Source organism: Lithobates pipiens, unplaced genomic scaffold (assembly GCF_037356315.1).
Source record: "Lithobates pipiens isolate NorthernLeopardFrog02 unplaced genomic scaffold, aLitPip1_a1.2 Scaffold_23, whole genome shotgun sequence".
In the NCBI taxonomy this organism is placed as follows: Eukaryota; Metazoa; Chordata; class Amphibia; order Anura; family Ranidae; genus Lithobates; species Lithobates pipiens.
In genome coordinates this window covers 201,471,970-202,048,685 of record NW_027507785.1, presented here as the reverse complement: position 1 = coordinate 202,048,685, position 576,716 = coordinate 201,471,970, and the positions used below count along the sequence as shown (strand labels likewise).

Here is a 576,716-nt window from a genome sequence, read left to right as displayed (position 1 = left end):
TTCCCATCGTAGCTGTCACCAACTGTCATCATGTGTGCCAATTGGAGAATTTTTCCAATGCTTACTTACTTGTCTTGCTCTCAAGACAACTCTAAAAGTAAAATCTTGGCAAAAGGCCCCTCCTTATATCTAAAACTAAAAAAAGAAAAAAGAAAAAGTTTAGGCTTTGCATACCCTTTAATATCTCTTGTATTCTATATACAAGAGTATATTTACTCTGATGATATGCACTGTCATTAACATTATTTTTACATTGTATTTGTGTACTTCCGTGTTTTCATTTTCATATTAACATGTTCCTGCCCACAGTCCTAATGTTAACATTCCTCAATGCAATTGCCCCATGCCAAAAATACCTTCATTAGAGAGCTATCACCTGACACTTTCCACATGGTCAAGTGCCCACTAATTACCGGGAACCAGAGTAGTTCCCGATCATAGGATCCCTATGTCAGTTAAAATATAGTGATCATATGCAGGTTGGAGGTTTTATTGCCTTCAGCCTGCAGATACCACTGCAGGTGCCAATGCAGTCTGAAGGTGACAGCGTGCCTATGTTTAATACTGTAACTGTCGGACACCATTACAGTATTTAAACAAAAATGTAAAATATAAACTTTTTTGTAACATTTGCATGCACTTGGCAGCCTATCTTAAAAAAGCAAAAATAGGACAGGATTTAAAAAAACAAAACAATGTATCAAATAAAAATATATGTTCTTAAAAAATATTTAGTTGTGCAAATTAGTCATACAGTTATACAGTGAGAATGGTGAGATTGAATACATTTGACCATGAAATCTAGGCCAAACATCTCGACATCTACAAAAGTCCTTTCACATTTACTTTTTTTACTTTTTTTACTTTTCAAATATATTAATTCCAAGATGTTTTTGGGGAGAGTATAGTGTGAAAGACGGCTACAGTGTGGACCTTAATTGCAGGGAGGGCGTCTATGGATGTCCTCTAAGCAAGCGCTGTCTGTGAATCCCTGCAAGTCGCGCGCAACTCGCTCTGTGATCACCGAGACTCACAGATCAGAGTAAGGGGTCGATTCCGGCCCCTTACCACATGATCAGCTTCAGCCAATGACAGCTGATCACATGATGTAAACAGAAGCTCAGTCATTGGTATTTATTTTTCCCACACACTGGCAGCGTGAGGGAAAGAAAAAGCCGATCACTGGCTTCTGTCAGAGGGACATCATCAGTCCCTCACACAGAAAGCCGCAGCTGCATTTTCTGTGCCCACCAGTGTCAGCTGCCAGTGCCCACTGTGCCACATACCAGTGCCACCTATTAGTACCCACCAGTGCCACCATAGAACTGGTGATCACACAAGGTGCATAGTTCATAAATATGTAACACAGTGGCACCTACCAGTGCCCAGAATGCCACCTCATCAATGCCCACCAGTGCTGCCAATCAATGCCCATCAGTGTATCATAATCAGTGCCACAGATCAGTGCTGTCTATCAGTGTCACCTACCAGTGCCCATCAGTGCCTCCCATCAGTGATCATCAGTGCCCATCATTGCCACTTACCAGTGCCACCTATCACTGCCCTTCAGTGCCACCCATCAGTGCCAACCATCAGTGCCAACCATCAGTGCCACTTCTCAGTGTCACCTATCAGTGCCGCCTCATCAGTGCTTATCAGTGCTGCTTATCAGTGACACCCATCAGTGCCCATCAGTGCTAGCCATCAGTGCCAATCATCAGTGCCACTTATCAGTGCCACCTATCAGTGCCCATCAGCACAGCCTATCAGTGCCCATCAGTGCAGCCTCATCAGCACACATCAATGAAGGAGAAAAATTACCTTTCTTTTTCGTACATCATGGGACACAGAGCACCACAGTAATAATGGGTTATAAACCACCTTCAGGTGATGGACACTCGCATAATTACAGACAGGAAGTCCCCCTCCCTATATAACCCCTCCCACACAGAGAGTACCTCAGTTTTTTCGCCAGTGTCTAAGGTGTTGATCATGGTTAAGATCTGTGCTAAAGAAGCTCTCTGGAAAGCCCTGTCAGGGTCAAGGAGCTGCACAATTGGATCCATTCAAAAGCCACAATCAAAGGCTAAGGTGGATGGTACCCAAGCCTTGGTACGGAAGAACGAGGTTTTGCCTGTAACGCTTCTCTTAAGAGAGCTGGGCCCTTGGATCCAGCGCCTTGGTCACATTCTCATACCACAGGTTTGTTCTGGCAGGGCGCTATACGGGTCCAAGGCAGTGGACCCTACATTAAAAGGGGAACCTGTCCTTGAGGGTCAGGCATGACTCCAACCTGCCGTGATGGGTGAATATTGGGTCACTGTGAATATTCCAGTTTGTACCTTGCAGCGGGAATGGTAGTTAAAGAAGATTCCTATGGACTTCTTTTGAATAGATGTTGTCTTGCCTGTATTTATATTTTCAACCACTAGATGGTGTTGTTCACATATATGCACATCTCATGCTAGCCTTTATGGATTGTTGTGTCAACAGCACCTGTGGAGGGGTCTGCTTTCCTAAGCCCCTGTCAGCAGCCACTCGTAGGGGGAAGAAGAGGGGAGAATCCAAGCATCAGTATGCTCACCCCCTTCCCCCCGGGATTGCTACCGCCGCACACGCATGCGCTAGTGCTCTCCTCCTTCACAGTTTTGTGGATTGACAGGTTGTCACAGGGGGATGGAACTCGACATCTCCGGCGTGCACATGGATTTGGGTGCACATGGATTGGCGTGCACGCTTTCTCACTGCGACCGGTGGCTTCATGTTAGCCATTGCTGTGTACAGAGTGCTGGCTGAAGGAGGGACACAGACACAGTCCAAGGGCATATAAGTGCTGAGCGAATGGCTACAGGCAATTCAGACACATCTACATTGCATCTTGCTGGAATTTGATAGTGGCATATTAACCATTGCTATGACTGAGCTCAGCAATAGATGCGTGGTAATAGTACCTCTGCTGTGTGCTTAGGACTATATATTCCCAAAAGAGAGGGACAAAAGCAGGGAGAGGGTCTGAGCACCCTTGTCTTGCCTCCACAGTATCATCCTCTCATGAAAGTCCTGAAATGGCTGACCAGGCTGAGCCATTGGAACCATCAGGTATTGCAGCTACCTCCAACACTACAGCCTCTGCATATGTCACTAAAGATGATTTGGCTACAGCCCTGCCTGGTTTGGAGGGAAAGATAGCTAGTTTGCTCACAACCTCCTCCCAGGATGGGAGGAAGCATGAAAGATCCCCTTCCCCTGCCCTGGACCCGGCATCTGTGGATCAGGAGTGGGTAGAGGATTCGGATTTGCCCCTGGGGGCAGGAGGATGGTTCCTCATTTGAGGACTTTATCCCAAAGGATTCAGTTTCAGCTTCACAGTCGCAAAGGTTGCTAGCTCAATCACTCACTGAAACAGTGCGTTTTGTTTTGGTTATAAATTACCCTTAGCAGAGACGGCTGAAACGCCTTTTTCCTCCTTGGGTTCAATGAAGCCTCCTCAGGGTTTAAATGCTTTTCCTATACACCCGTTGCTGGAACAACTTATTTATCTTGACTGGGATCATCCAGATAGGTATTTTATCCCTCCCAAAAGATTCTCTCAGATCTATCCTATGGAGGAGAAATTTACTAGGAAATGGAGTGTGCCAGCAATAGATGGGGCTGTTTCTTCTCTGAATAAGAGTCTTACTTGTACAGTAGACAATGTTCAGGTGTTTAAGGATCCAGCAGATAAGAGACTGGAGACATTGCTTAAAGCCTCATTTTCCATGGCTGGTGCAGTTGCACAGCCTGCAGTGGTGGCAATCGGTGTCTGTCAATCTCTCAATGACAAAGTAAAACAAGTCATCAAAGGGGAAGAGGTCCTGGATTTGGCAGAATTGCCCAGGGCCCTTTGTTTTGCAGTTGACGCTATTAAAGATTCTATTCATCAGACGTCTCGCCTTGCCTTTGTGTTGGTTCATATGTGCAAGGTTTTGTGGCTTAAGCATTGGTCAGTAGAGTTGCCTTGTAAGAAGCTACTGACTGGTTTTCCCTTTTATGGGGAACTATTATTTGGGGATGACCTGGATAAATATATCCAGAAGAAAGTACCCTTCTTCCAGTAAAAAGAGTAAGCATTTCTCTTTAAAACATTCTGCCTCTCCATTGCCAGGGGTAACAGCCTCCAGACAATTATGATAGCCTCCACTGTCAACTCCAAGAAGAAGGTCTCAGAAGCAAACGCAGGGCCATAAAAAGCTCTGGGGGCAGAAGTCTGCTAAGCAGAGTTCCAAGGCCTCCTTATGGAGGGGTGGCTCCGGCAATTTTCAGGAGGAAATCCAAGACAGATGGGTCATCTCCCCAGAGTTTCGCGAATTTACACTGTCTCGCTTTCTAAGATCGAGCGTTCCCAAGGACCCAATAAAAGGAAAGTCCTTATTTCAGGCACTAGACCGGCTGCTATCTCAGGGGGTGATCATAAGAGAACAGGGGTTGGGCTATTCAAACCTCTTTTCGGTGCCGAAATCAAATGGAAGCCTCAGACCCATTTTAGGTCTCAAGGGTCTGAACCTTTTCCTAAACATTCGCTCGTTTTGCATGGAAACGATTCACTCGGTAGTATGCACCCTTCGGGGAGGAGAACTCCTAGCATCAATAGACATCATGGATGCATATCTCCATGTTCCAATATTTCCTGCTCTTCAGAGATTCCTGCGATTCAAAGTAGAACAGCAGCATTTTCAGTTTATGGCCTTGCCCTTCGGGTTGGCCACTGCACCTCGGGTGTTTACAAAGGTCCTGGCTCTGCTTTTGGCAAGATTAAGAGCCCAGGGTATAACAGTAGTGGCATACCTGGATGACCTGCTGCTGATAGATCAGTCCATAGAAGGGCTAGATCAGAATGTGATAAGCACGGCCAGATTTAGGTTGGGTTCTCAACCTAGAAAAATCATTCTTACGACCAGTCAAAAGACTGGAGTACTTGGGTTTAGTCATAGATACTACACACAAGAAAGTGTTTTTACCCCAGGCAAAGGTTTGTGCTATAAGAGAACTGGTGCTCACGGCCAAGACAAAAGAGAGTCCTTCCGTCTACCTTTGCATGAGGTTGTTAGGGAAGATAGTAGCCTAATTTGAGGTGATTCCCTATGTCCAATTCCATTCAAGTTTTCTGTAAAACAGTATCCTGGTTGTCTGGAGCAGGAAAAGCCAGGATTTGGATTGTCAAATGGGTTTGACTCCAAGTGTTCGTCAGAGTCTCAATTGGTGGTGGTCAGCCAAAAATTTTCAGAAAGGGAAAACCTTTTAGGCTTGTGATAAGACACTGTCCAGGAGAAATAATCGGATTCCAAAAGGTTCCTACCCATCAACATTCTAGAAATTTTCGAGGCGCGTCTGGCCTTGAGGACCTGGGCAGACAGACTATGAAGACAGACAGACTATGAAACTCAGTCTGACAATGCCACGGCAGTAGCCTATATCAATTATCAAGGTGGCACCAAGAGCTGTACCGCCCTGAAAGAGCATGTGCACTGCCTGTCTGCGGTATTTATCCCAAGAGTGGAAAATTGGCAGGCAGACTTCTTGAGTTGCCAGCAGTTGCTCCCAGTAGAATGGTCTCTGCACCCTGACGTCTTTCAGGCCATATGCCAAAAGTGGGGTACCCGAACGTAGACCTGATGGTGTCCAGGTTCAACAAAAAGTTGGATAATTTTGTGTCAAGGACAAGGGGTCCGCTCGCTTGCGGAATAGATACCTTAGTAACTCCTTGGGATCAGTTTTCACTGATCAATGCGTTTCCTCCAGTTCAATTACTCCCGCATCTCCTAAGCAGATAAAAGGGGTAACGGAAACTTGTATTCCTAGTGGCTCCAGCTTGGCCCAGGAGATCCTGGTGTGTGGAGATCATGAGAATAGCAGTAGGGGATCCTGGGACTCTCCCGTCCCACCCAGATTTGCTTTCACAAGGGCCAGTGTTCCATCCTGCATTACAATTGCTAAATTTGATGGTTTGGCTGTTGAGACCCTTGTTCTAGAGTTTCGGGGGCTTTCAGGCCCAGTAATAACGACCCTGATTAATGCAAGAAAACCAGCCTCTAGAGCTATCTACTATAGGATCTGGAAGGCCTACATCTCCTGGTGCGAGAATAGGGGTTGGCATCCTCGCAAGTATGTCATAAATATAATTCTCTCCTTCCTACAATCAGGAGTAGAGATGAAACTAGCCGCAAGTACTATCAAAGGTCAAGTCTCGGCTTTGTCAGTTTTTTTCCAAAAACCTCTTGCTTCTCATTCCTTAGTTCGGGCCTTTATACAGGGAGCGTTGCGTATAAATCCTCCATTCAGATCACCTCTGTGTCCATGGGATTTGAACCTGGTCTTGGCGGTCCTTCGGGAATCTCCTTTTGAACCAATATGTGATGGTCTTGTGACAAAGAGTTTCTGAGTTAGCAGCCTTCTCTTGTAGAGAACCATACTTGATCATTCATAAAGATAAGGTGGTCTTAGCCCCTGTACACACGGTCGGAGATTCTGCCAACCAAATCCGTCGGATTTTGTCCGTCGGATTTAGTCCAACGGATTGTGTCCGAAACTGTTGCATACACACGGTCAGACTAAGTTGTCGAAGAGTCCGATCTTTCAGAACGTGATGACGTAATTTCGTTACGATGGGACTACATTCAGGCTTGTAGCCAATAGCTTTGATGTAGGAATTTGATCTGAGCATGCGTGGCACTTGGTCCGATCAAAATTCGCTACACATGATCGGAGTATGTCCGATCAAACCAGTTGGTTGGGAAATATTTCCAACATGTTGGAAAATTGTGTCCGACAGAGATTCGAACGGAATCAGTCCGATGCATACCACACACAGTCGGATTATCTGACGACACGGTCCGATAAGACGCATTCTGACGGATTCTCCGACCGTGTGTACAAGGCTTTACGTCCTCGCCCATCCTTTTTACCTAAAGTAGTATCCAGTTTTCATGTGAACCAGGATGCTTCTCTACCATCGTTTTTTCCAGAACCACATTCTGCAGAGGAAAATTTACTACACTCCCTTGATATAGTAAGAGCAGTTAAATTCTATCTAGAAGCAACAGCTCAGATACGCAAAACTGACGCTTTGTTTGTGCTACCAGAATTTCCCAGAAGACGACAAGCAGCGTCAAAATCAACTATTTCTAGGTGGATCCGTCAGGTCATTATTCAGGCCTAGGATTTAAAAGAGAAAAGTCCGCCTTTTCTTCCTAGGGCAAACTCTACCAGGACAGTTAGTGCTTCTTGGGCAGTTCATCATCAAGTCTCCATGGCTCAGGTTTGCAAGGCCACAACATGGTCATCAGTACATACATTCACGAAATTCTACCAGGTGGATGTAGGTCAACAAAAGGATGCCGCCTTCGGGCGCAGTGTTCTGCAGGCAGCAGTATAGGTCTTCATGTCTGATGGCGGTCTGCATTGTTTTTTGTGTCTCCCTCCCCGCAGATGGCTTTGTTTTTAGACATCTCATACAGTTATAACTGTGGTGCTCGGTGTCCCGTGATGTACGAAAAAGAAAATAGGAATTTTATAACAGCTTACCTGTAAAATACTTTTCTTGGAAGGGACACAGAGGTCCCTCCCCTCTTTTTTTGGGATATATGTATATTGCTTTCCTACAAAAATGGAGGTACCCCCTGTGTGGGAGGGGTTATATAGGGAGGGAGACTTCCTGTCTGTAATTATGCCAGTGTCCATCACCTGAAGTTGGCGTATAACCCATTCAGTTATTACTGTGGTGCTCTGTGTCCCGTAAAGTACTTCCAAGAAAAGGATTTTCATAACAAACTATGAAACAATTTTGTTTTTGTTTTTTTCAAAATTTTCAGTTTTTTTTGTTTTATTTAGCAAAAAATAAAAAACCCAGCAGCAATTAAATACCATCAAAAGAAGGGCTCTATCTGTGTGAAAAAATAAATTATAAAAGTTTAATTTGGGAACTCTGTAGCATGACCACGCAATTATCATTGAAAGAGTGACAGCACTAAAAGCTGAAAATTGACCTGGGCAGGAAGAGGGTTTAAGTGCCCAGTAAGCAAGTGGTTAAGGATAATTATAGGTAATGCGGTGCATTGTTTTTGTACAGTATAATTTTTTATTATTTATTGATTATATTTAGAATTAAACAAGTTTTAAATGGATTTCTATTATTAGGGTAGGTATTCAAAATTGCATATGAATATTTTACATTTACTGCATTCAGCCAGAAAGCAATGGTTTCTCTGCAACCCCTCACCAAAATACACTAATACACTAACCTGTTGCAAATAAAAAAACTAATTAGAATCCCCTGGATTTTGGACTTCATCAACTCTGCTTACAATCAAAACCTAATTTAAAAACCTTACACATTGTGATACAGGGTAAGAAATCACTTCCCAGATCTTAAATATATTTTATAGTTTAAATTACACAGAAACACTTTAAAACCATGGTATGTAGTAGAAACATTCTCCCTCTGGTGTCCCACCTGGATTCTATCTTGTAAAGTAGAAATCCTCTCACATTCAATACAACTTATATTATATATTAGATATCCTATGCAATTCAAATGCACACCCAAAAGATCTATGGAGCACTCTCGGTAAGTGGAAAATGCACAGACATGCTGTATATCAAGAAATGCTGTGCAATATCAATGTCTATATTCCAGAGAAAGGAACATCATATCATTATTCAATGAGTTGACACATTTTACGTCATAGCCCAGCCCTGTATAGGAAAGTGTAGGATGAATGAACACCTGGGAAAGGGAGCCATACCGGTAAGATGTCTGCCAAATATTGTCCCTTACTGCTAATATTCAAATCGCTTCAAAGTTTGTTTCAAGGGAGATCCCAGATCTGTGGCAATTATGTAAGTGGATTTTTATGGTATTTGGATTAAGATTTGGGTTTAGATTGTGAGCAAAGTTTGTAGAGTCCAACAACCAGGGGAATCTGATTGGTGCTTTTGCTTGTCAATGGTATCGGCGAACTGCAAACTTTATATTTGTTCAAAAGTAGAGTTTGTAAAATAATTATTCAGTGGACCTGGAGTCAGTGTTTATAATTCCCTTTTTCGGATCGGTTTAAAATAACCTGGTCAGCATGTATTGTGATTAGCCTCTGAAAAGCGGCATATCAGATTACGTACGTAATTGATGCATTCTCTAAAACATGGCTTATATGGACTTTTAACTTAAGGTTTTAACAAGTGAGAAGGTGATGCTGGGCTTTATTAGAAAGTACTGTATGCACTGCATGCAAAGTGTCTTGGAAGTATTTAGAACTTTTGCTCCTTTGTCACAAAAAGCATGCTATCTACAGAGCCCAAAAGCACTATTGGTCTTTATGAACAAAAGTTAGTTGGAGAAATGGCTTGTCTCTTATTGAATGGCTTAATCAAAGGTTTTAATCCAACAAAGCGAGCCAAAAGGCAGACAACTTCTGCTGTGCTGTCTCTTTACCTACCTTGCAGTGCTAAATCAGAGCGTGAATAAATTAAAGTGTCCAGGTACAAACTTTATTGCATTCTTATGTTGGTCACGCTTGGCACAATGTAAGTATGCCTGACTTATACCTGATGGACCACTGAGGAAACTGGAAATCACTGTAGTAGTTAAAACTACTACAGTGATAGCTGCAAGCGTCCAGGTACAGCTTGTGTTCTATGAAAGTGGCTGTCCTACACAATGAGCACAGGAGGTCACTTACTTGCCACCACTGCTATTCATAAAATGTCTTGTATTTTTTTCAATGAATACAGGTTCACTGATCAAGGTAGAGATCTTGACACCACTGCCCCTTCTCTCCACCTCACCCAATAAAAGAATGTCTTGCATTTATGACAAAAAATACAAGCCATTCTATGAATGGCAGATTTGCTGAGCAATTGACTGCCGTGGTCAGTTTTCAGTGGGACAGCTACTAACATAGAACCTGAGCAGGACCCAGAGGACCATGGCTATCATTATCATTTGCCCTTGTAGACACGGTCGGACATTTTGACGGAAAATGTCCGATCGGACCGTGTTGTCCGATAATCCGACCATGTGTGGGCTCCATCGGACTGTTTCTGTCGGAATATATAGAGCTGGGCTATAAAATTTTCCGACGACATGATCCGATCAGACTTTGTTCGATCGTTTGTAAAGAATTCCAATCGGACAAAGTGCCACGCATGCTCAGATCAAATTCCTAGACCAAAGCTATTGGCTACTAGCCTGAACATAGTCCCGTCATAACGAAAAAACGTCATCACGTTCAGAACGATCGGATTTTCCGACAACTTTGTCCGACCGTGTGTATGCAACACCGGTTTTCGGACAAAATCAATCGGACAAAATACAACAGATTTTGTTGTCAGAATGTTCGACTGTGTGTAAAAGGGCTTACAGTGATTTCCACCTTCCCCAGCAGTTGATCAGGTATGAGCAGGGGTTTTTTTCTTAGACAATAGGTACAGGAACTCTCCCTTCCCAGCCAATGCCCCATCCCCAGCCACCAAATAATGGTAATAAGTTAAGGCTTAGAACTGGGTATCGCACAAGGTGCCTAGTTCATAAATGTGTAACACATGAAGCACAGGACTTCGGAGTACATAACACACAGGGCTCAGGAGTGTGTATTGTGCAGTGGTGGGAAGTGTGTATCACTACCCTCAGTTCCTTACTTTACTAAATCTCCTCTCTGCACAACACCCCCCCCCCCCCCTGCACCTCCTCACTTTCCCAGTTATCCACACTGAACAAATCCTCCCCTACCCCAACTCTCCTCTCTGCTTAACCCCCCCCCCCCCCCCACACACACACACTTTCACAGTTCTCCTCTCTGCACAAATCCCTGCACTTTCCCTGCTCTCATCTCTGCTTGAAACCCCCCCACTTGCCCAGCTCTCCTCCCTGCACAACCCCTCCACCCCCCCCCCCAGAACTGGGTATCGCACAAGGTGCATAGTTCATAAATGTGTAACACATGAAGCACAGGACTTAGGAGTGCATAACGCACAGGGCTCAGGAGTGTGTATTGTGCAGTGGTGGGACGTGTGTATCACTACCCTCAGTTCCTCAGTTTACTAGATCTCCTCCCTGCACAGCATCCCCCCCCCCAATTCTCCTCTCTGCACCCCCCCTTCACTTTCCCGGTTCGGTTCTCTGCTTTGCACAAATCTCCCACGCCAACTCTGCTTAAATCTCCCCCACACTTTCCCAGATCTCCTCTCTGCACAAATCCCTGCACTTTCCCAGCTCTCATCTCTGCATGAAACCCCCAACTTGTCCAGTTCTCCTCTCTGCACCACCCCCCCCCCCCAGCTCTCTGCTAAAATTTCCCCCTCTTTCCCAGCTCTCTTCTGTGCACAAATCCCCCCCCCCCCACACACACACACTTTCACAGCTCTCCTCCTTGCACAGACCCCCCCCCCCCACACTTTCCTAGCTCTCCTCCCTCTTCCCAAATTCCCCCCTCGACATTTTTCATTCACAGCTCCCCCACCTCTTCAGGAAAGCAATGTTTTATCTCAGCAGAGTACAGTGTGACCCGGGGGGGCTCAGCCCATTGGAACTGTAGCACAGAGCCGAAGAGGCGTTTCCGGGCTATTTACTCGACTCCATGCTACAATGTCTGAGTAGTGGCAGAAAGTAGGGACCGAATCTGCCTCCCAAATCACCACAGGCATCTTCAGTTGCAGTGCTGGAACCCAAGGCCCTCACCATTGCTTGAGGGCGGAAGCCCTGGGTGCCCAGCGCTAGTACAGAGAAGCCAGTAGAGGAAGTTAACTGTGCAGAAAACTTAGTCCTCCAGCTTCTGTGCTAAAGGACAGGTTGGAGAGAAGAGGGCTGCATGAGGTCCCGGCTGAAAAAACACCCTGGGTATGAGTAATAAATACTTATATTGTGCAAACTTGGATCAATATAAGTATGCAATACAAATCCCTGGTTCTTAGCTTTAACAGTAAAAATTCAAGGTGATGGAAGAACACTGTAACAAACCCCAGCACTAGCAATTAAATTATTAATTATTTTAACCACTTAAGGACCGCCGTATTGCCATTGTACGTCATCACAATGGCACAGGCAGGAACAAGCACGTAGATGTACGTGCCTGCCTTCCAGCGGGTGGGGGGTCCGATCGGACCCCCTCCCGCTGGATACGGCGGTCCGGTTCGCTCCAGGAGCGAATCGTGGTGAGGGGATGTCTGTTGGTTTCTGGCCAACCCCTCTGGATCGCTCCTGGCCAATGACAAGCTTCCTCCCACTGTGTATTGTTTACACAGAAAGGAGGAAGTGATGTCATTCTCCTCGGGGCGGTCTTTTTGACCGGACTACGAGGAGAAGACTAAAAGTAAGTGCACCAAAACACTACACTGACACATAGGTACACATAGGTACACAAACCTCCACCCCCGATCCCCCCCCGATCGCCCCCCCTCCCCCCCCAGTCACAGTGTCACTGATTGCATTGATCATTTCTTTACTGATCACTGCATTCAGTGTCAGTTGTAACAGTTAAAACTGTCAGGGCAGTTAGTGTTAGGTCCAGGGTAGCCCCCTATCACCCCCCAATAAAGATTTAACCCCCTGATTGCCCCTAGAGTTAACCCTTTCACCCCCTTTTGCCAGTGTCACTATGCGATCATTTTTCTGATCGCTGCATTAGTGTCGCTACTGTCGCTACTGTCGCTAGGTAGCTAGTTATTTTTTTAGGTTCACCGCCAGGTTTTTATATCGCTAGGTACCCCGATATACTACCCAATAATGGTTTTAACCCCCTGATTGCCCCTAGTTAACCCTTTCACCCCCTTTTGCCAGTGTCACTAAGCGATAATTTTTCTGATCGCTGCATTAGTGTTGCTACTGTCGCTAAGTAGCTAGTTATTTTTTTAGGTTCACCGCCTGGTTTTTATAGCGCTAGGTACCCCGATATACTACCCAATAATGCTTTTAACCCCCTGATTGCCCCTAGTTAACCCTTTCACCCCCTTTTGCCAGTGTCACTAAGCGATCATTTTTCTGATCGCTGCATTAGTGTCGCTACTGTCGCTAGGTAGCTAGTTATTTTTTTAGGTTCACCGCCAGGTTTTTATAGCCCTAGGTACCCCGATATACTACCCAATAATGGTTTTAACCCCCTGATTGCCCCTAGTTAACCCTTTCACCCCCTTTTGCCACTGTCACTAAGAGATAATTTTTCTGATCGCTGCATTAGTGTCGCTAGTGTTGCTAGGTAGCTAGTTATTTTTTTAGGTTCACCGCCAGGTTTTTATAGCACTAGGTACCCCGATATACTACCCAATAATGGTTTTAACCCCCTGATTGCCCCTAGTTAACCCTTTCACCCCCTTTTGCCAGTGTCACTAAGCGATCATTTTTCTGATCGCTGCATTAGTGTCGCTAGGTAGCTAGTTTTTTTCTTAGGTTCACCGCCAGGTTTTTATAGCGCTAGGTACCCCGATATACTACCCAATAATGGTTTTAACCCCCTGATTGCCCCTAGTTAACCCTTTCACCCCCTTTTGCCAGTGTCACTAAGCGATCGTTTTTCTGATCGCTGCATTAGTGTCACTAGTGCCGCTAGGTAGCTAGTTATTTTTTTAGGTTCACTGCCAGGTTTTTATAGCACTAGGTACCCCGATATACTACCCAATAATGGTTTTAACCCCCTGATTGCCCCTAGTTAACCCTTTCACCCCCTTGAACACATGAAGTTACATGACCAGGGTAGTCTAAAGGTCCCTCTTTTACCTGTTACCCATTCCACTCCAACCCCCACCCCTTTTACCACAACCCTGAATGATGAGACCACACCTTGCTTTGGAGTAAAATGGCCATAACAGCCTTTATTACCATTACTCAAACACTCCAATCAAAATATATATCTCAATATATAAATAGCCAAATATATATGTCTAACCATAACCAACATCAGGTATAACGAATAGCATATAAATAACATGCCCGGTCTGGTGATCTCTGACGGTGACCCATATTTTACCAAACAACCAACTCACTGCGGTACCCACTTCCACTTAACCAGGCCTCCAGCTGTGACCGCTCGGAGACAACTTCCGACAGTGATAACCATAAAGGTATTCCATCCAACGTTCAGGAATACACCGGAGGGACCCATAATAGCAATGGGCCCCCCACCCCTTATCAGATGACCTCTGATTTACCGCCAACCGTCAAAGACCACCAGACAAACACCGCCAACCCAGTTCCATCCGCACCGCTGTCATGACATCCGATCCTTGCCACCTGAAATAGAACAAAAACAACAACCGAAATACCCCAGCAACCTAACAATAGGGAGGGAGGGTGGGAAAACTGCCTCCTCTCGCTGTCCCTTCCTTCGCACTGCCCGTTGCTCCGCCCCTTCCTCCTTTTAAAGCGCTCCTCCCCTTCCATTACATTCTCCACTTGCTCCTCCCCCATAGCCTCTCTCTCTGCACCTTAACCCCTTAGACCTTATCCACCCTGTCATGTCCGGCCCTTCCTTACTTCCCTTTCAGTCCATCCACTGCGGGCCTCTCTTTTTAACCCGTAACTAACAAAAAAAAATGGGTCATTTATTGTGCCTTGGTGTAGGAGTGCAGAGCAATAATAACATTAAACTATGTGTGGGAAACCACAACGTATTAACTGGCTATTAACGTGGGAAGAAAGAGGCAGGACAGGGGTGATTGATACAACATCTCATCTGCTGTCTCGATAGATTTGTCAATTAGCTTCTTCTTTCCCATTTCTGCTGCTATTGGCATCACTGCTGCTGTCAGTAAGATATCAGTTGGTATGCAGAGAATGATGTAAATGTAATTTTTTTAAAATGATTATGGGCAATAATGCATAGTGCAGTTTTGAAATAACTGTAGCATTTCAACGAATATACATATAACTAAAAATGATGTTCTTACATTTGCCTGGAGTTCATCTTAAAATATAAAAATGCTTTATCTATGTATAAATATACAGTAGGTTCTGAAAAACTGTGGTATGCAAAGTGTAACACAAAAATGTTGCATTTCTTGAAAAAATATGCAGTCGTTAATGTTTTGAAAAGTCAGTACAAGGAAAGCTTTCATTAAGCCATACCAATGATATGCCAAATGGAATATGCTCATATTATGCCAAAGTAAGTATAATATCGCTAACAGCCAATGGTCTTACATGAAACATTAAAATGAAAGTCAGGGCAACGGAGTAACGATATCGTTCTGCACAGTACAAGCATTAAAACCCTAAAGTTGTAAAAATACACTTTGAAAGTACCATAAAATAATCTTCCAAATGTATTTCAAATAATCTGACTGTGTTGTTTTTTTACTCTAAAGTTTCAAGCTGGTAACGTAATCTAATCAAACAGCATTGGGAAAATAGTTGCTCTGCAAGTCAATTAACAAGTATGACCCAAAAAGATGGGCAAATTTAGTCATCATGGTCAGATGCAGATGCAGACTACTTTAACTCAATTTTCTGCAATTCTCTGAGTCTCTGGATATACCCAGGGAAGAATAAAATCCTCAACTTCCCTGCCTCAGTTCAGAGAGGCCACATGTGATGAGGGAGCGGTAGCTGTCCAAGTGATCCACAGCAAAGTGAGTGACCCCACTGTTATACAGTGCTCCTTAGTAGGCAGTAAGAAATCACACACTACCAGTACCACCCACAATGGAGCATATGAGCGGTTGAATCGCACCCTGAAAAACATGGACCCATTACTTAGATTAAGTGGTGTAACTACACATACGGTACATTCCTCGATAGGCTACTCACCCTACTGTGATATATTTGGTCTTACTCTGAAGGCACCCACAGACATTTCGGCCACATTTTCCACAGAAGTACTTTATCATACTTCAACTTACTGGATTTTAGAGTGGAAATGTTGCCTTTATGAAGTCCGTTAGCTTAGTAAAGAAGAAATGAAAGCATCACTCTTCATACTAGTCCAATGTACAGGTACAAACCAGCAAAAGGAAATTTTTGAAGATTCTGTCCAAGTTTTGTGAGCCATCAAAAAATCTCTGCTATTAGAAGTTCAATGGCAGCTGCTTTCTGTTCTTTCACTGTTCCTAGAAGAAGCCATGGATCCTGAACTCTTTTATACAGCCCAATAGTCATCTAGCTCAAAGTCCATGATCCTGCTGTGGAGTCCTCTAAACTATTATTCGCTGATGTGACTGAAGACAGGGATGCATTTCTTCTTGTCCTCTTGGAACCGAGACTCAACCCCTGAGGCATACCCAGACACTTTACATTACACAGGAAACCCCCTGTACATTTTTTGCAGGATGAATTTGAATGGTCTACAAACTTACCAAGAATACTAAAATCAAGTGGGGTGAAGAGTAGCGCAGTGCCCATTTATTAACCATGAACAGCTCCCTTTATCTATTTCTCATAACTCCTTATGTTTTTTGACATGCCTAGGGGAAAAAAGTGCCTCAGCTTCCTTCCCTCAACTTGTAAAGGGCATGCATGATCAGGCAGAGCAGCAGGGCAAGTGATCCGCAGCCAGGTAAGCATCCCTCCATTGTAAGGACAGGGGTGCAGCCTAATAGCATGCTCTGAACTCAGCTACTGTGGGGTGCCCCTTCCCAATTGCTGCCAGGGTCATCTAAAATCATTGGGGGGCCCTTTGTTCTTGGAGCTTGGATCGCTCCATTTCACTCAATTTTTTTGCCCTATATTTCACTGAGAGGGAAGCTGTTGATGAGGATATTCACAAGCAGCTGTTTGTGTTCTGAACTGTTTTACTGAAGTAGAGATTCTCAGCTAGACTGTCTGTTGATATAGAGTTTTATCAAGAATATGTTATGCCAAAGACAACATGTCTGTACAGCTTCAAAATCTGTCTTTAATTATTCAGCAGTTTATGTTTGCTCTTTGCAATCCTGAACCTGTTTTGCATTATTGCTTCTAACTTTTCACCTGTTTAGTCAACTGCAAGTTACATTTATTCTCTGTCTAATCATTACCAATTCTGTTAAAGCACTATGCTGTCAATCATCAATTATGGGCAAAGAAAGATGTGGAGAAGTGCTGATGTCACTAACGGTTTACAAAAGTGGTCAAACTGTTGTCATGTTGTTGCAATGTCACTACAGCTCAAAGAACTAATACCCAATGTCTGATATATGAAGCATGCTGGCTGCAGAGCAATAATGTAAAAGGTGAAGTAAATTAATTAAGTATAAGGACTGCCACAAATAAACAAATTACCTTGACTTTCACTTTAATGTGTACGTCAACCCAAAACATTTTTCTTAGTTTTAGATATACAGGAGAACGTTCGGGGCTTTCACACTGGAGACACAGCAGCAGCTGTTTTAGACCCCTTTCACACCGCTGAGCCTATAGCGTCGGCGGTAAAACGCCGCTATTTTTAACGGCATTTTAGCATCGGATTTGCGGCGCATTTCGGTCACTAGTGGGAAGCTTTTACCCCCGCTAGCAGTGAGAAAGGGTTAAAACCGCCCACAATACGCTGCAATAGTGGCGTTTTGCCTGCGGTATAGATGCGCTCATTGATTTCAATGGGGAGCAGCAGTGGAGGAGCGGTAAACACATGCAATTTTTGCATGTTACATTTATTCTCTGTCTAATCATTACCAATTCTGTTAAAGCACTATGCTGTCAATCATCAATTATGGGTAAAGAAAGATGTGGAGAAGTGCTGATGCTGATGTTTGAGGTATTGGAGGTGTTCCTAGCTCCCCAAGTCTCTCTTCTGAACTTTAGAATAGTGATGCGCGCAATCTTTTGCCATCAATGTAGCTAGTGATCATAGTACCGGGTAGGTACAACTAACTGTAATGTTAAATTATTCTATTTTTCCTACAGGTAGGGATTCTCTGCCCTCTGCTGGTAGCTGCTAATATCACAGTGTTATTTATAATTATGTGTGTATGCTGGCTTGAAAATCCTGAAGAAAGAAGTGGAGAAAAAGAGAGGAGCTGACACCACATGTCCACATACAGGAGCTGCAGTACTACAATACTGTATTTTATCCAGACCAGAATCAGGGATTGTTAGGTATTTGCTGCTGTGTTCTAACTGTAGCTGCCCATAACTTCTTGATCTGAAACCTAGCAAAAGACAGGTTGCAGTCTTAGCCCCTGTACACACGATCGGAGATTCCGACAACCAAATCCGTCGGATTTTGTCCGACGGATTTTGTCCAAAACTGTTGTATACACACGGTCGGACGAAGTTGTCAGAAAATCCAATCGTTCAGAACGTGATGACGTTATTTCGTTACGATGGGACTACGTTCACGCTAGTAGCCAATAGCTTTGATGTAGGAATTTGATGTGAGCATGCGTGGCACTTTGTCTGATCGGAATTCTCTACACATCGGAGTATGTCCGATCAGAGCATTTTGACGGAAAATATTTCCGGCAAGTTGGAAAATTTGGTCCGACGGATATTCAGATGGAAACAGTCCGATGCATACCACACACAGTCGGAATATCCGACAAAACTCTCCGATCGGACACATTCCGTCGGAATCTCTGATCGTGTGTACAAGGGCTTATTGTTAATGTCTCACAAACACAGTGCCAGATAGCTAGGTCTGTGCTACGGTATATGCGTGGAGGTCACTTTCCAGGAAATTGATAGGTGAACCTGTTTACTGCATTATACACCTGCCTTTACACACACATCAACTTTAATGGCATCCCAGTCTTAGTCCGTAGGATTCAATATTGGCCCACCCTTTGCAGCTATAACAGTTTCAACTCTTCTGGGAAGGCTGTCCACAATGAATGTGTCTATGGAAATGTTTGAGCGTTCTTCCAATTCTTCCAGAAGCGCATTTGTGAGGTCAAGCACTGATGTTGGAAGAGAAGGCCTCGCTCACAGTCTCTGTTCTAATTCATCCCAAAGGTGTTCTATCAGATTGAGGTCAGGACTCAATCAGGTGCAGGTCAGTCAAGTTCCTCCACCCTGAATTCGCTCATCCGTGTCTTTATAAACCTTGCTTTGTGCACTGTGCACAGTCATGTAGGAACAGGAAGGGGTCATCCCCAAACTGTTCCCACAAAGTTGGGAGCATGAAATTGTCCAAAATCTCATCTTAAGAGTTCCTTTCACTGTAACTAAGGGGCCAAGCCCAACCCCTGAAAAACAACCTCAAACCATAATCCGCCCTCCACCAAATGATTTGGACAAGTGTATAGTGGTCCATAAAGACATGAATGAGTGAGCTTGGGGGGGAGGATCTTGACTGGCCTGCACAGAGTCCTGATCTCAAACCATATGGACTAAGACTGGGATGCCGTTAAAGTTCATGTGTGTGTAAAGGCAGGCGTCCCGGTATTTTTACTAATATAGTGTCGTTTACAGTGCCTGGAAAAAAATTATTCATACCCCTTGAAATTTTCCATGTTTTGTCATGTTACAACCAAAAACACAAATGTATTTTATTGGAATTTTATGTGATAGACCAACATAAAGAGGCTCATAACTGTTAAGTGGAAGTAAAATGGTAAATGGTTTACAAAAGGTTTTCCAAATAAATATGTGAAAAGTGTGGCATGCATTTGTATTCAGCCCCCTTTACTCTGATACCCCTAACTAAAATCTATGAAACCAGTTGTCTTCAGAAGTCACCAAATTAGTAAATAAAGTCCACCTGTGTGTAATTTATTCTCAGTATTAATACATCTGGTCTGTGAAGCCCTTAGAGGTTTGTTAGAAAACAGCATCATGAAGACCAAGGAACACACCAGACAGGTAAGGATTAAAGTTGTGAAGAAGCTTAAAGCAGGGTTAGGTTATAAAAAAATATGCTGAGCTTTGTACATCTCACGGAGCACTGTTCAATCCATCATCTGAAAATGGAGATAGTATGGTACAATTGCAAACCTATCAAGACATGGCCGTCCACCTAAACTGACAGGCCGGGCAAGGAGAACATTAATCAGAAAAGCAGCCAAGAGACCCATTGTAACTCTGGAGGAGCTGCAGAGATCCACAGCTCAGGTGGGAGAATCTGTTCACAAGACAACTATTAGTCGTTCACTCCACAAATCTGGCCTTTATGGAAGAGTGGCAAAAAGAAAGCCATTGGTGAAAGAAAGCCATAAGAAGTCCTGTTTGCAGTTTGCTAGAAGCCATGTGTGGGACAAAGCAAACATGTGGAAGAAGATACTCTGGTGAGATGAGGCCAAAATTGAACTTACTGGCCTAAAAGCAAAACACTATATGTGCAGAAAAATAATACTGTCCATCATCCTGAACACACCATCCCCACCGTGAAACATGGTGGTGGCAGCATCATGTTGTGGGGATGCTTTTCTTTAGCAGGGATAGGGAAGTTGGTCAGAGTTGATGGGAAGATGGATGGAGCCAAACACAGGGCAATCTTAGAAGATGACCAGTTAGAGTCTGAAAAAACTTGAGACTGGGGCGGAGGTTCAGCAGGACAACGACCCTAAACATACAGCCACAGCTACAATGGAATTGTTTAGATCAGCGTTTCTCAACCTTTTTACCTTGGAGGAACCCCTGGCAAAAAGTTTGAGATCTCGAGGAACCCCTGGAATGTTCACATCTACAGCTCATGGAACATTGGTATGATCAGCGAGTTGATAACAAAAAGTATTTGTAGAAATAGCATTAAATAAAATAATACATATTAAAATGTACCTATTTAATGTGAATCTTGTGCTTTCTTTTCCTGCAGAGCTGATCCATTCTGATGACATTACATGGGGCAGAGCAGGGGACATTACATGGGACAGGGGACATTACAGGGGGCAGGGGACATGACAGGGGGCAGGGGACATGACAGGGGGCAGAGCAGGGGACATGACAGGGGACAGAGCAGGGGACATAACAGGTGACATGATATGGGGCAGAGCACATGACAGGGGACATGACATGGGGCAGAGCACATGACAGGGGACATGACAGGGGAAATGACATGGGGCAGAGCACATGAAAGGACATGGGGCAGGGGACATGACATGGGGCAGAGCACATGATGGGACATGATACAGGGGACATGACATGGGGCAGAGCACATGACAGGGACATTACATGGGGCAGAGCACATGACAGGGGACATTACATGGGCCGAGCACATGACGAGACATGACAAGGGACATTACATGGGACAGGGCAAATTACATGGGACGGGGCACATTACATGGGACAGGGCACATTACATGGGACAGGGGGCATGACATGGGACAGGGGACATGACAGGGGACATGACATGGGGCAGAACACATGACAGGGGACATGACATGGGGCAGAACACATGACAGGGGACATGACATGGGGCAGAGCACATGACAGGGGACATTACACGGGGCAGAGCACATGACAGGGGACATTACACGGGGTAGAGCACATGACATGGGACATGGCAGACAACAGGACATTACATGGGACAGGGGACATGGCACATTACATGGGGTAGTCGACAGACTGTTGGGCACATTGTGGGGGAGGACACTTCATTACTTGCTTTCTTCTGCTGGCTTCATATCTTCTCCAGTGGAGCGCTGTCCCCCCTCGGCCTCTCCTCCTATCCTGTCCACTCCAGATGATGTCACTTACAAGCACTCGGTAAGGACAGGAGGGGAGAAGGAGGAGGGGCCGAGGGGGAACAGCTGCCTGCAACTGACAGTCAGATCGCCGCGGAAGCCCTGGGGACCTCCCCTGGAACCCTAGGGTTCTTTGGAACCCCGGTTGAGAACCACTGGTTTAGATCAAAGCATATTCATGTGTTAGAATGGCCCAGTCAAAGTCCATACCTAAATCCAATTGAGAATTTGTGGCAAGACTTGAAAATTGCTGTTCACAGTCTCTCTCCATGCAATCTGATAGAGCTTGAGCTTTTTTCCAAAGAAGAATGGGCACAAATGTCACTTTCTAGATGTGCAAAGCTGGTAGAGATATACCCAAAAAGACTTGCAGCTGTAATTTCAGCGAAAGGTGGTTCTACAAAGTTTTGACTAATGGGGGCTGAATACAAATGCACATCACACTTTTCATATATTTATATGTAAAACATTTTGAAAACCATTTATCATTTTCCTTCCACTTCCCAATTATATGCTATTTTGTGTTGGCCTATCACATAAACTCCCAATATAATACATTTATGTTTTTGGTTGTAACATGACAAAATGTGGAATTTTCAAGGGGTATGAATACTTTTTCAAGGCACTGTATATACAACTCCTGTAATTCTTGTTAACCGTGTCCTTATTGGTCTCTGGTCTGGGATTCTTTAGCTAGTTTTAGTTTAGGGCTTGATAACTAGCATGCACAGACACCCATTGGCCACTTCTGGTAGTCAGAGGTCTGGTTGCATGTCAGATTGGAAACTACTAGGGATGGATTAAAGCACAGAGTAGATATGCAAATTTTGAGTTTCAGTGCTACACCACAGTTTATGTCCTGTATGTGAGAATCATCACTGCTATTCTTGTCTTCAGGTCTTCAACACAAAGACCTCCAACACATAGCAGTTATCCTCAGGGGCCACTGCAAGTGATCCTTGCTGCAACATTCATCTAGACTTATCTCTATTAATAACTATATATACCTAGGTATATGTACACAGTTTCACCAGCATTCTTGCTGGGCCCATAGCTGATAATGCCTGTTTGTACATTCAATGTATGTACCATAATCTTTTCTTATATAAAGCTTGTATTATTTCTATACTGGTGTGCCACTATACACTTATGGTTAATGTTATATGCTGGTTGCACTAGTTCCTCTACTCCAAATTACTTTGTCTAGATTACTGGTTGAATTCCCAGAAAGAGAATCCTCTCTGTTCAAAAAGGAAAACTTTAATATCAAACCCACTCCTCCATTTAGCAAAGGTTCTGGTCCTCTAATTTACCTACAGGTTTAGCACCTTATCTGTTTGGGCAATTTCTCATAGCCGCCCACCACTTATCTCTCCCCCAAAGAGGGCTACATACTATACTTGGTTATACATTACCAAAGAAACTAATGTGGAATATGAAGCACACAGGCTGGTTTCCCAATTAGTTGGAGGCTCCAAATGTTCAGAACCTCCCTACTATCCTGATACTAGTCTTTACATTAGTTTGTGCTTTAACACTGCCTCAAGATTGGAAATACCCTTAAACAGACAGCCAATGTCAACTACAAGTTCATTAGCATGCTTCCAAGAAAAGCCTTCCTTGCTACTGCCACCCATTTTGACAGTACCCAGCAAAGCTGTGGGCAGGGTTTTGAAACTAGTTGCAATCACCCCAACTGATATCTGTTTAAGGCAAAGGCTGGAGGTGCTGGGAATTGAAGCCGGGGCCTCACACATGCAAAGCGTGCGCTCTACCACTGAGCTACATCCCCATCTTGTGCTTGTCCTTCTGTGCCTTTTTTTTTTTGGGGGGGGGAGAAAGTTTGATTTTAGAGAAAAGTTCTCAGCAGGATTTTGCACTTTGTGGGGATAGTTAGTCAAGTCAGCATGCGCTGCATAGATACTAGACTCGGCTTTAAGATAAAGAATGGAGATGCCGGGAATTGAACCCGGGACCTCACACATGCAAAGCGTGCGCTCTACCACTGAGCTACATCCCCATCTTGTTTACATGAGTCTGTGCCTTTTTTTTGGGGGGGGGGGGGGGGTGAAGTTTGACTTTAGAGTGAAGTTCTCAGCAGTATTTTGCACTTTGTGGGGATAATTAGGCCACTCAGCATGCGCTACATGGTAACTAGACTCGGTTTTAAGATAAAGAATGGAGATGCCGGGGGTTGAACCCGGGACCTCACACATGCGAAGCGTGCGCTCTACCACTGAGCTACATCCCCCTTACTACTCAGGAGCAGACCTTTGATCCTTGTGAGTTGAAAATGCAGATAGAGAGGAACAAAGGGAAGAATTCCTGGTTGTCTCCTCCACCCTTACATGCTAATGACTTTGGAGGGTGCGGCCAGGCATGTTTATGTAAGGGTTGTATTGGCCAAATGTTTCCAATGTGTGTGCACATGTCTGGGTTGCCGTTTCCCTTGGCATACGGTAAATGGAGACGCCGGGGATTGAACCCGGGGCCTCACACATGCAAAGCGTGCGCTCTACCACTGAGCTACATCCCCTTACCTCGTGGTAGCACTTGTGCCTTTTTCGCCCCACAAAGCTCTAAACGATGTTGCATCCTTTAACCCGGCACCTGGCCTTCACATCTGTGTTCCACTACCAGTACTCAGGGCCTCCTTCACTCCCCAAAACCAACCACGCTTTCATTTTTTTTCTTCCAGGAAGGACTTTCAGCCTTCAAGAGCCAAAAAAAAAACATTTATGTCCGAATTGTGTTTGTCAGTTAGCTGACAACACATCATCTCCCAGCTGCATAAGTGACCTCTCTTTGTGTCTGTGTCACATCTAATTACTGTGTGGCTCTCACCTGCATGAGCACTAGTCTGAGAGAGGCAGGACTTTTTCGAAATGAAGTTTCTTCTCAGGAGGTGTCAGGTCTCACACTGCAGATAGAGGTCATGCATTAACCCATGCAAAGCCATGCCTAATAGCCTCACGTGTCAACACAATAAGAAACCGCTGACACAGGAATGTGAAGATTTCCTCTACTATAGCCTATGCGTACAGTTCAACAAATGACACCATTAAACTACATCTTCAGGGCACAACTTATGCAGGGAGGACTCCTCTTTTATTAAGGAAAAAGAACCAATCCCCTCTGGGTGATCAATGGACATTGCAAGAATTTTAACACGTTTTGTTGCAGAGTCCTACCTGTTTCTTCTCTGAATGAATAGCTTTTTGTTAGATCATGTCTTGTGCAGGACTGATTTGAAATGGGAGTTATTTTTTTATTCTTCACTTTTGAGCAGCTGATGCACTTGCAGGGCTCTAGTGAGAAGAATAACAGGACCTGCAGTCCTTGAGAAGTACTTAACCATTTAGGAGCATCTCACCAAATCTGACATTTTTCTTGCAGAGGATGCCTAAAATCTGACTTGTATCTAAGGCAAGACTTCTGGGAAAATCAGTGAGCCAATCACACAAACAGGAAGTGAAATCTCTGGGGGCCGTTCTGTACACCAATTGTGTACGGAACGCCTCTAGGTTGCCATATTGCATTGAATTTTACAGAAAATGACAGCGCTGCCAATTGAAAAGTAAAGATCTTTTTTTTTTTAAATAAATGACAATATGGCTTGTGTTACAATTGTATATACAATATTACTTTTACTTATTTGCTATCTTTTTTTCTGACGAAACTGGACATACCCTTAAACAGACAGCCAATGTCAACTACAAGTTCATTAGCATGCTTCCAAGAAAAGCCTTCCTTGCTACTGCCACCCATTTTGACAGTACCCAGCAAAACTGTGGGCAGGGTTTTGAAACTAGTTGCAATCACCCCAACTGATATCTGTTTAAGGCGAAGGCTGGAGATGCCGGGAATTGAACCTGGGGCTTCACACATGCAAAGCGTGTGCTCTACCACTGAGCTACATCCCCATCTTGTGCTTGTTTTTTCTGTGCTTTTTTTTGGGGGGGGGAGAAAGTTTGACTTTAGAGAAAAGTTCTCAGCAGGATTTTGCACTTTGTGGGGATAGTTAGTCAAGTCAGCATGCGCTGCATAGATACTAGACTCGGCTTTAAGATAAAGAATGGAGATTGAAACTGGGACATCACACATACAAAGCGTGTGCTCTACCACTGAGCTACATCCCCATCTTGTTTACATGAGTCTGTGCCTTTTTTTTGGGGGGGGGGGGGGGGGTGAAGTTTGACTTTAGAGTGAAGTTCTCAGCAGTATTTTGCACTTTGTGGGGATAGTTAGGCCACTCAGCATGCGCTACATGGTAACTAGACTCGGTTTTAAGATAAAGAATGGAGATGCCGGGGGTTGAACCCGGGACCTCACACATGCGAAGCGTGCGCTCTACCACTGAGCTACATCCCCCTTACTACGCAGGAGCAGACCTTTGATCCTTGTGAGTTGAAAATGCAGATAGAGAGGAACAAAGGGAAGAATTCCTGGTTGTCTCCTCCACCCTTACATGCTAATGACTTTGGAGGGTGCGGCCAGGCATGTTTATGTAAGGGTTGTATTGGCCAAATGTTTCCCATGTGTGTGCACATGTCTGGGTTGCAGCAGATGAGGGGTGGCCGTTTCCCTTGGCATACGGTAAATGGAGACGCCGGGGATTGAACCCGGGGCCTCACACAAGCAAAGCGTGCGCTCTACCACTGAGCTACATCCCCTTACCTTGTGGCAGCGCTTGTGCCTTTTTCGCCCCACAAAGCTCTAAACGATGTTGCATCCTTTAACCCGGCACCTGGCCTTCACATCTGTGTTCCACTACCAGTACTCAGGGCCTCCTTCACTTCCCAAAACCAACCACGCTTTCATTTTTTTTCTTCCAGGAAGGACTTTCAGCCTTCAAGAGCCAAAAAAAAAACATTTATGTCCGAATTGTGTTTGTCAGTTAGCTGACAACACATCATCTCCCAGCTGCATAAGTGACCTCTCTTTGTGTCTGTGTCACATCTAATTACTGTGTGGCTCTCACCTGCATGAGCACTAGTCTGAGAGAGGCAGGACTTTTTCGAAATGAAGTTTCTTCTCAGGAGGTGTCAGGTCTCACACTGCAGATAGAGGTCATGCATTAACCCATGCAAAGCCATGCCTAATAGCCTCACGTGTCAACACAATAAGAAACCGCTGACACAGGAATGTGAAGATTTCCTCTACTATAGCCTATGCGTACAGTTCAACAAATGACACCATTAAACTACATCTTCAGGGCACAACTTATGCAGGGAGGACTCCTCTTTTATTGAGGAAAAAGAACCAATCCCCTCTGGGTGATCAATGGACATTGCAAGAATTTTAACACGTTTTGTTGCAGAGTCCTACCTGTTTCTTCTCTGAATGAATAGCTTTTTGTTAGATCATGTCTTGTGCAGGACTGATTTGAAATGGGAGTTATTTTTTTATTCTTCACTTTTGAGCAGCTGATGCACTTGCAGGGCTCTAGTGAGAAGAATAACAGGACCTGCAGTCCTTGAGAAGTACTTAACCATTTAGGAGCATCTCACCAAATCTGACATTTTTCTTGCAGAGGATGCCTAAAATCTGACTTGTATCTAAGGCAAGACTTCTGGGAAAATCAGTGAGCCAATCACACAAACAGGAAGTGAAATCTCTGGGGGCCGTTCTGTACACCAATTGTGTACGGAACGCCTCTAGGTTGCCATATTGCATTGAATTTTACAGAAAATGACAGCGCTGCCAATTGAAAAGTAAAGATCATTTTTTTTTTAAATAAATGACAATATGGCTTTTGTTACAATTGTATATACAATATTACTTTTACTTATTTGCTATCTTTTTTTCTGACGAAACTGGACATACCCTTAAACAGACAGCCAATGTCAACTACAAGTTCATTAGCATGCTTCCAAGAAAAGCCTTCCTTGCTACTGCCACCCATTTTGACAGTACCCAGCAAAACTGTGGGCAGGGTTTTGAAACTAGTTGAAATCACCCCAACTGATATCTGTTTAAGGCGAAGGCTGGAGATGCCGGGAATTGAATACGGGGCTTCACACATGCAAAGTGTGCGCTCTACCACTGAGCTACACCCCCATCTTGTGCTTGTTTTTGACTTTAGAGAAAAGTTCTCAGCAGGATTTTGCACTTTGTGGGGATAGTTAGTCAAGTCAGCATGCGCTGCATAGATACTAGACTCGGCTTTAAGATAAAGAATGGAGATACTGGGGATTGAAACCGGGACATCACACATGCAAAGCGTGTGCTCTACCACTGAGCTATATCCCCATCTTGTTTACATGAGTCTGTGCCTTTTTTTTGGGGGGGGGGGGGGTGAAGTTTGACTTTAGAGTGAAGTTCTCAGCAGTATTTTGCACTTTGTGGGGATAGTTAGGCCACTCAGCATGCGCTACATGGTAACTAGACACGGTTTTAAGATAAAGAATGGAGATGCCGGGGGTTGAACCCGGGACCTCACACATGCGAAGCGTGCGCTCTACCACTGAGCTACATCCCCCTTACTACTCAGGAGCAGACCTTTGATCCTTGTGAGTTGAAAATGCAGATAGAGAGGAACAAAGGGAAGAATTCCTGGTTGTCTCCTCCACCCTTACATGCTAATGACTTTGGAGGGTGCGGCCAGGCATGTTTATGTAAGGGTTGTATTGGCCAAATGTTTCCCATGTGTGTGCACATGTCTGGGTTGCAGCAGATGAGGGGTGGCCGTTTCCCTTGGCATACGGTAAATGGAGACGCCGGGGATTGAACCCGGGGCCTCACACAAGCAAAGCGTGCGCTCTACCACTGAGCTACATCCCCTTACCTTGTGGCAGCGCTTGTGCCTTTTTCGCCCCACAAAGCTCTAAACGATGTTGCATCCTTTAACCCGGCACCTGGCCTTCACATCTGTGTTCCACTACCAGTACTCAGGGCCTCCTTCACTTCCCAAAACCAACCACGCTTTCATTTTTTTTCTTCCAGGAAGGACTTTCAGCCTTCAAGAGCCAAAAAAAAAACATTTATGTCCGAATTGTGTTTGTCAGTTAGCTGACAACACATCATCTCCCAGCTGCATAAGTGACCTCTCTTTGTGTCTGTGTCACATCTAATTACTGTGTGGCTCTCACCTGCATGAGCACTAGTCTGAGAGAGGCAGGACTTTTTCGAAATGAAGTTTCTTCTCAGGAGGTGTCAGGTCTCACACTGCAGATAGAGGTCATGCATTAACCCATGCAAAGCCATGCCTAATAGCCTCACGTGTCAACACAATAAGAAACCGCTGACACAGGAATGTGAAGATTTCCTCTACTATAGCCTATGCGTACAGTTCAACAAATGACACCATTAAACTACATCTTCAGGGCACAACTTATGCAGGGAGGACTCCTCTTTTATTGAGGAAAAAGAACCAATCCCCTCTGGGTGATCAATGGACATTGCAAGAATTTTAACACGTTTTGTTGCAGAGTCCTACCTGTTTCTTCTCTGAATGAATAGCTTTTTGTTAGATCATGTCTTGTGCAGGACTGATTTGAAATGGGAGTTATTTTTTTATTCTTCACTTTTGAGCAGCTGATGCACTTGCAGGGCTCTAGTGAGAAGAATAACAGGACCTGCAGTCCTTGAGAAGTACTTAACCATTTAGGAGCATCTCACCAAATCTGACATTTTTCTTGCAGAGGATGCCTAAAATCTGACTTGTATCTAAGGCAAGACTTCTGGGAAAATCAGTGAGCCAATCACACAAACAGGAAGTGAAATCTCTGGGGGCCGTTCTGTACACCAATTGTGTACGGAACGCCTCTAGGTTGCCATATTGCATTGAATTTTACAGAAAATGACAGCGCTGCCAATTGAAAAGTAAAGATCATTTTTTTTTTAAATAAATGACAATATGGCTTTTGTTACAATTGTATATACAATATTACTTTTACTTATTTGCTATCTTTTTTTCTGACGAAACTGGACATACCCTTAAACAGACAGCCAATGTCAACTACAAGTTCATTAGCATGCTTCCAAGAAAAGCCTTCCTTGCTACTGCCACCCATTTTGACAGTACCCAGCAAAACTGTGGGCAGGGTTTTGAAACTAGTTGAAATCACCCCAACTGATATCTGTTTAAGGCGAAGGCTGGAGATGCCGGGAATTGAATACGGGGCTTCACACATGCAAAGTGTGCGCTCTACCACTGAGCTACACCCCCATCTTGTGCTTGTTTTTGACTTTAGAGAAAAGTTCTCAGCAGGATTTTGCACTTTGTGGGGATAGTTAGTCAAGTCAGCATGCGCTGCATAGATACTAGACTCGGCTTTAAGATAAAGAATGGAGATACTGGGGATTGAAACCGGGACATCACACATGCAAAGCGTGTGCTCTACCACTGAGCTATATCCCCATCTTGTTTACATGAGTCTGTGCCTTTTTTTTGGGGGGGGGGGGGGGTGAAGTTTGACTTTAGAGTGAAGTTCTCAGCAGTATTTTGCACTTTGTGGGGATAGTTAGGCCACTCAGCATGCGCTACATGGTAACTAGACACGGTTTTAAGATAAAGAATGGAGATGCCGGGGGTTGAACCCGGGACCTCACACATGCGAAGCGTGCACTCTACCACTGAGCTACATCCCCCTTACTACTCAGGAGCAGACCTTTGATCCTTGTGAGTTGAAAATGCAGATAGAGAGGAACAAAGGGAAGAATTCCTGGTTGTCTCCTCCACCCTTACATGCTAATGACTGTGGAGGGCGCGGCCAGGCATGTTTATGTAAGGGTTGTATTGGCCAAATGTTTACCATGTGTGTACACATGTCTGGGTTGCAGCAGATGAGGGGTGGCCGTTTCCCTTGGCATACAGTAAATGGAGATGCCGGGGATTGAACCCGGGGCCTCACACATGCAAAGCGTGCGCTCTACCACTGAGCTACATCCCCTTACCTCGTGGTAGCGTTTGTGCCTTTTTCGCCCCACAAAGCTCTAAACGATGTTGCATCCTTTAACCCGGCACCTGGCCTTCACATCTGTGTTCCACTACCAGTACTCAGGGCCTCCTTCACTTCCCAAAACCAACCACGCTTTCATTTTTTTTCTTCCAGGAAGGACTTTCAGCCTTCAAGAGCCAAAATAAAACCATTTATGTCCGAATTGTGTTTGTCAGTTAGCTGACAACACATCATCTCCCAGCTGCATAAGTGACCTCTCTTTGTGTCTGTGTCACATCTAATTACTGTGTGTCTCTCACCTGCATGAGCACTAGTCTGAGAGAGGCAGGACTTTTTCGAAATTAAGTTTCTTCTCAGGAGGTGTCAGGTCTCACACTGCAGATAGAGGTCATGCATTAACCCATGACACGTAATAGCCTCACGTGTCAACACAATAAGAAACCGCTGACACAGTAATGTGAAGATTTCCTCTACTATAGCCTATGCGTACAGTTCAACAATTGACACCATTAAACTACATCTTCAGGGCACAACTTATGCAGGGAGGACTCCTCTTTTATTGAGGAAAAAGAACCAATCCCCTCTGGGTGATCAATGGACATTGCAAGAATTTTAACACGTTTTGTTGCAGAGTCCTACCTGTTTCTTCTCTGAATGAATAGCTTTTTGTTAGATCATGTCTTGTGCAGGACTGATTTGAAATGGGAGTTATTTTTTTATTCTTCACTTTTGAGCAGCTGATGCACTTGCAGGGCTCTAGTGAGAAGAATAACAGGACCTGCAGTCCTTGAGAAGTACTTAACCATTTAGGAGCATCTCACCAAATCTGACATTTTTCTTGCAGAGGATGCCTAAAATCTGACTTGTATCTAAGGCAAGACTTCTGGGAAAATCAGTGAGCCAATCACACAAACAGGAAGTGAAATCTCTGGGGGCCGTTCTGTACACCAATTTTTGAAACTAGTTGCAATCACCCCAACTGATATCTGTTTAAGGTGAAGGCTGGAGATGCCGGGAATTGAACACGGGGCTTCACACATGCAAAGTGTGCGCTCTACCACTGAGCTACATCCCCATCTTGTGCTTATTTTTCTGTGCTTTTTTTTGGGGGGGGGGGAGAAAGTTTGACTTTAGAGAAAAGTTCTCAGCAGGATTTTGCACTTTGTGGGGATAGTTAGTCAAGTCAGCATGCGCTGCATTGATACTAGACTCGGCTTTAAGATAAAGAATGGAGATACTGGGGATTGAACCCGGGACATCACACATGCAAAGCGTGTGCTCTACCACTGAGCTACATCCCCATCTTGTTTACATGAGTCTGTGCCTTTTTTTTGGGGGGGGGGGGTGAAGTTTGACTTTAGAGTGAAGTTCTCAGCAGTATTTTGCACTTTGTGGGGATAATTAGGCCACTCAGCATGCGCTACATGGTAACTAGACTCGGTTTTAAGATAAAGAATGGAGATGCCGGGGGTTGAACCCGGGACCTCACACATGCGAAGCGTGCGCTCTACCACTGAGCTACATCCCCCTTACTACTCAGGAGCAGACCTTTGTTCTCAGCAGTTCTCAGCAGTTCTCAGCAGTATTTTGCACTTTGTGGGGATAATTAGGCCACTCAGCATGCGCTACATGGTAACTAGACTCGGTTTTAAGATAAAGAATGGAGATGCCGGGGGTTGAACCCGGGACCTCACACATGCGAAGCGTGCGCTCTACCACTGAGCTACATCCCCCTTACTACTCAGGAGCAGACCTTTGATCCTTGTGAGTTGAAAATGCAGATAGAGAGGAACAAAGGGAAGAATTCCTGGTTGTCTCCTCCACCCTTACATGCTAATGACTGTGGAGGGCGCGGCCAGGCATGTTTATGTAAGGGTTGTATTGGCCAAATGTTTCCCATGTGTGTACACATGTCTGGGTTGCAGCAGATGAGGGGTGGCCGTTTCCCTTGGCATACGGTAAATGGAGATGCCGGGGATTGAACCCGGGGCCTCACACATGCAAAGCGTGCGCTCTACCACTGAGCTACATCCCCTTACCTCGTGGTAGCGCTTGTGCCTTTTTCGCCCCACAAAGCTCTAAACGATGTTGCATCCTTTAACCCGGCACCTGGCCTTCACATCTGTATTCCACTACCAGTACTCAGGGCCTCCTTCACTTCCCAAAACCAACCACGCTTTCATTTTTTTTCTTCCAGGAAGGACTTTCAGCCTTCAAGAGCCAAAAAAAAAACATTTATGTCCGAATTGTGTTTGTCAGTTAGCTGACAACACATCATCTCCCAGCTGCATAAGTGACCTCTCTTTGTGTCTGTGTCACATCTAATTACTGTGTGGCTCTCACCTGCATGAGCACTAGTCTGAGAGAGGCAGGACTTTTTCGAAATGAAGTTTCTTCTCAGGAGGTGTCAGGTCTCACACTGCAGATAGAGGTCATGCATTAACCCATGCAAAGCCATGCCTAATAGCCTCACGTGTCAACACAATAAGAAACCGCTGACACAGGAATGTGAAGATTTCCTCTACTATAGCCTATGCGTACAGTTCAACAAATGACACCATTAAACTACATCTTCAGGGCACAACTTATGCAGGGAGGACTCCTCTTTTATTGAGGAAAAAGAACCAATCCCCTCTGGGTGATCAATGGATATTGCAAGAATTTTAACACGTTTTGTTGCAGAGTCCTACCTGTTTCTTCTCTGAATGAATAGCTTTTTGTTAGATCATGTCTTGTGCAGGACTGATTTGAAATGGGAGTTATTTTTTTATTCTTCACTTTTGAGCAGCTGATGCACTTGCAGGGCTCTAGTGAGAAGAATAACAGGACCTGCAGTCCTTGAGAAGTACTTAACCATTTAGGAGCATCTCACCAAATCTGACATTTTTCTTGCAGAGGATGCCTAAAATCTGACTTGTATCTAAGGCAAGACTTCTGGGAAAATCAGTGAGCCAATCACACAAACAGGAAGTGAAATCTCTGGGGGCCGTTCTGTACACCAATTGTGTACGGAATGCCTCTAGGTTGCCATATTGCATTGAATTTTACAGAAAATGACAGCGCTGCCAATTGAAAAGTAAAGATCATTTTTTTTTTAAATAAATGACAATATGGCTTGTTTTACAATTGTATATACAATATTACTTTTACTTATTTGCTATCTTTTTTTCTGACGAAACTGGACATACCCTTAAACAGACAGCCAATGTCAACTACAAGTTCATTAGCATGCTTCCAAGAAAAGCCTTCCTTGCTACTGCCACCCATTTTGACAGTACCCAGCAAAGCTGTGGGCAGGGTTTTGAAACTAGTTGCAATCACCCCAACTGATATCTGTTTAAGGCGAAGGCTGGAGATGCCGGGAATTGAATACGGGGCTTCACACATGCAAAGTGTGCGCTCTACCACTGAGCTACATCCCCATCTTGTGCTTGTTTTTCTGTGCTTTTTTTTTGGGGGGGGGGGGAGAAAGTTTGACTTTAGAGAAAAGTTCTCAGCAGGATTTTGCACTTTGTGGGGATAATTAGTCAAGTCAGCATGCGCTGCATAGATACTAGACTCGGCTTTAAGATAAAGAATGGAGATACTGGGGATTGAAACCGGGACATCACACATGCAAAGCGTGCGCTCTACCACTGAGCTACATCCCCATCTTGTTTGGCTTAGTCTGTGCCTTTTTTTTGGGGGGGGGGGTGAAGTTTGACTTTAGAGTGAAGTTCTCAGCAGTATTTTGCACTTTGTGGGGATAATTAGGCCACTCAGCATGCGCTACATGGTAACTAGACTCGGTTTTAAGATAAAGAATGGAGATGCCAGGGGTTGAACCCGGGACCTCACACATGCGAAGCGTGCGCTCTACCACTGAGCTACATCCCCCTTACTACTCAGGAGCAGACCTTTGATCCTTGTGAGTTGAAAATGCAGATAGAGAGGAACAAAGGGAAGAATTCCTGGTTGTCTCCTCCACCCTTACATGCTAATGACTGTGGAGGGTGCGGCCAGGCATGTTTATGTAAGGGTTGTATTGGCCAAATGTTTCCCATGTGTGTACACATGTCTGGGTTGTTGCAGCAGATGAGGGGTGGCCGTTTCCCTTGGCATACGGTAAATGGAGATGCCGGGGATTGAACCCGGGGCCTCACACATGCAAAGCGTGCGCTCTACCACTGAGCTACATCCCCTTACCTCGTTGTAGCGCTTGTGCCTTTTTCGCCCCACAAAGCTCTAAACGATGTTGCATCCTTTAACCCGGCACCTGGCCTTCAAATCTGTGTTCCACTACCAGTACTCAGGGCCTCCTTCACTTCCCAAAACCAACCACGCTTTCATTTTTTTTCTTCCAGGAAGGACTTTCAGCCTTCAAGAGCCAAAAAAAAAACATTTATGTCCGAATTGTGTTTGTCAGTTAGCTGACAACACATCATCTCCCAGCTGCATAAGTGACCTCTCTTTGTGTCTGTGTCACATCTAATTACTGTGTGTCTCTCACCTGCATGAGCACTAGTCTGAGAGAGGCAGGACTTTTTCGAAATGAAGTTTCTTCTCAGGAGGTGTCAGGTCTCACACTGCAGATAGAGGTCATGCATTAACCCATGCAAAGCCATGCCTAATAGCCTCACGTGTCAACACAATAAGAAACCGCTGACACAGGAATGTGAAGATTTCCTCTACTATAGCCTATGCGTACAGTTCAACAAATGACACCATTAAACTACATCTTCAGGGCACAACTTATGCAGGGAGGACTCCTCTTTTATTGAGGAAAAAGAACCAATCCCCTCTGGGTGATCAATGGACATTGCAAGAATTTTAACACGTTTTGTTGCAGAGTCCTACCTGTTTCTTCTCTGAATGAATAGCTTTTTGTTAGATCATGTCTTGTGCAGGACTGATTTGAAATGGGAGTTATTTTTTTATTCTTCACTTTTGAGCAGCTGATGCACTTGCAGGGCTCTAGTGAGAAGAATAACAGGACCTGCAGTCCTTGAGAAGTACTTAACCATTTAGGAGCATCTCACCAAATCTGACATTTTTCTTGCAGAGGATGCCTAAAATCTGACTTGTATCTAAGGCAAGACTTCTGGGAAAATCAGTGAGCCAATCACACAAACAGGAAGTGAAATCTCTGGGGGCCGTTCTGTACACCAATTGTGTACGGAACGCCTCTAGGTTGCCATATTGCATTGAATTTTACAGAAAATGATAGCACTGCCAATTGAAAAGTAAAGATCATTTTTTTTTTAAATAAATGACAATATGGCTTGTGTTACAATTGTATATACAATATTACTTTTACTTATTTGCTATCTTTTTTTCTGACGAAACTGGACATACCCTTAAACAGACAGCCAATGTCAACTACAAGTTCATTAGCATGCTTCCAAGAAAAGCCTTCCTTGCTACTGCCACCCATTTTGACAGTACCCAGCAAAACTGTGGGCAGGGTTTTGAAACTAGTTGCAATCACCCCAACTGATATCTGCTTAAGGCGAAGGCTGGAGATGCCGGTAATTGAACACGGGGCTTCACACATGCAAAGTGTGCGCTCTACCACTGAGCTACATCCCCATCTTGTGCTTGTTTTTCTGTGCTTTTTTTTGGGGGGGGGAGAAAGTTTGACTTTAGAGAAAAGTTCTCAGCAGGATTTTGCACTTTGTGGGGATAATTAGTCAAGTCAGCATGCGCTGCATAGATACTAGACTCGGCTTTAAGATAAAGAATGGAGATACTGGGGATTGAAACCGGGACATCACACATGCAAAGCGTGTGCTCTACCACTGAGCTACATCCCCATCTTGTTTACATGAGTCTGTGCCTTTTTTTTTGGGGGGGGGGGGGTGAAGTTTGACTTTAGAGTGAAGTTCTCAGCAGTATTTTGCACTTTGTGGGGATAATTAGGCCACTCAGCATGCGCTACATGGTAACTAGACTCGGTTTTAAGATAAAGAATGGAGATGCCGGGGGTTGAACCCGGGACCTCACACATGCGAAGCGTGCGCTCTACCACTGAGCTACATCCCCCTTACTACTCAGGAGCAGACCTTTGTTCTCAGCAGTTCTCAGCAGTTCTCAGCAGTATTTTGCACTTTGTGGGGATAATTAGGCCACTCAGCATGCGCTACATGGTAACTAGACTCGGTTTTAAGATAAAGAATGGAGATGCCGGGGGTTGAACCCGGGACCTCACACATGCGAAGCGTGCGCTCTACCACTGAGCTACATCCCCCTTACTACTCAGGAGCAGACCTTTGATCCTTGTGAGTTGAAAATGCAGATAGAGAGGAACAAAGGGAAGAATTCCTGGTTGTCTCCTCCACCCTTACATGCTAATGACTGTGGAGGGTGCGGCCAGGCATGTTTATGTAAGGGTTGTATTGGCCAAATGTTTACCATGTGTGTACACATGTCTGGGTTGCAGCAGATGAGGGGTGGCCGTTTCCCTTGGCATACGGTAAATGGAGATGCCGGGGATTGAACCCGGGGCCTCACACATGCAAAGCGTGCGCTCTACCACTGAGCTACATCCCCTTACCTCGTGGTAGCGCTTGTGCCTTTTTCGCCCCACAAAGCTCTAAACGATGTTGCATCCTTTAACCCGGCACCTGGCCTTCACATCTGTGTTCCACTACCAGTACTCAGGGCCTCCTTCACTTCCCAAAACCAACCACGCTTTCATTTTTTTTCTTCCAGGAAGGACTTTCAGCCTTCAAGAGCCAAAAAAAACCCATTTATGTCCGAATTGTGTTTGTCAGTTAGCTGACAACACATCATCTCCCAGCTGCATAAGTGACCTCTCTTTGTGTCTGTGTCACATCTAATTACTGTGTGGCTCTCACCTGCATGAGCACTAGTCTGAGAGAGGCAGGACTTTTTCGAAATGAAGTTTCTTCTCAGGAGGTGTCAGGTCTCACACTGCAGATAGAGGTCATGCATTAACCCATGCAAAGCCATGCCTAATAGCCTCACGTGTCAACACAATAAGAAACCGCTGACACAGGAATGTGAAGATTTCCTCTACTATAGCCTATGCGTACAGTTCAACAAATGACACCATTAAACTACATCTTCAGGGCACAACTTATGCAGGGAGGACTCCTCTTTTATTGAGGAAAAAGAACCAATCCCCTCTGGGTGATCAATGGATATTGCAAGAATTTTAACACGTTTTGTTGCAGAGTCCTACCTGTTTCTTCTCTGAATGAATAGCTTTTTGTTAGATCATGTCTTGTGCAGGACTGATTTGAAATGGGAGTTATTTTTTTATTCTTCACTTTTGAGCAGCTGATGCACTTGCAGGGCTCTAGTGAGAAGAATAACAGGACCTGCAGTCCTTGAGAAGTACTTAACCATTTAGGAGCATCTCACCAAATCTGACATTTTTCTTGCAGAGGATGCCTAAAATCTGACTTGTATCTAAGGCAAGACTTCTGGGAAAATCAGTGAGCCAATCACACAAACAGGAAGGGAAATCTCTGGGGTCCGTTCTGTACACCAATTGTGTACGGAACGCCTCTAGGTTGCCATATTGCATTGAATTTTACAGAAAATGACAGCGCTGCCAATTGAAAAGTAAAGATCATTTTTTTTTTAAATAAATGACAATATGGCTTTTGTTACAATTGTATATACAATATTACTTTTACTTATTTGCTATCTTTTTTTCTGACGAAACTGGACATACCCTTAAACAGACAGCCAATGTCAACTACAAGTTCATTAGCATGCTTCCAAGAAAAGCCTTCCTTGCTACTGCCACCCATTTTGACAGTACCCAGCAAAACTGTGGGCAGGGTTTTGAAACTAGTTGCAATCACCCCAACTGATATCTGTTTAAGGCGAAGGCTGGAGATGCCGGGAATTGAATACAGGGCTTCACACATGCAAAGTGTGCGCTCTACCACTGAGCTACATCCCCATCTTGTGCTTGTTTTTCTGTGCTTTTTTTTGGGGGGGGGAGAAAGTTTGACTTTAGAGAAAAGTTCTCAGCAGGATTTTGCACTTTGTGGGGATAGTTAGTCAAGTCAGCATGCGCTGCATAGATACTAGACTCGGCTTTAAGATAAAGAATGGAGATACTGGGGATTGAAACCGGGACATCACACATGCAAAGCGTGTGCTCTACCACTGAGCTACATCCCCATCTTGTTTACATGAGTCTGTGCCTTTTTTTTTGGGGGGGGGGGGTGAAGTTTGACTTTAGAGTGAAGTTCTCAGCAGTATTTTGCACTTTGTGGGGATAGTTAGGCCACTCAGCATGCGCTACATGGTAACTAGACTCGGTTTTAAGATAAAGAATGGAGATGCCGGGGGTTGAACCCGGGACCTCACACATGCGAAGCGTGCGCTCTACCACTGAGCTACATCCCCCTTACTACTCAGGAGCAGACCTTTGATCCTTGTGAGTTGAAAATGCAGATAGAGAGGAACAAAGGGAAGAATTCCTGGTTGTCTCCTCCACCCTTACATGCTAATGACTGTGGAGGGCGCGGCCAGGCATGTTTATGTAAGGGTTGTATTGGCCAAATGTTGCCCATGTGTGTGCACATGTCTGGGTTGCAGCAGATGAGGGGTGGCCGTTTCGCTTGGCATATGGTAAATGGAGATGCCGGGGATTGAACCCGGGGATTGAACCCGGGCCTCACACATGCGAAGCGTGCGCTCTACCACTGAGCTACATCCCCCTTGCTACTCAGGAGCAGACCTTTGATCCTTGTGAGTTGAAAATGCAGATAGAGAGGAACAAAGGGAAGAATTCCTGGTTGTCTCCTCCACCCTTACATGCGAATGACTGTGGAGGGTGCGGCCAGGCATGTTTATGTAAGGGTTGTATTGGCCAAATGTTTCCCATGTGTGTGCACATGTCTGGGTTGCAGCAGATGAGGGGTGGCCGTTTCCCTTGGCATACGGTAAATGGAGATGCCGGGGACTGAACCCGGGGCCTCACACATGCAAAGCGTGCGCTCTACCACTGAGCTACATCCCCTTACCTCGTGGTTGTGCTTGTGCCTTTTTCGCCCCACAAAGCTCTAAACGATGTTGCATCCTTTAACCCGGCACCTGGCCTTCACATCTGTGTTCCACTACCAGTACTCAGGGCCTCCTTCACTTCCCAAAACCAACCACGCTTTCATTTTTTTTCTTCCAGGAAGGACTTTCAGCCTTCAAGAGCCAAAAAAAACCCATTTATGTCCGAATTGTGTTTGTCAGTTAGCTGACAACACATCATCTCCCAGCTGCATAAGTGACCTCTCTTTGTGTCTGTGTCACATCTAATTACTGTGTGGCAAAATTCGTGTGGCCCACAATGCATTACGATGGCGCAATGCATTGCTGTCTCACGATTGGCCAAGCATGCACTGTGACCCCGCATGCTTGGCCAATCGCAGAGCCAGTAGCGGGAAGAGCAATGGTTGGCCACAGGCATCCTGCCTGTGGCCAATCATAGCTCAGACAGTGTAGTGCACGCCCCACACTATATAAAGCTGCCTTTCAGGCGGCCTCGTGTAGTGTTTGTTAGCATCTGAAGCAGTGGGTGTTCTGTGTACCTTCAACACAGTTACACACCAATCGTTTTTGGCTGATTTACTATTTTGCTCTTGTGTAGTGGTTACTGTCTGTGCCCTGACCGCAGTATACACCACTATATTCACCTCACCTATATAGCTAGTGATCTAGCTTTAATAATAGAGCTTGCAGTCAGTAGTGTTAGTGCATGCTGTCTGCGTGCTCTGTACCCAGTACATACCACTATATACACCTACATAGCTGTTCTCTATTTGAGCCCGATTGTCATTTGCTGGAGTTATTGGAAGTTGTGTGTGCCTCCAGCACAGCACAGTATACAGCTGTATATACCCCTTTAACTCTGCTGTTTTCTTGTTATTGTCTGCGTGCCCTGACCGCAGTATACACCGTGATATTCACCTCACCTATATAGCTAGTGATCTAGCTTTAATAATAGAGCTTACAGTCAGCAGTGTCACTCAGGAGATAGTGCGTGCTGTGTGCCTGCTCTGTACCCAGTACATACCGCTATTATCCACCTACATAGCTGTTCTCTATTTGGGCCCGATTGACATCTGCTGGAGTTATTGGAAGTTGTGTGTGCTTCCAGCACAGCACAGTATACATCTGTATATACCCCTTTAACTCTGCTGTTTTCTGGTTATTGTCTGCGTGCCCTGACCGCAGTATACACCGTGATATTCACCTCACCTATATAGCTAGTGATCTAGCTTTAATAATAGAGCTTGCAGTCAGCAGTGTCACTCAGGAGATAGTGCGTGCTGTGTGCCTGCTCTGTACCCAGTACATACCGCTATTATCCACCTACATAGCTGTTCTCTATTTGGGCCCGATTGACATCTGCTGGAGTTATTGGAAGTTGTGTGTGCTTCCAGCACAGCACAGTATACATCTGTATATACCCCTTTAACTCTGCTGTTTTCTGGTTATTGTCTGCGTGCCCTGACCGCAGTATACACCGTGATATTCACCTCACCTATATAGCTAGTGATCTAGCTTTAATAATAGAGCTTGCAGTCAGCAGTGTCACTCAGGAGATAGTGCGTGCTGTGTGCCTGCTCTGTACCCAGTACATACCGCTATTATCCACCTACATAGCTGTTCTCTATTTGGGCCCGATTGACATCTGCTGGAGTTATTGGAAGTTGTGTGTGCTTCCAGCACAGCACAGTATACATCTGTATATACCCCTTTAACTCTGCTGTTCTATAAAAAAGGCATCTGCAGGAGTTAGTGGGTGTTGTGTGCCTCCAGCACAATATAAACTACCCAACTACTGTTTTACCCAACTCCCTTCAGGCCATTACCATGTCTGGAAGGCCAGCAAGGAGAGGCAGACAGGCGCGAGCCGATAAAAGAGGGCAAGCAGGCTCTGTGTCTAGAGACAACAGTGCTGGTCGGGGACGCGGTGCATTGTCATCAGCACGTGGCCATGGGACATGCTTGTCCTTCTTTTCTGCAGCTGGACATGTTGAACCGCAACATGCCAACGACTTGGTAGAGTGGATGACCAAGCCCTCTTCATCCTCCTCATCCTCTCTCACCCAGTCTCAGGGTAGTAGAAAAGCAGCTGCCAACACATCGTCGTCCCTCCTCTCAATGTCATCATCAGTGACTCCTTCCCTAGACCCACCACGTCCTCCTGAGGAGTCTCCTGAACTCTTTGAGCACAGTGTTGGGTACATGCTCCAGGAGGATGCCCAGTGTTTGGTGGGCTCTGATGATGACACTCAGCTAGAGGAAGGCAGTAGCGTGAGCACAGAGAGAGGGGATGCTCAAGAAGGACAGCAATCTGGCAGTAATGTTCCACAAGCTGCAGCATACTGCCAGGTTTGCTACAGCGATGAAGAGGGAGGGGATGATGAGGGCACTGACTCCACGTGGGTGCCTGGAAGGAGGGAGGAGGAGGAGGAGGAGGAGGCACATGTCCAACGAGGCAGGATGCCCTCCGGGGGCCAGCTTAGGGGCAGCACACCGACTGAATCACACCGCAGAGCTCCGCCTGCGCAGAGCGCTTCCTCTGCGCGTTATTCTAAAAGTTCTTTGGTGTGGGCCTTTTTTGAGACGAGTGCATCAGATCGCACCGCTGCTATTTGCAACATATGTCTCAAGCGTATCTCACGTGGCCAAAACATCAGCCGCTTGGGCACCACATGCTTGACCAGACATATGTTGACCTGCCATGCAGCTCGTTGGCAAGCATACCTCAAAGACCCACACCAAAGAACAAAGCGGACCTCTCCTTGCTCCTCATCAGCTGGCATCTCCAACCCCACTAGACCTTCAGTCCTCTCTGAAACCTGCTCTGAGAGGAATGAAGGTGTAGAATTAGGTGTGTCACAGCCAAGTGCTTCCGGGAACTCTGCTAGTGGTACATCCACGTCCGATTATAGCAGACAAATGTCCCTGCCCCAGCTGCTGGACCGGCGGAAGAAATTTACTCCCAGCCATCCACATGCCCAGCAGTTGAATGCTAGCTTGGCTAAATTGCTAGCACTTCAACTGCTGCCTTTTCAGTTGGTAGATTCGGCCCCCTTCCGTGAGTTTGTACAATGTGCGGTTCCTCAGTGGCAGGTCCCCAAACGCCACTTTTTCTCACGGAAGGCATGTGGAAGGCAATGTCCTTGCCTCGCTGGACAGGGTGGTCAGCGGTAAGGTGCATATTACCGCTGACTCATGGTCCAGCAGGCATGGACAGGGACGTTACCTGTCTTTCACGGCCCATTGGGTCACTCTTCTGGCTGCTGGGAAGGATGCAGGACAAGGTGCAGTAGTATTGGAGGTTGTTCCGCCACCACGCCTCCAAAATGCTACTATTGGTTGTGACACACCTCTCTCCTCCACCCCCTCCTCTTCTTCTTCCTCCACGGCCTCTTCCAGTGCTCTGTCCTCAGAACCAGCGGTGCTCCGTAGGCGTTGCAGGGGCTACGCAAGTACGCAGGCAAAACGATGCCATGCCGTGCTTGCGCTGGTTTGTTTGGGGGACAGGAGCCACACTGGGGCGGATGTTTTGTCAGCTCTGCAGGGGCAGGCCGAGAGGTGGTTGACGCCACACCAGCTTAAGCCAGGAATGGTGGTTTGCGACAATGGCACCAACCTCCTCTCCGCCCTCCGACAGGGACAACTGACCCATGTGCCCTGTGTAGCTCACGTCCTTAACCTGGTGGTGCAGCGGTTCTTGGGCAGGTACCCCGGCTTACAGGATGTCCTGAAACAGGCCAGGAGAGTCTGTGTGCATTTCCGCCGATCATTTAATGCCTGTGCTCGGCTGGCTGAGCTCCAAAAGGAGTTGAACCTGCCCAAGAACCGCCTTATATGTGACATGCCCACCAGATGGAACTCAACATTGGCCATGCTGCAGCGGCTGCACACGCAGCAGAGGGCCATCAATGAGTACCTGTGCGACTACGGCACCAGGACAGGGTCAGGAGAGCTTGGTTTTTTCTCACCACGCCAGTGGGGCATGATCAGGGATGCATGCACTGTCCTGTCACCGTTTGAGGAGGCCACAAGGATGGTGAGCAGTGACAGTGCATGCATCAGTGACACTATACCTCTTGTCCACCTCTTGGAGCATACGCTGCGTGGAATAATGGACAGGGCACTTGAGGCAGAACAGAGGCAGGAAGAGGAGGACTTCCTTGCCTCTCAAGGCCCCCTTTATCCAGACAGTGTTCCTGCTGTGCCACCCATCACACAGGAAGAGGGTGAGGAAGAGGAGGAGGAGGATGATTGTGTCAGCATGGAGGTGGAGGCTGGCACTCAGCATCAGCAGCAGCAGTCTTATAGGGATGATTTACAGTCCCAAGAAACACGTGGACTTGTACGTGGCTGGGAGGAGGTAGCTGCGGATCATGTTGTCCTTAGTGACCCAGAGGACTCCGGACCGAATGCCTCAGCTAACCTACGCTGCATGGCCTCCCTGATCCTGCAAAGCCTGCGGAAGGATCCTCGTATTCTTCGGATCAAGGAGAGGGACCATTACTGGCTGGCCACTCTCCTTGATCCACGGTACAAGGGTAAGGTTGCCGACCTTATCTTGCCATCGCAGAGGGAGCAGAGGATGAGACATCTCCGGGAGGCCTTGCAGAAAGCTCTGTGCAACGCGTTCCCAGAGACTGGGAGGTCACAAACTCCTGGTCCTGGACAACGTGTTGCTGAGGCATCAGTCAGAAGGAGCGGTGGAGAAGGTGGCCGTCTGACTGATGCGTTCAGACAATTTTTTAGTCCGCAGCCCCAAGGTATGATTGGTTCCAGCACCCATCGCCAGCGTCTAATTTACATGGTGCAGGAATACCTAGGGGCAAGGTCAGACTTGGACACCTTTCCCACTGAAAATCCTCTGGCTTACTGGGTCTTGAGGATGGATCACTGGCCAGAGCTTGCACAGTATGCAATTGAGCTACTGGCCTGTCCTGCATCCAGCGTTCTTTCGGAACGCACCTTCAGTGCTGCTGGTGGCTTCGTTACCGATCACAGGGTGCGCCTGTCCACCGAATCAGTTGATCGACTGACCTTCATCAAGATGAATCAGTCTTGGATCACCCACAGCTACCAAGCACCTGAAGCTGATGTAACCGAATAATTTTTTTTGAAATACCACATCCCTTCAAGACTGCCTATGCTGATGCTGAGTGACTGTCCTGTTATGTTGATTGTCTATCCTCTTCCTCCTCCGCTGATATGTTGGAAGAACATTTTTGGTTCTGGGTGATGCCAGCAGCCCAATTTTTCTGCCCCTGTTTAACAGGGGCATTTAAGTACAATTTTTGATGCAATGCTTTGCAGCAGGGCTAATTCCTGCAAAAAAACTAGAGTATATGGCAGAGGTTGCAGTGTGATGGCACCAGTGCCTAAGGCCCAATTTTTCTGCCCCTGTTTAACAGGGGCGTTTAAGTACAATTTTTGATGCAATGCTTTGCAGCAGGGCTAATTCCTGCAAAAAAACTAGAGTGTATGGCAGAGGTTGCAGTGTGATGGCACCAGTGCCTAAAGCCCAATTTTTCTGCCCCTGTTTAACAGGGGCATTTAAGTACAATTTTTGATGCAATGTTTTGCAGCAGGGCAAATTCCTGCAAAAAAACTAGAGTATATGGCAGAGGTTGCAGTGTGATGGCACCAGTGCCTAAGGCCCAATTTTTCTGCCCCTGTTTAACAGGGGCGTTTAAGTACAATTTTTGATGCAATGCTTTGCAGCAGGGCTAATTCCTGCAAAAAAACTAGAGTGTATGGCAGAGGTTGCAGTGTGATGGCACCAGTGCCTAAGGCCCAATTTTTCTGCCCCTGTTTAACAGGGGCGTTTAAGTACAATTTTTGATGCAATGCTTTGCAGCAGGGCTAATTCCTGCAAAAAAACTAGAGTGTATGGCAGAGGTTGCAGTGTGATGGCACCAGTGCCTAAAGCCCAATTTTTCTGCCCCTGTTTAACAGGGGCATTTAAGTACAATTTTTGATGCAATGCTTTGCAGCAGGGCAAATTCCTGCAAAAAAACTAGAGTATATGGCAGAGGTTGCAGTGTGATGGCACCAGTGCCTAAGGCCCAATTTTTCTGCCCCTGTTTAACAGGGGCGTTTAAGTACAATTTTTGATGCAATGCTTTGCAGCAGGGCTAATTCCTGCAAAAAAACTAGAGTGTATGGCAGAGGTTGCAGTGTGATGGCACCAGTGCCTAAGGCCCAATTTTTCTGCCCCTGTTTAACAGGGGCGTTTAAGTACAATTTTTGATGCAATGCTTTGCAGCAGGGCTAATTCCTGCAAAAAAACTAGAGTGTATGGCAGAGGTTGCAGTGTGATGGCACCAGTGCCTAAGGCCCAATTTTTCTGCCCCTGTTTAACAGGGGCATTTAAGTACAATTTTTGATGCAATGCTTTGCAGCAGGGCAAATTCCTGCAAAAAAACTAGAGTATATGGCAGAGGTTGCAGTGTGATGGCACCAGTGCCTAAGGCCCAATTTTTCTGCCCCTGTTTAACAGGGGCGTTTAAGTACAATTTTTGATGCAATGCTTTGCAGCAGGGCTAATTCCTGCAAAAAAACTAGAGTATATGGCAGAGGTTGCAGTGTGATGGCACCAGTGCCTAAGGCCCAATTTTTCTGCCCCTGTTTAACAGGGGCGTTTAAGTACAATTTTTGATGCAATGCTTTGCAGCAGGGCTAATTCCTGCAAAAAAACTAGAGTGTATGGCAGAGGTTGCAGTGTGATGGCACCAGTGCCTAAGGCCCAATTTTTCTGCCCCTGTTTAACAGGGGCGTTTAAGTACAATTTTTGATGCAATGCTTTGCAGCAGGGCTAATTCCTGCAAAAAAACTAGAGTATATGGCAGAGGTTGCAGTGTGATGGCACCAGTGCCTAAGGCCCAATTTTTCTGCCCCTGTTTAACAGGGACATGTAATTACAATTCTTGATATAATATTTCACAGGAGGGCCCCTTCCTGTGCCCACCCAGAGTAACTGTGAGGACTTATAGTGTTGTGGCACCAGCACCACAACCACCAAAGGTCAATTTTTCTACCACTGTTCAACAATGGCATGTAATTACAATTCTTGATATAATCGTTCACAGCAGGGCGCTCCAGCGGCCACCAAGAGTCACTTTGAGGGCTTACAATGTTGTTGCAAAACCAACACCTTGTTCCGCCATTTCTGCAGAGCATATAGGGCAGGCCCCTACTTTCAAACATCCAATTTACAAACATCTCCTACTTGCAAACGGAAGGAGACAACAGCAAGTGAGATGAAAAAAGATGGACGACAAAACAAATTATACAGGGGTGATAACCCTTCCCTATGTTTTCCAAAAAGCTTAAAGATATTTTTTTTGACTGGAGCTACACTTTAAAAATGTACCGGTTGAAAATGACAAACAGATTCAACTTAACACAACAAACCTACACAGTCCCTGTCTTGTTTGCACCGCCTGTATACTGCTGTTCTGAGTATATAGGGCCTGGGGGCCACACGCATTTCCTTTTTTTAATATGGGTACGGGGTTCCCCTTAATATGCGTACAAGACCCAAATAGGCTGGTAATGGGCAGGGAGGGCTACCCATGCCATTTTTCTGAATGATTTTCAACCATATTGCAGGAACCAGATATAACATTAAAACCGCAAGCAGTTTTAAATGGTGTTATTTCCGTTTAATGTCATTTTGTGCAGGGACTGTTCTAAACACGGGAAACACGTGGCACTTCACAGGCATACTATAGACACCCCCCAGGCACCATATTTAAAGGAATATTTCACTTTTTTTTTTTCACTTTAATCGTCATTAAAATCAGTGCTCCCGCCAAAACGGTAGTTTTTAAAACTTTTTTTTGCAGTGACCCATGTCCCCTGAGGCAGGAGGCAGGTCGCCAAACCCTTTTTAGCACACTATCTTGCATATTAGCCGTTAAAATTAGCACTTTCCAATTCGAACGTTCGAGTCCCATAGACTTCAATGGGGTTCTAACGTTCGTGCCGAACGCGGGGGTCGTTCGCAAGTTCTGGTGCGAACCGAACCGGGGGGTGTTCGGCTCATCCCTACCCAGCTGCATAAGTGACCTCTCTTTGTGTCTGTGTCACATCTAATTACTGTGTGGCTCTCACCTGCATGAGCACTAGTCTGAGAGAGGCAGGACTTTTTTGAAATGAAGTTTCTTCTCAGGAGGTGTCAGGTCTCACACTGCAGATAGAGGTCATGCATTAACCCATGCAAAGTCATGCCTAATAGCCTCACGTGTCAACACAATAAGAAACCGCTGACACAGGAATGTGAAGATTTCCTCTACTATAGCCTATGCGTACAGTTCAACAAATGACACCATTAAACTACATCTTCAGGGCACAACTTATGCAGGGAGGACTCCTCTTTTATTGAGGAAAAAGAACCAATCCCCTTTGGGTGATCAATGGACATTGCAAGAATTTTAACACGTTTTGTTGCAGAGTCCTACCTGTTTCTTCTCTGAATGAATAGCTTTTTGTTAGATCATGTCTTGTGCAGGACTGATTTGAAATGGGAGTTATTTTTTTATTCTTCACTTTTGAGCAGCTGATGCACTTGCAGGGCTCTAGTGAGAAGAATAACCATGGGTTTGTGGCAGATCCCGAGGATTCATAATGTCTGGAATTATATTTTATGGCCAAGAACTTCATAGGTTCACCACCAGAAATAGAGAACAACCTATAATGCAATGCATGGTCTGATTAGCCGAGTCACAAGCCAATAATTTAAAGGAACAGAGTACAGGAAAGCCTAGCAGGTGTGTCCAGTACACATGGGTGCAGTAGCAGAGCAAAAATAAACTATCTCTATGAGGAGGAGCAGAGGTGCAGGATCTGATGAAAGAAACAAGAGGTTTTCTTCAAATAAATTATTTTGGCTAATAGAAAATAGAATATTAGATATTTGCACTTGGTTTTCTGGACAACTATTTTAGTTTTGACTCATCAGGAGAGTTCATCGTTACTGCCACAGTCATCAATCCCACAATGTGCCTTGGATTTAGCAACGGATTATGACTTCGGAGACTGTGGCTGTACTTTTTACTTGACAGCAGATGTTTTTGTTGCTTTGGGTTTTTTATTAGATTTGTGTCTCTCGTTCAAATGGGTGCTGGCACCCATACTGCATGCAGGCTAACTTTGATTTGGCATTTGCATCCACCCCGAGCTGCAAGCAGGCAGAGTATAGAAGTGGATGGAGCCGCTGCACAGACACAGCTGCATGCAAAAATTTGACAGCTGTACAGGAGCAGCTGCATGGACCCTGAACACTTTTTCAAAACAAAAGCAGCCTGCATGCAGTATGGGTGCCAGTGCCCATCTGAACAAGGTCCTAGAAATGCTTTAAGGTTATATTTTTTCAAGTTTTACTTTAATGGATGTGAAAACAATTAATATAGCTTGCTCTTTCAAAGATGAAGTACACATAAGTCAGTATATTATAAAAAAAACTGTCTATAATGCACAGTGAGAGACAATAAGATTTGATGCTCATACACATTCATTCTGCAGCATGCATTAACTCAAATGTGTTGTGCCAAGGTGAGCTTTCTGCTCAGCGACAGATGAGTTTTATCAAAATATATATTTAGCCGGAAATATTCTCATGGTGTTAAAATGCAAATTAATTTATCACTTAGATAGAGATGGGAAATATAGACACAGAACAGGAGATTATTTATAATTAAAGGTGATTCCTTTTATTAAAATCAGAATTAGCAGAGCCTTAAATTTTATTGGCTGTGTAATTATTCAACAAAATGAAATGAGTGCTGTAGTAATGCTTGGTATGCTCTGTAAAGACATGAAGATCCCTGGGGTGATGTTTATAGAGATGCTGTGTAGATATTCCCTGCTGTGGGTGGGATCACATTTAATATCAAATTTTTACAGTGAACATCATTCATGTACGTAGAATGGATCTCTGCTGCTAAAAAATAATACTAGTAATGTTGAGAAAAAGCATACGCGTAGGAGATTTTTTGTTCTGAGTTGCTGTAATCAGTAACATTAAACTAAAAAAACTTTTTCTTCTTCTGGCAATCCAAGATGAGCTAATGTACATGGCAACACACAACATTTGTCTCTTTCCATGTACTCAAATATTTCATACCGATTGACTGCACATAGGGGTCAAGTCCTGGGAATAAAGCGTGGGAACTCACCATAGATTCAGTACAGTAATATATATATATATATATATATATATATATATATATATATATATATATATATATATATATATATATATATATATATATATATATATATATATATATATATATATATATATATATATATATATATATATATATATACACAGTATATATATATATATATATATATATATATATATATATATACACACACACAATGTCCTCAGGCCACCTGTGCTTTATCAGTGCCCAAGAATGCGGCCTCATCAGTGCCCAGCAATGCGGCCTGAACAGTGCCCAGCAATACAGCCTGATCAGTGCCCAGCAATGCGGCCTTACCAGTGCCCAGCAATGTGGCCTGACCAGTGCCGAGCAATGCAGCCTGATCAGTACCCAGCAATGCAGCCTTACTGTGCCCATCAAATGCAACTTCACTGTGCCCATCAAATGCAACTTCACTGTGCCCATCAGTGCAGCTTCACTGTGCCCATCAATGCAGCCTCTCTGTGCCCAACAATGCAACATCCCTGCTCATCAAATGCAGCTTTACTGTTCCCATAAAATGCAGCCTCACTGTGCCTGTCCATGCAGCCTGACTGTGCCTGTCAATGCAGTCTCACTGTGCCCATCAAATGCAACTTTACTGTGCCCATCAAATGCAACTTTACTCTGCCCATCAATGCAGCCTCACTATGTCCATCAATGCATCCTCACTGTGCCCATCCACGCAGCCTCACTGTGCCCAGTAATGCAGACTCACTGTGCCTGTCCATACAGCCTCACTGTGCCTGTCCATGCTGCCTCACTGTGCCCATCAATGCAGCTTTACTGTGCCCATAAACGCAGCCTCACTATGCCCATCAATGAAGCCTTACTGTGCCTGTCCATGCAGCCTCACTGTGCCCAACATGCAGAGTCACATTGCCCATCAATACTGCCTCACTGTGCCCATACATGCAGCCTCACTGTGCCCATCCATGTAGCCTCACTATGCCCATCAATGCAGCCGCATTGTGCCAGTCAGTTCAGCTTCACTGTGCCCATTATGCAGCCCCAGTGTGCCCATTATGCAGAGTCAATGTGCCCATCATGCAGCCTCACTATGCCCATCAATGCAGCCTCACTGCGCCCGTCCATGCAGCATCACTGTGCCCGTTATGCAGAATGACTGTGCCTATCATGCAGCCTCACTGTGCCTGTCCATGCAGCCTCACTGTGCCAGTCATGCAAAGTCATTGTGCCCATCATGCAGCCTCACTGTACCCATCATGCAGAGTCACTGTGCCCATCATGCAGAGTCACTGTGTCGATCATGCAGAATCACTGTGCCCATACATGCAGCTTCACCTGTCAGTACCTGGATTACACACATCTGTCTCCCCGCTGTGTCATGGAGCTGAGTCTGAAATGTTCGGCCACGCTGTGACAAAAGTCCTGCCTCTTCCTAGACTAGCTCCTGTGATAGACGGAACAATGATCTTATGACAAATGGAATTAGTGTTTCATCTATCACACAAGCTGGTCTAGGAGGAGGCAGGACTTTTGTCACAGCATGACCGAACATTCCAGACTCAGCTCCGTGACACAGCAGGGAGACTGCTGTGTGTGACACATAAACATGAGAGGGAGGAGGAGGAGGGAAGGAGGGGAATACTGCAGCCACAGCTCAAAGCAGTCCCAGGGCAGGCAGCCTACCGGAAAATGTCCCGGTAGGCCAGTCCGGCTCTGCTCGCAGTCCTGCAGGACACGGCTGCTAATGGGAACAGCATTCCTGCTGTAATAAAAAGTGCAGGAACGTCGTTCCCATGCTTTCCCGCAGGATTTGAGCCCTGACTGCACAACTAAGCCTAGTAGTAGTTAGCTATATTCAACTGGACTACTGTTTGCAATATTGAAGAAATCCTATCACTTATCTAAATGTCTATTAACTTGCATTAATCCATCCTCTATAGAATGTGTCTAGACATGGGAAGACACTGTCCGTGAAGTGACGAAACACATTGAGCAAGGCCTGGAATGTGACATCATGACATCAAGCGCAGCTGATTAACAGCTGTGCTTCTCTAATTGATTGTGTTGTTGTTTTTTACTATTAAACCCATTGGTCTTTTACATATTATACTATGTGTTCTGCTCTTTTGTTGCTCTTATGTTTTATACGCACTTGAGTGAAGCTGGTAGATTGCTGGAAAATGTATACATATAAAGGCTGTGTTACACCCAGGTGCTAGTAATCTGTTATAATCTAGAGATCCTCTTCATCTGGTAAGGAGGCTTTAGCACTAGGGGACGGCTTGCAGCGAACACCTGTATAATATCTGGTTTTCAAGCATATAATTTTCTTTAGATTTAGTGCCCATTAGTTATGGATTTAAAGGAGACTTAAACTAATATTTTGGCAAATGTATTTATGTTTTTTTTGTGCATGTGTGATTATTTGTCGGATATTCACTACTTTCTGATTTTTCCATTACGCATCGCATTTACTATTTGAGTGGAGCATTGGTCTCTTACATGGTTACATAGTAGGTGAGGTTGAAAAAAGACACAAGTCTATCAAGTCCAGCATATGTGTGTGATTATATGTCAGTATTACATTGTATATCCCTGTATGTTGCGGTCGTTCAGTTGCTTATCTAATAGTTTCTTGAAACTATCAATGCCCCCCCCCCCCCCCCCCCCCCCCCCCGCTAAAGTAATCTTATCAGCACAGAGTCATTTGTAAATAATGTAAAGACTTAAGACTTGCATACCTGTAGTAAAAAAGGCTTGATACTTACCTTTGCAGTGGCCTGTTTGCTTAAATACTTCTCCCACTGGCTTGTACATCACCACATCACATGCAAAGCAGCAGGAGAAATCATGGCATGCAATGGGGGAAACAGGTATTCAAACCAACTTGAGGATCAAATCCCTACAGTGCATGGCAAACACTGAAATAGTGGCCTGTCAATATATGGGTAATCATAGAGCCACTTTTATTACAGGTATGTCATTCTTTACATTATTTACAAATAATAATGTCACAAAGCCACTCTAACGCACATTTCCATTTTTCAGTCAAATTTGGATAACACCTACTTTATATTTGTTACATGTTCTCATCCACATAGCATAACTATTTAAGTTTAAACATTTTAAAATCGCTGCCTATATTTTTAAGTGTTTAAAAATCCTACAAAGCTCTCCTTTGTTATGCCATGTTATGGATGAGGTTGTACAATAATGTTTAACATAATTACCATATCTGTACTGTGCTGGCAAATCTCGTTATCAGTTTCAAACTAGGTTTGTCTACTGTCTGTTGAAATAAAAAATTGAAGACCTCTGGGCATTTGCTCTATATTGTATGGTAATGCACTTTAAATAAAATGTCCCTACTTCTGTCCCTTGTCTTCACATTGGCATGTTTTCAAAACTTCCCATAGTGTCCTTTGTATACATTTGTTCCATTGAAACAATTAGACAAGTCAGTATCTTTTAAATTATTTTTACCTGCACTGTTGGAATTGGAAAACACAACAAACATATAGCTGGGATTTCTCAAATTTTATTCGAAACGTTGAAATACAAGGTGCAAGAAGACCCAAATAGGGCACCATGAACCTTTCATAGGGCATCCAGAACTTACTGGACTTTTTTTTAATTACTTTCACAGTCCCAGCTAAACATAACAATATCATCTAGGTAAGCTCTTGGAAATTTCTTACAGGATCTCAAGACTTTGTCCATGGTTATCTAAAAAATGGCCAGGGCCCTGTGGAACCCAAATAGCATTCTGATATACTGCCACAACCCTTGTGACATAGCAAATGCCATTTTTTACTCAGTTTCTTTGGTGAGTGAGACCTACCAGTGCCCCTTTTTAACCTCCCTGGCGGTGAACCCGAGTCTGGCTTGGGTTGGGATTTTACTATCATAAGCGGTAACCCCGAGCCAGACTCGGGATCGCATCGCTGGATACAGGGAGGACACACGGAGAAGTTACTTACCTTGTCCCCTGGATCCAGCGATGTCCTCCGCGCTGTGTGATCGAGCTGTCCTCCGCTCGATTCACACAGCGCCGAATGCCGACGAGCTCCGTTCCCTGCGACGTTACGGCGCACGGGAGCGGAGATCGGTGCCAAATTCAAAAAAGTAAAAGTACACAAAACACACACAGTACTGTAATATATAAGATTACAGTACTGTATAAAAAAATACACACCCCCTTTGTCCCTAGTGGTCTGTGCAGTGCCCTGCATGCACTTTTATATTATAAATACTGTTTTTTATGCCTGGAATTTGGAGATTGTCCATAGCAACCAGAAAGTGTCCCTTTTTCAGTGTTTTAGGATTTGATTACATTTTTGAATCATTTTTATTATTATTTATTATATTATAAATGTTATCATACCCGGGATGTCTGCTAGACTCTGGTTTGAACAGATTTAAGAGAGTTATTCCTAAGAATTACAGGACTACAATATAAAATGCCAAATTTCCAAGCAAAATAATTGTACCACTTTCAGCGCCTAAAACCAGAACGATCATACTGCCAGGGAGGTTAAATGGAGAGTGTTAACTTACCAGGCTGGACCTAATCTTTCAATTAATTTGTCTACCAAGTGGATGTGATAAACATCAAGTTTGGAGATTAATTTAATTTTCAAAATCATTACAGAACTGCCAAGTTCCATTTGGCTTGGGCACTACGACCATAGGGCTTGACTAAATATTGGAGGACTACTCATTGAATTTAAATTCCAGCATATTTTAAAGCTCCATCGATACAATCTTGCAGGCTTCTCCAGCTCCCTCTTCATTCAATTAGATTGACAATGGCTCCCTCCAAAATTATCCCTTGCAGTGGTGCCCACACTAAAAGGGTTAATTGCTCATTTATGTGTGGTGAACCTTGGCACCCCAGATGTTTTGTAACTACATTTCCCATGACGCTCTGGCACTCTGCAGTGTAGTGGAGCATCATGAGAAATGTAGTTCCAAAACAGCTAGGGTGCCAAGGTTCACTATCACTGGTCTAGGGGAGCAAGAACAGGAGTTCACAACATAAATAGGAACATTTATCAACTGACGCAAGTAATGCCAAACAGAAGCAGAGAAACACGTTGTGTGATAGATTTATTAAAGGAGAAGTACAGCCAAAGCCTGTTTGGTTGTAATTCTCATGTTGATCACATAAGTGCAGATTGTTTTTCACTCCTGTGATCCATTTTCAGCTGACAGCGGGCTTAAGCTTGCTCTCAGTTGATGTCACAGAATCGGTCAAGGCTGGGGAAAGATCGCAACCATATGGTTGGGATCTGCTTGTAATGTTCTCTTTCCTGGTATCTGGCCCACATGACAATTAGGCCTCATTTACATGGAGCATATGCATCCATGTCCAGTGTAATGGCCATGTACCGCATGGGGATGCACGGCGTTCTGTGGATCCCTATGCCGGCAGTCCAGTCAAAGTCAATTGGGATGCAGCAGCTGCATGGACAGTCGAATGTCAAAACTTGACATGCAGACAGGAAGGGATGCATGTATCCCAACACACAGTGTCTGCATTCAGATCTGTGACCCACTTCTATAGGTGAAGCTCTCTGGTGGATGCAGATGCAGCAATAAAGTGGCACAGCATACAAGACCTGTCTGCTTAGTCCTTAGGGGCATTTATCAAAACTAGAGATAAACAGAATTTAGAACATATGTGCATGGCAACCAATCAGCTCATAGCTTTAATTTTAAAAGCTGAACAAGCTGAAAATAGAAGCTGATGGGTTGCCATGCACAGCTGTTCCAAATTCTGACTGCACCAGTATTGATAAATTCCCCTCACTGTGTTTTACTTGTGTATTTCTTACTCTTGATTACTGCATTCTAAGTACAGCACATTCTTTGTTAAAGTGGTTGTAAAGGCACAACATTCTATGCATGAAGGTAAAAAACCCTTCTGTGTGTAGCAGCCACCCCAGGCCCACCTATATCTTACCTGAGCCCCCTCTCAATCCACTGATGTCGACGAGAGCCTTGACTGTGTGGGTACTCACACTCCTGATTGGCTGTTTGTAGTAATGGGAGCCATTGGCTCACAGGGCTGTCAATCACAGCCAGTGAGCCAATCAGAAGAAGGAGGGAGCGAAGCCGAGCCATGGCTCCGTGTGTGAATGGACACAAGATGCTTGCTGTGGGGGCATCCAGAAAGGGGCAGGGGTGCCAGCGAGGGACCCAAGAAGTGGAGGATCCAAGCCGCTCTGTGCAAAACCATTACACAGAGCAGGTACGTATAACATGTTTATAGTTTAGTTTAATATCACTTTATGTTTAGCTGTGTGTAGTAAAGTGCAGTTTTATTTTATTAAAATGAGTATGCTGAGGTTTGTACTGTCTGCTAAATATTCGCTTGTGGCGCATTCATTAAAGCATATGGCCCTTTAAGCCCTTCCCACTGTTGATGCAATCTGACCACACTCGCAGTTTTGGCGTGGCACCGCTATATTGCCACATACCATTTTTTGTGTAGGGGGGGGGGGTAAAAAAACATCCTGCCCCAGGTGCCGGAAGTGCTAGCTGCGCCACTGCATAAAGGACTCTTACCTCATGGGAGTGTGCGTGGGCCAATACCCTAGTTAGGATTAGGTGAAGGACATTGTTCAAATTGAACAACATCTCTCCAGTAAAGTTACATTCAGACCAGGCTTAGAATGGTTAAAGGGGTGCATGTAGGTTCTGCCATACCTAAAGAACCTGGGTCTGTAAATGTACTACAAGGTATGAAGTAACACTGTTACAAAATGGTTTTAAAGTTAGCAAGATACAGAAAAAAGGAAAGTAGTTGCTATGGGCAACCAAGTCAAGGAACAAGCTACAAGCAACCAGCATAATACCTGGTACCTCCAGTAGGGATCGATGTTCTGGTTCCTTCCCTAGTTGTTGGTATCCAATGGAAACCGGATTCTAACCCACATTATGGAAATCTATGGCCATGTCAAGATGCACACGAAGAGAAGAGTTAAGTGAGAGCATGCATGAAGTTGGCACTATGTGCTCAGCGGAACCCCATTTTGTTACTGGGAGTGAGGTAACAGAGGTACGCTGGTGGAGTGGGCACAGGCTCATCTAGTTAGTCCCTCTTAATGCAAACATACATCAAGTTACAGTGTGCAGTGACATGGGACAGCGCTTTTTAGAGTAACTCTGCAATGTTATTACTGCACACAGTTGAAGCTCTGCTCTACGTCGGGGAACAGCTTTAATGTTTGATTCTTCACATGACTGCAGTCTCTGCCTGGTCCCATGCATTGATGAGCATGCTCTGTATGAGAGGTACCCCTGCATGCACAGTTGCAGGTGACCCCACACAAAGCTTCACACAACTGCAACACAATGGTGTGAACTAGGCTCGCAGGAGACAGGGCATTTTGCCTTGTCATGCAGTGAGACTGGGCTGGAAGAGCTATCCAACATAGTCCTACCACATCTGATGTGAAGTGACCCTTAGCCTTGTCAAAGCATGTGGTAAGATTTACCCCCAGTTGGGCCAATATTTCAGTGTTCAACAGTTTATAGCCATGTGCTGAGTTCTGGGCCAGGTCCAAGTATGCCTGCTGGAGATCTGCAATCAAAAAAAGGACCAGAATGCCTAATCTGTCCTCAGTGGAATCCACTCAAAATGTGCCTGCCAATTGCAGCAGTATTTTTTTTATAGGGGCCACTGCCCAATCTTCTGTAGGTCACGCCGCACAGCGGAACCATCTTGGTGTCTTCCAGTTTTCCAGTGGGCTTTTGCCTTTTGCCGTTTGTTCAATCAGAAAAATGGTTAGTCTTTTGTTGGGCTGCTACTGCCTATGCAAGGGCCTGCTCATGGAGGGTCTGTATTTGTATATTGGCCACTGTCAGCTGCCTGATAAACTTCTCTGTTGCTTTTTGTGCAGATTTAACCCATGACATAGGACTGTCCTGCACCCCTTAAACTGACCCCATTACACACTAGTTGGATCAGAGGAGAAATCACATTTTCAACACAGTTCATAGACTTAAAGTCTGCTTTGTTAGTCAGAAAACACAAAACAAACACAGGCGTTGATGCAAACAAATGGAGGGATCTGCTACTCTCTACTGTCTAAATTTGCAAATGCCTGTGAAGATATTATGTATGCACTGTTGGCTTTAAAACCCACAGAAGGAGGAAGTGGAGAGAGAATGCAAGTCTCAGTCACATGTCCTATCTATACTCCAAGCCTATGGTAAACTACTGGGAAGGGACAAAATCACAAAATAGACAGGCTGCCTCTGAGTTCCAGTGCCGCACCACAGTTCCTGCGGGTGAGAAGCCCATTCAAGGCTGTTCGGACAACAGTTGGATGATACCCCCATGACAACTGATCTTGTGTTCAGGTATCCAACACAAAGACAGATGCCACGTCATCTTCAGGGGCCCCTGCAACTAGACTTTGCTGCAACATTCATCTGGAGGTATCTCTATTAATACCTATATACAGTATATACCCAGGTATATGTGCACAGTTCCGACCAGGACCTCTATTGGGCCCTTTGCTGATAATACCCGTTTGTACGTTGGAGCTCTCCTTATATAAAATGTGTATTATTTCCATACTGGTGTGCTTCTATATACAGTACGTTTGGTTCATGTTACAGGCTGGTTGCAGTAGTTCCGCTTCTCCCAATTATTTTTATTAGATTACTGATTAATTTCCTAAGTAGGGAATCCCCTCTGTTCACAGAGGCCCTGTCCTGGGGACAGGCACTGCCAAATTTATTTATTCAACCCCTCTCTTCTCTCTAGCAAAGTTTCTGGTTCTCCCATTTACATGCAGGTTTAGCACAATGTTTTGTTTGAGGAGGGCCATTTCTCATACCATCCTTAACCACTTCAATACCACGCACTTAAACACCTTCCTGCCTGGACCAATTTCCAGCTTTCAGCGCTATCACATTTTGAATGACAATCGCGTGGCCATGCGATGCTGTACCCAAACAAAATTTTATCATCATTGTTTATCAACTATAGCTTTCTTTTGGTGGTATTTGATCACCACAAGGGTTTTTATTTTTTGCGCTACAAAAAAAAAAATTTGAGAAAAAATAAATAAAGTGTTTCTTTGTTTCTGTTACAAAACTTTGTAAATAAGTAAGTTTTCTCCTTCACTGATGGGCACTGATGAGGCAGTACTGATGATGTGGCACTGATGATGAGGCACTTATATGCAGGTCTGATGGGCACTGATAGGTGGCACTGATGGGCAATCATAGGTGGCACTGATTGATGTCACTGGAGGGCACTTATAGGCGGCACAGGTGGGAACTGATAGGCAGCACTGACCATTGATGGGCACAGAGTGCCACCCCTAATGGGCACTGATTCGCATCCCTGGTGGGCTTTAGTGGGCTTACCTGGTGGTCATGCTTGGGCATCCCTGGTGGGCACGGGTAGGCATCCCTGGTAGTCATGGTTGGGCATCCCAGGTGGGCATCCTCAGGGAGGCTGCACTGATAATCAATCAGCACAGACCCCTCTGTCAAGAGAGCAGTCAATTAAGGCTACACAAACCTATAACTACTTCTTGGCAGCTCATAACACAGTCTATAAACAGAGCCAGATATATGCTTAGCTTCAGTGCATATTCAAAGTACAACAATCTCACCAAACAGGAAAGGTCGAAAAATTGAAGTCTTTCAATGAACCCTGTGTCAGTTTTTATTGAGATCAGGCTGCAAACAGCTCTCTGCTCTTCACACACCACTACATTGTCTCTCTGAGCTCATTTGTTTATTAGGCACGACTGTAGGGAATAAACCCCCTCTTAGCCATGCCCCAGGCCTACGCTCTACAGCCTTGACACATTCTATGGTAATTTAATAATGTTGAGTTGTGGCTATAAATGAAAAGGTATGTAACTAACACTCAAAAGAGCTGAGAAAGCTGCTTGATTGAACAGCAAAATGTCTTCAACATTATAGAATAAATCCAGATGAATTTGTTGGAATACAGAATTGTATTTTATGCAACTACTGTACATCAATATTTAGTAGTGATATAGAGGGTTATTTACGAAAGGCAAATCCACTTTGCACTGTAAGTACACTTGAAAGTGCAGTCGCTCTAAATCTGAGGGGTAGATCTGAAATGAGGGGAAGCTCTGCTGATTTTATCATCCAATCATGTGTTAGTTAAAATGCTGTTTTTTATTTTCCTTGCATGTCCCCCTCGGATCTACAGCGACTTTACTTCCATGTGCACTTTCAGTGCACTTTCAAGGGCATTTGCAGTGCAAAGTGGATTTTCCTTTAGTAAATAACCCCCCTTAGTCTTCAATCAGTAGATGACAGTGTTTATAAGGTTGTAGCTGCATCTATGGTATGCTTTATGTCTTTTCTCAGTAATAAAGTTTCCTTTTCCTCTCTGCAGTTAAGCAGCAAAGCCCATGTCTTTTCTGTATGGCTATATACAGCCCAGGTATAGCCCAGACACCTGCCCAGATAAATGCTGAGAACTCAGTCATAGCCCAGTCATAGCCAATTACAGAAAATAAGTGCAAGATACACCAACAGAAAGAAGACTGCAACACAATAAAAGAAAATAGCCAGTAATACAGCTGCAACAAAGCTTTAATTTGCAAATCGGACAAATCAGAACTACCATTTTTGGAAATTCAAGATGAAATGATGCTAATGCTGCCATGTGCGAAGGTGCCTGACCTCACAAATGTGCTTCTAGAAGAGTGGTCAAACATTCCCAAAGACACATAGGTTTAGGAGTAAACCTTGTGGACAGCCTTCCCAGAAGAGTTGAAGCTGTTATAACTGCAAAGGGTGGGCCAACACAATATTGAACCTTATGGACCAAGATTGGGATGCCACTAAAGTTCATGTGTGTGTAAAGGCAGGCGTCACAATACTTTTGACTATTATATATATATATATATATATATATATATATATATATATATATATATATATATATATATATATAGATAGATAGATAGAGAGAGACATACTGTATATTAAATGGTGTTTTTTGTGGATTCTGGTGCTCTCTGGTTTTCTGTGAATAAATACAGTCATAGAGGGTGGGCTGTGTGACTACTGAGTGAGCTCTTTCTGCTTTTTATGTCTGGTTACCTTATTTTTCGGGCTATTCTGCCTTCAGCAATAATTCTGTAGAGGGGACTGCAGGGATGATCTACAGTGATGTGATGAACAGAAACCCCTCAGTAACATAGGAGTGGCATATTACTCTACAAGCCTCCAGCCTTATCTTGTTCTTACCTGCTATAGAGTTATACATTCTTAAATAAACAGAAGCTTTGCAACTGTTGTTTTCTGATATGGCTACTATTCATTTCATATTTCATATCTATGCATAGAAATAAAATAGCAATTACTGGCAAATTAATTTATAAAAAAAATGCATTGCTCATTTTATAATTCTCTAATCATACGATTATTCAAAAAATGACGTTAGGCTTTCCTACAGTTAATTTGTGCGAAAAATATCACTACATAATATCATGTGCTTGTAGTTATAATGCATATATATATATGTGTGTGTGCCTAAGAGCAGCAACAATGTTATACATTTTAAGTTATAATTCAGTTGTAATTTATATTCCATATCTAATCAGACTCACTTGCACTAAATACAGATTGCGTTATATATTAATAAAGAAAATAAATTCTACATTTCTCTTAAACCACTAGTGTGTCTGTTGAAGCATTTTTTTATTGTCACAAGTTATGCAAAAAGAGGTACTGTCACTAAAGCAGATATATGCATCAATGTGGCCATAAACATACCAGGAACAAACGCAGACTTGCAACCCACTTTGTCACCCCCCTCCATAATATTTACCCTCTTCCCCGTACTGCATACCACTATCACTGTTGTTTTAAGCCCCCTCAACAGAGCTCAACCAGAAGTGTTTAATACAATTAAAGGTCATTCTCCCATATCCTCTTCTCTTCCTCCAATTCAGAAAGGGGTGGAAACCCGGAAGTGCTCATGGCAACCTATTATATGTGTAGTTTAACTGTCTTATTTTTCAGTGAAAGTTATGATGATCAACACGGAAAAGGTACAAATCACAGCCTTGTCACCTATGTTTTGTCGGTTATATTTTTGCATACAGATTTTGTCTCTATTTTATAAGAAGGAAGCCTTTTTTTCCCCATAACCCCCATGGTAGAGATGATGAAAAGATTTCCTTAAACGGGCTCAGCACATTCCACCTTGCACATCATCATGCTTATAGCATATGTGAACGCTCACCTTGTGAAACAGCTTATTCAGTTTAAAATAGAAATGAAGGGTAAAACATTTGTGTGTACTGTAACATGTTGGGGGATTTGTAGCTCAAACAGTGAGTTTACTTCACGCCAGAAGTTTTAGGGCTTTTTCTGACCATTTTTATATAAAAGTAACGCAAAGGTTCACAAGGATGTCTACCCACGCAGGGGGTTCTCACCATTAATACGATATACGAAAAAAACAACATTCAGCCTTGAGGCTCTCCATGCTCAACTCAGTAGTTTTGTTTTTCCTGACCATCAAATACATCCAGTGCTCGTGCACACACACTGTACATCATCTCTGTCTTTTGTGCAGCGTCCCAGCCTTGGGATGCTCCTTCTGTCCCAGACTGTCGGACTTATAGGCTCACAGCCTCAATCTGTCCTGTCCTGGACAATATGGTGCAAAGTGCACCTCTTATGACTCCCTTGCAACAGCTGACCCCTTGGGGAAGGTGGGGCCCTGAGCTCTAAACCTGACACTAACATGAATGCAGCCCACACTTGTATCATTAGTGTGCTTGCTTCCCAGAAAACCTGGTCCAAACCACCATTTTAAACAATGGCACGGGCTCAATCTGCCACAATACATATAAAAAAAGATTCCACGTCCCTTTTCCTAATTTTTTTAATAAAGTGATCACATACCCTCTGTTCTCTGCTGAATAAGGAGCTCAGAGAGCTGGGGGTGGAGAAACAGCAGTGGACTCCAGAGAGAGAAAGATCATTTTGCCCTTGTACAAATCATTAGTAAGACCTCATCTGGAATATGCAGTTCAGTTTTGGGCACTGGTTCTCAAAAAGGATATGGAAAGTGGAACTGGAGAAAGTGCAGAGAAGGGCGACCAAACTGATAAGAGGCATGGAGAAGCTAAGCTATGAAAAAAAGTTAGAGGAACTGAATTTATTCTCTTTTTAGAAGAGATTAGGGAAGGGATATTATCAACATGTACAAATACATAAGGGGTCCATATAGTGAACTTGGTGTTGAGTTATTCACTTTAAAGTCATCACAGAGGATAAGGGGGCACTCTTTACGTCTAGAGGAAAAGAGATTTAATCTCCAAATACGGAAAGGTTTCCTCACAGTAAGAGCTGTGAAAATGTGAAATAGTCTCCCTCAAGAGCTGGTTCTGGCCAGCTCAGTAGATTGCTTTTAAAAAGGTCTGGATTCTTTCCTAAATGTACATAATATAACTGAGTACTAACATTTATAGGTAAAGTTGATCCAGGGAATATCTGATTGATCTCTCGGGGGATCAGGAAGGAATTTTTTCCCCTGCTGTAGCAAATTGGATCATGTTTTTTTTGTACCATACACAAGCAGAGTCTCCCAGAGGATGACACAAGCTCACCTGTGGTTGTGAGTCCAAACACTAGCCGTTCTTCATCAGAGCTCCTGATGGAGGTTTTGCTGTGTGCTAGTGTCAGATCATGGCCCTCTGGATTGCCCCAGCAGGGAGAGAGCATGCAGGGCTCAAGTGGTGGATTAAACAGATAGGGAATAAGCTGAAGCATAATCAATGAACAAGCCAAAAGGTCAGTAATGAGTAGTAGCTGGATGGGATCAGATAGAATCGTAGTCGATGAACAAGGCAAGCGTCAATCACGAGTGGTAGCAAAGAGGTATGCAAAAGAGCAGCAGGTAAGCAAAGGAGAAAGAATTCAGCTTGAGAGAGCACAACAATCTTGCAAACAGAAAGTGCAGACACTTGGCTTAAATAGGAAGTACATGGGAGGAGCAATGAGTACAGAAACAAGATACAAAGTGTAGCACCCCTCTGACGCATCCAGATCTCCAGAGGCCAGGGGCAGGCTAGCATTTCACCCAGGGCTGCGTTCATGTCTAAAATAGGGATACAGAGAAAGGATATTGGGTGCCAGTCACTTTTTGTCTTTTAAAAGTTTTTTGCAGAATGGTTAAGGAGGTGAGGATTAGGTGTCCCAGATACCATAGAAAATCACACAGACTCTCCAGATCCAGATCAATGTCCAGCGTAATAGTACCAGAACCTTTAAGCCAATCCGGCAACACTGTAAGCACGTTCCCAAATTTCAGTGCGTCTTCCAAGTGAGTCACCAGGTCCTTCTGAGAGAACAACGTTTTTCCTGACTCTTCCCAGCAAGGGGGTTCCCCTGGGTCTCCTTCTTGGCACAGCTTCTCCAGACCAGGCAGGAGAGCTTCAGGACCAGTTCAGCACACACTAGGACCAAGAACAGGCGGCTGAGCCAATCAGCAGAGCTCCATCCAGCAGCACTTTCCTAAGCCTCAGCCCTTGGCAAGTGAGCAAGCACCTCTAATACTTACTGGAGCCCCATCTCTGTCCGGCGATGTCCACAAGTGTCTTGGCTATCTGAGACACTCCCTCTTGATTGGCTGAGACACAGCAGCAATGCCATTGGCTCCCGCTGCTGTCAATCGAAGTCAGTCAGCCAATCAGGAGAGAGAGGGGGTGGGACCAGACCACAGCTCTGTGTCTGAATGGGCACGGGTGGCTGTGACTCAACTCGGGTTCCCCATAGCAAGCTGTTTGCTGTGGGGGCACTAAACAGGAGGGAGGGGCCAAGAGCACAGAAGAGGCACCCGAGAAAACGAGGATCTGGGCTGCCCTGTGCAAATCCACTGCAACAGAGCAGGTAAGTATAACACATTTGTTTTTTTCTATTGAAAAAAATGAGACTTTACAATCACTTTAAGCTTAGAAAAAAAATAGATGAAAGACGATATATAATCAGTCTGGGCGAATCACAGCCCAGCCAAAAATGAAATGACATAGTAGCCCCTGTTTAGGACAAGGGGAGTACAGTAGATCGCCCAAGGAATCAGGCAGGGCACTGTCCTGTGTCTCGGGGGGCACAGTAAGAAGTTCCATAGCCAGACACTGCAGAGGTCTCAGATTCAGATCCAGATCCTGACAACCTGAGTAGTTGGAGCAGTTTAATTTGGGAACTGTTGTTTTGTTTTGTATATTGCCCAACCAGTGTGCACCTTTTCCCCCCTTCTGATAGTTTTATTTGATCATAGTGGCTCCCATTCTTGCTTGCCTCAATATATTCTTTACATGCCATCAAACACTAATACAATTAGCACTTAGTTATCACTTCTCATATTTACCTTAGAGCTCCCAGCATTGAAGATTTTGTGCTCCAGACTGTGAAATTGCCCACTTTACCTCCTAATATAATGTAAAAATAAGCATAAACCAAGTTGTACAAAAATGTATATAACATTTATAATTTTATCAAACTTTTAAATACAGCTTCAATAATTTACAAATCAAACTTATTAATAAGTTTCTCTTAGATTTTAGCAATTTCAAAAGCAATTACCTTTTTGATTTGTGATTAATCCGAGGAGGATTATTTGGAATCGCTCAGAGAATTCTGTTTGCATTCATTTAAAATCAGTTAGCTGGAAACCTTACCTCAATTCAGTTATAGCTTAGAGTCACCTATTTTAAATGTATTTAAGTAAATATAAAGACTAACCATCCATTTTAAGCCAAGACTATAGTGCGTATAGCACATTGAAACACCTCTTGTCACCTTTTTGTTAATTCTAGCTTTAGGAAAGTTTATTCTGTTCTTTTTCCATTTTCTTTACCAGGCCAAATTGTCCAGCTAAATTGCAGATTACAGATGTTGGGACAAACCATATGACACTTGCAGGAGCATTATGGTCATCTTTAGTTTTATTGTTTAATCCCTTTCTGCTATGGAAACAAAATGTATGTAACTGTATTTAAATGTGTTGTTTGTGTTGTGTTTTATTTTGTGTGGCACTTATTCTCGCCTACTTGCGCCTAAGGGTAAAACAAATCGAAATGCCTAAGCCCAATTTCACAATTTTGACATGTGTTAGTAAAACCTTACATATCATCACAACTACTTTGTGCATCTACCGTATATACTCGAGTATAGGCCGACCCGAATATAAGCCGAGGCCCCCAATTTACCCCCAAAAAACTGGAAAAAATTATTGACTCGTGTATAAGCCGAGGGTGAGACATGCCTGTCCATCCCTGTGTGTCCGTCCATCCCTGTGGGTCCATCCATCCCTGTGTGTGTCCATGCATCCGTGTGTGTGTGTGTGTGTCCATGCATCCGTGTGTGTGTGTGTGTCCATGCATCCGTGTGTGTGTGTGTGTCCATGCATCCGTGTGTGTGTGTGTGTGTGTGTGTGTGTGTGTGTGTGTGTGTGTGTGTCCATGCATCCGTGTGTGTGTGTGTCCATCCATCCCTGTGTGTGTGTGTGTGTGTTTGCATGCATCCGTGTGTGTGTGTGTGTGTGTGTGTGTGTGTGTGTGTGTGTCCGTGCAGCCTACCTGTGTCCAGCCTGCCTGTGTCCGTCCAGCCTGCGTCCCGTCCAGCCTGCGTCCCGTCCAGCCTGCGTCCCGTCCAGCCTGCGTCCCGTCCCGGCCCGTCCCGAGCCGAGCCTCCGTCCTTCAGCTCTTCGTCGGCGGCCATTCTAGGATTCAAAAGCCGCGCCTCCGTCGGTGATAGGCGGAACACTCAATTTCCCACTGACTGCTGGGAAATTGAGTGTTCCGCCTATCGGATGTCCGTGATAGGCGGAACACTCAATTTCCCAGCAGTCAGTGGTCCGCCTATCATGGACGTCCGCTCATCCTCATACTACGGACGAGGATGAGAGGATGTCCATGATAGGCGGAACACAGACTGCTGGGAAATTCAGTGTTCCGCCTATCACCGACGGAGGCGCGGCCTTTGAATCCTAGAATGGCCGCTGTCTGTCTGCTCGACACGCTGATCGGGCAGACAGACAGCGATGACTCGAGTATAAGCCGAGGGGGGCACTTTCAGCCTCAAAAAAGAGGCTGAAAATCTCGGCTTATACTCGAGTATATACGGTAGGTGATTATACCTTGTTTTTTTTCTGGCCAAATTGGGCTTTCATTTGATGGTAAATGTTTATAGATAGCTCCTGATTTTTGTTTTATTATCAAAGGAAAACTGGCTCAAAATAGTAAAAAAAAAAGTTTATTTTTTCATTTAACTGTATATTTCTTGCTATTACCATAATCTACCACCAAAGAACAAACCAAAATAAATTCTCCCACTTCTGGGGATCGCAGTGGTACCACATATGTGTATGTTAGTTGTTGTTTGTAGCTGTAGTACAGCTCAGAAACAATAATGCGCATTTTGCTTTTTTTAATCCTACCTAAAATACACCGACAATAAGGGGTTTATTTACTGAGGCTAGAGAGTGCAAAATTAGTCCCATTTTTGCATGGAAACCAATCAGCTTCTAACCTCAGCTTGTTCAATTAACCTCCCTGGCGGTATGATTATTTCTGATTTTAGTTGCTGAACGCGGTACCATTATTTTGCATGGAAATTTGGCGTTTTATATTGTAGGCCTGCAATTCTTTGGAATAACTCATCCCGGGTATGATAGTAGTGTGAAACACAAAATCATAAATTATAATAAATAACTATAAATAATTATAACAAATAATAATAATAATAATAATAATAATAATAAATATTTAATAATGTAATCAAATCAAAAACACTGAAATTTGCTCAGTTGCAGAATTGTCGCTTTCATTAGATTTAGTGTTTGATGATGAATTTCCCCAGAAATCGCTATCGCTCAATTCTGCAAGTGATTATAATTTATTATCACTGTTTTCTAGCTGGTCTATAACCACTTTTGACATAAAGGCACACTTTTTGGTTGCTATGGACAATCTCCAAATTCCAGGCAGAAAAAACTGTATTTATAATATAAAACTACATGCAGGGCACTGGACAGACCACTAGGGACAAAGGGAGTGTGTAATTTTTTTATTCAGTACTGTAATCTGTAAAATGACAGTACTGTATGTGTATTGTGTGTTTTTACTTTTTTGAATTTGGAGCTGATCTCTGCTCCCGTGCTTCGCAAGGGAACGGAGCTCATCGGCACTCGAGTACTGTGTGAATCTAGCAGAGGGCGCCGTGCACACACAGCGGGGAGACATCGCAGGATCCAGGGAACAAGGTAAGTAACTCTCCTTGTATCCTGCAATGCGATCCCGAGTCTGGCTCTGGGTTACCGCTTATGGTACTGAAATTCCAACCCCGAGACAGACTCGGGAATACCATCAGGGGGGTTCTTTAGCTCTTAAAATAAACCCCTAACTCGCACTGATACTAATTTAAAAAAAATTTAAAAAAATCCTGTCCAAAAAATATTGACCCTGACCCTGACCCAAACAATAACTCTGGCACTGACCTAAATTAAATCTTGATCTAGTTTTTTTTTTTATTATTATTATTATTATTATTATTATATATTTTTTTTCTACACAAACTTTTTTTATATCACTGCAAGGACAAAGACTGATGTAATTCACAGAAACAGAAAACACAGGGGCAAGGTAGGACAGGCTTCAAAATGACTGATCACTGTAACAGCCAATCAGAGGTTATCACAGTGATCAGGTGACCTGGAATCAGACGTTCCAGGTCCGTTCGTCAGAATGGGGCCCAGGGCTCTAGATGAGACTCCAGTCTCTGTGCTGGGAGTGCGGCGCGCTCCCAGCACAAAGGGAGATACGCAAATATGTGACTTCACACAAAAAAAGCTGCATATTTGCGTATAGTTGGTGCGAAGGGGTTAAAGTCCATTTAATACCTCATTCACACAGATGTACTCATTCATTACATGGATCAGGACACAGACAGACTGCCAGCCAGAGTAATAAGGGCCAATAAGGGGAGCTTTCGATAAGCAAATTCCCTCACTATTAAAGGAAGAAGGGGCATGAAGCAGACATAGGGGTTGATTTACTAAAACAGAAACTGTAAAATCTGGTGCAGCTGTGTGTGGTAGCCAATCAGCTTTTAACTTCAGCTTCTTTGATTAAGCTTTGACAAAAAAAAAAACATGGTAGCTGATTGGTTTCTATGCAAAGTTGCACTAGATTTTGCACTCTCCAATTTTAGTAAATGAACCCCATAATGTCAGTGTATTGGAAGCTGCTGAAGAGAAAGGATAAGGAAAACTTACAAACGACTTTGGGAGAGATTAGGGATAGTTAGGAAACTGTAATTCTGATAATTTTTTGGACAACCAACCTCTTAGTTTTTTGGGGTTTTTTGTTTTTTAACCATTGGGGGCATTTTTGTTTTTCCTTGTATATAGTGGATGCCTTGAGTTCAGCAGTTCAGTTGGCCATAGATGGGTCAGAATTTGAACTGTTCAGCAAGGACCAACTGAATATTGATCCATGTGTGGTCATTCCTGCTCAACAGATCTCTGCAGGAGGCTACCCAGCATACTGATTTACATGTAAAGGTCAGCAAGGAACACAGACGGGGAATGAACTTCCCTGCTCTGCATCACATCTGACACTGCCCATCCACTTCATAATCAGACACACTCCACTGTTAGGAAGAAAGAGCCAAGGAAGGTTGTGTAGTCATGCAATTGCATAATGAAACATCACAAAAAGGTACTAAACGTTCATTTTTCACAGAGCTAAATGTCAATATGGTTAATATATAATATTTCCTGTATGAAAATATGCTTTTGTTGCAGTGTGTTTACATGTTCTTTAATCCAGAGCTTTTAATAACTATTGTAAAGTGCCTGTCTGGTATGTGATTTAACAATAGACATTGGTGACACTAACATGACCTACCCAGAGTTGAGTTTAATACCATTTCCATAAACAAGGCTATGACTGAGCTAAGTTATTAACACGTGTGTACACAAATGTATAAATGGATACCAATCAGTTCAAGAGCAAACATGACTATGCTATAAAGTACCGATGATGAAATAGTCACATCGCTTAATGGATAAGTGCGTTCAGGTAATACAACTTTTGGTCTATATCAAGTGATGAATTAATTTTATGCAATAATATGTTGGATGTCATAATGTAAAATGGTCATCAGGAAATATGGATACAATTAGAAAAGTCATTAAGGGAGTGGCTGCTGAAATGTAATTTAGCACACCTACCCACTTCCCGTAAGCCTTCTTGATTGGTTAAGGACTGGCTCAGTAACTTAAAGGATATGTACATTCAGGTAATATAACTTTTGGTCTCTATCAAGTTGTTAATTAATTCTATGCAATAATATGTTAGTTGTCAGACAGTAAAAAGGTCATCAGGAAATATGGATACAATTAGAAAAGTAATTAAGGTATTGGCTGCAGAAATATAATTTAGCACACCTACCCACTTCCTGTAAGTCTTCTTGACTGGTTAAGGACTGGCTCAGTAACCTCTCTGAAAAGTCAACAAAAAAACGCTACATCTGCAGCTCAGTGCTTTCAATTTTCCATCAAAGCTATGCTTGAATGCCAAGGGTCATGGCTGAGGGCCAGTGACTCTGTTAGATTTAGATTTATGCTGCAGTGAATTGGACTATGCTGGAGCCAAAGACAAGAGGGATAGATTTGTTGAGTAGCGCTTCAATTTTGATCCTGTTTATTTTACTGTTTTCTTTTTTCTCTCAAATATTTTTCTAGCATCAAGTTCCAGCTCACATCTTCCTTCGCTGCCAGGACCCAGGAGGTAAGAGAGCTTCAAGAAGGCAACCATCAATTATGTATGAAAAAAGTTCCCCCACAATCGGGGTTTCGTGGCAGTGTGTTCTTTTCCAGTGTCACCATCAATTATGTATGTCCTCCCTTAGTATGCACGACTGGCAATAACCCTCCTAGTGGTTGGCCAAGGAGGCATACACACAACATTTAGGCTAGGGACACTCTTGCTTAGGACAGGGTCCTTATACAATGGAAAAAGAACCACATTTAACTAATGATCTTTGTGTTTCAGATATAAATCTGAACAGCTCAGTGGCTAAGTGGTGTACATGTATTGCCACACACTTTATTTAACTCCAGTGTAAGGTAAATGAAGGACAGGCTTCAGCTCACATCACTCCCATCGGTCACGCCCCACTGGCATGTTTAACCCACATTGAGCCTTATCGCAGGGGTCTTATACGATTAAGCCCAATGTGGGTGAAACAGGTCAGAGGGATGTGACTGATGGGCCAGGATTTGAGCTTAAGCCTGTCTTTTACTTACCTTACACTGGAGTTGAATACAGTGTGCTGCGATACTTGTATGTATGCCATGTTATATCTTAGCGTGAGATGTGTTCTATCTCTGCCAACACCTGAATACAGAGTGTAAGCCTGGGAGACTGATACTGCAAACTTGGAGCTGCAAGCTTGCATTGCTATGACATCAGTGGCTAAGTGGTTAGTTATTTTTATCATGGTCTATCTATCTGCATAGCGTTTGCATACAATTCTTGTGTTAATTTAGGTTTCAAATTGACTTGTTGCTTTGAACAAGCCAAACATGATGTAAGCTAACAGACTTCTGATCAGTGATGAGCTTGTCTCTTCTTAATATTCACTCTGCTGGTGATCCTCCAAATTTAGCCCTGTGATTTGTTTCACAGAGAAGATCATTTGTCCTCTTTTGAATCCCCTTTGTACTCTGTACCATCTCAAAGTGGTGTCTCCGCTCCCTGGCACAGAACCTAAATCAGAATGGTGTAGTAAGTATCATTACATCATAAGCTCAAAAATTACCTAGTGATCTAATTGCTTTCCCCACTCTCTGGTAAAGCCTATCCCAGGTTTTTCCATAGGTCATTCCAAGGCAGTAGTGAACTTTTATAGGGTCTGACCAAAATGACCCAAGAATATACAGTATGTGTTAAAGTTTGTATTTGTGTGGTAGGAACAAGTACTGACGTAACTGGCTCTACATAGTTTCTAATATATTTTGGTACAGAAAACATTGTGCATTCAGGAACACGCTCGTTATTAGTTCTAATTTGTGGAAAGTGAGCAAGCATACCTTGAAAACTAGCAGTATTTGTATGTAAACCAGAAGTAGCATGTGGTTTGGGCAGATCTAAGCTGTACAGGTGATTTTAACCTGTTGCTACTGATTGACATTTCATTAGCTGTATTCGTTTTCCACATCACCTTTACTTATATATTTCAATTGTTTGAAAATGGCAACTCAACTGATTTCAGAAATTTGCATAATAAAATATGCTGTAATGTGAGGTGTAGAATACAACATATTTTCTAAATTCCCCCAGGGCCCTCTTCGAAGACTCAAAAACAAAATGTAAATCTAGATGATAAATTCACAAATGATGATTTGAATAAATAGATAACTAAACATAGGAATAAAAAGGACACATAATTAGAAAAAGTATTTACAGCTTTCTAGGAACCAGAATAAGATAATCCTATTAAAATTGAAAAGAGCAAGGAACATATTTTAAGCTACATGTGGCATTCATGATAAAAATCAAGAATAAAGAAATCTTTACTTTTATAATAATTTGCCTATTTAGAAAGTTATAGAAAACTATAACTGTTGGTATTTATATAAATAGGCCAGAAATAAATTGTTGGACCACAAAGTAAAAAATTCTAACTGCAAAGTGCAACAGCCAGTACAGGGGTAAATAGGCTTTACATGTGATTAGAGGTTGCTATCATTTTAGTTCTCATGCACTGACCACAGCTCAGATATGATACAGGAATGACAAAAGATAAAGCTTTACTTTCTCTGATATGCTTTTTTGAGCATCTATAAAACACATGTGAGCCCTTACGGGTATAGCTAGGTGCTAGTTGAACTATAAGTACAGAGCTTCCCTCCCTATCATCCTCTCCCCTCAACTACAATATAAAAAATGGCATCCTTCTTCTTCCCTTCTCCTTCTCAGCTCTCTCTGCAGTTCCTGACACACCTCTAGAGATCAAAGTTCTGCTGAGAGTCCTGCCATTTTGTGGTGGACAGAGAGCTTGAATCCCTGTCATAGTCCAGTCATAATAGTCTGCAGTTGTAGTACTGGGAATTTGTAATACATATTAGTTATTTATATCATGCCATAAATAAAGATGTAATACCTGCTACTGTATATATAAACATATATACACTATATTACCAAAAGTTTCGGGACGCCTGCCTTTACACGCACATGAACTTTAATTGCATTCCAGTCTTAGTCCGTAAGGTTCAATATTGAGTTGGCCCACCCTTTGCAGCTATAGCAGCTTCAGCTCTTCTGGAAAGGCTGTCCACAAGGTTTAGGAGTGTGTTTATGAGAATGTTTGACCATTCTTCCAGAGCGAGAAGGCCTGACTTGCAGTTTCCGCTCTAATTCATCCAAGATTCTACAGCTAAAAGGTGGAGAATCTGGGTGAGAAGCTACTGTGATGTGAGAAAGGAGGCTTCTTTCTTCCTAATATCAGAATTAGCAAGCTTAAAGATTGATTTAAATAATAACTATATATGTTTATGTGTGTATATACAGTTGTGCTCATAAGTTTACATACCCTGGCCGAATTTATGATTTCATGGCCATTTTTCAGAGAATATGAATAACACAAAAACATTTATTTCACTCATGGTTAGTGTTTGACTGAAGCCATTTATTATCAATCAACTGTGTTTGCTCTTTTTAAATCATAATGGCAACAGAAACTACCCAAATGACCCTTATCAAATATTGACATACCCTGGTGATTTTGGCCTGATAACATGCACACAAATTGACACAAAGGGGTTTGAATGGCTATTAAAGGTAACCATCCTCACCTGTGATCTGTTTGCTTGCAATGAGTAGACATGTGCATTCGTTTTCGTCCGAATGCATTTTCGTCCGAATTTCAGGTATTTTCGTTATCATTTTAACAAACAAAAATGAAACATGTGACATAAATAAATGCTTTATTTTCCTTTTCATTGTAACAACAGTTCGATTTAGATAGAAGATTCGACATGACACTGACGATAACAATCTGTTTTGATCGAACCTGTGGTTAAATGTGCCTAACCTTAACTCTATTAGTCCAAGATTATTCTACATAGAGAGAAAAGATTCGACAGAGAGAGAAAAGATTCAACAGAGAGAAAAGATTTGACAGAGAGAGAAAAGATTGCTGCTGGAATTGGGTGGGGGAAGTAAAATAAAAATAATGATGATGATGAATGTTATTGGCTGATTGTAACCAAAGAGGAGGAGCAGTAAAATAGCTAGAACTAAGTACACATGTACAGCCAACTTACTTTCACTTACGATTGCTAGCAGAGAGAGACACACACACTGAATCATTTCAGAAGACAGTCAATCTTAGCTGGTCGGTTTGTCAGAGATCCTGAATTATTTAGCAATTAAGCATAAGCACAGCAGCAGAACAATAGTGAAGCAAGCTACAGTTCAACTTGCTGAATTTGGAGAGGAGTCAACAAGGCCTATGATGAAAGGTACACCATTCCTACTGTGAAACATGGAGGTGGATCGCTGATGTTTCGCTGATGTTTTGGGGATTTGTGAGCTACAAAGGCACAGGAAATGTGGTCAAAATGTATGGCAAGCTGAATGCAATAAAAATTAAATTAAATAATGTTTTTGGTTTGTGGTGTTCAGATGCAGTGTAGTTCCACTTTAAAGAAAACTTTCAATGAAAACAATCTATGTAATATTTTCCTTAAAATATAAATAACTCTGCAAGTTTATTTTGACTGAGCTATTTCTAAAAAGATATTTATTTAGATTTATAGGTTACCAGTGTGTCTTTAGTTTTATTCTGATAATTGAACACCAACTTTTCATATGTATCAAATATTGAGCTGTATCATTTACAATAACACTTGTTGCATACCTGGGTTAACCATAGAGCTAGAACCCCTTTCAGGGACAGCTCTAGCAATGATTAATTTTTCACACAGGTAAATTTTGGAACAGCTCAGCAAATCTGAGCACCATTCACTGAATTCTATCCCCAGGGTAATCTACACTCAGAGCAGACATTGATTTATGAACTAATTAATTGTGGAGAAGAAAAAAAAAATACTTATGACAAATGTTTGGCACACGACCCCCTAGAACAGACCCCCAACAGCAGGAAAAAAATAAGCACTGGATGACAGAAAATAAAATTCAATATATATTTATGAGGCTGTTTAGAACATACACTCGTTAGTAGTACAGCTTGAGGTAGGAAAAAGATAACCATGTATCATAATGCCAATGGGAGTATGTCAAGGAAAGTAATCACCAGCATGGCTGATGTATTTTAGATTTAACTGAAAACTTCAGTAATTTTTGGTTAACATTACATTAGAAGTGTTCATCAGCTGGGAAACTATGGTGGCCTTTTATTTGATGACCTTAAGTTTACTTTTTGTTCAAGAGAAGCACATGGTACATGGTGGCCAAGCATTTCAGCCTCATGGCATTAATGATTTTGAAGCCCATCAAGATCATGGAAACTGTAGTGCGAAGCCATGTTTGTTTCATGGTCTTTCCAGATGCTTTGCTATCCTCCCACACTCCAAATCCGCTTCTGACTAAATCCACGGTCAGAATGCTGCATTGCCATCATAGTACATGGTTATGGCCACCATGGTTGCTATAGTTAAAGCTGTATCAAACCCAAAAGCAAACATTTATTACATTGCAGCCTAACAAGTCGTAGATGTGATGTGTCTGCATTTGCGTTCTTTTTAGGCTATCTTTCTACTATTTTCATCTGGTGATCTGGTGAGACAGTTTTTTTGCAGTAGTGTCAGTTAATCGGATGATACAAACCATTTAACATTGACAGCAGGGCTTTTTTTCTCAGAGAATACATGCAGGAACTCTCCCCCTTCTGAGTCACCCCTTGTCTCCTCCTCTACTCACCTCTGAGCATCATCCCTTCGTTTCACCCCCTACCCACCTCACAGTACCACCCCTTTTAGAGAATACAGAACCAAGTATCATTTTGTGGTGCTAAATAATTTGTATAAAATTTAGTAATGATAACAAGAAAAGCAGTAAAATAGATCCCCTGCAGCCAGCAACAATAAACCCCCCAGCAACATTCGTTTCCCCACCCAACAATGGACTCCCCCAACAACATTGAACTCTACCCCAGCAACAATAGATCCCCTACAGCAACAATAGTTCCCACCCCGCAACATTAGACCCCCAGCAACAATAGTTTCCCCACACAACAATAGACTCCCCCAGCAACAATGAACTCCACCCAAGCAACAATAGATCCCATGCAGCAACAATAGATCCCACCCCAGCAACAATAAACCCCCCATACAGCAACAATGGAACACTCACAACAACAAAATAGCACATCCATCAACAAAAGATCCACCCCTACATCATTAGACCACCCCAGTAGCAACAATGGATCTCCCTGCAGCCAACATCAATAGACCCTCCATCAGTCAGCAACAATAGACCTCTACTTCAAGAGTAGATCCCTACCAGCAGCATAGGACCCCCAGCAACAATAGATCCACCACCAGCAACAATATATCCCCACACAGAGATCCCCACCAGTGATAATAGATCCCCAAGCAGCCAGTATCAATAGACCCTCCAACACACCCCACACCCCTTGATATTACAAATTATTAATGTAGCAGGCATGTTGTAATGCAAATTTTCCTTTTGGCCACAAGATGGAGACAGAGAGATGCTAACTGGTCCATGCAGAAAACTGAGAGAGAGAGAGAGAGAGAGCGAGAAAAAACACTGGGAAAAAGTTTCAGGAAGTGCTGAGGGGACAGAAGAGGGTGAAGTACTGAGGTAAAAAAGAGTGAGATACTGACAGGAGACAGAGCAGAGGAGATCTGAGGAGATTGCTTAAAAGAGAGGGAGATACCAAAGCTCAAAACGTCCTTTGCTGGGACACAGTGACACTTAACAGTAAGGAGAGGAGGATTGTGTGAGGGGAAGAAACTGAGATGCCAGAGAGAGGAGAGAGACAGACACACACAGACACCAGGGACTGTGTGCCCCAACAGAGGAGGAGGAATATCCTGAAGCCCAGAAAAAAGTCTGTGAGGAGAATAAGGAGAGCGGTCTGAAGAGAGAGAGGGAGAGAGAGCGAAAGTGTGGTGAGGTGACAGGTGTGAGGAAAACCACTGAGACTGAGGAAACAGAGAGAGAGACTCTGGCAGCATCAGAGAGGGAGAAACCAAGCTTTTCCAGGGACTGCAAGGAGAGTGTTGCCTGGAGATGGAGGAGTGAGGACACCAGAGGGAAGCCAGGAACAGAGACAGCCACGTGGTCCACTACTATTTAGTCTGGGGACCCTACTCAGCAGCCTAGCACCACTTAGATCAGCAGAGATGACCCACACCTTTCAGGAATCGAGATACCTGTGCAGGTATCGAGTCAGCTGCTGCCTGTTCACCTTGCAAGTTTTGCTACCAGTCATCTCGATTGGCCATCAGCAAGAGATCCAGTGCCTTACAACATCGCTAGGAGCATCAGGAGCCTAAACCAGCACCTGGGACTATTGTTGTGTCATCGCACAGAGGACTGGTGAGCGGGGGTGAGCCCAAAATCCTTCTTGACACCATACTGACACTGCATGCAAGCTTGTTTAAACCCACTCTTAAAACAAGGGCCCCACCGTTTGCTAGCAGAAGACACTAGAATTCTTCACCTCAGGAACTGCAACATTACAGAACTGTGCTTACTGTACTTGTAACCCTTTTCTTTTGGTTGTGTGCTTGCCTCTCAAAGGTGTTTGCGACCCAGAAGGCTCTGAAAAGTTGATAAGTCTTCTCTCCTCCCTTTCTGCGCCTGTGTTACAGGCATATAGATTACTACCCTTGCTATACCTGCAGTTGTTAAAGGTTGTCTTTTTTAATGTATTCGTTATTTGTAACAAGGTTTAACAGTGTTGTAAATTTCCATATGCTTTAATCCGTGCTAATATGTTCAACTTGTTTATCACTACCAGTGTGTGTTCTATTTTTAGTGATAATCTACAGCCAAGATAATGGTATTTACCACATCTGTCCTTAGTCATTTTATTTAACCAGGTGTGTCAGAGGGGCTTAGGTTGTTCTTGGAGTTGAGGCCCAGAACAGATATATAAGGTACTCCCGCGCTACTATGTGATAGTATGGAATAAATATAGGGTGCTGCAGACACTGTATGAGTCAAACAATTCTCAAAATAAAATCAGTAAAAAAAAAAAAGTGGTGTTGCGCTCCTAATATACTGAAAATAATTAATCTAGTGGCAATAAAGTATATCAACAAAATAAATAAATATATATCTATCACGGTATCTCCTATGTGGAGATCAGAATGGCAAATAAATATGTAAAAAGACGTATACTAAATGCAAATTCATAAACTATACGTGTATAAAGTGCTGACATGCTATTACAAATTCACATGCAACTGTCAATAACACACAAACAGTATAATGCCACGTACACGCGGTCAGACTATCCGGCGGCCTGAGGCTGGGTTCACACTGCAGCGATGCGGGATCGCTGCAAATCTGCTGCGGGTTCCCACATTGCATGCCTCCCGGCGGCAGTTCACACTGCCCTATGTGAACTGCTGGGAGTGTCAGTGAAAAGTTAATGACAACCCCAGATCAGTTCGCATATCGCAGTGTGATCTGCAAACTCGGACAGGAATCGGATCACATGGTGTGAACACCCATGCGATCCGATTCTGCTGCGGACCAAAAAAGGGTCCTGTGCGAGTTTGGCCCGGATGCAATGCCAATTCAGCCATACTATCTGTATGGCTGAACTCGCATCGCACAGAGAACGGATGTGATTTGCACTACAGTGCGGTGCGAATCACATCCGATCTCATCACCGCAGTAGTGTGAACCCAGCCTTAGTCTGGCGGACAAATTTTGATGCAAAACTACTTTCTAAGTATGCCGGACTTTTGGGTAAAAAAAGTCAGCCGGAGCCCACACATGGGGGGATCGTCCGGCGGACTCGAGTCCGCCGGATTTTTCCGCCGGATTGTTTGATCGTGTGTACGCGGCATAAGAGCAAAAGGTGACTAAAGTGGATAGTAGATATCTTGATCCATAATAAAAATAATATTTTCTAAAAAAGTTGCAAGAAAAAACAAAGTAACAATATAGCCATAAAAAAATTGTATGGACACGAATCGGAGTCCAAAGTGCAAGTGTATTTTCATTATATTAGGAGCGAAACACCACTTTTTTTTCACTGAGGCCCAGAACAGAGAACCCAAAATTTAACCTTTGACTCCTTCGGGGGTGGCGCTAGACATACATTCTGTGCTGGAGGAGCCAAAAACTGCAATCCCTTGCATTCCTGCTGAAAAAAAAGCCCTGATTGGCAGATTTTATTTATTTATCCCAAAAAGAAAAGAACGGTTTGCTTTAACTGCTTATGAAGTATTAGCTGGAGTCTGGCTTTAATTTCTTAGTGTATCTAGAATATTTAACACTCCCCTCTGCACAGATTAACAATGCTACTGTCCAAATGTGTCCCTTGTGCTCTGTCATCCAGAGTGAGGACACACTAATACAGGAGGTGTGTTACTGGCCAGATCACCAGGTAGAAAGCAGAGGGGAAAAAGCCTAAAAAACAAGAAAACGAATGCAACCACCACCACCTTAACAGCTGAACTGCATCCTTGTTGCGTGGTGTGCATCGGCGTCCGCAAAACTTTTTCAGGGGGGCATCATTTTAGGGTCACCCATGCCCCGCATCTTTTCAACAATGTCATGAGGGGGAGGGGCTTAGTCATTATCACATATAGTGCAGGCATGTGCCCATCATATGCCGCCTCTCTTTGCCCATCAATTGCAGCCTCACTGTGCCCAACATACGCAGCCTCGCTGTGCCCGTCAAATGTAGCCTGTTCAGTACGGAGGGTGTACAGTATGTGTATATCGAGGGAGTGGATGGTATTAATATATATAGGAAGGTGGGTGTATATAGAGCTGTAAACAGTACAGATAATGTATATATGCAGTCAGTGATGAATTGGAGGAAGGTCTCTATATATAGGAAGGAAGGTGAGTATATACAGCTATATATACACCCACCTTCCTTCCTGTATACAGAGAACTTCCTGCATCATCACTGACTGCAAATATACATCATCTGTCCTGTATACAGCTTTATACACCCATCTTCCTTCCTGTATTTAGATACCTTCCTTCCATCATCACTGACTGCCGATATAAATTGTCTGTCCTGTATACAGCTATATATACACACCAACCTTCCTTCCTGTAAATACTAATTCCATCCACCCCCCTCTATATACACATACTGTACAGGCTTCAATTTATGGGCACAGTGAGGCTGCATATGATGGGCAATGAGGCTGAAATTGATGGGCACGGTGAGGCTGCATATGATGGGTACATGCTTGCGCTTTATGTGATAATGACTAAGCCCCACCTTCAAGACATTGTCGATAAGGGGCGGAGCATGGGTAACCTTAAAATAAAGCCCCCCCCCTGAAAAAAAATTCTGTTCCTCCTAATGTAACTGCTGTTACCTGTGGTTCTTCACTGCTGAAAGGTATGCCACATGACTTCAGGATTTCCTGTGAGGAGGCCCCCTTGCTTCCTCCTCCTCCAGTCCTCTTTCTACACCACTCCAGTCCACTTGAGTGGACAGCGCTGGCCGGATCTATATCTGACAGTCTGCACTCTGCACAGGGGCTGGAGGCTGGAGCCGAGCAGCCAAGCCAAAACATCTGATGATTGGGGTTGAGGGAGGGACGGACGATCAGAGAGCAGCAGCCAGCCCGGCAGTTACTCAGCAGACTCAGAAAAAAGTCTGCGGCAGACCCTTGCCAATTGCAGGGGGCGGCACTTAAACTCCCCTTGCCCCTACCTGCGGATGCTCATGGCTATGTGCTGGCTTTCTACTCCATTCAAGGATGGCAAGGGTGTTGCACAGCCAACCAAATGCACTGCTGACTGGGCAAGAACAATTAGAAAAAAACTGCTAGCATCATAGGGGTAACAGTTTACTCATTTGTTTTAGCTCTAGATGCACTGTCAGTGCAGAGTTGTTATACTTCTAGGGCCACTGAAAGTGTGTGAGGGATCAGGTCTAGGTGCACCAAGGCTTGCCATTTAATTTGAAAGCAGGGGACATAAGAAGGTTGGTCTAGGCCAGTGATGGCGAACCTTGGCACTCCAGATGTTTTGGAACTACATTTCCCATGATGCTCATGCACTCTGCAGTGTAGCCGAGCATCATGGGAAATGTAGTTCCAAAACACCTGGGGTGCCAAGGTTCGCCATCACTGGTCTAGGCAGACAGGAACTATAAATCCAGCCCTGACTAAATCAATTATAGAATGTATAGGTCATAGGTTGCTGGGGAAGGAGACCCACCCACCACTCGCTTGAGCTGTATACCCTAATCTGTGATGCTGAGCTGTATACCCTGATCTGTGAGGCTGAGCTGTATACCCTCCCTGAACTGTATACCCAGAGCTGTGATGCTGAGCTGTATAGCCTGAGCTGTATACCCTGATCTGTGAGGCTAAGCTATATACCCTGATCTGTGAGGCTGAGCTGTATACTCTGTCCTGTGATGCTGGGGCTGTATACTCCTGACTCTATGGGTGGAAGCAAGTGGTATACAGGGGACAGAGTGGATGGATTCTATAAGGGGTGGGGCTTATGAGAAGTGTAATGGATCAAAAAGAAAGGGCGGTGTCTGGCGCCCCTATCCTAAAACTCCACCAGACGCCACTGCCTCTATTACACCGACACACCCTAATGACAAAATAAACAACACCAGGTTTAATCAACCTAGAGTATGAATGAAAAGAGACACTTTTATTGAGTTTTTTTAAGTGATAAAAGACCCCTGATCGCTTGGTTCTCAGAATTCTGTGAGTAGATATGTCAGGGCTGTGCTCAGCCCTTCCTTCTCAAAACTGGCCGCTCAGCTGTCAGCTAATTGCCAGCTCCTTTCTCTCCACAGTGACTCACCTGTGTCATGGTACTACTTACAGTGAACCCTCAGGCGAGCAGGTGACACGGGATCCCCCAGGGTGTGGAATCTAAGAGTCAGCCGGTGTTCCACCAGTGACACTCTCATGAAGGTTTGGACTTAGCTGCGTGCTGACCCCAGGTCACGACCCCCGGGTTCACCCTGCTCGCTAGGGAAGTACCCGAAGACACTGTAGACAAGGATGGATGGATGAAGCAAGGAAAGCCAGGTAGTGAGCCAAGGTCAGGGCGGGCTGCAGACAACGTAATCAGAACAAGCCGGGTCGGTACACAGAAGATCAGATCACGAGAAGACAGGTAAACAGGTTACACAGGGGAGCTAGGAGCAAACGTTGCTCAAGCAACCAGTAGCAGGTTTGAAAGGGGTTTAAATAGAGAAGCAGGACATGAGGGCTGGACAGGAAGTAGCAGGAAGGAATCATATATTAGGCAACAGGTGAAGGGCGTCGACACCCATAGCTGGAGAGTGCACAGAGCTGAACACCAGACAGTGGACAACAGATGCCAGCCGACCCACTGCAGTAAAGGTGAGACACAGATCAGCTCCGCAGCTGATCTGTGACAACCTATTGATGATATCCTGCTCGTCAGTGCTGCCTACTTAAGCCATCCAGCACAGATGATCTCTACCTTTGCCTTGGCCACATCTCTAGAGACGCTCTCCTGTGTTCCTGTTAAAGATTTGCTTGGCTGACATTCCTTCTGGCTTCAGATCCTGCTTGCTGTTCTACTATACTCATCTCTGCCTCCCTGGCGTTTTGGCTTGTCTGACTATCCGTTCCGGTTCCAGAACTCTGGCTATGTTTTGACTATGTTTACTCTGTTTACCTTTATAATATTATTATTATTATTATTAAATTATGAATTCAGAAGATGCAGTTATCAATATTTTTTCCAGATTGGATGAGCAGGATTACCGCATGGATCAGTTTGCTATGGCATTAAAAACAAGGCTCATCTGGAATCTCCCACTGTGACTGTTTAAGTACAACCTGTGTTGCAGGCCGCCCCTGCTGCTGCTCCAGTCTCTGTGCAGGCACCCACCTCTGTCTGTCTCTGCTTCCCCAGTGATTTGGGAGGCGATCCAGTCCAATGAAAAGGGTTTTTCAACCAGGTTGAGATATACTTTGAGAAGCTACCCCAGGCATTTCCCATGGACAGAAGCAAAGTATTTTCTTTTGTAATAATTCTTCCGTTTGTAATATCTTTGCTGTCTGAGAGAGCCTTAGCCTGGGCAAATCCTCTATGGGAGACACAAAAACCTGTTGTCTTGAATTACCCTGAGTTTGTGGCTTCTTTTAAAAGGGTATTTGACGTTCCTGCATGCTCCGCTTCTGTTGCCAAGTGCCTTATGTCCGACAGAGTACAAGAACTGTTGCCGATTATGCCATTGAATTCCGTACTCTGCAGCAGAGGTTCATAAAGAAGCACAGTCACTTGCAGCGCTAATAGGTTTTCCAAGGTGTGGAGTAACAGATGTCAAATAAAATGGTGGTGTGAAAGGTATATATGGTATCCAAAACTGGATTGATGCTGCCTTCCTCAGATGGGGTAATCCAAAGGGACCTACAAGAAAACAGAAATGTAAGGTGCACATACCTAGTGCATTACTAAAGATAATTTAATAATAACACAGTTTTATATAAAAGTGAGTACTCACAAAATGCAACTGACAAAAGCCCATAAAAACAATACGACCTATCTAGGCTAGCTCTGAGGAAGGGGGTGTGCCCCCGAAACACGTTAGCTGTATTCTCTGTTCTGTGCATGTCCATGCATTGTTTTTATGGCCTTTTGTCAGTTGCATTTTGTGAGTACCCACTTTTATATAAAACATTTTTATTATTAAATTATCTTTGGTAATGCACTAGGTGTGCGCGCCTTACGTTTCTGTATTTCTTGTACTTCCTTCTAATATGCATATCTCAAATGTATTGCCCCCAAGTAATATAGTCAGCCTGTCCTTTGATGCCTTATGCCCTGGTACACTTTTTTCCCACTTTTAAAATGTAGATCCTCTCACTTTTTTACAAAACAAGCCAGTTTCGTCTACGTTAAAAATTTGTTCTGGCAAATTACCTCCATCATTGATAATATCTTCCAATATCTTGGGAAAATCACTTGCAGCACTTACATCAGCGCTTCACCTTGAACATTAATGTTATGCAAATGAGTACTTTCTTTAAATTAGAAATTTAAAATTGAACCAAACCCCTACTTGCAACATATTCTTTATTGCAATCGTCTTCGCTTGCTGGACGAGCAGCTTTTAAATCTTTAAAAAGGCTTTGAGCCTTTCCTTGGACTAAAGAAAGACGGATAGGCATATTACGCTGATTTTGGACTTCTATCCAAATTGTCAGCAGCCTTTCCATCTTAATAAGTAAAGTACTGCTTTGCTTGGTAATAATCGTAGAATACATTTGAGTATGGCCTTTCACATGCCCCATTATTCTACCTTTATCTTTTGACCACTTCAGCCCCGGACCATTTTGCTGGTCAAAGACCAGACCACTTTTTGCGATTCGGCACTGCATTGCTTTAACTGACAATTGCGGGGTCATGCGACGTGGCTCCCAAACAAAATTGACGTACTTTTTTTCCCACAAATGGAGCTTTCTTTTGGTGGTATTTGATCACCCCTGCGGTTTTTATTTTTTGCGCTATAAACAAAAATAGAGCGACAATTTTGAAAAAAACGCATTATTTTTCACTTTTTATTATAATAAATATCCCCTAAAAATATATAAAAAAAAAAATTTTCCCTCAGTTTAGGCCGATACATATTCTTCTACATAGTTTTGGTAAAAAAATCGCAATAAGCAATTATTGATTGGTTTGCGCAAAAGTTATAGCGTTTACAAAATAGGGGATAGTTTTATGGCATTTTTATTAATAATTTTTTTTTACTAGTAATGGCAGACACATTGGACATTTTTTACACATTTTTGGGACCACTGTCATTTATACAGCAATCACTGCTATATAAATGCAGTGATTCCTATGTAAATGACACTGGCAGTGAAGGGGTTAACCAGTGGGTGGCCGTGTAGGGGTTAAGTGTTCCTAGGGGTGTGTTACTAACTGTTGGGTGCTGGGCTTTCATTTAGTGAACACTGATCTCTGCTCCAATCACATGGAGCAGAGATCAGCGTCACTAGTTGCTAGGCAGAATGGTGAGATGCTGTTTACAACGGCATCTCTCCGTTCAGCCGCCCCATGAGACGAGTATGCCCGCGGCGATCGAGTCCGCGGGACCCGCGACCGGACTCCCGGGGTTCCCGACCAGTACGCGAGCGTGCCACCGGCGGCGAGCTCGCAATGGCAGGGTGGCATTAGAGATTGGACGTACCTGTATGCCAATATGCCTGCCCGTGTCATTCTGCTGACGTACATCGGCGTGCGCTGGTCGGGAACTGGTTAAAATTGTTGCAATTGTTGACCGATTGTAGCCAAATGCTCTGCCAATTGATGATGGAGTTTCACCTTTCTCTGATTGCCTTATTATTTATACTTTATTTTCCATGGAGATCGTTTTTCTTTTCTTTGCTGTATCACCAGCACTTGCATCAGATTTGTTTTTCGGAGGCATCATTGCAGGGTGAAGACAAAAAACGGGGAGTGCACTATAGAAGTGTAGCAGCCATCCAATTTATTACCAAATTATTCTAATAAAACAGGCACCGTGCTGTATATAAAAAAAAATTAGATGGCAAGATATAAGGCTCATCAGTTGGATATGCCCGCTTGTTGTGTCTCCTTAGCCCACAGCAGCAGTAGTCCCTGACTCTCAGAGCCACCCAGCATTGTGGGATCCAGTACAAAAAATTAGGATAAAAGAGACCCAGAAGGATAGTTACATTCAAGACCAAGCAGCATAAATTCCAAAATAAGGCTTTTTCTTGTTCATACATCATGGGACACAGAGCCTTTGATAATTACTAAGTGGGTTAGATAGTCACCATTAGGGATGAGCTTCGAGTTCGAGTCGAACTCATGTTCTACTCGAACATTGCCTGTTCGCCTGTTCAGCGAACAGTGAACAATTTGGGCTGTTCGCAGCAAATTCGAAAAGCCGGAACACCCTATACAAGTCTATGGGAGAAATCTAAAGTGCTCATTTTAAAGGGTAATATGCAGATTACTGTCCTAAAAAGTGTTTGGGGACCCGGGTCCTGCCCCAGGGGACATGGATCAATGCAAAAAAAGTTTTAAAAACGGCCGTTTTTTCAGGAGCAGTGATTTTAATAATGATTAAAGTGAAACAATAAAAGTGTAATATTCCTTTAAATTTCGTAGCTGGGGGGGTATCTATAGTATGCCTGTGAAGGGGCGCATGTTTCTGGTGCTTAGAACTGTCGCTGCACAAAGTGTCATTTGTGCAGGAAAAAAAGTCCTTTAAAATCACGTAACGGAAACCTGCGTTACATCAGAGGGAGCGGGGTCACCCACACGTCACTGGGGAACCCCTGGCTTCCCTCTGCAGCGTCAGAGGGGCGGGGTCAGGTGACGGGTGGCCCCGCCCTCCCAATATAAGAAACGTCAGCGCTGTGCTCTCTGCAGTGTCTCCGGAGAGGAGACAGAAGAAGGATGTATGGACAGCGCTGGACTGAGAGATTCCCCCGTCGCTGGATATGATCATCCATCGCTGGACCCCGGAGATCCGTCGCTGGATAGCAAGAGTGGATTAGCACCGCTGGAATCTTTTTTTTTTTTTTTCATTTTTAATAAAGGAATTTTTCAAAAGTGTGTTTGTCTTATTTAACCATTTTGACACTTTCTTTGTGAAATGGTAGGGGTACTTTTGTACCCCCTTACCATTTCAAACAGGGGGGGGGCCGGGATCTGGGGGTCCCCTTGTTAAAGGGGGCTTCCAGATTCTGATAAGCCCCCCGCCCGCAGACCCTCACAACCAACGGCCAGGGTTTTGAGGATGAGGCCCTTGTCCTTATCAACATGGGGACAAGGTGCTTTGAGGGGTCACAGACCCCCAAAGCATCCTCCCAATGTTGAGGGTATGTGGCCTGGTACGGTTCAGGAGGGAGGGGGGGCCGCTCTCTCGTCCCCCCTCTTTTCCTGCGGCCTGCCAGGTTGCGTGCTCGGATAAAGGGTCTGATATGGATTTTTAGGGGGACCCCCACGTCAATTTTTTTTTTAAATTTGATGCGGGGTTCCCCTTAATATCCATATCAGACCTGAAGGGTCTGGTATGGATATTTGGGGGGACCCCCACGTCAATTTTTTTTTTTAATTTGACACGGGGTTCCCCTTAATATCCATGTCAGACCTGAAGGGCCTGGTAATTGAATTTAGGGGAACCCCCACGCTTTTTTTTTTTTTTTTTTTAATCAATGAATGAATGAATTGTCGGCTAATACAGAGAACACTCATTGAGTGTTCTCTGTATTACGGAGACCCGACAATTTAGCCGCAAGTGATTTTAAAAGACTTTTTTTCCTGCACAAATGACACTTTGTGCAGCGACAGTTCTAAGCACCAGAAACATGCGCCCCTTCACAGGCATACTATAGATACCCCCCAGCTACGAAATTTAAAGGAATATTACACTTTTATTGTTTCACTTTAGTCATTATTAAAATCACTGCTCCTGAAAAAACAGCCGTTTTTAAAACTTTTTTTTGCATTGATCCATGTCCCCTGGGGCAGGACCCGGGTCCCCAAACACTTTTTAGGACAGTAACTTGCATATTACCCTTTAAAATGAGCACTTTAGATTGTGAACGTTCGAGTCCCATAGACTTTAATAGGGTTCTAAAGTTCACACGAAGTTTAGGTCTGTTCGCAGGTTCTGGTGCGAACCGAACAGGGGGGTGTTCGACTCATCCCTAGTCACCATCAGGTGATTGGACACTGGCAACCCTAATTACAAGGCGAGGGGCACAAATTAAAAGTTGCACGAAAAGTTCTCTGGCAGAGTCTTCTACAGGTCCAGGGAAGAAGATCCTGTAAGTAAGAACCCACAACTGCATTTAGAGTACCTAGGCTGGGTCCTCAATCTAGAAAAATTCTCCTTAGAGCCCCTAAAAAGGCTGTAATGCTTGGGCAGGGTCATAGACACAGTCCAAAGCAGAGCATTCTTACCCAAGTCAAAAGCCAAGCGTATTCTTACCCAAGTCAAAAGCCAAAGCCATAAAGGATTTGATCTGAAATATCCTTCCATTCGACTATGTACTGCATGAGGTTATTAGGGAAAATCGTAGCCTCATTCGAGGCTGTTCCTTACGCCCAGTTTCACTCAAGACCTTTACAGGGCAGCATCCTATCTGCCTGGAACAAGAGAGTTCAAGTCTTGGGTCTTCCAATGTGCCTGTCACAATGGGTACCCCAGAGCCTCAACTGGTGGTTACTAACTGGGAATCTATTGAAAGGAAAATCCTTTCTTCCAGTTACTTGGAAGGTCATAACCACAGATGCCAGCCTTGTACGCTGGGGAGCAGTTCTGGAAGAGCTCTTGACTATCAACATTCTGGAGATTCGGGCAAATTGCCTGGCCCTCAGGGCCTGGACTTACAGGTTGCAAGGATATCCTGTAAGGATACAGTCAGACAACGCTACAGCGGTGGCCTATATCAATCACCAAGGGGGCAGAGAGAGTCCGGATGCCCAGAAGGAGGTGAATCACATTTTTGCTTGGGTAGAAAGGCATATTCCTTGCCTGTCTGCGGTCTTCATTCCAGGGGTAGAAAATTGGCAGGCAAATTTCCTGAGCCACTAGCAGCTGTGTCCAGAAGAATGGTCTCTACACCCCATATTTCAGGCCATGTGTCGGAAATGGGGTACCCCAGATGTAGACCTGTTGGCTTCCAGGCTCAACGAGTAGCTGGACAACTTTGTGTCAAGAACAAGGGATCCGCTGGCACAAGGGTCAGATGCCTTAGCGATTCTGTGGGATCAATACTTTCTGATCTATGCATTTCATCCAGTTCCGCTTTTCCCGCAATTCCTTCAGTGGGTCAAAAGGGAAGGGAAGTCGGTAATTCTGGTGGCCCTGGCTTGGCCCAGGTGACCCTGGTATGCAGAGATCTGATACATATTCTTCTACATATTTTTGATTAAAAAAAATTGCAATAAGCATTTACTGATTGGTTTCTGCAAAAGTTATAGCGTCTGCAAAATAGGGGATAGTTTTATGGCATTTTTATTGATCATTTTTTTTTACTAGTAATGTCAGCGATCAGAGATTTTTATCATGACTGCGACATTATGGCGGACACATCGGCCAATTTTGACACATTTTTGGGACCATTGGCAATCAATGCTAAAAAATTGCATTGATTACTGTAAAAATGCCACTGGCAGTGAAGGGGTTAAGCACTGGGTGGAGCTCTAGGGGTTAAGTGTGTCCTAGGGAGTGATTCTAACTGTGGGGGGGAGGGCTGTGTGTGACACGTCACTGATCAGCACTCCCGATTACAGGGAGCGCAGATCAGTGACAGTGTCATTAAGCAGAACGGGGAGATGCTTGTTTACATCAGCATCTCCCCATTCTTCCTCACCCTGAGATGATCGCGGGTAAGCCCGCGGACACCGAGTCCGCGGGACTCGTGATCACCGTCAAGGAGCCCCCAGCGGAATGCGTGCGCCTGCAAGCCGCCTCTTAAAGGGCAACGTACGGGTACATTAATCTGCCTGTACGTGCCCTTCTGCCACAGTATATCTATGTGAGGCGGTCAAGAAGTGGTTAATCAGCAGCATTATTTATTTTATATTCCCCTAGAGTTTAAATTTGTGTAGCGCTGACATCCTTGTCTATTGATGTGGTTATGCATACTGTAATATAAGGTTAATGGACATTACTCTGGTTCCATATCCAGAGCTATCTAGTGACCAAATATGGGTAATACACTTGTATATTGTTACCTCTGAACAACCCAAAAGACTTATAGAGGAAGTGACTGTTGTTTTAAATCAGAAGGTTGACCTTGTTACCCGGGAGTCAGTGCGACCTACCCATGAACACTCTCTTACGCAGTGCATGCTGAGTAGAATATAAAAGGGACCTGAGCGGCCATTTTAGGTCTCTTGGGATCGCGTTGCCAGCCTGTGCGGATCTGTGAGGAGGCTTCCCGGAGACAGCGGCCCACAGCCATTGCGGAGCGCAACTCTGCTTGTTTGTGAAGTGACCTGACGGTGCCTGAGAGACGGTGACCGGATTGAGAAGGTACAGCTCAGAATGACTGGCCCAGCTGACAGAGAAGCATGCTGCAGTTACCGGACCCAAGTTACCACACGGAGCCAGTTGGTGAGCGGGTTATGGCCCACCGTTTGTTAACCATTTACACGCAGTTAGACTCACATACAGGCCTCACTGGAATTTGTAGTTCCACAGAAGAGGAGCAGAGCATCTGACACTGAGCAGGCTTGAGGTCTATCTACTCTGGCGCCTCAAGAGTTGTAAATTAGTTATTGGAGCCACACTAGGAGCACCTCAACCTAACTTTTTATAAGCTGTGGATTACAAATGACAAAGGAGTTATTTTAGCTAGTGAAGAAAGAAGATCACGGACTAAGTACTTTAAGTGAGATCTCATTCATAGATTTTAAAGTGAGGGGAGCTCCCAGGTATTAATACAAATATATATATATATATATATATATATTGTTTTAAATTGTTCCTATTGAAATATATTGTGCTGTCGTCCTATGTTGGGATGACAGCACAATTTCTGTAACCACCTGTTTTGAATATTCTACAGTAAAATATATTTCTGATTAAGTATCCAGTGCTGTGGCGTACTGTTTTTCCCCACCAGGTGGAGCCAGTGGATCCTGAGGTTACAATACAGGTACTTTGCATTTGTATTATATTGTATTGTATTGCATTGCACCACAGCTGTGCCAAGGGGATTGAGTCAAGTTAGTGGGGTTATTGGTAGAGTGCAGGCCCAAATCAAACCAGCAGCTCCTTCGGGGGTCAGTGCTACATTTGTAAAGCAAATTGGCAGTTACATCCATACTTCCGTACTTATTGAGATGGGAACAAGGGACACCTCTTTGCAAAAGTATGTAGGCATACGACACACCCATTTCCCCGCCCACTTAAAGAACAATTATACAAAAAAAAAGATTTTTTGAAGGGTAACTCCACTTTCGTAGGGAAAAAATTTTCAAATAAAAAATAATAATATACAATTACCACTTAAGTCATATTGTAATTGAACGTTAATAAAAATGACCTTTCCTGTTCAATCTGCAGCCTTGTAATTTTCTGTCAAATGCAATGTAATATGGCTACCTGGAGGTGTTCTGTATACAGAATGTGTACAGAACGCCCCCAGAAACATATTTCCTGCTTGTGTGATTGGCTCACTGATTTTCCCAGATGTCTGCACGAAGATACACGTCAGATTTCAGGTATTCCCTGCAACAAAAATTTCATTTTTGGTGAGATACTCTCAATAGGAAATCATGTCTAAAGAGACGCAGACCCGGTCATTTTCCTTATTAGAGCCCTGCAGGTGCAGCAGCTGGTTGACAATTATGAAACCACTCCCATTAGATTCAATTTCCACATGAACACAGACAAACACACTTCTTTTAAAAAAGTTTGTTAAAATTCTTGCACTGTACATAGAGCACCCTGAAGGGAATGTTTTTTTCTCAACAAAAGTGGAGTTACGCTTTAAACCCACAAGTGCTTTTTTTACCACTGCTATTCCTTTATACTGGCTTTTGAAATGTACAAATACAGCAATTTAAAAATTGGATTAAAGGTTTAGCACTGGGAAACATTCTTTGAAAATGAAATAGTACATTTTATATACAACTATAGAGATCAGACTAAAATGAGGGACAAATGAGGAGGAAAGAAAGACTTTGTTCCAAATCAGAGACAGTCCCTTGAAATCAGGGACAGTTGGGAGCTATGGTTACATCAACCATATAACTCTGCTACAATGATCAGGGAAATTGTCCCAACAGCCATCTCCTCGGGCATGTGCCCAGTGTGTAAGGTTTTTAGGATATATATGGTATGTGCTAGGCCATAAACTGTTGAAACTTCTCAGGCCCTTCTGGCAATGTTACAGTTTGTTACCTGTCACTGTATGCAAGCATCAGAGTTCATTGTCTATTGCAACAGTTCTTTAAGGCTACTTTCACACTGGGGTAGGTGGGGGGGGGGCATTAGCGGTAAAGCGCCGCTAATTTAACTGAAGAAAAGGTTAAAAGCGACGGTGAGGTGCACATGACAGGCCAGAACCAAGTCTGGTTGGATGTTTTGGTATTAGCCCTCTCAGAGCCAATCAACGGGAGTGCCGGGGCCCGCTGAGGAGTCTGGGAGGGGGTACTTAAACAGGTGTGGGTCACGTGTTCAGGGTTCCGGAGTTGTTTGTGAGACCCGTGTGGTCTACTCTGGTTCCAGGACCGGGGTAGCCCCATGAGGGGTTCCGGTCACAGGGTGTTCGACATCCTGCAACATGTTCCTGTCAGTGGCCCCTGATAGACCCACCTGGTCTGGGGTAGGGATCTGTCTGTTCCCGAGTCTCGGAGCCTGCTGGTCTGAGGTGCAGTAACTGATTCAAAGTGTCTGGGTGTGCTCACGGCTTGGAGGGACACCACAGCTCGTGGAAGTGACTGGGGGAGGACTCTTCAGAGGAGGGCTGGCAAGTGGCATCCTGAGAAGTGCCTGGTTACTGAGTTGGGAAGGACATTGACAAATTCACAATTTTCCAGTACCATAAAGGAAGCGAGAAACGTTCCAGGTACGGTTGGAAAAGGTTCCTGTATACCGTCAGTTGATTGTTCAAGTTTTGAGTCAATGTGCTGACTGCCATGATCTCTGGCTAGAGATCTGTTCAGCCTTGAAGTGCCCAGCTGTGAGTGGCTATTCTCTGGGTGGAAATAGAGACTTTGCTAAACCTGTAGTTCAAGTTGCCTGAGTTCTTCACCCGTGCCCTCTGTTCCCTAAGAGACTGTGTTTGTGAAAGTTCTACTGCAAAATAAACCATTTTGAAAGGACTTCATTTGTGCCAGTGTACAAGTCATTGGGTATCAACCCTGGGAACCCCTAGACGCAGAGGAGCAGGCCGAGAGAAGGTAACCGGTAAGCCTATTAAGTCAAGGCCGCCCTGCAACGGGTTATGGCCACTACAGGTGTATACAGCGCTCCCGCGTGGTCCCAAAGATGCTTCTTGCAGGACTTTTTTTCCCATCCTGCAAGCGCAGAAGAGGCAGTTTACAGGTGCTTTTCAAACGCCTGTAAAACGCCTCAGTGTGAAAGTAGCCTAACAGAAAAGAATCCTGTACTATTCTTGTGCACAGGTGGAAATGAGCACAGCACAGGAACAGTATAACAATTGTTATAAACAGATGGGGTTTCTCTAGACTTCCTGGTTATAAGCTCTTCCCCAGATTTATTATAGGGCTAGGAATGCTTTTGGAATAATTGCAATGGAAAGGTAGGCAGAGAGTGAGCAGAAATAGACTGAAACCATGGATATTTTCTTCCCATCAGAGTGTGCCCTAACAAAGATGTTCTCTGACAGTGAAAAAGGAATAGAAGATCAGTGTATATTCTTTTGTACTCTCTACTAGCCTGTCCGCTGAGGTTCTTTTCAAAGCAACTCTGAGTTCCATAATAAATTTCATAGTGTTAGTACTCTGGCAAGCAGGGAGGATTCCCCTTTATATATGCCTTTGCTCTCTCTCCTATATCACAACAATGGACAGAAGAGCCCATTTTCCTTGTTAGAGAAACCTTCCTAGGCTTTCCTGATAAGAATGGGACTGCAGAGCGTGAATGTAAATATTCAAGTACACAGGTGCTTTGTAATATTTTTTAAAGAAACTCCATATATCTCATTCTCAATCTTACTATGAAATTATATTCATTCAAAAATTGAATGTTAAATGCAAACCACGTTTTGAAATATATTTGAACAACATTCATCAAGTCTCTGTAGGCATCAACAAATATACTGGCCTGATTTTTCATAAGAACGAAAGTCTACCAGACCAGTGTATAGCCAGTTAACTTCATCAACAACCTATTTTTCCATTTTTAGTAGGTGCTAGAGAATTAAACCCCATGAATTTCTTAAAGATAATGAGGAATCTATTGGTGAGATCTACACTAGGTTTCTTGGATCTGCATACCTGTCATGGTCACTAATGGGGGTTTTCATATTGCCCTAAATTTTTATTTATTTTTAATATTAATAATAATATGTATTAATATTTTTAATAATTAATTTTTTTATTTAATAATAACGGTGAGATCTTACCGTTGGAGTATCCAAGACTCTTCACATAATGCCGCATACACACGACCAGACTTTTCGATGGACTAGGTCCGACAGAATGAATCCATCGGATATTACGATCATGTATGGGCTCCAGCGGACTTTTTTTTCCCAAAAGCCAGATGGACCTAGAAATAAAACATGTTTAAAATCTTTCAAACGAGAGTAAGATCTGTCCCAGAAAATAAGAAAGAAGAGCTAAGGGAGATCATGGAAGACATATTCCGGCCAATAATAGACAGAGGAGGAGAGTCATTCCCCTAGATTGAGAGGGTGCACCGGGTCGGGAGAAAAAAATCAGATGAGATAGGAAGGCAGCGGGACATCATCGTCAGATTTGAACATTATGAAGATAAGGCAGAGATCTGGAGAAAATTAAGGGGGAAAACCCCATTAAAATACGCTGAAACAAAAATACAAATCTTCCCAGACCTAGCGCCTGAGACTCTGGCTAGGAAGCGTCTTTTAAAACCCCTGCTGGAACAGCTGAGAGTACAGAACATCAGATACAGCTGGGGGTTCCCGGCGTGTCTGTTAGCATTGAAAGATGGAAGAATTGCTAAACTGAGTTTCCCCGGAAGAGTTAGGGGGCTTTTGCGAAAAATTGGAAATTCAAATTCCAACCCTTCCAGGTTGGCTGGACGGGATGGATGAAATACTATGAGAGCTATGTCGCAAAATATAAGAAGGGGTGGCGGGGGTGTGGGGGGGGTGTGGGGGGGTGGTGGGGAGGAGATCGGGAGGGATTAGGGGGGACGAGGGGGGTAAGGGGACATGTCAGTAGTAAAATCCTCCAGGAAAAAGAAAGCAAATTGGTTAAAAAGATAAGATATGGATAACAAAAAAAGGATTTAAATTTTTTGTCTTATAATGTCAAGGGGCTCAGTACTGCAAAAAAGAGGCACACAATTTTGGCGGAACTGACACACTACCAGGCAGACGTGATCTTTTTACAAGAGACGCACATCCCACATACGTCTAAGATTAGGCTCCATTCTAAAGACTATCCAAGCTGGTATTACGGGGATACGATCACTAACAGAGCAAGAGGAGTCGCAATAGGATTTGGGAAAAATACCCGTTTCACGGTAGAGGGAAGAGAAACAGATCCGGAAGGAAGATATCTATTTTTAAAAGGCAAATTAGGCAATATAACCTATACACTAGTTAATATCTACTCCCCGAATAAAAGCCCCATAACATTTTTGAAAAGAACCTTAGCTAAACTACAGGAATTTAAATGTGGATATGTGGTTTTGATGGGAGGTCTGAATTTCTGTTTGAATCCCGAAATGGACAGTACGTCCCGCGCACGGGGAGGGAGCAAGGCCCAATTGAAAAAGATTATTCAAGATCTGAATAAGAATCAATTAGTAGATGTTTGGAGAGTACAACATCCCAAAAAATTGGATTATACGTTCTTTTGTCCTGTGCATGGGACGTACTCCAGGATTGATTATATCCTGGTGGAACATAGAGTTCTTGAAACAGTTTTGGAAACAAGCATAGAAATAATAAGATCTGAATACAATCAGACCACGCTCCAATAAAATGAAGATACAGATCCCTGGGTATAGCAAACCAGCCACTAGGTGGCGGTTAAATGATGAATTAATCCGAGATAAAGAGGGGGGTGAAGTAGTAGGAAGAGAATTAGTCTTTTTCCATAAATGATACCGAGGGCATCTCTGGGCAAGCCCTCTGGGATGCCCATAAGGCTTACATCCGTGGGATCCTGATAGCTAGAGGTACACAAAAAAAAAAAAAGAACGAGTCGAAAGAACTAACAAACTTAGTGAGGAAATCCGTAAGATAGAACAACAACATAAACTAGGGATCGCGGATAAGAAGGTATACCAAAAACTACTAATTAAAAGGGAAGAACTACACGGGTTAAGAGAACAAGAAACAAAAAAATACCTCAATCAATTAAGGAAAATAAGTTACCAAGACGGGAATAAACCCACTAAATATCTGGCTAATAGAGTTCAAAAGAAAAAAGCTATCAATTATATAGAGAAAATACAAACAGAACACGGGGACTTGGTGCATACGTCAAAGGAGGTTGCAGAAACATTCGAAATATACTACAAGAGATTATATGCTATAAAAAACAAGAAGTCGGAAAAAGGGGGGGATATAAACTAAATAGACAGATACCTTAATAACACGAGACTCCCTCAGATAGGGGAAATAGATCAAGAGAATTTAGAAAGCCCCATAACAGCAGCAGAAATAAATAAGGCACTGGCAGAGTCAGCCTTAGGGAAGAGCCCAGGACCTGATGGATTAACAATCTACTATTATAAAAGGTTCAAGGAAATTCTGGTACCGGAACTTTGTAGGTATATGAATGGAATTGGAGAAAAATATGATATAAGTAGAGAGGCACTGTCTGCCTCTATTACTGTCATATTAAAGGAAGGGAAAGATGAGACCAAGTGTGCCAGTTATAGACCAATCTCACTTTTAAATGTAGATACCAAACTATTTGCAAAGGTATTGGCGAATAGAATGAAGACAGTAATGAACTTCCTGGTACACTCGGACCAGGTGGGGTTTGTGCCCGGTCGTGAGGGAAAAGATAATGGGGTTAGAACCCTACTACTGCTATCTCAAAGGGAGAAGACGGAACCCCCGGCTTTACTACTATCAACAGACGCCCAAAAAGCTTTTGATAGGGTGGATTGGGTATTTATGTTTCAGACAATAGAAAAAATGGGTATTGGCCCAAGGATGGTCAAGTGGATTAAAACACTGTATCAACATCCCACTGCGACTGTAAACATCAATGGTTTGCCCTCCCCTCCCTTTGAGATGGAAAATGGAACTAGACAGGGCTGTCCGCTCTCGCCCCTTCTTTTCGTGCTCTCATTGGAACCTTTACTCTCGACGATCAGAAATAACCCAGAAATAACGGGAATTATGGCGGGACAGGAGGAGCACAAACTTGCTGCATATGCAGATGATGTGCTATTTTACATCAGCAACCCCCAAAGTTCATTATTAAAAGCAATAGAGGCCCTCGACGAATACGGTAAAATATCGAATTTTAAGATAAATCAAACAAAATCGGAAATCCTTAACATAAACGTTAGCAAACAGGAAGGACAATTAATTCAGGGAAAATGTAGATTTAAGTGGGCAAAAGAACTGAAATATTTGGGAATAAAACTAGCACGTACGCTGGATAAGATGTTCCGCTTAAACTATATCCCATTATTAAACGAAATCAAAGCGGAACTTAGGAAGGTAGCTAACAGATCTATATCTTGGCTGGGCCGAATAAATGTATTTAAAATGTTCATCCTTCCCAAAATATTATACAAATTCCACATGTTGCCGATTAATATACCCTCCAGTTATTTTTTAAGATTAAATTCGCTAATGAGTAAATATATATGGAATAATAAAAAACCTAGGATCTCCCACAGGGTATTAAAACAGGAGAAAAGGAAAGGGGGGCTGGCAGTACCGGATCTGTACTACTATTACCAAGCAGTCTTATTGTCTAGAATAGTCAAATGGGTAAGGGGAAAAAGGTATGAAAAAATGTGGGTGAATCTTGAATGTATATACAGTAAGGCACAACTTGGGGAGATAATATGGAATCCCCCGAAATACAGGGCACTGGATATAAATACAAATGAGTTGACACGGTTGTCACTTAAGATGTGGGATGGGGTATATAAAAGACTAAATGGACACTATAATTCACCGATGATAGTTTTAAGGGAGAATGAATATTTTCCCCCAGGTAAAAGAGAGATAGCGGGGAACTGGATAAAAAAAGAAGGGTCACTATTAAATGATATAATTAAAAATGGGAAACTTATCTCACTTGAAGAATTAGTACGCACTGGATTTATGGTGAATGATAGATGGCGATATCTCCAACTGGCTCATTTTATACAAAGACTGCCTCAGCCACCTAGAGTGGAAAATGAATTCACGGGGCTAGAGCAACTCTGTAAGGCAGATCGGATTAAAGGTATAATATCAAGGTTATACGAACTGTTGATACTGGCCAGCCAGAGGGAGATACCGCCTTATATAAAAAAATGGGAACAGGAATTAGGGTCACAAATAGATCAAGAGACGATAAATAAAATATTGAAAATAACACATAGTTCGGCAATAGATAATAAGACAGCCAAGATGAATTACAAACTCATCTCGTGGTGGTACAATACACCAGATAAAATGGTGAAATACCAACAAGGAATAACGGCTGAGTGCTGGCGGGGGTGTAAAGCTATAGGAACAATGACACACCTATGGTGGGGATGTGTAAAAATTAAGATATACCGTGATGAGATCCTTCAAAGGATAAAGGAAATAACTCAAACAATCATAAAACCGGACCCCTGGGTAGTGCTTTTTCACGGGACTGAGGGGGGAGTTAAACAATATCAAGATACAATTATTCCACATCTTTTAAATGCCGCAAAAAAACTGATTCCCAGGAAATGGTATGAGGCTGAATGCCCAACGATATGGGAATGGGTAGACGCGGTGGAGGGAATATTTAATTGTGAAAGTATAGGTATGAATGATGAAGATGAAAGAATAGCATTTGAAAAAAAATGGAAAGGATGGAAAGAGTTTAAACAGAACTGGAGCTACGCAGCACAACTAAGACCAAAAAGATCTAGAGGAGGATGTTCAGAAGAGGAATACTACTGACATGGCGGGGTTGGGGGGGGGGGGAGGGGTGATGAGTTGGGTAGAGGGTAAATTATTACAAATAGGAGGGGTGATGTAATAATGTTATATTTTATATGATAAAGAAATAAAGCTATATAAGAAATCTATCCCAATTTTAAAAAGGAAAGGAGGCGGGGGGGAAAAAAAAAAAAGTGGGAGTAAATAAACTAGCTACAATGATGTGAAAATAAATAAGAGACAGCAATGAACGTAAAGTTGATTCTAGTCTCCTTGATGATTCGCTGATGTGGCTATAAAAAAAAAATCAAATAAAAAAAAAAATCTTTCAAACGGACTTGAGTCGGCTCGAAAAATCCGTTCGTCTGTATGCCAGTCCGACGGATGAAAACCGATGCTAGGGCAGCTATTGGCTACTGGTTATGAACTTCCTTATTCTAGTCCGGTCATCATCATCACGTTCAAATCCGTCGGACTTTGGTGTGCTTGTGTGTGACCAATTTCGTTTGTTCGGAAAGTCCGTCGGAACTCCGCCGAAAGTCAGTCGGGAAGACCGTTGGCCCTAGTCCATTGAAAAGTCCGGTCATGTGTACGTGGCATAAGAGTAAAATATGATTTTTAGATGAACAGACTCTTTAAATTGGATGAAGAGTTTGTACCATCTGTGAATTCTTGCAAATTTGTCTTGCATATAATGTGCATTCTTACATTCTATTTTTCATTTTCTAAGGAATTTTCCTTAAATACGGAAGATCATTTTATATGACATCCTGCCCTGTGTTTGATGGGTTCATTGTTATGTGACATTTTACTTGTAGTTAACAAGAATCTTCTATGGCATTTTATTGCTATAATAGCTATAACTGACAATGTCTTGTGTGAAATGTTATAATCTTGAATAAATGGATAGGTTACATTCATCCAATGTCTCAGGTGAGTGATAGCCACAAAGTGTGGTCAATATTAAACCACAACCATATCATGTTCCTGTCCACCAAGTGTGATGCAGTGTCATAGGTCTACCAAGACCCCAGCAAACCTGATGATTTTTAGTTCCCATTTTTTGTGAATGTATTTCCTGCCCCTTGTGGCTATTCGAATGCTGCATGCACACGGTTGGATTTTCGAATGTTCGATGGTAGCTTTTTTGTCAGGAATTCTGACTGTGTGTAGGCTCCATCAGACATTTTCCGTTGGAATTTCCGACACACAAAATTTGAGATCTGGATATCAAATCTTCCGACAACAACATCCGTTGTCAGAAATTCCGATCGTGTGTACACAATTCCGACGTGCAAAGTTCTATGATTGCTCGGAATCAAGCACTGGCTATTGAGCTTCAATTTTCCCAGCTCGTAGTATGTCACCGCGTTCTTAACGTTCGGAATTTCCGACAACATTGTGTGACCGTGTGTATGCAAGACAAGTTTGAGCCAACATCTGTTGGAAAAAATTCCATGGATTTTGTTGGCGGAATGTCCGATCGTGTGTACGCGGCATAAGCTATAGAAAGGATGATTAGGGCTGTGCCATGGGTATCCTATGTGTAAACACTGTGGTTTAAAAAAGACACAATGAAAGAAGTGTATGATGGTTTTGTACAATATTTCTTTGTGCATTATGTACAAATTTTTTTTTTATAGAATCAGGAATATAGGAAATATAGCTTATTAGTATTTTCTTTCTGATTTTGAACCGGTATGTGGAGTTGTAGGCTCCTGTTCATATTTAAATGGATTAACTTGCTGAGAAAAAAAGCCCAAAAGTAGAAAATTATTGCATCCGCTACATTTAAAGTGACATTAAACTGGTTTAAACAATACAAACTTTATTCAAGTATGTATTTCTAACTCAAGAAAGCACCTTCTATTGCTTTCAGCCTCCTTTAAACCTCCAAATGTATTTTATTGGCTGCTGTAATCTGACTTCCTGTTATAGGGAGGCTACTTTTATTCTCCATGGTCTCACTGTATGTAGGAATGTGGCCACCCCCTTTTTCTCACAGGACAACAAGGAGGCAGAAAAGCACCTCAGATCCCCACCTCCTGCTATCTTGAGTTGAGAAATGCTTTGTAAAGTCTGTACTTGATTGAATTTAGAGGAGTGAGGACTGCAGATAAATAGGTACAATTTATGTAGGAGGATTTGTTTCCTCTCTTTGTATCACTTGTGACTAATCACTTCAGTGGATATATGTAAGGGTTTTCAACTACTTTAAGCAAATCAGTTAGTATGCTCCAGTCAATAAGGTGTCCTTAACCACTTTTAGAATCGCCGTAGCTGTACGTTGCTTCATGCAATAAATACAGTGGATGTGCGCCCGTGTTGCTGGCAGCGGCGATGTCTCCACAGAAAGTCAGAATGTAAACAAACAGATCCCCATTCTGTCAGGGGAGTAGAGAGAGATTGTCTGTTCCTAGTGATCAGGAACAGCGATCTCTCTTCTCCTCCAGTCAGTATGCCCCCCACAGTTAGAAACACCTCCCAGGGACCACATTTAACCGCATGATCACCACTAGTGTTAACCTCTTCTCTTTTTTTTGAAAAATTTGTTTATTCATGTACAAGCTTGTGTGGCTTTACTAAATTGTTTAATACGTTTTTTTCTATACATTTTGTTTTAGAATATTTAAAGCTGTTAAATCAGCTAGCCAGTTTGGATCACATTTGAGTTATTTATTTATTTATTTTAAATTATAAGTACTCCGTGTCATCAAAGTACATTGGTCAAACAGGTTTTGAGCCGTTTGACCCATTCCCCCATTTAGTCATTGTATGTGGATATCACTAGGTTGTGTTGTATGTGCCTGGTGTGATAATTTGTGGCCAGCCCCTAATGAGTCATTGCCACATCATATGTGGTCTGCACCGTACTGAGTTACACCTTTACACACCCGACTAGTGCAATCAGGGATTTTTTTAGCTTAAGGCATATCTCTGGGCCAGATGTTGTGGTTGTGTTCTGCCAATGGTGTGGTGGTCACGTGGCTCAGGACATTGGCGCTATTGGCGATCCATATGGAGGCTTGGTCATGGCACATCATCATTGGCCACACATCATGTATTTACATCCATCTACGGTACGGCGTCATGACGTGTGACGTCATGGTGCTTGGAACGCAGATGTGAATCACGTAGATGTATAATGTCACGTGACGTTATGACGTTGGAACGCAAGCAGGACACCGGCCACACATCCTGCAGTTACATCCATCTGTGGTACGACGTTGTGGCGTGTAATGTCATGATGCTTAGAACGTAGAGGCGAATCACGTTGATGTATAATGTAACGTGACGTTACAATGTTTGGAACACAAGCGGGACCCTGGAAGCCAGAATCCCGGCCGGCCACATAGACTTGTAATCACTCTAATTACCAACTATATATAAGCGTAGGGGGTGGATGGCCAGTGTGTACCCCAGTTGAACCCCAGTTAAGACGAAACGCGTAGGATTAACACGCCGGCCCTAGCCACTTCATACTGCTCTGTTTTTTATCATTATTTTTATTGTTTAATTGAACTGTTTTCATCAATATTTCCATTTGTTTGGATATCCTTTTTTCCTGCAATAAATTCCATCAAACGGATTTACACCATGTGGAGGTTTTTTCTCTCTCATATGCCTTGAATTTAAAACCCTCTATTTGGAGGAGACAGTTACGAGGAATTGCTGCTGCTTTCCTTTGGAGCGTTCCACCCATCTCCATAAAGATTGATGTTTTGGACCGCCTTTGGGATGTGGAAGAGGTTAACATGTGGCTCATCCTGGAAAGCTCTGATTCCATGCCCCATAGATCCACCACCGTATGGTGAGTTGGTTCCACCAATTTTCTCCCCTCTGCTTGGAAGGTGATGGCACTCCCGGGTGTATATATCCACCACTGAACACATCTACTTCAGACCATGTTTGCAGCAGTTGCATTTTTACAATCATCACTGTGTACCTTTGATACCTTTTGGACTATTTTTTAAAATATTTTTTATATATGAATTTTTCCCTTTTTTTACAATTGTAATTAGCATTGTGCTATTTGACATACCCATGATTGTAAATGGGTCTGTCTCCTCTATGGGTATAGAATAGTGTGTTTCACTTTAATAAGTCACTATCACTATCACTTTGTGGTCACTTTACTCCATGTTTACATTTGTTGGTTTATATGGAAGTTCATCTTACCCAGCATTTCCATATTATACTGTGATTTTTATCCTATTTTTATAATTTGAGTGTTGCAATTTTCCTGTGACACACTGTCGCATGGGGTCTTTCCCATGCTGTGATTTATTATTTATGTTGTCACGCTCCTCATTATGAGGGACTGATTTTTGTATACATCTTTGACCAGACAGTTCCTCTTTCCGTAGGTCTGTTAGATCTGTTATGTTCATTCATTTTTAGCGCTACACTTTTTACCCATAGTTTGTACAGCAATCAGTGCATTTTATAGCACTGATTGCTGTGTAAATGTCCCTGGTTCCAAAAAAGTGTCCAATCTGTCCGCCGCAATGTCGCAGTCCTGCTAAAAATTGCTGATCATGGCTGGACAGATGACGTGGATGCGTCCCTGGGAAGCGTCTCTGAAGAAGTGGCCAGGAGTTGTACATGAGCTAAAGCTGGCGTCAGTTTTTCTGGGGGAGTCTTCCCTCGACATTATTCGCCTGGTGGCAGGGGTCATGCTCTCGTCCGTCATGGCCAAGCGTGACTTGTGGCTGCGCCCATGGGTAGCTGACCTGCCTCTAAACAAGCGGGGCAGAATCCCCTTTGAGGGTTCATCTCTTTTTGGCAACAAATTAGACAGTACCATCACCCGTGCCACGGGTAGCAAGTCAGGATTCCTACCCTAGGATCTTCACCTGCTAGGCCAGAAAAGGACTCAGCCCAGGTAAGGTTTGGATCACGCAAGGGAAGCTCGCCACTATAGACCTGGCCGTGAGTTCAGGAAGACCTGGAAGAGAAACCAGCCATCAGGCCAAAAGTTTTCAAACGGTTTGTACCCACATTCTTGGCTCATACGGAAAAGAAAAAGCAAGTCCTTCTGTCCTTTTCGGACTCTCTAGTGCAGCCTTTCTCAACCTTTTAAACACAGAGGAACCCTTGGAATAGTTCTTTGGTCTAAGGGAACCCCTGCTAAAAATTTGAAATCTACAACTCATGATACATTAGTGTGATGGTCAGTGGAAAGATTGGTCCTTACACTTGTGGTCATTGGGAAGAATTACCTCCTTACAGATAGTTTAAAAGATCAGTGGTATCAGTGGGAACTTATCTGAGAGGCAGAAATTGCCCAATGCTGAAGGAATCCCTAGAAAACTGTGGCGGAACCCTAGGGTTTCACGGAACCCTGGTTGAGAATCACTGCTCTAGTGACTCAGGGCGCCGCCATACCAGTTCCAACTAGCAAAAGATTTCAAGGTGTCTACTTACCCCTCTTCATGGTTCCGCAGAAGAACGGCTCCTGGAGACCAGTCATAGATCTGATCCACTTGAATTCCTTCATCAAAAAATTCAAAATGGAGACACTATTCACAATCCATCAGGCAATTCAGCCAGGGGACTGACTCATGTCCATAGATCTGAAGGATGCCTACTTCCATGTCCCAATAGTAGAAGAGTTCCATAAATTTCTTTGCTTTGCTGTAGACGGTCCACCTTCAGTTTTCCTGTCTCCCGTTCGGGCTTACGACATCGCCGTGTGTCTTTTCAAAACTCTTATTGGCTGTCGTGGCTCTGATCAAGATCAGAGGTATGCGTCTGCATCACTACTTGGGTAATCTGCTGTTAACATCTCAGGACAGGGAGCAACTGTTAGTCCACAGATCTCAGGTCATCTCCACTCTGCTCAAGTTTGGCTGGCTATTGAACAGGGAGAAGGGCCACCTAGAACTTACACAGTCTCTGATATTCCTCAGTGCACAATTCAATACACTCAGGAGCACCATCTCCTTGCCCCTGGAGAAAATCCCGGTGGTCAGGGACAGAGTATGTCTAGCAATGTTCTCCTCTTAACTCCAGGCCTCACAGTGCCTGAAGATCATTGGCACCATGGCGGCCACAGCGCCTATGGTGAAATAGGCAACGAAATAGGAAGAAGTTCTGGACAGCCACACTCCAAAAATAGCCTTTTATTCAAAAAACATTATCAAAAATACATGCCACAGCAGAACAGACAGAAGATCTGATGCGTTTCACACTACAAACAGTGCTTAATCATAGCTAACAATCACAAGAATGAATTTCAAATAAATACTTTTTGTTGTTGACCATGTGACTAGATAATTGTTCAATGAATTGATAAATTAATTAAATTAAATTGAATTAGATTGGTCACCTGAGATCAGAACAAATGTGAACACAATCAAACCTTGACAAACGTGTGATTATATGGTGTGCTCTTAAATAAATTGATATGCAGAGATGTATGAGAAGTGAATAGATAAGTGAATGTAAAAATAAATAATATCCACAAAACATGTATAGAATAAATAAATATGTCTATGGTGAAATGGGCACAGTGGAAAATGCAGCCCTTCCAGAAGGGCTTCCTCCAGCAGTGGAACCCAGGGTCCCGAGATCATCCACATAACCTCATCCATGCGGGAGAGCCTTCCTTGGTGGCTGCAGAGGAGGAAACTCCTCAGCTATCGTTCCATCGTGCCCATCTCCTGGATTACAATCAGAAAAGATGCCAGAAACAGTGGCTGGGGTGCTCAGTGCCTGACAGAAGTAGCCCAAGGAAAATTGAGTTTTCCGTCCCACGGGATAGTCTTGAATGTTCTGGAACATCGGGCATGGTACAAGCCTTTCACCAATTAATGGCGACAGCCTCAGTTCTCTTAAGACTGCAACAGCAGTCTCATACATCAAGAGATAGGGAGGTACCCCCAGTCTCTCCCTGCTGAAGGAAGTAGAACCTATCATGACCTGGGCCCAAGTGAACTTGGCCAACCTCACAGCTGTCTATCTCCCCAGAGATCAGAATGTTCAGGCAGACTTTCTTTTGAGTGTATGTCTAGACAACAAGGAATGGGCTCTGCACACCGAAGTCTACAAATGGGTCCTGTCCCTAAGAGTCACCCTGGAGGTAGACTTATTTATCTCCCCATGCAACTTCAAGTTGGAGAGGTACTACATGAGGTGCCATTGTCCCCAGGCCTTCAAGGTAGATGCCCTGACAGACCAGTAAAGGTTTCACAGGGCCAGGTTCCTGTCATCTTCCAGGTCATGTTGAGACTCAGGACGGAAGAAGCAGAGATAGTGGCAATAGACCCGTGCTGGCCGAACAGGCCATGGTTTCCCCTGTTGATGCAACTCAGCTTCTGGGACCCAGTTCCTCTGCCCTCCAGGCTGTATCTCCTGTCTCAAGGGGCAGCTCTACATCCATGCCTGGCCCATCTGCACCTGATGGCTTGGTTCTTGAGAAGGGAAGGCTGGAGGCCCTAGGTTGCCCAAGCAGGACCATCTCTACATCGATGAATGCCAGAAGAGCAGGTACCAACAAGGTCTACCAAAGGAGCAGCAGGAGGAAGAGGGGGACTTGCTTTCCTCTCAAGGCCCACTTCATGCAGACACCATCATTCCTATGTCACAGAACACACAGGAAGAGAGAGGGGAGGAGGATTCAGGCACTTTCATAGGCTTTGAAGAAGAGGAAGACATGTGTCAATCTGTTCCAGATGCTGCCATCCTGAGTGACCCCAAGGAATCTGTTGAGTTGTTGGGCTGCCCTGCATCCAGTGTGTTTTCAGAATGGGCATTCAGTGCTGCAGGATGTTTTATTACTGATCATAAAACGCATCTGTCCATAGACTCCGTGGACTTTTTGACTTTTATAAAAATGAATCAGTCCTTGTTTACCAGCTATGATGCCCCTGATTAAGTCTTTTTGGAATGTGGAATCTCTGCAGGACTTTGAGGCTGCCTAGCTTTGAGGGTGTTCAATCATTTCATCTGGAAGAATGTTTTTGGTATAGGTTTCATGGGCACAATTAACACTCAAAGACCAATTTTTCAGCACCTGTTTGACAGGTGCATAGCACTGCAATTTTTTACAGCAAGGTCAATTCTTGCTTTCATAAAGAGTACCTCTATAGGGTTACAGTGGCAAGGCGCCCTTGGCGCCCAAAGAGTACATTTTCTGCACCTGTTTGACAGGTGCATATCATTGCAATTTTTTGCAGCAAGGCCAATTCTTGCTTTCATCAAGAGTCCCTCTACATGGTTACAGTGGGAAGGCGCCACCGACACCCAAAGTCCAATTTTTCTGCACCTGTTTGACAGGTGCATAGCATTGAAATTTTTTACAGTAAGGCCAATTATTGCTTTCATAAATAGTACCTCTATAGAGTTATGTTGGGAAGGCACTACCGACACCAAAAGACCAATTTTTCTGCACCTGTTTGACAGGTGCATATCATTGAAATTTTTTGCAGGAAGGCCAATTCTTACTTTCATCAAGAGTACCTCTATAGGGTTATGGTGGGAAGGTGCCACCGACACCCAAAGACCAATTTTTCTGCACCTGTTTGACAGATGCATATGATTGCAATTTTTTACAGCATGGCTAATTCTTGCTTTCATCAAGATTACCTCTATAGAGTTATGGTGGGAAAGCACCACTGACACCTAAAGACCAATTTTTACGCACCCTTTACTTCTATCCAAAGTCAAAGCGGCACCAGAATGTATCCAAAAAATCTTGTTCCCAGTGCACTACATAGTGGCCTCATCAGCTCCCCAGCTGTTGCTGAGCAAAATAAAGGCAGCTTGCAGGGAAAATTTTATTTTTTTTACTTTATAAATGCAATTATTGCTACAGCAGATTTTAGACATGGTACAGATCTGCCACTTTACAGGAAGACTAAGGAGACCCCCCAGGCACTATATTGGAAGGAATTTTTCATTTTTTACGTTTCACTTTAAAAATCAAAAATCGCTGCTCATTTAAAAATTACGTTTTTCACAAACTTTTTTTTTAATGATACATGTCCCCCAGGGCAGGACCCGGACCCCTATAACCATTGTATACCCAATTACTTGTATATAAGCCTTCAAAATGGGCACTTTTGATTTTTGATGTCTGGGTCCCATTGACTTTATTCGCGTCCGAACTTTCGCAGTATTTGAAAAGTTCTGGTGCGAACCCGAACAGGGGTCCTTTCAGCCCATCGTTACTAAACACACACACACAGATAAATTTACTGTAAAATAAACTTCTATTATTATTTAACACACTATTTCAAAGAAAATATTTGTTTTTAATGCCCCTTTGGTAACATGGTAGAGAGGAAGGTGCAAATAGTTAATTATTTCTTTATTAATTCAGCTGTTTCTCCATGAGACTGATGAAAAGCAAGCACAGACTAGGTGAACTCCCGGTAGACAGGATCAATATTGGGATTAAGCACCCAGTCAAATGCAGCCATTGATTTCTGAGTTTTACTGATTGGGAGGGAATTTTGATGCATTTAGGGAAATAAATCTCATCAAGCCATTATTAATTAATTACAACCATTGGCAATGGTTCCAAATTGCTGGCAGCACCTGGAGAAAAATATGCTAGGCAAGAGATTTATGTCTGATTTTATATGTTTCCTATTTTTCAGCATAATTTATTTGATATTCCAGAAAAAAAAATCTAGTCTCCATTTTTTTGTACCTAAGACAAAGATGTTATACATCTAAAAATGTATCGCGGTGTTCTCACCAAGTCATAAATTACTTGCTTTGTTTCTTTTAAAAAACAGAGGTAGAAGGTGATACAAGGGCAGGGTTTGCAGCAACTAATGTGGATAAATGATTAGTTAAATACCAAGTTTGCTGCTGTACCAGCCAATAGAAACAGAACCTATGATTTAAAAAACCTCATAGCCAGTGGAAAAAAGCAAACAAAACTATCAATAAGGGAGATTTACTTAAACTGGTGCACACAGAATCTGGTGCAGCTGTGCGTAGTAACCAGCTTCTAACTTCAGCTTGTTCATTTCCCATCCAGCGACATACCCGTACATTGCTGGACTCTTGGTGGTTATACCCGGATAATGCCTGCTGCAGGCATCACCCCATTATTGTTTTTTTAGAGCTGACAGTCGGCTCTCTTGCAATAGCAATCAGAATGGCTAACCAGCTGTTCAATTGCTATTACAAGCAGCGTGAGGGGCCGCCCCTCTGCTGCCACTGTTTGCGGGTTCTCTCGTCCCACTGGGAGACCCGAGTTACCAGCCAGTGCATCCACCGGCTGGCCATACAGCCAAGCTAAGCCGGGATCAGCTTTGGCTGGCTGTTCATAATAGTAAGCTGGAGGCAACGACATGACATCGCTTCCGATTTACTCGGAAACCATCAATGCCATTTTTTAAAAAATCAAAAGCACTCACAAACACTGATCTTGGGGTTTTTAATGCTTTTAAGTGCAGAGGAGGGATTTGGGGTCTTATAGACCCCAGATCTCTCCATAAGGAGGACCTCTCACATGCCTATTGCTGTCACAAGGATGTTTAAATTTCCTGTGACAGCAATAAAAGTGATAAAAAAATTGAACCACTTAAGTACCGGAAGGATCTACACCCTTAAAGTGATTGTAAGGGTTAGTTTTTTTTAAAAGATAACAAACATGTCATAATTATCTCCACTGTGCAGATTGTTTTGCACAGAGTGGCCCCGAACCTGCTTTTCTGGGGTCCCCCCACATCAGTTAAACCCCTGGGAGAAGCACTTGTGGGTCGCCGGTGTACATCACGGCCACCAGCCATGAGCTGTCCAAAGTACACCTATGGCGATTCGCGCAGCCATGCCAGCCTGCCGCAGTATAATGACGGTGGCAGGTCCACAAGTGGTTAAATAAAATAAAATAAATAAAATTTATGTGCCACTGTTCTCCCGTGCTTGCACACAAAAGCAAACGTGCACCATGGTCCCGAACGCACGCAAACAGCAATCGTCCCACACATGTGAGGTATTGCGAACATCAGATCATGGGCAGTAATTCTAGCACCAGACCTCTGCAAATCTAAAGTGGTAACCTGTAAAGGCTTTTAAAACATCCCCTCTGGATAGTAAAATTAATATCGTTTGTCGCCGTTCGGCAGGCGTGCACAATTTTTCAGAATGAAATGTTTGGTATCTATTTACTCGGTGTAACTTCATCTTTTATATTTGATTAAAAAAATTGGGTTATGTATTGTGTTTTTTTGCATTAAAATTGTAAAAATTGCAACATAAAAAAATGCAATACCCACCAATTTATTCTCTAGGGTCTCTGCTTTAAAAAATATATAATGTTTGGGGGTTCTAAGCAATTTTTAGAAAAAAATACTGATTGTATAATGTGAACAAAAAGTGCTAAAAAAAAAAAAGTGCTGGAAAAGGCCCGGACTGGAAGTAGTTACGTTTTTAAGCTGGAAGCTGACGCGCAGCTGCACCACATTCTGTGTGCACCAGTTTTAGTAAATCTCCCCCACTGTGTTCAAAAGGTATAGTCTACTAAAATGATATGCAAATGTGAAAGTTGAAAAGAAAAAGATCTGTCTGTTTGCACACCAAGTAGCATGCAAGCTCCTCCTTTTGCTCCCAGTTAGGACTAGGATTGCCACCTCATCCCTTTAAACCCAAACACATATGAATTACACAGGTTCTGAGGCTAATTTAATGCAGATAAGGCACCAAGTGAGTTAATTACCACCTTAATCAGCCTCAGAATCTGTCTAATTAACATGTGTTCAGTTTTAAAGGGATGAGGTGGCAACCCTAGTTAGGACTGCCTCAATTAGTAAAAAGAGCAGCACAGTGTCTTATTTGTTAGCACTACTACATTGCAGTGCTAGGGTCTTCAGTGTGAATCCCATCCAGAACAATACCTGCACAGAGTTTGCTTGTGTGGGTTTCCTCTCAAACCTCACAGCCATGTTGGTAGGGCTATTGGCTACTGAATGTATGTGAGATAAGGGGGGGGTTTGACTGTAAGCTCCTTAAAGTGATATTAAAGGCTAATATATTTAGTTTAAATAACAAACATGTCACACCTACCTGCTCTGTGGAGTGGTTTTGCACAGAGTAGCACTGATCCTCCTCTTCTCAGGTCCCCGCCTGTGCTCGTGGCCCTCCATCCTACCAAGTGCCCCCCATAGCAAGCAGCTTGCTATGTGGGCACCTGAGCAGGCTCGCTTTCGAGCCACTGCTTTGTCTGTCCACTCAGTCCCGCCCCTGCTCTCTCCTCACTGGCTCACTGGCTGTGATTGACAGTAGCAGGAGCCAAAGCCTCCCTTTGCTGTCTCAGTCAAGAAGGAAGCAGGGACTCTGGAGAGTTGGTGCTCTTGTGTACATCGCTGGATTGAGAGATGGGGCTCAGGTAAGTATTAGGGGGGCTAGCACGCACAGAAGGTTTATACCTTCATGGGTAGAGCCTTTACAACCACTTTAAGGGCAGGGACTGATGTGAATGTACAAAATGTAATAATGCTGCCTAAAATTTTTTTTATAAATACTGGTAATAAATAATAAAGTGACATTACTGAACTATTACACGTTTTATTTGTTTGGGATCATTTACAGAGGCACTTGCTAAACCTCTGTCTTTTGTACGCTTATATCTGGTTCTACCTCTATTGATGCTCCATTAAACCATGGCAAGCATGGGAAATGCAAAACTACAAAGGAACTCCAAGAAACTCTATCTCCTCTCATTTCTGAAAAGTACAGACCATACAGTTACCATACTTTATGACAACATACACTTTGCACCATCAAATAAACCATGTTTTGTTTGTAGTATACACCTAATGCATCCTATTAAAGCGGAGTTCTGCTAAAAAAGAAAAATTGAAAGTCAGCAGCTACAAATACTGCCACTGCTGACTTTTAATAATCGGACACTTACCTGTCCCAGGGTCCAGCGATGTGGGGGAGCAGTTCTCTGTGGCGCCGGCATTGTAAGTGTGGGTGCCCAGCTGTGGCTTCACAGACACACTGCGCATACGCGAGCCGTGCCACGTGCCGTGACTGGTCGAGCAAACATCTGGGACCTGTGACATGTCCCAGATGATTGCCGAGAGGGAGGGGGGAGAGGTGATCTCCGGTGCCGCTGTGTGCCCGGAAGAAGTGGGAGCATGGACCCTTTGAAAAGAGGGTACCGGCTCCCCCCCAAAAAAATGACATGCCATTTGGCATGTCAGGGGGTCACCTTCCTTAAAGCGGAAGTTCCATTTTTGGGTGGAACTCCGCTTTAATCCCATTAACTCCCCATTACAAACTTACTTTAGCATAGCGCTTTTTCTTTCAGAACTGTTAAGTAATGTCTAGCTTAAGCCCACAAACAATGCCTGAAGCCCCAGCCTATAGATAAACGGTGCCTTTCCTACATTCTATGTTTATGAACTGTGGTTGAACTGCTAGTAAACTATTATTCCAGTTCTTCATCACTAGAAAGTTAGAATAGACTCCATACAAGCACATTCCTAGAACTATTTTCATATAATGAATTTTGTTCTTTACTGCAAAACATCATTACAAGGTTATCACATATTTGGCTCCGTTCTTCCAAGAGGAATAGTTTAGAAAATGTTATTTTTTAGGGACCATTTATCATTCTGCCTAGAAATGAGTTTTGTTTTAAGGTTGTTATTTTTTTTTTTCTCTGGAATTGAGAGCCAGAGCTGGAATGTTCTGCACTCCCAGCACAAATCTACACTCATACCTTCTCTAGATAAAATACACTGAGCAAGGGAACTGCAAATCTCTTTAGAGAGACAGGCTGAAGCTGGCAGGTTGTGGACCTCTTGGAAGATTATTTTCTTGATGTACAGAGCTGAGCAGACAATAATGTGCCCCCTGGTGCATTGTGGGAGAAGTGTCAACACCAATTATCTTCTTAACCATCCAACTGCCAGAATGGCTGTACTTTATGAAACGAATTCAGTATAAGTCTGAGACTTTTCTTTTATTGTGCTTTGTGCCGTGTGCCTGCATTTAATATTGACTGAATGCTCAGCTGGACATCCATCAACTCTTAACAGTCTTGCTGGACACATTAAAACATTTAGAACCAAACACAGTTAGAAGGGTGACATAGGAAAAAAAATGATCAGATATGTTGGCCCGTTGGACTTCTTAAACTATATGTAAAATGATTCACTAGTGATGAGCCAATTGTACCTGGGTTCAGTTTGAGTAGGATTGGGCAAACATTACTAAAGTTTTGGTGCCAAATCCAAACCCCATTTAAGTCAATAGGACCGAATGTTAAAAATAAGCTAATAGGCAAGGGACTGTCAAACAAATAACATGAGGGGCTGGGAACTGCCCTGGGAAGCATGAACAATGCAAAAAAAAATGTATTCAGTTTGACAGGGAGCACTATAGAGTGACACATTAAAATGTAAAATTACATTAAATAACAAACCTGGGGGATGTCTTGACCCTGCCTGTAAAGTGGAGCATTAGTGCAATGTACTTAACCTTCTACAGCAAAACTGAAACAAGTAAAACAATGTGTTTAAATTGCTGGCAAAATGTTCTTCTACTATACCAGAACCTTATCCTAGATAATGTCTGATGCAGATGTTAACTGCTTCCCATCCAGCAATGTACCTGTATATGTAAGCAGGTTGAAATGCTTGGTTACTGGTGAGATAGTGACTGGCCCAGGCTGGAGTAAGGGTTAAATGTGAAAAAAAAATGTTCTTCTACTATACCAGACCCTTATCCTAGATAATGTCTGATGCAGATGTTAACCATTTCCCATCCAGCAACGTACCTGTATATGTAGGCAGGTTGAAATGCTTGGTTACTAGTGAGATAATGACTGATCCAGGCTGGGGTAAGGGTTAAATGTGACAGGGTCAGTTCCTGGGCTTTTGGTCCTGGCCAGCCCACCTGTGCTATAAAAAGGGGGAAGCCTTAGATCCAGGGGTTTGGTTCCCTTAGATCCAGGGGTTTGGTTCTTCTTCCTGTACTGGTCAGTTCTTTTCATGGAATAGGGACTACTGCTGAAGACATCAGGACTTTCGGAGACATCCAAGTCATAAACAATGCCATAATGGACTCTTACCTCACAGAGATATGTCTAGGCAGTCACGCTACTATAGTTAGGGGAAAGATGTTCATTTTGAACTGTTATGCCACACTTCTTCAGTAAAGTACAACCATTAACTATTATGAGCCTGATCTGAAGTTATTCAAAGGGGTGCATATTGGTTATGACTTATCTAGAGAACCAGGGTCTGTAAAGCACTATGTGCTATGAAGCAGAAATAATATAAAGGGTTAACTCTGTAAGACAAGAAGAGGAGTGTAGCTGCTAAAAGCAACCAAGTACAAGTTCAAGACACAAAGCAACCAGTCGTTAAGCGTGGTACTTGGTAAAGTGGCTGGTACTGATTGTCTGGCTCCCTCCCTAGTGGTCAGTATCCATCAGCAACTGGAGCCGAATGCCAGGTCACCAGCAACAGAAAGTGAAAAAGTTAATGAGTGCACGCATGAGGCCTGTGCTAGGTGCATGGCAGAACCCCATTCTGTTACTGGGAGTGAGATAAGAAAGGTGCACTGGACTGGTGGAGGGGATGCAGGCTCAACACTTCCCTCCTAAAGCAACTTACGTCAAGTATAGTGTGTAGTTACATGGGACTAGGGATGAACCGAACACCCCCCCACCCCCCACTCCCCCGTTCGGTTTGCACCAGAACCTGCGAACGGACCGAAAGTTCGCACGAACGTTAGAACCCTATTAATTACAATGGACGCGAACGTTCGAAATCTAAAGTGCTAATTATAACGGCCAATGTGCATGTTATTGTCCTTAAAAGGTTTTGGGGACCTGGAACCTGCCCCAGGGGACATGTATCAATGCAAAAAGAAGTTTTAAAAACTGAAGTTTTTTCCGGAGCAGTCATTTTAATGATGCATAAAGTGAAAAAAAAAGTGAAATATTACTTTAAATATCGTACCTGGGGGGAGTCTAAAGTATGCCTGTGAAGTGGCATGTGTTTCCCATGTTTAGAACAGTCCCTACACAAAATGACATTTGTAAAGGAAAAAAAGCAATTTAAAACTGCTTGCAGCTATTAAAGCATTAATTAAGTAATTATTAAGTAATGTCTTGTCTTGGCAATATGGAGGAAAATCTTTGAGAAAAATGGTATGGCTACCCCATCACCCCCCTACCGCAGCCCATTACCAGCCCCTTTCGGTCTTGTATGGATATTAAGGGGAATCCCGCACCCAAAATATGTTATGTTAATGTTAGGCAGATGTCTGTGTTGCACAAAGGAACTACACAACACCAGCAACGAGGGGGTAGATTCCGGTGTATGCTGTGCAGGAGGCACACTACACTGACTGAATATTAGACAGGTGCCTGTGTTGCACAAATCAACTACACAACACCAGCAATGGGGGGGGTAGATTCAGGTGTATAAAAGTGGTCAGCCTTCGCGCCGCTAAGTGGTAATAAGTGACTAAAGTGGAACAAAATCCAAAATCAGATATAATGAAACACAGATGCTGTGAAAAAAAGCCTGAGTGATATAAAGTGCAAATGCTAACTAAAAGATGCAGCAGGACAAAATAGTGAGCACAAACTATCAAATAATGAATATAAAGGGGTGGGTCCTGCGCAAATCGTGCCACTCAAATAAAATACACAAATTCAAAATAATATAAATATGTGCATACATACAATGCCGTGAAAAAAAAAAATATATATATAGTCCAAAAAACAGCACGCATAAAAATATATAAAAAAATGGAAAAAAGGTTTAATGATAGAACAATAAAAAAATGTCCGCTACTCAAGGCTCCCAGAACTCTCACCTTTAAACGAAGCGAATAAGCAAATCAAACAAACTCCAGGATTCTCTTATTTCATTTATAAATAATAAATAATAGCCATCAGGAAATCCAAAGGAGGGATGCAATGATACAATTCCGCCACTAGAGGGCCAGTCCCAGCTTCCAGAATAGGTGAAATGGATCTTCACTTCTATTTCACAGTGTATGGCTCAAAATAAGAGAGAGGAGGGGGAGAGAGAGAAACAGGAGACTTCCATAGTGTAGTAGTTTAAAAAACGGCAGGTAGATTTATTAAAAAGCAGTAAAGACTCTCACATTTTAATTGCAAAAACAAGCACAATCAAGAAGAGGGTATAATGACAACTTCCTCCCGCCTTACTCTACTTCCGGTTCGTCCTCTGGCCAATCCCTACGCGTTACGTCATGTGACTTCTTCATGAAGAAGTCACATGACGTAACGCGTAGGGATTGGCCAGAGGACGAACCGGAAGTAGAGTAAGGCGGGAGGAAGTTGTAGAGTAAGGCGGGAGGAAGCACAATCAAGAAGAGGGTATAATGACAACTTCCTCCCGCCTTACTCTACTTCCGGTTCGTCCTCTGGCCAATCCCTACGCGTTACGTCATGTGACTTCTTCATGAAGAAGTCACATGACGTAACGCGTAGGGATTGGCCAGAGGACGAACCGGAAGTAGAGTAAGGCGGGAGGAAGTTGTCATTATACCCTCTTCTTGATTGTGCTTGTTTTTGCAATTAAAATGTGAGAGTCTTTACTGCTTTTTAATAAATCTACCTGCCGTTTTTTAAACTACTACACTATGGAAGTCTCCTGTTTCTCTCTCTCCCCCTCCTCTCTCTTATTTTGAGCCATACACTGTGAAATAGAAGTGAAGATCCATTTCACCTATTCTGGAAGCTGGGACTGGCCCTCTAGTGGCGGAATTGTATCATTGCATCCCTCCTTTGGATTTCCTGATGGCTATTATTTATTATTTATGAATGAAATAAGAGAATCCTGGAGTTTGTTTGATTTGCTTATTCACTTCGTTTAAAGGTGAGAGTTCTGGGAGCCTTGAGTAGCGGACATTTTTTTATTGTTCTATCATTAAACCTTTTTTCCATTTTTTTATATATTTTTATGCGTGCTGTTTTTTGGACTATATTTTTTTTTTTTTTCACGGCATTGTATGTATGCACATATTTATATTATTTTGAATTTGTGTATTTTATTTGAGTGGCACGATTTGCGCAGGACCCACCCCTTTAGATTCGGGTGTATGCTGTGCAGGAGGCAGCCTACACCCAATGTAACAGCGCTAGGTTAGGAAGCAAAGCAAAGCTGACACTGTCCCTGCCTATCCTGCTCTCTCCCTGAACACTACACTCACTGTAACAGAGCTATATAAAGAAGTAAAGCACAGCTGACACTGTCCCTGCCTATCCTTCTCTCTATGAACGCTGCAACACACTACACAAGGCCGCCGTGCTGGTGGCCTTATAAAGTGTGGGGCGTGTACTAAACCCCCTGAGCTATAATTGGCCACAGGCATCCAACCTGTGGCCAATTATGGCTCTCCTCGCTGCCAGCGCTGTGATTGGCTAAGCATGCAGGGTCATCATCAGCCAGCAATGCACTGCAACTGGCGCAGTGCATTGTGGGCCGTTCGTATCACACGAATTTGATGCGAATGGACCACAAAGTTCTGTTTTCGACAAACGGCCGATGTTCGATTCGAACATGGGTTTGAATCTAACACCGGGCTCATCCCTACATGGGACAAAACACTTCACAGAAGACTCTCTGTTATTTTACTAGAGACCATCAAAGCTCAACTACATGCCAGGGAACTGCCTTGACCACTTTAGCACTCCAGAAGTATTTACCCCCTTAATGACCAGAGCATGTTTTGCGATATGGCACTGCGTCGCTTTAACTGACAACCCAGACAAAATTGTCCTTTTTTTCGACAATTTTTTGGGGGGTTTTCTTTTGCTGGTATTTGATCACCTCTGCGGTCTTTATTTTTTGCGCTATAAACAAAAAAAGACTGACAATTTAAAAAATATATATATTTTTTACTTTTTGCTAGGGAATAGATTTATGGCATTTTTATTATTATTATATCTCCTCTTTTATTATTATTATATATCTCCTCTTTCAGCCTTACAGCGGCAGTGGGCGGGGCTGAGGATTCCCTGCTGACATCAGCCAGGAGGGGAGGGAGGGGAGGCTGTCATACGAAAGAGGAGAGAGGCGATGGGTCCTGTGATCACCAATCAGCGCTTGCAATTCAGATATATAGCTGCTTATTTTTACAAAGCATAGTGTCAGGTCACCTTGAGGCGAGGTGACAGATGCACACCGTAGGGATCAGGAGTGTACCGCAAGGTTGTAGACCCTACGGCTGACTGCTGCGGATGGGAGACAGGTCCCACCGGGGTTAGAGCGTAAGATTCCCTGGGGCGTGGAGTCTAAGAGCCAGCAGGTGTTCACCAGAGCCTCGAGTGGTGAGGATGGACTTGGCTGCAACTGGCTCCAGGTCGCGGCCCCCAGGGTCCCCCAGCTCACACCCACAGTAGGCAACAGGAGGATAGGGATGGTGAGGGACAAAGCCAAGGTCGGGGCCACAAGCAGACAAGAATAGTCGGGGACACGCCAAAAGGTCAGGATCACAGGCAAACAGGGATAGTCAAAGACACGCCAAAGTCGGTAGAGGAAAACAGTAGCAGAGCACACGGCAGGTAACAGGAAGCTAACACACAAAGCAATACACAATGGTTGATCAGCACTGATGGCCTGCAGTGCACAGGTTAATATAGGGCTCCCTGATAGGGCCTGGGGTGGAGCCATGCTTAGAGGAGAGGTTATAAAAACCACCAGGTGGAAGTGGCTGGCCTCTTAGTCTGAACACACGAGGGGAGGTAAGCAAACACAGGAAGATCACTGCATAACCATGACAGTACCCTCCCTCTTACGAGGCCTCCCCCTCCCCCGCCTGGGTCCAGGCTTAAAGGGAAACTCCAGATGGAACCTCCTTAACAGACAGGGAGCAAAGACCTCAGATGCAGTGATCCAAGACCTCTCCTCAGGGCCCAACCCTTTCCAAAGTACGAGGTACTGAAGAATGCCTTTACGGAGCTGGGAATCCAAAACTTGACTAACCTGGTATTTTAGATTATCCTCAAAGACCGAAACAGAGGTAGGGAGAGGACGAGAGGACTTGAGGACTAAAGGCTTTTTAGGAATGGGTAAGGGCATGAGAAGATCAGGAGTCTGAGCAGGGTCCCCCACACTCTTAAAGATGAGCTGGGCATCCATAACAGGACCACCAGACTGGGCAGAGGTCAGTGGATCCCTGAGGTCAGGTTGGTTAGAAAGTGACATGTCGCAAGAGTCAAGCTGGATAGCTGCAACACAAACAGAATGCGGAGAACCCTGAGTAAAGATTGAAAACCCCTCCTGGCCGAATGAGGTATTCTATCCAAAGGATGGATTGAGCCTCTTAAACGGGTTTGAACGGACATAGTAGCAGTAGGATGAGGCCAGGTCACCGAAGGTGCTGAACAAGAAGCAGGAAGCTCATTGGGCATGGGCTGGACTGGCATAACTGGTGCAGAGGTCGACTGAATAGTATTGTCAGGTGTAGCGACCATCTAAATCGCATCACAGGGCATAGCAACTGTGGAACTTGAAGACAAGTTAGCCTGGCTGTACGTCCAAGGGAGATTAGGGACAGACAAAGGTAAATGGTTATGCAAACTGGAGTGAATGATCGACTCAGGTTCATAGGTGGGCCCCTCATCCAGAGTACCACATGACCTAGAGAGTGCATCAGTCCGACTATTGCAGGACGCATCCCAGAGATCGCTATATACAGCAGGAAGAGCAGAAGATACTGGGATGGTGGTAACAGGAAGTTTCTCCTTTGGGGTACCCTTGAGTAGGCAGGAAGAGGAACAGGAGGAACTCCAAGCCAGGATCTGTCCAGCAGACCAGTCAACGTGTGGAGAATGGAGCCGTAACCAAGGAAGACCTAATATGATAGGAGATGAAGCCTTAGGTAAGACAAGGAAGGATATCCACTCCTGGTGGAGTTTCCCTACTGACATCTTAACAGGAATAGTCTGAAAGCTGATAGGGCCCCCTGGGAGAACCGTGCCATCAATCGCCAAGACCACCAATGGCGTTGTAAGGGGCAAAAGGGTAAGTCTCATGGAGGATGCAGTTTCCCAATCCATGAAATTGGCAGCGGCTCCGGAATCCAGATGTGCTGAGACCGAACGAGAGGAAGCACCGACATGAAGCAACACAGAAAGGAGAAGACGAGAAGGTGAAGGTGATATTTCAGGGTCTAATACTCCACCTTCCAGATGTATTAGCCCTGAGCGTTTTTCCGGACAAAGAGAACAAGTGTCAAGGAAATGACCTTTGGCCCCACAATAGAGGCATAGGCCCAGAGTTCTGCGCCTAGCACGTTCTTTGGGAGATAATTTAGTCCAGCCCAACTGCATAGGTTCCTCAGTAGGCAGGGGGTGTTCCTCGGATTGAAGAGAAGGGACTGGGGGCTCAGGCTGCCTAATGAACGGGGAGTGCTGGCGTCTTTTTTCCAGGGCCCTCTCCTGAAAGCGAATATCGATCTGGTTACACAAGGTGATGACACTGTCCAGATCAGCAGGAAGGGATCTTCCTGCTAATTCATCATTCACTCTATCTGAGAGGCCATGTAAAAAGGTTGCAACTAGGGCCTCATTATTCCAGCTCAATTCAGCTGTGAGGATACGGAACTGAAGAGCATACTGTCCCACAGACGTAGACTCTTGACGGAGACGTAAAAGAGCGCTAGCCGCTGAGGAGACACGACCCGGTTCCTCGAAGATATTCTGAAAAAGTTTCAAGAAATCAGACAGGCTAGAAACCACTGGATTATTCAGTTCCCACAGAGGGGCGGCCCAAGCTAACACCTCGCCGGACAGGAGGGATATGATATATGCGACTTTTGCCCGATCGGACAGAAAGTTTTGGGGCTGAAGTTCAAAATGAATTGTGCACTGACTAAGGAACCCCCTGCAAGCCTTGGAGTCCCCAGAGAAATGGACCGGAGCTGGTAGTTGTAATGAATGTGTGGCTGCGACTGACGCGATAGGTCCAGCGGCAGATAGCGGTTGAGGTTGTTGAACCGGGGGTCCTAATGAGGCCTGAACCTGTTCAACACACGATGCCAAATCCTGAAGGAATCGAATCACCTGGGTCTGATGTGATTCTTGGGTCTCAAGTCTGCGAACTAAGCTCTGCAATAGATCATCTGCAGGAAACGGAACATCAGCCGGGTCCATGGCTGATCAAACTGTCAGGTCACCTTGAGGCGAAGTGACAGATGCACACCGTAGGGATCAGGAGTGCACCGCAAGGTTGTGGAAACTACGGCTGACTGCTGCGGACGGGAGACAGGTCCCACCGGGGTTAGAGCGTAAGATTCCCTGGGGTGCGGAGTCTAAGAGCCAGCAGGTGTTCACCAGAGCCTCGAGTGGTGAGGATGGACTTGGCTGCAACTGGCTCCAGGTCGCGGCCCCCAGGGTCCCCCAGCTCACACCCACAGTAGGCAACAGGAGGATAGGGATGGTGAGGGACAAAGCCAAGCTCGGGGCCACCAGCAGACAATAGTCGGGGACACGCCAAAAGGTCAGGATGACAGGCAAACAGGGAAAGTCAAAGACACGCCAAAGTCGGTAACGGAAAACAGTAGCAGAGCACAATGCAGGTAACAGGAAGCTAACACACAAAGGAATACACAATGGTTGATCAGCACTCATGGTCTGCAGTGCACAGGTTAATATAGGGCTCCCTGATAGGGCCTGGGGTGGAGCCATGCTTAGAGGAGAGGTTATAAAAACCACCAGGTGGAAGTGGCTGGCCTCTTAGTCTGAACACATGAGGGGAGGTAAGCAAACACAGGAAGATCACTGCATAACCATGACACATAGTCACAGGAGCACCTTACATAATTAAACAGAGCGGAAGGTAAAAAAAAGGAATTGTAATTTGAGCAGCAGGATGGGGGAGGGGCTGGCACGGACACAGAGCTAACAGGCAGGGAGAGGAGGGGTGCACAGGAGCACAGAAGATGACAGACGAGAGAGCGGATGAGGGAGGCACCTAAACTGACCATGGTGTCAGGGCTCAGCAGCCATGATACATCGTGGTCAGCTTACAAAGGGGAGGGCAGAAACTGGCAGGATCAGCCATGGGCTAAATTTCACAGCACAAGCACTGTGCTGTATGAAATGCTTCAAAGGAACAGGATCAATATTTAAATTTTTTAGGTTAACAAACGCTTTAAGTTTTTGTACTTTGCAATGTCACACAGCATCCCTCTGTTTACAAACAGAAGTTGGCTGGGATTTATCATTTTGCAATGGTAGCACGTTATAAACAAACCATCTGTCATTCAGTGGAGGTAGTGGTGGATCTGTCGTTCAGTGGGGGTAGTGCGAGGCAGTGGTGGTAAAACCACTAAATGACCATTTCTTAGAAAATGGCAAACCATTCTGATGAATCAGATGATTATTGTAATTTGGTCTGATATGTATAAATATTGTGTAGCTAATAAAACCGGGTAAATCCTACCAACTACCAACTGCCGTAGAAAAATCCAGAGACCTTTGCCAAGCTTGTCCATTTTAAATGCAAACAAAATCGTCGCCAATGAAAATATGTAAAGATAAATGCTTGAAATATCATCAAAATTACATGGAAGCAATTCAGAAACACAAAAACCTATAGCCCACTAATCAGCTACATCTGGCGCATCTGTTGGGAGGGTACTTAAATCCTCTTCTGCTAGTTTACCTTGTATCAGTTTTTTGACATGCCTTGCTTGCTGCCAGATACTGCATGCCGGTTTTTCCTGCTCATCTGGGAAGGCTGTTCACAAGGTTTAGGAATGTGTCTATGGGAGTGTTTGACCATTCTTCCAGAAGCGCCTATTCTGAGGTCAGGCACTGAAGTGAACTAGGCCTGGCTTGTAGTGTCTACTTTAATTCATCCCAAAAGTGTTTTATTGGGTTGAGGTCAGGACTCAAAGTTTGCTGCGCTTAGGGTTGATCGCATTCATGTAAACATGCAGAACACACAAAAAATTAATAAAGTCCAAATAGGTGATGAAACTAAGTGCTTGTGCTTAAATTTACATCTCCTTTGCAATGGTGTTCAGACTGGTTGTCCCACATAGATGTACTCTCACCCTGGATGTTGACCAACTATCGCTAGTATGGTCATTTAGGCATGTGGGGATACCCATAGGGAACCTGTTGAAATGACATCTCATGCATGAATGCAAATCATAAGTATGAATGGAAATGACAAAGGAGAACCTTCATTGCGCAATGCTGTAAAACCAGGTTTATTAAATGTACAAATTAAAATAATTCACTCATATTTAAAAGTGCCTTATAGTCCCGGCACCCAGCGTATGTAGCAGGTGATTATTAAGGGTAATCGGCCCTGATAATAAAAGCCACAGTTTGCGACGACGTGGTGAAACCTTCAACATTTTGGCCTGTCACAAAGCCATCATCCATTCCGCCCATACGAAACTACCCGGGAATCGAGCTGAACGCCGCAAAAGGCGTCTTTTCCTATTAGGGCCGATTACCACCTTTCACTTCTGCCTCAACCATTATTCATCCCGTTCCAGATTTCACGCTGCCTGCTAATGGGGTTCAATCAGCTTCCTTACTGCCAACTAAAGGGGTCCAATCCACTTCCGTGCTGCCTGTCAATGGGGTCCAGTCTGCCTCAAACCTGATTATGGGGTTCAGCCTGCCTTAAAGTCTGCTGATGGGGTTCAGCCTGCCTTAATGTCTGCTGGTAGGGTTCAGTCCGCCTCAAAGCCTGCTGAAGGTGTTCAGTCTGCCTAAAAGCCTACTAATCGGGTTCAGTTTGCCTCAAAACTTGCTGATGGGGTTTAGTCTCAATGCCTACCTCTGATGATCTGCTCAATGCCTCAATGCCTACCTCTGATGATCTGCTTTCCACAGCCAAACCTACCTCTGATGATCTGCTGTCCACAGCCAAGTCTATCTCTGATTATCTGCTGTCTGTAGCCAAGCCTGCCCCTGATGATCAGCTGTTTGTTGCCAAGCCTGCCCCTGATGATCTGCTGTCCCCTGTCAAGCTTGCCTCTAATGATCTTCTGTCCACTGCCAAGCCTGCCGCTGATGATTCATTGTCTGCTGCCAGGCCTGTCCCTGACAATTCACTACCCGCTGTCAAGCTTGCTACTGATGATTTGTTGTCTGCTGCCTCAAAGCCTGCCTCTGGTAATCTGCTCTCTGCTGCCCAGGAGGGCAATGCTGCACTATGCTGATTCACGATCGTTGCCCAGTCGGACTCTGTTAATTGGGTTAAGCTCCCGCTTGCCAATGGGCCTGAAGCTTTTGAGTTTCCATTGTCCTGTGGCCTGCATGGGTTAGCTGTTTGGTATAAGATTTCTATTGTTGCCTGTCCTGAGTTCTTTTTGAAGCCATTTCCTCCTGTTTCGTCACTACTAGGAGGTCAAGGTACTCACTTTGAACAGGAGAGCTGCATCTGCTATTATAGCCCCAGAAGTAGACATTCCCTAGGGAAGCGAAAGTTAAACCTTATTCTTGTCCTTATCTCTACAATCCCAAGTGCATTAGGGGACCCAGGTTGGGTAACTTATGCCTTGGGTAGACCTGAGTGGCAGGTAAAATGTGGAGCAGGATCTAGCAAGCTAGATGGGGAAGATCCAGTTGTAATGGGACACACTGGGGTCAGGGTACCTGTATGGGCCAAGAACTTTGATGTTAGGCCTTCCAGTTTCCTTCAGAATCACAAGGTTGGGATGTATGCTGCAATAAAAAATTGTAAGCTTCTAGTGTTGCCCCTCTTTGGATCTTACCAGCAGGAAGCTCATTCAGCTTTTGGACTCCGGTGGCAGGATACCCAGTCAGCTTCCAGAAACCGTTGATGGGGAATGATGAAGTGTCCAGAGGCCACTCCTTAAGGCAGGGGGGAATTGTCAGAACCTGGTTCACCTACTGGTGGCACTTTGGTTCATGGGTGGAAAGCTGTAGTTCCAGTGTCAACCAGCGGGTGTCTCCCAGCAGCCAGCAGGTTCCAGTAATCAGCTTCTCCTGGCCCCAGAATAGGGTACATAAATCCCTCTTCTGCTAGTTCATGTCAGTGTTTTGAATTCCCTTGCTTGCTGCCAGATACTGCACACTGTTTTTTTCTGCTCCTGCTCTTGCGCTGCATCCTGTATCCTATGCTCTGTTGCCTTACATCTGCTTGTCAGGTTCCTATACCCCCTTCCTTGTATCTCCAGTATTTCCTGTGAACTGTGCTCCCCATCTTGTTTGTGTGTTTGTGTGTGTGTGTGTGTGTGTGTGTGTGTATACTGTGTATATACTGTGGTCCCAACTGCCTTGAGATCATTCACACTCCCATGTGGTTCTGTGATGATCCCTCACTTTTATCATGATCACCCTTACCCCACGAGGGGAAATTTTGCATTGAGCTCCAGACCAAGGGCGATTGGTGGTTATTTTGTATTTCTTCTATTTTTGAATAATCTCTCCAAAAGTTGTCTCCTTCTCACCAAGCTTTCTAGCTGGTGGCCTTGTAGCCCATTCCAGCTTTATGCAGGTCTACCATTTTGTCCCTGACGTCCTTTGACAGCTCTTAAGTCTTGCCCATGATGATGAGGTTTGAATGGAAGAAAGAGATTCTGTGGACAGGTGCCTTTTATACACATAACAGGTGGTTGATAGGAGCACATTTTTTAATTGACAGGACTAATCTGTGTACCACATGAGTACATACTGTAGCCAGCCTGTGAAAGACAGAATTATTGATGGTTGGTAGGGGATCAAATGCTTATTTTACCCACTGACCCTTTATTTCTTTGTAAATGGGCCAACTTTCTAAATCTGCAGGGGATCAAATAATAATTTTTGCGACTGTATATCTTTTGGTCTCAGTTTCCCTGTGTAGCTCCGCAGATCTGGTCATCTCTGCCGTTGACTACTGACACAGTATGGGAATCACTGCTTCCTTGAGAACAGTAGATTTCACTTTTTTTAAGTAATGACCCAATGTTTTAATGTCAACTGTAACTCCCAAAAAAACAAGGCAAGTAGTATGACTGGCCATTTTTTTGGAGCCAAAGGAACATCAAACAATTAATATTCTGTGATTAAACCTAAACAATCTGTAGAATCTGCCTAAAATAGAAAATCATCTATATAATGGACAACATTGTATGAAACGGATTTCTGGACAGTGGATTCAAGATGGCTAATTTTTTAAAACAGTGCAAGGCCAAATAAGTCCCATCACAGGAAGAACATTTGTACATACAGTATCTCACAAAAGTGAATACACCCCTTACAATTTGGTCAATATGTTATTATATCTTTTTATGTGACAACACTGAAGAAATTACACTTTCCTACAATGTAAACTTGTGAGTGTACAGCTTGTATAACAGTGTAAATTTGCTGTCCCCTTAAAACAACTCAACACACAGCCATTAATGTCTAAACCGCTGGCAACAAAAGTGAGTACACCCCTAAGTTAAAATGTCCAGATTGGGCCCAAAGTTTCAATATTTTGTGTGGCCACCATTATTTTCCAGCATTGCCCTAACCCTCTTGGGCATGGAGTTCACCAGAGCTTCATAGGTTGCCACTGGAGTTCACTTCCACTCCTTCCACTGGCTACATTATGGAACTGGTGGATGTTAGAGACCTTGCGTTCCTCCACCTTCCGTTTGAGGATGAAAGTGAAGATTATTATTTTTTTTCGCGCAAAGCCCCGCCCCCTTGTTCTCTCCCGTTTTTTCCATTTGAGGATGCCGCACAGATGCACAATAGGATTTAGTTCTGGAGACATGCTTGTCCAGTCCATCACCTTTAACCTCAGCTTCTTTAGCAAGGCAGTGGTCATCTTGGAGGTGTGTTTGGGGTCGTTATCATGTTGGAATATTGCCCTGAGGCCCAGTCTCCAAAGGGAAGGGATCATGCTCTGTTTCAGTATGTCACAGTACATGTTGGCATTCATGGTTCTCTCAATGAACTGTAATTCCCCAGTGCTGGCAGCACTCATGCAGCCCCAGACCATGACACTCCCACCACCATTCTTGACTGTAGGTAGGACACATTTGTCTTTGTACTCCTCTCCTGGTTGTTGCCACACACGCTTGAAACCATCTGAACCAAATAAGTTTATCTTGGTCTCATCAGACCACAGGACATGGTTCCAGTAATCCATGCTCTTAGTCTGCTTGTCTTCACCACACTGTTTGCTGGATTTCTTTTGCATCATCTTTAGAAGAGGCTTCCTTCTGGGATGACAGCCATGCAGACTAATTTGATGTAGTGTGCGGTGTATAGTCTAATCACTGACAGGCTGACCCCCCATCCCTTCAACCCTTAATGCTGGCAGCACTCATATATCTATTTTATTTATAACCTCTGGATATGATGCTGAGTACATGCACTCAACTATTTTAGTCGACCATGGCGAGGCCTGTTCTGAGTGGAACCTGTCCTGTTAACACATTGGTCTTGGCTACCGTGCAGCAGCTCAGTTCCAGGGTCTTGGCAATCTTCTTGTAGCCTAGGCCATCTTTATGTAGAGCAACTCTTTTCTTTTTTTTTTCAGATCCTCAGAGAGTTCTTTGCCATAAGGTGCCATGTTGAAGTTCCAGTGACCAGAATAATAGAGTGAGAACGATAACACCAAATTTAACACACCTGTTCCCCATTCACACCTGAGAGTCACATGACACCAAGAAGGGAAAATGGCTAATTGGCCCAATTTGGACATTTTCACTTAGGGGTGTACTCACTTTTGTTGCCAGCAGTTTAGACATTAATGGCTGTGTGTTGAGTTATTTTGTGGGGACAGCAAATTTACAGGATGTACACTCGTTACTTTACATTGTAGCAAAGTGTAATTTCTTCAGTGATGTCACATGAAAAGATATAATAAAATATTTACAAAAATGTGAGGGGTGTGCTCACTTTTGTGAGATACTGTATATTTAAAATAATTAGGCCACTTGCATTGACTTTTATTAAAACAAAGTATACCGTAAACCTTTCTTAAAGGTTGAAGGTAAAACAGAAGATTGAGGCTAAATCACTGTTTTTGAGGGAATAATAAAGTTAACCATAACCCTATACCCTTCGTGCCCCGTTTCAAACTCTTATCTACAGAGAGTTTTTGACGAAATTATTAATCTTAGTAAAATCAAGATAAACCATTTAAGTTCTTATAAGCCTCTAAATTTATTTCTACATGCTGAAGCAATCTCATGCAAAGTTCAGGATGTTGTTCACCCATAACGCTGGCATTAATGCAGAATGCCTACAGCCAGTTGTTAAATGGGAAAAGAACATTCCTACGGTTATCATCTTCACTTCTGTCAGTTTCTTTTTAGTCAAAGCTATTGTGCTTGGTAGAAAGTAATGAAGACAAAAAATCATTGTATTCCACTTTCTAAATACGGCCCTTAATGTTACAGCTAAAGCGAATGCCTAATTGGGATAATTCACATGTTAAAGCCTCTTTTAAACAAATGTCATCAGCCATGGAGTGGCAAAGGGGAAGGGGCAAAGACTGCTGGGGGGTTAGCAACAGAAACAGTCAGACTTACAGCAAGATCATTAACAAGAAATTATGATCCATAGAGTCCAGCCATACAGGAGCCATCTGGAGCATTAGGAACAACATTAGAATGAGTAGGTGGTTGGAAACATTCTGCAAGTTTTGAAAATCAGGTAGCTACGTCCAATAACATTCTCAAATATCTAACTCACCCTGTGCATGAGAAGAAGCTCTAGATGCTGAAGATTTATTGACTGGGATGGGAAAACCCTGAATTGACTGGTGCTCGGAACAGAGAACAGACGATTGCAACAGGCATCTTTTCTTACCTAGGCAACCTAGTACATACTGCTGATGTAGTATTAGGAGTTCCTATGAGGCCCTCCTCCACCGTTTAGGGCTTGTTCTTAACTTGGAAGCTTGTTGCTTATGAAATGAAAGTTATTATTTCTTTTTTAGCTGGCTTGGCAGTGCATGGTGAAATAGATAATGAAAGTGACTCAGCCTCTTAGGGTGATAGTGGCTCCATGCTGGCTCCAGGATCACACCCACCATAGACACCATGTGCGCGCGGGCCAGATCTGACAGAAGGAATGAACACTGCCATACAAGACGTGACCTCACAATTATGAGGGGAAATCAGTGCCTATCTAAAGGCACCAAGGCAGGAAACAGAGGTTGGTTGCCACTGTCACCGGACACCACCCCTGGAGGATAAGCTGGAGAGACAGAGGTTGACTCTCTGAGCTCAAGACCATGCCTTATCCAAACGTCCCATCTGCTGTGCCAGCAAACCCATAATCCATCATAAGTAGATGTAACGCTATGCATTGTTACTGTTATGCAGAACTTTATCTGACCACAAGACGTGTTCTGCAACTTAGTTTATCACAAGGCCCAATACAAGGTATGCTGGGACTTGCATGCTCTAAACAGAAATTTTCATCCAGATTATTTGAGACTAAAGTTGCAAAGAGGTGGGAGCATTTAAAAAAGAAAGCCTGGGAACAGGAGGGCCCTATTTCCCCCACACAACACCCACCCAGCTAAAAGGGATTTTCCACACACTCTCCGATGGCTCAAGAAACAGTCTAGGAGTTTTGCTTTTAAGTGTTTATTTTTAGAATGAAGAACTTGGATATGGATTGGGGGTACATGAAATGCCAAGATCTGAAGAAAGTGTTTAAAGTTCAAACAAAATGATTGAAAAACTTCTAAAGTCTCTGGCTGTTAAAGTCCAACTGAACTTTGCTGCACACCAGTGGAAGTAATGGTGCAGCTGAAACAAAAGATAAAGGTTCCAAAAGGTCAGTGTTTAAGAGATAAAACCTAGCACAGCACCTGGCTGCTCTAGACACAAAGTTAGAGATGCTGGAGTGCTCCTGGCTGTCTTGCACTGCACTAAAGCTGTCCATGCAGTCCCAGACAGTCCTCTCTGTTGCTTTGGGTCTGATGGCTGCTGTGTACTCACTCAGTCCCTTTAAGTAGCTCCAAGAATCCAGAAAGCTGCAGAACTGGCCTTTGGCTGAACAAGCTGCTCCTGGCATGGCTTGAAGTCTGCAGCAAGGCCTAGCTGAGACTGTGGTTGAGTGATGGCCCTTTTCTCCTCTCTCTCCTCTTGCTCTTTCTCTTCTGCCACATTTATTTTATACAAATTATTATTGTTAATTTACACTTTAAGCCACCAAATTAGCATTACAGCCAGTTAAAGTGGTTGTAAACCCTTACAAACCACTTTGACCTACAGGTAAGCTTAGATTAAGGCTTACCTGTAGGTCCAAGAAATATCCGTGTATGTTTAGGAGATATTTACTAAAAGACAGTCACAGATGTCGCATGCTCCGTAGACAGCGGCGCAGGCGCACTATCGCCGTTAGCAGCATGCCACTGTGGCGGCTCCCGTGCGCATGCGCAGGAGTGGCGTCAACGCTGCTCCGGCGCTGTGAGTGGCCGGAGCAGCGCTACCCAGAAGAAGATGGACACTCTGTGCTACAGGGGACAGTGGTGACATCGCTGGCTCCTGTGTCATTATGCTTTACCTTTGCAGGGAGACAAAGAAGAAGTAAACCCATCAGGGTTTACTTCCTCTTTAAATGGTATATTGAGAGGGAGAGGGTAGTAATGAAATTCCCAGTATTTCTGTTAGGATAGGTTTCCTTTAAAACGCACTTCTATTGGAAGATGTCTTTACACTGTCACATTCCTAACTATCCTGATTTTTGTAAACAAAATCTTCTGGAATGTACTAAAAATGTATGCGTGTGACAAAAATTGTTCATGACATAGCAGAGTTATGGCTTGGGTAAAATACTGGTCATATCTTTTTTACAATATAATATCACAGTTTTACTGATGAGACACTGCCAAGCATAACATATTCCATTCTACTTTAAGATGGTTCACTTTCTTGGCTAAAATCAACTATAACTGAACATATGTGACTATAGATACCTACCTCAAATCCCAATGGGAGTAGCTGCAGTAAAATGAAAAAATAAATAATTCATAATGTGCTTTAGGCGGGCAACACTTTAAATACTGGATGTTCTATCAAATAAATACGAGCTTATGGATTTAATTTCAAGGGACACAGCTGAAAAAAGAAGACCTAGAGCTGGATCTGAAATATAGCACAAAAAGAAATGTCGCTGTGTAATTGCCCATGCATACAGATTAAGACTAATGTAGCTTACACAATAAAATAATCAGTACAGTATGTTCATTCAGAATCAGAACGTTAAATCCTGTAAACACTTTCATAATTAGATCTTCAACGACCAAGAAAATGAGCATGAACTATAGAAATAATATATGAAGTGGCCCAGTTTTGCTGTTTCTGATACTGAATTACACATTTTTTTGAAAGTGGTGCCATATAACATGAGATAAGAAAGAGTCCCATCTATTTTCACCTAACACAGAAGATGTTAATTATAGGATTGGAGTGGTGTAAGGCGTGACAGGTATAGATAGGATATGCGGTGCCAAATATTGAATGGAAATTCAGTAAAATTGTGAAAAGACAACTCTATTTTTAAAGAATTATTAAGCATACTATGGTGTATGTTCTTTAAGGAGCCTATTTGGAGACTAGAGAAGATACCACTGTTCACTCTCCGCTATATTCTATGGTGATAATCCACCCCATAGCCTGCATTTTACAATTAATTAAATGAGACTGTGGTGTGGAGCTTGCAATATGTCATGGAGATTTCTCTGCTTAGCGTAGCAGAAAGAACTCTGTGACTGGATAAAGGAAAGAACATGTGGAGGGGCTCTCCCCTTGTTTTTCCGTCAAGTATTTACATTGCATTTTGATGGTTACGTTTGTTTGGGATGTTTGTCCATGTTTCCGCTGAAGCCTAAAAAATGTGCATTATAAAGTTCATGTATCATACACAAAAGACGTCCTATGCAGCCAGCTCCGCCTCTTACGCTTTACAGCTTGGGCGTGACTTTCTCCTCTGAGGAAGCCACACCTGTGGTACAACGCATAACGGATGGAGCTGGCAGCACTGGTCGTCCTTTGCGTATCAAGTAGAAAAAGATCCGTAATAGATACCTGTCAAATTCTACTGGGACAGCGGTCAACCTTTTACCCACAAGCTGTGGCCTCCAAGTGGTGATGCTTCATATGTGGGATTGTATTTTGACATATGCGATGGGTCTGATGTGCACCAGTTTGTAGTGCACTTTTAAACATGAGTGGTTGACGGGTTTACGCTACACATGATGTATATGGAAGAAGGCATCTAGTGATTTGTAATAGAAAATGTAACAGTTGGTGGAAGATATCACATGGACTTATCACTTTGTTTCTTTGTCTCTTGGCTCTGTGACAGGCCGAAAAAACATCAAAGGTTTTACTGCATCATTGCGTTACTTGCGCCCATACGAAACTACTCGGAAATCGAGCTGAACAACGCAAAAGGCGGCTTCTCCTATCAGGGCCAATTACCCTTAATAATAACCTGCTACACATGGCAGGTGCCAGGACTATAAGGCACTTTTAAATGTAAGTGAATTATTTTAATTTGTGTATTTAATAAACCTGGTTTTATGGCATTGCGCAATGAAGGTTCTCCTTTGTCATTTCCATCCATACTTATACGGTGCAGACATCATTTCACCAGGCTCCCTAGAGGTATCCCCACATGCCTAAACAACCATACTAGCGATAGTTGGTCAACATCCAGAGTGAGTGTACATCTATGTGGGGCACCCAGTCTGAACACCATTGCACCGGAGATGTCAATTTAAGCACAAGCACTTTGTTTCATCACCTAATGGGTCTTTATTAATTTTTTGTGTGTCCTGCACATTTACATGAATGTGATCAACCCTAAGCGCAGCAAGCTGTTTTTATGTACATAAGTGATGGCACAATTAGCCATCAGTGATATGTAAAGATCCATAGGAAAAGGGAGTTCAACAAAAGCATGCTTTTGTTTTTCCCTTCCTGCTGGTGGACATGTTGAACCCTTTTTTCCTATGGATCTTTACATATAACTGTTGGCTAATTGTGCCATCACTTATGTACATAAGCCATGGATTCACCCTGCTATGCAAATCTGGTCTGCCCTCCATTTGCTCCTGAGGTCCAGTTGGGTCACATCGCCACACCCCCGGAGTGGACTTTTCCTGGTACCCCCCACTCATAGGGCTACTAGCTTCTTCCCTCCTTCCTTTGTTTGAGCTGACCTATAATTTTCTTGCATCTGCTCCTGAGGAAGTGAACAGAGATCTATGAAATGTGTAGAGCTATTAGGATGTCAAGAAATATGTGGATCACATTGTGTTTTGTAACCATGCATTTCCATTTGCTTTAACCATGTATTTTCATCAAAAATAATTATGTATACGAATATCAATTTTTTATGAACTTACAACATACATTATGATAATCAATTATGGTTCAGCGCAATATATTTTCTGTTTATTCTGTAATTTATTATGTCTACTAATTGTGAATATGAAATCTGCCAATATGCAAAAAAATTGTCAATCATGTGCACTATTGTATTTACCTCATTTAAAATTCCGTGACCAATGTTTCTCCTTTTTGTATCTTAAAAAATCAATAGGTTTCCACTATTATGGATATTGACCAATGGTAAAACACATTGAGTTGAGCTATAGCACGGCGACATCACAAATTGAGATGCACATGCATACATAGAGCTGAGAATGTGGTGTGTTGCTCGGTTCATGAAAAATATTCAATTCTGTATTCCCAACTTGAAAAAGTACCTTCTATTGCTCTTAGCCTCCTCCAAATGTATCTGTTTTTGCTGCTGTGAATTGACTTCCTGTTAGAGGTTGAACACTTAATAAACTAATTTTTATTTTAAGCTATCCATAGATGCAGGGGCGGCCCGTCCATTAAGGGCGCACGGGCGCTGCCCTCCTATCCATGCATCTGACCCCTTGCAGGAATCCGGATGCACAAATTTCAAATGGAGAGGGGGGGGGGGGGTTTGAAGCACAGGATTAAAGCCAGAGGCTCTAATAGGCTTCAAAATAAGGTGGGCTCAGGCGCAGAGCACCGCAAACCATGTTCACCCTGTTGTGTCACAATAACAAATGAATATTTTCTATTTTCACACTAAATCTCCTCCCCGACACCTCAGCCCCAGCTCTGATTCAGCACCTCAGCCCTGTTCCAGCACCTTGGCCCCAGCGCTGCTCCAGCACCTCAGTCCCAGCACGGCTCCAGCACATCAGTCCCAGGTCTGCTCTAGCACTTCAGCCCCAGCTCTTCTCCAGCACTTCAGCCCCAGCTCTTCTCCAGCACCTCAGCCCCAGCTTTTCTGCAGCAACTCAGTTCCAATTCTGCTCCAGCACCCTATCACCAGTTCTACTACAGCACTTCAGTCCTAGCTCTGCTTCAGTAACTCAGTGTCACATACTAGGCTGGAGGCTGAGGTGATGAGAGGGCTCCCCTTGCGCCTGAGTGCAGAGCACCCCTGGATTTGGAGACAGAGGGTGCTATGCCCAGAGATACAAGGGTTGCCTGTCAGTGAAGCTGCCTGATGGTTCCAGGAGCGGACACCCAGGAGCAGAGAAGGTGGTCACAGCCATGGATTCCCTGGAGGTTCTGGTGGATCTTAACAGGTGGAAAAGCAGAGAGGTCCTCAGAAACCAGGCCAGGGGTCAAACACAGGAAGGCAGTCAGAAGCAGAGGCAGAAGGTGTAGTTGTGATTAAGCCAGGGTCAAACACAGGAAGTCAATCTGGAATAGACAAGAGCAGGTCCATGAAACAAGCCGGGTTCAGAGCCAGGAGAGAAGCCAGAGCAGGTCAAGGTAAGCCGGGTTGGTAACAGGTAATCTAACAGGAGCAAGAAACACAGGAACAAAGGATACAGAGCTGACAATAATCTAGTGATTTATGAGAGCAATTGGAGTCCTTATATAGGCCAGAAGAACACTGGTAATTAGCACGATTTGCGTACGCACATTAGCCATCACTAACGTGCGTCCACCATTACACGCCGATTGCCAATGCGCATGTGTGGATCCACGCGCCCATAATGGATATTGGCATATCTGCCAGTTCTTCTCCGGTTTCTTCTCTGACACTCAGGCCCAGCTCTGATCCAGCTCCAGAACCTCAGATCCTGCTGTGATCCAGCTTAGGAGTTCATCTTAAAGAAAGTTTTTTTTCATCTCAAAATCACGAAGCTAGATCCTGGAAAGCACAACAACTGGAACCGCTAGTAATAAAACAGTTAACATACATAGATTTCATATCTATTTTTGTCTGTGACTATGTATGGACCTGCAGTTTTGTTATTTACGTTAAATGGCTTATGTAACACTACGTGCTATCTCCCACCCTATTCTTACCATTTAAACATACATGTCCACCTCCACACAAAACCCTATAATTTTCCTGTATGCTCCCTTGCCTGAGTTCACTGCTCTTTTTTACAGGGCACTATAGACTTTCAAAATTCTTGTTTTGTTAAAAGGAAAATTACCCTTCTTGGACACACGTCACACTGAAGAAACGACAGTCATTATGCGTGGAAGTTTAGGTCTCTCTTTAATAACTGCATGCCATTTTTATATTATGTAAAATCGCAAAGAGAGCATATATTAGTGTCAGCCTGTCAAAAGAGGTTTCATTTTAGATTGGCTGTTCTGCTCACTAAATACCATTCATTTTGCTTTCATATCATTTCACGCTGGCTGACATCCCATCCGTGATGCTGACGCTTTGTCCTGTTGGCGTCTATAATTGATAACGCAGCCGTAAGGAGTTAGAGGAAATCAAAATGTTTGCTCGGCTTTTGCATATTCAGTAAGCAACCGCATTAGATCTTATGCTTTTGTTTTCTTTTTCATCTAAAAAAAATTATTTGAACGCTAGAGAGTGTTTGATTCATATGAATAGGTTTACGCTTCAGTTCTTGCCATATCTCATATAAGATGTCCTGTATAACATGAAACTCTATTGTTAACAATGCTTTCCACAATAAGATCAACTGCACTAACAAAGTCCCTTTTACAGGGCTGTACTTGCTGTAACCACTCGTCAGCCGAGGCAAAACAGCAAGACGGGGCAACACCAATATAAGCTGAAAATCATTTTTGTAATTTGTAATGTTATAGATGCTTTGCCTGTGGACACTTACAGGTAGATACAGCAGAAAAGCTTAAAGAGTAGGCAAGGCAAGGAAATAATTGATTTTCATTGCCGGGCACTTTTAGGTTTCGTTAATTATCTTTTGGTGCTGCTACTCGCAACACAGGATGTGGTAAGCATTCTTCTTCCAGGGTTAAGATGGCCACACACTAGTAGAATGATGTTCGAAAATGTTTGTTTTTGGAATGTTTGTTCAAATTTCTAATGGTTAGTGGGGTCAAATCGATGACCGGTTTGAACTGTAATGCGAACATTCAAATTAACAGCATGGAAAATTCCTAATGTGAACGTGGTTTGTGTTCAGGAAAAATTGTACATATTGTAATGAACATGTTCTAGGCACAAAAAAAAACCTTTTCAAGCAGCAGATCTGGACAAATTTCAACAAAAATAGTTGACACATGATGGCAAAATGGAAAGCTTTGACAAATGTTTTTTCCATAATTTATGTACGAATGTTTAAACAAAGTTCTTCTGGTGCATAGCCAGTTTTAGTGCTAGTGATTCATTTAGGGATTATGTTCATTCAGGACCAAGGTTGGGGGATTTACTTTTAAGCCCCATACACACTATCAGTTTTTCTGCTGAGTTTTTCCTTCAGGTTTACCAAAACCATGTAGTGGAGGGACCTGCCTGATTGCATACAAATTGAAACTCCTAAGGTTTGACCTCATATTATATGGTTTTGGTAAATCTGAAGGAAAAACTTATCAGAAAAACTGATAGTGTGTATGGGGCTTTAGGGTACTTATAGGGCTAGGCTTTATGGGATTTAATTTTAGCTTAGTGTTGTGGAATAGTTAAGCGTTAAAGTGAAACTTTAAGACTTGGTTCACACCACTGCGGTTTTTCATGCTTTTTTCAGAAATGCAGGACATTTTAAACATGGGATTTTTTTCCCTCAGCATGCAGCGTTTTGCATGTAACAGACTTCAATGGACCCACATTCAAAACGCAAGTACTGTGTTTTCCCCACGATTTTGCTGCTGCTTGCTAAGTAGCAGGCCGGGAAGCCGGCTGCCGCGTCCTTAACATTTGATGAATTATAAGCTCTCAGCGGGGTTCCTTGCGGACAGCTGAATGCAAAAAAAAGATTTGCCAGCTAAAAAAAATCACCAAAAAAACCCATTGGTCTGGTATGGATTTTGAGGGGAACCCCATGACAAAAAAAGGCTTGGGGTTCCCACCAAAATCCATACTAGACCATTATCCGAGCATACAGTCTGGCAGGCCAAGTAAGGGGGGGGGCGAGTGAACGCCCCCACATCCTAAATCATACCAGGCCACATGCCCTTAATATCATGTTGATGGGGACAAGGGCCTCTCCCCCACAACCCTGGAAGCCACCCTATGTGAATGAGTATGGGGCACATTGTACCACCACCCATTCACCAAAAAAAGTAGTGTAGTGTGACAAGACAAGACGGAACCATCATGGCCTGGGTGGTGACATCACAAGGGGATAGGGTCTCTGGATGATGCCATCCAATGCCCATGCCCCATAGTTATATAAGAAATGTCCAATATCGGAGCGGACATATTGCTGGGACCCAGCGTTGGAGGAGGAGCACTTTTTTAAATTGTCAGCGGGTCGGCAGCGGTGGAGGAATAAGAACACTGGAGGAAGAGGACCAGAGAAAGAAGACCAGAAAAAGAAGTGGAACAAGAAAAAGAAGACTGGAAGAAGAAGAAGATGGAGGAAGAAGACATTTTTATTAAAGGACTTGTCAAAAACTGTCTTTTGTCACACTACACTACTTTTTTTGGTGAATAAGTAGGGGTACAATGTACTCCATGCTCATTAACTTGGGGGGCGGGTTTTGGGGGCCCCCTTGTTGAAGGGGGCTTCCCGGTTACGTTAACCCCCCGGCCAACAGACCACCACCCAGGGCTGTGGGGAAGAGGCCCTTGTCCCCATCAACATGGAGACCACCCCCTATGTTGAGAGCATGTGGCCTGGTATGGTTCAGGACAGGGGCACTCGCTCATCCCCCTGCCAGGCTGTGTGCTCGGAAACGGGGTCTGGTATTGATTTTGCGGGCGACCCCACGCAGTTTTTTTTTGTGGTGTGGGGTTTCACCTTAAAATCCATACCAGGCTAAGAGGACGCCATTTTGTTTGTGAATTTTTTTTGCCGGCAAATCTTTTTTTACACTGACAGCTAATGACTCATCGGTTGTTAAGAACACAACAACCATCTTCCTGGCCCGCACCTAAGCAACTGGCTACATACATACATGTAAAGCAAAAAAAAAAAAAACACTGCAAGGGTTAAAAGCTTATGTTGTCTGTTATAAATTTGTTATGTCTAGGGGTGACAGGAACAGATGTATGTAGAGGAGATAGGAGTGCAACCACAGTAGAACGCCTTAGAAAGACAGCTTTACAGGACCAGCGTGACCATGCTGCAGCAAGGATTAAGGTAACACACAACCAGACTTTTCATTGCAAAGAAAATGTACTATAGCTGTTGCATGATAAATGCTTCTTATTAGCCTGCTAGCAAGCTGCTTTAGATTGTACACTGATCTGCACATGCACAGTTTGGTGTACAATCTTGCCATTCTATGAAATTATGTCATCCCAGGCTGGCCAATCAAAATGGCCAAAGACACTAAAACTGGACACAAAAGCTTCACCAAAAAAATTGCTTTCTTATGGAGAGTATCTAGTAAGGAAGGTTAATTGTGACAAATCACTACCCAGAAAAACCCACCATTTCTCTTCAATTCCTGCATTTAGTACTGTAATATATGACATTTCCTAGGCACTTCTGTTTAGGTAGCCTCATAGTTGCATATCTGTGGTGTGAGATTATCTAAGGTATATCCTCCCACCACTGCTATTCTCATCAGATGTAGAGGGTCTTCTTGAGTATAGTAATGAGAGTTTGTGATGGTCTGATTTTTCTGATCATGGTAAATAATAGAAATAACTTCATGTTGTTTCCTATTCTTCTTCTCCCCCTGAATTGTCTCTTTGTGAAGATCTGGGCCTCCTCTACCTGTCCAGATAACTTTCCACCCACTGGTGTTGCCTGTGTGAGTGGACTTATGTTTTCGCTGGGTCTGAGAGGAAGAAACAAATCCTTTCTCTGATACCAAGATGGTTGTCGCCCCACAATGACACTGCTTGGAATGAGAGTAAGTCAGCCCTGGGAAAGAGCATTGATTCTGCATGGGAGACACAGACTGAATAACGGCTAGTATCTGACGATTCAACAGGAACTGGCCCACTTTTGGTCAATGTGTACAGCTGGCCTTTTAACAGAAGTCGGTATAACGACTGGCTTTTGTCAAAAGGGACATACTGGCAAACTAGCATCCGATCAGTGCTAGCAGCCAATGGCTGTGAGAGCTAATCAGTGTGTACTGGTGGGGAGGGGCAGCTTGCCACACTAACATCGCTTAGTTAGTACAGGTATTCAAGCTGCTGTAGTTCAGGTATTCAAGCTTCTGTAGGTGCTGCACCCCCCCCCTGCTTGTATACAATACCTGGCAGTGCAGAGTCCTCCATACTCACTGTTTAGTGTGAATTAAGCAGTCTATAGATGTCCATGACTGTGTATGGCAAGCTTTAGGCTGCATCTTTTGAAGTAGGATGAAACTAGCCAAATCCTGCAATCTGATTTTAGAAAAAAAATTTTTTTATGTTTTCACAATTTTACAAGTGAATAATTTTTTGGGCGATTTCACAATTTTGAAACTCAATAATGCATGTACAGGGGGTCACCCTACTGAGCTGCAGAGAAGCCAAAAGCAGCCCCCCCAAATTTTTGTTGGGTCTTGAAGTTTATGTCCAGCTAAAACTTTTATTCTTATTTTTAGATAGCAAGGGTTAGAACCCCTGCCAAGGTTTAATTGCTATCTAGGGTTTTGTTAGAGATATTTACTCACACTTCTTGACCTACTGACAATGTTTGACATGAAATATAGAGATCACTCCGACAACATGAGCATACATAAAAATGCTTTTCTCTAGGGGTAGGCTGAAACCCTGTCACATTAACATATATGTGCTTTTTATGTTTTTTTACATTTGTACGATTTTGTCCATGTTCACATTTTAACAAAATATGTTTATATTCTTCAGACAGCATTTTTTATGGTCATATGTGATTAGACACACAAGGGGGTAAATCAGTAAAGGCAAGTAGGCTGTTTACTTTGTAAGAGAATTTTCCCCTAGCTTCGTAAATTAGATGAGGTTCTGCTGACTTCCACCATCCAATCATGTACAAGCATATATATTGTTTCTTTTTCTTTCCTTGCTTGTGATTGGGTATGCTTTGAAAATTCTATTTTAACCTCATTCACTAAATTCGGGGAAAATTCAAAAGTTCCCCATGTGACATGACATGCTTAAACTATGTCCTGGTGTCAGTAGTCGTCCAGTGAAAGCATAAAACGCTTGGGGGCTGAGAACTGTGAGGATTTTTTTTGCTGTTCTACAAACTTTATGAAAAATGCCAAAATTGTTCTACAGAAAGGGTAGTATTGGAAATGTAAAAATGGTCCCATATTAAACAGCGAGGCCAATAAATCTTCAGGCATACCTATTAGGATTTAGATGGGCAGCAGTCTCTACTGCCCTTCTGAAAAGCAATCCATTGTGGACCCTGCCTCCTCCTGAATGTCTTCCTTTATCAGGAAAAGGTGTATTTTGTATTTAAATATGGCACTGCAACCAAAAGCTAAGCAGAAGCAGTTGCAGCACAGTCCCATTGACTTTAAAGTGATTGTAAAGTCTCATTTAATTTCTATAAAAATAACAAAAATGTTATACTTACCTGCCCTGTTGCAGTGAAGTTGCACAGATCCTCCGCTTCTCGGGTGCCTCTTCTCTGCTCCTCCCTCCTGTTGGGTGCCCCCACAGCAAGCAGCTTGCTATGGGGGCACCCAAACTTAGCTGCAGCTGTGTGTGTTCATTCAGACATGGAGTGTCAGCACACCCCCTCTCTCTCATGATTGGCTAACTGACTTTGATTAACAGCAGCGGGAGCCAATGGCGCCACTGCAGTGTCTTACACAATCAGGAGGGGGAGTTCTGGGTGGCCGAGACACTCGTGGACATCACTGGACAGAGATGGGGCTCATGTATGTATTGGGGGGGTGGGACTGATACACACAGTAGGCTTTTTATCTTAATGCTTAGAATGCATTAAGATAAAAAACCTCCTGACTTTACAACCCCTCTAATGGGTGAGTTTGGCACCTGTCAAAGTTGAGTTGAAGTTGCCACAGTCTCAAAGCATCAAATGTGCAAGATCTCCTCCAGTTGTATGTTATAATTTAGATGGGCAGTCTGGGGGATGAGTAAAACCACTGATCAACTGCTCGCTTTTAATACCTCCTTGCAGAGTGTTTTTAGTTGGTAAGACATTCGTACTAAAGATCCTAACTCCTATATGTACAATATATACTTTATCTCCACCCTAACTTGTTCAGTCAAACCTAGATCTTGGAAGTAATCCAACCTTAACCTTAGGAAAAGGTCACTCTTCCAGTTGTCAAAAAAACAAAAGGCTTGTAATACACTGACAGTAAGTAGTTGATAAACTGATTTGTGATTGCTATGGACTGCTGCGTATATTTGTAAGTTATGCATATCAATGTTCCTTGAACTTCTATACTAGATAAAAACACTGATGTGGTGCTGTCAGTAAGTATGTGTATGCAAAGCCAGTTTTGAATAAAGCGTAGAAGGGTTCAAATCCCTGTCACGTATATATTGTATTGTCTATTTCTCTGCTGGGGAGATTCACTCTCTTTATTTTATTTATTTATTTTATTTTATTTATTAGAGTTATCCTTAGAGCAGGATTTGAGGGAAATCTTCCACTTCCACTTGCATCTCCAACACAGGAAATAAATGGAAATATTCCCAACAAGAAAGAAGAGAGCAAAAACATAAACAATGAGTAATTGTAGTCCTTCCCTATTCTATCCAATACTAAAAGAAAAAAAAATCAGCTACACATACATTGTAAAGCAATTGTAAGTGCTCCAAACCAATGTTGATGTATTGTAAGACATGACAATTTTATATGGTTCACACCAGAATGTGCCACTAACAATTCCTTCTCTTGCTGTCCTCAACCATTTATTTTTAAAATTAATTTCACAGTTTAATCACGACGGCGCCCTAAAAAAACACAGAAAGGCATATATTGTGTTTGCTTTTGATGTCACAGGTCTTGGATTTGCACGTACAGCAAGCAAAGGAGTAAAAATGCAATTTCCTATTTTCAAACAGGCCTTACAGTTAGGAGGTTTCCCTTAATATGGGGAAATAATCTGACATATAGTCTATGGCGGATGAAAAAAACCTAAGGCGCAGTGTAAAAATGGCATTTTACCTCTTTAGCTTTAAATTGACATTGTTGTTACTTTGATAATGTTAAATAAAAAGCAGTAAGGGCACCAGCATGTGTGGTTACATAGCTTGTCCAGCACCCAGGGTACCCCAGCAAACCTGAATGCTCTTGAAATGCAAAATTCTAACAATAATCAAGAGTTTAGATTTGCCACCCCGTAGACTCTTGGGCAAACAGGGATGCACCTGGATGAGGAGGAGATGTGGTCAGGAAGACAAAGAGCTAAACCCCAGGAGTTGATCAAGTTTGACATAACAAGCACTGCCCAGCTTTGGGGCTCCTTAGCGGCTGTGGGATCATATCACTGCCCATTTACCACTCTAAATTTTCCACACTTATTTGCCATATGAGGGGAAGCAGACGGGGGTCACTGAATATAAATGTGCCTGCCTGGTTTTGTATCATATTACCTCAACTAACTATTAAGCTGAAAACAATGCTAAGGGTATGGTATATAATATACATTTAGTTACCAGCGGTCAGTCCAAGCTTTAATTACATCTTGGATAGCAGTAACCAACTCTTTGAGGCGGACATTCTGCAGCACATGAAACTTTGCACACCAGTTATTTAAGGTGAAGGTAAAAGCAAAACCTACCTAACACTAAACCTATGCTCAACCACATTCTAAGCTTAATTTATTTATGTAAAGGGTAAAATCGCTATACTTGCCTGTTCTGCACAGCTCAGGTATGGTCTCCACCCTCTGTATGCAGGAGAAAGCCGTCATCGGCTGAGAAATGCCTGGGAAGTGAACTCACTTATGGATTTACTATGGGCCTTGCGTTGTCAGCTGCCTCTCCTACACATGACTACGCCCTGAAGCCGCCGCTGACAGCTAAGCCTGGGACCGGACTGGAGCGGATGCAGAACGGGTAAGTATCGCGATTTTTTTTTTTACAGGGCTAGATATATTAGGCTTAGAATTTGGCTGTGAGTAGGTTTATAGTTAGCTAGGTTTTGCCTATACTTCCACTTTAAAGTGGTTGTAACCCTTTAAAAGAAAAATCCTGTTCCTTTAAAACATTTTAAACCGCATAGTGCTTATGCGGTGAAATGTGTCCTTTTTGCTTTAAAAAACCTGGCTTGATCCTGACAGTTCCTGTGTCCCCCTCTTCCTGACCACGGTAATCATGGCTGCTAAGCCTTGATTACCGGGGTTAGTTTATGTGCCTCCATCATCCGCAGCTCTCCTCTCTCCCCCTCCTCCGTGCCTGTCAGCTCCTGTTTGTGAGCTATCTCCGCCCCCCGGCCGCTATTTTGTGTGGCAGTAAAGTTATTGTTCTCAATTACTCGCAGCCCCTCTGGTAAAACATTATATACAACTCAGTGTATGTTTTGCAAAATTCTAATCCTAAATGCCTTAATCCACATCAACGGTATGCACTCACGTGACCACCCAGCTCACATCAGAGGGAAATCTTAGCCCCTCCTAAAGTAGTCCTTAGACCGGGAAAGGAGAATGATGGGCGGTCACGTGACCACTTATCGGCGATGTGGATTAAAGGATATCTAAATTGTTTTTTTTAAAAACAAACATGTCATAAATACCTCCGGTTTTCCCTGATCCTCTTCTTCTGGAGTCCCTCAGTGGTGCTCCTCCTCTTTTTAAGTGCCCTGTTGGAGAGCTGCTCTCCCTCCGGGGCACTAGTGTGGGTGCGCTCCTGTGTCCTGCTGCTGCAAATATTGACAAAGACAACAGGACTCGGCCCCGCCCCGGCATCATTGGATTTGATTGACATCAGCGGGAGCCAACGGCTATCCAATCAGGACCTGCTACACCGCCTGGAGCTGGTGTGCTTGTCCCTGTTGTCCCTGCCGAAAAGACTAGGTGCAGGCAAGTAAAAGGGGGGCTGCTGCATCACTGGAGGTTTTTCACCTTAATGCAAAAAATGCATTAAGGTGAAAAACCTTGAGGGTTTACAACCCCTTTAACAACCACTTTAAGCATTTCTTGAAATGCTGTTCTACTTGAATGTATTCCATAAATAAATTAACTGGAGTTTTCATGTTCTCCCTGTGCCTGTGTGGGTTTTCTACGGGTTCTCCGGTTTTCTCCCACATTCCAAAGACATGCTGGTAGGTTAACTGGACCCTGTCTAAAGTGGCCCTAGTAGTATGTATTTATGAATGTGAGATAGGAACCTTAGATTGTAAGCTCCTTGAGGGCAGGGACTGATATAAATGTACAATATATATGTAAAGTGCTACGTAAATTGATGGCGCTATCTAAATACATGTAATACATAAATAAAATAACCTGGGTCATAAAGTCGTTAACCAAAGTGAGATCATTTAAATGACCACTACAATTTAGCTCCATTGGGTTCCCCCCCTTGAAGTTTTTTTTTATCCTTTGTTGCTTTCTTCCCCTCATCAGCAGAAGTTGAGTCTTAAGCCGCGTACACACGGGCGGACTGTCTGGCCAACTTAGTCCGTCTAAACACATTTCAGCGGACAGTCCGCTCGTGTGTGGGCTTCAGCTGACTTTTTCAGCGTGCAGTCTGGCGGACTAAGTATTTCGGAATTTCCGAAATACTGTCCGTCATACTTTGGTTTCAGCGGACAATCCGCTCGTCAGTAGCCTAGTTCGACGGACTAAGTATGGCGCATGCTCAGAAAGGATTTACACGGCGAAAGGTTGCATTGCTGTGTATTGGACTTCCTATTTCTAGTCTCGTCGTATGTGCTGTACACGTCATCGCGCAAGCTTTCGACGGACTGTTTGTGCATCCGTGTGTGGTCAAGTCCGTTCATTCGAAAGTAGGACGGACTGTCCGTCGGATTGTCTGACGGACTAAGTTGGCCATACAGTCCGCCCGTGTGTACGCGGCTTTAGGTATTCCACTAATTGACAGTCTTCAGTAATAGACCATGAACGGTTTTCTGACAAAGCAAAGCTATTAGTCTGAAAAACCATTGTGGCTATCACAGCTCCAAGTCGATTTGGATAGTCTTTATCAGCTTGACACATCTTACTACTGGGATTTTTGCCCATTCCTTCTTGAAAAACTGCTCCATTTCCTTCAAGTCGGATGGTTTGCACTTGTGAACAGCAATTGTTAAGTCTGACCACAGATTTTCTTTTGGATTGAGGTCTGGGCTTTTACCCACAGGAAAGCTTATATTAAGGCTTACCTGTACTTGAAATATATCCTAAACCTCCATGGTTTAGGAGATATTTATGAAAGACCCAAGTGCCGATGACTACGGCACATGCACACTTTAGAAAGGGCACATCGTGCCGTTTATAACAGAGGTCACGCCGTAACTGACGGCTCCCGCGCGCATGTGAGGGAGTGACGTTACGCAACTCTGGCCAGTCACAGAGCCAGAGTTTGTGGCCCCAAAAGGAAGAGGGGCGAAGGTTTCAGGTAAGTGACACATAATGGGCTACTAAGTAATGCATAGTAGCCCATTATGCTTTACCTTTGCAGGGAAATAAAACCCACCAGGGTTTACTTCCTCTTTAAACCACTCAAGTATTGCTTTAGCAGTGTGTTTGGGGTCATTGTCCTGCTGGAAGGTGAACCTCAGTCCTAACCTCAAATCACACAGAGTGGTACAGGTTTTGCTCAAGAATATCCCTGTATTTAGCACCATCCAACTTTCCCTCAACTCTGACCAGTTTCCCAGTGCTGACTGCTGAAAAACATCCCCACAGCATGATGCTGCCACCACGTTTCACTGTGGGGATGGTGTTCTTTGGGTGATGTGTTGGGTTTGCGTCAGACATAGCTTTTTCTTTGATGGACAAAAAGTAACATTTTAGTCTCATCAGACCAGAGCACCTTCCTCTGTACATTTTGGGAGTGCCCCATGTGCCTTTTCGCAAAGTCAAAACATGCCATTTTGTTTTTTGCTGAAAGTAATGGCTTCTTCTGGCCACTCTGCCATAAAGCCCAACTCTATTACATGTATGGCTTATTTTCATCCTATGTACAGATACTCCAGTCTCTGATGTGGAACGCTGCAGCTCCTCCAGGGTTATCTTAGGTCTCTGTGCTGCCTCTCTGATTAATGCCCTCCTTGTCAGGTCCATGAGTTTTGGTGTGCGGTCGTCTCTTGGCAGGTTTGCTGTTGTGCCATGTTCTTTCCATTTGGTTATGATAGATTTGATGGTGCTCCTAGGGATCATCAAACATTTGGATATTTTTTTATAACCTAACCCTGACTTGTACGTCTCAACAACATTCTCCCTTACTTGTGTGGCGAGTTCCTTGGTTTTCATGGCAGTGTTTAGTTAGTGGTGCCTCTTGCTTAGGTGTTGCAGCCTCTGGGTGTGTATATGAATGACAGATCACGTGACACTTAGATTGCACACAGGTGGATATCATTTCACTAATTATGTGACTTCTGAAGGTAATTGGTTGCACCAGAGATTTTTATGGGCTTCATAACCAAAGGAGTGAATACATACGCACATGCCAATTATCAGTTTTTTTCGTTCCTGAAAAATAGTTTTATGTATATATTTTTCTAATTTTACTTCACCAACTTAGACTATTGTGTTCTGATCCATCACATGCAATTCATATTAACATTGAACTAAAGGCAACAAAATAGGTAAAAAGCCGGGGGGGGGGGGGGGGGTGACTAATTTTACAAGGCACGTATATATATCATGCTGACTATTGGGGTCGTTGAGGGCAAGTTCCTGTGGAAATATTATTAAATTACAAGTGTTGGCTGTAAATTCATTGGTTAACCTTGAATTCTCTACTCCAGTTTTTTAATGGGTCTTTAATATTGCTACAATGAAAAAATGAAAACACTTTTAAAAGAAACAAATATCTGTTGTACATGTCATACACCCATCCGTAACACCTGAAAAATCCTACAGTCCTTTTTTTCTTGATGTTTTCTCTGCACAAGATGAGAGAGCAGCAATGGCGGGTCTTTATTACAGGGAGTTCCTGCACACAGGCAAAATGCCTGTTATTTTTACAACAGATTACTGCACCAGTCTGGAGGAAATACACAAAGGACACAAGATTCAAGTAAGAATGCACATGACTCTTGTTTTAAGACTATATTTGCTTAGCCCAGATTTCAGCTTGAAATTTATCTTTGCCAGCTCTTATTCAACATGAAGATCAACCCTTTATGTCTTCCAACCACTGAAAGTTTATGGACACTGTGGCTTCATATTTTTTCACCGGAAATGCATAGAAAATAGCAAAAAGGAAATAGATGTTGTTGACCGTGGAAATTTTTGTATGTTTTTCATCATTTAAGTAATATAATTCTATTTTCTGAAATGATGATAAAAATTGCAGAATTTATGTTACCACTACTTTTGTTTTAAGTGAACTGAGCACTACATATAGAGACAAAGATTAGTGTATGCATAGAAGACTTCCACTGCTGATATAATGTAGAACAGATATTTACAACTACTATGTGGAGGTAAAAAATAAATAAAATAAAAAAACATTGGTTTGATGCTAAAGTAGGACTACAGAACATGGACAACAGTAATGGATATACTGTACAATGTTTATACTGGGAGTTCAAACTGAATTTTAGACTTTTCACTAAAATCTCATCTTGATTTTGCCCCAGATGCTAGAAGATAAATGAAAGCTTGTACCAGAAAACTTAAAGCGGACCTTACCCTCCACGCACCCCGTCCCTTTTTCTGCATCTGATCTTCCCCTGCCTCTGTCCTCTCATGCCACCATTTCAAAAAATAATGTCATTGGTGGTTGACTTCTTTTTCTGGGTTCCCTTTGCTGGCCCACTGCTGATGTATGTGCAAAATATTGCGCATGCGCTGTAATTTTTTTTTTAGAAGGCGTAAACATATGTATTGGTGACAGGATTTTATTCATTCATTTGTACCAGCCTCCTTGCTCATGCCACATATCATCTCTGGGCAAATAATATTTTCCCAGTGATCTCACAAGACTTAGTGAATCTCATGAAATCGCTCAGCTTTGAAAGGCTATCTCTTGGGAGTGCACTGGTGACATTGGCTTCCCAGGAGAGAGGCAGGGTTACATCACCAGTGCCTTTAGGAACCCAGAAGTGTGGTCACATAAAAGGAGAAAAAAAATAATTATTTTAAAAACTACTACTTGGGTATGGTTTGAGATCAGTATGCAGAGTAGCATACAGCAGGGTTTAGGGTGAAAGGTCCACTTTTGAAAGGACTATCAATGGTCCCAAGGGCAGGTGTACCACATATCCGCTCAGGAGCCTTTTTCAAGTTCAGCTATACAAGCAGCAGGGTTACTACTATTGGGGTATGGCTTTGAGTTTTAGTACTATTTATTTTCAAACAATGTATAAGTTAATTTATGTTCTTTTTGTTACACTAGGAAATGGATACAGTTCTTATAAAAAGTCTCTTATATACAAGTTATATACAGAAATTTTAAGAAAGCTCTTATGGAATTTTGCATGCCACCCCGACTCAAAATTTGCAAACTCTGGTGTTTGGTATAGCATGGTTCTTTGGGGTCTCCTGCATGGGCATGCTGATTAGTCCTGAAGAGAATCTAGGGACTGCTTAAAGCTGCACCAAGACCATATTGGTTTACTCTTTTCCACATTGACTGGAGACAGGGTCTCGAAGGGCAGTTGTCGTAAGGTGTCAGGAGTGTATGTATGATTAGTTTCACTCATCTTCTTCTACGTATGTGGATGGAAACCAGCCAACCTGAAAAAGAAGACAAATTGGATGCCATGATTACATGTCCTGATGCTTACAATTTAGTCTGAATAAACATATTTTAGTACATAGTCACAACCTACATTTTAATTACATTTATTTAATAACTGCTAACTATATGTTATATGGGCAATCATTCTCAGAGAGAACTAATTTTCACTGAAAATACAGCTGATAATCATGACACGCAAACGTATTATTAGGAGCGGTCACTATAATACTACTACTATTGAAAACAGCTTGCTATGTTATAGGGAACATGTAGAAGTGTAAATTGTGCCTGACCAGTACCGTGAAAGAGCTACCCATTTGTCTTCAATTCCTCCTGAAAAATAGCAGTGCACTTCCTGTTATGTAAAGGTGCCTAGGCACTCGTATGCCTCATAGTTGTACAATGTGAATATTTAAGTAAGATTTGGTGATGTGAAATAAGATTTGGTGATGGGATCACCAGCAGGAGGAAGGACGTTCTGATTCCTCTATATAGATCTTTAGTGAGACCACATTTAGAATACCGTTCCAGTTCTGGAGACCTCATTTACAAAATGATATTGATAAGATCAATGATTGATAAGAGAATGAGTCCAGAGATGAGTAACAATAATGGTGAAAGGTCTGGGGGATAAAACATATGAAGCGACTTCAGGAACTTAATATGTAGAATCTGCAGGAAAGAAGGGACAGGGAGATATGATTGAAACCTGTAAATACATCAAGGGGGTGAATAAGTTTCAGGAGGGCAGTTTTCTCAATATGAAACCAAAATTAAGGACATGGGGATATGAACTCAAACTAACTGGAGGAAAGTTCTAAACGAATCTTAGAAAGTATGATTTTACTGAACGGGTAGTTGATTGGAATAAACTTCCAGCAGAAGTCGTGAGCTAGCCAACAGTAAATGGCATTAGGCATGCTTGGGACAAACACAGATCTATACTTAGACAAAAAAGTTCGCAAAAAAATGTACAAAACATATTAAAAAAATGGGCAGACTCAATGGACTACTAGTTTTTTTTCTGCCTTAACTTTTCTGTTTCTATGATGTGGTATTGTGCTCTTTGTTCACCTCACTAGAGACTTTGACAGAAAGAAAAGCCCCGCCTCTATCAAGTTGGCCACCTTCAAACAGAGACACAACACACGGTATTTCAATAACAAAGAAAAGATCAGCTACACACAGAACACAGACAATAATGGTGAGTAGTCTTTTGCCCTCTGCCTGCCTTATTTGAGCACAGCTTCCAGAGTTTAGTTCCTCCTTGAGAGAGTATCCTCATAAAACTCCTCAAAACTCTGCAGTTTATTAAATGACGCAGAACTTTAAGCAAAAAGATACAAACAAGAGTTACGCCTAGCGGCAGTTTTATGATGTTTCAGAACTTAAAAAAAAGTAATGTCTACACACCCAGGGACTAATGCCCTGTGCACATGATCAGATTTCCCGACAACAAATGTTGGATGTGAGCTTGTTGGCTGAAAGTCCGACCGTGTGTATGCTTCATTGAACATTTGTTGTCGGACTTTCCACCAACAAATGTTGGCTAGCAGGTTCTCAAATTTTCCACCAACAAAACTTTGTTGTTGGAACTTTCGATCGCGTGTACACAAGCCCGACGCACAAAAGTTCACGCATGCTCAGAATCAAGCAGAAGGAGCCGCACTGACTATTGAACTTCTTTTTTCTCCGCTCCCCGTACGTCTTGTACGTCACCGCGTTCCCACGTTCGTAATTTTTGGCCAACATTTGTGTCGAACAAAATCCCACGGTTTTGTTGTTGGAAAGTCCAATCGTGTGCACGAGGCATAACAAAAGATATCATGATAAAGACTGCCCCATCATATAATACGGTAAAGAAGTGGACTGATAAATTCAGGTGTGAGAATGAGTGTTGAAGATAACTTTTGATTGTTCGGCAGACCATCTGAGATCATCACTTAAGACCACGTGGACAGGGTACACAAATAATTACTATACGATGGAAGTTTAATGGTCAGATCAGTGAGACACTGAACAACAGTAAATACGGAGAAGAATGCCCCAGCAAATGAAAATTAAGCAGAGACACCCATTATCAGCCTAATTAAAAGGAAAACTTGATTTTCCCTAATGTCTTAATGACTATTTGACATCTGTTAGCTATTTTTCATGTAAATTTCAGATAGAAACAAGACAGAATGATGTACATACAAATATCAATGAAGGTGACTGTTAAAACTCTGAAGATAAAACGGTCATAGTTATTCTTATAGCAATTTCTCATTGTTCATGTGCATTTCCTTTTTTTTTTTTTTTAAATCAGGACTATTTTTATCATATGTCTTCTATCAAGTCATGCTCATATCTAGAAACTTGACTGGTTCTACCCTGCTGGATTCCAAGCTTTCCTGCTTCCTTACCTTTCCATTAGATTCCCCTCTCCACCAGCCATTTGTCCCTGTTTTTGTATAGATCTTCACCACATCACCCTTGAACAGGGACAGCTCTCTCATGTCTCTGGCACAGAAATCGTAGCGTGCAATGGCAATACCTAAAACCTTAGGATTGAGGACTAGAAGAACACAGAAAATGAATTACAGCAAGAATAATAGAAACAAGCATTCAACTATTCAAATCTGACATGTGGACAGCAATAATAATAATAAAAGTCTATGATAACAAAATGTATTTCCCAAAAAAATAACAGGTTTACAGTAGAACTACATCCTAACAGTATTTTTCAAACTAAACTGTTATATACAACTTGACAAGTGGTAAACAAGAAACCTCTATGATATCCATATTTGCTAAGAATGTGTCCATGCCATGTCACTCGAAGGAAGTTATCTGTAATTTTTATGTCATATAGTGCCCAAATATACCACAATGCTTTACTAATGGGAATACAACAGATGAATTTTGTTAATGATAAAAACATAACTGAAGACAGAAGAAAAGATGTATGTGTTAGTTACAACTTGCATACAATGTTGAATTTTTTCTAATATATATTAAATTGAGGGCATGAATTTTTCTAACAAAAATTATTTTTTGATTTGTGTGCCAATGTACTAAGAAATCATTAAGATGGCTATACTTTGTTTAAATGTTGGCCAGTTCTTGATGAACGAACTGAAATTTTGCTTAGTGGGGGGGCCAGGTGGAAGATTGATCCAATTAGATGCAGCCTCTCTTCGGGGGATTCTGACAACCACAGATACCAGAAATCTAACAATTCAATAGCCCAGCAGACCAGCAGGTTGATTAGTCATCCATTTATTTTTTAAATAAAAGTCCCCATTTGAACCTCGAAAAATGTTTTCAATGAACCCCTTCTATTCTAGCAGCTGTTTATAGAAGAGCAGTTTTTCACCTATGGGGCCAAAAACATTGTTATTGTTAAGCGAAATATATGCAGGATAGTGAAATTGTGTTCCAGGTAATATCTGATTTCTTTGTATTTTAAAGGAAAGAATAACTTTCCTTTGCATTGAAAACCACTGGGAGCAATGGAAATACACATTACTTGGAGAAATGTGATAGCAACGATATTTGGTAATAACTCCAAAAAAATAGATTTAAATATTATACCTGTTTATATCTCTGATTCTACTAATAATTTTGGCATGTGGTTTTCACTGTGAGCAACATTTGCTTATGTTACTTTTAACATATGATTATAATAAATTGGCTAGGCTTGTGACAGGTCCACTTAAGGTGGACCTTGCAAGGAAATGCAAAGTCCACTTATCTTTTAATGATTTTTTTCATATTTTTTCTTCCAGTGTTTTACTTTTTAATTTTTTACCTAATACTCCATTTACACTGTGAGAATGTGTGCATTACAGCACTATGTCAAAATGCATATTTTGCATGTTGTGGTGCTGCAGTGCTTATGGCACAATGCACCATTTCAAAGCTTGGGCCATTTAGAGCACCACAACATACAGTAAATTGTTGTGCACTGCATTTGAAAAAGTTATCCTTTGGGTCAGTTTTAGTGCCCCGTGGAGCTTTTTTTTTTAATTACTGGGCTGCCCTAACACAACATACACTATATGACCAAAAGTATTGGGATGCCTGCCTTTACACGCACATGAATGTTAATGGCATCCTAGTCTTAGTCCATAGGGTTCAGTTGGCCCACTCTTTGTAACTATAATAGCTTCAATTCTTCTGGGAAGGCTGCCCACAAGGTTTAGGAGTGTGTCTATGGGAATGTTTGACAATTCTTCCAGAAAAGCATTTGTGAGGTCAAGCACTGATGTTGGACAAGAAGGCCTGGCTCACAGGCTCTGCTCTAGTTCATCCCAAAAGTATTATATCGGGTTGAGAGGTCAGGACTCTGTGCAGGCCAGTCAAGTCCCCCCCCCCCCAAACTCGCTCATACATCTTTTTATGGACCTTGCTTTGTGCCTTTGTGTACTGGTCCAAATCATTTGGTGGGGGGGGGGGGGGGGGGGTTATGGTGTGGGGCTGTTTTTCAGTGGTTGGGCTAGGCCCCTTAATTCCAGTGAAGGGAGCTCTTAAGGTGTCAGCATACCAAAACATTTTGGACAGCTTTGTGGGAAAAGTTTGTTCCAACATGACCAGTGCACAAACAAGATCCATAAAGGCATGGATGAGCGAGCTTGGGGTGGAGGAACTTGACTGACCTGCACAGAATCCTGACCTCAGCCTGATAAAACACATTTGGAATGAATTAGAGCGGAAACAGCAAGCCAGACCTTCTCATCCAACATCAGTGCCTGACCTCACAAATGTGTTTTTGGAAGAATGGTCTAACATTCCCATAGACACACTCCTGAAACCTTGTGGACAGCCTTCCCAGAAGAGTTAAAGCTGTTAAAGCTGCAAAGGATGGGCCAACTCATTATTGAAGCCTCTGTACTAAGAATGGGTTGCAATTGAAGTTCATGTGCGTGTAAAGATAGATGTCCCAATGCTTTTCACAATATAGTGTACATTAATGGGCAAAATAAGTTAATATGCTTGTGTTAATGCACCTCAAAGGTGTGAACATAGCCTGAATGTTTTTTATGTGGAGAGGGCTACAGGATAAGCAGCCCCTTATTTGGCATGGCTGGCTTCTAGGAAGTCTCCACCGTTGTGCGCTCCAGCCTGGAGCACAAGCAGCGCCATTTTGAGCATTTGCGGTGTGATGACGAGGGGCTTGCACTGCGCCGTCTCGCCGGGGGACTCTAGGAGTTGCATTTCGGCAGACCTTGCCACACTGCTCCTCCCACCTGCTGTGCCAGCTGATGGCCATCATGATCATCATCGTGATTGCCCATCAGCTCTCTCACACCAGCTTATATACCAGCTCCTCATGTCTCTTGTTAGAGGCTGAGGGAGCTCATGGAAATGTGCAGCGCACTCCATCTACTCTTATATCTCTCAGGTATGTTACACTATTGTTACCTAATCAGCAGCGTACCCCAACTTTACAGCTGTTAGGAGGGCGATTTTGGGCTCCATTTACTGTCTGTGTATCTTCAATGGATCACGACTATTTTATATTATTTTTCATATATATTTTTTTATTCAGTTAGATTGGCCCAGTTTAAGCAGGAGCTATTTGGCTCCACCTGGCTTGAGTCCTCGTAGCGAAGCAGGTTTGGCCCTGTGATGGCCCTGGGATTAATGTTCCTTGGAGAGTGCTCTTCCTAGTATCCATGAGTGCTTATATCATCCTATCTCCTGCAGATCAGTTATGTGTGAAGTGTCTTACTATGTAAGTAATTCATCCTTTTCTGATAATACGTGCTATGTCAGAGTAATGTATAGTTTCTCAGTTGAAACAGTATTGATCTTTATCACTTTATATTAATTTTGTACTATGTGTATATTCTCTTTATTGAAGAAAATCTGTACCCATCTGAACTGATAACTAAACCCTGAAGAAGGACTTGTAGTCCGTAACATGTAAGGTGTTATATACTGTAGTGACCACAACTAGTCCATCCTGCACCAGGACAGTGACCAGCTCATACAATTGTATCATATATTGTTTTTATATATTATGCCCTTTTTCTACTTTTCTACATGTTTACTATTGCGGTTCTCTAATAAATGTATACCTTTTATATACCTTGTGCTTTAGTCTGTCTATTAAAGACCCCTAAGGGGTGTGTCCACTGTGCCATTTGGTGCCAGGTGCCTTTCTATTGTATTTCATGCAAGGTATAGTTTAAAATAATATTAGTTATTTGCTTTGCTACCCATAACAGATCATTATAACGTCACCATTACAACATTCTGTTTTCAAAGAACATAATATACTATACTGGATTAATAATTATTAGTTGATGATATCATGCATTTGAAAATGATGTGTATGTTATATGCATTCATTCTATTGAAGCATTCTCATCATGCCTGACACAGACACACCTAATACATACATACTCTGTAAACAAACCATAGACTATAACTGCCGGACTGCATGTCCTCAGTCGTAAGACAACACTCACAATGCAGTATCAAATAAACATTTACAACCTAGAAGACATTATCTTCCATCTTGTTTTTGAGTTTGTTTTAATTGTTCATAGTAATTGTTAGTACTTGACAAAAATCAGCTGTACATGTATATATACAATTGCTGACATGGTTTAAATAGGCTAAGATAAACACAGTAAATGAAATTTCCTAAACACGGGCTCCAATCACAGTCATACACACAGCATGATATATGTCACCAGTTACAGAGCTGCCAACTTTTACAAGGATAATGATTGCATGCTCTGGTTTATGATCTAGTGGTAGCAGTGTTTCCCAGCTTCAGTATTCAGAGACCACTAAAGTATTATATTTTCTATGTAGGCACACAGCCTTGTTCATCTGTAATATCTTAAAGCGTATCTATAGCCAAATAGGGTTCGAACTCCTGTCCAGTTTTACCACTGTTGGAGGATCCATTAGAGAGATTGCTTTGCTTCCTGTCTTGTAAAAAAGGTTGCCCCCAGAACTGGAAGTTAGTGGAAATCTCTCCAAAAGCAATACAGACAAAAGTAAAAATGTATTTTTGTATGCTTTCTCCACCTTTTGCACCATGCTACAAGTGATACCTGTATTTAGTGGGTAGCATGTAACATGGTGCCAAGCAGACCCCCCAACCCTCTTCCCCTTTTACTTGACAGCATGCAGGAATTCTTTTCTCCCACAACAGCTATCAGATTTGTTCCAGCTATCGGTGAATGAATGTACTAAAAGTCCCATCTTTCCCCATGGCAGACAGACTCTCAATGGAACACGAAGGCGTTGATCACTGCATCCCTTAGCCCACTGACACTTCCTCCAGCTCTCTAACAAAGTATGTACCTTGGTATGGGCATAGAGATGGAGGAAGAATCTGAAGGACCCTGACAATGCACCATGCAATCTACTGATTGGGGTTGCGATGCTTTTGAGGCTCATTTGCAAAACATAAATGCACTTTTTTTCCTGAAAATTTACAGTATATGCATTTACTTATTTATTTTGTAAAAAGGTGACTTAGCTTTAAAGTAGGAGAGTGCAATAACCCCTGTCAGACTTTTACTGTTTTTTCAGAACAGAAAGTGTGGGAAAATCTCTCTAATGGTGTAAAACCTTCCCCTATATTATCCAAAACTAAAAAACAAAAACGGTATAGATTCACTTTTAAGCATATCTAAAGCACAAACACTTGGCTTTGGATATCTCTAAAGACACTGCAAACTCTGTGACCAAGCCCCGGTAGGTGGATCGCATACTAGCTCATTATGAAATACTTACCTTAAAACAAATCTATTGCAGCGGTCCCTGCACACCCTGTCAAGGCTGACATCTTTCCTGGAGATTCTTCCGAGTTCGTGGGCTCAGGCCCTGTGATTGGCCAGACTGGGTTGACGTCACTCCCGCGCATGTGCGGGAGCTGCCGTTCAGGGCACATGCTCGAAAGGAATGGCACCCGTGGGCCGTTCCTTCAGGGAGTATGCGCCAGCGATGTCACTGGCTGCACGCACTGGAAATATCTCATAAACTGTACAGGTTTATTTTTAATACCTATAGGTAATCCTTATTTACTTCCTCTTTTACTATTGGCTGGCAATTTGTTAAAGCAAAGTTCCGGCCTGGGTGAAAAAAAAAAAAAGTCAGCAGCTACAAATACTGTACCTGCTGACTTTTATTATAAGAACACTTACCTGTCCAGGGAGTCTGTGATGTCGGCACTCGAAGCCAACTTATCCATTGGCTCCAGGCGCAGGCATGAGCATCCTTACTAAGGGAAACTTGCGACTTCACAGCCTGTTTCCTACTGCGAATACGCAAGGCTTTCTGAATGGTCCCATTGTCTTCTGGGACACACACAGGTCCCAGAAGGTGATGGGGGAGAAGGAGGAGGGCCAAAAAAACAACTCAGAAGTGATGTTCAGTGCCGTGGCCCTGTTGTCCAAAGAAAATACATTAAAAAATATATATAAAAAAGGAGTTCAATTATTGCCTTGAACTCTGCTTTGATTGAATTTTCCCCTCTACTGGTCACAACTGGTTCTTCATATTTTAAAAAAAAACCTCTACCGACCCAAAAATATGGGTCAACTTGGTGTAATGAAAAAAAAAATGCAAACATAATTTTTTCTTTTCTTGCTCCTGCAATATAGCAAACCCTTTCAGTACCCCCCAGTAGTCTCTAAACACTGGCTTTAGGATGCACTGGCCAACTTTTTTATTTACCACACTGTAATGCCCCGTACACGCGGTCGGATTTTTTCCGACAACAAGTGTTGGATGTGATCTTGTTGGTGGAAAGTCCGACCGTGTGTATGCTCCATCGAACATTTGGTGTTGGACTTTCTGAGAACTAATGTTGGCTAGCAGGTTCTCAAATTTTCGACCAACAAATGTTTTTTGTCAGACTTTTCGATTGTGTGTACACAAGTCTGTCGGAAAAAAGTCCACGCATACTTGGAATCAAGTACGAGCCGGAGATATAACTAGCGTTCGTAATGGAGATATCAAGTACGTCACTACGTTTGTAATTGATAGCCAACATTTGTGTGATCGTGTGTATGCAAGACAAGATGGAGCCAACATCCTTCGAACAAAAATCCACGGTTTTGTTGTCGGAAAGTCCGATGGTGTGTACGGGGCATAAGCATACACATACTGTTCTGTTTGTGTAGACACCAGCCACTTGTGGCACAGAAAAAACAAATTGGATTTGGACTGGCAGCTAAAAACATGCAATCACTATGATTTGTTTAATGTCAAAATTTGGCAACTCGTACATGACAGTGAGGCACAGGCAAAAGGAATAAGAAGCAGTGCAATAGCTACCTGACCAGAAGGGAGAAGTGGAGGGGGGCACAAAGCTGTACTCAGGCGCAGTAACAAAAGCAAACCCACACAGCACAGACGTGGCTTTGAAAGAAGACAGACAAGCAAAGACCAGTGTCACAACTGCTTTACAGAAAATTAAACCGCCCCAGATCTACACGGCATTACTAAGCAGCACAACTATGATCCACAGGGGCCTATTTATAAAGATCGGCAAAATAACCTCGTCTAGGCTTAGGCGGGAGTAAATTATCGACAAATGAAAGATGGAAAGTCTTTATGACCCGACACAATCCATTTACAAAAATGTATTTTGCTGAATTATATTCACCTGTGTTGAAATATGGGAACAAATGAGTGGATAGATTGCCCAGAGCAGCTTTATAAGTAGGTTAAACTGTCAGAAATGGATTCCTGACCTTTTATAAATAGGCCCACAGTGACAATAAGTAGCACAACCATACTTCCTTCAGCTCACACAAAGCATAGTTCACTCACAGGCTCCCTGCTCTTCTTGGCAGTTTAAAAAAAACAACAACAGTACAGTCACAGGAAGTCTATGAATGCTATTGTGTGAAACTGATAACTAATGTATTATATGGATATATATGTTTATCCAATCTATGCTTATTAAAGTAGCATTCTGACAAATGTCAAGTTGCTTTGTTTGTTGCTGTCCTAATATCACTGTACTGGAACTCATAAATTGTGACTTTGCAGCTGCTTTAGACCTAATTAATAACAGCTACTGGGTATAGATAAAGTATATCATGCATGCACTAAAAAACGGCTCAAACACGATGTCTCCCAATCTATATAAAGCATACATTTCATTTTTAACCAGTTAGGTAAGGCCTTATATTATGTATCGATGGTACAGTGCATCCGGAAAGTATTCACAATGCTTAATTTTTTACACATTTTGTCATGTTACAGCCTTAGTCCAAAATGGATTAAATTCATTATTTTCCTTAAAATTCTACAAAAAATACCCCATAATGACAAAGTGAAAGAAGTTTGTTTAAAATCTCTGCAAATGTATTTAAAAATAAATAAATAAATAAAAAAAAAAAGCACATGTACATAAGTATTCACAGCCTTTGCTTTGACACTTAAAATTGAGCTCAAGTGCATCCTGTCTTCATTGATTATGCTTGAGATGTTTTGGCAACTTGATTGGAACCCACCCATGGTAAATTCAGTTGATTGGACATGATTTGGAAAAGCACACACCTATCTACATAAGGCCCCACATTAACAGTGCATGTTAGAGCACAAACCAAGCCATGAAGTCCAAGGAATTATCTGTAGACCTCCTAGACAGGATTGTATGGAGGCACAGATCTGGGGAAGGGTACAGAAAAAAAATCTGCAGCATTGAAGGTCCGAATGAGCACCGTGTCCGCCATCATCTGCAAATGGAAGAAGTTTATAACCAGCAGGACTCTTCCTAGAACGGGCCGCCCAGCCAAACTGAGAGATCAGGGGAGAAGGGCCTTAGTTAGGGAGGTGACCAAGAATCCAATGGTCACTCTGACAGAGCTCCATTGATTCTCTGTGTATAGAGGAGAACCTTCCAGAAAAACAACCATCTTTGCAGCACTCCACCAATCAGGACTGTATGGTAGAGTGGCCAGACGGAAGTCACTCCTCAGTAAAAGGCACCTGACAGCCTGTCTGGAGTTTGCCAAAAGGCACCTGAAGGACTCTGACCATGAGAAACAAAATTCTCTGGTCTGATGAACCAAAGATTTAACTCTTTGTCCTGAATGGAAAGCGTCATGTCTGGAGGAAACCAGGCACCGCTTCAACAAAGTATTGAGCAAAGGCTGTGAATACTTATGTACATGTGTTTTTTCGTTTTTTATTTTTAATAACTTTGCAAAGATTTCAAACAAACTTCTTTCACGTTGTCATTATGGGGTATTGTTTGTAGAATTTTGAGGAAAATAATGAATTTAATCCATTTTAGAATGAGGCTGTAACATAACAAATTGTGGAAAAGTACTGTGAATATTTTCCGCATGCACTGTATTTATAAAGGAGATTGTTTTATTAAGCTGTAAAATGTGTAGTCAATTTTAAAACACATCCAGTTTGTACTGGCATCCATAATCACCATAGGATTAAAGCCTAAGTGCAGCGAAAATTAAAAACAGAAACATCAGCACAAGGGACATCCCTCATCTTTTAGGGCTTATTACACACATGATTTGATCTCTGAAGAGTGATCTGTGTTTGCATTTGACAGGCGGCAAGGAGGTGCTGTATTGCCTCCTCACCGCCTGCTTCAGTCCTTTTGCATGTGGCTGTTGGCAGAGCAGCCCCATTAACTTTAATGGGTCACACTCAGTGAGTGCTACTGCTACTGAAGGCAACAGGGGGTATTATTCCTGCCATGGGATGTTTACACCCCCGGCTGCTGCCTCTGCAGCCAACCCAGTGGTAGCGGAACCATAAAAAGTTGTCTAAACCACAGGGTCTTCCCACCACTCAACTGCTAGTGTGAACAAGCCCTTAGTTAAAATCCTCCTTCATCCATTAAATCCCTAGCACCGACCCAACCCCCACTGCAATCTTCTGATATGGTGGGGGTTATTACAACTACGTGGTTGTCACAGGCTCTTATCAAAACAAACTGACTATAGTGACCGTTCTGCCCAGCTCTGCTATTCATAGAAGCCGTACTACAGCTTATTTGCATGAAACAAGGTCTATGAATGGAGGAGGCTGAGTTATCAATCAGCTGCCCCTCCTCAATTCAGAGATCCTATTTCATTCATCGTGACAGGCTTCTAGGAATGAAGCAGCGGGACTCCTGTCTCTTGTACTCTCACATGGTCATGCCTGTCACATGGGCTTCCGATGGAGACCACAAGTGGATATTTCCACACACATTAAGCAGGGAGCCAACTGTTGTCACCATCAGGAAAACCGCAATGAGAAATGCTATTCAGGCAACGCTGGCATACATGTAGACAGGAAAAGGGACGAAAAGAGGCTGCATGTGATCAGCAGCACTGAGATGCAACAAAGGATGATAGAAAGTTAAAAAGAAGTCCTTTATTCAAGACGAAATAGGAAACTGTTTATGATAATATATTTAAATGATGAAATAGCCTACACAGTGCTTTAACCATTCAAAATGTCATTCTGCTAAGATTTAAATCTATTTTAATGTAAATATGGTAAAACAGATCAGCAGCCATTTTGATCACAATCAGGCTTGTAGATTTCTGCCTTTCAAATGCATTTTAGGAGATTGCGGTCATCAGACTTCTTTGTTGTAATCTGCTCAGTCCTCCTCCATAGCTTCACAGTTATTAATCTTGATTAAACTCTGTTTTGCCTACCACTATGGTCTAGTTTCTCCAGATATTTGCATTATAGAAATGCATGCATAATCAAGTAGAAAGGAGTTAAAATGTTGTCATTAATTATGAGTAAAGCAGCAGAAAGGTATTTTTTAGGCACTATTACTGCATTGATAATAGTACATATCTGTAAAGTAACCCCATTGACGTTTATTGGTTGTTATAAGTAATTACACTTTGCAAATTAAAGAAAGGCAAGGAGCCCTAATGTGCATTATATATGTAGGTATGAATATACACTGTGGGGTTGATTTACTAAAACCGGAGAGTGCAAATTTACTGCAGCTATGCATGCTAACCAATCATATTCTAATTTCAACAAAAAACTGAAAGCTGATTGGTTTCTATGCAGACCTGCACCAGATTTTGCTCTCTCCAGTTTTAGTGAATCAACCTCTATGTGGCAAAAGGTTTGTGGACATATGACCATCTCTTCTATATAGGACATCTATTAAATTCTGACAATAATATGGAGTTGACCCCATCCCTTTGTTTATACATCGTCCTCCACTCTTCCGGGAAGGCTTTCCACAAGGTTTTGGAGTGTGTTTGTGGGAAATTGTATACATTCTATCAAAAGGAACATTTGTGAGGTCAGGTACTGATGTAATATAAGACCTGGATCTCATTTGGGGTTTCAGTTCATTCTAAAGGTGTTTATTGGGGTGAAGTTCATTCATACTAAATGCATCAAACAATGTATTATTGGCACTGGGCACAGTCATGCGGGGACGGAAAAGAACCATTGGCCATCCCCAAACTTGTCACAAATTCAGAAGTGCAAATTGGTGTAAAATGTTTTCAGTTGCAGTAGCATTTACAGGGGTGTTCACAAACTTTTGGTCATATTGTGATGGTGGGATTGCCAGGTCTCTGAAAACGATTGGCCATCTTTAGTGCTTTATTTGGAATGTAAGAGATTGTCATAGGGCAATAAATCATTCTTGTTTAGCAAATGTTCAAAAATGAACAAACCGGGTTGTTTTTTTATACACTTAGATGACAACAAATAACTACAGCTGTCTCCAGCTATTGGACTACTATTGCAAATAGGTTTTCCAGGTGCTGTGAGTATTTAAAAATAGACAATATCCTGTAAATCCATCCCAGACATGTTAATGCTCATTATCCAAGCACATCTGTTATATAAAAGACTTTCCTTGTCTAGAGAAGACCTCTGAACTATTTCTAGTAGTATAATTTGTACCTGGTACTTTTAATTCTACAAAAAAAAATTCTTCTGTATAAAAAGGGAACTAGTCTAAGATAATTAATCAAGTATCATGCCTGACAGGGCTGTCAATGGATGAATACTTACACATCCCAGAAGATCTGTTACTTGCATGGCCAGCCTGATTTTCCACAGCTTTGTAAGGGAAAAGAAGGGCTGTATCCAAACTCCTGAAACCCTCCCGAAGAGACTGGTGCTTATAATACTCTACAAGCTCCTGTACAAAAAAAAAACCACAAAAAAAGCAAGACGAATATGAGAACAATAATAATAACTAATAACACTTAATGACAATTCACACTAAAGATACAATTCACGAAATAAAATGCAACACCCTTTCGCTGCCAGGTAAATGCAGCATATGGACCTACAGACCCGCTTCCAGCTGGCCAGATCCGTATGCCATACAGACCTGACATTCCTCCTTCTGCTATAAGCTCATGATCACTTCAGTGACCACGAGTTTATAGCAAAACCGTTTAGCAGACTCTGCTGAGCAAGCCAATAACTCTAATCAGCGGCTATCAATACGCTGATCAGAGCTACAATGCACCCTCCTACCACTCTTTTTTCCACTTTCCCCACCAAATCTATATCCCTGCAGAACAATTCCCTCTCCCACCCCACACACTGATTCCGCAACACTGTTCCACCATGGATTCCCTGCAGCGCAGTTGCTGGCTTCCCTCATCTCCCCTCCAGCCAGTGCAACAGGGGAGCCACTGAGGAAAAAAATAAATCAAAAAGCATCCCCGGCTCCCTTCCGACCCTTCCTGTAGTGGACTCCCCCCTCACCAATCCCATGCGCCGCCTCCCTGCAGTGCCGCTGGTCAGCTTTACCTCCCCACCTCCTGCCAGCTACATCAATGTGGGAGATCGGTGTCACGATATGGAGGGGGATCTAGTAAACATGTGCTTACCAGCCCCCTTGCTTTCCTGGATGAGTACAGTGAGCGATCAGTACCGACGCTTCTGTGTTTTTTTTCAGGTGGTCTGCAGAGGGACAGAGGACTCTATGTCTTCAGTTCCTTTGTCTGTCTCAAAAAAGAGACACAGAGGTCGGTTTAGAGCCCTAATGTCTCACCAAAGCCCCCTCCCCACCCACAAAACATAAAATTATAAAGGAAATAAAAAATAAAGAAACATATAGTAAGGCCTCGTTCACACAGGGAATACTACACCATGATCCTGGAAGGCTGTGTTTACCCACACTGGGATGCATAGGTGTTCATCCATGTGCAGGCAGTCCCATTGATGTCAAATGGGATGTAGCAATTGTATGGGCACAGCCACTACTCCAAATTCTTTTGTGTGGGTCCAGATGAATGTGCCTGAGCTCATTCAGGGCCATGCACCTATACCCACACGGATGTCAGATTGGGAGCAGTGGCTGTGCCAATGCAGCCTCTGCATCCCAACTGACATGAATGGGACTGCCCAGGTGTACCGTACATCCCCGTATGAGTAAACACAGCCATCAATGGGTATACACCTTAGTAGGCTCCATGTGAATGAGGCCTTAGTGTAAATTTAGCACAAATTTTGTAAGTTATGTTTGTGTCTAATAATGATTTTAATGTATTTTAGTGAACATAGCAATTTGATAAACATTTGCACAACCAGTGCAGGGCCTAAAAAATCAGTCATGTGCTTTCAGAAAATGTATGATTTGGGGGGTATTTTACAAACTCCCCAAAAGGCGTAATTTAAAATGTACAATTATTTGTTATTTATTAACATAATACAGTTTTAGCTTTTAGTAGCAATTTAGGAGGAATTGTCTGCTGTGCGTGTGTACGCAAATAATAATTTATGTGTGTTTTTAGTGAAAATATTCTTTTGATAAACATTAACACAAATATCACTGGGCCTAAAAAGTAAGTAGCACCTTCTTTTTATTCTTCTGGTCCTATGCTTTCAGAAAATGTAAGGTCTTTCACAAAATCTGAAAGCTGTAAGGGGGGGAAACAATGGAAAAATTGCAAAAATGGTCTTGTCTGGTCTACCTGAGTTGGAAAGTGGAGTGCAGGGCCTGGCAGCAAAAGGGTTAAAGTTTCTTTACATGAGAAAGTAAACTTGCTCCACAAGCTTTACCACCCATTGGAAACCTAAAATTGTTTCCTGTGGTGAGTGCAAGTGTTACACGTGTACATGTGTGCAAGAGTACATGTGTTAGTCTTCAAATTGATGCCGGTTTTCTGTGGCACTCCTTCGTTTCTAGGACTAGGGATTCCATAGAACCTATATTTCTATTCCAGGTGCTAAGCTCTGTTCCCTATAAACAACTGATAAATGTCAGTACTTAAGTGGGCAGTATACACTATGGCATTTGACATATTGCTGACAAGGAGTGGGGCTTAAATTAGGCTTCTTTAGACTTCCAGACCCCATGTACTACCTCTATCTAAAGGTTAAGGGAGCTCTACAGGGATACAGAGAATTTAAAATAAACAAGAACTTGCACCATGAGACAACATTGACACTATTAATTTGCTACCTTAGATATGTTTGGGCCAGTTAAAGAGTACATCAAGATAACCACATAACCAGATTACCCTCTGTACTTTGTTGCATACTGAAACTGAAATAACTAGCAACATTCAGTGGGGACCTAATTGAAAAAAGGGTGTTTTATTGAACAGCTTCCGGGCCGTTACACAAACTTTTACTGCGGCAGGGTGGTCCATTAGTGCTAAATCACGTACAGGTACAGCGTGGCCACTTCCAGGTCTGGGGCGCGGGCGCATGCAGCCGGCAACCTACTCCCGCTATGGTTGGACACAATCACAATCAGTGGGTCCAGTAGTCTGCCTATGTAAACTAGGCAGATCACCTTTCTGTCAGAGGGGAAGATGGAGATCTTGTGTTCCTGCTAAGCAGGAAAACATTTCTCTCTCCTCCCCCAGACAAAGTAGCCACCTTCACAGTAAGCAAGCACTCCCTAGGATCCCATTTAACCCTTTGAGCCCTTTTTTCAAAATTGTTTTATTTTTGTTTATAGTGCAAAAAAATAAAAACTGGCGAGGTGATCAAATACCACCGAAAGAAAGCTCCATTTGTGAGAAAAAAAGGGCATCAATTTTGTTTGGGTAAAGTGTTGCATGCCGGCGCAATTGTCAATTAAAGTAGCGCAGTGCTGTATCACAAAAAATGCTCTGTTTAGGAAGGGGGTGAAACCTATATCTACCGTATTTGCCGGCGTATAAGGCGACTGGGCGTATACGACGACCCCCGATTTTTGGGCATTTTTTTTAAGTGTAAAAGGTAGTCTTATAAGCCAGCAAATACAGTATATATCTATCTATGTGTATATATATATATATATATATATATATATATATATATATATATATATATATATATATATATAGCTTTAAATGGCCATCATGCAAAAACCTGGGGCAGTTGTTCTCTTACAACTGTTCTAGGTTATTTTACTGGTAAGCATTTAAAGCAGAGCATTAAGTATATCATTAAATTGTAATAAAAACTGTACATGTATTAATATTTAAAATGTTGCCTCTAGTGTAGGAATTCAAATGGACTATCTTAATGTGGCTCATCAGTTATATATGCTGTAAGGAGAACATGCTCTACTGTTATTATTTTAAAAAATGCATGGGACAGGGACACTAGCAATCCAGGTTATCCTACACTTTTAGTAAGCAAGGCAGCCAAACACAGTTTCCATACAGAAGGGCTCTGTAGAGCAAGGGTCAGTAACCTCGCGGCTAGGTGACTGGTAGATCATGGTCTGGGCTTGCTGACCCATCATCCAAGAGCATCAAACAGAGTGCAATGCAGAGGAACTACTTGTAAAGTTGGAGCTGTAGTAGGAAGCAAGAGCCGCTTAAGCCGGTGCCTCCTCTGTAGTACTGGATCCTGTCCCATTCAGAGTGATACCAACTGCACTCCACCATTTATCCCGGCTAGCGGTCTTCAGAGTAGCGCCAGCAGCAGGAAAGAGGAGATCTTCAGATCAGTGAGAGGCAATACACTGGGCATAATAGAATAGGACTGCTTTCACACTGAACCATGACTCAACCACAGGGATTTACCACGTCCCAAATGTATGGGTTTCAATGATCCTTAAGAGTGCCAGAGCGGGAATGTAACTAAGGGCTCATTCACAAGCGCAGCAGGCTGGTTAATGCTGACCCCGTGTAGTAGAGGACCAGGAGTGCAGCATCCACCCAGGAGGTCACTGCCCAATCTAGTTAAAAATATCTGGATCATGTGCCTGCCATCTCCTACCTCTCTGTAAAAAAAACTCTCACAGTTTAATTTTTGAATTCACCTGAAGTTTTTCTACAGCAGCTTAGCTATTTTTTATATGACTATAAGAAAAGCTACTGTAGGTAGCTATCCAGATCGATATGAAGAATTAATAACCGAGAAATACCCAGCCTCTAGCGCTGCAAATACAAATAAAATAAATATATACAAGTAATATATTTAAATTATAAGTGAACTAATTTATTCCCTCTATTCCAATTATAGAAATATATTGTTTTGCTTTTATGGGTATGTTCTTGGATTGTAAAACTCCATAAAACACCATTACAAAGAGGCACAATTTGGAGAGTTTATGTGTTAAATTAAATCTCTTTCATTGTTATGTCTTCTAAAAGTCACTTTTTTCCTTTGAGGATTCATTTTAGTTTAAAAATATTACCACAAAAACAACAAATTGACAGGCAATAAAATAGACGCATTATATCACACAATGCAATAGTATCATTTAAAGAAAGAATGTTTAGGCCAAACGGTGAAAATGTGTTGAAGATAAAGAACAGTGAAAAAATAATTTAATTCAAGCCCTGTCCCTATGACACTTAATGCTCAAATGCCATTACACATTTATCCTGACTAACCTGGATAAAGTCACTTGCAGTATTCATAACAATTTAGTCTGAAAATCAGAACTTTTCTACCAAAATAATTTAAGCTGATGGCATCTAGAACATCAGTTTGCTAAATGATTTATTTTAGAATGATCCTAACATACTCATGCAAGCTTGCATCAGCTGAGTGTGAATGTTTATGCATTGAGCAGCCACCCAAAAGCGTTATCTCAGAAAAGCAACAACGATCAGCCTGGAAAACACAATTCAGGCTAATCAGTACTTCTCTCAAGATTGATCAGATAATAAGGGTCCTTTCCCATGGGGAGGATCAGTGATGATCCGCCCCGTGGATATCCGCTTGCTCAGCAGGGATCGCTCCGTCGATCCCCGCTGAGCAGGAAGATGACAGGTCCGTCTCTGCACACTGCGCAGGGATGGACCTGTCAGAGCGCCGCTCTCCCCTACCGCAGTGTCCGGATGGAAAAGTAGGTTTTTCCTCCGTCACACTTTTTCGGATCGGAGTGGGTCGGATGTCAGCGGACATGTCACCGCTGACACCCGATGCTCCATAGACCTCTATGGAGCATCCGTTCAGGTTCGCCTGAAAAACTGACAGGCGGACCCGAACGGATCGTTCATGTGAAAGAGGCCTTAGTCTCTGTGGAAGTTGTAACTAAAAAAGGATTTATAAAGGGCATAAAAACCCTACACGTACCCAGGCGCAAAAAAAGAGGGCACTAGTGCAACTGCCAAAAACAACAGGTATGGAATCATAAACAACATAAAACAATGTGGCATGAAGTTCACACTATGGCAGCGTCAAGCAGTCTCTCTCCCAAGCAGGATATGCGGAGGCTCCCACCAGCAAACCACATAAAAACAAAAAGGAGGAGAGAAAAGCCCCACTACTGCGTATAGCATTTATTACAACAGATTTATGAAATGAAAAACAATAAAGGTTTAACAAAGGGGCCACGCCCTGAAACACGTAACCGCGCCCATTTACATCAAATGATATTATCACACCCATATTTTGGGCCTACAACACTTCCTTGCTGTCCACATTGGTTCTCATCCATTTGATATACAGACACTCTGTTGGCTCTTCCTGGTGTTTCCCTGGTTTACTTCCTGGTTCCAAGCACCTTAAACCAGTGGTCATCAACCCTGTCCTCAGGGCCCACTAACAGGCCAGGTTTACAAGATAACTGAAATACATCACAGGTGATATCATTTGCTGCTCAGTGATTGCAGTATTCTAGTCTGCATCTCCCCAAGGTAATACATAAAACCTGGCCTGTTAGTGGGCCCTGAGGACAGGGTTGATGACCACTGCCTTAAACCACATCCACCTGGAAGGGCTTGCACACCATTGACCACCTGGAGGGTTGCCAATTGCTGGAAATTTATTGATACACTTTTTAATATCTTGTAAATGTGAGTGCATATTTATTGTTTTTCATTTCATAACTATGTTGTAATAAATGGCACACTAAAGTAGTTGTGCTTTTCCCTCTCTTTTGTTTTTTCTGTGGAAGTTTTAGGTAGCCTTTAGTCATACAATCACGTCAGTCCAGTTGTAAAAAGCAGCATCAGGTGGCAATTATCTCATGTCTATGAGCAACCTAAAGTAAACCTGTGTTTTGCCAATGCAGGGAAAATCAGCATCTTCACTTTAACCACTTGACCTCTGGGAGATTTACCCCCTTTATGACCAGGCCATTTTTTGCAATATGACAATGCGTTACTTTAACTAACAATTGCGTGGTCATGCAACACTATACCCAAATAAAATGTATGCCCTTTTTTCCACAAACAGAGCTTTCTTTTGGTGGCATTTGTGTTTGTTTGTTTTTTGCGCTATAAAAAAAAGACCGTCGATTTTGAAAAAAATCTATTTTTTACTTTCTGCTATAAAACCTATCCAATAAAAAAAATTCCCAATAAGCGTAAATTGATTGGTTTGCGCAAAAGTTATAACGTCTACAAACTATGAGATATTTTTACTTATTTTTTACTAGTAATGGCGGTGATCAGTGACTTATAGTGGGACTGCAATATTTTGCGGCAGGTATTCTGACACTTTTGTGCTAAAAAATATGAACTGTCACTGTACTAATGACACTGGCTGAGAAGGGGTAACATCAACATCAAAGGGTTAACTGTGTGCCTAGCCAGTGTTTTATGTTACTGTGGGAGGTGCTTTTACCAGGGGAAGAGATGGGATTGATTCCCTGTTTTGCAGGGACAGAAATTCCATCCCTTCCCTCCTGTCAGAATGGTGATCTGCTTTGTTTACATAGGCAGATCACCTATCTGTCGCTCTGCCTAGTGATACCCCATCAATCAGCTTCCGCTGTGTGTCATCACAGTGGAAGCCAGCCGCCGCCAGCACGCATCCATGCCCTCTACCTGGAATAGCCAGGTCAAGTATATATACATGATCCGATGCACAGGTGCTGCCTTGTAGCAGTAAAACTGCTATAGGGTACCTTAAGTGGTTAATAGTGGCTCCACCCACAGAACATACCTTCCCTTTGATCCCCTACAGCTCTGTTCAGCTATCGGGAGCAAAGATGGTACTTCTGGTATATCTAAGTATTAGGGAGCAAGAGACTTACCTTTCTTCTATCTGACAGTGCTGGCGTTTAGTGATTGCTTGAACAGGGACCCAACACTGTCACTCCAGGAAGAGAGTCTTCAATCTCTGGTGAGTTGCAAGTTGAGACTTGGAGCATACAAATGGCAAGCTATTTTCACTCCCAAAATCTGAGTGGAAGGGTGGGTGATTAAAAAGGAGGTAAGTATACACTGGAGGTGGAGCTGGCTTTAAAGTGAGCCTGTTGATTTGCCCTGCATCATTGTGCGCTTTAGCTTTGTTGGCACCAAGAATACTTTTGTCACCAGAGCACATTTACTATAAGTTTCCATCCATCATAAATGGCCCTCACTATATATATATATATATATATATATATATATATATATATATATGGTCCGATGTGGGAAAACTAAATCATTCTGTGACGTTTTCATTCAGCAAGCAGCAAAGCCTTCACGTTTGCCAGAGATGCTCTTGGGCAGAAAGAGTTTAACAAACAATAGATCAGTGTGACATTTTTTAGGTAAAGGAACTGAATCAATGCTTACCATTAAACTTTTAAATTTCCTATTTTCTGCAATGCGAAAAAAGCCATCTCTCGTTAATATCTTGATGTGCTTCACTTCATTGTTGTACCTGCGGGCAAAACATAACTTCTGAATATAAATTTGCTTTTAATCAGCCAAGGATCAATAATTACCTGCGGGCAGGGCCCAAAACAAGAGTAAACAGATTCATTGCAGAGCCTGAGTGTATATTCCATCCAACACAGGCCTGACAACTCATTAACAGAATATATTTAGCAGGGTGAAGAAAACATGCAGTTTGTTTTTGAAAGATCAGGCTGCAAGATCATATTTAAATCCAATTAGCTCTTTCTTATACAGCATGATTACATTCAAATTATTTGTGGTTATGGGGCATTGCCTCATTTCAATATACAAAGGTGTCTCAATGAACTTCCTAGATGCCAAGTTATTCCAAACTTTTGCATTGTGGTGGGGAAGAACACTAAATAGTCACAAGCTTTCTAGGCAATCAGAAATGCGTAAGATTGTATTTACAATATTTATTCTGAGCTCACCTTTTTACCAGCTCCACTATTCTATTCAATTTTGGGTTTTGAAAACAATACAGGTTAATGAAGTCTACTACAACACTGAAGGTCAGGACAAAAACCAGCCTTCGCTATGTACATATGACCTGTGCTGTTGTATTGGGCACTTCCTGAAGGGAGCACCCAGGAATTATCATCTTGTTTCAACATATATTGTAAGCACTACGTAAGTAAGCACTATGTATTTCTAGTAAATATTTTGTTCTTCCTTTTCTCTAAGTTTGTAAAATCCTGGAAACTTGTTAAGCAGTGGGGCAACTGAGCATCTGTCTGTTTGCCCCAAAGTCAACTAGTCTATTAGATTATACCTCTAAATGCAGTCCAACTATAAATTAGAATTTCTTATATCGAGCCAATTAAAACTTTACTTCCACTGTAACCTGCTCCGATGGAGTTCAATTTTCTCCAACCAGACTAAACCCGGCTTTATGAAAAGTAATATCCATTAACATTTCTCTCTGCTAAAGGCAACAGTTTTTTTTCATTTTGCATAGTGTAAGGGAGGATTATACCACAGCACAAACAGGAAGTGAGATTAAATTCCTGGTGGCGACCAGGGGCATCAGAACTATTGTGCCCACTGGAAGATATTTCCAGGATTCCTGTTCTGGGGACGACCCAAAATTTGGGAGTTTTTTTACTTTCACTTTTGGTGATCACGGTTAACAGGACTAAAAAAGAAGAATAATCTCCGCAAAAAAGGATACCTCTCCACTCTATCCAAAACTAAAAAAAAATCTGCCTTTAGTTATACTTTAAAGTGGCTCTAAAGCCTGATTCCTGTTTAAATCCATTACAGTGCTCAGAGACAGAAGCCGCCGGCTCCTGCTGCTGTCAAACAAATCCTGTGAGCCAAGAGCAGAGGGCAGGGCTAAGCTGCACGACTCGGGAGTGAGAGCGCTGGTGTGTCCCATTGGAAGTGACTTCTTATTGCGCATAGTGTAGAGGAGGTGGCAAGATCTCTAATGGGGGACCCAGGAGAGCAGATCTGTGTCTGCTCTGTGCCATACCATTGCACAGAGCAGGTAATCATAACATGTTTGTTATTTTAATAATAATATGTAAAAAAACACTTTAAGTTCTTTTCCTTACAAATATCTAGGGTGAACTGGGAACTTTGGGGTTCATTAACTAAAGGAAAATAGGCTGTTCACTTTGCAAGGAAATGTCCCTTAGCTTTGTGAATGATGTGAAGCTCTGCTGACTTCCATCATCCAATCATGTGCAAGAAAAAAATAAAGGATTTTTGACTGACCTGTAAAATCTTTTACAGGATCCTCTACAGGAAACAGGCTCCTTTAAAGTGGAATTCCTGCCTAACACTATGTTTAAAAATTTCCCTTCCACCCTCCTGCTACCTATGCGGTCTGCCTGTGTAAAAAAAGGGTAGATTTATGTATTTTTAGTCCAGCCACATGATCCCCTGTGCCAATAAGTTACGGCTGCAGGGGAGAGGATGGAGCACTCGACAATGATTTGGAATCCCAGGAGCGGTGATGTTACCCATAGGTTCCCAAGTCCCAACCATTATCAGCACTTATCAGCACTTCCCCCTCTCGCTGACTGACACAGGGGTCAGCTGCAGAATCATGTGAGTGGACTGGTGTGGACAGAAAATAGGTAAGTATACACATTTTTATACACAGGTTAAACAACATAGGTAGCAGGAGGTGGAGAGGGGGGCATGTTTAAGCATAGTTAGTGTTAGGCAGGAATTCTATTATAAGTCTTGACCATGGGTTATATGCTGCCAGCTTCAGGTGAGGTTGTTAAAGTGATTGTAAAGGTATTTTTTTTTGTTAAACAACAAACATGTCTATTGCTGTCTAAATTGCTCTGTGCAATGGAATTGCACAGAATGGCCGCAAACCTCCTCTTTTCGGGTCCTCGCTGGTGTTCCTGGCCCCTCCTCTCTGTCCAGTACCCCCACGGGAAGTGGCACTCATGTGTCCATTGACACAGATAGCGGGACTCGGCCCCATCCCTGTGTCACTGGATTTGATTGACAGCACTTGGAGCCTATGGCTCCTGATGCCCCTGCAAAGCCAAAACTGAGGAGAGAGAAGAGCTGCTGATGTGCACAATGCTGGATTGAATGAGGGCTCAGGTAAGTAAAATGGGGGGTGAGGGGGATGCTGATACATAAACATTTTTACCCTAATGCAAGGAATGCATTAAGGTAAAAAATGTTTAGGCTTTAGAAGCACTTTAAGATAGCCCATATAATCCCTCCCACTCCCATAAATCCTCCTTATTTAGTAATCAATCATATGAAAATGCCAGGAAAGAGGGGAGGGTTACTTGTGTCCTGTACTGAACTCCAAGAAAGGATGCAGTTAAGGTGGCAAAAATTCCGATGTTTTAATAGTACAGTACAGGACAAAGACTCATTTAAATATTGGCCATGGGACATCCCAAGCAATACAACTGAGGTTTGGACAACACAGCAAATAATGCCAACAGGCCAAAAACAGCTTCCCACATCAAAGAGCGACTTGAAGCATCTTATGGCAAAAGGTGGCATCAGCAGGGTCCTGAACATCCACCTGGTAAAATGTGTAAATAGAAGACCAGGTGGCAGCCTGTTAATCTGAAAAACAGATGCCTGGTTCTGAAAAACCCTAGAGGCACTAACTTGACATTGTCACAGGAAAAGGGGAAAAGGAGGATTCCTATCCTTCAAGGTGTAAGCTGTAGGCCCTTATGCACATAGACACTTAGCAGCTCCTTTGGGCTGAGGAGGAAAGACCCCAGGACTTTCTGGCACTTGAGGCATGTGCCATGTTTGGCTGCCAATACAAAAAAAAAAAAAATCACTGAACGTGGCTGTATCTGGTTAAGCATTGATGGCTTTTGTTTTGACATTTTCTTGCAAATGCATGTACTTTTACTATTCCCCAACATGAAAAGACTCATTCAGAGAGAAGCCCTTGGCATTTACCTGAACGCATCTGTGGTGAACAACACGTGTTACACCCCCCCCCAGGCACCTGCTAAGCATCTGTGTGCATGAGGCCATAGTGGTAATCTGCCCAATTCACCCAGAAAATATGGAACAAGAAGCAGGAAAATCCTTACAAGAGCAACAGGACAAATAGAAGATCCAAGGTTCATATGGACATAATAGCTGAGAAGTAAACTGGTACTGAACATCTAAACAATGTAGAGAGATCAGCTTTGCAGCAGGGCAAAGCGAAGGCAGGACTATGTTTTGATTCAGGTGGAAGAAGGAAACCATCTTAGGGAGAACTCTTTGTCTTTATGATGTACAAGAAAGGGATCTTTGCAGATAGGGCTGCCAGGTTTGAGACCCCTTTCACTGATGTAATAGCCATAAGAAATTGACACTAAATGCACACCATTGACCAATTTACAAAATGCCAACAAATAGTCCTAAATACTAATAACACAGGATACACACAGGAAACTTTAACCACTTGAGATCCGCGCTATAGTCAAATGACGGCTACAGCGCGGATCTCAATTTCCGGGACTACGTCTATTGACGTCGTCCCCTTTAAGACCTCCCCGCGCGCTCCCGGGAGCGCACATCGGGGAAAATCTGTGTTGGCCGTGTCCCCTGGACACAGCCAATCACAGATCGCTGTAAACGGCCAATCACAGCGGCCGTTTACAGCGCGATCGCCGCCTCCAATGGGTGATGATCTCAAATGTAAACAAATGAGATCATCACCCATTGCCGAATCTGTCTCCTCACACAGCGATAGCGTGTGAGGAGAGAGATACTGTGAGTGAACAAAAAAAAAGTTTTTTCTGCCATCTGTGCCCATATTTACCCTGCCAGTGCCCAGATCTACCCTGCCAGTGCCCAGATCTACCCCGCCAGTGCCCATCTCTACCCCACATGTGCCCACCTGTGCACCGCCAGTGACCACCTGTGCACCGCCAGTGCCCATCTGTGCACCGCCAGTGCCCCATCTGTGCACCACCAGTGCTCGCCAGTGCCCATCTGTGCACTGCCAGTGCCAATCGGTGCCCATCTGTACCAATCGGTGCCCATCTGTGCCGCCTCAGCAGTGCCCATCTGTGCCACCTCAGCAGTGCCCATCTGTGCCGCCTCAGCAGTGCCCATCTGTGCCCATCTGCTGCCTCATCAGTGCACATCTGCAATAAATCTGCACATCTGTGCAATAAATCAGTGCACATCTGTGCCGACCCATCAGTGCCCATCTGTGCTGACTCAGCAGTGCCCATCTGTGCCGACTCAGCAGTGCCCATCTGGGCCGACTCAGCAGTGCCCATCTGCCGCCTCAGCAGTGCCCATCTGCCGCCTCAGCAGTGCACATCCGTGCAATAAATCTGCACATCTGTGCAATAAATCAGTGCACATCTGTGCCGACCCATCAGTGCCCATCTGTGCCGACTCAGCAGTGCCCATCTGTGCCGACTCAGCAGTGCCCATCTGCCGCCTCAGCAGTGCCCATCTGCCGCCTCAGCAGTGCACATCCGTGCAATAAATTTGCACATCTGTGCAATAAATCAGTGCACATCTGTGCCGACCCATCAGTGCCCATTTGTGCCACCTCAAAAGCACCCATCTGTGCCACCTCAAAAGCGCCCATCTGTGCCACCTCAAAAGCGCCCATCTGTGCCACCTCAAAAGTGCCCATCTGTATAATCAGTGCACATCTGTGCCGACTCATCAGTGCCCATCTGTGCCACTTCTGTGCTGCTTCAACAGTACACATCTGTGCCACCTCATCAGTGCACATCTGTGCCACCTCATCAGTGCCCATCAGTGCTACCATGGCTAAACGAGTCTTTTCCGCTGAGGAGGCGTACCAAATTATTTCCACGGCCGACAAAAGCAACGGGGAGCTCTCCTCTTCAGATTCCTTTTCAGATTCGGATTCTGAAGCCGACATAAATTATGAGCCAGTCCTCAGCAGTGAAACACTGACTGAATCCGAGGAGGAAGATATCCGGCCCATCAAACGAAGGCGTTCTAGTGAGGCAGTGCCGTCCACCAGCACCGCAGTGCCGTCCACCAGCACCGCAGTGCCCCGGCAAGAAAGGCCAAGTACCAGTGGGGTGTCATCTCAGCCCCAAAGGGTTAGGAGCCATGCCGGCCTTCCCTATGCCCTTCAGAACCCCTTGTGGCTTCCTCCTAATTCAGGAGAGGCCAATGTTCCCCCTTTCACTGCCCAGCCAGGAGTCCAGGTGGACACGGAGAATTTTACCCCAATAGATTTTTTTTATTTAATTTTTACGGAGGATATGTTGTCGTCAATTGTGGCCCAGTGCAACCTGTATGCACAACAATTTATTTTGCAAAATCCGACCTCTTATTATGCCCGTCCCTACGAATGGAGAGACCTAACGGTGGAGGAGTTCAAGGTTTTTTTAGGCCTCACATTTAATATGGGGCTCAACAAAAAAAATCAATTGCGTACCTACTGGTCAACCCACCCCCTCCACCACTCACCGCTCTTCTCCGCGGTAATGCCCAGAACCAGGTATCAGATCATCCTGAGGTTCTTACATTTCAGCGACAATTCCCAGAGCCTTCCACGAAATGATCCAAATTATGACCGGCTTTACAAAATTCGACCAACACTTAATTATTTTTCAGAAACATTCCCCAAATTGTTTACCCTGGACCAACACATATGTGTGGATGAGTCCCTTATTAAATTTAGCGGCAGGCTTAGAATGAAGCAATTTATGCCCAGCAAAAGGGCCCGCTATGGGGTGAAGGTCTACAAATTATGCGACCGAGCCACAGGGTACACATATTCGTTCATGGTGTACGAAGGGAAGGACACCCAGCTGCAGCCCCCTAATTGTCCGGACTACTTGGGATCCAGCGGAAAAATTGTTTGGGACCTCATATACCCCCTATTGGATAAAGGCTACCACCTGTATGTAGATAACTTCTACACATCTCTGCCCCTGTTCCACAACCTTCACCGGAAGAAGACGCCAGCATGTGGCACCGTAAAAAGGAATCGGAAGGGCTTTCCTCAAAGTCTTGTGAATAAGAAGCTGTGAAAAGGAGAAACCGCAAGTCTGAGAAACAAGGAGGTTCTGGCAGTGAAGTGGAGGGACAGAAGGGATGTGTATATGTTGTCTTCTATCCACAATGATACCTTCGTGGAAATCCCCAGAAGGAATGGCCCCATAAAGAAACCCAAATGCATTTCCGAATACAATTTGTTCATGGGGGGAGTCGACTTCAACGACCAAATGATGGAACCATATCTTGTCACAAGACGGACATACCATTGGTACAAAAAAGTAGCAATTTATTTTTTTCAATTGGCCATTTACAATTCCTATGTCATTTACCGCAACTCCACCCAAAACCCCAATCGTTTCTTTGGCTACCAGGAGGAAGTTTTCACTGCCCTTATTTTCCCAAACGGCCCACCAGAAAATATCCGATCAGACGTTGTTAGTCAACTCTCCGAGCGCCACTTTCCCGATTAAATCCCACCCAAACCAACAGGCCAAAGACGTCAAAAAAGATGTAAGGTGTGTACCAGAGCAGGAGTCAGAAGAGACACATCTTATTATTGTGAACAATGTCCTTCCCAACCAGGCCTCTGCATAGGCGACTGTTTTCGGCGTTACCATACTTCAATAAATTTTTAGTGAAGTATCGTAAACATAATCCTCAGTTCCTGCCTTCATACACCTTCACACCCCTTATGCCACTGCCTGCTCTGTAACTGACCCTGGCTTGTTATTTGACCACTCTTATGCCTGCCGATTCTGTACATACCGCTGCCTGATCTGGAACTGACCCTGGACTGTTATTCGACCATGCTTCTGCCTAACGATTCTGTACATATCTCTGCCTGATCTGGAACTGACCTTGGACTGTTTGACCACGATATTTGCCTGCCTCTTGGACTGATCTTGTATTCTGCAACTGGACTAGTGGGATTCAACACGGGGTCTCACATATGTGAGGGGCTCCAGTATAGTTTTTCTGGAAGAAGAAAACAATTTTCTTTGTTTTCTTATTCCTAGATTAGGGTCTGGAGACTCGGAGGCTTCAAAGAGATTTGGGAGGGAGAAGCCTCTACCCCTATCCCCATTCTGTCCTGAACGAGGCTCTACTTCTGTCTGCTGCCTGTAGGACTTACTGCCATCATGCCGCACTGACCACACCACAAGGACCTGCCTACTACCAGGACCAATATTTTTGGCACTGCTGACATCTCTGCACTGACCCTGGACTGTAATATGGACAGTATCCCTGCCTGCTGCCTGAAAAACTGTGTTCGCTGTTGCTGACCAAGTCCCTGCCTGCTGCCTGGACCAGTGATATCCTCCTGTGGACAACTGCGCTTCTAAAACCACAGGTAATCTTTTCTTTACCCTTTGCTCAGCATAATGTATTTGGGGGTGTAATTCTTGGTATGTGCAGGTTATGTGTCCCTGGAACGCCGACAGTGTTTCTTGCATGTTGCGCCTCTGTATGTGGCCAGGCTGTGTAAACGTCTCACACATGTGGTATTGCCATACTCAGGAGGAGTAGTAGAATGTATTTTGGGGTGTTATTTTTGCTATGTAAATGCTATGCGTTGGAAATATCTTATAAACGGACAACTTTGTGTAAAAAAAAAATGCGTTTTCATTTTTTTCCACATTTTCCAAAAACTTCTGAAAAAAAATGAACCATTGAAAAGACTCATTATGCCTCATAGATTATACGTTGGGGTGTTAGCTTTCCAAAATGGGGTCATTTTCTGGACGTTTCCATTGCCCTGGTGTTCCAGGGCCTTCAAAACTGTAATAGGTGGTTGAGAAATGAAATGTGTAATTTATGCTCCTAGAATGCCTGAAGGTGCTACTTCAAAATTAGGCCTCTGTATGTGGTCAGGCTGTGTAAAAGTCTCACACATGTGGTATCGTTATACTCAGTAGGAGTATGTATTTTGGGGTGTTATTTGTGGTATGCACATTCCGTGTGGGAGAAATAAGCTATTACAATGAAAATTTTGTGAAAACACAAAAAAATCTTAATTTTGCAAAGAATTGTGGGAAAAAATGACAACTTAAAATAACTCACCATGCCTCTTACTAAATACATTGGAATGTCTACTTTCCAAAAAGGGGTCATTTGGGGGGCATTTGTACTTTCCTGGCTTGTTAGGGTCTCAAGAATGGAGATAGGCCTTAGTACATTAGATGTGATCTTTTTTTGCAAATCTTTATGATTTGCACCATAGCTTGTAGACTCTATAAATTTCACACAGATCATATAATATGCAAAAATTTGGGTTATTTTTACCAAAGATGTGTAGTAGTATAAATTGTGGCCAAAATTTATGAAGAAAAATTGCTAATTTGCTAAATTTTGTCACAGAAACGAAGAAAAATTCATTTTTTTTCAAAATTTTCGGTCTTTTTTCATTTATAGCGCAGAAAATAAAAAACCGAGAGGTGATCAAATACCACCAAAAGAAAGCTCTATTGGTATGAAGAAAAGGACAAAAAAAATCATTTGGTTACAATGTTGCATGACTGAGTAATTGTCATTCAAAATGTGAGAGCACTGAAAGCTGAAAATTGGTCTGGGACTGAGGGGGGTTTAAGTGCCCAGTAAGCAAGTGGTTAAGCATTCAGCCCAGAATTTACAGAAGAGCAATTCAAATTTATTTGGTAAAATGCATACAACTGTCATTTATTTTATACAAAGATAATGCATACACTGGGTATTAGGCTTGAGCAATTCGTTTTGTAACGAATCGAAATTCGGCCGAATTTTGCATCTAAAAAAATAACGAATAACAACGAATACGAAAGAAATATAACGAATGAATTCGACATGATTCGGTAATTCTTTAAAGATCTAATGAAACAAAAGGTCAGCTCAAAGTAAATCTTATAGTCCAATCAGCTAATTAATTTTGTGCCGGAGGATGGATTACTGGCAAAGTGCATTGCTGAGAACTGGGTTAGAAGGGTGTTGTATTGTATTTGAGCCGAGGAGAAGAGACGTTGTCATTGTGTGTGTTAAAAGATTCAATAAACAAACGACTTTCCGAACTACGACTCATTATCATGAATGTCTATACATACATAAATAGCGAATTTCAACAATACGAACGAATGAATTCGACACTCTATGAATAATAACGAATTATCCGAAAACGTATTAACGTAACATAACGAATATAACAGAACGAAATGATGTATTTTACGAATGACAACGAACCGAAACTAAACAAAATTTTCCGTTGTGCATAAGTCTACTGGGTATATAAAAAATAATTATTCATGGAATTATACAGTTGACTAGTTGAATTAAATATATCCTAACCATTTAAATGATTACAATTATAAGCACAGACCATACAGTATATTTTCAACATGCCCTAAATTTAGAGACTAATGGTATAAGGTGGCAATTATTACTGCCATCTTTTAATGGTCAACCACTACTGTATGATGTTGGCGAATCACATTTTGACAGCTGCTTTTGCCTAACTGCAGTAAACTAGGAAAAACCGCCTCCCCCCTTTCAATTCAGCTACATACCTAAATATAGCATGCTGGAATGCTGCAAGAGATATTGGCCATATTGCATAACAAAATGGAGGCATTTAATAAAATTAGTACTCGTGGAATGTATACGGTATTAATTCTGGGAAATCTGTGCATATTTATTCCTACCTGTCTTTTATGTCCTGTCGGCTTCTTTACTTGCTTGGTAAATAACTAATTTTTTACTTTGTAATTCACATGTATACTGTATCATGTCATACCTTTACTACTGAGTAGAAGCAGTGGCCATACAAAGGTTCAAATTTACATTTTGTCCTTATATACTTCAGGTTAGTAAAGATGTAAATACACATCATATTTTCAAACATAATTTTAATAAAAATTTACAAAATGACCACTTTTATCCCTTTTTCCTCTTCTTTCTCAGTACAGGAGAGTTCTATATGGAATCACAATTTATGTGTTTAAAACAGTATTTTAATTTCAAGCTTGCTGCAATTATTAAAAATGAACAGTGTTAAATCAGCTGAAAATTTAAAAATAATGGCGTGCACCCAAATTTTTGCCATTTTTTAGATATATTTTATTTATTATGATCAGGACTAAATATTATTACACTTGCTATTTTTTATGCTGCATTTATTTCTCAGATGGAGAGTGTATGGCTAGTAATTCAGATATTTAAATTGGTAATTTGCTAATATGCTGTAAATTATCTGAACTGCCTTCGTTTTAAAAAAAAAAAAGGAAGGATTTTAGATTGCACAGCTGATTAAGGAAAGCTATACTGACTCCCTCTCTTCTAGTGAAAAAAGTAGCCATCTGGATTTCTAATTTACAGGAGCAGTTAACAAGTGCAGAGACAGTTCTCGGCTTTCTTAATAGAAAGTCTATCAGGCTTTGCAAACATTGTAGTATGGAAGCCCTTTAAATGTTTACTTTAAAAATTAAGTTTTTATGCAAGTATAGCAGAAAGCTTCACTTTAAAATAGTTGTATAATATTTTTAAAACTTGCCTATAAAAATGAAACTCAAGTCATATGTAAAAAACACTATTTATTCCAATTATAGGCATATTAAAGTGGGGTTCCACCCTAAAGTGGAACTTCCACTGATCGGAACCCTCCCCCCCTCCGGTGTCACAATTGGCACCTTTCAGGGGGGAGGGGGGTGCAGATACCTGTCAAAGACAGGTATTTACACCCACTTCCGGGCATAGACTCCTGTGGGAGTCTATGCCTCTTCCTGTCCTGCCGCGCTGTATGCTGGGACACACACGGGTCCCAGAGACAGCGCGGACAATTCCTATTGCGCTGCGCGACTCGCGCATGCGCAGTAGGGAACCGGGAAGTGAAGCCGATTCGCTTCACTTCCCGATTCCCTCACCTAGAATGGTGGCGGCAGCAGCCGAGAGCCGACCGATCGATCGGCCTCGGCATCGCTGGACCCCGGGACAGGTGAGTGTCCATTTATTAAAAGTCAGCAGCTGTAGTATTTATAGGTGCTGGCTTTCAATATTTTTTTCCCCAGTACAGTCCCGCTTTAAGCAAGGTTTTTTTCTACTTAATACAATATACTTTTCTTGAAGTTCATTGGGGGACACAGGATTCAAATAATTTTGGGTTATAATACCATCTACAGGAGGATTAAGACACTGGCAAACAAATACAGGCAGGTATAACCCTTCCCAATTTTAGCGTACCACAGTTTTGTAGCAAGTAGTACCAAGAGCAAGATTATACACACAGACAGAAAAGACCTGTGTCTCTCAGTAAACTTCTAGAAAAGGATTTTACAGTAAGTTTAAAAATCCAGTTTTCTTTCTCATACATTAAGGGACACACACAGATGTTTGTGAAATAGTGGGGGATCCAAAATGAGTTCAACAATAAAAAAAGGGAGGCAACAGGACCACACAAGGAAAAACTAAACTAAGGGCCATGTGCAGCTCAAAAAGCCACCTGAAGAACCTCACACCCAGACTAATCCTCAGATGAGGCCTGAATATCAACCTGGTAAAACATAGAGAACGTGTAAACAGAAGACCGGGTGGCAACCTTGCAGATCTTGAAAAGAGATGCTTGATCACAAAAAAGTCCAAAAAGCACACATAGATCTACTAGTGTGTGCCTTGAAAAGAAAAGATGGAACCTGCACTTTAACAGCATAAGCTTGACTGGTCGAGCCACTGAGAAATGAATGAGTGAGAAGCAGGTTCACCTTTGCAGGGACCATTGGGGGTGATAAAGAGAGTCAGCCTCTGTAACAGAAGCAGTGGCTAAGAGGCAGACATGCACAGCACAAACTACATATAATCAATGGAGAGAAATCTCCTTCTGGAGTGGGACAGAGGGCAGAAATTACAATGCCCTGGTTGAGGTGTAAAGCTGAAAGCACCTTATGAAGAAAGTAGGCTCTAGGCCTCATTATCACCTTGTCCTTGTGTAACAGCAGAAACAGTTGTTTACAGAACAAAGCCACCAGCTCATACACATGATCCACATTGGTGAGGGTGACAAAGATGTGTCCTTGTAAGAATCAGCGGAAAGGGGAATATCCCTGGCATGGTTAAAAATCAGTTTTTGAAGTGCAGAAGAAAACTAATTAAAATCCTAATTAAAATGGAGTGATGGGAAAGAGCACATGGGGAGCTACTCAAGAAACACCCTGTACAAACAATGTGAGGTTAGCTGTCAGCAAAAAGAGTATTTTCTGGGATGAAGGCTTCTTTTCTTGCACCAAAGTTTGTAAAAATAACCAATTTGGAGAGACCACTGTCCCGCAAGACCTGGGCTTCAACAGCCCTGCCATTTAAGTTATCCACCAAGAAGCAGGATGGTAAACCAACCAGCTGAGGGATCAGAGTCAGATAATAATTATGCAGAGCAAAGCATAGAGGTGTACTTATAGCCTCTGCAGGTATAGTCAGCAATCAAAGTTGCAATTTGGTCCATGAAATCCTGCATAACTGCAGTGAAATCCTACCAGGAGAGAAACAAGGAGGGGGCCATATCTGACTGTTGGGACTCAAGCAAAGGGCAACCTGCCAAGCTGTCAGTGTCAGGTCTTTAAGGGGGTAAATTGCAGGCAGCACTATAACTTAAGAGCACCCCCTTAGTTGGTCATAATTTACTAAAACTAGAGAGTGCATAGAAAAACCAATCAGCTTCCATTTTCTTTTGTCAAACCTTAATTGAACAAGCTGAAGTTAGAAGTTGATTGGCTACCATGCACAGCTGCACTTGAGTTTGCATTCTCCAATTTTAGTAAAGCAACCACTGAGTCATGCTGGGAGTAAGAGAAGTATATCAGGCTGGCCACTGCTCTTTTTTTGCCAGTGTCCAAATTCTCCTGTGTCCCTCTATGAACGCAAAAGATATGTATTTTTAAGTGGACATAGAACCTTAAAGAGACAAAAATGTTCCCAACGTGTGGCTCCATGTTTACAGGACTTACTTAATACTGATTGCATACTCTCCGCTCTCCTTCGTTCTGTGTCGGATGAGGTAGGTGCAGTTCTCTCTGTTCATTAGTTCACTCTCAGCCTGCAGTCTCTCCATAGCACCTGCATACCTGGGGAGACAAGATTTTAGAAAGTATAGCAAAGGATTAGCAAACTGTAATCCTTTCATGGAAACCTTTCAATAATGGTAAATCCACCCTAATCTCATGTTTTGGTTTTCTTTGAATGGACATGGATTGAATCACTTACTGTTTTCCTCTGGGATCATGCTTACTAACATGAAGTGAGATAAAGTAAAGTGAAATGGTTCTGTGTGCACATCAAATCATGTACAGGGACATTTTAACACAGAAAACTTCACCTACACATAAGATGTTGAAAATATTTGCTCATGTTCCACTTAAAGTCTAACAGCACCATTTCATTTTGGTTTGAGTGGGAACCAGGCTTAGAGCCTATGTCATATTTTAATGTCATATTTAATTTTGCAAATGAAGGGGCTTATCTTAAAAATACAACTATTGCAAACATTTACTAAGCTATCACAAGTAATCTTGCATTTTGCCTATTACTTTATTTTGTATGAGCCTAAAATTATTCTAGTGGCCATTGTTTCTAATTTTTAGGGACTTGTTAATGACTGGAATAGTACCACTGGTTTGGCGCAGGGCCAATGCGTTGCCTATATTTAAAAAGGGATCAAAGTCTTCACTAAGAAACTATATACCTGTTAGTTTAACTTCTATAGTCAGAAAGATACTGGAGAGTAGAGCTGGCTGATTCTGGCCAAAATAAGAATCACGATTGTTTTGCTTAGAATGATGATCATGATCCTATCATGATTTTCGCGGTGTAACATCACCTTTCACATAATACAAAAAATTGGGCGCACTTTACTGTCTAGTTTTTTTTTATTAAAGTGTGCTTTTTTGAAAACAAAATGTGCTTGAAACACCGCTTTGCAAATACAGTGGGACATAAAATATTACAATTTATTCTCTAGGGTCTCTGCTAAAAAATAATATATAATGTTTGGGGGTTCTAAGTAATTTTCTTGCAAAAAATACTGATTTAACTTGTAAGCAACAAATGCCAGAAAAAGGATAAGTCTTTAACCACTACAATACAGGGCACTTTCGCCCCCTTCCTTCCCAGCCCAATTTTCAGCTTTCATCGCTCTTGCAATTTCAATGACAATTGCGCGGTCATGCTACGCTGTACCCAGATTAAATTGTTATAATTTTGTTTGCACAAACAGAACTTTATTTTGGTGTTATTTATTAAGGACTCAGTTTTTTATTTTTTGTGATATAAGCGAAAAAAGAGCGGAAATTTGGGGAAAAAAATATATTTTCTTCTTTCTATTTTAAAAGAAATCCAATAAAATCGAATTTTGTCATAAATTTAAGCCAAAATGTATTCTGCTACATGTCTTTGGTAAAAAAAATTTGGTTAAGTGTATAATAATTGGTTTGTGTGATCACGGACATATGTACGCAAATGATCATGTACATATGTGTGCAGGTGATCACGGACATATGTGTACAGATAAATCATTGGGACATGTGATGTTAGTGGGACATATGTGGTGGTCATGTTTTTATTATTAGGGACATGTGTTTTTATTATTTGGGGACATGTGTGTTTTGGGGACATTGTGTTTATACTGTGTGGTGTGTTGTGTGTTTACACTAGACTGGTGATCAGTGAGTAAAAAGCTGTAAAAAACAGCTCATACTCACTGATCATCAGCTGGCTGCAGCGATCTGCTCTCCTCAGCGATGACTTCCGTGTGAGGAGAGGAGGAGCCGATTGCCTAGCAACCGGCTGTTTGTTTACATCACATGATGGCCATGATTGGACACGGCCGTCATATGATCAGGAGGGCAAATCACAGAGCCCTCCTGCCGATCCGAGATGTGCTGTGTCCGGGTGACACGGGCGCATTGGGATTGCGCCGCTGCGCAGGCACGTGTGCGTGCAATCCCCCTACTTCTGATGGACGTTCAGGAACGTCCACTCAGAAGTAGAGAGCTCCCACCCGGCCGTATATGTACATTGGCCGGGTGGGAAGTAAAGTGGTTAAACGTCCCTCATTTATAGACTTTGATCTAAAAGGGCAAAGTGTTACAATGTTTCTCTTTATCTCTGTCTAAGCTGTTGTCATAAACTTGGCAAGTTGCCTATTTTATGACAGCTGTCAGCTGTGAGCAGAGGGGGGGTAGAATTGCGATCTGATTCTTTAGCGATTAATCGTGCAGCTCTATTGGAGAGTTTAATAAAAGACCACATAGATGAGTTTTTTTCCAGAAAAAAAAAATTTAAGCAAGAGACAGCATGGATTCATGAAAGACAGAAGTTGTCAAACAAACCTGATAGGAGGTAAAACCTTGGACAGAGGGGGGGGACGGGCTGTGAACGTAGTATGGATTTTGGATTTTGCAAAAGCATTTGACACAGTTTCATCAACATGGCTAATGTGTAAGGTAAAGTCTACAGTGGGGGTTGGCAACACGTTGATGGCGAGCTACCTGACGGCTGCAGACAGGTGACAGGTAGACCGTGAACAGGACCGTGCACCGACCCCCACCTGCTACCGCACTGGTTCTCTCTCCACCACCTGCCACTCCTTTGGTTCTTCTCTTTCTCCAAGCCCCTGCCTCCCCCTTCACCCCCGCAATGTTATCAGTGAACAGTAGGGAGTGAGAGGCAGCACAGCTCAGGACAGAGGGTGGGGGGAGTAGATGGCTGACTTTTTTAATTAACCCGCAGGTGATTGGTTGCTAGGTCCTAAGCAGTCTCAAACTTGTTATTATGAAAAGTCACTAGGCCAGCTCCCGCCCCCTGTCCAGAACTGTGCTTCCTCCCGATTTCCGCTGCAGAGGTAGGATGCAATTATGGAACACTGATATAGGAGGGAAGGGGTCCAGAGGTCACTGCTATAGGGGAAAGGGGAAGAAGAGGACACCGCTGTGTGTGTGTGTGTGTGTGTGTGTGTGTGTGTGTGTGTGTGTGTGTGTGGGGGGGGGGGGGGGGGTTGAGGTAAAGAGGGCAGGTGGACACTGCTATGGACAGGGCCACCCCCACAACAGTGTCTTCTACCACCCTTCACATCAACCATCCCCCTCCAACCCTGCATTCTGAGCGTAATGCACTCCTGATCTCTGCATTCTGAGCGCAACTTACACCTGATCCCTGCATTCTGAGCGCAGTACAGTCCTGATCCCTGCATTCTGAGCACAACGCACTCCTGATCCCTGCATTCTGAGCGCAATGTACACCTGATCCTTGCATTCTTAGTGCAATATACTGCTGATCCCTGTATACTGAGCTTAATGCACACCTGATTCCTGCATTCTGAGCGCAGCGCACTCCTGATCCCTGCATTCTGAGCGCATTGTACTCCTGATCCCTGCATTCTGAGCGCAATGCACTTTTGAAACCTGCATTCTGAGCGTAACCCACTCAGGAACCCTGCATTCTGACTGTAATGAACTCCCAAATCCTATGCGCAACATAGTCCTGATCCCTGCATTCTGAGCGTAACGCACTCCTGATCTCTGCCTTCTGAGCGCAACGTACTGCTGATCCCTGCTTTTTGTGTACAACGTACTCCTGGTCCCTGAATTCTGAGCACAATGCACTTCTAATCCCTGCATTCTGAGAGCAATGCACTCCTGATCCCTGCATTCTGAGCGCAATGTACACCTGATCCTTGCATTCTTAGTGCAACATACTCCTGATCCCTGTATACTGAGCTTAACGCACACCTGATTCCTGCATTCTGAGCGCAGCGCACTCCTGATCCCTGCATTCTGAACACATTGTACTCCAGATCCCTGCAATCTGAGCGCAATGCACTTTTGAAACCTGCATTCTGAGCGTAACCCACTCAGGAACCCTCCATTCTGACTGTAATGAACTCCCAAATCCTGTGCGCAACATAGTCTTGATCCCTGCATTCTGAGCGAAACGTACTACTGATCCCTGCATTCTGAGAGCAATGTACTCCTGATCCCTGCAGTCTGAGCGTAACACACTCCTGATCTCTGCCTTCTGAGCGCAACGTACTTTTGAACCATGCATTCTGAGCATAACGCTCACATGAACCATTCTGAGTGTAAAGCACTCCTAAACTCTGCACTCTTAATACTTATTATATTGTTTTGCTCACTAACACACCAGGGGTAATTTACTAAGATGAATGTGCTGCGCCGGTTCATACCTTAATTTGTGCGCCAGATAAATTATTAAGTGAGAGTATGAACCGGCGCACGCATAAACGCAACAGATAATATGCCGGCGCACGTGATAATGATATGCCATTGATAATAGCGCACGCCGTATCATTAACAGTCCATTCACACAGGGGCAAAACCACTTCCAGCACGACTTTGGGAGGCAACTTGGACACAACTTGAGTGTGAATCACAGCGCGACTTGGGGTGACTTACAACATGACTTGGGGTGACTTACTACATGACTTTAAGTCGCCCCCAGGCCAGGTGACTTTAATTAAAATAAAAAAACGCCATGGGTTTCCCTCCAAGAGCATACCAGACCCAAAGGGTCTGGTATGGGTATTAAGGGGAACCCCGCTCCAAAACCCCGCTCAACATTTGGAGGGTGCTTTGGGGGTAGCCCCCCAAAGCACCTTGTCCCCATGTTGATGACAACAAGGGCCTCATCCCCACAACCCTGGCCGGTGGTTGTGGGGGTCTGTGGGCGGGGGTCTTATCGGAATCTGGAAGCCCCCTTTAACAAGGGGACCCCCAGATCCTGGCCTCCCCCGTGTGAAATGGTAATGGTACCATTTCACCAAAAAAGTGACAAAAGTGTTAAAAATGACAAGAGACAGTTTTTGACAATTCCTTTATTAAAGTCTTCTTCTTTCATCTTCTTCTTTCCTTCATCCTTCGGTGTCTTCCTCCATCTTCTTCTTCCTCCATCTTCTTCTTCCTCCGATCCTCTGCTTCTTGCTCTGGTGTTCTCGTAATGGGAGGCTCCGCTGTGTGAGGCTTCTCTTCTTCTGACAGTTCTTATATAACGGAACCGTGCATCAGATTATATAAGTGTCAGAAGAAGAGAAGCGTCACACAGCGGGAGCCTCCCATTGCGTGGAGCGGCCTGAGAACGAAGCGAGGAAGAAGAGACATCGTGGAGGAAGATGCTGACGAGAACACCGGAGCAAGAAGCAGAGGATCGGAGGAAGAAGAAGATGGAGGAAGAAAAGAAAAAGGAAGAAGACCAGAAGAAAGAAGATGAAAGAAGAAGACTTTAAATAAAGGAATTGTCAAAAACTGTCTCTTGTAATTTTTAAAATTTGTCACTTTTTTGGTGAAATGGTAGGGGTACTTTTGTACCCCCTTACCATTTCACATGGGGGGAGGCCAGGATCTGGGGGCCCCCTTGTTAAAGGGGGCTTCCAGATTCCGATGAGCCCCCCGCCCACAGACCCCCACAACCACCGACCAGGGGGGCTACCCCCAAAGCACCCTCCCAATGTTGGGGGCATGTGGCCTGGTATGGTTCGGGGGGGCGCCCTCTCGTCCCCCCTCTTTTCCTGCGGCCTGCCAGGTTGCGTGCTCGGATAAGGGTCTGGTATGGATTTTGAGGGATATCCCCACGCCATTTTTTTTTTTTTGCCACTGGGTTCCCCTTAATATCCATACCAAACCTGAAGGGCCTGGTATGGAATTTCGGGGGGCCCCCACACATTTTTTTTTCTTAATGCTAACATGACCTATGTGCAAATAGCCTTAATAAAAAACATAAAAGTGAACCAGTTCAAAAAAAAAACTTATGCAAATGCATCTACGTGGCTTGACATTTACTAAGATTTTGCCGACGCAGTGAAGCAAAGCACAATGTAACTATGTATATACTATACCTAGTTGATGCCCCTGGAAGTTGGTAATCACCAAAGTAGACACCGCTACTCCAGTGATCCTACTAGCTTCCAGGTCCCACGAGTGGGACAAGGTGGAGAGGCGAGGTGGTGATGTCACATTCCTCACCTCGTCCAATCAAAGAATGATTTCTATTCATTCAGAAAGTGCAAAGTATTCTCTGAATGGTACCCATGCTAAGCAGTGCTGTACTTCTTGTGTTCAGAATGCAGCAGGCCAGTCGCTCAGTACGGGACCTGGAGTAGTGTTGTCAGCTTCCAGGGGCATCAACCAGGTATAGTTTATACATAGTTACATTGGATCAAGCTTGACCAATGTAACTATGTATAAAATACATCATACCTGGAATTCTTAAGTTCTATTAACCCCTTGGAGTCGGCACCACCTTGGCTGCCATAGCGGTCACGTGATCAAAACGTTTCCTAACTTTCTGTTAGTCGTTGCATGCAAATATACAGCCACACTGTGCCAAGGCCCACCATCCAAGAGGCCGCATATTTGTAGGTGGCCGGCATGAAGAGGTTAAATTGAAGATTTTACAGTATCTGTATTATTATTTCCTATTCTAACAGGATTTAAATATCACATTTAGAAGCCATCACAATTTGATATTGAAAGGGGAGCATACACTTAATAACCAAAAGATTCCACCACAGACATCTATGAGCAGTTTAACCTTTTGGAAGTAGAAAGGTAATAGGGAGGGTAAGAGAGTTTTTAATATGAGGTGGATGGATTGTATGAACACCGGAGGTGAATTAAGCCCCAATATTACTTTTAAAGTGGATGTAAACCCTTACAACCAACTCTGACCTACAGGTAAGCCTAGATTAAGGCTTACCTGTAGGTCCAAAAAATATCTCCCAAACCTACACGGTTTAGGATATATATGCCGAAAGACAGGCATCTGATCGCGCCGCAGTTAACGGCGATATGCCGCGAGTGGCGGCTACCGTGCGCATACACGGGAGCGACATCATCGCGGCTCCGACGAATGACAACGCTGGAGCAGCGAGACCCACCAAGAAGATGGAGGCTCCGGACTACAGGGGACAGCGGTGACTTTGCTGGCTCCTGTGTCAGGTAAGTGACACATAATGGACTACTATGCGATGCATAGTAGTCCATTATGCTTTACCTTTGCAGGGAATCAAAGAGGAAGTAAACCCATCAGGGTTTACTTCCTCTTTAAAAGAGGACTATTTACTAAGATGTTTTGAGATTGAGATATTGATTTATTCACTTTTGGTATATGTAACATTTTACCATTAAGGTATTAAGAGGGTATTCATCTCACCTTTGTCTGTTGTAAGTGCTGCATGGTAATTGTTACACATATAGAATGTATTAAAGAGGAAGTAAACCCTGATGAGTTTACTTCCTCTTTCATTCCCTGTAAAGGCAAAGCATAATGGACTACTATGCATCGCATTGTAGTCCATTATGTGTCACTTACCTGACACAGGAGCCAGCGAAGTCACCGCTGTCCCCTGTAGTTCCGAGCATCCATCTTCTTGGTGGGTCTCCATGGGTCTCGCTGCTCCGGCGCTGTGATTCGCCGGAGCAGCGATGACGTCACTCCTGCGCATGCGCACGGGAGCCGAGACTCGTGGCATTGCCGTCATTGATGATGCCCCGCTCAGTGCGCCTGCGCGCCGCTGTCTACGCCGTCTTCGGGCAAATATCTCCTAAACCGTACAGGTTTGGGAGATATTTCTTGGACCTACAGGTAATCCTTAATCTAGGCTTACCTGTAGGTCAACCACTTTTAGCCTGAAGAGTTACTGTATTAGCTGGGAGGAATAATAATAGCACGAAAATTGTGTGTTTAATATATATTTTATAATTATTCTATATTACACAAATATACCACTGGAATCCAACAATGGTATAAATAGATGGAAATGAGTCCGCTCAACGACAACCACTAAAAAGGTGAAATATCTGTTTTGTGTGGACTAGCCCATAACTTGATACGAATTTAAGGTAAACATGAATATGGAGCATTAAAAAAAAGGCATGTTTATGCTGTTACTACATTCAATTTTTTTTCTGTATCTGGCCACCTTGAGGATTAGTGCATCCCACCACACATAATCTAAAAAAGTTATTTTAAAATACGCACCAGGGCTGTCCAGAGTAATCCACAGGCTTTGGAACCTGCTGAGAAATGAAAAAAAGGAAAGCTGTGAAAGCATATAGTGGGCCCATCCATGATTACATCACAGCACAACACATGACAACTCATCAGTAGTAAAATGTATAGATGAACTTACAATAGAAGCTGGATTCTATCATTAACTCATCATAAATGAAATTTTGTAAATGCATCTCATACAAGCCTTCTCGAGCAAGAAAATAAGGCTACATTTAATTAGCAAGTCATCTGCAAACAAGCTAATATGTATGACTCTAGAGATTATAGCTACCTGAACAGGCTTATGAGCAACAAGTGACATCTGGAGCATAGCACATTAGGGTGCACTCAAGCTTTCAGGAAAGATGCGGGACCTGCAGAATGACTTGACATTCTATTTAACATATCTTCTGGTAAAAAGAGCTATCTAACAACTGCTAGGCATTTATATTTTATAATATAGCAATATAGCAATAATGTCGTGCTAATATTAAATGCTCTGTAGAAATTATTATTATAATATATGTACTATAAGTTTTACAATTTTACAGGACAACACAGAATAAATACAGATAGTTAATCTGTAAAGTTTGCTTGCTAGTGTCACCAGCTTCAAGTCTCTTCGCAATGTATTTGGCAGTCAGTATGTGCAATAGGTGCATGTACAGTACAACCGCATGCTCATTCCATATTCCACACAAAAGGGGGACTCCTCAATGGCCACACAGATGTCTCTAAAAGGGTTGGAACCCACTGGGGTTTGAACCACATAGTAAGGCTTGAATGAGAGTGGATTGTACCCTGCCTAATTCCAGATTACCCCATCAGTTAGGGTAGTGGAAGTGCATGTTTAAATATGTATTAAATGTCTATGATTTGGTAAAAGATGCCAATATATTCTAAGGTTTGTGAACTTTACATTGATTGAACATTCATTTCTTCATATTATGGATTGTACAACAATATCAAATATAAAACTGGAATCATAGATTGGAAAGGATTTACTAAGGAGGGAAACCAGCACATCAGCTAAGCCTTAGATCAGCTATAAAGGCATTTTGTTGGGGCTTTTAAGGGGACATTGCCTTCTGCTGGATATCATTTCCAACAATCCCAGTTTTTTTATTAAACATGAAAATCTCCTGTAAGCTGTTTCTGATGGGCTGTTTCTGATTTATTGCTGGCCAATAAAGTATAATATTCTGTATAGTTCAGTTGTGTTTTGGCTAATGAAGAAGCGTGTTAGGATTTTTAGATACTGACAGAGACACAATGTATTTCCATAGTACAAGCTGAAATGTACTGCAAAGTTAAGCTGAAGATTGTCCATTTTTCTGCTCCAGACCTCATCTCAGTGCATGTCCCTGTCTTTAAACCTTTAAAATATGTACAGATTGTTACACTTACACATGGACTTGGTTTAACAACATCACTTGGGAAAAAGCCAAGCTCCCCTGTGGCAATGTTCCTTCCCTGCAAGAGAAAAAAACAAATATAACTATAACCTCTACAACACAAGCATAGATATTTGTATTTTTCAGTCTTTTAACAGGTACACATAGATTTATTGGTAAACATCACGGTGATGTTTATTTCATTTTCTAACTTTCACACAGAAAATAAAATAGTATGTTCCAACGGTATAAAACAATATTCAAATAGTATATCTAATTAACAAGATATGTATTATTTTAATTGACTAGATTCTACAAATGCCTACCTGCCAGAACAAACTGTGGGCATCAGCCCTTAGCAGCTCTATGGTATCGCCAACCTGTATAGTGAGGGATGGACCGTCACTTATAGGGGGTGATGGGTGACCATTGTAATTCCGTATAACTTGCAACTTTGGTAAGCCTGAAAAATATCAAAGAGGAAAATATGAAAAAAGAGAAAAGCCCATGTCTTATGTCTTTAATACATTTTAACTATGAATATAGTAACAGTTTATATATATATATATATATATATATATATATATATATATATATACACAGTGGGTAAAATAAGTATTGATCACGTCATCATGTTTCTTTCTAGATAAATATATTTCTAAAGGTGATACTGGCATGAAATGTTCATGTTAGTAACAACCCATGCAATCCACATATACAAAGAAATCAAAACAAATAAGTTCAGAAATGAAGTTATGTGTAATAAAATGGATTGACAGAGGGAAATCGTATTGAACATGCTAACTGAAATTTAATTACTACTTTGTACAAAAGCCTTTTTGGTAATGAGGTAATAAAAAAGTATGGAGAATTTAGTTGCGTGCATTGCTCAAGTGTGAATTTGGCCCATTCTTCCACATAAACCTTCTTGAAGGTTCTGTGGGCCTCTTCTATGAACTCTGATCTTTAGTTCTTTCCATAGATTTTCTATTGGATTCAAGTGAGGTGATTGGCTGGGCCATTCTAGCAGCTCCATTTTCTTTCTTTGAAACCAATTGAGACACAGCTATGTGTTTGGGATCATTGTCTTGCTGAAATGTCCGCCCTTGTTTTATCTTCATCATCCTGGTAGATGGCAGCAGATTTTTATCAATAATGTCTTGTTTAATTTTTACATTCGTCCTTCCTTAAATGATATGAAGTTTGCCATTACCATATGCTGAAAAATAAGCCCCACACCATGATGTACCCCCCTACAAACTTCACTGTTGGTATGGGGGTGTTTTTGGGGTGATGGACAGTGCCATTTGACCTCCAACCATGGGGGGTGATTTACGAAAGCAGTGCACCATCAGTAGAGGTGCATGGCAAGGCCATGTGTCTGTAGCAGAGCGCAAATCCCCTATTTACTATAGTGATCTCGTGGCATGGGAATATGCAATCTGTGCGCCACTATGGACATGGCGCACAGCATCTCCAAATAAATATTGACAGATGATGGAGGTGCCAATATTATGGGGAGATGTGAGGAAGTTTAGTAACAACTGCCCTAGTAACAAATGCCCAAAATAGAAGGAGAAAGTAAGTTTTTCAGAGAAAGCCTGCTGTGCCCACAAGTTCGTTTAGAACTGCATGAGATCAATGTAAGCAGTGTGCATGCATATTTTAAATGTGTGCTCGTTCACATGCGTTTGTTCACTGCGCAGGCAAAATCTTAGTAAATGTTAAGCAATGTACATGCAATTGCGTGGGTTAAATGGGTGCACCTCTAAACTTGACACATTTTTTTTGTACGTTGGTTCACCTTTATGTATTTTTTTAAAGGAGATTTGCACACAGGTCATATTAGCATGTTACATTGCCAATATGTGACATGCACCTTGTTAAAATTATGTAAAATGACTCTTGCTCCTTTAGCTCCTCCTAAAAGGGCATTTAACCTTCCTCCTCTAATGCATATGATTTCCTTGGGCTAGCTTTTGCTTTTAAAAGGGAACTCCACACTCCATTCTACAATGCTCTTGTCTCCCTCCTCTAACCCCTTCGACTTCCATGGGCTGACTTTTGCTTTTAAAGGGGAACTCCACACTCCACTCTATTCTCCAAAGGCTGTGAGCTGCCTTCACCAATCCAAACCACATTCTTTTTCAGAGCATACAACGGTGCCAGCTAGGAAAGGGGCAAGAAGACCAATCACCCAACCCCCCCCCTGAACCATACAAGGCCACATGCACTCAACATAGCTGGCTGCCTTTGGGGCATGTTGGGCTTAGCCCTATACGAACCACAAAGCACCTTCTATCCTCTAGTTTAAAGGTGATTTCCCCATTCCGTAAAGCCCCCTGTCTGCAGCCCCCCACCACCCCAGCCTAGGGTTGCTTGGAAGAGGCCCTTGACCCCCTAAATATGGGAACAAGGTGGTGACTTTTGGGCTGCCCGGGCCCCTCCTGCCCCCAAGCATCCACCCCTTTCATGGACTGGCTTGCTGTGTGTTTGGCTAGGGGTTTGTTAGTGTGTGGGAGGGGTACAATTTTTTTTTAAATTGGGGTGGTGTTTTTCACATGGGAGTTCTCATTTTAAGCCTTAACAAACCCAAATGGCCTTGTATGTATTGGGAGGGGGGTGGGGGGTGGCTATTTTTGTTTTGGGTTCAAATTTTGCAACTGTAATGTAGATTTGTAAGTTTTCTCTAAAGCCGTACATCTTTGAAGCAGCATTTTGGATACATGCTGCAGATGCACTACTTTAGAGGCAGATTACCCCCCCCCCCCCCCAAGTTACTAGCAATTTAGCATTTTTAAAGGCACATCTCCTTGTTTTATTTGTGGGGTTGTCCAAATAGGTGACATTGATATATGTCCCTCAGGGTGGGACCTGGGCCCCCATACCCATTTTAATGCCAATAACTAGAAGATAAGCCAGCCAAGTGGGGACTAGCAAAATTAACAAGTCAGTTCCCATAGACTGCAATGGTATTTGTTGTATAACGTTTGCCCATTTTAGGCTCTTTGTTTGCCCTCCTGGACTGGGGGGTGTTTGTCCCATCTGTAATGTTGTAGCACGCTGGATGATGTGCTTAATTGTGGACAGGGGTGGCTTATTTTGTGCTAGCTGCATTTGGGTTATACTGGGCATGCTCAGGGACTTTATTTTTTTGCTGTGGCTTTTGGTGTGTGAAATGCATTTGTGTTGGTCTGGGCATGTTCAGGGACTTTGTTTTTTTTTGGTACTTTTTGTGTGTGAACAGCACATGTATTTTTCTGGGCATGCTCAGAGAGTGTGTTTTTTAGGTTAGTAATTTAAGGACATCCTTAACAGGTGAACCCACTTTGAAGTTCTCCCTACACTGGGTGAACTTTCATTTTGTGTGTTTCATGGACTGTGTATATGTTTTCAATTGCCTCATTAGCAGACAAACCTATGGTATATAAAGCTCACAGATAGCATTCTTTACCTTGCCCTAAAAAGCGATAAGACTGTGTGTGGGGCCAGCAAGAGAGTGTGTTTGGGTGCCCTTATAGAGTTTGCAACACATGTATTTTCTTTGTATTTTGTTTGTCATGGGTTTGCAAAACAGATGTTTTTTAGAGAAAGTATTTTTTATATTCATTTTGGGGAGGGGCGGGGGGTTGGGTTGTTCTGTGTTGTTTGTAGGTTGTTAGCTTCACTTTGATTTCATAATCTTCCTCAAGCTGTTGTGACTACGAAATGTTTAAATCCTTAAAAGACTGTCCGTTTGTGGGCTCAGCCCTTTTAACTCCTGTTAATATCCTCTGCAAAATGGTCAGACCTCAAAACCGTATTCTGTTAGTGTCTCAAATTAATGTGTTTTTTTTGCTTTCCTTGCTCTTTTCCAAGTCCTGTTTTGTTGACCAATAACATTTGTAGCAATTTTCTATGTTTTATGTGTTTTGTTAATTTGTTTGCCGATGCATGCTCAATCCAAGTAATGCATTTTATACCACGCCCCCCCCCCCCAACAATTTTCATGCAATGGATTTCCCAGTTGCAGCTTAATTTGACCGATTAGCATGGAAAAACAAAACAGGTGCAATTTGTCTAAAAGCTACTTTCCTGCTGCCTTCATGGTAGCATACGCATGGATTGTGCGTATATTGCCATGCATAGGCACCAGGGAAGGAAAATTACAGAGAGGCAAGTATTACATTTTCCATTTTAGTGCAGTGGTTCTCAACCTCAGTCCTCAAGTACCCCCAATAGGACATGTTTTGGGAATTTATCTTAGCTAAAATAGCCGTCCAAAATACCAAGCCATGGACTGTGATTTAAAGCACCTGTGCAAGATGAAGGAAAACCTGCAAACATGGTCTGTCTGGGGTACTTGAGGACAGGGTTGAGAACCACTGATTTAGAGCACTGAGCTAAAATCTAGCTCAAGACAATCCTATTCTAATTGTGGGCGTTTGAGGGAAACCAAGTGAGTGTTAGAACCCCTGCTTGTCTTTTGTAGGTTGGGCTCTGTGTCCCTTTTCTGAAAATTGGCTTCACTTCCTGTCACATAGCCAAACAGGAAGTAAGGGTAAAACCCTACCAATGTCTTTCCTTGGACACAGGTCAATCTAACTAGTGTTCCCATTAGGCAAACTGGACTCACTTTGTTGTGTACACCCCAAATAATTACCGTATATACTCGAGTATAAGCCGAGATTTTCAGCCTCTTTTTTGAGGCTGAAAGTGCCCCCCTCGGCTTATACTCGAGTCATCGCTGTCTGCCTGCTCGATCAGCGTGTCGAGCAGACAGACAGCGGCCATTCTATTCTAATTCAAAAGCCGCGCCTCCGGCTCCGCCTTCGCCTGTGATAGGCGGAACACTGAATTTCCCAGCAGCCTGTGTTCCGCCTATCACGGACATCCGCTCATCCTCGTACTACGGACGAGGATGAAAGGATGGCCGTGATAGGCGGAACACAGACTGCTGGGAAATTGTGTTCCGCCTATCACAGACAGGGAGGCGCGGCATTTGAACAGGAAAATGGGCGCCGACGAAGAGCGGTGATCCTGGGACGGGACCGGACGGAGGCTCGGCTCGGCTCGGGACGGGACGGGACCGGACGGAGTCTCGGGACGGGACGGGACCGGACCGGACGGAGGCTCGGCTCGGGACAGGACGGGACCGGACGGAGGCTCGGGACCGGACGGAGGCTGGGGACACAGGTAGGCTGGACACACACACACACACACACACACACACACACACACACACACACACACACACACACACACACACACATGGATGGACACACACACAGGGATGGACACACACACAGGGATGGATGGATGGATGGATGGACGGACACACACACAGGGATGGATGGATGGATGGATGGATGGACGGACACACACACAGGGATGGATGGATGGATGGACACACACACACACACAGGGATGGATGGATGGATGGACACACACACACACACAGGGATGGATGGATGGATGGACACACACACACACAGGGATGGATGGATGGATGGACACACACACAGGGATGGATGGATGGATGGACACACACACAGGGATGGACAGGCATATCTCACCCTCGGCTTATACACGAGTCAATAGGTTTCCCAGTTTTTTGGGGGTAAATTGGGGGCCTCGGCTTATACTCGGGTCGGCCTATACTCGAGTATATACGGTAGGTATTTTGGGGATTATTAAAGGCAAATCCACTCTGTAATACAAGTGTACTCGCTGCAAATCTGAGAGGAATCACTGGTGATTTTATCATCCAATCATGTAGAAGCAAAGAAGCAATTTTCATTGCATGTTTCCCTCGGATCTCCAGCAACTGCACTACCGTGCACTTCAGAAATCTTGCAAGGAGCACCTGGTCATTGCCAGTTTATGGTGAAATTATGTTTTTTTCCCTTCCAGATTATGGCCCCAACAGTGCTCACTGGAACATTCAGTTAAGTTTAGAAATCCTTCTGTAACCAATGCCTTCAGTGAATTTTGCAACAATAAAGTTGTGATGGTCTTGAGAGAGCTCTTTGCTTTTACCCATCATGGGATGTTTTTTGTGTGACACATTGGTAATTTAATTAGACACATTTTTATAAGCTATCAGTTGAGACTGAAGCAGCAGAAGGGGCAGGATTGCTTTCTAATTTCTGATAGATTTCAGCTGGTGTTTTGGCTTCCCATGCCCTTTCTTCAAGCGTTCAATACTTTTTCCTTGTGTCATTCCATTTTATTACACATAACTTAATTTCTGAATGTATTTGTTTTGCTTTCTTTGCATGTATGGATTACATGAGTTGTTACCGACATGTGGTGAAAATGTTGTGTTCAATGCTTATTTTACCCGTATAGCAACGTGGAGGCTTATTGCATTCCCGCTGGTGTATGGAGCGCCCCCAGAAATGACATGTTCTGCTTGTGTACACTAAGAATCAAGTACATTTTTAGGCATCCCCTGGAATAGTAACATTATTTTTGGTAAGATACTGAAAGTACACAAGGTGGTTATAATGAACCAGACTCTCCTATTCAGGAATCTAAAACTTAGTGAATCAAACAGCTTTTTATCAGAACTTGAAAGGAGAAGACTCTGCTAAAAAGTTTGATAAATAAAAAATCATAGAAGAGCAAAATTATTTCATTTTAGACACCACTTTCCTCACCCTATGTAGATAATAGGTTTGATGACCTGTTAGTGAAAAAACGACTGGCAGCTTGTATGTTATACTCCTATTTGCAGTTCAAATGTTTCTTCTATACTAAACAACCCTCTCTAGTCCTGGAGCGACCTACCGCTTTTGAAAGTGTTTGCAGTAAATGCCCTTCCCAATTGCAATTGATTTCCACTATCTACAAGCTTCTGCATGATTCTACCCCAGAATCTGGGGACCAACACTCTTATATGAAAAAATGGGAATCAGCCCTCCAGTGCCATATATTGCTAATAAATTAGGATACAATTTAGGAGGTAACCGCTAAGTCGTCTAAGGCTGGATTCACACCTATGCATTTTTAGTGCTTTTTGCATTTTGCATATTTTGCACTACAGAACATGTTCCATAAGAAACCATGTTAAATGGACTGTAGGGCAAATCTGCAAAAAGCACTAAAAATGCATAGGTGTGAATCCAGCCTTAATGTGCGCTACATAAGAAAAACGAATTATAAGGTGTTAATGTTCTGCCTTGGAACTCTTGTTTTGTATGCACTGCATCAAGCTATCCCAAAACATTGCTGGTGCTGTGGACAGGGAAAAGGGGTCATTAAAGTGATTATGAGGGCTGAATGTTTTTTTTAGAAGAGATTCCACTGCACATGCATACAATTTTAAATTTTAAACTCGAGGAAGCATCCACTAGGTGCATAGGTGTGCTCAGCCTATTGCATTAAGTTGTGCACCCCAAAGCTCAAACACACATGCCTCAGCTGCATGGGGCAGTGAATGAATAAGTGCTCTGTGCTGAGTGGCTTCCTGGCCATTCACAAACTGAAGCATAGTAAACAGTTTACTATGCTTCAATTATGAATGGATATAGTGGGCAAGTGTGATCATTTAGAAAAGGGGCTGATGAGATACATATTTACTAGCCCTTTCCCCCGTTCTCCACCCTGAAACCAGCGCAGTAGGGGAAATCGGCATCACACATAGTGATTAGGGTGCACCCCCTGTGCACGCCTATTGCTAGGGGGCTCACAAATGTTGCTGCCAGCTAGTCCTGCAAATGGCAAGATGGAGGGAAATTGAGGGGCCAACAATTTCCATGAAGAGGTCCTCTCACCAATGCATATGTGATGGCAAGCAGGAGCAGCATTTGAAAATGAGAAGCACTGCTATGTATTATTCAGGGGGTCTGTAATTGCAAAGGGGGCATATTTTGTACTTCTGGCTTGGTTCGCCCTCTATTGGGGGGTCTCCCTTCGGGGGAGCCCCATAGTCCCTAGTACCTGGGTGGGTCTGTTTCGGCAGACCTTCCGGAGAAAGGCGGTCGTCCGGCTTCGGCTGGATGGCCATGAGTCTGGTACCTCAGTCCCTGTCTGGAGCCTAACGCCCCGGGGGATCAGGCTAAGGTCCTTCCTAGTGGAGGATATCAAACACCCGTTGCATGTTTTTAGTGTGTCACTCTTTATGTGTGTGCACTTTTTTTTGGCACCGGGTGGAAGTTTTTTGGGTGTGTTTTGCACGCCATAGGCTTTTTAAAAAATATATATATATATATATTTTGTATAATGTTGCTAAAGGTGAACTTACACTTTAAACATAGCTAGTATGAATACCTAAATATGTCAGCATCAAGTGATCCTCCATGCAGCAGCACATATAATAGTAGCAGATACTCCCATAGTACAAGTCATTAAGGGCTCTACTGCTTTTCACAACGCTGTCAGGAAGAGAACTGGAGAGTACAGACATGACTGAGTCAATGTTCTCCTACGTCTTCACTGTCCAATTACCAGACTGGCTGAGAAAGAAGAGTTGACTAAGGAAACAGAACTTCAGTTGTCATTTATTTCTTGTAGTCCACTGTGGGGTTCCATTACTGTGATTTTGAGAGTATGAATAGGTAAAAGAGTATTAAACTGTTTTTTTTTTTTTTTTGCTTGGACGTACTCTTTAATGTGTAATAATAATTTGTCCACTTTCATTAATTTCACTAACTAGAAATATTTATTCTACCAATGAACCTTAAAATGCTTTTTAGTAACTAAAATTTTTTTTTTTTTCGGCAACCCACCAAAATTGGTGACTTCATGAATACCTTAGCTAAGCTACCCCTCTTTGTCAGAGCGAAACCAAAATAATTCCACACAGTTGGGAGGTTAACCATCCAAAAAATAGACATCGACCATTTGTTTAGGCAACATGAACACATCTTACCATATTATGAAATGTACTTAAATGTGTAATTCATATTTAAATTTCTTATGATACTGTAGATAAATATTATTGTACATAAGGGAGTTCTAATGCAAGCTGATATCCACAGTTGTCTATCAGTGATGTCCTTAATTATAGAAATGCCAGGTTTGATTCCTAAGCATTGTAACAGGCAGAACAAGTTTATATTAGCAAGATAATGATTTGCTGACAAAGTCTCTAATTGGCACTGGCAGAAAACACAGCTGCTGTAAATGAATTTATGTTAACATTAGGAGACATTTAACACATTACATTAGAACCCCGACTGATGCGCATTCATACGTCCCAATTATCTATGCAAATGTTGGCAAGGTGTTTCCCGTGTGGTCATATTTACCATACGGAAATAACACAAGCTGACTGCTTGAGGAAAAAAACTAACAGAAGATGACATCCTAAAATATTATCAGAAGGACGATGTGGCAAGCGTCCCCTTGGCTTCTATGATATGCTATAAGCTCGCACAAGACTCCCATTCCTTAGTAAACACATCAATAACACATAAGTGGTCATTATTAATGGATCCATAAGGCCCCTGCAGCAGCATTGTTACAGAGAGTAGGTGAAGGAATGTCCCTAAAATCAGATCAAATGAAAGCCAATAGAAAGCATTTAAAAGAAATGTATAGGGATTTATTATGCTGTTTATATTTATGTTCAGTACAAACATTTTTTGTAAATCAGTTTAAATATATATTTTTTTATATTTACTAATTGCAAAATAGGCAATTTCTATGGTTTCTGATGGTTCTTTCTAACATTTGTTGTGCTAACAATAGATAATTAGAGTGATTGTAAACACAGAAGGGTTTTTATCTTAATGCATACTATGCATTAAGATAAAAAGCCTTCTTTGTGTAACAGCCTCTTCTCAACCCCCCTAATACTTACTTGGGCCCATCTCAATCCAGTGATGTTGCACAAGAGACTTGGCTGCCCGGGACTCTCCCTTCTCCTTGGCTGAGACAGCAGCGAAGCCCCATTGGCTCCCGCTGCTGTCAATAAAAGTCAGTGAGCCAATGAGGATACAAAGGTAGTGGGCCAGGTCATGGCTCCATGTCTGAATGCACACAGGAAGCTGCAGTTCGTCGCCAGTGCCCCCATAGCAAGCTGCTTGCTGTGGGGGCACTCAACAGGAGGGAGGGGCCAGGAGCCCCAGCGGGGGACCCAAGAAGAGGAGGATCTGGGCTGCTCTGTGCAAAACCATTACACAGAGCAGATAAATATGACATGTTTGTTATTTTTAACAAAAAAAAGTTTAGTAACTTTAGTATCACTTTAAATAAGGTGTACATTTCTCTCCTAGCAGATGCAGGAAATAGGTTTAGTATAAGTTTAAAGTGTATTTTTCTTTGCTATGCAAGAGATTGACATTAATGCCCACCTTGCCAGCTGCACATACTTTCACTCCACTCCACATAGCCAATGGGAGCAAAGACAGAAAGCCATGTGTAAGCTATGAGTCATGCCAGAGCTAAAACTTGAGTTAAATTTGCCTCCATGTGGCAGCACTGGACAGACCATAAAACACCAGTACTCCTACAAATGCAAATCTGCAAATCGCATGCTCCTCCATACCTGGAAGTACCAAATTGGTCTGCACGGCTGTCATCCCAGAAGGAAGCCTCTTCTACAGATGATGCACAAGAAAGCCCTCAAACAGTCTGCTGAAGACAAGCAGACTAAGGATATGGATTACTGGAACCATGTCCTGTGGTCTGATGAGACCAAGATAAACCTATTTGGTTCATATGGTGTCAAGCGTGTGTGGTGGCAACCAGGTGGGAAGTACAAAGACAAGTGTGTCTTGCCTACAGTCAAACATGGTAGTGGGAGTTTCATGGTCTGGGGCTGCATGAGTGCTGCCGGCACTGGGGAGCTACAGTTCATTGAAGGAACCATGAATGCCAACATGTACTGTGACATACTGAAGCAGAGCATGATCCCCTCCCTTTGGAGACTGGGCCGCAGGGCAGGATTCCAACATGAAAACGACCCTAAACATACCTTTAAGACAACCACCACTGTCTTGCTAAAGAAGCTGAGGGTAAAGGTGATGGACTGGCGAAGCATGTCTCCAGACCTAAACCCTATTGAGCATCTGTGGGGCATCTTCAAATGGAAGGTGAAGGAGCACAAGATCTCTAACATCCACCATCTCCGTGATGTCATCATGGAGGAGTGGAAGAGGAATCTAGTAGTGACCTGTGAAACTCTGGTGAACTCCATGCCCAAGAGGGTTAAGGCAGTGCAGGAAAATGAAGGTGGCCACACAAAATATTGACACTTTGGGCCACATTTCTACATTTTCACTTAGGGGTGTACTCACTTTTGTTGCCAGTGGATTAGACATCAATGGCTGTGTGTTGAGGTATTTTGAGGGGACAGAAAATGTACACTGTTATACAAGCTGTACACTCACTACTTTACATTGTAGCAAAGTGTCATTTCTTCAGTGTCGTCACATGAAAAGATATAATAAAATATTTACAAATATGTGAGGGGTGTACTCACTTTTGTAAGATACTGCAAATCACCTCTAATGTAAGATATTCTACATGTGTGGATGTTGCTCCGTTATGTAAATCTGTTTTGTTTAGATTAGCATCAAAAGAGTTAATTAACTGAGAACAACTACTAATTGCCTAACAAGACACATCCGATGAGTTGAAATTAACCAATTGTATCGGGCATGCGCTATTATCAATGAGAAAAAGGCAGTTAACTTAGCACCAGTTGCCCTTTACATATTTATTATCATTTTGCGCTTCAAAGTGTACCGGTTCACGCGTTCGGTTAATGATTTTTCCAGCACACCAATTAAAGTATGAACTGGCACAATGCATTTTTCTTAGTAAATCAGCCCCTCTGTCAGCCGTGATCACTGTCTGATCCAAGTGATTTAGACTTGTGAATTTTTGATGACAAGTCTACAATGGAAAAGAAATCAAGACCAGTCCACAAACTAGACATTAAGTGAAATATGTGCATTTATAGAGTACTACAGGTTACAATAAATCTTCCACAGTTTTATCGCTATTCTCTTTGGTTTCTATCCTTGTACATTTCTTATCAATATGGTTTGTTTCAGTTTCAAAGCTTTTAATAGCTTTAGGAAAATGTGTTCATTAATAATGAGATAATTCAAATTTACAAGGATAATAATAATTGTAACTTAAATTATCAGTAAGTGGTATGTAAAATATGGATGTTTTATGCTATTAATACTTAAGACGTATCACTACTAACCTACTGCTGACAATGTAGGAGTATGAGGTGGAGCACATCTAGATTCTATCGCCAGTTCTTGGTTATTGTACACTGCTCCCAGACATGCCATGATTTTTTCTTTTTTTGTTTTCAAGTCAAATACTTGTTAATTTATCACTCAAGCAAATCCAGTTTAATTTTCTAATTATTAAATAAAAATTAACTGCTGACCTTTTTTTCCCCCGGATTTAGCAATTACAATCATAGCAGCCAAGAAGGTAAATACAATTATTCTAAAGATGGGCTTAGAATCATCACGCATGGCTTTGCATAGAAATTAGCAAATCAAACCAACAAAGCTAATATACAACACAGATCTGGTTACATCATGTGAGGACAAGTTTTATCAAATTTTGAATGTCATAGTATTTTGTACTTTACCTTCAGGGCAAATTTTATGATGGAGTGATGGCTGGTAGGTTATATTCTTCTTGCCACCTTTCCACGTACTTTTGCCCCTTTCCTACTTTACTACCGCTTTAATTGATTCCGGGACAAAAGTATACCTTTTTTTTTTTCTACATGGGTCCCCAGCAGCCTTAAGCCATAATGTACTAGTAAGCACTGCATATTAGTACGTTATGACAGATGGGCTGAGCTGCGCATGTGTGGCGCAGATTACATTACTCGCTGACAGACAGGTGGGAGATTTATGACAGAAGAAACTTTTAGGGGCCCCCTCTGTTATAAATACTCTGCTTGTCAGTGATTTTTAGAATAACTGACACTAAGAGTGGCGCTATCATAAGACACAATCTCAGGTGCCACAACGGCACATGCAAGTCACAGAGCCTGTCTGGACATTAAGCTAGAAAAGAAAAACCACCACTCCAAAGTAACCCTCCAGGGCTGAAGCTCTATCTCCTGTTGATGAGCCCCAGGTGCTCGTCTATGAGTAAGCACTGATCACGGTGCGAAACGCGTCAGTTTTCTTTGTACCCTGTTATCTTCTTGCTGTGGATTATTTGATTGTTGATTTGATGTGACCTATGTTGTTTTAATAAAAGACGGGATTTCAAGTCTTTCTCCAGTGTGCGGCTATCCAGAGTTTTGTTCTGCTTACTTGGACACTAAGCTAGGCAGATCATAATACACCATCCTCTGATACACAAACTACTTCCTACTCAAATCCCCCATCAATCATCTGCAGCACAAGCATATATACCCTCAGCATATATATCCTGCATTTTTTTTTCTCTTTGTAAAACTAAAAGTAACAGCAAAGTACTTTTATTTCACTGCCTATGATTGTGCAGAGTTTACTTCAACCATTCTCAACCTTTTTAACACAGAGGAACCCTTAAAATAACTTTCTGGTCTCATAGAAGCCCTGCCAATAATTACTCTCACTGGACTCCATAGAGAGATATCATTGTGCCCCTGTACAAATCATTAGTAAGACCGCAACTGGAATGTGCAGTTCAATTTTGGGTACCAGTTCTCTAAAATGATATCTGGGAACTGGAGATAGTGCAGAGAAGGGCAACCAAACTGATAAGAGGCATGGAGGAGCTCAGCTATGAGGAAAAATTAGAGGAACTGAATTTATTCTATCTTGAGAAGAGGAAATTAAGGGAGATATGATAAACATGTACAAATACATACGCGGTCCATTTAGTGAACTTGGTGTTGAGTTATTCACTTTAAGGTCATCACAGAGGACAAGGAGGCACTCTTTATGTTTACAGTGGTGGGGCAGAAGAGCAGGGTGGTACAGTGGTGGGGCAGATGTACAGGGGCTTACAAGATTTAATCTCCAAATACGGAAAGGTTTCTTCACAGTAAGTGCTGTAAAAATATGGAATAGACTCCCTCCAGAGATGGTTCTGGCCAGCTCAGTAGATTGCTTCAAAAAGGCCTGGATTTTTTCCTAAATGTACATAATATGACTTGATACTAACATTTATAGCTAAAGTGCATCCAGTGAAAATCTGATTGCCTCTTGGGGGATCAGGAAGGTATTCTTTCCGCTGCGGTAGCAAATTGGATCATGCTTTGCTGGGGTTTTTCACCTTTCTCTGGTTTAACTGTGGGTTTTGTATATGGGATTATAGGCTTTTTTTTATTGGTTGAACTAGATGGACTTGGGTCTTTTTTTTAAAGCGGGAGTAAACCCGCTGAAGTTTTTTTTTTTGACCTGCAAAGGAAAAGGCATAATGAGCTAGTATGCAACGCATACTAGCTCATTATGAAATACTTACCTTAGAACGACATCTGGCCCGATCCATGCCGAGGGAGCTGACATGTTCCCTCGGCGTGTCTTCCAGGTATCGTGGCTCCGACGCTGTGAGTGGCCGGAGCCACAATATCGTCACTCCTGCGCATGCGGGCGGGAGATTTATTTTCGGCAGGGTCCGGCCTCTGCCGGACTTTCAGCCGAGAATCCCCTGTGCACATGCCCCGCTGCAGTCAGCTGCTCATTGCGAGGGGAATATCTCCTAAACCGTACAGGTTTAGGAGATATTTTTTTACCTACAGGTAAGCCTTATTATAGGCTTACCTGTAGGTAAAAGTTAAAAAAATGACTATAGAACCACTTTAACCTAAATAACTATGTAACTCTACAGCTCATTGTACATTAGTGGTATAATCACTTGAAATTACCTTTACATTTGTGGTTATTGGGAAAAATCCCCCTTACAGATAGCTAAACTTTTCTAAGAGGCAGAAATTGCCCATTGCTCAACGAACCCCTAGCAACCTCTGGAGGCACCCTAGTTGAGAAAGACTGGTTTACTGCCTTCATTGCCACTGTAACGTTGGGCGTTTACTCTTCAGATGCATGTTTGACATGATCACTTGGAAAAACAGTAGCCGTGCCTGGGATTGCCATTACATACTATTGCCATATCATTGCATCCTGTGGCCCAATTTCATCTTGTAATACAGTATATTATTATTAAAGTTAATTAAAAATATATATATTTACTTGCAGTGATACAGCACAATAAATTCTGTACGTCAAATGAACTGACATTTAGGGTAAGACAAGGCAATGCATCTGTTTTACTGTTAAATGTTACAATCTTTGTTCATTTTGAATATATCAGATGAAGAATAGAATGCTCACTCGTTTCTAAATTCTTTTCTGTACACTATTGTTATTGATGGAAATGGCATTTTCCTCACCTCAAACCACTGCGGTGTTCTTTGTCTTCTGGCAGAATTTGTTCAACAGTAAGCAAGTTATTCCACATTCCTGTTCATTTTTAGGGAAAAGTCTGCAGTTCATACAAACACGCACTCTAGAGAGACCTATCTACCACAGAAACACATTTTTTCAGCTTCCATTATTCATAAACAGCTTTCATCTACCTCGTTGGTCTTATTACATTTATACAGCAAATATACCTTAGGTAAATCACTAAAATATCATACAAGCTTTAACCTTTAATGTCCTTTCAAAACATATTTTCATTTTTTTTAAATCGGCCGCTTTTATTAAAATAATCCCTTGTGATCCTGCCATGAATGTTCTAGCTCAAGGACTTCCTGTTACAGGGTGACCAAGTACTGTCCCTGCTTCCCAAATGGAATCCTGTTTTGTCGTCTTGCCACATGTCCTTGCTTACATATCATTTCTGGATTGTATACATAAAGACAATAGGCTGCAAATATTCTGCAGGAGACTGACAGCGCTTGGATGCCACAAAGTTTAAACAAGCTAAAAATATGCGTTTTATTTAAAAAGAGAATGACAACTGTTTATGATACATACGGCTTTAGCAAAAAAAATGTAATTCAGTTATGATTTACATCTACTTTGATTTGACCCTCATCATTTATAATCACCTGGTAATACTATTCTTACCTGTCTTGCTGTGAACTGAAGCACTGCTGCTAAGGTTGAGCAATGCTTCAGAGTAGTCACTCCCCTAGGCCAATCATATTTCATAGTGAAGGGCCGATATATAGTATGTCCAGGCCTGGGGGCCTGGGGTGCTAAGGATGAGCATGTGTTTATTCAGAACTGGGTCCCTTTGTACATGACAGCTGCGAGAAATCCCCCGCCAGAAGCTCACCGGACAAAGACTTCCAGGTTTGGACCCATACCTGGTTGCGCACAAATGTAAGCTCATCCCTATGGGCTACCTACCCACAGTGACCACACCGTACAGCGCTGCTGAAAATCTGTGGCAGACAACTAACAGTGCATAGTCTTTAAAATCAGAAAATTTCATCTGAAACAAATTCTCAGGACAGTCATTCATAATACAATTCCTTTTCCAATCTGTATACGATCTCTGATCATATACAGTGCCTTGAAAAAGTAGTCATACCCCTTGAAATTGTCCACATGTTGTCATGTTACAACCAAAAACGAAAATTTATTTTATTGGGATTTTATGTGATAGACCAACACAAATTGGCACATAATTGTAAAGTGGAAAGAAAATGATAAAATGGTTTTCAATTTTTATTTTTATTTTAAACAAATATCTGAAAAGTGTGGCGTGAAATTGTATTCAGCCCCCTTTTCTCCGATATCCCTAACTAAAATCTAGTAGAACCAATTGCCTTCAGAAGTCACCTAATTAGTAAATAGAGTCCGCCTGTGTGTAATTTAATCTCAGTATAAATACAGCTGTTCTGTGAAGCCCTCAGAGGTTTGTTAGATGACCTTAGTGAACAAAAAGCATCACGAAGGCCAAGGAACATACCAGAAAGGTCAGGGATAAAGTTGTGGAGAAGTTTAAAGCAGGGTTAGGTTATAAAATAATATCCCAAGCTTTGAAAATCTCACGGAGCACTGTTCAATCCATCATCTGAAAATGGAAAGAGTATGGTACAACTGCAAACTTACCAAGACATGGCCGTCCACCTAAACTGACAGGCCAGGCAAGGAGAGGATTTATCAGAGAAGCAGCCAAGAGGCCCATGGCAACTCTGGAGGAGCTGCAGAAATCCACAGCTCAGGTGGGAGAATCTGTCCACAGGACAACTATTAGTCGTGCATTCTACAAATCTGGCCTTTGTGGAAGAGTGGCTAGAACAGGGGTGGCCAACCCGCGGCTCCCGAGCCGCATGCGGCTCTTTGCCCGGTTCCGTGCGGCTCTTACGTTACTTACGCTACTGGCTATGAACTTCCTTATTCGAGTCGAGTCGTACGTCATCATGTTCGAATCCGTCGGAGTTTGGTGTGATTGTGTGTGGCCAAGTCCGCTCATTCGGAAAGTCCGTCAGAATTGCAAAACATGCTTCAAATTTTACGGCCAGAACTCTGCCGGACCCAGTTCCTACCGAGAAATTTGCTCGTGTGTGTGCTATTCCGACGGACTAAAACCGACGCTAGTGCAGCTATTGGCTACTCCTGGCTATGAACTTCCTTATTCGAGTCGAGTCGTACGTCATCACGTTCGAATCCGTCGGAGTTTGGTGTGATTGTGTGTGGCCAAGTCCGCTCATTCGGAAAGTCCGTCAGAATTGCAAAACATGCTTCAAATTTTTCGGCCAGAACTCTGCCGTTCGCCATCCGCTCTCATACACACCTCCGCTCACCCCTCACTCTCACTACCCCGCCCCCTTGCTCTGTATTTACGTCAAATGCACACGTGGGCAGTTTTTCAGTATGAGCAAAATGGCAGGGAAAAAATGCACAGCAAAACGAAAATATGAAGAAGAACACAGGACGTTTTTAACAGAGTGGGAGAGTTTATATTTTTTTGTTGAACGTAATGGAAAGCCATTCTGCCTTATATGTCAGGTGTCCTTGTCGCATTTCAAAGCTTCAAACCTTCAGCGCCACTTCAGCTCACTCCATGCTAACATCGACCAGGAATTTCCAAAAGGGACTGAACTTCGCAAGCACAAGTTGGTTACTTTGAAAAGTCAGATAGAAAAGCAGGCAAAGTTTTTCAAAAAACTTCCAAAGCACACAGAGACTGTAACGCTTGCATCGTATCAACTGGCTTGGAACATTGCACGGGCCAAAAAGCCATACAATGAAGGGGAGTTCATTAAAAAATGCCTCTGTGACATTGTTGAAATCTTGTCTCCTGAAAACAACAAACTAAAACGAATGGTATCAGACCTCCAACTGTCCCGCCACACTGTTGAGCACAGAATATCAGACATTAACACGTCTATTCAGTCAAAGTTGCACTCTGATCTTCAAGCTTGTGAGTATTTTAGTGTCGCATTGGATGAGAGCAAACGTATGTGTGTATGAGGAAGGGATGGAGTGATGTTCATGTGTGCCCATGCGTATGATGTGGCTCTTTGCGGTAACTTGGTAAAAAATGTGGCTCTTGGTCTTTGTCTGGTTGGCCACCCCTGGGCTAGAAGAAAGCCATTGTTGAAAGAAAGCCATAAGAAGTCCTGTTTGCAGTTTTTGCGAGAAGCCATGTGGGAGACACAGTAAACATGTGGAAAAGGTGCTCTGATCAGATGAGACCAAAATTGAACGTTTTGGCCTAAATACAAAATGCTATGTGACACGAAAAACTAACACTGCACATCACCCTGAACACACCATCCCCGCCGTGAAACATGGTTGTGGCAGCATCATGTTGTGAGGATGCTATTCTTCAGCAGGGACAGGGAAGCTGGTCAGAGTTGATGGGAAGATGGATGGAGCCAAATACAGGGCAATCTTATAAGAAAACCAGTTAGAGTCTGCAATAGACTTGAGACTGGGGTGGGGGTTCACCCTTCGGAAGGACAACAACTCCTAACATACAGCCAAAGCTTCAATGGGATTGTTTAGGTCAGTGATTCTCAACCAGGGTTCCTCCAAAGATTGCTAGGGGTTCCTTCAGCATTGGGCAATTTCTGCCTCTCAGATAAGTTCCCACTGACATCATTGATCTTTTTAGCTATCTGTAAAGAGGCAATTCTTCCCAATGACCACACATGTCAGGACCATTCTTCCAACTGACCATCACACTATTGTACCATGAGTTGTAGATTTCAAATTTTTAGCAGGGGTTCCCCGAGACCGGAGAACTATTTTAAGGGTTCCTCTGTGTTGAAAAGGTTGAGAAAGGCTGGTTTAGATCAAAGCAGCCAAGTCCATACCTAAATCCAATTGAGAATCTGTAGCAAGACTTGAAAATTGCTGTTCACGGATGCTCTCCGTCCAATCTGACAGAGCTTGAGCTATTTTGCAAAGAAGAATTTCACTTTCTAGATGTGCAAAGCTGGTAGAGACATCTCTGAAAAGACTTGCAGCTGTAATTGCAGCAAAAGGCGGTTCTACAAAGTATTGACTCTGAGGGGAAGAATACAAACACACGCCACACTTTTCACATATTTATTTGTAAAAAATGTTGAAAACCATTTATCATTTTCCTTCCACTTCACAATTATGTGCCACTTTGTGTTGGTCTATCACATAAAATGACAATAAAATGCATTTATGTTTTTGGTTGTAACATGACAAAATGTGGAACGTTTCAAGGTGTATGAATAATTTTTCAAGGCACTGTATATATATTAAAATAGCTATTGTAGAATCATTTATATGATATTGTTGTAACAAAGAACAGTTTATGCTATTTCATGCAGCACAAATCAAATCAGGATAACTTTGTATTTTTTTAAATGCTGAGATTATTTTTTCTTACAAAAATCACAGTATATACCTATATCACAAAAGCAATAACAAAATTAAAAATCCATCATCATTAATCTCTCTGCATTACAGGGTCAAACGAAACAACACAAATTTGCTTTGAACTGTAAACTGTCTGCTATGTGCACATTGTGAGCTGACGAAAAATAAATTATTCTATTGATTGAAAGAGTTGAAAATTTCCCATCATATAAAAGAGGTGAGGGGAACTTTAATTATAGCATTTGTAATGGCACAGTAGTAATTACAAATTCAATCATTAATGCTGAATTATTGGTTATTTCTCTAAGATGCAGACGTTCTTTCCCTAACAGTAATTTATGATGGAATATTTGTGATTGGAAGGAATATAAACCCCAGACCAATTAATAATTAACAGCTAAACGATCTTTCTGTTGAAAAAGGTCAGAGTGTACTATGCTGTCTTACAGGCATTCTTTTGAAAACCTTGTGAATGTACACTTGCCTTTCTAATATAAATTATATATTGCCGTTAAACATAATATCTATTTTTCTGTTTAGTTAAGAAATATAGTCAATACGGGTAGATATTTTCAAGATCTGGTAGATATTTTCATTATCTAGATGTATGATATTTAAAAGGTACACACCAATAAACCGAAAATTAAAAGGACCCTTTGCTATGCCCATTAAGGGAAAAGCAACGTGTTCACTTTAGTGCCACCTCTCCAGCGGTACATATTTACCTTAAACCCTCCAGCAGAAATGTCCAGCCACCATGAACCAGGAAGGGAAACCCAGGGTAAGCTCCAAGCCATTGCTTACACAGAACTGGGAACTCTCTTCTGCCCCATATAAAAACCCAACCACCAAGTACCAGCATAGTTACATAGTTAGTAAGGTTGAATAAAGACACCAGTCCAACCTGAGTGTCTACAATTGTCCCCATCACTGTACATTGCACAGTCACATCAGTCCTTACCTTCAAGGAGCCCACAATCTAGGGTCCCCATTTATATACTAGGGCCAATTTTGGACATAAACCAATTAACCTACCTGCATGTCTTGGGAGTACCTGGAGGAAACCCACACAGGCACAGGGAGAACATGCAAACTCCAGGCAGGTAGTGTCATGGTTGGGATTCGAACCAGCGACCATTCAGCTAACCACTACATCACTGTGCCGCCCACAATGAACCAGGAAGGGAAACTCAGGGTAAGCTCCAAGCCATTGCTTACACAGAACTGGGAACTCTTTTCTGCCCCATATAAAAACCCAGCCACCAAGTACCAGCACTATGACATGAGAGGAAAAAGATTGCCTCTCATGTGCCTCCATATTCAGAGATATTGGGTAATGTCTTTGCTCCCAGCATCTAAACTGAATGATCAGGTAACAACCGAAAGATCATGTGCTGCGGGGAAGGGGAGCATCAAACCCGTATGGGACAAGCACAGGTTTTCTTTAGTTCTGAAGATGTACACCTGTAAGCAGTCTACCTGTTCAGTGTTTAATCTTTTCTTTGGGCATTGCTATAGTCCAAACCAATCTCTTGTCAGTAATAAGGATATCTGGAAACCCTGTTTGCTTATGTGGCTGTAAAACAAGTAGAAGAATTCACCAACATGCCCAGTGTGGGTTCTCTACTGTCTCTCTGGTATCATCTTCTTTTGGAACAAACTAATGAGTTTTAATTTATTTTAGCATCATATAAAATTGTCCTAGCATTTTCATGTTTAATGTGTTCAAGGTTAATTTGTACACAAGTTGAAAAGAGAAGGATCAGAGGTGTCTAGGGGCAGGATCTCTTTAGACTATAGAAGGGAGTAGGAACAATGAAGCTTTACGTATTGGCCAGGCCAGCCTCAGTAACCAGCATGGAAGGTCAGGAGGTAGAAGGTGCAGAGGACATGGTTGACTTATACTGGAGAAATTAGATTAGCATGTATAAATGGCATGATTTATGTAGCTAGCTATTTCTGTGGATTCAACACTTGTTCTGTGGTTTTCACTTACAGCAGTTGCACATATTTTGAGTTCTGTATCTTCTGTATATGCGCAGCCAGTATTGCGCAGGCTTAAAACAGTTTTACAAAGCAATCACTTCCTATAAATACTTACAGTAGAATGGCTCATATGGAGCACCTGGCAATGTTGCTACCAATATGAAATACCATTCTTCCTACAAGGCAGTTCATCAAATGTCTACCCTGCTAAAGCTATCCATGTGATTTGCTAAGATGAGAAATAAAAAGTTGTCTGACCCAGATCTTCAACCAAGTGTTCACTTGTAGATGTTCTGAAATGCTGACTGTGGGATTGATTTACTTAAACTGGAGCAGCTCTGCACAGAAAGCTTTGAGGTTTTATTGTCAAAGCTTAATTAATTAAGCTGAAGTTAGAATCTAATAGACTAACATGCTTAACTACAACAGATTCTAAGTCCTACACTTTTAGTAAATCTCCCCCTGTGAGCCAAGCTTTTAGTGCTTTGGCTTTTGGCATTGCAAGACACCTAACTTTATCTTCACCTGAATCTTAAACCTTAAACTAACAGCGATTGTAAAGGTTTTTTTTTTTTTTAAATACATACATGTCTCACACACCTGCAAGGGTTTAGCACAGAGCGGCCCGATTCTCCTTTTCTGGGGTCCCCCGGCAGTGCTCCTGGCTTCTCCTCTTCATCAAGTGCCCCCTCAGTGAGCTGCATTCCATGGGGGCACTCTTGCAAACACGCTCCTGAGTCCTGCTGCAATTCACACAAACAGGACTCGGCCACACCCCCGGTTCACATGTCACTGGATTTGATTCACAGCAGCGGGAGCTGCTATATATCTTTTCAATGAGGACCTCTGACATAGTGGCTGGAGCTTCTGGGCTCCTGCTCATCGCTGGAACGATCAAGTTCAGGTAAGAAAAAGGTAGGCTCTGGGGGGCAGCTGCAGCACAGAGACTTTACAACTCCTTTAACTGGTTTCCGGCTCACGTCTTTACAGGGATAGAATAGCACCCCTGCACGTAACCCCATATGGGTTCCCTTTAAGAGCCGCCAGAGGGCGCGTATCCACTGCACAGCGGGGGACCAAAAGCCAGTGGCCGACGGTTGAAATCGCATGCACGAGAGCCAGACACACAAATCCCTGTTCTGCCATGGAAGAGGAGACATGTCGTTTGTTCCTACTAAGTAGGAACAACCATGTGTCTCCTCCCCTAGTCAGTCCTATCCCCATACAGTTAGAACACACTGAGGGACCACATGTTTAACCCCTTGATCTCCCCATAGTATTAACCCCTTCCCTGCCAGTGACATTTATACAGTAACCAGTGCGTATTTATAGCACTGATCGCTGTATAAATGTCAATGGTCCCAAAAATGTATCAAAAGTGTTCGATCTGTCCATTGCAGTACCGCTAAAAATCGCACATCATCCCCATTACTAGTAAAAAAAAAACACCATAAATCTTACCCATAGTTTGTAGATACTATAACTTTTGTGCAATCAATATACGCTTATTGCGATTTTAATATGTAGAAGAATACATATTGGCCTAAACTGATGAAGAAATTTTTTTATTTTTTTTTTAAATTTGGGATATTTATGTTAGCAAAAAGTAAAAAAAAAATATATATTTTTTTAAATTGTCGTTTTTATTTTTTTTGTTTATAGCGCAAAAAATAAAAACTGCAGGAGGTGATCAAATACCACCATAAGAATGCTCTATTTGTGCGAAAAAAAGAATGCAAATTTTGTTTGGGTACAGCATCGCATGACTGCGCAATTGTCAGTTAAAGCGACACAGTGCCAAATTGTAAAACGTACTCAGGAAGGGTGTAAAATCTTCCGGGGCTCAAGTGGTTAAAATACCTGACCCTGATTCCAAATCTTAACCTAATCCTTAAAGTTAAAGTATTGCCAAGGCACACCCTTTACTCCTCCTCCATGAAATTGATTGACTGTGGATCCCAAGGCAGAGCTTCAGAAGCCTAAGCCTAAGTCATTTACTTTCCCTAGAGGAGCAGCAAAGGGCATGTCTTCTATATGTGTATAATCGCAGGCTGCCTTCACATGCCAGCACAGGCAGCATCATCATGCCGATTCTGCTTTCCTGCTGAAACAGAAATGCCTATAGAGTCTACAAGCTATGCTACGCAAAGTACGCATTATCAACTACTTTCTACCCATGCCAATTCTCACATTTCTCTCCTACATGTAAAATGTAAAAATCATCATTAATTTGCTATAAAATTGCATAGAACCCCAAAACATTATATATGTTTTTTTAGTAAAGACCCTAGAGAATACAATGGCGGTTGTTGCAGCTTTTTATCTCGCACGGTATTTGCGCAGAAATTTTTGGAATGCATTTTTTTGGGAGGAAAAAACAGTTTTGTGCTTTAAAAAAAAAAAAAAAACAGTTAGTCCAATGTTTTTGCGTATTGTGAAAGTTGAAGTTACACCGAGTAAATAGATACCCAACATGTCACGCTTCAAAATTGCACACGCTTGTGGAATGGAGCCAAAGTTCGCTACTTTAAAATCCCCATAGGCGACGCTTGAATTTTTTTTCTGGTTACATGTTTTGAGTTACAGAGAAGGTCTGGGGACAAAATAATTGCTCTCGTTTCAACGTTTACGTCGATACCTCACATGTATGGTTTGAACACCATTTTCATATGTGGGCGGGACTTACGTATGCGCTTGCTTTTGCGTGTGAGCACATGGGGACAGGGGCGCTTTAAAATTATTATTACTTTTTTTTTTTATTGTTAATTATACTTTCTTTTTTTTTTTTGTTTGACACTTAAAAAATAAATAAATAAATAAATAAATAGTCCAAAGTCCATCACGTCAAATGACGATGGCCGGGCGGCAACAGGTTAAAAATTGATTAATCATGATGTACTGACAGCCTATCTCATTTCTTAAGGCTCTAAAATATCTGGACAGTACAGATACCTCCCAAATGACCCCTTTTTGTAAAGATAACATTCAAAAGGTATTTAGCAAGAGGAATAGTGAGTTTTTTGCCCACAATAGTTTGGAAAATGGAGATATTTTTCCCCCCCACAAAATTGTGATATTAACAAGTTATTTCTCACACATGGCATAAATAAACATGCAATTACACGCCAAAATACATTCTGTTCTGCTACTCCTCCTAAGTATGGCAATACCACATGTTTGAGGCTTTTTTACAACCTGGCCACAGAGAGGCCCAACACGCAGGGAACACCATCAGGCATTCTAGGAGAATGAATTACACATTTCGTTTCCTGACTACCTATCACATTTTTGAGGGCCCTGGTGCACCAGCACAATAGAAACACCCACAAAATGACCCAATTTTGGAAAGCAAACATCCCAATGTATATTCTAGGAGGCATAATAAGTCTTTTGAACATTTATAAAGATAGAACAGATGTGCGCCAGCTGATCATGGACAGATATGTGCAGATGATCACAAACATATGTGTGCCAGATGATCACGCACAGATGTGCCAGATGATCACAGACAGATGTGACAGATGTACCAGATGATCACAGACAGATGTGTGCCAGATGATCAGGGACAGATGTGACAGATGTACCAGATGATCACAGACAGATGTGTGCCAGATGAACAGGGACAGATGTAACAGATGTGCCTGATGAGCAAGGCAGATGTGACAGATGATTACAGACAGATGTTCAGTGGGACAGATGTTTAGTGGGACAGATGTGGACAGTTGGACAGATGTTCAGTAAGACGGATGTTCAGTGAGACAGATGTGGACAGATGTCCAGTGGGACAGATGTCCAGTGGGACAGATGTTTACTGGGACAGATGTGTGACAAGTGCTTGTGTTTTTCACTGTTTGGGGACACTAGCTGAGTGATCAGTGTGTAAAAAGCAGCTCATACACACTGATCTCAAGCTCGCAGATCCGCTCTCCTTCTCACTGACTATGTATGAGGAGAGGCAGATTGATCACCTGGCAATGGCTCTCGGTTTACAGTACATGATGGCTGTGGTTGGATACAGCCGTCATGTGATCAGGAGGGCCAATCACAGAGCCCTCCTTCTGAGCGATGTTGCCCAATCTCTGGGAGACATGGGCAGATCAGGATCGCACAACTGCGTGGGAATGCGGCTGCGTGATCCCGCTTCCTGTGACGTCCCCTCAGGCTGCTTACATCACATGATGGCTGAGATTGGACACACCCATCATGTGATCAGGAGGGCAAATCACAGAGCCCTCCTGCCGATCCGAGATGCCGCGTGTCTGGGGGACAAGTGCACATCGGGATCTGAGCTGAGCGTCCTTCCCTCTCCTGAAGGACGTTCAGGAATGCCCACTCAGAAGGCGGAAGCGCCCACCCAGCCGTTTATGTGCAGTTGCGGGGTGTGGAAAGCGGTTAAGAGGCATCAACACAAGTAAGTTTGTACCTCAACATTAGCATAAAAAAAAAGACATTAATATAAATTCTAAGCTTTAACATTACCCATTAACACTAAAACCTTACTGCCTATTGAAAAACCCTGACCTTAACGTTCACTCATTATCCACAGGTGGTGGTCTCAATGGGGATCATTGATAATTTCAAAAAACTGTTAGATAAGCAACTGAACAAGAGCAACATACAGGGATATATAATGTAATACTGACATATAATCACACACATACCTTGGACTTGATGGACTTGTGTCTTTTTTTAACCTTACCTACTCTGTAACTATGTAAAGCTGAATTCCAGGAATTCAGCAGCTTTGATAATTGTGCAGGCATACTATGAGATATGTCCAACAAGGTGCATGCCACCTCCTAGACTTATGTTTATTATTTATATCTGACAAGTATATGGCAGTCCTGGAGGAGACAATTGCGGCTCTGAGTGGAGAAAAGCACAGACAGCAGCCGTGCCCACCACTCCCCTCTGCTTCCCATTCACAGAAGCCATTGTATTTTGTGAATGTTTTCACATAATACAAAGGCTTCTATGATTGGGCATAAGGAGGGGAGGGGCAGGAATTGTAGCTGTACTGACTCTGCACTTAGAGGAGCTGAGACCACAGAATCCAGCGTCAGAGTTTCGGTAGCTATAATCTTGGAGGACAAGAAACCTGTCAGATATAAATGAAAGAGTTATGTCCATGAGGTGCCATGCACCTCGTTGGACTTCACTCATAGTATGATATATAAAAATGCAGCGCTTAAATGTCCATAAAAGAAAAAAAGAATGCCCATCAATCCCGGGGGGCACCAGATAGGTGAATAAATCTTGACTTAAAGGTGAACAGTATTCTACCACCAACACCACAGTAAGCCAAGCCTCTTACCCTTACAACTGGATCGCTAGATTATAGGTGGTCAAAAAACGCCCAGACATCAATCCACCACAGACTGCTCCAGCATGGATTCAGGCATCACTCCTCATGTTGAAAGGTGTAAAGACAAAAACCACTTCATGGTGTAGTATATCAAAACCGTTTCAATTTATTAAAACCTTATATATATATATATATATATATATATTTTGTTTTCACACAGTGGTAGATGTAAACAAGCATGTCATATGAAAAACTCCTGATGGTTTCAAACCGACCAGATGGCCGTGGTCATTTATCTTTAAAACGTATAGTATGGCTGCATTTTTTTACAAAGTTGCTGAATTCCTGGAGTTCAGCTTTCAAAGAGAAGAAAATAAACCTCTGAGCAACAACTACGTACAATTACAGAAGCTATAATTTATAATCAGTCCTTCAGTTGTCCTAAGTGTTAAATAAAATAATCAGGTAAACTAGACTTTGGTCTCTGTATTGTTTAAAATGTGGGTGATGAAAAACGATAAAGATCACAGCTGGAAAAGGACCTAACCTCACTTTTCTATGATGCAGGCTGGAAAGGGACTGCCCCAGCCTGTGATTGAATAGTGAATGAGCAGCAAAACACTAATGAGATCCTTCTTGTGTTCTCCCCTCCTATCAGCCAGCTTTTGGTGTGCTCTTTGATGTAGTAAAGTCGAATTGGCTTGCTAAACTGCCCCTTTCTCTCCCATTCTGAATTATGCTGGGCTGTAAACTACTAAAGACTGAGATAAAGCTAGTTGAAGAAAGTGAAAAGATAGCGATGGGCTTGTAGATTTATTTTACTGGCATTGTTATATTATTATTGTTGGTGTAAATGATCTGGTTCCTGCTTCTACATCCCAGAGGATCTCCACCATCTCCTTGGCTTGTAATATAATGTTAGAAGGGTTGAAATTTAAGCGCCACACCACTGCTTAGTGGTCCAGACTACTTTATTCCATTAAAGGTCAGGGATATAATTCAAAAAATAGACAACTCATTTTGGGGGTTTAAGCGCCCCCTTCATTAGGGCTTCACTGACAACCATGTGAACAAACCAGTAGTGAACTGGACCTACAATGGTATTTATTCCAGTGTGAGTTGAAAGCACAGGCCTACTCAGCAGCTTGTTCGGCAGTCACTGAGGAATTATACGAAACATATAAAAGGATATTCTTTAAAGGGTAAGTTCACCTTTACAGAGAAATCTGTAAGGTGAACTTACACAAGACCCCCTCCTCAATACGGCCCCCCTCCCACCTGTCCCGCTGAGCCCCAGTATAGCTGCCTCATGGCTCCTGGGCTTAGAAATCCCCAGAGCTTCATCTCCTAAACGTACCCCATCAGGAGGTACATTTAGGAGCATTCTAGTTGGTCAGCGCTGTCACGTAGCCCGTCCTCACAGCGGGGAAGAAGAATGGAGAAAACTGAGGGGATTTCTAAACACCGGAGCCGGGAATACCGGGGCTCAGAACGGGAGATCGCCGCGCTGCAGGTCAGCAGGACTGGGGGACCTGTGTAAGTTTACCTTACAGATTTTTCTGTAAAGGTGAACTTACACTTTAACGAATACATCGTATTTTATATTTTTAATAGGAATAGTTTAATAGGAATATTTTATATTGGTCTACACTTTTGCTTTAAATAGTAAATATTTCTCATTAATTGAAAAAAAAAAAAAAACAGGTCAGGCAACATCTTGTCCCAATAGATTTATATAGTGCCTGGTCATGTGCCATGCATTCTCTGAGGATTAAAGCATGTGTACATGGCCTCATACTGAGAGACAGAGTCCCATGTGTGCCAAGCTCTGTTCACCTGCCCGGCAGTATACAAGGTCATTCAAAATCAGCAATGGAAAGTAGAAGATTGTACTCTTCTATACTGCTATGTGTGTTCCCGGAACAGTTCAATGAATTCTCCATATTTTTGTAAGCTGCTATTAACTTACAAGAGAGAAACTTATAGTAACCAGTCCAAATTAGAAGATACGTATCCACGAACCTAAACTAGCGTATTTTTCGCTCCATAAGATGCACCTAGGTTTTAGAGTAGTAAAACAAGAAAAAATATTCTGAACCAAATGATGTACTAATATATTTACCAGTACCCAAGAAATGCAGCCTGACCATTGGCATTGAAATGCAGTCTGACTTGTGCCATACAATGCAGCCTGCCAGTGCCATACAATGCAGCCTGCCAGTGCCAGACAATGCAGCCTGCCAGTGCCATACAATGCAGCCTGCCAGTGCCATACAATGCAGCCTGCCAGTGCCATACAATGCAGCCTGCCAGTGCCAGACAATGCAGCCTGCCAGTGTCAGACAATGCAGCCTGCCAATGTCAGACAATGCAGCCTGCCAATGTCAGACAATGCAGCCTGCCAATGTCAGACAATGCAGCCTGCCAGTGTCAGACAATGCAGCCTGCCAGTGTCAGACAATGCAGCCTGCCAGTGTCAGACAATGCAGCCTGCCAGTGTCAGACAATGCAGCCTGCCAGTGTCAGACAATGCAGCCTGCCAGTGTCATACAATGCAGCCTGCCAGTGTCATACAATGCAGCCTGCCAGTGTCATACAATGCAGCCTGCCAGTGTCATACAATGCAGCCTGCCAGTGTCATATAATGCAGCCTGCCTGTGCCATACAACGCAGCCTGACCTGTGGCTGGCAAGGACCTAGTCACATCTGAAAGAGCAGCCCGAGCTGGCCTGCGGCCACACTCTGTGGTGGTCCTGGTCAATATTCACTCCATAAGACGCACAGGTCTTTTCCACCATTTTTTTTTTTTGAGCGGGGTGGGGGGGGGGGGTTTAAAAATATGGTATATACAAATTGTAACTTTATTAGGCAAGTAGTAGATACGCTACAAATTTTGTGTCTTCATAGCAAACCACAGTCACGCATAATTTTCCTTTTTGCAGTATTTATATTGGGTTAACAATAAAAAAGAGGCAGGGTTCAAACAAAAGAAAAAGATTAAAAATGTAATGCAACATATTGAACTAACAGAAAATGTCCTTGCAAATTATGTGATGTCTGGTTAGTTATTATATTTGTTCTCCTTCTGACTGAAAGCTATAGCACTCCCTACATTCTCTGCATTTTAATTAGATGTTAGAGAACGCTTTATCGAGACTAAGTCATAGTTGTTTTTTACTGGTTACTGTTGCGATAATAGATTTGGTACGCTATCAGAAATTCTCTATAAAAACTGCATATGAACATTTTATATTGAGCTTATCCAACTGTGTGCATGATTCAGTAAACTAAAAACTCTTTGCTTTCTCATCCATAATGGTCACTTGACCTAAGGACCAGGATTAGGCCAAGTGATCTACAGCATCTCTGCATTGTTGGCACCACCTTCAGGGAGTCCTCATTCACTTTAATTGAAGACTTCGCTGATATCACTGTCCTAGTGCACTGGCATGGATCGTATATGCCATAACCTGAGAGCCACAGCACATGCTTACTACAGCTGAAATGTGGGATTTTACATTTTACAGTTTCAGCTGAACCTTTAAAATTTCAATAGCTTCTTTACATAACCTTAAAATGATTGTAAACCCCATTCATGAAAGTTGAGCATAAGACACCTGAGAAGTTCTCCGATGCATGAGATAACAGTAGCTGAGGGTGCAGAGAGGTAGATAAGCTGGGAGCTTGTCTATTCAAACTACTGCTCTGCATGTTCCTTTGTTCCTCTGCCAATGTGGAGGTGGGGTTGTGTCCCTTTCCTCCAATCAGCTCTCACGCAGTGTAAATCCAGTATCCCCACCCGCCCATATGTGCTGTTAAAAGAGGAAGAAAGATTTTTAGCATGATCTGCACTTTCAAAAGAGTGTAGAAAAGGGAAGACAGCAGATATACAAGTAAAACTTATGTAGGAGGATTTGTTTCATCTCTGTGTATCACCTGAGGTCATTCACTTCACTGGCTATATGCGAGGGTTTACAACCACTTTAACTGCTTGCCGTCCAGGCGCCGTCATTATACTGAGACAGGTTGTCTCGTTCCTAGGAATCACTGTATCTATACGCCGTCCTTTTAATAGCTATAGCACCCACGCGCCAGCTGCATGTTGGTAGAGCTGATGCGCATGGCCAGTGGCCGCGATGTCCGCTGCCTACCCGCAATCGCTCCAGAGAGCCAGAATGGGGATCTGTCAATGTAAACAAACAGATCCCTGTTCTGACAGGGGAGTTCAGCGTAATTGTCTGTTCATAGTGATCAGGAACAGCAATCTCTCTCTACTCCCAGTCATTTCCCCCCCCCCCACAGTTAGAAACACCTCCCAGGGAACTCATTCAACCCCTTTATTGCCCCCTAGTTTTAACCCCTTCCCTGCCAGTGTCATTTATACAGTAATGAGTGCATTTTTTATAGCACTGATCGCTGTATAAATGTCACTGGTCCCAAAAAAGTGTCAAATGTGTCTGATCTGTCCACCGCAATGGTGCAGTCCTGCTAAAAATTTCTGATCACCTCCATTACTACTAAAAAAATGTTTTGCCTTAAAGTGGAAAAAAAAAACATCGATTTAAACAGTTAAAAAAAAAGGCATGCTGGGAATGCTAACTGCACATTGGCTGTGCTCTCAGCCAAACTATCAAACCATCCAATGGCTGGTGTCATAACGAATCACATGTGCAGCGCCATAGCAGCTGAAGATTAAACAGAGGCAAAGAGGGCAGCTTCCTTGGCTGAAAACGATGGTGGAGTTTACTTCCACTTTAAGGGAATGCATTAGGGTAAAAACTAAGAATTGCTTTAGAAACATTTTAAGCATGCATGTAATGTTATTACTTTAATTACCCAGAAAATCACTTTTAATATTAGATTTATTATAAAGTGGTTGTAAACCTCACACATGAAAAAACATATCCTTCTATACTGTGTACTTGTCTCAATTTAGAGCACTAAGTGTAATTTTGGTCTGCTGCTTCGTTCCTCTGCTATCAACACGCATCACTGCTGACAATTGTGTATCTCTTCCCTCCAATCAGCTCTCAGGGCTCTCCTCACTAAGCTCTGCAGAGTGTAATTTCAGCTCCCTGCCCACTTTTTTATTGACAGCTCAGACAAGCTGTATAAAGTCTGGACTTTGGACAGCTGTAGAGAAAAGAACACTGCAGATAAACAGGTAAAACTTATGTAGGAGGATTTGTTTCATGTCTGTGTATTATCTGAGGCTAGTCACTTCACTGGGTATAATAACTTTCATACTGGGATGTGAATTTGCTTGAGTTCTTTTATAAGCTCCAACAATTCATCCCGTGGTCAAATGAGAGTGTCCTTACTGCAGAGTGAGGACTTCTGAGGTCCTTCTGTGGACAGGAGAATAAAAGACAGTTGCAAGAGCTTAGCCATAAAGTCAGAAACAAAGTGAATCTATACAAGCTATTTATAATGGAGAGTGGATCTCACTATCTCTCCTCTGACAGACACCACAATGGTTACTGCACATTGCGCTGGTTTTTGATATCTGTTCTCTTTTTTTTGATGGTTGATTATTATTTTTCATGTTGATTTATAGGTGTCCTTGTCTATGTGGATGGAGGATGCTTTGGAAAGGGGATAATTTGTCACCTTTCCCTGCTTCTCCTTCCGACCAGGTGCTGCCTATTTATCTAGCTGTTTCCGATGAGAGCTTTTGTTATTACTGATGCCCACCCGGGCTGAACCACATAAACATTCTATGTTTGTAAGGGTTTGTGCTCCTGTAGAAATCCTAATAAAGAAGAATTTATGAGCATTTATATGGTGATGCCGATCCATTTATTCTGGATACATTGCGCTCTGTATCTTAAGTGGCATTCATAAAATGCAGGCCACAGTTGGTAGTCTGAGGTCTCCATCAGAGTGTTCTATGAAAAACACCGCAGTGAACACTCTGTTATATTACATGGCTGGGCTCTCAATGTTTTTTCTTCATTAAGCAATTTGAATGGGTCTTCACTAGCTTTGGAGTCCTGAAGCTTTAATGTTTTAAATTGGGGCCCATCCAGTTTAAAGTAGAATTTGAGGATAAAGATAACTAATTAATCTTAAAAATTCTTCCTCCCCCTTCCAAACACAAATTCTGCAGGGGAGAGCAGAGAGGACTCTAAAACAGCTGGCAATGACATCACCCATAGGCCTACTATAGCCCAACCCTTGTTGGCGGCACCTCTTCTACTCTGCAGCTGCCGCTGGCTGGCACACGGGAGCAGGACCCCGTGGCCAGGCTGGAGTGGGCTGAAAATAGGTAAATATACAGATCTTTTTTACACAGGTTAGCCAGAATAGGTGTTAGGAGGGGAGAGTGAGCTTTTAAGATTAGTAAGCTTTATCCTGGAATTCTACTAATAGGAAATAAAGTTTATAATTCAGATTTTTTTTTGGCCTTAAGCCAAACCTTAACCATGTATGAGCAGGCTGAATGCTCAACTTGGGTACAACCAGCCTGTCAGATTTTAAATGTGATTATTGCAGGCGGCTGGTATAGCTGCTAGCAGTAATCACTGTCTTCTCCCAGAAGGGATGGCTTCTGGATATTGAGTAGTTACCATTTCATGTTTTTTACTGTTTGTAGAAAAATGCCTTGACAGAATTATGTTCTTACACAAAACTTACAAGCTGGGCTGGCAAATTATTGGAGTGCCAACTTTGGCAGTGCATCCGGATAGTAAAGACTCATGTTAAACTGTTTTACAGTACATACACAGTACACAAAACTACAGCCTGGTATAAAGAGACCATTTTTTAGCACCAACCTGAATCTGGGTGTCTTATTGTCCTCCGAGGCCCATTTTCTTTCTATTAAAAATGGAAAGGTAGAAAGTCAGTTCATTTATAAGCTGTTCATTTCCACCGACACCAAGAATCCTTATAAATAAACTAGCTGTACTGCATCAACTACTTGAAAGATGTCTACTTGGAATTATTTTGACATTTTGTAACCTTTCCAGAAAATCAAGTTATGTATATATGCAGGTGCCTGATTGCTCAAGGTTAACTCAACTAAATAAAAAATACATGGCCTGTATAGGGGACATAATATAAAGAAACACAGGTTGGATTTCACTAATGCAAGTAAACAAAATTTTTGTAAGCTGACCTCTGATTAGTGAGCTGCAACCCTAAGCAAGGTTATTTTGTTTTTGTCCACATTTACACAAATACAGATCAGCAAAAAAAATACTAATGCTTAAGAAGAAGGTGCTTTAAATGAGAAGTGTGGGAATGTAAAAAAATAAATAAACATACCTACCTACCTACCAGTCCCCCCGCCAGCTCTAATCCCAAGAACTGAGTGACTACGTGACCAATGATCATTCAGTTCTCAGTCTTCGCTGAGCATAGAGTGTGACTTAGAGTCACCAGGCTCTCTTCTCTGCCCCTTCACTACTCATTGGAGCAACGGGTTATGGATGGAGCTGGAGCAGTTGGCTCAGGCTCCCAGCGGCGTGCTGAGAGACTGAGCCAGTTGCCTGCAAGTCATCTGCGTGGATCTAGACATTATTGCTGGGATCCCTTCAGAGTCTGGAGTGGGTAAGTGATGTTAGCCAACAGGGGGCTTAAGACCTCTGTCAACTGATTCTGGGTCACAGGCGAGCAAAAGCAAGTACACCTCTGTGACTCACATGAGAAGTATGGCCAAAAGAACTTTGTCCATGTTCCCTTTTAATAATAATAGTATAAAATTCCCCGTTAATGTTTTAAACAGATCTAAACCCAACATGAATAGCATTTAGTTAGCCAAAGCCCTGTGTACAATAAAGAACTATATTTTGTTCTCAGAATATACTGTTTTAATGCTTTTTCATCCTTTTTGCATCTCTGTGCTATTGTTATCCTCCAGCCTTTTTCAGCCACTTCCTGCCCACAGGCACTTGTTCTATTTGTGGCTACATATCATTGATCTGGTCCAGCATCCTGAGAGTGAAAAAAGTGGACCATGCCTGCACAATGTGTGCCAGCTTAGCAACCTGTACTTTCCACAAGGAAATCTTATGACAAGCTGACAATGCAGGAGACCATTTGAGGGACACTTGTCACCCAATAAGAATAGGCTGAACAAGGACCTTCATGGAGAGATTGTCAAGTTGCTTTCATAAAAGCTTCAGATTTGAAAAGTGTGACAACTGTTGCAATAGAATTTTTAAATTAAAGCTTATATGAGATCTGAATGACTGAATTTAGATCTGCTTTAACAAATCCCTTTTTGTGTTCTCTGAAATATACACACCACTGCCTCAGTCCTCTAGGCAGCTATAACATAGACTTTTTTACTATAATTGTTTTAGTAAAAAAAAAACTCTAAATGGAAAAAACAAAAAAAACAAAAGTTTTTAGATAAAAGGCTCAATGATAACAGCGGGTAAAATAAGTATTGAACACGTTCCCATTTTTACAGGTAAATATACTCATAGTTCATAAATTAAGTAATGTGTAATAAAATGGAATGTCGCAGTGAAAAAGTATTGAACACGTTAACTGAAATTTATTTAATACTTCGTACAAAATTATTTATTAGTAATGACAGCTTCAAAACGCCTCCTGTATTGAGAAACTAGTCACATGCATTGCTCAGGTGTGACTTTGGCCCATCCTTCCACACAAACAGTCTTCAAATCTTGAAGGTTCTGTGGGCCTCTTCTATGAACTCTGATCTTTAGTTTTTTTCCATAGATTTTCAATTGGATTCAAGTCAGGTGACTGACGGGCCATTCTAGCAGCTTTATTTTCTTTCTTTGAAACCAATTGAGAGTTTTCTTGGCTTAGTGCTGGGGATCAATGTCTTGCTGAATGCACACCCTTATTTCATCTTCATCACCCTGGTAGGTGGCAGCAGATTTTTATCAAGAATATCTTGGTACATTTTTCCATTCATCCTTCCTTCAACGATATGAAGTTTTCCAGTACCGTATGCTGAAAAACAGCCCCACATCACGATGTTCCCACCTTCAAACTTCACTGTTGGTATGGTGTTTTTGGGGTGATGTGCAGTGCTTTTTGACCTCCAAACATGGTGTGTAGTATGGCATCCAAAGAGTTCCATTTTGGTCTCATCTGACCAGACTTTATTCACCCAGTATTTCACAGGCTTGTCTAAATGTTGTGTCAAACTTCAAATGGGCGTCAGCATGTTTTTTGTTCAGCAATGGAGTGATGAGCGTGCATACAGGCCATGGCAGTTGAGTGCATTACTTATGTTTTTATATAACTGTACCTGCTAATTCCAGGTCTTACTGAAGCTCTCCACAAGTGGTCCTTGACTCTTGGACTCTTTCACTCAGAAATCTTGCGAGGAGCACCTGGTCATTTCTGGTTCATAGTAAAATAGCTTTCTAATTACTAAAAGATTTCCATTGGTGTCTTGGCTTTCCATGCCTTTTTTCACCTCCCTTTCTTTAGGTGTTCAATACTTCTTCCCTATGTCATTCCATTTTATTATATATAACTTAATTTCTGAACTTATTTGTTGTTATTTTTTGGTATGTACAGATTGTATGGGTTGTTGCCGACATGTGGGGAAAATTTCATCTCAATAGAGCTGACATGAAGGGAGGTGCAAAAAGCAATGGAAAGCCAAGACACCAGCTAAAATCTATCAGTAATTAGAAAACAATTTTGCCCCTTATCAGTGCAAATTAAAATCAGCTGGTTCAGTCTGAACGGGTGGCCTATAAAAGGGTGTCTCATTACCATGGTGTGATACAAGAAATATCTTATGACGGGTAAATACAAAGAGCTCTCTCAAAACATACTGATATCATTGGTTACAAAAACTTCAGAATATTCCAGTGAGCACTGTTGGGGCCATAATCTGGAAGTGGAAGCAACATAATTTCACCATAAACTGGCCCCAACCAGGTGCTCCTCGCAAGATTTATGACAGACTAGTGTAAAGAATTATCAGAAGAGTTGTCCAAGAGCCAACAACCCCTTGTAGAGAACTTCAGAAAGACCTGGAATTAGCAGGTACAATTGTTTCAAAGAAGTGATGTACTTAACCGCCATGGCCTGTTTGCATGCTTACCACGCAAGACTTCATTGCTGAACAAAAAGCATGTTGAAGCTCGTTAAAAGTATGCTGCACAACATTTAGACAAGCCTGTGAAATACTGGGAGAATATATTCTGGCCAGATGAGACCAAAATTGGCACTGTACATCACCCCAAAAGCACCTCCATACCAACAGTGAAGTTTGGAGGTGGGAATATCATGGTGTGGGGCTGCTTTTCAGCATACGTTACTAGCAAACTTCATATCACTGAAGGAAGGGTGAATGGAAAAATGTACCAAGACATTCTTGATAAAAATCTGCTGCGATCTACTGGGATGATGAAGATAAAACGAGGGCGGACCCTTCAGCAAGACAATGATCCCAAACACAAAGCCAGGGAAACTGTCAGTTGGTTTCAAAGAAAGAAAATAAAGCTGCTAGAATGGCCCAACCAATCACCTGACTTGAATACAATAGAAAATCTCTGGGAAAAAATACAGATCAGAGTTAATAGAAGAGGCCCACAGAACCTTCAAGATGTAAAGACTGTGTGAACGAATGGGCCAAAATCATACCTGAGCAATGCATGCGGCTAGTTTCTCCATACAAGAACCATCTTGAAGCTGTCATTACCAACAAATACATTTGTTGATAATTTCCCTGTGTTATTTTGTTTTATTATACATAACTTCATTTCTGAACGTATTTGTTTTGGTTTCTTTGTATTTATGGATTGCATGGGTTGTGATCAACATGTGGTGAACATTTCATGTCAATAGCATCTTTGGAAATTTATTTACCTAGAAAAATGGAAACGTGTTGAATACTTATTTTACCCGCTGTATATACACTAAAGCCCCCCATAGACGATTTAAATCTCGGCCAGTTCAGCAGGGAGATTCGAACCATGTATGGGCAAGCTGAAGATACCCAAATTGATTGATCGATCAACTTGGGTACAGCCAGCCTGTCAGATTTTACATGCGATCATTGCTAGTGACTGTTATAACCACTAGCAATAATCACTATGTTCTCCCCAAGGGAACAATTCCCCTTTCAACGCTGTCTGCACCTGTCATTGCAAAGACATTTTCTCCATCGAGGGCATGCCTGAAGGACCAATAAACAAGTAAAAATGTACTTAATGAAAAAACAACCCGGAGCTGGCCTTTAGCTTGATTTTGATGACAGGTCAAAAGTATTTAAGATTTAAGACCCCCAGTATACCACCTTCACATGTGATATCTTTAGTTTTTGTAAACATAACACTTTTACACATTTATAATACTTATTACATAAAATATGTTGTACTATAGGAAAACCTCAACTAGTCTTGGTCTTTGGATTTATGCCCCATACACACTATCAGATTTTCTGCTGATTTTTTCCTTCAGATTTATAAAAAAACATGTAGTGCAAGGGCCTGCCTGATTGCACACACATTGAAACTCCTAAGGTTTGACCTCATATTATATGGTTTTGGTAAATCTGAAGGAAAAATTCTGCAGAAAAACTGATAGTGTGTGGGGCTGATAGTGTGTAATGTTTCTTAGCTAAAATCAGTTGTACAGTATGTTTTGTAACATTTTCTTGTGTGCTCTGTGCAGCAACGACTGCATGCTTCGTTGTGTAAATGTGGATGAAGTAAAACACACTGTTCCTGTCTGTTGCCCAAGGGTGTCTTTCTACACATTAACAACAGAAGTCAATGAGTGGATGTCAGAAGCATGAATAACCTAAAGAACACCCTGAGGAGGAGGCTTGTCTATCACGTTGGCTGGCCATACACGGAAAATATTTCATGCAAAGATTCAACACAGATTCCTTATCTATGCATTATTGGTATAACTAAGTAACCAAACAAAAGTAACATATTTTGTGGTTATTTAACAATACGGCCATTGATCAGTGTTTATGATCACTTTAAAAATTAGCAGATATCTTTCAGATGGTCATTTTGCTGTACTTTAAATGGCCACTTGGGCTGATTATGTATTGAATATGGCCATCTGAAAAGGAAGGCTTCCTAATAAGCTGGAATATCATTCAAGACCTATATTTCACCTTTTGATCAATCACTAGTTATTCTTTCTGCACCAAAAATGTTACAATTGTCATTCATTTTATCTAATCTGGACGGAATGTATCAGACTCCTTATAATCATAAACCAAGATTTTCAAACTTGCATTTGTAAGAAAGAAAGAGGGGAGTACAATGTCAGCAAGGATCATGGCAGGTTCCTAGGCTCTAATGACCTGCTTGGTGAAGAGCAGAAATCTCCTTCTCTGTTATTTTCAGGGTCATATCTGTCCATTTATAGCCATCTAAAAAGCAGCATTATAATGACTGAAGCTATCTCTTAAAGCAGAACCTTAGCAAAAAATACAAAATTTGCAAGCAGTAAGGTTTTTTGTTATTGAAGAAGAGACATGATTGGGTTGATTTACCAAAGGCAAATAGGCACTTTGCAATGGAATTTTCTCTTAAAAAGTGCCACTAAACCCACAACACAAAACACGATCACTAAATTATGTATTACATGCTGTTCATGCTCACTCAGTCACTATGAGATTCCTCTTCTGTATTCTGCAAAAAATCTGGTTGATCCTGTAGCTCTCTATCTCCATCTTCTGCCCATGTCCCCAATTCAACTAGGGCAGCTGTAGTGGCAACTTTGTACATGCTCAGTTTTCAGTGAGATTCTATGCTGAGCATTTCCTCCCCCTCACATCTGAGCAGCCCATGTGACTATATACATCCCACTCCCTTCCTCCTCCTCCATGCTCACTAACCAGCTAAACACAACTGGGGTGGGATATTACATGTAGATTAATGGTGGCTTCACCTCCCTCTATTCTAAGACACAGGCTAAAGGGGTGTGACACAGCCTGTGACTGGCAGAAATCTGCACACGTCATGTTAATTCTACAAAATATTAAAGATTTAATTTCAAATATACAGTATCTCACAAAAGTGAGTACACCCCTCCCGTTTTTGTAAATATTTTATTAAATGGTTTGACAACACTGAAGAAATGACACTTTGCTACAATGTAAAGTAGTGAGTGTACAGCTTGTATAACAGTGTAAATTTGCTGTCCCCTCAAAATAACTCACACAGCCATTATTGCCAAAACAGCTGGCAACAAAAGCAAGTACACCCCTAAGTGAAAATGTCCAAATTGGGCCCAATTAGCCATTTTCCCTCCCCGGTGTCATGTGACTCGTTAGTGCGAGGTGTGAATGGGGAGCAGGTGTCTTCAATTTGGTGTTATTGCTCCAGTGGCAACTTGTGAAGCTCTGGTGAACTCCATGCCCAAGACAGTTAAGGCAGTGCTGGAAAATAATAGCGGCCACACAAAATATTGACACTTTGGGCCCAATTTGGACATTTCCACTTGTGTACTCACTTTTGTTACACAAGCTGTACACTCACTACTTTACATTATAGCAAAGTGTCATTTCTTCAGTGTTGTCACATGAAAAGATAACGCAACACACAGCCATTAATGTCTAAACCGCTGGCAACAAAAGTGATTACTTTATATCTGAAAAGATATAATAAAATATTTACAAAAATGTGAGGGGTGTACTCACTTCTGTGAGATACTGTATATTTGTATACCAATACAGCTTTTTGCCTTTAATAAATCAGCCCATTGTCTGTTCTGCATTAAGAGTTTCTCACCTTCCTGCTTACAAACTACTTTACAGTGTACACTGTACAATTACAGCATCTGCCAGGATGAATTAACTCCAGTGTACGTGTGCAGGAAATACATCATCTCAGCCTGGCCAATTAAGATCTCTGAAAGTCATGAACCTGGAAGAAGACTGAGTGAAGATGTCAGCGCTGACATCACCGGAGTGGAGGTCAGCATGTCCAGACTTTTGTTCTGTTTTAAAACATTTGTTGCCAATAATTGATTTTATAAAAAGAATGAACTTTCAAGAAACCTACTTTAGCACTGGTGCTGTGAGCCATGGGGGTGGGGGGGGGGGGGGGTGCACACACACAATCCAGTGTAGCTGTGCATAGTAACCAATCAGCTTCTAACTGCAGCTTGTTAAGCTTTTACCACTTACGGAATGGCCACCGGTATCCTCTTCTTCAGTGAGTGGTCTGGTTTCAGATAAAAGTGGTCTCTGTGGTGAATGGTGAATTTGCCACGAGATCACTTTTAATCGGCGGTGGGAGAGGCCCCCTCCCGCCATGCTCCGGTGCCCTCCACCTCTTACCGGAGACATCGGCAGTGGCGGAGGCCATTGGATCTGCACCCTTGCTGGGTATGGAGATGAGTGAGGGGAAGATGGCCCCTACCCGTCTCCAATAACAATATTGGAGAATAACAATGGAGGGCGGAAACGACATCAAAACGTTTTTTTTTTTTTTATCGCATTTTAGTGTAAATATGAAATCTGAGGTCTTTTTGACCCCAGATCTCATATTTAAGAGGTCCTGTCATGCTTCTTTTCTATTACAAGGGATGTTTACATTCCTTGTAATAGGAATAAAAGTGACACTTTTTTTTTTTTATATATTTTTTATTGAAAGGCTTGCATGATACAAAAAAACCAGTCAGTCGGATAACAATCACAGATAGTCACGTATCGACTTGTAGTCTCCAACATTTTTTTTTAAACTGTGTAAAATAAATTAAATAAAAAGGTAAAATAAATATGAAAATGCCTATGGAGATTTTTAAGGGTAAAAGTTTGTCACCATGGTCTAACTTTACTGTTGTCTTATTTTTTAATTCAAAAAAGTGTATTTTTTCCCCAAAAAAGTGTGCTTGTAAGACCGCTGTGCAAATACGGTGCGACAGAAAGTATTGCAACCACCGCCATTTTATTCTCTAGGGTGTCAGAAAAAAAAAATATGTTTTTAACTTGTAAACAACAAATCTCAAAAAGAGAGTGGTTAAAAATAAAATCTAGAAGCCGATTGGTTACTATGCAGAGCTGCACCGGAATCTGTGTGCATCAATTTTAGTAAATCTCCCCCATATGATCTTAAATTGCAATATTGCTTAATAGCCAATGTGATCTTATGTCGTTTTAGCACTTTTTTGGAGATATTGGAGTTTGATGATTCAGGGCCATATAGGATTTCTTTCTATGACATTATACAGGAAGTAAAATAATGTAGTAACACAGCACTTTTGATAGGTGTTTTAAATGCAAATAAATCAACATTCATTTGATCTTATGACATTTCTCTCATACGATTCTGAAAAATCACCTACAATTGCCATTTACACAGCACATGCTGGCATGCTGTCATACAAAGAATACTAAAAAGATATTAAAACTAACCTACCCCATGCTTCAGCGTCCCGGAGTCTGGAAGAAAATTGAAAATCTGCATTACAGGTGGAAAGATAAGAAAGCGCTGTGTACAGAAAGCACAGTGTTCCTGATCTGGGTGTTTTCAGTGATTGTAAAGGAATAAGGGGCGGTCACATACCTGTACCTGCTGCTCTCTCCCGCTGTCAGGTAACGAGTGCATTCTGACAGGCTTATTTATCATGTAGCCTGTAACACAAGCCTATGACATACTGTGACTACGAAAGCTGGAAAGGGCACCCAGGGAAATATCACTGAGGCTGAAAACAAATTTAACACTGATGCATTCGAAAAAAAAAAAAAAAAAAGACATCTGCGCCCTACACATATGTTTTCTAAACTAATAACCATCACTTTGTTAGTGCACTGAAAAGCTGAATGTGGGCTAATGCACTTCAAATGTAAAATTCCACTGATAAAGTAATAACAAATTGCTTTTTGATACAGTTACACATTAAGCTTATTTTGCAGGAAGGCCTTTTTTCATTACTATGGAATTTTGACCAGCTCCCATACAGAGCAACATAAAAATTAAATAAGAAATGAGAACAGGCTGGTTAAAGCGGTAGTAAACCCTCCGAAAGAAAAACGATTTTTAACAATATTATAAAATAACTATTCATTTAGATTCAAAGGGGAACCAGGAGTAAGCATAAAAATAGTTATTACTGTAAATGTTATATTTATCGGAAACGCTGCTTCTTCATAATAGCTGGCGCCATCTCAACAGTGGTCTTTCGCATCTGAATTATTATTTATTTCCGCCCGCAGTACATTTTCGTCTCCGTAATCCCACACATGTGCAGGAATATCATTGCTCCATCTGTGTCTCTCAACCCTGTGACGTTGCGAGGATCCTCTTGGGGAAGAATTAGGAGGAAGCATCGCAAGATGTCAGGGCTGATGTCGACAACAGGAAATGACGCAGCCCCGACATACACACAGCATTTTTCTAGCAAGGTCTCGGCTTGCTGGAAAGGTAGAAGATGCAGCGCATGCGCGGGCAATGTCATCACAAACTAGTATAGCGAAAACTCGCAAAGGTATGCAGGTAAAGACAAAATTATACATGGCAAATAATTGTAAGCACTGCAATTGCTAATATAATAGAAAGTCCTAAGAATGGGTATATAACAGCTTTAACTACCTGTTCCACAAAAGTCAATTATTAGATCAACTTTTATCAAATAGATACTCTGGAAAACTTGTCGATCAGTGGCTGAAGCTGCTGAACAGTGTATTCAGACAGCAGAACATCTGTCATAAAACAATGTCCTGGTGAGTGGGGGGTTGCTCCATCCACCTCACTTGTTTGGATTAATGAATCTGCTTTGATAAAAAAATAAAAATACAAAATAAGGGACATCACTTACCTTTAGTGTGATGTAACCCTTGTGCTTCTGTATTATAGTTTCATAGTAATTTTATTCCTCTGATGACCACCGAACCTCGTACCCCCCACCACCATAATCTTCTGGTACATCGGGGGTTAATACTTACCCTTTCCACCCTGCTACTCCATTCATAAATGGAGTAGCTGGGCACAAAGGGTGGGCATAGTTGAGCAATCTTGTGTCCCTGTCACAGCTCCTAAGTTCTATTAACCCACACCAGAAGAGTATGGCAATGGGAGTTGGGGGGGGGGGGCATCAGAGGAGGAAGATTACTATTGAATTAGAAGACAGAAAAGACAGAAGCACAAGGGACACGTCACACCAAGAGTAACTAACGTCCCTTGTATTTATTTTGTAAATTTAGGCTTTAAAGCTGAACTTCTGGAAAAGTAAAAGTCCTTCTTTCCAAGGGGCTGCAGCCTGCACTGCAAAAGGTTAACTGCTTGTTTAGGTCTAGGAGACTGGGTAAAGCAGTTTTGCTTACCTTATTCTCTCTGCAGTGCTAAACCAGTCCCCACAGCCTTTTCTCCCCTGCACCCCAGAGGTCAGATGCTCCTGATGTCATAAAAGCCGATACAGGGATCATAGCCCTGCCCTGAACATGGGGACACCAAGGGACAGTTCACTATGGGAGCACAGTGGATCACTGTTTGCCATGGGAGTGGAGGACCAGGTAAGTTACAGTAAAAGTTTACAGTGCCTTGACATAAACAAGCAGTTAACCCTTGTAGTGCAAGAGATTTGGGCTTTAAAGAGACATTCTAGTAAAATAAAAAACAAAACAAAAAAAAAAAACCTTATGTTACAATGCCTTGAAAAAGTATTCCTCATTTTGACATGTTACGACCAAAATGGTAAATTAATTTTATTGTGATTTTATGTTATAGACCAACACAAAGTGGCACATAATTGTGAAGTAGAAGGAAAATGATAAATGTTTTTAAAACTTTTTTTACAAATAAATATGTGAAAAGCGTGACGTGCATTTGTATTCAGCCCCCCTGAGTCAATACTTTGCAGAATAACCTTTCGCTGCAATTACAGCTCCAAGTCTTTTTAGGTATGTCTCTACCAGCTTTGCACATCTAGAGAGAGAGATTTTTGCCAATTCTTCTTTACAAAATAGCTCAAGCTCTGTCAGGTTGGATGGAGAACATCTGTGAACAGCAATTTTTGAATCTTGCCAAGTCTTCTCAATTGGATTTAGGTCTGGACTTTGGGCCATTCTAACACATGAATATGCTTTGATCTAAACCATTCCATTGTAGCTCTGGCTGTATGTTTAGAGTTGTTGTCCTGCTGGAAGGTGAACCTCTGTCCCAGTCTCAAGTCACTGATTTTCTTATAAGATTGCCATGTATTTGGCTCCATTGATCTGCCCATCAACTCTGACCAGCTTCCCTGTCCCTGATAAAGAAAAGCATCCCCACCACATGATGCTACCACCACCATGTTTTACAGTGGGGATGGTGTGTTCAGATTGATGTGCAGTGTTAGTTTTCCATCAACACATAACGTTTTGCTTTTGGGCCAAAAAATGTTGGTCTCATCTGACCAAAGCACCTTCTTCCACACCTGTCCCCCACATGGCTTCTCAAAAACTGCAAACAGGATTTCTTATGGCTTTCTTCTGGCCACTCTTCCATAAAGGCCAGATTTGTGGAGTGCACTACTAATAGTTGTCCTGTGGACAGATTCTCCCACCTAAGCTGTGGATCTCTGCAACTCCTCCAGAGTCACCATGGGCCTCTTGGCTGCTTCTCTGATTAATTCTCTCCCTGCCTGTCAGTTCAGGTGGACGGCCATGTCTAGGTAGGTTTGCAGTTGTGCCATACTCTTTCCATTTTTGGTGCACACTACACTTTTCAGATATTTATTTTAAAAAAAATGTGGAAAACCATTTATCATTTTCCTTCCACTTCACAATTATGTGCCACTTCGTGTTGGTCTATCACATAAAATACATTTACTTTTTTTGGTTGTTAACATGACAAAATATGGAAAATGTCAAGGGGTATGAATACTTTTTCAAGGCACTATATATATGCTATCTTGTGTTTTTTATATTTGCAGTGCTTGTGTTTGCAGTGGCCTCTATGATGTATCTACCTAGCCAAAGTCAGCTTACAGTATACAGAGTTAAAGCATGCTTACTGTAAATATGACTCTTACCATATATTTATAGAAGAGACATGTCTGATATGATTATGTGCCTTGACTTCTGTCCCCTTTCTCAGCAGCCACTGAACTTCTACTGTCAGCTTGATTTTATATTTCTACTCATACACACAGGATGACCAGATTGTAGGTAACTATGGATAACAATTAACATCCTAATTCTACTCTCTCCGTGTCAACAATCGTAAATCTGAATAAGGGTGGGTAGAAACCATTAAGTAATGGCATATTTTGTTTTAATCAGGTTTTCTGCAGCAGAGAAGCAGTAAGGAGGGTGTTCCAGGATCACAAACAGATGTGTCCAGGATCACCAGATTACATTGAAAAGGGACATGGGGTGGATTAGTACAGTATAGCAATGTCTGTATTAACTGCTTCAGCCCCGAAAGATTTTACCCCCTTTCCTGACCAGAGCACTTTTTGTGATTCGGCACTGCGATGGTTTAACTGACAATTGCACGGTCGTGCGACATTGCAACCAACCAAAATTTACATTCTTTTTTCCCCCACAAATAGAGCTTTCTTTTGGTGGTATTTGATCACCTCTCCATTTTTTATTTTTTGTGCTATAAACAAAAAAAGAGCGACAATTTTGAAGAAAAAAAAATATATATATATTTTTTACTTTTAGCTATAATAAATATCCGCCAAAAAGCCAAAAATATATAAAAAAAAATTATTTTCCTCAGTTTAGGCCGATATGTATTCTTCTACATATTTTTGGTAAAAAAAATAAAAAATAAATCGCAATAAGCTTATATTGATTGGTTTGCACAAAAGTTATAGCGTCTACAAAATAGGGGATAATTTTATGGCATTTTTATTATTATTATTTATTAGTAATGGCGGTGCTCTGTGATTTTTATCAGAACTGCAACATTATGGCGGACACATTGGACAATTCTGACACATTTTTGGGACCATTGGCATTTATACAGCAATCAGTGCTATAAAAATGAATTGATTACTGTAAAAATGTCACTGTCAGGGAAGGGGTTAACACTAGGGGGCGATCAAGGGGTTAATTGTGTTCCCTTGTGTGTGTTCTAACTGCAGGTGGGAGGGGACTGTGTAGGGGAGATGACAGATCGCTGTTCATACTCTGTATGAACAGATGATCTGTCTCTTCTCCCCACAGAGAACCGGAGACTCTGTTTACACACACAGATCCTGCTTCTCCGTGTATCAGCAGCGATCGCAGGAGCCCGGTGGTGATCGTGACCGCCAGGTCCTCGTATCGCCCGGAGGCACCCGCTGCTCACCCTTAGTGGCCACAGGGCGAAGTGACATTACATAATGTCTCTTCGCCCAGCTGTGCCATTCTGCCGCAGTACAACTTCGGCAGCTGGTGGGCAAGTGGTTAAAAAACAGCAGAAGTCACCAGCTCTCCAGAAGTGCTGTTTTTTTACTTTTATGTTTTTTAAAAGAACACTGAGGGGTGCTGGAAAACTTCTTTCATTTCTACCTGGATTCTGCACAGCACCGTCCTTTGTGATCATTTTAAGCACCCATTGGACACACTTGTTGTAATGAGTGAAGCTCACACACAAACTCATATGTATGAAAAATAAACTGCTCAGTAGGTAGACTATACTCCTTGTATTCATATCAAATTATAATTTGCAATTTTGACTGAATGGTACATTTAGGGCCAGTTCACATCCCATGCAATGTAGTGTTTTTTTTCTGCATCAAAAACAAATGGAAAGTATGTTACATGGGTTCCAATGGCGTAGTTCACACGAGTGCAGTCAGTTCCCGTGCATTTTAGTTCCAAAAAAAAAAGGAAGTACAACATGCTGCTTTTTTCCTGCCCAGAACTGTACCGGAACATATCAAAAAAGCATAAAAAATGCTGATATAAGATGAAGCATAGAAGGCTGTAGCTGGACACGGAAAAGCTCCATCAACAGTGGATGTACCCAATAACGCCTTCTCTTGTAGGCATGCAGTTTCAGCAGTGCAATGGCCATAACCACGAACAAGCCTGCCAGTGCAGACATCTTCTCTAAACAGCAGCACCCAGCACACAGAGGACACTTACAAGGGATAAACAGGAAGTGATCTGACAGGAAAAGTGACCCAGAAGCATTGGCTTGATAAAAATAAAGCTTTTGCAATTGAAATTACTCATAAAACGCATTAAAAAAGAGCATGCAAAAATACGTATGTGCCATTGCTTCAGTGAGTGTGCTGTTACTGCACACATTTGCGGGAGTAACATCATCACAGCTCCGCCCAATCACAGCGTTGTAGCCGCGATACCCAGAAGTGACCCCCCGGGAGTGATGCCGCCAGCCAGTGCTGTGTACGAGCTACGATCTCAGGTGAGTATTTCATAATGATCTAGTATACTATGCATACTAGCTCATTATGCTAGCTCATTAAGACCTTCTGCTCTCTAGCTCCCTCATCACCTCCTCCCATACTTGCCTCCAGGACTTTTCCAAAGCCTCTCCAATCCTATGGAATGCCCTACCCCAATCTGTCCGCCTATCTCCTACTTTATTAGCTTTTAGACGATCCCTGAAAACACTTCTCTTCAGAGAAGCCTACCCTACCCACACCTAACTGTATTTTTATTTTCTCCATCAGCTCACCCCCCCCCCCCCCCCACAGTTAATACCTTTTGTTTCAACTTGATCCTCCCTTCTAGATTGTAAGCTCTAACGAGCAGGGCCCTCTGATCCCTCCTGTATTGATTTGTATTGTAAGTGTACTGTCTGCCCTCATATTGTAAAGTGCTGCGCAAACTGTTGGCGCTATATAAATCCTGAATAATAATTATGCCTTTGCCTTGCAGGTATTTTTTTTTTGTTTTCTTTTTAAAGTGAGTTTACACCCACTTTAATTTATTTGTCAGCGGGCAAACTTACAAAATATGCCGGGGGCAAATAATTATTTTCCCCTCTGTATTCTGGGGTAACACACTGTATTTCCCCTGCTGTATTCTGGGCAAACTTACAAAATATGCCGGGGGCAAATAATTATTTTCCCTGCTGTATTCTGGGGTAACACGCATATTAAGTAATTTGTTAATTTTTTCTAACTGTAAATACTTAAGTCTAAACCCCATGCAATGTAAAGAATGACTAGAATTCCATCAGTAGGTGGCTTGTAGGTAACCCTGGAGGAGTGTGCGCCTGTGAGCTAGAGTTCAGGTTTGCAGAGGTTGTAGGAAAGACTTCATCTTTTGCAACAAAAGATTTTAGTAAAAGCTCCTTCTAAACGCCTATGAAATCTAGTATTATTCTAAAGCTTTGTATATCACATAGTCATACGTTTCCAACAGTAAATGGTAAATCGTAAGTCCTATGATAAAACATCGCTGTTATACTGCAGTGATACTCAGTACCAGTATGCAGTACAATATTTTTCTGATTATTATTATGTGTGACACAAAGCAGTCATTAAAATACAGCACACGGTCCTCATTATGCTTGCACGTTTGCTAAGCACAGGGCATACATTGCATTTAGGATACAGCTCCTGTCATGTGGCAGGGAAGGGGTTATTCTCAGCAGCAATTCCTGGCTTTCTCCCCTGATACTCTTATGATAATTAAGGAGGGTCAGAGTCCTCATGAATCTCACATGCTACTCTAATTGCGCATATAAATGGCAGTTTTAAGAGTATATGTGCGCCAATAAAAACACATCACACTTGGAATAAACCTTAATTATTCCTGCTTTGCTTTACAATCTCATTAAAACGCAGCATTCCCCTTCAATATCTCATACCTGCACGCCCACAAGTCTCCACTCTGCCCAGGCACTCTTTATGGGCTCCAGTCCGACATTTGGAGCACAGATATCCCTGGAAGAAAGTTCCTCTGTGAAAGAAATAAACAAGGTTAAAGCGGACCTAGAATAAGACAATCCTTCAAATAGTGAGAGATAGGTACTTAGAATAAGCATAGTGTTCACAGGCCACAGCGCCGTGCGTCAGCAACGCATGCCAGTGGAGGAGAGACCAAGGGCTTTGTGACATAATTGCAATATTGGGCTTACTATACAGTTACCTGTGCAATTAGCTTCTGAATCAGTTTCCGGAGCATTTTCTAAGGATATGTTTACATTTTGATTTGGATATTACTCAGAATGACTTCAACCTAATGTTAAGTGTTAATGTATGCTAACCATTAAAGACTGCTACCATCCATACAACAAAATCCTCACTCGATACATCACCAAGGTCACAGATGTGACAATGAGCCCTGAGGGAATTTGATGGCATTAGAGGTAATCCTTCCATTTCTATATTCTGGGATATTATTGTCACTGGGACTATAGATTTTCTCTCTTTCTGGTCACTTCTCTAGACATGAAAATAGGGGTTTACTGGAGGAGAATCAGCCACTGATATCACACTTTAATGTCCATCAACATCAGAGTGATTGACTTCTTGAAGCTCTAAAACACTCAACAGGGCAAATCCCATTCATTTCAATGGCGCCTGTTCACATCTGAGCGTGCTGTCGCTGTAGCAAAATGCCTGTCACTCATAAAAGTACATGAGCTTCTTTTTTTGGAACATTGGGGTCCCATAAACTTCAATGTGAATTTCTTACATTCTAAGGCCTCATGTACACTGCTGCTCGGAAATGGACGTTTAGGAGCAGTTGGGCATTTTTAGCTGCCTCTGTTATCTTATCAGTACATGTACACAGGGTCGTTTCTAGGCAGTTGAGTTTAGAAGCATTTTTTGGAATGCAAAAAAAAAAGCGTTGAGGACCAATGTTCAGAGGCATTTGAAACACCAAATGCTGGTAACAGCTTGTAAGCACGTTTAGCAGCATTTCATTTACTGACCTTTTTCATTTTAACAAATATATATATATATATATATATATATTAGAAGGCCAGTATGGTGGCCTGAATTTATGGGAGGGGCCCGGAGGGTATTTATGCTTGTCCATGCTCTTTGTCTTTTCCAGTGCGCGATACTACACGTCACTGGGCCGGCTCTTCCCAGCTCACCTCGTGTTCATTCGTTTACATGTCTTGCAGCTTCTCCGTACGTGGTGTTCATCAGTGGTTCTCGCTCGCTGTTGCAGGTAGGGTTTGATCCTTTTCGTTCATACACAATGGGGGTTATTTACGAAAGGCAAATCAACTTTGCACTGCAAGTGCCCTTGGAAGTGCAGTCACTCTAAATCTAAGGGGTAGATCTGAAATAAGTGGAAGCTCTGATGATTTTATCATCCAATCATGTACAAGCTAAAATGCTGTTTATTTTCCTTGCATGTCCCCCTCGGATCTACAGCGACTTTACTTCCACGTGCAGTTCAAAGTGGATTTTTCTTTAGTAAATAACCCGCAATGTCACGATTCATTATGCTTCCTATCCTGCATCCTATTCATTCTTAGCTACCTTCGAGTTGTTGTTGGTCGTGTCCCGACATTATTCGGCATAGGTGTAGTAGATTTGTATGTTCCCTCAGCCTTGCTTGTCATCCCATGCCACAAACATACCTTTCATTCATAGATCCAAGTCTCCAAGCCACTGACGGTCGTTGTCTGATTTCACTCGATACAGGCTTTGTTGCTCATAGGATTCAAAGTCTACGGGGTTGCCACCTCATCCATTTGGAGATTAGCATGTATTGTTCGCACAGGTTCTGTGGCTGACTGAGATGATAATTAGACCCACCTGGTGCCTTGTCTGCACTTAATTAGCCTGGGGGGTTGGGTGGTTGGTATGGGTTCGGTTTAGAGTAAGGGGTTGCATACACTCTGCAACCAGTTCATATCGGATTCACTTCATACCAACCAATTCATCCAATTTCATTTACCCTACTACCAAGTCGTATCAGATACATGGCATACCTACCACAGTCCGATTCAAACCTAGTCATGTTAGTGGCACAACAGTTTGCATCAGACATATCCTGCACCGATTCATACCGCTCTCCCTCATACTCTACAAAAGATTCATTGTTATGTCATCTTACTCACCAATTTATATCACTTTCATACCACACGCATCACTCCAATTCGAGCCTAGGTGGCACAACGCTTTGCATCAGCCGCATCCCACACACTGGTTCGTACCATAGCCTATGATTCATTATTCATATAATTTTCCAACCAATTCGGGTCACGTCGCCAGCTACATGCATCACAATCCAAAACTAACCTAGTTGCATTGGCGGCACAACGGTTTGCATCACGAGTATCATGCACACCAATTCATAACAGTCCCTATCATAAAATCTATGATTATCGTTACATATGCCATTTCACAGTTTGTTCCTACACGTACAATTTCTGCTATTCTTTTCTTTTTGCCTATCAGTAGGTTACCTTTATTGCAAATGCTGCAAAAATACGCATCTTGCAATCGTTACCAAACACCCGTCTCAGCATAAACTCCTTGTGATGGCTGCAAATACAAGCATCTCAGCAGCTGCCCATTTTGAAATCGCTGCAAACGTGAATCTCAGCCTAAACTTGCAATTGCTGAAAGTACACGAATCTCAGCATTACCCATTTGCAATCGCTTCAAATACACACATCTCAGCATTTACCCAATTGCAATCTCTGCAAAAAAGCATCTCAGCGTACACTCCTTGCTATCGCTGCAAGCACACTCAGTGGCACTCACACTGCCACACTTAATTTTAGTGGCACTTAATCGGCCACTTGTCTCCAGTGGCGTTCATAAGAGCCACTCATTATTTTCCATCTGTCTTTCTCCCTCAGTCAGGCGAGTTCAGGTTCAATCCTGTACCAGGTTGGACGTATTTCCCCTGAAAAAACGCAATGATTGCATCTTCACCAGGGCCAGTCGCATACAAGAGGGACAAACAAATAAGAAATAAAAAAGAAAAGAAAGGAGTAAGGACTCTTGTTGCACTTATGTCACCACTACTGCAGTTGTTCCCGGTCAACCAAATTCAATCCTAACCAGTACCTCACTACTAGAGCGTCAGTCAGATGCATAGTTCACGGGTTTCTCTATCACATCATTCTGCATCATCCTTTCACTATACCATTGCTTCACATACATCATTGGACGTGCTCTCCAGGTGTTCGTTTCCGTCACATGACACTGTTTTTTTGAAGGGCGATCCTTCACCTCACAGGCAAGGTCTCTTAAAGTGAATGTAAACCCGTACAAACCACTTTGACCTACAGGTAAGCCTAGATTATGGCTTATCTGTAGGTTCAAGAAATATCTCCTAAACCGTGAATTTAGTAAAAGACAGTGACAGCTGTCTATGGCGCATGCGCTTTAGACAGCGGCACGCAGGCGCACTATCGCTGTTAGTGGCCGCTCCCGTGTGCATGCGCGGGAGTGATGTCATCGTTGCTCCGGAGCAGCGACACCCGGAAGAAGATGGATGCTCCGGACTACAGGGGACAGCGGTGACATCGCTGGCTCCTGTGTCAGGTAAGTGACACATAATGGGCTACTATGCAATGCATAGTAGCCCGTTATGCTTTACCTTTGCAGGGAGACAAAAAGGAAGTAAACCCATCAGGGTTTACTTCCTCTTTAACAGTAGGCATGCTGGCAGTGCAAGTGTTAGCAGGCCAAGCATACTTCACCCACTACAGACCGCAACATTCCTACGTAGGCCGAAACAGATCTCAATTTCATGCACCAGTATGCCCTGGGGTTCTGGTCTTCAGGTTTGTGCTCGCCACAAATAGGCACCCGAGCTATCGGTTATCTGGCCAGTCACCTCTTGGCCCATGTTGGCTGCCTCGCACTCTGTTAAAAATTTTCACTCTACACAGTTCTGCCACAACAGAACACTGCCAGCTCCTGATGCCATAATCCAAAGCTCAGTCGGAAGCTGTCAGCCACCGCGTTTGCCCTGACCTTCGGGATGGTCAGAGACGTCCTTTTGTTCAGCCTTCACCAGTAGGAGGGAGGAGCTGGACTTATACCTTCATACAGTGTTACATCTTGCTTACAAATATGGTGCTCTTGCCTTCTACAACTATCATTGGTCATTCTCAGCTTAAGCAGTGGCAAAACTCAACAGTTCCAGATCAGTACTGACTGGAACGTCACAACTGTTTTATTGCCACTTTGCTGGTCTTTGTTCCCCACTCTGTGAGATTTGCCAATCTTCCACCCACACAAAAAATTGGTGCTCCAATGATGCCCTTTCATCTTGTCTGTGCCTCATTTCTCACATATCCCTTGTCTGAAATCCCTGACCCCTTCCGAGGAATTTTCTCTCAAATACGCATCAGTCGACCTGGACACCCAGGCCATCGTTGAGATAGGCACCGGTGCCTGGCTATCCAAAGCAGATATCGCAGACACATTCAAACTCCTGCCTATTGAGCCATCCCTCTGGTGGTGGCACGGCATAAAGCAGGATTCCTACTATTTTTTTTTTTTTCCACCAAGGTGACATTTGGGTCTAAAGGCAGCCCGTGGCACTATAGTGTTTTCGCCCAGTCCCTCAACAGGGTTATCCATTATCTCTAAAGTTTTCTGCTCATCAAACGGCTGGACATACCCCCGGTAGATCTAGACAAACTAACAGTGGTCTTCAGCAATCTCAGTGTGCCTATAGCCGAATATAAAATGGAAGGCCGGCACACTCTATCACCTTCTTGGGCATTGTCCTGGATACGAATGCTATGCAGGCTAGCCTGCCTTCTGACAAATTAGCCCATGTTAGGTCAGTAATTCACGATTTTACCCAGTTGTAGGGGTGTACTAAAAGACAGCTGCAGTCCTTGACATGGATGCTCAATTTCTTTATGAGAATTATTCCTCAGGGGCGCTCGTTCATCTCACAGCTCTTGGTCTTTCTTGTCCGAGTGCAGCACCCCGACCAAGTCCTCAGACTAAACCCAGTAGTAATAGTGGACTTGGCTGCATGGGACGAGTCCCTCACCAACTGGAACTGCATATTGGTGTTTATTCCCTAAGTATCAGCTCAGTCGCCACCGGTTGTCACAGATGTTGCAGCCTCCACAGGCTTTGCTGCAATTTTTGGCCATCACTGGTTTGCCAGACCCTAGCCCCCAGAAATCTGCCTGATTCCTGGTTTTGCTCGGTCTTTGTCATTGTTCAAGTTATAGCCCATCGTGGCAGTGGCCCAAGGCTGGGGCCACACGTGGACAGGTCAGACAGTGCTCTTCACTACAGATGTCCAGGCTACAGCCGACATTATTAATAAGGCTAGATCCAAGTCGCTCCCTGTCATGTCCTTCCTGTGCAGGCTGGTGCAATCATCACTACACCAGCATTTAACATTTACAGTGAGCATATCCCTGGCAAGTGCAATGCCGCAGCAGATGTACTGTCCCACCTCCAATTTTTGGCTCATTCTTCCATCATCCACTCCTATCCCACCTTGGTCTCAACTAACAATTGATTGTAGTCACACCTTGCCAGCGCTACCCGGCTTGTCTACCACTCACTGTCTATCAACACTCTAAAGGCTTGTCACATGGCCTGGAACGCCTACTGTTGGTTCCTAGCCGCTTGTCCCAATACCACAGCAGACGGCATCACTCACGTCCTAGCCTTTATATCGTATTGCCACACACAGCTGGCTCTCGCTCATTACACTATCAGTCTGTAGCTAGCCGGTGTTCAGCACTTGCTGTTCTTACAGGATCCCGGAAAGCCATCTGTTCCTGACCCACACAGTGAAAGCACTCCTGCATGGTGTTCAGTAGCAGCAGCCTGCAACCAACGGCAAATGCTTACCTATCCCGAGCCCTGTCTTAGGGGCATGTCCGAAATCCTCTCATATTCCCCCTTTGGGCTCTTGCCCAGCCTAGTCATCCAGACGGTCATCTACCTGGCTTTCTATGACTTCCTACGGCTTAGTGAGTTCACCTCTGGCAGTACTAGTAGTCAGATACTGTACCGACACCTCCAGACTCGCTTCCCAAACCATTATGTTCTTCATCTTACGGTTTCCTGGTGCCCAGTTACGATCCTAGACCATCTGCTCTCTCTACCTACCCAACCAGTGAACCTCCAGCTTCTTACTGCCTTCTCGGTCAACCCCCTGAGTGGCAGTCAGTTTATTAAACATGTTAGGGTCCTTCTGTTCAACTTAGGCCTAGACCCGGGCGGTATTCTGGACATTCTTTCCTGGATCAGCGCAGCTTCAGCTGAATTCCAGCGTGGAGTACCAGACCATGTGATTTTGAAGCTAGGCAGATGAAAGTCCTACTGCTTCACCAGATATATTCCAAACCCTCAAGTGGAGATAACCCTAGCCTTCTCCAAGCTTGCTCAATAAGGTTAGAGCCAATAAGATATACCTCCCTACCTGCTTATCTTTGGCCCCTTTTCTTGGCTTACCTACCAGACGACCAAAAGCCACACCTAAGGTATATTTATTTATGTATGTATGTATATGTATGTAAATATATATTGTGGCAGCAGGCAGGTAAAGTCACCTGGTTGTATCCAGGATGGGAAATATGTGTGCCCTAGATTCAGGCTTTATGCAGACTTTTACAACTAGAAGGGAAGAGTTAATGAGCCCAGCTGAAGTAAGTGGGCTCATTAAGACCTCTACAAAAAACCCCAGCATGCTTAGGGAGATGCTCCATCCTGGAACCAGTTTTGTGTTGGTATAGACTGGGGAGTGTGACACCTGTTCTGTGCGGTGAGTTAACGCCTGTATGGCAAACCTCTACAACAGAGACAGGGACTGGTGCAGCACAAGGCTGCACTCAGTTGTTAGACAGGGAATCTAAGTGTGTAATTAGAGGTCAAGCTGACCAGGATTTATTTTCATGTTTTATTTTTGTTTGGCTGTTATATGTTTCACTGCATGTAGCATAAATAAACCGCATCTTTTGTTTTTTTTGCACCTACAACGCTGTCTGCTGTGCCTGATTTTGTGTTGTGAACCCATCCAGGGGGTCACACACACCCGCTGCCGAGCTAACCCCTCACAATATATATAATATATATATATATATATATATATATATATATATATATATATATATATATACACTTTTTTTTTTTAACGCTACGCTTTTTTCTACAAACGCTCAAAAACTCTCCAATAAAAACGCCTGAAAACTAGGCCACTCGGGTATAAATGCAGCTTAAATTCTTAATAAGCAACATATGTTTAGTGCTGTTAACTAACCATAAGAGTAGTGTGCAGCTATTCCCCCACTCAGTGGTCTCCATTTGCATTACTCCTGCGCTCCTAGTTCTCTAGGGATAAGTTATGTGGTTAATGCTTGTCAGCCCTGCACATCTCTCTGACAGCTAAATTCATCATATTTTTCTGCAGGCTTTTCTAGCTTTTGTGTAAATATCTTCTCTTTGCAACTAGAGCTCCATAAAATCTAGAAGTTTTAACAGAAACATTTTCCAACATAAAGCTGTAGCTTCCCTTAGGCCTGCTTGCTAAATAGCTTAAAAATAAGGTAAATCAACCCTCTCCCACACAAACTAATTTTAAACATCTTTTTTAAAGTGTTATTCCAGGCTATACATAACTAATGTTAAAAATGTCCCCTTTTCCCTGCTAACATCTGTTCAGTTTAACTTGCGTAACCTGCACTTGACAATGGCTGGCAATGCCTGGGAATGGTGGCGTTACCCATAGGCTTATCCATTCATTGTTGGCGCGCCCTCATCTCCCCCGAAGCCGCTGCTGACTGACACAGGGGAGCCAGATCACGTGACCAAACAGGAGCGGCCTGAAAATAGGTAGGTATACAGATCTTTCTTAAACAGGTCAGTTAGTATAGATGTTGGAAGGGGGTGGTGAGCATTTTTAAGACTAGTTAGGTATATTGTGGAATTACATTTCTAATGATGTAATGATAATTACACAATACTTGGTTTACAAAATCTGTGCAGGGAAAAAGCTATTTAAACTACTAACAGCAGAGGATGGACAGGTCATCTCAATTTATCTAGAACAGGGGTGTCAAACTGGTGGCCCTCCAGCTGTTGTAGAACTACAAGCCCCGTCATGCGTCTGCCTGTGGGAGTCGTGCTTGTAACTGTAAGCCTTGCAATACTTCATGGGACTTGTATTTCCGCAACAGCTGGAGGGCCGCCAGGTTGACACTTGTGATGTAGAACACAGATTCTAGTCTTTATTTTACTATGTGAGCCAATAAAGATGTGTAATATGTAAGATACAGAGTTGCCTGCTTTCCTACACATGGAGAGTATGTGAGCCACCAGGCGGCTCAGCTGACAACTGGGAACTCAAGAATGTAACCACAATTAGGCTTCATGTACACGGGACGTTTTTACAACCTCTCCTGAAGGATTTAACTTGACAGATAGTAACCCACATTTAAATTGTACGTTTTGCCACGTTTACATGCCATGTTTAGCTGCATATGTGTTTAGAAGTGTTACATTTTTTTAAATGTATTTATTTTCAAAATAGCCAAAAATGAAAAACGCATGTAAACAAAACGTGGCTAAATGCGAGTTACCGCATTTGGCATCTGAAACGTCGTAAACTTCGGAGCCTGAACTAATTTTTTTGCCTTCAAAGAAAAGTCTATAAATGCAACTTTCTAAAAACGACATTAAACTAACCTGTGTACATCTACACATACGATAACATTCAGGGGCAGTTGAAAAAAGCATCCAACTGCCTCTGAATGTCCGTTTACCAGCAGAAGTTGTACACAAGGCCTAAAGCTGATGGATCCACATGCCAGTCCTAAGAACTGTTGTATTTCCCCACAACTAAATCAGATTCAAACTTTCAAATTCCAACCCCTGTACAGGTATATGTGTTCTCAATAGAATTTGAGGTACAGCGTAAGAAACATACAGCTCTGCAGATTCAAATGCCCAACCTTATGGTAGGCCACGGCACTGGACCTTGAAGAGGAATGGAACTTTGAAAGTTGTCCAAAAATAAAAAAGGAAGGCAGAGGTCATCAGCACTTCTTTTTTATACTACCGAATCTCCATGGCTTGTTCTGCACCGTGTGTGGAAGTGGTCATCTTGGTAGAAACCGAAGCTTTGCTTCCTCGTCTTAGAGGCCCCCAGCAAGGACAATGATGAGTAGCACAGTAGTGTCATCACCAAATCTCACTAGCAGTCAGAGGGAGCATTATCCTAGATATGACATTGCAGATATACAACTTTCAGGCTGTAGGTACAGGAGTGCCTAGGCACACTCACATACCAGGAAGTACACTTATTTTTCAGGAGGCTTGCCAGAGATAAGTATTGTAACATACAGGGCTGCTTAGGAGGGTGAGAAGGACTTAGGGCCGGTTCACACTGCAGGCGAGGCGAGGCGACTCCGACTTGTCTCGCCGCGACCTGCCGCAACCTCAGCGGCAACTTGCAGATGACTTCTGTATAGAAGTCAATGCAAGTCGCCCCGAGGTCGACCAAAAGTAGTACAGGAACCTTTTTTCTGAGTCGGAGCGACTCGAGTCGCTCCTCTCAGAACGGTTCCATTGTACAGAACGGGGGCGACTTGCGAGAGCGAGGCGAGGCGAGTCGTGTCGCCTCGCATCGCCCGCTGTGTGAACCGGCTCTTATTGGTGAGAGGTTCATGTACCCATCCTTTGAAAACCAACTCAAACCAAATTAAATTTCTTAGCTGCCAAGCCACCAGTAGGTTGAGTAACCCCATCCCCTGGCTTTTTGGATTGTTCAAAGTCTCCAGTGAGCAGATTTACAAATTATTTGATTCTTCTCCTCCCCTTCCACAAAACACTTAATGAAGGCATCGTTCTTACAGATAGACACCCCAATTATTTGTTAATTCTGCACTGCAGAGTCCTTTAGGACTCCATTATTTAGCTTTGTATCAGTTGTGTTAGAGTAACTGATATATTACTTCAGGTGTAGAGACAACATATCTCACTATTATGACATCTATAACAAGCCTCAAGAAATATAAGAAGCTGTGACGTGATTTTACTTGCCAGCAACTAACTGCAGTGCACAGTGAAGACCTAAACAGTTTACAGTCTTTAGTGTTTTATTTAGTGTATTGTATATGAAGAATGTAATGACCACTGAATTTCCACTCTATACCTACTCATTTCCCACTTTATACCCCTAACGCACATGTTTGAATTGAACAAAGTGAAAAGTTGCTCTTTCTAGTCCTGCTCCGATCACACAGGATCACACAATGGATTCATACAAGCCAAAAACATCAAATATCATTGCATCATATTCAAACTATCTTTAAGGTGATAAAGCACAAGGATTAAGCACTTCATCCCCAGAAGATTTTACCCCCTTACTGACAAGAGAATTTTTTGTGATTCGGCACTGCATCACTTTAACTGACTTGCGTGGTCGTGCGACGTTGTACCCAAACAAAATTGACGTCCTTTTTTCCCACAAATAGAGCTTTCTTTTGGTGGTATTTGATCACCTCTGAGGAAGAACGTCAATTTTGAAAAAAAAACACATTATTTTTTACTATTATCGATCGAGCGATAATTTTGAAAAAAAAGCTATATTTTTAACTTTTTGCTATAATAAATATCCCCCAAAAATATATAAATAAAATATTTTTTTTCCCTCGGTTTAGGCCGCTATGTATTCTTTTACATATTTTTGGTAAAAGAAAAATCACAATAAGCGCAAATATTGATTGGTTTGTGCAAAAGTTATAGTGTCTACAAAATAGGGGATAGTTTTATGGCATTTTTATTATTTTTTTTTTATTAGTAATGGCGGCGATTTGTGATTTTTATCATGACTGCGACATTATGGCGGACACATCAGACATTTTTTACACTATTTTGGGACCATTGTCATTTATACAGCGATCAGTGTTATAAAAATGCACTGATTACTATGTAAATGACACTCGCAGGGAAGGGGTTAAACACTAGGGGACTAGGGGGCAATCAAGGGGTTAAGTGTGTCCTAGAGAGTGATTCTAACTGTGGGGGGGGGGGGGGGGGGTGGGCTACCTAGGACATGATAGAGATCACTGCTCCGGATGGCAGCGAGGAGCAGATCTGTCTTGTCACTAGGCAGAATGGGGAAATGCCTTGTTTACATAGGCATCTCCCTGTTCTACCTCTCCACACCACAATCACGGGCCGCCAGCGAACATCGAGATCCCGGGACCTGCGGGCACACTCCCACTGCCGGCGGCGTGTGCACCTGATAGGTGGCAAATTTAAAGGGACATACCTGTACGTCCATTTGCCTGCCTGTGTCATTCTGCTGACGGTTAAATGGTAAGCGATTAAACAAAGTATCTGCTCTACTAAAACACATCATATTATTTATAAGGGCTCCTTGACATTTTTGGTGCCATTTTCGAGATGTTTTTCCAAGGGCAGTTGACAGGCAGTGAGGAGGCGTTATATATTGCATACTCACTATCTGATTTAACCCCATAATACTACACTCAATGAACGTGTTTGACAGGTGGTCACACTCTGCACCCCAAGTAAAAACTGCCACGGCCTCAGCATCTGTACAGACCAGTCTGGCTGTATTGTTAAAACCATTGCCCAGCCTCCTGTTTTGTAATAGCACAGTATAGCAATAGACAGGTTACCTGAGTAGCATCTGACACACTTTGCAGGATGTAACGCGGTCAAACGTATGCATCTTGAAGTCATGGTTGTTTTCTAAGGCATTATCCGGCCGAATATTAGACCTATAGAAAGAAATAATACATTCAATTAATATACCTGAAAGCACAAATTCTACACAATCTTGCCTTCCTGTATTAAAATATCTGCAGGACTGTCATCACAGTAGCCTATACGTACACAACCTTTAGCACCCAAAGCAATGCACTTCATGCAATTTCATCAGCTCTCAATCCCCATTGGAGAAGCTGATGTTTACTGTGTTAATATTGACTTCAATTATCCACATAGTTTATACGTAAATATTCTCAACACCTTCAGCAATGTTGAGCGTGACCCTTTTTTTTATATATATGATGAAGCTCACAAAAATGGACTTTGTTGTGTACTGCAGTGTATAATTGTGTGGCAGGGCGTAGATTTTCAATTTCTTTTTAATAGTTTTTATTGGAGATTTAACAAAAGAATAAACCTAAAACATGAGCATTTAATGTGTTCAGTGCCCACATGGCTGCAGAATATGGGCCATATACAAGATACTCCTGAGAAGTACATGAATATGAACCATAACTGGGTAATAAAATTGAATAGCTCAGATAAATATCAACAAAAGGTTCCTGACATGAAGATTTTAGAAATTCCGGTAATCATAGAACTGGTCTTTTGCACATGAGAGGTGCGTATGCTACCTGAGGGAACATGAGAAGAACTGAGCGATGAGGGTAGGGACTATCATCCATCCCTCTATAAAGATTATCCCTCCTGTGCCAGAAACGGCAGAGTTTACAGCCATTCTTCCTCTGATTTGAGATTAAAGTGATTACAGATTGCCTTTATTTGCTGAAGTCATATAGACTTTCCAGAAGACCACATAAAAGGACCCCAACCAGTTAAAAAGTTTTTCATTAGAGAGTAGTTTTTGAAGCACTGTTGCGTAAATAAAAAAAACTCAAGAAAAATGCTTCCCTTTTAAAGAGGAAGTAAACCCTTCCAAACAACTTGGACCTATAGGTAAGCCTAGATTAAGGCTTACCCGTAGGTCCAAGCAATATCTCCTAAACCTATATGGTTTAGGAGATATTTGCCCGAAAATGGGCACCGCTGTCTACGGCGCATGCGCCGTAGACAGCGGCGCGCAGGCGCACTAAATGCGGCAAATCCAAGAATGGATTTGCCTAATTTGTCGACTCCCGTGCGCATGCGCGGGAGTGACGTCATCGCGGCTTCGCCGTATGGCAGCGGCGGAGCTGCGAGGCGCGACTCCCGTGCGCATGCGCGGGAGTGACGTCATCGCGGCTGCGCCGCTGTGATTCGTCGGAGCTGCGAGACGCCACCAGCAACATGGATGCGGCGGACTACAGGGGACAGCGGCGACTTCGCTGGCTCCTGTGTCAGGTAAGTGACACATAATGAGCTACTATGCGATGCATAGTAGTCCATTATGCTTTACCTTTGCAGGGAAAAAAAGAGGAAGTAAACCCATCAGGGTTTACTTCCTCTTTAAATTCTATGTATGTCTTCACTTTGGGGTGTTGCGCTTCCAGTGCGGCGTAAAAAAATCACGCTTGTCGAATTTTTGTTGCATGTTTGGTCAGTTACAAAAAGCACCAAAAAATACACCTCCCAGTTGAAATCAGTGGAAACCATGGAAAAAATGCATGTTGCATTTCTGATGCAGTTTGAGTCACGTGTCCTGTGAAAAAACGTGCATGCGTTTTTGCCGTGTTTTTGCTGTGGATCAGTGTGAAAGTAGCCAAAGTATTTAAAGTAACACCAATATCCTTATTGTCCAAAAATCATCCATAAACCTCCACTGCTTAAAGTGTAACTAAACTCAAAACAGAGAAATAAGAGTGTATATGCAGTAAAGCATGCTTGTTATACTCACTGTGGAACCTAAAGGGTTAATCCTTAGCATTGTGTAAAAAGGCTGCTTGATCTTGTATGCACAGATCCTCCCCTCCCTGCACTGTCCCCCTGGATGAGTCCAGATAAGATAGAGCCTTTGGAGTCAGGCTGCACATGCTCAGTTTGGTGTGTATTGCTAGAGAGGTTTTTTTCTTTTTTTTTCTTGGGAGAGTGCATGTGATCAACACAGGGCCAATCAGTACTGTCCACACGTGCAGCTGTGATCAGTGTCAGTGTCACTAGGCAGAAAGGGTAAATGCTTGTTTACATCAGCATTTCCCCGTTCTGCCTAGTAACGCTGACACTGATCACAGCTCCCTGTAATCGGGAGGAGTGATCAGTGTCATGTCACACATACACACATAGCTCCCCCCCCCCCACAGTTAAAATTACTCCCAGGACACACTTATCCCCTACAGCGCCACCCAGTGGTTAACCCCTTCACTGCCAGTCACATTTACACAGTAATCAATGCATTTTTAATCTCATGGATCGCTGTATAAATGTGAATGGTCCCAAAATAGCGACAAAAGTGTCCGATCTGTCTGCCATAATGTCGCAGTCACAATAAAAATCACTGATCGCCGCGATTACTATTAATAAAAAAAAATGTATTATAATAAAAATGCCATGAAACCATCCCCTATTTTGTAGACGCTATAAATTTTGCGCACGCCAATCAATAAACCAAAATTTACCAAAAATATGTAGAAGAATACGTATCAGCCTAAACTGAGGGAAATTTTTATTTTTATATATATCTTTTGGGGATATTTATGATAGCAAAAAAGTAAAAAATATTGCTTTTTTTACCTTTATTATATGAGGCTATACTCAATAAAAATCTTCCATATAGCAAAAAGTAAAAAATAATTCTTTTTTTTCTAAATTGTCGCTATTTTTTGTTTATAGCGCAAAAAATAAAAACTACAGAGGTGATCAAATACCACCAAAAGAAAGCTCTATTTGTGGGAAAAAAAGGGATGTATATTTTGTTTGGGAGCCACGCCACACGACTGCGCAATTGTCAGTTAAAGCGACGCAGTGCCGAATCGCAAAAAACGCTCTGGTCTTTTGCCAGCCAAATGGCTCAGGGCTGAAGTGGTTAAAGAGTTGATTTATCCTACATCTAGGGTTAGGCAAATTTTTTTCAACATTTTCCGCACTGATAAATGGTGGGTTGTCTTCGCAGACTGGATTTTTTAGCTACAAAGTAGAGTTTACTGTATTTTCACCTGTACTCACATATGACAGACATGAGTTGTTCTATAAATAGAAGAAAACTAATATAGACTGACTTTCCTAGAAATGTCCCTAAGTGTACAAACACCGAAGCACAAAGGAAAGGTTAGTATTTAGAAGTCTTTCTACATTCTTGCACTACACTTCTTTTGTCTCCTGAATATTTTCATATGTTATTTTACTACCAGTAAACTGTCTTCAGGCCCAGGTGGAATTATATAACATACACAGCAGAATTAAAATGTCATTTCCTCTTTCCCAATGTGAAAATGTCAGTCCGTAAGATACCATGATAATAAATAATGTAACCAGACAGAAGCAGCCATATACAGATAGAGCTTGGATAGTCTTTCCACAAAGAAAATCATGGTAAAGTGCTATCAAACCCTCATTTTTAACCACTTGCTTACTGGGCACTTAAACCCCCCTCAGTCCCAGACCAATTTTCAGCTTTCAGCGCTGATGCACTTTGAATGACAATTGCGCGGGCATACAACACTGTACCCAAATGAAATTTTTATCATTTTTTTCCCACAAATAGAGCTATCTTTTGGTGATATTTAATTACAGCTGGGAGTTTTATTTTTTGCTAAACAAACAAAAAAAGATGCAAAAAAAAAAAAAAAATCATGTTTAATAGTTTGTTATAAAATTTTGCAAACAGGTCATTTTTCTCCTTCATTGAAGTGCGCTGATGAGGCGGCACTGATAGGCGGCACTGATAGGCTGCACTGGTGGGCACTGATAGGCTGCACTGGTGGGCATAGTTAAGGCGGCACTAATAGGCACAGATAAGGCGGCACAGATGGGCACAGATAAGGCGGCACAGATAAGATGGGCACAGATAAGATGGGCACAGATAAGATGGGCACGGATGGGTGGCACAGATGGGTGGCACGGATGGGTGGCACTAAGGGGCACTGATAGGTACCACTGATAGATGGGACTGATGGGCACTGATAGGTGGCACTGATAGGTGGCTCTGATAGGTGGCACTGCTGGGCACTGATGGGCTGCACTGATGGGCACTGGTAGATGACACTGATGGGCACGGATATGTGGCACTGGGGTGCAGCACCTTTGTTGAGGCAGACTGTGGGCACTGCTGGGTGGCACTGTGGGCACTGCTGGGTGGCACTGACGGGGGGCACTTATTTTTTAATCATCTTTATTGATGAGGGGGCAGGTGGGCACTGGCAGGGGGCAGGTGGGCACTGGCAGGGCTGGCCGTGATCGGCTCTTTTTTTTCTCCTCGCGCTGTCAGCGTGAGGAGGAATAATAGCCGATTACCGGCTCCGTTATATCACATGATCAGCTGTCATTGGCTGACCACGTGATAAGGGGTCGGGATCGACCCCTTGCTCTGATCGGTGATCAGGCGAGTCTCATAGACTCGCCGATCACAGAGCGCGCCGCGCGCGCCCCTCAGGCCACAGGCCGCTCGTGCACGGGACTACGTCAATAGACGTAGTCCCGGAAAAGGAGATCCTTCAGCTATAGCGCGGGTCTCAAGTGGTTAAAGAACTTTCAGCAGATGATATAATCACTTCGTATGCAGGTTCTTTTTCTTTTAATCCTTGCCTATGTTCCAACTGGTGCCATGCCCGCTGCCCCAGGGTGACTCCTTTCTTCTGAAGCATCCTATAGAGCAGGGATCTCAAACTGGTGGCCCTCCAGCTGTTGCAAAACTACAAGTCCCATGAGGCATTGCAAGGCTAACAGTTATAAGCATGACTACCACAGGCAAAAGCATGATGGGACTTGTAGTTTTGCAACAGCTGGAGGGCCGCAAGTTTGAGACCCCTGCTATAGAGCCACCCTTGCATGCAGGAACTATGTCTTCCTACATTGTGTACATCAACATAAATACACAGCCTCATAGTCTAAGATGATAAGGCATACCTCTGCTCCTCCCTGCCCCTCCCTCCCTTTTTCTAAGCTAACATTGGCATTAGACCCGCACTGTCCACTGTTCTCTCTTTCCTGTGAAGAACAGAAGTTCAGGGAAACGATACTTATGCCTCGTACACACGATCGGATTGTTGTCCAACAAAACCGTGTAATTTTGTCCGAAGGGCGTGGGCCCAAACTTGTCTTGCATACACACAGCCACACAATTGTTGGCCAACAATTACGAACGTACTGACGTACTATGTGGTTTTTCAGATCTTTAGAGCCACCCTTTGGGCTCCTTCTGATAATTTCGTGTTAGTAGAAGTTTGAGTGTTGATTCGTGCTTTTCATTTTGCGCTTTTCATTTTGCGCTTTTCAGTTTGTTTCTGAATGGCCGTTTGCCAACCAGACATGTTGCGGAATCGGAGGAGATAACGTGTTATTTATTATTGGCCTTGGAGTTATTGCTTTGACATTATTTTTTTGGTATGTATCCCAACCACATATTAGTTGCTGCTCTATACTTAGTTATTAATTAATAAATTTTTCTATTAAAAGCGCAGTATTTTTCTTTTCTACAGTGTGTATTCAACAGGCTGCGTTCAGTCTCCCTGGAATTGCAAAGTCGCAGCTTCTGTTGCCAAAGTATTTTGTGCCTTCTGTTTTCATTTATACAGTTACTATAAGTAAGGCGGATAGAATAGTGCTAGATGACAATAGGTCCAGTTTAACCACTTCAGCCCTGGAAGTATTTACCCCCTTCCTGACCAGAGCACTTTTTGCGATTCAGCACTGCGTTGCTTTAACTGACTTGCGTGGTCGTGCGACGTTGTACCCAAACAAAATTGACGTCCTTTATTTCCCACAAATAGAGCTTTCTTTTGGTGGTATTTGATCACCTCTGCGGTTTTTATTTTTTGCGCTATAAACATAAAAAAAGCCTAAATTTTGAAAAAAACACATTATTTTTTACTGTATTCCTACAGCGATCGAGTCGGCAGGACCCGCGACCGGACTCCCGGAGCTTTCCACGAGCGCTCCGCCAGCGGCACCCGTGCGCGCCCCCGCCACTTCTTAAAGGGCAACGTACAGGTATGCGATTTTTGCCTGTACGCACCCTTCTGCCGACGTATATCGGCGTGAGGCGGTCGGGAAGCGGTTAACATATTCACCCAATTTAGTCTAGGAGGGCCTGACAAGGTGTCTTCAAAATAGCAGACAGTTTTAACTTGTATTTTTCCAGACACATCTGAATATATTTTTGCAGCACGTTTTATATACTCTGTTCAAGAATTACTGTCTCTTTAATGTATTTCTATTACTTTATTGTATGTGAGAGCTTTTTAATTTCTTCCAACTGACTGCAGTAAATGGAAAATAGGACATCTAAAGATCACATTTGAAAGCCGTTTGGTTAACTTCCATCAATATATTTTTTGTATTTTCCTTTTGTAAAAGCAATATATACATTGTGTTTTATTAATCTTTATAGCACCTCTAGTACAGTTTTATATTGGCTATAACCAGCTGAACAGATTATTACTTCTTTTGTGCGAGAGCCTTTTTTTTTTTTTATTCCCTAATGTACTGGCATTTCTGTTTATATTTAATTTTGATTGATGCTGTTAACCAAATAAAGGTCTTTGTTTCTATTGTCTTATGAATCGTTTCTTCTATGCACAACTGTTAAAAAAAAAAAATGTTTTATTAAATTATTATGTGTGCAGCTGATGTCAAAAACATATGCATATTTACAATAACTGTATATTAACATAACCAATGAAAAGAAACCCGTGAGGATATAATCAAGGGAGCTGACATTCCTATTTTTCCAAAATGATATAAATGGCACATGGATCTCTCCATATATAGGAGCTTCTTTATACAGTTGCCAATCTAGTTAAAACACCACAAAAAACAATGCATTGTTTTTTGTGGTGTTTTAACTAGATTGTCAGCTCCCTGGCAGCACCCAATTGGCATTGGGTGCTGCCATTGCTAGATTATTTATAAAAATTTAGTCCCCAAGACTGTCGATCTTATCCTGGCTTCGTCCAAAACCAATGACACACGGAACTAGAACAAGTATATAGTATAGTATACAAGTATAGTATAGTATAAGTTAGTGACAGGCTAGGTACTGAAGCCTTAAGACCCCTTTCACACTGGGGCGTTTTTCAGGCGTTTTTCAAGCGCTTTAGCGTTAAAAAAAAAAGCGCCTGTGAAGCGCTTGAAAGAAGCCTTATCTGCAATCCCAATGTGAAAGCCCAAGTGCTTTAAGGCCCCTTTCACACTGGGGAGGTGCGGCCGTCGGCGGTAAAACGCTGCTATTTTTAGCATCGCTTTACTGTCGTTTTAGCGGCGGTCTGCGGGCACTAGCGGGGTGGTTTTAACCCCCGCTAGCAACCGAAAAAGGGTTAAAAACGCCCGCAAAGCGGTATTGCCGCGCTGTCCCATTGATTTCAATGGGTAGGAGCGGTTTAGGAGCGGTGAATACACCGCTCCTTCACCGCTCCAAAGATGCGGCTAGCAGGACTTTTTTCACTGTCCTGCCAGCGCACCGCTCCAGTGTGAAAGCCCTCTGGCTTTCACACTGGAGTGAAAGGGGCCGGTTTTTTCAGGCGCTACACAGGCGCTATTTTTAGCGCTGTAACGTCTGAAAACCGCCCCAGTGTGAAAGGGGCCTAAGAGCCCTTTCACAATGTCAGTGCCTGAAAAACACTCGTAAGGCGCCGCTTAAACTAGCAGGGGCGCTTTTAACCCCTGCTAGTGGCCAAATAAAGGGTTAAAAGCGCCCACAAAACGCTGCTGCCAAAATCGTTTTTCAGACGCTTTTCAGGCGTTTTTCAGGCACTTCCCATTGATTTCAATGGGAAGGGGGCGCTTCGAAGAAGCTGCTTGCAGGACTTTTTTTGCCGCCCTGCCAGCGCAGCGCCTCAGTGTGAAAGCACTTGGGCTTTTACATTGGGATTGCAGTTGCGGCTTCTTTCAAGTGCTTTACAGGCGCTTTATTTAACGCTAAAGCGCCTGAAAAACGCCCCAGTGTGTCTAAAGTGTCACTAAACCCACATCATAAGAAACTATCAATAAATAGTGTATTACATTCTGTTCATACTCAGTCACTGAGATTTGTTTTCTGTATTCTGCAAATATCCTGGTTGACCCTACTGCCCTCTATCTCCCCCTTCTGTCTATATCCCCAATTCAGCTAGGGATTTTACAGCTGTAATGGTAACTCTGCACATGCTTGGTTTTCAGTGAGTTTATATGCTGAGAATTTCCTCCTTATCACACCTGAGCAGCCCATGTGACTATAGAGTCACACATGTGGGCATATACACAGTGGTAAATCACAGCCCACTTCCTCCCTCTTCGTCCATGCCCACTAACCAGCTAAACACAATGGGGGTGGGATATTACATGCAGATTAATGGTGGCTTCACCTCCCTCGTATTCTAAGGCACAGGCTGTAGAGGCATGACATAGCCTGTGACTGGAAGAAATCTGCCCACCCCATGTTTTTTACACAAAATAATAAAGATTTGATTTCAAATAGATATTTGTATGCCAAACAATTTATTGATATTATTTATTTTCACTATGTATTCCAAAGGCTGTTTTTTTTTCTTTTTTTTTTTAACATGTGACCAGCAGCAGAGAACTAGAAGCTCCTCTTGCATATGTTTCTCTGCAGACAGGCTGGGAAAGAGTTGTTTTATTAAAATAATTACAGTGCCATCCCATATACAGAAATAGAAGGGACAATGCAATTTACACAGTGTGTGTTTAGTATCACTTTAACTGAGGACTGTGTCAAAGCCTGCCCTTTTAAAACAGATCTAAACTCCAACTGGATTATATTCAATTTTTAAAAGCACTGTTTATTTAAAAAAAAATTGTATGTAATTTTTGCATCCTTTATTGAGCCTATGTTATCTGCTTCCTGTTTACATGCACTTGCTTCAGTAGTGGATGCACATCATCCCCCTGGACCGGTTTCCTGATGTCGACAAAGGTGCACCATACCTGGGCAATGTTTGTCCAGACAATCACTTATTGTCTCCACCAGAAGCATGTTTCACAACACTGTGGGATGTACTCAGCAGTACTGCAAAGGGTATACACATTCTGCATGCTACAATCACCAATGGTCGGGCCTTTCTGAGATATCTGCTCTGCATGAGAATTTTTAGGCCTTCTCATCTGTGTGCAGCAACAGGAGTGAGACTTTTCTGCAAGACAGAGGGCAGTGACTCTTACACCTAGATTACTCAAACAATACAATAGAGCTATGAATTATTTAACCTGCCAGAATCTACCCACAATTATATCTATTTTAGGTGATCTGGCATTTTAACCTTTTTGCTCACAATATAAAATCAAAGAATGTTCTATAGTAAACATAATCCACAACAAAAAAGCAGTAAAACTGAAGGGAAATCATGAATGCCAACCCAATTTGCCAGAGTTTACTGACAGATAAGCGCTACCTGTCTGCCTTACGAGTGTAAAATTCATTTCACGTCCTCCCCTAAAGAACCATTATTTTATTCATGAGGTTTGTTTTCCTCTGTATGCAAGTGCATTTATTTGGTTCTAAAAAATAGTCTGAATTTGAGATACTGCACATCCAATGAGGATCATAAAAGATAAGACCACAAAAGTGTATTTTAAGCTGAGAAATCATACTAGACATTTTTTATTATTGTTGAAGGAATATTATATTGATGTAGACTTAAAAAATGAAAACGGGGATCAGAGGTGGTCAAGGCCTCAAAGGGACCACTTGACTTAAAAGACAAGATAATACAATAAACATATAAAAACGATATGGGTTAAAATAGTACTAACGCTTCTTTCTTAAAGCATAAAATCAGTACTCATTAGTACTGCCTAAGGAATGACTGCTTTCTAATCAGTTCATAAACACTTATCATTATTTAGTCCCTTATGCCGCTGCTTCCATGAACTTTCTGTTGGGCAGAGCGCACACATGACATCATACTATTTCCCATCATGCCTGTGACAGTTCCTGAGCAAAGAATATATAAGATAATGGTGCCAATCCACTTGTATAAGCCCAGAATAGGCTGTATTTGTGTTCAACTAGATGTTTCAACACAATTCAGGGCTACAGGTATCCCTCTTTATCAGGGCTGGAATAGTAGACACAGTCCTCAGAACCTATTTGTCTTCCAACTATTTATCTTCAAATTTATTTGTGTGATTCCACATGGACTCTGAGACTAAAGGGGTCCCTGGGACTAAGCTGTCTACCAGTTTTCAAATGCCTCACGTCATAAACCACAAGACACCAAGCAGTCCAGCTCTCCTCACTGTGTCTACTATAACATTTCTCAAATAATGACTCTTTGTGGGGAGATTTACTAAAACTGGAGCACACAGAATCTGGTGCTGCTGGGTATAGTAACCAATCCTCCTCTAGCTTCAGCTAGTTCGATTAAGCTTTGATAATAAAACCTGGAAGCTGATTGATTGCTCTGCAGAGCTACACCAGATTTGTCACTCTCCAGTTTTAGTAAATCTTCCCTTTTGTGTTTCTGTATCTTTAACCAGTTCCCGACCGGCGCACGCCGATGTACGTCGGCAGAATGGTACAGGCAGGCATATTGGCGTACAGGTACGTCCATTTTTATATGCTGCCCTGCCATCGCGTGTGTGCCAACGGCGGCGCGCTCACGTGCTGGTCGGGACCCCCGTGAGTTAGGCCGCGGGTGCTGCGGACTCAATCGCCGTTGGGATACCCGCGTTCGTCTCACGGGGCGGCTGAACGGGGAGATGCCGTTGTAAACAGCAACTCCCCATTCTGCCTAGCAACAAGTGACCCTGATCTCTGCTCCATGTGATTGGAGCAGAGATCAGTGTTCACTAACACAAAGCCCAGCCCCCCACAGTTAGTAACACGCCCCTAGGAACACTTAACCCCTACACTGCCACCCCCTGGTTAACCCCTTCACTGCCAGTGTCATTTACACAGGAATCAGTGCATTTGTATAGCGCTGATTGCTGTATAAATGACAATGGTCCCAAAAATGTCTGATGTGTCCACCTTAATGTCGCAGTCACAATAAAAATCGTTGATCACCGCCATTACTAGTAAAAAAAAATTATTCATAAAAATGCCATAAAACTATCCCCTATTTTGTAAACGCTATAACTTTTCGCAAACCAATCAACAATCGCTTATTTCGATTTTTTTTTTATTTTTTTTACCAAAAATATGTAGAAAAATATGTATCGGCCCAAACTGAGGGAAATTTTTTTTTATATATATATATTTGGGGGATATTTATTATAACAAAAAGTAAAAAATAATGCGTTTTTCAAAATTGTCGCTCTATTATTGTTTATAGCGCAAAAAATAAAAACCGCAGGGGTGATCAAATACCACCAAAAGAAAGCTCTATTTGTGGGGAAAAAAGGACGTCAATTTTGTTTGGGAGCCACGCCGCACGACCGCGCAATTTTCAGTTAAAGCGACGCAGTGCCGAATCGCAAAAAGTGGTCTGGTCTTAAGCCAGCAAAATGGTCCGGTCTGAAAGTGGTTAAATTTTGTTTTTTTGTTGATCGTCTTATTACCCCCTACCCTGACCTACTCGCAGACACAGTGAGCAGCAGAGTCTATGTCTCTGATTGTGACACACTTGTACTGTACTATATCAAGGTTGGGTGAATTAAACAGGATCATCCACAATGATTTAGACTCATTTATTTTCATACATTTACTACACACATTAAATTATATCTTAATCTTTGTCTACATTTATATTGTTGCTTTCAATATTTATCTACTGTAGATTAGCAAAACATACAGCGATATTTCAATTTAAATTAGGTCATCCACATTTAGGCTAATTTATGTTTATACTGTACATGCAAAATTACAACACAGATTAATTTATACCTTCATCTTTGTCCACATTTAAATTACAGCTTTCAATATTTATCTACTGTAGAGTAAAAGATACAGCTTTATTTTATTAGGTTTGGAATGCATACAGTAAATCGTACAATACTGCACCAAAGCAAGCATTGAGTAGCAGTAGTTAAACATATGTGTGTGAGTGTCCATATGTGTCAGAGTATGCATGAAGGTTTCTGTAAAAAGGGGATACTGATGATGGTGACAATGATGTTGATATTTTAGTTTTTTCCCTATTTTCAGGTACCAGTGGACTACAGGTTGGTGTTGTGGAACATAATACGCATCTTTTGGGGCCATAATAATGCCTCAGTTATTCAAGTTAACATTCACATCCTTTAACCACTTTAAGACCGGGCCTATATTTCAAACTTGTTGTTTACAAGTTAAAATCATTTTACAAAGTAAAGACATTGCTCTGCGACGAGTCACAATCAATCGCACAAGATCATCTCTCTCAAACCAACCCTTCCTTCTATTTCAATGTCTATACGAAGCTACCCCCAAGATACCTCTCCAACAGGAACTTGGTGCTCATCCCTTTCCCCTACCTCCTTTCCTCTTTTCTCCTCCCCCTCCCCATACTTTTCTAGTTCATTTATTGGTATTCCTTTGGTAAATATAGGAACCCTCCACCCCAGATCCATCCAGTTACCCCCCCCCCCCCTTTTAAGGTGAACCTTTCTAATTACTATCTCCCGTGAACTACATTATAACTGCTATGCACTTGGATATTCTTTTATAGTTGCTTTTCCCTGTACGAAAATTCTGATACTATTGAAATTTTACTCTGTGTGTAATATCTTTCAATAAAATCGTATTTAAAAAAAATTACTTAGAACCCCCACACATTTTATATATATAAATATCTTTATATTCTGAAAGATAATGTTACCCTGAGTAAATTGATACCCAACATGTCACGTTTCAAAAATTGTGCATGCTCGTGGAATGGCAATAAACTTTTACCTTTAAAAATCTCCATAAGTGATTCTTGAAAAAAAATCTACAGGTTGCATATTTTGAGTTACAGAGGAGGTCTAGGGCTAGAATTATTGCTCTCGCTCTAACGCTCATGGTAATACCTCACATGTGTGGTTTGAACACCGTTTTCATATGCGGGTGCTGCTCACATATGAATTCGCTTCTGCACACAAGCTCAGCAGGACGGGGCGAGTTTAAAAAAAAAAAGTCTTATTTATTTTAACTTTTATTTTTTATTTTAACACTGTTCTTTTAAAAAAAAAAATGTGTCACTTTTATTCCTGTTACAAGGAATGTAAACATCCATTGTAATAGAAAAAAAGCATGACCGGACCTCTTAAATATGAGATCTGGGGTCAAAAAGACCTCAGATCTCATATTTGCACTAAAATGCAATAAATAAATAAAAAAAAAATGTTGCTTTAAGAGCTATGAGCGGAAGTGACGTTTTGACGTTGCTTCTGCCCTCCATTGGTATGGAGCTGGGTGGGGGCCATTGTCCCCTCAATCAGCTCCATACCACAGAGGACGCAGGTTCCGGTAAGCGGCGGGGGGAACCAGAATGAGACGGGAGGGGGGAACCCCTCTCCTGATGCTGATAAACGTGATCTTGCGGTGAATCCGCTGCAGAGGCCACTTTTATCTGAAAGCGGACCACCCGCTAAAGATAAGGATACTGGGGTTATGGCAACTAGCTGCTGCTATTAACGACTATATTCCTTTTCCTTTTTAATTTTTTATTAAGTTATTATGGGTACATTTCTTAATTTAGAAGCCATTTACATCTTTGTGGTGTGTTACATGTGTTGACGTGTTGCAGTAAGGCAGTGAGCTTGCTAATGCAACGAATCCCACCAAAAAAGGTAAATGTGTTAATTTTAGCAATGTAGTGAATCGCAACATACAATAGTGCAGTACTGTACATTATGGTGTGTTGCAATGCAGGTGTTAAAAGATGTGTTGGGGTGCTATTCTAATAACTAACACTGCAGTGCACCAAAGTGCCTAATGCGCATTACCACAACACAAATCTGACTTAAAACAATGTTATTTTCTAATAAAACTATGTTGTAAGGTCCTGAAATATTGTTTGTTAACCAAGAAATCAGCACCTTTCTTTCACCTTGTGACATCTCAACATTTACGGTGTGTGTGACAAGACAGAACTATGTCACAATATCAAAAGGGCTAGGTGTTACCCAGGGTTCTCACTCGTGCAGGTTGTGAGGATCCAGGATGTTTGTTTAGAGCAGAGGAACATGTTCTTTTGTTTTTCTCCAGGATTTGTAAATTCTAGTACAGGTTCTAGAGCCCAGAGATTTTGTAGAGTAATAACAGGGATGAAGCCTCAAGCCCTAAGTCTATGGTTTGCTGGCAAACAGCATCCTGATTGTGCCGGCGTGCATATCCCTTTTAACATGAATGCTGACTAAAGTTCAGGGCTCCATCCTGGCAAGGAGACCATTGTGCTACCAGGAAGCAGTGTGTGCATAGACACAGCGAGGATGTAGAAGCAGCTTTTGAGCATCTGTGTGTTCTAGACTGAAACTCAGTTTTATTAGCTGAAAGCCATGTAGCCTGAGGTGGGCTCCTTTATAGCCAGGAGGCAGTTGATGCTAGAATCCCTGTGTGGGAGCCCTCATGTAAAAAATGGTTATTTTTAAATAAAAATAGGCAAGAACTTCCTGAAATCTACTTCACTGGCTGGTATGAAGTTCATGATAAGCGCTGCACTTGAGCTAAACCCCCATATCACATGGGGGGGGGGGGGGTACTTTGATGTAGCATTTATTACCATATGTAGAACTAGGTAAGCCATTTTAATTGAGAGGTATTTAAGTGTGCTAACATATGAGGGCCTAGTCATAAAAAGTAGATGAAATAATCAAGGAAATACAGACTTGTTGCCTATTGCGTTTTATCAGTTTCCTTATACTAGATGCATGTATCTGGAATAAATATTTATTTACATTTTAAAGCAGCTTTGTCCAAGGAATAGGGCTGGTGTAAGGATTTTTGAAACCCTAGGTCAGGGGTCTCAAACTGGCGGCCCTCCAGCTGCTGAAAAACTACAAATCCCATGAGGCATGACAGTTACAAGCATGACTCCTACAGGCAGAGGCATGATGGAACTTGTTGTTTCGCAACAGCTGGAGGGCCGCCAGATTGGGACCCCTGCCCTAGGCGAAACCTCATTTTGCCCCCCCCTGGCTCCACCCCTGACTTCACCCCCTTTGCCTTGCCCATGTATACCCTACCTTTTTAACCTCCCTGGCAGTATGATTATATCAGATTTTAGGTGCTGAAGCGGTACAATTATTTTGCATGAAAATTTGGCGTTTTATATTGTAGACCTGTAATTCTTAGAAATAACTCACCTAAATCTGTCTAGTAGACATCCCGGGTATGATAAAGTTTGAAAAATTAAATCATAAATTATAATATAATAAATAACTATAAATAATTATACCAAATAATAATATAATAATAATAATAAAAATGATTCAATAATGTAATCAAATCAAAAACACTGAAATTTGCTCAGTTGCAGAATTGTCACTGTCATTACTTTTCAGTATTTGATGACGGATCTCCCCACAAATCGCTGTCACTCAATTCTGCAAGTGATTCCAATTTATTATCGCTGTTTTCTAGCTGGTCTAAAACCACTTTTGATGTAAAGGGACAGTTTTGGTTGCTATGGACAATCTCCAGTTTCCAGGCAGAAAGAACAGTTTGTATATTATAAAACTGCATGCAGGGCACTGGGAAGACCACTAGGGGCAAAGGGGATGTGAAATAATAACTTTTTGAATTTGGCACCGTCCACCGCCCCCATGCGTCGCAACGCTTGCAGGGAACGGAGCCCGGCGATGTTATAGATCGAGCGGAGGACGGCTCGCTCGTACAGCGGGGGGACGTTGCTGGATCCAGGGGACAAGGTAACTAAGCTCTTCCTGGATCCAGCAATGCGATCCTGAGTCTGGCTTGGGGTTACCGCTAATGGTACTAAATTTTCACCCCCAACCAGACTCGGGAATACTGCCAGGGGGGTTAATGAAGCACCCATCAAATGCAGTTCACCAGCACCCATCAAATGCAGCCTCATCAGTGCCCATCAAATGCAGCTTCACCAGCGCCCATCAAATGCAGCCTCACCAGTGCCCACCAATGAAGCCCACCAGCGCCCATCAATGCAGCCCACCAGTGCTCATCAGTGCTCATCATTGCAGCCCACCAGTGCCCATCAATGCAGCCCACCAGCGCCCATCAATAAATGTTTGCTTGCTTCCATACATTCGGGAGTTGGGACACAGACACAATCCTCCATCGCCACTACGCTTCTGACACTCTGCACAGAGGCTGCCTGCTGATGCTGGGACTTAGTTGCTTGCTGCAGAGAGAATAGAGTAGGAACACCAGTGGGCGGGTGCCCTAGGCAGCAGTGCACCCTAGGCGGCTGCCTAGTTGTAGCACCGGCCCTGCCAAGGAACATAAGCGTTAAACTGCACATGTCGACAATTGCTTTCTATGTGCCATTGCTGACACCACAACAATGCCTTGAGGTAAGTAGCAGTGCATTGTGTAAAAATGCAGATAGTTTTTAACTGGATAGAGAGACAATTTTAATGTCTATGGGGCATCAGCAGACTCTGCCACTGTCAATCAAGTCTTACTGAAGATAGAAGTGAACACCTGCTTTTATGAAAGTTCTGGCAGGCCAGCAATAAAGGCCTTTCTCCTGCCTCTTCCCCTATCGTCTCACAATTTGACCATTCATGTTTAGGGACCTGGAGGTCATAATAATAGCACGGCAGCTTTTACTTTAAAAAATGCAAGGAGATCTAATACACACAATACATTCTATTCAAAAACTTACAGGGCCATTGCAAACTGTTCCAGCAGTCTCTTTTTCAGGTCTCTGGTCTTACAATAAAATTCAAAGCCATTTTGCCCTTGGATATGTGTAAGATAAAAGCCATAAGACCACTGCAAAAAAAGGTATAGAATATACATTTAAAATGTCTGACAATTATAGGATCATACTGATATTACAAATACAGGAAAACAAAAATCAATAAAAAAAAATAGGATCCTAAAAGGAAAATAATGGGAGATATTTACTAAAACGGGAACACTCAGAATCTGGTGAAGCTGTGCATGGCCATCAATCAGCTTCTAACTTCAGACTGTTCAATTAAGTTAAGCTTTGAAAATAAAATCTGTAAGCTGGTCGGTTACTATTGATAACTGCACCAGATTTTGCATGCTCTGGTTTTAGTAAATACCCCCAATATGTTTCGAAAAATAAACCATAGTAATGTGGGCACAGTATACACTCTTCACACTGTCTAAAATATTATCACCCCTTGTATAAAAATGTACCCTTCATTTATCATTCCTAATCTGACTGACCCCTCCAGCACATTCTTGGACATACAGAAATCTCAAAAATCTCAAGAAACCTGCGAAAGAGTGCTATTAATGAGGAGAGTCCTTTCATAATTGGCTCCACCCGCACACCTGCATTATTAATTCAAAGAGATCTGTAAATGAATAAACTACTAGTCCTGTCTGCCACCGTTGCAGAAACTCTTGTAGCTCTCAATTGAACACAAGTGTGATGATCACTAGTAGTAGTCCAGTTTTCAAGTAACACTTCCTCTCACTCTTCAACTGAAAGAGTCTGCTGGAGCCTAGCGTTGCACTCTGTGATCATGGTTGCAATGATTTGCAGGCTTATTTGTAAAAAAATAATAATAAATGCACATTTTTTTCTGCAAATATATGCCCATATATTATAATGTTTTTGCATAAGGTAAACCTAGCTTTGAAATGCTAACAAAATGCTTTGCCAACTGGCTTACATGGGTGGATCAAATAACAGAAACTCAGAGTGCACTGGCATCATGAAGCTTGTAAACCACTTTAATCTAGAAAAATACCATGTGCTATGTGTTTGTAAAAAACACACCATCTGTGGAGACAACATTCTCCAACGACACTAGCTTTGTTGGAGGGACAAGGATGCAAAGGTTATAAAGTATATCATGGCAGAATGCCTTGTGGTAGAACTTTTTATCGTGTTTTATTGCATGGTACCCACAACACGCATATCTAAATATAGCCTCAAAAAATAAGTAAAACTGACCAAAAAAGTATAGTTGCCAATAACAACAACCCACAGACATTTACTGGTAATTGGACCGAACTAGCTAGTACTCTAATACCTTATCCTGACATATACATTCTTCCAATTTTTAACCAACCTTCCCCCTTTTCCATAAGGCTCTTCTGCTAACATAAAATATGTTTCCAGAGAAATTCAAGTTCATTTTAAGCCCCATTTCTTCTGCTATGTTCTCTTTCTATAGACCACTCATCCCTTCCATAATGTACCTTTCTGTTCTCCTTGTCAGTAGTTGGATTATTGGTTACTTTGTACTTTTGAAGATCAATTATGTCCTTCATTTCATAGTTGTCCCCTCTTCTTTTGCACACAATAACGGCCAAATCAAACAGGAATATATACCTTTAAAAGAATATAAAATTCACACATCAGCATTATGTGGATTCAATACTCAGAAAATTACATTGATTTTACCAAGCCATTTGCGTTCTCTTTAGGGGTGACTGTGTGACCCAGCAAACATGTCAATGGTCACTTTATCCCCATGTGGGCCTGACCTTGTAGCTTAGTAAACATATCACTGTCACTGGGTTGCTGTATTCAATACGCTCACCAAGCAAACATGTCATTGATGTTAGACATATCTGTTAGTCATTAAGGTATAACTGTCAGTGGGTCAAAATATTCCTAATTTTAACTAACCTTTGACCATGTAATCATGTTAAATTGTTACTTAATTGCTTTTTTTAAAGGAACAAGGCATTCACATAAATTATCTTTTACCTGTCCTGCTTTGTGCGTTTATCCAGTGTGCTAAACTTTATCTCGCAGTCCACCTTCGGTCTTCCGTACTGTATTAAGGGCTGATTCTATAGATAAAAGTACATATGTCAATAAAATAAAATGTATATAATATACCGAGAATGGCAAAGGTGTTGAATTGTCCAACCACATGTAAAAGGTCAAATGTAAGTATGGAATATGTATACAATCTTGGCAATGCAGTTTGGAGAACTGAGAACTCATACAGATTTTTGGTGAATGAGTTTAGAATGATATGGCAATACCGTTCACCTCCAATTCCCTCTTTCTAAATTCTCTGCTGTAGAAACTCTATACATTAATTATCAGCACTGAGATCTTGACTCAGATCTAAAAGCTCTTGGTGCACATATTTTCGTCACCCAATAAGGCAAGGAAGGTCTCGCAGAGGTTAATTAATCATCAGGCAAAGTGTTAAGCCTAGTACACACTATTAGTTTTGGAGACACTGTACTAACGATCCAATGTTAGTACAGTGATCTCCCCCCGCTGATCTGTTGTGTTCTAACAGGGGTATGGCCCCACGCCAGAATGCTCTGCTCCGCGCTCTCAGCCATTGGCTAAGAGCGCTGATCGGGAGCCGCTTGGCTGCTGGATTTCCGGCTCCTGTCTGACAGGCTGCCATATGCATGGACCGAATGTCAGACGGTTTTTATTGAACCGGCCAAGGTCGGCCGGCATTCAGTCGGTGTGTATGGGGATTTAGGATAGAGCCAAGAGTTAGGCAGTTGACATTAAAACGGTTAGTGTTTAACCACTAGCCAACCAGCAATACTGCGGTAGGTCGGCTCTCCTGCGTGAATTTACATACTTGTACGTCAATCCGTGCAAGAAGTGTAGTGCGCACGTCTGTGGGCTCGATGTCCGCGGGTGACCCGAAATCGTAGTGAGGAGAGGCAGACCAGGGAACTGCCTATGTAAACAAGGCGATTCCCCGTTCTGCCTAGTGACATGACAGAGATCTACTGTTAAATCATTCTGGGGCTGAAGTAGTTAAAGAAGAATTACCACTAGAAATTACAAATAATGTTCTAACCCTCCAGGGGACCTAATGCATGAAGCACTGGGTCCCGTTTGGGTCTGTGTTGTTGTTAGGAGATAATAGCATATTTTTATGTTTATACTGGCTGCTGCTCCATCCCAAGCTGAAACCAAAATTATTGGTGAGTTTGTGGCGGAGGTGCAGCCAGCACTGGAGACCCCGCCCCCTCCCTCTCCCGTGCTTTGCATTTCCTATTCTGGGCAATGTGCCTATGATAAACGAATCCAGAAAAATAGTTGTTCTGGATTACCTGATCACAGGTGCATTAAACAGAACACACACAAGAACTGTAGTGGAGACTGTTGCACTCTACTTGAAAAGCATGTCAAGTACTGCACAGACACCGATCTTGTCCTTGTAAACTAAAACAGAGTGAATGGCTATTACTGTGAGAAACTACAAGTCCCAGCAATGCTCTTTTTTTTTTTTGCTAAAACAATCTTCTTTGCTAAAGCGGGGGTAAATCTTTTATACAAGAATTCGGTATAGAAGACTCACTCCTGCTGTGGTGAATGGCAGTTCTTCTATCTAGCGTCCCCTGCTGGCAGAGACTAGCACTGTCACTAAAACTTCCATCTCCTTGCTAGCAATGTTGTTGAACAATAGGGGCAAGCTGTAAGACCATGCTGTACAGCAATGACAGCATGGAATGGAATGGGACCAAGTGATCCTTGCACTAGATCCCCTGGGGAGTTAAAACATATTTTTACTTTCTACTAATACTCCTTCTTCATGTTACTGACTAATTGTTAGGACTCAGCTTTAGCAATAGGTAGCAAGAATACTAGTGATATCTAGTGGAGAAAAAAAATTACCATGGAGGTCAGCTCTAGATTCAAAGCAAGTACTGAAGTAGACCAAGTGAGAAAATTTAACTGCACACAAACATCCGTCCAACAGTTTTTTTGAAAGACTGCTTTCAGGACTAAAACAACGGACTAAGGGGTAACGACGTTTCACACATACACTGTGCTTCTTCAAATCCTAAAAGCTTGGGTTTTGAAGAAGCATAATGTATGTGTGAAACGTCGTCACCACTTGGTCCACTGTTTTAGTCCTGAAGGCAGTCTTTCAATAAACCTGTTGGATGGATGTTGGTGTGCAGCTAATTTTTCTCACTTGGTCTACATGTTCAGGTTTGCGAGTCGGGGCTAGCACCCAGCCCTTCCTTTTTGGTGGATTATTATACTCACCTGGAGCAGCGGTCTGTCTCATTTCTCAAGTATTGAAGCAAAAGCTGTTTATTTCCACGTTTACTGGTCTAATAATATTTATTCTTTGGCCTAGAGTTATGCTTTACGTGTCTGCTTTAGGGTCTGATTGACTGTTAAATGGAAGGGTTTCATGGAGGGGTAGATTAAAATGGTTGGGTTGTGTTCAGGTAAATGTTAGGTCCATATATATTTGGACACAGGCACAATTTTATTTTTTTCAGGTATTTACCAATGCATATTCAAGTTATAGTTATATAATGGATATGGGCTGAAAGTGCACACTCTCAGGTTTAATTTGAGGGTATGTACATCCAGATCGGAGAAAGGGTTTAGGAATTATAGCTCTTAAGAATAATAACCCCCCCCCCCCCCCTTTCAAAAGAATGTATTTCACCATAAGCGGACTAATTTGTTGCCACCATCCCATACAATAATATATGAGAAAGGGTCCCCCAAGGAGGAATGGGATTTTAAGTGCAACTGAGTAATGGTACAAAACCGAATATTGATTTATAACAAATTGTAATTTATTGAATATTAGAAAAAGCCAATATCTCATAGAAATTGCGATTTGACTATTTAAGAACATCAGAATGTACAAATAAGTATTGTCTCCTAGATGGAAATTACGCCCAACACGTTTCAGGAACTTGTCCTTTCCTCAGTTCCTTGTGGAAGACAATCTACATCTGATGAGAGAAGAAAATAGCTTCACTGCTGGGTACAACTTGACTTGAAAAGAAGATGGAATCCAAAACATAGAGATGAAAAACTCCTGATTAACACTGCATAGTGATCACAACACCAATAAATTGAGGAAGTAGCTGTTAAGCGGTATTAAAGCCAGAAAATATGGCTATAAAATGACCATGTGTCAACAATTAAAGTTGTCAAAATGCATTATGGACGCCAATGCAGGTTCTTAAAATCTCTTAAGCAGTGTATCTGGAAGACGACATCAGGAAGCAGTGATCACAAGTGTGGTATTTGCATTTGGAATTTATTGCTGTGAACCTACATCATGCTTTCAAAGGAGCAATCCATGCACGTGAAACAGGCCATTGCAAGGCTTCAAAAATGAAACAAATCCATCAGAGAGATAGCAGCAACATTAGGAGTGGCCAAATCAACAGTTTGGTGCATTCTGGAGAAATAAGAATGCACTGGTGAGCTCAGCAACATAAAAAGGCCTGGGCGTCCACAGACGACAACAGTGGTGGATGATTGCTAGATCCTCTGTATGGTAAAGAAAAACTCATTTGCAACATCCAGACAAGTGAAGGACACCCTACAGGAGGTGGATGGATCATTGTCATAGTCTACAATCAAGAGAAGACTTTATGAGAGCAAATACAGAGGGTTCACCACAAGGTGCAAACCATTCCTAAGCCTGAAGAATAGAAAAGCCAGATTAGACTTTGCCAAAAAAAAATTAAAGAGCCACACCAGTTCCGGAAAAGCATTCTTTGGACAGATAAAACTAAGCTTAATCTGTACCAGAATGAGGGGAAGAATAAAGTGCGGAGAAGGCTTGGAACAGCTCATGGCCCAAAGCACACATCATCTGTAAAACATGGTGGAGGCAATGTGATGGCATGAGCATGCATGGCTTTCAGTGGCATTGGGCCATTGGTGTTTATTGATGTGACAGGAGACAGAAGCAGCCGGATGAATTCTGCAGTGTTTAGCGATATACTGTCAGCCCAGATTCAGCCAAATGCAGCAAAGTTGATTGGATGCTTCACAGTACAGATGGGCAATGGTCCAAAACACACTGTAAAAGCAAACCAGGAGCTTTTGAAGGAAAAGAAGTGGAATATTCTGCAATGGCCGAGTCAATCACCTGATCTCAACCCAATTGAGCATGTATTTCACTTGCTGAAAGCAAAACTAAAGGCAGAAAGACCCACAAACAAAGAACAACTGAAGACAACTGCAGTTAGAGCCTGGCAAAGCATACAAAAGGAGGAAACACAGTCTTTGGTAATGTCCATGGGTTCCAGACTTCAGGCAGTCATTGCCAGTAAAGGATCCTCAACAAAATATTAAAAATAAACATTTTGTTTCTGACTATATTCATTTGTCCAATTACATTTGACAATGGGGGAGGAACAGTGTATAAAAATGGTTGCAGTTCCTGAAATTTGTATTTGATATTAATGCTCAACCCCTTGAATTAAAGCTGAAAGTCTGCACTTCTAAATTTTTTGGATTGTTTTGTTTTCATTTTATTCTGGTGCCTTAAAGAGCCAAAAGTATGAAAACTGTGCCTGTGTCCAAATATATATGGACCTAACTGTATGTAAACCCAACATTTCATATTCCTGATATGTGCCTGCTGTACCATGTACTTGTATGAAAAAGTATCCTGTTTTCTATGTATTGCTTCCTTTGTATGACATCCCTAGTCTTCCTGCCAGCCCCCCTACTTTCCTATTAAAAACTGACAACGCTAAGCAGGAGAACACACCATGGTAAGTTCTTTATTTGTGCTGGGAAATCAATGTGCTCTCCTCCAATGATCAGGCTTCTGCTGACGCCCCCCTGCACAGTCTTTCACTGGGAAGTTCAGTGCACTGCTGTTTCTCTTCACTGTGCTCCCTAACCAGCTGAGAACAGATTTTGTGATCACAGATAAAAATTAAAAATAAGGGTGGGGGGGAGTATTTATAATGTTTTTTTTATATCTACATACAAATGTTTTGCATTTAATTTATATTTTAAATTGAATGGGTTGTTTTACAAGGTGAGGGTTTACATATTCTTTAATGCCAAATTCCCATGAAAACGTTTTTTTTATTTACTGGATAGAGTTTGAAAGGCTTAGAATGACTATAAATGTATTATTGTTGTCTGTGCCCTCATAGAAGGCTTCTCCTAACAGATGAGACAAAACAGAGGCCAGACAGAACACGTAGAGAAGAGAAATCTTCTTTTTGGGAAGGCAGGTTCCTTACAGGCAGGCATCATTTATTAGGTTGGACATCTAAGACATTCAACAATATTTTCAGCTGTTTTTATACTAATGCCCAGTGACAATAATATCCAGGACTGAAAAAAGCATGCTTCTGTTTTGTGTGCCTCTGATCCAACGCTCCTCTTTCTCCCTCTGCTGTAGTTTTTGTAGATGAAAGACCGACACCCAGCAAAGGAAGATAGAACTGAACTTAGTTCAAGACATTACGAGTCAAAATTGATAAAATCAGACATGGATTTGAGCCATATTACCATATCAGCCTCACCCAGCCTTGCCTGAAATACATACTATACAATACTATATTTTAGTAGTATTTTATATTGTACATTTCTCAATAAAAAAAAGAACTGCACTCTTACGCTAAACATATTTTCTAGCTATACTTAAAAGTTGACAGAACTGCAATGACTACGTTGTATTGCCTTTCTTCATATGATCAAAATCTGAGTTTGATGAGTTCGGAAGCATCTGTACTCTAAGACTTTCTATCCCTGTCTGTCGAAGTGAAACCTTCACCTTCAAAATCATTCTGACAGTCCTATTTCACCCCTGAAAAGATAACAGTCCCCTCTGAAACCTGACTTTGAGCATTTTCATAAGCTAGTTTTTGGCTGCCAACCTTGTAGGCCCCTGCTAAAATCCTTCTAACTCTTTCCAGCCCTTTCATGACTCCTTCACATTGACATTGCTTGATCTATTAACTCCGCTAACTTGCAAATAATCCAAGAACATAATAGAGTCCATTAAATTCCCACTTTATAAGCACAAAGTCGGCCAAGATGACATACATATACATGTACAACATTAGGGAAGTACAAACTTCCTTGTATTACAAAGTTATTTTTTGGAAATACATTTTTTTGTAACAATCGTTACGTTCAGGTCTCACAAGGCATTCCATTATTTTCCAAATTTTGGTGCTACACACCTTTAAAAGGCCAGTCCACCCAAAATGATATTACAGGGTTTACTGATGCAAGTTACAGTTGCAAAATGATGTTACAGGCGCAGCATGCCAAGCTAACTCTGCCTCTGGGTTTTTATATGTCTAGAATCCTACCACCATGAGATCACTACTAGAATTCACAATTTTTTTTTCCATTCCACTGAAGCCTCGTACACACGATCAGATTTTCCTCAGAGAATTGTGTGATGAGCGGCTGTTGGCCGAAATTACGACTGTGTATATGCTCCATCGGACAATTGTCGGATTTTCCGCGGACAAATGTTGCATCGCAGGTTTTCAAATTTTACGCTAACAAATGTCTGTTGTCAGACGTTTTCGGTCTTGTAAACTAGCATTCGTAATGGAGAATTAACATTTGTGACGTGGCAAATTATGAAATCTCAAAATGCAGCGCACAATTCTCTTCTTCTTTAATGGGATAATAATTAAGCTGCTTTGCTGGTGATACTGATGGAATTATTGCAAACTAATTTTCAAAGGCTTTTTTTTTCTAGTGATGTCAAGAATAATATTATTATGCTTTTTTTTTGGGCAAGTTACCACAACACCATTATCCCATAGTTTTTAAGATTAAAGATACAACTATGTTGGTGTCCCTTGTCAATTTTACATTTTTTTTTTTAAATGTAACTGCCTACTCCCAAACTATCATTTGAAGTAAAACACACAGCCGAGTGTTATTCTACACCATTTTTTTATTGTGCATTAAAAAAAGGAAACAAATAAAATTAGACACGCTATCTGCCAATAGAACTTAACCAAAAAGTGCATTCTATGCATTCAAAAATATAGAAAATATAACAAATAAAATCATTATTCAACCAAAAAAATAATGTCAAAGCAATAACTCCAAGGCCAATAATAAATAACACGTTATCTCCTCCGATTCCGCAACATCTCTGGTTGAGGAACGGCCATTCAGAAACAAACTGAAACCGCAAAATGAAAAGCGCAAATCAACACTCACCAAACTTCATAAAATTTGCAGAAGGAGCCCAAAGGGTGGTGCTAAAGTGATGAAAAACCATGTAGTACGTCACTAGTACGTCAATGTTTGTGATTGTTGCCCAACAATTGTGTGGTCGTGTGTATGCAAGACAAATTTGGGCCAATGCCCTTCGCACAAAATTCTACGGTTTTGTTGATGGAAAGGCCGATGGTGTGTACAAGGCTTGAGGCTTAATGTACACCGGACAGATAGTAAGCCACGTTTAAACTGTCCGTTTTGCCGCATTTACATTCCGCATTTAGTGGAGTTTTGCCGTGTTTGCGTTTAGAAGCGTTTGAAAAAAAAATGTGTTTTTTTCAAAATAACTAAAAATAAAAAAACCCTGTAAACGAAACGATGCCAAACACAAGTCACCATGTTTAGAAGCAATTGGCGCTTGAAATGCCCCTAAACTCAGCGTCTGATCTCATTATTTTGCTTTCCAAAAAAGGCCTCTAAACTCAACTGCCTAGAAATGACTATAAACGAGAACCTGTGTACATGTACCGATAAGATAACATAGAGGAGAGTCTGTTTTGCAGCATCAGTGTTCATGAGGCCTCAGGAGATTTGGTTCTCACCCAACCTTGTGATTCCCAGTACCTTCTATTGCATGCTTCACAAATATAAATATAAATTAGAAATAAACTCATAAGAGTTTAAACCCCTTATACGGCCACAGCTAGAATGCAAACCCAAAAACGAATGCAGAGATCTCATCAACACAGTCCCTAACAGATATATAAACCTGTCTGGTAGGTTTGATTGGTTCAGCATCCATGAAAAACTGATATATGAGTTTTGTGTGGTTTGAACCTTATCCTAATTAAAAGAAAAAAAAATAGAGCAAATATGTTGCAAATAAAAATGTACATCTGCTGTATAAGGCATAAAACAGTATTCAAAATATGAAATGCTTTCTAGCAATAGAACAATCACTAAAAATTATAACTGAGATAAGGTATAATGCATTCCTATCAAGATTCATCTGGCGTCTGTAAATTTCAACACCAATTAATGAGTGATCTCATCCTGCCCTCCTATGGATGTTACAGATATTGCACCTTCAGCAAAGAAATTCAGCTTGTTCTATTAAAAAACTGAGAATTAGAACAAGGTGAATTGAATGTCCCTCTGTTTATCATATTTTAAGGACAAAACACAAGACTCGATGCCGTTGGCATAAATGACATTTGGATTCTGCTCCTCGGCTACAAGTTTAGGTTTATTTTATTTATTTTTTTACAATTTAGCGAACTTTCCAAGCTCCTGTTAGGCTGCATAAAGATAATATTTGCCCTTTACAACTTACAGAGTACATGTATTGACTAAATAGGTTATTAGGGGATTACTGGAGAGCTCCAAGATCAAATGCAGGCTTATTGCAAGCTTGAAGGATAAATCTGCAATTATGCACTTCCTCTTTTGTTCTTAGTAGTATGTCAATTATCTTTGTCACTATAAAAGCCTTAAAGCCCATCTATAAGAATCTACCCTTGCAATGAGGTCCTCTACACACTACAAGGGTCAAATTCTTGTTAGGTCTAGGGGGAGCTGAACTTACCTTAAACTGGCCATAGATGGATCAAAATTTGGCCTGTTCAGAAGGGACAGGCTGAATTTTGATCCAGCTATGGCCGTTTCCACTAGAGAGATGTCAATCTAACGATTAGCTTTTTCAAACAGGAATGTTGGAATTTTTTTCATTTGATCAGCACTGCCAACTGGCTGCAGTGCTGATCTGTGTATTCTGACATAGAGGAGCTCTCCTCCAATCCCTCTTACATCCTTAGCTATGGGCAGTCCCTTAGCCTCATTCGGAACAATGAAGGGTTATTAACCCTGCATTGTCCATTAAGGGAGACAGGTGTGCGATCTGGGCAAAATGCCGTAGAGAGGTTGCATGTATAAGGGCAGCCTACAAGAGCAGACCTAGACTCAGTGAGCAGTTAGCCCTTGTAGTGCTGGAGGGTGGGACAATGCAAGGCTAGAATTTGTCTAACTCCTGGAATTGGACTTTATATTGTGTACATCGACTGTATTATTTTTCACTTTGTCCTACCTTATTGCCATTCTGTTCCTATACAACAGTCAAACTGTGTTTTGTTTCTATGTGTTTAGTATTTTGCCCTTCTTGCTTTCACTTGTATGTCTTTTTAGTGGTTTCTAGAAAAATAAAGTTTCACTTTCATGCTACTGAACAAGTGGCCTGAGTAAAGTTATAGTCAACATTTTATAGAGAAGGTTTTTTTCTTTGTAACCAAAGGATAATCTAGAACAAAACACAACGGGATTGAAGTCAGGTGAAGCTCTACATAGAAACCAATCAGTTTCCAGGTTTTATTGACAAAGCTCAATTGAACAAGTTAAAGTTAGAAGCGGATTGGCTATCCTGCACAGCTGAACCACATTTTGCACTCCCCAGTTTTAGTGAATCAACCTGATTGTACAATTGTAGCTTCATATTGCACCAGAGCTTCTGGTTGGGTTCAAGGAGTTCACCTTTTGGAATATGTTACATATTTCAACCCTATTTAGGGTGGAACATGTAACATGTTCCAGCAGCTGCGGCCTCTCTCCCCACTCCCCAGTGACAGCGGGCGAGCATCTTCTCCAGGCACCTGCTGTCACTGTTTGAAACTATGGCCATGTGGGGCAGTGAATGGGAAACTACAAGTCCCGACAGCCTTTGCGGTTGCTGGCTTGTAGTTCTCAATAACCTACCACTGTGCTGTTCAATCATTCTTCCTGTCAGTGAGTATCTGCTTGCCTGTATGAGGTACGAGCAAACAGATACACTGACAGGTCTGCAGGAGTCCTGCATGGTGCCAGCGATCTGCTGATCGATGGTGCAATGCTTTCCAGGCTCCCAAACCAAAAAATTGGAAATGCTAATTTTTTTACCTGCAAAAAATGTGCATTTATAAATTTTTGTTAAAAGGTGAACCTATCCTTTAACCTCCTTGGTGAAATCTTGGTGAGATTTCAGTACCATTAGCGCTAGCCCCTAGCCACACTCAGGATTGCATCCTTGTCCCCAGGATCCTGCGATGTACGGTGGCCAGATCCTCCGCCCAATCCTCTGTATGTTTCGGCTTCCCTTCCCTGCAAGCTTCGCGATGCAGGGGGGTGAACTGGCGGCAGATTCAAAAAGTGTAAGACGCCAAACACACACAATACATTGTAATCTTATCGAATTACATTACTGTATAAAATAAATTGACCTCAGTCTGCCCCCCAGTGCCTTGTCCAGTGCACTTGCCTGCAGTTTTACTGAACTTTCTGCTGGGAATCTGGAGAAGGACCATGACATCAAAAAAGTGCGCCTCTACCTCAAAAGCGGGTTATTACGTGCTGGAAAACAGCAATAGCGATACTGAATCACTTGCAGAATTGAGTGATAGCGATTCGTGGGGAAGTTCGTCATCAGACACAGAAAGTGATTTGTGAGACGATCCTGCGACTGACCTCAGTGATGTCTGGACTTGGTGCTCTATTGACTGCAGCACGGATCACGCAGCGCCCCCAGGATTCCCATTTATGGAGTACCTGGTATCAAAGTGGATGTTGAAGATGACAACTCCTTGGCATACCTCCAACTATTTTTGGCCAATGAGGTTATTGAAAAAATTGTTACGGAGACAACCCGGTACCAGGAGCAACAAGCTGCTACGCATCAGAGGTTTTCAAGGAGCAGAAAGTGGGAACCAGTGACCAAAGAGGATCTTTGTAAATTTCTGGGCCTAATAATTCTTCAGGGAGTGGTGGACAACCAATACATTTCTAGCCACTCCATTCTTTGGCACATATTTTCCCTGATAATGAAGTATTTGCACTTTGAAAATAATGAAGCATTTGACTAAACTACTCATCCAGCACCCAAACTCAAGAAGATTTGGGAGGTATATCAGATGATTATGAAAAATTTCCAACAGAGCTATGTGCCAGATAGAGACATCAGCATAGGCAAAAGTCTAATGGCCTACAAGGGAAGGCTCAGCTGGATACAATATATAGCATCAAAGAGCACAATTTGGTGTAAAATCATTCATGCTATGTGAATCAATCACTGGCTACATTTGGAATTCTGTCCTATATACCGGGAAAGGAACCAAATTCAACCAAAAATATGGTCATTATGGAATGGCAACATCTTCAATTCTATCACTGATTGAGCGAGCCATTGCTAAATCAGGGCTATTGTGTAACTACAGACAATTTTTACACATATCCTGAATGGAGTTCCTTCTACAGAACAAAACGGATGCCTATGGAATCGTTAGGGCTAACCGGCATGACATGCCGCAAACCTTTGGCAATAAGAAGCTCAAGACGGGAAAAATGGTTGCCTGGAAGAAAGGAAAAATTATGGCACTGCGATGGCGTGACAAAAAAGATTTGTGCCTAATGAGCACAATCAATAACACTTCCACTGTCTTGGTACACACAAAAGGTGGGAAAGACATCATGAAACCACAAGTGGTGATAGACTACAACAACACCATGGGAGGTGTTGACAGAGCCAACCAGGCAATGAAATTCTATCCAACCGTGAGAAAACAACAAAAAAAGTACTACAAGAAGATCTTCAAGCATCTTCTTGAGCAATGCCTATGGAATGCCTTCATTCTACTAAGAAAAAAGAGTCAAACGCCTGTGGTTCATGCTGACTTTGTTTGGAAAGTTGCTGAACATATCTTTCTGAACCACCAAACACCAATGGCTGTAAATAGAGCTGGACGTCATGCTGCTGGTGTTGTCAACTCGGAACGCCTGACTGGTCGTCACTTCATGAACCACATCCCACCAACGGTAAAAAAGTCAGAACCCATAAGGATGTGCGTGGTTTGTTGCTTAAAGCGTGATGACACTGGAAGGAAAATCCGAAAGGAAACCAGGTTCTATTGTCCTGACTTTGTGCAGTCCCATGTTTCAAAATTTACTATACCTGGGATGTTTAATGAAGCAATATGATTAGTAACATTGCACCCTTGTTTGGCCCAAAATTTCAGTGTTTTTGATTTGATTATATTATTGACTAAAATTTATTGAATAAAATGTATTATTATTATATTATTATTTGTTATTATTTATAGTTATTTATTACATTATAATTTATGATTTTGTGTTTTCAAACTTTGTCATATTCGGGATGTCTACTAGACTCTGGTTTGAACAGATTTAAGAGAGTTATTCATAAGAATTACAGGCCTACAATATAAAACGCCAAATTCCCATGCAAAATAACTGTACCGCTTTCAGCATCAAAAATCTGACATAATCATACCGCCAGGGAGGTTAACGGAAACCTGTTATAATGGGAACATATAGCTTGTAATGCAGGCCCATGTCATCAGTACTTTGAGTTGATGACCCAGAAAAAGTATGCAGATAAGGACTTATGTATTTTTTCCAGCTTTTGTGATCTGTATAATTTTTTCCCCTGCGCCAGAAAGTCTTGAAGTAGTTCAGAATGACGACAAGGCAAATACTAAAATCAAAAAGAGGTCTGGTGTGGCCACCTCTTTATTCCTCCCATGACAGGTTTACTTTAACTACTTTGTGAGAGTCTTTGCCCTCAGGTATTATGCCCTATTCAAGGAGAATGTTAATTAACGTTGCAGTACAGAACTAGGAATGTGCAACTGTGCGCTTTATTAATTCTTAGACCCCACTGTCAAACTGACAAATTAGTCATACAATTATAATCAAGTTAAAAAACTGCGATGCTGCTAAATTTGGTCTGAGTGTCTAGGCTTCAATGACCCTTGGTAACAAAAATGTTAAGCTCATAAGAAGTGTCCAATATGAAGCTGCATATTTTGGTGTTCCTTTTCTAAAAAAAAACATTGATTTTGGTTTCTTATCCCTTATTTATTAGTAACATTATACTTTGTATATGACCTTCTTTGATGTTAATATATGCATCAACTCTAGTTAGCATGTTAAAAAGTCTATATATATTAGAGCTGCACGATTCTGGCTAAAATGAGAATCACAATTTTTTTTTGCTTAGAAAATAGATCACTATTCACTCACGATTCTCCCGGCGTAACATCTTTCACATTAAAACAAAAAAAAAAATTGGGCTAACTTTTCTGTTTCGTTTTTTTTTTTTTTTAATTCATTGAATTGTATTTTTTCCCCAAAAATTAAATTTGAAAGACCGCTGGGCAAATACAGTGTGACATAAAATATTGCAGCAATTTACATTTTATTCCCTAGGGTCTCTGCTAAAATATATATAATGTTTGGGGGTTCCAAGTAATTTTCTAGCAAAAAATATTGATTTTAACTTAAGAAACAAGTGTCAGAAAAAGATTTAGATTTTAAGTGGTTAAACTTCCTGCATTTACGTTTAAAAACTTGGCAGACTGCCTGGATTTTTTTCTTTATACACAGAAGTTTCCCTTTGATCTAAGAAGGAAGAGTTACAATGTTTCATTTTAAAAACTTGGCAGACTGCCCGGATGTTTTCTTTTGACAGCTGAGTGAGCAGATAAGTCTCTCTACTTGTTATATGAAAGAATTGGCAAACTCTGTAATAGGGATCTCAGAGGGGTTGAATCGAGACCACGATTTTTAACGATTAATTGTGCAGCTATATATACCGTATAACACGCACCCCAAGTTTAGGAGGGAAGTTTAAGGAAAAAAACTTTTAGGAGGCAAGTTTAAGGAAAAAACCTTAAATTTTAAATGCCCATCAATGTAGCCTTCCACTGTCCCCCTGCAGCCCTACACTGTCCCCCTGCAGCCCTACACTGTTCTCCTGCAGCCTTCCACTGTCCCCCTGCAGCCTTCCACTGTACCCCTAGAAATCTTCGACTGTTCCCCTGCATCCTTTCCCACAATAGCAGCATGGTTAGTTTTAAATTTACCGCCACCGCCGCCAAGATCTTCGGCTCCTCCTGCCGCCGCCTTCGAGATCTTCGGCTCCTCCCGCCGCCGAGATCTTCGGCTCCTCCCGCCACCGCCGTCGAGATCTTCAGCTCCTCCCGCCGCAGACATAGAGGGTACTCTGCTACTCGGCTCTGCTCACAGTAACGCCCCCGTCCCGCCCTTGTCCTGGCTCCTGTGATGGACACAACACCGGGCCAATGGCAGGACATAAAGGCTAGGAGGCGGGACTGGGCGTGACTGAGATCGGAGCCGAGTACACAGTACACTCGGCTCAGCTCGGTAAATGTCGGCGGCGCTCCACAGACAGCCCAAATCGGCAGATCGGGGGGGGGGGGGTCGGAGTATAACACGCACCCATGATTTCCCCCCCCCCCCGATTTTAAGGGGAAAAAAGTGCATGTTATACGCCGATAAATATGGTATGTATATATATATATACATGCACGTATCGGCCACTTTACTAGGTACACCTTGCTAGTACCAGTTTGGACCCCCTTTTGCCTTCAGAACTGCCTTCCTTCTCCATGGCATAGATTTTGGAAACGTTCCTCAGAGATTTTAGTCCATATTGACATGATAGCATCACGCAGTTGCTGCAGATTTGTTGGCTGCACATCCATGATGCAAATCTTCCATTCCACCATATCCCAAAGGTGCTCTATTTGATTGAGATCTGGTGACTGTGGAGGCCATTGGAGTACAGTGAACTCATTGTCATGTTCAAGAAACCAGTTTGAGATGATTTGAGTTTTGTGACATGGTGCATTATCCTGCTGAAAGTAGCCATCAGAAGATGGATACACTGTAGTCATAAATGGATGGGCCTGGTGAGAAAAATACACAGCTAGGCCGTGGCGTTTAAACAATGCTCAATTGGTACTAAGGGGCCTGGGCTGTTGATACAAGGCAGGATGGATCCATGCTTTCATGTAGTTTACACCAAATTCTGGCCCTACCATCTGAATGGCGCAGCTGACATCTAGATTCATCAGACCAGGCAATGTTTTTCCAATCTTCTATTGTCCAATTTTGGTGAGCCTGTGCAAATTGTAGCCTGTTTCCTGTTCTTAGCTGACAGAAGTGGCAACTGGTGTGGTCTTCTGCTGCTGTAGCCCATCTGCTTCAAGGTTCAATGTGTTGTGTGTTCAGAGATGGTATTCTGCATACCTGGGTTGTAACAAGTTATCTGAGTTACTGTTGCCTTTCTATCATCTTGAACCAGTCTGTTCTTTCTTTCTTTCTGACCTCTAACATCAACAAGGCATTTTCCTCCACACAACTGCTGCTCACTGGAAATTTTCTCTTTTTCTGACCATTCTCTGTAAACCCTAGAGATGGATGTGCATGAAAATCCCAGTATATCAGCAGTTTTTGAAAAACTCAGACCAGCCCATCTGGCACCAACAACTATACTACGTCCAAGGTCACTTAAATGCCCTTTCTTCCTCATTCTGATACTCGGTTTGAATTTCAGCAAGCTGTCTTCACCACGTCCAGATGCCTAAATGCATTGAGTTGCTGCCATGTGATTGGCTGATTAGCAATTTGTGTTACCAAGCAATTGAACAGGTGTGCCTAATAAAGTGACTGGTGAGTGTATACAGTTTCTCATAAAAGTGAGTACATCCCTAAGTAAAAATGTCCAAATTGGGCCTAATTAGCCATTTCCCTCCCCAGTATCATGTGAGCCGTTAGTGTTACAAGATCTCAGGTGTGAAAGGGGAGCAGTTGGGTTAAACTTGGTGTTATTGCTCTCACTCTCTCATGCTGGTCACTGGTTCTACATGGCACCTCATGGCAAAGAACTTTCTGATGATCTGAAAAAAATAATTGTTGCTCTACATAAAGATGGCCTAGGCTATATGAAGATTGCCAAGACCTTGAAACTGAGCTGCAGCACTGTGGCCAAGACCATACAGCGGTTTACCAGGACAGCTTCCACTCAGAGCAGGCCTCGCCATGGTCGACCTAAGAAGTTGAGTGCACATGTTCAGCATCCTATCCAGAGGTTGTCTTTGGGAAATAGACTTATGAGTGCTGCCAGCATTGCTGCAGAGGTTGAAAGGGTGAGAGTCAGCCTGTCAGTGCTCAGACCATATGCCGCACACTGCATCAAATTGGTCTGCATGGCTGTCGTTCCAGAAGGAAGCCTCTTTTTAAGACGACGCACAAGAAAGCCCACAAACTGTTTGCTGAAGACAAGCAGACTAAGGACATGGATTACTAGAACCTGTGGTTTGATGAGACCAAGATAAACTTATTTGGTTTGGATGGTGTCAAGCGTGTGTGGCGACAACCAGGTAAAGAGTACAAAGACAAGTGTGTGTTACCTACAGTTAAGCATTGTGGTGGAAGTGTCATGGTCTGGGGCTGCATGAGTGCTGCCGGCACTGGAGACAGCAAATTTACACTGTTATACAAGCTGTACATTCACTTCTTTACATTGCAGCAAAGTTTCAACTCTTTAGTGTTGTCACATGAAAAGATATAATAAAATATTTACACACATGTGAGGGGTGTACTCACTTTTGTGAGATGCTGGGGGTTATTTACTAAAGGCAAATCCACTTTGCACTACGAGTGCACTTGAAAGTGCAGTCACTGTAGATCTAAGGGGGACATGCAAGGAAAATAAAAAGCAGCATTTTTGTTTGAACGTGATTGGATGATAAAATCAGCAGAGCTTCCCCTCATTTCAGATCTTCCCCAGATCTACAGTGACCCCAGATTTGTAGTGAAAAGTGGATTTTCCTTTAGTAAATCAACCCCACTGTGTGTGTGTGTGTGTGTGTGTGTGTGTGTGTGTGTGTGTGTGTGTGTGTGTGTGTGTGTGTATATATATATATAATACATACACAGTATTTCACAAAAGTGAGCACACCCCTCACATGTTTGTAAATATTTTATTATATCTTTTCATGTGACAACATTGAAGAAATGTAACTTTGCCACAATGTAAAGTAGTGAGTGTACAGCTTGAGCAAAAAAAAAAAAGCTCCAGCTTTAAAACAGACCTTGCATTCTATAGGAAACAAAATCAGCTGGAGGTGGTTCATTTCCCCTGGCTTCCATGCTAGATGGGGTGACCTCAGCATTCTTCCTTGGGCAATAGCCTAACATCACAGTGTGGAAATGGGGATAAGGTAAGTATATTAACCTTTTGTTCCAACGTGTGCTGTTTTTATCTATTTTTGCAGCATTCTGAGATGGAATAAACTAAATGATCAAATCTTGCTATTTAACTGCAGGATCCTCTTTACCGCATGCCGAGTTGTACTATGACAGCATGGTTCGGCTGCGCAAATCGCCGTTATGTTACGTCTGTAACATCAACGGCCACTAGGGGGGGCGCGCGTGCCCCCAATCGCTCCCTAAACTGATGTGAGTGCCCGATGGTCTCGATCGCTGCCAGGCTCCCGTGATCACCCGGGGCACACGGAGAACCGGTGGCTGTGTTTGTAAACACAGAGTTTCCAGTCCTCTGAGCATGGAACTGTCAGATCGTCTATCCATACAGAGTATGGACAGCGATCTGTTAGTTTCCCTGCACAGCCCCATCCTCCCTTCAGTTAGAACACAAAATAGGATACACATTAACCCCTCCCCTGCCCCCTAGTGTTGACCCCTTCACTGCCAGTGACATTTTTACAGTAATCAATGTAATTTTAATTGCACCGATCAATTCGATTAATGCCAACGATCCCAAAAATGTGTCAAAATTGTCCGACGTGTCTGCCATAATGTCGCAGTCACGTTAAAAATCGATGATCGCTGCCATTACTAGTAAAAAAAAAAAAATATTAATAAAAATGCCATAAATCTATCCCCTATTTTGTAGACGCTATAACTTTTGCGCAAACCAATCAATAAACACTTATTGCAATTTTTTTAATCAAAAAATTTGTAGAAGAATACATATCAGCCTAAACCCGAGGAAAAAAAAATGTATATATTTTTTGGAGATTATTTATTATAGCAAAAAGTTAAAAAATAATGCGTTTTTTCAAAATTGTCGCTCTTTTTTTATTTATAGTGCAAAAAAAAAAATGGCAGAGGTGATCAAATATCACCAAAAGAAAGCTCAATTTGTGGGAAAAAAAGGACGTCAATTTTGTTTGGGAGCCACGTCGCACGACCGCACAATTGTCAGTTAAAGTGACACAGTGCCGAATCGCAAAAAGTGCTCTGGTCTTTGGCCACCCAAATGGTCCAGGGCTTAAGTGGTTAAGATGGTGGCAAGCTGAGCATACATGATCTGGTCTCGGCAAACATTGGGGTTGATTTATTAAAACTGGAGAGTGCAGAATCTGATGCAGCTGTGCATAGAGACCAATCAGCTTCCAGGTTTTATTTTGTCAAAGCTTAACCACTTGCCGCCCGCCCATAGCAAATAGACGGTGGCAAAGTGGTTGCATAATCCTGACCGGACGTCATATGACGTGATCAGGATTATGAGCCGCTGCGCGCCCCCGGGGGCGCGCATCGCGGCGATCGTTGTTGCGGGGTGTCAGTCTGACACCCGGCAACTACGATCTCGGTAAAGAGTCTCCGACGGAGACTCTTTACCACGTGATCAGCCGTGTCCAATCACGGCTGATCACAGTGTAAATAGGAAAAGCCGTTGATCGGCTTTTCCTCACTCGCGTCTGTCAGACGCGAGTAGAGGAGAGCCGATCGGCTGCTCCTCTGACAGGGGGGTCTGTGCTGATCGATTATCAGCACAGCCCCCCCGAGGATGCCCACACTGGACCGCCAGGGACGCCACCAGACCACCAGGGATGCCAAGGACAAGGTATGCCACCCTAGACCACCAGGGATTCCAGTCAGTGCCACAATGGATGCCAATCAGTGCCCATAATGGATGCCAATCAGTGCCCACAATGGGCATCACTGATTGGCATGCATTATTGATTGGCACTGATTGGCATCCATTAGTACAATATATTATAATACAATGCCGCCTATTAGTGCTTACCCATGCCCACCTGTGCTGCCTACCCATGCCCACCTGTGCCGCCTAACCCATGCCCACCTGTGCCACCTATCCATGCCCATCCATGCCAATTTGTGCCACCTATCAGTGCCCATCCGTGTCGCCCATCAGTGCCACTCATCAGTGCCGCCTATCAGTGCCACATATCGGTGTCCATCAATGCCACCTCATCAGTGCCACTTCATTGGTGCCACCTCATCGGTGCCCATCAGTGCCGCCTTATCATTGCCCATCAGTGTAACCCCATCAGTGCCCATCAGTGAAGGAGAAAACTTACTTATTTGCAAAGTTTTGAAACTGAAACAAAAAAAAAACATTTTTTTTTTCAAATTTTTTTTTTATTTGTTTAGCAAAAAATAAAAACCGCAGAGGTGATCAAATACCACCAAAAGAAAGCTCTATTTGTGGGAAAAAAATGATAAAAATTTCATTTGGGTACAGTGTAGCATGACCGCGCAATTGTCATTCAAAGTGCGACAGCGCTAAAAGCTCAAAATTGGTCTGGGCAGGAAGGTGTTTAAGTGCCCGCTATTGAAGTGGTTAATTGAACAAACTGAAGCTAGAAGCTGATTGGCTGCCATGCACAGCTGCACCAGATTCTGCACTCTCCAGTTTTAGTAAATCGACTCCACTGAATCATGCAGAAAATCAACACACATTTACATTGGTACAAGCTTTATATCTGTGCCTATTGTGGACAGGGAGGAAGCACTCTGCAAGGTTTCTGTGACACTGGCCTATTTTAAAAATCTGCTGAGAAAATCCTACCCAAACAATTGACCTACCTCTGAATCCTGGAGCTTCCAGGCTTTTGTTTGTATTCTGCTCAGAACTGACTGCATACAAATGCTTAAAGGGGTTGCAAACCCTCACTTTTTTTCACTTTACGCATTAGGGAGAAAAACCATTTGTGCTGCAGCAGCCTGCCAGACCCCCCCCCCCCCTTTCTTACCTAAACCCGATGTCTCGGGTCCTCATTAGATGAATTATTAGCAGCAGGAGCCATTGGCTCCTACTGCTGTCAATCAAATCTAGTGTCACAGGAGTCGGGGGGGGGGCAGTGAATCACTGGAATCAGAAGTCAGTGTCATGTTATTGCTATTAATGAATGTCTGGAGCATCCTCACATTCATTAATATGGTTATTCATCCAAAGTGGAAGCACTCTAAGGGCCCGTTTGCACCAGACGCAATTCCGTTCAGTTCTGTGCGCTTTTTTTTTTTGCACTAAAAATGCATGCACAGTGTTTTCCATGCATTCCTATGGCTCTAGTTCACACCATGCAGTCAGTTGCTGGTCGGTTTCCGGTGCGTCAATTACATGCCTGGCTGATCTCTCATGGTGGGGATCTTTCATACTTGGTAAGCGGCCAACCTTATTTGTGGTGAAGGGCGCGAGTTTCTTGGTCGTCTCTTCAAGATACGTTTACAGAGTCAGTGGATAGTTGAATGTTTTCACTGGTTCCTGAACCTGTTTTTTGTTTTTAAGAAGATTTGCACATCGCTGATGTTTTTTATTTTTCTGTGTGTTTATTTTGGGGTGTCATTTCACATATGCCCATAGCATGTGTGAGCAATATATCATTTAGTGACAACTTTGTGTAAAAAAAAAGGAAAAAAAAAACTGTTGCTGTAAGGGTAAGCTGCAGTATGGTTTCAATTTGTTACTGTATTTAAATCTGCTAATACATTTAACACTACCCCCCCCCCCCCCCCGACCGACAATGCATGCTGCTGCCAGCTGTGCCTCATTCATCCAAAGTGGAAGCACTCTAAGGGCTAGTTCACACCAAACGCAGTTCTGTTCAATTCCGTGCGCTTTTTTCTGCACTAAAAATGCATGCACAGTGTTTTCCATGTATTCCAATGGCTCTAGTTCACACCATGCAGTCAGTTTCCGGTGCAGAATATGACCGGAAACTGACCATAGAAAAATGGTGCAGAAAAAATGGAACTGCGCTGAACTGCATCAGGTGTGAACTGGCCCTAATACAAGAGGCGTGTTACTGGCCAGATCACCAGGTGAAAACAAAAAGAAAAAAAGCCACAGAAAAGAAAACAGATGCAGCCACCACATCTAATGATTGGTAGGCTGCAATATAATACATTTTTTGTTTGGGGTTTAATATCGCTTTAATGAGATCTATGCCAATATACTGTAGTCAATGCCATGGTTCCTATGCTTGTTCATCCTGTGCCTTTTTCCTGCTATAATCACAGGCATCCTTTTTGCTGATTTAGACAAAAATATATTTGCCATAGAGATGAATGGAACTGTATAAAAAAAACATTCAATTTATACATACTCTTCCTTGAAAACACATTCACACATACATGGAAAAGTCTTTAAAATGCACATTAAAATGATTGCATTTTGATTGAGGGGTGTAACACTTTTGTATTCATTGTCTGCATGAATGTAGTGCATGTATTGAAATGTATGTAAAATGTGTGTATGTTTTCTATGCATTCTTCATGCAGTTCAATTCATCTCTATTATAGTTACGTTTCCTCAAAATACAGCAAGAGGGCTTCTTAAAATGCTTACCAAATGTTCTCTATGTGAAAATACATAATTTACTATAATATGACATATCTCATCATGAACTTTATGCGCAGTTTCACCTCCATTTAGGGTGAACTTATATATTTTACACCTATACTAAACAATATATATATATATATATATATATATATATATATATATATATATATATATATATATATATATATATATATATAGATAGATATAGATATAGATATATATAGATATAGATATAGATATATATATATATATATATATATATATATATATATATATAGATATAAACTAAACATGGTCACTTTACAGGGACCATATGTAGCCTGTACATAACCTCCTTGTGATACCCACAGCCCAATCCAATGCCAAATTAGACAGCAGGGAAGTGAAGTAAAGTAAACCCATTACTTTTCCTAGTATGGGTAAAGTACTGGATCACTTTAGCTGCACCATATAACTAACCCTCAAATTAAAGAGCATGTAAACCCTAACCATGAACCTCTCCTTTGTGCTCTGTTGTGGTCCCTTAAACGTACCAATGAAAGCATTTTGCATATACAGTATGTTCGATAAGCGCAACAAAAACACGTAATCTTGAAAGCTAATACTTTCCTGTAATTTCTGCCTCTGCTGTTATCATTTAGCGTTATTTCCACATCTCTTTTCCTGTGGACTACAGAACGCCTCCCCTGTCTTTTGAAGACGAGGAAAGGGGGGGTTTTTCTGTAGTCCAAACATACTTTCTATCCGAGGGAGACAATGCTGCTCCTGCATAGATACAATAGTAGTAGTGAGTGAGCGTTGTCACCGTTGTGTTACTGTCAGGCTCACCAATTGAAAATAAAGGGACAAAGCCTGAGAAAAAAACAACTTATGCAGTCAGCAGGACTGGTAAGCCATACTTTACCTTTTCAGCGCCTAACCCAACCCTGAAACCTAATGCTTAGTGTTTAGTCAGTTTATTTATTATCACACTGTACATACTTGTGGAAGGTTGTGTTTACCTACATACTGCACCCACTGACCTTACTTCAGCACTGACTTGCTTCCTCTCACTATTTACAAGGCAGGAAACACTCACCAGGTTCTCAATGGAATGTTGATATTGCTCGATTTCCCGCATGGTTTCTGTGTCTCTTTTAACCTCATTCACATATTGAGCTAAATCCTGCAACACAAAATAAAAGCAATAATACAGTGTTTGTAAGGTGAATTTTTATGTCCTATTAACGTTTTCTTGGATATCCAGTTGAATCTGATCACTTTAATGTAAATAATGTATGAATGTGTTCAGATTTTGAAAACCTGCTATCTATGGTTTGAAATATTACAGGTACAAAGGTGTAGTCATGTTTGCTTAATGCATATGCCAACTGTTCTCTATAATAATAGTGATTGTGCGTTTATATTGTTCTATCACAGTACATGTTTATCAGTCGGGTAAGGCTGATAGGAAACAACACACCTGCTTTGTAGCTCAGATTTGTTGATGTAGGAAGTTCAGTGACTACATAAGCTGCTAAATAGAGTGGGGGCCCACAAATCTGTATATATGTACACAAATACATACACATACTGTGTAAGGGTCTTTAACTTCTGCTTTTATGCATTCACTCCAGGTTCAGCACTTAATTAACTATTTTTGCACATGAGAACATATTAAGAACAATCTGGAGTAATGGCTCACACCTCAACATCAGAGCCAATCACAGTTGATCTAAGAAGAAACTCTAAGCCCTTGTACACACGGTCGGACATTCCGGCAACAAAATCCGTCGGATTGTGTCCGAAACTTGTGTTGCATACACACGGTCAGACAAAGTTGTCGGAAAATCAGATCGTACGTAACATGATGACATTATTTCGTTACGATGGGACTACGTTCAGGCTAGTAGCCAATAGCTTTGGTCTAGGAATTTGATCTGAGCATGCGTGGCACTTTGTCCGATCGGAATTCTCTACACACAATCGGACAAAGTCCGTTCGGATCATGTTGTCGGAAAGTTTTATAGCCCAGCTCTAAAACTTTGTCCGTCGGATATTCTGATGGAAACAGTCCGATGGAGCCCACACACGGTCGGATTATCCAACAACACGGTCCGATCAGACATTTTCCGTCGGAATGTCCAACCATGTGTACAAGGGCTTAGACAATAAGCACATTTTATGTTTTTGATGACTCTGTCAGTTTATGGATTAATGTTACAAAATAATAATAATTCCACTTAGCACCAGCTAGATTGAGTATTACTTTGTAGTGTCCAAGCACACAGCAGTGTCAAGCTATCCAACACCTTTCAGCTTCTTTACAACTGACAGGTGGCTCTATATAAAAGAATGGAAGATTTCATGGCATCAAAATATTACTTGGGAATGGTAGTATGAATGTTCAAAATCTATGCAGTGTCTCAGCCATTGCCTCAAGTATGATAGCTTTACTTTAACGGTTCTCAAAGATTACAGTAATGCAGTAATCCAATCCAGCAATTGAGAACCAACCTATAAAAATAGAATAGAGATAAAGTAGATAAAACAGATACCTTCATTGCATCAAGTGACAAACGCAGGTTATTTTTTTCTGTATCATCAGTAGTGTGTTTAACCAGCTCCTGAAAGAAAGCAAATAATGCATCACGTGGATTCAACAGTAGTGATGTATTAGCAGGGAGTTACAGATCTCCCTTCTATCATTAGTAACTGCAAAACTGACAATAACAGAATCCAAAGTTTAATTTGGTAAGAGACTAAGAGATGCAATAAGACTAGTTTGATTGTGTCATAAAAAAGAATGCAGACAGTGGGAGCAATACATAGAAAGGCAGATAAGGTAACTGACCTACCCTTGTTTTTATTTTTTGCTAGAATAGATGTATGGTTCAAACCACAATGTTGTCACTAGATACTAAGGATCTGAAATGGCACAACAGAGGGTTCAGCATCGACTGTATTTTCTCAATCTTAAGCTTGGTACACACAATAAGAATATTGGACTAATAATCTTTTTTTTTTATTTTTATTTTTTTTGCATGCTGGTCTCATATCGAAAACAAATAGGTTACAAGAGTTATGAAAATAACAGAATGTTATGTAATGATGATGATGTAATGTATTGTAATGTAATTTTTTTCTTTCATTTCCAATCATGCACAGTCTAGGCAACTTGATTTTTTACGGACGAATACTGTAACGATTCAACGAAAATCATTTGTTATGTTACCATACAAGAAATGTTTTAATGCTTGCCCCTTTAGATAATTTTGAATGAATTATGAATGAACTGTCGTATTTGGCTCTTCAAAGCTGTGTACTAATGATCATATTATTGGGGGGGGGGTGTCTGACTTCCCTATGTAAGCAACTTTTCTCCAGAGCTCTAGACCGCACTGAGATCCTACAGTATCCTGATCAGCCCAAGGCTTGCTTACTCCATCCCAGACCATTAGGATCACCTCAGGGACACTTCAGGCATCCAGCCATGGTAAAGATATGTCCAAACCTTCAGCCAACACCTGCTGAGAGGATCTCTAGTTTTGCCCACAAGTCCGGCCAAGATGGCGCCCGGGACTCACAGGAGCCGCCATGATCCCTTGCTGCTGATGCTCAATTAAGGGCCGAGGGTGAATCAGACTGGCTGGATGCCACAGATTCACTGGCTATTCCGATAGCCTCTTCAACTGCAGAGCCAATGACAGGAACCTTGGGGACCAAGTTAAAAGAACCATCCCTGACACAAATTATGGTGGTCATCACGACATGCCATTCCTCACCTTCTACACAAATAGAGACCCTCGAGTGGACTTTGTCATCTTAAAAGATGATGTTCAGGAAGTCCGGCACAGAGTTACCAATGCAGAACAACGCATTAGCGCAATGGAGAATGATCTAAACAGTCAACTTGCGGTGACTGTTAGAGAGGTGGCGGCAGACCATAAGTCCCAGGAAGCTAAGCTGCGGGATTCTGAGGACAGACTCTGTCGTAATAACCTCCAGTTCCTGGGCTTCCCAGAGGGTTCGGAGGGCAAACATCCTGAAGAATTCTTACTCACCCGGCTAAAGCACACCTTTGGGGAGGAGAGCTTCTCCCATGTGTTCGCAATCAAAATGTTCTTTGGAATATACCTGAATTGCTCTATAACAATAATCGTATCACCATCTTTCTTGATTTTTCTGCAGCAACGCAGAAGCAAAGTGCAGCATTCCAGAGTGTGAAACAATGCCTGCATGACCACAGCCTGCCGTATAGTAGGCTATACCCTGCGAGGCTTCGCCTAGTACATAAGTGAAAAAGTCCAATTCTTCACCTCACCTAAAGAAGCCAACAGATGACTGGAGTCTCTGGGAAACACCTAATCTCTGCTATGTCTACTCTTTTATCGTATTATCAGAGGCAGAGAGTTGAGGCCTCTTTACTGCCATTACTTACCAAATGTTAAGTCTATTATGCTTAATATAGCTGATTATATCTTTCTATGTAGCCCTGTGTTGTTTGGCTGACTGAAATGGTTACAAACTTTGATGCAGTTCAATATTTGTTCTGCTGCTCATCAAATCTACACCCTTTTCTTCAACTCTGGCTGGACAAAGAAGAATTCCCCTACTAGGGTGATATTGTTGTATTGGGGTTTGGGGGGGGAAAGCCTGTATTATGTTTGGGATGGCGCGGAGTTGGGGGGGGGGGGTGGGGCCACGATCCTACCCTTTGGATCATTTCGTACTGAGTTACTCACTTTTGTTGTTTTACTTATGTTTTTAGTTTTAGCCTACACTGATAGTGCTTTTTAATCTTTAAAGAAAGTATATGGTTCTCACCACCATCTCCATGTATTACAGGCTTGGTTGTTGCTCTTTGGGCTCTCCGGGAGCCCTCGCCAATACACCCTAATGGTCAGTATTATACTGTCGTTTTTCATGACATCAAACCCTTAATCTACTCTCCTGGAATGTGAGAGGCCTTAATTCTAAGATCAATCATGCACTAGTTTTCAATCATATACAAAAACACAAATCCCATATTATTCTTTTACAGGAAATACATCTGGTTGGATCCAAAATCCTGGCCCTTGAACAGCCATTTATAGGCCATGCTTTTCACTCCATGTATTCTAATTACGCTAGAGGGGTTTCTGTCCTGGTGGCCAAGTCCCTATCATGTACTCCAGAAACTATTGTAACAGACCAGGTTGAGAGGTTTGTTGTGCTGGTACTCATAATAGACAATTTACCCCATACTTTTGTTTCAGTTTATGTTCCACCACCATTTACCATAGCTGTGTGGGAAATATTGATGGCGAAGGTGCTCCAGGTGGCCGAGGGCCTGATTATTTTAGCAGGACACTTGAACACGGTGCTTTCTCCTGATATAGATAGATTATGTGTCATGTCCAGATGCAGCTCCCCACTAGAGGCTTGTATGTCATATAAAGTCTGTTAGAGGCTTGGAGATGGAAAAACCCAGATACTCATACTTATTCATGTTTTTCTTCTACATATAATACTCTCTCTTGGTTGGAAATGTGTTTTCTGTCTAAGGATATCTTACCTAGGGTGGTGGAGGTTCAATTTCTTCTGAGGGCAATTTCAGGTCACTCCCCTCTAATATTGACTCTGGCCATGGGCCCGTCATGTGGATATAAATTGTGGAGTCTGAGCTCATTGTGGTTAAAGGAGGAGTGCTTGAAAAGGACCTCTGCTACCGCTATAGGTAATTTCTGGGCGTTCTGAGTGTTACATGGAATGCTTTTAAAGCTACCCTCAGAGGTTCTATTTCAGAGGTCATTAGGAAACTGATAAAGAATGGAAGATTTGAGAATGTGAACAGGCAGCTACAGAAGCTGAAGTGGAATATGTTAGAAAACGGTCCTCTTCTAATTTTAGGGTGTGGAGAGATTTTTCTCGCCAATTTGATTCAGTATTGGTTGAAAAGACACAAAAGAAACGACTTTACCAATCCCAACGTGTCTTTGAAATCGGAGATAAATATAGCCCATTCTCAGCATGCGCCTGCCTCTATTCTTTGTATTTATAATGAACACCAAATCCTCTGTATTTCTCCAGATGACATAGCAAATGCATTCATCCAGTTTTCTATTCTAATCTATATTCCTCCTGTGTGAGTTATGGAGCAGAAGAGGTCCAGCACTACCTAGAACATATCCCACTTACTGTAGTGTCTCAAGAGGCAGCAGCAAATCTAGATCTCCCTATCACTGTACCAGAATTAGAAGAAGCAATGCACTCCCTTCACCCTAACAAAACCCCTGTAGAGTGGTATTGTACTTACAAATAATTTTTTCCACAAAAATTATTAGAGGTACACAAAGAAGCTTTTGACAATTGTGTGCTCTCAGATTCTCTTCAGGAAGCATTGATTGTTCTCATCCCCAAACCGCACAAGGACCACTACTTTTGTGAGCCCTATCGCCCAATATCATAAATTAATGTTGATGCCAAAATAATAGCCATGCTCCTTTCTAAGAGACAATATAAGGTGATATATTCTATTATAAATCCAGACCAGACTGGCTTTATACAGACGAGATTGTCAGGTTATAATCTATGCCAGCTGTTTACAATCCTGCAGCCTGAAGGGTCTAGCCCAGATACTCGAATTGTAGTGTCATTAGACACCCATAAGGCCTTTGACTCTACTGAGTGGCCTTATTTACTGGCAGTCCTTGTGCAAATGGATTTTGGACTCAAATTTGTGGCCTGGGTAGAATTACTGCATTCTAAGCCTACAACCACCGACAATGAGCCACTGCAGCGTTTTTACCCTTTTTCAGCCACTAGCGGGGGTTAAAAGTGAAAACCTCTGCAAAAACTATGGTAAAGTGCCGCTAAAAATAGCAGCGCTTTACCGCCGACGTCCCCAACACCCCAGTGTGAAAGTGGCCATAATTTTTCTTTGGCTATCTTCAATTACTTCATGCAGTGGCAACTCAATTTGAACTGACAGTGGTTTCACTCTGCCTCTCTAAACTAGAAAAACTGCTATTTGAGGATGATCACTTAAATCTTTTTTTCTCAATATTATTTACTTCTCTTGATTTCCTCCTCCCCGAGGATGGAGAAGATAGCTAGACAATGGACCTCTGATATCCCTTCCTTAACAGAAGAATCATGGTCTGGGGTAGTCGTATCTTTATTGCCCTCTGTGATATCAGCCAGGGATAAGCTAATAAAATTCAACTTCTTACACCGAATTTACTATACCCCTTCTCTATAAGATGGGTAGAGTAGATTCACCAGAATGCCACCTCTGTCAAGCTGCAGTGGTGGGGTTATTTTCAAATGATTTGAATGTGCCCCTGTGTTGGGAGATTTTGGGTGGCAAGCCTCAGGTTTCTGGAGGACAGGATGGCCATTCCAAATATCTATTCATCCAATAAAAAAAAAAAAAAAATGTATTCACTTGTTTTTGTAGGAGTGGACTTTATGCCATTAAATTTTTGTCATGTGTATTTTTGCACTGTGAATATTCTTATAGATTAGCACACCTGTTTCTTTTAATTATCTATGCTTCTGGTAGGAGTTTGGACCTTTTAGGTTGCAGCTTTTCTTTATCTTTATTTTTTCATTTATTTATTGATTTCTCCATTTCAATAGTCACACTTCCATTCACCAGGAGAGTAGAATAAGGGCAGGAGTTTAACCCTTTTTTTTATCTTTAATACTGTATACTTTGACAATGCGTTTATAGGTAAACAAATTCTCTTTTGTCTGGATCCTATTATGTACTTTATGAAACATGGATGTTGTCATTATTTTTTTTGTGAAATATCAATAAAATGTACCCTTTAAAAAAAAAATGATTATATTATGGGACGATCGCTCTGAAAGCAGTATCGGTTCAGTAAAACAAAGCAAATAAATTCCAAATAAACCTGAGCCAATAATAAAGGATGAACAAAAAAAAACATTTACTCTGCACCTTTCTCATTAGAATATTTTAAATCAGGCTCCACATGAGAGTCCCTCCTTACATCAAAGTCCACATGAGAGTCCCTCCTTACATCAAAGTCCACATGAGAGTCCTTACTAACATCAAAGTCCACATGAGAATCCCTCCTTACATCAAAGTCCACATGAGAATCCCTCCTTACATCAAAGTCCACATGAGAATCCCTCCTTACATCAAAGTCCACATGAGAGTCCTTACTAACATCAAAGTCCACATGAGAATCCCTCCTTACATCAAAGTCCACATGAGAATCCCTCCTTACATCAAAGTCCACATGAGAATCCCTCCTTACATCAAAGTCCACATGAGAGTCCCTCCTTACATCAAAGTCCACATGAGAGTCCTTACTAACATCAAAGTCCACATGAGAATCCCTCCTTACATCAAAGTCCACATGAGAATCCCTCCTTACATCAAAGTCCACATGAGAATCCCTCCTTACATCAAAGTCCACATGAGAGTCCTTACTAACATCAAAGTCCACATGAGAATCCCTCCTTACATCAAAGTCCACATGAGAATCCCTCCTTACATCAAAGTCCACATGAGAATCCCTCCTTACATCAAAGTCCACATGAGAGTCCCTCCTTACATCAAAGTCCACATGAGAGTCCCTGCTTAAATCAGGGTTCTCATCAGAATTTCTCTTTACATGAGAGTCCTCATTGGAATGACCCATTATATCAGAGTCCTCCTTATGTCAAAGTCCACAGCAGCGTCCCCCTTACATCATGGTCCTCTTTGTATAGTATATACATAGCTACATTGGCCTAAGCTGGACCAATGTAACTATTTCAAAACTATAGCCTGCCTGGAATTCTTCTTTAAGCTATGCAATAGAGAAAATAGGAGGTCTCTAGAATATGAAGCTTTACAAAAAGAATACAAAATCTTTAGCTATTGGAAAGGTCTACTGGGTTACAAATGAAAAAAGGTGCTATTAAGACTTTAGTATTATTACTTTTCTACACAAAACAAGTATTTTTTTTAAATAGAAGTATGGGATTTCAAAATAACAAAAACACATACTCACCTAGGTGGATACAGTATCACTGTGATGCTGCCAGCTCTAAGACCAAGAACTGAGAGATCAAAAAACGCTAATTGCTCAGTTCTCAGGCTTCAATGAGCAAAAGACTGGTGACTGTCAGTCAGCACTCTCTGCTCTGTCCTTCCAGGGCTCACTGGAGCACCAGGATGTGGAGGGATCGGCTGGCTCAGGCTCCCAGCGCCACATTAACAGGCATTTGGGTGGATCCAGACATTGGCACATGAGGTGGGGTTGAGTTGTATGTTTGAGAGGTGGAAAGCTGACATTCCTGATCTCAAGGAGGAAGACTGGGAAGATTGTGTTTCTGCTTATGCCCCCCCCCCCCCCTCTATGATATCAGCTAGGGACAGATTTGTGCAGGTGAATGTTCTTCATCGTGTACACTACACGCCACAGAGACTATGCCAACATATGCCCACAGAGAGACCCCAGGTGCCATAGGTGTGGTGCGGAGAGTGGCTCCTTATGCCATATGGTTTGGTCCTGCCTTAAACTTGACACATACTGGAAGTCGGTGGTTGACACTCTTAGTGACATTTGTGATACTGTAGTCCCACTGGACCCTCTAGTTATTTTACTTAACAATATGGAGGATACCACTATATAAAATAACTTATGAGAGGAGAAATTGCCCCAAAAAATAACAATAATCTGGTCCACCTGGATTGATGCAGAAGGAGGAATGCCTAATGGCAGACTATAATTGTTTCATGCTTCTTGGAGGTGGTGCACCCCCCCCCCCATCCCTACTTCTCCTCTGGTTTTCCTTTCTCATGCGCGTCTGCTCCTTAATCCTCCCTATGCTAAAAGTCTGGGATCCCTTTGAGAGTCTGGACTGGCTGAGTGATGTCGACTTTAGCCCACTGTTGACTGAATATGGGTCACAGAAGTGCAAAATTAAGTGCACTCCTGTGATCCAAATGAAAAGTAGGGCCAAAAGAGTTTTGGCCCACACCTCCTTTTATGCCCCATACACATGGTCGGAAATTCAGACAGAAAAAGTCTGATTGGATTATGTTGTCAGAAAATCCGATCGTGTGTGGGCTCTATCGGACTTTTTCCATCGGAATTTCCGACTGAAACAGTTTGAGAGCTGGATCTAAAATTTTCCGACAACAAACTCCGATCTGACTTTTTCCGATCGTGTGTAGAGAATTCCGATGAACAAAGTGCCACGCATGCTCAGAAAAAATTTGGAGACGAAAGCTATTGGCTACTGGCCTCTACGTGGTCCTGCCGTATGTTTTGTAAGTCACCTCGTTCCGAATGATCGGATTTTCCGACAACTTTGTGCAACCGTGTGTATGCAACACAAGTTTTGGCCAAAATCCGTTGGAAAAAATCCAACGGATTTTGTTGTCAGAATGTCCGACCGTGTGTATGGGGCATAAGTCTATACAGTTCAAAAGCTTAGACTAGGACCAAGGATTATACAGACCAGTATGTGGAATTATGAGTCAGATTCATATGGAAGAAGGTTCTTTGTTCTGTACATTAATAACTTTCTTGCCTCTGAGGCTACTCTGCAAATATTGAAACTGGTATAATTTGAGAATGCAAAAAGGAGGAATAAATAAAAAGGTCTCCTCTGAGTGTAGTTTGTTCCGTGGGCTAAAGCAGCACCTGTTTGTCAAAGTGACATTTCCCCGGCATCAGCAGCAGGTTAGAGACGCAGCAAGACTTATATCCCTGTTCTGCTTCTAATCAGGCTCCAAACCGCCATCAAAGGCAACCTGCACTATATCTTCCTGCCCTAATTAAATGCTTACCTGGAGGATGCCCAATCCTTACAGACTATATGGTGGAAACACAATATTTAATCTCAGAATAGCCTCTGTTTCCTGATCTCTCAACCTGCAAACCATCAACATGAATCGAAAAAAGCATGACATTTTTAGATTGAAGTGACTCAGAGAAAAATTGTACTTACTGGTCTTGATTTAGTAAGCAGGGTGTGATCACTTTGCAAAGTGATGTTTGCTTAGTTTATAAGGTGAAGCCGTATGCACTTTAAATGTGCAATCATGTTCAATCAAGAAAAAAAAAACACAATGGGATGACTGAAGAGATAAAGCATCCCCTTATTTACTGAGCTTTGGGAATATCCCTTTGTTAAGTAAGCATTCACTTTACTAAATGAACAGCCTCTGTTTTTTAGTAAATGAATCCCATAGACTTAAACTGCTGGGAGTTTGCTTACATACTGGCACTGTTGACGATGTAATAGTCAAGTTGGTGGTCACGAAATCGGGTGTAACCCATGTAGCATTATCCTTACAGAACTGTAAATAAGAAACATCTACACCTGGATTAACAATCAATAATAGTAATAATATTTGCAGCTGCTGTCTATTGTGTCCAACAAAGAGTTAACCAATATTAAATCACTCTCAGGCAGCGCTTGCTATAACATAAAAAAAGTCTACTAGTAGGTGCCACAAATTACATATGACATACTGTGGATGCCATTGCTGTAATTGTAAGTGGCAGGTAATAATTCAATTGTAAACATAAGTGACAAAAATTAAAGTGCAAAAGAGTCTTTTGTGCAATATTGAGTGCTTTGTGCCTTGTTCTCGGGGGTTCCCCCCTGTGTATTCCACCACATGCTATAATATATTCACACAGTACTCACCAGATGTCGTTGATGCCCTTACTGTGTATAGTAAGGAGAGTCAACAAGGCTTGTAGGTCTTTAGGACCTGTCCCACAATTCCTGGTGTCTCCTGGTTGCTCTTATGGATCCTGGCTCATTCTTGTTGTGATCCAGTATGTTTTCCTAAACGATTATTAGGCAGGCAAAAAATAAATGGAGAGACAACCTCCCATACTGTAAAAACCTTGATTGATGTACTCCTTTAGGGTGTGCAGAAAGATGGACGCTATCTAGAACCTGACATGCGTTCCATTCCAGGAGTGACGCAAGGGATGCGTGAGAGCAACCAGGAGACACCAGGGATTCTGGTTGCACGTGGTGGAACAAACGGGGAATCTTGGGAACAAGGCACGAAGCACTCGAGATTGCACAAAAAGACTCTTTTACACATGTCACTTTAATTATTATTTATCACTTATGTTTACAATTGAATTATTACCTGTCACTTACAATTACAGCAATGGCATCCACAGTATGTCATATATAATTTTTGGCACCTACTAGTAGACTTTCTAAGTTATAGCAAGCGCTATCTGAGATTGATTTAATATGGAGATCTTCATTTTGTGTCTCTGACTTGTCCTGCTCAGCTTTAGGTCAAAAGTACCTACTGCATATTTGTGCTGCCTGGCTTGTACTCGGGGTGACCTCCAACTATCCAGAAAAGTAAGTACCCAACACAAAAATAAATGAGATCATGGTCCATATGCACAGTAAAAGCACCCCAGCAGGGACCTTTTTCATGCAAAGACTGTGCAGCTCCATGTAGGACCATTAGTGCAGATCTTAAAGAGTATGCCACTTTTTTGGAACTTAAAGCAGAGTTCCACCCAAAGTGAAAGCTTTGCGTATCTGTTTCCCCTTCTCCAGTGCCACATTTGGCCCTTTTCAGGGGGGGTCAAACTGGTTTGTAAGGGTTTACAACCACTTTAAAGGACAATGTTATGAAAAAGTTAAGTAGTCTACAGGACTAGTGACAGGGCTCTCTAGGAAATACCAGGGATTGCTATAAAAGTGATTGAATCCTTGAGCTTATACCATGCTGTTCTTATACAAATGTAAATTTACAATGTATATGATTTTAAGAAGATGAATCTATAAGACTGATAAAAGATAAATTATACACTAGATAATATGTTACACCATTATCTGTAGCCTGGGATTCTATGTCTGAACTATTCTAAAACTATTAAAGTTATTCATGAAAAAAAAAAATTAATAACTCAAAATAATTGTGATTATGTGTGATAATTCTAAACAGTGGCCTGGAGGAAGATGTGTAACACAGAAAATTGTCGAGCTAGAGATTAACTCAGATAATAAATACTACCATTACTTATTAATATCAACTACATACAGATATTAGAATGCAAATGTTTTCCCTTAAGTTGGCTCAATTGAGCACTAGAGCATATACAATTATGTGTGCAGCTATGTCCATTATCCTAAAATAAAAAAAAGCTATGAGTTTTAAGTCTTTTGGGGCTACACTAGGCTTCCCATGGTCTTCTGCGCCTAAAATTATGTATTTCTTTGTGTAGAATCTACAAATTAAGGACTTACCTGGAGCAGCAAGTGATATTTCAGGACCCTTTGCATAGGAACCACAAGAAGATCACGCAGTGTGAATTTCCCGTTATTTGCTCTCTTTGAACATTCCTGTTTAGATGAAATATTGTTATCATTACATCGCTGCAGTCTCTGCTTTCAATGACACATTACAGAATTATAAAAAAAAACAGATGCGTGGCCCTGGAAATGTCATCTATATTTAAGCAAAATAAGATTTTAAGTTTTGCATGAAAACAAGCACATTTAAAAATGTACTCTTATAAATGCTTTCCTTTCACATTAATCACGTCTGCAGCAATAATGGTGTGTGCTGTCATATCGCTGCGCTGCAAGCTAGGTCATGCAATTGTGCAGATAATTTGAACGTAACGCTCTAGGCAAAGGGATACAAAAACAATGAAGAACAAGTCCTTTTAAATTGATTTTTATTATGAAGGAATTATGGAATGCGCGTGTGCCAAAATCTAGAAAATAATCCCAAAAGAACATAATGTATATTTGCTTTCAAACAATGAATCAGATTCATTTTTAAATGTTGTCTTTAAAACATCAATGTGATTTGTGAAGAAGCTCCGGCTTGAAGTACTGAAAATCATTAATGAAGCGATGGTGACAGAACCTTTGCCATGAAATGGTCCCACGGTGAAGGACAGAGCTTCACAGAAGCACACTGTTGCTGTCCCTGCAGCTGGTGGTGTGCTGCAGGGAAGATGGATGCTTGCCAGGGGATGGTGCTTCTATTAGCGGGCACCACAGAGCACTACTTCTTCTACAAAGGCATCCATAAGGAGTTCACGGCAGGACAGAAACTGGAGTTCTGTCAGAAACTGATAAAAACCCTAAGGCAGTTATTTTCAAACTTAAATATCTCACTTTAAGCATGCATTAAAATCAGAATACCGTTGATGTTATTACTGCTACGGCACTGATTTTAACTGGCAGAATAACAGGACCTGTATGGAAAATAAGACACCTGTAATGCACACCTAACAGGTTTACAAACCACATCTGATCTCATTTCCAGATCATATATAATGGTTTCTATGATATGTACAGAAGATATTATTATAGTAATTTCTTCAAAAAATACACTCAAATTGATTTTAGTGTACACAAACACAATATAATACCCATTTGTCTGGTGATATAGGCATACCCCACTTTTAAGTACACAATGGGGTTTATTTAGGAAAGCTGGAAAGTGAAAAATCAGGCTCACTTCTGCATAGAAACCAATGAGCTTCCAGGTTGTATTACCAAAGCTTAATTGAATAAGCTGGGGTTAGAAGTTTGTTGGTTTCCATGCAGAAGTGAGCTTGATTTTGCACTTTCCAGCTTTAGTAAATACACCCCATTGTGTACTTAAAAGTGGGGTATGCCTGTATATAGCAATTAGATACCAAATATGCCAATCCTCCTGAATAATGGCCCTGGAATTATTGCTCTCACTTTGGAGTGTGTGGCAATACCTAATGTGTAGGACAATCAACATTTTCATGAGTGTTTGCATGTGCATACATGTAGGGTTGTTTTTTTATTTTATTTATTTTATTAAACTTCTATTTTTTTTATTGTAACTTAATTTTATTGCTAACACAGGGAGACACAAAAGCCTCCTGTGTAATAGCATAGTTCAGATGACAGGTTCTCTCTAAGGAGACATCAAGGGTTTAAAGAGACAGGTTAACACCTCTGCAAAATGATTGGGCACAGACTGTAGTGACAGCTCTGAACCTGGAAGGGCTCAGAGTTGAGCCCTTCCGGGGTCATACTCCTTCCACATCCAGAAAGCTAAAACTCAATGATGGGTGTTCTAAGGTGTTCAGAGGCCTTGTGATGCTTAAATCCTTGTGACAGCAGGTATGGAGGGATTCAAGTACAGACCAGCCATGTAAGAATGGCAGTCATCCAGAATGATGCAGTAACAGATATAAGTTAAAAGGGTGGCTACATACCTCCAGTTTTAATTTGACGTCTTCTCTGGTTTTACATATGTTATCCAGGATAGATATGGCTAACTCCACCTGACTACAGTACTCTCCATAAATAAGAAGTCTGATAAAGATGATAAAAATTAGTTAGCTGTGCACAGTGCTTTTTAATTAATAAATTATTACATTTATAGAAAACAATGAGCTCATACACAGACAGATATTCTATGAAACATGATAAAAGATAAAAGAACTGCCTAAACTTGTAGTAATCATCCAATTATGAGATGATCTGCAAATTCATGGCTGGTAATCTTTAGCTAAAGTAGAATTTCAGGCAAAACCTGTCTAGTATTAAAAAATGTTCCCTCCCTCTTCTTAAAGTAAAACTAAGGCCGGGCTCCCATATGTGCGAATTGGATGGCAGCTTCTCCGCATCCAATTCCCATTACATGCGAGTGTGATTGGCTCTCAATGGAGCCGGTTCACAAAGGTCCGGAGGGAGCCGCGGTCTGCATTTCAAAAGGGTCCTGTATGTTTTTGGGTCCGGCTCAGGTGCGAATTTAGGCAAAAATTCGGACCTGAATTGCACCTGAACCTGTGAACAGAAACACACCAGACCCCATGCTGTGAACTGCGGCTGCACATATGTGAACCCGGCCTAAATGCAAAACTTTTTTTTGCAGACAGTGCAGAGGGCTTACAAACCCTGTCAGTTTTTATTGCTGTCTGTGCTCCCGTTAGAGAGATTCATCCTATTTGTCCTGTTTACTATTATCATTGAAAGTGAAAGTAAAAGAAAATCCCACATTTTGGGTTGTCCCTAGAAAAGTAATAGAGGGGCACTAATTCTGGTGACCTGGGGGTCCCCAAGGTATTTCCTTAATTTGCAGGGATTTCTTTTCACCTCCTGTTTTGGCTATGGGACACGAAGTGAAGGGAAATCTCCCCAATGGGACAAAGAAGGCAAAAAATAAACTGACAGCGGTTATGAACCTCTCTTACCCAAAAAAAAAAAGGTTTGCCTATAGTCCTACATTAACACCTTTTCTTGCTAACCTGTGTAAGAAAGATTTGTATACTTACCTATTATCAGGCTGCTCTAGCCTGGTCATGTGATTCGGCTCCCCTGTGTCAACAAGCACAGCTAAAAGGAGCGCCGACAACAGATGGGCCACTGAAGCCTATGGGTGATGTCACCAGTCCCAGGCATTATCAGCCAATGTCTGAAGCGCTCTCTCTACTCCCCTGCAGGCGGCCCTGACTAACATGGGACATCACGTGACCGGACCAAAGAGGCCTGAGAATAGGTATATAGACAAATCTTTCTAAGTCCTTGTACACACGGTCAGAGAATCCGTTGGAATGTGTCCTATCGGACCGTGTCGTCGGATAATCCGACTGTGTGTGGTATGCATCGGACTGATTCCGTCAGAATATCCGTCGGACCCAATTTTCCAACATGTTGGAAATATTTCCCGACCAACTGGGCTGATCGGACATACTCCGATCATGTGTAGAGAATTTTGATCGGACCAAGTGCCACGCATGCTCAGATCAAATTCCTACATCAAAGCTATTGGCTACTAGCCTGAATGTAGTCCCATCGTAACGAAATTACGTCATCACGTTCTGAAAGATCTGATTTTTTCGCCAACTTTGTCCGACCGTGTGTGTGCAACAGTTTCAGACAAGATCCGACGGACAAAATCCGACGGGCAAAATCCGACGGATTTGGTTGTGGAAATCTCCGACCGTGTGTACAGGGGCTTACACAGGTTAGTCAAAATAGGTGTTAGGATGGGGGAGAGATCATTTTTAAAGTGGAGTTTCACCCTGTATTTCAAGTTTGGCCCCCTGTCATTGCTCATCTCATTCCTTAAAATATTCAGCTGCCAAGCTATGGATTTATTTCAGTAGTCTATGTGCTCTATGTAGCCTTTCCCATACCTAGATGTTTAGATTTTCAGCATACACAATATAGCTAAATGTAACTATTCTTATCTGTTAAATACAGACATAAAACCTGATAAAGATGATAAAATTGAAAATGAGCTCAAATACCAAGGAAACTGAAGTAGCTGAAGTGATGAGACAAGCAGAAAGTAGCAGAAACATTAAAAGGACACAGCAGCATCAGGGTGCTGTATAGGCCCATCTTCCCTTCGGACCTGTTGGTAGTGACTCTATTGTGACCCCTGTTGTTGCTGTTGATGAAGTTATTGCAGATAGTGAAATATTACCTCTCTTTATATGCTAGGAAGACCAAGTAGAGGTTTTGGCTATTTTTATGCGTAATCGAGTCATTGACTTCAAGCATGAGGCTTCTGTGCACTTTCACCAGTTCCTGTATGCCAAAAAGAGAAATATGTGATCATACACAAAAACATTCAAAGAATAAAAACCTAAATGAAACTAGATAAAAGGGCACAAACAGCACTGTGTAGGAGTCAGTTCACACTGCTATGGCATGGGAATTTGCAGCGATACCTGTGTGTTTCCCACACCGCATCATAATCGCACTTTGTTCATGTCAATGTTAACCACATCCCACCCGTAGGGAATCATATGACGTCCTGGACTTTAAGTAGAGATATCTGAATGATGCCTGCAGCTGTAGCATATGTAACTGTAGCATATGTAGCATATGTAACTGAATTAAATGGCATTTTATATTAGCCAGGAGCAGCTTTAAAATTTGTCATTGTTACTTATTCTTTCACATCGCCACGGTACTGGAGAGCTTTGCTATATTTCTCATGCTTCTCGTCTAAGGTACTTACAGGGATATTAATAAATATTTGTTGCAGGTCTGTTGAAGGCAAGAATTTTTTCAATGGCTCCATGAAGAACTGTAAAAGGAAAGACAGATAATGAATGTATAAAAAAGCGATGTGAAAAAATGAATTCACTGTGATGAACACCAGCGACTAATTATACAGGAGGTAAGAGGTTATATTTGGTATCAAACATTTCACTGTTATCACACCACTAATTGTCTGGCATTTTATATACAAGGGTTTCTCTATCAGTCAGTTAACAGTATTTACACATTTAGAATTTCTAATCAAAGAGTTTAGGCCGGTATAAATACCAAGGTTTAAAATACCTTTGACCCCCTCTGTGTAAGCCCTTGTACATACGGTCAGACATTCCGACAACAAAATCCATTAGGGATGCACCGAATGGGTTTTTTGGTGCCGAAACCGATACCGAAAATGAAAAATACACTAGGCCGAAAACCGAAACCGATACCGAAACAGCACCGATACCGAAAATGACTGTTTTAAAAAAAAATTTTTATACAGGAGGTGGTCAGAGACTGGGGACATGGTACAGGAGGTGGTCAGAGACTGGGGACATGGTACAGGAGATGGTCAGAGACTGGGGACACGGTACAGGAGGTGGTCAGAGACTGGGGACACGGTACAGGAGGTGCTCAGAGACTGGGGACACGGTACAGGAGGTGGTCAGAGACTGGGGACATGGTACAGGAGGTGGTCAGAGACTGGGGACACGGTACAGGAGGTGGTCAGAGACTGGGGACACGGTACAGGAGGTGGTCAGAGACTGGGGACATGGTACAAGAGATGGTCAGAGACATGGGACACGGTACAGGAGATGGTCAGACTGGGGACACGGTATAGGAGATGGTCAGACAGAGGACGTGGTACAGGAGATGGTCAGAGACTGGGGACATGGTACAGAAGATGGTCGGTGCCTCATTGCAGCCAGTGTGCCTCATTGCAGCCAGTGTGCCTCATTGCAGCCAGTGTGTCTCATTGCAGCCAGTGTGCCCCATTGCAACCAGTGTGTCCCATTGCAGCCAGTGTGCCCCATTGCAGCCAGTGTGCCCCATTGCAGCCAGTGTGCCATTTTGCAGCCAGCCTGTGCAGGGAAGAGAGCCGCCTCCGCCGCCTGTTTGATCACAGCGCCGGGAACATCACAGCTTTCATTTCAATAGCTGTGTGTTCCCGGCCGCGCCGTCACACACAGCCCCTCCCCCTTCTCTGGGCACTTTGATAGACAGATCATCCGTCCAATCCTGCGGATGATCTGTCTATCTAAGTGCCCGGACAAGGGGGAGGGGCTGTGTGTGACGGCGCGCGGCCGGGAACACACAGCTATTGAAATGAAAGCTGTGATGTTCCCGGCGCTGTGATCAAACAGGCGGCGGAGGCGGCTCTCCTGCGCTATGCACCCCCCATGATGGGCGGCACCAGGGGCGGGAGGCGGAGCCCCGCCCCCACCCAGGCCACGCCCCATTTTCGGCTCCATTATCGGCCGTTTTTCTCTTTCGGCAAATTGCAAAGGGCATTTTCGGCCGATATGTTTCGGCGGCCGAAATTTCGGTGCATCCCTAAAATCCATCTGATTTTTTCCGACGGATTTTGTCCGAAACTGGTGTTGCATGCACACGGTCGGACAAAGTTGTCGGAAAATCCGATCGTTCGTAATGTGATGACGTTATATAGTTACGACGGGACTACGTTCAAGCTAGTAGCCAATAGCTTTGGTCTAGGAATTTGATCTGAGCATGCATGGCACTTTGTCCGATCGAAATTCTCTAGACAAAGTCCGATCGGATCATGTTGTCGGAAAATTTTTATATCCAGCTCTCAAACTTTGTTGGTCGGACATTCTGACGGAAAAAGTCATAAGCCCACACACACGGTCGGATTATCCGACAACGCGGTCCAATCGGACATCTTCCGTCTGAATGTCTGACCGTGTGTACAAGGGCTAAGGGTAAGGATGGTCTTTGGATGCTCACAATGCTTGGTCTTTCCAAGTAAGGGTTTTGATATTTTCTTGCCCACTGGTAAATCAGTAGACCAGAAAGTAAGCAGCAGCCTCTGTTTTTGGCTTCAGTGTGGATTTGATAGCAACTGCAGTTTTAACTATTTTAAATAGTTCATCATGATTAGACAGGATGTATCGCCCAGCTTTCACCACTGTACACCCACCTTTTCTATCGACTCCAAGGTCTCAGAATATTTCTCCTCTGTCTGCTTAATTTCTAAAAGGCAGCAGCTCCGGATGTCACTCTCTGCAGTCCTCTGCAATCATTCAAAAGAAATGTCATTCAGAAACTCTCGTAAAAATGACTATAATAATAAATTATGTATTCGTGCCTATCAGACAATTAAATGGTCAGTAAGATGGTGGTGTTGAGAATTTAGAAAAAGATAACATAGTATGTTGTGGTTGGCTTAGGTGGCCTGGCTTGAACCAAAATGCTTAAAGGTTTTACTTTGGAGATTTGCAACAGTTCCCACATCAGCAGAAGTGAGCCTGATTTTGCACTTTCCAGTAAATAAACCCCATTGTGTAATTAAAAGTGGGGTATGCCTGTACTGTATTTAAGTATAATTATTCCACAATATGTTATATTACATCTAGAACACACACATCCGCATTAACACACCAGTACAGGTTTCCTTACATTGGGCATTGCAATTTCAACCTTCATGAGATCTTCATAAACCTCATCTCCTTCATCCTCTCTGTATACACAGTCATAATATAATTCATCATCTTCCTCCATCCCTGATTCACTGTAAGAGGGGAAAAAAATCATGAATTCATTTTTGTTGACAAGTAATTTTGTCATTTCATTTGTTTCTTTTCATATATATGACAGTCATTTTTATTGTTCCACAATGTATGGTGTTATATGTATGGTGTTATAATAGAGAGTTGCAATCTATGGATTCTCAGTTCTATACTGATATTTAATAGACATGTGCATTCGTTTTCGTCCGAATGCATTTTCGTCCGAATTTCAGCTATTTTCGTTTTCGTTTTGACAAACGATAACGAAAGCACAAAATCCGAAAAACGAAAGATCCGACATAAATAAATGCTTTATTTTCGTTTTCATTGTTACAACAGTTCGATATAGAATAGGAGATTCGACATGACTCTGACAACAATCTGTGTCTATAGAACCTGTGGTCGAATGTGCCTAACCTTACCTCTATTAGTCCAAGATTATATAGAGAAAATATTCGACAGAGAAAAAAGATTTGACAGAGAGAAAAGATTCTGCAAGTTACTGTCCTAAAAAGTGTTTGGGGACCCGGGTCCTGCCCCAGGGGACATGGATCAATGCAAAAAAAAGTTTTAAAAACGGCCGTTTTTTCGGGAGCAGTGATTTTAATAATGATTAAAGTGAAACAATAAAAGTGTAATATTCCTTTAAATTTCGTAGGGGGCGGTTGTCTATAGTATGCCTGTGAAGGGGCGCATGTTTCCCGTGCTTAGAATTGTCCCTGCACAAAGTGTCATTTCTGCAGGAAAAAAAGTCCTTTAAAATCACTCGCAGCTATTATGAATTGTCGGCTCCCGTAATACAGAGAACACTCGTTGAAAGTCATTGATAAAAAAATAAATAAATAAATAAATAAAAAAGGCGTGGGGGTCCCCCAAATTCAATTACCAGGCCCTTCAGGTCTGGTATGGATATTAAGGGGAACCCTGCCTCAAATTTAAGAAAAAATTTGACGTGGGGTTCCCCCTAAATATCCATAACCAGACCCTTCAGGTCTGGTATGGATATTAAGGGGAACCCCGCGTCAAATTTCAAAAAAAATTGACGTGGGGTTCCCCCTAAAAATCCATACCAGACCCTTTATCCGAGCACGCAACCTGGCAGGCCGCAGGAAAAGAGGGGGGGACGAGAGAGCGGCCCCCCCTCCCTCCTGAACCGTACCAGGCCACATGCCCTCAACATTGGGAGGATGCTTTGGGGGTCTGTGACCCCTCAAAGCACCTTGTCCCCATGTTGATGAGGACAAGGGCCTCATCCCCACAACCCTGGCCGGTGGTTGTGGAGGTCTGCGGGCGGGGGGCTTATCAGAATCTGGAAGCCCCCTTTAACAAGGGGACCCCCAGATCCCGCCCCCCCCCCTGTTTGAAATGGTAAGGGGGTACAAAAGTACCCCTACCATTTCACAAAGAAAGTGTAAAAAATGGTTAAATAAAACAAACACGCAAGGGGAAACCCGGGGTTCCCTGTGACGTATGGGTGACCCCTCTGATGTAACACAGGCAGGTTTCCCTTACATCAGAGGGGGGCGGGGTCACCTATATACGTCACGGGGAACCCCGGGTTTCCCCTTGCGTCAGAGGGGGGCGGGGTCAGGTGACGGGTGGCCCCGCCCTCCGTATATAAGAAACGTCAGCCGCCGGAATCCTTGCAGTGTCTCCTCCACGGAGACAGAAGAAGGATGGATCGCTGCGCTGGATGAGATGAGACATCGCTGGAGAGATGATCGTCCGTCGCTGGATAGCAAGAGTGGATTACCGCCGCTGGAATCTTTTTTTTATTTTTTTATTTTTAATAAAGGAATTTTTCAAAAGTGTGTTTGTTTTATTTAACCATTTTTTACACTTTCTTTGTGAAATGGTAGGGGTACTTTTGTACCCCCTTACCATTTCAAACAGGGGGGGGGCCGTGATCTGGGGGTCCCCTTGTTAAAGGGGGCTTCCAGATTCTGATAAGCCCCCCGCCCGCAGACCTCCACAACCACCGGCCAGGGTTGTGGGGATGAGGCCCTTGTCCTCATCAACATGGGGACAAGGTGCTTTGAGGGGTCACAGACCCCCAAAGCATCCTCCCAATGTTGAGGGCATGTGGCCTGGTACGGTTCAGGAGGGAGGGGGGGCCGCTCTCTCGTCCCCCCCTCTTTTCCTGCGGCCTGCCAGGTTGCGTGCTCGGATAAAGGGTCTGGTATGGATTTTTAGGGGGAACCCCACGTCAATTTTTTTTTAAATTTGACGCGGGGTTCCCCTTAATATCCATACCAGACCTGAAGGGCCTGGTAATTGAATTTGGGGGACCCCCACGCTTTTTTTATTTATTTATTTATTTATTTATCAATGACTTTCAATGAGTGTTCTCTGTATTACGGGAGCCGACAATTCATAATAGCTGCGAGTGATTTTAAAGGACTTTTTTTCCTGCATAAATGACACTTTGTGCAGGGACAGTTCTAAGCACGGGAAACATGCGCCCCTTCACAGGCATACTATAGACAACCCCCCCCCTACGAAATTTAAAGGAATATTACACTTTTATTGTTTCACTTTAATCATTATTAAAATCACTGCTCCCGAAAAAACGGCCGTTTTTAAAACTTTTTTTTGCATTGATCCATGTCCCCTGGGGCAGGACCCAGGTCCCCAAACACTTTTTAGGACAGTAACTTGCAAATTAGCCTTTAAAATGAGCACTTTAGATTTTGAACGTTGGAGTCCCATAGACTTTAATAGGGTTCTAAAGTATGCTATATACTAGCTCCGTCGAATCTTCTTTATACATTCGACAGACACCATAAGCCTTCAAAGACAGATTCGACCGTGATTCATGTGGATTTTCGGACGAATGCAATTTTTGAACGAAAAACGAAATAAATAAAAACGAATTTCGGGAGTAACTAAATAAATTAAGTTTTCAGACGAAAACGAAATTCCGAAACAAAATATTTTACTCTGCACATGTCTAATATTTAATGGAACATTTTTTAACCTGCCCCTTTAAAATCGAGCAGTGAGGTGATGACAATCATCCACAGGCTTGAGTCTAGTTTTTCTCCCTATATCTGCATCTGTTGCTGTCCTGGCCGTAACTTTGACAAAGTACATGCGCACGAAACATGTAAGTTACAGCAACAGAACAGTGGACGTTTGAAGCAATTGAGTGATTCCCCTTCCTTTTCTGGCACATCATTGACATCACAGGAGGCGTGAGTATGGACTCTGCTCAGCTTGGTTGTTCCCCCTGGAGCGGTCACATCACGCAAGCTGTCTAGTTTATTCCTTCATCCAGCCAAGGAAATCACTCCAGAACTAGCGGTTCTAGCTAGCAGCCAGTACGCTCCCCTTCTGGAACCCAGAATTCCTCTCCACTCCTTTGGGTGTTGATTGGTGTTTTACCACCCCCAAGTAAGCCTCCCGGATGATTGTTTCCCCCACTATATATCCTGAGGTCACTGGTAACGTTTACCACTATCAGTCATTTTTATTTTGATTGTTATATTTTTCTTTAACTTTTATTAGTCCTATGGAATAAACAGCACTATTCATTCATTTGACTGGTAGCAAGTTTTATTTGTGCACATTGCATCATTTTGGATTGCAATCGATCAATTTTTCAGAGCACTGCAGTTTGTTTTTTCTCTGGTGAAGCTAAGGTTGAACTTTTTGCCCATAATTCCAAAAGATAACAACACTGCACATCACCAAAAGAACACCATACCCACAGTGAAGCATGGTGGTGGCAGCATCATGGTTTGGGGCTGTTTTTCTTCAGTGGGAACAGGGGCCTTCGTCAAGGTAGAGGGAATTATGAACAGCTACAAATACCAGTCAATATTGGCACAAAACCTTCAGGCTTCTCCTGGAAAGCTGAACATGAAGAGGAATTTCATCTTTCAGCATTACAATGGTCCAAAGCATACATCCAAATCAACAAAGGAATGGCTTCACCAGAAGAAGATTAAAGTTTTGGAATGGCCCAGCCAGAGCCCAGACCTGAATACGATTGAAAATCTGTGGGGCGATCTGAAGAGGGCTGTGCACAGGAGATGCCCACACAAGTTGACAGATTTGGAGTGTATTTGCACACAAGAGTAGGCAAATATTGCCAAGTCAAGATGTGCCATGCTGATAGACTCATACCCAAATGACTGAGTGCTGTAATAAAATCAAAAGGTGCTTCAAAAAAGTCTTAGTTTAAGGGTGTGCACAACCATATTATTTTTTTATTTTTTTTTACTTCTCTCCACCTAAAAAGATTTCAGTTTGCTGTACAACTGAGTTGTACAGTTTATAGGTCACATAAAAGTTCTGAAATTTTTATCTTTGTCTAATTTTTTTACATCCCAGAAATCTGCCATTTTAACAGGGGTGTGTAGACTTTTTATATCCACTGTATATGGATACTATTAAAGGGGTTGTAAAGACAATACATTTTTTTTAAATAAAAAACATGTTATACTTACCTCCACTGTGCTGCTCGTTTTGCAGAGAGTGGCCCCCCAAACCTGGTCTTCTGGGGTCCCTCAGCGGCTGTCTCAGCTCCTCCCCGCAAGAACTAACCATCTTCATGCGAGCTCTCTCATTGTGGTTAGTTCTTGTGGGCGCGCTTCCGTGATATGGCTGGCGGCTATAGCTGCTCACTCTAACACTTGGCCCCGCCCCCTGGCTCACCACGTCATTGGATGTAATTGACAGCAGTCCTGCGCTGCTTTCAATCCATCCACTCTAGCCAATCAACGGACAAAGAGGACATTGTGGGCAAGTGCAGCAGGTGAACGGGCTCAGGTAAGTAAAACGGGGAGGGCTGGGGGTTAGTATTGTCGGATGTTTTTTCACCTTAGTGCATAGGATGCATTAAGGTGAAAAAACATGAACCTTTACAACCCCTGCCATGCCAGTAAGCATGTAATGGTAGTAAACCAATCTGTACTGCTAAAATGGAGATCTTTCCTATCACTATACCAGTGATAAAGAAAAAATATAATTGTGTGGTCTACATATTGAGCTTTTATTTCTGTAGCTGCTCCCTGTATAGCTAGTGTAATCTGTAATGAAAATTAAACATATCACTGCCATAAATCACTGATATCAACAAAATGAGATCTTTACCTTTTACCTCTAATACAAAGTACTCTAAAATGATGCCATCCCACATCACATCTTCTAATGTCAGCCTAAAAGTCTTTCCTTCATTGCCAAACCCAACTACGGTTAAATCCTTTTCCTAAATTCACATGCCCCTAATAAGAATGTTTCAAAAGACTGAAATAAAGACAACAATATACAAGCTATCTAATAAAACAAAGTAAATTGGTGCAGTCCAATTACATTGAAGAAAATCTGATTGTAACTATAAGTATGAGATTTTTTTTACCCTCTTTTTTACAGCCCAGTAAATACAGCTATATAAAAAGTATCCTAACTTAATTTGGCACAAACATATATATATATATATATATATATATATATAAACACAATACATATATAAAACATTACAAATACATACTCAAGTAAATCAGGCAGAGCTTTATAAATGTCTTCATCTTGCACGCTTTCCTCTGTGGGAAACGGCCTGCACAAAAAAAGATATATATTTGTTAAGATGCTTAAACGTTACCAGTAGACACAAGATGAACATTTCCACTCCAATAGTTTGACCCCTTTCACACTGGCAGCGCCCAGCCGTTAGCAGCACTTTTTGGCCACTAGCGGAGCGCTTTTTACACCAAAGAATGGTAAAAAGTCCTGTTTTGCAGTGCTTTCAAAATGCTTTTCAGGCACTTTGGAAGCACTGCCTACTCACTGCAATGGGCAGGGCGTTTTGGGAGCACTTTGGAAGCACTGCCTACTCACTGCAATGGGCAGGGCGTTTTGGGAGCACTTTGGAAGCACTGCCTACTCACTGCAATGGGCAGGGCGTTTTGGGAGCAGCGCTCCCAAACTGCCCCAAAGATGCTGCTTGCAGGACTTTTCATAACGTCCCGCAAGCGCACCTCCCCAGTGTGAAAACATACACTGCAATGAATGGGAGGTGCTTTTCAGGCGCTTTTCAGAGGCTATTTCTAGCACTTAGTAAATCAAACCCCAACTGTTATCAGATTATTATTATTATTATTATTATGGTGCAAAATTATGTGGCACAAGCAGGTCAATGTAACAAAATGTTTATATATATATATATATCAAAGGATAACGAACAGCTATGATGTGCATTACAATTAATCATTATTTCTTGTTCTTACTATAGTAAACTGAAATTTAACTGCTGGGAGATACAACAATTTGTGCTACATCATACTAAATACACCCACATGACATTCAGGCAGTCTTATTGTTTATGCAGTGTTTGTCCTAAAGCACATTTTGAAGGACGTTCATCTATTGATATATTTTGTTCAGTACTATTATGGAGACCACAAGAGTACACCATTTGTAGTTACAGAGACACTGTCTTCAGATGAGAAGAGAGGAAAGTTGAATAATGAATTACTACAATTATTATATAAACTGATATATGGACTTTAGCTTCAAATACATTTTTTTTTCTTGGAATATGCTTTTTGTATGTCCTACCTAGGACAGAGAACAAGGGTTTTTATGTAGAATTAATATTCAAGGACTTTCTTGTCGTTGAGCAGAATGAACTTTAAACTTGCATAAAACATCCATAAATTTTTTAAGTGAACATACTGATACATGGTCAACATCTTTAATTTAATATCTACTGATGTGCCTGTAACTACCTTTATTGCAAATGTCTCCTCAATGTGCAAAAAATGTCCTGTATAAATATTATAGTTCTTGATGTTATTGCTATAAGAGTGCTTTCACACTGGGGTGTCAGCGGTAAAGCACCGCTATTTTTAGCTGGGCGCTTTTAACCCCTGCTAGCGGCCGAAAAAGGGTTAAAACTGCCAACAAAGTGCCGCTGCTATGGCGCTTTACTAGCGGTTCGGCAGCGCTGCCCCTTGCTTTCAATGGGCAGGGATGCTTTAGGAGCGGTGTATACACTGCTCCAAATGCGCTGCAAAGATGCTGCTTGCAGGACATTTTTTACCGTCCTGCAAACACTCGGGCTTTCACACTGGAGAGACAGAAGAGGCTCTTTACAGGCGCTATGCAGACGCTATTTTTAGCACCATAGCGCCTGTAAAGCGCCTCAGTGTGAAAGCAGCCTAATGCCACGTACACACGACCGGACTTTCTGGCAGACTAGGTCTGACGAAATCAGTCCGACGGATAATCCGATTGTGTGTGGGTTAATCAGATCGTTTTTCGTTTAAAAAATCAGATGGACCTAGAAATAGAACATTTTTCAAATCTGTCTGATGGACTCAATTCCTATCGGGAAAACCGTTCCTCTGTATGCTGGTCCGACGGACCAAATACGACGCAAGGGAAGCTATTGGCTACTGGCTATCGAACTTCCTTTTTTAGTCCCGTCTTACGTCATCACGTTCAAAACGAACGGACTTTCGAACAGACTTAGTCCGTTTGTGTGTGGCCAAGTCCGTTAGTTCGGGAAGTCCGTCGGAACTCCACCGAAAGTCCGTCTGGAAGACCATCGGACCTAGTCTGCCGGAAAGTCCGGTCGTGTGTACGCGTCATAAATGTTAATAATGTTACTACCACTCATAATAACACATGTTGATTATAATTACTGTAAAAGTAAGAATATATATAGATATATATATATATATATATATATATATATATATATAATATATATATACATATGTATATATATATATATATATAAATATTGTATATGTATACACAGTAGTGTGTAAACGTTTTAGGCAGGTGTGAAAAACGCAATACATTAAAAATGCTTTCAGAAAAAGAAATGTTAATAGTTTATTTTTATTGATTAATAAAATAGAAAGTATATGGACAGAAGAGAATTCTGAATAAAATCAATATTTGGTGTGACCACCCTTTGCCTTCAAAACAGCATCAATTCTTCAAGGTACATCTGCACCCAGTTTTTGAAGGAACTCAGCAGGTAGGTCGTTCCATCTTGGAGAACTAACCACAGATCTTCTGTGGATATAGGCTGCTGCAAATCTTTCTGTCTCTTCATGTAATCCCAGACAGACCCAATGATATTGAGATCATGGCTCTGTGGGGGCCAAACTAACACATGCAAGACTCCTTATTATTTTACACTGAAGATAGTTCTTATTAATGCCATTGGCTGTATGTTTGAGGTCATTGTCCTACTGCAGAATAAATTAGGGGTCAATCACTTGCCTCCCTGATGGTATGGCAAGGCATGATGGATAAGTATCTGCCAGTATTTCTCAGCACAGCGGACACCATTGATCCTGACAAAATCTCCAACTCTATTTGCAGAAATGCAGCTCCAAATGTGCAAGACGCCTCCACTATGCTTCACTGTTGCCTGCAGATAATCATTATTGTAACGCTCTCCAGCCCCCAGTCTTCTTTGAAATCTTTGCTTGGGAGAGACCTTTGCTGATGCAGTATAACTACCTTGTGTCTAGTTGTGTACTCAGTCTTGCCATGGTGTATGACCTGTGACATGAAACTGTCTTCCACAACCTCACCTTAGTAGCAGAGTTTGGCTGTTCCTCCCCCAGTTTTAAGCTTCCTACACAACTGTTTCTGTTTCAGTTAATGACTGTTTCAACCTACGTATGAAATTGATGATCATTGGCACCAGCTTGGTATAATTGGTTAATCATACATTTGACAAAATCCTACAAAATCCCTGCCTTTGTGCAAGTGTACAAAGTGTGCAGAATTGATGCTGGTTTGAAGCCAAAGGGTAATCACACCAAATAATGATATGATTTATATTTTGTAAATCGATAAAAAAAGAAACAATTAAAATATATATTTTTGAAAGCATTCTTACAGCATTTCATCACACCAGCCTAAAACTTTTGCACAGTACTATATATATATATATATATATATATATATATATATATATATATATATATATATATATTACATTTGCTGTGCATGCAGACAAGGAACACTCGAAAAGCTTGTTAAAATTAGAGTCTTTGTGCCATTAAGCATACCTATTTAAATAAAAGAATAATAACTGACCTGATTCCACATGACAGGGCATTTGCAGTATGGGAGAGCTTGGACAAAGTCTCTATAACCTGAAAATAGAAACAATACATATGTAGTATTTGTCAAAGTTTAATTGAACAAGCTGAAGTTAGAAGCTTATTGGCTACCATACACGGCTGCACCAGATGTTGCACTCTTCAGTTTTAGTACATTAACCCCTCTGTGTCTGTACATGTTGAAGTCACACTGTCATTAACTGCTTACCAGCCAATTGCCACAGTTATACTGTGTCAGAATGGCACAGGCAGGCGAATCGCAATCATGTTATGGCATTCCTTAATGCGACCACTAGGGGCGCCCGCAACTCGCCCCTTGGAGCCAATGTGACGCTCAGAACACAGCGATCCCGGTTCTCTTAGGGGAGAAGTGACAGATCATCTGTTCATACAAAGTATGAACAGCAATCTGTCATCTCCCCTAGTCAGCCCCCCCCCCCCCTTTACACACTAGGGAATTTAACCCCTTCACTGCCGGTGACATTTTTACAGTAACAAATGCATTTTTATAGCATTGAAAATATTTGTGTACATGAAGTGATAGCAGGCAATATGCTATAATATGCTATGCTATAATATGCTATGATAGCAGCTCAATAGTCAATACAGCAACAGTTCTTAGAATGAGGTGGCAGGAGGCAGCTGTCCTCAGAGAAAAGCCAGCTCTATAAGGAGATTGAGGAAAAGGGAGAGACACAGGAAGTGTCAACCTGAGTGTAGTATATAAGGTACGATTTATTAGCAAAGTAAGTAATGCAATTCAGGAAATAGCATAAAAACAGGCTCATCTGTAAATGGTGGTGTCTGCAGGTGTAGATCGGCATCCAAAACGAGTGTCCACGGATCTGGCAGATGACTGGGGGAGCCTCAATCCGACCGTGGCCACCAGGAAGTCGGTCTGGGCCACCGTGGAGCGCAGGGAGTATCGATTTTTATGTATGGATAATTATATGGACATTTAGTTTCCATTTAAACTCACATTTACTTTTTGCTGTGCTCTTAAACATCCCTGGGTAGGTTTGATATTCGGCATCTGGCCAATTAGCGATCACATAGGTGTTCTGGAGCCTGTTTTCTTATGACCAGCCCAGACATATAAATACCACCATTCCAGCACTTCCACCCCTAGGGCTGTAGAAGGAGCTGATGCCCCGAGCATGTAGCCTCTTTTATTCAGTTGTTTGTCCCCCCGGTGTCTCTCTGCTTCCTGGTGACCTCATCTCCCTGCACTCCATGGTGGCCTAGACCGACTTCCTGGTGGCCACAGGTCAGATTGAGGCTCCCCCAGTCATCTGCCAGATCCGTGGACACTCGTTTTGGATGCTGATCTACACCTGTAGACACCATTTACAGATGAGCCTGTTTTTATGCTATTTCCTGTAATTGCATTACTTACTTTGGTAATAAATCGTACCTTATATACTACACTCAGGTTGGCACTTCCTGTGTCTCTCCCTCTTCCTGAATGAAAATAATGATCCCTCCTCTTCCAGCTATGCAGACGAGTACAGAAAGCTGATAAAAACACATGTAAAAACAAATTAAATCATATTTCATTTAATAATTGGATTACATAGTGAACATAAATATATGTCCAGAGTAACTACAGGTAAAATCTGTGCTACTGGCAATACAGAACATCAACATAAAGTTATTAAAAAAAACAAAAGTGTATAACTAATATACGACATACATTTATACATATTGTGAGGCACTGCGTGGGTTGTGGCCAGTGTAGGTTTTTCACCTACACATGGCAAGGGGCTAAGGGAATTGTACCTGTTATGGAACAAACAGTTTTCTTAGCTCTGAAGTTCTGGCCTGGGTCCTGGAGCCCGAAGGCTTTGTAGAGTTTTGGGAGAGAGAAAACCCTGAGTCCTAGGTCCACTGCTAGCCAACCCTTACTAGCGAGCGGTGCACAGGCCTTTCTATAGCTGAAGCTAAGTAATTCTCTTTCTCATTCTCTCTGCTATACGAGAGCCTGTTGTAAAAGGCTGAATCCTGACAGAACGCTAAAAATTTACATATACTGTTTGTTTGAGGGACCCATTAGGGGGCTGACTTTAGTTAGTGTGTCAGAGGAGTGGATGTTTTGCTTGTTTTATGCTATTTTATGCCACAGTCTCCCTTCTATGTATTGACTGTACAATTGGGTGATATTTTATTTTATATTGATTGCTAAAACCTACGTCTGAATCCAGCGTAGTGTTATTTATTATCATGGTATTATACTATTTTCTTATTGCTATATGTGGAATATTACAGGCTATACCCCTGATGGATCACACTGATGTTTATTTAGCTGGATTGTATTTTATGAGTGCTTTTATTGGCTGTGCTTTATTTTTTTCTTTATTTTTTTTTAACAGCAAACTATGTTTTTACACTTTAGAAGTGCAGTGGTGGTGCTGTTGTTTGAGACCTTCTGATTGGGGTTGTCAGCCCTACCACGAAGCTTAAATTTAAATGTTAAATCCTTCCTGTAGAAATGCCACAAAGTAAATACTTAGAGAAGCTAGGGGATTCACACATTACAATACTAGTCGTGGGCCTTTATATTTGTAATACTTGTGAATAGACTGCAGACCACATGTGGTCATGTTCAACAAATGCAGGAAACACAGCATTCATGGGCCTTCAATTGCTTTTTTTTTTTCATTTGTGGCTGCCTACTAGCATAATTCTATCAGAGTATGTGCCTTCTGGAGTTACATTCTACAATAAGGGAGGCTAATGCCGTGTACACACGACCGGACTTTCAGTCAGAAAAGGTCAGACGGACTTTCGACGGACGTTCAAACAAACGGACTTGCCTACACAGGAATGGACTAAAGTCCGTTCGAAAGTCCGTTCATTTTGAACGTGATGACGTACGACGGGACTAGAAAAGGAAGTTCAATAGCCAGTAGCCAATAGTTGCCCTTGCCTTTTATTTGGTCCGTCGGACCAGCATACAGACGTACGGTTTTCCCGATAGGTATTGAGTCCATCAGACAGATTTGAAACATTTTCTATTCCTAGGTCCGTCAGAATTTTTTAGAGAAAAAAAAATTGGACTATCCCACACGCGATCAAACTATCCGCAGGAATGATCCAGTCGGCCTATTCTGCCGGAAAGTCCGGTCGTGTGTACGCGGCATAAGGAATTAGGTAGACTTCTTCAATGTATGTATAAAGCGATAATTGTGGTGTTATTAAAAGTGATCCTAAAATCTTGGCCAAAGTATTGGCTATTCATCTGTCTAAAGTTATAGCCAAGTTAGTTCATCCAGACCAATCTGGATTTATTCCCGAGAGGTCGACTGCTGTGAACAACCCTAGGGTAAATTTGAATATTCAAATTCCATCTCATAATTCCCTCTCATAATGATGGTAATAGAGCTATATTATCCTTAGATGCTACCAAGGCATTTGATAGTTTGGAGTGGCCCTATTTATGATGTATCTTAAAGAATAATACCTTATCAATACCGATTACGTTAACTAGAGGCACTAGACAGGGATGTCCACTATCCCCCCTTATTTTTGTTGACCCAGTGTGACGTGACACATGCGGGCGTCGCTGCATGGTGGCGCTGCTGGATCTGAAGGTTGCCCAAGGCTGTCTCTACAGAGTATGACTGGTGTCTCCTCTGTGTCAGCTCCACCCCTGGCTTTTGATTGGTTTATTTCCAATCCATAGCTGCCTTTTATAAGTACAATTAGATCTGATGGCTCAGTGTCTCCCTGGCAGCCAGGTATGTGGGTAAGAACAATTTGACCTTTTGGAAACGAGCACTTGGCTTGCTGCCCTGCTCATGTTTTTTACTGCCTTCCTCCTGTATAGGGTTTTCTGCATTTTTATGCTTTTTTGTGGTTTTGTTTTCTTCTTTTGTTTAGCTTATTGTCAGTAGTACCCTCTGGCTACCTGTGCTGTAGCCAAGCTTATTAGAAAAACGCCAGCTAGCTGTAATTATGTTCATGCTGGGCACCCCCTCTTTTTTATGTAAGCTTTTTGTATATTTTTGTGCTTGTAAAAATGATATAATCTTTACATTTTTGTGATGGCTTAACATCAATGTATATGATATGAATTTTTATATGCAGCTTCTAAGGTTGAACTGAGGCTCCCTTCAGCTTGGATGTGGTGACCCCAGTGGCTCCGCCTACAGTTTTTTGGTGGTCTTCTCCATCCATCTGGCCTTCCTGGGAGATGGCATATATGTTTTTATATGGTATTACTCTCTGTGATCTTGTGCGTGGGGCATTTGAATACACCCTGGGCAGTAGCACTGTCAGTGATGCAGTTTATGGATATATATGTTTATATATGAAACTCTATTATGTTGCCTATGTAGTATCTTTAAGCTGTTCGATTTTTATGACTTTTATGTCTTTTTTTGATATGTAATAAAGTAACATTTTTATATGTATTGCTTCTTGAATCTCTATTGTCTGTTGTCTATATTGTAATTGGGATAATGTAATTGGGACTCTCACAGCTCTCTACCATATAGTTTTATTTGCCTTGTTTTTAAAAACTTTAGCTGCAGCTATACATGGGGATGGTCAAATAGTGGGATTCAGGAGAGGTGAGAGAGGATAAATTGACATTATATGCAGATGATGCTTTGTTATTTTTGAGTGACACAACTACATCTACATAACGCCTGATTTCCCTTATTAGCATATTTGGATTGTATTCAGATATTACCATAAATGTGGGTAAGTCTACCCTCCTACTGCTAGACCCCTTTCTACGTCTCCCAAATAAAGGTGGTTGAATCATTTGTATATTTAGGGATTACTCTTCATAGAGACATTTCTCAATATGTTAGCTTGAATCTAAACCCTCTGCTGAGTAAACTCAGAAAACTACAAGCTGGTGCAAACTACCCCTTTCAGTAGTGGGGAGGGTAAACCTTACAAAGATGATAGGGGGGGGCACAATTGCTATATGTTTTACATAATGCACTGGTGTGGCTTCCAATATATATTTTTAAATGGTTGGAAACTGTATTCAAAGTCAAGATGACGAAACGCGCCAGGACGTGGCTGTGCGGCAACTAGTAGGAAAATTTAACTACGACGAGAGAAGTCTAAGCTGAACTGGCAGGTGCAGCGGCAGTGTGGTGAGATATCGCCGACTTGACTTCTACCTCTAATTCTTGCCAGCGCTCTGGTTGATTCTTTTAAGCTGAGTTTACATATATATATTGTAAGTGCAATGTATGAAGGTTTATTTGAATAAACATTGGTGTATTTGACGTTATCACACTAGTGGAGATCTTTCTTTGTTGTCTCTCCCCATGTGAGTACATCTATCCATCCGCTATGTGTGGAGAGGAGCAGATCATTGGCTTAACCCTTTATGGGTAATGTGTTGCTGCCAAACACGAGAGTGTAAGGTAATATTTTTTGGCGCACTCAACACTGATGGAGAGCGGGCTGCAAGATACACATGGTGTAGTGTGAAGACTCTATCACCCTTCGGTTGACTCTTTTATATTTCAAGGACATTCTTTAGAACTTTCATTATATATATGGACTTGTGTCACTGAATTTCCACTCATTTTGTGCACTCTATTGTTTATTTAAGCGCTGATCATTACCTTCTCTCTGAGGTGATATTTTACATTTTGACTTTATTACAAGTAGCTGCTATTTTGGTTTATTTTGAGGTTATTTCATGCTGAGCACAACGGTGAACAAGTGGTTATTATATCATTGTTTCTTAATTTTATTACCGGTCTATACCATACCTATAATTTTCAATGAGATTATACAGTGCCTTGCGAAAGTATTCGGCCCCCTTGAACTTTTCAACCTTTTGCCACATTTCAGGCTTCAAACATAAAGATATAAAAATTGTATTTTTTGTGAAGAATCACCAACAAGTGGGACACAATTGTGAAGTGGAACGAAATCTATTGGATATTTGAAACTTTTTTAGCAAATAAAAAACTGAAAAGTGGTGCGTGCAAAATTATTCAGCCCCTTTACTTTCAGTGCAGTAAACTCACTCCAGAAGTTCAGCGAGGATCTCTGAATGATCCAATGTTGTCCTAAATGACTGATGGTGATAAATAGAATCCACCTGTGTGTAATCAAGTCTCTGTATAAATGCACCTGCTCTGTGATAGTCTCAGGGTTCTGTTGAAAGCGCAGAGAGCATCATGAAGACCAAGGAACACACTAGGCAGGTCCGTAATACTGTTGTGGGGAAGTTTAAAGCCGGATTTGGATACAAAAAGATTTCCCAAGCTTTAAACATCCCAAGGAGCACTGTGCAAGCGATCATTTTGAAATGGAAGGAGTATCAGACCACTGCAAATCTACCAAGACCTGGCCGTCCCTCTAAACTTTCAGCTCAGACAAGGAGAAGACTGATCAGAGATGCAGCCAAGAGGCCCATGATCACTCTGGATGAACTGCAGAGAACTACAGCTGAGGTGGGAGAGTCTGTTCATAGGACAACAATCAGTCATACACTGCACAAATCTGGCCTTTATGGAAGAGTGGCAAGAAGAAAGCCATTTCTTAAAGATATCCATAAAAAGTATCGTCTAAAGTTTGCCACAAGCCACCTGGGAGACACACCAAACATGTGGAAGAAGGTGCTCTGGTCAGATGAAACCAAAATCGAACTTTTTGCCCACAATGCAAAACGATATGTTTGGCATAAAAGCAACACAGCTCATCACCCTCAACACACCATCCCCACTGTCAAACATGGTGGTGGCAGCATCATGGTTTGGGCCTGCTTTTCTTCAGCAGGGACAGGGAAGATGGTTAAAATTGAGGGGAAGATGGATGCAGCCAAATACAGGACCATTCTGGATGAAAACCTGTTGGAGTCTGCAAAAGACCTGAAACTGGGACAGAGATTTATCTTCCAACAAGACAATGATCCCAAACATACAGCAAAATCTACAAAGGAATGGTTCACAAATAAACGTATCCAGGTGTTAGAATGGCCAAATCAAAGTCCAGACCTGAATCCAATCGAGAATCTGTGGAAAGAGCTGAAAACTGCTGTTCACAAACGCTCTCCATCCAACCTCACTGAGCTTGAGCTGTTTTGCAAGGAAGAATGGGCAAGAATTTCAGTCTCTCGATGTGCAAAACTGATAGAGACATAACCCAAGCGACTTGCAGCTGTAATCGCAGCAAAAGGTGGCTCTACAAAGTATTAACGCAAGGGGGCGAATAATTTTGCACGCCCCACTTTTCATTTTTTTATTAGTTAAAAAAGTTTCAAAAATCCAATAGATTTCGTTCCACTTCACAATTGTGTCCCACTTGTTGGTGATTCTTCACAAAAAATAAAAATGTTATATCTTTATGTTTGAAGCTTGAAATGTGGCAAAAGGTTGAAAAGTTCAAGGGGGCCGAATACTTTCGCAAGGCACTGTAACTGCAACTTCTAAGAGAGGTCAAATGTCAGAAGTTTATGGGGCATTGGTGCAGAAAACCTCAAAAGCAATGTCGTTAAAAAGTAGAAAGTAGTAGCAAATGAAAATGAGGAATGGACTGATGTTCTTGATAACGTAAAACAAGTGTCCCTGTCTGAGTCACAGAAACTTACCCAACTGTATATTATAGATTGATCATATCAAACTCCCCAAAAACTTTTTAGTTGGCAAAGGAGAGATAATCCTCCACAATGTGAACATGAAGAGGGAACATTAATACATATGATATGGAGGTGCCCAAAATTGATCAGGTAACGGAACCTGATTATGGAAACAATTAATAAGGTATTTAGGATTAGTATCCCGAGGGATCCCAAGGTATGTGTTTTGGGGAGGCTGGATAGAGGTTTTTTTCCATTTTCCATTGTACAGCGATTATTCGCCTGTTGTTTATAGCACAAAAACGTATTACGCCGAGATGGATATCCAAGACCCCCCCGCCCCCCCCCCAAACACACTACAGAAAGTCGAATACAAAGAATATATGATATACCAACATAGAGGCAACTCAGGTAAATGTATCAAAATATGGGACAAATGGTTGAATACTACTGCGGTGGTTACTCTACAATTAGTTGGAGAGAGGTTACTACTAGGTATGGGATAATAAAACATGGTATATTAGTAATATCTCAATAAAGCACAAAATGTAATTTAGATCAAAAGTGTTAATATGGTCATAGGGGAAATGGTATCGGTCACATACAGAGATATCAATAGTATATCAATATATCAATATAATTAGATGATTCAGGAAATATTTATACATAGTGAGTTATAAATTATTTTGTTTTGTTTTTTGAGTATATATCTTCTGTTTTTTATGCATTAAGGGTGTATGGTAAGTATTACGATAGCTGGAGACAATCAAAACCGTAACTGTAATTGCTGGTGGTCGTAAAGTGTCTTGTGTGTAATTGTGTTGTAAAAAAAGGGAAAAATAATGTCTAATATTATTTAAAAAAAAAAAAAAAAAAAAGAAAGAAAAAAGAGAGAAATACTGTATGTGAAGAATTGAATAAATGTGTATTATTTATTGGTCACTAGAGGGCGATAAAAGCTTGATGGTTGAATATTACATATGCCACGCACATAGCATACTTCTTAGTCCTTTTATCAATATTAGATGTTTTTTATATTAAATATAAAACTTTTCTGAGGAGTTTTTTGTGCAGATAAAATTTTTAAATTATACAAATGAAATACATATGCAGGGAAATGCAGTTTTCACTAAACATTTTCTCAATAAGAAGGATATATAAAAGTACTGGTTATTATATTAGGTTGTTATATCTATTAGTACATTATATTTTATTAATACTTTACAAGTGTGCTGCAATGGTATCCATTTAAAAAAAAAATATATGATAGTGTGACACAGTAATGGTGCACAGTTCTGTACGTCACTTCAGAGTATATACTGCAATTTTATATACATTCATATTCCAAATGTCCAAGGTTAAAGCATAAGTGTTAACAACTGTATTAGTCTTCTTTGACTTACCACTATGCCTGTGTGATGCAGTCATTTATTTAAAATTGATTCTCTGCTTTCATTAATACAGGAAAAAAAATACTCACTTGCCGTTCATAGTAAACCATGAATTATGACTGCATAATTATTGATCTCACCTCAATGTTCATGGCAATATCTCAAACGTGTGGTGCAATCATGGCCTACATATGCCTTTACATGTGATGGTGTGTGCAGAGCGACAGGATTACATTTAAAATTTTTTATTACATTTTATTATATATATAATTATTTTTTTTTACTTTTTTTTATTTACCTTTATTATTATCACAAGGGGGTAACAAGCCCCCTATGTGATAGCAATGGGCAGGTGACAGATCCCCTTTACAGAGACACTGGGGTCATACTGCCTGCACTGTGAAAGTGATCGGCCAGCTTATACAGTTGTCTGGATCACTTTTACATGACAGCCAACCATGTGCCGCAATCGCGGCAACCCACATCGCGGGATGCATATCGCCCCCAAAATAGCTCCTGAACTATTTTCAGGCGACATGTGCCCCACGATGTGGGATGCCACAATTGCAGGGAGTTTTATCATGCGAAAATCGCACTAGACCAACACTGCGATCTCAAATGTGAGTTCTGCATTTTGTCATTCACCCATCAGCGCTGTAAAATCGCAGGCAGAGCCGCAGCAAATCTGTCAGCGATTCAAAACACTCTAGTGTGAATGCAGCCTAAGTGTCCTTCCCAGTCAGTGTCAGTTAGCGCCAGATTGTCCACCACACTTTTACAGTCACACCATAAGTCACTGATTACTAGTATATATAGGGAACTATACAGTGTCCCCAATAGCATACAACTGTTCTTGATTTTTTGGGACTGTCCCTCATTCAGAACGAAGTCGCTCTGTCCCTCTTTCCTCCTCATTTTGGTCCGATCTATATAGTTGTATATAAACTGCACTATTTAACTATCAAAAAGAATTTCCCAGTGCTAAACCTTTCATACAAATTTTAAATTGCTGTATTTGTAAATTCCAAAAGGAATAGTAGTGTTAAAAAAAAGGACTTGTAGGTTTATCTAATAATTTTTTTGTATAATCCTCCTTTACAGCTACTTTCGCACTGGGGTGGGGGGGGGGTTGCTTTACCACTGTTATAGCTGCGCTTTTCGGCCACTAGTGGGGAGCTTTTAACCCCCGCTAGTGGCTGAATAGGGGCCCTCAAAGCACCGTTGCCGAAGCACTTTGCAGGCGCTTCGGCAGCGCTGCCCATTGATTTCAATGGCACCGCTATCCTACCTCCCCAAAGATGCTGCTTGCAGGACTTTTTTCCCATCCTGCAAGTGCAACACCCCAGTGTGAGAGCACTTGGGTTTTCACATTGGGGTGGCTTGAGAGGAGCTTTTAAAGTGCTATTTTTTTAGCGCAAAAAAGCATGAAAATCGCCCCAGTGTGAAAGGAGTTTAAGAGCCGTGGCAGGTGGTGTGTCCTATGCCTATATACTTTTGCTATTAGGTGTCCCTCATTTCCATCTCAGAAAGTTGGGAGGTATGCAATAGTATAGTGTCCCCAAAAATGCAGTGTTAGCAGGATCAACCCCCGATCACTGCCAGCACTAGCCATTTGGCCTAAATTTGATTTTATTGGATATGTTTTACAACAGAAAGTAGAAAATAGTGTTTTTTTTTCTAAATTTTAGGTAATTTTTGTCTATATAATAATAAAAAAAAAAAATCCAGTGGTGACCAAATACCACCAAAAGAAAGCTCTATTTGTGGGAAAAAAATGATATAAATTTAATTTGCGTACAGTATTGCATGACCACGCAATTGCCCGTTAAAGTAGCCCGGTGCTGAATAGCAAAAAATGATCACGTGGTTAACCACTTGCCGCCCGCCCTATTACAAATTGACGGCGGCAAAGTGGTTTCATTATCCTAACCGGACGTCATATGACGTGATTAGGATTATGAGCCGCTGCGCGCCCCCGGGGGCGCGCATCGCGGCGATCGTTGTTGCGGGGTGTCAGTTTGACACCCGGCAACTACGATCTCGGTAAAGAGTCTCCGACGGAGACTCTTTACCATGTGATCAGCCGTGTCCAATCACGGCTGATCACAGTGTAAATGGGAAGAGCCGGTGATCGGCTTTCCCTCACTCGCGTCTGTCAGACGCGAGTAGAGGAGAGCCGATCGGCTGCTCCTCTGACAGGGGGGGTCTGTGCTGATCGATTATCAGCACAGCCCCCCCGAGGATGCCCACACTGGACCACCAGGGACACCACTAGACCACCAGGGAAAAGGTAATAAAAATCCATAATCCTCCCTAGACCACCAGGGTGCCAGTCAGCACAATGGGTGCCAATCAGTGCCCATAATGGATGCCAATCAGTGGCCACAATGGGCATCACTGATTGGCATGCATTATTGTTTGGCACTGATGGGCATCCATTACTATAACACCGATGCCGCCTATGAGTGCCCACCTGTGCCGCCTATGAGTGCCCACCTGTGCCGCCTGAGTGCCCACCTGTGCCGCCTGAGTGCCCACCTGTGCCGCCTATGAGTGCCCACCTGTGCCGCCTATCTATGCCCACCTGTGCCGCCTATCTATGCCAACCTGTGCCGCCTATCCATGCCCACCTGTGCCGCCTATCCATGCCCATCCGTGCCGCCCATCCGTGCCGCCCATCTGTGCCAGCTATCAGTGCCAATTTGTGCCACCTATCAGTGTCCGTCCGTGTCGCCCATCCGTGTCGCCCAGCCGTGTCGCCCATCAGTGCCGCCTATCAGTGCCACTTCATTGGTGCCACATTGGTGCCCATCAGTGCCACCTTATCAGTGCCCATCAGTGTAGCCCCATCAGTGCCCATCAGTGAAGGAGAAAACGTACTTATTTACAAAGTTTTGAAACTGAAACAAAAAAAAACATTTTTTTTTTCAAAATTTTCGGTATTTTTTTATTTGTAGCGCAAAAAATTAAAACCGTAGAGGTGATCAAATACCACCAAAAGAAAGCTCTATTTGTGGGAAAAAAATGATAAAAATTTCATTTGGGTACAGTGTAGCATGACCGCGCAATTGTCATTCAAAGTGCGACAGCGCTGAAAGCTCAAAATTGGTCTGGGCAGGAAGGTGTTTAAGTGCCCTGTATTGAAGTGGTTAAACAGTATGTAAACAAAACACCTGCTACAAAATGAGGAAAACTGTGTGCCAGGTAATAGCATAGAAAAAGACAGAGACCTGGGCACAGTACATAAATACAATAAAAGATGAATCAGTAATCTATAAAAGCTCTCTGAAGACTGCATCGACAAGGCTGTGCATAAAATACTTTATTATGTATATACAGCCTTGTCTTTGCAATCTTCATTTTATAGATTACCAAATAAAAGCCAGTTTTTGTTGTATTTATGTTACCATGAAGAACTGCAGTACAAGGAATAACCTTTCTTCCATAAGATGTGCTCTCCTACTTCTCATTCTCTCCTTCAGCAAATACAAACTGTTCACCAAAATATTAGAAGCCAATGTTACAGGTGTCAAATTCGCATGTGATTTTAAATTCACACACTGATACACAGAGCAGCAAAATCAGCGAGACTCCTTGAAATAACGCACTTCCACCATCTGGCGTTTAGGTGCGAGTGGAAGGAACAGACAGCGGCTGCGGCTGGACAGAGTTAGCTTTCTGCACACCGCTATCAACTCAGCTGCAAAAGTCTGTAGATTCATGGGGCTGGGATTCGCAGTGTGATTAAACACCTGTGTAAACGAAGCATAGTTACATAAGGGTAGGTACCAATGTGGTTGGTGCAACGTTCAGCAGAAGCAGCAGCAGTCAGCGTCTTAGTGTTTGACAGGCTGCCCGCTGATGAGGTGGATGGTGCCCCAGTAACTTCCATCCAGGGCTAAACACCCAGTGTTCATCATCTTATACCTCATGTACACAGGAGCAAAAAACACAACTTTACAGGCCTCCAACATATTTTATGCCTTTAATCTCAGTTCAATGTTAGCCTATGTGGTCATACTCAGGCGTTTAGATTCATATTTTAACCACTTCAGCCCCAGAAGAATTTACCCCCTCCCTGACCAGAGCACTTTTTGCGATTCGGCACTGCATCGCTTTAACTGACAATTGCGCGGTCGTGCGACGTGGCTCCCAAACAAAATTGATGTCTTTTTTTTCCCACAAATAGAGCTTTCTTTTGGTAGTATTTGATCACCTCTGCGTTTATTTTTTTGGTGCTATAAACAAAAAAATAGCGACAATTTAGAAAAAAACACATTATTTTTTACTTTTTGATATAATAAATATCCCCGAAAAATATTTAAAAAAACATTTTTTTTCCCTCAGTTTAGGACGTATTCTTCTACATATTTTTGCTAAAAAAAATCACAATAAGCGTCTATTGATTGGTTTGCACAAAAGTTATAGCGTCTACAAAATAGGGGATAGTTTTATGTCATTTTTATTGATTATTATTATTATTTATTTTTATTTTATTATTATTATTATTATTTTTTTACTAGTAATAGCGGCAATCAGCGATTTTTATTGTGACTGCGACATTATGGTGGACACATCGGACAATTTTGACAAATTTTTGGGACCATTGTCATTTATACAGCAATCACTGCTAGAAAACTGCATTAATTACTGTAAAGATGTCACTGATAGGTAAGGAGTTAACCACTAGGTGGCGCTGTAAGGGTTAAGTGTGTCCTAGGGAGTGATTCTAACTGTGGGGGGGAGGGGCTTACCGATCAGCACTCCTGATTACAGGGAGAGCTGATCAGTGACAGTGTCACTAGGTAGAACGAGGAGATGCTTGTTTACATTAGCATCTCCCTGTTCTTCCTCACTGTGAGAAGAATCGCGGGTATGCCAGCGGACATCGGGTCCACGGGTCCCACGATTGCGGTTACGGAGCTCCCGGTGGGCCCGCACGCTGCCTCTTGAGGGCAACGTACAGGTACGTTAATATGCCTGTACGTGCCCTTCTGCCTGCATGAGGCGGTCGGGAAGCAGTTAAGAGCAGTGTTTAGAAGCCAACAAAAATGCCCCCAAACTGTGTTTGGAGAGGAACTTATGAGCATGATTTACATGTGAACGCACGTAAACATGCATAAACTTGCGTTTATGCATGTAAATTTTTTCTAGTGGCTATAATAATTAAATATTCTAGCCAATAGCGTAAATGTATGCTCAAGCACTTCTAAACACCATATGCCTGTAATTCCACATAAACATGCATAAATGCATGTAAAAAGCACATTATTGGTGCATAAATTCATACTGTAGACCTATGTGCATGAAGCCTTAGCACAGACTTTGCGTTCTTTATTTTATGCACTGTGCTCTCTTTATTTTTATCCTCCTATAACATTTTTGCAATACATGCTCATTTTTCCATGTTTTACATACTTAAAAACCTGCCGGTACAGAAACATATCTGTTAGAAATCCGGTGTGCTTAGTTCATACCTATTGCATCTTAGATTTTTAAGCAACTCAACAAATATCGACTTCTCTACATGTGAAACAATAGTTCTTCCCGCATACGCCTCCTCAATAAGCCAGCAACAAGGACATGATTTCTGAATCACTCTAATTAACCTGATAAATGGCAGTGCATTATTTAATTTATACCAGTTAACCTGCATTGCTTATGGCAATGATAATTTACAGCCCCTTTTATCTGAACTCTGAAACCATAAAGCAAAAAGGAAACAAATTAAGGTTTTACACGGTAATGAGGCCATGAACAGCTCCATTATCCTGATACACAGAAAGCTTAGGAAAGGAGGAAGAGCAATATAATTATTAATGAACACTATTTAATGTTATTAACACGGGCTCGGTGACCAGAAGCTGCCTCCTTCTACAGCCACTGTGAGGGCAGCATGATGTTATGAAGAGGAGTTTGTCAGGAACAGTGATAACACATAGGAATACTTCTCAAAATGTAGTTATGCCCTGTACACACGGTCAGAAATTCCGATCGTGTGTGGGCTCTATCTGACTTTTTCCATCGGAAATGCAGGCGGAAAAAAGTTTGAGAGCAGGATCTCAAATTTGTCATCAACAAAATATGATCTGACTTTTTCCGATCGTTTGTAGAGAATTCAGACGGACAAAGTGCCACGCATGCTCAGATTAAATTACAAGACCAAAGCTATTGGCTACTGGCCTCTACGTAGTCCTGTCGTACGCAACGAACGTCACCTCCTTATGAACGATTGGATTTTCCAAAAACTTTATCCGACCGTGTGTATGTAACACAAGTTTCGGCCAAAATCTGTCTGAAAAAATCCAAAGGATTTTGTGGTCAGAATGTCCGCCCGTGTGTACAAGGCATAAGACCAGACTTTTTGAACCAGGGTGCCTTGAGGTTTCATCAGGGGTGCATTGGCAAAATGCCCTAAAATTATATACAAGCTGGTGGGTGGATGAAATCTGCCTTTTAGCTACACAAAGCCAGGATTTCATTGTACACCATTACAAGCTTCCAGCTGCCAACCTCCCAACGACCAATGACATCATCATTTGATATGGAGGATGTCAGTTGCCTGCATATCATCCTTGTTTGACCCTCCCTTGCCTCCCTCCATCAACTTTGGGGTCTCATTAGCTAAGTGATGGAGAAAAACTGAGGGAGAAGAGAAACATCGGAATACTAGTCAGTATCAGTTTGCAAACGTGTATTTGTTTTGGATGAATAAATCACCTTTAACGTTGGCTTTCCTACGTGTATTAATGTTGCTGCATTATGTAAAACTATCAGAATAGTTTTTACATTTTAGAATGTGGCGCCTCAAGACTGTCCATAATTTTGCAGGGTGCCTTGAGATTGTCCATAATTTTGAAGGGTGGCCTGACTGAAAAAAGGTTGAGAAACGCTTACACCATTGGTTGTCAACTTTCTAGATATGGGTGGCCTCAAGCGCAGCCCTTGATATCACTAAAGGCATGCACAAAAAAATTCAACAAATGTTCTATGTCAGAGACAACAGATATAGAACAACAGAATATAGTTAAAGGCTATGGGCATAATACAACATATATTGTGCATATAATACAGAAGATGGTCAGAGACTGTGCATATAATACAGAAGACGGTCAGAGACTGTGCACATAATACAGAAGATGGTCAGAGACTGTGCACATAATACAGAAGACGGTCAGAGACTGTGCACATAATACAGAAGACGGTCAGAGACTGTGCATATAATACAGAAGACGGTCAGAGACTGTGCACATAATACAGAAGATGGTCAGAGACTGTGCACATAATACAGAAGATGGTCAGAGACTGTGCATATAATACAGAAGACGGTCAGAGACTGTGCACATAATACAGAAGATGGTCAGAGACTGTGCACATAATACAGAAGACGGTCAGAGACTGTGCATATAATACAGAAGACGGTCAGAGACTGTGCACATAATACAGAAGACGGTCAGAGACTGTGCACATAATACAGAAGACGGTCAGAGACTGTGCATATAATACAGAAGACGGTCAGAGACTGTGCACATAATACAGAAGACGGTCAGAGACTGTGCACATAATACAGAAGATGGTCAGAGACTGTGCACATAATACAGAAGACAGTCAGAGACTGTGGACATAATACAAGAGATAAACAGAGAATATAGACATGTACAAGAGATGGTTAGAGACTGCAGACATGGTACACGAGATGGTTAGAGACTGCAGATATGGTATATGAGATGGTTAGAGATTGCAGACATGGTACAGTAGATGGTTAGAGACTGCAGACATGGTACACGAGATAGTTAGAGACTGCAGATATGGTATATGAGATGGTTAGAGACTGCAGATATGGTATATGAGATGGTTAGAGACTGCAGACATGGTACACGAGATGGTTAGAGACTGCAGATATGGTATATGAGATGGTTAGAGACTGCAGACATGGTACACGAGATGGTTAGAGACTGCAGATATGGTATATGAGATGGTTAGAGACTGCAGATATGGTATATGAGATGGTTAGAGACTGCAGACATGGTACAGGAGATGGTTAGAGACTGTAGACATGGTATATGAGATGGTTAGAGACTGCAGACATGGTACACGAGATGGTTAGAGACTGCAGATATGGTATATGAGATGGTTAGAGACTGTAGACATGGTATAGGAGATGATCAGAGACTACAGACATGATACAAGAGACGGTCAAGGACTGTGGAAACGTTGCAGGAGACTGTCGGTGATTGTAAATATGCTATAGAAGTTGTGGAGATTGGGGATATGCTTCAGGAGACTTTTTACATGGGACATGAGATGTCACTGTCACAACAGGGCAATAGGGAATCACAGATTAGTGGCAATAAGTACCAAAGGGCCACATGCAACAACCAAGCCAAAGGTTTGGAGTCAAGGGCTTAAACAGCATTCCCCAAACACTGAGAATATGAGACACCAGTGGCTCATAGATACCTTTAATGTTGTGGGTGGCAGCTGGAAAGCCCATACACCAATATGCAGTAAGGGGAAATAATAGTTCTGCCACACTTTCATCAGAAGCTTCAAAAAACCCTTTAAAGACTTTCCAAAGTCAGTACTAAAAAGCCTTATTGCAAGTGTTATGTGCTTTACTGTGTTTTGTTTTTTTCATCTATGCAGAAATATACCTTTGGCTAAGTCACAAAAGGATTACCTTGTGCTAACACGTGGTTGAAGAAACTATTCTGATCTAAAAGGCAGGCAACAAGGCAGGATGCAATACTAGTACAACGATTTTGATGCTTTGAAAGATAACCACCCAAGGCCTTTAAAACTAGGTCTAGCAACCTGGTAAAAATATTGAAAGATTGTGAATGTCACTTAGCCCTTGACAATTTTTATGTAGCTCTTCTTACCCAAATCCCTATAACTCTGTCCTCATATGGTAAACATTGCACAGAAGACAGGCTTGTACTGGGTTAAATATGAGTGTTAGTGCAGGTTAGTTCAGCAGGGCCGAGGATGGGGGGAATTCAAGGAGTTTAGTACCGTTGTCAGGTAAATGCACTGCACATCAGGCTGACAGTAGATAGATTGGCTTGGGTTGCAATGTAAAGCTGAGGAGAAATATACCTGTACATTCTAAGAAGAGGGTCCTGTGGTGTGCTGTAGGCTTGTGCAATTCATTTCGCAACGAATCGAAATTCGGCCAAATTTTGTATCTTTCGGGCATAACGAATAACAACGAATACGAAAGAAATATAACGAATTGATTTGTCATGATTCGGTAATTCTTTAAAGATCTAATGAAACAAAAGGTCAGCTCAAAGTAAATCTTGCAGTCCAATCAGCTAATTAATTTTGTGCCGTAGGATGGATTACTGGCAAAGTGCATTCCTGAGAACTGAGTTAGAAGGGTGTTGTATTGTATTTGAGGCGAGGAGAAGAGATGCTGTCATTGTGTGTGTTAAAAGATTCAATAAATAAACGACTTTCCAAACTACGAATCATTATCACGAATGTCTATACATACATAAATAGCGAATTTCAACGAATACGAACGAATGAATTCGACACTCTATGAATAATAACGAATTATCCGAAAACGTATTAACGTAACATAACGAATATAACAGAACAAAATGATGTATTTTACGAATGACACCGAACTGAAACTAAACGAAATTTTCCGTTGTGCACAAGTCTAGTGTGCTGCTTTCATGCTGAATGACCATAAGTCATGGCATCAGTACACTTGGGGCACAGTCAAAGTATTTAAAGTGGAAGTAAACCCATCGATTTAAACGGTTAAAAAAAAAAAGGCATGCCGGGAATGCTAACTGCACATTGGCTGTGCTCTCAGCCAAACTATCAAACCATCCAATGGCTGGTGTCATAACGAATCACATGTGCAGCACCATAGCAGTTGAAGATTAAACAGAGGCAAAGATGGCAGCTTCCTTGGCTGAAAACGATAGGGGAGTTTACTTCCACTTTAAGGATTCTGCTGTTGCTGGCACCTACAGTGGAGACCTACTGCATGAGTAATTGGCACAGCTCAATAGGTTTAGGTTACATAAACTATATGTGACCTGCTTAGTACACCTGATAAGATAAAATAAATAAGATAAGATAAGATAAAATTGGCCCTAGTATATGAATGGGAGTTGGGGACCTTGGATTGTGGTCTCCTTGAGGGTAGGGACTGATGTGAGTGTGCAATGTACAGGGATAGGGACAATAGTAGACACTCACTCAGGATAGACTGGTGTCTTTATTCAACCTTACTACTAACTATGAAACAAAATTGCAAACTTACTTAAAAATTTTTGTTGCAGAGGGGTGATCCTTTGTAGGAATGCATTCACACTTAGGGAACACATGTGGTCTTAGAAAAATTTGACAGTTTCTCTTTATTGGACTTTTATACGTTTTAGCTTCCCAAAGAAGAATATCTTCACAATCACGCCTTATTCATGCCATCAGTTTTCGGCAGCACCTATATTTGCGAGCAACTATTTTCAAGGATGAAACACATGAAGGGCAAAATTACAACCAAAATATCTGATGAGCGCCTTCATTGAGAATTGCCACTACACCCATTCAACCAGATATTGATGCGTTTGTTTATCAAAACCAGTGTCAAATATTGCTCTAGATTTATGTTGCCCTCTTTTTCTTTTATAATAAAGAATATTACAAAAAAAATGAAATTTTACTCAGATAGGTACATTATCTATATCAGTGAACACCTTTTTCTGCTCATCAGCTATAGTTTATGTGTGGCCGGAGACAACTCCTCTTCTTCCAATGTGGCCCATGAAGGTCAAAAGGTTGGACACCTCTAATCTACTAAGTATAGTAGATCTGACAGCGCTGACCCCCTGTTGGAACACACAATAGCACACCAGGGGAGATCACCGTACTAACAGCGGATCGTTAGTACAGTGGCTCCTTCTGAGGTGTCAAGTTTTTTTTTTCGTTCAACCAGCTGGGTGAAACAAAAAAAAAATAGTGTGTACCAGGCTTAAGAGAGTATGCCGGGCACACGTGTAGGTGAACGGATTTGAAGATATCTCCTGATGACACTTGGGACTAGCTAGTTGTTCACTGTGACAGGGTTCCTTTAAATTGAACTGGTTCTGCAGGATTTCACAGCTTTACAGCCTCATTATATTTAGAGAACTTGCTTTTAAAAGTAGGAGGTGATAGTATTTTATGATAAGCTTTCAGGGTAAATAAACAGGATGTAAATGTGTGGTCAAAGTGAAAATACTAATATTAGTGGATGAAGCACATACTACATTTCCAAGTACAGGAAAATGTACAGGATGAAAGTAACTGATAACATCAAGCCTCAAAGGAAAGGTATGAACATATAGTGTACAAGAAATAACTCAAGAAATAAAAAGTATTTACAATCATACTGAGTTGACTTGCCTTGAACATTTGTCTTAAAGCAGTATTAAACCTATAAGCAACCATTTATTAACCACTTGACATCCGCGCTATGGCCGAAAGACGGCCACAGTGTGGATGTGAATTCCCGGGAGGCCGTCATATGATGACTTCCCCTGTGCACGCTCCCTGCGTGTGGAGCACGCTATGATCACCGAGTCACTGAGACCCAGGTGATCACTGATCCGAGTAAGGGGCCGGTCCCGGTCCCTTACCATGTGATCAACTGTCAACCAATGACAGCTGATCACATGATCAAAACAAAATCTCGGTGATCGTTTTTTTTTCTCCTCACGCTGACAGCAGAGGAGAAAAAAAAGCCGATCACCGACTCATCTTAAAGGGAGATCGGTCCCGAAATGGAAGAGGCAATTATGCCTCATTTATGCCATATGAAAGTGCCCACAAGTGCCACCTATCAATCCCCACAAGTGCCACCTATCAGTGCCACCAAGAAGTGCTGCCTATCAGTGTAACCGATCAGTGCCCATCACTGTCACCCATCAGTGCCCATAACTGCCACCCATCAGTGCCCATAACTGCCCCCTATCAGTGCCCATCAGTGCCACCTCATCAGCATACATCAATGACGGACAAAAATTACCCGTTTTTAAAATTTCATAACAAAATTAAAAAAAAATTTTTTTTAATTCAGTCTTTTTACATATTTTTTACAAAAAATAAAAATCGCACAGGTGATCAAATATCACCAAAAGAAAGCTCTATTTGGGGGGAAAAAATTATAAAAATGTAATTTGGGTACAGTGTTGTATGACAGCGCAATTGTCATTCAAAGTGCATCAGCGCTGAATGCTTAAAATTGGTCTGGATAGGAGGGGGGTTTAAGTGCCCAGTGGACTAAAATGCAGCTTACTAAGCGCTCTTGCAGTTTTCAGGGATGAGACATCCCAAATAAGACTGGCAGGGGTGCTTCAAGTGATCAGCTTTTATTTAGTTAGATAAAGCTTCTTTGCTCTGCCCATCCAACGCTCATTGGAGCACAAGACTGTGGAGGGCGCAGGAGCGACTGGCTGAGGCTCACAGCGACAAGCTGAGAGGCGGAGCCAACTGCCACTCAGGCATCTGGGTGGTTCCTGACATTAAAGTCAGGATCCCTTCAGAGTCTGGACTGGCCAAGTGACGTGAACTTTAGTCCACTGTTAGCTGAATTTGGGTGACAGGATTGCAGAACTGCATGCACCCCAGTGGCCCACAGGAGAAGTAGAGTCAAAATAGCTTTGGACCTTATTTCTCTTTTAAATGTGCAAATCTATTTAACACTCTCCTCCCCCCCATACTGACAATGCTGCTGTCCAAAGGTGCCCCTGTGCTCCTTCATCCAGAGTGGAGGCACTCTAATACAGAAGGTGTGTTACTGGCCAGATCACCAGGTGAAAACAGAGGGGGGAGGGAGCATAAAAAAGAAAACAAATGCAGCCACCACATCCAATGATTGGTAAACTGCAATATATTGCATTTTTGGGGTTAATACTGCTTTAATGCATTAAATATGTATAATTTTCTCAATTGTGGGAGAAAAAGCAGCGCTCAGATGTGTAACTCTGCAAGTAACACACAGTATTAAGTGCAACATTTCTAAATACCATTGCCCATAAACTAGTGCACTGTGAAAAGCAAATGACTAAAATTTAACAAAATGAGTCATTAAGCATTCAGTATAGTGAATTGTAGAAACTCATATACAAAGTATACAAAATAATAACCAAAAACAAAGTAGTTAAATAATCCATATTCCACCGAGGTGTGGTGGAGGAATGCGTTTGCAAGATTTTTCTAACTACCGTAAGAGGCAATGGTCATGACTTTTTATTTGTGGTTTCTTCCTTTTTGGATCCTTTTTGGATCACTTATAGACTTTATTGGAAAAGTTTCACTCTGATGGACTTTGATTGATGGGGGATGGACATTGCATTATATATTTGGATTATTTAATTATTTAGTTTTTTTGGCCATTATTTATATAGGCTTGCTACTTTGCATATGAGTTTCTACAATTCATTAAATATATTTTGCATGCCAAGTAGCTGATTTACTAAATGAATGATTTTCCCTTAGCTTTACTCACTTCAATATCAGTTTCAGGTAAAACATCTGCTTTTTTAAAAATTCCTCTGAATTTGATACATTGACATAAACACAAGCTAGGGGCAAATCAGATCTTAAACATACTGTATCTATGACCTCAGCAAAGGTAACATCTGTGCTAATTACAGATACATATCTTGTGCCGAGTATAGACATATCATTTTATTTCCTTCTGTATGGGTAATAATTTAGTTATAATTGTTTGTTTTTTGTTTGTTTTTTGTTTTCCCGTGGACCAAACTTTAGGAGTTGTGGGAATGTGAACTTGATTCACATGAATATTTTTTCACTTTAATTAATGCAAATAAGTAAAAATGGTATATATTAATATTGCTGTAAAAATCCTGATAAAAATGGGGTTCATTTTGGGATTATTCTATTTAAAATAAATATATCAATTTTCTCTTTTATCTCAGCCAGCGGAAATTCTATTAAAATTATATATACATACATATAAATGTATATATTAAATACCTTTGCAAAATCCCGCACATCAAATAAGTCAAAAGCTTCAAATAGGTCACTTTTCTTCATAGTGAAGGCTTCACAGCACACAGATAAGAATGTGCGAATATTCTTAAGGCAAAGAAACTGTAAAAGATTGAAAACACAAATAAGTTAGTATGTAGGCACAATACAGATTTCTTAGTATACTGTACAGTATATATAAAAGCAAAGATTCTAGATTTAAAAAATGAGTGTTGGTGTTACAAAATACAGTAACATAATGATTTGTATATTCCAGTGTTTGTCTATGGCAGGGGTAGGCAACCCCCGGCACTGGTGTCGCAAGTGGCACATGAAGCCTCTTTTGCCGGCACTCAACTCCTTCCCCATCAGCAGAGCAGTGCAGGGAAGTGTCAGTGAGACAATAATGCATTCCAATTATAGAATCCCCCTCACCGCACCTGTACTGAGGAAGAGACACATTGTAAAAGATGGGAAACATTGATTGGTTCTCTAATTTTGCTGTAGCTGCGATCGTCAGCTTTTATGATGGGGAAGAGATTGGGTGCAATTCTGCTGGGGGGGGGACCATGTTTCCAGAAGGAGGAGGACTGTCACTGGTCACTGCTAAAGCCAATCACAGTCCTCCATCATCTGGAGGAGGATGACTCGCTTGGTTGCCACTAACAATCTCAGAAAAAAGGGATTTCACTGTGATTGAGCTTCTGGGAACTCTGCTGAAATTATTCCTCAACTTTTGCGTCACTACTGAACCCCTGAACTCTGTGTACCTTTAAATCACAGGCAGTATTCAGCACAATGAAAATCACACCCAACTTTTACCAGGGCGCAGAGCGACACACTTTTTCTCAGCTGCAGGGGCCTAACTTATGATCCTGCACACAGGCCCACTGCTTTCAGAAAATGCCCCTGACCTGAGCTCATCATTGTGCATCCATTTCAGATGCTTGAATGTGACATCACACACATCGCACACATCACATACACCACATACCAGCATGTGGGCTGGATGTGAGAGTTGGATCAGCAAGATGAGTGTGCCAGGACAGGTAGATGTGTTTCATGTCTGCTCCCTTTCACCACTCTGCAAATCACACATATCATAGATGAGAAGAGGGTACAGCAGTGGAGCAGATGAGCAGAAGGGTACAGCGGTGGGGAAAATGAGCAGGAGGGGTTGAGAGGTGGGACAGAAAATCAGGGGGGTACAGTGGTGGGGCAGATGAGCAGGGGGGTTACAGTGGTGGGGCAGATGAGCAGGGTTTACAGTGGTGGGGCAGAAGAGCAGGGTGGTACAGAGGTGGGGCAGATGTGCAGGGGGTTACAGTGGTGTAACAGATGAGCAGGGTAGTACAGTGGTGGAGCAGATGTGTAGGGGGTTATAGTGGTGGGGCAGATGTGCAGGTTGTTATAGTGGTGGGTTAGATGTACAGGGGGTTATAGTGGTGGGTCAGATGTGCAGGGGGTTACAGTGATGCGACAAAAGAGCAGGGTGGTACAGTGGTAGGACAGGTGAGCAGGGGGTTACAGTGGTTGGGCAGAAGAGCATGGGGTACAGAGGTGGGGCAAATGAGAAAGGAGGTACATTGGTGGGACAGATGAGCACAGGGTGACAGCAGTGGGCAGAGGAGGAGAGGGGTACAGAGGTGGGGCAGATGTGCAAAGGAGAAAAGAGGTACATCGGTAAAAAACATGAGCAGGGGTTTACAGTGGTGGGAACAGAGGTGGGACAGCTTTGCAGGAGGTACAGTGGTGGGGCAGATGAGAAAACGGGTTACAGTGGTGGGGCAGATGAGCAGATATGTTCAGTGTTAGGACAGATGAGAAGATGGTTCAGTGGTGAGACAGAAGAGTATGGGGGTACGGCGGTGGAGCAGATGTGCAGGGAGGTACTGTGGTGGGGCAGATGAGAAAGGGGGAACATTGGTGGGGCAGATGAGCAGAGGGTTACAGTGGTAGGACAGAAGAGCAGGGTGGTACAGTGTTGGGGCAGAAGAGCAGGGTGGTACAGTGGTGGGGCAGATGTACAGGGGGTTACAGTGGTGGGATAGATGAGCAGGGTAGCACAGTGGTGGGCAGATGTGCAGTGATCTGAGGTGTGAAGGTGCATGAATTGGGGCTGATCTGAGGCGTGAGTGTAGGATGTTACTTTCTCACTACTACTAGTTTACAGCATTTACTTTATAAAAAATCCTTTTCGTGATTGAGTGTGTGAAGTTGACATTTCTTGGTTAAAAAATCGTCACGCCTAATTTCTTTTAAAACCTTTTTCGACACACTGTGCTCAAAAGGTTGCCCCTGGTGTATGGATAGGTAACAGTGATGATGCATTAAAGTGTTTGTAAGATGTACAAGCTATTTTAAACGTATTTGTTACATTTTTTATTTTTTTTTGCATGATCATTTTAGCATTCATATTTTCTTACACACGAGAATTGCATAGAATAGACATTTTTTTTTATTTATTCGTGTTTACATTTTTACTTGCTAAGAGCCGGTTCACACAGCGGGCGATGCGAGGCGACACGACTCGCCTCGCCTCGCTCTCGCAAGTCGCCCCCGTTCTGTACAATGGAACCGTTCTGAGAGGAGCGACTCGAGTCGCTCCGACTCAGAAAAAAGGTTCCTGTACTACTTTTGGGCGACCTCGGGGCGACTTGCATTGACTTCTATACAGAAGTCATCTGCAAGTTGCCGCTGAGGTCGCGGCAGGTCGCGGCGAGGCAAGTCGGAGTCGCCTCGCCTCGCCTGCAGTGTGAACCGGCCCTTAAACAGCTGTTTACCAATCTAAACACTTTGTTTCCTATGAAAGTGAACCTGTACCCAAACTACACATTATAAAGTAAATACGTATTATTAACATTGTAAAGGCACATTAAAACAAGCTCTCAATCACTCCTGTATCTAAAAGCTTTGTGGGGAAATTCATCGTCAAAATTTGAATAGGAGGTACTAAATCTTTACTTTCTGGTGTCATTCACAACAGTGGATCGCTTTTAAGAGGAGGATGAGTGGTGGTTTACAGGTGTTCACAAGGCAATATTACCACCTCCTGAATGTTTTTTTTTTTTTTTTATCCCAAATGGGTATTTTGCATTGAAATACCAAGCCGCAACTGCATGTCAATAGAATGGCTTATGGTAACAGTATGGTCCCACAAACAAGGCCCACTTTTTCACCTAAAGCAAAGGCATCCAGGGGAGTAAGATAAATCTTGGCAGCCTTCCAGCTTGCTAATGTAAAAACACAGGAAATACTTGTGCGCCTCTGGTATCCAACCATGTAGCCCTTGGTACCCCCTGGTATCCAACCATGTAGCCCTCAGTACCCCCTGGTATCCAACCATGTAGCCCTCGGTACCCCCTGGTATCCAACCATGTAGCCCTCTGTACCCCCTGGTATCCAACCCTGTAGCCCTCGGTACCCCCTGGTATCCAACCATGTAGCCCTCGGTACCCGCTGGTATCGAACCATGTAACCCTCGGTACCCCCTGGTATAAAACCATGTGCCCCTCAGTACCCCCTGGTATCCAACCATGTAGTCCTTGGTACCCCCTGGTATCCAACCATGTAGCCCTCGGTACCCCCTGGTATCCAACCATGTAGCCCCCGGGGCTTCTGCAGACGGTAGCCTGAATTTTTCTGACTAAGCCTAGTAAGGGAAAAATATTCTTCAGTGTGTTGTATGACCAAGTAATCATCAAACTATCACAGCACTGAAAGCTAAAAAATAACCTGATGAGGAAGTTGTACATACAAGCTAGTACCTACAGTGATAGTAAAGTTTTTCTTTTTTTTATCGTTTTTATTGTGTTAATATTAAAATAACAAACATGTTTTACCTACTTGCTCTTTGCAAAACAATTGCACAGAGCAGGAAAGTGTAACATTTTTGTAACTTTATTTAAAAAATCCTCTTTGTCTCAAGTCCCTTGCTGGCTCCCCCTGACCAGTTCCCCCAAAGCAAGCCACTTACTATGGGGGCACTCCTGCATGCTCATTCCCAAGCCCCCCAAGCGGTTCCCATCCCCGCTTCCTGCACTCTCGTCACTGACTGTGTATCTGAGCTGCTGTATCTGAACCAATAACTAGGGAGAGAGCCGAGAGAACCTTGGCTCTCGTGCATACCGCTGAATCGAAATTGGGCTGAGGTAAGTATTGGGGGGGGGGGGGGTAAAGTAAAAAAGCCTTAATCCTTTACAACCACTTTAAGTGGTTAAAACAAATCTCCATTCAGTTTGTGTAATCAGGATCTTTTTGTTAACAATATCCGGAGTATAAACATTAGCAAATTCTTATGTCTGTGTGCAACTGGCAGTAAAGGCTTGCAGTTTTTTTTAGCCGAAAGAACCTGAAGGTTTTTGAAGCTGGGATCACATGTGTATCCAAACATCTGCGGCTGTTCAGCCTATACAAAGAAATGACAGGGTAGGAGTGGCTGTCACTGTTCGCATGTTCTGCATATCCGATGGTTATCTGCTGTTAGGGACAGGTGAGTTACCCTGGACGAGCACAAATGCACTGGATCACTGGATGTGCAGATACTATCCATGTAAACAGCGAAGGGTCCTCTCTGCCTGTCATTGCTTTGTACAGGCCATGCGTTCACATACACAGGTGATCCCAGCCACAAAAATATGCTGATTAATGCTGCTGGAATCTGCTGCATGCCCCTAATCTCTGTGTGAAGAAATCCCTGTACACAGTCAAATATCGGGCAAAATCAGCTGGTACAATAGATTCCAGCCAACATTCACCCCGTGTGTACAGGTCCGTGTTTGACAGAAGCCGATATCATGGCTAGCTTTTGTAGAACGAGCCTGCTGGGAAAACCAGCAGCCGATCGGCACCCACTCATTGCTTTCAGCCAATGGCATGCGCCTACCACTGTGTTCTGGTGGGGGGGCAATCCCCCTGTCAAAACACAATAGCACAGGGGGAAGATCAATGTACTAACATTGCATAGTTAGTACAGAGTTGTCCTTGCAAGCAGCTCAGGTTTTGTACCATGTGTATCAGGCTTTAAGAGTGATGCCGCGTACACACGGGCGGACTGTATGGCCTACTTAGTCCGCCGAAACACATTTCAGCGGACAGTCCGCTCGTGTGTGGGCTTCAGCGGACTTTTTCAGCGTGCAGTCCAGCGTACTAAGTATTTCGGATTTTTCGAAAATACTGTCCGTCGTACTCGCATTTCGGCGGACAATCCGTCCGTGTGTATGCCAGTCCGCCGTACTTTTGAAATGAGCGGACTTTTCCCGCCCGGAGAAAAGTCCGCTCATTTCGAGCGGGTATCCAGGTAGGCGGGGCCCGCGAAGGAGACGTCGCTGGTCCCCCTGCCTGGTATGGACTTAAAGGGGAACCCCAACGCCGAAAAAAATCGGCGTGGGGGTCCCCCCCAAGTCCACAACAGACCCTTGTCCGAGCACGCTACCCGGCCGGCCAGGAAAGGGGGGCGAGCGAGCGCTCCCCCTCCTAAACCGTACCAGGCCACGTGCCCTCAACATGGGGGGGTGCCTTGGGGAAGGGGGGGCCACGCGGCCTCCTCCCACCCCAAAGCACCTTGTCCCCATGTTGATGAGGACAAGGGCCTCTTCCCGACAACCCTGGCCGTTGGTTGTCTGGGTCTGCGGGCGGGGGGCTTATCGGAATCCGGGAGCCCCCTTTAATAAGGGGGCCCCCGGATACCGGCCCCCCACCCTATGTGAATGAGTATGAGGTACAATGTACCCCTACCCATTCACCTGTAAAATAAAAGTACAAAAAAAAAACACAACACATGAGATAAAATACTTTATTGCACAGCTCCGGGGGTCTTCCGTCTTCGGGGGTCTTCTCGCCGGACTCCTCCGCTATCTTCTTGTAGCTCTTTTGCTAGCGGAGGAGTCCGGCTTTCTTCCTCGCCGCCGGCCTCTTCTCCCGACTTCGGGGGTCTTGTTCCCCCTCTTCGGTTCTTCTGCCGGGCCACCGCGCCTTCTTATAGCTCTTTTACAGGCGGTGGCCCGGTCTTCTGTCGCCGCCGCCGCCTTCCGTTCTTCTTCTTCTTCTTCTTCTCCAGGAGATGTTGCCTCGACGATCTCTCCGGCCGGAATGCCAGGGACGCACTGCGCGGCCACTTATATAGGGACAAGGGGCGGTGTCACATGGCTTTATGTCACATGGGTTGGTGTCACATGGTGACCCCGCCCCCTTACGATGTCATAGTCCCCATGTGACATCAACCCATGTGACCAACCCATGTGACATAAAGCCATGTGACACCGCCCCTTGTCCCTATATAAGTGGCCGCGCAGTGCGTCCCTGGCATTCCGGCCGGAGAGATCGTCGAGGCAACATCTCCTGGAGAAGAAGAAGAAGAAGAAGAACGGAAGGTGGCGGCGACAGAAGACCGGGCCACCGCCTGTAAAAGAGCTATAAGAAGGCGGGGTGGCCCGGCAGAAGAACCGAAGAGGGGGACAAGACCCCCGAAGTCGGGAGAAGAGGCCGGCGGCGAGGAAGAAAGCCGGACTCCTCCGCTAGCAAAAGAGCTACAAGAAGATAGCGGAGGAGTCCGGCGAGAAGATCCCGAAGACGGAAGACCCCCGGAGCTGTGCAATAAAGTATTTTATCTCGTGTGTTGTGTTTTTTTTGTACTTTTATCTTACAGGTGAATGGGTAGGGGTACATTGTACCCCATACTCATTCACATAGGGTGGGGGGGCCGGTATCCGGGGGCCCCCTTATTAAAGGGGGCTCCCGGATTCCGATAAGCCCCCCGCCCGCAGACCCCGACAACCAACGGCCAGGGTTGTCGGGAAGAGGCCCTTGTCAAGGTGCTTTGGGGTGGGGGGGCCGCGCGGCCCCCCCCTTCCCCAAGGCACCCCCCCATGTTGAGGGGGACAAGACCCCCGAAGTCGGGAGAAGAGGCCGGCGGCGAGGAAGAAAGCCGGACTCCTCCGCTAGCAAAAGAGCTACAAGAAGATAGCGAAGGAGTCCGGCGAGAAGACCCCCGAAGATGGAAGACCCCCGGAGCTGTGCAATAAAGTATTTTATCTCGTGTGTTATGTTTTTTTTTGTATTTTTATTTTACAGGTGAATGGGTAGGGGTACATTGTACCCCATACTCATTCACATAGGGTGGGGGGCCGGTATCCGGGGGCCCCCTTGTTAAAGGAGGCTCCCGGATTCCGATAAGCCCCCCGCCCGCAGACCCCGACAACCAGCGGCCAGGGTTGTCGGGAAGAGGCCCTTGGACAAGGTGCTTTGGGGTGGGGGGGGGCGCGCGGCCCCCCCCTTCCCCAAGGCACCCCCCCATGTTGAGGGCACGCGGCCTGGTACGGTTTAGGAGGGGGGCGCTCGCTCGCCCCCCTTTCCTGGCCGGCCGGGTAGCGTGCTCGGACAAGGGTCTGTTGTGGACTTGGGGGGGACCCCCACGCCGATTTTTTTCGGCGTTGGGGTTCCCCTTTAAGTCCATACCAGGCGGCGGGGCCAGCGACGTCTCCTTCGCGGGCCCCGCCTACCTGGAGACGCGCTCGAAATGAGCGGACTTTCCTCCGCGTGTGTGGGCGAGTCCGTTCATTTCAAAAGTAGGGCGGATAGTATGGCGGACTTAGTACGCCGTATTAGTCCGCTCAAAAAGTGGTGTGTGTGGTCAAGTCCCTTCATTCGAAAGTATGACGGACTGTCCGTCGGATTGTATGACGGACTAAGTAGGCCATACAGTCCGCCCATGTGTACGCGGCTTGAGACATTACTTTTGTTTCCAGAACTAAGACACCAACCATGGTTGTTCTTGCGGAGCTTTTAATGCTGTACACAAGTAAAAATAAACAGCTTCCCAAATTGTTCCTAACATTTACTTGACCTAGCCATAACAGATAACCATTATCTTCACCCTAGCACAACCCCTTACACTTGGTACATTCAGCCCGCATGTACATGGTTCTATGTCCAGCCTAACACTGTTCCATTCACCACGAAAGCCAACCTAACTTTAGGCAGCCCATGCATTATGCTTTTTTTTTCATTTAACCAGCGGGTTGAATGAAAGACAATGCCTTGATTCCCCCAGTCACACATTTAATGTGGATGGGGGAATCCCTCTTGCTATGGTATTGTATTCTGACAGCCAGGAGACTTCCTCGTCATCAGAATACAATAATCAGTGTTGCCGGCTATAGCCAGCAGCACTGATCTTATGGGAAAAACCTCACAGGGGTAGGGCTAACCCTAAGGCTCGGTTCACACAGGGGCGACTTGTCCAGGCCGCCTGACAAGTCGCGCTCCGTTCTGTACTATGGAACCGTTCTAATAGGAGCGACTCAAGTCGCTTCGACTTAGAAAAAAGGTTCCCGTACTACTTTTGGGGCGACTTCAGGCGACTTGCATTGACTTCTATACAGAAGTCGTTTTGCAAGTCGCCGCTAAAGTCGTGTGCAGGTCGCGTCTGTGAGTCGCGCTGCAAGTCGTGCCGCCCCTGTGTGAACCGAGCCTAACCCTAACTATTGTACGCAAGGTAATTGTTAGACATACATGGATCAAAATTCAGCTGCTCCCTGCTGAATCATATGAACTTCGATCCATGTATGGTCGACTTAAGGTGTGCGGAGATCCACAGACTCTGAGGATGCTGGTATCAACATACTGATTAACAGAAGTATGAATAATAATAACCTAACACAGATATAGTGGTTTCATTTACTAAAAGAATAAAGCATGTTCACTTTGCAAAGTGAAAATTCGCCTTCACTTCACTAAGCTAAGTGAAAATTCACTTTGCAAAGTGACTATGCTTTACTTCTTTATTAAATAAATATGTGCCATCTAAATGACTCTACAAGAATTAAAGCCACTAACAAGATGCATGAATGAACTAATATGCATAAAGGAACAAATTAATTGCATGTGCTGGCAGCCTCAGAAATCAAGAGGGATTACTGTGCAACTGTTTAGATGCTGGTATATGCCAACAACAACACTAGAAGACAGTAAACAATTAAAAAGGCATGTCTAATCCTAGAATAATATGCATGGTCATCCTCCAATGGTAGTGGTTCTGTTGCGCATGCAATAAAGACAACTACCTATATAAACATTAAAGAAGTACTGTTAGATGACTTCAGGTTGGTCCCTTTTGCAGGTTTAGCTATGTAAAACATTAAAAATAAATGCCTATACTGTTTAACATCCAATAATACACTGTCTTACCCTGCTCTGCACATGCTCAGTTGCTCTCTATTTTTCGGCAATGTGCCTAAAAATCAGAGTTGATGCTGAAACTAGGACGCTAACATGAACACATTTAAATATATAAATAGCAACTACATAAGATATGTGGTTAATAAATAAAATCACATAATGGATGTACAATGACATGGTCTATACAAGTACACCATTAAATTAACCATTTTAGTATAAAAAATTTAAAAATATGTTCCTTTTAAAATTATAACATTCAAACCCAGGATTCTTAAATAGCAATAAATGAGTTGCATTGAGCCTTATTAATAAAGGCATTAATGTCCCACTCCACATTCATTCCAAATGGGGAGTGGGACTGCAACTCATAGATCCAGAAGGTTTCAAGGCGTTAAACACCCCTGGTCATAGCACCTCCCCTCCAAGGGGGAATGTATTTTTCTATGACCAGGAACTCTGTACCTTTAGGATCTCTGTTGTGAAATTGTCAATAATGTTAGCATCACCCTTTTTAATTTTGGCTATGTGTTCACTTACCCTCACTGTAAATGTCCTAATGGGACAGCCCACATACTGTTTGCCACAAGGGCAAGTGAGCAAGTATACAACATTTTTAGTAGCGCAAGTGCCAAAATGCTTAAAGGGATTGTAAAGCAAAATTTTTTATTTTTTTTAAATAACAAACATGTTATACTTACCTCCACTGTGCAGCTCGTTTTGCACAGAGTGGCCCCGAACCTGCTCTTCTGGGGTCCCTCGGCGGCTGTCTCTGCTTCCTCCCGCAGGTGCTTCTCACGTTCATGCGAGCTCCCTCGCATTGGTGAGAAGCACCTGCGGGCGCGCTCCCGTGATACAGCTGGTGGCTATAGCCGCTCGCTGTATCACAAGGCCCCGCCCCCCGGCACGCTGCGTCATTGGATGTGATTGACAGCAGCGCGAGCCAATGGCTGCGCTGCTTTCAATCCATCCACTCCAGCCAATCAGCGGCCAGGCTGAGTGGCGAAGAGGACGGCGGGGGCGAGCGCGGGATTTTCGAGGGGTCAGGTAAGTAAAACGGGGGACTGGGGGCGCCGGCAGTGTCAGATGTTTTTCACCTTAATTCATAGAATGCATTAAGGTGAAAAAACATTTACCTTTACAACCCCTTTAATTGGGTACACTTGATTGGTTGTGATTGACCTAAATTCAAGTTTTCCCTCTGTCACGTGTGTTGTACTGACAAACACCACATTTTCTACATGGGTAATAACCCACCAAATTGTTGTAAAAGGACACTCTGACAGGAGGATTGATAATATTGGGAGCAATTTTACCCTGTAAGGAAGGGGCTCCCCTATAGACAACTTTAGGCTGATCTGGCAAGAGGGCACCTAAAACGTGGTCACTTTTTAGTGCACCCCAATGTTTATTAAATATGGACTTCATTTGCTTATGTTGTACAGAATAAGTTGTTAACATTGACCATTTAAAAGATTCATCAGGACTTTGGTGTGGTTAACCTCTGTCCACTTAAAGGGTATTTTGTAACTCAAAGTCAACATCAAATTGATCGTAACCTTTGTCCAGAAATCTCTGTCTTAAAACCATGGTCTGTGATTTGAAGGTCTCAATATCTGTACAGATTAATGGTATATTGGTTAATGTTTCACTTTAACCACTTCAATACTGCCCATTGTCATATGACGTTGGCAGATGGGATCTCCCATTCTGGGCGGGGGTCATATGCCGTTCTGGGCTTCCATTCAGTATAGGGGGCGCACACGCACCGCCTCATCACAGAGGAGCCGATGCGCATACCCAGGTGCCGCAATGTCCGCCGGGCACTTGTGATCACTTGCGACAGAGCAGGAACGTGGATCTCTGTGTGTAAATACACAGATCCATGTTGGGATATTTATTGTAGCAAAAGGTAAAAAATATTGTGTTGTTGTCAAACTTGTCGCTCTTTTTTTGTTTATAGCGCAAAAAATAAAAACCGCAGAGGTGATCAAATACCACCAAAGGAAAGCTCTATTTGTGCGGCAAAAATTTGGGTACAGTGTTTCATGAATGCGCAATTGTCATTCAAAATGTTAAAGCACTGAATGCTGAAAATTGGCCTGGGCAGGAAAATGCCCTATATTGAAGTAGTTAAGTGTGGGATTTACATCTGAGGAAATTGGCTTAACATATGGAATCCTTTCCCACCACCCAGGTACAGTATATGGAAAAACCAACTGAAGAAATCTTAGAAGAGCTGGGACATTGGATATATTTATGATTCTTTAACCACTTGCCGCCCACCATATAGCAAAATGACGTTGGCAAAGTGGTTGTGATATGCTGACCCTGGAGCACGCATCGTGGCGATCGTTGTTGCGGCGTGTCAGTCTGACACACCGCAACTCCGATCTAGGTAAAGAGTCTCTGGCAGAGACTCTTTACCTTTATCTCTGCCAAAGACTCTTTACCACGTGATCAGCCGTGTCCAATTGGACACGGCTGATTACAATGTAAACAGGAAGAGCCATTGATCGGCTTTTCCTCACTCGCGCCTGACAGACGCAAGTAGAGGAGAGCCAATCGGCTGCTCTCCTGACAGGGGGGGGGGGGGTCTGTGCTGATTGTTTATCAGCACAGCCCCCCCTTGGATGCCCATCCAGGACAACCAGGATGGCAACAGGACCACCAGGGATGGACACCACACTGGACCACCAGGTATGCCACCCTAGACCACCAGGGAAATGCCAATCAGTGCCCAGGCAGCTGCCAATCAGTGCCAATAAAAAATGCCTGCCATTGCAAGTGCCACCAGTGATGCCTATCAGTGAAATTTATCAGTGCCAGCCATCAGTGGCGCCTTTCAGTGCCCATCAGTGCTGCCTGTCAGTGCCCAGCAGTGCCGTCTATCAGTGCCACCCATAAGTGCCCATCATTGCAGCCTTTCAGTGCCCATCAGTGTCGCCTATGTGTACCCATCAGTGCCCACCAGTTGCACCTATGAGTGGCCATCAGTTCCGCTTATCAATGTCCATCAGTGCCGCATATCAGTGCCACCCATCAGTGATGCCTATCAGTGCCCATCAGAGCCATCTATCAGTGCCAATTGTCAGTGCCCATCAGTGTCACCTCATCAGTGCCATCTAATTGGTGCCACCTCATTGGTGCCGCCTTATCAGTGCAGCATATGAGTGCCCATCAGTGAAAGAGAAAACTCATTTACAAAATGTTATAACAAAAACAGAAATAATTTTTTTATTTGTTTAACACAAAATTAAAACCACAAAGGTGTTCAAATACCACCAAAAGAAAGCTATATTTGTGGGAACAAAATGATAAAAAATGTAGTTTGGGTACAGTGTAGCATGACCGCGCAATTGTCATTTAAAAAGTGACAGCGCTGAAAGCTGAAAATTGGCCTGTGCAGGAAGGTGTGAAAGTGCCCTGTATTGAAGTGGTTAAAGTCCAACATAAATGCAAAATAAGCACAATAGGATTTACATACTTTCAGGGTGATGTGTCCCTTGTGATCCTTTCTTCTGGTTTCAGCAGAAATCTTCCTCCTCCTATGTCCCCCCTACCCCTGCCACCGTATTCTTCCACTGCACCGGGAGTTAATAGAACTAAGGGAGCTGCCATATGTTCTCATCAAGAGTGCCCGACTATATGCCTGCCCTTTCCACCCAGTTCCTCCATTACTGCAGTTTCTATGAATGAAACACAATCTATGAATGGAGGATGGGTGGATGATTGATAGGTCATTCCTACTTCCCATTCATTGGTCATATTTCATTAGGTGACAGTTCTATTAACCCCTGCCACACTGGAAGATTACAATGGAAAAGGTGGAGGGGCACAAGAAATTGTTTCTGTCTTCTGCTGAACCAGAAGCACAAGGGACACATCACATTAAAGGTAAGTAATGTCTTTGTGCATATTTTGTTTTCTCTTTTTTTGTTTGATTCACCGGATGTTTTTACAGCCTCTCCTGTACGATTTAACTTGACAGACAATTACCCACGTTTAAAACGTCCGTTTTGCCGCGTTTACATGCCACGTTTAGCAGTGTTTGTGTTTAGATTAGAAGCGTTTAGACGCATTTAGAAACATTTAGCGCTTGAAATGCCTCTAAACTCAGCGTCTGAACTCATTTTTTTTTTGCTTTCCAAAAAAGGCCTCTAAGCTCAACTGCCTAAAAACGACATTAAATGAACCTGTGTACATGTACACATAAGATCACATTGGATGAGTTCAGGGGCAGCTGAAAAAAAGCATCCAATTGCCTCTGAACATCCTTTTTTACCAGCAGCAGTGTACATGAGGCCTAATGCACTGTACACACGGTCGGAAATTCCGATGGAGAAAGTCCGATCGGATTATGTTGTCGGAAAATCCGATCATGTGTGGGCTCTATCGGACTTTTTCTGTCGGATTTTCCGACACACAAAGTTTGAGAGCAGGATCTAAAATTTTCCGACAACAACATCTGATCGCATAAATTCCGATCGCGTGTAGACAATTCCAACGGACAAAGTGCCACGCATGCTCAGAATAAACTAAGAGACGAAAGCTATTGGCTACTGGCCCGTTTATAGTCTTGACGTACGTGTTTGACGTCACCTCGTTCAGAACGATCGAATTTTCCGAAAACTTTGTGCGACCGTGTGTATGCAACACAAGTTTCTGACTTTTTGGTTGGAATGTCCGACTGTGTGTACAGGGCTTTAAAAATCAATTCCAGGTATGCATTGGGCATTGGGAGAGAGCTTGATGCCACCTCCCTGCCTCTCTACTTTGTCCAATCAGAGATCGCTTTACATTCACTCAGAATCGTGCCTTTTCCAAGCAGTTGACCTCCTGTGTTCAGAATGTAGCAGCGCAGCCACAGCTTGCGGCGGCCAGGTAAAGTATATACATAGTTGCATTGGTAACCAATGTAACTAAGTATAAAATATCCATATCTGCAATTCTTCTTTAAAGTGTTACTAAACCCAGGAATCTGCATTCACTATATCTGGCCTCCCACAGTACACAGAACATGGAAATTATTATTATTATAATTATTTTAGTAAATATAAACTGCTAAATGCCCTTTTTCATCAGCGTCCGGCCGAGCACTGGTTAAAGCTTGTAGGAGTTCTCTCCTCAAACTGCCCTATGAGGCTGCATGACCCCTGAATTTCTGTCCGGACAGTGCTGATTGGCCCTTGTATTGATCACATGCACCAGTGCCGATAATGATATGCTTTAACAAATCGTATAGGTTTCTGATCAAAGATCTCAATATGTGTAGTACATTATTTAAGGTATATTAACTTTTAACAACTTGCATTTAGTGATGTTTTTATATGGAGTTTTAACCTATAATATTACAATACTATGCTAAACCATAAACCTACCCTTTACACATCCTGTGGCCCAAGCCCTAGCCTTCAGCTAACCACACATGGTTAGATTATCATTCGAACGTTCCAAGAAAAATCATTCTATGATTTGGTAGTGGTGCACCGAATAGAAATTTTGGTGCTGACACCAAAATCCCAAATTTAGGATGCACTCGGCTGAAACCGAAAAGGACAGTTTAAAAAAAAAAAAATATATATATATATATATATATATATTTTTTATATATATATATATATATATAATTGTATTATAGTGACGTTTTTAATTAATATCATGAATTTAAATGAAATGCCATTATCGGCACCTTTAGTACAAGAAAAGCTCAAGAAAAATGCATCCCTTTAAATTGTATGTATGTCTTCACGCTGGTCTGTTGCGCTCCTGTCGTGGTGTTAAAAAATCCTGCTTGTTGCATTTTTGGTCAGTTAAAAAAATCCGCACCAAAAACGCAACCTCCCCGTTAAAATGCATTGAAATTGCAACAAGAGCGCATTAATAACATACCCGTGTTATGTTTATGATGCTGTTTTTGAGTCACATGACCTATGAGAAACACACCATAAGCGCAGTAAAATCATGGCAAAATCACAGCAAAATCGCACGCACTTTCTGCATTATTGGCACCTTTTTCTGTATCAGCAAAATGCAGAAAACACAATTTTTGGCAGATACGTTTTGGCCGACAAAATGTTGGTATATCTCTATGATTTAGTCACCTACTTTAAATCAAAGGCTCTTAAAATCTCATCCAGACTTGCTATTTGAATGGAGTCCCGGACGTAAGAAAAAGGTTTCATTACGTTACATTCAAGAAGCAGGGGGAAAAAAACTGCACATTGCTTAGTAAAAACAGCACATACTACACCCAGTAAACATTGTTAGGTGCCCTGGATGTTAACCCCTTCCCAGCCAGTGTCATTAGTACAGTGGCAGTGTATATTATTAGCACTGATCACTGTATTAGTGTCACTGGTGATATCAGTGTCAGTTAGTTCCCCCAAGTGTCAGTTATGCCGCGTACACACGACCAGACCTTCCAGCAGACTAGGTCTGACGGGATACCAGCGCAATGGTAGTTCATTGAAAACTACAAGCCGACAGCCATAAAGGATGTCAGGGCTTGTAGTTCATTCATGAATGATGCGACCATGTGAGCAAGCTGATTTCAAAAAGTGACAGCTAGTACAGGGAACTTCTCCCCGTACTGCTGTCACAGGGAGGAGGGATCGGGGAGTGGCTGCAGCATTGGGGACATGTTACATGTTCCTCCCTAAAAAACGGATGGAACATGTAACATGTTCCCAAAGGTGAACTTATTTTTTGAGTCCAGGTTCACACAACTCCGACATGAAAGTCACGCGACTTCGGAGATCCGAATTTGCCCTGCAACTTCAGTCTGACTTTGAGTTGACGTAATGTGACTTTTTACACGCTATGGCATTGACGTCGGACCAAAGTACTGCAGGAACCTTTTCCAAAGTTGGGGCGACTTGTGTCGGATCAGTTAAAGTGGAAGTAAACCCTTCTATCGTTTTCAGTCAAGGAAGCTGCCATCTTGGCCTCTAATGATTCTTCAACTGCCATAATGCTGCACATGTGATCAGTTATGAAACCAGACATTGGATGGTTTGAAAGTTTGGTTGAGAGCACAACCAATGTGAAAGTTAGCATTTCCAGCATGCCGGGAATGTACCGTATATACTCGAGTATAAGCCGAGATTTTCAGCCTCTTTTTTGAGGCTGAAAGTGCCCCCCTCGGCTTATACTCGAGTCATCGCTGTCTGCCCGCTCGATCAGCGTGTCGAGCAGACAGACAGCGGCCATTCTATAATTCAAAAGCCGCGCCTCCGGCTCCGCCTTCGCCTGTGATAGGCGGAACACTGAATTTCCCAGCAGCCTGTGTTCCGCCTATCACGGACATCGTATCATCCTCGTACTACGGACGAGGATGATACGATGTACGTGATAGGCGGAACACAGGCTGCTGGGAAATTCAGTGTTCCGCCTATCACAGGCGAAGGCGGCGGCGCAGCTTTTGAATTTTACAATGGCCGCCGAGGCGCCGACGAAGAGGGCACGGGACGGAGGCAAGGCAAGGCACGGCACGGGACGGGACGGGACGGCGGCAAGGCACGGCGGCAAGGCACGGCGGCAAGGCACGGCGGCAAGGCACGGAGGCAAGGAGGCAAGGCACGGGACGGAGGCTCGGGACAAAGGCTCGGGACACAGGTAGGCTGGACACACACACACACACACACACACACACACACACACACACACACACACACACACACACACACACACATGGATGGATACACACACACACAGGGATGGATGGATGGATGGAGACACACACACACAGGGATGGATGGATGGATGGATGGAGACACACACACACAGGGATGGATGGATGGATGGAGACACACACACACAGGGATGGATGGATGGATGGACACACACACACACAGGGATGGATGGACGGACACACAGGGATGGACGGACACACAGGGATGGACGGACACACAGGGATGGACAGGCATGTCTCACCCTCGGCTTATACACGAGTCAATAAGTTTGCCAGTTTTTTTGGGGGTAAATTGGGGGCCTCGGCTTATGTTTTTTGAAACTGGGTTTACTGCCGCTTTAAGATGGCTCTCATAGGAAAACATTTCATTTGACATGTTATCCCATGTCAATGACATGTCATTGTGTGCTCTCACAAGTCGGATCCCATATCGCACCAGTGTGAACTGGGCCTAAAACTGGTCTCCTGGTTTTATTTGGAAACTTCAAATGAATTGTTTGGACCAAGCTGGTCCAAATTAACTATTTACTTCACTAGCAGACGCAGTGGCTGGGAGAGCTGTCTAAATTGTATGAAGCCTCAACTATATACAGTATACAGCACCGTGTCCTGGCAGCAGGACAAGAATTGCCCATCCTATTCCCAGAGCATAATCTAGTCAGCTATTCACGAGAGGTTTGTATTCTATGAAAGAATATAAGGCTTTCTTTGATTGTCTGAGGTAGAGTTTGTGACGTCACCAGCCCACCTCTCTGCTGTAAATCCTAAGGGTTTGAACCTCTGTCAGGTTTTAATTGTCTGTGTGTATCTTCACTGAGGAGATTTCCACTCAATTCTGTCAGTTATACCAGTCAGTGGGATAGGAACCGATGGAGAATGTCTTCAAAATGCATAAACACGGGTTCTACCATCTGTGCTTTACTGTTTCTCCAGTCCATGTCAATACTCTTTGGTTGGAGTTCTTTTCTACCCATAGTCGTATTGTGAAACTGACACTATGCAAAAAAAAAAAAAAAAAAGCCCACAAAAAAGTAAAAAAATTCCCTTTAACCTAATGTTTTGAATATCTGAAGATAAAATTAAAGATAGTTCCCTTTTCACATGCAAGGTAAATTTATTTGTGGCTTTCAGCCAACAAAGGCTCAGTTGCTCTGCTTTAGCCTACATGATGACATTAGAAATGACCCAGGACCTCACAGACACCCTTTATATATATACACACTTATAAACACATAAATAGTGATAAATCAATCTGTGTTTAGGATGATCTGTAAAATGTACTTGCTTGTTCTTTGGAAAGACAGGGACACTGAACAGACTGGACTGCACAGGATAACCCTACAAATATAGTGAATCCTCAGATTCCTGGGATATAAATCAGGCGGCCATTGTGAACATGATTTCATAGAGGACTTTGTGAAAAAGATACATAAACCAGTAATCTCTATGTAACATTTTTGGGAAAACAGAAAAAAAAATAGAAAGGAAATAAAAAAGATTTAAGCAGTATTAAACCTTAAACCAAAAACGTAAAGTGGTTCTAAAGGCAGAAGTTTTTTTTTTACCTTAAAGTAGAGTTCCACTCCTAAAATTATTTTATCATTTTTCAGCTGCATTAAAAATGATAAATAACATTTGGAGAAAGGAAAAGCGTTTTATTCAACTTTTAATGCCTGTTGCTAGGGGGTCCCTCGTAATCTGCCTCCTTACTCACCTTGGCTCCTTACATCACTTCCCTCGGCGCCGCAAGGAAGATCACCTCTCCCCCCTCCCTCAGTATTTGTAGCTGCTGACTTTTATATATATAATTTTTTTTTTTTTAAGCAGAACTCCACTTTAATACATTGTCTGCATAACTTCTGTTACCCCCAAATACTTACCTGGGCCCGATCTTGATCCAGCGATGTGCCAGAGAAGAGCAGCTCCATCCACTCTCTCTCTCCTCATTGGACATGGAGGCAGCAGCAGGGGGGCCATTGTCTCCTGCTGCTGTCAATTGCAGCCTGTGAAGAGGGAGTGGGGTTATGGCCAAGACATGCTGTGTGTGTCAATGGACACACAGAGCCTGGCTCGAGATAGAGCCTGCATGAGTGCCCCCATGGTAAGTGGCTTGCTATGTGGGTGCTCAGCAGGAGGGAGGAGCCATAAGCACCAGCTAGGGACCCCAGAAGAAGAGGTTTGGGGTTGCTCTGTGGAAAACAAATGCATAGAGCAGGTAAGTATGACATGTTTGTTATTTTATAAAAACATTTTGTTTCCTTTACAATCACTTTGAAATAGTATTAAAGGGGTTGTAAAGGTAAATGTTTTTTCACAAAACATCTCACACTGCCGGTGCCCCAAGTCCCCCTGTTTTACTTACCTGACCCCTCGAAAATCCCGCGCTCACCCCCGCCGTCCTCTTCGCCACTCAGCCTGGCCACTGATTGCCTGGAGTGGATGGATTGAAAGCAGCGCAGCCATTGGCTTGCGCTGCTGTCAATCACATCCAATGACGCAGCGCGCCGGGGGCGGGGCCGTGTGATACTATAGCCACCGGCTTTATCACGGGAGCGCGCCCGCAGGTGCTTCTCACCATGCGAGGGAGCTCGCATGAACGTGAGAAGTACCTGCGGGAGGAAGCAGAGACAGCCGCCGAGGGACCCCAGAAGAGCAGGTTCGGGGCCACTCTGTGCAAAACGAGCTGCACAGTGGAGGTAAGTATAACATGTTTGTTATTTTAAAAAAATAAAAAATTTTACTTTACAATCCCTTTAAACCCAAAATGAAAAATGTAATATATTACAGCTTACCAATCATTAGGCGGCTGTGTTAGTTTTTTTAGGTAAATCACAGCCAAACTCCAGCTAATACCTGCCAGTGATAAATGGTTTGTCTCATACCTGTAACTTTAAAAGAGCTTGTTCTGTTGAAAAACAACAGACATACTGGCAGGATCACCAGGTGAAAATAAAAGAAAAAAAACTAAAAAAGGAAGACAAGCAGATGGTAGGGTCAGAATTTGGCATAAACAAAATTAAAGCATAAATCCATCCTGCCTTGTATCAACGGTTCAGGCTGGTGGTGTGGGGGATATTTTCTTGGCACACTTTGGGCCCCATAGTACCAACTGAGCATTGTTTAACCACTTGCCGACCAGTTGCCATCATTATACATTTTCAGGAAGGCTCATTCCTGCAACTCACGTATGTGTACATCGGCTCCTTTAAGAGCCATAGCAGGAGCACGGTGGGTGGCCGATGCGCATGGCTGGCGGTCGCGATGTCCAATGGCCACCCACGATCACAGGAAAGAGAGCCAGAATGGCCAATTGTCAGTGTAAACAGACAGATCCTCGTTCTGACAGGGGAGGAGAGAGAGATCTGCTGTTCCTAGTGATTAGGAACAGCGATCTCTCTCCTCCTCCAGTCAGTCCCATCCCCCACAGTTAGAAACACCTCCCAGGGAACACATTTAACCCCTTGATCACCCCCTAGTGTTAACCCCTTCCCTGCCAGTAATATTTACACAGTGATCAGTGCATTTTTATAGCTCTGATCGCTGTATAAATGTCAATGGTCCCAAAAAAGTGTCAAAACTGTCCAATTTGTCTGTTGCAATGTCCCAGTCCCACTGAAAAGTGTAGATGGCTGCCATTTCTAGTAAAAAATAATAGTAATAATAATAAAAATGTCATAAATCTATTCCCTGTTTTGTAGATGTTATAACTTTTGCGCAAACCAATCAATATACGCTTAGTGCGATTTTTTTTACCAAAAATATGTAGAATATATATTGGCCTAAACTGATGAAGAAATTATTTTTTTTTTCTTTTTGGATATTTATCATAGCAAAACGTAAAAAAAATACATTTTTTTCTCCAAAATTGTCACACTTTTTTTGTTTATAGCGCAAAAAATAACATAAAAACGCAGACGTGATCAAATACCACTAAAAGAAAGCTCTATTTGTGGGGAAAAAAGACATCAATTTTGTTTGGATAGAGCGTCGCACTGGCACAGTGCTGTATCGCAAAAAATGGCCTGGTCATTAAGGGAGAAAATCTTCCGGTCTGCAAGTGGTTAAAGGCCATGGCCTTCCTGAATATTGTTGCTGACCATATCTATCCCTTTATGACTACAGTGCACCCATCTTCTGATGGCTACTTCCAGCAGGATAACGCACCATGTCACAAAGCTCAAATCATCTCACCACTGGTTTCTTGAACATGGCCCTGTATTCCATTGGCCTCCACAGTCACCCGATCTCAATCCAATAGAACACCTTTGAGATGTGGTGGAACGGGAGATTCACATCATGGATGTGTGGCCAACATATCTGCAGCAACTGTGTGATGCAATCATGGTGATATGGACGGAAATCTCTGAGGAACGTTTCCAACACCTTGCTGAATCTATGCCATGGAGAATGAAGGCAGTTCTGAAGGCAAAAGGGGGTCCAACTCGGTACTAGCAAGGTGTACCTAATAAAGTGGCCGATAAGTGTATATTATAATTTATAGATAGATGCAATAAGATATTGTGTTTAATCAGACAGATCTGCCAAATGTTATCTCTGTAAAGGTATATTTCTATAACCGAAATCAAATATCAAGTGGCTGCATGTCTAGACTTAGTTGTATGGAGACAAGTCGATAAAACAGTAATTGTTGGTCTGATACAGTCAAGTTGTGTTCGGTTGAAAATTCTTCTTCTCCTGTCTATGCAGAGAAAACAGAGAAGAGGAAGGACATGACCGACAGAACTGATCTTTAATGTGACATATAATCTGTAGTCACATGTCCTTCTTACATCTGAACCCACATTACATATCATAGGTCCTATGGACCACATTATACATTAACCTCATGTTTTAACATGTTCTACAATTCTACTGTTTGTCTTTACTATTAACCTATTTGCTCTATAAGGCTCCATGCACATTGGAGGTTAAAATAACGTTATTAAAATGCCAGTAGCTTTGCAGTGAGTCTTTCAATGTTTTTGCAATTAACTTGTTATACCGTTTTTCCACGTTAGCGGTTTTAAGCGTTTTTTTTTTAATGGATCAAAAACGTTAAAACCGATGAGCCACGTTTTTTGAGCGTTTATCGATATTTATTAGCGTTTATGAGCGTATGGCATTTTTTGTGGTCAGAAAAACGACTCGTGAATGCGATTTTATGGCGTTCAGAAAACAGCGCATAAATTCCACTGCTGATAAACATCCAAAAACGTCCATGTGTGCAGGGACACATAGGATAACATAGAGGGGAGTTTATGGGCTGCTAAAAGAAAACACCCAAACTTCCAAAAACGTCCATTTATGACTGTTTAGCGTAGCACTTTCAAAGCTTAGCATGTTTAAAGCTTAAAGTATTTATGAACCCAAATCACTAAAATCGTATATAAGGCTTAACATGCTAATGTAATACAAATGGCATTTTCATAATTTGATGTCTGCAGCTTTCATTAAAGTGGTTGTAAACCCTTACAGACCACTTTGACCTACAGGTAAGCCTAGATTAAGACTTACCTGTAGGTCCACGAAATATCTCCTAAACCTACACGGTTTAGGAGATATTTGCAAAACAACCAGCACCGATGTCTACGGCGCATGCGCCGTAGACAGCGGCGCGCAGACGTACTGAGCATGCCACTGCTAATGGCTATATGCCGTTAGTGGCGGCTCCCATGTGCATGCACGGGAGTGACGTCATCGCTGCTGCGGCCACTCACAGTGCCGGAGCAGCGATACCTGGAAGAAGATGGGCGCTTCGTGCTACAGGGGACATCGGTGACATCGCTGGCTCCTATGTCAGGTAAGTGACACATAATGGGTACTATGCGATGCATAGTAGTACATTATGCTTTACCTTTGCAGGGAGACAAAGAGGAAGTAAACCCATCAAGGTTTAGAATGATACCTGTGATCCCGATATGGATGTCTTTGTTCATGTGGTTCCTAGTATTCGGTGACAACGCTCTGCCCCTGATTCCAAACTCTGCTCCTGAGTTGTCACCCTGTTTCATGCTGTAGCTGCTAACTTATATTATTAGGACACTTACCTGTCTTTGAATCTAGCAATGTCGGCACCCCAGCCAATGTTTCCATCGGCTCTCAGGTGCAGCCACCGCCATAGACGTTAAGGGTTCCCTACTGCGCATGCGCGCTGCGCTCTCTTACTGGCCTGGTGGCGGGGGAAGGAGGAGGGGGGGCGGACTTCTAAAGTACCTTGCCGTGGTGAGACCAGTCGGAAGTGGGGGCAGGTACCTGTCAAAAACAGAGTACCCGCTCCCCCCAAAAAGTGCCAGATGTGGTGCCAGAGGGGGTAGGAGACAGATAAGCGAAGCTTCCACTTTTGGGTGGGTTACCCCAACATTTCATATTCCTGATATGTGGCTGCTGTACAATGTACTTGTATAAAAAAAAAGAATAATGTTCTCTTTGTATTGTTCCCTTTGTGCGAAATCCCTGTTTTTCCTTCTAGTCCCTCTGCTTTCCGATTAAAAACTGACCACACTAAGCAGAAGAACACACCTAGCTGTGCTGGGAACTCAGTGTGCTCTCCTCCTAAGATCAGAGATTGCCTTATATGCCCCACCCCCACAGCCATTCACTGGGAAGCTCAGTGTGGTGCTGTTTCTCCTCCCCCAGCTCTTATGCAGCTGAGAACAGAGAGATTGTGATCACTTATAAAAAAAAGGGGGAAAAAAGGTATATATAATGTTTTACTATATCTGTACACAAATGTTTTGCCTTTCATTTCTATTTTAAACTGAATGGGTTGTTTTACAAGGTGATCATTTACAATCACTTGAATTACCATAGAAAGGACTTAAAGCATTTGTTACCTGATATGTGCCTCCTGTACCGTGTACTTGTATGAGAAAATATCCTGTTCTTTATATTGCTTTATATTGCTTCCGTCCCCTTGCTTTCCTATTAAAAACTGACCACACTAAGCAGGAGAGCACACTGTGGTCAGATATGCTGGGAACTCAGTGTACTCACCTCCAATGATCAGACTTTTCCTAACACACCCACGCTGCACAGCCATTCACTGGCAAGCTCAGTGTGCTGCTGCTTCTCCTCCCCCAGCTCTTATGCAGCTGAGAACAGAGGGAACGTGATCATTTATTTTAAAAAAAAAAGGCAAAAAAAGTATTTATACATTTTTTTTATATCTATACAAAACATTTTAGCCGTTCATTTCTATTTTAAACTGAATGGGTTGTTTTACATAGTGATCGTTTACAATCACTTTAGGAGGCCAAAACAGCGATGCTAAGGTACGCGGAGAACAAAGGGGGAGGGTGTAGAGGGTAAAGGAGTGAGACTGTGTAGAATAGGGAATGCACAGCATGCCATATGGTATAAAGCAGTACAGAATAGGAAACATATGACACGGTATACAGAGTGAGGAACAGGGAATGTACAGCTTGGCATATGAAATTAGAGGGCGAGGAATAGGGAATGTACAAAGTGGTACACAGAGAGGAGCTGTGTGAAACAGGGAACATACAGCATGACATACGGAATAAGATGTATGAGCAAAATAGGGAACATACAACAGGTATGTGTAGTAAGGCTGTGTGGACCAGTGAACATACAGCATGGCAAACTGAAAAAGGTGCTGCACAATAGAGAACATACAGCATGGTATATAGAGTGGGGCTGTGAGAAACAAGGAACATACAGCGTGGCATATGGAAAAAGATGGTGCAGAATGGGGAATGCCATACAGAGTGAGGCTATGTGGGCCAGGGAATGAACAGTATGATAAATGGATGGAGGTGTTACAGAATCATGAATGTACAGTAGAACTGGACAATGCTGTATGTGACAGCTCCCCGGATTGCTAATGCCACCTGTAAACATAGAGCCAGTAAAAGAGCTCTTCCAATACTCATGTCCTCTGCTGTGCTCTACACGACATCACCTATCAGGAAGAAGGGAGAGGAAGTGAGTGGTGGAAGACTTCCTCTGCTGTCTCACAAATGTCAGCATCAAGTGTGTCAGCTGTCACATCCATGGGTCTTGTGGGGTCTGAACACTTTGGTGAAGGCAGATAAGGAGAGCTTACACCCACCCAACTCTTCTTATTCCTGGGTCCCCCCATAGTAGCCCAAAGACTATAATTCCCCCAGTGGTCATATGACTAAACATAAGGATCCTCAGCCTTGTGTAAAACTTTGTAATTGTGTCTTTTATCATCTAAAGCAGGGTTCACTGAATGGCAGACCACAGTCCGTGACCGGACTGTGTGACTGTCCTGTCAGGATCGCTCCTGTTTTGTGTCTGGTGGGGCCATCCAATGGCTATAAGTGCCATCCAATGGCTACATGACATGTGCCATGTACCCCTCTACTGCATCTGTGTGCGTATATATAGTTTCTCTGGATGGGGGGGGGGGGGGGGCTATGGGACTCCACTCCAATTTGTTGCTGTATGGGGGCTCCTCTCCAATTGTTGGATGAGGGGCCCTGGGGCTCCTCTCCAATTAGTTAATATATGGGGGAGGGGCTCTGGTGCTTCTTTCCAATTAGTTGCTGTATGGGAGGAGGGGGCTTTGAGGCTCCTCTCCAATCAGTTGCTGTATTGGGGTGGGCTCTGGGGCTTCACTCTAATTAGTTGCTGTATGGGGGCTCTTTTCCAATTAGTTATTGGAATGGGTGGGGGGGGGGCTCCTCTCCAATTACTGTATGGGGGGGCTCTGGGGCTCCTCTCCAATTAGTTGCTGTGTTGGGGGTGGGCTCTGGGGCTTCTTTACAATTAGTTGCTGTATTGGGGGTGGGCTCTGGGGCTTCTTTCCAATTAGTTGCTGTGTTGGGGTGGGCTCTGGAGCTCCTTTCCAATTACTTGCTGTATTGGGGGTGGGCTCTGGGGCTTCTTTCCAATTAGTTGCTGTGTTGGGGTGGGCTCTGGAGCTCCTTTCCAATTAGTTGCTGTATTGGGGGTGGGCTCTGGGGCTTCTTTCCAATTCGTTTCTGTGTTTGGGGTGGGCTTTGGGGCTTCTTTCCAATTAGTTGCTGTGTTGGGGGTGGGCTCTGGGGCTTCTTTCCAATTAGTTGCTGTGTTTGGGGTGGACTCTGGGGCTTCTTTCCAATTAGTTGCTGTGTTTGGGGTGGACTCTGGGGCTTCTTTCCAATTAGTTGGTGTGTTTGGGGTGGGCTCTGGGGCTTCTTACCAATTAGTTGCTGTGTTGGGGGTGGGACCTGACCATCCATATCTATCTTTTGTGCTCATACCTGTATATGGGTACCTTTATTTAGTAGTTTCTATATGTACAGCTAGCATAGGAGAACAATCAGAATGTTCATATCCACTAAACTTAGCCAGAAATCAGCCCTATAGTTTTTAAAGCACAGATAGTTTGTTTTAAAATACAGTGCCATGATTATGGTGAATGGTATTTCCAGAGATGATTGAATTTCATGACATCTGTACGGTAGAATGGCGCCCAGACCATCATTTTGTGTTAACATTATTCACACAAATATAGCTTTCACAAGAACACTGATTGAGATGAATAAAGCCTAATGGATCTAACCCTATGGCTGCCAGGGCCTTTTTAGTGCATTCATACTAATGAAGACACACTTAAAGTCTAACTAAAGGCAAAACTTTTGTTTTTGTTTTGCATAGAGTGGAGAGGGATTAGAACATCTGCCAGGTTTTTATTGCTGTTTCTTCCCCCATTAGAGAGATTCGTCCTCTCTATTTGTTCAGTTTATCACCAAAAGGAAAGAAAATCCCAAATTGTGGGTTGTCCCCAGAACAGTAACAGAAGGGAAATCTTCAAATGGGAACACTTCCTGTTTTGGCTATGGGACAGGAAGTGAAGGTAAATCTCCTCAATTGGACACAGATGGCAAAAGTTCTACTTTAAGCCCTAAAAATGTGTATATATATATATATATATATATATATATATATATATATATATATATATGTATAATTTATAAATATATTTTCTAAAAGTAGAGGCCTTACAAAATAAATGATGGTAGTTGCAATTTTTTATTATGCCATGAGATATTTGCGCTACTGTTTATCAAACCTTAAAGTTGTTGTAAAGGCGCAAGTTTTTTTTATTCTTATGCATTCTATGCATTAGGATAAAAAAACTTTTGTTTGAAGCATCCACCTCAGTCCCCCTAATACTGAGCCCAGCCTGATCCAGCAATGTTCACGAGTGCCTCGGCCACTCTCCCTCCTGATTGGCTGAGAAACAGCAGTGGTGCCATTGACTTCCGCTGCTGTCAATCAAAGTCAGTTAGCCAAAGAGGAGGGGGGGGGGGGGGGGGGGGACCGCAGCTCCCTGTCTGAAAGGACACAGAGCTGCGGCTCGGATCAGATGCCCCCATAGCAAGCTGCTTGCTGTGGTGGTACTCAACTGGAGGGAGGGGCCATAAGCACCAAGAGGGACCCCAGAAGAGGATGTTTGGGGCTGCTCTGTGCATAACCACTGCACAGAGCAGGTAAGTATAACATGCTTGTTGTAAGACCCAGCAAGTATGAGAAATAAAATTATTTTATTTTTTTTCTCAGAGAATAGGTGCAGGTACTCCCTCTTTCTGAGTCACTTGTCTCCACCTCCTACCACCTCTGAGCACCGTCCCTTGGTCCCACCACCTTTTCTTCTTTTAGAGAATACAGAACCAAGTATAATTTAGGGTAATTGTAGAAATTTGTATAGAACTTGTTAATAATAACAATAAAAGTGGTAAAATAGATCCCCTGCAGCCAGCAATAATAGACCCTCCAGCAGCAATAGACTCCCACCAGCAACAATAGAATTCTTAGCAGCCAGTGTCAATAGATCCCTCCCTCAACAGTAACTAGTAACAATATATCCCCCACCAGCAACAATAGACCCCACCTGTAACAATAGATCCACCCCTGCAACCAGATATCCTCCAGCAGCCAGCAACAATAGACCCCCCCAGAATCCCTTGCCATTACATATATTCAATGCGGGAGGTGCCCGACCTGGGTTATACCACGTTCCAGCTGAATAAAATCCCTGATAAAAACAAACAAAATGTTTCTATACGCTCTGCTAGAAAAACTGCAAGAAATTTGAGAATGCTTTCATACCTCTTTTGGCTACTTGTCTACACATCAATGCTCTGGGCCAATTTCCTGATCGTGACAATGGGGAACCATGCCTGTTCAATGTGTCAGCACAGCTGCTTGTAGTTTCCACACAATTTTTTTTTTAAGTGGGTAGGGACCCCACACAAAAATTAAGAAAAAAAGAGCCCCCCCCAATAAAAAAAATTACCCTAGGCCAGTGATGGTGAACCTTGGCACCCCAGATGTTTTGGAACTACATTTCCCATGATGCTCCACTGCACTGCCAAGGTTTGCCTCCACTGCCCTAGACCATTATTCCAGCATGCAGCCTGGAAGGCCAGAAGAGACTGCACTTCCCTCCCTCCATAACCATTCCTTGCCACAAGGGCCCCCTGGCAAAGCACCTTGTCCACGAGGGCCTCTTCCCAACAACCCTATCTTCCTGGTTGTGGGGGTCTGAGGTCTTTGTAAATATTTTTTTTTCAGCTAGGACTGCAGATGTCATTTGGTTGAGAGAAGTTACTGGGACAGACATGTGTTAGTAGTCGGCGGGTTTCTTTTCTTTCAGAGGGGCCTCAGGAATTGTGTTTGACATGAATCTGCACAACCACAGTGGGAGGAGGTAGTTGAACGCTTTCTTTTTTTAACCTAAGCTTGTGTGCTATACTTGTGTTTACAATAGCACTGACGATGTTCCTTATTGGACAAAATGCCACATAGGGTGGAGCCCAGAGATCTGACGTCTCCACACTACAAATGTTAACGAAGGACTTTTTGTGTTCCTGAAATGCTCATTTTAATTCTCCAAATGCAAGTACCCTGTATGTTTTTTACTTAATAAAACCATTTTGAATTAACATACTACACTATGAGGGGCTGCTTCTCTTTTATCCTACATATGAACCTGTGGATTCACTCCATTTTATGACCCTATGAGATTCAGCTGTCTGGTTCCAAAATGGAGTGCTATATGCTATAGTGCAGTGGTCATCAACCCTGTCCTCAGGGCCCTCTAACAAGCCAGGTTTTATGTATTACCTTGGGGAGATGCAGACTAGAATAATGCAATCACTGAGCAGCAAATGATATCACCTGGGATGTATTTCAGTTAACTTGCAAACCTGGCCTGTTAGTGGGCCCTGAGGACAGGGTTGATGACCACTGCTATAGTGGATTTACCATGCTTATCTGACCACCTATAATCTAGTGCAGTGGTCATCAACCCTGTCCTCAGGGCCCACTAACAGGCCAGGTTTGCAAGATAACTGAAATATATCACAGGTGATATCATTTGCTGCTCAGTGATTGCAGTAGGTCTACTCTGCATCTCCCCAAGGTAATACATAAAACCTGGCCTGTTAGTGGGCCCTGAGGACAGGGTTGATGACCACTGCTATAGTGGATTTACCATGCTTATCTGACCACCTATAATCTAGTGCAGTGGTCATCAACCCTGTCCTCAGGGCCCACTAACAGGCCAGGTTTGCAAGATAACTGAAATATATCACAGGTGATATCATTTGCTGCTCAGTGATTGCAGTAGGTCTACTCTGCATCTCCCCAAGGTAATACATAAAACCTGGCCTGTTAGTGGGCCCTGAGGACAGGGTTGATGACCACTGCTATAGTGGATTTACCATGCTTATCTGACCACCTATAATCTAGTGCAGTGGTCATCAACCCTGTCCTCAGGGCCCACTAACAGGCCAGGTTTGCAAGATAACTGAAATATATCACAGGTGATATCATTTGCTGCTCAGTGATTGCAGTAGGTCTACTCTGCATCTCCCCAAGGTAATACATAAAACCTGGCCTGTTAGTGGGCCCTGAGGACAGGGTTGATGACCACTGCTATAGTGGATTTACCATTCTTATCTGACCACCTATAATCTAGTGCAGTGGTCATCAACCCTGTCCTCAGGGCCCACTAACAGGCCAGGTTTGCAAGATAACTGAAATATATCACAGGTGATATCATTTGCTGCTCAGTGATTGCAGTAGGTCTACTCTGCATCTCCCCAAGGTAATACATAAAACCTGGCCTGTTAGTGGGCCCTGAGGACAGGGTTGATGACCACTGATCTAGTAGTCCATATTCTATGGTAAGAGGCCCGGTGTGTTGGTGTGCCATGGAGGATTTCATAGTTCACCTCAGCTTGTCATATTTACACTGTGGGCGATACCATTTCTTGGAACATGGACTCTTTACGCTCAATGACAGTAGATTTTTATTTACATAGTTCATGCATGTATTTCTAGCGCTGCATATCTGTACACATTTTTTTAAAATATTGTTATCTATATTTTATGCTAGCTGCTGAATATACATTAGCACAGTGATTCATTTTATTTATTTACAATAGCACTGCCAAATACTCAAGTACAGCAGTGTACAGTGATTCATGTCTAGCCACTTGGGATCCGCGCTATAGCCGAATGACGGCTACAGCGCGGATCTCCTTTTCCGGGACTACGTCTATTGACGTAGTCCCGTGCATGAGCGGCCTGCGCTCCCCCCGATCACCGATCAGAGCAAGGGGTCGATCCCGACCCCTTATCACGTGATCAGCTGTCAGCCAATGACAGCTGATCATGTGATATAACGGAGCAGGTAATCGGCTATTATTCCTCCTCGCCCTGACAGCCGATCACCGGCGGCCGTGATCGGGACATCAGTCCCGATCACGGCCAGCCCTGCCAGTGCCCACCTGCCCCCTGCCAGTGCCCACCTGCCCCCTCATCAATAAAGATGATAAAAAATAAGTGCCCCCCGTCAGTGCCATCCAGCAGTGCCCATAGTGCCACCCAGCAGTGCCCACAGTGCCACCCAGCAGTGCCCACAGTGCCACCCAGCAGTGCCCACAATCTGCCTCAACAAAGGTGCTGCAACCCAGTGCCACATATCCGTGCCCATCAGTGTCATCTACCAGTGCCCATCAGTACCCAGCAGTGCCGCCCATCAGTGCCCAGCAGTGCCACCTATCAGAGCCACCTATCAGTGCCACCTATCAGTGCCCATCAGTCCCATCTATCAGTGGTACCTATCAGTGCCCCTTAGTGCCACCCATCCGTGCCACCCATCTGTGCCACCCATCCGTGCCATCTTATCGGTGCCCATCTTTGCCCATCAGTGCCGCCTTATCTGTGCCCATCGGTGCCGCCTTATCTGTGCTTATTAGAGCCGCCTTAACTATGCCTATCAGTGCCCACCAGTGCAGCCTATCAGTGCCCACCAATGCAGCCTATCAGTGCCCACCAGTGCAGCCTATCAGTGCCGCCTCATCAGCGCACTTCAATGAAGGAGAAAAATTACCTGTTTGCAAAATTTTATAACAAACTATTAAACATGATTTTTTTTTTTTTGCATCTTTTTTTCTTTGTTTAGCAAAAAATAAAACTCCCAGCTGTAATTAAATACCACCAAAAGAAAGCTCTATTTGTGGGAAAAAAATGATAAAAATTTCATTAGGGTACAGTGTTGTATGCCCGCGCAAATTGTCATTCAAAGTGCATCAGCGCTGAAAGCTGAAAATTGGTCTGGGACTGAGGGGGGTTTAAGTGCCCAGTAAGCAAGTGGCTAGAGAAAGCAGTACCTGGCCTGCCCATGCAGGCAAAAGATGCCAGCATTCACACTGTATGGGCTCAGCCACTCATGTTCAAGGACCCTAAAGGATAAATCTTCTGACTGGGTCACCTGTTTCAATGATAACTCCCTGTGTAAGAGGAGATTCCCATTACTTTGGAAAGACTTCCTTTTGCTTCCTGTTGGATCTAAAGGACAGGAAGTAAAGGTAAATCTCCCCACTGTGACACAAAAAAACTGCCTATGGTTTAAGAGTTTCCCTGCTCTATCCAAAAAAACAGGTTTTAGTTTTAAATGCAGTATAATATTAATATGTGTCCAGAAATGAACATTAAATGTTCCCTAACAGTACAGTCAATACAGTACAATTACTAAGTAGTCCTCAACAAGGTGTTAGCTCTATGTCTATATTATGTGGAAAATAGCAATTGGAAAGGAAGAGCTTTGTTTTTTTTTTTGAAAAATGATTCTCTGCCCTGAGGTGTATTTGTCTGTGAGGATCTCCTATGTACAGCCTGTGCTGACGTGTTGGCACAAATTACTGCATCATGTGTGCAGTGTATACAGCGAGTAAGCTCTGTTTTTATTTAACTATGTTTTTTTGATCTGTGACCACTAAAGGGGGATGTGTGCAAGGCAGGCGTACCTTTATTTCTCTTTGAAATGGAGGGCAAGCATATCCCTCCATCTTCCAAAACATACATCATCAGCCATGTTGACTACACCACATGAATATACATTTCCTTCGCTTTGTTCTCTTATAGCTTAAAGAGGTTGTATACCTGCAAAACTAAAAAAAAAAAAAAAAAAAAAAACATGTAAGGCAAAAGCATATTGAGCTGGTATGCACCGCATACTTATCGCTAAAGAAATCTGGCACCAGGCAGATTGACAGTGCATAATCAATATGGTATGGTATGGTTTATGGAAGGTTCACTTTATACGTGCTATGTAAATTGGGGACATTTTTAGTGTAGGTTGAAACCTAGCAGAGGGTGTGTTGCGACTCAGAGTGGAAATGTCCTTCGATATTCATTTTAATATGTATGTTGATTTTATATAAATAAACTTTATTATATAACAAATTATTATGTTGTAATGTCTCATGACTGTACCAGGAAAATCCTATTTGCCCGCCAATCCTCTCCTTTTTGATGCAGCCTCCCCCCTTTTCTTACCTGAAGCCGATTGTTTCTGCGACAAGCTCGAGCCCAGCAACTCCAGCCACTGTCTTGGATCCTCATTGGATAGATTGATAGCAGCAGGAGCCATTAGCTCCCCTGCTGTCAATCAAATCCAGTGACACAGGAGCCACCAGCTGTGAGCAGAGAACAGCTCTGCACTTAATTGTGGAAATTCCGGATTAAGATCATGAGGGGGGTTGCATCGAGATCTTCTTTTTTTTTTAATGATTAATCATGCAGCTCTAGTCACAGGTACTCTTATGATGAGATCTGGGATCTATAAGATCTATAAGACCCCAAATGTCTCCTCTGCACTTAAAAGCATGTGATCACACCAATATCGGTAAGCTCTAATTTTCATAAATGGCGTCTGGGTTACCTGGCAGCGATGTGATGTCACTATATCATAGAGATAAGTAAAGCCAATCGGGACTTTGCTGGGCTCTGTGATGAGCCGGCAGAAGCTTCGGCTGGTTGATCCTGCTCTCGCTGCTTTTAAAAGCAATTCAGCGGCTAGTTAGCTGCTAGGATTGCTTTTACAAGAGAAAAATAGGAAGTGGACGTGGGACATTAGATGAAGCATGTCAATGTGGATAATAGATATAAATAGATATATGAGTTGATATTAAATTTAAATTGATATTATTAACCCCTAGGGTGGGCCATGATGTTTGAGAGCATAATGAATAAATAATATAATATAATAATACATAATAATAATACAAATATAATCATAAAAGATTAACATAATAATTATAATAATAAATGTAATGCCAACAATCAATGGACATGATTAATACAATTGTTACAGATGAATGTATAAATCAATAAAATAACATATATGCCGACAATCAATGGACATGATTAATACAATTGTTACAAATGAATGTATAAATCAATAAAATGGCATATCAAAAATACTTAAATCACATAATCAAAGCAGACAATGGATGGTAATGTTGTTTAAATTCATGATTGAAACAAGTTAAGCTGGGAACCCTTGGTTGACAACCCAACGCGTGTTACCCTGCCTCAACCTCGGGTGAAACAGTTCATTCCAGACTACCTTGCAATCCCGTTGCTAGAGTTGGGTTTAACTTGGCTGTTCTGTAAGTATTCTCACCATGTGGTTGCCTCCATTATTCCCTTTCATGACAAGGTTTTACATATTAATAGTTAATTTATCTACTCGATTTCCAGCTTACTTATGTATCTTACCCCTGATGATTGGCAGAAAACCATGAAACGCGTTGGGTTGTCAACCAAGGTTGCCCAGCTTAGCTTGTTCCAATCATGAATTTCAACAACATTACCTTCCATTGTCTGCTTTGATTATGTGATTTAAGTATTTTTGATATGTAATTTTATTGATTTATACATTTATCTGTAACAATTTTAATAATCATGTCCATTGATTGTCGGCATTCAATTTATTATTAAATTGTTATATTAATCTTTTAGGATTATATTTGTATTATATATTATTACAGCAACTCATATATCTATTTATATCTATTATCCACAATGACATGCTTCATCTAAAGTCCCACGTCCACTTCCTATTTTTCTACGATGTATGTAGGGATGGAAACATGCTATTGTCCATTTAAGGTTGCAATGGGTCACATTTGATCTTCATTTTCTGCTTTTACAAGAGAGCCCACTGCCGGCTCTAAAAAAACGGTGCAGCTGCAGGCATCATCCTGGTATAAGCACAGGAAGTCTAGCTACATACGGGTATGTTGCTGGTGGGCAAGTAGATAAAGTAAAATGTTAAGCCCAATTATCGAGAAAGAAGAAGACACACAAACTGTCTGACTTATAAATACTGTAAGAAAGAACCCCCTGTGTGTAGCACATAGACCCAATCATACCCTAGTCATGTACACAGTAATATGTAGGTTTGGCTTACTATATGCCAATAGCTTTTAGAATCTGTCTGCCTTCTGTTTGCCCATCTCTCTGTCCCCTATCAGAACTTTTTCTGTAAGGCACCACTGGGCTTCCTCTGCCTAAGCTGGTGGAAGAAAAACAACTATTTCACCACATTCATTTATAAAGCTTTCTCATGTTAATGCAAAGGCCTGTCAACTGAGATTTCTGAAGTCCTGTAGGGCTTTAATATTGATCTTCCTCCAATTCCTCTCTCCATCTGTCTTTTCCATCTCTCTTTACCACCCCCACTTTCAGACAGAAGAATTGATTTGAAGAGCAAGGTTGTGTGGACTTCTGCTAACTTGGGACCAGCATTAATAATGCAAGGAGGTCTTGACTGTCTTTTCATTACATGCAACCTGTTAATCCTAATCACACTTTAAACTTAACCTCTTCCATTTCAAAGGAAATTTTTCTTGGCATGTGCAAAATGGAAGCAAATATATCATACAGTATATGTGACTACTACAAGTAGGAATAAATTCACCAGATGTAGACTAAAAAGTCGACCGAAGTGAAGAAAATAATTAGTTAGGTAACATGATAAGCTGACTTCACGTGTACCTACATAAAAACATCGAATTGTATCGTAGCTATCGCTATTCTAATGCAGCTTAGAAAATGAAACTTGTATTTACTTAATTTATTTTTAAAATAGAACCATTTTCACATTCCAGCATTGTCCCCGAGCTTCTCCCCAGTCCAGGGCTGGTCAAACAACAAAAAAACAGGAGTGCAGGATCCTCATTAGCATAACAGTAATAATTTATTAAGCCAAAAAAATAGCACACTTGCATTTAAAATACTTGACATTTAGCATGAGAGGTAGGATCATCACAATGGAGACAATGCAAGTCTGGCAGCTCCTGATCCCCTGGCCAGCATCAGGATCCTTTGACAGCTCTCAAAAAGCCTGTGTATAGCAGTCCTGGACACCGGATATTGGCGGCTTTTGACAGCTGTGATCCCTTTGATGCTGGCCAGGGGATCAGGAGCTGCTGATCTACACACACAGCCTTGAAGTTTCTCCATTTATTTTGTTGTTTGAGCTCATTATTCCGGGTCTTCTTTGGAAGCTGCAGGATCCTATATTGCATGGCCCCTGGTATTTCATCTGATTTAACCGAAATGTATTGATGCCTTTGACACTGGACATTAAAAGCTGGGGCTTGTGGGGTGCTGTACTGGTTTGTGAATTTATTAGTCCAGCGCTGGTGGTCCTTTTCAGCGGCGGACAATGTTCTGCCATTCTGCCCGTTTCCTATCAGTCCCATGGGCACATCATCATGCAGACTGGGCTCACAGTACTCCAGGACTGAGTAGCACTGTCAGGGCTGGCTCAGACCTTCCTTCTCTGAGCAGGCCGCTCAGCTGTCAGCTAATTGCCAGCTCTCTCCACAGTTAACCAGCTGTTGTGAATCCGCTCATCAGTCCTGCCTACTTAAAGATCTCAAGCTCACTTTATTCCTGCCTTTGCCTTGGTCACATCACAAGAAACCATCTCCTGCATTCCTGTTTAAATACTGGCTTTGCTGACATCCCTTCTGGCTCCTTATCCTGCTTTCTGTTCCTCTACTTGGATCCCTGACTTCTGGTCTGGCTGAATACCCAGTCTGGTTACTGAACTCTGGCTTGGCTGATTACCCAGTCTGGCTACTGAACTCTGGCTTGGCTGACTACCCGATCCGGTTACTGGACTCTGGCTATGTTTTGACCACTCTTAGCCCTTGTACACACGGTCGGAGATTCTGTCGGAATGTGTCTGATCGGAGCGTTTTGTCGGATACTCCGACTGTGTGTGGTCTGCATCGGACTGTTTCTGTCGGAATATCTGTCGGACCAACTTTTCCAACTTGCCGGAAATATTTTCTGACAAAATGCTCCGATCGGACATACTCTGATCATGTGTAGAGAATTCCGATCGGACAAAGTGCCACGCATGCTCAGATCAAATTCCTACACCAAAGCTATTGGCTACTAGCGTGAACATAGTCCCGTCGTAACGAAATAACGTCATCACGTCGGATTTTCCGACAACTTTGTCCGACCGTGTGTATATAACAGTTTCGGACAAAATCCGTCGGACAAAATCCGACAGATTTGGTTGTCGGAATCTCCGACCGTGTGTACAAGGGCTTACTCAATTTGCCTTTTTATTTTTATTAATAAACAAGTGTGATTTTACTGTACTTCTGCCTCGGTCTGGTTCATGGTTTCTGACAGGCGCGCACACATCAATGCGCAAGTGATGATTAGTCCAGGAAGAATGCCTGCTACTGGAGGAAGAAGAGAATCTGCAGGTACATCTGAATCGGCAAGAAGACCTAAAGAAAAGACTGCAAGCATGCATAGTATTTTTTTTAAGAGATGGTGGGGTGGGTTGACTTATGAAGTTTTGCTTTAAAGCGCAAGCTTACAATCTCAGTTCAAGAAGAGAAGAATAGAAGAACAGAAGGCGGCAACGACAGCGGCGACAGAAGACCGGGCCACCGCCTGTAAAAGAGCTATAAGAAGGCGCGGTGGCCCAGCAGAAGAACCTAAGAGGGGGACAAGACCGCCGAAGTCAGAAGAAGAGGCCGGCGGCGAGGAAGAAAGCTGGGCTCCTCTGCTAGTAAAAGAGCTAGAAGAAGATAGCGGAGGAGTCCGGTGAGAAGACCCCCGAAGACGGAAGACCCCCGGAGCTGTGCAATAAACTATTTTAACCCTTGTGTGTTGTGTTTTTTTGTACTTTATTTTACAGGTGAATGGGCAGGGGTACGTTGTACCCCATACTCATTCACATAGGGTGGGGGGCCGGTATCCAGGGGCCCCCTTATTAAAGGGGGCTCCCGGATTTCGATAAGGATTCGATTTTTCGGCGTTGGGGTTCCCCTTTAAGTCCATACCAGGTGGCGGGGCCAGCGACGTCTCCTTCGCGGGCCCCGCCTACCTGGAGACGCGCTTGAAATGAGCGGACTTTTCTCCGTGTGTGTGGGCGAGTCCGTTCATTTCAAAAGTACGGCGGACTTAGTACGCCATATTAGTCCGCTGAAAAAGTGCCGTGTGTGGGCAAGTAGCCCGTTCGGAAAGTCGGACGGACAGTCCGGCGGGAAGTCCGCCAGACTAAGTCCGCCGGATAGTCAGCTACGTGTGTACGCAGCATTAGAGAGATTTCTTCTCATTTCCTGTCTTGGAAATACCCTAAGGCATCCTGATATAAAGTGAGCCATGTGAATAGAAATGACGAAAAATCTCTCCAATGGGGATACATATAGCAAAGAACACTCGACACTCTAACCCTTCAACACTCTAGCCAAAAGAAGTGTTGTTTGGAGTTGTACGTTTACCAAACCTAATTTCCTTTTCACCATTACGGTTGTTTCTAAGACTTTTACAGTTTATGAGATAAAAGGACAATAATTGAATTTGTCTGATTTTATAAGGCACATGTGCCAAGCTGTTGGCATAGACTCCAGGAGGAAGAGCCGGAGCCAGAACAAACAGGTTACTTTCAGAAAATTGCGTTTAGGCCAAACTATGCTGCCAAATGCAATGCCACTGTTCTACAATCCCTCCCAAGATAGATAAAGAAAGTTAGAAAAAATAAACCACTACCTAATGGTGTTCAGCAGTCTGTGTGGATCTGCCAAAAAAAGGTCACTAGTCATGATTTCGGCCCCTGACCTTACAATAAGTCCAATACCACTTCAATTTTCTGCATTTCCCCTGATGTGTTTTATTAAGATGTAATATTTATTGGAATAGCCCTGCACTGCAAACAGGCCATATAACAAGATTAATAAATAAAAAAAATACAAATAAACCACCTACTAAGTCTCGCAAATTAGGTCCTACATTTAAAGCTGAATCTCAGGTATGCCAATTTTTTTATAGTTACACCGGTCTAGCTTAGTCCAGCTTACCTGTTGGATACCCCTGGAAGCTAAAAATCACTGCAACCGGCACTTAACAATCTGATTATTTGTTTTTTGCAATAATTGATATATAGCTGAAATTATAGTTTAGGATAATTAAACATAGTGTGATGTTACACCAATGGTATTTTAGATTTAAACATTAATTCTAGGTATGGCAATTTTTACATTGTTTCACTGGTCACACTTGGACCAATGCAAATATGTATGCCATACCAGCGGGATCCCTGTGGAAGCTGCAAATCACTCTAGCAGGCACCATTGCTACAGTGATCTCTACTAGCACCTGGGTCCCAGATGTCCTGCTGTTTAATGAACACAGGAGGTCACCTGCTTGGCAAGGAGCCATTTTCAATAATCAAAATTACTGCAAAGTGTTCTCTGATTGGACAAGATGGAGATCATGATGTCATTGCCCTGCCTCTCCACATCAGCCAATCAGAGAACGCTTTGCTTTTATTGAGAAAATGTAAAGTGATCCCTGACCGGGTGACCTTCTGTAGTCACAATGCAGCAGGGTAGTCACTCAGGACCCAAAAGCTAGTGGAAAAAGTGGAGTAGTGGTCCCTACTATAATGATTCCCAGCTTCCCTATGTAACTATGTAAAAATTGTCATACCTGCAGTTCATCTTTAAATCCAAAATACATTTGGTTTAAAATTACATTCCTATGTTTAATTATCCCGAAAGTAGGATGTAGGCCATAAACCCATTACACATTTTTTTTTCAGAAACAAATAATCCTATTGACAAGTTTACATTTTATTATTTTTTTGTTCCATCACCTTCTCTCCTGCTCATGGCACAGCACTCATTTCTATAGCACTTCTGCCTTATTTTCTTCTCCTTTCTAATCTAATCCTTCTACACTTTGCTGGAGAGTGATTGGATATTAATTAGTAATAAGCCATTACCAAGCCCGACTCTGTGCTCTTTTGGGAACACTGACGCAGATTGAATATCAGTATATTCTCTCTGGGTGTTTCATGTTTACAAAATTTCTGGACTAAAAACTGGGAAAACACATTAGACTAAATAGATTTCAAACAAACACATCCGTGTTGCTTATTTTGCATGCATTTATACATATTTTGTTTCACTGTCATTCTATTGAAATCTGAATAAATAGCTAAAAATACTGCAAAAAACGGTACTAATTGTTCCTTTTTTTATATATATATATGCATGCTAAGCAGTGTGGTAAGCATCCCCCGCTACTTTACATGCTTGGTATGTGGGCACAAACACTTATCTCATCCCTTTTTACTGCCGCCGTCCCTAGGTCACTCAATGCAGCTTCAGCAGCTTCCTTTTTTGTGAGCGGGCGCGCTCACCCAGATCAAAAGGAGCAGGACAGGCGCCAGCACCCAATCAACTTCCAAGCAGGTAGAGGGGTTATATGCAAAAGCTGTTGTTTGTCAGCACTGGTGCCAGCCAAAAGCATGCACACAAGGGTGTCTCCATAGAACCCTTCAAGGGAAAGGGAGACACCATGCATCCAGATATCCCGTCCAGTGCAGTGGAGAATGGTTAAAGCAGCAGGAAACAAGAACTTCTTAAAGAGGAAGTAAACCCTAATGAGTTTACTTCCTCTTTCATTCCCTGCAAAGGTAAAGCATAATGGACTACTATGCATCGCATAGTAGTCCATTATGTGTCACTTACCTGACACAGGAGCCAGCGAAGTCGCTGCTGTCCTCTGTAGTCCGGAGCATTCATCTTCTCGGTGGGTCTCGCTGCTCCGCTGCTGTCATTCGGCGAAGCCACGATGACGTTACTCCCGCGTATGTGCACGGGAGCCGCCACTCGCGACATATCGCCGTTGACCGCAGCGCGCTCAGCGTAGACAGCGGTGCCTGTCTTTCGGCAAATATCTCCTAAACCATGTAGGTTTAGGAGATATTTCTTGGACCTACAGGTAAGCCTTAATCTAGGCTTACCTGTAGGTCAAAGTTGGTTGTAAGGGTTTACAACCACTTTAACAACAAGAGGCAGCATGTCAGTTAAGTCTTCTAAGCAGGTGAAATGTATTTTGAAAAATATCCTTTAGTAACTTCCACTGTCCAGATTCCTCCCCCCCCCCTCCGGTGTCACCTTTCAGGGGGGAGGGGGGAGCAGATATCTGTCTAATACCGGTATTTGCTCCCACTTCTGGTGAAAGATTACTGCATGATCCGTGGCGATCTTCGCTATGTCCGGCCCCTCCTCCCCTCCCCCCCGCTGTTTTCTGGGAGACACACAGGTCCCAGAAGACAGCAGGGATCACTCAGAACGTGCAGTGTGACTCACGCACGTGCAGTAGGGAACCACGGCTTCACTTCCTGATTCCCTTACTAGCAATGGCGGCGCCTGCACCTGGAGCCGAGGGGACGGATCGGCTTCGGGTGAGGACATCGTGGGCGCCCTGGACAGGTAAGTGTCCTTCTTTTAAAAGTCGGCAGCTGCAGTATTTCTAGCTGCTGACTTTAATTATTTTATTTTTTTTGGGCGGAACTCCACTTTATGCAACCATATTATTTTAAATTTTATTTTTTTACTTCCCTCCACCTAAAAGATTACCATTTGTTTTTCAACTGAGTTGTACAGTTTATAGGTCACATTAAAGGTGTTCTCATTTTTTTACATCACAGAAACCTGACATTTTAACAGGGGTGTGTAGACTTTTTATATCCACTGTATATAAAATTTAGCAGCTGTGCTTTATTCTCCCCATTGATACTACACTAAATTTTCTCCAATATGCCCAGTACTTTAAAATATTGAATAACCACAAATAATCCAAAAATAAATATATAAATGCATGTCTTATACCTTGGACAATATAGTCAAAATATGCCTCTTGGGTTAGTATTCTGTTCTTTAAATATTATTCCGCTCATCCAATATACCTGGAGTAAGCGGGATATTAACCAAGAGGCGCATTTTGACTATACTTAGAAATGTTTTTAGGCATCAGAGGACTACATGTCTAAGCACTAGAGAAGAAGTTTCTATTACATTGGGACTTTATGATTTTTTTTTATGCATAAAGTAATATCACAATAATGGGACTATGATTATGTATTGCACCTGATATATAAAAGATGCATCAATGTTTTTAAATAAAGTGATATTTTGTAATCAGCATATATAGTGTGCATAATAGAATGATGGATTGTCAGGGTGTTGTAGACAAACGATTAGCACACAAGGATTAGGACACACAATGACATATTATTCATTTTTCATTTATTTGAGTTGTTTAATAAGTCAGCAGCTGAAACAAAAGTAGCTGCTGACTTTTAATATGGAGACTTACCTTTCCAGGGCGCCCACAATGTCAACCGCTGAGGCTGACATGTCCCTCGGCTCTCGGGTCCCAGCGCTGCCATTCAAACTAAGGGAAACAGGCAGTGGAGCCTTGCGGCTTCACTGCCTATTTCCTACTGCGCATGCGTGAGTCGCTTTGTGAATGGGACGCGCTGTGTTAGGGAACACACAGTTCCCAGAACACAGCGCGCCCCATTACCCAGAAGACAGCGCGGAGGAAGAGAAGACCAAAGATCACAGATGAGCAGGAAGAAGGCAGATTAGGAAGACTGCCTAGCAACAGGGATTTCTGGACAGGTAAAAAAATTATTTTTTTTCAAATGTTTTTTTTAATATTTTTTGAAGAATGTTAATGCTTTTTTTTTTTTTTTTTTTTAGGGTGGCCCTCCACTTTAAGTGCTGGACAATTTAATAAAATCCTATGTACCATCCGTGTACAGTAATTAAGGAATGCATGGGAAAAGATTGACGCATTGCATTCATTCTGTAATCACACATTTATAACATTGTAAATATACAATGTTTAAATGTAATTAATTATATAGAAAATGTAAAAGTTGAATTCGCTACACCATGTAAACAGTAATAAATATATTCTTCTAACCTAACCTTCTAACTGGAAGGATGTATATCAATCATCGCTAACAAGCAAATTAATACCGACAGCATGTAGCAGTAAGGTGAGTTTAAAAATTCACAGAGGAAAGCTAAGAATAGCAACTGTCATACTGGGGAGAATGTCAAGCTTCATTATACTGGTCAACAGCACAGAACCTGGTGCAAGCTTATGCAAGAAATGGATACAACACAAGGAAAAAGTACGACACTAACAGAAAAGTATTCTTCAGTCTTTTCTTTTAAATTTGATTTGAATGGGATTGACATCATGTAAATTACAATACTGTTTTTTAGAGAAAGTTAAAGTTCAAAGTTGATCTCCAGGCTGGTAGAAGACAAAAGACAAAAATTAATCTAGCTCTCTATTCATTAATACACAATAAAAAATAGTTATTTTACATGCAAGCAGTTTAAGTACCTGAATGTTCCTAATTTAGGACACTGGATGTGCTACACACGCCCCAAAAAAACTCATCACGGTACACAGGACATGTGTAGAGCATCAAGTCTCCCTGCCCTCCCCAATCCCTTGTTAGTTTTGTATTTACTCAGTTTCATTCAACAAAAGGGTGAGGTGTAATGTTTTTTTTTTTATTATTATTTACATTTTCCTCTATCTAGCCCTTTAGTTTACCTAATTAGCCCTAATTAGTACCTTCTTTACCATCCAACTATATATTCTGCAGTTTTTTTTTATATTTTATTAATTATTAATATGTAAACTTTTTTGTTTTTATTATCTATTTATGTTTTGTGCAATCATTTTTTTTTAGTCTGACATTAAACAAAATTGAAATGCTTTCAAAGCTTTGTACGAGAATCATATTTTTAGTGACATTTTACACAGTACAAATTACAGAATAACATTTATACTTTTTTATTTGAATTCCTGGGCTGTCAGTGTGTATATCTAAATGATGCCTGCAGCTACAGGCATCATTCAGATATCATCTTTTTTTAGTCAGCAATTCCCTGCACTGTAAAAACAATCAGAGCGGTGTCCCCTCTGGTGCTTCTACTGGCTCACCATGCGTTTGGCGAGCCGGAGAAGAAATCCACCGGCAGTGGAAGTTTACCATAGAGCTGACTGAGGACCAGATGGTCCTCGATCAACTGTATGACTCTCAGGGGCCGTGTATTCAGCTGGAAAGCCTGAGATCGTTCTTTATCTCAGGTTTTCCACCCTAGAGGAGAGATGTAGGGTCTTATAGACCAGGGGTTGACAAATTTGCTTGGAATCTAGGAGCCAGCTAAAAAAGTTAGGAGCCGGGTCCGTGACGGCGATCTGGACCTGTCCCTGGCCTGACATGGAGACAAGTGAGGGGAAGATAGCCCCAAGCCCCTCACCTGTCTCCAAGTCATTGCCCCCCATAGCTCTTAGAGGGACATTTTATTTATTTTTTTCAAATGACAATTTTTTTTTTAAATTGCATTTTAGTGTAAATTGAGATGTGAGGTCTCTCTGACCCCAGATCTCATATACAAGAGGACCTGTCATGCTTTTTTCTATTACAAGGGATTTTTACATTCCTTGTAATAGGAACAAAAGTGACACATTTTTTTTTTTTAAAGAACAGTGAAAAAAATTAAAATAAAAGTTAAAATAAAAAAAAATACAGAGACCTCCTCTGTAACTTAAAAAGTGCAACCTGTAGAATTTTTTAAATGTCGCCTATGGAGATTTTAAAGGGTAAAAGTTTGTCGTCATTCGATGAGCGGGCGCAATTTTGAAGCATGACATGTTTGGTATCGATTTACTCTACGCAACATTATCTTTCACAATATTAAAAAAAAATTGGGCTAACTTTACTGTTGTCTTATTTTATTTTTTTTATTAAATACATTTTCCCCAAAAAAGTGCGCTTGTAAGTCCGCTGTGCAAATACGGTGTGACAGACAGTATTGCAACGACCACCATTTTATTCTCTAGGGTGTTAGAATAAAATATATATATAATTTTTAGGGGTTCTGAGTAAAGGGAAGGAAGATAGGCTGGCAGGCAGGGAAAATTAGCATTGCATCCATTAGCATTGCTGGTTGTAATTCCAACGGCCACCACAAGAGGGCGCCAGATTACAGAAGGAACCATAGGATCGTAGAAGGCCTCAAAGCCGGGGGCTAAATTACCGGCCGGCGGCGGCGCGGCCCGACGCGATCGCGCCGGGGGGGGGGGGGCCGCGGAGACAGCATACCCCCAGCCCCCCAGCTGTGCTGCCCCAGGCGCCAGGTCTGGAATTCTAGTCGCAAATGCGACCGGGCGCCCGGGTTTTGTCGAGCCCTGTTATAGACCCCACATGGGCAATCGCATAGGTAGCTTGCGTTCGCATAAATGACACTCAAACCAGATATGTGAGGTGGAGCTGCACGATTCTGGCCAAAATGAGAATCACGATTTTTTGTTTAGAATAAAAAGATCACGATTCTCATGACATAAAATCTTTCACATTATACTGTACAAAAAAAAAACGGGCTAATTTTTTTTTTTTTTTTTTTAAATTCATTAAAGTCCTTTTTTCAAAAAAAATGCATTTGAAAGACCGCTGAGTAAATAGTGTGTGACATAAAATATTGCAACAACCACCATTTTATTCTCTAGGGTGTCTACTAAAAAATATATATAATGTTTCGGGGGTTCCAAGTAATTTTCTAACAAAAAAAAAGATTTTATCTTGAAACCAACAAATGTCAGAAAAAAGTTTAGTGTTTAAGTGGTTAAAATTTTTTCACTTACAGACAAGGTCAATTCCTTTGACAAATTGTTACAATGTTTATACTTAAGTTCAACTGATAAAGAATGTTTTGATTCTTGGCAAACTGCCCATTTTTTCCTTCCTTTCTTTTGAGGGCTGTGGCTTCAGAAGAGCAGAGAGAACTCTTTGCATAGAAAGAATCAGGAAACACTTTAGTCAAGATCGCGATAAAGATTCTTGACTATTAATCGTGCAGCTCTAAAGTGAGGTATTGACTTGAACGTTAGAGCAAGAGCAATACTTCTACCACAAGACCTCCTCTGTAACTCTAAAGTGGTAACCTTTAAAAAATGTTGAAAGCGTAGCCTACGGAGATTATTAAGTACCGAAGTTTGACGCCATTCCGTGAGTCTGCGCAATTTTAAAGTGTGACATGTTAGGTATCTATTTACTCAGCGAAACATCATCTTTCCCATTATACAAAAAAATGGGCTAACTTTACTGTTCTGTTTTGTTTAATTCATGAATGTGTTTTTTATACAAAAAATCTAGTTTGAAAAATTGCTGCACAAATACCATGTGACATAAAAAATTGCAATGTCCGCCATTTTATTCCCTAGAGTCTCTGCTAAATAAATATATAATGTTTGGGGGGGTTCTGAGTAATTTTCTAGCAAAAAAAATATGATTTAGGAGAGGAATGCTGGAATTTGTGCAGTATGGAAGTGGTTAAAAAATCCTGTCATGGGGGCTGCCATTGCTGACTTCTCTTACTGCTGGCTGCTTGCCTGCCATGGTGATTCTCTGGTTTCAATACGTCAATGACTTGGAACAGGCTTTTGTCTAATGGTCATCTTAGAGGTATGTACCCATATAGAGTATTTTCTATCGCTGGGCCATACACATGCTCAGGATTCCAGTGGACTTAATAAGTCCTGTTTCAAAAGCCCATGGTCTATTATGGGTAGTGCAGAATCTTAGCATTTAACTGGTAGACCATCATTGGTCTGGCTTGCATTAAAGTGGGAGTAAACTCCCTTGATTGATTATAATTAAATAATAACTATAATAAGGCTTACCTATAGGTACAGTAAATATCTCTTAACAGAGGTTTCATGCAAAAAATTGGACAGGCTGGTTGTACTGAAGTTGATCAATAGATCAACTTCAGTACAATTAGCCTGTTCATAGATGGATCAAATCTCAGCCGTTCCCTTCTGAACTGGCCCAGAGTCGATCCATCTATGACCAACTTAAAGTGTTACTAAACCTAGGACCCTGCATTTACTATATCTGGTCTCCAAAAGTACACAGAACATGGAAATGCAATTGTTTAATAAATATAAACTGCAAAATACCCTTTCTCATCAGCAGTAAATAGCAGCCTTGTGACTTCTATCAGTTCCTGGTTAAAGCTTGTAGGAGGAGTTTTCATACTGCATTGAGTTGTAGTATCAGGATCCAGGACACCGACCCTCTGTCTGGACAGTGTTGATTGGTCCTGTGCTGATCACATGCACTCTCCCAATAAAAAAAAAACAACTCTCTAGCAATACACACCAAACTGAGCATGTTCAGACTGACTCCAGTAACCCTGTCTTATCCGGACCTGTCCTGGAGTCAGTGGAAGAAGAGGAGGGTCTGTGAATACAGGATCAAACAGCCGTTTTACAAAATGCAGAGGATTAACCCCTTAGGTTCCACATTTCATATAACAAGCATGCTTTACTGCACATACAGGCTGATTTTACTGTTGTGGGTTTAGTAGCACTTTACGGCTCTATATGTTATCTGGTCTGTCAGTGTACATTTAAAGGACCTCTTGCTATTGAATATAAATCTTAATATAGCAACTTAAAAAAGGTTGTTTTGTTTGAGTTTTTGTGATTAAGACTACTTTCACACTGGAGCCTCTGCAAAGCTCCTAAAAACTGCCTCCCATTCATTGCAGTGTGTCATTTCACACTGGGGCGGGACGTTACAAAAAGTCCTACAAGCGGCATCTTTGGGGCAGTTTGGGAGTGCTGTTTTTAGCGCTCCCAATATGCCCTGCCCATTACAATGAACGGGCAGCACTTCTGAAGCACCTGAAAGGCGATTAACGGGAGTTTTTACCCCTTTTTTGGCATAAAAACCACCCTGCTAGCGGCCTAAAAACAGCGCTAAGGCGCAGCAAAAACTAGCGGCGCTTAGCGCTAACAGCCGGCACTGCCTGTGTGAAAGGGGTCTCACTGATATCAAAATCGGAGTTGTTACTATTCCAATTGTTTACATCCTGAACACAAAGTCCAAGCTTTTAGATATCTACTAATATCATTTGTATCGGTGATTGAAGTCCATGTCATTTGTTAGGAATTGTTACAGTTATTACTAGATTAGAAGGAGAAATTAGCTGATTCTGGTCATTCCACATATAGCTTAATTATACTGCAAAGCAGGAAATATCCCACAGGCTGGATAGCGAGCGAAGGCCATTTCCCCTTATTATAAACAAGAAAATTCAATAGCAAAACCTACCAAAGAAATTACTGTTTAAACAGGAAGGAAATCTCTTGCTTAGTGCCTGGATATTAGCTTCATCAACCTAAATTTACATACGTTACAACTTACTGCATGAACGAGTTTTGCCATAAATCAAAATAGTCATACAGAGTATGTTAATTATGTGTCTGGATATCAAACACTATCTTCAATATAAAACATAAAAATGTATTTAAAGTGAGACTTTTCTTTTCCCAAGCATGTAAACATACAAGTGCATTCATAAACTGTTCTATTCATTATTTTAAGGCCATTTCTTTTGTCCCTGAAATATTCAGACTAACTGACATTTCAACTTCCTGTGAAAAGTCTAAAGCTAAAGCATCATCTTCATTTCTGTGCCTGATCAATGATGTGTGTAGAAAGCAGTGACAGAACGATCACAGGAAGGGCAGAGGTGTGATTGACAGCCAGGATTCACCACCTCTGTTGTGCAAGATGATTTATATATTTATTTCAGGTACTTATATAGCGCCGTCAATTTATGCAGCTATGTTGCTTTAGATCTATAATTTTGCAGTACTGCCACAATTTTACAGATTCAGCTAAAGGTATTCCTAGCCATGGGGAGGACCTGTCATCTAAAATCTAAAAAACTTGCCGCCCGCCAAATAGCAATATGACATTGGCAAAGTGGTTGCGATATCCTGACCGGACGTCACATGACGTTGCCAGGACATCAAGCCGCTGCACACCTTCGGGGGCGCGCATCGCGGAGATCGTTGTTGTGATGTGTCAGTATGACACACTGCAACTCCGATCTAGGTAAAAAGTCTCTGACAGAGGCTCTTTACCATGTGATCAGCTGTGTCCAATCACGGCTGATCACGATGTAAAAAGGAAGAGCAGCTGATTGGCTTTTCCTCACTCGCATCTGTCAGACGCGAGTAGAGGAAACCCAATCGCTGCTCCTCTGACAGGGGGGTATGTGCTGATTATAAGTGCAGCGCCCCCCCCCCCCCAAGGATGCCCACACTGGACCACCAGGGACGCCATCAGGACCGCCCACCACTAGTAACCACCAGGTATGCCAATCAGTGTCCACAATGGATGCCAATCAGTGCCTACAATGGGCATCACTGATTGGCAGGCATTATTGTTTGACACTGATTGGCATCATCAGTACCATCCATTAATGTATATCAGTACCACCTATCAGTGCCCATCCATGTCCATCAGTGCCACCTATCAGTGCCCATCCATGCCACCTATCAGTGCCCATTCGTGCTGCTTATCAGTGCCCATCTGTGCTGCCTATTAGTGCCCATCCGTGTTGCCTATGTGTACCCATCAGTGCCACCTATGTGTACCCATCAGTGCTACATATCAGTGCCACCTATCAGTGTCGCCTATCAGTGCCCCATCTTAGTGCCCATCATCAGTGCCGCCTTATCAGTGTCTGCCAGTGCAGCCCTATCAGTGCCCATCAGTGAAGGAGAAAACTTACTTATTTACAAAGTTTTGTAACAGAAAAAAAAAAATTCAGTCTTATTTTTTTATTTGTTTAGCAGAAAATAAAAATCCCAGCAGTGATCAAATACCACCAAAAGAAAGCTCTATTTGTGGGAACAAAATGATGAAAACATTTTGTTTGGGTACAGTGTAGCATGACCGCGCAATTGTCATTCAAAGTGCGACAGCGCTGAAAGCTGAAAATTGGTCTGGGCAGGAAGGTGTATAAGTGCCTGGTATTGAAGTGGTTAACAAAACAACACAAAAAGTTGTCCAAAGAGTTCCTGTAACAGGTCACTTCAAAGGATGTATGGTACATCATGGAAAATGTTACTAAATAGGCTGGAAATGTTCTGTTACTGATTTTTTTTTTGTCGCTGTTGTGATCCTAAAAAACAAGGCATACCTTTGTATGTTTATCTGTAAATCAGGAGAAATAAATATCTTGGAATGTTTTGCTGCTCCTACAGGACATGGAATACACACCTTTATCTGTAAATAACGTGTTTGATGCTGTATCCCAAAGAAGAAAAAAATCTTTATTAAGGATAAAAACAGAGTAGGTGTTTCTCTTTGGGAGCTCATAATTAGGACGTTGCCTTAATCCGGTGCTTGAATGATTTATACCAGGGGTCTCCTAACTTTACAGTACGAGGGCCAAACTGGAAAGTTTACAAAAAATGTCAGAGCCCCCCTTCCCATTCGAGTCCTCCCTGTCCTTACCTTACAAGCAGATCCTCTTCTGAATGCTATGGTGTCCCTTGATGCTCATCTCTGGATCAGCGTCATACATTTCCATGGTGAAGTTGGGCATCATAGCAATGAATGGCGCCATGTGGCATAACCACTCTGCTGTTATGGTGCTGGCGGCTAGCCCACCTGCACTATGGAAATGCATGACGCAAATATGGGACAAGTGGCAGCCAGTGGCCATAGTTTAGTCAACCCTGATCTATATTATCAATACCTTAAATCTCTGCAGAAATCAGTGACAGGGGGCCAATGGTATTATTTTCTCAGGAAGGAGTGGAGTAAGGTAAACATTCATTCTTATATGGTATAAACAAGTATATTTATACATATGTTGGGCAAGGGAAATACAGTGTCTGCCATTGAAATTAAATTGGTTACAAAGGCAGAATGTTTTGTTTTTATAAATGTACTCTATGCATTAAGATAAAAAAACTTTCTGTGTGCAGCAGCCCCCCTCAGCCCCCCTAATACTTACCTGAGCTCCATCTCGATCCAGCAATGTTTCACGAGAGCCTCAGCTGTCTAAGACTCTCCCTCCTGATTGGCTGAGACACAGCAGCAGGCATCACTGGCTACTGCTGCTGTCAATCAAAGTCAGACAGCCAGTGACAAGAGAAGGGGTGGGGCCGGGCCATGGCTCTGTGTCCGAATGGACACACAGAGCAGAGGTTCAACATGGGTGCCCTCATAGCAAGCTGCTTGCTGTGGGGGCACTTGGCAGAAGGAAGGGTCCAGAAGAGCTGGCGAGGGACCCGAGAAGAGAACGATCTGTGTTGCTCTGTGCAAAGCCACTAGTATAACATTGTTATTTTTAACTGCTTCAGCCCCAGAAGATTTTACCCCCTTGCTGACCAGAGCACGTTTTGCGGTTCAGCACTGTGTCGCTTTAACTGACAATTGCGCAGTTTTGCGACGTTGCACCCACACAAAATTTATGTCCCTTTTTCCCCACAAATAGAGATATCTTTTGGTGGTATTTGATCACCTCTGCGGTTTTTATTTTTTGCGCTATAAACAAAAAAAGAGCGACAATTTGGAAAAAAAGCAATCTTTTTTACTTTTTTGCTATAATAAATATCCCCCAAAAATATATAAAAAAACATTTTTTCCTCAGTTTAGGCTGATATGTATTCTACATAGTTTTGGTAATAAAAATCACAATAAGCGTATATTGTTTGGTTTGCACAAAAGTTATAGCATCTACAAAAAAGGAGATAGTTGTATGGCATTTTTGTATTATTAATTTATTTTTTATTAGTAATGCCGGCTGACTGCAACATTATGGCGGACACATCGAACACTTCTGACACTATTTTGGGACCATTGTCATTTATACAGCGATCAGTGCTATAAAAATGCACTGATTCCTATGTAAATGACACTGGCAGGGAAGGGGTTAAACCCTAGGAGACGATCAAGGGGTTAAGTGTGCCCTAGGGAGTGATTCTAATTGTGGGGGGATGGGCTTCCACTCACATGATAGCGATCACTGCTCCCAATCACAGGGAGCAGTGATCTCTGTCATTTCACAAGGCAGAACGGGGAAATACTTTGTTTACATAGGCATCTCCCCATTATGTGGCTCTGTGACACGATCACCGGGAGACTGGCAGACATCAAGTCTGCAGGGTCCCGCGAGCATAGTTACACTAGTCCCCCCAATTAAAGGGGACATACAGGTATGCCCATTTGCCCACCACTGCCATTGTGCCGACGTATATATCAGCGTGCATCGGTCGACAAGTGGTTAAACAAAAAATGAAACAAGACTTCAATATCACTTAAACCTCTGGCTTTAAAGTCGGTCAAGAGAAAATCCTCCATATACTTTCATAATAGCAAGTATTTTTTTTTTGTGTCAATGCAAGCATCAGAATACTCCATATTAAAGCAGATGTTCACAATAGAATTACTCTTTGAGCATTAAATCGCCATACAACACACATACCTTGATAAATGTATAGCACTATGGTTGACATCTGTCTGCAGTCCAGTTGTCCAGCAGTCAACACTGGAAACTGCTGCCCATTTATGACCGACGCCATACAACTCATGGGGGTTATTTACTAAAACTGGAGAGTGCAATCTGGTGCAGCTCGGCATAGAAACCAATCATTTTCTTAGAAGCCGATTGGCTACCATGCACAGCTGCACCAGATTTTGCACTCTCCAGGTTTCATAAATTAACCCCATGGTGTCAATAACCCCCTTTTCCCTTCGTGCTATCCCGGCCTTTGACAGCTACAGACCACAAAAGAAGCATTTTGTCGACAATACCTGGATAGTATTGGGGGGGGGGGGGGGGTGAGGGATACCATGAGTTGAACTCTTGCTTATTTGTGTCTGTTATTTTCTACATATATACTGTATATGGAGGAGTTTTCCTATCCAAAGTATTTGTAATCCTGCACTGTTTTGTGATCCAGATGACCCTGGCAGATAGTATAGACAGATCTTCGACCTCCACTGAAAGAAAGCCTTAGCTTGGTCAGATACATACTCCCAACCTGTGGATGGGACAAGCTGCTACGGGTCATTCCTCTGCCCTCCCCTTCTGTCAGCATGCCCAGTGTCAGCACAAGTGCCACATCTACTAAGCTAGACTAACATATAGAGAAATCTTTGTATCGCATTGATTTGGTATTATAATTAGGCTGAAATACAATGTGCAAAGGTTTCTCAAAACATCCAGATACAGAATTCAGACACTGGTAAGCAGTTCTTATACTTGAGGTTTTACTATACTGTATAGCGTGCCTGTTCTTCTCTGCAATTAGGTCAGCCAATTAAAGTTGATTTAAATATCATCTGTTTAAATTCTGTCACAGGTCAACTTGTACATAGCAATTATTTTGCAATGCAGCACTACAGGTTAATTACAACTACTAAAGTGTAATTTAGGGCTGCAACTAACGATTATTTTCATATTTGATAAGTTGGCCGATTATTGTTTTGATTAATCAATTAATAACCTTAAAAAAAAGTGTGGTGTCTAATTTAGTTAATATGTAAAGTTTAAAAAAAGGCAATTTATTCTTAAATATCTCTATGCAGTGGTAAATATAAATAACCAACTATATGTTTAGGGAGCAAAATATCTAATCCATTCTGAGATTAACAGACAGAAGAGATATACTGTATATATTAGAGGGGATATATACTGTATATACTATTAGAGGAGATATACTGTATATACTATTAGAAGAGATGTACTGTATATACTATTATAGGCTATATACTGTATATACTATTAGAGGAGAGATATAATACATATACTATTAGAGGGAATATACTGTATATACTATTAGAAGAGATGTACTGTATATACTATTATAGGCTATATACTGTATATAATATTAGAGGAGAGATATAATGTATATACTATTAGAGGGGATATAGTTTAGTTATTTTCTCCCTAGCCTTACTACCGCTGGCCTGCCCCTTTCATTCATAATATTTCAGTTCTCTCAATCATGGAGGCTCCAGCCAGCCATAGATGGATCAACTTTCTGGAGGTTTAGCAGGGACTGACCGAGATTTGATCCATGTATGGGCAGGCTGGTTGTACTGAAGTGAATCCAACGATCAACTTCAGTACAACCAGCCTGTCAGATTTTTGGCTTGCGAATACAGCCAGCGCAGTGATCATTGTGTTCTCCCAGCCAGGAAGGCTCCCTGCGCCTCCGCACAAGCAGAAGCGCAATAGCACTGCGAGAGGAATTCCTCCATCAACACTAACTGTGTTGATGGGGGAATCAGGCCATTCGGTTGCATTAGGTTGCAGGAAAGAAAATCAAATCATCTATGGCCTGCCTTAGCAGTACATCTGAATGCTACCTGGTGCAGTCCGCACACAAATGTGCTGTGGGATTCGGTTGGGAGGCTAGGAATCACATTAAGGCCCCTATCACACTACCGCGACTTGAAAGTTGCGTGAGTTTGCTGCGATTTTGCCGCCAGGATTTTGGTGCGATTTCAGGGAGACTTGAGGTCTATGAACCACAACTCGCATCAAAGTCAGACCAAAGTAGTGCAGGGACTACTTTGAAGTCGGCACGACTTGAAGTCGTACTAATATGAATGATAGACATTGGAAATCATGGGGAACGACTTGTCATACGACTTTGCAGTCCCAAGTCATAGGACAAGTCCTAAGAGTGTGAAAGGGGCCTTAATAGTTTTCTTCCCAAGTATACTAGACATTCCAATACAGTCAACACTGCCAAACCAGACAACACTAGCCGCTTATAATATAGACTTGTGCAAACACCACTGCTAATGTGCAAAGTACAACAACCAATAGCAATTTGACTAAAATAAACTGTACATTTCTATTGACCATTATACTTTGCATTGCCTTCCCATGTTATAGAAAAACTCCAGGCAAACTTCAGTCAAGCGGCTACATACCTTACTGAGGAACTTATGTTTACTGTTTTTTCTGCAAAAGGTATGAGGGATATCTTCTCTTAAGTGGAGTGCATACCATAAGAAAAACGGTTCATCGATTTTTCACAGCAAATCGGAATCGGTGAACAAAAGTTCATACAGAAATTCTCGTACAATCAAGGCTTTTTTTTGTTGTTTATTGTTTCTGATCATGCGCAGTCTTTTCTGATTTTTCTTGTATGAAAATTGTACAAAAATGGTACACATTAAACAAAAAGCGTTCATTCTGTAAAAAAAAAAACGCTTTTCCGTACTAGAAAAATTTTGGAGTTTGTCCCCTTGGGAATTTTCGTAGGAAAATTCGGAATCCGGCTGTCAAAAGTTGTGTACACACAATATGAAAATTGTACAGAAATTCTTTGAAGGAAAATGTTCACCCGACTTTCTTATGGGACCAGTTAACATGAGGAATTGTACAGAAAGGGACGTGTGTTTCTGTGTGATTCCTGTGCAATTTGGGTGCAGTGCAAATTCTATTTAAATGGACTGAAATCTCACTGCATCGCACCAAAAGTACTGCGTGCACTACTTTTCAAAACTCACTGCAACAGGAAGTGCATGGTACTTTGGCACCATGTGATCCGGATGCATGAACACACTGCCTTTACTCTGTGTGTCTGGGGTGTCAGTAAGTTTACACTATAATGTCGATATTCCCATCGCACACTATCCTGGATAAGGCACAGGATTAGCGGCTGCTGTAGCAACAGCCAGCTGGAACTGGAGACAACCACAGATCACATGTACATGTTCCCCAGCACACCATGAATCATTGAATACTGTCTGAAATCTGAAAAAATTACCACATCACAGTGGACAAAGTGCATCACATGCCTGATGAAGGGGTCCTGTGTGGCTCCGAAACTTTGCACTTTGCCCACTGTGATATGATCATTCTTTAATACAGATTTCAGACAGTATTCGATGAACTGTGGTATGCTGACGGATATATGTACATATTAAGTTTACACTGAAACCCACTGCAGATCACAGACACGTTTTGAATGTGATGTGGGAAACACGCACCACGTTTCATTGTGTACCAGCATTTAGACAGCTGTCACCTGCACAGAATTTCCCCTCACCTCCCGTTCTAACTCCAAAACTTTGAATTTCCCATAATTACCTTTGCTGAAGGCACTGGTTATCAGGATCAATACTGAGGGAGGATCTCCCCAATGGGATAAAAATCCAAAGGAATAGCTGGTATGTTTTGAAGGCTCTGGGAGTCCCCATTTTTAAGGGCTATAAACATACAGAAACTTGAATATAATAAAATGTCTCATCCAAATGATACTAAAACATTATTAAAAAATCCACAAATAAGGATAATTACCCTTCTTTTCCGTTTTAATATAAACTACCTATCAATCTCTTGTCATGACTAAAACTAATTTCCAGAATCAACAAGTCATAGTAAGGAACTATTTCCATCCTGTATTCCCATGAATCAATTACCATTACTATATCTTTCATTTTGATTATATAAGATTCTACGAATCCCCAATAATTAACATATGTACAACAAACAAAAGGTCCATGCTGCTCACAAGTGAGCTGGCTCCAACAGCATGATCTCCTCATCGCAGCATGATCTCCTCGCTGCAGCATGATCTCCTCACTGCAGCATGATCTCCTCACTGCAGCATGATCTCCTCACTGCAGCATGATCTCCTCACCCAGTCGCAGTTGAGGCAATAATGAAAGGAAAGTCTGGATGGCTGCACACCAAATGCCTTTACTCACATAAAAACATGAAGACTATGAGGAACTACATGACCAAGCAAGGGAGGAATGGCTTACATGTTTGAAACACCTCAATACCAGAGATGCAGGCTTTTGAACTGAGAGCGCTGATAATAAGCCGGAAGATACCTTTCCTCTTTAGTCTGGAGGACACAGCGCCCATAGTTGCCAAAAAAATATCACATTTCAATTTGTCTGACAACAAAACAGTTTCCACTTTGCAGCAGACCATTTTAAATGATCTTTGGCCCATCCATATATCTGGATCATGTTCAGATATGGCTTCTTCTTTGCATGATAGTAACTTAAACTTTTTTTTGATGGCAGGTCGAACTGTGTTCACAGACAGTAATTTTTGGAAATAAACCTGAGCCCATGCAGTGATGTCCACAGAATCATGCCTGATTTTAATACAGTGTCATCTGAGGGCCTTGCGTTTTGGGCCTTTTCCCTTGCGCACAGAGATTTCTCCAGATTCTTAGAATCTTTTGATGATATGTACTGTAGATGATGATATATGTAAGGTCTTTGCCATTTTCCATTGAGTAACATTATAATGAAATCGTTTGACAATTTTTTGACGCATCTTTTTACAGACTGGTGAACCTCTACCCATCTTTACTTCTGGGACACTCTGATGCTCTAAGAAGCTCAATTATGTTGCCAATTAACCCAATTTGTTGCAAAAAGTTCTTCCACCTCCTTGTTAGTACTACTTATTTTGCTAGATTTTTGTTGCCCTGTTCCAACTTTTTTGAGAAAAAAGGTACATTTTCTCAGTTTAAACATTCAATATGTTTTCTATTTTCTATTGTGAATAAAATATTGGTTTATGAGATGTGCAAATCCTTGCATTCTGTTCCTATGTAAATTTTACACAGCAAAGAAAAAGTTCAACAGTGTGAGCAAGAGAAGACCATACAGTGCAGAATACATGTCTCCCATGGCACACGCTATGCTGGCTGGCTAATGCATTTGAGGGCACACCCCCTGCCTCAGAGTTAAGCTGGCAGCATAGCGGGGTGCCGTGGTAGACGGTATCCTGCGCTGCATGGTCTCGTCCTGCTCACACACTACTTTTGTGAGTTTTCACTTTTACCAGTTTTACATTTTGCATTCATTTTTTTTCAGTAATGCAATAGGTGCTTGTGCCTTCCTGTTTGTTTCATTGGATTCTCCCATCTGAGAAGGGCTGCCTCTGCCAGGCATTACGTGCATGGTCTGTCCCACTGTAGAGAACCTCTGATCGTCGGGAGTGACTACCAGATTCTACATAGCATCCAAACTTTTTTGAAACTATGGTTGTACCTCTGATACTGTAAATTTCCTGTGTGGAGAAATCAGGTACTAATAAAATTAAGTTGTATATTGTAAGCCTCCTTGGCTTGCTCACAGTTTTGAAATATGTATTTATCATTTAAAATTCTTCTTGACGATAAAATTTATGATAATGGAAAATATTGCAGCACAGCATTGAGGTTCAGATTGTATTTTATATAAACAAAAATGAAAAAATATAAACCAAGGGTACATTTCTACAGAGGTATCTAAATTTTAAAAAAAGTGTTACAGAGAATAAGAAGTTACTGAAAATTCCACTTTGTGAAATCCCGCATTGCTGGAATGTGTTGGCTTATATAAAATGTGTCAAAGATAATAAACAGATGAAAGGAAACAGATATCCAGAAAGATATGTTTAATTTCATAAGGAGATACTATAATGTGTCATGTAAATATAAGGAGGCCACGAGAAAGACAAAACCAACAGCTGTCTTCATATGTTTATCAAAAAAAAAAAATAACTTTAAATCCACGTGCAGCCACATTCTAATGCCCTGTACACACGTTCGGACATTCCGACCACAAAATCCATCTGATTTTTTCAGACGGATTTTGGCCGAAACTTGTGTTGCATACACACAACGTTGTCGGAAAATCCGATCGTTCAGAACGAGGTGGCGTAAACCACGTAAGTCGGGACTATAAACGGGCCAGGATCCAATAGATTTCGTATCTTAGTTTATTCTGAGAATGTATGACACTTTGTCCATCGGAATTGTCTACACACGATTGGAATTTATGCGATCAGATTTTGTTGTCGGAAAATTTTAGATCCTGCTCTCAAACTTTGTGCGTTGGAAAATCCGATTGAAAAAGGCTGATGGAGCCCACGCACGATTGGATTTTCCGACAACATAATCCGATCGCACATTTTCCATCTGAAGACCAATCTATCTAACCCTGTTAAGCAAAAATCACTATAGATACCTTTTCTGTAGCCAATCATTTATCACAAACAGCAGGATTTGAGGTAAAAACTCAATGATGGGGGATAAAACCTGAGACATCTGTCAAAATGATTTTCCAATTTGCTAGAAAATAATTCTCTTGGACAGATGTTAGTGGTTTATGACATAGATTACAATTTAAAAGTCTAAACACTCTCTCCCACTTTTCCAAGCACAAATGTAGAGAATCACTAATTACCCCAAATTAAACTAACGAGTGACTAATAACCCTAAAGTAATATGCAAAAAGATTATAAATGTTTCAGTTGTTTGTTGACGTCATTTTATTTTAATAGAAACTATTCCTTTACTAGTCAAAGAATATTTAAAAAATATTGTTGATCTATATAGTATATGATGACTTTGGATAGCGTATTCCAAAGTTTTTCATTGGGGCATTTAAAGTGACCCTGAACTCAAAAGTGAAGATTTGCTATGTTATAGAGACATTTTAGAGAGGTGTTAACAGTGTCTGAAGAATTATCTTAATAGCTAAGTTCACATTTGGAACATGTTACATGTTCCACCCGTATTTAGGGGGGCATGTAACATGTTCCAGCTCCTGCCCCCTCTCCCTTGATTCCCCCTCCCATGGCAGCAGGCGAGGGTTCGCAGGTGCAATGCTTTCCAGGCTCCAAAATGCAAAAATATGTACATTTATTATTTTTCTGTAAAGGAGAACTTAGCCTTTAACCACTTGACCACTGGGCACTTAAACCCCCTTCCTAACCAGACCAATTTTCAGCTTTTGGTGCTCTCACACTTTGAATGACAATTAGGCCCCTTTTACACTGGGCGGTTTTCAGGCGCTACAGCACTAAAAATAGCATATGGTAGCGCCTGAAAAAACTAGCCCCTTTCACTCCAGTGTGAAAGCCGGAGGGCTTTCACACTGGAGTGGTGCGCTAGCAGGACAGTGAAAAAAGTCCTGCTAGCCGCATCTTTGGAGCGGTGAAGGAGCGGTGTATTAACCGCTCCAAAACCACTCCTACCCATTGAAATCAATGGGGCAGTGTGGCTATACTGCCGGCAAAGCGCCGGCAAAGTGCTGGCAAAGCGCCGCTGTAGCGGCGCTTTGCGGGTGGTTTTAACCATTTTTTGGCCGTTAGCGGGGGGTTAAAACTGCCCCGTTAGTGGCCGCATACTGCCGCTAAAACGATGGTAAAGCGCCGCTAAAAATAGCGGTGCTTTACCACCGACGCCCGCACCGCCCCAGTGTGAAAGGGGCCTGACTCAGTCATGCAACACTGTACCCAAATTAATTTTTTGTCCTTTTTTTCACACAAATAGAGCTTTATTTTGGTGGTATTTAATCACCACTGTTTTTTTTTACATTTTTTTGCGCTATTAATCAAAAAATAATTATTTGTTTCTTTTAAAATGTATTGCAGAGTATTGGCAAAGTATTGGCGAGTATTGGCGAGGATTGGCAGAGTATTGGCAGATTATTGCAGAGTATTGCAGTGTTGCAGAGTATTGGCAGAGTATTGCAGTATTGCACAGTGTTACAGAGTATTGGCAGAGTATTGCACAGTGTTGCAGAGTATGGGCAGAGTATTGGCAGAGTGTTGCAGAGTATGGGCAGAGTATGGGCAGAGGATTGTCACTGAGCAGCACTGTGGGCACTACACATCCAGCTCACAGCGCTGCTGCAATCTCTCCCCCTCTCCCCTCTCACTGTCCCGATCGGTACAGAGAGGGGAGAGAGGAACCGGCGTCATGACGTAACGCCGATTTGTTTACAACTGATCGCTCAATTGACGGAGCGATCACGTGGTAAACGGCCACGATCATCAGGCGTTTACCGTGATCTGTGATGCAGAGGACACGGCAGCCACGGATGTTCCCAGGTGCGCTCTGTGAGGACGTCCATGGACACCCTCCCAGAATAAGCCGACCGGGCTGTAGCCGTCTTTCGGCTATGGCCGGGTCGGCATGTGGTTAAGGAGACTCTGTCATAAGAAACTCACTGAGACTGGCATTACTAAACTTGTCTTTTGAAAATTCTAGTTCCCTGGCAAGATGCTCGTTCTCTGACTTCAATGCTGTCTGAGTCACTGACCTGGCACAAGTACAGGGATAAGGAATTCTTACTCTTGTTTACAGCATGCTTATTCTGGGTGTAACTTAAATAAAAAATTATTTGGACAACCATGAAGCTAGCAATTTTACAAGGGAGGACTGCAACTGAAGTCCCCGTACTTCTCTTGTGATAGAGTCACATTACGTCTTGAATTCCTCCCCAAAAAATTACTATGCACTGGTATGTGACAATGCCTAGCCACTGCTGTGCCATTAGGAGCCTACAGTCTTATGCCGCATAAACACGGTTGGACTTTCCGACGGAAAATATGCGTTCGGAGCTTGTTGTCAGAAATTCTGACAGTGTGTAGGCTCCATCGGACAGTTTCCATCGGAATTTCCGTCACACAAAATTTGAGATCTGGTTCTCAAATTTTCTGATGGTGTGTACACAATTCTGACACACAAAGTTCCACGCATGCTCGGAATCAAGCAGAAGAGCAGCACTGGCTATTGAACTTAATTTTTCTCGGCTCGTCATACGAGTTGTACGTCAACGCGTTCTTGACATTCGCAATTTCCAACCAACTTTGAGTGACCGTGTGTATGCAAGATAAGTTTGAGCCAACATCCGTCGGAAAAAATCCATAGATTTTGTTGTTGGAATGTCCGATCGTGTGTACGTGGCATTATAGTTATATAAGTGCAATGGCACTGCTGCCTCTGCTAATCTCAGGAGGTTTCGAGTGAGATTTGGTGAAGTCACTATTGGGATGCTCACTGTTCTTCTTGCTTAAAGCTCCAAAATGAAGAAGAAAATCCCTGTCTCTGCCAAGATGGCCACATCCACACAGCAACATGTACATCCAGGGTCATGGATAAGGGGGTACCCACTGGTCCTCCTCCCAGCAGAGGGACCCAGGCAGCAGGGTGAATTGGATATGTGCAGGGAGGGCAATTGGTGCATTTTACAAACAAAAGGCAGCTCCAAGAACACATGGATAGCAACAAATGAATGCTGAACTTAAAGTTCGTAAGCTGTCCTTAATCTTTCTCTACAACAGCTTTTAATGCTCTGACACATGGCTGCTTTGAGCCCCCCTTTTAACCACTTCAGCCCCGGAAGATTTTACCCCCGTAATGATCAGAGCATTTTTTGCGATACGGCAATGCATCGTTTTAACAGAAAATTGCGTGGTCGTGCAACGCTGTACCCAAAAAAAATTGATGTCCTTTTTTTCCCACAAAGAGAGCTTTCTTTTGGTGGCATTTGATCACCCCTGCATTTTTTTTATAAACAAAAAAGACTGCCAATTTTGAAAAAAAAAGCAATGTTTTTTACTTTTTGCTTTAATAAATGTCCCCAAAGACTTGCCATGCCCTTCAATTTTAAACTAACAGGATTCCCTGTAAATCCGAACCTCGATCCTAGTAAACGGTGTACCGAAAGTATATTTAGTAATTAAGACTGTAAAAAGTGTATTGATCTGGTCAAACGCCATCCTTCCATATTCTTTCTGGCACACATAAATTATGTTGCTAAATAGACATATGAATTGTGTTGAACATATTGTTAGTTCAATAACAAAGCATTAACTTTAACACATTTCCAATATTAGAAATGCATTTATCATGTTCACACTCATTCACGGCAATCATCCATGGTAATTATCTGAATTAATCAATACTCTTATTACTTGCGTTTTAATCTTGACTTTGCTTCATTTCAACTGTAACACTACATTGGCTCCTGTCTTTAATACCAACATAAACCAAGAAAGTTGGTACTTTGTAACCAATTAATAAAAATTAAAGCCCATCTCCAAGCAAAAAAAAAAAGATTTCCCCATGAAGTTGGGCTGTGTTTGCACTGCGTAGGTCAAGTGCTAATTTCTGTCTATGGGAGAGGAGAAAGGAGATTTACTTACGTAATCATCTGATCCCCCCAGCACAAGTCCAGTCCGGCACCACAGTGGTCTTGAGTTGTGGAATGTTCCTGACGTCATCAAGCCCAGAGCAGACTCCATAGACCAGGAACAGTGCTGGGCTGTGGGGGAGCACCATTTTCCGGTGGTACGAACAGTCATGTACTGGCCATCGGGACTACCGGGAGTTTACCTGCGGGCTGATGGCTCAGTGGGCCGGTTTCAGTGACAGCCTGTCAAATTAATGGCTGCGCTGCTTGCACAGCCAGTAATTTGAGCACCGCTGTACTGCCCATGGCTAGGTATTGAGGATTCGGGCGTAGCCAGGCACACTTCGGCTCTTTCTGCTCCCCGCTCGGCTCTTTCTGAACACTGGACACATCTTCGGCCACCTCCGACCCGCTCTCGGCCTTTTCCATCACCGATCATCTTCCTCCGGCCCCTTCCTCTCTGACAGCTCTTGGGCTTCTTCCAGCAAAACTCGGCATGCAGCTGCACGCATCACCCCGCCGGTACTGTTTTTTTTAGAGCCAATGCGGCTAAGTAGGCGCTCAGCTGTTATCCCAAGCAGCGGGAGGGGATGTTGCCTCCTCCCGCCACCTTCTGCGGCTCGCCCTGCGCTCTCCCGTCCCACCGGGAGGCCCGAGCGACCAGCCAGCATGTCCGCCAGCTGGCCAGAGACCTGAACAAAGCCGGAATTGGCTTTGATCCGGTCTCGGATCTAGTAACCCGGAAGCGATGTCATGACATCGCTTCTGGTTTACTGAAGACTTGAAGGCCCCAAATTAAAAAAAAATTACAGTATTCAAAACAGCCAAACTTGGCATTTCAATCCTTTTAAGTGCAAAGGATGGATTTGGGGTCCCAGATCTCTCCATAAAGAGTACCTCCCACTTCCTATTAGCCCTTGTACACCTGGTCGGAGATTGCGACGGAATGTGTCCGATCGGACCGTTTTGTCGGATATTCCGACTGTGTGTGGTCTCCATCAGACTCTTTCTGTCGGAGTATCCGACGGACCAAGTTCTCCAACTTGTTGGTAAAATTTTCAGACAAAATGCTCCGATCGGACATACTCCGATCATGTGCAGAGAATTCCGATCAGACAAAGTGCCACGCATGCTCAGATCAAATTCCTACATCAAAGCTATTGGCTACTAGCCTGAACGTAGTCCCATCGTAACGAAATAACGTCATCAGGTGGATTTTCCGACAACTTCGTCCGACAGTGTGTATACAACAGTTTCGGACAAAATCCGTCGACCAAAATCCGACGGACAAAATCCGACGGATTTGGTTGTCGGAATGTCCGACCGTGTTGCTTGTGTCAGCAATAAAAGTGATCAGAAAAAAAGGGGCAGTGTAAAAATAAAAAAAATGAAAATAAAATAAATAGGGGATTTTTTTTTTTTTAAAGCACCCCATTCCTCTTTGCTCACGTGCTGAAGCGGCTCATTTTTGTTTTTTTGTTATGTTTTAATTGTTTTAAATTAATTGCAAATGCATCGAAGATGATCTTCATGAAAGGCAAGCAATGTTAATTGTTATGTATAAATAATATTAGCTTACTATTCATATTTAAAATAAATAGCATCTATAAAGCGACTGATTGTAAAAACTTTATAAAACCTACAAACATGGACAGTTAGAACTTTCCTTTCCAGAAAGTCCATTAAAAAACACATGATGTAATTTTGGGTGTGGAGTTACCATGGAAAGAAAAACAAACAGAAAGTGCTAGTTTTCACCGTACTGTCTCCTGAAAGGAAAGCATTACCTAAAAAACAAACACTCCATTATCATCACTGAAGTTTAGCGGGATCGTGTATTTCAGTAAAGCATAAATGTAATTAGTATTGCAATGCTTACTCAAAGTAATTTTGAAGTGACTTTTGCATTTTCTATTCTTGTTGTTATTCTTGTTATTAGGGCCTTTTCACACTTCTGCATCAGTGTACTTTTCATACAGCGATGGGAGCTACAATAAGGTAACCCATTCATTCACACAGAAATGGTTGGCACTTTATATGTGCACTGTAGGTGGCATTCACACTGAATCATGACAAACTGCAATGCACATACAGTACCTCACAAAAGTGAGTACACCCCTCACATTTTTGTAAATATTTTATTATATCTTTTCTTGTGACAACACTGAAGAAATGACACGTTGCTACAATGTAAAGTAGTGAGTGTACTGATCACTTTTATTGCTGACACAAGCAACACGGTCGGATTTTGTCCGTCGGATTTTGGCCGACTGATTTTGTCCGAAACTGTTGTATACACACTGTCGGACGAAGTTGTCGGAAAATCCACCTGATGACGTTATTTCGTTACGATGGGACTACGTTCAGGCTAGTAGCCAATAGCTTTGATGTAGGAATTTGATCTGAGCATGCGTGGCACTTTACAAAAATTTGAGGGGTGTACTTGCTTTTGTGAGATAGTGTATATAGTGCATTGTAGAGCTTTATGATGAAGTAAATTAAAGCGTCAGCATTTATTACTAAAATGCAATAAGGCTGCATATGCAATAATAAATTAGCTTCCTTCTGTTTTGTTTACATAAATGCTGCCTCAAGGGTTAACATTCCCTGTGCTAGGCAGCACGCTGGGCAGTTACACCACTGCTCTTAAACACAGGCAGCAATCTGGGTCGCCAGTGGTCTAACTCCGGCAAGGTGTAAAGGTGCTTGCAGCATGCTAAAGAGTCAGCCTACTGCTGTCACACACAAGCCGAGTCTCCTATATCTGACACTCCCCTTGCTCAGTGCTCTAGTTAAAGGATAAGTTCACCTTTCATAACATGTTACATGTTACACCCATATTCAAGGTGCAAGATATAACTATTACAGATGCAGCACCTCTGCACCCCCTGATCTCCCATTTTGTGGCAGCGAGTGGGCGATCTTTTCCCTGCACTCCCTGTCAAAACTGAAATAAAAAAATTGGCCGTGCGCAGCTCCGCCCACCAGCCACATCATACGTTCCCAGGGTTCAGTGAATGGAGGAAATACAACTACCAGCAGCCATTGCAGTTGACAGCTTGTAGTTCTCAGTGAACTACCAGGGCGCTGTTGAGCGCTTTAGGTAGTTTATTGATGCTTCCTGTCAGTGTGCATTCTTCATGCATGAAGGTAAAAAACCTTAAGTGTGTAGCTCTCCCCTAATACCTACCTAAGCCCGATGTCGATCCAGCGATGTGCACAAGGCTCTCCCAGGTCTCTCTCTCCTGATTGACCATTGGCTCCCGCTACTGTCAATCACAGCCAGTGAGGCGGAAGCAGGGGTTGGGGCCAAGCTACGCTCTCTATGTGTTATGGATGCTTAGAGCCGTCTCAGGAGCGAGCATGCACGAGTGCCCCCACATCGAACAGCTAGCTCGGTAAGGGGGATGGGCCCAGAGCGTCGGGGCTCCTGAGAAGAGGAGGATCAGGGCTGCTCTGTACAAAACCATTGCACAGAGCAGCCAGATATGACATTTTTGCTGTTTTTTTTTTTAAATAAATATTTTTCTTTTACAATCACTTTAAATAATAATGAATTAAACAGAGTTTTTGGTTTGTGGTGCTCAGATGCAGTGCACTTCTGCTTTAAGTAGTGGGTGTGTAGGAATTGTTCCTGGAGAGTAAAGTCAGCCATTTCAGCAGGAACTGGGCAAATTTTGATCCATCTGTGAGCAGGCTGGTTGTATTGAAGTCGATCTATTGCTCAACTTCAGTACAACCAGCCTGTCAGGTCTTTCTATATGATCACTGTCAGCGGCTATAGTAATTAGTGTATTCTGATGGTAGGCGAAACCTACCACTGTCAGAATATAATAGTGTAACGGGAGGAATTCCCCCATTAAGCAAATTCCTTTCCTTGGTTGAAGGAAAGAAAATTGCATGATCTACGGCTAGCCTAAGGCTATTTTTTTGTGTCACTTTAACTGCATTACAACCATAAATGACAAGACTTCAACTAGGCTCAAAACCCCTCTTTAATGCACCTTGCTGTACATAAAAATATGTGGTTCCCTCTGCAGGGATATTTTCCTATAAGGCCCCTTTCACACAGGCGCTACAGTGCTAAAAATAGCGCCTGAAAAAATCTGTCCCCTGGCCGGCGTTCACACTGGAGCGGTGCGCTAGCAGGATGGTGAAAAAAGTCCTGCTAGCCGCATCTTTGGAGCGGTGTATTCACCGCTCCTAAACTGCTCCTACCCAATGAAATCAATGGGGCAGAGCGGCTATAGCGCCGCTGCAGCGGTGCTTTGCGCTAGCGGCCGCATACAGCCGCTAAAACGACTGTAAAGCAACACCGCTCCCGCTCCAGTGTGAAAGGAGTGTAAGTTGAAATATCAGTGAGCGGGATGTATCAGCAGTCAGTACTGCTCTGTATTGATCCCTAGTTAAGGCTAATGTGGTGTACACACAACTGGACTTTCCAGCAGAAAAGGTCCGATGGTCTTTCAGATGGAGTTCCGACCGACTTCCGACCGAACGGACTTGCCCATACACGATCACACCAAAGTCCGTTCGTTTTGAACGTGATGACGTACGGCAGGACTACAAAAGGAAGTTCAATAGCCAGTAGCCAATAGCTGCCCCTGCGTCGTATTTGGGCCATCCAGCATACAGACGAACGGTTTTCCTGATATAAATTGATTCCGTCAGAAAGATTTGAAACATGTTCTATTTCTAGGTCCATCAGAATTTTTGAAGAAAAAAGTCGTGCCTTTTCGGCCGGAAAGTCCGTCATGTGTACGCGACATAACAGGGCCCAATCATCATCTTATCATTACAAGTAAAGTTTTATTAGACACATGATTTGCAAGGATCTGGATTTGCTTTACAGATACGTTTCATTTGTAGAGGACTGACATCCAAGCAATACTTCAGCTGTTACTATCCTAATAATAAACAGGCCTATTAGTCACAGCCTTCAGTTTCTTCTTAGCCCTTCTACAATAATAATGTAGATTCCACTTTCAATGGTTTAATTTGTCTCTTGTAGCAAACAGAATATGTGAATAGCTTGTATTTCCTGGCCCTCAGGATTGTGTGTACACAGGAAGGTTTCCAGTCACGGCCTCACTCGGCCTGCATCAGACAGGGCCTCTTATTTACTTTGACAGCTGCATCTGTACAAAGCTCTATTGTTGCACATCTGGCCTGAAGGTGTCTGTCCTATTTCTTCATTCTAATTCCATCTAGCCTGCTATTCGAATTCTTGCTGCACAACTTCTGCCCTCTCTCCATCAACTTCAGCTTATCTTCCACAATTCTTTTATCCCCAGCACGCTCATTCATAATCTCACTCTCTCCCCTCCCTGTACAATCTCATTCTTCCCCTTTACAGCACACTGTCCTATTTATTTCCATTTCATTGCATTATACTTACAGCTGAAATCGTTAAAAAAGAATAAATACCCTCTGCTCTTAATTCCTATATGCTATTGGCAGTGAAGATGTTACGCATGGAAGACACCTGTGGTTATATTACTACAACAAAAAACAAGATTTCCTGCATTATGCTCCATGAAAAGCTAGCGACTGTCTTTAGGTTCACATTAGTGTGGTTCTGCAAGCCACGTTTGCACAGTAGCCCGTTCATTTGAACAGGCTGCTGTGCCTGTGGTTTCCTGCAGGAAAAAGGTTTCTGCGCCTTTTTTAAAATGTGGGCGCTCGGAAATCGCATGGCGCTTTGGCACCATGAAATTCTGCGTGTGGTAAACTGTACCACATTTTTCAGTGCCATTTTCATTTCATTATCTCTTAATGGCACCCTCAGGCACGCTTTCTTTAAAGTAGTGGTCATCAACCCTGTCCTCAGGGCCCACTAACAGGCCAGGTTTGCAAGATAACCAAAATACATCACAAGTGATATCATTTTCTGCTCAGTGATTTCAGTATTCTACTCTGCATCTCCCCAAGGTAATACATAAAACCTGGCCTGTTAGTGGGCCCTGAGGACAGGGTTGATGACCACTGCTTTGAAGCACTGCATTTTGTGTACGGCTTCATGCGGGTGTGGGGATGTGTGTGATTTACATGTATTGCCACACACTCACTAATGAACCTAGTCTTGAACCGCCAGGGATGGGGTATAAAAAAGAATGGTAAATCATTGTTTTACTGCCTCCCTTACTGCAAAAATGATACCCCTTGTGGGGCTACAGGGGCAGTATCTCCGTGGCATATGCTTCCTTGCTGGCCTCACCCCACAAACACCCTTAAAGGGGTTGTAAAGGCTTGTGTTTTTTTCACCTTAATACATCCTATGCATTAAGGTGAAAAAACACCTTGCAGTCACCTGACCCCTAGCCCCCCCCCCCCCCCCCCGTTTTACTTACCCAACCTCCGAATTTCCGTCAGTGCGTCCCCACTGTCCCTCTCTCCACAGGTTCCAGGCTCTTGATTGGATAGATTGATAGCAGCGCAGCCATAGGCTCCCGCTGCTGTCAATCATATCCAATGATGCGGGCACCTGGGGGGCGGAGCCGAGTCCTGCATTCGGCCTCTATGGACGCCGAATGCTGGACACAGGAGTGTGCCCACAAGGTAACCCCCCCCCCCCCCTTGGTAGAGCGCTTCTCCAAGGGGGTTATCTAATGTAGGGAGGAGCCGCAAGAGCCGCAGAGGGACCCCAGAAATTGAAGTTTTCGGCCATTCTGTGCAAAATGAGCTGCACAGTGGAGGCAAGTATACAATGTTTATTGTTTAAAAAAAAACAAAAAAAAAACGATCCTTTAGTATCACTTTAAATGCTGGCCTGGGAGAGGGACCTTACATGGGAACTTGGAAACAGTAAAACAATAACCCTCTGGCGGGACTTTAAAAGGTGATGACTCAAAAAATGCAAACAATGAATGTATAAAATTTATATAAGTTTAATAAAAAAAATTCAATAAAGAGAGCTATATAGGGAGTTTGTATCACAGGTTTACAAGTTCAATATAAAGTATCCACATGAGATCATATAGATATCATAAACCTCTATACCACTTTCTCCTGATGAAGAGGAATGACACATAATCTTGAAACGCGTATTGTCACTCTGTACATTTGCACAATAGTGATGTTTTTATGATCTCATGTGGATACATTATATTGAACTTGTAAACCTGTGATATAAACTCCCTATGTATCTATCTTTTTAGAATTTGCATTATAAACTTCTATAAATGTTATATATTCATTGTTTGTATACGTGATTTTGGGAGTCATCGCCTTTTAAAGTCCTGCCAGAGGGTTCTTGTTTTGCTGTTTCTATGCTTTATCAGGGATGTGGGCAATTTCTCCAATTCCCCACCAGAATTGAGCTATTACATGTGAACTTGAGTCGGACGACTGCCGTATCAGACTTCAGGTTTCCTACATGGGGATATTAAATGTCTCTCTGAGAGAGGCTAATATTAAAGTACTAACAAAGAACTAACAGTGGTATTTGGTCCCTGCTCGCCTGACCAGAATGTACCCAACTGTACCCAACCGCATTGGCTTCAGGGAATGCTCCCTATGTGGAACTATGCTCTACATTTGATGGGAATGCCACAGTTTTTGTAACTAGGTCTTCTGTATGCTTCACAAATAGAAAGGTGCCCTGATATCCCTGATAGCTCAACATGTTCATGTTGCTTTGCTCGATGACTCACCACCAGGATTATCACGACCTATGCGGAGCTGCTACTTTATATTTTTGGCAACCAAAATCACTATTGCGGTATCCTTGAAGTCATCCTCTGTCTCAATCTACCGTTTGAAGGTTTCCTGGAGTATGGTCCATGAATGGGTTGCTAGTGTGATCAATGATAAGCTCTGTTCTAGCAAACTTGGGAACCCTGGGCGACTTATATGAAGGTATCTCTATCTCCTTCCCAAATGTAATTGCCAGCTGCTGACTACGAGTGTGATCCCTAGGTCTCCCCTTTTATCCTTCATCCTCTCTGCTTCTCTTAATTCTCCCTTCTCTTCTGGCCTCCTTCTGTGACTTTTTCCTATTTTCCTCTCTCTTAGGTTTTCTTTTATTTCTCTCTTTTTTGGGCTTATGGTTACATGGAAGTTATTATCAGCCTTTCTCGCAATTGCTCTGCAATCAGACCTCTGACAGCTCGCAGAGAAAAATTCTTCTTCGGTCCTTGTTTGTCTTCAGTATTGTAATAACCATTGAATAAGGCCGTCCATGTGTTCTATTCTCTAATGTTCTCATTTTGTAAAACTCTAATGAAATTCTTTCAACAAAAACTTATGCAGCCACCAAACGTGACCCATTCATGTGAATGAGGAAGTGCCACAACCATGAGCCAAGCGCTTGTATTTACATACATTAAAAAATGCAGTATCACCTCCTCTATGCCTGGCAGCTGGTGCTCTGCTGCCCTCTAAAAAGGCATAAACCACTGAATGATTTAGTGATTTTCAGCCACCCTGAAGATCACAACCCTGTAGTCAACCTTGGAAGGAGCCACCCTGAAACAGGAAATCCAAGGCATTCCTTATGGCACGAGCCTCAGCAGTAAAATAGGCAAGGATATAAAGATACAGAAGCTATATACTTAGTAAATAATTAGATCAGCTGCTGAAAGTGATTAAAAAACTGAGGGTTTAATATTATTATTATTATTATTATTATTATAATACACGACTTATATAGCGCCAACAGTTTACACAGAGCTTTACAATATCATAGAGCTTACATTCTAAAGGGAGGGGGTGGTGGTACAAAAGGTAATAGATGCAGGGATTGATTTGATGGGGGTGGTTAATATGGTGGGAGTTAATATCACTTTAAGAATCTCTCAAGTCTTTTAGCTCTTGTTACTCTCTAGACCAGTGATGGCGAACAAGATGTTTTGGAACTACATTTCCTATGATGCTCAGCTACAATGTAGAGTGCACAAGCATCATGGGAAATCTAGTTCCAAAACATCTGGAGTGCCAAGGTTCGCCATCACTGCTCTAGACCAATCAAACCTGTTACAAGAAGAAATGCATATGACTAAGAGCGGCAGGTAGGTGACAGCTATCAAGTTGTCTGTTTGCTGACCAGCACTGCCTAAAAGCCCAGGTAGTTTCTCTACTCCCTGGTAGTAGAGAGTAGACCTGACCCCCAACCCACAATGCGATTCCCAGCTACCTATTACTATGCTTGTATATTTTCCAGGAAAGCAAATGCGGCATACCTATAGTAACCTTCAATTTCTAGCTAACAATTGATAAATACTGTATTTATTGCCGTATAGCACGCACTTTTTTCCCCTTAAAATCAGGGGGAAATCGTGGGTGCATGTTATACGCCGATCCTCCACCGCTTTGAGCCGCCTTCAGCCCTTCTCGGCGGCTTTCGGCCGCCTTCGGCTGTTCTCGTCAGCTTTCGGTCGCCTTCGGCAGTTCTCGTCAGCTTTCAGCCACCTTCAGGCGTGCTCGGCGCCCGAAAGCCGCCGAGAATGGCTGAGAGCGGGCGAAAGCTGACGAGAACAGCCAAAGGCGGCCGAAAGCTGACGAGAATGGCCGAAGGCGACCGAGAACTACCCAGAGTCGCCAAGATATACAGGACATCCAGCTCTGTATCTCGGCGGCGCCATTTAAAAAAAAAAAAGCTGCAAATAAAACTGACAAGGCTGCAATTGACACTGGCAAGGGTACAATGATGGACAAGGCTGCATGACAAGGCTGCAAATGACATTGACAAGGGTGCAATGATGGACAAGGCTGCACATGGACACTGATAAGGCTGCATTGATGGGCATTTAAATGTAAGTTTTTTTTCCTTAAACTTCACTCCTAAAAGTTTTTTTCCTTAACCACTTGCCGACCGCCGCACGACGATGTACGTCGACAGAATGGCACGGGCAGGCATATGGGCGTACCTGTACGTCCCTGCCTTCCCGCGGGTGGGGGGCCCGATCGGGCCCCCCCCCCCGGTGCCTGCGGTGGTCGGTATTCGTTCGGGAGCGATCCGGGATGAGGGGGCGGCCATTCATTCATGGCCACCCCCTCGCGATCGCTCCCGACGAATGAAAATGCTCCGTGACATCACTTCCTCTCCTGTAATGTAAACACAGGAGAGGAAGTGATGTAATCTCTCCTCCGTGTCGGTATTTTTCATTCCGACACCGAGGAGAGAGGATCGGTGAGTTGCACCAACACGACACTACACAGTAGAACATGCCAGGCACACTCACACCCCCCCGATCACCCCCCCAATTACCCCTGCCCCCCAGTCACAGTGACACCAATGTCATTTTTTTTTTTTTTTTTTGCATTGGTGTCATTTGTGACTGTAATAACTGTTAGGGCAGTTAGGGTTAGCCCCCTTTAGTTCTAATGTACCCCCCTAACCCCCCCAATAAAGGTTTAACCCTGTGATCACCCCCCGTCGCCAGTGTCACTAAGGCTGGGTTAACATTGCAGCGGTTTATGAGAACGAATGTGATTCGCACCGCACTGCAGTGCAAATCACATCCGATCTCTGTGCGATTCGAGTTCAGCCATACAGATAGTATGGCTGAATTCGCGCCGCACCCGCCGCAAATTCGCACGGGATCCTTTTTTTGGTCCGCAGCAGAATCGGATCGCATGGGTGTTCACACCATGCGATCCGAGTTTGCAGATCACACTGCGATATGCGAACTGATCTGGGGGTGTCATTAACATTTCACTGACACTCCCAGCAGTTCGCATAGGGCAGTGTGAACTGCCGCCGGGAGGCATGCGATGCGGGAACCCGCCGCGGATTCGTGGCGTTCCCGCATCGCTCCAGTGTGAACCCAGCCTAATAAGCGATCATTTTTCTGATCGCTGTATTAGTGTCACAGGTGACGCTAGTTAGGCAGGTAGGTATTTAGGTTCGCCGCAGCTTTTTATAGCGCCAGGGACCCCCATATACTACCGCATAAAGCCCCCTGATTGCCCCCTAGTTAACCCTTTCACCAGTGATCACCATATAACTGTTACAGGTGACGCTGGTTGGTTAGTTATTTTTTTATAGTTTCAGGGCACCCGCCATTACCTAATAAAGGTTTAACCCCCTGATCACCCGGCGGGTGTCATTTGTGACTGTAATAACTGTTAGGGCAGTTAGGGTTAGCCCCCTTTAGTTCTAAGGTACCCCCCTAACCCCCCCCCCAATAAAGGTTTAACCCTGTGATCACCCCCTGTCGCCAGTGTCACTAAGGCTGGGTTCACATTGCAGCGGTTTATGAGAACGGATGTGATTCGCACCGCACTGCAGTGCAAATCACATCCGATCTCTGTGCGATTCGAGTTCAGCCATACAGATAGTATGGCTGAATTCGACCGCACCCGCGCAAATTCGCACGGGACCCTTTTTTTGGTCCGCAGCAGAATCGGATCGCATGGGTGTTCACACCATGCGATGCGAGTTTGCAGATCGCACTGCGATATGCGAACTGATCTGGGGGTGTCATTAACATTTCACTGACACTCCCAGCAGTTCGCATAGGGCAGTGTGAACTGCCGCCGGGAGGCATGCGATGCGGGAACCCGCCGCGGATTCGTGGCGTTCCCGCATCGCTCCAGTGTGAACCCAGCCTAATAAGCGATCATTTTTCTGATCGCTGTATTAGTGTCACAGGTGACGCTAGTTAGGCAGGTAGGTATTTAGGTTCGCCGCAGCTTTTTATAGTGCCAGGGACCCCCATATACTACCGCATAAAGCCCCCTGATTGCCCCCTAGTTAACCCTTTCACCAGTGATCACCATATAACTATTACAGGTGACGCTGGTTGGTTAGTTATTTTTTTATAGTTTCAGGGCACCCGCCATTTATTACCTAGTCTCACTAGTGTACCCCTAAATTTAGGGGTGTCTACTTTCCAAAATGGGGTTATTTGGGGGGGGTTTGTGCCATCTTGGCATTTTATGGCCTTCAAAACTGTAACGCCCTTAGAAAGCCTGAAGGCGGTGCTTGGTTTTCGGGGCCCCGTACGTGGCTAGGCTCCCAAAAAGTCCCACATATGTGGTATCCCCGTACTCAGGAGAAGCAGCAGAATTTATTTTGGGGTGTCATTTCACATATGCCCATGGCATGCGTGAGCAATATATCATTTAGTGACAACTTTGTGAAAAAAAAAAAAAAAAGTTTGTAATTTTCCCGCAACTTGTGGCAAAATATAAAATATTCCATGCACTCAATATGCCTCTCAGCAAATAGCTTGGGGTGTCTACTTTCTAAAATGGGGTCATTTGTGGGGGTTTTGTGCCATCTTGGCATTTTATGGCCTTCAAAACTGTAATAGGTAGTGAGAAGTGAAGTCAAATATTTACGCCCTTAGAAAACCTGAAGGCGGTTCTTGGCTTTCGGGGCCCCGTACGCGGCTAGGCTCCCAAAAAATCCCACACATGTGGTATCCCCGTACTCAGGAGAAGCAGCAGAATTTATTTTGGGGTGTCATTTCACATATACCCATGGCATGTGTGAGCAATATATCATTTAGTGACAACTTTGTGTAAAAAAAAAAAAAAATTTTTTTTTTTGTCATTATTCAATCGCTTGAGGCAAAAAAATAAAATATTCAATGGGCTCAACATGCCACTTATCAATTTCCTTAGGGGGTCTACTTTCCAAAATGGGGTCATTTGGGGGGGTTTTGTACTGCCCTGCCATTTTAGCACCTCAAGAAATGAGATAGGCAGTCGTAAACTAAAAGCTGCGTAAATTCCAGAAAACGTACCTTAGTTTGTAGATGTGACAACTTTTGCGCAAACCAATAAATATACAGTTATTGACTTTTTTTTTACCAAAGACATGTGGCTGAATACATTTTGGCCTAAATGTATGACTAAAATTGAGTTTATTGGATTTTTCTAATAACAAAAAGTAGAAAATATCATTTTTTTTCAAAATTTGCGGTCTTTTTACGTTTATATCGCAAAAAATAAAAATCGCAGAGGCAATCAAATACCATCAAAAGAAAGCTCTATTTGTGGGAAGAAAAGGACGCAAATTTTGTTTGGGTACAACATTGCATGACCGCGCAATTACCAGTTAAAGCAGCGCAGTGCCAAATTGTAAAAAGACCTCTGGTCATTGACCAGCAAAATGGTCCGGTCTGAAAGTGGTTAAAATTCCCTCCTAAACTTGGGGCGCATGTTATACGCCGATAAATACAGTATGTGTTTTTAGGTACAGGTTTACTTTAAATAGCAGAGAATGTATCATACTTAGTCTTTTTTTTTTCATCCACAGAAATGGTTTTGGATGGAAAATGCTAAACCTAAATCCTTCAAGGGGATTGTGTGTAATCCTGACTCAAAGTACTACTTAAACACTTGCTTGTCCTAGAAAAATAAAAAAAACTGTTTTTAAAATGCATCTTCTACGAAGAAAGAAAGAAATCAACCATGTTGTGTACATTTTTTCTTGAAGCAAAAGATTATGTGTATGTACGTGCTTAATAAAAAGCACAAGGAATAGCGGTAACGTGCAAATGGCAGTAATCTACAGAAACCAATCAGAACTCATTTAATCCATTTGACAACACCTAAAAATGAATTGGCTGCTATAGATTGAAGTGCACGTTTTCATTGATCTTTGCCTTGTCTTACTAAATAAACCCGGCAAACTTAATATGAATTTAAAAGGTTGGCAAGAGCTAAAACACAACTATGCCATCTCACTCACAGTGAATCAATAACAAAACGGCTATATTCTCTATATGATGTATATTCGATTATATGTGTAATATTCAACTTGACCTACATTTTGATATTACTATTCACTACATTCTCTTGTATACTGTTATACACTACATTCTCTTAAGAATTACTTTAACCACTTCAAAACCGAAGTTTCACCCCTTCCAGTTGAGGCCATTTTTTTCAATTTTCAGCGCTGTCACATTTTAAATGACAATTACTCAGTCATGCAACACTGTTCCCCAAATGTTTATACTATTTTTTGAGACAGATAGTGCTTTCTGTTGATGGTATTTAGCTGCCACTGAGTTTACTTTTATTTTTTTGCTAGAGTAAGGAAAAAAGCATGAAAAAATATGTTTTTGTTAAAATTTTGCAACTTCAGACATTTAAGGCAAAATGTATTCTGCTGCATTTCCTTGGTGAAGAAAAACAAAGTTTGTAGTCTGTGTGAAAGAGTCTACAAACTATGGTATACAATATATATTTAAAAATGCATCAGTCCTGATGTTCTGACTGCCTACCTCATTTCTTGAGGCCCTAAAATGTAAGGTAAGTACAAATACCCTCAAAATGACCGCTTTGTTTAGAAAGTAGACAGTCCAGTCCAAGGTATTTAGTAAAAGGCATGGTGAGCTTTTTGAAGTTTTTTGACAAACTTTTTGGGAAAATTGATAAAAGTACATATTTTTTTTTTAACAAAGTCGTCACTTTAGCAAGGTAAATCTTATACATAACATAGACATACTGTACTTACAATTACACCCAAAATACATTCTGCTACTCCTGATTATGGCGACACCACATGTGAGACTTTTTCACAGCCTAGCCACAAAGAGGCCCAAAATCCAAGGAGCACTCTCAGGCTTTCTAGGGGCATAAATTACATATCTAATTTCCTGACTACCTATCACATTTTTGGAGGCCCTGGAGCACCAGGACAGTGGAAACCCACAAAATTACCACATTTTAGAAAGGAAACACCTCAACATGTTTGCATAATGATTCTTTTGAAAATGTCTTTTTTTTGCCACTAGTTTTTGAAAAATGTGAATGAAATGTCTTTTTTACACAAAGTTGATAATTAATAAGATTTTACTGACATACAGCATAAGCATACTTAGAATTACACCCCAAAACACATTTTGCTACTCCTCCTGAGTATGGCGATACCACATGTGTGAGACTTTATCACAGCCTAGCCACACAGAATTATTTACTTTTACTGGGGTTGAACTGTTTGATGCCCTACCCGTATGGGGAAGCTAAAGGCAGAAAAAAAAATCAACTAAATTGCAAACCCTTCTCATGAAAAATCTAGTTTGCTCTCTTATTTAGCATTTTACCCAATCCAACTCTTGACTTTCAGCTTCTGATGCTGACATTGATATTGGTTATATGCAGTATTACAGCATACCAGTTATTGGATTTTTTTTTCTTTTTTCAGGGTAAGAACATTTTCAGCAAGTACAGAAAATACTTGTTAATCTTGCCAAAAATACAGTGTCCTTGACATTTCTTTTGAGCTGAACTAAAAGCATAAAAAAAAAAAATAATAGATTAAAATGTTTTAATGCAAACTACTAGTTCCCCTTCATTCATGAACAGAGGAAGAATATTTGTAGTCCAAATCAGTAGAGCACCCTGTGTGGCAACCTTGGTACTCTCTATAGATAAAGTATAGGAGTAAATGTAGGCATCCTAGTATAGGAATTATGTTATTTGCAAGATTACCAGAGGAGAATACAAACATAAGACTAAAAATTTAAAATGACTGTAGCTACCCAAACTAAGAACTGGTAAGTGGCAAAATATAAAATTTTTGCTCCTAGGTTTAGATGTACTTAAAAGAGGAAGTAAACCCTGATGGGTTTACTTCCTCTTTGATTCCCTGCAAAGGTAAAGCATAATGGACTACTATGCATCGCATAGTAGTCCATTATGTGTCACTTACCTGACACAGGAGCCAGCGATGTCACAGCTGTCACCTTGTGTACGGAGCCTCCATCTTCTTGGTGGGTCTTGCTGCTCCGGCGCTGTCATTCGACGGAGCCATGATGACGTCACTCCCGCGCATGCGCACGGGAGCCGCCACTCGCGGCATATTGCCGTTAACGGCAGCGCGCTCAGTGCGCCTGTGCTCCACTGTCTATTGCGCATACACCGTAGACAGTGGTGCCTGTCTTTTGGCAAATATCTCCTAAACCGTGTAGGTTTAGGATATATTTCTTGGACCTACAAGTAAACCTTAATCTAGGCTTACCTGTAGGTCAAAGTGGTTTGTAAGGGTTTACAACCACTTTAAGCCCATGCAAAAATTCATGATCTCTGTGCGGCAACACGGCTTACAGTATGTGGGCTGGTGTGCTGCAGTGAAATTCATTGTGTATGCCACCCCAATGCACACAACACATCTGCAGTAAAACATGCATTAAGAGGTGTGCGTTAAAACGCAACACTATAAAAGGAACGTTTTTTTTATACTCAAACACACAATAAAAAGTACTCAATAAAAGACTGGAGAACCCCCTAGAGGCAAAGAGGAGGAAGGTGAGGAAAAGGTGACCGCCATCTGAACCTAGGAGGATATTCATATACAGTTGTGCTCATAAGTTTACATACCCTGGCAGAATTTATGATTTCTTGGCCATTTTTCAAAGAATTTGAATTATAACACAAAAACTTTTCTTTCACTCATGGTTAGTGTTTGACTGAAGCCATATAATATCAGTCAACATTGAAAACTCTTTTTAAATCATATTGACAACAGAAACACACCCAAATGACTATGATCAAAAGTTTACATACACCAGTTCTTAATACTGTGTATTGCCCCCTTTAACATTAATGACAGCTTGAAGTCTTTTGTGGTATTTGTGGATGAGGCTCTTATCTTCTCAGATGTTAATGCTGCCCATTCCTCTTGGCAAAAAGCCTTCAGTTCCTGGAAATTCTTGGGCTGTCTTGTATGAACTGCAGGTTTAGGAGTGGCTCAATGATATTAAGGTCAGGAGACTGAGATGGCCACTCCAGAAACTTCACTTTATTCTGCTGTAGCCAATGACAGGTCAACTCGGCCTTGTGTTTTGGATCATTGTCATGTTGTAATGTCTAAGTCTGTCCCTCCAGTATTTTTTGATAACATACCGGATTCATCTTGCCAACAATTTTGACAAATTTCCTGTGCCTTTGTAGCTCACACATTCCCAGAACATCAGCGATCCACCTCGGTACCTTTCATAATAGGCCTTGTTGACTTCTCTTCAAATCTAGCATTTATGGTTTTGGCCATAACCATACTGCCAGAAGGTTTGAGGCTTGTCTCTGTGTTGTTTGGCATATTATAAGCGGGATACTTTGTGGCATTTGCGTAGTAATGGCTTTCTTCCAGCGACCCAACCATGCAGCCCATATTTCTTCAAGTGCCTCCTTATTGTGCATCTTGAAACAGCCAAACCACATGTTTGCAGAGAGTCCTGTTTTTCACCTGAAGTTATTTGTGGGTTTTTCTTTGCATCCGGAACAATTTTCCTGGCAGTTGTGGCTGAAATTTTAGTTGGTCTACCTGACCATGGTTTTGGTTTCAACAGAACCCCTAATTTTCCCCTTCTTGATTAGAGTTTGAACACTGCTGATTGGCATTCTCAATTCCCTGGATATCTTTTTATATCCCTTTCGTTTTTTTTACAGTTCAACTACCTTTTCCCGCAGATCCTTTGACAATTCTTTTGCTATCCCCATGACTCAGAATCCAGAAACCTCAGTGCAGCACTAGATGAAAGAGTCGAGGGTCTGTCAGGAGTCCAGAAACACATTGACCTTTTATACACACACATTAATTACAAGAAAACATGTAAACTTTTGATCAGTCATTTGGATAGTTTCTGTTGCCATTATGATTTAAAAAGAGTAAACACAGTTGAATGATAATAAATGGCTTCAGCCAAACACTAACCATGAGTGAAAGAAAAGTGTTTGTGTTCTCATATTTTCTGAAAAATGGCCATGAAATCATAAATTCTGCCAGGGTATGAAAACTTATGAGCACAACTGTACATGCTATTTGACATCAAGCTGGAGGTGAGAGGCCAGAGAGCACAAGGGTAGCACATAGTGTGTGAAGTTTCAGGCACTTATTCAGAGATATCGGGGGCTGATTATTGATTCATGGAATTTTATTGATATCACTAGCATTGGGAATACTAAGCCCTTGTACACACAGTCGGATATTCTGACGGAAAATGTCCGATCGGACCGTGTTGTCAGATAATCCGACCTTGTGTGCGCTCCATCGGACTGTTTCCATTGGAATATCTGACCGACAAAGTTTTAGAGCTGGGCTATAAAATTTTCCGACAACATGGTCCGATCGGACTTTGTCCTATCGTTTGTAGAGAATTCCGATCTGACAAAGTGCCACGCATGTTCAGATCAAATTCCTAGACCAACGCTATTGGCTACTAGCCTGAACTTAGTCCCGTCGCAACAAAATAAAGTCATCACGTTCTGAACGATCGGATTTTCCGACAACTTTGTCCGACCCTGTGTATGCAACACCAGTTTCGGACAAAATCCGTCAGACAAAATCCGTCGGATTTTGTTGTCGGAATGTCCGACCGTGTGTACAAGGGCTAAGACTGTTTGGATCACTATGAACTTTACACGATCGTAATGGATTATTGATATTTTATTTAATTGATTAAGTCAAACTTGAGCACAAGATCATTATCTTCTGAACTAACACATGATTTATTGGTGATTTATTTGTTTATATCCTTAAAAATCATTTTTAATTAATTTATTTAAAATAATGGTTTTCAGCAGCGCAACATCTAACACATTGTTTTTCTAATGTTTCTAAACACCGTACTTCCACTTTAAGAGGCATTCAGTCTAGTAATAACTATTGACACAATAGTGGCATTTTATTTTAAAGAAAACAATATTTCTTTAGAAGATGTTCCTCATTTATGCTATAAAAATGCTTGCACAGTAATTGCACTTAAAAAAAAAACTTCCTCTACCACATTAGCTTTTGTTCTGGGCTTTAATGGAAGCAGCATACAACCACTGCATTTCTGTAAGCTCTCAATGATTACATTACAGAAGAGCCTGCAAAACATTTACTCTGTTTCAGCAAGATCTAAAGGTAATTGGAACAGGACATAACACTGAAAATACTGTATCAATCTCCCCCTATGTTCTGTGTTTGTTTTATAAAAGCTGAATGAATGGAAATGGAAATTCAGCAAATTTGTTTAATTAAACGGAACCTGTGACATTATTTTAAATTGAGCAACAAACACAGCTGCATAACCACGGGGCACAACAAGCTGTTTAGCGGTACCCCACTGTTCCTTAACCCAATGAAAGTGTTATAACTGGCTGCTCAATCACTCAATCACACTCATTGCTTTATAGCAGGTACGTCAAACCGATGTCTTTTAGGCTGCATGAAGTGCTCCCCAGTTTAAGGAAATGAGGCCCCACACTGTGCAGTAGCTCATAATGCCTACGCTTTCAGATAAAATTCACATGTTGAATCTTTCATTTTGGGCCCATCTCCACTGTTCTAGCTTGCCATTTTATTGGAACGAAACCAAAGTGCAAAAAAGTCTATACCATAATGTTTATTCCAGGGCTGGACAATTTTCGGCTGTCAATCTGTGACTCAGGGTCAGGGTGCTGAAATGGCAAGGTTATTAGTCGCTGCATGTGTGATAGCATTGGGCAGACAGACGTGAGACTTGGTTTTGATGGATATACAATGTAATGTATCTTCCTTCAAAGGAGCTTATCTGTGATGAAGGTATAACGTAAGTGGACCTTGTTCTGGTCCTCGGCTGCTACCGCTCTCATAGTGGCAAAAGGAGGGCTCAGCAGACGATGAACTCTAGGGTAGGTATCAAGCAGCTCCTAGTACAAAAGTTCATATCGCCTAAAGGTCTTTTTGAAATGTTTAATAATTAAGAGCAATTAATAAAGCCAATGTGTTTTGGGGTAAGGGCCTCACCCTTCTTGAGGACTTGAGCAGTGGATGTTATTAGAATCACTAAGAGATGCAATAGAAGACCTATGATGGGACTTGATAATGGCACTATGAACAGCTTGCAGTTCATAATGTCCTTAAGTTCCCACCAAACAAAAACCATTCGAGTGAATGGTGGTACAGGCCCTTGGGGGTTAAAACAGGCAGTGAGGAAGCACTATTGTCTCCTCTCCACCAAGGATAGCTCTTTAGAGGGTAATGCATGTATAAATGAACGCTTAAAATTGTGTTCCTCAAACATAATTGGTTCAAAATTACAGGACCTGTCATACACTAACTAATCTACTTATACGAAAGAAGAACATAGGTCAAACTGCAGTGAAAACTCTTGTATTGGGTCACTCAACACCAGTCTAAACAGGTCAAAGCTTAATGAATTTCTGCAGTTCCAAGTTCTGTGAGACAGAACAGCACTGTACCTGCCTAGTCAAATGTTGCAACTCCCTACACTACAGAACCGCCATGTCTCCATGCTGCAAGTTAGGCTATGTAATTTAAAGTGGAGGGCCACCCTGAAAAACAATAACATTTAAAAAATTAGAAAAAAATCTAAAAAAAAAAAATGAAAAAATTTTTTTTTTTTTACTTACCAGAAATGCCTGTTGCTAGGCACTTTATCCTAATCTTCCTCTTCCTCCTCCGCGGAGATCTTCTGTCTTCTGTCTTCGTCGCGGCGTCTTCTGGGTAATGAGTCGCGCTGTGTTCTGGGAACTGTGTGTTCCAGAACACAGCGCGTCCCATTCGGAAAGCGCTGCGGGACTCGCGCATGCACAGTAGCCGCGGGACTCGCGCATGCGCAGTAGGAAACGGGCAGTGAAGCCATAAGGCTCCACTGCCTGTTTCCCTTACAGGGAATGGCGGCGCCGGGACCCGAGAGCCGAGGGACGGGTCGGCCTCGGGCGGCCAACATCGCGGGCGCCCTGGACAGGTGAGTGTGTTTATTAAGTCAGCAACTGCAGTGTTTGCAGCTGCTGACTTTTTTTATTTTTTTTATTTTAACCGGCCCTCCTCTTTAAAAGTGGACCTAAACTTTATTGACCTGTTTTGCAGAGTTTTCTTCCTTCCCACTTCTTTTCCACAATCAGAAATGTCAACTTTTTATTTCTTTAATTTTAAGTACCTGTTTTGGATAATCAGGCCAGCATATCAGGGTTTCCTGCCTATGTAGGAAAAAAATCAAAAACTTTGAGGTATTTAATACATTCCGCTGTATATAGCCAACATCCCAAAATTAGAAAATATCTAAAGTTTTCCCCTCAAAAAGGGCGGGATTTTATAAGCATAGACTGTGAGACTTACAAAAAACTGTAAAAAGTATAACGTATCTTTATTTAAACAAAGTATCAAAAAAGGAAAAAAATAAGGAAAAACTAATAATAAGTATTCAAAACATAAAATATTTTTTTCCTTCATACAGTCATGTTATTTGAAACAGTATGTACATATTATTTTTCTGAAGGCATAGTGTTCTCGAACTGAATCATAATGAACACATGCATTCAAAAATACAAATAGATAAGTGAACACTGTGCATTCGATGTAGCCTACGCGTTACGGAGTCTAACTATACTCCTTCTTCAGGGATCATTCATTATGCACATTTGTTTTAGAAAAAAAAGGCAATCTAGAAAATAAAAGAAGAGATACATGTATACATAGTACCAATGCACTGGGGGGGGGGAGCAAAAGGGGAAGGAAGAGGGGAGGGGAGGGGGAAAAAAAGGGGGAAGGAAGGGGGAGGGGAAAAAGGGGAAAGAGGAGAGAGGGAGGGGCATGCACGCATTTTAATAATACTTACATGTACATCTAAGACACCAAATTCAACCCATATAAAAGGCCAGCTGGTAACAGCAATTTCACAAAAATAATTGCCACTCGAGATACAAAAACCAAAATGAAAATAAAAATAAGTAAAGAAATAAGGAAAAATGGTCTCCTGTGAGGGGTGGATAGGCCCGATCCACCCCTCACAGGAGACAATTTTTTTATTATTTTTTTACTTTTTATTTTTATTTTCATTTTGGTTTTTGTTTCTAAATCTCGAGTGGCAATTATTATGCCTTCAGAAAAATAATATGTACATACTGTTTCAAATAACATGACTGTATGAAGGAAACAATATTTTATGTTTTGAATACTTATTATTCATTTTTCCTTATTTCTTCCTTTTTTGATACTTTGTTTAAATAAAGACACGTTATACTTTTTAAAATTTTTTGTAAGTCTCACAGTCTATGCTTATAAAGTCCCGCCCTTTTTGAGGTGAAAACTTTGGATATTGCCTATGTATGAAAGAAATGCCAAACCTGCCCACTGCACATCATGCATCACAGGAAGCTTCTGGACAATCTAATGCACATGCACCGTGGCACATCAGCAGGGGTCCAGGGGTCTCTTTCTGATTCTAAGAGCTGGCCAGCTGATGATGCCAATCCACATTACTAAGGAGCCCTCTTGAAAACCAGGAAGAGACAGCCAGCTCCCAGATGACGTCAAAGAGGAAGATGGCAGCTTGGGACCCGGTGAGCAGAAACAAAACAGTGGGTAACTGTGGAGCACCTCTGGATTTACTGAGCATGTGAGTATGTTTATAAAAGACAACAATATAAAAAAGTAAAGGGAGAGAGTTACAAATTTGCTAGTCTGGTACATGCTAGTATGTCAAATCAGTGTAAATAAAACTTCAAATGTGACATCTGGGGAAAATGGGTGGAATGAGTCACAAAGAAAGACACAGAAGTGGTTCCATTATTGTGCCAAATGAGTGAAAAAACTCTATGGAAGGTTTTACTAATACAAAATCTCTATACATTTTCATTTGCAAGTTATTGCAGTAATTAATAGCAATGTGAACTAAAAGGGTAGATCATTTTTATTTAAATAAATGTAAAGTTTTACAATGATTTGCCAGAGCTTTAAATCATCCTATTTTCACTCTGGCTATCATCTGGCTTCTTGTTATCCATGCTCATAAAAGCAAATGCTATGCTATTTCTAAACAGGATTTACAATCACGTATTTTTAAATACAGAATTAGTAAAGCATCTATGCATGTCTCATTAGGTACAATGGACCTGTCGAAGGATGCAGTAAAATTATACAATAAACCTTAAAGCGCCTTTCAAAACTCTCATTCATTCTACATAATCCTATTGGGATTTGAATTTACGGCACACTGTTGACTTATGGCTGAAGTATCCATCAATACATTGACGTAGACCCTCTTCAGGGGTTTTCTAAAATGAATTTATGAGCATCCTAACCTTCACCCTTCCTCTGATACCCTGCTACCTTAAATAAATCCACTTAAGAGATTTTCTAATTAGTTGCATCTGACTTGTGATTTTTATCACTTTTACAATTTTGCTTCCATTAGCCTACAGTACTGATCTTATCATATTTTATTGTGATTTCTTAAATGTCATCATTATAAATGTATAACACAGCTATAAATAATGACTAAGATAATGTAGCACCGGACCATCTGGCTAACCTGGAAATGCCATGTTTTCACTGATATTTCAAATAAAACAAATTAAATAATGAACATACAGTATATCTATACAATCTATATATTTTGCACTTTGTTGATGCGTTTCACAAATAAAAGTTTTTGTTATTAATGTGGATCTATGAAAAAAGCATGCTTGCTCAAATGAAAGGTACATACAGTATGTATGTATATATTTGATTAGTTGTACCTGACTTTAGGCAATTCCATGGGTCAGCTCTCTGCATCTTGTCTGATGCATTTCACAAACTATACATTTTAGTAATAACATTGACCTCCATATTAAAACTGAACTCCAGGTTAACACTCAAGTTAAAACTGAACTCCAGGTACATACTGTATGTATGTATATATCCATTCAATCATATCAAAAAAGTTGGGACACCGTGTAAAATCTACATAAAAACAGAATGCAATGGTTTGCAGCCCCATCTCAATCCAACGATGTGTACAAGAGTAGCGGCTCTACCAGGTCTCTCTCTCATTGGCTGAGACAGCAGCGGGAGCCATTGGCTCCTGCTACTGTCAATCACAGCCAGTGAGTCAATGAGGAGAGAGCAGGGCAGAGCCATGCTCTGTGTGTGAATGGACACACAGAGCAGCAGCTCGGTAGCGAGCCTGCTCGGTGGCCCTACAGCAAGCTGCTTGCTGTGGGGGTTTTTGGTAGAAGGAGGGGCCAGGAGCACCAGCGGGGGAACTGAGAAAAGGAGGCTGTTCTATGCAAAACCACTGCACAGAGCAGGTAAGTATGACATGTTTGTTCATTTAAAAAAAAAGAAATTCTGCTTTTAATATCAATTTCATTTCAGAGTTATCGTATTTTTTTCTTAAAATTTTAAAATGTTGTTAGTTTAAACATTTAATGTTTTCTATTTTCCATTTGTTATAAATTATGGGTTTATGAGATATGCAAATTAATGCATTCTGTTTGTATGTATATTTTACACAGTGTCCCATTAGGAATTAGGGTTGTACTGTATGTGATTCAGAGAACCTACTACATGTTTTTGCAGAGAATGTTCTTTTTAAGAAACACATTATTTGTTTTTATCTTTGATTTGTAACAATAAACTTTATAGGGGGAATCTACCCCATTTTTTATAATATTGTGTGTGAACACATCATGGGCACCTCTAAAGTCCTTTTATAATCCATTTTTCTATATACAATTTTCTGGGCGTGGTGCCTTTGTTACTTATTAGCCCTTCTTGCTAAATTCTTTGGGGCAAAGTCACGCAATTTAGTCCCTATAGACTTAAATTTAAGTACCTGAAAAACATGCAAAAGCACACATTTTCAATATCATTTTTTGCCTCCCTTTCTAGAAACCAGTTTTTGCATTGGCTCAAACAAAAAACGCTAATGACTAAAATACCTGGAAAATGCACTACAAAAATGCTTGAAGAAGCTCAAGCTCAAGTGTGAACCTAGCTTTAAAGTGTAACTTTAGTCCTGATAGATCACATCATGCTGTACTCTTTGGCAGCTATAACCATATAAAACATTAAAAATAAGTGCCTATACTGATTAAAATCCAGTAAGGTACTGTCTCCACCTGTTCAGCACAGCCTCAGTTGTCCTACATTCTTAGCACTGTAACAAAAATCTGTGGGTCACTAGTGGCTGATCTGCTGACAGCCTAAAGATTTACTGCTGCTGAGAGGGGAGGAAACTGGAATGACACTGACTGTGCAGAGGAAGGACATATTAGGGGGAAATAAAAGAAAAGAAGGAGAGATAACAGGACAAACTCTGTTGCCACAGAGAAAAAAACAGTGAAACTTACAAGGATAGTGCCTTATGAATTTCAGTACTGTAAAGCTTCTGCAGCCTTCCTCCATAGCTGAGCTAAGATGTACAATCAAGGCTGGAAATGCAGACATTTTAATTACAGAAAGTGATATATATATTTTTTAAACCAAGGAGAAGGTGAGAGTTTTCAATAAGGTATATGAGTATTCTGGGCTTCACCAAAATTGTGGCTTCCAGCAAGAAGAAACAGGTAAAATGTTAGAGGCAATTTACAGCACACACTAATTTTGGTAGAATAATTATTAGTGTGTAATGTACAGTTAGGTCCATATATATTTGGACATAGGCACAATTTTAGATTTTTTCAAGTATTTACCAAAACATATTCAAGCTATAGTTCTATAATGGATGTGGGCTAAAATTGCACACTTTTACGTTTAATTTGAGGGAAGGTACATCCAAATCGGAGGAAGGGTTTAGGAATTACAGCTCTTAAGAATAGCCATCCCCTTTTTCAAAGGACCAAAAGTAATTTGACATTTGAATCAAAAGCTCTTTCATGACCATGTGTGGGAAACTCCTTCATTATTTCTTCATCAACTAAGCAGGTAAAAGGTCTGGAGTTGATTCTAAATGTGGCATTTGCATTTGGAATCTATTGCTGTGAACCTACATCATGCATTCAAAGGAGCTGTTCATGCAAGTGAAACAGGCCATTGTTAGCCCTTGTACACACGGTCGGACATTCCGACAACAAAATCCGTTGGATTTAGTACGAAACTGGTGTTGCATACACACGGCCGGACAAAGTTGTCGGAAAATCCAATCGTTCGTAACGCGATGACGTTATTTAGTTACGACGGGACTACGTTCAGACTAGTAGCCAATAGCTTTGGTGTCGTAATTTGATCTGAGCATGCGTGGCACTTTGTCCGATCGGAATTCTCTACAAACGATCGGACAAAGTCCAATCGGATCATGTTGACAGAAATTTTTTTATATCGAGCTCTCAAACTTTGTTGGTCAGACATTCCAACGGAAAAAGTCAGATGAAGCCCACACATGGTCGGTTTATCCGACAATGAGGTCTGATCAGACATTTTCAGTCGGAATGTCCGACCGTGTGTACAAGGGCTAAGGCTTCAAAAACTAAACAAATCCATCAGAGAGATAGCAGCAACATTAGGAGTGGCCAAATCAACAGTTTGGTACATTCTGAGGAAAGAGGAACGCACTGGTAAGCTCAGCAACACAAAAAGGCCTGGAGGTCCACGGAAGACAACAGTGGTGGATGATTGCAGGATCCTCTCTATGTTAAAAAAAAACCCATTCACAACATCCAGACAAGTGAAGGACTCCCTCCAGGAGGTGGACGTATCATTGTCAAAGTCTACAATAAAGAGAAGACTTCACAAGAGCAAATACAGAGGGTTCACCACAAGGTGAAAACCATTTATACGCCTGAAAAATAGAAAAGCCAGATTAGACTTTGCCAGTTCTAGAAATGCATTCTTTGGACAGATGAAACTAAGATTAATCTGTACCAGAATGACGGGAGGAAAAAAAGTGTGGAGAAGGCTTGGAACAGCTCATGATCCAAAGCACACGTCATCTGTAAAACATGGTGGAGGCAGTGTGATGGCATGGGCATGCATGGTTTCCGGTGGCACCGGGTCATTGGTGTTTATTGATGATGTGACAAAAGACAGAAGCAGCCGGATGAATTCTGCAACGTTTGGAGATATACTGTCAGCCCAGATTCTGCTGAATGCAGCAAAGTTGATTGGACGGCGCTTCACAGTACAGATGGGCAATGATCCAAAACACACTGCAAAAGCAACCCAGGAGCTTTTGAAGTAAAAGAAGTGGAATATTCTGCAATGCCTGAGCCAATCACCTGATCTCAACCCAATTGAGCAGGCATTTCACTTGCTGAAGGCAAAACTAAAAGCAGAAAGACCCACAAAAAAAACTGAAGATAGTTAGAGCCTGGCAAAGGATCAGAAAGGAGGAAACACAGTCCATGGGTTCCAGACTTCAGGCAGTCATTGCCAGTAAAGTATTCTCAACAAAATATTAAAAATGAATATTTTAATTATGATTATATTAATTTGTCAATTTACAGCAGTCCATTTACATTTAGAGCTGTGTATAAAAATAGTTGCAGTTCCTAAAATTTGTACTTGATATTTATTCATTAGACAGCTTGGTGCACAAAGACCAATCTCAACCAATGTGAGGGGCTTTGTACAATGTGATAGCCAATCACAACAATTTACGAGCTACTATTTAATTGGAGAAGTCGCCTCTTCCACTTACAAAAGAGGAAGGAGAGGAATCATAGTATGCTATGAATAGGAAATGAATCAATGGATCTTCTGCAGCAGATGCTGATCTATTCATTACTTTTTTAACCCTTTCACCCACCCTTCCTCTCCTAAACATATAATCACCAGCGTGTCTCAGCAGTGACTGTATAGTAACTATTCCCTTTCCTCATCTTGCACATCTGCACATTAACCCCATTCATTTCCATCTTCCCACTGTAATATTAAACTGAACATTAACCCCTTCCCCTCCTCTTCCTGATGTGTATAACCTGTACAATATTGTTTTCAATGCACCATTACCAAGCTCCATGTTTGAAACCCCCAGCCTGTTTTGTCATTCCCAAAAAATGTAGTCAAAAAATAAAATCCCTTTGGAGTGTCCATTTTCCAAAAAGGAGTGATTTTTGGGGTTATTCCTACTGTCCTGGCATTTTAACAGAAATACGAATGATGTTTTTTTTTTCCAACATTTTAGATTTTATGTAAAAAACAAAACAAAAAAAACAACAACAGTTATTTACCGATATACGTCGGCAAAGTGGCACGTGTGCGCAAAGCAATGCAAGCCGCTGCGTCTTCGGTGGCTAGCGGGCACATGTGCTGTGGGAGCGTGCCCGTGGACTCTATGTCCAGAACGGGGAACGGGGAGATGCCTATGTAAACAAGGCATTTCCCTGTTCTGCATAGCAACACGACAGGGATCTACTGCTCCCAGTGATCGGGAACAGTGATCTCTGTCATGTTCTAGTGAGCCCACCCCCCTACAGTTAGAACACGCCCAGGAAACACACTTAACCCCTTGATCGCCCCTAGTGTTTCACCCCTTCTCTGCCAGTGACATTTACACAGTAATCAGTGCAATTTTATAGCACTGGTCGCTATATAAATGCCAATGGTCCCAAAATAGTGTCAAAAGTGTCTGATCTGTCCGCCGCAATGTCACAGTCACGATAAAAAAAACGCAGATTGCCACCATTACTAATAAAAAAAGTTAATCATAAAAATGCAATCTATCCCCTGTTTTGTAGGCGCAAGCCAATCAATATACGCTTATTGCAATTTTTTTTATCAAAAATATGTAGAAGAATACATATCAGCCTAAACTAAGGAAGAAATTATTTTTTTTCATATTTTTGGGGGGATATTTATTATAGCAAAAAGTAAAAAATATTACTTTTTTTTCAAAATGTTCGCTCTTTTTTTGTTTATAGCGCAAAAAAAAAATGCAGAGGTGATCAAACACCACCAAAAGAAAACTCTATTGGTGGGAAAAAAGGACATCAATTTTGTTAGGGTACAACGTCGCACGACCGCGCAATTGTCAGTTAAAGCGATGCAGTGCTGTATCGCAAAAAAGGGCTTGGTCAGGAAGGGGGTAAATCCTTCCAGGGCTGAAGTGGTTAAATATGACCCAAAGAAAGCTATACCCCTCTCAAAACATTATATAAAATTAATTTGGGTACAGTGTTGCATAACCGAGTAATTGTCAGTCATAATATCACAGAGCTGAAAACTTAAAAAATGGTCTGGTAATGAAGGGGTATTACAGGCTGGCACTCAAGTGGTTAAAGGCCATTTCCAGGTAAAGCTAGTTTTTGAGTATCATGCCATTCTAAAACAATAACATGACAGTATTGCATAGTAAGTGCTCTCATAGGTGTGAGGGGATGAGGGACACCACACACAACTAGCGCAACACATGGAAAGGAATGTTAACGGCCTCAGCCTTGAACTTCCCCTAAGACCCCTTTCACACCGAGGGCGTTTTGCAGGCGATATAGCGTTAAACATGGTGCCTGCAATCCACCCTCAAACAGCTGCTCCATTGTCTCCAGTGTGAAAGCCCTCGTGCTTTCACACTGGAGCGGTGCGCCGGCAGGACGTCAGGAAAAGTCCTGCCAGCAGCTTCTTTGGAGAGGTGTGTTTACCGCTCCTCCCCATTGAAATCAATGGGGCAGTGCAGCTATAACACTGGCAAAACGCCGTTATTGCAGTGCATTGCTGGTGGTTTTAACCGTTTCTCGGCCACTAGCGGGGGTTAAAAGTGCCCCGCTAGCGCCCAAAATGTGCTGCAAATCCGTCAGTAAAGCGCCGCTAAAAATAGTGGTGTTTTACCTCCGACACAATGGGCGGCACAGTGTGAAAGGTGTCTAAGCCATGCCCCTCTGGTGTATTTCGGGGTTCGGTAATAGAGAGTATTTTTAACATGGTGAACAGCTATATAGATTAAAATTCAGATTGTATGTTCCTAAGGCTGGCCATACATTATACCATTTTCTTGTACAATCTTCCTTATAATATGAGGTCAAACCTATACATTTTCTATTTGTATGTAATCAGGCAGGCCCCCTTGCACTACATAGTTGAAGGTAAATCTAAAGGAAATTGAATAAGAAAATGTTATAATGTATGGCCAGGCTAAAGTTCTGGAAGCAATCATTATATAGGCCTAAAAACAAGATCAATGACAAAGATAGGTTGATTTACTAAAACTGGAGAGTGCAAAATCTGGTGCAGCTGTGCATGGTAGCCAATCAGCTTCTAACTTCAGCTTGTTCAATTAAAGTATAGCTAAAGACAAAACGTTTTTTGGTTTAGGATAGAGTGCAGATGGATTGGAAGACCTATTAGGTTTTTATTGCTGTCTGTGCCCCCGTTATGGAGATTCGCCCTCTCTATTTGTCTTATTTACCTTTATCATCTAAATTAAAAGTAAAAGAAAACCCTCATTTTGGGTTGTCCCCAGAAAAGTAATAGAGGGGAAATCTTCCGATGGGGGCACTAGTTCTGGCCCCCTGGGGGTCCCCAAGGAATTCCCTTAATTTGCAGGGATTTTCTATCACTTCCTGTTTGGCTATGGGACAGGAAGTAAAGGTAAATCTCCCTAATGGGACACAGATAGGAAAAAATAAACTGACAGGGGTTATAACCCTTTATTACTCTATCCAAAAAGAAAAAAAATGTTTTGCCTATAGTTTTACTTTAAGCTTAAAATTTGGAAGCTGATTGGTTTCTATGCAGAGCTGCACCAGATTTTGCACTCTCCAGTTTTAGTACATTAACCCCACAGTGTTTCGTGTACTGCCCACCCCTCGTGACTACTTATGCTGGAATGGTCATAATTAGCTTGGTGCCTTAGTTATAAAGCTATATATAGAAAGAAGATGTATCCTAATTTTATACATTTTGTTACATTTTCTATGCTTTTGACCTTAGACTATACTAACCCAAACCGGGATAACTTCCTATTTCAGAAGAAAGGTCTTAGGGTATGACCAATAGCTGTCATGAAATTGCAAAATATTTTCATACAATATCCCCTTTCTGAAGAATTGCTAAAAAGCATGTGATCGAGATTTTGCAGTGGCATCATTAGGGCTCTATTAAGAGAATAAATCATTTTTACTTTGCAAAGTGAACCTTCTTTTAGCTTAAAGTGTTACTAAACCCACAACAGTAAAACCGGTCTGTATATGCAGTAAATAATGATTGTTATACTCACTGTGGAACCTAAGGGGTTAATCTTCTGCATTGTGTAAAAAGGCTGTTTGATCCTGTCTCCTCTAATCCTTCCCTTTTTTTTTTTACTGACCCCAATCCATCTGCTGATAGAACAGAGCCTTGGAGGCACTCTGTACATGCTCAGTTTGGTGTGTATTGCTAAAGAGTTTATTTTTTTTTGCTGGAAGGTGCAAATGTTACATAGTTACATAGTAGATGAGGTTGTAAAAAAAAGTCCATCAAGTCCAACCTATGCATGTGATCAGCACAGGGCCAATCAGCACTGTCCAGACAGAAAGCCAGAGGTCATGCAGCCTTATAGGACAATCAGAGGAGAATAAAAACTCATCCTACACTGATAGAAGTCACAAGACGACTATATACTGCTGATGAGAAAAGGTATTTAGCAGTTTATATTTACTAAAAGAATTGCATGTCCATGTTCTGTGTACTGTGGGAGACCAGCTATAGTGAATGCAGGGTCCTGGGTTTAGTAACACTTTATTGACCAATGAAGCTTCAGTTTTATCTTCCTGAAAGTGAACACAACTTTATCATATCCACTAATTAACCGAAAATTCACTTTGCTAGACATGAATGAAAGGAGCATTTGTTTATTTTCTCTGCAATTCTATTTTTCTCTTGTATTCAAAGAGAGCCGAACTTCATCCTATTCCCTATGTCAGCGTTTCTCAACCGGGTGCCACGGAAAGTCCTCAGGGATGCCGTGACAAAAGGATAAAACACCTCCTCAAGGAAGGCAGGCATTTCAAAAAACATTCTTTACTGCTGGCTCGAGCTTCTTTTTTTAGCTACAGTGTCAGTCTGCTGTGCTTTTCTCTAGCCTCCAGTGGTACTCTGCTATGTGGGTTGCCTTCCTGCATCCCGCCAACCGGTGAGGTCATTGGTTGCTAAGGAGGGGTCGGGAGCCCGCCCAGCATTCTTCCTCGGCTGCCCTCACTTGGCTCCAAGGCTAAAAGGGAGTTACAGGTCTGTGGGTGGCGGAGGCTGTCTCTGTGCCCTCTCCTTGGCATTCAAATGGAATTCTCTGCCCTGCCAGCCAGAGGTGGACTGGCAGGACCGGGAGTGAGGTCATCCCTTTCACACCGCACAGGTGGCGCTATGGCTGATCTCACAACTGAAGATGAAGGAGCAGAGAAGGCAACATGGCAAGTCTTCCTTCATCTTCACTGGAGTGGTAAGTGGCAGAAGGAGAGAGGCTCCTGCGAACCGACTGACACTACTTACATACTGTTCACTGACACTACATACCACACACTGACTGATACTACATACCACTCACTGGCACTACATACCACACACTGACTGATACTACATACCACTCACTGACACTACATACCACACACTGACTGATACTACATACTGTTCACTGACGCTAAATACGACTCACTGACTGACACTACATACTGTTGACTCACGCTACATACCACTCACTGACTGACACTACATACTGTTCACTGACACTACATACCACTCACTGAGTGACACTACATACTGTTCACTGACGCTACATACCACACACTGACTGATACTACATACTGTTCACTGACGCTACATACCATCCACTGCCTGACACTACATACTGTTCACTGACACTACATACCACTCACTGACTGACACTACATGCTGTTCACTGACACTACATACCACTCACTGATTGACACTACATACTGTTCACTGATGCTACATACCACTCACTGCCTGACACTACATACCACTCACTGACACTACATACCACTCACTGACTGACACTACATACCACTCACTGACTGACACTACATACTGTTCACTGACACTACATACCACTCACTGACTGACGCTACATACCACTCACTGACTGATACTACATACTTTTCACTGATGCTACATACCACTCACTGACTGACACCTCCTACTGTTCACTGACAGTACATACCACTCACTGACTGATACTTCATACTGTTCACTGACGCTACATTCCACTCACTGTTTGACACTACATACTGTTCACTGACTCTACATACCACTCACTGATTGACACTACATACTGTTCACTGACTCTACATACCACTCACTGAATGACACTACATACTGTTCACTGACACTACATTCCACTCACTGTTTGACACTACATACTGTTCACTGACGCTACATACCACTCACTGATTGACACTACATACTGTTCACTGACTCTACATACCACTCACTGATTGACACTACATACTGTTCACTGACACTACATACCACTCACTGACTGACACTACATACTGTTCACTGACACTACATACCACACACTGAATGATACTACATACCACTCACTGACACTACATACTGTTCACTGACACTACATACCACTCACTGAGTGACACTACATACTGTTCACTGACGCTACATACCACACACTGACTGATACTACATACTGTTCACTGACGCTACATACCACCCACTGCCTGACACTACATACCACTCACTGACTGACGCTACATACCACTCACTGACTGATACTACATACTTTTCACTGATGCTACATACCACTCACTGCCTGACACTACATACCACTCACTGACTGACGCTACATACCACTCACTGACTGACGCTACATACCACTCACTGACTGATACTACATACTTTTCACTGATGCTACATACCACTCACTGACTGACACCTCCTACTGTTCACTGACAGTACATACCACTCACTGACTGATACTTCATACTGTTCACTGACGCTACATTCCACTCACTGTTTGACACTACATACTGTTCACCGACTCTACATACCACTCACTGATTGACACTACATACTGTTTACTGACTCTACATTCCACTCACTGTTTGACACTACATACTGTTCACTGACGCTACATACCACTCACTGATTGACACTACATACTGTTCACTGACTCTACATACCACTCACTGATTGACACTACATACTGTTCACTGACACTACATACCACTCACTGACTGACACTACATACTGTTCACTGACACTACATACCACTCACTGACTGACACTACCATACCGCACACTGACTGACACTACCATACCGCACACTGACTGCTGCTAATATACTGCACACTGCCCTATCCTGCCAGTACATACTTCTCACTGATTTCTACAGATACAAGGCAACTCTTCAATCACAACCTCCTGACTGCTGACTGGTCTTGTTGACATCAGGTATGGTGCAGGAACGTGTGCGAAATTTTCCCTCACTGCACATAAACACGCTGCCTTTTGCAGACACACACGGGAGCCATTAATTCTTAATGACACCCCTACGCATTTAGGAAACGGATATATTTGTGCCTGCTAAAATGCATCAGTGCCACAGTACACGCAATTTGGTAGGGCACAATTTTACAAATAGTGCTGGCACCTTTTTTGCTTGTTTCATGTCCAGTGAAAATGTAATGCGTGCTTGGACGCAAATGTGATGCGCAAAAAAGGACGCGTGCTTGGACGCACCTCTTGGTGTGCAGAGCTCTAAAGGATGCTTGACTCAAAAAAGGTTGAGAAACACTGCCCTATGTTAATTGAATATTCTCTATTTCTCTAATTAATGAACCCCAACGGGTTACAATGTCTACGATTCCTAGAGAATAATGAATGTCATCTGAGAGCATTTCTTTATCTTGTCTAATAGGAGAATGTTAAAGTTTCTTGGAATGTGGAAATACACGTTGCTTTGACATTATAGTTTATGGTGTACACGTCTTTTTTAGAAAGCCAAATATACAATGAAGAGCCATTTAATAACTGTATGTATTAAAGGCCAACCAGTTTATTTTATTTTTTTCTGAAGCAGACGGACACACAGCTGCCACTCAAATACTTGGGTTCAGCCAACATTTTTAAAGTTTGGATTCTGAATTGGAACCCCAATGAAGTCTATGGGAGCCAAATATTTATCGAACAAATGGAATGGGGAGCTAGGCATTGATCTGGGGAACATTTACCAAAGCAAAAAATATTATATTTAGTTGGAATGCTTCAGCAGTCCCACTATTGTTAATCGTTTTTTTATTTATTAATCATCATCATCATCATCTTTTTATTATTATTCCGTACGTTTTTTGGCTCTGCGTAACTTCTGCATACTTTCAGCTATTAAAGCCATTCAACTTTTAAAATGTTCAGCTCTTTCAGCTGATGTGTGCTCTCCTTAAACTTTTTTTCTACTATTTATACTTTTAAAAATATTAAGCTTTTTATCACTTTTTTTTAACATTGAAGTCAATGAGAGCATGCTTAAAATCCGTAAAATCTTCTTCAGCTGCCAAAAGTTTCAGCTCCTTCATGCTTTCACCTACAGACGCCAAACAAACTTTAAAATGTTCACAAAATATTCAGCTATCTGGCTATATGTTTTCAGTTTGATATCTTTTACAGTTTTTGTGAAAAAGCTGTTTAAGTTTAGCGATAATTTCAGAAAATGTCATTAAATTTAGGGCAGCCAGGCTTTTGTTGTCTGTTTTGTTTCCATGGTTACTAACACTTCTTATACACAGTGATGGGCGATGGGGGAGAGCACAGACACACCATGTACTGATTTATAATAGAGGAATATTATGGGCAGTTTTGATTCTATTCAGCATTCCCACACATTTTCTCCAGGAAATGCATTTTCTAATTCATTTTTTTATTTATTCATCATCATCATCATCTTTTTATTATTATTCTGTACGTTTTTTGGCTCTGCGTAACTTCTGCATGTTTACATAGGCAGATCGCTGTTCTGCCTCATGCTCGGTAATGATCGCGGATGGCCAGGCCTGCAGATTGGCTCCTCCTCTGTCCAATCAGCAGGTCTGGCCACCCGCAGCCTGCTACTGATTAGACAGAGGGAGACTTATACTTGAGCTGTAAACCTGAAAACTTTTCAAACATTTTTCAAATGGATGGGAAAAGCTGGTCTAAATGTACACATCTTGTAAACTGTGTTGCACATTCAAGTGACTGTGTATAAAGAGAACCATCTTCAATAACCTTCAATAGCTTTTGAACAAAAAAAAAAACAAAGAGGTTGAAAGCAGATGGAAGGAACCAATATCATCCCACGTTTAACTATAATACAGGAAGTAGAAAGACAATAGCTTCCTTTTCTGCACATGCAATAATACAACATGATGAGCACAGGGGTGCAGTGGAAATTTAAACAAGCAGGGATCCCGCAGTGAGCAAAGAAACATCTTTTGAAGCTAAAGTGACTAACATAACAGTTTGCATTAATTCAGCCACTTATATATACATTGCATGTTTTGCTTTTTCTAACATTACTAAACAATCCACTCAAGATGTTTTCATTTTGTGACGTCCCTATGGAATGAAAGTAATATATCATGATAAAAATACAAGGACGGCTGAGGTCTGGCTACAATGCCGTCCAACTGGCTTCAGTACCCAGTGACCTAGAATGAGTATGAAAGGCAGCATACCTACACACCTTTTCTGGATCACCGATGCTAATTATGGAGGTAAACTGCCAGGCAGCTAACATTTTAACCACTTAAGGACCAAGCCTCTTTCTGAGATTTGTTTAGAAGTTAAAAACATTTTTTTTTTTTGCTAGAAAATTGCTTGGAACTCCCAAACATTATACATTTTTTTTATAACACCCTTGAGAATAAAATGGCGGTCATTGCAATACTTTCTGCCACACCGTATTTGTGCAGCGGTCTTACAAGCGCAATTTTTTTTTTATATTGTGAAAGTCATGCTTCAAAATTGCGCCCGCTCATGGAATAGCGACAAACTTTTACCCTTAAAAATCTCCATAGGCGACATTTAAAACATTCTACAGGTTGCGTGTTTTAAGTTACAGAGGAGGTCCAGGGCTAGAATTATTGCTCTTGCTCAGCCAATCGCGGTGATACCTCAGATGTGTGGTTTGAACACCGTTTTCATGTGCGGGCGCTACTCACGTATGCATTCACTCCTGCACGCGAGCTCGGCGGGACTGGGCACGTTTAAAAATGTATTTTACCTTTTTTTTCACACTGTTTTTAAAAAATAAAAATTGTGTCACTTTTATTCCTATTACAAGGAATGTAAACATCCCTTATAACCGAAAAAAACATGACAGGACCTCTTAAATATAAGATCTGGGGTCAAAATGACCTTAGATCTCATATTTACACTTAAATGCAATAAAAGAAAAATAAATAAATAAAAAATTGTCATTTAATTATTTTTTTTTAAATGCCCCTTTAAGAGCTGTGGGTGGAAGTGACGTTTTCCGCCCTGCATTGTTATGGAGATGGTTGGGGCCATCTTCCTCTCACTCGTCTCCATGCCCAGCCAAGGTGAAGATCCGATTTCATGGGAGATCGCAGCGGGAAGGGGAGAGGGTCCTCTCCCGCCACCGATTAAAAGTAAGGACATAAAGTTGTGCTCATAAGTGTACATACCCTGGCAGAATTTATGATTTCTTGGCCATTTTTCAGAGAATATGAATGATAACACAAAAACATTTCTTTCACTCATGATTAGTGTTTGGCTGAAGCCATTTATTATCTATCAACTGTGTTTATTCTTTTTAAAATCATAATCACATCAGGAACTACCCAAATGACTGATCAAAAGTTTACATACCCTGGTGATTTTGGCCTGATAACATGCTCACAAGTTGACACAAAGGGGTTTGAATGGCTATTAAAGGTAACCATCCTCACCTGTGATTTGTTTGCTTGTAATTAGTGTGTGTATAAAAGGTCAATGAGTTTCTAGACTCCTGACAGACCCTTGCATCTTATATCCAGTGCTGCACGGACGTTTCTGGATTCTGAATCATGGGGAAAGCAAAAGAATTGTCATTGGATCTGCGGCAAAAGGTAGCTGAACTGTATAAACCAGGAAAGGGATATAAAAGATATCCAAGGAATTGAGAATACCAATCAGCAGTGTTCAAACTCAAATTTAAGAAGTGCAAAATGAGGGGTTCTGTTGAAAGCAAACTACGGTCAGGTAGATCACCTAAAATGTCAACTGCCAGGAAAAATTTTCAGGATGCAAAGAAAAACCCACAAATAACTCTCAGAAAACTTGTGGTGTGGCTGTTTCAAGATGCACAATAAGGAGGCACTTGAAGAAAGATGGGCTGCATGGTCAAGCCACCAGAAGAAAGCCATTACTGCGCAAATGCCACAAAGTATCCCGCTTACAATACGCCAAACAGCACAGAGACGAGCCTCAAACCTTCTGGCACAAAGTCATTTGGAGTGATGAGACCAAAATTTAGCTTTTTGGCCACAACCATAAATGCTACATTTGGAGATGAGTCAACAAGGCCTATGATGAAAGGTACACCATTCCTACTGCGAAACACGGAGGTGGGTTGCTGATGTTTTGGGGATACTGGCTGGTCGCTCGGGTCTCCCTGTGAGGCGGGAGAGCCCAGGCGAACAGCGGCGGGAGGGGGGTTGTTATTACAAGAAAGCCAACCCTCGGCTCTAAAAAACAGTACCAGTGGTGATGCCTGCAGCTACAGAAATCACTTTGTTACAACCCCTTGAAGCAGAAGGCCGCATATTTGCCTTACATCGGCGTGAATGGCGTTAATTTAACTTTCCTATTGTATATACTCACTGTCACAATATAAATAAATGTAATAATATTCTGTCTCTCATGAGAACTGAGTCAAAGATGTGACTCATCCTTCATCAGATGGCTCTGTTTCAATCAGACAAAGCAGGCCTTGCGTCATCTAGCTGTCTTTACAGATAACCCATAGTGCTCTGAGATCCCTTTGTCAAGTAATAAATGTTTACTTATAAAAAAAATTGTATACAAATAGTATAAGAAACATCAGTATAACAAAATCACTGGCAAAAAGAAAAAAAAAAACACCACAAACCATTATAATTAACCTTTATCTAAAGTGTTTATTTAAAAAATGTAAATAAAGTTACATGAGAGAATGATTAGATAAGCTTGGATTTTCAATCTAAGTAACTCATAAAGCTGGGCAAACATGTTTCAATCACCTTTCAGATCTATAGTTCTGCCATCAACAAAGTTTATGCCTCTTGCTAAGTTTAGTTCTGACTAAGCAGAGGGAATATCAGGTCTCAGCAAACAGGTCACTGCTTCCAGAGACCAAGCGTCCTTCTGTGCACCATACTGGCAGGGAACAGGCTTTTATATTCAGGTTGTGGCTGCTTTTTGCAGAAAATGAACTGTAAGACCTTGCACATGCAGCTAGAACGTATTTTACTGTATTAAACTGCAAATTAATTTGGGCTTTAGGCTGCATTCACACCTGAGCGATTTCAACTTGTAAAACACTCATCTCAAAAGTTCCAAAACGCCCAACAAAAAAAATCACATTCATTTAAATGGCCCCTGTTTACATCTGAGCGTTCTGTCGCCTAAACCAAAATGCCTGAAGTTCAAAAAAGTACATGAGCTTCTTTTTGGGCAGATTACAGGCGTTTTTCTGCTTTTTACATTGGTGACCTTTTGACCTGTACAAAATTGCGGCAAAAAACACACAACTTTCTGCCAGAAACGATACGCTCAGATGTGAATGCAACCTCAACCCCTTGACGCCGACATAACATAAATATGCAACCCCACTGCACTGGACTTTTGCTATGTGGCCGCATATATGCATATCTCCCTTTGTGCGCACATTCCCAGCACCAAGACCCGGGTCTCACCAAGAGCCCTGTACTAATGATCAGGACCCGGAAATCCTGATTCCGAGTCACCCAAACGCTGTGGTAGCCTCTGATTGGCTACTACCGTGATCAGTCACTGTGAAGCCCGCCACTGTGTTTCTCTCTCTGTGAATGGACACAAAAGATACATTTTATCTTTGTCTCCTTGCAAAGAGAAAAAAAAAAGTGTGTGTAAAAAAAAAGAAAAAGAAAGAAAGGGTCAGTGCTAGGGTTAGTGTTTGGGTCAAGTAAGGGTCAAAGATCAAGGTCAGTACATTTTTGCCAGGATTTTTTTTTTTTTTATTAGTATCAGTGTCAGTAAGTGTCACAGTGTTTTATGTAGGACAAAAAAAAACAAAATGTGCACTACTGTTTCTGGGCTTACTAGGGATACATACAACAACTAACATACACATATGTTGTATCAGTGCAATCGTCAGACGCAGGAGAATTAATTTTGGGTTGTTCTTTGGTGGTAGGTTATGATACCAACAATACATTTACAGCTAAATTAAAAATTTTGGGCCAGTTTTAGTTTGATAATAGAAAACAAAATCAGGAGCTATTCATACGGTAACATTTTACCACCAAATAAAAGTCCAATTTGTCCTGGAAAAAAACAAAGTATAATTCATGTCGATGTACAAAGTAGTTGTGATGATATGTATGGTTTTACTAACACATGTCAAAGTTGCAAAATTGTGCTTAGGCATTAAGATTTGTTTTACCCTTAGGCATGAAGGGGTTAATAAAAAAATATGTAGATTTAAAAAGAGTGAAAATAAATTACATTAAAATGTTAAAATTATATACGATTTTTGTGATTGGGTTCACATCTACCATTGTATGTCCTCATTTATCACATGTCATTACATACTAACAAACAATGACTGTAGTAGAGATAAAGTGGAGGGCGCAAAATCTGGTGGGGCTCTGCATGGAAACCAATGAGCTTCCAGGTTTTTTTCAAAGCCTAAGGGTCCTTTCACACGGGGCGGATCAGTGCTGATCCGCCGCGTGGATATCCGTTTGCTCAGCGGGGATCACTCCGTCGATCCCCGCTGAGCAGGGAGATGACAGATCCGTCTCTGCAAACTGCGCAGGGACAGACCTGTCACGGCGCCGCTCTCCCCTATGGGAGATCGGATGACGACGGACCGCAGTGAACGTCGTCACCCAATCCGATCCGCAGACGGATGGAAAAATAGCTTTTTCCTCCATCACACTTTTTCGGATCGGAGCGGGTCGGATGTCAGCGGACATGTCACCGCAGACATCCGACGCTCCATAGAGCTCTATGGAGCATCCATTCAGGTCCGCCTGAAAAACTGACAGACGGGCCTGAATGGATCGTCAGTGTGAAAGTGTGAAAGGGGCCTAATCTAAAAACCAGAACTTAGACGCTAATTGGTTACCATGCACAGCTGCACCAGATTTTGCACCCTACAGTTTTAGTAAATCAACCCCATAGAGTACTACCCACTAACTAGGATACGACTTCCAAATAACATTATTAAACCTGCATCAAATTAAAGTTATAAATCATTTTGATTAGCTGATATTTAAAGTGGCAGTAAATTCCCATGCATGATTTTTACTTATACAGTGCTTTGAAAAAGTATTCATGCCCCCTTGACATTTTCCACTTTTTTGTCATGTTAAAACCAAAAACGTAAATGTATTTTATTGGAATTTTATGTGATAGACCAACACACAGTTGCATACTGTATATTTGTGAAGTGGAAGGAAAATGATAAAAAAAAAATTACAAATATCTGAAAAGTGTGACGTGCATTTGTATTTAGCCCGATATGAGTCAATACTTTGTAGAACCACCTTTCACTGCAAATACAGCTGCAAGTCTTTTTGGCTTCTTGCAAAACGCAAACAGGACTTCTTTTGGTTTTCTTTCAGCAATGCCTTTCTTCTTGCCACTCTTCCATAAAGGTCAGATTTGTGGAGTGCAGAACTAATAGTTGTCCTGTGGACAGATTCTCCCACCTGAGCTGTGGATCTCTGCAACTCCTCCAGAGTTACCATGGGCCTATGGCTGCTTTTCTGATAAATGCTCTCCTTACCCAGCCTTTCAGTTTAAGTGGACGGCCGTGTCTTGGTAGGTTTGCAGTTGTGCCATATTCTTTCCATTTTTGGATGATGGATTGAACAGTTCTCAGTGAGATGTTCAAAACTTGGGATTTTTTTATAACCTAACCCTGGTTAAACTTCTCCACAACTTTACCCCTGACCTGTCTGATATGTTCCTTGGCCTTCAGCATGCTGTTTGTTCACTAAGGTTCTCCAACATAGAACAGCTGTATCTATACTGCGATTAAATTACACACAGGCACACTCTACTAATTAGGTGACGTCTGAAGGCAATTTCTTCCACTAGATTTTAGTTAAGGGTATCAGAGTAAAGGGGGCTGAATACAAATGCACGCCACATTTTTTTAAATATTTATTTGTAAAATATTTGGAAAACCATTTATCATTTTCCTTGCACTTCACTACAATTATGTGCCACTTTGTGTTGGTCTATCACATAAAATCCCAAAAAATACATTTAAGTTTTTGGATATAACATGAGAAAATGTGGAAAATGTCAAGGGTTATGAATACTTTTTCAAGGCACTGTAAGTCTATAATAAGGCTTGCCTATAATTACTGTAAATATCTCCTAAATGTGCACCATTTAGGGGTTATTTACTGTACATTCAGCCAGTGACGTCATTGGCGCATGTGCTCTGAAGGAACGGCATACACGTGCTGTTCCTTTAGAGTCCTGTGCTATAAACAGTGGCTCCGGCACGCATGCGCGGGACAGGCGTCATTGCGGTTCTGGTCACTCACACAGCCGGAGTCCGTGCACTTTGGTGAAGATGGAAGCGCCTTCAGCGGTGACAACCTGCCGCTGGAAGGCTTCATTTTCAGGTAAGTTTTACATAATGTGCTAGTATGTGATGCATTGCCTATCAGGTTTAAAAAAAAAAAAAATCCAGTGGTTTACTACTACTTTTTTTTAATGGACAGTCATTTTATCGCATGGGCTTCATGGACAGCTTTGTCTAGCTTTTGTTGAAGTATACGTACATTTCTGGGTATATGGCAACTTTGTGTGAAAGAAACATTCCAATAATTCACACCTTCCAACTTCACCATAATTCTTTCTACAGAAGCAGCCAAACTAAAGGAGTGTTTGGCTGTAGCAAGAATTGTGACACTGAAGCCTTGTCCACGCAGATTTACCTAAGCTGTGCGAGTGCCATGTTTGCCCGCTCAGGATGCACAGCTGTCCCGTGCATCAGCATGAAAACAGTCCCATTCATGTCACATGGGACACATCAGTTTTATGGCCACTGCTCTAAAATTGACATCAGTGTGGGTGCGGGATTTTAAGAGGGACCCCACAATAACGAAAAAAAAGGGCATGATGTTGGCGGAAGCCACTTACTGTTGACTGACACTACCTCTGCTGGAAGTCTGTTCCAAGCATCAACTAGCCAGTGCTAGTTTGAGGTCATGTCACCTTGGATTCATATTGAAAATACTGCCTTCCTGTACCATATTCACCCCCTTCCCTTCTTTCCTCTAAATTGTACATATTCCGGTCCTTCCCGATCCATTTTTCCATATTCTGAATTCTATATTTTGAGTTCCATATTCTGAATTCCATGTTCCATATTCAGTGTTTCACTGTCCATGTTCTGAGTTCCATTACAAATTCTAAGATGCACGTTTGATATTATGAGTTTCATGTTTTCATTTTCCGAATTCCATATTCCGAGTTACCTGTTTCCTTTGCAAGTTGCACTTTACAGGGGAATTAACCCTATAGCTTAGCGCATAAGGTTGAGCTCTGCAGACTGCCAACATCCAATCATATGCATGTAAAAATGCTAATTTTTTTATTTTCCTTGCACCTGATTGGGTATTCTTTACAAAGTGGAGCGTCCCAGCATTTACTATGCTCTGGGGAAAATTATTTTCAAAGTGCAACTTTCCTTGCAAAGTGACTATCCTACTTGCCTTTAGTAAATCAACCCCAAAGCAACAGCTAGTGCCTTTTTGAAAGTTTTCTGTTGTAGATAGTGAAAGCACTCTGAAAGGTGACCTTTAAAAAGAGGAGTACTGCTATTACCAAGCCCCCACTTTTATATTGCCGAAAATGTCAAGTCATTTGTGAGCATTAAAAAGGGATGGCTATATAGGTAAGCTGAATCACAGACTGTTATCTCTTCCCATATATCAGTCAAATTGCCTGTCAACCTGCTGCAATCTATACTGTAAAACAGATAAAAAATTCAACAGCCTAAGTGAGACTCCCTGATTATATCTCAGTATATATGTTCTGCAGTAGATAGCTCAGTAGATATGGTCCAGCCAGTGAAGTAGATATGTTCTGGCCAGCTAATTAGATATGTTTTGTTTAGCTCCATTGATTTGTACCGGCTAGCTTAGTAGATATGCTCTGGCCCATAAGATCTGGACTCCATGGGTTAGTTCAGATTGCACTATATACCACCTGCTACCTGAGTTCTCCAAGAATCTTAGTTGACTTCTAATAGTTATACTGGAATTTAGAAGGAAACAATGTAACTCCTCATTCAATCTGTACTCACTGACTGGATACCATGTACCTGTACCTCATTGCTGAATGAGCATTGTTTACACCTTTAATGCCAAATACTCATTTATGTTTTGTTCTCTGTTTGTTTATTTGTATGTACACAATAAAAAAAAAATTATACCTTTAAAAAAAAAAAAGATATGCTCTGGTCATATAATTATATATATATATATTCTGGCTAGCTCAGTAGACTTGTTCCAGTTAGCCCAGGAGATAAGTTCCAGCCAACACAGTAGATGTGTTCTGGCCAGCTCAGTAGATATGTTTGGCTAGCTCCGTAAATTAGTTCCTGACAGCTCAGTAGATACGTTCTGGCCAGCTCACTAGACATCTTCTGGCCAGCTAATTAGAGATGTTCTGGTCAGCTAATTAGAGATGTTCTGGCCAGCTCAGTATATATGTTCCATCTAGCTCAGTAGATTTGGTCCTGGCAGCTCAGTAGATATGTTCTGCCCATCTTAGTAGATATGTTATGGCCAGCTAATTAGGTATATTTTGGCTAGCTCAGTAGATTTGTTTCAGCCAGCTCAGTGGATATGTTCCGGTCACCTCAGTAGATATGTTCCGGCCACCTCAGTAGATATGTTCCGGTCACCTCAGTAGATATGTTCCGGTCACCTCAGTAGATATGTTCTGGCTAGTTCAGTAGATATATCTGGACTAGCTCAGTAGATATGTTCTGGCCAAGTATTTAGATATGTTCCAGCCAGCTCCGTACATATAGCTCAGTATATATGTTCTGGCTAACTCAGCAGATATGAGGGGTCTCCAAAAAGTTTCCGCACTTTTATATATATAACTTAGTTTAAAAAGCGTAAACACTAAATTCTGCAAAACTTGGGCATGCTGGAAACACTTTGCAGAAACCGAATACACTAAGTTTCTAAAAGATTAAATCCTTATCTGCTGCTGAGGGTGTGACCCACGCTAGAAGAGAGAGTCCACATGCATGGGCTCTACACTTGGCCCCCCATCGGCTACACATGTGGGCTCTCACAAACGTAATTACCGTGCCAGGCGAACACAATACGACGGGTCCCATACCCACAGAACACCCCCATTATAGCTTATATGAAGCTGCACCCCCTCCCTCCAAATCGGAGGGAACTACACGTGCTCAGACAGACCCAAGACTGCTACATCACCCCCAGGTTTCAGCCCGGCCCCTCCCCAAGAAGGCTATATAACTCGTGACAGATTTGAGACACTCACAAACGTATGTTATCAGCCTTTACCAAGCCAGCTACTGTCCTATGTTAAGCCTGGTATATCCCATGTTTTACAGCCTAACTACTGCTCAGATTCTCGTAAAGGGAAAATAGGTCTGTATCAATTTGACTGCAACATCTTTTATGCGTGTACTCTGTGAATTCATCATAATTTCTTTTGGAATCAAACTGGTTTACGTATTTTTCCTACCCTGTCATATACTCATTGGATGACTTTTTTTTAATCTGATTCTGTACTGCATATCAGTCATTGTCTGTTTGTGTTTTTTGTTAAAACTCAATAAAGAAATTTAAGAAGCCTCTTATGTTCTGCCCAGCTAAGTAGATATGTTCTGGCCAGCTAGTTAGATATGTTCTGGCCAGCTAGTTAGATATGTTCTGGCTAGCTAAGTAGATATGTTTTGTCCAGCCCAGTATACATGGTATGGGCAGCTTAGTAGATACCTTTTGGTCAGCTCAGTAAATATGTTCTGGCCAGCTTAGTAAGTACCGGTATGTTCTGGCCAGTTCAGTAGATATGTTTTGGCCAGCTCAGTAGATATGTTTTGGCCAGCTCAGTAGATATGTTCTGACCAGCTCAGTAGATATGTTTTTGCCAGCTCAGTAGATATGTTCTGGCCAGCTCAGTAAGTATGTCCTGGCCAGCTCAGTAAATATGTTCTGGCCAGCTCAGTAGTTATGTTCTGGCCAGCTCAGTAGTTATGTTCTGGCCAGCTCAGTAGATATGTTTTGGCCAGCTCAGTAAATATGTTCTGGCCAGCTCAGGCGATATGTTTTGGCCAGCTCAGTAAATATGTTCTGGCCAGCTCCGTAAATATGTTCTGGCCAGCTCAGTAGATATGTTCTGGCCAGCTCAGTAAGTATGTCCCGGTCAGCTCAGTAAATATGTTCTGGCCAGCTCAGTAGTTATGTTCTGGCCAGCTCAGTAGATATGTTCTGGCCAGCTCAGTAAATATTTTGGTCAGATCAGTAGATATGTTCTGGCCAGCTCATTAGATATGTTTTGGTCAGCTCAGTAAATATGTTCTGGCCAGCTCAGTAGTTATGTTCTGGCCAGCTCAGTAGATATGTTCTGGCCAGCTCAGTAAATATTTTGGTCAGATCCGTAGATATGTTCTGGCCAGCTCATTAGATATGTTTTGGTCAGCTCAGTAAATATGTCCTGGCCAGCTCAGTAGATATGTTTTGGCTAATTCAGTAGATATGTTCTGTCCAGCACAGTAAATATGTTCTGGCCAGCTCAGTAAATATGTTCTGGCCAGCTCAGTAAGGCTCCATGCACACTGAAGCTGATAAACTGCAGTTTATTGGAGTTTGGGTGTTTTTTGTAAAAGCCCATAAACTCCACTCTATGTTAGCCTATGTGTCCATGCACACATGGACGTTTTTCAGCTTTAATGAGCAGTGGAGTTTATGGGCTTTTTTCTGAACGCCAGAAATTTGCGTTCAAAGTGCCGTTTTTCAGCGGCAAAAAACGACAAACGCTCATTAACGCTCATTAACGCTCGTTCATTAGTGTTCGGCATTCTATTTTTCAATGCATTGTGGGATTTTTGGAGTGTCCTCTGTGTATTTTTATAAAAAACGCCCATTAACGCTAACGCTGTAAAACGCTCATTAACGCTCATTAACGCTAGTATAAAACGCTGTTAAAAGCAGGTTTTTCAACCAGCGTTTTCTGCCAGCAATCTGGCGTCCAGAAATAGCTTTTTTGAGCTTCAGTGTGCATGGAGCCTAAGTATGTTCTGGCCAGCTCAGTAAATATTTTGGTCAGATCAGTAGATATGTTCTGTCCAGCTCAGTAAATATGTTCTGGCCAGCTCAGTAAGTATGTTCTGGCCAGCTCAGTAAATATTTTGGTCAGATCAGTAGATATGTTCTGTCCAGCTCAGTAAATATGTTCTGGCCAGCTCAGTAAGTATGTTCTGGCCAGCTCAGTAAATATTTTGGTCAGATCAGTAGATATGTTCTGTCCAGCTCAGTAAATATGTTCTGGCCAGCTCAGTAAATATTTTGGTCAGATCAGTAGATATGTTCTGGCCAGCTCATTAGATATGTTTTGGTCAGCTCAATAAATATGTCCTGGCCAGCTCAGTAGATATGTTTTGGCCAGTTCAGTAGATATGTTTTGGCCAGTTCAGTAGATATGTTCTGGCCGGCTCAGAAGATATGTCCTCTGGAACAACTATAGGTATAGGGTTCTGTATATGGAGGTTTTCCATGTATTTCTTATCTTTTTTTCTACTGGTTGACCTATATAGGATTGTGTCTTTTTTTTCCACCAACTGTATGTATCTTTGTCACATGCTTGTTCTGGGCAAATATTAAGGCCAGAGACAAGCAGATAACTAACATTTTTTGAAAAAAGTAGTTGACAACATCCCCTGCATTTCTCTGAAGTTGGGTTTCCTTTAAGCATCTGTATTGTGTTGCAAAGCCTATGACGACACACAGGGTTAAGTGCAGTCAACCAAACCACTTCCTATATTATACTGTACAGAGAGAGTTCCTCTGCTCAAGTCTCTACCAACATAGGACTGTGGACGACTAATTGTACCGTTCATTGACAGTTTTTAATTAACACTCAAACACAGTCATATTCCCTACCTACTTCAAATACTTTACATTGTCGAATGTATTCTATAGAGCAATCAGCAAAGTGCAATAGTTCAATAGAGGAGGATCAGAAATAACTTAACCCTAATATGATGAATACAGTGAATGCGGTGGCTGTTATGGGTTAATACAGCTATTTACAAATGCTCATTGCTCCTTGCAATGCCATAATCAATAGTCCTATATCTTTGGTGAATGGCTGCATGCCTGAGCCTGCTAGTGACTGCATCACCCGATGAACACAAATACTGACATCAGGCCGAGCCATTCAGCAATGACATCCTCCATGATGGAACACACCCCCCCCAACTGACCGTTTTCACCCTACCGCCCACCAGAAGGAAACACAGCTGAAATAGCAGTGCCTCTTACAGCATTTGATTATTTCAGATCTAGCCTCATGTGCCATATTATGTATTTAGAAATACAGCGGCGTTGCCTCTTGCCAATGTTTATTGCACAGAAAATACTATCTACACAATCCTATACAAAGTTCTTTTTAACTTTTAATGATCTTCATGAAAATGCAAAAAAAAATAAAAATCTTCACTCCTACTACATTGTTACTGTACTACTCAATCTATACTCATGTGTCATGGTGTATAAACTATTAGAACACGGATGAGTGCAAATGATATAAACACAAAGCATGCTCAGTGTCCATTAATATACAATACAGATTGTAGTAATTAGCCTTACTATGAAAAGCTCAGCACAGTTGCTGAATACAGTGAGCTCATTATGTTCGGTATCAGTAAACAATACCGCATGTTCTGTATCAGTAAACAATACCGTGTGCTGATTATCAGTGTGTAGATACAAAGCATCAATAGGAAGCCTACTATAAAGGCAGTGTTCATTCTTATGCCCTGTACACACGGTCGGACTTTCCAATGACAAAATCCATCGGATTTTTCCGATAAAATCCATCAGATTTTGGCCCAAACTTGTCTTGCATACACAAGGTCGCACAAAGTTGTTGGAAAATCAGATCGTTCTGAATGCGGTGATGTAACACACGTTCAAACGGGATTATAAATGGGCCAGTAGCCAATAGCTTTCGTCTCGTAATTTATTCTGAGAATGCGTGGCACTTTGCCCGTCGGAATTGGCTACACACGATCGGAATTTAACCCCCCTAGCGGTAATCCCGAGTCTGGCTCGGGGTAGGAATATACTGATAGGAGCGGTAACCCCGAGCCAGCCTCGGGATCGCTTCGCTGGATGCAGGGGAGGACACAGGGAGAGTTACTTACCTTGTCCCCTGGATCCAGCGATGTCCCCCGCGCTGTGTGAGCGAGCTGTCCTCCGCTCGATTCACAGTGCCGAATGCCGCCGAGCTCCGTTCCCTGCGGCGTTACGGCGCACGGGAGCGGAGAACGGCAGCAAATTCAAAAAAGTAAAAATACACAAAACACACAGCACTGTAATCTCACAGATTACAGTGCTGTATTAAAAAATTACACACCCCCTTTGTCCCTAGTGGTCTGTGCAGTGCCCTGCATGCACTTTTATATTATAAATACTGTTTTTTACTGCCTGGAATTTGGAGATTGTCCATAGCAACCAAAAAGTGTCAATTTTTCAGTGTTTTAGGATTTGATTACATTATTGAATAATTTTTATTATTCTTTATTATATTATAAACTTTATCATACCCGGGATGTCTGCTAGACTCTGGTTTGAACAGATTTAAGAGCGTTATTCCTAAGAATTACAGGACTACAAAATAAAAGCCAGATTTCCGTGCAAAATAATTGTACCGCTTTCAGCACCTAATTCCAGACTGAATCATACCGCCAGGGAGGTAAACGATCAGATTTTATTGTCGGAAAATTTTAGATCCTGCTCTCAAAATTTGTCTGTCGAAAATTCCGATGGAAAAAGTCAGCCCACACACGATCCGATTGCACATTTTCCGTCAGAAAGTCCAACCGTGTGTACAGGGCATTAGTGTATTGACCAATATATGGACTCATACAGAGGCTGACCAGCAGTCATATATATATATATATATATATATATATATATTTATATATATACTCAGACTGAGGGCCACAACCTTGTTCTGTACTCATGATAATGTAAAATGCAAGGGGATTTACTGACTGCCATAAATGATATTACACTATGCAAAAAAATGTCATAGAGCAGCCTTTTTCAGCTTTTTGGGGTGCCTTCTGGCCTGGGCCCTCCAGGGATGCCTTGGCAACATGTCTAAAAATTGACCCAAATTTCTTAAAAACGGGCAAGCAGGTAGAAAAAGCCTATGTTTTTGTTACACAAAGCCACAGGTTTTATTGTGCAGCCTTACAACCTTGGGCACTGTCTGGGACAGCCACTGGTATCCCAACAACTGATGATTTCATTGGTTTATAATGAGTACGCCGGTGCCTGAATCTTTGTTTGTCCCTTCCCGACCTCTCTCCATCAGTATTGGCTCACATTAGCTCGCTGAGCCCCGGTTCCCACTGCCGTGACTTGTCTTGCGATTTGACAGTTCAAAGTCGATGAAAATTCGTGCCCCATTACCGGCAATGGAACCGTTCTAATCGGTGAGACTTAGAAAAAAGGTCCCTGCACTACGTTTGCTGCAACTTCAATACGACTTGCGTGACTTCTGTTAAAGAAGTTGTATGCAAGCCATGATGAAGTCACGCAAGGATTTCAGATATAAAGTCGCACGGGAGTCGTGGCAGTGTGAACCCAGGCTAAGGGATAGAAACTGAGGCAGAAGAGAAACTCTGGAATACTAGTCAGTACCAGTGTGCAAAGGTGTATTTTCTTTGTAAGAATCAATCACCTCTAATGTTGGGGGTCCTTCTTGAGTGGATGTTGCTGCGTTATGTAAAACTATTAATTTAGGCTTTTACATTTCAGAATGGGGTGCCTCAAGATGAAAAAAGATTGAGAAGCACTGTCATAGAGATCCAATGTTTTCATACAATGCTTACACAAACACATCATAAAAAGGATATTATTATACCAAATCATAAAAAAAGGACAAAGCAAATAACAATGCTTTAGTGCAACATCCTATAGCAGGGGTGTCAAACTCAATTTCATTGCGAGTATCATCTGCATTATGGTTGTCCTCCAACGGCTGGTTGTTTCTATAAGACTAGCTGTCCAGAGCCATCCCCCTTAAATCAAATTTTAACCACCATCAGAAGACAATATTCCCTCACCCTCCCTCATATCGCATGTGCTGCTGTCGGGAAGAAGCTGGGAGGTAGCTGGGAAGAAGAAAGTGCAGGGTCTGGAGTAGAGGGCTGGAGTCAGCTGCCAGAGTCTGCTGAATGCTGAGATAAGGGGACACGGAGACGAAGAGCTGCAACTGCACAGAGAGGTGCAGGATCTGTAGGGGGAGTTCTGTCCTTCTTCTCTCTGCTGCTGACTGTTGAGACAGAGGGGTGGCAGAGACAAGCGCAGTGAAGAAGCGCAGTATCTGGCGGAGGAATTCTGTCCTGATGAGACGAGGTGGGGGCAAAGATGAGGGGGTTCCGCAGCTGCAGGAGAGGTGTGAGAGCCACATGAAATGGCCTGGCGGGCCAAATTCGGCCCATAGGCCTTGTTTTTGACACACGTGACCTATATGGCAACCAATCCAATTACTATAGTGAAGTTATTACAGCACTGTAGTCAGATTATATGTAATTGGCTGCTCCAGGTTATAGCACTTTGCAAAGCACCACTACTTTTAGCATTGCGGATTTGAACTAACGTGCTTCCATGTTTCTACGTGGATTTGTTTTTGGAAGTGCATGCTTTGGTGTTAGCAAAGTTACCATTGGTCCACATTATTTAATGAATTTGGACCTGTAGCAGGCACATGCACTGATAAATGATATGCACATGCTTTTTTCAAGTCAATGACTCACCAGATAGTGAAGGAAGGACAAGGATGACAGCCTTGGAGTATTTAAAACAAGGTCATTTCTATTTTGAGCACGGTACAGAGCGATCAATAAAACACTGCACTTTGTGGGGCAAAATGTGCTCAGGCCTCCAAGTGAGGGTACACCTTAAGGCTGGATTCACACCTATGCATTTTTAGTGCTTTTTGCATTTTGCAGATTTGCACTACAGTCCATTTAACATGGTTTCCTATGGAACACGTTCTGTAGTGCAAATCTGCAAAATGCAAAAAGCACTAAAAATGCATAGGTGTGAATCCAGCCCAAGTGCTAGTTCACACTAGATGCAGTTCTGTGCACTTTTTTTCTGCACCTAAAATGCATGCACAGTGTTTTGCATGTATTCCAATGGCTCTAGTTCACACCAGTGCAGTCAGTTCCAGTTTCTGCATCGGAAACTGACTGGGCTGGTGTGAGCTAGAGCCATTGGAATACATGAAAAACACTATGCATGCATTTTTTAGGGCCAGGTCACACCACAAAAATGCGCTCATACTTTCTGGATTCATTTTTGGTTACAGTTCACACCAGTGCAGCCAGTCTCCGGTCAGTTTCTGGTGCAGGAAAAAAAAAGAAGCGTGTGCTGCATTTTTCTGCAAAGAACTGTACTAGAACCTAGCAAATTGTATCAAAAATGCACTGGAACTGCACTGGAAGTGCGTGTGGTTTGAACTGTAACCAAGAACTGATGTAGGACGTATGAGTGCATTTTTGTGGTGTGAGCTGGCCCTAAAAAATGCATGCAGTGTTTTCCATGTATTGCAATGGCTCTAGTTCACACCAGTGCAGTCAGTTTCAGTCAGGTTCCGATGCAGAAACTGACCGGAAACTGGAACTGACTGCATGGTGTGAACTAGAGCCATTGGAATACATGCAAAACACTGTGCATGCATTTTTAGTGCCGAAAAAAAGCGCACAGAACTGCATCTGGTGTGAACTGTCCCTAAGGCTGGATTCACACCTATGTAGTTTTAGTGCTTTTTGCATTTTGCAGATTTGCACTACAGTGCATCTAACATGGTTTCCTATAGAACACGTTCTGTAGCGCAAATCTGCAAAAAGCACTAAAAATGCATAGGTGTGAATCCAGCCTAAGAAGGATGACCAGCGGAAATCTGTTTTCATAGATCTGTCCAAAACATGGCCAAATCAGATGATTACCACCTGCCGTCTGTGGTTATAGAAGAAGGTAGACCTCTTTGCTGTGTTAATAAATACATCCAATATACAGAGTTATTCAAATCCCAGGAAAGTAGCCAATAAGCCCAAAAAGATCAACTAGCCTTTAACTTGTTAAAGTCTTATCATTTTTTGTGAATTGAAACCACATAAAACTACCTAGTAATTCCTAGATGGTCCTGACCTCTGCATGAACATATCTGCCACTTGTTATTTATTTGCATACATCATCCCATCATCCCATTGATAATATAGCATCAGCCATTATTTATTACCATATAATTAAAGATACTTCCTATGTAGTATGTTGGTACATATGTACATACATCATCCCATTGATAATATCACACCAGACATTATTTATCGATATATATTAACATATAATGGAAGATGCTTCCTATGTAGTATGTTGGTACATATGTACATACATCCTCCCATTGATAGTATCACACCAGACATGGTTTATTAATATATATTACCATATAATTGAAGATCCTTCCTATGTAGTATGTTGGTTACATATGTACATACATAATCCCATTGATAGTATCACACCAGCCATTATTTAGACGTTCCTACTTAGCATGTATACTTAGATATGTATATTTAATAGAGTTCAATTGTAGTTTGATGATTCTCCTCTGTTTCTGAATGTCACTCGTAATGATGTAAAAAGACCTGCTACATAAAATAACACAACAGAAATGTTTTTGAATTCTGACGGCTTACTTATATCTATAGATCGCTGAGTTGGGAGTATTTATTTAAAGAGTATTTTATTTGTTTCACAAGAGATAACAGAAAAAGCAATAGGCTTCCAACGCATTTTGGGAGCCAATAAAACAACCCTGAATGAGTTACTAGCCTATGGTTTTCCCTTTTGTGCTTTGCAGAATAAATAAAACACCTCGGACTCCCAACAATATGTGTTTTTATGCTCCTTCTGGTTCGGCTATATAGAAAGGGTTATTTACTAAAACTGGAGAGTGCACAATCTGGTGCAACTTTGCATAGAAACCAATCGGCTTGCAGGTTTTATTGCCACAGCTTAATTGAACAAGCTGAAGTTAGAAGCTGATTGGCTACCATGTACAACTGCACCAGATTCTGAGTGCTCAAGCGTTAGTAAATCCCCCCAAAGACTTTTTCAGGTTGGGTATGCCCGGAGGGATCCCCGCTTTGTTAGCAAGCCGCCAAAATCTCAAAGTAAGCCCTGTTTATCTGTTATCCAAAGACCTGGATCCAGCGCCTCACTTGCGGCTCTACTAATGTATCAAATGATTACATTGTAGTATATTGTTAGATTGTTTCATCACATATAGGTAAGAGTAAACTGTGATGTTAGTGAATTACTTTAAGAACGTTGACATGGCGCACTGACCTGAGACATCTGCGGTCGTAGGTTGATCTCCTTCAGGTTGACGGAGCTGGGCTGCAGGTTCTTGAGCAGTTGGCATAGTAGCACCCCATCTCGGAGGGTCTGGGCCAGGTCGAAGACCTGCGCCGTGTCCCAGGTCACCCTGTGGTTGGGAGGTAGCACTTTACATCGGATCAGCCACTGGGCACACTGTCTCCAAGGCTCCATGATGGCAAGTGCAAAGAGCAAAAGTGCTAGTGCAATACTAGAATACTGGAGGGTGAATGAAGAAGTTTTGGGCTCCCAGCAAACGATGGCTGGTCTATGGTGAGATGGGGCGGACCTGACTTCAGGACAGCATCAAAGTTCAGCTTTGTAGAGGATCAGCCTTCCTGAGAAGAAATGAAGAGTGCAGTCCATGGCTGGAAGGAAGACATCATCAGAGTGAGTGGAGGTGTGGGATCCTTGGGGCAGGGTCACTCACCTCTCCTATGGTGACAATGTCCAGTGTCATCTTCAGCTGGTGCTAGAAGGACACAGATCACACAGCAGCCTCCTGATAGGTGCCCAGTGCTGAGCCTGACAGCCTGGCAGGGCTATGTACTGCTGTCCTGAGGATGGGGTGCTGCACACATGGCCACACAGCTGTCAGATCTCTGCAACCTCCTCCTCCTGATCCGTCCGATCTCCCCGCTTCCATCCAGCGTGTCCCCGGGTCTGCTGTCACTTCCTCAGTCTCTTCTTACTTTATCTCGTTCCCTCTGTGTCCTGCCTGCTCCATGCCCCCCTCTCCGACCCCCGGCGATCGCCCTTCTATCACCCCCGTCTCCGATCCTCTAGCTGGATCTCCTCGCTATCCCCCCCTCGCCTCTCTCCAGATCTGCCCAGGGCTGCAGCCCCAAAATTGGCGCATGCGCGGCTCGGCGTGCTGGATGTGCCACTACCTGTCATTGCATAGTGTTCTATGAGAGGGGGAGGGGGGAGGAGGAGGAGGAGGATGATGGCCACAGATATGAACGACGTGGTGTCACCACCAGCAGAAAGACTTGACATTGTCCTCTGGAAGGAATGGAGGCTGTGCCATCACACTGGAGGATGTGACCTTCTGAGGAGACAACGTCTCTTTATATCATTATTCTCCTCATATAATCCATCCACATCCACTACTTAATGGTCCTGCAGTCCTGCTTTCAGGAAATTGTTTCTTAGACCCCTTTCACACTGAAGACGCCCCGCGCTAACGGTAAGGCGCTGCTCGTTTTAGCGACGCTTTGCGGGCGAGAGCGGGGGCGCTTTTAACTCCAGGGAAGGGGTTAAAAGCGCCAATGACCATTGATTTGAATGGCAAGGGCATGCACCGCCCCCGCACCACCCCAATGACACTACTTACAGGACTTTTCTTTCTGTCCCGCAAGCGCACCGCCCCACTGGGGAGGCATGAGAGGCAGTTTTCAGGCGCTAAAACCGCCTTCAGTGTGAAATGGGTCTTACTGTGTTTTCTGCCTCCTTGTAACATCCTCTGTGAGTTCCCAAACCTCTCTTTCCCCCCTCACTTTATTAGTCTGGAACATGCAGTGCACTTTGGTTGTGGGGTTCTGTGAAAGGCCATATTAGGCATCATAGGCCCCTGGGCAAAGTAATGTACTGGGGGCCCCTACCAGCCTGCATCAAGTCCCATCACAGTGCCAATATACATCAGGTTCCCCCATCACAATGTCACCAGTTGCCTCCCTCAATCACAGTGTTCCATCACATCAGGTGTCCCCATAACAGTGCCCCCTTACATCAGTCAGTTGCCCCCTCCCCTCCATCACAGTGTTCCATTACATCAGATGGCCCTATCACAGTGTCCCCATAAATCAGGTGTCCCCATCACAGTACCCCCTTACATCAGGTGCCCCCATAACAATGCCCCCTTACATCAGTTGCCCCCCCCATCACAGTGTTCCATTACATCGGGTGTCCCCATAACAATGCCCCCTTACATCAGTTGCCCCCCCATCACAGTGTTCCATTACATCAGATGCCCCTATCACAGTGTCCCCATACATCAGGTGTCCCCATCACAGTACCCCTTACATCAGGTGTCCCCATAACAGTGCCCCCTTACATCAGTCCCCCCCCCCATCGCACTGTTCCATTACATCAGGTGCCCCCATAACAGTGCCCCCTTACATCAGTTGCCTCCCCGCCCCATCACAGTGTTCCATTACATCAGATGCCCCCATCACAGTGTCCCCATACATCAGGTGCCCCATCACAGTATCACCTTACATCAGGTGTCCCCATAACAGTGCCCCCTTACATCAGTTGCCCCCATCACAGTGTTCCATTACATCAAGTGTCCCTCACAGTGTCCCCATACATCAGGTGTCCCCATCAAAGCACCCCCCTTACATCAGGTGCCCCCCATTACAGCACCCACCATACGTCAGGTGTCCCCATCACAGTGCCCCCATACATCAGGTGTCTCCATCACAGGATTCCCATCACGGTGTCCCCATATATCAAGTCCCCCCTCCATCACAGTGCCCACATGCATCAGGTTCACCCATCCCAGTGTCCCCATACATCAGGTGACCCCCCCCCCCCTTCTTCCCCTTGTACTCATGGATCACAAATGCTGTTCCCATGTGCAATGAAGGCAACGCCTCCTTCCTCTTCCACTCTGAGACTGAGGTGCATTCTCAGTCTCAGTGACGGCTCTCTTCTGCCCCCCTGCAAGTGAAAAAGCGGAATCTTCTCTCCAGCAGAAGTCAACAGCTGCTCCTTCTGACAGGAGTGACATTGCAGTTGCTCCTGTCAAAGAAGAGCGGCATGAGTGGCCAAATCGACACTGCACCCCCTCAACCTCTCTCTTTTAATGGGCCCTGATCATGGGCCCCCCATGCATCTGGGGCCCCTGGGCAGTGCCTATTGACAGCACGAGGAGAGAAGAAGAGAGCCAATAACTGGATTGTGCTAAAAGGACATTGGCACTGATAAGCAGGGCACTGATTATCAGTGGAGTGCCAAAAGTGCCCACCAGTGCTGCCAGTCAGTACCCACCAGCGCTGCCAATCAGTGCTGTCAATCAGTGCTGTCAATCAGTGCCCATCACTGCTGCCAATCACTGCACCCTCATCAATGTCACCTATCAGTGCTGCCTATCAGTGCCGATCAGTGAGGCCTATCAGTGGCACCTATCAGTGTCCTTCAGTGCCACCTATCCAAGCCTATCAGTGCCGAATCATCAATGCCACCTATCAGCCTCCATCAGCGCACATCAGTGAAGGAGAAAAATTACCCGTTTGCAAAATGTTATAATAAACTATGGACATTTGTTTTGTTTTTTTTGTAAATTTTCAGACTTTTTTCATTTGTTTAGCAAAAAATAAAAAATAAAACAACGTGATTTAATACCACCAAAAGAATGCTCTGTTTGTGTGTAAAAAAATAATAATTTCATATGGGTACAGTGTGGCATGACTGCGCAATTGTCTTTCAAAGTGTGACAGCGCTGAAAGCTGAAAATTGGCCTGGGAAGGAAGGGGGTAAAAGTGCCCTGGTTAACCCTTTGATCACCCCTGGATGTTAGCCCCTATCCAGCCAGTATTATTAGTTTCAGTGACAGTGTATAGTATTAGCAACGATTACTGTATTAGTGTCACTGGTGATATCAGTTAGTCAGTTAGTGTCAGCTAGTGTCAGATTGCTCACCATACTATCACAGTCCCACTAGGAGTCACTGATCATTACTAGTATTTTATATATATATATATATACAGTATCTCACAAAAGTGAGTACGCCCCTCATATTTTTGTAAATATTTTATATCTATTCATGAGACAACACTGAAGAAATGACACTTCGCTACAATGTAAAGTAGTGAGTGTACAGCTTGTATAACAGTGTAATTTTGCTGTCCCCTCAAAATACCTCAACACACAGCCATTAATGTCTAAACCGCTGGCAACAAGTGAGTACATCCCTAAGTGAAAATGTCCAAATTGGGCCCAAAGTGTCAATATTTAATATGGCCACCATTATTTTCCAGCACTGCCTTAACCCTCTTGGGCATGGAGTTCACCAGAGCTTCACAGGTTGCCACTGGAGTCCCCTTCCACTCCTCCATGATGACATCACGGAGCTGGTGGATGTTAGAGACCCTGCACTCCTCCACCTTCCATTTCTGGATGCCACACAGATGCTCAATAGGGTTTAGGTCTGGAGACATGCTTGGCCAGTCCATCACCTTTTATCAACATCATATTTAAATAACCAAAAATGATATTAATTAAATAAACTTATTGTGATTTTTGTTTTACCAAAGACATGTAGCAGAATATATTTTGGTCTAAATTTATGAAGACATTTGATTTGATTTTATTTTTCATTGGGTATGTTTTATAGCAGAAAATAAAAAAACAATGCAAATTTCTGTATTTTTTTTTGTTTATATCGCAAAAAATAAAAAACCCATTCATAATCAAATACCACCAAAATAAAGCTCTATTTGTGTGAAGAAAATGACATAAATTTCATTTGCTGACAGTGTTATATGACTGTGCAATTGCCAGTTAAAGCGCAGTGGCGAATAGAAAAAAAATGCTCTGGTCATGAAGGAGGTAAAATCTTCCCAAGGTCAATTTGTTAGGTCAGGTGGTTGTAAACCTCAGACATGAAATATGAACAGAGCATATGCCTCTATAGTGTGTACTTGTCTCTATTAAGAACACTATGGGGGTTATTTACTAAAGAAAAATCCACTTTGCACTGAAAGCGCACTTGGAAGTAAAGTCGCTGTAGACCCGAGGGGGATATGCAAGGAAAATAAAAAACAGTATTTTAGCTTGCACATGATTGGATGATATAATCAGCAGAACTTCCACTCATTTCAAATCTATCCGTTAGATTTAGAGCGACTGCACTTCCAAGTGAATTTGCAGTGCAAAGTGGATTTGCCTTTCGTAAATAACCCTCTTTCTGTCGGCTGCTTTGTTCCTCTGCTATCAGCATGAATCACTTCTGCCAATTTTTCCTGACACCAAGTGAAAAATGGTGACAGATGAGGGATGATTGACAGCCTCAGCTCTGTTCCTGTTTGCTGTGTGAAGAGGATGTGTCCTTTCCCTCCAATCAGCTCTCAGAGCTCTCCTTTAACCTTTTTTTACAGTCTCAGAAAAACTGTATAATATCTGCACTTTGAACAGATAGACACATACAACTTATGTAGGAGGATATTTTTAATCTCTGTGTATCACCTGAGGCCAATCACTTCACTGGGTGTAAGGAAGGGTTTACAACCATTTTAACCACTTGCCTACTGGGCACTTTAACCTCCTTCCTGCCCAAGCCAATTTTCAGCTTTCAGCGCTGTCACAATTTCAATGATAATTGCGCGGTGATGAAAACCCTGTGCCTAACCAAAGTTTTTATCATTTTTTTGAGACAGATAGAGATTTCTTTTGGTGGTATTTACCGTATATACTCGAGTATAAGCCGAGATTTTCAGCCTCTTTTTTGAGGCTGAAAGTGCCCCCCTCGGCTTATACTCGAGTCATCGCTGTCTGCCCGCTCGATCAGCGTGTCGAGCAGACAGACAGCGGCCATTCTATAATTCAAAAGCCGCGCCTCCGGCTCCGCCTTCGCCTGTGATAGGCGGAACACTGAATTTCCCAGCAGCCTGTGTTCCGCCTATCACGGACATCGTATCATCCTCGTACTACGGACGAGGATGATACGATGTCCGTGATAGGCGGAACACAGGCTGCTGGGAAATTCAGTGTTCCGCCTATCACAGGCGAAGGCGGAGGCGCGGCTTTTGAATTTTACAATGGCCGCCGAGGCGCCGACGAAGAGGGCACGGGACGGAGGCAAGGCAAGGCACGGCACGGGACGGGACGGGACGGAGGCAAGGCAAGGCACGACACGGGACGGAGGCAAGGAGGCAAGGCACGGGACGGAGGCTCGGGACAAAGGCTCGGGACACAGGTAGGCTGGACACACACACACACACACACACACACACACACACACACACACACACACACACACACACACACACGGATGGATGGATGGAGACACACACACACACAGGGATGGATGGATACACACACACACAGGGATGGATGGATGGATGGAGACACACACACACAGGGATGGATGGATGGAGACACACACACACAGGGATGGATGGATGGATGGATGGAGACACACACACACAGGGATGGATGGATGGATGGACACACACACACACAGGGATGGATGGACGGACACACAGGGATGGACGGACACACAGGGATGGACGGACACACACACAGGGATGGACAGGCATGTCTCACCCTCGGCTTATACACGAGTCAATAAGTTTGCCAGTTTTTTTGGGGGTAAATTGGGGGCCTCGGCTTATATTCGGGTCGGCCTATACTCGAGTATATACGGTAATTGCCATTGGGTTTTTTGTTTGTTTGTTTTTTTGCTAAACTTATGAAAAAAGACAGAAAATGAAAAGAAAAAAAAGTTTCTTAATTTCTGTTATAAAATGTAAATAAGTAAATCATTTTTCTCCTTCACTATTGTGCGCTGATAAGCCTGCACTGATGTAGAGGCGCTAATATGCAGCACTGATGGGCACTGATAGGCAGCACTGATAGGCGGCAAAGATAAGCGGCAAAGATAGGCACTGATAGGCGACACTGATGAACACTGATGTTTGGCACTGATGGGCACTGATAGACAGCAATGATAGGCAGCACTGATAGGCACTGATAGGTGCCACTGATGGGCACTGATAGGCGGCAAAGATAAGCGGCAATGATAGGCACTGATAGGCGGCACTGATGAACACTGATGTTTGGCACTGATGGGCCCTGATAGACAGCAATGATAGGCAGCACTAATAGGCACTGATGGGCACTGATGGGCGGCAAAGATAAGCGGCAATGATAGGCACTGATGGGTGGCACTGATTATCACTGATAGACAGCAGTGATAGGCGGCACTGATAAGCATTGCTGATGGGTACTGATTGGCAACACTGGCTGGCACTGTTGGGGCTGCTCTGATCATCAGGACACTGATGACCAGTGCCCCGATTGTCAGTGCAGATGTACCTGCTGAGGAATCCAGCTCACCAGCTCTCCTCTCCTCACCCGCTGTCAGTGTGAGGAGAGGAATGCTGATAAGGCCCCTTTCAAACTGGGGCGGTGAGGGTGTCGGCGGTAAAGCGCCGCTATTTATCGTTTTAGCGGCACTATGCGGTTTTAACCCCCGCTAGCGGCCGAAACGGGGGTTAAAACTGCCCGCAAAGTGACGCTTTTCCGGCGATATAGCCGCACTGCCCCATTGATTTCAATGGGTAGGAGCGGTGAATACACTGCTCCTTCACCGCTCCAAAGATGCGGCTAGCAGGACTTTTTTCACCGTCCTGCTAGCACACCGCTCCAGTGTGAAAGCCCTCCGGCTTTCACACTGGAGTGAAAGGGGCTAGTTTTTTCAGGCGCTACACAGGCGCTATTTTTAGCGCTGTAGCGCCTGAAAACTGCCCCAGTGTGAAAGGGGCCTTACAGGCATTCATAGCTCCCAACTGTCCCTGATTTCGAGGGACTGTCCCTGATTTGGAACAATGTCCCTCTTTCCTCCTCATTTGTCCCTCATGTCGGTCTGATCTATATAGTTGTATATAAAATGCACTTTTTATCTTTTAAATCTTAACCACTTGCCGACCAGCGCACGACGATGTACGTCCTATTTTTGAAGAGGGATATCTCGGTAACGGGAGCAGCTGCTGCCACAACCGAGATATCCATCTCTTCAGGCGCCGGTCGGCTGTACGATAACGGTGGTCTCCGCGGCGGATTCGCCGCGAGATCACCGCTATCGGTGGTGGGAGAGGTGCCACCCCCCTCCCGCCACCCTCCCGCACCTTCCGCCGCTTACCGGAGCCGTCGGGAGAGGCGGAGGCGATCGGGTCCTTTCACTAGCTGGACACGAGTGAGGCTAAGATGGCCCCCACTCGTCTCTATACCATAGGAGGGCGGAAGCGACATCAAAACGTCACTTCCGCCCATACCTCTTAAAGGTATACATTTTTTTAATGTCATTTTTTCTTTTTTTTTTTTTTGTTGCATTTTAGTCCAAATATGAGATCTGAGGATTTTTTTGACCCCAGATCTCATATTTAAGAGGACCTGTCATGCTTTTTTCTATTACAAGGGATGTTTACATCCCTTGTAATAGGAATAAAAGTGATCCATTTTTTTTTTTTTTTAAACAGTGTAAAAATAAATAAAATCAATTAAAATAAATAAGAAAAAAAAAAAGGTTTTTAAAAACATCCCGTCACGACAAGCTTGCGCACAGAAGCAAGCGCATACGTGAGTAGTGCCCGCATATGAAAACGGTGGTCAAACCACACATGTGAGGTATCGCCGCGATCAGTAGAGCGAGAGCAATAATTCTAGCCCTAGACCTCCTCTGTAACCCAAAAAAAGCAACCTGTAGAATTTTTTAAATGTCGCTTATGGAGATTTTTGAGGCTAAAAGTTTGATGCCATTCCACGAGCGGGCGCAATTTTGAAGCGTGATATGTTGGGTATCAATTTACTCGGCGTACCATTATCTTTCACAATATAAAAAAAAATTGGGCTAATTTTACTGTTGTCTTATTTTTTTATTCAAAAAAGTGAATTTTTTCCAAAAAAAGTGCGATTGTAAGACCGCTGCGCAAATACGGTGTGAAGAAAAAAAGAATTTCAACGACCGACATTTTATTCTCTAGGGTGTTAGAAAAAAAAACAATATAAAATGTTTGGGGGTTCTAAGTAATTTTCTAGCAAAAAAAACTGTTTTAACCAGTTGCCGACCAGCGCACGCCGATGTACGTCGGCAGAATGGCACGGGCAGGCAAATGGGCATACCTGTACGTCCCTTTAAATTTGCCGCCCTGCCATTGGGAGCGCGGCGCCGGCGGCGCGCTCCCGCGCTGGGCTGGACCCCCGTGGGTCCGGTCGCGGGACCCCCGGACTCGATCGGCGCGGGCATACCGTCTCACAGAGCGGCCGAATGAAGAAATGCATTTCTCCATTCTGCCTAGCAACTAGTGACGCTGATCTCTGCTCCATGTGATTGGAACAGAGATCAGTGTTCACTAAATTAAAGCCCAGCCCCCAACAGTTAGTAACACACCCCTAGGAACACTTAACCCTTACACTGCCACCCACTGGTTAACCCCTTCACTGCCAGTGTCATTTACACAGGAATCACTGCATTTATATAGCAGTGATTGCGGTATAAATGACAATGGTCCCAAAAATGTGTCAAAAATGTCCGATATGTCCGCCATAATGTTGCAGTCACAATAAAAATCGCTGATCGCCGCCATTACTAGTAAAAAAAAAAAATATTAATAAAAATGCCATAAAACTATCTCCTATTTTGTAAATGCTATAACTTTTGCGCAAACCAATCAATAATCGCTTATTGCGATTTTTTTTACCAAAAATATGTAGAAGAATACGTATTGGCCTAAACTGAGGGAAAAAAAATATTTTTATATATTTTTGGGGGATATTTATTATAACATAAAGTAAAAAATAATGCGTTTTTTTCAAAATTGTCGCTCTATCTTCGTTTATAGCGCAAAAAATAAAAACCGCAGAGGTGATCAAATACCACCAAAAGAAAGCTCTAATGGGGGAAAAAAAGGACGTCAATTTTGTTTGGGAGCCACGTCGCACGACCGCGCAATTGTCAGTTAAAGCGACGCAGTACCGAATCGCAAAAAGTGGTCTGGTCTTTGACCAGCAAAATGGTCCGGTCTGTAAGTGGTTAAACATGTAAACACCAAATCTGAAAAAGAGGCCTGGTCCTTAAGTGGTTAATCTTTCCCAGAGCTAAACCTTTTACCTTTAACCATCTAAATTGCTGCATTTGTGCATTTTAAAAAGCCAATATAAAGGAATAGTAGTAGTATAAAAAAAAGCTCTTGTGGATATAATTTACTTTTTTTTGGTTAATTCTCCTTTTACGGGGGTGGGGCAGGGGGCATGTCCTATGCCTACATCGTTTGTTAGTAGGTGTCCCTCATTCATATCTTAAAATGTTGGGTGGTATGGGCATTTCCTGTTTACACTGTGATTGGATATGGCTGACCACATGGTAAAGAGCCACATCATAGGCTCTTTACCACGATCGGTAATGCACTGTGTCCCCCCGATGGTACCTCCTCATATGACGTCCTCCCAGAACGAGAGTGCCCCCGCCCGTCCGCCATTTCACTATATGAAATCAGTTAAAGTATAACTAATGGCAAAACTTTTATTGTAGTTGTTGTAGATAAGGTGGAGAGGAATTAGTCACCTGCCAGGTTTTATTGCTGTCTGTATCATCATTATGTTTATCCTGTTTACTGTCATCACCCAGAACGAAAGTGAAAGAAAATCCCAGATTTTGGACTGTAACCAGAACAGTAATAGAGGAAAAACCTTCCAACAAGGACATTAGTTCTGGTGACAACTAGGGATTCCCCCACTGGAGGGATTTCCTCTCATGTCCTGTTTTGGCTATGAGACAGGAAGTGAAGGGAAATCCCCCCCAATGCGACACAGAGGGCAAACAAAAGAACTGACAGGGTAATAACCCTCCTTACTCTATCCAAAATGTAAAAAAGTTTGTATTTAGTGACACATTAAAGTGGTTCTAAAGGCTAGACTTTTTTTTTTTTTTTACCTTACAGCAGTATTAAACCCAAATCCAAAAAAGTAATATTTTGGAGCTTACCAATCAGGACACGTGGTGGCTGCATTTATTTTCTCTTTTTTAGCATTTTTTACCATCTGTTCTCATTTGGTGATCTGCCCAGCAACACACCTGTTATGCTGCGTACACACGGTTGGAGAATCCGTCGGAATGCGTCTTATCGGACTGTGTCGTCAGATAATCCGACTGTGTGTGGTATGCATCGGACTGATTCCGTCCGAATCTCCGTCGGACCCAATTTTCCAACATGTTGGAAATATTTCCTGACCAACTGGGCCGGTCGGATGTAATCCGATCATGTGTAGAGAATTTTGATCGGACCAAGTGCCACGCATGCTCAGATCAAATTCCCAATCATCAAAGCTATTGGCTACTAGCGTGAATGTAGTCCCATCGTAACGAAATTACGTCATCACGTTCTGAAAGATCGGATTTTTCGACAACTTAGTCCGACCGTGTGTATGCAACAGTTTCGGACACAATCCGTCAGACTAAATCTGACAGACAAAATCCGACGGATTTGGTTGGCAGAATCTCTGACCGTTTGTACAGGGGCTTAGAGTGCCGCACTCTGGGTGAAGGAGCACATGACACATTTGGACAGCAGTATTATCAGTATGTGGGGTGTTAAATGGACTAGTAGATTTAAATACACTAACAAGTTGACACCACACTCTGACTAATACTATATAAGTAGTTGCAGCAGTTTTCCTTTTGGGATAAAGGTTTTACACAAATGAGTAAAAGCTGATTATTTTAAGCATCCCTGCCAATGGTAAATGGTTTGTCTTAACCCTGTAACTGCTACATCTAAAGGAGAGCTTGTTCTTTTGAAAAACAACTTGCTGGCTGGATCACCACATAAAAAATAGAAAAAACAAAGCCTGAAAACATCTAAGAATTGCTAAGCTATAATATACTGTATTAAATGTTTTCTTTTGGGTTTAATACTTTATTCCCTGAATTAAGGTAAAAAATGTCCCATTACATGCATTGCCCCCTGAACGTCCCCTGTGCCCACCTAGAACGGTCCTCTCCTCTCCCTCTGCTCACAGAGGCAGCAGCAACAGCTTTTGGCTCTTGATGCTGTCTGAATCAAATCCTGTGGTCAGAGAGTGAGGGTGGGGCTGAACCACACTGTGTATGTCAATAGGGGCACACAGCCCAGATCAGGATCAAGCCCATAGGTGTGCCCCCATAGCAAGCAGCCATGGGGGCACAGTTTAGGGCCACTCTGTGCAATATTCCTGCTCAGAGGAGGTGAGTATAACATGTTTGTTATTTTACAAAAAAAAGCATTTACAATCATTTTAACTCAGAAAAGTACCTTTTATTGCTCTCTGACTTCCTGTTGGAGGTGGCTATATTCATTCTCAATGGTCTTGCTGTATGAAGAAATGTAGCCACCCTCTCTTGTTTGTGCCCAAGATGGACTATGGGATGTGTAGTGTGCATAGAGCAGTGTACATGACCACAACTAACGGGCACTGCTTGTTCCATACAAAAGGGAGTGAGGGGAAAAGGGACTTCATGGAAAATAGATTGCAGGACCATTAAAGTTTAACTTAACCACTAAATAAATTGGTTTTCCCGCCCCCTCTACGCGTGCACAGTGCTATCGGCTTCTGGTCAATTGCCACTATACCGCCCAGGAGTGTTTTTGCGCATGTGCACATATCCCACACAATGGTGACTGAGTAATACATTGTCTCCTGCCATAGTAAACAATGAGATTTGCTGAGGCATCTCACAACTCTCTCACCATAGCACGCTGCAATTATTACTCACATGCTAAAAAGGTGCATTTAATGTGTAGGCAATGTGAATAAGCCCTTAAATATAACATTGAAAGCATTTTATTATACCTGTTTGCAAAGTACAACAAATAGCCATTCACCCAACTGGAAATCTTGTGAGCTGATAACTTCCAGTGCTCTCTGCCTCTGGACTGTTATCAGTTATCATTATTCCCTGCTATCTTTGGTCTATAAAACACCTCCCCCTGTTATGAAGTAGAAACAGATGTGTTATATAGTTCTAATATTTTCCTTGACCTAGGGTGACAACGCTGCTTAGTATAAAGGTCAGCCTAGGACAGGAAGTGTGTTAAAGTAAATGTGGAAAATGAAAATAAATGCACCCGCCACATCTAGCGACTAGTAAGCTGTCATACTATCAGTTTTTCTTTTTGGGCTTAAACAGCAAAATTCCCTGGTAGATCATCTGACAACTAAAGAAACCATATTAAAGAATAATTCCAGGCATCAGCATGTTATACATAGTTATATTGGTTCAGCTTGGGCCAATATAACTACAGTAAGTATATTACCATACCTGGCCAAAGTTCCAGGAAGCTGGAAATCAGAATGCAGCAGTGCTCTGCATGAGACCCGGACAGTAGTGGAAATTACTTGAGTAGTGGTGTCTACATCAATGATTTCCAGCTTCCGAGGGCATCGGCCAGGTATGGTATATACTGTACGTAATTAGATTGGTCAAGCTGGATCAATATAACTATATATAATGTGCTGATGTCTGGAATTATTCTTTACTGTATAATATGCTATAGAGCAGTGGTGGTCAACTTTCTCAATTAAGGGGGCCATACGTTTCACCCCTAACCACTAAAGGGCCACACATGATATTAAGTGAATGTAATGCTACAAAAGATAGTTAGAGACTGCAGACATGCTACAGGAGATGGTCAGAGACTGCAGATATGATACAGCAGATGGTCAGAGACCGCAGATACTGTATAATACAGGGGATGGTCAGAGACTGCAGACCTGATATTGAAGATGGTCAGAGACTGCAGACCTGATATAGGAGATGGCCAGAGACTCTAGAACTGATATAGGAGATGGCCAGAGACTGCAGACCTGATATAGGAGATGGTCAGAGACTGCAGACCTGATATAGGAGATGGTCAGGGACTGCAGATATGATACAGTAGATGGTCAGAGACAGCAGATATGTATGATACAGAGGATGGTCAGAGACTGGAGACCTGATATTGAAGATGGTCAGAGACTGCAGACCTGATATAGGAGATGGCCAGATACTGCAGACCTGATATAGGAGATGGCCAGAGACCGTAGACCTGATATAGGAGATAGTCAGAGACTGCAGACCTGATATAGGAGATGGTCAGAGACTGCAGACCTGATATAGGAGATGGGTAGAGACTGCAGGCATGCTGCAAAAGATGGTCAGAGACTGCAGAAATGATACAGGAGACAGTCAGAGAATGCATATATATGATACAGGAAATGGTCAGAGATTGTGAACATGCTACAGGAGATGGTCAGAGACTGCAGATAGGATACAAGTGATGGTCACTGCATGCATGTTACAAACGATGATCATAGACTGTGGATATGATACAGAAAATGGTCAGAGACTGCAGATATCATTCAGGAGATGGTCAGAGATTGTGAACATGCTAAAGGTGATAGTCAGAGACTGCAGACATAATACGGGAGATGGTCAGAGACTGTAGACCTGATATAGGAGATGGGTAGAGACTGCAGGCATGCTGCAAAAGATGGTCAGAGACTGCAGATATGATACAGGAGACAGTCAGAGAATGCATATATGATACAGGAAATGGTCATGTGAACATGCTACAGGAGATGGTCAGAGATTGCAGACATAATACAGATGGCCAGAGACTGCAGATAGAATATAGGAAATGGTCATAGACTGCAGACAGGATACAGGAGATGGGCAGAGACTGCAGATAGAATATAGGAAATGGTCATAGACTGCAGACAGGATAGAGAAGATGGGCAGAGACTGCAGATAGAATACAGGAAATGGTCATAGACTGCAGACAGGATACAGGAGATGGGCAGAGACTGCAGATAGAATACAGGAGATGGGCAGAGACTGTAGACAGGATACAGAAGATGGGCAGAGACTGCAGACAGGATACAGGAAATGGTCATAGACTGCAGACAGGATACAGGAGATTGGCAGAGACTGCAGACAGGATACAGGAGATGGTCATAGACTGCAGAAAGGATACAGGAGATGGTCATAGACTGCAGACAGGTTACAGGAGAAGGGCATAGACTGCAGACATGTTACAGGAGATGTTCAGAGACTGCAGACAGGATACGGGAGATGGGCAGAGACTGCAGACAGGATACAGGAGATGGGCAGAGACTGCAGACAGGATACAGGAGATGGGCTGAGACTGCAGACAGGATACAGGAGATGGGCTGAGACTGCAGATAGGATACAGGAAATGCCTGTAATCTGCCCCAAAGAAGCTCATATTCTTTTTTGAGCTTTGGGTGGTTTTCAGGCGTTTTGCTTCAGATGACAAAACACTCAGCTGTGCCATTGACATGAATGGGATTTTGCTTGTTGGGCGTTTTTCGGGCATTTTATGAGCTGAAAACACTCAGGTGTGAATACAGCCTAATGGTAATATACCGATAAATTCCACTAGCTTTATGTGGAGATCACACCTGGCCCCAATGCTTAAAAGGTTTTACACTAGAGAATCCATTTACTGAAAAACCTCAGGCAATCAGATGTGTAAGCAGATACCTCAGAAGAGAATATAATCACATCCTGATGAAAACTCAGCAGAGAACTGGGAGTATTGTAGACGCCATGCAGACAATCACATTATTACATTGTTACGCACTATATGCCATATGCAAATTCATAGCTGCATTAAAGTATAATCTCTATGAACCCCTATCCAAACAATGTGATTTATTTTACACAAGTTGTCTTGAAGTGTAACAACCAGCCTGCCCATTGAGGGAACCAGCCAGATTTTGATCAGTTTGTGGCCGGCTTTATATGGATTAAACAATATTTTGGCTGTGATTCTATTACTGAGTTGTTTGGACTTTTCTTTTTGAGACACTCATTGATCTTCATGTGGATTATTCATTTTTGCTTCTTTGGCCCCTTTCACACTAGCGGAGTCCACCAGCGGATCTGCCTGCCCAGCAGGGAATCTCTCTGCTGATCCCCGCTGAGCAGGTGGGTGACAGGTCTGTGTCTGCTGATGCAGAGCGGACACAGACACAGACCGTTGTTCTCTAGGGTGAGGTCAGATGGAAACAGACTGTCATTCGAACGGCCAGATAGATGGATCCCCATCTGTCTGTTTTTAGTGCAGAGGATTGGATTGGTCCCGCCGCTCCATAGAGAGCAGTTGATGGCCTGATCGGTTCCTCCTGAAATACCAACTGACAATGTGAAAGGGGCCTTCTATTGTCTACATTGGAAGGATCTGATACAAAGCAATTCTTTGCATTGTGTTGGGAACTGTGATGCAGCTACACATTTGCATATGACATATTGGGGTAGATTTACAAAAAATGTGGAGCCCTCAGAATCTGGTGCAGCTGTGCATGGTAGCCATTCAGCTTCTAGCTTCAGCTCGTTCAATTAAGCTTTGGCAATAAAACCTGGAAGCTGATTGGTTTCTATGCAGAGTTGCACCAGATTTTGCACTCCCTAGTTTTAGTAAATAATCTCCACTGTGTATAACAATGTAATAATATGATAGTCTACAGGGAGTCTATAATACTCCCAGATCTCTGCTGAGTTTTCGTCAGGATGTGGTTATTTTCTCTGTTATGAGGTACCTGCTTACACATCTGATTATAAGAGCAATTCTGATTGGCCAGTGCTGGACTGATAATTGATCTAATCTGTCATGGAAGCGCTGCAGAAAGAAGAGGAAGGAGAGTAGCTGTGTGGGCGCTGACAGCTCATCATCAACAGAGGTAACTACAGCGGGGATTAGTGGGATGTGGCGAGGGTGTAGGGTAGTTCAACTTTTTATTTTTTTCCGAAAAAGGTAAACTGACTCTTTAAAAATGACCTGTGGCACATTGAGATATTTGACAGCACAGAGCATTATGAGTGATACAGAAAACAAAACAAGAACAGAAACAAAAGTAATGCTTGTTGTTTGACCCACCACAAGGCTGATTGAATAAAAACTGAGGAGATCGCTTTACTATGTGATGTTAGTACACTGATCTCCCCGCTGAGCTATTGTGTCCTGACAAGGGGACTGTTACCCCACACCAGAATACAAGGGTCAGCGTTCGCAGCCATTGGCAGCCAGTGCTGATCGGATGCCGATCGACTGCTGGTTCTCCAGCATGCCCCTTTGACAGAAGCCGGATGTTGGGCTGGCTTTTGTCGGACAGGCTGCTGTACACACTGGCCAAATGTCAGCTGGTTTCTGGTGAACCACCTGATAATGGCCAATATTCGTCGACTGTGTGCCAGCCTTAACTCCCCATCCACACATGTGTGACTTGTTATACAACTCTGGACATCAAAGTCCCATGACAAGTCATACCCCATGTTTTCCAATGATAACCATTCATATATGTGTGTTTTTTTAACAAGAAGAAATGTTTATTCGATCTTTACAGTACAAGCGATGCATATACACATTTGTTCACAGAAGTATATTACATAAATCGTCACGGGTCAAATAAGCTGTACATTAAGGCAGGTAGAAGGTGCGTCAGGCTGTTAAGCTATAGAACATGAGGATATACGTTGGAGGAGGTAGTTCTCAGCAGGACTAAATAAGTAGGTCCTGGGAGGTGGGGGGGGCATAGGATGACAGGGTATGGGGAGGAGAAAGGGAGTGGGGGTGAGGCATGAAGGGAGAGGGGGAGGGGGGAGGAGGGATGGGAACAAAGAAGGGACCTCATATATTGTACCAAGTTCACTCAGTTCAGACAATAATTAGACAAACAAAAGAACCTAGTAGTGGAGCCTTGTTTTTGTTTTGGGGGGGGGGGGGGGGCAGGACCAGCAGTGAGATTTTAGTAATTGTCTGCCAGTTCTGCGCCCCAGGCATCTATCCATCCAGACCAAATTTTATCAAATTTGCCCGGGCAGTTGCAGTTGGTGTAAGTGAGCTTATACAGTGGCAACACCGAGTTCAGTGTCAGGCACCATAAGGACACCCTGGGAGGTGCAGCATCCTTCCAGTGCAGGAATATCTCTCTACAGGCATAAAAGGTAGCATAACTCAGAAACAGTCTAGTATATTTGCCCCTTATTCTGGAACCATAAACATTTAGCAGCATCAATTTGGGGTCTACTTCTAACTCCAGGGAGGTAGTTTGACCAAGGGTATCAGCTATCTCTGACTAGTAGTCTCCCAGATGGGGGCATGACCATATCATATGGAAGAATGGGGCGGAGTATTGGTCACATCTGGGGCAAGCCACCAGATTGTTAGGATTCATGATTGTTAGTGGTTTAGGAGTGTAATAGGCTCTGTGAAGGAACTTGACCTGCAGGAATCGGTCTGTTGCCGAGATCATGTTGGTGACAAAGGAGGATACACATACTTCCCATTCATCCTCTGACAGATCAGGGACGTCTAGTTTCCACTTTTCCAAGGTTTTTTCCAACTTCTTCACTGGAGCTACAGATAAGTAAAAGTAAAGGGAGGAGAGAGGTTTAGCTATGGTCTTGGCAGTAAGTAGTCCCTCCACAGAGTCTGACTTCAGTATGAGCTGCACTGGGAATTGCTTTCTATACGCATGGCAAAGTTGATAATATCGGAACAACATCCATCCCGGCAGAGAGTAGGCATTTTTAAGATCAGAGAAGGTCCTCAGCTGACCCCCCGTGACTATATGGTTCAACTTAACTATACCCTTCTTTGCCCAAATTTGTGGGTCTGGAACTGTATGCATATGTGGTAAATTGGGATTGCCCACACCTATTGACTTTAGACAGGGTCTGCGTGGTCGGGAAGGGTCTGGGAGACTCCCAAAGGCCTTTGCCACACACACCCCCACTTAGGTCGGCGCTCATTACCCAGTTTCTCTGGGGAGTGCCATAGCATATCCATTGCTACCAGTTTAGTCTATCGGTCTAGCTGGTGGGCGACTGTTGCGGGCACCCAGCCTGCGTGAGTGCGCCTGCGCCATCATAGACCTGATACTTTCTAGAGGATTCTGTTCCTCGCTCCTCTATTTTCTACCCCCTCCAAACTCTTGTATTGACCTCTCCCACCCTCTTCCCTCCCCCTTCTTCCCTCCCCCCCCCCGCCCACCTGTTATCTAGTTGCCCCACTCCTCTCTAAACCATGGAAGCTATAAACATTGTTACGTTAAATGCGAAGGGACTGAACGTCCCCGAAAAAAGGAGAATGCTACTTAACGATATGAGGCGCTTAAGGGCGGATGTTGTCCTTCTGCAAGAGACGCACTTCCGAGATAATACCCTACCGATTCTCAAAAACAAATACTACCCAACGGTATACCACTCGACATATACAGAGGCCAAATCCCGGGGGGTGTCCATTTTGATATCAGCGAAAATTCCCTGGACCCTGATAGCAGTACAAACGGACCCGATGGGTAGATTTTTATTCCTCAAGGGCCGGATTGGAGACGTGGAGGTGACCATTGCGAACCTCTACGCACCAAACACCCAGCAAGACGCTTTTATTAAAAAGCATCTTTCTGCTCTACGGAGATTTGCTGTGGGACAACTCATTGTGGGAGGAGATCTCAATATTCCCTTAATCCCGAAGGAAGACACATCCGCAGGCCGCTCCTCCGTTTCCGAGCAAGCGCGTAGAACCATTCACCAAGCCCTACATGCAGCACAGCTGTTAGACATCTGGCGCCTCTTCCACCCTGGAGAACGGGACTACACGTTCTTCTCGCGTCCCCACAACGTATACTCCCGAATTGATTACATCCTATTACCACATAACCAACTCCAGGCGGTGACCCACACCTCTATAGGGTCCATCACATGGTCGGACCATGCCCCGGTCATCCTACGCTATAACCTGACTGACCACCACAGACGCCAAAGGAAGTCGTGGCGGCTCAACAAAAGCCTCCTGCAGGACCCCGACACCCTCGCAGACGTGACGAGAGAAATTTCTGACTACTTTAACACTAATGGCGGACCCGACAGCGATGAAGGCTTGGTTTGGGAGGCCCATAAAGCGGTAATACGCGGGGTACTTATTAAACACGGTGCAAGGCTTAAACGACAGAGGACAGCCCAACAGACCTCACTACTTAGCAGACTCCAAACCCTAGAATCCAGCCACAAACAAACCCCGACAGACTCTTTGGGGGGGGAACTCGACGCATTACGCGCACAAGTCACTGACTTGCTTAGCTTTAAAGCAAAGACGGCCCTACAAATCTCACGCAAGAAGATATACGAATCGGGTAATAAATGCGGCAGACTACTTGCCCAATCCTTACGTGACCAGAGGACAGCCTCTTACATACCGTTCGTACAATCCTCGACTAGACAAAAGGTAGCCCTACCACAGCAAATAACACAGGAGTTTAAATCTTATTATGAATCACTCTACAATTTGAATAGCTCACCTCCGCCACCTGAACACATACTTGACTACATTGTCACTTCCCGCATGCCCACTCTCCCCACTGAATCGCATGCACTATTAGAGGCTCCCATTACGGTAAACGAATTACAAACGGCGATTACGAACACCAAGATGGGTAAAGCCCCTGGGCCTGATGGACTCACACTCCAATACTATAGGGTTCTGTTTCCGGTGCTGAGCGGTCATCTGGTTAAGATGCTCAACGGCCTTACAGATGGAGGCGACTTACACGCCACCACTCTACAAGCACACATTTCAGTTATACCGAAGGAGGGTAAAGACCCATCCAACTGCGGAAGCTATAGACCCATATCCCTTCTCAATACAGACCTTAAATTGTTTACCAAAATCATAGCTACCAGATTACAGGTTCATTTGCCCCAACTGATACATCTGGACCAAGTAGGTTTCGTGCCCACAAGAGAGGCGAGGGACAACACCACAAAAGTCCTGAACCTGCTCTATTCGGTCACCCGCACCAAAACACCCTGCGTTTTTTTAAGCACAGATGCTGAGAAAGCATTTGACTGGGTGAGTTGGGCGTTTATGTTTGCCACGTTGAGACATATAGGCCTAGGTGACAATATGTTACATTGGATATCCGCAATGTACAAGACCCCGTTGGCTAGAGTTAGGGCCAACGGTGTACTCTCAGACCCATTTCCGATTACTAACGGGACGAGGCAGGGCTGCCCGTTATCTCCTCTCCTGTTTGCTCTATCCCTAGAACCGTTCCTTTGTCATATCCGATCCAATCCCAACATTTCGGGCGTGCAGGTCCGTCGGACCCAACACAAGGTTTCCGCCTATGCGGATGACCTTATGTTTACACTCACCACCCCTGCGACCTCCCTTCCCAACCTCCTGCAGGAATTTAACACGTACGGAGCTATCTCCAACTTAAAAATTAATTTTGCCAAATCGGAAGCCATGGGACTGGAGATCCCGCCTGCCCAGCTTGCCCACCTACAATCTATCTTCAAATTGAAATGGACAACAACCGCCCTGAAGTATTTAGGTACAAACATACCCTGCAAGTTCGCGAGACTGTACGAACTTAATTTCCCGCCCCTCCTGAACACGATTAAATTGCTGCTGACCAAATGGAACACGGGACTACACTCGTGGATAGGCCGCTGCAATATATTAAAAATTATGATTCTCCCAAAATTCCTGTATCTTATGCAGGCCCTACCCATTCACATACCGACGTCCTACTTTAAACGGGTACAAACTACGTTCACGGAATTTGTCTGGGCTAAGAAAAGGGCGCGACTCTCTCACAAACTCTTAGTTCTCCCCAAACACCATGGCGGACTTGCGCTACCAGACATCCGCACGTATTACCGAGCAACACACCTAGGGAGACTCATAGACTGGACCCTGCATACTGAGTCCAAGCTCTGGACACAACTAGAACAACACCAAAGTGAGATTCCCCTTAACAGAGCCCCTTGGTGCCACGCGTCCTTACCCGCAGAAGTCAAGAGACACCCACTGATTGGCAACACATTGCAAATTTGCGCCCGCCTTATAACAGAGAACTCCTTATCGTCTTTGGACTCGCCTCTTTTCCCCATCTTGGGGAACCCCAATTTTTTGCCGGGAATACACAATCCGGTATTCCGGAGACTGGCAAACAGGGGTTTATTTCAATCCTCACACTTTGGTACTGGAGGCAGATGGTACACAATAGCAGAACTCTCCGATCCCTCGGGTCAGTTCGGACTGGACTTCCTGAGGGCTTGCCAACTAGGCCACTTTCTCCACTCGCTGAAACCCCCGCCCGCAGGAAGTTCCTCCTTCACGTTACTGGAGGAATTGTGTAATGCCACGGGCGTCGTAACACACACACTCTCTCAAGCCTACACCTTACTAAATGTGCCAAAAGCTGACTTCGTGCCCCCAGGCCTACTTAAGTGGGAGTCGGAACTAAATTGTCGCTTCAATACTGCCAAGAGACATCGGATACTCAAATTTACACATAAATCCTCTATCTGTGCCAAGATTCAGGAGACCAACTATAAAATTCTTTCCCGATGGTACAGAACCCCTGAATTGCTTCATAAATTTTTTCCGGTGGTGTCGGACAGGTGCTGGCGATGCCGGGCAGATAAGGGTACATTGTTACATATTTTCTGGTCATGTCCTGGTCTACGCAATTTCTGGACAGTGGTCCGGGAGGTCACCCAGAAATTTACTGAACGTAGGATACCGGAAGACCCCACGTTTTTCTTACTCCATGCCTCTGACGCCCCGGAAAAAACATACAAAAAATCTCTGATTAGACACCTACTGGACGCCGCTAAAGCCTGTATACCACTACAGTGGAAGTCCACACGGCCCCCGACGATAGCCTCATGGATAGCTAGAGTGGAAGACATAAGACGGATGGAGGATTTAATCCTCACCGCGCAACATAGACAGGAAACGTTCTCGAGAACCTGGCAGATGTGGATTGCCTTTATCTACACGGCCGAAGGCCAGATGCTGAAGGGAACCGCATCGTATGAGGGGGGTCGCACTCCCCCTTCATGTGTTCCACCTCCAACCTTAACCCCAACCTGAGTATCATAATATAGCTACCCTTATCTACGGGGGGAAGATAGAAACCCCCTGCAGCTGCGTCCTTTCTAATTACTACGGTGACGTAGACACATCTTTCACGCACTCATCCTCTCCCCAACCGGCCTCCTGCCGCCCCCCTCACCCCCTCCCTCCTACTGTACCTATCTCTTGCCTTCTCTTTGGCACCCTTTATAGCTACCCCCCCTTATAAGGGGAGCTACTTTTCTCCTCCCACTATAAAGAACAAAAACGAAGGAGCTGGACCCATAACTTCGACAACTAACACCGAATTATTACTACACACACTTGCCCTTGAAAGAAACAGAGGGCCCTGAATCGACTCTGACCAATCAGTGACACCTGAACCAATGAAACCAAACTGCATTAGAGAAGGTCGCAAGGGAGTAGACGATAACCCAAGATCTGCCATATCTTGGCCCCTTCTATTCTGTCACATGTTACGGTTATATTCAGTGATATCACACCGTGACCTGTTGGTCTCTGTATTTTCTGCATAAGGTGTTTATTTTCTGTCTCATGTACTGTGTGTATTTTTGTATTCTGTAGACCCGATTGGGTCCTGTTCCGGTTATAAATAAAAAAAAAAAAAAAAAAAAATTGGGATTGCCCCAAAGAGGGATGTGAGGAGAGAATGTTTCAGGGGAGCTAAAACGTGCCCTGGCCTTATTCCATATATTAATAGTTGTGCGCATCAGGTCTGTAATTCCAGGGTGGGATCTCGACCCCCTGAACACCACGTTGCTAAGGGAAGAATATGAATCCATTACGGCTGCCTCCAGGGTCACTGCTAGGTTGTCTCGTGGTTGGGAGAACCACCATCTGACCATCACCAGGACGGCCGCCCAGAAGTAGATCTGAAAGTCTGGCAAGGATAGGCCACCCTGGGTGATGGGTAACTGAAGGGTGGTAATGGCCAGCTGTGGGGGTCTTCTGTTCCAGACAAAGGAAGAGTTTATGCTTTTTATTTTGGCGAAGAACGAGGCTGGGGGGATTAGAGGGGCGTTTCGAAAAAGTTATAAGAATTTGGGGAGATAGACCATTTTGATTAGGTTAACCCTACCTACTGGTGATAAGGGAAGGGTCCTCCAGGCTACAGACTTCTGTGAGAAGTTTTTTAGTAACGGTTGAAGTTTTTTAGTAACGGATGTCCAGCTTAGGGGGGTACCTGTTGGCAGGTGATGGCCCGGCGCGTTTAGTGAAAAAACAATTGATTTCCCCCAATTAACTTTGACGTCCGAAAAAGAGCCAAATTCGTCTATTATTGGTTTTCTGGTTCTGACCCTGTTGTTGTGTTAGGCTCCCTCGGGTGTGCCTATGTTTTGGGGCGGGCCGGGGGACCCTTTGGAGCTGCTGAGTCTAAGTTTACCAGTTACTATCATTATATTGTTTTTCATTTGATTATGTTTGTTTTTCATTGTTTGACCTTTTACCTGCATGCCGTTACAAGACGATACACCTTTTACGGCCGGGAATGGGGGGGGTGGGTCTCGGGAGCCTCTTCTCCGACCTGTCTACCTAACACCCCAAATAGGAGGACGTTTTAAACCCAGCATACTGCTGGTATGCGTTATAGCAATTTCTTGCTATTTTAGTGCTTTTTTTCTCTTTTTCGTGCTCTTAGTGCAGACTACTCTACTCTCTCTCTCCCAGGGGCTTAAGGGCCCTGCTTTTAATACCCTTCATCCTCTCTTTTTCTCTTCTTCCTTCTTTACACTCTGGTCTCCCTCACCTATCACCTACTTGATACCTACCTTGGTTTTGCCTTGAGTGGCTCCTTCTTGACGCCCATCTGTATACTTCAAAAGCGTGATGGCAGACTTTATTAAGCTCACCTCTTTTAATGTTAAGGGGCTGAATTCCCCTGAAAAGCGGCGTATCCTCCAGCGGGAACTTAAGAAATCCTGCACTGACGTGGCCTTTATCCAAGAAACACATTTTAAAAAGACGAGTCTCCCCTTCCTTAGGTCGAGACTTTTCCCTCATGTCTACCACTCCGCTAACCTCTCTGCTAAGATCAAGGGTGTCTCCATTATGATCTCTAGCAGGCTCCCCTAGGTGTTCCAGGAATCCCGGTTGGACGCTGAAGGCCGCTTTTTTTTCTTAAGGGCCGTATAGGGGAACTACTATTTACCTTCGCTACGATATACGCCACCAAAGCTCATCAGGATGCGTTTCTTAGAACTACATTTGATAGTTTGAGGGACTTTCGGGAGGGTCAGCTGATAGTGGGAGGGGACTTTAACATCCCCCTTGCGCCCTTGGTTGACACCTCTACCTCGTGCTCCTCGGTCCCTGTTTCGACAAGAAAGAAGATAACCAAGTGCCTCTTACAGGACCAACTGGTTGATGTATGGCGTCTGCAACACTCAGGGGAAAGGGACTATTCTTTTTACTCCCCCCCCTCACAAATCCTACTCAAGGATAGATTTTTTTTTGATCCCTCATGACCAACTGCACCTGGTGGACTCTTCATCCATCGGCCATATCACTTGGTCCGACCATGCTTCCGTGGCCCTTACCTACACCCTCTCGAGGAATCCCTCGCCCCGGTCTTTGTTCTGGTGCCTCAACGAGAGCCTCCTCCGAGTCCCAGAGGTTTTGGCAGATGTTACTAGGACGATTGACCTGTGCTTTCAGGAAAACGAGACGCAGGATTGCGACCCGGGGATGGTTTGGGAGGCCCACAAGGCGGTTCTCCATGGGGTCCTGATTAAACATGGAGCTTGAATCAAACGAGCGTGGAACGAACAGCTGGCCAAGCTTCTTTCTGAGCTTGCCTCTACTGAGGCGAGGCATAAACGTGCTCCCACGCGGCTTCTAGAGAATGAACTGGGGACACTTCGAGCCCAGATCACTGACTTACTTCATTATAAAGCAAAAGCGGCACTCCAGTTTTGTCGGAAACTGATCTATGAGTCGGGGGACAAATGTGGGAAGATTTTGGCTCGGTCTGTTAGGGAATTAAAGTCTTCCTCCTATATACCGCAGCTGGTAGATGGGAATGGTCACAGGGCCTCTACTCCAACTCAGATAGCCGATGCTTTCAGGAAATTTTATCATGATCTTTACAATCTGCCCAACTCTGGGTCCGGTCAGGAGGAAATAGATAGGTATGTGGCCTGTTCGGGTCTATCGACCCTTTCATTGGAGTCGCAGGAATGTCTGGAATACCCGATTACGTTGGAGGAGGTGCAGCGGGCGGTAAGCTCTTTGAAGGTGGGTAAGGCCCCAGGCCCAGACGGATATACCGGGCAATACTATAAGCCCTTGTACACACGGGCGTAGATTCCGACAACCAAATCCGTCAGAGTTATTCAGACGGATTAATTCCGGCCGAGGTCCGGAAGTGATGTTGCATACACACGGTCGGACCAAGTTGTCGGAATTTCCATTTACCAAGAAGGACTAGAAAATTGAAGTTCAGCACCACGTCCGGCACCCTTTGGGCTCCTTCTGCTGATCTCGTGTGCAACGCGTGTTAGTAGAAGTTTGGTGAGAGACGATTCGCGCTTTTCAGATTTGTGATTCAGTTCATGTTTTGTCTACGTACTCGTTGTAGATCTTGTGCTGTGCAGGGGCTTCGTGTTGGGGTTCTTACTTTGACACAAGCCTGGTCCATGATCAGGGAGGGGAGGCGTTTGTGGACCAAGAATTGGTTGCGCCAGCGTGACCAGTTCTCGCACATGCCTTTGCTCCCTGAGATCCGGGAGAATAATCCTGATGATTTCAGGAATTATCTCCGGATGACGGACCCTGTTTTTCACCGTCTGCTGGCTTTGCTGACCCCTTATATCACCAGGCAGGATACCTGCATGCGGCAAGCCATCACTCTGGAGCAGAGGCTCATCGCCACGTTGCGCTACTTGGCGACTGGGAGAAGCCTTCAGGACCTCAAGTTCTCTACAGGCATCTGCCCCCAGGCTCTGGGGATCATTATTCCAGAGACCTGTTCTGCCATCATTCAGGTCCTGCAGAAGGACTATATGAAGGTAAGTTTTATCCTTTAACATCACATTCTATCTATTTAATGATTGCTAATGTCTTGCATTTCTTTCCTCATTCCCTAATTACCATCATTGCAATATGCTCTAATTCATATACTCTGCCCCTTTGTCCTCATGCATATTTGCCTCACTAACTTCCCCACCATGCTCTTCTTGGCCCATAAAACTATAGTCTAGTCACTTACCAATGTCTTTTGTCAGCTCCATAGTATTGCTTTCCCCTAAACACCCCCTAAAATGTCTACAAATGTGATGTGTGTGCTTCAATTCATGCAGAGTGACATTTTTTTTTTGATTGTGCCAAACTCATTAGGAACCCCCCTCCCCCCAACTGCTAGCTCAGCTGCTAGCAATCCTCTGATGACTTTACCAAACCCAATACACACTATATCCACCTTTTTTATGGTCACATTTATGGATGAATTCACCAAAGCATGTAGTGCAAGGGCCTGCCTCAATATTTTCAAATGCTATAATTTTTTAATTTTTTTACCCTATTATTATCTTGCTATGTGCTTCCATTTTGTTTTCTTTTTGGTATTATGACACTTATTACCTGTCCGGTGGGCTGCCAATAGTGTAAGTAAGGAGGGGCTTCCCAAAGTATCACACATTATTTAGGCATTCAGCTCTCAATCAAGTGGAGAGGGTTACCTGTCCAAAACATCCCCCGACAGACTGTGGCCTCCCACTTTGCCAGTCATTGAGACTTTCCCAATTGTGGAGGTGCAATTGGTGGGAAGCACGTCCGCCTTGTCACACCACCCAACTCCAGGTAGTACTATTTTAACTAAAAGGGGTTTCATAGTATCGTGATGTTGGCGGTGGTGTCTGCGACCTATGAGTTTTTGTATGTGGACATGGGGCAAAATGGACGGATGTCCAATGGTGGAGTGTTCTCACGGACGGAGTTCTACTGGCGTCTCCAGAGTGGCAGTCTGGGCTTGCCACCCCCAGACGAGAATCAGGAAGGACTCCCGTTCGTCTTCGTCGTGGATGAGGCGTTTGCCCTGGCAAACCATCTGATGTGGCCTTTCCCGATGAGGACCCTCACTCCGCACCAGAGGATTTTAAATTTCCGCCTGTCCAGAGCCCAAAGAGCGGTGGAGAACACCTTTGGAATACTGGCCAGCTGATTCCGCCTTTTTTTAACGCCTATTCACATGGCGGAATACAAACTAAATCACATTGTGCTGGCCTGCTGTGTTCTTCACAATTTCCTAAAAAGACATTCTGCAAACTATGCGGTCTCAGTTGTCCAAGAAGCAGACTTGCTGGAAAATGATAACCTCACGGGCCTTGAAGCTGCTCATCCTGGCTTGCCCCCCCCAAAGCGCCCGTGAGGTTAGAACCCAATACATGGACTACTTTGTGGGTAGGGGGGGCCATTGATATGCCAGACAATGTCTGAGCGGCATTTTATGAATACATTTTTCTTTGAAACTCCAATATTTGTTTACATTTACTGCTTGGTTTGGTTTTAGGTGTCTCCTAGGTAAATTTATGTTTTTTCTTGTTGTGCCTTTTTCACCAACAGTGCAAACCCAAGTTCTGAGCGAGATGAGGGGACAGTCTCTTCTTCAGATAATGTTATTATGTTGTGGGTCTGCTACACACACACCTTGTTTTTGGTAACTAATGTATGTAGTGCATTACTGACCAAAATCGTGCTCATTTTCAGCACCATGGCAGGAAAATGGCATGATTGTGAAAATTAACACATCACTGTGGGTGTTATTTACAAAGGCACATCCACTATGCACTACAACTGCACTGCAAAAGTGCACCTGAACCTGCACTTGGAGTGCAAAGTGGAGTTACCTTTAGTAAATAACACCCATTGTCACCGAAAACAAAAATTTTACTCCAAATACATCATTTGCGCAATGAAAAAGGAAGCCACACATTGTTGATAATTTAAATTTTTAATCAAAGCACACTCACATGTGCGTTTAGAAAAGGGTTTTACAACAAACCAACAAATTGGTTGTATCAAAAACATTATTTCAGGTAATTTTTGTTAACGTGGTTTTTGTGTAAACAGGCATGTATCAAAGCGTAACATACAGAACACAGGAACTTACAAAGTTCAACTTTGAAAAGTGAAGACAATATCAGACACAAGTATGTACAAACTGGGCTGATATTGCCTTCATCACATGGGGTGTCACCCCTGGAAAATCCCAATTTGGAAGATGCACACAGTGTGTGTCATCAAGCGGGATCAATGTACATGTTTTGGGGCTGCAACCCCTTCATCTCAGCCACTTTCCACAAAACACGTACATTGATCCCCCATGATGGGAGATAGCGCATGTTGACACACTCTGTGCAATTTCCAAATTTGGATTTACAAAAAATACAAAAGTTGTGGTTTAAAAGCCAAAAAATAAAATCCTAGCTAGTTTGGGCTGTTTCACACTCTCCCCAAAACATCAATGATGTTCTTCATTTTATTTTTAACATCATTGATGTTTTGCTGTATATTTTCGAAATCCCGATTGCACCCCATTATCTCCTCAATCAGGATCTGGGCACTTTCACTGGTAAAATGGGATTCTTCTTCCACATCACCTACAAAACAAAGCAAAAAAACACACCATGTATTATAAATATGGTGACATACATTGATGAGCTTACCGGAAGCTGTATTCTCCAACACTCACCTGTTGTGGTGACAATTTGTCCAACTTCAACGATCTCTCCTTCCTCCTCCTCCTCCTGTTCCTCTGCTTCTGGTTTTGGAATTTTGCCTTCTTTGGGAGGGGTGTGGTCCCTGGTGTCCTCATACTTGCCGAGTCTTCTCTCCCCTATGAGAATGTAAAAAAAGAATAATTAGCACACAGAAGGCAGAAATAGGAATATGAAACATTGCTTGGAAGTGTTGTACAATTGTGTTTTTTGGCCGAGTTCCAAGGTGAGAACATTATTGTGGACACTTTGTTAAGCTGAAATAATTACCTGCAGAACGAATGAAACCATGAACTTGAAAGTGGCCATTTTAAAATGCACAACATGAAATCAAAGCACATGGAGCAGTATGCAAGCAAAAATAATGATATGAACACATGACAACTACTTACTTTTTTGAAGAACACGCTTGATCCTTCTGTATTGATCGTGCTCCCTCAGTTTCAGGTCTGACCAGCGTATTCTCAGTTGATCCTTGGATCGGCGTACCCCAAAATTCTTATGAAGACTCTTCACAACTTTAGTCATGATCTTGGCCTTTCTGATATTTGGGTTTGGGTAAGGTCCATACTACCCATTATAGTGTCCTGTTCAATATGTCCACCATCTCCAACATCTCTCCAAAAGACAGATTTGAGGCCTTAAATCTTCTCTTCCTGGATCAGGACGTTTCAGGCTCCGGGCTTTCCTCACCCTCCTCCTCATTAGTGGAACTCTGATTGCACACCTGCGTTCTCTCCGCCATGTGCTCTCCCCAATGCGCCGAAAGCGAAGGGGCGGGGAATAGTCTAGAAAGAACGTCAGGGGCGGGCGGAGTTTCACGCATGCGCACTGTATATAAAACGCAACACGTGTGTGTCGTCCGTACGATCTGTGAACAGAGTGAGGAGCTGACGCGACGATCGTGCAAACAAAGGTAAAATTTTGAACTTGGTACATCACTAGACTAGACTGCTTCTATCTAGGTCGATGTTGGAACAAGATTAGGAGGGTTTATCATGGCATTATTAGTATTTTAGGGTTTGTCTTGTGTTGTGTCTTGCAGAGAAGATGGATCCATTCAAAAACCCCAATTTTATGGGTCTATTCCTGGAACTGTACAGGGAGATGCCCTGCCTGTGGCAGATCAACAACCAGTTTTATCACGACAGAAGAAAGAGGAACGCAGCGTTGGAGAAACTTCTTTCTTTGGTGCGGATCATGGTCCCCACAGCAGACATGGCCTGTGTGAAGAGGAAAATTGGTGTAATGAAGAGTATATATCTCAGGGAGAGAAAGAAGCACCTGGAGTCCTTGAGATCAGGAGATCCAGATGCCATTTATTACCCCAGGATGGTTTACTTCCAGAGGCTGCATTTTCTGGTAGACCAGGGGGTACCTAGGCCACCACTTTCCAGTCTTCCTTCAAGGCTTCCTTTACCCCCAGCTGAGGCTTCCAACATCCAACCTGGGCCTTCCAGGCAGCAACATGTGGTGGGGCCCAGCTTGAGACAGGTATTGCATTGTTGAACATATTTCTTGTGGTACATTTAATGATGTTAACTAGATGTTCTTATTGATCAGTAAGTTGTGATTTAACAAAAAAATGATTTGGATGAGAATGAAAAATGCTGGGCTCAGAAATGATAGTCTGTTCTATTTGGTAACATTCAATTTGCAAAAGTCATGAGTTAAAAATGGTGTGATTGATGAGCAAAAAACTAAAACTATGTCCCATTTTCATACACAGGAAGACCTCAGTCGGGGGGAGGCTGTGGCAAGTGGCAGCCAGGAGGTCGACCAACGCCCTCCTTCTCCTCCTCCTGCCACAACTACAGGAGCCCAGCCACAGCCTCGAAAGGATGCCTGGAGGGAAGTGCCTAAGGAAGACGAGAGAGTGATGGCCTGGGTTCAGTCTGGTCTGAAAGAAGATGCAGCCTCTTGAAGAACCACATCCTGGGGACATAGATGGCATCTGATTTTCCTGATCTCTTGGACTTCTGGACCAGACTTTTCTCCCTGAGATATGTACTCCTCAGGCCACCAATTTTTCTTTTTCTAATTAGTTCATGTCTGCCCTGGGGGCCAAAGGCTGCGCCAAAGTAACAAGTTTCTCCAGCGCTGCCTTCCTCTTTTTAGTTGTTTGAGACCTAAATAAAGGTTTTTTTTGTTTGAAGAAATACTTGCGTATGTGTTTTCCTTCCAAAAGGACCGTTTATTTGTGAGCAGGCAGGTACATTTCAAAAATACAAAGTGAAATGAATAACAAGGGGCACCAACACTAAACAACCTCCTGTAGATTAAAAAAGAAAAAGAAAATAGAAAAAATATAATAATGTTGTTGTGGTAAGTTTACACACAAAACACACCCCAAAAAATGGAAAGATGAGCAAAATGTCAAAAAAGGAGATGTTTATGAAAAAAAACACCCAAAAAACAATAAACAAAAAATAAAATTGTGTAGATGTGACGAATTCAAAAATTGTATTGCTGAAATGAGTAAAAAAGAGTCAGGAAATAAGTTCGGGAGAAGTGTGTGTGACTATGAGCATCAAAAGAAGTTCCTTCTTGCAGCATTGTAAAGAACAAGAGAATGCGCTTCATGAAATAATTTTTAACATTGCAGCATGACGAATGTGCTATATCGATTACGAGCAGTAGTTTTACCTGAGTGAGCGCTTCCGTGTCCGAATTGGATTGTGAGCATGCGTGGCACCTTGTCCGTCGGAGTAGGCTACACATGATCGGAGTATGTCCGATCGGAGCATTTTGTCGGAAAATATTTCCAGCAAGTTGGAAAAGTTGGTCCGTCGGATATTCTGACGGAAACAGTCCGATGCAGACCACACACAGTCGGAATATCCGACAAAACGCTCCGATAAGAAACATTCCGTCGGAATCTCTGACCGTGTGTACAAGGGCTAAGACCTTTCTCCCTGCCCTTTGCCCGTGCTTGGTGCAGTTTTTTAAAGTTCTGAGCTCGGGAGGGGACTTTCCAAGGGATACCCTTAGAGCCCATATTTCACTGATTCCCAAAGAGGGCAAAGATCCAGGCCTGTGTGGGAGTTATAGACCCATCTCCCTTTTAAACTTGGATCTGAAGTTATTCTACAAAATCCTCGCCATGCGCTTGGCGCAGCACCTGCAGTCTCTCATACATATCGACCAAGTAGGCTTTATCCCCTCCAGGGAAGCCCGGGACAACAACATTAAAGTACTTAACCTGGTCCATAAAGCCAAATCATCCGGGACTCCCTGTCTTTTTGTGAGTACAGATGCTGAAAAGGCCTCTGATCGGGTTAATTGGACGTTTATGTTCTCGGTCCTCCGTCACATAGGCCTAGGGGGACGAATGTTGACTTGGATATGTAAAATATACTCCCGTCCCTCGGCTCAGGTAAAAGCGAATGGAGTGCTCTCAGCTCCTCTCGACATAGGGAATGGGACCAGACAGGGGTGCCCTTTGTCTCCCCTTCTATTCGTGCTGTCCTTGGAACCCTTCCTCTCTACCATCCAATGAAATCCAGACATAACGGCACTCCACATGGACGGCACTGAGTGTAAGATCTCCGCTTATGCGGACGACATGCTGTTCTCGATAATGAACCCCAGAATTTCCCTGCCAAACCTCCTTCGAGAGTTCCAGCTATACGGGGAGCTTTCCCACCTAAAGATTAATTTTTCAAAATCGGAAGCCACTTAGGTACGCAAATATGCCGGACATAGTGCATATACGTTTGTGCTGAATTCCCCCCCCCCCCCTGGTTACTAGGGCACGCGATCTCCTCCAAAAATGGCGTTCCGGTCTTCATTCATGGTTCGGGAGATGCAATCTTATTAAAATGAATATATTTCCTAAATTTACCTATCTTTTTCAGGCTCTCCCGATCCAGATCCCGGCCCCATTTTTTAAACAGGCTCAGTCCCTGCTTACTCAATTTATATGGGCCCACAAAAAACCCCGACTTCGGCAGTCACAACTGACACTAGCTAAACAACAGGAAGGGTTGGCTCTTCCTGACCTACAACGCTATTACCAGGCCTCCCACATGGGGTGCGTGTTGGACTGGAACCGTAATCAACTTACTAAGCTATGGGTGCAATTAGAATAGTCTTACTCCTGCATCCCCTTGAAAAGCACCCTGTGGTGCTACAAGGATTTGCCCAAGGATTTGAAGTCGCACCCTACTATAGGGGCTTCATTGAAAATCTGTCACCGGATGGCTACCCAAAATATACTTACATCTCTGACTTCCCCCTTATTCCCTATCCTTGGACATCCCAATTTTGAGCCGGGGATTTACTCCCGAGAATATGACTCGCTCAGAAGCTCCAATTTGGACCATGCGTCTAAATATGTAAGTGATGGAAAATGCCCATCTATCTCAACCCTGACCGATCCAGCGGAAAAGTTCCAGCTGCCTTTCTGGAGAGCGGTGCAACTGCATCACTTCCTCCATTCTATTCCTAATCCCCAAGACTTTGGCCTCACATCCTCTCTCAGACATATGCGCTTCTGAATACCCCTCCGGAGCATCCCCATTTACCATATCTGTCCAGTTGGGAAAGGGATCTTAATTGCTAATTTTCCCCGGTGCAAAGACAACGCATTATTACTCTTGCTCTTAAGTCCTCGCTGTGCACCAGGATACAGGAGACAAATTTTAAACTCCTTACCAGGTGGTACTTGACACCATCTAAGCTGCATAAATGCTTCCCCTCTACCTCTGACAGATGTTGGCGATGTGGAGAAGAAGAAGGCACATTGATCCACATATTTTGGTCCTGCCCAAGGTTGATGAATTTCTGGAGAGAGGTCAGACGCATTACACAGAAATTTACGGAATTTCAGATTCCAGAAGAGGAGGCATTCTTTCTCCTGCACCTCTCACAGATTCCCATAAAAAAATACAGAAAATCCATCCTAAGACATTTGATAAACGTGGCGAAGTCCTGTATTCCACTCTATTGGAAAAAAAGTTCCCCCCCTTCCATCGTTCATTGGGTCAGGAAAGTAGAAGACATCAAAAAGATGGAGGACTTGATCCTTACGGCACAAGATAAACAGGAGATCTTTAAACAAACCTGGGATGGCTGGAACGCTGGAGGGGCGCCGCTTGCTCTCACCTTAGTGTCCGGGGTTGGCCTGACAGGGCCCCTTGGGCAGTGGTTGCCATCGCGTCTTTTCTCTTCTTTCTTTTCTTTTTTCTGCTCTTTTTCTCCGTCTCTTCTCCCCCCCCCCCCCCCCCCCCGTTACTCTTTCTTTTTGAAAATGTGGAAAAGTGGGGGAACGAAGGCCCCCTACCCCTTTATGGGGATGGACGGTGTCGGGGGGATCTGGGGTTTATATGATCCTGGACCCTGGTACAGCATACTCGCTATGCCTCGCCATGGTATGATTGATATATGACAGTCCTAAAGTCGCACTTTTTACCTGTATCGAGTTTTGGTTAACTGGATTGTACTTACTTTGTTATTGTATGATGTATTCAGGGGACCGTCTTCCCCTGTTTGGAGTTGAATAAAAAATTATATTTGCAAAAGAATGAAGCAAATCTGTCATTAATGGAGGAGGGATCTGTCAGAGTCGTACCATCCAAATCGCATATGTTGGAGATTGTCATCGGGGAGGAGCTTTCCCTCGCCAGATATGCCAACATACTACCAGTCTTTTCCCCGTGTTCAAAGATTCTTTGGGATTGGTGTAAAAATTTAGTTTTGGTGGCTGATGTTCGCAACAGGAGAACATCCCTCAATGCTGCCTTGAAGTAAGAGTATGCCCTTAGAGTCCCTGACTCGGAATATTCCTCCTCTAATGCTGCCACTTTTTCCTCAGCCTTTCAAGTCTCCTCCCTTAGGTCCTTATGGATCTTATGTATATGCGACTGCAAGCTACCCCTAGTGAAGGCCTTAAATGCGTCCCAAGATGTAGTCAGGGATACCGAGTGGTCTAATTCCTGCCAATACTTCTTCGCCTCAGACCTATATGGCTCGGATATTCTGGAATCAGCCAACCAGAACCTGGACAGTCTCCACAAACTCTCCCCCAGTGTATTAGACATGCTCAGCTTCAAGGCAATTGGGGCGTGATCATTTTTTTCCCATGGGGGAGAATAGTGATATCCCTGACCTTAGGCAGGACAGAACCCCCCGCATAGGCAAGGTCTATGCATGAGAGGGTCTTGTGCGAGGCTGAGTGGCATGTGTAGGCCCTCCGAGAGGGGTTGCGCCATCTCCAGACATCAGTAAGATTAGAGGCTTCCACCCAGGTGAGCAACTCTAGGGATGAGCCCGCTCCGGGTGCGAGTCTGTCCATCCCAGGATCAGGGGCCAGATTAAAATCTCCCAGTATCACTACATTATCTGTGGCTTAGAGAGCAATTTTGGAAATTAGTTGATTGAGTAGCCTCGTGGAAGCCGGAGGGGGCAGATATAGTCCCACCACCACTAACTTCAACCTATCTACCATGGCGTGAAGTATAACAAATTGTCCCTCGGGGTCTAGCTCTAAAGCCAGCAGCTTAAAGGGTAGGAATTTATGAACAAGGATACTATACATATTTGGGGATGATAGGATTTGAGAAATTGAAACACTAATGACCTCTTCATGGAGGAATTCAAGCCCCTGGTGTTCCATGAGAGAATAGTACAATCAGCCATAGTCATCTAATGGTACATTTCGAATCTGCGGCCCACTACCCAAGATCAGATGCAAGGTCCGAACCGCTGTGTGGGTCAAGACATGGCACCTCAAACATCCAGTGACATACAATTTTACATCGCTTGTGGAACAATAATACAGAAACCAAACATAACAAAACAAACCCAACCAACCCCACTCCCCCCACCCCGCCAACCCCAGCCCCAACTTTGGGGGGGCTCAGGATCCCAACCAAGAACCAAGGCGGATACGTCTTTTACAGGGGAACGTGTGCAAAATGGCATCCGCATTCCAGCATTTAGATATCACATCTAGTCTTTTATTGAAGACCGGATCAGAAAAAAAAGCAGGTGCAGTCTCCCAGCTATTGCCGGGGGTACAATTTTAAACATTAACATTGCAGAGTTAGTCAAAATATGGTAGCCAATACCATGAGAGAAGGCCTCAGACTGCCACAGCAGTAGGTTTTAAGGCACATCATCTCTCAACATCTCAATCCCTCACAAGGCCGGGTACACAGTGGCATTCAATATGCGATCTGGGCCGAGGAGCCTCGTTCGTACCACTATGTAAGAGAGGCACATCTCTAAGGCCACCGGTGGCTGTAGCTGCTATGAGGTGGATACCCTATCATAGGGATAGTAGTGGGCAAATAGATACTGTCACATTGATGGAGGCCTGGGTCCAAGGTAGGGAAAAAGGAGAAGGGAGGAGGAGGGGAAGAGAGTAAGAGGACCCAGGCCAATGAGTTAAAAAAGGTGCTAGGGAGAAATGCAGCAAGTAACAATAGCCCGCTCAAGCGGGCAATCCAGCAGGGTACTCAGCCAGGCGGGAGTGTGTCGATCCATCCAGAGGCCTCCTCTGGGGAGGTGAAGAACCGAACACATTCCCCATCTTCAACCCTCAGTCTGGCCAGGAAAAGCATGCTGTATTTAATATGACGGGATTGGAGCCTTGCTCTCACAGCGTCAAAGGATTTCCTCTGCTTCTGGGTTTCCAGCGAATAGTCCGGGAAGATCAGAAGTTTTGCATTTTCGAGTTCACCTTGGGCTCTGGCCTCCCTCATCACAATATCTCTGTCCCGGAAATGAAGAAGTTTGAAGATAAAGGTGCGGGGTGTTACTCCCTGGGGCCCCCTGGTGGGGGGTATGCAGAAAAAAAATTGAGAGAAGCGAGCTGAAGGGAGTAGTTGTTGCAATAAATGTTCTGCAAAAGCCGTAGGGTTTGTGCCCTCAGCCCCTTCAGGAAGACCCAGGACACACAAATTGTTCCTTCTGTTGCGATTTACTGCGTCTTCTGCATGGAATTCGAGCATCTTCACCCTAGCTTTGAGCGCGTGTAGGTCAGCTCCATGGTCTTGAACTGTATCCTTTGCTTGAGAAACCCTCTGCTCTACCTCAGTCATTCTGCCACGAAAGGTGTCAAAGTCTTTTCTAATAAACTCCACACTGGCTTGAATATGGTCCACCTTACCGGTCAGGGTGGTTATTGCCTGTAGAACTGCCTTGAAATCAGCTGCCGTAGTCTTTCTATGTGAAATGTGTTATTAAAGCATTTCATCCAGCAGCTACATGACTGCTATTTTCAAACACCAGTATGAAGGAAAATTTGCAGTAAAAAGGCACATTCTGTATGTGTTATGGCATTTTTTATGGCACATTTTATGGCACATCTACGCACATTGCAGTGCATTGTTCAGTCATTTTAATTAACTCTCAACATGTGTTCACTGACCAAAAAACCTGCCGTGTGGTTTTATTTTAGTGCTCCTTAAGGCTGGGTTTACACCATTGCGAACTGAATTGAATGTGGAATCACCGCATCCAATTCGCAGGAGATTTTGACCGGCTCTCTATGGAGCCGGTTCACATATCTCCGCAGCGGGTCCGGTGCGTTTTGCACAAATTCTGTGCATCGATTGGTCCATTTCAGGTTCGAATTCAGCCCAAAATTCGGGGTGAAATCGGACTGAAATGGTGAACCGGCATGCATCGGACCCTTGCTGTGAGCCGTATGCGGCTCATATGTGAACCCAGCCTAAGGCAATGCAAGCACTCTTTATTCAATGCGTTGCAGTGCAGTGAGATGCATGTGTGTTTATTTACTCTGTGTGTGCACACTAAAGTGAATGTCCTTGTAAAGAAGAAATGAGGGGTGCGGTCATCACAGGCACAGGAACACATGAACATTGTCAGATGGTTTAACCCTTAACCATTCTACTAAGATAAGGTTTTCTTTTTGCGCGTTTCCTCATTGCATAGATTGCCCAACATTTCCCCCTCCCAGGCAGGAAGTGAAGGGAAATCCCAATGGGGACACAAACAGCATTACAAATCTTGCAAATGCTTTAACTCTTCTCATACTTTTGGCTGGAGGTGGGCTTTAACTTGAAAAGCTGACATTTAATAATATAGGTTTCTGAAAGCCCACAGTTTAGTAAAAAATGCTGTCTCATGCCAGCATACTGTAAGGAACGACCCTTGCTTTCCGTGTGGAAACAGTAGTCTCTCCGAAGAGGCCAGATAAGCTCCCTGCTAAAACAGATCTATAGTTCTTCAATCAGAAAAGCTCATGATCTCTTCTGATTTGAAGAGCTCTAGCTCTGACTCAACAGGGGGCATGCCACACCTCTGCAGAGAGACCATGATTTATACATAGAGATCAAGGGTCCTTCTCTACAGTATACTGGCAGAACACAGGATTTTCTACTTATGCTTTGCCTGCTTTCTAATCATAATGCCGCGTACACACGATCAGACTATCCGGCGGATCTGGTCCGGTGGACCAGAGTGCGCCGGACAATCCGCCCGTGTGTGGGCTCCGGCGGACTTTTTGTCCCCAAAAGTCCAGTGTACTTAGAAAGTAGTTTTGACTCAAAAGTTGTCTGCCGGACTGCAAGACCTTTAATAAGGGGGCCCCCAGATACCGGCCCCCCACCCTATGTGAATGAGTATGGGGTACAATGTACCCCTACCCATTCACCTGGTGAAAAAAATGTAAAAAAAAACACAACACAAGGGTTTAAAATAATTTATTGCACAGCTCCAGGGGTCTTCTTCCGTCTTGGGGGGTCTTCTCGCTGGACCTGTCAATCTCGCAATCTTATTGACCTCCTTCGCTAGTCCCGGCTACCTGGAGCCGTGTTCAAAATAAACGGACTTTCCTCCATGTGTGGGTAAGTCCGTTCATTTTCAAAAGTATGGCGGACTCCCGCCAAATTTGGAGCACTCCCACCAAAAGTGGCTGATTTGGCGGACTCCCGCCAAAAGTCCGGCGGAAAAGTCTGGTTGTGTGTGGGCAGGTCCGCTCGTTCGGAAAGTCCGGCGGACCTCCGCTTCAAAGTCCGGCGGTTTGTCCGCTGGGCTAAGTCCGCCGGACAGTCTGATCGTGTGTACGTGGCATAAGAAATTGTAAGACATTGTACTCTTTTGTTCTGATGCAGCTGAAATGTTTTTTGCTAATTTAAATTGAAAGTTCAACTGAACTTAAGCCCTGGTTCACATTGGTGTGATTTGCCATGTCAAATCAGTGGCTATTGCCGGCAATTGCACCATCCTGAACCAATTTCCAAAAGTAGTTTCTGTACTACTTTTGGCGATTTCGGGATGCAATTTCTCTGAAATCGTCCTCGAAATCGGGACTGACATGCGGGAATGAAATCAAAAATCACACTTTACATTAAATAATAGGGCTATTGTCAGCAGTACTAAATAAATTTTTTAAGTAAAAAGTACCTCTTTTTACCAATGGGAAAAGTATGAGATTATATTTGTCATTTGCAGGCTAGCTTAAACTCTTCAATACGCACACTTTCACCCCCCCTCCTGCTCAGGCCAATTTTCAGCTTTCAACATTGTCATACTCTGAATGACAATTGTTCATACAACACTATACCCAAATAAATTTTAACCACTTCAGCCCCGGAGGATTTGGCAGCTCAATGACCGGAAAACTTTTCAAAATTTGGCACTGCGCGGTCATGCAATGTTGTACCCAAACAAAATTTGCATCCTTTTTTTCCCACAAATAGAGCTTTCTTTTGATGGTATTTGATTGCCTCTGCAATTTTCTTTTTTGAAATATAAATGGAAAAAGACCAAAAATTTTGAAAAAAATTATATTTTTTTTTAATAAACTCAATTTTAGTCATACATTTAGGCCAAAATGTATTCAGTCACATGTGTTTGGTAAAAAAAGAGTCAATGAGCGTATATTTATTAGTTTGCGCAAAAGTTATAACATCTACAAACTAGGGTACATTTTCGGGAATTTACGCAGCTTTTAGTTTATGACTGCCTATCTCATTTCTTGAGGTGCTACAATGGCAGGGCAGTACAACCCCCACCCAAATGACCCCATTTTGGAAAGTAGACACCCCAAGGAAATGGCTGAGTGGCATGTTGAGCCCACTGAATATTTTGTTTTTTTGTCACGAGTGATTGAAAAATGACAAAAAAAAACAAAAATTACACAAAGTTGACACTAAATGATATATTGCTCATGCATGGCATGGCTATATGTGGAATTACACCCCAAAATACATTCTGCTGCTTCTCCTGAGTACGGGGATACCACATGTGTGGGACTGTTCGGGAGCCTAGCCGCATGCAGGACCCCAAAAACCAATCACCGCCTTCAAGATTTCTAAGGGTGTAAATTTTTGATTTCATTCCTCACTACCGATCACAGTTTTCACAGGCCATAAAATTCCAAGATAGCACAAGCCCCCCCCCCATGACCCCATTTTGGAAAGTAGACACCCCAAATTATCTGATGAGAGGCATGTTGAGTCCATAGAATATTTTATATTTTGCCACAAGTTGCGGGAAAATTATTTTTTACATTTTTTGGCAAAAAGTTGTCACTAAATGACCCATTTCTCAAACATGCCATGGGCATATGTGAAGTTACACCCCAAAATACATTCTACTGTTTCTCTTGAGTACATGGATACCACATGTGTGAGACTTTTTGGGAGCTGTGTACAGGCCCCCGAAATCCAATCACCGCCTTCAGGCTTTCTAAGAGCGTAAGGCCTCTTTCACACAAACGATCTGTTCAGGACCACCTGTTTTTTAGGCGGACCTGAACGGATGCTCCATAGACCTCTATGGAGCGTCGGATGTCAGCGGTGACATGTCCGCTGACACCCAACCCGCTCCAATCTAAAAAAGTGTGACGGAGGAAAAACCTACTTTTCCATCCGTCTGCGGATCGGATCGGGTGACGACGAACTCTGCGGTCAGGTCAGGTCAGGTGACGACGAACACCTTCAGTCTTTCTAAGAGCGTACATTTTTTATTTCACTCCTCACTGCCTATCACAGTTTCGGAGGCCATGAAATGCCCAGCTAGCACAAAACCCCCCAAATTACCCAATTTTGGAAAGTAGGCACCCCAAGCTATCTGCTGAGAGGCATGTTGAGTATTTTGCAGATCTCACTTTTTGTCACAAAGTTTTGAAAATTGAAAAAAGAAAAAAAAATGTTTTCTTTTATTCATTTTCAAAAATAAATAAGAGCTGCTAAATACTCACCATGCCTCTTAGAAAATACCTTGGGGTGTCTACTTTTCAAAATGGGGTAATTTTGGGGGTTTTGTGCTATCTGGACATTTCACGGCCTCCGTAACTGTGATAGGTAGTGAGGAGTAAAATCACAATTTTATGCCTTTAGAAAGCCTGAAGGCAGCGATTGGTTTTCGGGGTCCTGTACACGGCTAGGCACCAAAAAAGTCTCACGCATGTGGTATCCCTGTACACAGGAGAAGCAGCAGAATATATTTTGGGGTGTAACTTCACATATGCCCATGGCAAGTTTGAGTCATAGTTAATTTAGTGACAACTTTGAGCAAAAAAAAACAAATAATAATTTAACTGCTAGCCGACCAGCCGCCGCAGTTGCACTGCGGCAGCATGGCTCGGCTCCGCAAATCGGCGTTATGCTATGTCGGTAACATAAATGGCCACTAGGGGGCGCTTGCATGTGCACCCCTGCTCGTTCTCCGAGCCGATGTGAGTGCCTGGCGGTTTCAAACACCGCCAGGCTCTCGCGATCGCTCGGGGCACACAGAGAACTGGGAGCTGTGTGTGTAAACACACAGTTTCCGGTTCTCTGAGCAGTGAACTGACAGATCGTCTGTTCATACAGAGTATGAACAGCGATATTTTAGTTTCCTGCACAGTCCCATCCCCCCTTTAGTTAGAACACTCCCTAGGATACATATTAACCCCTTCACTGCCAGTGACATTTTTACAGCAATCAATGCAATTTTAATCGCACTGATCGATGTATTAATGCCACTGGTCCCAAAAATGTGTCAAAATTGCCCAACGTGTCCGTCAAAATGTCGCAGACATGATAAAAATCGCTGATCGCCGCCATTACTATTAAAAAAAAATATTAATAAAAATGCCGTAAAACTATCCCCTATTTTGAAGACGCTATAACTTTTGCGCAAACCAATCAATATACGCTTATTGCGATTTTTTTTTCCAAAAATATGTAGAAGAATACGTATCAACCTAAACTGAGGAAAAAAATGTTTTTTTATATATTTTTTGGGGATATTTATTATAGCAAAAAGTTTAAAATAATGCTTTTTTTCAAAATTTTCGCTTTTTTTGTTTATAGCACAAAAAATTAAAACTGCACAGGTGATTAAATACCACCAAGTGAAAGCTCTATTTGTGGGAAAAAAGGACGTCAATTTTGTTTGAGAGCCACGTCGCACGACCGCGCAATTGTCAGTTAAAGCGACACAGTGTCGAATCGTAAAAAGTGCTCTGGTCTTTGGCCAGCCAAATGGTCCAGGGCTTAAGTGGTTAATGTTCTCCCAACTTGTGGCAAAATATAAAATATTCCATGGACTCAACATGCCTCTCATCAAATAGCTTGGGGTGTCTACTTTCCAAAATGGGATCATTTGGGGGGTTTTGTGCTATCTTGGTATTTTATGGCCCCCAAAACTGTGATAGGTAGTGAGGAGTAAAATCAAAAATTTACACCCTTTGAAATCCTTAAGGCAGTGATTGGTTTTCAGGGTCCTGTACACGGCTAGGCTCCCAAAAATTCTTACACATGAGGTGTGAGATACTGATACTGCAATTGGGTGGGCTGGGCGGAGGGGCTAAACGCAGGTGCTAGCAGGTATCTGGGCTGATCCCGCTAACACTGCGTTTTTAGGAACCCTAAACTGCTGGGGACGCTAGTATAGATCAGATCAGATATCGATCTGTTCAGACACTATACTACTAAGGGAGGCATATGGTGCGTGCGTGGGTGTTAGCGGTACTGGCATTAATCTGATGCTGCCTGGGGCGCTGCAGACCCTATCTGATGTTAAAACCTGCAAGATGGGGGAGTCACCGGTATAATAACATGAAAAACCCCTCAAGATAAAAACCTAATTTGAGGCTCAACACCTTTTCTTGTATACAAGGTAGAAAGTACTCTTTTAGCCACCCACTGGACTCTATGTAAAAAACATACTATATTATACTTTATTTTTAGCCAAGGTTAAAAAAATACCAAATTATCGCATATACAGAATCACATTAAAAAATTGTGCCTGCCTCTCTCAAATAGATAGCCCATCCTCATAGTATAAACATATATATATATATATATATATATATATATATATATATATATATATAAGGCATCCTGTGTAATAAAGATAACTCGGGTGAATCTATGGTAGTCCTCCAAATGCAAAGCACTTATGTGAGCACTTCCATGGCCTGAGCGCTGTAAATAAGCTAGTGAATCCCATGCGCATGTGTATCCACTTGAAATGTTATCCTCAAGAGTTACCAGAGTCAGAGCCAGAGCCAGAGTTCATGTATCCATTAATAGTGTTGTCTTCAAAGTCCAAAGACCAAAGTCCCAGCATCTACTGGTACCCCAAGCAGTATACTGGCTGTGCCCTCAAAGTTCTCATAGTGCCAGCTACGAAATGAATCCACCAGTATCAAAAAATGTATAAGGGAGTAAGTGCAATGGACTACATACTGGCACTGTCTGAACACTACTGTATGTCTCATCAGAAAGAAGGGAGAGATGTTTCCACTTTCATGAATCGATGACAGCTATTCTTGTCACATTTAGTGTATCATACTGCTATAAAGCCTTCTGCAGTGGACTTTATCAGGACCAGTCAGATAGTAAGAGGTTTACTACCTCATAATTCTCTTACACAGCTCCTCAAAATGATGTTATCTGACACAATTCCTTCTCTCTGTGAATTATTGAAGTTGGTGAAGAAACAGGAGGCTGGAATTCAGTTTTGTAAAAGTGTTCCAAAAGAGGATCATCATTCTAACTCACCCCAAAGAGAACATTCTGAGTCCTACCGACCCATCTTTGGTTGCTCAACCAGTTGCTACACAGAGGGGGAGAGATCCTCAAAGGTGTTTCAAGTGTGGTCACACTGACCATACTGCAAAACAGTGCCATGAGGACTTTGGAGGAACAGTGCTAAATGTGGCATTTACCATACAGAAGCAAAGAAGGAGAAGTGGGCGTTTCAGAACAAAGCCAAGAAGACCCCTCATAGGCTCTAAGTCTACAGTTAAAGTCACTGCAAAAGAGCATACATCTCCAATTCTATTTGACACAGGCTCCCAAGTTACCCTTATTTACATTTCATTCTATCCATAAGTACTTAAACAGCATACCTATTTAGTATACAGAAGGAATGGAATTGTGGGTGCCTGAACACTAAATCATATCCTGTTGATGGAAGCATGCAGGTACTTGTGACTGCTCTGGATTTGGCAAACAAGGCTGTTCTTCCTATGGAAATCACAGCTCTTGTCTGTTCTCAAACAGGTTATTTGTATGCAGCCCCAGGGCGCTTTGATGTCCACTCTGTTAGCTATTGGCATGGAGCAATGTATCATTTCAGTGATTGCCCAGTAGAAATGCCATCAGGGGGGACAGACTGCTGAGAGTAGCTTCCAGTATTGCCCTCAAGCTGCTTGAGGATGAAAGTTAGGTCTTCATGGAAACTCCCGTGATGATGAATAAAGAAGAGTGGATGGTGATTCTTGAGAGAAAGAACTGCATAACCGGAGTGGAATTATGAACTGTTGTGACTGTAAAAAAAAATTATTTTCATCCTGTCCTAATTGGTGAAGTGGTAGCTAACTGTTACCTTGTTCTGGGTGTTAACCCCTATGTTAAAATGGGGGGGACCAAGTCAGAAATCCAGCTTCTGCCTCCTAATTCAATTTGAGTGACCTGAAATTGCCAGAGCCCTGGAAAAAGAAACAAATGCAGTGTACACACGGTTGGACTTTTCAGCAGGAAAAAGTCAGACGGAATCATTTCATCGGATATTCCGATCATGTGTGGGCTTCAGCAGACTTTTTTTTTGAAAATTCTGACAGACTTAGAAATAGAAAATGTTTTAAATCTTTCCGATGGAATCAACTCGGATATTGGAAAACCATTCCTCTGTAGGCTGTTCCGACGGACCAAAAACGATCCAAGGGCAGCTATTGGCTACTGGCTATTGAACTTCCTTTTTCTAGTCCCGTCGTACGTGTTGTACATCACCGCATTCTAAACGATCGGACTTTGGTGTGATCGTGTGTAGGCAAGGCCGTTTTGTCGGAACGCCGTCAGAAAAACCATCAGAGTTTATTCTGATGGAAAGAACAGTTGTGTGTACGTGGCATAACACAGCAATTGTCAGAGGGGTTCTCTGATATATTGATGTAAGCTGTGCTGAGTGCTCAACTCTCTTTTAGACTAACTGACCTATGCCTTTCAGAGAGGGACCTCAAAGACTAAGACAGACCCTACACCAGATGAAAGACTAGGATATCATTGTGAACAGTAATGCCCCGTACACACGACCGGACAACAAAGGTCCAAAGGAACGAGTCCATCGGACAATTCGATCTTGTGTGGGCGGACTTTAGAAATAGAACATGTTTTAAATTTTTCCACCGGAACTCCGCCGGACCAAGAAATCCATTCGTGTGTATGCTAGTCCGACGGACAAAAACCGACGCTAGGGCAGCTATTGGCTACTGGCTATGAATTTCCTTATTGTAGTCCAGTCGTACATCATCACGTTCGAATCTGTCGGACTTTGGTGTGATTGTGTGTGGCCAAGTTCGTTCGTTCGGAAAGTCCGTTGGAACTCCGCCGAAAGTCCGTCTGAAAGACCGTCTGACCTAGTACCTCAAAAAGTCTGGTCGTTTGTATGCGGCATAAGAGTTTCTATGCCTCCCCTATTGTGGTGGTGGGTAAAAATGCATAGCCATCCAGCTGGGTGTAGATTACAGAGCTCTGAATCTAAAGATAATACCTGATCATTATATCAGAACTGAAGAAGCTCTGGAGTCTTTAAATGGAAAGTGTTGGTTTACTGTGCTAGATCTACAATCTGGTTACTACCAAGTTCCAATGGCACCCAAAGATCAGGAGAAGACAGCCTTTATGTTTCCTTTGGGCTTCAATCTATTTACCCACAAAGCATAAGGGGTGCACCTGCAATATTCCAAAGGATATTTGAAAGCATTTTGGGTGATCTAGTACCCAGAGAATGTCTTGTGTACCTCAACAGCATTATCATATTTTGGGCTATACTAGAAGAATATGAAGAACAAATCTTGTGGGTATTACATTGCATGAAAAAAGAGGGACTGATGTTGTCAGCAGTGCATGTTCTGCAGGTCATCAGTCACCCGTGTGTGGGTCAAACCATCTCTGCTGAAGGAGTGGCCACTGATATAGCCAAAGCTGAAGCAGTGGTGAACAGGTCTCAGCCTCAGAATATTGCAGAGTTCCATTCTTTCCTTGACTTTTGTGGATACTACCGCAGATTTGTAGAAGGGTGTTTAAACATGGCCAAAGCACTTCATGAGCTGTTTAAGACTGATGTGTGCAGTCAAGGGAATCAAAAGAGGTCTTCCAAAAGTAACTTTCTGGACCACTGGACTCCTGCATGTGAAGATGCTTTCACTCAATTGAAGAAGCTGACAGAAACACCAATTTTAGCATATGCTGATGATCATAAACTGTATGTGCTCCATGTGGATGCTAGCCTTGAAGGATTGGGCGGAATGTTGCACCAAGAGTATCCAGCTGGGTTATGACCAATAACCTTCATCAGCCAAAGCCTTGCTCCTAGTGACTACCCAGTCCACAAGTTGGAGTTCCTCGCACTTAAATGGGCCATCGGTGATAAGTTACATGGTATTCTTTATGGAGCTACATTTGAAGTAAGAACAGATAACAATGCTTTGACGTATGTCCTCACCACAGCCAAGCTGGATGCCACAGGACATCGCTGGCTGGGCATCTTATCCAATTATCAGTTCACTCTAAAGTACAAACTGGGCCCAAAGAACATCAGAGCTGATTGTAGGTAGGTACCTACGAGGGGTTAATTTGCCTTTCTGTGTAAGCACTTGTTTTTCCTGGCTGTGCTCATTTCATCATGTTAGTTGAGCCAGCCAGATTCCAGATGTTACAATGTCTTGATGTTTTCCTTTGTCCTCAGGTTGACCTGAGAGCTGGGGGTAATCAGGCTGTAAGAATTAAAATTTTTCCCACCATTTTCAGCAAGGTTACTGCCACCTAAAGGTCAACCAACATAAAAGGGCCACCTAAGGCCCTAGGGTAGATTCCTGGGGAAATACTGCCAAAATGTAGCTGGGTACCCTGCTGGAGAGGTCTCCTCCTTTGGGGGGTGTTATAAGCCTAATCAGTTTTCCTATGAAGAGTCCAGGCCCTTTAAACGTTCATGGACTTGTAGCTGCTAATCCTTGACTTACTGCCTTTATGGACTACTGACAATCATGGACCTTATGTGACTTGCACTACCTCTTGTGGATTATTGCCTTAATTGACTCATGCCTTAAAAGGAATTGCTTGACCAGGGTAGTCTAAAGGTCCCTTTTTTACCTGTTACCCATTCCACTCCAACCTCCACCCCATTATCAACCCATAAAGTAAGAGACCACACCTTGCTTTGGAGTAAAATGGCCATAACAGCCTTTATTACGATACTCAAATACTCCAATCAAATTATATATAAATATATCTATATCTATATATAAATAACCAAACAGTATAAATATAACCATAAATATAACCATCCATATAACCATAACCCACAACTGGTAACGAATAGCATATAGCTAACATGGCCGGTCTGGTGATCTCTGACGGTGACCCATAACTTTACCAACCAACCAATCACTGCGGTACCCACTTGTAACTTTTCCAGGCCTCCAGCTGTGACCGCTCGGAGACAACCTCCGCAGTGACAACCATAACGGTATTCCCTCCAACGTTCAGGAATACACCGGAGGGACCCATCCTAGCAATGGGCCCCCCACCCCATATCAGATGACTTCTGATTTACCGCCAACCGTCAAAGACCACCAGACACAACCGCCAACATCCAATGCCTTCTGCACAGCTGTCATGACATCCGATACCGCCACCTGAAAAAGAAGAAAAGAAAACAACACCGGCAAATCCCAACAACCGAAACATAGGGCGGGAGGGTGGGAAAAACTGCCTCCTCTCTCTGTCCCCTCCGTCGAACTGGACTTTGCTCCGCCCACTCCCCCTCTTATAGGGCTCCTCCCCTGTCCCCACACTCACCACCAACTCCTCCCCCTAAGGCTAATCCCCTTGCAGCTTAACCCTTTAGTTCCCTTAAACATCCCTGTCATGCCCGGCCCTCCATTACTTCCCTCCTAGTCCATTCACTCCGGGCCTCACTTGACCAGGGTAGTCTAAAGGTCCCTTTTTTACCTGTTACCCATTCCACTCCAACCTCCACCCCATTATCAACCCATAAAGTAAGAGACCACACCTTGCTTTGGAGTAAAATGGCCATAACAGCCTTTATTACGATACTCAAATACTCCAATCAAATTATATATAAATATATCTATATCTATATATAAATAACCAAACAGTATAAATATAACCATAAATATAACCATCCATATAACCATAACCCACAACTGGTAACGAATAGCATATAGCTAACATGGCCGGTCTGGTGATCTCTGACGGTGACCCATAACTTTACCAACCAACTTTACCAACCAACCAATCACTGCGGTACCCACTTGTAACTTTTCCAGGCCTCCAGCTGTGACCGCTCGGAGACAACCTCCGCAGTGACAACCATAACGGTATTCCCTCCAACGTTCAGGAATACACCGGAGGGACCCATCCTAGCAATGGGCCCCCCACCCCATATCAGATGACTTCTGATTTACCGCCAACCGTCAAAGACCACCAGACACAACCGCCACAGCCCAAAAGGGTGACTCCCTTACCCTTGAGGGCCACCCCACACCCCCGAGGCCATGTGGATATCCCCCTGCAACCCCAATGACCACAAGTCAATCCCCCCATCCGACACGTGAACCCCCATCACGTCTCAGGTACATGCCCACATAACCTTCCAGTTCGCAGTGGCGAACCACGATCCCACCCTGTTGGGCCACAAACCTCCCCACCACCTTATTGACCCCAATAAGGGTCCTGTGGCTGCTCGCCACCGAACGAGCCCAGCGCCAGGCCGTCCTCGCCACAGTGCCCGACCACACCAGTACAGTACCCGGCAAACGGAAGCTCAGCCGCCTGAAACCGGACTTGCAGTCCGCAATCAAATCCCAAACCCTCCGTACCCCCAGGGCGTTCCCCCCCGCATGGATTACCAGCACCGCCGGGGGACCGTCCCGAGACACACGTCTCCCAATCTCCTCCCTCAACCGTCCCCCCCGCCTTCCAGGGATACCCAACCACTGCAAGCATGCCTCCCTCCGGGAAATCCCAAGTTGCCTGCCCTCGGGCCGTTGACCACCTCACCAGGCCCCCCAACACACGTAGGAGTGCCCCCCGATCCAGACGAGGCGAGCCGGACCTCCATCCGAAAAGAAAAATCAACAGCGTAAACAGCCGCCACCCAGTAACACGGCATCCACCCCGACAAGACAACAACCACGCCAGCCCCCCAAACCCAGAGGAAGCCCAAAAGATTAGTGCCGGCGTGCAACCCTAAGAACATAATGTCTGCTCGTTACGTTTGTATTATTCCTGCGTCATGTAAAGTTATGTTTTTTTTTGTTTTTTTTTTTTTTCTATTTTATATATGACCATCAAACCACCAACTGTGGCCTAACATAAGAACGAAAACGCCGAGACTCCCCTCTCCCTATCCGGCGCTCTGCCGCCTCCCCCAAACCGCACCGGGCCGCCTCCGTGGTAGCCCCTATCTGGAACGAATGGGACGCAAATCCCTCGCAACCAACTCCACCACCCGCAAGCACTTCCGAAACACCGAAACAAATTGGTACTTAGACAAAAAGGACCCACCCGCATGCCACCGGAAAGGGCCCTCCCCCCCCCCCGTCACACCGCCCGAAAAACCCGTACTGCCGCCACCGGGCACACACTGGAACCCGGCAATGCAAACAGGGACACCAGAACCCCCTAGCCCAGCCGATCCCTTTTGGACCTGCGGAGCCAGAGCCCCACCCGATCAACTGCAACTCGAACCTCCCCAGCCAACAAACCCCCGCCACCTTCTTGGACGGGCCAACCAACTCCCCAAGCCTAAACGCCCCATAGACGGCCAAAGAAAACGCCGCTTTGAACAGCCGCGTCACATATTCCAAAGAGCACACCCGCTCCAGCTGAGCACAGATCGCCTGCAAGAAGGCAAACGTAACCTGCCTCCGCGTATCCCTCGTCCCGTGTCGCCTCCCACAACCCTTCAGCGCCGGACGAACCCAAAAATCCTAAGTCCAGGCCACCACCCGCAACAGCTCAAACAAAAACGTCAAAACCGCCATATTCCGACCGAGCGCAGAAACCGACACCCCCCGTTCCATATTCCGGGCCACAAAATAAAGCACCAACAACCGCAATCGGAGCCTCGATCACATACCCCAGCCTCCCGAACTAGACCAGACCTTGCAGACCAACCTTGGAATAGGCCGCCCAGGTTGGCGCACTCACAGACTGCCGGATCCATCCGGCGGCGACTCCAATGGCAACCCCCGGCGGCGACTCCAATGGCAACCCCCCAAATCCACTCCGGGCAACAGGCCCCTTCCGCTTCCGCGCCCGGAGCCAGCTCCCTGAACCTGTCCCACTGAAAAACGAGACGGAGTCAGCCCACTCGAGGTCCACACCCGGTAAGTACACAGCGTAAGCAAAAAACATTCAACTGTAACCAACCAAGGACCAGCTGCCGCATCAACCGTCTCACTGGAGGGGATGAAGCCGACACCCGGTTCACCACCTGCACAACCCCCATGAGGTCGCAATGAATGCGCAACTACAGATTCTCACACTCCACCCCCCACAGTTCCAAAACCAACACCACTGGAAACAGTTCCAACAGAACCAGATTGCCCAAAAACCCCGCCGTTCCCCAAGCCTCCGGCCACGTCTCCGCGCACCACATGCCCCTGAAAAACGCCCCGTATCCCGTACAACCGGCCGCGGCCGTGACCAAAGCCCAGTCAAAATTGCCGACCGGGCCCGCCACCCACCTGGCCTTCCCATTGACCGAGCCCAAAAACCCGTGCCAAACCCGCAAATCCACCCGGTGCTCCCTCCCCAACCGCACAAAATGGGTGGGAACGCTGACGCCCGCCGTAGCTGCCGACAGCCGCCGGCAGAAAAAACCTTCCTACGGGACTGACCCTACGTGCGAAGTGCAGCTGACCCCAGAGCGACTGTAACATCCACAACTGTACCTTGCGCCGACCCCGAATATCCTTAACTACCCGCCGAAGCTCCACCAACTCGTCCTCCGGCAGCCGACACTCCATCCCCCGGGAGTCGATCACGATCCCCAGGAAACTCAGTTCCGACGTCGGTCCCACCCTCTGATCGTCAGCCCAGGGAACCCCAAACCTGCCTGCGATGTGCTGCAACGTAGACAGAAAATCGCACACACAGCGGAGGCAGGCGGGCCCACACACAGGGAGTCAGCCAAATAGTGGACAACCGACTCCAGACCCGAAGCGTCCCTCACCACCCATTCCCAAAAAGGAGCTAAACGTCACACAGTACGCACACGAGGTCGAGCAACCCATCGATAGGCACATAGCCACGAAATACTTGTCACGCCAGTGGCACCCCAGCAGCCGAAAGCCATCCGGATGAACCGGAAGCAGCCGGAACGCCGATTCCACCTCGGTCTCGGCCATCCACGCCCCCCGGCCCGAACGCCGCACCCCCCGTACCGCAGCGTCAAACAAAGCGTAGGACACCGTGCCCACCTCAGGGTCACTGAAATCACGCACGGAGCCCCCGATAGGAAAAAGGTGAGGAATAAGCCGAAACTGCCCTGGCTCCTTCTTGAGGACCACCCCCAACGGGGAAACCCCCAAGGCGGGCCACGGCTTATCCCCAAACGGCCCCCCATGCGCCCCCACGCCACCTCCTTCCGCGGCTTGTCATCCGCCACCCACGGATGTTCCAATGGGGACTACAAGTTTTCCGCAACCCGCGGCACCTCAGGCAGCGAACACGGAACTTGCTGCCCCGTCCGGCAGCACCGGGACCACATGTGAGTCCCGCCGCAACCGGACCACCCGTGCTTGAACGTGCACGCTCCTCCGAACCTGCAGGCCCCCACGGTGTACCGCCAGCAAACCCCCCCCCACTTTGTTCCGGCCGGCAGCCCCAAGGTAAGCGCACTCCTGGCCCCCCCCGAAGAAACTGAGATGGGGGCCCCCGCCAACGACATAAGCCGCATCCAGAGGCTGATGTCCTCGTGGGCCCAGCGCAATTCCGACCGCACCGCCATGCGCTGCCGGAACTGCTCATCGTACCGGAGCCACGCCCCCCCCATAAACCCGACGGGCCTCCCCGATCGCCGCCATATAACAGAAAAAGCGCCAAGCAATGCTCGGGGCTCTTCCCCCCAATGACGCCAGCCAAAATGGCAAGCGCCTGGCGCCAATTGGAAAAGTACCACCGCTTCCCCCAGCGGCCCCCCGAAGCATACATACCCCGCACACCGCGCCGCGTCGGCCAACCGAACCATGTCCGACCGCGCCACCGAATCTTGTTTGCCCGCGTAAACCCCCGATGCCCCGCCCCCCCGTAGACGGCACCACAGGTGCCCCCAGCGCCGTACACCCCGGGGTATCTGAGGCCACCCCGAGGCCCCCCGCCGGGGGAGCCACCCATGGGGCCGCCCACGACGGCTAGGCCCGCCCCCCGTCAAAACGCCCCGCCAAGGCCCGCAACCGCCCCTGTCCCGCCGATTCCGCACCCGCACCTCCGAGCACCGCCGCCGCAGGAACCCCCCCCACCCCGCGTCCCAAAACCCCAGGCGTCACTGGCCCCCCCGCGCACACCCGCACCACCCCCCAACGAACCCTGCCCCATGCCCGCCAGCACCACTCCCAGCAAACCCTGCAATGCATGCGACACAGACAACGCATCAGGGGACTCACCTGGCGGCCCAGAGACGCTCCTCATGCCGGAACGGCGACCGCACCACCTGGACCAGGCAGTTCGTCATCATCCGCGACCTCCCCTCCTGACCGATCATCCGGACCCCAGGTAGCTGGGGTGCAAGCCCCCCGGGGGAAGAGACCCCGGAGGCCGACGTCGCAGCCCGCAGGGGTGCAGCCACGCTCCCGGCTGATCCCTCCTCGGCAGCCTGGTGATGAGAACCAGCCCTGCCATCCCCTGGAACGGCAGACCCCCGGGCGCTCACCGATCCCCGCCGTGTAGAGCAAACCACAGGCGATCCTCGAACCTGCACAAGCCGGACGACATCCCCCCTGGTCGGAGCCCCCGGGTCCCCAGCAGAGCCATCCCGAGCCGTCCCCATACCCCCACAGCATGGCGCCCAGCAACAGACTCCACACCGCCCCCCCCTGCAGGCAAGATGGCCGCCCGCCGACCGCGTGACCCACCCCCCCCCCCCCCCCGGGGCCGCGGCGTGAGGGCCGCACAGCTCCCCCCAACCTGCACAGGCCGGACGACAGCCCCCCCGTTCGGAGCCCCCGGGTCCCCAGCAGAGCCATCCCGAGCCGTCCCCATCCCCCACAGCATGGCGCCCAGCAACAGCCTCCACACCGCCCCCCCCTGCAGGCAAGATGGCCGCCCGCCGACCGCGTGACCCACCCCCCCCGGGGCCGCGGCGAGAGGGCCGAACAGCTCCCCCCAAAGTCCCCTGTGTCCGCTCCGCGGGAGTAAACGAACGATCCTCCCCAGGGCAGCGCACAACACGAGGCGGCCGAGGGTCAGGCCCAGGAGAAAAACGCGCCGGAGGCCGAGACCTCCGCGCGCGCGGTAGCAGCTCACCCATCCGAACGTCTGCTCCGGCCGACCCCGCCAGTCCTCCGAGGCAATCCCGAAGCCAGTCCGGTCCTCGCTCCTCCACCCGACGCCGCAGCTCAGCCAGCAGTCGATCCACTTCAGCCATCTTCAGAGGAGCAGTGAAAAAACTGCCTCCTCTCTCTGTCCCCTCCGTCGAACTGGACTTTGCTCCGCCCACTCCCCCTCTTATAGGGCTCCTCCCCTGTCCCCACACTCACCACCAACTCCTCCCCCTAAGGCTAATCCCCTTGCAGCTTAACCCTTTAGTTCCCTTAAACATCCCTGTCATGCCCGGCCCTCCATTACTTCCCTCCTAGTCCATTCACTCCGGGCCTCACTTTTGTACTTGCTTTTTGTATAAGGCATTAACACTCTATGGGATGTTAGAAGAATTCTGTACAGGAACTGTGTTGAAGTTGTTTCTTGAGAACTGCACTGTTACCAGCCGCTATCTCAGTAAAGTAATTTTGTTTATTTACTTGCTTTGCATGGAGTGGTCTCTTACTTGCTGCATGCACAGCATATTGAAAGAATAGGGCTTGCAACACAAGGAAACCTAGCAAGAGAAAGATGCAATACTTGGGTCTAATACACAGAGTACTGTCCAGTGGAAGTTAATGTGCTGTTGTTGCTAAGGACTACAGTAATTATGTCACACGCAAGGCAGCCAATCATTACTGTAGTAGTGGAGGGTGCTAAGTGCTTGGTACCTCTAGTAGCGACCAGTTCTCCACTCTTTGGGGCACAGAACGCCTAGGGACCCAGCTTGGAGTCACACAGGAAGAATATAGATACCTCAGGGAAGAGAGCAAGCCTGGAGAGTGGGGAGAAAGCATTTCACGTATCCTATAACAACAACGGTATGGTCACTGGAAGTGACATGAATTTCTGGGTTGGTGTAGACCAGTACAGGCTCTGTGGTAATGTCCTCCAAATGCTGCACACCTGGGAATGGCGTCCTCTATGAATAGAGTACTCAAGTGTCAAGAGTGTAAAGGAGCCAGCTTCGGAGTTAAAGGACTTAACAGTGTTATTGCAGCTCACTTATAACTCCGGGAGACCTGCTTTAATATTGACACATGATCGCAGCTCAGTTCAGGCATTAGTAAGTGCAGTTCCACTTGTCCTCATAGGGGTGCCTAAGCCCCACCCACAAGATGCTCTATTTAGACGTCCAGGATTGGACCACAGACAGTAATTGGGAAGGGCTCCCTGGCCCCGGCATTGGGGCTTTGTGTGCTATGGCTTCAATATTTGAATATCAAGTGGTCTTTTCTGAAATGTGGCTGAAAGACTCTATAGGAGGTAGACTAGAAGTTACGCTAGACATGTTCACCTACCCTACTCCACTGGGGTAATTTGGAACTGCTCCTTGTCTCCTTGTCTCCACAGGATGATCAGAAGTCAAAAGACTGACCCCCTAACTGGACCTCTGTATAGGACCATGCATGACAAAGATCCAGAGCTGTTAAGGAAGACTCTACCTACCGAGTGTGGTCGGTTCCTAAGAAATTGGAAGACGTTTAAGATAGAAAAAGGACTGCTCTATCGTGTGGTGTGGTATCATGATCACCTGGGAGATGAAAACTGGTTCTCCCATATTATTTACAAGAGAATGTCTTCAGAAGTCTGCATAACCACCATGGCCATCTGGGACCTAAGAAAACGTATGGCCTAGTTTAAGATAGTTTCTATTTGCCCAAGATGAGAGATACTGTGACTAGTAGACATTGCCTCAGATGTTTAAAGAGTAAAGCCCCATCAGTTCAAGCTGTTCCAATAGGGCTCTTACAGAGTTTGGGATGGATTTGAATCCCCATGTATTTAGTCTGCAGATAGATTTTCTCTGCATTGGCATTGATCCAAGAGTAATTGGAAATGTAATTGTGGTGACTGACCACTTTACTTGATACACCCTAGCTTTCCTTACCAAAGATCAGAGAACAGTTACAGTTGTATAAGTACTTTGTGAAAAGCTTTTTACAGTGGTGAACACATTTCCTAGGATCCCAGTATACAAGATAGAGGGACCAGAAATTAGGATCAAAGTGACATCCCTTTCCATTACTCATAGTTCTAGTTCAGTAGGAAATAGAAAAAAACAGGTCGATGAGGTTAAAGTGGTTGTAAACCCACTTTTTGGACTTCTACCTATAGGTAAGCCTAGAATAAGGGCCACACCCCATTGGATTGTGGCTGTATGGATTTTCATTCCACTATTTGTCACTTGCACAGATTCCCATATTCCACCATCTCCATCAGATAAATGTTATCTTGCTTTTTAGTGTATCAATTTAATTTTGATACATTGTTTTATGTAACTATTCTTTAGCCATCGAATATAGGCGCTGTAGTGTGTCCCTATCAAACTATATTAATTTGGGCTCCATTATCTCAGGGTGGTTTATGTATTCTCACACCGCCTGCAGGGCCGTCTTTAATATTGATTGGACCCGGGGCAAAACATTTCTTGGGGCCCCCCCCCCTCCCCATGCAATTTCTATCTCCACCCTCTGAGACATACAATAAATAGCAGCTAGACTTAAAATCAGTTTACTGTATCAGATCAGGATTGGGATGGGTTGCCAGAGGTTACAGCATATCATTACTGCTTACTGACTGGTTGCTAGAGGTTACAGCACACATTAAGGCTCACTGATTAGTTGCTAAAGGTTACAGCACATGATTTGTTGATTGGTTGCTAGAGATTACTGTACAGTAATACTGCTCACTGGTTGCTATAGTTTACAGCACATCTTCTCCTCTCTGCAGGGGGGCATGATATGCATATGAATATTAGTTACATGTATGTAGACAAATATTTGCATGCACATTTGATCTCTGAGACCACTAAGTGGCACCGGGTTTGCTGTACTCTGATGTATTCCTGATGTTTGTACTGTACACACACATACTTATGTGTTTGTGAACTTTGAATGATGTTCACTATAGTGTCTTTCTCTATGTGGTCTGTGACATTGACATGTTACTTTGTGTGATCTATTAAACATGTATTTTGACTTAGTTACTTTCACGCTGTCCATGGCCTCATTTAAAGTCCCAAATCCCCTAATATATTTTCTGCCTACACAGGGGACATCGCTGGATTCTTTTGAAGGTAAGAGGCACATAATGGGCTAGCATAGGATGCATACTAGCCTATTATGCTTTTCACTTGCAGGCTGCAGCAGTGAAAAAAAGAAGAAGTAAAACCCATCAGAATATAAAATACCTTTATTAAAAGCGGCACACTTACATGTCAACAATCACCAATCCACTAATGGATAGTAACAAGGCAGGTTGAGACACCAGAGCAGGTAAACACTGAAGAAATGGTTGCACTCCAAGATCCATAAAAAATCTTATTTAATAACAAACATCCCAAGTGTTACAGACAGTTCAATGGTAGACGCGTTTCACACACTAACAGGTGCGCTTATTCATTACTACAGTAGCAGGGGCTCTAAAACTCTAACAGGTAGTGTGTAGAGAAAGAACTGGCAACATTTCCAGCCGCACTGTGAAGATGACAGCTTTCAGAACCCTATGGTGATGTCAGGAGGGGGTAAGCTTAACACGTTTCAAGGGACATGGCCCTCTTTTACAAAGTGCTCTCTTTGAAATGGGGGCCATGTCCCTTGAAACCCGTTATGCTTACCCCCTTCTCACATCATCACTAGGGATGAGCCGAACACCCCCTGGTTCGGTTCGCACCAGAACTTTCGAACGGACCCCAAATTCGAACGAACGTTAGAACCCCATTGAAGTCTATGGGACTCGAACGTTCGAAATGAAAAGTGCTAATTTTAACGGCTAATATGCAAGATACTGTCCTAAAAAGGGTTTGGGGACCTGACTCCTGCCCCAGGGGACATGGGTCAATGCAAAAAAAAGTTTTAAAAACGGCCGTTTTGGCGGGAGCACTGATTTTAATGAGGATTAAAGTGAAAAAAAAAAAAGTGAAATATTCTTTTAAATATCGTGCCTGGGGGGTGTCTGTAGTATGCCTGTGAAGTGCCACGTCTTTCCCGTGTTTAGAACAGTCCCTGCACAAAATGACATTAAACGGAAATAACACCATTTAAAACTGCTTGCGGTTTTAATGTTATATCTGGTTCCTGCAATATGGTTGAAAATCATTGAGAAAAATGGCATGGGTAGCCCTCCCTGCCCATTACCAGCCTATTTGGGTCTTGTACGCATATTAAGGGGAACCCTGTACCCATATTAAAAAAAGGAAATGCGTGTGGCCCCCAGGCCCTATATACTCAGAACAGCAGTATACAGGCGGTGCAAACAAGACAGGGACTGTGTAGGTTTGTTGTGTTAAGTTGAATCTGTTTGTAATTTTCAACTGGTACATTTTTAAAGTGTAGCTCCAGTCCAAAAAACTATTTTTAAGCTTTTTGGAAAACATAGGGAAGGGTTATCACCCCTGTATAATTTGTTTTGTCGTCCATCTTTTTTTGCAGAAATGGCGGAACAAGGTGTTGGTTTTGCCACAACATTGTAAGCCCTCAAAGTGACTCTTGGTGGGCGCTGGAGCGCCCTGCTGTGAACGATTATATCAAGAATTGTAATTACATGCCATTGTTGAACAGTGGTAGAAAAATTGACCTTTGGTGGTTGTGGTCCTCACCGTTACTCTGGGTGGGCACAGGAAGGGGCCCCCCTGTGAAATATTATATCAAGAATTGTAATTACATGTCCCTGTTAAACAGGGGCAGAAAAATTTGGCCTTAGGCACTGCTGCTGGTGCCACCACACTGCAACCTCTTCCATATACTCTAGTTTTATTGCAGGAATTAGCCCTGCTGCAAAGCATTGCATCAAAAATTTTACTTAAACGCCCCTGTTAAACAGGGGCAGAAAAATTGGGCCTTAGGCACTGGTGCTGGTGCCACCACACTGCAACCTCTGCCATATAATTACAAATGACATTTGTTCTGCCTATGAAGCAATAAAATATTAATTTAAGTGGGAGTTTAATGTAGTGGTACTGGAGAAAAGAAAGAAGAATGCAATAGGAAAATAATTAGAATGCATAATTTGCTGGATCCATTGGGCTCCTAAAATGTTTTCTCTACCTCTTCATTATTTGACTTAAATACCCACTATCTTTTTCTATTAGGCCTTTTCCCCCTTACTGTGTGAAGCCAGATATACCCACGTAAATCCCCAAACTAGATCCCACATCCCCACTGTTAGGAGTACCACCGACCCAGGGGACCACCAGTCTCCTCCAATCCTCTCTGCTGACGTCCACCTTTTTTTTACCATAGCCCATCCAATAGGAAGTGGCTACAACAGGCAGGGGTGTGGATTTTATCTCTGAGAGGGGCTTTAAATGAAAAGTATAACATACAGTGGCAGTGCGTCCGTAAAGGGCGCAGGAGCGCTGCCCCCTCTCTTCTGTCACCGCTCTATCACCATAGATAGATTCATGCCTTGCATGAATCTATTTATAGTCCCCGCTGACACCCCCTATTCAGGTGTCTGGCCCCTTTTCTGGCGCTGGGCACCTGAATTATAGTGATTTTTTTGGAAGCACCTGATTAGAGCCGTAGACTCTAATAGGCACCCAAAAAGGTGAACAGCGGGTGCAATGCTGTGCGTTTGCTGCTCACTCAATTGTTTGTTAGCAAAGCGAAGGAATTCACTTTGCTAACACTGAACCACCTCTCAGCCAATCAGGTGCTCGGGTCTGTTATCTGTCACCTGATTGGCTGAAACATCAGACGCTGTGATTGGACGCCTGATAGAGAGGACGGAAGAAGACATCAAGGAGCACGCAGGACACCGCCACTGACCCGCTGCGAGACAGGCAAGTGCCGGGGTGATACACACTGCCAGCATTTGATGGGGCACAGTTGCAGCAGCAAATGATGGGCACACTGGCAGCATTTGATGGGGCACAGGAACGGCAATTGATGGGTACACTGGCAGAAATTGATGGGCATACTGGCAGCAATTGATAGGTATGGTAGTTGGCACAATGGCTGCTCTTGATGGGCACAGTAGCTGCCTTTGATGGGCACAGTGGCTGCGTTTCATGGGCATAATGGCAGCATTTGATGGGCACAGTGGCTTGCGTTTGATGGCACAGTGGCTGCATTTGATGGGCACAGTGGCGGCGTTTGATGGGCACAGTGGTTGCATTTGATGGGCACAGTGGCTGCGCTTGATGAGCACAGTGGCTGCGTTTGATAGACACAGTGGTTGCATTTGATGGGCACGGTGGTGGCAATTGATGGGCACAGTGGCTGTGGTTGATGGGCACAGTGGTTGTATTTGATGGGCACAGTGGCTGAACTTGCTGGGCACAGGGGCTACGCTTGATGGGCACAGTGGCTGCGTTTGATAGACACAGTGGTTGGGCTTGATGGGCACAGTGGCTGAGTTTGATGGCACAATGGCCGCAATTGATTTTCTTTTTTCAGTTTGTTTGCGCCTCCCCAAAAATTTTGAGCACCAGCCGCTAGTGGCACCAGTAGCTGCGTTTAATGATCACATTACTTGCGTTTGATGGGCACAGTGGCTGCGCTTGATAGGCACAGTGGCTGCGCTTGATAGGCACAGTGGCTGCGCTTGATGGGCGCAGTGGCTGCGCATAAAGATCAAGTAGGCTTTGTCCATTTAAGGGGTACATGAGACAGCATTTGCAGAGCGATCCAATTGATTGATATTGCAAAATCCTACTCTAACTCAGCACGCACTCCTAACACTACTGACTGCAAGCTCTATTATAAAAGATAGATCACTAGCTATATAGGTGAGGTGAATATAGCGGTGTATACTGCGGTCAGGACACACAGACAATAACCACTACACAACAGCAAGATAGAAAAATCGGCCGAAAACGATCGGTGTGTACTGTGTTGAAGGTACACAGAACACCCACTGCTTCAGACGCCAACACACTACACGAGGCCGCCGCGATGGCGGCCTTATATAGTGTGGGGCGTGCACTACACAGCCTGAGCTATGATTGGCCACAGGCATCCTGCCTGTGGCCAATCATGGCTCTCCTCGCTGCTGGCGCTGCGATTGGCCAAGCATGCGGGGTCACAGTGCATGCTTGGCCAATCATGAGCCAGCAATGCACTGTGCCATCGCACACGAATTTGACGCGAACGGACCAAAATGTTCGGATTTCGCCGAACGGACGAACAGCCAATGTTCGAGTCGAACGTACGTTCGACTCGAACACGAAGCTCATCCCTAATCATCACCAAAGGATTCTGACAGCTGTCATCTTCACAGTGCAGCTAGAGATGCCGCCAGTTCTAACCAACTTGGTAAAACAAATCATATAATATGGCTTTCAGGTGCCCATTGAAGGAAGCCTTGCTGTGTGAGAGTATTCCTGCAATTGCTAGACCATGCTGAGGTATGGACCTTTTAATTACAGGGCTGCAAAATTGTCAATGGGATACAAGTGCAGTGACGTCATCACGCTTGTGCTCTAGTAAAAACTACATTACTATTGTATAACAGATGTACCTTTTTCTTAGATACCCCCTTTACTCCAACCTATTACCCATAACCTAATTAACGAGACCACTCTGAACTTGGAGTAAAAAATAGGCCGTAGCAGCCTTATTTATTAACAAATACTTTCAAATGAACATAAACACAAACATCTGTTATTAAACGCATCATTCCATCCTAGTGTTGGTCTTCGCAGAAACCTTGATTGCCATCTGTGTAAATACTGCACTGGATACCTCTCAAAGTTGCTAATAGGCCTCAAGCCGACAGGCTGGCTCAAGGACAACCACTGAACCACAGTGCACCCGTTACCAAAGACTTCCAGCTAAACCTCCGTTAGCTGGAATACCACCATCAGGATCCATACCACCGACAGGTCCTGAAGTCTTCTTTCTGTGGTATCTTCCTTCACCCGCAAAGACCAACAACCATCACGAAAAACCACACCCTGAGAGCTCGCTGTATGCCATCTTGCAGTCCCAATGCCCACATGTCAATCCCCACCGCATTATGGTGCACTTCATCCCCCAGAAGATATCTCCATGTCTCCATCTCCAACTCCAAGTGTTGTATCACCAACCCCCCGTTCTTCACAAAGAATCTGCTTGCATCCTGATCAATAATTTTACAAGCCCTATTAATGCCCTCCAATGACCTAGCCATTTGCCATGTAGTCTGAGCCACAGTGTCAGAGCACATGACCAGACCATGACATGACCAGACACAGCGGCAAGCCGGCAAAGAGAAGACCTGTACTGTCCTGCCCTTGCCCCCCTGATCTGTCTTAGATCTATGCAACAACAAGGATACCCTATCCTCCCGGTCCATCACCTCATGTACCAAATACCCCCTTGCACCTTTTTAGAAGGGCTGACCAACTCACTCTGAAAGGCCCCAAAAAACGTCAAAGAAAATTCCACCCTAAACAGCAAAACCTCATAAACCGATGAACATAAATCCGTTAACTGTGCCTAAATTCCCCAAAGGATACCGAATGACACTTGTCACCCGGTGTCCCTGTTCTGCCTGGACAGCCTATAAACTTTGAGCGACTGCCTCACCCAAAAATGCTTAGTAAAGTCCGGGCAACCTTGCCATTTAAACAAAATGCCAAACCCACCATCTTTCTCCCCAATGCGGACACTGAAACCCCATTTTCCATGTTCTTGGAAATAAAAGAAATACCAGCAACCTCACCTCCAGGTCCACAGGATTCACTCCAGCCATGTGTACTAACTCAATTCACTCCTGCCATACCTTGCTATATGCAACCCACATAGTCTCACTCACCGACCTTCTGATCAATCCGGAGATGTTTCCAATGCAATCCTCCACAGCCAGTCAGGACAGGGGACCCCCTGCTGCTCCACTGCCGGCACTTACTCTAGGAACCTGTCCCACTGAAATCGAGACAATGCGTCAGCTATGATATTCTCCACTCCCGGAAGATGCACCGCATAAATAAAAACATTCAGTTGCAGGCATCTCAACAGCAAGTGTTGTAGCAGCCTAACCACTGGGGGAAGATGAAGCTGATACTCTATTGATCACCTATTGGCCCCCAGGTTATTCCAGTGAAAAGGCACCTTCAAATCCCTGAAAGAAGAGCCCCACAATTCGACCTCCAGCACTACCGGAAACAATTCCAGTAGCACCAAGTTTTTCATGAAACCTGCGTCTATCCATAACTGCAGCCACGAGCCCGCACTCCACCTGCCCTGAAAGAAAGCACCAAAACCGGTAGAACCAGCCGCATCCGTGAAGAGTTCCAGCTCGAACTTGCTAAGTGGGCCAGACATCCAGAGAGCCCTCCCATTAAACGAATCCAGAAAGGAATACCACACCTGCAAATTCTCCCTGTGTGCCTTAACCAAGCGCACAAAGTTCTTGGGTGACTTGATCCCAGCCATACTTGCCGACAGCCGCCGGAAAAATACTCTCCCCATTGGCAGTATGCAACACGCAAAGTTAAGCTTCCCTAACAACCATTGCAACGCCCGAAGTTGAATCTTGCGCAAGCCTAGCATGCCCTTAATCTCCACCTTGAGAGCAGCCAGTTTGTCTTCTGGCAAACGGCATTCCATGGCACCTGAGTCCAGGACAATGCCCAGAAACGTAATGACCATGCTTGTTCCTTCAGTCTTTTCATGTGCCAAGGGTATGCCAAACCGCCCTGCGATGTGTTCCACCATAGCCAGGAGCACCACGCAGATCTTGGAGGAAGCCGGTCCCACACAAAGGAAGTCATCCAAATAATGGATGATCGAATTCACTCCCAAAACATCCCTGACCACCCATTCAACGAAGGAGCTAAACTGCTCAAACTGCTCAAAAACTGCTCAAATAGCGGAGATGGAGCAACCCATCGGAAAACATTGATCGACATAGAACTCTCCGTCCCAGTGACACCCCAGTAACCGAAAGCTGTCCGGGTGAACTGGCAGCAGCCGAAAAGCCAATTCAGCATCAGACTTAACCATCGATACCCCCTGTCCATAGTGGCGAACCCAGAACATAGCCGTATTAAAAGAAGTATAGCTCACCGTACATTCCACCGGGTCAATGGCATCATTGACTGACCCCTTTGAGGAAAGAAAGGTAGTGAATAAGCCTAAATGTATTGGGCTCCTTCTTTGGCATGACCCCCAAAGGGGACACCACCAAATCCGCTAACGGTGCGGATGGGAAAGGGCCACCCGTGTGACTTAATGCAACTTCCTTACACAGTTTCTCAGAAACTACCTCCGAATTTGCATGGCTGATCGTAAATTGCGAGACACCGGGGGATGCGAATCCCCCAAGAAAACCCCTTTTCTAACAACTGGGCTACCTTCCTAACCGGAGACCTACTGATAAACGGCCACATCCTTTCCACCATCACCAGTGTCCTCCCTTATGTTTGCAGACTCTCGTGACCGACTCTCAGACGGCGTGACCCTTTCCTTGTTTGAAGCATCTGGACAGATTGTGAGCCCCACCACAACCAGAACACTCATGCTTGTATTGGCACGCCCCCCCCCCCCCCACCCCAATGCTGCAGGTACTTTCATTGTACTGCCAACAGACCCTCTTTTTCTTCCCGGCCGGTTGTCCATGGGAAGACGGTCCACCGGCCCCTCCCTGAAAAAACTGACTTGGAGCCCTCGCCGAAGTCATAAGGCACATCCACAAACTGATCCCATCTCAATGCCGGACGTATTGCCCTCCGCTGCCTGAACTACTTGTCATACCGCAGCCATGCCGTGCCCCTGTAGACTGTGTGTGCCTCCCCTACTACGTTCAGGTAACAATAGAACGTCAAACAATGTTCAGGGTTCTTTTCCCCGATTACACTTGCCATGAAGGCAAACGCCTGCAGCCAGTTTGTAAACGTCCGCGAAATCAGCCAATACCTCCGCTTCTCCTCATCCTCTTTTTTGGACTCCTCTGGTTTAACCCTATCCAGGTTACATTTTTCCAATGGCAGCAGCGAGAACATCTCAACGTACTCACCCTTCCATATGTTCTCTGGTTGCGCCCCTAGTGGACCCTCAAAACATACATATACCTCACATTTGGCAGCATCCGCTAAACCGATGGTGTCCTGCTTACTCACGGTGTCCCCTGCCACCGCTGGCTTCCCAGATGCTCGTTGCCCTTGCTTAGTGCGTCCACCATGGTAGGCTGAGCCACCACTGCCGTCACCGCTGTCACTGCCTTAGGTGCTAGGGACGCCCCGTCCCTCCCTGCAGACGGGACCCACGCCTGCTGTAGTACTAACTTATATGAATGGAGGAGGAGGCAGAAAGGGTGGGCATAGATGGGCACTCTTGATGAGTGCCTGTCATAGCTCCCTTAGTTCTAATAACACCCAATGCACAGGAAGATAAGGGGATGGGGTAGGTTTGGAGGTCACCAGAGGAGGAAAATTTCTGATAAACAACACAATAGCACAAGGGACACATCTCACTGAAGGTAAGTAATGTCCTTTGTGCTTATTTTATTTATTTATTTATTTTTTTTCAAACGTTTTATTTATTTTTCGTTGTTTGGTAAGAAGGTAGGCAGTACATGTATACAATAGAAGCAGTGTGCCTTCAAAACATTGCAAGGTCACAGTTAAAAAAAACAGTGTGTAGTATTGGTTCACGGGCATATGCAACAACGTTAAGTAAACTGGCCGACGGTGTACTGGGGGACAGAAGACACCATAAGTCAGCTATCCACGCCAACACCCATATAGCCCAACAGGGTCCACTATGCGACCTACGTGTCAAACTAAAAGCGTAGCAGAGAGAGTCCGCTGTATGAACATAGAGGGTGAAAAGAGAAAGGACAGAGAAAGGAAAAATAGGGAAGAGCCAGAGATCCATGTCACCATACCTACATCGGTTCGCCCTTAGTCCTCCAGCAGCCGTCATCTCCCCCAGACCAGATCATGTTCCTCCAGCCTATCCCTTATTCTAGCAGTCATCTTTTCCATAAGTTCTACGTCCTTAATCCTGGAGTAAAGGGCTTCCGCGGTTGGGGCCATTTGATTCTTCCAGTTAAGGGCTATAAAGCAACGGGCTGCCATGAGGACGTGCCGTAGGAGCTTCCGGGATGGTTTAGCTATCTTAGGTTGGGAGAGGCCGAATAGGAAGAATTTGGGTTCAAAGGTATGGGCACTTCAAATAGACGAGCAAGAAGCTGTCGGGTCAGGTTCCAGAATGGAGCTATCAGAGGACAAGTCCAGTATATATGAAACAGGGAACCCCTGTCTTTCAGGCAACACCAGCAACGGTCAGAGGTGGAAGGATATATTTTGTGAAGTACGTCTGGAGTCTGGTACCAGAAGAAGAGTATTTTATAAGTTTTATTTATATAGGGTACATAGGGAAGATTTGGCTGCCTGTCTCCACACCCCCTGCCATGCTTCCAGCGGCAGTTCCTCGCCCAACTCCCTCTCCCAACGTTTCATGTACGCGTGTTTACCCCTTGTATGGAAGTGGTGTGAGTTGAGAATGCAGTATATGTCTGAGATCAGTCCCCTGCGATTCCGTCCTTCAAGTATGATCAGTTCAAATGGGGAGGGTGGGGAGAATTGGAGTCGCGGGGCTATAGTTTGTGCAAAATGTCTAATTTGTAGGTAGCTGTAGAACGTCTGTCGGGGGAGGTCGTGCTTGGCCTGAAGCTCAGAGAAAGTCAACAGTCTTCTCGTTCTGGGGTCCACCAAGTGTCCCAAATGGAACAGACTGCGGGAGGCCCAAGGCCAAGACATCTGATGGGTTAGACTGTCCGGGAGCTTAGGGTTGCAGAGGAACGAGGTCATCAAGGATGACTCCGAATGGAGTCTGCATTCACGGGAGAGCTTTCGCCAAAGCTGGCGAAGCTGGGCCATCGACCCCAACAATCGGCCCGGGTCGATCTCTGCGTCTGCGCCCCAGAGTAAGCTGTTCGGGTGTACTGGGGCTAGTCATATTTTTTCAATCTCTGACCACTTATTGTAGGACCGCTGCGGGAACCATGAGACTATTGCCCGTAACTGGGCTGCCTGGTAATACCGAACCAGATCAGGAAATGCCAAGCCGCCGTCTGAGCGCAGAGCAGTCAAGACGGAGCCAGGGACCCGGTGTTTCTTAAAATTCCACACGAATTACAACAAATCTCTCTGGAGCGTGCGCAGGTGCGCGTAAGGGATCGAGATGGGGAGCGTCTGAAACAGGTAGAGGAGTTTAGGGAGAACCACCATTTTAATGGACGTGATCCGCCCCAGGAGCGATATGTGATGCGCCTTCCACTTGTGGACAAGTTCCCTAATCTCCCGATAGAGGGGGGGAAGTTGGCCCCAAATATTTAAGAGAGGAGTTCTCCCACCTGTAGGGAAACACAGACCGTAGGTGGGCCACCTCAGCTGCCACTATATTAATCGGGAGGGCCACCGATTTAGAAGCGTTGATTTTGTATCCCGAAAGCGCCCCATAGCGGCTCAGTTCCGCGTGAAGGTTAGGCAGTGAGGTCCTAGGCTGGGTCAGGGTAAGGATGACATCGTCCGCAAACAATGATATTTTAAATTCCCTACCCCGAACCGGAACCACCCGGAGACATTGCGAATGGGGTTTTAACTTGTGAGGTGGGGGTGGTATAAAGGTGCTGAATTGCACGTAGGAAAGGACCCTTGAAGCCCATATGACGCAAGGTAGCCGTCATAAAGGGCCAACTCAGGCGATCAAACGCCTTTTCCGCGTCTAAGCTCAGGACCAGGGAGGTTGGCCTTGTTAGCTACATTGACAAGGTCGATAATTTTTCTGGTATTGTCGCCCGCCTGTCTCAGAGGGACAAAGCCTACCTGGTCCTTGTGAATTAAGGTGGGAAGAATCACATTTAGGCGGTTCGCTAAAATTTTTGTAAAGATTTTCAAATCCGAGTTAAGCAGAGCTATAGGCCTATAGCTGGCACAGGAGGTCTTTGTCCGGTTTTGGGATAATGGATATAAAAGAAGCAAGCATTTCGGTCAGAACAGGGGGTTGTTGAAGAAAGGCGTTAAACAGTTTGGTCATGTGGGGGCTCAAGATAGGCAGAAATGCCTTGTAATACTCGTACGAGAACCCGTCCGGCCCAGGGGATTTGTGGGCCGGGAGCGCCTTCACAGTTGCCAACAGTTCCTCCTCAGTAATCATGGCATTCAGCTCCTGGAGGTCCCTTAGTCGGGGCAGTGCAGTGTTTTCTAGGTACTTGGTTATACGATCGGTCAGTCCAGAGGTTGGTGGATCGTGGGGTATGTCCGGCTTGTTGTACAGGTCTGTGTAAAAGTCTGAAAACGTGTCTGCGATAGCCTGGGGGTGGGACAGAAGGTCTCCCCCACTGTTTTTAATTTGGTAGGGTGTGGAGGCCTGTGCGCGGTCTGCCAACTTCCTGGCCAGCAAGGACTGCACTTTATTGCCCTTGTCCTAATAGAGCTGTCGTAGGCGAATTAGCGCTTTTTCAACTGAACCTAACGCAAGATCCCTCAGTGTTAGCCGCACCTGTACAATTTGCTTAACAAGAGATAAAGAGGGAGACCCCCGAAGCCGAGCCTCAAGGGTCTTCAGCCACCCCTCAGCTATTAGCCTAGCGGCCTGTGCGTCCCTCTTCAGAGCTGAGGAAAGAGCAAGGCATCGACCCTGAACAACCGCCTTATGGGCTGCCCACAGGGTGGAATGGGAAATGTCTGGGGTGTAATTTTCGGCAAAGTAATGTTGGAGCGAGGATTCCAACTCCGCTTTGGCCGGGGAGTGCTGCAAGAGATAGTTGTTTAATCGCCAGCTGCATGGCTTGCGAAGGGGCCCCCCTTTGTCCAGCGTCAGAGTTATGGGGGCATGATCGGACCAGGAGATGGGTAATATATGTGCGGATTGAACGGTTCTTAGCGTATTGTTATTCACAAAGAAGTGATCGATGTGCGAGTGAGTGTGGTGGGGAGCAGAATAAAAGGTGTACTGGCGGTCCTGCGGGTGCAGAGTTCGCCAGGCGTCAAAAAGAGCCCGTCTTCTGGTGAGCTGGCGGAACAACTTGGAGTCCCTCAGGGCTCTGGTTTGCGACGCTTGGGGATTCACGACAAGGCGGTCATATGGCACGGATTGAGTAAGATTGAAGTCCCCCCCTATCACCAGAAGCTCGGAGGACGTCTTAAAAAGGCGGGAAAGCACCCCAGACAAGAATCGGTGTTGGCAAACATTAGGGGCATAGAGGGCGCATAAAGTCAGGGCCTGCGTCCGCCACGTTCCGCAAAGGATAACATAGTGGCCCCTCGGGTCTAGATATGTCGATGTGCACGTAAAGGGGGAACCCGTTCTGAAAAGTATGGCAACCCCTGCCCTCTCACGTGGACTAAAGGCCTGATATACCTGAGGGAAATGTCTAGAGGCAAACTTAAAGGAATCTCCCCGATTAAAATGTGCTTCCTGAACCATCACTATGTCCGCCCCTGGCTGCCTGAATTCCCGAAGTGCAAGATGCCGTTTTTTATTGGAGTTTAATCCGTGTACATTAAGTGACAAAATCTTAGCCATAAACAGGTGGAGGGTTGGGATCAGTCATACTTAGCTTAATCCGTTGGAGATGTGTGTGCCCCAGGGGAAGAGGCGACTGCTGGAGGAGGGCTGGCGACCGGAAGGACCACTGGCAGAAGTCCGCACAGGGAGCGGAGGAAGGAAGGAATCTAGATGGAAAAAAGAGGGTGAAAACATAAACAAAGTACAGAACCAAAATTATCAGTAACATTTTCCAGGTCCAGATGTCCTATAGGGACACTGAACCTAAGCGGTTCCTATAGGACTCCCCGACCAGGTGTCCAAAAAAAAAGAGAGAAGAAAAAAAAGGGAAAAGTTCAGGTCAGGGAGACACCAGTAATTCGCAACCTAAAGAGGAACCAACAGGTGGGAAACCACGGGGGGGGGGGGGGGGGGGGTTCAGTAACCTGGGAGTCGATCTGTCCTCGGACTCAACCTAGGCCAGCCTGGGGTGAAAAGAATACAAAAACATGTGAAGCTCAGGCCATGGAGGGGGGGGGGGGGGTACCATCCCCAAATAAAGAAGAAAAAGAAAGGAAAACTCCTCGAATGGGGGGATCCGTGCTATTTGTGTTTGGGTGATCTGCGGTCAGGCTCCGGTCCTCTATGTCGTTTAGCCGAAGGAACTTTCTGCCAGATCACCAGCGGGGGAGAGGCGATCAGATCCCATTCAGGAAGTTGGGGGACAGGTATGCTGTTGTTGCTGTGGCCCCTGTTATCGAGGTCCTCCAACAGGGCGCTGCATATCTCGTAAAAGGAGGCGGTGGTCCGAGTTCTCCACTTGGGTGCGATATACTGCCAGCTTAGTCTCCTGAATGTCCTCCTCCGCCATCTCAACCCATTCAGCTAGGTGTTTAAGGCCGGCATGTAGGGTCTGGATTTCAGCACGGCAAGTGGCTTTCACGTCTGCCACAAGCTGTTTAAAGTCGTCCTTCGTTGGTATGGCTCTCAAGTAGGAGTGCCAGGGGGAATAAGCACCCCCATGTAGTTCCAGGGGAGTCTAGGAAGGCAGTGGGTGATGGGGAGAATCCCCTTGCTGGACCCCCGGGGTAGGAGAGGGGGGCCAGGATGGTGGAGGGTTCCAGGGGTCAGTCCAGGAAGTGGCATGGGGGGAGCGAGGCGAGGGGTCCAGCTGGGCATCTCTCGGATGTGGGGTGTGGGGACAGGCCACCTGAGCATAGGAGGGATGGGTAGCCGTGCGTTCCCTGGGTAGGCTGGGGTCCCAGGTGTGTGGCTGCCTCTGAACTTTGGGGGAAGCAGGTGATGGCCTGGTGGATCAGCTGCCCTCCTCACTCGGGAGGGGTGCTGCGCCCCCCTGTAATGGGGGGGACTTGGGGGTCCTCCGTGGCATCCGACAGGGAAGGGGAGAAACACCCTGTGATGGCCGGGCCTGAGGCTGTCCGCAGCAAGCGGGGGAAAGCCTCCGAGCACTGGGTAAGGAGCTGGGGGGGGCGGCGGGATTGCGTCCTGTGCTGCCTGGGGGATGGACAGGGTGCAGGGGGGACAGGGCTGCTCACTCACGCCTTATGGTGGCCCGATATGCATGGGCTCCTGCGGGGAGGCCTGCGGGGAGGCCTGACCGTCCTGGGACATCTCTCGGCCTGGCAGGGATGAAGGCATGGAGGACTGGTGCTGGTGCCATCTTGCCAGCGCGGCCTAGTCTGGCCTGTGAGCGAACGCGGCCTGTTCATACCAGGGCTCGCGTGAGGGGCTGAGGGAGTGGCGCGAGTCGTTCCGGGTTCCGGGTGGCGGTCGCGCTGCTGCAACGACGGCGATATAGGAGCCCGATGTAGCGTGGCTGGGCTGTCCGGTGCAATTTTGTTGCCGGGCGGCTGAAAGAAAGATTTCAGGGACGAGGTACAGCCCAGGGGAGGTTACGACGATCCCCGAGCTGAGGAGGAACGTGCAGCCCTCGATCTCCCCATCCTAAAGCGCTGTGTACCCCCGATTTAGGCCTCTATAGCGTCGGGCTGGAGGAGAGCTCTCACTCGCAGCGTCCGTCCAGCTCGGCTTCTGGTCACGCCCCCATTTTATTATTTTTTAAATAAAGTTAGACTTTAAATGTTTGTTCAGTGTGCCTTAATAAAACGGATCCCAGCCTGGAGGACCATTTTCTCCTAGTCTTAGAAAATCACAAATCAGAGCTTCCAGAGAGTTAATCAGGTGTGCTTGGAATTTATAAACAGTTATTTTTACAGCAAGATAATTCTGTCTATATCAACAGTGATTTCATTTGTTCTCTTTATATGTTATCCAGACATTTAACACTGACTGACACAGCATAAATCTGTAAAACCAACCCAGTAAAAAATAGACACCTTGATGAAGAACATGTTGTGGAAACCGTCAGCAAGTAGATTGACTGTAAAGTAGTAATATATATATATATATATATATATATATATATATATATATATATATATATATATATATATATATATATATATTTTTTTTTTTTTTTTACAACGTCTTTTGAAATATAGTCAGGGGATAGAAACTATGTGCTCCCCAAAATTCCTAAAAATACAGTGTAGTCAAAATTTACAACACATCTGCTGGTGATGCCGGAAAATCCTGTCAAAGCTCCTTGCTGTTTCTCACATACAGAAAGCCTGAAGTACTATAATCCCAGTATTAAGATGTTTCTAACATCCACCAATCAGATTAAAACCCTTAAATATGAATGTAGTTGATACTGCAGGAAGCAGAGAAAAAATAAACTAGGCCTAAATTCACTAGAGACAAACATCACAGGTAAAGGCTTTACTACCAAAATTAGGATACTGAGGGGGGCACAGCTGTTTGAAATTCCCCAGAAGCAGAGCAGTTTGAATCATAATGGTTCAAAACATAGTATAGACAAAGAGCAGAGGCAGGTGTTGTTTTTTTTTACAAGAATTAAGATACTGCACAGGATACATTCCTACTAGTTTGTTTGTCACTTGCCCAACTTACAGACAACCACACCTGCCCGTGTGCTTGATTGGCAGCAGCTCCTATAGGAAGCTTCATTGTCTACTCCTATCGCCCCAGCTGCATAGCGATCAGGCAAATATTTTTTTTGGAACGCATACATTTTCTTTTCCAATATTGCTGAATTATATTATGCAGTTAGCCCAAATACATAAGCTAGGGCAGTACTAGTGAACAATCCGCTGACAGATCTTGAAAATAAAATATTATTCTTAGTTATTACAGGTCTCTATATAAAAGTGTAATACATCAATAATGCATGCACTGATAGCACAAAGATGGCTTTCCCCAAAATGGCCCCCTCCATATTTTGAAACTGAAAATTCCATGTCAACCCTACCCTGTCCAGGGAAGAATAATTCTTGCAATGAAGGGGTTTCACTCAAAAGTGTGGCTGTCTTTCCCAGATCTGGGCACTCCCTTTCCTAATTTTGCAACAATTATTGCAAATGATTGGCATATTGGTACCCTCATCTCTGTAGGTATCAAATAATTATGCACTGCATATAAAATCTTCTAAGTTACATGCACATCCAAGAGGTTATAACATGGGTGTAATACAAATAACTACACATACAATATCTTCTGGTTGAAGATATTTTATGAAAGTGATATTAAAGGTTCAATTTATTTTTTTCTAAAATAATAATCGTGTTATGCTTACCTGCTGTGTGCAATGGTTTTGCACAGAATTTTTTGTTTTAGGAATGTTCAATTTTCTAATCCCTTGTGGAGTCAAATTGTTGTTCCTTTTTAAATGCAGTGACTAGAGAATTTTAAGGAGCAAGGTGTCAATTTTTTTGTGAACGAACGCATTTCTAACAGTTTATGTGGTATTTATTTGAAAAAGTCCATTTGTTCCAAATCGGATGCTAAGAGCAAACAAAATTTTGAACTACTTTTGAACAACATTTGTCAGGCTGTCGATTGTACTGCAATTGTACAAATGTTTGACAAATGTATGGACGTTCGTTCTTGAAAATCTACTAGTGTATACCCAGCTTAATCTGGACAAAATTGCAGTAATTCAATACAACCATAGGCGTGTGCAGGGGGTGTGCCAGGTGTGCTTAGGCACACCCTAATCACCCCATGCGGTGCAGAGTCTCCCTGCTGATATTTGACCAAAGCCCTCAACAGGGATCCTAAAAAAAATTGTAAAAAATAATTAAAAAAACAAAATAATAAACATGAAAAACTACTGACACTGTCCACTGCCCTATTGACACCGTCCATGTTTTAATACATTTTAAAATGTTTTTTACATTTTTTTATAAGAGAGAGTGTGTGTGTGTGTATATAAATAAATATATAAACAAATATCTCTCTATATAAATATATATACATGCATACACACACATGTGTGTGTGAGCTTTGGGGTGCACATTAGACATGTGCATTCGTTTTTGTCCGAATGCATTTTCGTCCGAATTTCAGGTATTTTCGTTTTCGTTTTGACAAACAACGAAAGCACAGAATCCGAAAAACGAAAGGTCCGACATAAATAAATGCTTTATTTTCGTTTTCGTTGTTACAACAGTCCAATATAGAATAGGAGATTCGACGTGACTCTGACAATAACAATCTGTGTCTATTGAAACTGTGGTTGAATGTGCCTAACCTTAAAGTGGTTCTGCACCTAAAAAAAAAATATTAAAAGCCAGCAGCTACTAATATTGCAGCTGCTGACTTTTAATAAAATCACACTTACCTGTCCCAGGGTCCAGCGATGTCGGTGGCAGATGGCGAGCAATCGCTCGTCTCGCTGCTGCCCCCGCCGCCATCCTCTGTCAGAGAATCGGGAAGTGAAGCATTGCGGCTTCACTGCCCGGTTCCCTACTGCGCATGCGCGAGTCACGCTGCGCGTCTCTTCTGGTCCCCCGCTGTGTCCTGGGAACTGTGTGTTTCCCAGAACACAACGGGGAGCGTCTGCGGGGGTCTGCGGCGGTCTGCCCGGAAGTGGGTGCAGATACCTGGATTATCCAGGTAACTGCACCCCCTCCCCCCCCCCCCCCCCGATTGTGGCACCGGAGGGGGGGGGGATCAGATTAGTGGAACTTCCCCTTTAGGGTGAAGAACCGCTTTAACTCTATTAGTCCAAGATTATATAGAGAAAATATTCGACAGAGAGAAAATATTCGACATAGAGAGAAAAGATTTGACAGAGAGAAAAGATTCTGGAATTGGGTGGGGGAAGTAAAATAAAAATAATGATGATGATGAATGTTATTGACTGATTGTAACCAAAGAGGAGGAGCAGTAAAATAGCTAGAACTAAGTACATAAGAGCAGCCAACTTACTTTCACTGACGATTGCTAGCAGAGAGAGACACAGACACTGAATCATTTCAGAAGACAGTCAGTCTTAGCTGGTCCGTTTGAATTGTCACTTGTCAGAGAACCCAAATTATTATTAACCACCTCCCGCCCACCCTATAGCCGAATGACGGCCGTAGAGCAGGCGGGTTCCTTCGCCTGGCCGTCCCTGGACGTCCTTGTGTTTACTTCCGCAATGCGCGCCCCGCCGGGGGCGCGCATCGCGGAAGTTTTGTATTCGCCGTGTCTCCCGGAGACAGGCAAACACAGATCGCCGTGAACGGTCAATCAAAGCGGCCGTTCACAGCGCGATCGCAGCTGCCAATGGGAGATGATCTCAAATGTAAACATATGAGATCATCTCCCATTGCCGTGTCTCTCCCTCCTCACACAGAGACAGCGTGTGAGGAGAGAGAGGATCTGTGAGTCAGCCCCAGTGCCAACTGTCAGCCCCAGTGCCATCTGTCAGCCCCAGTGCCATCTGTCAGCCCCAGTGCCAGTGCCATCTGTCAGCCCAGCGCCATCTGTCAGCCCAGTGCCATCTGTCAGCCCAGTGCCATCTGCCAGTAGTGCCAGTGCCACCAGTGCCACCTGCCAGCACCAGTGCCACCTGCCAGCGCCAGTGCCACCTGCCAGCGCCAGTGCCTGCCTTCAGCCCCAGTGCCGTCAGCCCCAGTGCCGCCAGTGCCAGTGCCGCCAGTGCCAGTGCCACCTGCCAGTGCCAGTGCCACCTGCCAGCACCAGTGCCACCTGCCAGCGCCAGTGCCATCCGTCAGCCCCAGTGCCGTCAGCCCCAGTGCCGCCAGTGCCAGTGCCGCCAGTGCCACCTGCCAGTGCCAGTGCCACCTGCCAGCACCAGTGCCACCTGCCAGCACCAGTGCCACCTGCCAGCCCCAGTGCCATCCGTCAGCCCCGGTGCTGTCAGCCCCAGTGCCGTCAGTGCCGCCAGTGCCAGTGCCACCTGCCAGTGCCAGTGCCACCTGCCAGCACCAGTGCCACCTGCCAGCGCCAGTGCCATCCGTCAGCCCCAGTGCCGTCAGCCCCAGTGCCGCCAGTGCCATCAGCCCCAGTGCCGCCAGTGCCGCCAGTGCCACCTGCCAGTGCCAGTGCCACCTGCCAGCACCAGTGCCACCTGCCAGCACCAGTGCCATCCGTCAGCCCCAGTGCCGTCAGCCCCAGTTCCGCCAGTGCCACTTGCCAGTGCCACTTGCCAGTGCCACCTGCCAGTGCCAGTGCCACCTGCCAGCGCCAGTGCCACCTGCCAGCACCAGTGCCATCCGTCAGCCCCAGTGCCGTCAGCGCCAGTGCCGCCAGTGCCACCTGCCAGTGCCACCTGCCAGTGCCACCTGCCAGCGCCAGTGCCACCTGCCAGCCGCAGTGCCATCTGCCAGCCCCATTTGCCAGAGCAATTAGCCAGAGCAAATAGCCAGCACCATCTGCCAGTGCCATCTGCCAGAGCCAGCCCCAGTGCCATCTGTCAGCGACATCTGTCAGCGACATCTGCCAGCGACATCTGTCAGCCCCATCTGTCAGCCCCATCTGCCTCCAGTGCCATCTGTCAGTGCCACGTGTCGTCAGTGCCACATGTTGTCAGTGCCACGTGGGGTCACTTTGTGGGCATTTCCATTGTCCTGGTGCTCCAGGGCATTCAAAACTATAATAGGTGGTTGAGAAATAAGATGTGTAATTTATGCTCCTAGAACGCCTGATGGTGCTATTTCAATATTGGGCCTCTGTATGTGGCCAGACTGTGTAAAAGTCTCACACATTTGGTATCGTTATACTCAGGAGGAGTAGTAGAACGTATTTTGGGGTGTCATTTTTGCTATGTACATGCTATGTGTTGGAAATATCTTATAAATGGACAACTTTGCGTAAAAAAAATGCGTTTTCATTTTTTTTCCACATTTTCCCAAAACTTCTGGAAAAAAAATGAACCATTCAAACGACTCATTATGCCTCATAGATTATACGTTGGGGTGTTAGCTTTCCAAAATGGGGTCACTTTGTGGGCATTTCCATTGTCCTGGTGCTCCAGGGCCTTCAAAAATGTAATAGGTGGTTGAGAAATGAAATGTGTAATTTATGCTCCTAGAACGCCTGATGGTCCTATTTCAATATTGGGCCTCTGTATGTGGCCAGGCTGTGTAAAAGTCTCACACATTTGGTATCGTAATACTCAGAAGGAGTAGCAGAACGTATTTTGGGGCGTCATTTGTGGTATACACATGCCATGTGAGAGAAATAACCTATTACATTGAAAATTTTGTGAGAAAAAAAAAAAAAATCTTCATTTTGCAAAGAATTGTGGGAAAAAGATGACAACATCAAAAACCTCACCATGCATCTTAGTAAATACCTTGGAATGTCTACTTTCAAAAAAGGGGTCATTTGGGGGGTATTTGTACTTTCCTGACTTGTTCGGGTCGCAAGAAATGAGATAGGCCACCAGTACATCAGGTGTGATCAATTTTGTGCGATTCGCACCACAGCTTGTAGACTCTCTAACTTTCACAAAGACCAAATAATATCCACTAATTTGGGTTATTTTTACCAAAGATATGTAGCAGTATAAATTGTGGCCAAAATTTATGAAAAAAAATTATAATTTGCAAAATTTGATCACAGAAACAAAGAAATATGCGTTTTTTTTTCAAAATTTTCGGTCTTTTTTCATTTATAGCGCAAAAAAGAAAAACCCCAGAGGTGATCAAATACCACCAAATGAAAGCTCTATTTGTGGGAAAAAAAGGACACAAAATTCATTTGGGTACAGTGTTGCATGACTGAGTAATTGTCATTCAAAGTGTGAGAGCACCAAAAGCTGAAAATTGGTCTGGTCAGGAAGGGTGTTTAAGTGCCCAGTAAGCAAGTGCTTAAACATAAGCACAGCAGCAGAACAATAGTGAAGCAAGCTACAGTTCAACTTTTTCCTAATAATCTGCTGCTATTGTGTTAGTGTGAGAACCTTATAGTGTGATACTAGTGTTGCTGCTAGTGTTGTTGTGATAGCCTCAAAGGCTGCCTGTGTTGTGGGGGGGATTTATTATTATAGAATATTGTTACCTGTCTGATCAGTGATCACTATCACCAGTCCACCAGTTTCTGTTTGAACGAGTATATAATATATACAGAAACACTTGTAGATGGCCCAGGAACGTCCTCCAATGCCTCCATGTCACTCTCACAATGGGTTGCCACCATATTCGTTATTATCAGTCACTCACTATCTGACACCTGACACTGTGAGACTTATGCCCCGTACACACGAGCGGACTTTTCGACATCCAAACTCCGACGGACTGAGTCCGGCGGACTATCCGCTCGTGTGTGGGCTGCAACGGACTTTAGCGAAGCTAAAGTCTGACGGACTTTAGAAATGAAGCATGCTTTAAATTTTCCCGACGGAACTCCGCCGGACCCGGTCCCCTTTGAAAACTCCGCTCGTGTGTGTGCTACTCCGACGGACTAAAACCGACGCTAGGGCAGCTATTGGCTACTGTCTAGGAACTTCCTACGTCGAATCCAGTCGTACGTCATCACGTTCGACTCCGTCGGAGTTTGGTGTGATGGTGTGTGGTCAAGTCCGTTCGGTCGAAAAGTCCGCCAGAACTCCGGCGGAACTCCGGCGGAACTCCTTTGGAGGTCTGTCAGACTTAATCCCTCTCGTGTGTACGGGGCATTAGACCATTCATTCAACATGAACAATGGAGATTCGACAAAGCAACGGAAAACACACACATTTATAATAATATTTGACGGAGCATCGAAATTGTACGACGCTGCAATCGTACATTTCCGGAGTCAAATGCTCCGCCTATAGGCTATATAGAGTTTAGCAGCTCAGGAGAATCTTCTTTATACATTCGACAGACACCATGAGCCTTCAAAGACAGTTTCGACCGTAATTCATGTGGATTTTCGGACAAATGCAATTTTTGAATGAAAAACGAAATAAATAAAAACAAATTTCGGGAGTAACTAAATAAATGGATTTTTCGGACGAAAACTAAATTCCGAAACGAAATATTTCACTCTGCACATGACTAGTGCACATCCTAATGCAATAGGCTGCGCACACCTATGAATACAACCATGATAGCATGGATGTAGATAAGTGGGGGTTTGGGGTGTCTGAACCCCCCCCCCCCCAGAACAGAGTTATGTTTGTGGAAAAAATGGGAGCTTTGCACTTGTCCCCATCCGGTCCTTAATTGTCAATGGATGGGAACAAGGCAAGCTCCTGTATTGATCCAGCCACTGCCGCTGTCAGCCTCCCCCTCCTCCATCCACGCAGATTTAGATCTCAGCTCAGGCAACATCTTAGGTCAGCTCTGGCAGGGGGTGGGGCGCTCCGCTGACATCTTGGGTCGGCTCGAGCAGGGGGTGGGGCGCTCCGCTGACATCTCGGGTCGGCTCAGGCAGGGGGCTTGGCGCTCCGCTGACATCTCTGGTCGGCTCAGGCAGGGGGCTTGGCACTCCACTGACATCTCTGGTCGGCTCAGGCAGGGGGTGTGGCAACCCTGGTTGGCTTGGGCAGGGGGCGGGGCGCTCCACTGACATCTCGGGTCAGCTCGGGCAGGGGGCAGGGCACTCCACTGACATCTTGCGAGGGGTGTGGCTGCAGAGTGGAGCTCCACTGATGACAAGAAGCATGTGATCTCCACTCCACTTTTTTTTCTTTTTTTTTTTTACTGAACTTTATTGTGAATCTCTGCAGCTGGAACTCCACTACAGATTGTGGTGGTCACATAATTCCTGTGTAGAGTGGAGCTCCAGAGATTGCAGTCTAGGATTTGCAGAAATACAAGAAAATATTTTTGGGAGGTTTTGTACTTTCTGTTAAAGTGCTCTCCTTGTAAAAGCAATTGTTTATTATTTACCAATTTAAATTTTTAGTGTTCATGTTTATGTTGGAAGAAGAATACAATCCATGTCTCTAATCACAATCTCATTGTCCTTGTTTGCCCACCTTCATGCCAAGTAACAGGGCCAAGATTGAGACACACATGGATCTCCACGCAACAAATGTTTTACGGTTCAATGGTATGTCTGCATTAAACCTCCATCTTCTTGAAAATCATATATGTTCTGGTGCAAATATTATCCACTTAAAGATGGCCCGGCCACATTTTACTGAGGAGGGGGGGGGGGGGGACGCTGTAGGCCAATCAATGTGCTGGTACATCGCTGCCTACTCCCAGGTTTAGGACATGTGCATGTTTGTCCCCCTCGGCTCCCGTTATGATTATACACAGCATCCCGGCCAATGATTCACACCCGGGACCAGCTGAACGGCTGTGTCCAATCACAGCCCAGAGCTCTGTGTTGAAATTCAACACAGAGCTCTCTACAGAGTGAGTGATCTGTTAGTGATCATTAGTATAAAGCAGCACACTGTGCACACATTAAACCTTGCAAAAGTATTCACCCCCTTGGCTTTTTACCTATTTTGTTACATTACAGCCTTTAGTTCAATGTTTTTTTAATCTGAATTATATGTGATGGATAAGAACACAATAGTCTAAGTTGGTGAAGTAAAATTAGAAAAATATATACATAAAACTATTTTTCAGAAATAAAAAACTGATCATTGGCATGTGCGTATGTATTCACCCCCTTTGTTATGAAGCCCATAAAAAGCTCTGGTGCAACCAATTACCCTCAGAAGTCACATAATTAGTGAAATGATGTCCACCTTTGTGCAATCTAAGTGTCACATGATCTGTCATTACCTATACACATCTTTTTGAAAGGCCCCAGAGGCTGCAACACCTAAGCAAAAGGCACCACTAACCAAACACTGCCATGAAGACCAATGAATTCTCCACACAAGTAAGGGACAATGTTGTTGAAAAGTACAAGTCAGGGTTAGGTTATAAAAATATCCAAGTCTTTGATGATCCCTAGGAGCCCCATCAAATCTATCATAACCAAATGGAAAGAACATGGCACAGTAGCAAACCTGCCAAGAGACGGCCGCACACCAAAACTCAACGGGAAAGGAGGGAATTAATCAGAGAGGCAGCACAGAGACCTAAGGTAACCCTGGAGGAGCTGCAGAGTTCCACAGAGTTGGGCTTTATGGCAGAGTGGCCAGAAGAAAGCCATTACTTTCAGCAAAAACAAAAAGGCACGTTTTGAGTTTGTGAAAAGGCATGTGAGAGACTCCCAAAATGTATGGAGGAAGGTGCTCTGGTCTGATGAGATAAAATTGAACTTTTTGGATATCAAAGAAAATGCTATGTCTGGCGCAAGCCCAACATATCACATCACCCAGATAACACCATCATCACATGGTGGTGGTAGCATCATGCTGTGGGGATGTTTCTCAGCAGTCGGGACTGGGAAACTGGTCGGAGTTGAGGGAAAGATGGATGGTGTTAAATACAGGGATATTCTTGAGCAAAACCTGTACCACTCTGTGTGTGATTTGAGGCTAGGACGAAGATTCCCCTTTCAGCAGGACAATGGCCACAAACACACTGCTAAAGCAACATGTAAATGTGTTGGAATGGCCTAGTCAAAGCCCAGACCTCAATCCAATAGAAAATCTTTAGTCAAACTTAAAGATTCAATCTATATAACACACTATGCAGCAATGATAAATATGAAAACAATACTATATAAATATATGAATCCAGTAAACACTATATAAAACATAAATGTCTAACGCATAACAACATATAAACACTATAAATAAAGGGCTCATGCTCCATGATATTGCACTCAATCCTCAATGAGGTTATTAAACTAAACAACAACAGTCCATATATATGAAAATAAAGTGCTCGTGCTCCGTGACTTTCAATTAATCCTTGATGAGTGTTTAAACTAAACAGCAAAAGTCCATATTAACATTAACCATGTGATAATTGTGTTTTTTTTTTATTATTTATTTTAATTTATATCCATATACAAACACAGCAATAAAGTGCACTATGCACATAAATACAGTATACATTTTTCATCCCTTGCAAAAATATAACACTCCCACCCCCATCCCTTTCCCCATTGCCCCATCCCTTTCCCCTCTGCCCCCATCCATCTCCAGTCTCATTTTACTTATTTTCACCTATTTCTCCTAGTTTAATCCTGCTTTCTTCACTTATAGCCTCCACATACCTCCTCGTCTTCTTAAACACCTTCCAATCTTTCCATCTTCCTCTCCACTATATCTCAGATATTCCATACTGTATGTCTCTTCTATTTTTCTAGTCCAATGTTTTATTGTGGGCTTTCTATTTCTTGCCAATATCTTGGAATCTGACTTTTAGCTGCATTTATTAAGTGGGGGATCAACGATTCTTTATATTGTTTTATTGAGCGTACGGATCTTCTAAGATTACCTTTTTAGTAATTTCTTTTTATTAACTGTATAATCTTCTTCCAATAATTTTTAATTTTTGGGCAATCCCACCATAAATGTGCCATTGTTCCCAGTACCTTACAGCCCCTCCAACAAATTGGCGACTTTATCTGGGGTTTACTTATTTTATCAGGGGTTCTATACCACCTTGATAAAACATTTATAGTTCATCTCTGCTGTACTGGAGTCAACTGCAGAGGCATGTACCAATCTCATATTTTTTTCTAGTTTGATTTTATTACTTCTAACTCATAATTCTTTTTCCCACTTTTTTATATATGGCGGGGCCTCCAGTCCGTCCACTGCCATTAAGATTTTAGAAATCTGTGATATCCCATTTTTTGTACTTGATTTCAGATTTAGCTGCTCGAGCAGCCAACAGCGTACCTCACCGAGCCGTCATCTCCTCTCCACTCAGCTCCTTGGCTTTGACTTGGCACTCACGCCACACACACACAGTCCCGCCTCCCCCACCTGCATTGGACCAGTGTTCTGCCTATCACAGGAGCTGGTCCATTGCCGATGGCAGACGTGAGAGCCAAGTGGAGAGTAGATGACGGCTAAGTGATTTCCTGACATTTTACTGTCATTTGTGCCCATAAAATATTTATAACATGGCATCAAAAAAGCGCCACTTTACTACAAAAGCACTTTTGGACCAGTTAAGTGACAGCGATTCGGAGTTGCTTGCAGAACTGAGCGATAGTGAGTCGGGGGAGATTTGTCGTCTGACACTGACACTGATCTGGCAAGTGACAACGGTGATGATCCTGCACCTGACCTCAGCGATGTGCGCACTTGGTGCCCTACTGACTGCAATACGGACCAGGTAGCACCCCCAAGATTCCCCTTCATTGGATCACCTGGGATGAAGGTAGATGTTGAGCATGACAACCCTCTGACATACCTGCAATTATTCTTCACTGAGGAGGTAATTTAAAAAATTGTCACAGAGACAAATCGCTACCAAGAGCAGCAATCCGCTACTCTACATGCCAGGTTTTCCAGAAGCAGAGAGTGGGAACTGGGGACCAAAGAGGACACCTGGCAGTTTCTGGGACTCATCATTCTTCAGGGGGTGGTAGGGAAACCACTCCAGAAATGGTACTGGACCACCAATAAGTTACTGGCCACTCAGTTTTTTGGCACCGTGATGTCAGAATACCGGTTTTTCCTCATCATGAAGTATTTTCACTTTACGAACAATGAAGAATTTCATGAGGCCACGCATCCTGCGCCCAAACTAAAAAAAAATCTGGGAGGTATGCCAAATTATTGTGACCCATTTCCAGTGGACCCATGTGCCAGAAAGGGACATCAGCGTGGATGAAAGTTTGATGGCCTACAAGGGACGCCTAAGCTGGATACAGTTTATTGCATCCAAAAGAGAGCGGTTTGGCATCAAATCCTACATGCTCTGCGAGTCATCCACTGGGTACATCTGGAATTCGGTGATTTACACCAGTAAAAGCACGAAGTTCAACCCCAGGTACAGCGGCTATGGGATGGCCACATCATCTGTCCTTACACTGCTGGAGATATTGCTGAACCAGGGATATTGTGTGACCATGGACAATTTCTACACGTCTCCGGAACTGTATGAGGTTTTGCTACAAAACAAGACTCATGCGTATGGTACTGCTAGGCATAACCGACATGACATGCCATCTATGTTTGCCAAGAAAAAATGAAAAACTGGAGAAATGGTTGCCTGGCAGAAGGGTAAGATGATGGCAATGCGATGGCGAGACAAGAAGGACGTGTGTCTCATGAGTACTCTGCACAATACCTCCACTGCCATGGTCCACACAAAAGGTGGGAAAAATGTGCTGAAGCCGCAAGTCACGATAGACTATAATAACACCATGGGAGGTGTCGACAGAGCCAATCAGGCAATGACATTTTATCCAGCTATTGGCAAAACCGCAAAAAAAAATTATAAGAAGATTTCCAGGCATCTTCTGGAACAATGCCTTTGGAATGCATATATCTTGTACAGAGCAAAGAGTGACAAGCCTCTTGTTATTTCTGATTTTATCTGGAAAGTGGCTGAGCAGATTTTTGTCAACCACCAGACGGCATCAGTAGCTGTGGACAGACCTGGACGACGTGCTGTTGATGTTGCCAACCCAGAACGATTGACTGGTCATCACTTTATGGACTACATACCACCAACCTCAAAAAAGCCAGCACCTACCAGGATGTGCGTGGTTTGCTGTTCAAAGAGAGATGGCGATGGAAAGAAAGTCCGAAAAGAAAGCAGGTTCCATTGTCCTGATTGTGACGTCCGACTTTGTGCTGTACCTTGTTTCAAAATGTATCACACTCAGGATGTTTATTGCATTTTCTTTGTTTGACAAATTACATTATTTTGTATTACATTATTAAATAAAAGTATATTATTTATTAGATTATAATTCATGATTTTGTGTTTCAAACTTTATCGCATCTGGGATGTCTACTAGAGTCTTGTTTGGTCAGGTTTAAGCAAGTAATTACTAATGTACACACGACTGGACTTTTTCGACAGCAAAGGTCTGACGGAAACAAATCTGTCGGACAATTCAATTGTGTGTGGGCTCCATCGGACCTTTGCTTGCCAAAAATCTGACGGACTTTAGAAATAGAACATGTTTTAAATTTTACAGCTGGAACTCCGCCGGACCCAGTTCCTAGCGGGAAACCCGTTTGTCTGTATGCTGGTCCAACTGACCAAATATGACACGCAGGCAGCTACAGCACCTGCCCGCAAGAATGTTTCCAGCGCGATCCTATATATCCTGTACATCTCGCTGCAATAGGAAAAACACATTTTCCTGTTGCAGCGAGCGCGAGAGAGAGGCGACAATGTCCCTTTTAGGTGTCTGGTATGGATTTTAAGGTAAAGCCCCTATGCCGAAAAAACGGAGTGGGGGTCCCCCCAACATCCATACCAGACCCTTATCTGAGCACACAGCCCGGCGGGTCAGAAAAGGGGGTGGAGACAAGTGACCGCCCCCCCCCTGAGCTGTACCAGGCCACATGCTCTGCGGGCCCCCACCCAAAAGTACCTTGTCCGCATGTTGATGGGGACAAGGGCCTCTTCCTGACAACCCTGGCCATTGGTTGTCGGGGTCTGCGGGCGGGGGGCTTATTGGAATCCAGGATCCCCCTTTAATAAGGGGGCCCCCAGATCCCGGCCCCCAATCGTACGCCTACCCATTTACCTGGAGGAAAGAAAGTCAATAAAAAAACACACTAGACAGATTTTTAAAGTCATTTATTAGGCAGCTCCGGGGGTCTTCTTCCGATTTCTCCGCACTTTCCAGTTCTTTTCCCGCTCTCCGGCCTCTTCTCTCGCTCTCCAAATCTTCTCCCGGGCTCCCCGCTAACTCCAAACTCCAAACAGTACCACTTCTCTTGTCTAGTATATTGGGTTAAAATGAGTGTGCTGCCTTCCACAAGATGGTGCCCCTTTGCACCTGCCCAGTAAGATTGGCTATTACAGTGCACCATCCTGTGATAGCTACTCCAATGACTGAGAGCATTGACAGCTGTGTTCTGGTGGGGGGCATCCCCCTGTCAGAACACAATAGCACAGTGGGGAAGATCGCTCTACTAACTGTTACATACCTGGTGGTAGAGCCCGACCTGCAGGGAGAGACCTCTCTTGCAGCTCCGACTCAAGGGCCCTGGTAGAGTTTACAGGTGGCACAAGAGTCAGGAGTGGCACGAGTGCCTGGCTGGATCAACAGCTGGATCAAGGGATGGCTGGAACCGTGAAGGAACAGGGTCAGCAGGCAGGTGCAGGAAGCAGAAGCAAAGCATCAGGCGGGATGGCTGGAACTGGACACCAATGCAGGAACTTCAGGCAAAAGCAGGACTTCTGGTAGGAGCTGGAACCACAACTGGAGATAGAGCAGCAAACGGCACCGGAACTGGAGGCTGGAAGCAGAGCAGTCAGACAAGCCAGGTCGGAGGTCAGGCAGTCAGCGAAGGTACCAAGGATCAAGCAGGTGGATAGTCGGACAAGCCGGGTCGATAACAGGCAGGCAGCAGAAGAACCGAAGGATCAAGCAGAGGGATAGTCAGACAGGCCGGGATCAGGTGCAGGCGGATAGCAGGAGTAGTAGTTAAACAAGCCAGGTCAACAGGTCACAGAAGGCAGGTTCTCAGAATCAGGGTACTCGCACGCTGTAGATCAGACAGCAAGAACTGGATGTGACCAACCGAGTTAAATAACCCGCCTGGCGCCAACAGGCGCACACACGCGTGCACGACCGCGCGCGCGCACCCGCACACACGCACAGGCGCGGACGCGCGGCGGAAGGTCCGGACTGAACTCTACTGGCAGGATCCTCCTGACATTGTATCAGCAAAGAGGTACTCACCGAGGCCAAGATGCAGAGAGCGGTGGCTGTTGCGACTCAGCGCACACCACCCCTGGAGGTGATACAGGGAATGGGTTACACCAAGAGGCACAAGCCTCCAGCGGGATACCTGACTTGTGTGAAGGTCTGGAAGAAGGCTTGTGCAGGATGGACCGGACCAGAAGGTAAGCAGCCAGCAGGTCTGTAAAACAAGTAAAGAAAGTGCAGAAACAGGCCGAGGGTCAAACACCAGTAATCAGTCCTGGAGCCAGCAAGGCTGAGTGCAGAGGATAATCCAGAGGCAGGCCGAGGGTCAAACACAGGTGATCAGTCCTGGAGCCAGCAAGGCTAAGTGCAGCAGACAGAGAATAATCCAGAGGCAGGCCGAGGGTCAAACACAAGTATCCGTCCAGTGCGCAGCAAGGCTAAGAGCAGGAAGTCCGTTTAAACAAGCCAGGGGTCAGGTCAGGAGAGAATCAGCATAGTCTTCAGACAATCCGGGTCAAAACAGGAAGTGGCAAACAGGAACAGGAAGCAGGGAAACACAGGTGAGCTGAGACAAACCAGCAACTTGTCTGTGTGCTAAGGATCCTTTTATAGGCTGGTCAGGGAATTCACGTTATGCGTGTGCTTGAGCGCACTCGCGCACGCCTCTCAGTAGGGCTGCGAATGTGCGTGCGCCGGAGCGCCGATCAATGGTAAATTTGTGTGCGTCTTTGCGCAGGGAGATGGTGAGTTTGATACAAATTACTTCCCTGATAGTGCCCCCCCCCCCCCCCCCCCCAAGGGGCGGCCTCCGGATGCCCAAGCTGGCCATCAACTCCGGATGTTCCTGATGAAAAGCTCTAATCAACCTTGGAGCATGAAGATTACCAGAAGGTTCCCAGGAGTTGTCTTCTGATGGGTACCCTTTCTATTTTACTAGGTACTGAAGTTGTCTGCCCGACTTTCTGCAGCTAAGTATGGCTTCCACTTCAAATTCGTCCTCCCCATCTATTACAACTGGAGGCGGGGGAGGCTCCTCTCTTCCGGGAAATGGACTAGGAACCACTGGTTTTAAGAGAGATACATGAAAAACCGGATGTATTCTGTATGATCTGGGTAAGTCTAACTCGAAGGCCACAGGATTCACCATTCTCTTGATTGTGAATGGGCCTATGAACCTAGGACCTAACTTATGTGAAGGGCAGGGTAGTTTGAGATGAGTAGAGGCTAGCCAGACCTTCTCGCCAATTCCAAAAGCTGGATTCTCCTTTCTCCCTTTGTCGTAGTACTTCCTGTAGTCGTCTTGAGCTCTTTGCATGGTTTCTCAAATCATTTGAAAATTTGATTGGATAGAGACTATCCGATCCTGAACAGCAGGGACTGACGTTTCAGGGATGGAGTTGGGGAGGAAGGAGGGATGGAATCCAAAATTCGACCAAAACGGTGTTTGGTTAGTAGCCGTGTGTACAGAATTGTTGTATGCAAATTCTGCATAAGACAGAAGGGAAGACCAGTCATCCTGGGAGCCGGAACAGAAACAGCGGAGATATTGTTCTAGAGATGGATTTGTCCTTTCTGTCTGACCGTTGCTCTGAGGATGGTATGCGGATGAGAGACAGACCTTGATTTCCAAGGCCTTACAGAGTTCTTTCCAGAATTTAGAAGTAAACTGAGCGCCCCTATCTGAGATGATACTGTTAGGTACTCCATGGAGTCTGAGGCCGCGTACACACGCGGGGACTGTTCGCCCAACTTTGTCCGCTGAACAGTGTTTCGGCGGACAGTCCGCTCGTGTGTGGGCTTCAGCGGACAGTTTCAGCGGACAGTCTGACGAACAAAGTTTTTCGGAAATTCCGTAAAACTGTCCGCTGAAACTTGGTTTGAGCGGACAGTCCGCCCGTGTGTAGGCTTGTTCGTCAAACTAAGTTCCGCGCATGCTCAGAAAGGATTTACACGGCGAAGGTTGCATTGCAGTGTATAGGACGTCGTATTTCTAGTCCCGTCGTACGTGCCGTTCACGTCATCGCGCAAGTTTCAGCGGACTGTTCGTTCGTCGTGTGTGGCCAAGTCCGTCCATGCTAATTTTGAGCGGACTGTCCGCTCAAACTGTTTGACGAACAAAGTTGGGCGAACAGTCCCCGCGTGTGTACGCGGCCTGACTATTTTCTTAATAAAAGTATTGGCAGTGTCCAAGGCAGAGGAAGTACCAATCATGGGCAAGAAGTGGGCCATTTTTGAAAGACGGTCAACCACGACCAGGATGGTGGTAAACCCTTCTGAGGGTGGCAGGTCCACAATAAAGTCCATAGAAATGTCTGCCCATGGCCGTTCAGGGATAGGTAGGGGTCTCAGTAATCCCCAAGGTTTGGCTTTAAATCCTTTGTTGCGTTGGCACGGAATGCATGAGGAGACAAATTTCTGACAGTCCCACCTCCAACCAGGCCACCAGAAGGAACGGGAAATCAATTCTGACGTCTTCCGTATTCCGAAGTGGCTGGCCAACTTGTGGTCATGAAAAGTCTTTAAGATTGCTGGCCTTACTTCCTGAGGGACAAAGATCTTATCATGTGCCCAAAGTAGATCATTGCATTTCTTCAAGGAAGACACTACGGGATCTGTACAGTGGCTTGAGGCTGTTTTAATGGCGGTTACCAGGTCGGATTGTGTAAGCAGGAGAAAATTTTGTGGTGACAGAATGGTGCTGGGCTCAGTAAACTGGGGGGATTCAGGGAACATCCGGGAGAGTGCATCCGCTTTGCCATTTTTGGACCCGGGACGGTAGGAAATGTGGAAGTTGAACCTAGAAAAAAAAAGTGCCCAACGGGCTTGTCGTGGTCTTAAGCGCTTGGCTGTTCTGAGGTATTCCAGGTTCTTGTGGTCCGTAAAAATTATAATAGAATGAGTTGCACCCTCTAAGAGATACCTCCATTCTTCTAAGGCAAACTTAATGGCCAATAGCTCTCGGTCACCGACATCATAATTCTTTTCCGGAGGATTTAGCTTTCAGGAGGCAAAAGCTACTGGATGCAAAAGGGCCTTGGGGCCCCGTCTTTGTGAAAGAATGGCTCCAGTGGCGGTTTCAGAAGCGTCAACTTCCAACACAAATGGCAAAAGTGGGTCTGGATGCTGTAGAATGGGTGCTGAAGTGAACAAAGATTTCAGTTTAATGAAGGCTTCCTGAGCTTCCTGGGACCACTGGAAGCGTCCATGTTGACGGGTCAGCTGCGTAATCGGAGAAACAATGGATGAGAAGCCGGCAAGGAATCTTCGATAGAAGTTAGCAAAGCCTATGAATCTTTGCACAGCTTTTTTGTCCCCTGGAGCGGGCCAATCAAGAATCGCCTTGACCTTTTGGGGGTCCATGGCGATCCCCTGAGTGGAAATGATGAATCCAAGAAATTGGACAACGGTCTTCTCGAATTCGCATTTTTCTGCCTTAAGGTATAGTTTATGTTTCCTAAGAATGGTAAGGACCTTTCTTACATGGTCTCGGTGTAGTTCGATGGTGGCAGAAAAAATGAGAATGTCGTCTAAATATACGACTACAAAGTCGTCAAGGTAGTCTCTGAAAATGTCATTCACCAGGTGTTGAAAGGTGGCCGGGGCATTGCACAGACCGAAGGGCATCACTAAATACTCAAAATGCCCAAATTTGGACCCGAAGGCTGTTTTCCATTCGTCATTGGTACGAATCCGGACAAGGTTATAAGCGCCTCGTAGGTCAAGTTTGGAGAAGATCTTGGCAGTCCGAAAGCGCTGAAATAGTTCTGGGATGAGCGGGAGTGGGTATCGGTTTTTGGCAGTTATTTTAATGAGTTCCGTATAATCGATACAGGGTCTGAGGGAGCCATCTTTTTTCTCAACGAAGAAAATACCCACCCCGGCTGGAGATGAAGAGGGCTGATTGAAGCCTTTTTCCAGGTTCTCATCGATGTAGGCTTTGAGAGCCTTTAGTTCAGTCTCGGATAGAGGGAATATGCGCCCGAACGGAATTTCAGATCCAGGTAACAATTCGATGGGGCAGTCGTAAGACCGATGAGGTGGTAGACAATCGGCCTTCTTCTTATCAAAAACATCCTTAAACTCGAGATATACTGGAGGGACATGCTGAAGACTGACGGATGCAGGAACGACTGCCATACAAGTAGCTGGAACTGGAGGAAAACTGTTGAGAACAGTAAGAGGATGTAAAATAGACCTTCTTTCTGCCCCAGTTAACTTGGGGGTCATGGGCCTGCAACCAAGGGAGTCCTAAAATAATAGGGAACATGGGAGAAGAAATCAAATCAAAGCGTAAGAACTCCTGGTGGCCCGAGTCCGTGATGGTGAGAATCGGCTGGGTCTCTTGTGTAACTGGTCCAGAGCGAGGTAAAGACCCATCAGCCAAGTGGACAAGAATATTTTGTTTTTTGTCTTGGAGAGGGATGTGATGTTTTTGAGCCACAGAGATGTCCAGGAAACAACTGCATGCTCCGGAGTCAATTACGGCCGGTAGTTGAATCCTCTCTTCCACAAGCTGCAGAGAAACAGAAAGAGTAACATAAGACTGGGTGAGGTTTGTGGCTTAATAGTTCATAACAAATTGCAGGGGTGGCTTACAAGGTCTCACTGGGCAGTTGCGAAGGTAATGGCCAACCCCTCCACATTACAGACATAGGCTGGCCTGTCGTCTTCGTTGCCTTTCATCTGGGGTGAGACGAGGGCGAACAAGTCCTAGCTGCATGGGTTCCCCTTCTGCGGCCAAGGGGCCGGCAGGGACCGGAATTGGAGGGTAAGGAGTGGTCGACTTGGGGAGCATCCAGCTGGGCCGAGGGGTCTGAAGGCGCTAGGAGCGACGCTCCCGCATGCGCCTGTCCAGCTTGGTGGCTAATTGAATCAGGTCCTCCAAAGAGGCGGGGGTCTCCACTCTAGCTAATTCGTCCTTCAAAGTTTCGGAAAGGCCTTGTCGGTATTGGTACCTGAGGGCGGCCTCATTCCAGCCGGTGTCAGCTGACCACTTACGGAACTCGACGGTATAGTCCTCCACTGGTCTCTTTCCTTGTGTTAAGGTGTGTAGAGTGGCTTCAGCTGTAGCAGTACGTTGTGGGTCATCATATAACTGACCCATGGAGTTAAAGAAGGTTTCCACCGAGTTCAGGAGAGGACTTCTTTGTTCCATAAGGCTATGTGCCCATGCCTGGGGTTCTTCGGATAGTAAGGAGATGATAAATCCAACTTTCACTATTTCAGAAGAAAAAGTCCTTGGTTGCAGGGCCAGATATAAGGAGCAGGCATTTTTAAATGCCCTGAATTTTTTTCGGTCGCCCGAAAATCGCTCAGGCGTAGGTACCCTTGGTTCAGGAGTCGCCATCACCAGGGCAGGCGGTGAATGGGCCTGTGGTAGGGAGGCCCCGCCAGGGGGCGCTGGTGCTGCGTTAACTGGTGCAGGTGTTCCTGCTAATTGCTGAAGATTTGGGTGTACCCTTCTTGCAATTTCTGCACAGCGTCTGCAAGGGCTATAACTTGCTGGCACAACATCTCCAAAGATGAACCCGCTCTGTTGGCCTCTGACATGGCTGGTTTGTACTATCAGCAAAGAGGTACTCACCGAGGCCAAGATGCAGAGAGCGGTGGCTGTTGCGACTCAGTGCACACCACCCCTGGAGGTGATACAGGGAATGGGTTGCACCAAGAGGCACAAGCCTCCAGCGGGATACCTGACTTGTGTGAAGGTCTGGAAGAAGGCTTGTGCAGGATGGACCAGACCAGAAGGTAAGCTGCCAGCAGGTCTGTAAAACAAGTAAAGAAAGTGCAGAAACAGGCCGAGGGTCAAACACCAGTAATCAGTCCTGGAGCCAGCAAGGCTGAGTGCAGAGGATAATCCAGAGGCAGGACGAGGGTCAAACACAGGTGATCAGCCCTGGAGCCAGCAAGGCTAAGTGCAGCAGACAGAGAATAATCCAGAGGCAGGCCGAGGGTCAAACACAGGTGATCAGTCCTGGAGCCAGCAAGGCTAAGTGCAGCAGATAGAGAATAATCCAGAGGCAGGCCGAGGGTCAAACACAAGTATTAGTCCAGTGTGCAGCAAGGCTAAGAGCAGGAAGTCCGTTTAAACAAGCCAGGGGTCAGGTCAGCAGAGAATCAGCATAGTCTTCAGGCAATCCGAGTCAAAACAGGAAGTGGCAAACAGGAACAGGAAGCAGGGAAACACAGGTGAGCTGAGACAAACCAGCAACTTGTCTGTGTGCTAAGGATCCTTTTATAGGCTGGTCAGGGAATTCACGTTATGCGTGTGCTTGAGCGCACTCGCGCACGCCTCTCAGTAGGGCTGCGAATGTGCGTGCGCCGGAGCGCCGATCAATGGCAAATTTGTGTGCGTCTTTGCGCAGGGAGATGGTGAGTTTGATACAAATTACTTCCCTGATACATTGCCCCCCCCTCAAGGGGCAGCCTCCGGATGCCCAACCGGGCCCATCTTTCAGGTTGAGATCTCTTGAAAGCTTGGATTAAAGTCTTTGCATGGATATTCTCCACAGGCTCCCAAGAATTCTCCTCCGGGCCATAGCCTTTCCATTTAATAAAAAATTGAGCTTGATTATTCCTTTTCCTACAATCCAGGATAGCTTCAACTTCAAATTCTTCCTCCCCATCCACTATTATAGGGTCCGGAGGATTCACATTCCGGTCAGGAAAAGGATTGGGGACAAAGGGTTTCAACAGGGAGACGTGAAAAACGGGATGGATTCTGAGCGAATCCGGGAGCTCCAGCTCATAAGCCACCTCGTTAATTCTCCTCTTTACAGGGAAAGGGCCCAGGAATTTGGGGCCCAATTTCCTGGAAGGACAAGACAACCTAAGGTTTGCAGAAGACAACCATACACGGTTACCCGGTTCAAGCAACAATTCACCCCGTTTCTTCCTGTCGAACACTTCCTTATTTTGCTCCTGGGATCTTGCCATGGTCTTCTGTAATAATTGATTGTTCGAGGAGAAAAAATGTATAGTTTCTAGGACTGCTGGCACAGAACATTCAGGGATGGAATTAGGAAGGAAAGCTGGATGAAAACCATAGTTAGCAAAAAACGGGCTTTGCTTTGTAGCAGAATGCATGGAATTGTTGTAAGAAAATTCGGCCAACAGAAGCAGTGTGACCCAGTCATCTTGAGAGAAAGACGAAAAACAACGCAGGTACTGCTCGAGGGTCTGATTGGTCCTCTCGGTCTGGCCATTCGTCTGAGGATGGTAAGCGGTGGAGAATGATAGCGCGATTCCCAGGACTTTACACAGCGCTCTCTAAAACCGCGAGGTAAACTGCACTCCGCGGTCCGAAACTATATTGGCCGGGATTCCATGAAGTCTAATTATTTCCCTGATAAACATTTGGGCTGTCTTGGAAGCGGAGGGGGTACCCTTCATCGGAATGAAATGGGCCATTTTAGACAGCTGATCTACCACCACAAAGATGGCAGTATGCCCAGCTGCCGGGGGTAGGTCGACAATGAAGTCCATAGACAACATCTTCCAAGGCCTGTCCGGAATGGGCAAAGGTTTCAATAACCCCCAGGCTCTGGACCTATGGGGTTTGTTCCGGGCACAGGTGGTGCAGGACTCCATGTAACTCCTACAGTCCTTAAGTACTTGGGGCCACCAGAAAGTACACTGGACAAGATCAGCAGTCTTGGAGATACCAAAGTGCCCTGCTAGTGTGTGGTCATGGCAAAGCTCGAGAATGGCCACCCATAAGTCTTCAGGTACAAAGATTTTGCTTCCGTACCAAAACAGTCCATCCCTGGCCTGTAATTCTGTTCCAACGGTGGGTGCTGACCCCATGGAAGCTTGCTTCAACCGCGAGAGCAGATCTTCCTGTAGCAAGAGGAAGTTCCCTGAGGCCAGGATAGTGTCAGGGGGTGAAGTTTCTTCGGATTTGTGAAACATCCTAGAGAGGGCATCAGGTTTCGTGTTCTTAGAGCCCGGCCGGTAAGTAACATGGAAAGAGAACCTGGAAAAGAACAGGGCCCACCTGGCTTGTCGCGGTCTCAGCCTCTTTGCAGACTTCAGGTATTCCAGGTTCTTATGATCTGTGTAGATCAGGATAGGATGAGCGGCTCCTTCTAACAGGTATCGCCATTCTTCCAGGGCAGATTTTATGGCCAGTAATTCCCGATCACCTACGTCGTAATTCCTCTCCGCGGGGGACAGCTTTCGGGAAAAGAAGGCAACTGGAAACAGAGAAACTTTGGTACCCTGTCGTTGGGAGAGGACAGCTCCAACGGCGATTTCTGAGGCGTCTACTTCCAGGACAAATGGCAGAGAAGAATCGGGATGTTTTAAGACATCCGCGGAGGTGAACAGTCTCTTGAGGGACTCGAAGGCGGCTTGAGCTTCTGGGGACCAATGAAAACGCACCCCCTGCTTGGTTAGTTGCGTGATTGGGCAGATGATAGCGGAGAACCCCTTGATAAATTTTCTATAAAAATTGGTGAAGCCAACAAAACGTTGGACTCCTTTCTTGTCAGTGGGAGTTGGCCAGTCAAGATTTGCGGAAATCTTTTGTGGATCCATCCTTATTCCTTCTACAGAAATAACTAGGCCCAAAAATTAGATGCTTTCTTGCTCAAAGGCACATTTTTCAGCCTTTGCGTACAGTCCGTGTTGTCAGAGCCGGTCCAGGACACATTTAGCATGTTTACGCTGAGAGTCCAGAGAAGGGGAAAAAATGAGGATATCGTCTAAGTAGACGATAACAAACAAGTCTAAATAGGAAAACATCATTAATGAAATACTGAAAGGTAGCGGGGGCATTACACAATACGAAGGGCATCACCAGGTATTCAAAATGCCCAAAGCGGGTACGAAAAGCTGTCTTCCACTCATCCCCACTTCTGATACGGACCAGATTGTAGGCCCCTCTGAGGTCCAGCTTAGTGAAGGTAGAGGCAGTTCCCAGTCTCTGAAATAATTCTGGTACCAGAGGAAGCGGGTATCGATTCTTTACTGTTATTTTATTTAACTCTCTATAGTCAACGCAGGGCCGAAGGGTATGGTCCTTCTTTTCCACAAAGAAGATGCCTGCACCCGATGGGGAAGTGGAGGGTCGAATGAAGCCCTTCTTCAGGTTTTCGTCTATATAAATTTTCAGGGTCTCCTGTTCCAGTTCGGTCAGAGGGAAGATCCTGCCAAAGGGAATTTTGGCTCCAAGAAGGAGTTCGATGGGGCAGTCATATGCCTGGTGGGGAGGCAAAGTTTCTGCCCCCTTCTTACTGAAGACGTCTAGGTAGTCATGATATACTTCAGGAACTGCTTGGCGAAGTTCAGAATCAGAGTCCAGACATAGTAAAGCAGAGGATTCGCCAGGATTCTTCAGGATGCAGTACTGCTGGCAATATGGAGAGAAGAATGTAATTTCCCCGGTCACCCAGTTTATAGCAGGGTTATGGGCCTGCAGCCATGGCATGCCAAGAATGATTGGAAACAAGGGAGATGAAATAATGTCCAAGCGAAGCAGTTCTTGGTGCAGGTTAGAGATAGAAACTGAAAGGGGGGTAGTCTCTTGCGTAACAGGTCCACATTTTATTGTAGAGCCATCGGCCAGGTGGATGGAGAGTCCTTGAGCCTTGTACAGTAGAGGGATTTGGTGTTTACTGGCAAAAGAAGAGTCCATGAAACAACTACAAGCCCCCGAGTCAATGATAGCGGGGACATGCAGGGAGCTGCAACGAAACAGAAAGGGCGAGGTGAGAAGAGGTCTTAAGCCAAGCAGTAGCAGAGCCAGACGAGACAGACATGCACTTACGGAGCTTGGCAGGGCAATTCCTGACATAGTGCCCAAGTTCCCCGCAGTAAAGGCACAAGTTGTTGACCCGACGACGTTGGCGCTCCTCCATCGTGAGGGCAGGGCAAAGGACTCCGAGCTGCATAGGTTCGGAGGTATCAGGTGCTGAAACAGGACTAGGAGTGGGAGAAGGATGGGAATAGTTAGGTACCCGGGGGGGGGGCAGCATCCAGGAGGGGCGAGTAGACCCAGCACCTCTTTCAGCTCTTCGCTCCCTCAGCCGTCGATCAATTTGAATGGCCAGGTTAATCAGGGCCTACAGGGTTTGTGGGACTCCCACACGAGCCAGTTCATCTTTCAATGGGTCTGAGAGCCCCATACGAAACTGGTAACGAAGGGCCGCATCATTCCAGTTCGTATCTGTACTCCAACGGCGGAACTCAGCGACATAGTCCTCTACGGCCCTACGCCCCTGTTGAAGAGTATGCAGGGCGGCTTCGGCCGTGGCGGAGAGTTGAGGGTCCTCGTAGAGCTGGGCCATCGTATCAAAGAAGGTGGTCAGGTTGGTAGGACCTCTGCTTTCTGTTCCAGCAAACGATGAGCCCAAGCTTGAGGATCTTCCCGGAGCAAAGACACCACGAATCCCACTCTGGTGACCTCAAGTGAGAAGGTGCGGGGTTGAAGGGCAAAGTACAGTTCACAAGATTTCTGGAATGCTCTGAATTTACTTCGCTCTCCACAAAACTTTTCAGGCGTGGGAACCCTGGGTTCAGGAGGCAACATTACCACTGTCGGAGAAGAGGTGCTGGAGGCAGAAGTGGACGGAAGAGACCCCTGAGCGGTTGTGGGTGAGGTAAGGGCTTGGACCTTCTCTTCCAAACGAGTGTATCCCTCCTGGAGACTCTTAATGGCCTGGGTAAGGCCAGCCAGATGCAGACAAAGTTCGTCCATGGGAGAGGCTCCCTGCGCGGGCTCGGTCATGGCTGTCTGATACTGTCACGTACCTGGTGGTAGAGCCCGACCTGCAGGGAGAGACCTCTCTTGCAGCTCCGACTCAAGGGCCCTGGTAGAGTTTACAGGTGGCACAAGAGTCAGGACTGGCACGAGTGCCTGGCAGGATCAACAGCTGGATCAAGGGATGGCTGGAACCGTGAAGGAACAGGGTCAGCAGGCAGGTGCAGTAAGCAGAAGCAAAGCAGCAGGTGGGATGGCTGGAACTGGACACCAATGCAGGAACTTCAGGCAAAAGCAGGACTTCTGGTAGGAGCTGGAACCACAACTGGAGATAGAGCAGCAAACGGCACCGGAACTGGAGGCTGGAAGCAGAGCAGTCAGACAAGCCGGGTCGGAGGTCAGGCAGTCAGCGAAGGTACCAAGGATCAAGCAGGTGGATAGTCGGACAAGCCGGGTCGATAACAGGCAGGCAGCAGAAGAACCGAAGGATCAAGCAGAGGGATAGTCAGACAGGTCGGGATCAGGTGCAGGCGGATAGCAGGAGTAGTAGGTAAACAAGCCGGGTCAACAGGTCACAGAAGGCAGGTTCTCAGAATCAGGGTACTCGCACGCTGTAGATCAGACAGCAAGAACTGGATGTGACCAACCGAGTTAAATAACCCGCCTGGCGCCAACAGGTGCACACACACGCGCACCCGCGCACGCGCACAGGCGCGCACACGCGGACGCACGGCGGAAGGTCCGGACTGAACTCTACTGGCAGGATCCTCCTGACACTAACACTGCATGTGTTAGTACAGTGATCTGTCTGGCTGAATGAAAAAAAGCTGACAGTGTGTACCAGGCCTTAGACTGGACAATAGCCAACCTCACTGCAACGTTCATTAAAACTGGAAGAAGGTAACACTGAAATCAGGTTTTTCAATAGAATTAAGGATGTGATTGCTTACTATAAGCAACACATAGTTTTTCCTGTTTCCAGTCTTTATGAATTTCGTGCAATTTGTTTTATTTTAAATTATTTTTACTTTTTTACTTTGTAGCTGCTGCTGAACCCCCCCTCCCCCAGAACAAAAAATGATCTATGGCCCTGCATGGTAGTAATATCACATTAATATACTATGGTACACTATGTTCTTTTAAAGCGTCATCTGACTATGTGTAAGTTGCCTACTGTATGTCATGAGAAGTCGCTGTTGGGGCCGCTTTGTACAGCAAGAAAAACAAAAAACTTTAAAACTCTTAAAAAAACAAAACTATTTGATCAAAATAAAAATATATATGTGTAGCGCCAGCTCCTGAAGAACACGTGCTATATGTTTTGAAAGTTAATGTTACACCTGAACTGCAGTTTGGTTTGGGTACAAGTGTTCCAAATTTGGACCTCAGCATCAGTCTGACTGGACTATAGGATGTTCAGCCTGGCCACCGGGGGCACTGTCTCTTCTGGCAGGCATGAAACCACATTCTGGTTGGGTGCTTTAAGGTTACTTTCTCTTGGAGCCCGCCCGGTGGGAGTGTCACTCTTGTTGTGCATTCTGGGAGAGGGTACTTAAGATGCGGATGTCACGTGGTTCGGGGTTCCGGTCCAGAAGTATGTTCTGACTCCATGGTCCTGGTCCTCCTGACCAGCCCCCAGGAAGGCTATGGCTTGGGTGCGGATCCACCTGACTTTATGTCTCGGGGCTGGCTAGCCCGAGGCAAGGAAACTAAAGAAGGGATTCTGAGGTGGTTCGGTGCTGTCTCGAGTCGTGGAGAAGCCCAGTAACTTCGTAGCTATCCAGGGGAGGACTCTTCAGAATAAGGCCACGTACGGGTTGGCTTCTTAGCAAGAGCCTGGTGGGGCTGAAGTACCTAAGTGAATGCAATCTTGTGGGTATCGCCAAACTGGCTAAAAGATGCAGGTATTACACAAGTGTTCTACAAGTTTTAGTTTCCTGCATGTTCTAAAACAACATCTGTGGCAGAGACTTATTTCTACATGTTCTACAAAAACGTCTGTGGCAGAGACTTGTTCCTGAGTTAAGCACCCTGTTGGCTGCTCGGCCTTGTGAGAGAGGGACTATCCAACTAGAGTGAACATCCAATTGTGAATGGCTATTCTCTGGATTTAGTCAAAGTAAGCAAGTCTTTTATTATTGACTTTGACACTATGAGTACCTGAACTTTCCACCTAACCCTCTGATCCTATTTTGAGAGACTGTTCATTAACTACGTTTTTTTTGCAAATAAAAATCCCTTTAAGCGGATCTGTCGTCAGTCTCTAAAGTTACTGGGCCATCTACCATGGTAACCTCTAGACACAAATTGAGGTGAAGAAGGTAACGGTGAGCCCAATCAAACCAGCAGCTCCTTCGGGGGTTAGTGCTACATATGTAAATAACATTGATGTTAATTTTAAAAGCAAAGCAACTATTAACTGTAGACAGACAACTACTATGACTTCTATTGTATGTAAAAACTTTACAAGTAATAATTCTTACTGTATCTGTAATGCATATGAGGAACTCATTTTCAAGATTTTTGAAAGACATTAAGGGCTACCTAATATCATGAATATATATTGTGTAGGTCAGCTCATTACAGTTTCAACAATTTCATTTCTTAATCTCTCTAGCACAGAGGAAATGGGAAAAGTGGTGACTGCTTGCTTCCTCTGAGATAGTTTCGCAGTGTTAGCCAGAAGCTTCATGACAAATTAGGAATATTTTCGTTAACTGGCATACTTGTAAAGGAATCTTTTTTTGTTGTTGTTTTTTTTTTTTTTAATAACAAACATGTTATACTTACCTGCTCTGTACAGTGGTTTTGCAAAGAGCAGCCCCAATCCTCTTCTTCTGGGGTACCCGCCAGTGCTTCTGGCTCCACTCCCCCCCCCCTTCCGAGTGCCCCCATAGCAAGCCGCTTGCCAGTGGCGTAACTAGAACATTCAGAGCGGCATAAAAAAAATATTCAATCGCTGTCATTATAGGTCCTCTGCTAATAAAATATTATGTTTTAGGAGTTTTAAAAAATCCTAAGGTCAAAACGACAATTTAAACATGTGGATGACAATGAAAATGTCAAAAGGGTTAAGAGCACCTGGGTTTTGGAGAACAATGCCAGTTTTGAAGAGGTGTTTGAATCTAGTGTGTAGGTGGGGGAGATGCCAGTGAAAGTAGTACAGGCATTGTGGTAAGATCTGTGATATAAGTTTGTGCAGACACTGGGGAAAGAGGTGCATCACCTGGTGCAAATAGTGGTTTTGTGATGTGCACTCTGCTGAGGAAACATTGATATTGATGATAAAATAATGTCTCTAGCAAGACGTAGGCTCTGCCAGGATAGGGATAGACAGGTAGCGAAATCCCTTTAAAGTGTTTGTAAATGAATTATCTGCATTTAGGTAAAAACCTTCCGTGTTCGGCTCCCCCCAGCCACCTTACACTTACCTGAGCTCGAGAACAGCTTCTCTCTCTCTCTCTCTCCTCACTGGACATGGAGGCAGCAGTGGCAGCTATTACCTCCTGCTGCTGTTATAACCTGTGAGGAGGGAGCAGAGGCAGGGCCTAGCCATGCTGTGTGTCAATGGACAGATGGAGCCTGGCTCAGGATCGAGCCCGCAGGAGTGCCTTCATAGCAAGCGGCAGTTACAGAAGTATAGGGGTCGCTGAGGTCGCCATGGCGACCGAGCTCCATGCTGCAGGAGGCCCTTGAAGGCCCCCTGTATACCTCGGTAGGAGAAACGGCAAGGGTGGCTGAAACCGAGCTCTCCGATCATCAGCCGAACTGTAATCGGCACTGTGCGGGAAGCTCGTCAAATTGATTAGACCTAAAGTGAAAGCACAGTGTGTGCTGTGCTCTTTGTCTCCCCCTACAGTGTAGTACCCGGCAGGAAACGGTAAGGTAAAGGACTGCCGTTTCTTAAAAGGCTATCTGTATGTATGCATGTATGTATTCTGTCACTATACCTCCCTATAGTACCTAATTCTGTCACTATACCTCCCTATACTACTTAATCCTGTCACTATACCTCTCTATACTACCCAATCCTGTCACTATACCTCCCTATACTACCTAATCCTGTCACTATACCTCCCTATACTACCTAATCTTGTCACTATACCTCTCTATACTACCTAATCCTGTCACTATACCTCTCTATACTACCCAAACCTGAGACTATACCTCCCTATACTGCCTAATCCTGTCTCTATACCTCCCTATACTACCCAATCCTGTTACTATACCTCCCTATACTACCTAATCCTTTCACTGTACCTCCCTATACTATCCAAACCTGACACTATACCTCCCTATACTACCCAAACCTGACACTTTACATAACTACACCCGATACTGTACACTCCTGACCTCTCCTGTACTGTGTCTTCCAACCCCCCTGTACCATGCCCTCCTGCCCCCAGCCTCCAAATTTGTGTACAGTCATACATAAATACAGGCCACTGATAGGCTGGAAGAGGCATTTATGACAGGGGCAGTGTGTGAAGGGAGGGGGTAGTTTCAAAAAGGAGTGGGAGCAGTGTGTACAGGGAAAAGGAATCAGTGTGTACAGTGTGTACAGGGGGTCAGTGTATATGGGGGGGGGGGGCAGTGTGTAGAGAGGGTGGGACAGTGTGTATAGGGGGTGAATTTAATTTGAGATAATTCCCTAGTTGTCTGTATTTGTTGTTTCTAATCAGACGAAAAAGACACACCCAACACGTAGCAATATTTAGCCACTCCCACATAGTGTGCCGTAGGTCACCATCTCCCTGGTAGGGGCCTAGTGCATTACTTTGCCTAGGGGCCCATGATGTTACTAGGATGGCCCAGCTCCTGACCCCTTTCTCCAGATTGCTATGGGGGCACCCGAACCGAGCCACAGCTCCGTGTATCCATTCAGACATGGAGCCCCGCCCCCCCTCACCTGATTGGCTAGTTGACTTAGATTGATAGCAGCAGAAGTCAATGGCGCCACTGCTGTGCCTCAGCCAATCAGGAAGGAGAATCTTGGATGGCTGAGACATTTGTGGACATCGCTGGACAGGACCTCAGAATACAACAACATAGAAATGAAGTTACAGTACATGATTTATTTATTACAATCTAGAATACATATCAGATATTTTGTATCAAATAGATAGGTAGTCACAAGACTTACACTAAATATGCTGATCATAGCATGCAATGCAAATAGAAAATAGACATGGCAAATAGTGATGGACGAACTTCCGACGGGACGATGCGAACCGCGGCCAAAAGTTTGCGAACCGCAAAGTTCGCGGCAGACCCCATTGACTTTAATGGCAGGCAAACCTTAAAAACCTACAGGTCATATTTTCAGCCACAAAATACTTACTAGCTGTGCACACATAGTCCCACCACATGGACACTGACATAACAAAAGTATTAAGTGAATCTGGGATCGACAACGACAAGAATTCTTTTTTTATCTGTGAAATTTTGACAATTCAGGAGCGCAAGAAGGCCATGGAGGAGAGGCAAGGTCAGGCCAGGCTATGAAGGGGGTGCAGGAGATGATCAGTGCCACAGTCAGGGCAGCGCAGTCCTGTGCCAGTGTCCCAGTGTGCCAACCTGTGCTTGAGCCCCTCCCTCTGCCCGGCCCTTACCCCCACCTATGCAGGGCTCCACTGCGGTGGTCCGGAGGTGCCAGTCCAGTGCTGATCCTCAGCCATGGTGCTGGCACTGCCTGTTGATTGGCTTCTCTGCTGCTATCTCCCTCACTGTCTGAAACCAGCACTGTGACAGAGACTGAGCACTGACACCAGCACCGTGATAGAGACTGAGCACTGACACCAGCACCGAGATAGAGAGCACTGACACCAGCACCGAGATAGAGAGCACTGACACCAGCACCGAGATAGAGAGCACTGACACCAGCACTGAGATAGAGAGCACTGACACCAGCACAGTGATAGAGAGCACTGACACCAGCACCATGATAGAGAGCACTGACACCAGCACCGAGATAGAGAGCACTGACACCAGCACCGCGATAGAAAGCATTGACACCAGCACCATGATAGAGAGCACTGAAACCAGCACCGAGATAGAGAGCACTGACACCAGCACTGAGATAGAGAGCACTGACACCAGCACCGAGATAGAGAGCACTGACACCAGCACCGAGACAGAGAGCACTGACACCAGCACCGAGATAGAGAGCACTGACACCAGCACCGTGATAGAGAGCACTGACACCAGCACCGTGATAGAGAGCACTGACACCAGCACCGTGATAGAGAGCACTGACACCAGTACCGAGATAGAGAGCACTGAGACCAGCACCGAAATAGAGAGCACTGACACCAGCACCGTGATAGAGAGCACTGACACCAGCACCGTTATAGAGAGCACTGACACCAGCACCGAGATAGAGAGCACTGACACCAGCACCGAGATAGAGAGCACTGACACCAGCACCGAGATAGAGAGCACAGACACCAGCACCGTGATAGAGAGCACTGACACCAGCACCGTGATAGAGAGCACTGACACCAGCACCGAGATAGAGAGCACTGACACCAGCACCGAGATAGAGAGAACTGACACCAGCACCATGATAGAGAGCACTGACACCAGCACCGAGATAGAGAGCACTGACACCAGAACCGTGATAGAGAGCACTGACACCAGCACCGAGATAGAGAACACTGACAACAGTACCGAGATAGAGAGCACTGACACCACACCAGCACCGTGATAGAGAGCACTGACACCAGCACCGTGATAGAGAGCACTGACACCAGCACCGAGATAGAGACCACTGACACCAGCACCGAGATAGAGAGCACTGACACCAGCACCATGATAGAGAGCACTGACACCAGTACCGTGATAGAGAACACTGACACCAGCACCGTGATAGAGAGCACTGACACCAGCACCGAGATAGAGAGCACTGACACCAACACCGTGATAGAGAGCACTGAGACCACACCAGCACCGAGATAGAGAGCACTGACACCACACCAGCACCGAGATAGAGAGAGAGCACTGACACCAGCATCAAGATAGAGAGCACTGACAGCAGCACTGATACCAGCAACTCGCTGCAGGACACAAAAATATGACACCGCTCAACCTCTTCAAACAGGAGGGTACGGGCATATAGTACGGTGGGCTTTTTTTGTACAAGGAAGTGAGCCAAAGGTAGAAAAAAGGTCAGTGTGCTCGATTAAATAAATCATTTAGAGTTATGCATATACATGGTCTACTGGTTACATGTGTTGAATTCCTCCGAGATCCATGCCTCATTCATTTTTATAAATGTGAGGTAGTCAACACTGTTATGAGCTAGGCGAGTGCGCTTATCGGTCACGATCCCCCCTGCTGCGCTGAAGGTCCTTTCGGACAGGACCCTGGATGAGGGGCAAGCCAACAGTTCCATTGCAAATTGGGCAAACTCTGGCCAGAGGTCAAGCCTGCCCACCCAGTAGTCCAGGGCTTCATCATTCCTCAGAGCCTCCACATCGGCCGTTAACCTGATGTAGTCGGACACCTGTCGGTCTAGGCGTTCCCTGATGCTGGATCCGGATGAGACCTGTCGATGGGTCGGCTGAAAGAATGACCTCATATCAGAAGTCACCAACACATCTTCAAACCACCCTCTTCTTGCAGGTGCTGTTGGATTGGTACCCGCAAATCTTTCTCTGGGAGTGGGAATTCCTCCTCTGCCAGCGCACGCAAAAGCAGAATGCAGCATTTCTCGAAGCAAGGCCTGGAGGTGCTCCATTTTGACAGGCCTCTGTGGCGGTGGTAACATTTCTACCATTTTGTGTTTGTACCGGGGATCTAAGTACGTTGCTTTTTATACGGGGGTCCCTGTTAAAACACTGGAGCATGAAGGCCCCCATTTGCACTAAACTGGAAGTGGTGTGGTGGCCTGGCTCCTGCTCATCATCCAGAATAATGTCGTCCTCCTCTCCCCATTGATGCACAACAACAGGGATCCCATAAAAGGTTTAAAGCATGCTCTTCTTGCTCCTCCTCATCCGCACTGGCACCATCCTCCTCTGACTCCTCTTCAGACTCCTGTTGTTGACTTGTCTCAGATAGAGTAGCCCCCCCTGGGAATTCATCCAGCATTGCGACTTCCTCATCTTCCTGCTCCTCCATGGCTTGATCAATGACACAACGCAATGCACGCGCCATAAAGAAGGCATAAGGTACGATGTCACTGATGGCGCCATGGCTGCGACTGACCAGTTTGGTGATCTCATCAAATGGCCACAGAAGTCTGCATGCATTGCGCATGAGCAGCCACTGGCACGGTGAAAAAAACCAAGCTCCCCAGAACCTGTTCTGCCACAGAGTTCATACAGGTAGTCGTTAACTGCATGTTTCTGCTGGAGCAGCCTATCAAGCATATAGAAGGTTGAGTTCCATCGCGTCGGGCAATCGCAAATGACCGTCTGACCAGCAGATTGTGTCGCCGCTGAATGTCAGCAAGGCGAGCCATGGCCGTGTAAGATCTTCTGAAATGGGCCGAGATTTTCCTTTCCTGCCGCAAGATGTCCTGGACCCCAGGGTATTGGACAACGAATCGCTGCATGACCAAGTTTAAGACGTGAGCCATGCATGGCACGTGTGTAATTTTGCCCTGTTTCAATGCGCTAAGCAGATTGGCACCGTTGTCACACACCACTTTACCAACTGTCAAATTGAGTGATGTTAGCCACTGATCTGCCTGTGAACGCAAAGCTGAAAGGAGTGCAGGGCCAGTGTGGCTCTTGGCTTCCAGGCACAACTGACGCAGCACAGCATGGCAACGTCTCACCTGGCATGTCGAATAGGTTCTAGGGAGCTTGGGTGGCGCAGCGGAAGAGACGCTAGCAGTGGAAAAGGAGGAGTCACCCGAGGAGAAGAGGGAGGAGGATGGAGTAGGAGGAGGAGAAGAAGAGGCAGGCCTGCATGCAATCCGTGGAGGTAAAACCAAATCTACACGGGTGCCACGGGTTACATGCTTGACGGCCGTCAGAAGGTTCACTCAGTGGGCAGTTAAAGTTATATACCTTCCCTGCCCCGTGTTTGCTAGACCACGTGTCTGTGGTCAGATGTATCTTGGCACCGACACTGTGTGCCAGAGATACATTCACTTGCCGCTGAACATGGCCATATAGCTCTGGGATTCCCTTCTGTGAGAAATACTTTAATTTAATTACCTTCCTGGGACCTTCCATTGTGGTGTTCCAATGGCCACACATTTTCAAAAGGCCTCCGAGTTCACTAGTTTATATGGCAGTAGTTGGCTGGCTATCAGTTCTGACAAGCCAGCCGTCAACCGTTGGGCAAGAGGGTTATCCGGCGTCATCAGTTTTTTTACGCTCGAACATTTGGCCCACGGAAGCCTGCCTTTTTGCAGAAAAACGTGAGGACGGCATGATGGAAGGTGGAGTGGAGGACAATTGTGAGGAGAGAGGAGAAGGAAAAGTAGAAGACGAGGCTGGACGGTGAGACCCTGGAGTGTGGCTTTGTGGTTTCCATTGCTCCCACTGGGCTCGGTGATGGCAGCTCATGTGCCTTCTTAAGGCGGTCATCCCTAGGTCAGTGTTGGGCTTACCACGACTTATGCGTTGACTGCAAAGATTGCAGATGGCAACACTATTGTCAGCAGCGGACATGTTAAAAAAAGGCCACACTGCGGAGATATGTGCCGGCGTCCTGGGAGCACCAGATGTGACCGTACATGGTTGATGCCTCGCTCCTGATACATTCGCAGTCTGCTTTGTCCCTCCTGTGCAATCTAAGTTCCGCCTGCTTCTCCTCCCTATCTAGTGGTCCATATCTCCCTCTGAACTCCCCTCCTCTTCCTCTCTTGTGGGCACACACGTGACATCACAAGACACGTCATCATCAACGTCACCTTCCACACCGCTATAATTAGAGATCTCGGAGTAGGCAGCAACAGTGGGGATCAACCTCCTCCTTGGGCTGATCTGGGTACTGTCGTCAGACTGCTGAGTGGCGGTTGTTGCTACCTCCTCTTCCTGATCCAATGCCAAGAATGGCTGCGCATCAGAAATGTCTTGTGATGGATCGGAAAATAATTCCTGTGACTCCAGTGGAAGATATATGGTGGGGGTGGTGTTGGTGGTAGTGTCTTTGGGGGGTGCACACAGCAGAGAGTGAAGAGGGTGCAGATCGAGAGGATGAGGAGGGTGCAGAAGAGTAAGGCTGAGTGAGCCACTTAACCAAGTCTGGTGCGTCCTTTGACGTAATCGCACGCACCTTCTGCAATTTGCCACTTTGGCTCAAGTCTGTTGCTCCTGCCCTACCCCTACCACCCCTTTGGAAGGGCCTGCCTCTTCCTCTGCCTGTTATTTTTTAAATGACCCTGTGACAAAAGTCTCTAGAGAAGTGCAGTATGTATGTGGAAGAAGGTATATAACACCCTGCTTCAATATGTCGTTTTTGGGGGGCACTGGTCTATCACACCAGTTATAATACTTTTTTCTAAATTGCATTTGTCACTCTTTGTAGTATCGCTGCAGAACCGCTCAGCAATCACAATGCTGCACAGTGGAAATGCACTATACTATGCTTTCTATATGTGCAAGTATTTTATATGTGTATTACACCCCTATATACTGCACACCAAATAGTACACCTATACCAGTCCTTAAAAGGACCTTTGTGGACCTAGTAGCTAGTGATTTGCAGATTGCTCCTCAGTCCCTACACTGATAAAAGACAGCTGCAGAATCGGTCAGCAGTCAAGTATAATACAGTAGGTGACCGCGATATTGTGTCAATCTCACCGCTTCTATTGGCGAGATTGACACCCTACGAGCTCCGTCGCGGGAGCCAGCGCCGAGCTGGCTCGCATCTGGAAAGGAAACATTTTTTCTTTTCCTTTCCCGATAAGCGACAAGCATCGCTGGCCGGGTTGACACTGGTGCGAGGATCCGAATTGGATTCCCGCCAATACCAGGCACTGTGTTTGGTATGAATCCTAAGGGAGAACTCCACTCCAAATTTTAAAAAAACGGCTCGACGGCTCGACCAGCATCCTCCAGGACTGTGACATCGTAAGGGGCGGGGTCACCATGTGACATCAACCGGTGACCCCGCCCCTTGTCCCTATATAAGTCGCCGCGCACCGCGTCCCTGGCATTGCGGCCGGAGAGAGCGTTGAGTCAACATCTCCAGGAGAAGAAGAAGAAGAAGAACGGAAGGCGGCAGCGGCTAGTAAAAGAGCTGGAAAAAGAAGCGGTGGCCCGGCAAGAAGAACCGAAGAGGGCGACAAGACCCCCCGAAGTCAGGAGAAGAGGGCGGCGACAAAGAAGAAAGCCGGGCTCCTCCACTAGTAAAAGAGCTAGCAGAAGATAGAGGAGGAGTCCGGCGAGAAGACCCCCGAAGACGGAAGACCCCCGGAGCTGTGCAATAAACTATTTTAACCCTTGTGTGTTGTGTTTTTTTTTTCCACAGGTGAATGGGTAGGGGTACATTGTACCCGATACTCATTCACATAGGGTGGGGGGCTGCTATCCAGGGCCCCCTTATTAAAGGGGGCTCCCGGATTCCGATAAGCCCCCCGCCCGCAGTCCCCGACAACCAACGGCCAGGGTTGTCAGGAAGAGGCCCTTGTCCTCATCAACATGGGGACAAGGTGCTTTGGGGTGGGGGGGGGCGCTCGCCTGATACGGCTTGGGGGGGGGGGGCGCTCGCTCATCTGGTATGGATTTTGGGGGGGACCCCACGCCGTTTTTTTCCGGCGTAGGGGACTCCCATTAAAATCCCTACTGGACCTAAGGACCTGGTATGCCCCCGAGAAGGCATGCAGGCTTCATGAGTGAGGCGACATTATCGCTGCTCTCTCGCTCTCGCTACTATAGGATTATATTGCAGCCAGCGCAACGGGATCGCACTGGTTGGAGAAGCCTGTCACGGGGAACCAGCGTGACAGTATCGCGCTGGAAACACAATATCGGCGCCACCTACTGTAGGCTTTCTATATTTGAAAGAAAGTATATTATACGTGTACAACCCTATATACTGTACACCAATACCAGTCCTTAAAAGGACCTTTGTGGACCTAATAGTAATAGCTAGTGATTAAACTGACTGTCCCTGCTCCACACAGCGTCCTGTCCCTACACTGACAAAAGACAGCTGCAGAATCGGTCAGCAGCGCACTCAGCAATAAGCAGCACAGCAGTCAGCAGCAGTGCACCAGAAACCTATATACTGTACACCTATACCAGTCCTTAAAAGGACTTTTGTGGACCTAATAGCTAGTGAGTTGTGTCACTACAGTCTGTCCCTGCTCCACACAGCAACCTCTCCCTACACTGACAAAAGACAGAATGTAAAATGGCTGCCAGATCAGGTCTATTTATAAGGTAGGGGGAATGTCCAATTGTCCATGTGCTGAAATGTTTCAATTGGCTGTACTGTACCCCATGATGGATGTGTCATCATGGGTCAAAGTTCTTTCACAATGTAAACGCATATGTCCGCCTTGTGAACAGCGCCAGAAGTCTGCCAGTTTGGCGAATCGCGAACACGCAAAATTTGCCACGAACCGACCGCCGGGCGAACCACAAGACCATCCCTAATGGCAAATATACATGGTAAAATAAATCAATTAAAAGACATATGTAATAAAGACAAGTAACTGTTGGCATCTAGTGGCACTCAACATGTTTCCTAGCATTACAGCCATTCATCAGGAGTGTTGTGAAGTAATATACTGGGAAGGAAATGAGCAGGGATTAATGATAATGCCCTTTGAATAAGGGAGGACAAAGTGATTATATTACAACAAGATGGAGATAGAATGGGATACATACTACACGGCCTCAAGGCCAGTATCTGCCAAGGAAGTTTTTATTACAAATTATGTGAGCAGACTGCAGTTCCTCTTTAACCACTTGCTTACTGGGCACTTAAACCCCCCTCCTATCCAGACCAATTTTCAGCTTTCAGTGCTGTCGCACTTTGAATGACAATTGCGCGGTCATACAACACTGTACTCAAATGAAATTTGTTAAAAAAATATAAAAAGGCAGAATTAAAAAAAAAAACAGGTAATTTTTGTCTGTCATTGATGTACGCTGATGAGGCGGCAGTGATGAGCACTGATAGGTGTCAGTGATGGGCACTGATTGGCACTGATGGGTGGCAGTGATGGGCACTGAACGGTTACACTGATCGGCAGCATTTCTATGTGGCACTGATTGGTACCAATGGTGGGCATTGATAGGTGGCACTTGTGGGCATAGATAGGTGGCCCCTTACTCAGATTGGTGATCACCCGAGTCTCAGTGACTCGGTGATCACAGCGAGCTCCAGGGAGCGTGCACAGGGGAGGCCGTCATATGACGGCCTCTCGGGAATTCACATCAGCACTGTGGCCGTCATTCGGGCCATAGCACGGATGTCAGATGGTTAAGAAAGTGCCTGGGAGTAGACCTTCATGGCTGGATCGCCACGTTATTTCAAGAAAATCTATTGTCATGGTATACATTTTCATTTTTATAACATCAGCATTATAATATCAATATAAACACTAGTTATATTTGAAAAAAACTTGAAAAACCTCCTATTATGTTGTGAGTATCTGCTGGCTATCTGGTTTCATGACTTCCTGAATTCCCTGCATGTTTCACAGATTCTCCTCTGCTGCTTATTTTCAATTTCAAGGACTACAACTCCCATGGTGCATTGCTGCCTGCAAGCAGTGATTCCTGACTGACTATGTCTCCTAAATTCGTCCTCTCAGCACCTTTGTAGTTCAGAAGCCAGGATCTATGAATTCTGTGACACAGCCATGACTACCCTCAAGTCATAGTAAATACTCACCACATAATTCAAGGAAGTAAATGTGTGGAGATCTTCACAAAGTAAGTTTAGAAATGTCAAGATCATTCAGAGTAAGGGTTCCTTCACACTGCTCTGTTGAAAAAACACATTAAAATGTATATGCTTTTTTTTATGGGTTTCCAATGCATTTTCTGGTTGGCATGCACCTGTGAAACATGGACATGTGACTCAATGCACCAAAAAATGCAACTGTCAAACTGAA

General features: G+C 43.3%; 1 protein-coding gene and 26 non-coding genes across 30 annotated transcripts; all 27 read right to left on the bottom strand.

Moving 5' to 3' along the window:
• Nucleotides 1–23,275: 23,275 nt before the first annotated feature.
• TRNAA-UGC (transfer RNA alanine (anticodon UGC)) lies at nt 23,276–23,347 on the bottom strand. The gene has a single exon. It is a non-coding gene; the product is annotated as a tRNA-Ala (tRNA).
• A 156-nt stretch (nt 23,348–23,503) lies between these two features.
• Nucleotides 23,504–23,575, bottom strand: TRNAA-UGC (transfer RNA alanine (anticodon UGC)). Its single transcript has one exon. It is a non-coding gene; the product is annotated as a tRNA-Ala (tRNA).
• A 159-nt stretch (nt 23,576–23,734) lies between these two features.
• Nucleotides 23,735–23,806, bottom strand: TRNAA-CGC (transfer RNA alanine (anticodon CGC)). The gene has a single exon. It is a non-coding gene; the product is annotated as a tRNA-Ala (tRNA).
• A 213-nt stretch (nt 23,807–24,019) lies between these two features.
• Nucleotides 24,020–24,091, bottom strand: TRNAA-UGC (transfer RNA alanine (anticodon UGC)). Its single transcript has one exon. It is a non-coding gene; the product is annotated as a tRNA-Ala (tRNA).
• A 1,315-nt stretch (nt 24,092–25,406) lies between these two features.
• TRNAA-UGC (transfer RNA alanine (anticodon UGC)) lies at nt 25,407–25,478 on the bottom strand. Its single transcript has one exon. It is a non-coding gene; the product is annotated as a tRNA-Ala (tRNA).
• A 376-nt stretch (nt 25,479–25,854) lies between these two features.
• Nucleotides 25,855–25,926, bottom strand: TRNAA-CGC (transfer RNA alanine (anticodon CGC)). The gene has a single exon. It is a non-coding gene; the product is annotated as a tRNA-Ala (tRNA).
• Nucleotides 25,927–26,156: 230 nt separating this feature from the next.
• Nucleotides 26,157–26,228, bottom strand: TRNAA-UGC (transfer RNA alanine (anticodon UGC)). Its single transcript has one exon. It is a non-coding gene; the product is annotated as a tRNA-Ala (tRNA).
• A 1,507-nt stretch (nt 26,229–27,735) lies between these two features.
• Nucleotides 27,736–27,807, bottom strand: TRNAA-UGC (transfer RNA alanine (anticodon UGC)). The gene has a single exon. It is a non-coding gene; the product is annotated as a tRNA-Ala (tRNA).
• Nucleotides 27,808–27,964: 157 nt separating this feature from the next.
• Nucleotides 27,965–28,036, bottom strand: TRNAA-CGC (transfer RNA alanine (anticodon CGC)). Its single transcript has one exon. It is a non-coding gene; the product is annotated as a tRNA-Ala (tRNA).
• Nucleotides 28,037–28,266: 230 nt separating this feature from the next.
• On the bottom strand, nt 28,267–28,338 carry TRNAA-UGC (transfer RNA alanine (anticodon UGC)). The gene has a single exon. It is a non-coding gene; the product is annotated as a tRNA-Ala (tRNA).
• Nucleotides 28,339–29,845: 1,507 nt separating this feature from the next.
• Nucleotides 29,846–29,917, bottom strand: TRNAA-UGC (transfer RNA alanine (anticodon UGC)). The gene has a single exon. It is a non-coding gene; the product is annotated as a tRNA-Ala (tRNA).
• Nucleotides 29,918–30,075: 158 nt separating this feature from the next.
• Nucleotides 30,076–30,147, bottom strand: TRNAA-CGC (transfer RNA alanine (anticodon CGC)). Its single transcript has one exon. It is a non-coding gene; the product is annotated as a tRNA-Ala (tRNA).
• A 230-nt stretch (nt 30,148–30,377) lies between these two features.
• On the bottom strand, nt 30,378–30,449 carry TRNAA-UGC (transfer RNA alanine (anticodon UGC)). The gene has a single exon. It is a non-coding gene; the product is annotated as a tRNA-Ala (tRNA).
• Nucleotides 30,450–31,461: 1,012 nt separating this feature from the next.
• Nucleotides 31,462–31,533, bottom strand: TRNAA-UGC (transfer RNA alanine (anticodon UGC)). The gene has a single exon. It is a non-coding gene; the product is annotated as a tRNA-Ala (tRNA).
• A 154-nt stretch (nt 31,534–31,687) lies between these two features.
• On the bottom strand, nt 31,688–31,759 carry TRNAA-UGC (transfer RNA alanine (anticodon UGC)). Its single transcript has one exon. It is a non-coding gene; the product is annotated as a tRNA-Ala (tRNA).
• A 155-nt stretch (nt 31,760–31,914) lies between these two features.
• TRNAA-CGC (transfer RNA alanine (anticodon CGC)) lies at nt 31,915–31,986 on the bottom strand. The gene has a single exon. It is a non-coding gene; the product is annotated as a tRNA-Ala (tRNA).
• Nucleotides 31,987–32,119: 133 nt separating this feature from the next.
• Nucleotides 32,120–32,191, bottom strand: TRNAA-CGC (transfer RNA alanine (anticodon CGC)). The gene has a single exon. It is a non-coding gene; the product is annotated as a tRNA-Ala (tRNA).
• A 230-nt stretch (nt 32,192–32,421) lies between these two features.
• Nucleotides 32,422–32,493, bottom strand: TRNAA-UGC (transfer RNA alanine (anticodon UGC)). Its single transcript has one exon. It is a non-coding gene; the product is annotated as a tRNA-Ala (tRNA).
• A 1,769-nt stretch (nt 32,494–34,262) lies between these two features.
• Nucleotides 34,263–34,334, bottom strand: TRNAA-CGC (transfer RNA alanine (anticodon CGC)). Its single transcript has one exon. It is a non-coding gene; the product is annotated as a tRNA-Ala (tRNA).
• A 233-nt stretch (nt 34,335–34,567) lies between these two features.
• Nucleotides 34,568–34,639, bottom strand: TRNAA-UGC (transfer RNA alanine (anticodon UGC)). The gene has a single exon. It is a non-coding gene; the product is annotated as a tRNA-Ala (tRNA).
• Nucleotides 34,640–36,407: 1,768 nt separating this feature from the next.
• Nucleotides 36,408–36,479, bottom strand: TRNAA-CGC (transfer RNA alanine (anticodon CGC)). The gene has a single exon. It is a non-coding gene; the product is annotated as a tRNA-Ala (tRNA).
• A 133-nt stretch (nt 36,480–36,612) lies between these two features.
• On the bottom strand, nt 36,613–36,684 carry TRNAA-CGC (transfer RNA alanine (anticodon CGC)). Its single transcript has one exon. It is a non-coding gene; the product is annotated as a tRNA-Ala (tRNA).
• Nucleotides 36,685–36,914: 230 nt separating this feature from the next.
• TRNAA-UGC (transfer RNA alanine (anticodon UGC)) lies at nt 36,915–36,986 on the bottom strand. Its single transcript has one exon. It is a non-coding gene; the product is annotated as a tRNA-Ala (tRNA).
• Nucleotides 36,987–38,753: 1,767 nt separating this feature from the next.
• On the bottom strand, nt 38,754–38,825 carry TRNAA-CGC (transfer RNA alanine (anticodon CGC)). Its single transcript has one exon. It is a non-coding gene; the product is annotated as a tRNA-Ala (tRNA).
• A 230-nt stretch (nt 38,826–39,055) lies between these two features.
• On the bottom strand, nt 39,056–39,139 carry TRNAA-CGC (transfer RNA alanine (anticodon CGC)). Its single transcript has one exon. It is a non-coding gene; the product is annotated as a tRNA-Ala (tRNA).
• Nucleotides 39,140–39,369: 230 nt separating this feature from the next.
• TRNAA-UGC (transfer RNA alanine (anticodon UGC)) lies at nt 39,370–39,441 on the bottom strand. Its single transcript has one exon. It is a non-coding gene; the product is annotated as a tRNA-Ala (tRNA).
• A 107,666-nt stretch (nt 39,442–147,107) lies between these two features.
• Nucleotides 147,108–465,906, bottom strand: VAV3 (vav guanine nucleotide exchange factor 3). 4 transcript variants are annotated; one of them, XM_077452774.1, is made up of 28 exons: nt 465,116–465,906; nt 348,384–348,500; nt 325,408–325,466; nt 321,833–321,898; nt 316,229–316,340; nt 315,750–315,842; nt 313,566–313,634; nt 313,026–313,129; nt 310,807–310,906; nt 308,843–308,938; nt 298,153–298,221; nt 296,694–296,780; nt 273,949–274,034; nt 273,435–273,567; nt 271,915–272,024; nt 255,028–255,129; nt 243,283–243,374; nt 235,945–235,967; nt 227,389–227,431; nt 193,927–194,063; nt 193,614–193,679; nt 192,195–192,229; nt 184,154–184,270; nt 170,649–170,736; nt 162,739–162,868; nt 158,047–158,130; nt 151,164–151,315; nt 147,108–148,754 (listed from the first exon to the last, which is right to left on the bottom strand). In XM_077452774.1, exons 1-28 carry the CDS (start codon nt 465,317–465,319, stop codon nt 148,713–148,715), a joined length of 2,616 nt encoding a protein of 871 aa, XP_077308900.1. In that variant the 5' UTR covers nt 465,320–465,906; the 3' UTR covers nt 147,108–148,712. The 4 variants fall into 4 exon arrangements, with proteins under 4 accessions (XP_077308900.1, XP_077308899.1, XP_077308902.1 ...); XM_077452773.1 differs by having other exon boundaries at nt 192,195–192,232; nt 465,116–465,904; XM_077452776.1 differs by lacking the exon at nt 158,047–158,130 and having other exon boundaries at nt 465,116–465,900.
• Between the last annotated feature and the right edge of the window lie 110,810 nt (nt 465,907–576,716).

Excerpts from the sequence above, each read along its gene's own strand:
- VAV3 (XM_077452773.1), bottom strand. The coding sequence starts at position 465,319 with ATGGAGCCTTGGAGACAGTGTGCCCAGTGGCTGATCCGATGTAAAGTG. Across the intron at positions 313,130-313,565 it reads AAATATTTATTAATATCCCT|GAACTGGTGAAAGTGCACAG; the intron begins GTAAGTACCTTA and ends TTTGGCATACAG. Across the intron at positions 158,131-162,738 it reads TAACAGATCTTCTGGGATGT|CCACGTCTGTGCTGTGTGGG; the intron begins GTAAGTATTCAT and ends CTTCTTTCAAAG.